Source organism: Melanerpes formicivorus, unplaced genomic scaffold (assembly GCF_026170545.1).
Source record: "Melanerpes formicivorus ecotype bairdi unplaced genomic scaffold, bMelFor1.0.p_v2 SCAF_5, whole genome shotgun sequence".
NCBI lineage: Eukaryota > Metazoa > Chordata > Aves > Piciformes > Picidae > Melanerpes > Melanerpes formicivorus.
In genome coordinates this window covers 23,163,075-23,631,767 of record NW_027142357.1, presented here as the reverse complement: position 1 = coordinate 23,631,767, position 468,693 = coordinate 23,163,075, and the positions used below count along the sequence as shown (strand labels likewise).

Here is a 468,693-nt window from a genome sequence, read left to right as displayed (position 1 = left end):
GACTGGATGAAGATGCAGAATGGTGAAACATATTTATGAACTTGATTCCCTTAAGCAGATCCCACTTCTTTAATTTGCCAAGTGCAAATTGAAGCCCCCTCATACAAGTAGCAGCACCACAAGCAGTGCAGTGTGGTAACTGACAGCTGATGTTTCATTGCCTGAAGACTTTGAAACCCAGCTGTTATTTATAAGGAGTTTGCAGACCATTGTGTTCCTGAATTTCATTTACCAATGTACCACTCACAGCATATGAGGCCTGGAATTCTCTCTCTCTGTTACTAGAGCACAAAATTAAAGCTGAAATGCAGCAGCTCCTCTGCCCTCTCTCAGCATACAGATATGGGTGGCTGTTTTCTAATAGTGCCATTTTTTAAAGAAGTGACTGCTACTTATTTCTCCTTATGTTTGTACCATTCATTGAATTTAATCTAGCCTGTATAAGAAATACCCAGCTCATACCTAAGTTTTGATTCCATATGGACTTGCTCTGTGATTTCAGGATATAAAAAGTCCTAATTCTGTTGAGCTAAAAAAATGTGTTTGGAACTTCTGGAACATACTCAGCTTCATCTCACTCCTGAAGAAAGGGTGTCCTTTGATTCATGTTCTATGTTGAGACTTAGAAAATTAAAGATTAAATATTTTTGCTGTGTTCCAGGCAAGCTGTGTAACATGGAGAAAATAATTTATACTGCTCTGTTCCTAAAAGCAGAGAGTTTCTAAAAATGTGGGAAAACAGTGTTTCATATCTGACAAAGCCATCATCAGGAGGTGCTCAAATACACTGGTGACAGGCAACACAGGAAAACGGATTTGTAACTCAGGATTCCTGTTCATAGCACTAAGTAACCTGAACATAGTAGAATAAAACACTTTAAAGACAGTTGCTCGGTCTATGGAAATAGAAGAATTAGTTGTACTGTTGCAGCCTGGACCATAATGATGCAGCTGTTAGTGAATAATTTTCAGTTCCAGAAGCACTTAGAACAAAACCTCTATGTACAAGTGGGATCAGATAAATGATCAATCTCCAGTGGTATTTTGGATGCTCTGATGCCTTTTTTTTAGCACAAGGTTCTATGGAGTTTTAATAATTTAAGTTTGGCATGTTAGATCAACTTTCTGCTGCAGTCAAGGAGCTGTTCTAGATGGCATGTTGGGTATGATCATTCAGGCCTGATTTGAAATTACAGAGTATTCGTTCCTGTAGCATTTGGGAGGACAATCTAATCTAATTTTGCCAGAAATTCTAGACCATCAGTGAAAGTTTCAGCCTCTAAAAAACAAACGAGAAGCAAAACAATACCAGCTGCTCCTAACAGAACTTGTAGGTGCTGATTCTGATTCAAAAGCAGTCCTCTGCACATCAATGTCTACTAGATGCTGAACCCATTGGTTTTTTCTTAAATCCCTTTCTGTTTAGGATATTTTAATAGAGATAACTGGCATATTGCTATCATATACATCTTATGTATTTTATACATCTTATGTGTGTGTGTCTCTCCATAAGGTGCACCTGTGGGTATTTGAGAGTCACGGCTACTACCATACCTACAAAAACACGCCCTGGCCAGCTGAGAGTGGAATAGTTTGCACTGCTAGAAACACAGATCTGTGAGCACAATATTCTGTCACCATAATGGAGAATGTTGAGGTTATTGAAATTACAGTTGTGCTTTTAAGTTACAATACAGTGTTGCTCAATGCAAGAGATGATTGCCAAAGGAGTTCTTAGAGAAAGAACACAGTAGAGATTACAATGATCCCAAGGCCATTTGAGTTTGCTTTACTTGGCAATCTTACAATATTTGAAGAAATTACGTGGTAGTTTCCACTACTACTGCAGTATATTGCACTTAATTTTTTTCAAAGCTATTCTACAGCTTTTGCTGAGAAACTAGAATTTATGCTAATGAGGAATACTTGTTTATTCAGGCTTGTTTCCTCCTCTAGCTTCATCCTACATGTGGTTTTTTTTTCAACTAAACGCAATTTAAAGTTCACACAGCTCTTTTCTGAGAATCATTATCAAGGAAATGTGACAAAACAAACCACTTCCAAGATCTTAGTGACACTAAAATATTAGAATAAAATGAAATGGAGTGCAAAGAAGCACAAGGGATATACACATGAGAACTCAACAGAAAATAAGCTTGAAAAAAATTTATTTAAGGCTATCATTTAATATCCTTAAAGCTTAGCCTTTTTATAACAAAGGTTTTAAGAGGGATATTCACTTCTCAGGCATTGTAACTGCTAGCTCCTTACAAATAACACATATAATTGATGATTGAATCCTTTGTGTGTGGAAGTCACCTTTTTAGAAAAATAATGTTATCATTAACTATAAATGGAGTTACTTCATTTTGAGTAAATGGAAATTATGAAGATATGGAACTTTCATAGTCTTAAAGCTGTTAAGATAACCATCGCTTAAACAGTAAATTCTCCATATATGAACCTTTGGCAACACTAAACTATAAGTATAATTATGTTCTGGCATGCAAGGTGACATAGGTATGTTACACCTAATGTAAATAACAGAATTCTAATTTCAGAATCTCTTAATAACTGGCAGTTGATGCAGTGAAGATCTTCATTTATCCCATATTTATTCTGTATTTTTACTGGTTTTCTCCCAAAAGGTCTCTGGAAAAAAAAAAAGCAGCAGCAATTAGGATATATTATAAATCTCCCATGAGTTATGAAATGTGCATGGAACATATTTCTTCTGTTTAAGAGTTAGCAGATGTTAGTTCCACAGATCCTTCCTAATAACAGACTGAAATCAACTATTCCTAAAGCAAAAGCTTTTTAATAGTTTATAATAGGTTATTTTCCTGAATTGTTTGCTTCATAGCTGAACTACAAACACACTTAAACTGAAGTACAAAAATAGTAAAATGTTAATAAAAAGTGTGTTTTAATTAGAGGCTCTAATTTTTTGAGACATTATTGGTTGTTTCAGATTTCCAAGATCAAAGGGTGCTTCTGTAGTCCAAAGACGAAAAGTAAGTATTTTTTTATAGAATGGATCTACAGCTTTTTAGGAAATTAGGCCACTCACATGTGCCTTGACCTGACTTTTTACTATTTTTAAAATGCTTTGTTAACTTTAACAAAGAATTCTTAAATCTTAATCTGTTGACGTGGCTCACATAGAAAATGTTGTCCTTGCTGACTACATTTGCCTATGTACAGGCAAAGCAGACTTCTTAGATGGTTACCTATCAGGAGCTCAGACTACAGTACCCTACTCCCTAATGACAAGCCACAATTTAAGGCAGTGTTTTATGTCAATAATCAGCTTGGTGTAATTTTACCAATAAATATTTCTGGTTTTATAATACCTGTGCAAAGAGGAGTTTTATTTTTCAGTAATTTAATACAACCTTGCTTCTGGTAGCATTCAGTGGTAAAACTCCCCTCAAGTTAAATAGGAAGCTATTACATAGGTTCACCACTGGTGCAAAACCACAAATTATATTTGGAATGAGTTTATTATCTTATCCTTGTCCAGCACTGTCTGTGAGAAAGTTTGTAACAGTTACAGATCTGTCAATAGTTAAGAGAAAGATTAGCAGCATTTTCACTCTGTGTGGCAAATACCTTTAAAACCCCAGTATGTTAAGAATAACAGAATCAAAATCCAGGCACCTTTGGGTAACTTTTGTGTTAATCAGCCACTTTAGGAACTCTTTGGCAGCCATATCATCAAGAACTTTGTTGATATCACTCGTGAAGGTTCCATCTGCATGTCTTCGTCCCATTTCTTCGGCCACAAGAGCTTTTTCTGGGAAACTTCAAAGGGAAGAAATTATCAAACAACTTGCAGATCAAAATAAACAAACTATTTAAAAGGGCTCTATTACCGGCTTCTAATACGCTATGCATTTCCTGCCATTTTAAGGAGTTAATGGGTTGAGCCTGATGTTGTGGCTCGATGTAGCATGATGTATAGCAGAACATCTTTTGAGGCATTATTTTCACTATAGAATAAAGCATGGAAATGTCTTTTTATGATGAGGACTGTTTCTTCCGCTGAGTCTGACTTCCTCACCAGCATTTTTGAAAAACACATAAATGTAAAAACATATCTCAATATCTATGTCTGCAATGTCTATGCCAGGTAGACTAGGCACAGTAAACTAAATTTAAGAAATACCGCTCCTAAAACATTACAGTCAAATGTTCATTTTTTTTTCCCTGTTTTAATTGGTCTGAAGTCCTACTAATATACTTAAAAATTACACCACATAACTTTACATTTTAACAGCAACTTTTGGGTTTTTTTATTATTTTCAGGGGTTAAAATAACTCAGTTGCAAGACTTGTATAAAATCTAGGTACTTGTTTGCTGTACAACAACTTCTTGTATTTGAAATCAGATCCTGATTTATGGTCTACCTTTTTTTTGACTGCTGGGAAACTGTTAGGCCAAGAGCCCAGTTTAGAAAACTTTCCTCTCTTGTTTCATTTTCTCAAACATGGGAAAATTTGACTGGATTCCTTTAAGGTGGGCTGATGCTGAAGCATGCTGTGCTCTGGGACCAGTGACAGGCAGGCTGGTTCTTTTCATAAAATAGTTTCAGGGAAGGCTGTACACAAATTTTACTACACATAAGACTAAATATTGGAAGTAGAAGGCTGGTCTGCTGGTCTAGTTAATTTATTTAACACTGGGGTTTTTTTCAGGGAATTGTCATGATTTACAAAATTTACTTTAACCTGTTTAGTCTTCCTTGACTACAACACACAAGCTTATCTTACAGATTTGTATTTTATTATTTATTATTTTTATATACTGCAAGAGCCTTACATAGTACTTTACAGCTGGTAGAATATATAATCAGGATGAACTGAAATCCCTGCCCCAAAGAGCTTACAGTCTAAAGACACAAAAAAAGTACAGAACAGTGTAAAGGTGGGTGGTATGTGCATGGTGTGGCTCCTAACAATGCAGAGCTGGAAATAGATGAGATAGAGGGTACCTGCAGGAGACTGAAGGTAGTAACATTCAAAATGTGAGACTATCATGAACAGAGAGGTAGAGTCATGGGTGAGTACATGAAATGAATAGGCCTGAGAAATATGCAATGAGTATGTGGAGAATACGATATTAATGAAAGAAATCAGAGACAGGTCAGAACTGTGGTGTGCCGCATCCATGAACCATTGCAAAAGAAGTAGAGGTGTCTTAAAAGGGAAAATAAGTCATAGTTGTAGGAATTCATAGCTCTTTTGACTGCAGCAACTTGGGGAGTCTTTGTGGAGGATGGGAAGATGAAAAGAAGGCATTAGTTGCTGCTGGGAATGATCACCAGTGTGTGGAGTACAGCTGATGACATTGGTTAAAAATGAATGTTGAAAATACTGCAGACTGAAAGATGGACTGTGAAAGGGAAAAATCAGAGAAATTAAGATGATGCTGACTCAAATCATCTCAATGAGAGTTAAGGAAATTGTAAGAAATCTTATGTGAAGGGAGAAAGGTGGTAGTTAGAGGATGGTTTAGTTTAGTTTCAGATATGTTGACCTTAAATATAACTTGACCTTTTAGAGTGTAACAGCATACCTAACCGGTTTGTTTTAATCTGTATTTGAACTTAATGTAAAGCAGTAATCTCACACCCACAGAATATCTTCTGTTACAAAAGAAAAATGTGAAGTACAGAAAAAATTATCAGAAACACATCAAGGTTTCATCAAACTTGATTTTTAACCCCAAAAGCAAGGCAAAATTTAATAGTAGGAATGGATGAATTCTTACTCTCTTCTTCCTCGTCCATTCACTAACCAAGCAATGAACTCTTTGGCAGCTTGGCCTTCCAAATAAGAAGTGATATCACTGGTATAGGTGCCTTCAGCATGTCTCTCAAATTCAGCATGACGCTTGGAGATCTCATTGCTGAAACAAGAATAATACTGTAGGAGCAGACTGCATATGAATGCAATTTCCCCCCCCCCCAGCCTTTATTGATTTCTTTTTCTCACTGACCAGATTAGCATTTCTTACTAAGGTGGTTGGGGTTTTTTTGGTTTTGTTTTGTTTTGTTTTGTTTTTCTCAAATTAGGTGGGTTTTTTTCATGACACAATTTGTTTCTGAAGGCATTGTCTGTGCTATGCAATACAATTTTGCACAGATATGCCTAAACGAGTTCTGAACAAATCAGGTACTGAAAGCAATTATAGCTGCATTGGAATGGTCTTCTGCTAGATTAATTAGCTATAGTCAGCAACCTGTATGGTATTATAGAGACATTTTTTTTTGTTAGCTCTCATGTTAACCTAAACATTTCCATTAAACCCACTCCTCCTACCTTCACCTTCATTATTTCTTACCCAGATTGTTCAGACTTTTCTCTCTATATGCTTCATTGTGCATCTTCTCTGATACAGCATGAAATTATGTCACACTGGCCTTTAGCAAGGCAAGTGGCCCCAAGAAGTAGACATATTATGGAATAATTGCCACAAATAAATCCCCTGGCATTTCTATTTCAGAATTGGCAAATTTCCACCCAGTTTTCAGGGCCTCTAGCTCCTTCTATTATTTTTTATTTTCTTGGGATTTCACCATTCCTCCTAATTTAGTACCATCTGCACTTTTCATCAGCATGCTAACTGGAGTTGTTTGGAACATTTTTAATGGAATTTTAATTTTGTTGAGATATGCTATTTCATTGAAGCTGAAACATTATTACAGATTTGTTACTGATATTGACAGTGTTTTGAATGGAAGGATCTTTTGTGATCTGGATTATCCTCTTAGGAATTTGTGACAAAATGAAGAATTAATATAGGTTCATTCTTGGTTTGTTTTGTTTTTCAAAAACACTTACTGAGTTTTTATTTATTTCAGATTTCCAGTCCCTATAACCCTCCCCCCAGAAACATTATCAGGAAACAAAATTCAGGCCTCTAGCAGGTCTTGTGTTCTCCTTTCTTGTAATGAGCAGTTTACGTGACATGGGACTGAGCATTGTTTATCGTGCTTTATCCGGTCTCTGCAAATGGGTGCCTGGCCATGTTGCTTTTGTTAGTCTTCTCACTAGTTTGCTTTTTCTCAATATAATGTGGTTCTTTTTTGATTCAGCCTTTATCTATACCAAGTTTTTCTTTTTACCTTATGCTCTACACCCTTTTACTACTTGAAATGTCTTTTTCTGAAATGTTGTCATCCTGTTGCATTCCTTGAAGCCACTGCATATAGTTATAGAACACAGTTGTTGCAATTAGAATACCTTGAGATCTGGTCCGAGTATTTGTCATTTTCTTTGTCCTCCTGTCCTTGCTGGCTGTAGCAGAATTCCACAATCATTAAAACATTATTACCCGTACATGCAGAGTTATGCACTAGTTAGTAAGATTTTATTTGCTATTGTTTAAATATTATGATAAATTACTATGGCATATAGATGAATATAAAAAATTATTTCAGGCTTATGAATTTAAATAAATACAATATCTATGAATGGTTACACTATAAAAGCTTCTACAGGGATTTAAAAGCATTATCATAGACTTTTTGATTCTGTGGATGGATCTTCTCTAGAACACAGGGCATAGTCTTACACACTTTTACATTATTCTTGCTCTCATCTTGGTAATATGTGTTTAATAAAAGCATTTTTTCAAAAAATGTCCCAACTCATCTCTGAAGAGCATGTTTGTGATACTGGTAGAGTATTCAGTGGTCAAATGAAGGTCCCTTCCAGCAAAAGCATTTTATGATTTTATTTACATTTCTTATTCCTTTTAAACTTCATTCATTCATTGAAACATCTGTCCCAAAGAGGCTGAGGTAGACGTTTTAGACAGCATACCAGGTTACATGCTGACACTACACTTGATTTATCCAAATCCTTTTGACTGATTTGCCTATATTCCCCATTTCTAATAATATTTTAATGTTATATATAAATTTCCCTTGAGTATCTTACTTATTTGAGAATTATGCATGGTCTGTGATGGGAAGATGAAATCAAGAAACTGAATTCAGCTAGATTTTTGGCTGTCTCTGTATACAGGGATCTCTACTGACCAAACATCAATGTGATCAAAATGCTTACCCATTTCTTTTAGTGCTCATTAGCCATTGCACAAAGTCTTGAGCTCGTCTGGTGTCCAAGTACTTGCTGTAGTCACTGGTGAATGTGCCTTGTGAGTGACGCTTCACTTCATTCAGCTGTTTAGATTCATCTAATGGTTCAGACTGGGAAGCTTTGAATGATCTGTGAAAAGTTTGAAACTTTTTAATTGACAATGGTTATAGTATATTCTGCAGGTGCATTGACTTTTCTTTATAAAATACTGTTTTATTCACAAAGTGAAAGCAAGTGGCATATTGATCACTACCTGGCTAGTAAAATGAATCACCAAAGCTGACTGGATGCTCTATGCTATAGGCACTTCTTGGGTAAGTGATGCAGCTATTGCAATACTAAAAACTTCTGTGCTGTACTTTGCAATATTAAAATATTTTGTCATTCCCAATGATTAAGTAATGTGTAATAGTATATATTTAAAAAAAAAAAAAAGGTATATATTTAAAACAAATTAAAAATAAAAGAAAGTTCAGGCCAAGTATTTCTAGAAGTTTGATCCAGAGAACCTACCTTGATTTCTCCTCTGTATCCTGGAGAGGATTTTGCCAGCTGCCTTGAACTATCATTAAAAGGAGCCCAGCAACAAAATAAACGCTTTTCATTTTCATTGCCTGTCAAAAGAGAAATAAGGCAACAAAGAAGAATGCAATCATCTTTACACACTGAATAAATTATATAAAAAAAGAAACATTCTTAATGCTGATCCAGACTGTAAGATATTGAGACCCTATAGGGATGGGGTTTGTATCCCCCATGTCTGAAAACTGTAATGCCTTGGGTAGGTGTTCAAAAGGCATCGCCTCTGCTCCAGTCTTTAAGTTCTAGGCTTTGTTCTACTTAATTTTGTAATACAAGGATAAAGGTCTGTATCTCCTTTGCTCTGGGTTCTACTGATGGCAACCTTCAGATGTGTTTCTATAATACTGTTTTACTGCGTAACTAGAATATTGGGATGACACATTTTTTTTCCAGCTCAGATTAAAAACAAAGCAAACTTTTGTCAAGAATGCTGTCACTTTAGCAGCTTCCCATTCTTTCCTTCAGGCCTTCCACCCCCCTTTTTTTTTTTCTTTTTTCCTTTTATAAATATATGTGTGTGTGTGTGTGTGTGTGTGTGTGTATAAATATATACACACATATTTTAAATAACAGATATTGCAGCACCAGGCCTTGGGACTTAATAATAACTTATTAATAGGTGTGACTCCTTAGGAAAAAAAACACCCCCACACTGGCTTATGTTCAATGATGTGGTATGTCAAGTTTTGCCTGTTGTACTATTGTCATAATACTTAATTTCACCGTAAAGCTTTTCATTATAGGGCTATTTGGGTTATACAAGATATGGGGTATATACTTGATATTAATGGTAATAAACCATACCAGAATGTATTGCCTCCCAGGTGTAATTCTTACTGTTGCAGGTAATTCTGTTGGCTTCAATCATGTAACAGAAATGGCCACGTTATTATATGTGTCTTCACCATGTGCACTTTAATAGCATGACCAGTCTTACTGAATTTAATGTGGTATTATTCATTGTGAACTAGGATATTGCAGTCTGCACAAATGCTTTTATGCTGATTCCCTTATTTGCGTTAGTGATCGGTTTATTCATGCAAGTAATACCGTCCCAACTGTAAGTGAATAGTCACCAGCGGGAATAAGACATTCTCAAATCCCCTAATTATGTGTGCTACAATTTTCATTATTTAATGTGGCATTATTAGTCTGTTTACACTTGAAGACCTATAGGACACACCCTACTGAAATGCTAGTCATTTTAGGCTCATAAAACTGAGCAAAAGGGACATGAGCTGCAAATGCCTTATGGACTCAAAAGTGCTTTTCATAAACAGGAAATGAGAGGAAATCTACTTATAAAATCAACTAGTATACAGTGTTTATTTTTTATAATTTTGGATCCCTTAAGTTTATGGAATGACTGTGTAGAAAAGGAAATTAATTTAAAATTTGGTTAGGGACTTTTGACCTTGATGAGGAAATTGAATATACCATTCATTCAATAGCTAAATTCTCATTCATTGCATGAGTAATAGTAAATGCTCATTCAGACTTTAAAATAAGTATGGATCATAATATTAATCTGCTGGAAAGCAACAGATGTTGCAATGAGTTCACATCAGCAAAATGTCACTGGAAATAATTTCAGCATGTACTTGGACAGACACTTGTGTATTTGAAAGAGTCCTTCTGCCATTCATGACACTTTCCTATGGAAGTTTATGTTACAGTCTGAAAAACAAAGGGAGATAGGAAAGATAAGTGCATTTAAGTAAAGTGGTAGCTTGCAAAGTAAGACCCAGCCAAAAAAACCCCTTCTCCCTAAATGTAATCTGCATTGGGTTCCTCTGGCTCCACTGGAAGAGTTATTTATGGAAATCCAATGATTTATGATATAGGGTAATCTGAATGAAAACATGTCTATCATTTGTTGTAATGCCTTGTCAATATACTATGGCCTGCAGGAATCCGTAGGAAAGTTTTGAAGGAATGATGTGTAGAGAAGGTGCAAATTAATCTGCCATGAAACAGACTCTGAACAGTGCAAATGAGTGAGCTATATGAATATCTCTGAAAAAAATAAGCTCCAGCATAAAAAACATTACTGCTGTAGGACTTCAATGCTGCCCCAGTAATCTGTCCAGCTTCATAGCAGATTTTTAATGACATCTGTTTCTTCTATCTGTTATAAAATAGCTTATAATTTGAGATGCAAAGCTTGGCTGTTGGCAGGCATTTTACCTATAGTTAGGAAGAATGTATTGCTTCTGGAATTTGTGAGGCTTCATTTTCAAAAGAATCTTAATGAATAATACAAATATTTTACTAGCATATCCGAGTATTGGTATCAAAATATTTAAGGCACTAAAAATGGTAATCAAAACCATGACAATAAATTGACAAATATAAAACTTTTTAATGTATTGTGCTATTAAGCAATGGAGTCAGTTTCCCTCTTTCTATGAGAAGCCACTGCTAGTGTAGCTCATTTTACCGTCAGTGTGTATGGAGACTCTTTTCTGCCTTCTGTAATCTCCTGCTATGTGAGATTTCATATTTACACTGGCACATGTCCTGCTACAGTACCAACAAATACTGTAGTGGCCATGTAGTCAGTCCTATTATAAGCTGACCTATAGTGCTGAATTCTCTCTTCACTGTTTCATTTGGAGCTGTAATTTGGTGGTGCAACACTGACATCCAATGTTTATCCCAAAGAATGCAAAACTTCACATTTCACAGACTTCCAACAATGGAACAAAATCACTGCCTCTTCTTTGGGAGATGGGTGTACTGTGACTGCAAAAATGGTTTGGTTGTAAAGTAGTGACTCCCATGCTAGCTGATACGGTTGAAAATAAAGTCTGGCAATTGCACGATATATAAACAAATCTGCCCTGCTTAATGGTATGCTAGCAGTTTGATATATTTAACCTGAAGAGCTAAAGTAAAATAATTTACAGCTGTCTGTAGCTTTTTAAACCATGATATATATTAGACATAAAAGTAAGTCACTGAGGTGGAATGAAAGAAATAGTCTAGCCATTATTCCAGTCTTCTTATGGCAATATCAGACACCAAAAGCTATTTGTATATAGAAGATTTATAAAAAAATATTAGTTGAAGCTCACTGTAGTCAGTAAACAGACTTGCAGTCATTTCAATGTACATTGGATGTAACTCTTCTGTGTTAGTTCCACAGGGCTTTCAGATGTGTTCACAGCTGTTTAAAGTTAAATGCGTATTTGGTGTCCTAAACTTTTCAGAATCAAAATCTGAAACTACTAAAAAGATGTATAAATGCAGTTAAAAAATTTACAATTTTCAAGCAAGAAAGTACTATTTAATGAAACAAGCATTTTTAACAGTATTAAATGTCTGCTAAATGTGTTCTTTAAAAAATTCAGAATCTCTTTTATTTATTCAATATTTAGTGGTTGCTGCTGATCATCCAAACCATCACCAGCTGTTTTTGACAAGTTAAAGAAGATATTGTTACTTTATTCCCAAAGAAGATATTGTTACTTTATTCTTGGGAACACAAACATGTTTTGTACAGAAAAATAGATGATCAACAAGATAATACAAAATTTTTGTTCCTACTCAGACAGATTTAAATGATTTAATTTCTTTCTAATTGGAGAGGATAAACTTGGTTTCAATGCCCAGAAAGTATGCAAAAAATACATCTCTCAAATCTTGATGAGAAACTTATTTGAGTATTATTTCCTCAATCAACATGATTTTGCTAATTTTTCCCCAATATATTTTACTGCAGATGCTTTTTGTACTCAGTGCAATTTAAACTAGCTTAATTTCTTTGAGTTTTCAAAAAAAAGAATATTTCAAAAGTCAGCTTTAGATCTATTTCCATTTTAAAAAGACAAATGATTGGTGAAGTTCCAGTAGTAAAAAACCAAATCTTTTCATATGAAGATATAAGAATTAATAAGCTAGATTTCTGTTCATGTGAAAGTGTTTGCAAGTAGCAATTACTTCTAATTATACATAAGTTACTTTTTCAGGTAGATGTACTTTACATCTAATTTGCCTACCATGCTATAATGTCTTGTGGAATGTTCTGTAAAATATAATGGTTCTAGTGTAAGGAAATCCATAGTAGGATGAAAGACTAAATTAAATTGTATACAATAATCACACTAACTATTGAAAGGCTTTAATGTTTTTTTTTGTGCTATAAATTTTTCTTTTGAGATCTTACAGTAATATGAAAGCAATAGTTGCTTGAGACAAACTAATCGAAAACAAAGGTGATGGAGTGGCAATCTGTCTTAGTTTTAAATCTGTCTCTACAGAAACCCATCTGATTTTTTTTTATTATCCTAATGTAACCCTTGTTGATTCATATTTAGGCAGTATTCATGTTCATTAAATATCTCTAGAAAAGATACTAAAGGAGATGAAAATATAGAAAGCAATAGTTATGTATTTCATGTTTGAGTTCTTACTACAATGCATGTCTTTCATGTTCTCATGGTTAATTTTCCTTCTTTCAATTGCTTCTATATCCCAAACAGGTGATTTCCCTCTTCCAGATAATTTTCTGTTGAACAATGTTTAAATGCTGTCATTAACACCAAAAAATCAGTGACTATAACCACAGAAGAAAACACCAATTTGCAATAAGGTCATGCACCTCTATTGCAAACTTTTAACAACACAATTCAGATACCGCACTCAGCTTTCTCAAACAAATTGTACTAGTAGTTGGTATAAATCTTACCTTTTAATACTTTGAAATGATATACAGCTGTTGCAGAGGAGCTGCTGCTCTCTCTTCTGGAACTATGGCAAGCCTTGAGGATCCTGAGATCTGCCTAGCTGCCTCTTCTGCACAGACTTATATATGTACTGTTCAGCTCTAGTAAGCATTATGAGAGTGCATCACTGCTAACAGTTTCCTTATTCAACTTAAAAAAAAGAAGTCATTGTATTTGCTATTCATTTCACTTGATAATTTTACAAGCAATTTCACACATTCATTCTGCTTACTTTGTGACATCAATGCTAACATGGATTTGCAAAAGGAGTGAGGTAGCAATGTCCAAAGAAGTAAATATCAAACAGAAGGGCATTAGGATGACAAACAGTGGGCAAAAGGTGCCTGGGATTAAGGCAGCAATTTCTCTCAATTCTGATTTGCTACATTTAACATTTAGAATCCCAGTCCTGTTGACATCAGTAGCATAAACTTCACCTATCAATTTTAAATCAAGGTTTATAAATTTAATACACTGTTAACAGTAACTAACACACCTCCTCCAAAGCCCTTAAATGATTCTTCAAGAAATCTGCCAATATAATGAACATGAAGAGACTTGAAGTACTGCAGTGATGGACACACATTATGCAAAGCCTATCACAGGTCAGAGTTAACAAAAAGATTTTGTTACCCTTAAATGTAAAATGCCAGCTTTGTAAATTCTACTGTACAAAAATCATGCTCACTTGAGAACTGTGAGTTTTCCACTGTGTCCTGGAGGTTTATGCAGGATAAACCTTTTGCTCATGTCTCCATTCCCTATAAGGAGAAAAAAAAAATCCAAGGAAGAAAACCAGATTTGAGCTTTGTAGCTGAGTATGTTTATGCAGCTGTTATCAAAGCCTTATATTACTCAGTAATAGGGGCAATTTCATAGCTGTGGTGCAGCAGCATTACCAGAGAAGACTATGTTCACCCATCTAGTGACCACAAAGAGGAGAGATTAATACAAAGCTCATCAATGGTCGTAGCATCTGAAAAATCCTGCTAGTCCTGTCTGTGAAGTAACAAGTGAGATACTCCCTTCAAAAAGTTATTGGAGAAATTTTTCTTTACAGACTTTTTCATGATATCTGTGTCAGCCCTTTGTAAAATGCAAAAGGGTACCAAAAATGAAGTATGAAATGGAAGATGCCAGGCAGTCCAGGAGACATGTTAAATGTGTAGGATTCCACCTTGAGTTTCAGTTCTGCCTAGTGGAGGGAAAGGTCTGAGCATCTCACTGGACATTAAAGACAGCCTGTCATCCAGTCTGGAGTGGCCCATGGTCTAATTTGTGGCACAAACCATACATATTACAGCAAACCCTCTTATTTTCCCTAACACTGCTCCATGAAACCAGGAAAGAATCTCCTTCAGTGAAGTAATTTTCTCCAGGCTGACCACAGCCAGACTGGCACAAACCCATATGATACAATTGAGGTAAACTTCATAACTAGTGCTAGTGGCAAACAAAATTTAACAGATCCTTCCTAGAGGTCTATCCTAAATGTTTTGTTGTGGTACCATAATATAAGTCTAGTGAAATGTTAAGTCTCACTACACAGTCCAGATATTAAATTTAAAATATTTTTTCTCTGTTCTTGGATCCATCTCCTGTGACTCATGGTCCATATTTTGCCATTTGCAATGCAAGTGTCTACTAATGCTGCTGAAAACTTAAAGAGCACAGCTTCTGTTCCTCTCATTGCCTTCTGTTTATACCTTCAGCAATTTCTGAGAGCCTTATTTTGCCTTTTTGTTACTCTCCTTTTTAATGGCTACTCCTTTTCCTCTTTTCCACACGTTCTCATCCCTATTTCCTCTTTCTTCCTGCTCCTGATTGTGTTTTTCATGTCCATTCAAAGTCAGAGATTCCCAGTCATTGATTGGCATAGGATATATAAACATGCATATGTATTTAACAACTTTGGATTTTCAGATTTTTGTTTGTTTGAAATGACCAGAATTACTGTCTTCTTGCATCAGCCTTCCCTAGGTAAATAACTGTGTATTGTCTAAGACCGTGCCAAAGTAAGCCTGGACTCAACCTTGCACCTCAAATACACCTATTTTAACGAGATGCTCATTGCAGTGAGATATTTGTCGTCTTTTCCTAGAATTATTTTTAATCTATGTTCTATTAAACTTTATTAACGTTAAATCACAGTTTAAATGTAAGTCCAGCACTAATAGAAGGCCCTGTCTCTCCATGAGGATGGTCTCTCTGCAAAGGGAGAAGGCAGGCTGCCGCCCAGCCCTGCAGTACCCCAGCAGAACAGCAGATGGTGATCAAAGGGCCGTATACACCTTTTTTACACCAGGATGACACCTGCACGCTTGAAACTGGTTACTACGGACCATTCTCTCACTGCATGTTGAATTAGACACAGCTTTCTAAAGGGGCAATACAGTAGGTAAGAAAATCTCATTTCCTCCAGGAAATGGGCAGTTCTTTTCTTCTTGTTTAGCACTGTTTATTTTCTTGTGTCAGAATAAAGTTCCTTGTTTACAGTAGGATGATTTCCCTCAAAAAATATAAATGTATGAGACAGAGCAGCTCAGTTCACCTGGTTGGGCAGGTTGCTACACAGGATATATCATCTAGCAGGTCATTTAGCATGTAGAAGGTGACTGATTGTTTTTCAAGTGAAATACAGACAGCGAGAAGTACAGGAAAGAAAAGAACTTCCATCAAAACCCAACCTTCGTTTGCCATAACTGAATCTACACTAACACGTATTTCAAAAGCACAGCAAACAAGATGTACCACACAAAAGTTGAAAATACACCATGCACGAGTACAGGTTAGGGGGTGACCTGCTAGAGAGTAGCTCTGCAGAGAAGGACCTTGGAGTCCTGGTTGATAATAAATTATCCATGGGACAGCTATGTGCCCTTGTGGCCAACAAGGCCAATAGTATACTCAGATGCATTAGCAAGAGTGTGTCCAGCAGGTTGAGGGAGGTTCACCTCCCCTTCTACTCAGCCCTAGTTAGACCACATCTTGAATATTGTATACTTCTGTGCTCTCCAGTTCAAGAGGGACAGGAAACTGGTGGGGAGAGTTCAACGGAGAGCTATGAGGAAGATTAAGGGACTGGAGCATCTCTCTTACCAGGAAAGACTGAAAGATCTGGGGCTGGAGGAGACCTTATCAATGTCTACAAATACCTGAAGGGTGGCTGTCAGAAGGATGAATCCAGTCTCTTTTCAGTGATACCCAAGTGACAGGACAAGAGGCAATCGCAGGAAATTCCATCTCCACGTGAGAAAAAAACTTCTTTACTGTAAGGTTGACGGAGCACTGGAACAGTCTGCCCAGAGAGTATGTGGAGTCTCCTTCTCTGGAGATCTTCAAAACCCACCTGGACATGTTCCTGTGTGACCTGACCTAAGTGGGCCTGTTTGCAGTGGGGTTGTACTCAGTGACCTCTGGAGGCTCCTTCCCTAGCATTCTGTGATTTTAATGAGTGTATGAAATATGCATACACAGATTTTTTTTTTCTTCTCACAATGTAAATTACAGTTGTTACCTTTTGGCCAAAGGATAACCTCACCTTATTAGCTCACAAGGTGGTACTTCAGGTGAGTCAGACTAAAAGACAGAACCTGAAAGTGATCTGCCCTCAGGAAAGTTTCTTCCTCACTTGGAGTCATTAAAAAAAAAAAAAATCTGTATCTTGAGTTCACTTATTTAGAGTGTATCAAAGTTTCTTGCACCATCGTCTCATCACCAGGTAATGGCTTCTATTAAGGTTAGTGTACTGTACTCACTGAAAAAAAAACAACCCAAAACATCCTGTGGGGAAAGTTACAGAAGAGGTAAAATGAGAAGCAGTGTTATTAACAGCTGCACACTGAACCTGGTGCATTAGCAGTGGCAATTCCAGTTGGCATGGCTTTTCAGAAATACAGTACCAATGTAGCTGTTATACCTGGCTAGCATACTCTGAATATCATAATTTTCTAAGCTGCGTCTCTCAACTCTTTAACTGCTGGTACGATAAAAAAAAATGTAATAGTCAAGATTTGAACATTTTAATGAATTAGGAAGTTGCTGACTATTGAAAAGTAAAAAAAAGCCCCAGCAAATGCTTTCAAAATGCTTTCAAAAAAGTGAAACCTTAACATTTTTTCTGTATATTTCTTCATTACACTACATATATTTATTATATTACTATCCACTACATATCTAAAGAACATGGGAGGGAGGAGGATGTGCCTTGGCATATCTCCCTAACCTTGTAAACTGTGAGTTCAGAGGCTGTCTGTGCAGCCCCTTTTATTTTCCTATCCTTGCTATATGATATTCAGCCAAAACAGCCCTGCACTCCCCTTCTGAGAATTGCTGCGATGCATATACTGTGAAAGATAGCCTTCAGTAATATAAGAACATATGTGTAAACACGTGCATATATTAAAACATATGCATCATGTTACATACGTATCTCTATAGATATACATTACACATACAAATGTGTGGCTGCATTTTGGAGAGCAAGGCTGTCTTTGTTTTTTGAAACAGAGGATTAGTTTAGGGTCTTACAGCCTTTCCACACTCTGCAGCTCCATGCTCACTGCCATGGATGCTTATGGCATCTCCTTGGGAAAGAGAGCTATTGTAACTGTGCTGTAGCCCACACTGTCTACTCACATAAATTGGAATCGCTCCATTTGAAGTCAATAGAGCTGCATCAATTTGCGCAAGCATAAGAGCTGGCCAAGTATGTACTAGTTACTTTACATTTTGAGAAGACAATGTTCATAATTGAAAGTAATACCAAATGCTCTTAGTAAATACTATGAATTATTCAGATTAAATATAGAGCCTTCAAATGACTCTATAAAATGTTCTAAACAGCTGTGGCTTGTAATTGGAACTGACTGGCAAACTGGAAAGTATTGCACAAAGTCTGAATTTGACTTGATATCTAAGTAAAATGAGTATAGCACTAACCATGCTCTGGAGCCTGGCTGGGGTTACACATGGTTTTCTACTAATGCTGTTTTTTTCTTTAGGCCTTTTCTTCTTTGCAGCTGCAATAATCCTAAGTACAGCAAAGCATTTTGCTCCACGTTTGAGGTACGAGGATTGTATATTCATTGATCTGTACAATTCACACAGCATCAATGAGGTAGGTAATGAAAACAGATGTTTGGAAATTAATGGTTTGTAGTGGAACCAGTGGTTTTCTACTATTTCTATACACGTCAGTTCCTAGAATAAAGAAGTTTTTGCTTTGCACCTCAAGCTTTATTTAAAAATAACTAAACAGGCTTCACAGTGAAAACTGACTTGTAAACAACTGTATCTGTGGCTAATTATCAAGGGCCTGTCTACTTAAGTATTCAAAATGACTGTGTCCCACCTTCAGAGGCCTTTATATCTTCTTTATATGACAGTCCCCCTCCTTTTTAGATATTCAGAAGCCATGTCATAGTCCCAGGCTGCCCACTGTAGGTGGCCCTGATTAAACAGGGCCCTTTTAATCCTAACCATTCTGTGATGGTATGTTTGAAGTGCCCTGAACCATCTCTAATGAATGACTGCAATGTTACCTGTTAGTAGCACAGGCCTGCAAACTGATGTTGTGTATGTTTTGAAGAGGGTTTTTTTGACACTCACAGCATCCTAGGACATTTTCCCCCAGGTCAACAAAATATATGTCTGCCTAATTATAGAGCTTTCAGGTTAGACATTATTCCATCAACTCAGTGTAAATGTCACAGTCTGCTGAAGACATATTCCCATTCTTTGGCAAGAACACTGTGTAAGGCAAATAAATTAACAACATGAAAAACAATGAAGCAAAACTGACAGCAGCATGATGCACTTTTTTTTTTTTTTTCTTTCTTTCATGTTTTATCTCCATAACTGCTTCCTACAAGCCAAGGTAAATGGCGGACAGTTTGGAAGATGTGTATTCTGACTGCCTTAGGAAACAAACAGCCATAAGGGCAGATTAATAATGAAACAGCTATTTCATCTCTTGGGAAAGAGGTACCTTCTGTTATTTTATTTAACACATTTTCCTGAAATGTCCCTTATGTCAAATACTTCCAGGAGCTTCTGACTATAGAGTTCTGGGAAGGGTTTGAACAACACTTTGCATCACCTTATTACTTATAGTACCCACAAGAGGTCAATTTATCTAAGCAAATGTCCAGAGCTTATAGAATTTTCAAAAGTATATAAAAAGAACGAAGGTGCAGAAACTTAAAGAGAGCTTAATATATTGATATTTAGGTGAGATTGACACCATGTTTATTGAAAATTGCACTAGGTTCTGAATTGACATATTCAGGTATATAAAGCCTTTAACCATTCTTGGTTAAGAGCTTGCTTTTTCTCTTTGACCACAATTTTGCAATGGTTTCTGTGATGTTGTATCAATGTAAGAAATCAAGAATTAAATCTCAGTAATTTCAACTGAATTGTATTCCATATTTGTAAAATAACCACATTACTGAGACTACTGTTATGTGCAGCAAATGCACATAGGACCATACAATCAACATCTAATTAGCCCCATTTCATGTTATATTTGCTTAATGTTAAATTTCTTAGTGCTATAATTTTTTTCCTTTAACCATTATAGCAGTAGAATTTTAATTACATTACCAACTGAAAGCTCATTAACATCACGTAATTGGCAGCATTTCCAAAAAAACCTGAACTAATTGAGTATTTTCTAAAGAGTTCCCATCAAAGTATAATTTAACCATTACAAACAGCTTGGCAACTACATTTACATAAAGATATGTCTGAGGAATGTTCTCATGTGTGGAAAATCAGATTTGATATTGCTATTAACAAAACGAAGGAAGCTGTTACATAGCAAATCACTTCCACATTTTAATGATTTTGGCTAAACCCCATATTTTTGTCAAGAGGGTCAAAATGAAACCCCTTGCTTTTCCACAAAGCAGCAGCATCCAATCTCTGACTGAGAGTTAGGAAGCAGCCTGCTTTGTGGAAAGGGTACTCCATTCTCTTTTTCAGGTTACTTTGTTCCCTCACTGGCTAATAGCAGAGATGACATACAGTGTTAGCCTACTGCATAAGAACTATGGTCTAATTCAGATTTTTTTTACCAGGTAACCAAAGAATTACTCCATCTACAATGGATCTCTTGCCAACTGCCTTGTTCATATTCTCCTTAATTTAATTACTAATCAAAAGAAGTATTCCAGTCATTGTTAGCCTCTGGCATTCTTTAAAGATTCCCTGAAATAGTTTCACTGGAAACAAAGCAAAGAAAGCATGCACAATCCTTTGATCCTTGCCCTCTAGTCTGGGATGAATGATGTTAAGATTAATTTGAATGCTCAGGTGATGACTGGGGATTAAAAGCAGACTAATATGGCCAACATATTCCAAATACAGGAGGAAAACCCATTGAGATAAAATATCTACCACAAACATTTTGCTTTCATGTTAAATTTGAATGCTGCGAGTTTTGCAGAATCAAGGTTTCAAGTAAGAGTTGAATATAATTTGAACGCAACATTCAATATTCTTGATAATTATCCAAATTTCAGCTTTAAATATTGTGTGTTCCTATCCCTGCTTGGATTCTTTCCAAGAAATTGGAAATAATGGTTCTTGTTAGGATGCTAATTAGGTATGGCACTGCTTTCTTTGTTCTTTCCCATTTTACAGTTGTAGTTAACAAAGACAAGCATATTCATCTAGCAGTGTGCCTTTGCAAAGGACCACCTATTTTTGCACTGCAGAAGGAAAGTTTAATAAAGAGGGCAATAAATGAACATGGCATTTTACATTCTGATTTTATTTTTCCTATCAAATAGGTGTTAAATATGCCAAAATATGTATTAACATAACGTTTGCTAATTTGCAGTGAGAAAAGTGGATGTAAACATCAAGTTTAAAACTTCAAATTTCCTGTTATCAGTTCACCTGACAACTGTACAACCTGGGCACTGTTACGATTGTGCTCTTCAGAGATGCATCAGTGTGCTGTGAATAGCCTACTTATTCTGACAAAGAAAAACATTGTTTGAGGAAGTGGGTCATATGTGTGTAGAGATGTTTGCTGGAAAGGCCTGGAATTCCATGGTTCTGGTCAGTATACCACTGAAAAATAAATAAAAAAGCCATAAACCCCCTATGTTGAGTTTGCAATTATGCAACAGTTAAACAATACAATAACTTTATTTTATTATCATACAGAAGAAAGCGTATGCCCCAGGAAAACAGAGCGACTTGGTAATCTTTTTTCCTTTCCATTACTTTCAAGTATATCTGTATTCTTGCTGAAAAAGAAGTTTCTAAATGTCCTGTAACCTAGGAGTCAGCATTACTACCTCACTACTGACTAGTTAGTTGCATCGAATCAGGCAAAAGAGCTTTGAGATGGCCTAGCTGCATGGCCTTGGCAGTAGGGGTTACAATCTTGCTTAGGAATACTAAGATCTAAGCAACAAGCTTTTGGCTAAATGTTATGGAATTCTGTTTGAAACATCCTGAGTTACAGCAGACCCATTATACCAGCTCTTAGGAATAATTGACATTCCCCTGTATCTGAACCAAATTGACTACAACTGCATACAGCATTCCAGATACTTGAGAGAGAACCCAGGTTTGTTAAGTATCGATGAAGGAGGCAAAAAATACATAATATGAGAAAGGGCCTACAAACCCCAAGAACAGGGAGATCCCCACGTGATCCCTTTCTTTGGAGTTCATGGCTCTAGAAAAATGGACTCGGGCGGAAGGCCAGTATGCTTGATAGCAGGCAAATGCTTTGGTCATTAGCCCCAAGAAAAAAGGTGCAGAAACAGAGTTTAGCATGGTAGTCAGAACTACTTTTCCCTTGTTCATTCCTCATTTAAAACCTCTAACCTTTGTATTTCTATTTTTCCTGCAGCTGCTACCCTAAGCAAGTTTTGCAGAGAACTGTGGGGTTTTTTTCCCAATTCTGGATAAAGTGGTTGGATATCATCTACATGTTTTGCTTGTTTCATTTGGTGCCTGTGGCAGGCATGTCCAGTTCAAGATAGAATCCATCAGAACCAGTGATGGTTTTGGCCCCAGAAACCAGCTCCTTCATATTCCTTTCTTTTACTACCTATCAGCAAGTTTCATAAGGAGGCTGGATTCTCATTCTTCTCCTTGGCTCATTTTAAAAGCCTTGGAGTTATTCTTGACAATAGAGAAATCCTGCTAACATCCAAAGGGCAAGAAGAAGGAAAGAAAGGAGCAGGCAAATCCTTTCAGGAAGAAATTGTTTATGAAGAGTAACAAATGCACTAGCAATTGGAATATTTTGAAGCATTCGCAGATAATAAAGCTATAAGGTATAAGCCAGTGTTCACATTAAAAACTAGTTGGTTATTTACCATTGCCTGGAAATCCACCTGTGCATTAACCAGAGCTTTTGCAATTTGTGCTGAGTTCTGAAAATGTACATTATCTGAAAAAGGTAAAAAGAGATCGAGATGTGTAAATACCACAAAGCATAAAGTTATACTGCATTAAGTTGTGTCCACTAATTATCAAGTGATACAGTTGACATTACTAAGAATGAGTAAGCATCTTATATCATATGGAAATCTACCAAAGATCTAAGTACTGACTCTAATCAAAGGCATAGAAAGATGCTTAATGTTTTTCAAACAAAGTGATTCTGGGTCTGTATTTGTACTGCCATTTGCAAACCTCACCATCTGCTGTTCCATGGATGAGAAGATACTCCACGTTTTGGAAATTCTTTGCTCTTGCCATCACAGTTGAATTCTGTTAAGAGCAAAAATGAACAGTTCAGCAGCTTCAATTTAAACCACTCAGCCACAGAGTTGAAAGACATTATTTAGTAGAACAACAATTAAACAGTTGGACTGGCATAATGATGACTGCAGTGACTTCTTATCAGTCTGCGATTATAATAGAAGCTATATATATTTAGTGCCTTTTCTAGGGGCCAGTTCTCAAAAAGCACAGCATTAGCCATGTGTTATTTTCTGAACACTACAACTTGTGGCTACCCAGACAGCTCTACCAATGCAGTTTGGTACTGAGCATTTCTGTTCTTTGAGTTGGGATAGACAATAGGTACCAAGATCATGATCCAAAATCTTTAATGGGAGTCTTCCTACTAATTCCTTTGGGTGTTAATTCAGGCCTCTCTGTATCAAGATCTGGTATGTGTGCTGCTAGAGGAAGTTTTCAACTTCCTATCAATCTGCAGAAAAGGCAGACAGCCTGTTCTGGGTAGGGAAAGCTGTTCCTGACTGTTTAGTAAGCTGGTGATGTTAATACCAGAGAGCTAAATTTCTGTGAAGCAGTTTGCATATCACAGCTAACAGTACACACCAAAACCTTATCAACATTTTAACCTCTCTCACATGAGTCCTTTGCTAGGCTAATAGTTTACACTGCAGAACTGTCTGACTTGTCCAAATGAGAAAATAAAAATCCTTCAATTTAGCATATTTAGGATTAATAAATACAAAACCTCTAGTAACTCTGGAGAGATCAATTTCACAGCAGCAGTGTAGCTACAGGACTGTCAGGTCCTGCCAGGAGTTGGTGGGCTATTTTCTTTCTTTACATTTTGACTTGTCCATGAAGTGTGATTCAGGCTTAAGGCAGTGCAACACAAAAAGAGAATTCTCACCTTGTAGTGTTCAAGATTATCAGACTCTACAGGAAGACCCATAAATCGTTCTGTGTAGATAGATGCTGTGATATTAAAGAAGAAAAAAGTAATAAAGAAAGGATATACAGATATTTATGTGCCTCCAATGACATCTAGCAAATTAAATATTAACTGTATCTGTTCTGTTTGGTTTCCTCATAATACACCAAATTTAAACATGTTTTTAAAAAATAAACTGAGAAGGTTAATTAATAAATGTTCTCCCAACTGCCCTTGCAGAAATAGTGGCTTGATATTCATCTATGGAACCAACACAAGGTAGTGTGAATAAAGTCAATTAACTGATACTGCTTTATGCTCTTGGAATGAACTCCGTAAGTCAGTCAAATGAGCCAATAGAAGTGCACGGTGGAAAGATGACACAGACTGGTTTTGACACCTGAAGAATCTGAGCAGAATTTCAGCCTGGGATGTATATGTGCATATACAGTAAATATGGATAAATATGTTGTCCTGTTCCTATTGAATGTATATAGGCAGTAATTAGGCAGAGCAGGAAATTATACAGGATTGCACAGAAAAAGTGGTGCAATTGCTGTTCAGTTTTCTGTTCAATTCCTTTTTCTAACTACAGCAAAGACTGTTAACAGATTTGACAAAACAAATGTGAATAACTGAACAGTATCTATCACCAAGAAATCAGTATGAACAGCTATCTTTGAGCTGCTTGGGTATTTGTAATTTAACCAAGAGCTGTTATGAAAATTTGTGGGAAACTGACGCAGCAGCTGTCACTACCAGAAAATTATGTTCTTTATGACCTTGCCTTGAAAGAGTAACTGACACATATTGAGCAGTCAGGCTGCAGTATTACAAGAATTTTATTTATATAACAGAGTCAGGGCTTTCTGACAAAGAAAAGCTGGCATTTTTCCCTCCCATAAGAGAGGTGATGACTATTGTAATCAGTACCTTGTTGTCCAGTTTGATATACTGCACTACAATAATTTTATTAAAAAGTGGAACTCTTCCCAGGAAATTAAAATTACTCAATACACTCACGTTCCCATGGTTTATTTTACATCCTTTGTATATCTTCCCATTGCGTGATAAAGATGTGTACTCTCCCAGATCAGCCAAGTAAGGCTCCTGAAGGTAATTTGTAATAAACTAAGTACCACAAAATTCTAAGTAGCCTGTCTTTTATCAAAATCCTTTATCATTCAATGAAAACAGAAAATGTGCAATATCTGTTGTCAACACAGTGTCAAAGAACCATATTGGGCTCAAGTTTTCAATAAAATAGACTTTCTGAATGGCTGGCATTTCTACAGTATTCTGAGCCAAATTCTCCACTCTCTCAGTATAGCTACAACAAGTCCACAGAGGTCAGCAGAATTTCATTATAATGACTACATGGAAGATTCAGCTTGTCAGTTACTGATGAAGAAAACAGGAGACAAATTGCAAATTTTAATATAACAGATCTAATGCTTTTAACTATACATTGTCCTTGAATGCAATTTCCCTTGCCATCTTAATAACTCTTCTGCTGTTACTAACGCTGAGACAAAATGGAGGTGAGTGGGAGGATTTCAGAGGAAAGATTATAGTTCAGACTTTCCCTGTGTATCTAAAAGAAGGTGGAACAGAATTTAGAAGCTCTAGGGGCCAGTATATCCTCTGACATGTTGATACTTCTTAGAGACTCAAACACATAGCATCCTGTAGTTTGTCCCTTACACAGTTCACCCTCATGTTAACATGATCTGTTTGCCAAAACTTATGACTCAGGACTTCCTTCTGTTTCCTTCCTTCCTTAGTGGAGGTACATTTGTCACTTTGGATTTTTACAACGTATTTTTAGCAAGAATCTTTAACTTCTTCCTGAAAATTCAGATGAAGTAAAGAGTGCAACGGCGTGGGCCTGAAAAACTGAAAAACTTCCCTCAATTTCTAATTCGTGGAAAATAGTTATAATTCTTCTTTTATTAAAGGAATTTTTCAAAAATAGTGCTTTATGCTTGTATTCTGCAAATAATTTTGCAATCGTGAGTGATAACGTCTTAAAAAAATCTTGATGACAGTGAAAACATGAAGACTATGCTTCCTGTGTCATACAAATGTTTTCCCCTTTGTTTGCAAAACACCATAAATATAAGAAATGTCTGTACTAGCAGTCAGGGAAGGAATCTTTCCCATTTAACCAAAAAATTTTCTCGTAACCAAGACTTCTTAGCAAACAACCATATGCTAAGTAAATGTGTTCAAAGTGCTACATTTTGCTCACTGAAAACATGCATGCCATGATTCTTTTTTTACACTAAGGTTCCTTTACACTGTGCCAAAAGCTTAACAGGTCTGCAAGTAAGTGTAAGTATGCACCTCCTTTATTCACACAGTAAGGCCCTTGGTTTATAGTGCTAGAGCTGTTTCCTCTGAACAGTTTGGAGCTTAAGCCAATAAATATAAATAAAAAGTAGGTCTCCTAACACAACAACACAGGAGGTGTGGTTGAGAAATGTCTAAAGGGAAAAAATATTTTAATTAAAAAAATTGTGTCAGAGTGTCTCTCCTCCAGTGCTTTTGGGAAGTAACCTTACAATCATCAGAGATACTGATTCTTGACAGAGATCATCTGCAGTACCTGAAGTGCACTGTGATTCCACAACTGGCAGAAAAATAATTTCATCTGGCTCACCTGGTACACGATTTTTAGGGAGATCACTTGAGTATAGCAGTTTATCAAGGGGGCTTTACCCACTTACTGATGTGCATATGGAATTACCTGGTGTACCTTCTTCTATGTGACAAAGTCTGTTCCAAACTGCCAATTTCAGGCAGATATTTTTAGGAAGGAAAACTTTAAACTCATGGTCTTGAGAGTTTTCTGTCTAGGTAATTACAATGTCTTTAAGTTTCATATTGCCAGTCTCCTCCAATGATTTTATTTAGAAAGTTACTAAATGCTCTATCTTGCATTTCAAGTTAGTATTTATGACAAGTTTTCATACCATAATATTCCCAGCTAGAAACAGGAGCCACAGCCATTCCACATTTAAATAATCCACTGCCAGATCCAAGTGCCAAAGAAGTTACATACCCACCATAGGACTGAGGAGAAATCACAGACAGTTTAAAGTTATCGGTGAAGTATCATTTTGTTTTCTGAAACAACTTAATATACATTAATTGCAAAATAAATATTTGAATTTGCATGCAAGAAGGACAAAGCAACAAAGTCTTTCTAATTAGGTAAAAAAGGGGAAAAAAAGTATTTCTTTAAAATGAACCAGATGTGAATTCTTGTGAGAGAGGTTACATTATTTTATTGAATCACCTCCTCTTTGCTACATCTTTAATGTTTATCACTTCTGCTCTTATTAGCACCTAGAATGCTAGAAAAACTTCATTTAGTAGGGACCTTCAAGGTAATCTAGTGCAACCTCTAGCTCAAAGCGGGGCTGTCCTCAGATTTAAATGAGGTTGATCAGAGTCACATCCACATTCTACAGCCTCTCTACTCAATTTTATTCACCGCTGATCACTGTTGGAAATTTTTTTTTCCTAAAACCTAACCAAAATTTCCCTTGTGGCAATTTGTGATTGTTGCCTCTCATGCTTTTAGTGTGCACCTCCATGAAGAGTTACGAGTTTTTCCCTCCCTTAACAAACTACCTAGTTTTTGCTAATTGGGTGTAGTAGACTTGGCTGCTTCAGAAATTGAGATTGGAGCAATTCCTCCTTACTGCCTGCCACTGTTCCTGTTGTTTTCTGGGTTGATTCCTCAAACTGAGATCCAGCAAGCAAGAATAAATTCACAGCTGGAATTTAGGAAAAGTAGTAAGTAAGCCTGGGTATCAGAACAGATCTGTACAACTGTGAGGGTTAGCTACTGAGACAGGAAAATACTGTAAACAAAAAGCATTTGGTTTGGCTGTCCATATATGAGGAACTGGGGTTGGAAAATATTTGTATAAAGTCCTTGGGAAATAAGGGGTTACTATTTGCTATAGAATGGAGGAAGCAGTAAAAATATGAGGTGGTCATGAAGAATTCTGAAGATTATCAACTGCATATGAAAGACTAAGGGAAATAATGAAAACTATTAATTTTTTTTTTGGTACAAATGTACAGTGTAACAGACAGAGAGATAGAGTTCACAACCTGAATTGCATTACTGGTTATTTAAGAGCTTTAACAGAAGAATTTGCTAAGTTGCAGGCCATAAATATGGAAACACATTTCAACTCCTTTCAAAGGTTAGGGACCAGGAAATGGTGTAATAGAAAAAAATGGGAAAAAAGACTGACAGTAATAGTGCTGTTATTTGAATATTATATCGGTTGCTGGGACACAGTGCTTTAGATGTGTGAAATCTCTTAATTGATTCTGGAAACACTGGTGAAATAAAATATTATATGATTAAGTAAAATTAAAATATTTTTATGTGGCCTTACTTAATGTCATGTTAGAGTAAGTCACTTCTAACTGTCTGTGTCACTTAATTTCACCATATGGTACCCCATTTCATCCTGGTGTTACAGCAGTGTCTGACCAAAATAATTTAAGTATTAGTTGATAGAAGCTTCACAGAAAGTTTTTAGCTGTGCAGCTCATGTGCTAAGATCAAGCAACTTTTATAGCTGCAGCTGAGTTGAATCTTACAAGACTCATTGTCTTGTGCAGTTCTGGGCATCCTCTTACAATGAAAGGGAGGCAATGAAAATAAACAAACATAAAAAAATAAAACAAACAATGACAGATCAGAAGAATTCTCCTGGCAAAGACAGGCACTTAGTAAAATAAAAGGTCTTTCTGAATGATAATCAAAGAAAAATGAACATGTAAAAAGACAAAAATAGTGGGAAACATTAATGGGTGTCTAACATATCACTTTACTTGCTAAGCTTTTCTAATTAGTGCTGCCTGTTACTGCTGGATAGATGATACTGGCTTTTCTAATTAGTGCTGCCTGTTACTGCTGGATAGATGATACTGATTAACTTAGGGAATGAGTAAGGCTGGCTAACGTAAGCCTGGCCTCCAACCCTCTTTAGTATTCCTTACAGTACTGTCTCTAATCCATGAGAAACTTGGGTGTTACTTAACAGCTCATTTTCCTGCATAGTATAATTCTGTTTTGCTGAAACTGGGTAGGATGCAGGGCTCCACTACTATCTATGCATTTCTGATCCAGACTTTCATGTCCATTGAATCAGATGGTCTAAACATCTTAAAAAATCTCTGTCAGGGGCCTGTGTAGCATTTGTGCTGCGAGTAAAGTTGGCTTATGTTCTCCCATACATAACATTACCCATAGGTCTGCATCTCATTTTCATGACGGTCCTACTTTGAAGGTGACAGAACAAGAAGAAAAAAAACACCACCTACTCCAATAATTTATGTTTCTCCTATTAGAATGCAGTGTTATTCTAAAATTTGTATTTGAAGTATGCTACTATCTTTCTTAGTGCCTAAGCGTAGTGAACCTTCAATGCATCTGGCTATAAAAAAAATTCCAGGAGTGTTACAAAGAAAAGCATATGAAGAAATGAAAGATGAAAAACAACCTGGCTAATTACTTGGAATGACTTCTATACTGTCCAATTTTTCCACTTCTTGGTGATGCTGTCAACATTGTACACCCGTCAGACCCACATTCATCCCTACTGACCATTTTGAAGCCAAGTATAGGGATTCAGAATGATGCAAGGGTCATATTTTCTGATGAGAGATATTCAAAGGACTTTTCTCATTATTTTAGTCTCAGATCAGAAAGGACAATACTTGAATTTTGACACCATGTCAGTAAGTCCCTAAGTTAAAAGTAAAGCCAATTACAACATCTCAGTTTTGCATGACTTCACGTCCAAACAATGCATGAGACATAAATTTTCAATATTCCCTCTACAACTGCCAAAGATCAAGCCCTTTTTGGTGCTGCAATTTTTAGCAATACCATCAAACACTGATACAAGAAACTTCATACAGGTTTAAGATAGAATAAGGAATAATAAAAAAACAACAAAAAAAAAAATACACTGCAGGATTATTTAAAGATAGATATAAAAACTCCATCCACTTACCCAGCCCCATATTGCTATTCGTTTCTCATCAATAAAGCCCATTTCTATAAATTTCCTGTGGAAAAGAAAATTAGACAAATGAATTCACTATTACAAAAGATTGCTAATACTGTCACAAATTAGCAAAAAGTAATTTTTCCCTTCGTGTTTTTTTCACAGATAATACCAACTTGAGCAAATTGACAATCAGCATAGCATGTCTGATTTCTGCAAAGCATCAATTATTCAATTAATAGATATTTCAGAGGAAGAGTTTTTCTTGAAAGAATAAAACTGAAATAAATTCTTTCTTCATAATATTTTTGGATGTGGCCCAACTGGCTTCTTGGCAAAAAATGTTCTTTTTTTCTTATACAGGGAACCCATGTGGATATTTAGACCACAGTAGACATCATACATTACTCATGTTGCACATACATATAGGTACAGACATGCACATATACACATACAAAGAAAAAAGCTCAAAAAGTATGTGCCTACTAATAACCACATTTCATTTCCCATAACTACCTTCTTGCAGTCTATTATTGTTTTAGTCATTTTAGTACCATTAACATTTAGACCTGCAAGATGCTCAACATACTTTTCTTACAATCAGCTGATTGTCTGATGTCTCAAGAGGCACAGTATCAACCTCTGAGACTGGGGATTCCCTGGGGCAATCAGATTAATTTTTTATGTGCCTGAAAAGTGAAGAGCACATACTACCACTATGTGGTCAAAGAGAATCATAAATACTAGATTCTCCTACAAAAATCCTGCTTCAGCCTGAAGGCTCTATTTCCAGAGGTGTATTTGCAAATGGAGAGAAAAGAGGATACGACAAAAGATTGCAAAGGTTCAAGAGTGACACAAACAAACTGGGTTCAGATACATCCCAAGACACACATTACCCTTATTTTATTCAGCAAACACAACACCCAAAATGTGGGATACTGTCTAGGTGGGACAAAATTAGAAAAGCCAAAATATGATTCAGCTTTGTTATATTGCTGTCTTAATCCCTGAGGTTCCTCCTACAGTAAAGCCCCTCCAAGAACTTCCCACTGTGTATCTGATATCATGTGTTAGATCAGGAAGATGGAATGCACTACATTTAACTGAATAAAAATTTAGTCTAGGTGATGACAGAAATCTGGGGAGTGTGAAGTCTGAGGTCATTTCTTCACAGCCTCTCTGTAGATTTTGCAAGTGCAGAATCAGTTTAGGTTCCCTCTGTCTCTGAATTTTATGTCTGAGTGACGATTCAGAGTAATAAAACATTCTCTCTCATGATATTTCAGACTATGCTGTTTCTGCTAAAAGTTTCAAGAAAGAAAATCATATAACAGATTAACCTGACATAACATACAGCTGTTCTGTAACACTGAAAGGGATAATAGTGTGTTTATATGATTAAGAAGGAAATGAACTTTCAGGAAGCAGAAAGAGGAAGAATCATACACTCTCCTCACACACATTATATATACATGCAGTGTTCTCAGGTAAGTAGAGAAAGTTACTCCCAGTTTCTAGCTAAGCTTCTCATAGTCAGGTCTGTTAAGGGGCAAAGAGGGCATTTACAGCTGCACAAAGATATCCATGCTCTGATGGGCCAAGTTCCAGATCAAAGACTGAGCTAAATTCCTTATCCTTACCTTGCACTTATCTCTGTGGGTTCAAACTAGCACTTCTTGAGAGGCTACTCCATTTGTAATCTTAACAGGCAGCCTTTCCTTAAAAAATCTCAGCTTTCACTCCCTCCCCAAAACCTCTTCTTAGGGAATAATTTTCCCTTGGAGCACTTGAAGTGTTCTGATGCAAAGAAGCAGCTATTGGGGATCTATCAGAGGACCTCAGACACTTTCTGTTGCTCATAACTATCCTAAAATAGCATGGAAAAAGTTTATGACTAAACAACCTCTAGAAGGCTTGTATCAGGATTTGGTTTTGCTGTGAACTTCAGATTTGACCTTTAGCTAACTACCATGGTAAATCCCTATGGATCTTTGGCTAATGACTGCAGTCACTGAGGTAGGTCTCCCCTACAGGTGACAATATATTTGTTTACCACTCATCACTGACACTTGTATTTTCTTAGGCCTAAGATTGAAGCCTCACCAACATCAAGCATGTCAGCAATATTTTCTTTCTAGCAATCTTCCTGTCTTATTTCCTGGAGAACTCATCTCTCCAGAAGAAAGGCTGAGAAGTATATGTAGTATGTTTTTCACATTATTTCTTGTAGCTACGTAAATACAACAGTTCTAAAAGGACCTATACTACTTACTTTACTGCTGAGATTTGGTCATCAACTTCATAGACTCCCAGTCTTCTATATACTGCATGCAAAATCTTGTCACCTCGGTAAGCTGTTCCTCTGCCGTCCACCAGAGCAACAATAATTCCCTCTTTGCTTGCAAGATATGTTATCCAGCTAATGCTAAATGTTTCTTTTACATTCTGACTGCACGGTCCTCCATACCTGAGGATGAAAATTCAAACATTTTTAATTCATATTTGTAAATTTATAAATTATTATTGGATACTGGACTACAGCTATAGGCAATTCTTAAAGTTTCTCCACAAGTACTTTGCTATATGCCCATGGTTCAGAGAATTCAGTAGACAAAGAATTTTTCATATATTTGTGAGGTTTTGCTATCTAAAACACATTTTAATCCTTTAGGTCTTCTGCCTAAGGCAAATCATTAGTTTTAGCTCAGACTAAGGGGTGCAGCAACAGGTGCTTGCTCTAAGGGGAATCCTTGGTAGAGTGATGTCTCAAAGACTCAGTTCTTTCCTCCATTCAAACTCCTTAGGTGTAGCAGCCCTTTTTAGTGCTTTCCTGCATTTGATCTCCACATACAGTCAACAATGTCAGAGAAAACAGGAGAAAAAAGTTCAGCTCCTTACACTTTCTGACCATCTCCAGACCTTCTTTGTTTCAGCAGGGAGTATCGTGCTGTTGGAGCTTTGGGCAGAACACACCTCACATAGCTGAGCCATACAGGGAGACACTCCTCATGAGAATGGCCTAATGCAAATTGCACATCTGACCTCAGGGACATGACTGACTTAATCTTCTACTCTAAACATCATTCTAACACACTTAGCATTCTTCAAACATTTGGGTCCTCAATGGTTAATGAAAAAAAAACCCTTGAGGTTTATTACATGTACTCAGCAGTCCTTTCTGCCTCTTGGGTTTTTTGCACCACTGCAATGTTTTTGCCTTTCCTGCCCGCAATAAATTAAGATCATATCAAATGCTTATTAGAGGGAACATTTGATAAAAGAAGCCAGTCCTCATGGTTTAGGAGCATTCAGGATTTTTTCTTTAAAAAAAAGAAGCAGACTTTTGTATTTTTTATATCAGCAAAGCCAAAATAAATAATTTCAGAATGCCTCATGATAAACAGAAGCAATGCAGACCTAACAAGGAATAGCCCACACGTTTTTATCTTTTTTGTTTCTCCAAGGAACCGGTTCTTACCATGATAATATTAACATGAAAAAACTCATTGATTTCCATTGAGTTGAATTTGTATTCCAGAAATATATTAAAAAAAAAAACACAAAAGAACAAAGAAAACAGAACTAAGTAGTTTTGCCTTTGCTTCTACTTCATAAAATGTTGCAAACTTTCTTAGGCTTTGTTAAATTTTAAGAAACATATTTTCTGACAAAACAACAACATTCAAAGAAAGGATGGGTTATTACATACACTTGAATAAGCAGTGGGTACTTCTTGGATCTATCAAATTGTGGAGGTAGAAGCATTTTGTACCACAAAGCTGGAAAAGACATGTTAAAATTATATCATTAATGGATAAAATGATTCCTCCAATCAGAAACTAGAGTTTGGTGTAATAGTAGATTAAAATGAATCAGCACAAACTACCCAGTGCACAAACTGTGAATCACAGAACTGATGAAAGTAACTGGTTATATTGAGCTGTTGAAGAACAACCTTGCAGAAATAAAGTGCCTACTTTTATTAAAATCATAAGTGAAAACAGTAGTGTATGCAAGACAATACATGTAATGTGTGAACATTGGTTTACAATTCACATTTTATTACCACCATCTTAGAGGCTAAGAAGTTTGTTCTACTGAGAGACAATACTTACTACAACAAAACGAAGGCATAAAGGAGTAAAAGGAATAAAAAGTATAATAAAGATGTGTAATTCTTACTTATACCATCCACTTCAAGTTTATTAATTTCTTCTGTTGGCAGCTTGATCTCTTGCAAAGCAGACTGTAATTCCCAATTGTCTTCCAATACTCTGAGCTCTAAGTAAAAGAAATGCCTGAATTATTAACTAAGTAATCGTTCATTCCTACTCATTAATTGAGATGTTTTTATTTTATGGTATTAGGACAGAAAGGGAATCTGTGAATTTTACAAGCAGAATAATGAACTCAGATGCTTCTAATTGGGCTTGATCATATAGTTAAATGAAAGCAAGACACTGCTCTTACAGTGCACAGATATTTGTTGGATTTACATAGGATGAACATTGTGCAGTGCAAATAATTTGACATGTTGTCTCTGATTGTTAGAGTCCTGGATATTACGAAGAACAACTTTTCCCTGTAGAGCCCTCATCCCTGTCCCACAATATGAGAGACCTGGAAATGCAAAATTCATCCCATCATGTAAAACACAGTCCTGTATCTTTCCTCTTGCTTACCATGGTGACACTAGTCTAAGCTCTGAAACCCTTGGGTAATGTGGTCAAGCACATAGATGTTCAGGAATATCTTGTTTCTGGGTGAATACAAGAAATTCTGTTTCTTAAAGGGTTGTAGCAGATCCTTGCATAACCACTGCATGGTATATTTCTACACAAAGATACTAGACTTGACATATAATTGCCCTTAGTAATATACTAGCATACACTTAGTGAACCTATTTTGCTGTTTTTTAAAATCTAAAAAGTATTTACAATTTTTGTTTTGTTTGCTTTAGACTTGATTTGCAGTTACATAATATAAAAATTACTATTTAAAAGTTAGTTAACTTCTGGAATAGACCACAGAACTATACATTATGAATCCACTGGGTATTGTTTATTTGTCTCTCATGAGTAGTGGGTGGTGAAGAATACATAATGGAATCTGTGACTTTTAGCTCCACTTTGAAAGTGAAAGAACCTTTTAAAACTGCAGGAGACTTTTCCTTCTTAGCTTACTTCCTCACCCCTTCCCACCTCTCCCCCTTCCCCCCTCCTTCCCTTCTCCCTCCCCCCCCCCCCCCCAAATGGCAAACACTTCCTGTTTCTGGAAATGCTCTAAAAAAAAGAGTTACTTCTCTCAGCATGTCTTAAACTAGATAGTGTTCAGCATATGCCAGAAATGTAACATGGGAATTGGTTCTTTCAAAGTATTCTTGACAAGTTTTGCAGATTCAGGTAGGCTTTTATGGCTGAAAGATCATTCTAGCTTCCAAACTGGTATATGTTAGTTTAACTGCATGCCTTCTACTAAAATTCATGGGTGACAAACTTTCAAAATGCTGCCAGCTGCAATGAAAATGGACCTACTAAAAATAGTTTTATTTTTTTACTGAGAGTTTTAAGTGGGAGAAGAACTTTTAGGGAAAAACAAGGGACAGAGTGAGAAAACTCAGTGCAGAACAATTAATATTTTCATGGTTAGCAAATTCCCACCTGGCCTGGTTGCAAACAGTCCTCACTAACAGGCTGTTTAAAGAAAGAGGGTTCTGTTTCCATTTTGTATCAATAATTACACATTGTCTGAAGCAGTTATTTGAACTGATCATTTGACAGAGCTTCTGCTTTTTCCTGACATTTTTACTGATGTCTGAAGAGCAAGTCATTGATCCAATTTCTAATTAGTACTGCACAATAACTCAAACTGCAAATCTAAATAGTACACTGTTGCCTTTTGTATAGCGTAAGTTTGCTTCATGAAAAAAGGAAAGTCTTGTGAAAAGGCATAGTTTGGAAACCACAATAATTTCTACAAAGTTTGACTCACTATTTGTTAAAGATTTGCTGATAGTCATTTCTCATATAGTCTGTAAACAGGAAAAACATCAATGCTGGACTGAGGAGTGGAAATAAAGGCATCGGTGTGTTCATTGATATTTGGATTCTACTAAGTAACACATCCAGAAAGACACTATACATTTTACTAACAAAAAAGATGAAAGGCTTCTTGATCACAATCTAAAATATTGTATTAGAAGATAGGCATAGTGAAGGTCAATGAGAAAAACAATTACTTATAAACAGACAGGATATTTGCAGTACCTCTGTCACCGTGGTTCTCAAAAAGAGTAGAAATAGGAATCCCAGGACCTGTCATAGGAATGGTAAGAACACATTTTATAGTTTGAAGGAATGGTGATGAAGTGTGTACTGCATTAACATTTGTAACTAACAGGTGTTAAAAAGCTCAAAGTTGATACACAAATATGCATCATCTCTACTGTATAACCCACTAGTCACTGCCATATCAAACACATAAGCTATTGTGTATGCATAGAATTCTACACATAGAGATATTTCTTAGCATATGTAATAGGAGTAACTTTAAATCTACTAACAAACTCTTCCTTCCTAGAGATGAAGTGACATCTAGTTTACTACCTGAGATATGATTACATAAGGTGAATGCAGAACTAACAATGTGAAGCATTCTTCTGAAAACATGTCACATCATATTTGTGAAGGTGAGTGACTTTCATATAGTGACGACCTTACTGACTACATTGTGCAAGAATGATTGAAAGGTGTTATTATTTGCTACGTTTGTTACTGCACAGTGGAAGTTCTAGGGAACTCGTCAGCTGATCAGTCAGTGCAGAACCAGAAGAGTAAACTTTGTATTAATACACAAAACCTCAAATCACTGAAATCATCTAACTTGATGAATTGTTTTTTGTTCAGTGTTTTACAATGTTCTCAGGTAGAAAATATCCATCATTTTGTGACTGACAGGTTTTAAGAATTTCAGGCGAGAAAGAAGTTACAGCAGTTTCTCATTGCTAACTTCCATCTCATGAACTGGAAATCAATGTGTGTTTCTACATGCTCCTCTTGGCAAGAAAAAGGATGACTCTGATAAACTGGTTTGTTCTACAGAGGACTTTCAGAAATTTGGTTTTAATTCTGAAAATCCCTAGACTTTTGTTGAAAATTAAAAAAAAAAAAAAAGAGTGAAAATGTTTGTATTTTCTGAAACTTCTTCCCAAGGATTTTGCTCATGGAAAAAAATTAGGATGATCAGTATTATTTAAATCTCTGATAAATGTAAAGAACAAGTGATCGTATATTTTCTCCTGCGCTATACATACCGTAACAGATCAAGGCATAATACTTAGAATGTTCACTGAACCTTGCTGTATAATACTGGCATCTCTCTTTCCTTAAATTGCAAGTAATGCATTGTTTTCTCATAGGTTTATCTCCAATACTGATTCTAGGAAAAACAATGAAACAAAACAATATTTATTTTGCTACACCTAATTTCATGTGTCTGCCTCACATTCTAGAACAGAAGCACTGTAGTTTCAGAACAGTTCAATTTAAAAATAAATTATTTTCCTTTTTAAATTCCCACCCCATCCCCCAAGATTACATTTAAGATTTAGAAGCTATTTCCCCTCAATTCTAAAATATAATTTGAGGTCAAGATTTAGTTAATGTACCTTGTGAAATTACAGCTTAAACATCTTCAAACTATTATATTAACAAATCCTAAGCTATCTTCTAACACCCTAGTATCATTAAGATAATGTTCATAACACTTACTTGTAAATATTTCTTCTTCCTGGATAGCCTTCAAATTCATTGCTTGAATAGAAACTGTAAATTCATTTATATGTTAATAAATAATCCATAATGTGATGACCTATGAACCAGCATCAAGATGAAAAGCCGCCTTGGAAGTTAACTTAGACTTTTTGAGATTTCTGCATGTGATGGAAGAGTAAGTTAAGTTTATATATCTTTCATCTTAATAAATCCCTGGTCAAACTTTGATTAGATGACACAGAAACTATATAAATAGGAGTTCTGTCTTCTCATGAGCTAATCACTCCAATTATGAAAACTATATAAATAGGAGTTCTAGCTTCTCATGAGCTAATGACTCCAATTATGAAAACTATATCTATGTATATAGTAAGCTGAATGAAAGACCATGAAAAGAGAAGTAACTGCAAATTGTATGAGGGTTAACCACATAATTAAGTATTTCTAAATAATTCTCTAGAAGATGGATGATAGAAAATAGAAAAATTAGGGCAATTTGCAAACCATCTCCCATATGTATAACCAAGTTTGCAAACCTATGCAGTGCCTTTGCATAGAAATTTTTTGTGGATGTATTCAGATACCTAGTTATAACTTGATGAGTTAACAAATAGTATTTGAATCACAGTATCACAGTACATTAGAGGTTGGAAGGGACCTTAAGAACCCCCCTGCCAAAGCAGGATCACCTAGGGTAGATTGATTAAGTGTTGCTTTTACTGACAATACTCACAACATGTTCTTTTCTTCATGATACTTACATTGCATCATTTGTTACTCTAAAAATGTAAATTGCCTCCCATTCTCCACTTGTAATTTGGATTGCATTCTCCTGTTAAGCATGACATTGTAAGTTAATGAATATTGCAGTATTACTTCAGGAACTTACAGTAGATCAATGCAGAACACTTTGCTTGACTTACCACGGAGCCATTGATGTAATGAATATGCTTATAACCATTTTTGTCACTAAAAATTTTGTAGTATGAGCTGCCATCTGATGTAAAATATGGTGTAGAAACAAAGAACTGAAACAATGGAAGAAAAATGGTAGATGAGTTAAACTGTCCAGGCTGTTCAGTAGATTATAGTACACATACTGAAAGTAGCAAGACTGTTTAATCAGTTCAGATGAGACAAAGTACTTTGCACAAGTGTTTATCTGTAATATTCAGTATTCTGGTCAGTACACATTTCAATTTTTAATCTGTTATGTCAGATTTCTTAAAATGGTTACATAGACACCCCACAAGATATGCAGCACTTGGCACTAAAACCGTGCTCTGAATGGACAGAATATTTCCAATTATAATATTGCAATATGAAACTACCTTTTGGCATGACTTCAGCCATTTCAGTACAGTGTCTAATCATTTAGTCTAATATTTGGAAAAGTAATCAGAAGAAGAGTTTTTAAACTCAGAAAACAGATATCCAGATATTAGGCTTGGAACAGGATTGTAAGTCTCAATGCTACAGTGCAACAGGTTCAAGCAGTAGTGTTGTATAACTCAGAATGGTACTTCATGTTTCAAAATGCTGATGCAAAGAGGCAGAAAGCTGCAGTTTTTCGTTAAATCCAGAGTACAAAAGGAAAACCTACTCCTCCTGCCCATCCTGTTTGACTCTCTTCTATGTGCTGTTGATTCTGAAAAACAAAATCAAACATATACTCCTTAAGAAGAAGAAATTTATGGAAATTCAAAATCTTCTGACAAAAAATCTGTAGCTGCTTGTAAAAGAGAATTTTAGCATACTTGTTATGAAGGATCAGGGACTTGAAGGTTTCCTGAGGTAAATAATGGAGAAATTGACTGCTCGTGGCTTGGATAGGCACATGCTATGTTGGATAAGAAAAGCCTGCTGAGTGGCTGGGCCCAGTGAGTTGTGGTGAATGGAGTTAAATCCAGTTGGTGGCCAGCTACAAGAGATGTTGCCCAGGGTTCAGTACTGGAGCCAATTCTCTTTAATATCTTCATTAATGATCTGGATGAGGGAATTGAGTGCACCCTCAGTAAATTAGCAGGTGACATGAAAATGGGTAGGAGTGTTGATCTGGTTGATGATAGAAAGGCTTGTCAAAGAGATCAGGACAGGCCGGGTTGATGGGCCAAAGTCAATTTTATGAGGTTTAACAAGACCAAGTGTTGAGTGCTACACTTGGTCACAACAACCCCATGCAACACTACAGGCTTGGGGCAGAATGGCTGTAATGCTGCCCAGCAGAAAAGGATCTTGGGGTGCTCTTTGACAGCGGTATTAACATGAGCTAGCAATGTGCTCAGGTGGCCATAAAGGCAAACGGCATCCTAATCTCTATAGAGCATAGTGTGGCCAGCAGGAGTAGGGAAGCGATTGTGACCCTGTACTCGGGCACTTGTGGGGTTGCACCTTAAGTCCTGTGTTCAGTTTTGGGCCCTGTGATATGAGAAAGACATTGAGGTGCTGGAGCATGTCCAGAGAAGGGCAATGAAACTGGTGAAGGGTCTAGAGAACAAGCCTTATGAGGAGAGGCTGAGGGAACTGGCATTGTTTAGTGTGAAGAGGAGACTGAGGGGAGACCTCATTGCTCTCTTCTACAACTACGTCAAGGGAGGTTGTAGTGAAGTGGGGGATAGGTCCCTTCTTCCTAATATCAGGTGATAAGAGTGAGAAAAAATGGCCTGAAACTTTGCCAGGGGAGGTTTAGATTGGTTATCAGGAAAAAATTATTTACAGCAAGAGTGGTCAGGCATTGGAATAGGTTACCCAGGAAGGTGGTAGAGTCAAAGACCCTGGAGATGTTCAAGAAATGTGTGGGCATGGCACTTTGGAACACTATTTCATGGCCCTGGTGGACTTAGATCTTAGAGGTCTCCCAACCAAAACAATTCTATTATTCTGTTAATTAGAATATTATTTTTTAACAGCTGTCATCAGAGCTAAATAAAATCAAAAGTGATTCTTTTAACATGCAACATTTTTACCGAAAGCAAGAGTTAACAACTACTTAATTGCATGAAATTTTCAGTAAAAAAATATCAGGTAAAATGATTTTAGGAATAATAATATTAGAAGTCTGTGTTAGAGTCTTTGCTGTTTCATTTGACGTATTTGTGGTGAATGGTGCCACATCCAGCTGGCAGCCAGTCACTAGTGGTGTCCCCCAGGGATCAGTGCTGGGCCCCATCCTGTTCAATATCTTTACTGATGATCTGGATGAGGGGATCGAGTCAGTCATCAGTAAATTTGCAGAGGACACCAAGTTGTTAGAGGGTAGAAGGGCTCTCCAGAGGGACCTTAACAGGCTGGACAGATGGGCAGAGTCCAACATGATGGCATTCAACAAGTCCAAGTGCCGGATGCTGCACTTTGGCCACAACAACCCCATGCAGCACTACAGGCTGGGGTCGGAGTGGCTGGAGGGCAGCCAGGCAGAAAGGGACCTGGGGGTACTGGTTGACAGCTGTCTGAACATGAGCCAGCAGTGTGCCCAGGTGGCCAAGAAGGCCAATGGCATCGTGGCCTGCATCAGAAATAGTGTGGCCAGCAGGAGCAGGGAAGTCCTTGTGCCCCTGTACTCAGCACTGGTTAGGCCACACATTGAGTCCTGTGCCCAGTTCTGGGCCCCTCAGTTTAGGAAAGATGTTGACTTGCTGGAACATGTCCATAGAAGGGCAACAAAGCTTGTGAGTGGATTCACTGGAGGTGTTTTAAGAAGAGACTGGATGAGGCACTTGGTGCCAAGGTTTAGTTGATTAGATGGTGTTAGGTGATGTATTGGACTTGATGATCTTGAAGGTCTTTTCCAACCTGGTTAATTCTATTCTATTCCACTGAAGACACATTGGTGTCTACAGTTGTGGTGGTTTTAGGCTATGCTTTTAAAATTTAGCTGCAAATTTTGAGCAGAAAAGTAGAAAAATATAAATAAATCACTATTAGGTATAAAAAGAAAAACAAAAGATTATTCTAAACAAATTCATTAGATAAATGTCTGGGAGAAGAGGAACTATACCTTAACAATTCTCCCCCATTCCCATTCCTTTTCTCTTCTGATCTTGACTGTTTTGCTTTGCTCAGGAGAGAGATAATGTGCTTCTGGCTGGCCTTGGGTAAGTCTAACCCACTGCTTTTTCTCTCCAATCTCTCTCTTGGGACGGGGTGGGGGGTGGGGCAGTGGAACAGCTTCTGCTGGTCTTTTGACTGGGGGGGGTTTCGTGTTGTTTGCTAATTGTAAATATCTGTATAATATTGTAAATAGTGTATATTTTGTACATATCCCTTGCATTCCATTCTAGAGTGTAGTTTTTGCTTGTAAATACAGCTTCATTTGCTTTTAACTGCGTTGGTCTGGCTAAAAGTTAATGCTGGGGGGATAACTTCAACCCACCACACTGGTCTATTCACATGAGCAAGTGGTGAACATTTCAACACTTTAGGAACATTTTGTAGACTGTGTTTTGTTATTATTCTCAAGTACATAAAGACTAGCATATTTATTGTACCTTAGATCCCGATTTAATCTGAAATCAACAAGAGAACTATTTTTGCCAATGGAAATGTAGAGATATACTTTCTAACTGCAAATACAGCTAATGCAGCACTCCCATCTGTTCACACTCCTTCAATTGGCCATTTGTGCAAACTTTAATGTGATAAAAGCATTGTATCACTGTATAAATATAGAATTATAGAAACGTCAGTAGTGACTCCATAAATAAGGTTTCATGAAGAAATGCAATTAAACAAGGATCATGAACACAGTCCTGCAAGATGTTAATTGTTCTGGTATGGTTCCAGCAAAGCAATTAAGCACATACTTAAATTTAAACACACAAAAAGGCCTATCAAAAATAATAAAACTGCTTACATGCTTAAAGTTAAGCTTATGTTGAAGTACTTTGGTGGACTGTAGTAGACCCCTGATTTTTTTTTCTTTACATTGGCATATTTAGATGTTGGAATATTTGTTATTAAAATGTTAGTTACCCGAAGGGAAGAGAGTCATTGTTAATGTTCTTAAAATTGGAACAATTACTTAGGAAACATAAAATACATATATATTTAGTGCAACATTTGTTAAATAATTGAAGGTATTTGTGGAAAATCACTGATAATGCTTTTGAAAGAACAGGACTTTTACTTCCTTTTAAATTTGCCACACAGAGAACCAAAATTATTTTCGGCTTGGAAAGGCTTTGTCAATAAACTCTAAAGTTAAAATTTATGAGTTATACAGAACACTTTTGTAAGTATTCTTGCCTTTTATTTTCTATTGGTTCAATGTTTCAGCCTAATGCCAGGTTTTATAGGAGTTTTGTACCATAAGTTCTAAAAAGAAGACATGCAGACAGCATGATGCTAAAAGGCAATGAACAGGATTTCCGTACTAGTTACTGAAATGATTGAAATTCAAGCTTATCCTTTTCTTCAAGATCTAGATGAGTGTATCAGTGTCTACGGTCTTCAGTTTTTACAAGGAGTACAGTTTTCAGAAAGGCTTTTATATATGAGCTCTACAACTTTTACACCTAAGCTATCCTGCTCAACAGAACATGGTTCTTTCCGTCTTAATGCTAGAATGATATATTTAAACAAAATGTAGAGCCACTGTTGCAATTAACCTGAGGTTTTCTTTTCAATTCTGAAAGAGGGATTGTTTCTGAAAACTTGCCTGCTTTCTACAAGTGTATGATTTGATCAGACAGAAGAGATAAGATAAGATAAGACAGTCTCAGGCTGCGCCAAGGGAGGTTTAGGCTGGAGGTTAGGAGAGAGTGATTGCCCATTGGAATGGGCTGCCCGAGGAGGTGGTGGAGTCACCATCGCTGGAGGTGTTCAGGAGGAGACTTGATGGGGTGCTTGGTTGCATGGGTTAGTTGGTTGGGTGGTGTTCGATGATAGGTTGGACGTGATGATCTTGAAGGTCTCTTCCAATCTGGTCTGGTCTGGTCTATTCTATTCTATCTTATCTATTCTATTCTATTCTATTCTGTCACAATTTCTCCCTCCTGAAAGATGGACTTTTAAAAATCTATATATTCTTTCAATTATATTAACATTAATCATAAAACACATGATTTAGACGAACTTAGTATGAAATTTCAATGTAGTATAGTAAGATTTTCTTTAAGAATATTCTGTGATATGGTTCCACTTTTGAAGATGGGGAAGCAAGAAGGAACTAAGCACAAGTACTAAAAGCTGCCCAGTAGCATTCTTATTTTTGTTGCTTTGAACATTATTTAAGCCCCATTACAAAATATTTTGCTGATTTTATATCTTGTTGGTGAAATTCAAATTTTTTTACCTCTCCACCAGGAATTAAAATATTGAAAAAAGGTATCACTAGTGGGTAAAAGCTGAATGTGATCAAACACTGTAAAACACAATTATGGCAGGCACACAATTATTTTCTGAAAGATATCAGGGCAAGATTGAATATACTTCTGCAAGCAAGTCTGAGCAACCTGTGCAGTGGGTGTTACTGTAGCTATATAGATGGGATTAACACATACTAATTCCAGGACTGTTAAGTTTTTATTTCCAACTTTCTTACCTCTGGACAGTCCCAACTATTTGAATTTTCTTTGAAGTCACAAATAGCTAAGACCGAAAAATTCTGGATTCTCTTTAGCCATTGCACACAGATTCGACTATCTGTTACCCAAGTAAGCCAAGTAAAATAGTGATCGCTAAAAAGAAAAAGAAAAACAGTGGTTATTAAAGAATAGCTATACAGAAGCATTGCTACAGATTCTATCTCCTATATTGTTCTGTGGAAACAACAGCAAAGCTTCCGCTGTCATAGGGATTTTTGTTTTGTCCTTTGTAATAATGTACATATGGACAGAAAGAATCAAAATACAACATTTTTAGTTTCTGATCCACCTAGTAGATGAATATGGCACTCCGCTGTTAAAAACAAAAATTAATTAAGAGGGTCAAGCATTTGAGACAAATGGACACAACTTTTTTAATAAAGAGAAGATACTTGAGGTCACACTACCTGGATGCTATGGCTGAAGGAACTGGCACCTCCTTGGGTCCAAACACTTCAGAATTAGTGGTGTCTACAATGAACACTTTAACAGTTGGATTTTTAGCCCCAGCCTTCAAAACAAACAAACAAAGTAATTCAAATCAGTTTCTGAACAATTCAGATTAAGGGAAATGATGTTTTTGTTTTTCAGGAAAGGATGTTTATCTATCTATCTATCTATCTATCTATCTATCTATCTATCTATCTATCTATCTATCTATCTATAATAATAAATATATAGATACATAGGTATAAAATATGTATTCAGTTGAATATAATAGGGAAAATGTGATTTCACCAGATCTTAGAGTGACACTACACCTGTAGTACATTACTTAACTTTCCATCATTTCATATATAAAGAAATCTTTTAAACAGTCAGATTTAGTGCCTTTCTATGCAGAAAATGTGCTTGATGTGAGCCAGCATTCTATTTGTAGTGTGGATCTTTGCAGCACACTTACTTTGGCATAAAATTCGAGGAGTATATTCACATGATTACAAGTGCTCTTTGACATCCCAGCTGTGAAATAAAATGTTTTAGCTTAAACTGATTTCATGCTTGCTTATTCATTGCATACATTATTAGTTTTTTAATTCTCTTCCATGTGTGGTCTAAACCATACAGCTTCACTTTAGAAGCATAACCCAGCCAACAGGTGAGTAGCTTCTTAAGATACATTAACATGATCACCTGCAATCATATGAACATGACAGGAATCAGTAGAGCTCTCTAATATGTGCTGAAAAAATGCCAACCCAAAACCTTCTTGTCTTAGATCTGGCACTTGAAAGCAGTTAAATCCAAAGCCCGTTGAGATCAAAAAGCACTATGAAGTGTGCAAATAAACTGAAGCTGTCATAGCCTTTATATTTCAAAATAAGAAATGTCTCATAATTCATTTACTGTAATAAAAAATAACAACTGCATATATAACACATCACAATAAGCAAACTGAATTGAAAAAACAAGGCTTGATCATGCAGGCACTTTTGCACACGCTTTGGACTTACATGAGCAACTCCATTTACTACACTGATACCAAAGTATCTACAATTTGGAAGGTACTTACACCTTCCCAGGACTTGGCCTAAGTTTGTTTTCTTTCATTAATTTAGGCCACAGTTAATTTATATACTGTAATACAACCACTTTTTAAAACACAGATAATTTTACCATTGCCATAGTTAATTTCTCAACAGAAAGGAAGTCAAAATAATGTGAAAACATACCTTTGGGTATGGGATAATTATTTTTCTAGGATATTGGTCCTCACCGAAATATGAATATTCAATAACTGGTATATTAGAATCATTAAATTGTACGTATGCTAAATATTTTCCACTTGGAGACCACCACAGTGCGTATTTTGTTGCAAGCATTTCCTCTGAGAAAAAAAACAACCCACGTTTAGAATAGTCTAGGACTATAATTTATCTATCTTCTAACCTATTTTAGCATTCTACTCTTAGGAACTTAGACATGTAGAGTTATATTAAACAACACATGCTGCAATACATCTCAGTTTTGAAAGCCTTAAGACCTCTCAAAACTGGCACACAGATCCCATTTAAGTCACTTGAGTTTTTGCTGTGTGCATGTGTTGTTTGGGGGTTTTTTTTAAACCAAATTGCAAAATTTTCACCAAAATTAAAATGTTTATTGAAGCTTGTGGTGGGTTGAAATTACCCCCCATAACTAATTTGAGAGAATTCCCCCCAAAATAAAATTTGCCCAACCAGCTCAGATGGAAGCAAATGAAGCTCTATTTACAAGCAGACTAAAATCAAGAAACATGAAATGCAATGAATATGCACAAAAATATACAACATTTACATGTATTGACAATTTATAAACAACACAAGAACCCTGCTCTCCCTGCCCTGGACAAGGGAAAGATTAAAAAGAAGAGAGAAGCATAGAGTAGCTGGTTAGTACTTTGCCACAACAAGAACACAGGCAAGGTCAGCAAGCCAGCAGTAGCAAACAGCTAGTATCTGCTAGAGCGAAGAGCTGGCAAAGAGTTAGTTTATACAACTAACTTCATGTTAGGTATCAGACAAATGGGATTATTTAGGCCTTATCACTATTTTCCCTTTACATCCAATGGTTATTTATTTACATCTACTTTCTACAGAACATCTGTGAAAAATTTCCTAGGCATCACCCTAAAACTACCACTAAGCTTAATTCCTAATCACTACCTATGCAGAAAGAGGAAGCCCAATTTGTAAAGTTCTGATAGAGTTTCAGTAACAAAAGACTCCTGATTTTGGTTACATATTATGAACACAAAATTACACAATCCATAGGGCTCTAAAAATAATGCATCATCACAGATATTTTAGAATGGATTGTGAGAAACAGGTCATCTAAGCGAAGTACTTAACAGGTTAGTTGCTGCCCTTCAAGATTTACTTACCTTCATAGACCCAATCAGGAATCCCATTAAAAATTTCATTCTGTTTTCCATCAGAAGTTATTTTAATTGGTGCCTCTCTCGGACTTTGTTTCAAATAGATGTTATTCTGATATACATACACCTAAATACAAGAAAATATTTCTTGTGAATATATGCATTAATAATAGTGGTTAGACTGTGCTGCAGTCAATGCTCTTATGCTATACCCACAAGAATATATAAGGAATACAAAATGGGAAATAAATGCTAGGCTAGAAGCCATTGCAAATTCGGCATAAGTAGGTACCTCCGTAAAAATATTATACATTGCAGACCAAATTCCATGTTCAACTATGTTGAACAACTCTTTGGTTTTAATAAACTCAGAGGATTCTGTGTCTATCTTTGGTGTGGAAAATCATGAAAAAGATTTTGTTGAAACTCATTGCTGAGTTTTTTAAGAGATTCTCAGACAATGTGTTTTGTAACTTTTCCTTCTGGTTCCAGCAAAAGTAGAAGATTAAAAACAAAACAAAACAAAACCACCAAACAACAAAAAAACATGACTACAAATAAAGTAACTGTATTTTTCTAAACCTGTCTAAAAGCCTAGGTGATATGAAATGAGGTAAAGAAACAGTTTTACTCTGTCTGGGCTGGTTTGTTGCTTTTTAATAAATTAGTTACCAAAAGACAGTACTTGATAAAAGGTTCTTGGAGGCTTTGGGTGTCTCTAAGTTTCAATCAAATGAATGGAAATGTATGTAAGAAACCAGAACCAGAAATGTCACTTTCTTTGAAAACTGTGCCTTTTAATGCTCTAAGCACTTGTCAGCAATCAGTTTAACATTTTAAGTACTTTGTGTTTTAAGTGAAAAAGAACTGAAATTCTCAGATGCAAGAATTACTGTATTAAAACATCACAGATAATTAGTACCAGAAAGACAGGAAACTATCTTCATTATCAAGAATTCTGAAGAGAGAACATAAAGAACATAACAAAATTTAATTGAGAGAACTCTAACATTCTCCTAGAACACAGAAAGATTTTCATACTAACTTGTTCATTAATACTTAGCATATTTCTTTGGTATTTTCTGAAATTAGTATGATGTTAAAAAATTTTATCTTGTACAAACAGTTTGTCAGTACTGGATAAGTAGTTACCCCCCCCCCCCCCCCCCCCCCCCCCCTATTATTAGGCCAATGCTTTGGAACCAAGAATAAAAAAAGTTTATAAAATTGTTACTACATCTATTAGGTCTGTTACAGTTACTAAGAAATATGTACTTGGCTATCAAGTAGTTATTAAAAAAGAAGAAATGTCCTATAGTAAACCTTTGAGAAAAGATTTTACATATTGCTTCTCTAAATCGCTACATTAAACTCATGTGTTATGAGGTTTTTAATGGAAAACACATTTTTTTCAGGCCTTGAAACTACAGTTAATCCTATAGACAATTATGTTGTTCAGCTCTTAATGAGATACTGGCTAGTAAACTAAACTATGTAATGTAGCTGAGAACATGGATTCTTCTGTTAAGACACAGATTAGTTAAATTTTAAGAATAAAAACTGCTTCCTTTGTCATTCTTTCTCACAAACAAGTTTAGTACACAGAAGCCTGTTAAAAATATGGCCTAAGAAAATAATAATCAGAGGCAAATACATATTTTCTAGCAACACATTTCAAAATAAATCTAGCACTTCATTGTCTTTACTGACCAATTTGTGTCCAACGGGTGACCAGGATATGTACTGTACTGTATGTGGAAGCTGATTTTCTGTTACAAAACCACTAAAAAAAGGAAAGAGGTTGAAATGGCTTTTTATGCAAAGTGCAAGTGAATTGTTATAATGTACATTCATATAAAATTAATGAAGAGCTGTACTTTCTAGCAGCTTATGGGTTTTTGAGCAATGCAAAATTAAGGCAGGTAGTGAGACATGCATTACTGTGACAGTGTGCACCACTGCTGGTAAAGGCTTGAAACTCAACTTTTTGAAAGCATATCCATCAGTCTAAGAAGACAACCTTATCTCTTTCTAATTATTGCACAAGCACCTACAGTTACTTGCCCTATCTGCAGTCTGCATTACAGGCTCAGCAAGTTAATGGGAAATGTGAACTGAGGATACATATCAAGCTGAAGCAAGCTTAACAGCAGCAGTGATAACTTTTCTTAAGGATCACAATCCACTTGCAGTACTTCTCTATTCACATTAGCTTGCAGCAATTCTTTCCTATCACTTTGAGACAACAATTTCCCAAGAATGGTGTAGCTCACTGCAGCCCCTATTGCTCAGAACTAAGAAGCATTTTGTCATGCTGCTACTTATGGCATAAAAAGGTGACTGGGGAGGCAGATCCATCAAATTTTGGTAGAAAAAGAAGTGGTACAGGGAAGATCCTGGGAAAGAGACCATTTGCCATGAGAGAAGCTGTAAACTTCTGAGGAATCCAGGATGGACTGTTACAAGATCACTGGAATACTAAAGGACATGTGAGAGTTTTAAGAAAACTAAAGACTTGATCTACCATAAAAAGGATGAATTAGACAAAAGTAGGGCATAGAGACATCAGGTGTGAGACTGAAGTGGACCCAGGTAACCAAGATAAAGTGGAAGAAAATTATGCAAAGAAAAAAAAATGAATAGAATCTGGCTCACTGGAGATGTCCCAGAGGACTGGAAGCTGGCCAACGTGGTGCCCATCCACAAGAAGGGCCGGTTAGATGAGCCAGGGAATTACAGGCCTGTCAGCCTGACCTCAGTGCCAGGCAAGATCATGGAACAGGTCATCCTGAGTGCATTAACACAGCACTTAGAGGATGGCCAAGGGATCAGGCTCAGCCAACATGGATTTAGGAAGGGCAGGTCCTGCCTGATCAACCTGATCTCCTTCTATGATCAGGTGACCCGCCTGGTGGATGTGGGGAGGCCTGTGGATGTAGTTTACCTGGACCTCAGCAAGGCCTTTGACACCGTCCCCCATAGCAAACTCCTGGCCAAGCTGTCAGCCCATGGCTTGGACAGCAGCACTCTGAGCTGGGTTAGGAACTGGCTGGATGGTCGAACCCAGAGAGTGGTGGTGAATGGTGTCACATCCAGCTGGTGGCCAGTCAGTAGTGGAGTCCCCCAGGGATCAGTGCTGGGCCCCATCCTCTTTAACATCTTTATTGATGATCTGGATGAGGGCATTGAGTCTATCATCAGTAAATTTGCTGATGACACCAAGCTGGGGACAGGAGTTGATCTGCTAGAGGGTGGAGAGGCTTTGCAGAGAGACCTCGACAGGCTGGACAGATGAGCAGAATCCAACGGCATGAGATTTAACACATCCAAGTGCCGGGTTCTGCACATTGGCCACAACAACCCCATGCAGTGCTACAGGCTGGGGTCAGAGTGGCTGGAGAGCAGCCAGGCAGAGAGGGACCTGGGGGTGCTGGTTGATGGTAGGCTTAACATGAGCCTGCAGTGTGCCCAGGCAGCCAAGAGGGCCAATGGCATCCTGGCCTGCATTAAGAACAGTGTGGCCAGCAGGAGCAGGGAGGTCATTCTGCCCCTGTACACAGCACTGGTTAGGCCACACCTCGAGTACTGTGTCCAGTTCTGGGCCCCTCAGTTTAGGAAGGATGTTGACTTGCTGGAACGAGTCCAGAGAAGGGCAACGAAGTTAGTGAGGGGCTTGGAACACAAGCCCTATGAGGAGAGACTGAGGGAGCTGGGGCTGCTTAGCCTGGAGAGGAGGAGACTCAGGGGTGACCTTATTGCTCTCTACAACTACCTGAAGGGGGGTTGTAAACAGGCAGAGGTTGGTCTCTTCTCCCAGGCAGCCAGCACCAGAACAAGAGGACACAGTCTCAGGCTGCGCCAGGGGAAGTTCAGGCTGGAGGTCAGGAGGAAGTTTTACAGAGAGAGAGAGATTGCCCATTGGAATGGACTGCCCAGGGAGGTGGTGGAGTCGCCGTCACTGGAGGTGTTCAGGAGGAGACTTGACAGGGTGCCTGGTTACATGGGTTAGTTGATTGGGTGGTGTTGGGTGATAGGTTGAACGTGATGATCTTGAAGGTCTCTTCCAACCTGGTTTATTCTATTCTATTCTATTCTTGAGCAGTGAAAGTTTTAGGGCATGAAATACAAATCAGTCCAGACACCTGAATGAGTAGATTAAAGGACTGTATGATTTTCTTACAGACTAATTTTTTTTTTCAAGCAAATAAGTAACCTGATAGATTCAAGCAAAAGCAAAGCAGAGTGGTAGCCACATCACTAAAGAGTTTTTCAGTGGAAATGCTTGTTAGCACATGACTACAGAGTATTCACCATAGCTGTCATGCCTTACCCATATATGAGGTCATAAATATGGTATGATGCTGTATAAGAGTATCTCCATAGCTGCAAAATTTAAGCAAAGAAATAATATTAACTTGGAAAAAAGATTATTGAATTAAAAGTAATCAGATGCCTTTTCACAAACTACCTCTTTCTCAAGGAAGTACAAAGAAATTTATCTATGGAAAACGCAACCAATAAAATACTAAATGAAAACAGACATTTCATTAAACAATATATTAAAATAATTACCTTTGAATAATTGCTTTCCAGAGCTATGAAATACTTGTCTGATGATAACACATAATTTGAAGCATTAACTTGTTTCTGAAAAATTAAGAAGTAGATTATAGTAAAAACCCTTCTAAATAAGGATTTGATGAGTTGAGCTTTAATCCACTCACTTTTAAACTGGCACTTTCAGTATTCAGTATTCCTAAGGTTGGAAGAGACCTCAAAGATCATCGAGTCCAACCTGTCACCACAGACCACATGACTAGAGTAGGGAGCACACTACTGCCAACTGCAGGCTTGAACTCACGACCTTCCCATTAAGGGTCTGATGCACTACCACTTGAAACACAACTGCACATTACTGCCTCTTTATCAACCAAAAAGGTACATACCATTGTGCTGTTAGTCATGATGGTAGTTGGGTAGTTCATTTCAACATTGTAAAGAACAATATCATCTTCTGCAGACTGATGAAGATATTCATTATCTTTATAAATGAGATAAAAGGGCTGTTACCTTGCACAGAAAATACTACAAAACAGATCTATTTATCAAAGTATTCACACTCTTGTCAATGAATAGATTTTGAGCAAATATATTTTGGCAGGTATATAAAAATGTTTTTATTCAAATGTTTCCAAAGTATAGACTTATCAACAAACTGTCTTCAGTGTTCTTGAGTTCTCAAGGTTACACACTGCACACAGAATCAGCCAGTTAACTTTATAATTAAATGACAGCTTTTATTGTCAGTTAATGTCTGATCAAGAACACCAGAGAGTCATTAGAAAGTCAGTATCACAATGTAAATGTTTAAAACAGTCAAGATCTCTTCTCATAATTTCACCAGACCATTTTAATTTGTGCACTCCTCAGATAACAGCAGTATCACATAACTGACATGCAGAAATTATACTACCCTTACATAGGTCCTACAAAATAAGATGGAATCCTACAAAATGAATAATGAATTTAACCCTACCTGTGCTCAAGACCTGAGCTGTAGTTTGGTACAGAATGAAGATGAGAATTTTAATTTCACATCATTACTTTCACTGCTATAAACAGAGACAAGGAGTTTAACAGTTCTAAAGCAGCCTGAAACATTGTATAAGGTGTCAATTTCTAGGAAATTAGATCAGGGCATGGATCTTTTGAGTACACTTCTATCATTTGTGTAACAGCATTTGTAGTGTAGTTAGGAGCTCTTAGGAAGACATACTGAATTTTAACTCATTGCTTCAGAAGAGAAGTAGGCATATGGAATGCTGTAGGTATGAATATGGAATCTGTGGCATGACTTTTGCATGAGCTTTGTGGCTATTAGGTGGAAAGATAAGTCCAAGTGAGAAACATATAAAGAGGGAAGCAGAATATTACATTTAGGTGACATGCCTACACACCCAAGACATTCAGAAAGAATGTTAAGAAATTTTTAAATCATACAAGTGATGGCAATATAGTCCAAACTGCTAATTGCAAAACTTGAAATGCTGGTAGTGATGCCCTGGGAGGCTTCAGTTCTAAAATTGTGGGTTAAAACTAACTTAGCACGACTCTGTGCAAATAGGCACTATGTTTCTCATCTCTAGTCAGAAACAGTAACTGCTTGAGGCAGTACATAGATAGGAGTGGTAGTAGTGTGTGTACTAGGATGTAATCCAATCTAATTTAAGCCTTTTGGGGCTGCTGCAACTCCATGATACCAAGACTAGTATTTCAGCCACATACAGACACATCTATCAGCAGCAATTAACTTCATGTATTTATCTTCTACCTTAAGGAACATGCTTAGAAACTCAACCTTATTTTCTATGCAATGCATTGGAACTTAGGAATTCCAGTAGTGTCAGCATTTCCTTAAGTGTGATAAGAACCGCTGGGCTCACTGCAGAGCTAGGCACTACATAAACCAAAGAATGGGGCCTGTAAGTCAGGATACCTCAATTATCACAAATGGTAAATGAAAAAATGCTGTGACAAACACAAAAAAGGGAGATTGCTTAAGAAATGACTGACACCGACATATTTCTTTCACTTGCTGCAATGAATATGACAGTAAAAGAAAGAAAACATTGAAAGCCGCTGTAAAATTACAGTTTATATTTGACTGAAACATGTCTGTTGAAATATCAAATACCTGGAATTTCCAGAATGACTGACAGAATAGTAAATTTCAGCCATAAGTTTTGACTAGCAGATTGTTTAATTTCATAGCTAGCATTCATTCACAGGAAAGCTGAAAGGAAAATACATTTCTGAATCTGTGTAAACCAGTCTGGAAATATATATTATAAAGGCTTATGTACATTTGAGAACAGGTTTTACCTACCTGACACCCAATATGGAAAAAATGTTTTGTATTGGAAGTTTCCATTCAAATAATCCTCCAATGTAAGAGCTCTGGGACCATCATTTGTGTTGATAACTAAAAATAAGACAGAACTTTTCACTTAATGCAATACTGCAAAGTGAAAAAAAAAATACTGGGGAAGGAAAAAAAGAAGTAATTACTAGTCCACTATTCTATTTTTTTCTATACTTAGCACCAGGGAACAGCAAGGGTAGCATAATCCTGGAGGTATGCAGAGAATAGGCACATCAGAAAAGAAAGTCCTCTATTACTGTTCTGATAAAGTCCTTTAGCCTCTGAAGGACTTACCTTTAAGAATACAAATTTAGAAGCTAGAAAAACTATTTCATGCAGTCTTTTATTCACTTAGACATATTTATTTGTAGACCCTGTGGGCCCAAGAAAAGCCTCTTCCACACAAAAGACAAATCAAAGTTTTTTAAAAGCATGAATTTCATGAACTTGTGTGGTATGTAGAGATAGCTATTTCAATAAGGACCTATGTTCAATGGAGAGTCAAACAATAGGATGTGCATACAAACCCTACTGCCAAATTTCATAAATGCCTCATTAACCACTGTCAGACTGATAAAAGGCTTGCAAAATAACCACCATCCATCTATATGTCTTAGATGAAGTTATGCAGGTAAAAATAATGCTCAGAAGTGATGAATGAGTGAACCCAAATGTCAACTTTTTATTTAATGCTACAAAATAAAATTACCAATGATTCTGGAAAAAAGACAGGTACTCTGATATTTGATTTCTAAGCAGAGCAGATAGCTGCTAACACGGGAACATTCCTGATAAAGACCAGTTTTAAAGTTAAGCACTATAATAATGGCAGCTTTTAGGGCTACACTTTCTGTATTCTACACTTTTCTTCTTTAAGGGGACTTTTGCCTTCAGAAGCAGTGGAGATGTCACACTACAGCCTAGTACATCTCTGTCACTTCTCCTGCTCTTTCAGAGCTCTCAGATGACAACCAGATAATCAAGATGACTCGTTGCCCTCAGGTTTCATATCATGCTCCATCACTTCCTCATTACAGCTGCCCTTTGTTAAGATCACACTGACTTCCTGGGAAATGTTTCTTCATATTCTCTCCTATGGTACTTTGTAATGATAATACATGTTTTCTTCTGCTAAGTGACTATTACTTACTGTAGAATGCACATGTCAGGTTGACTTGACACTAGCCTTGTCTGCACTAATGCAGAAGAAAGCTGTCATGAGAAATAAAATCGGATGCCAATCCATAGGCAAAAACCTATTAGTGTAAACTCTGAACTAGCAGTATGTCCAGAAAATATCCCAAGAAGTTCAATAAAAAGTTAATTCCTCTTGCTAATATGATGACTGTGTTAGAGATCTTTGATACGTTAACCGTAAGGACAGAAGATGGCAAACTTTAAAATATGCACAGAAAATAATTCCAAAGAAGAATATACTCCAATTTGTATTGAGTGATGATTTCAGTTTAAACTGTCTAAGTGAATATGTCTATTAGGAAAATAAATTCCCTGTAAGATCTGTTTCCATGGTTGTGTATATAGGAAGCTTAAAGTTGTAGTCCTGTTGGATATGTTAATCTGGTAAAATTTCCTGCTTCTTTCCCCATTTTTAGAGGATTTTTTACTAAAAAGACAATATCACAAATGTCTTATCTCTGGTCTAATTTTCACAGCTCTAATTTAAACTTTTACTCTGTTACCCATCTCACCCTTACATACTTAATATTCTGTGATAATTTATTATGACTGCTAATGATTTTCAAAATGTGTCCACTCCTATCTGAATTTCTACCAGTGGGCTGCAAATAATTGGAACACAACTATTTCTTACTTGATTACTTATAATTTGGTATGCTTGTTTCTAGGCAACAGAAGATATGCTTCAATGCTTGATTTAAAATCAGTATCTTCAACTGTTTCCTATGACTGTTGCCCATTCTTTCTTCTGAAACTAAAGACCGGTTTAGTAATAGCATTCAAAATCTCCACTCACAGAACAGACCTTAACATGAAAAGATCTCCACTCACAGAACAGACCTTAACATGAAAAGATCTCCACTCACAGAACAGACCTTAACATGAAAAGTACTTTACATGTCTGAGGCATCACACAGACTTTGATGTGGACAGCTATTGGGAGGGCTGGCATTTTTTCATTGCATTTAAATTGCCTGTGAAATAAAAAAGAATTAAAAAAGATACCCAGGGGGAAAAAAGGAAGCAGATAGCAGAGCCAGCCAAAGAAATAAAGCTTATCAATTGTCAGCTATGCTCCTTTCCCTTCACCACCCCATTGTCAGAGTTTTAATTCTTTGTGGTCCATTTGCATTCACTGACAGGGTACAGTTTTGTATTTCTCTGTGCACAAGAGTTGGTTAATTTGCTTCATGGCATAACTCACTTTATTCCATAATCATAATTCTCACTCAGGCATATGAGTGTATTCAACATACATGTATAAAGGTGGTGATAAAAGCCTGTGAGCACTATTAATGACCACTAGCTTTATGCAGATATCTGCTTTTTTAATATTCAGTTGTAGTTGTATATATGTAGTTGTGTATATGTAGTTGTATATATGTATTCATATGTTTTATATATATATATATATGTTATTTTATTTAGCACCCACAACAACACAGCATATAGATAACTTGCCAAAAGAAAAATAGTGGGTATTATATTCTGCTTCTGCACCAGAATGTCCATTCTCATCTCTGTGGGTTGATGCTGAACAGCTAAAGCAAAAGTTATTTCAATGTGTGCAGGAAAAGAGTCTTCCAATTAAGGAAACCACAGCTCAGTTCAGTGTCAGAAAGTAATTAACAACACTCCTGATCCTGCTCCAGAGCTTCTGGTCATGCTCAGCTCCACATCAACTGAATGTGATTTGCCACCCCTACATTCAGTCATTTTTTGGAAGGTGTGCCACTGTTTTTTCAGTTAAGGTTACTTCAAAAACACCCTTTGGAATGAGAAGAGAAGAAAAGGAAGTCTGAACAAGTAATTTTCCAAAGACCAAGACCAGGGCCTTGGTCTCAGGCCTAGGTCAAGGGAAATATCAACAGGCAGAATTCTGGGCAATCACTAAATATAGCTGGAGAAAAGGTTAATTTGGAGCCTAAGTAATACATTCAGTTAATTGTAGCTCAGCCTGTGGTTCCGCCATTGCTTTTGAACTGCAGCCAGGTATTTCATTCTTGCTGCAGAAGGACAGTACTACAGACACCAGTGTACACATGAAAAGAACCTTTCTGAACTGTTTAGAATTGGGTTATCGTAATTGGATTATCATAGTCAGGTAAATCACAGAGCACATTCCTAACTCCAAGAAATGTCGAAAAAAAAAGAGAAGTCACTAATTTCTTAGTCATAGATACCATTCACTGTATTGAGATTGCCCTCTTTGCTCCACTGAGCCCCACAGCAACTATTTAATAATGGCAACTGAGTATTTCCCCTTTACTATTCTCTCCAAACAGAAAATGATTTTCCTATATAACTTTTGAGAATTTTATTTTTATACTCTTCCATGTGTAAACCAAAACCAGCTGTCACATTTTGAGAAACCTGAAGAACATGAAATCACTAGAAACTTAGCAGACAAAAGAGGAACTAGTAATTCAGAATTACAGCTGACATTTTTCTTTGCTGACTTCTCAAGCAGAAATTTTGTTGGTCTGTATTGATACATTTCTCATATGCAATTAGTTGTCTCTAGATTGCCATATCCTTTCACTTAAGCAGTAGTAAAGGTGGAATGTACAAGGAACATTCCATCTCTATATCTATTTCCTGTCTGACTTGCAACATTTGCAACCACAAAATTAATTTATATTTCTTCTACATACAACTGATCAGTAGACTATTAAGAATGCAAAATATTTAGGTATTCAAACATAACTGCTGCATTTGTCATTCCACCTAAGAATAAGAAGCCATAATCAGTTCCAGATAATTGTGTGTTCAAGGTAAGTGTGTGTTCAACAAAACTGTGTTCCACAAATGCCTAAAATACTCCTTCAAAAGCATCCTGTAAAGTAAGATAAATTCTTTATTGTCCTACTGGATTTAAAAGTGATGTCTGATATGACTGATAATGGAGTGACAATTCCAAGAAACTATAGAGATGAGTTCTTTGTGATGGTTCAGATACTGAAGAGGCTCAGAGTAAGACCAGTAAGCATGTATGATTTAAGTTCATAAGGGAAAATTCCATTCACTTCCACCTACAGTATTTTCCATAATCTTGCATCTTGTGCAGGCTGCCAAATTGATCCATGGTCTCCAGCCTCTTTGTTTTCTCACTCCTCTTTTTTATTTGAATCTCATAAAAATACTATGCCTTGTCTTACATGCAGAATCGGTATGAGTAAGTCTAACTTAAAACTAAACATTTATCTAGTAATGAAAGCTCAGATCTGACCATGCTAAAGCTAGTCAAATGATCTGGCACCCCTTTGTTGACAGTAAAAGCCAAAACTATTATTCTGAGGTAGTATCTCTTCCCAGCATTGCCTCCCACCTTGATATAATCTACGCATATGCTGCAAAACAGAATCAACACTAACTGCTTCAGAAACCTCCAACCCTTCTCTCAATGCAACAACCCACAACAACCATATTCCATAGAAATATCAAGTAGGAAAGAGATTTCACCTTTTCTAAACCCTGCATATTAACTCTAGGGCTTAACTGTCACAAGACTTAAGCACATAGCCAATTTTATAACATTTTGTTCTAAATACAAAACCTATTTTCTCGGTCACCCTGCTAACTGATGAACAAAGAATGATAACAGAAAAATAAATCCCTTTAAGTAAACACTGTTATTGGAATGTAGGGGGTTTATTACTGTTTTAATAAATGTAATTATTACAGAGGCATTCATTTGATATAGTGAAAGGACCTTGGGAATACTTATACTGCCCTTACTACACCTCAAATAGAAAAAAAATTACCAACAAGTCAGTGCCATTCAGGCTCTAAATTTCAAACTACACTCACTTGAAACTACCAGACTTAGCAGACCACACTGTGTTTATTTACCTACCGCTGACACAATACTGAAGCAAACTGTGCATCCCTGTTTCATATAATACTGATGTCACTTTGCATATGCAGTCTTAAATATAGTCACAAACAGTAACTCAATAACTATAACAAAATGTTTAACTTGCAATTGCATAGAGAACTTTTGTAATTATAATACAACCATTTAAAACCAAATACAAATTTACCAAGCTAAAGGAACTTGCTAACAGCTTGTGAGAATCTTGTAAACCCTAAACCAAAAAATAGTAGGAGATCTGTGAATTACTTTTGCAGTTCTGTCTAAGAACACTATATATCATGCACAATAAAGTTAATTCACGTGCTTTTCACATCAAGGAGTTCCTTGTTTCAACATCTGCTGATATTTCAATGCTACCTTCAGGATATTTCAACTGTTGGTACATTTCTGTAAAGTGATAAAGGCATAACAATTCTGCCAGAACAAACCTAAAGATGACATGACAAACTTTTGTGAACTTTAGAAGCCATAGCAGATAAAGCTGTTGTGTTGTACACCACATTAGATTACAAGTGCCTTACCTCTTGATGGAAGCAGTATAATACAGATAAGTAATAAGGAAAGCAAAAGGCACAGAACCACACCAACTATGATTTTTAGCCGAGTCTGCAGGACAGAAAAAAACCAAACAATAATTACATCCTAATACTGCCTGAAACACACTTCTCTGGCTCTTAAATACCTAAATCCTCCCACTTTCTCTAACTGTTGTAATCTGTCCAAACAAGCAAAAACTTCCCTGAAGTACATTTGAAAAGACTTCCCTTTCCTTTCTCTTTAAAATACTTTCACATCCCAGGCTGGCTGTGTGCAATAGCTGACAGTTCAAAACAACAGATATGAACGTTAACAAAAGCTGAATTCAGCAGTATACAGACCTTCATTTTCCTGCTGTATTCTAAAAGAATGTGAATTCTCTCTTCTGGGTGTTGGTCAGTAGATCTAGGAGAGGAGTTTGAAAAAAGCAGTGTCTGTTTTCACAGTTTGAGGCCAAACCTCTGGCAGACTTTTTTTCCTTTTTTTTTTCTCCCTACATACTTTTGAAAACACTGCCAAATTTCAAAGGGCTTTCATAAAATTAGAAACATGCTTTCGGAGAAGTTCTTGGACCAGAAATGGACAGTGGATTGCTATAGGGGTGGTGATTATATACTTCCCATCAATGTCAGCTGTAACCAACATCTGCTTACACTAACTTACGGGTTTTATGACTCAACAGTTACTTGAGATGTACTGTTTTTCTCTGAAAAGTATCTACTGTGTATTTTGGCAGTCCTCACATCATCAGGACATAGTCTGACCTTATTTCTACTCTTTTCAGAGAAATTAAAAGAAAATCCAATACCCTTATTGTTTATATACATTTCATGTACGTTTACTTGCTGAAAGAATGATGGCTTAAGAATGCAAAGCAAGAAGGAGAAATAGGCATTGTTTAATGTCTTTCAGATGTGAGAATTCATTTTTTTTTTTCTTTTCTTTCCCAGAGAATAATGAACGCCTATAGGCTTTGTAAGATTGCTTACAGAAGTACGTATCTACAGGCCCAGTGCAAATCCTGAAATGGTGCTTAAACCACCAACTGCACGTTATTTTATTTAGCTCACTAAAATGAGGTCAAACGCAAAACAGAGAACATTTCTCTGGAGACCACAGTGTCAAGTTACACAAGAGATCTTTTAGCAGAGAGAAGAACGCTCGTGAAGGGAAGCAAAAGCATGCCGTGCTCATTGCACTCACTTCACCCAACATTCTCACTAGTGGTCTTCCTCAAAGCCGCTCCGGGGTCGGAAAAGAAGACGCGGGCCCAGCACCCAGGGCCCCGCGCCCTGCCCGCAGGCGCTACCCCGGCAGCCCGAGACGGGTGGAAATAACGGCCGGAGGGGAACAGGCATGCTGCCCCCTACCGGCCGCGCTCCCTCTAGCAGTCCAGCCCATGCTGAGAGCAGCAGAACGAAGGTGGCCTTTCCTGGGCTGGTAGGGGCCTTTAGCCTGCTCCTGCGCACAGCTGCCTCTCCGTTCACCACTGCTCTTTGCTCTTTCCCAAGACCTCCTCACGCTTTCAGGTGTGCTGGCTTCGTTTTGTGAGCTCGGGTGCTCTTTAATGAATCTCCATGCACCCTGCAACACATAACTACATATTAGTGATGTCCAATGCCTCAGAAGGATGATCTCAGAAATTAAATTCTTCCAGTGCTCATACCACATTCTTTCAGATGATTGACTCGAGCATGAGACTGGGACAGACATTGTGGATGTGTTATTAAGATAAAAAATAAATAAAATTTTAAAAAGGCAGTCGTGCATCCTTTATAGTCATCCAGACAGTACGCTGGAACAAAACACCAGCCAAAGACCTGTACAGAGTGCATAGAGGCTCTCTGTGATGTACAGAAAGGCACTATGGATGGCTGCAGCTGAACTGAGCTACAAAACAAAGCCCGTCATCCACTTAGCACCTGTGACTTCCCAGCCATTTCACCCAGTGCTGAAGCCAGAGGAGATGGCGGTGCCTAGTGCTAGGCTTTCCTCTGCTTGCTCTCTATAGCCTGCTTAGGGCAGCCAGGTTCACCTGCAGCCCCAGGCACAGCTCAGCTCCTTTCTTGCTGCTGCCTCAGTCCTTGTGGTAAATGTCAGCTGCGAAAGAAGGCCACAAAATGACAGAATGTTCACTAGGTGTGACATGAAACTTAGAAACCAGTGACTAGGTGCATGTTTAAGCATTGGTGATTTTGCATGCAGAGTCTGCTGATTTGCCCCATATTTCTTCTTGCACTCTAGTGCCTCTGTGTGGAAGTCAGGCACAGGGAATATTGTTTTCCAGAGGAGGTTAACAGGGACTGAGTACCCCAGAGGGCTGGAGCACCTCTTCTATGAGGACAGACTGAAAGAGTTGGGGCTGTTCAGTCTGGAGAAGGCTCTGAGGTGACCTAATTGTGGCCTTCCAGTATCTGAAGGGGGCCTACAAGAAGGCTGGGGAGAGACTTCTCAGGATCTCAGGTAGTGATAGGACTAGCGGTATGGAATGAAGCTGGAGGTGGGGAGATTCAGGCTGGGCATGAGGAGGAAGTTCTTCATGAGAGTGGTGAAGTCCTGGAATGGGTTGTCCAGGGAGGTGGTTGAGGCCCCATCCCTGGAGGTGTTCAAGACCAGGCTGGATGAGGCTCTGGCCAGCCTGATCTAGTGTGGGGTGTCCCTGCCCATGGCAGGGGGGTTGGAACTAGATGATCCTTGTGGTCCCTTCCAACCCTGGCTGATACTATGATAACTATTAATTTTACTGAAATTCAGTAGTGGCTGGACCAACTCCTCTTTTGAAAATGTAAAAAGGCATACATGAGAGAGGTTTCCTGTCACACCAAACTGTACAGCAGAACTTGGGCTAATGTTTTACAGAAGAGGAAAACCCCAAAATGTGTTATCACTGAAGGTAGTCAAGTTACCACACTAGCCTAACAGTACAGGCTGGGATGTGAGCCTTGGTGAGGCAGCAGTTGATGTAGCCCATGTTAGGCAACCTTCCTTATATTAGTTTTGGTGGAAGGATTTTTGAAAAGAGATTCAAAGTAATTGTCTGGAAAAAAAACAATTATATGAAGCATACATTATATTCCCATAAACTCAGTTTCCCTTTCTCCCAGTTCCTGTCACAACAGTAAAATACTAGTCATATAGGACAAAGTTTCAGAATAAGGTCCATTATGTTGACATAAGCCATGCAGGAAAAAAAGGCTGAGAAAGCTAAAAAGCATTGTTCCACATATACTGTCTATGAAGGGCAGAACTGAGCTCAAAACCAACAGTGTTTCATAACAAGATGAAACCACAGCTACTCAAACTTTCCAAAACAGAAAAGGATTGTGACAAATGATGTTTCCCCCCATGTAACTCATGCTTCTTATTCACATTTCCAATCTCTACTTATTTCCTAGCATTCTGTGGTTAATGCCACATGTATTTTCAAACACACAGTTCAAATAAATTCTTTTCCTACCAATGTTGGTTATTCCTGACAACCAGAATATCACGAATTTTCAAATGCAGGTTTGGATCAGGCTAGTTGTAATTTCCAAATATGAAGCTTCCTCTAATGAATGCATATTTAGAGAATGCCTCAAGGAAATGACTCAAACTCACATGATCTAAAAGACTTTGCCGAGACTGTGTACACAATTTTCTAACTTGAAAGTTTTATTATTAAGGCATGTGCTATAGTAAGACTGACAAAGGCTGCAGCATTAGAAGCAAAACAAAATTGAACTGGCAGAGAAATGACCTTTACAAGCTTTGTAAATCTATTGCTGCTAACAGCTTAGCTCCCTTTTCTCGACTGTGTAAACTAGTACCAGTAAAGAAGCAACAGCAATTCTTCCAACAGCTAAAGCTCTTCCTGACTTCTGCAGATTCAGAAGACAGTAATTTAAGATAGAAATAAAAGTGTAAAGAAACTAAAAAAGGTGAATCATTTGGAGAAATGGACAAATTATGGAATAGAAAACATAATCAGTTTGTACAGCAACTATTCAATCAATTACGGAACTACTCTAAGGTTATTGAAGTATTTCCTAGATGAGGAAATGAAGACTTAGAGAAGTAGGTTGTGCATGGTATCAGACCAAAACTAGATGGAATAATGAAAATGCAACTGAAGTTGAATTGGTTCTTAAGTAACCACACATAGCTAGACAAATCCCCAGTTTTATTTCAGTTCTATTTCTTTCCACATTTGTGAACAAGTAAGAGCTGTAAGTAGAAAATACAATCATGATTGTCACACTCCCTGGAGGACTTTGTGTCCATAAAGGCAATATATGCAGAAGTAACTAGTAGATAAAATATGGCAATTTGGCCTGGTTTTTTTACAACTTCACACTTCCTGGATGAACAATATAGGCACATTTTACAACTCCATTCAGAGACAATAATGCAAACTAGAAATTCCTTATCCTCCATGCCAGCAGGATTGATTTGAGGTTCGTTGACACATTATGCAGAAGTGAGATTGTGCAAACACTCTTGCACTTTGATGACGTGACTGAGTAATACTACAAACTGGCAGCACACAGGTGAAACACAAGAAACCCAGGCACGTTTGTGATGTCCTGTTGAAATCAACTGTATAAGAACAAAAAAATCCAGTTGCATATGTTCTTGCTGCTTCAATAAAGGGAAGTATCAAGAAGCTCAGATTTCAGAAAAACTACTCAGCATGGAAAATTATATAACTGAGGACCCAGCAGTAATCTTGGCAATAATACCTTCTTATCATGATTTTACACTTTTTCAAAGTACTGATTAAATTACTTAGAGTAACAGAATCATAGAATCAATAAGGTTGGAAAATTTGTCCTGCACATAATGCTAAATCAGTAGATTCTAGGATCCAAAACTTTCAGTATTAAGCAAAATACTATACCATAAGAAGAATAACTTAAGAGTTTATAAGAATAATAAATGAAGGGAAGGGTCTAATTTTTTTAACTAGTTAAGTATCTAATGATGAATTAAAAAAAAGGTGAAGATTGAACATTTGTTCTGCTGTTCACAATGCACTGTATAAAGATATATGCAAATATAAAAGAAACACACTACAAACTATTTATACTCCCTGTTTCCCAGTGGCCTTTCCTGTTTTATTTGTATCATTCAAAAATACCTGTGGAATTACTGTATATTTAAACATTTCTGCATGTATCACCTGTTATCCTTCAAGAAGCAGTTTGGGTTTTTTTCAACTAAAAATAAATCACAATTTCTGTAGTATAAGCATATTCTAATCTACAAAAATGCTATAATGAAAAGTCATTAAGTCTCTATTTATCTCATAATCCTGAAATTTGTTTAGAAGTAATTAGCTAATCCCAAAATGGCCTGTATCAGGTTGGCAATATCTGAAATTTTCTGTTCTTCTCAGTCAGAAGTCAGGTTTTTTTTCCTCCCCCTGAAGGAAGGCTAAAAATATGAAAAAACCTACAAGAAAATCTCAGATACAGTCCTGATGCAAACCTGAAAAAAAAGAAAAACTGACTAAATAAAATATGCACAATATTTATATTCCTCATTAAAATGTAGAGCAATTAGAGGTCTAGCCATTGTAAGATTCTATTTTGCTGGGATGTAGTTTTTAGTGATGTTGTAACTTAGAAATTTTACCTGGGGCTACTGAAGTGTTTACATGTCTGTGTAAGCATACCACTTCATCCTGAATTTGCAAAGCTGACTGTTGTAACAACAAACAGACCTTCTTTCCACCCTCTAATATCTTACCTGCAAATTCAGGACCGGGGAAAAATCTGACAATTAGATCAATATGGAGATGCATTATGCTATTTTTACAGTCAGAATACCACTATGCTTTAAATTACTGGAGTAAAACCGTGGTATTATTATTGTCAAAATACTTAAAGTGAAAGTGAATAAACAGTATCACAGTTGGCAAAGGTTAATCATTACAGTAGTTTATTGGAAAAATGTACCTTATCATATAGCTAGTTTAAAAAATCCTGTTTTACACACAGAAAGTCACTTGCCATTAAAACAATCAATTTCAAGTCAGGTTAAAGGCTTGATTTTTTTGAAATGTGTTTTAATGGAAACTTTATTTTGGTCTTGAAAACATAGACCAGCTATGTTACATCTTACAGCTAAAGATGGCAAAAGCTCAGTCATGAAAGCATTGACAAAGTGACAATTCAGAATACTCAGCTAATAGATCCTCTTTACATGGTTCCCCTTTTGAGACATGTTTGTCTTCAAAAGGGCTAAAGCAGGAAGAAAACCAGAAAATAATCACTATGGCATATTTCAAGGTGTTTGTCTTATGTTCTGTGCCTGACAACAAGTCATCTTACATGCTTTTGACAGTGTTGTCACCCTAAGATGGACTGTAGTGAGTAGAGATGGGAATTTGTTCCATTGATTCATGACTGTACGACTTCTTTGTCCTGGATTACTACTGCAAATCTGAGTGTAGACAGTAGCAGTGTGACTTTGTCTTCCTGTTTCCTTGGGGGTTTTTCCTCTCCAAGACAATTTCCTCAGGCCCAGGAGCTTTCACGGTGTTTATGATGCAGCACTCTCTATGAGGCACAGGAGTTTCTAATCAGCAATCAGGGAGGAGTTGCAAAGGGCTCTTTTTTTTTTTTTTCATTCCAATTTCTTAATCTTCATCACTTGAAGAACAATGAGCTGCATAATCAAACCTAGGGAACTTAACAGGCAGATCTTTCCATTTTTTAAAAATATCTTCTGTTGGCTTTTTGTCTTCAAACACAACCACAAAATTGCTAATCTTTAGACAAGGTAGGTCAAGACCTCGGTGAACCATGATATTTCCCCAAGCCTGCAAGTACAAGAAAATTCAGTTTCAGACAATAGATAAGATCATTAGACAAAAATAAATACAAACAATAACAACATAAAAGTATAAAATAAGCTCTTCCTCACTTGTCCACAGTCTTTACATATAATCTCCCCATTTGTCTGGTAATCAGCATGGTTATCTTGCAGTGTCTTATTTTCTCTTGTATGATAAAGACTTCTGAAAAACATGCAGAGAGTGTGCATCAGAGTAAATTTGCCATTCAATGCTACATGCCGACTTAAACACACAGTAACTAAAATTGCTGACGTTAGGCAAGAAACCTAAAAACTTATAAACTCTCACTATTGTGCACATTCAGGAGTTGGAGAAAAGGAAAGGCCATATTTTGTACTCCTAAGTAATGGCAAAATACAATTGTTCTCCATGACTCATTTCGTAGCATTTCAGGAGCTATGAAAGCTCACACACTCATCTTGAAGTAGGAGTAGCAGGCTCTCTGTTGTAATGGGATAGATATAACTTTTTTTTTCAGGTGCCATGGAGCTGTCAGAGGAGTGATTCATGAAAGTTAGAGGTTTTCTTTTTATTCCCTGTAGTCCAACCATATCCCTTAACAGAATCATTTGATTCTGACTACCCAGAGCTGCAGAGTACCTGCACATAGTTTCATAGTTTCATTCAGGGTTGGAAGGGACCACAAGGATCATCTAGTTCAAACCCCCCTGCCATGGGCAGGGACACCCCACACTAGATCAGGCTGCCCAGAGCCTCATCCAGCCTGCTCTTAAACACCCCCAGGGACGGGGCCTCGACCACCTCCCTGGACAACCCATTCCAGGGTTTCACCACTCTCATGGTGAAGAACCTCCTCCTCACATCCAGCCTGAATCTCCCCACCTCCAGCTTCATTCTTACATCACATGGTTTAGGGAGTACTTGATCTTGAAGTTTACTATCAGCCTGGGCAGATGGGCTACAAGAGTTATTACCTTGTAGTTTGAATTTACTAAAAATATTTACTGTGAAATTGTCTTGTCAACTTAAAGCTGCTTAATGTTTAGGGCCACAGCTCAATTTTAATTTTTTCAACATGTTTGTCATATTTCAACCAATTTCTCATAACTCTTCAAAATGTCTTAACCAGTAATTTGTCTGAAAGAAATAACAACTTTGGAGGGCAGTATTTTGGTAGGATGGTGTCTGTTATATAATTATCAAAGCATGATCTGTAAGGTACAATACCTGTCACAAATTTACTGTAGTAAGCAAACACAATTTAAGTTGAATTAAAACATTTTCTTGGAATCTTAATTTCCATTGTAAGTGGGAAGAGAAAGTAATCTCATGCCATCACCACACTGCAAAGTTAAACATAGTTTAACATAAATGTTTACCAAACTAGATGGCATCACTTGCAATGGAGATAAGAAGGAACAAGAACACTGGGAGACTGAAAAGTGTGTGTTTCCAGAATCCTCTAAATATACAGTTATCAATGTACTGCTCATGGCTAATATGTTGTTTGAGTCACTGGTCATGGTCAAACACTTATCCTGTGTCTGTTACTGGTATAAGCATGTGGGTAATTGCTATTCATCTTTGGTCATAGTTCCCATGTGGAAAATATGTATCATATCATATCATATCATATCATAGCATATCCATATCATACTATACTATACTACATTGTGTTGTATTACATCACATATGAAATTATATGATATAATATTATGTGACATAATTACTGTATCTTTTCCCAAGCTTTCAAACTCTGGTCTCCTTGAAATCAGGGGTAAGAACCAACATTTCCTTCAGATTCATTAACTGTAAACACCTTAGAGCCTACAACTTGACAATACTGGAATATTTTTTTTTTCCCACCCTTGCAGGACCTGGAGGGCTACAGGCCCTCTAGAGCCCTGCTGAAAGGAAAATCTGTTTCTGCCTGAAAGAGATAAAGTAGTTCAGAAACACTTACTGGAAATCTTTTTTCACACTGACATGATGCATGTTTTCAATAACTTGAATATCTTCTCCAGAACATATCAGTTTGTGGCAATTTTTGCATAGGAATTTTATTAATGAAGAATTTTTCTTGTGTGTCTTGTGTTGATCTCTCTTTGCCTTCATGCGTCTTTCCAGTACACTTTGCAACTGGAATTCCTGAATCTAGAAAAAGATCAGTATCATTCTGGTGGAATGATAATAATTTTTCTTCTTCAGTTATTTTACCAAGATCACTGACAACATGACTTCTAGTCAGTTTTCTTGACTCTGGGGTGTGTGTTTCCCCCCCTTACAAAAAGAAAAGCAGACTTTTCTAAAGGCCAAAAAAACACAGATTATAGAACAAATAATGGCAAAAGGATTCAAGGCTATATGTAGTAACTAATATTACTTCAAGTTTTCCTTCCCTAAGTATATTTAAAATAAAAAAAAAAATTCTTACAATAGAGATCAGTCTTCTTTAAAGGGAAAGTGCAGAGTTGCAGTAAATACCTTATTTAAATACTCTTCCTGTGGCATCTTCTGGAGACGTTGAATGGCCTTATACATCATTTTCTCACGGAAAACATTAACATCCTCACGTTCAGCGGCTCCTGAGCCAACTGAAGCCACAAGTGCATAGGTGCTCTCAGCAGCTCGAGCTCGACCACGAGCCTACAGTTTACAAGGAATACAACATAAACAGGACAATGCTGCCTACAACAGTGCACATTTTTTCCTAGTTTTGTAATGGAAGACATGCACTGCTTCTTACACAGTGTCTCCACAGAGCATTTTTTCTCACTTAACTCAGAGAAATAAAGAATCAGTGAATAACATATACTGTTTCTGCATAATCATTAGATACCTGTGAAACTCAGGAGATTTGTGGCTAGCAGAACATTTTGCAAAACAGAAACTGTATTTTGTCACCAAAAATAAGCATGCATTTAAGTACTTATATAAATATTTGTGTTCACAGATTGAGAACAGGAGCAAACTGGTATTCTGATATGCAATTACCCTTTTTAACTCTTTGTGGTACCAATATATTGATCACTCTGCTGATCATATTCTTACACTTTTTTTTCTATTAAAAGAGCTTAATGTTTGTGTAGAGCTTTAATTGGATGCTATATCATTACACATGGAGGCAAATTTTATATTGCATGCCAACTGAGGATGGCAATTAGAAATGAACCTTCACAGTATCACACAGTATCACAGTATCACAAATGTTGGAAGAGACCTCAAAGATCATCAAGTCCAACCTGTCACCACAGACCTCATGACTAGACCATGGCACCAAGTGCCACATCCAATTCCCTCTTGAACCCCTCCAGGGATCGTGACTCCACCACCTCCCTGGGACCTGTTGCAACCTTGTTGCAAGAGTGTTTTTTAGCATGCAAGGGTATCAAAATTATCTCCAAATCCCAGGTATGTGATTCATCATTTGTGTATTCCAAACAGAAAACACCTTAAAAGTAAGAGATAGTATGTAGTAAACATACCTGCATCATAGCAATTTCATTGGTGACAAGGCCATAACGAATAACAATGTTACACTCTTTGATATCTAGGCCTTCCTCAGCTACAGTGGTAGCGATAAGTAAATTTACATTTCCACTTCGGAATTTATCAATAACATCCCTTTGTGCATTCTATAAAGAAACAAACAAAAAAAAATAAATGAAACCCACAACAAAACAGTATGTTAATTTTCAGTACTAGTTTCTGCAGTCAGTGGCTTCCAACTGAGAGGATTAAGGAATTATAGTCCAATCATTTCAGAGCACAGTGACAAACATCAAGTGGATTCAAACAACTACATTTAATCATCTTTCAAGATCACAAATGAGGACTTTCTATTTAATGTTATTGGTGCTCTGCACCTTTTTTAGAAGCCATTAGGGTTTGCAGACCACTTCATAGGTACTGGGAGTTTTGATAATATAGTTCTATAATTTTCAAATTATTTAAATAGTTATTCAGAGGTTCTGGATTTCTACCATTTCAATAATATCACAGCTGAAGTATAGACTTCAGCACACTCAAGTCAAGTTCCAAAGTGCTTGAAGTTCCCTACAGTAAATAGGGACCATAATCTTGGTGATCTAGGGAACACCAAAAAGTACATCAATTATATACTTAAAAAACAAATATCCAAACCAAGGACTTCTGAACTAGCTGAGTATTTCAAACAAGTCTGAGCAGAAGGACAGAGACTTCCTATCTATTATATTCACTTTCAAAGTGTTGTAGCCACTGTTTTGTTTGAGCAATGTTCATGTATTAAATACCAGATTTTCACAGAAAACCAGCAACACTTTGAGAGAACAATTCTTGATTTTTTTTCTGACACTGAGAGCAGCTGAAAGAAATGGACTTTGTCCAGCACTAAGCCACACCATTTTTGCTTAAATGCTGAAGTGGCAGTTTTATGGGGAATAAAACACAGACTAGAAGAGAGGTTTTAGGATACTTAAGTACTTTGTTTTGAAAATGTTTAATTTGGATGTGTAACAGATGTTGTATATGAAGGCAACACAGTGATATGAGATGGATTGTTGAGTGATTAATCGTGATATTTTCATTGCAAATGTTGGCAAATTCTTTAAGATTCTGCATCAGTAGAAGTATAGATATAAAGCTGGGTAAGCAATGGTATCAGAAAAGGACAGGCAAAATCAGCATTGTTATTTTTCAATTCAGCAACTAAAATGCAATCTGAATTATTATTGTTGAAGTGTAAACATTTAACAATTGTGTTTTCGCATTTTGTTCACTTTTTCTTCCTGTACCTCACTACAACTTGTGTCACTTTCAAATATATACTTCCCTAGGACATGGCTGCCTGTTACTCGTATTGCCATAGAATCTGAAATGAAAAAAAAAAATGAAAAAAAAAGCAAAATTTTTCTGATATTGTTATTCACCTGTCCTGAAGCTTGATGAAGTTAAGTTGCTGGCAGGTATGAAACCAGAACTCAGGGCTCTAAACTTCAGTCTATTGTTCTATCACTAAAACAATCTGTTTTCTCAAATCCTGAAAAAGATTTGTAGTGCATAGTTTGTACCTGAGTCATATGTTTAGTTTCACTGTTATGTCCAGCACCGATGAGGTAATGGGCCTTAATTCCCACTTCTTCAAATTTTGGGTTATCCTTAATCCACTGGAACAGAGCAAAGGCACTTAGCCGAGTCTTTGTGAAAATAATTCCTCTAGGTTCTTCAGTCTTTGTGAACTCCTCCATTAAAGTGTTTCGCAGCTTTATTAGCTTCTCATTTTCATATTCTGGATTTCTAGCCAACTCTTTCAGCTGTTTCCTTTTCGCTTTAAAAATAACATGTAAATTAAGAAAAAGTAACCATGTAAAATAATAGTTCTAGAAAAAAATAGCAAAGAGCAGATTTCTATATAAATCTCCCAGCATGACTAATTCACATCCAGTTTGATGAGCTGTTATGTATCAATTATTTTTGAAGTGAGCTTACATTCATTAAACACACACAAATCAATAAAAAAAACCCCATCATTAGGTTTTTAACGTACACTCTGCCCTATATCTTGTGTTGAGAACAAGTAAAAGAAAAAAACTCTGCCTACATTCCAAAGCAGTACAGAGCTAAGTGCACTGTATTAAAGAGCTTAAATCATAGCTTACAGTATTTCCAAACAGTTTTATAATGGAAAAAGTCTTATAAGGAGAACAGTTAATAGCACAGCACTCTGAGAAAATAAAAATTGAGTACCAGCTGAAAAAGAGCTACTTTATTTTTCTAGAAGTGTTATTAACATTTCCTGAATTTCTTAACAATGGTGTTCTAGATCTGTAGTTCATAGGGTACATAAAGTTGGGATACATGCTGCAGTAAAATCTGTATTTTTGCACTGCCCAGGAACCATAGGCAATGGGAGCAAACTTCTCTACCACTTCTTCATTGTAAAGGCAGTAGCGGGGAAAAAAAAGGCAAAAAAGATTAGCATGTCAAGAACTAAATGAATCCCTGTTCCAAGGTGAATGATCTATTAAAAATGGTCTTTGCCACTTAATCCTCTGTTTAATTCCCTCACTAGCTGCTTTACCTGAAACTTACTCATGGTCATGACTCCCATCTCTTGGTATATAGACAAAAAAACTTTGGTAGAAAGGGTTGGTTAAAAACTTGTAATTTAGTTTCTTTTGCATTCCATTTTCTTGACTTTTTTACCTTCAGGAATGTCTACTGGAATACATATTCTATGTATGCGTCAGAGTTTCCCGATGGACTCTTCACTGGAGAAAAGCAGTGCTTTTACTTACTATAAGCCAAAAGAAAGTGCCTTTTGGCCAAAGCTGCAGAACTACTGCATGTTGGGACATTCAGCTAGTGTCATAATAAATGATATGGCAATCTCTAGGATAATGGGCCCATGCAAATGATATTATGCATAATCTGTGGAATTAAAATATTAAGTATCATAGTATTTCAAACTTACCATGAAATAAACCTATTAGAAATTCATCTGTTTCATCCTGTTTTGTTACTGCTGGTTTGTCATCATCATCATCATCATCACTCCTTACCATCTTTTTACTTTTCTCCTCCTTATAAAAGTCACGTAGGTGATTGTATGCATCTATCATTCGGATGGTGTCATTGATCTGGAGAGCATCATTGTATTTCTTCAGGTGTTCTGCACAGACACGTTCCTTGCGGTTTTTTTCTTTTGCAGCTAGAAGTGAACAAAAAATACAAACTCATGCCCGTGAACAGAATGACCCAAATTGAAAGTGGAGATACTTTTGCTATGCAGTTACCTCTTCTCTCTTCTCTAATCACCCACTGTTCATATGGCTGAGTTCCAAACTCACATTTCGGATGGAGCTGGCAATAGTTTTGAATGTCTGTCATGATCTCAGTAATTCTCTCTCTAAATGGATCCTAGAAATAAATCGATTACCAAAGTAAGCAAGAATCTTTCAGCAATAAATGTGAATATACCACACTGAGAAATTGTTTTAAATGTTAAACTATAAATTAAAAATCAAGCAAGGTTGCTAAGTGTGTTTAGAGTTGTGGAAATAAGTAGTTCAGAATAGAGCAAAACCAACACTGTGAAATAATGTATTTTTTTAGTGAATATAAAGTAATTTTCAATACAAATATTTCCATTATCTCCCAAAAGGGTTTTCTTGACCAGATACTTCAAAATTAGAACTCACTTAAGTAAATATTTAGTTCTATTTACTTTACTAATACTTTTCAATACAGAGCAAAGTAGCAGATAAACACATAGGTATTGAGGAAAGTAGCAGATCAGTATGTATGTATTCAGATTAGCACTATGGATGATAATAAATCTATAGATAAAGGGCATTAGTTAAAAGGTTTTGAAACCATACACACACTTTTAAAAGGCAATATAGCTTTAATACTAATTTGCTTGACACAGTGTACCTTTCTTTTGCCATCTGCAATCACAGTTTTTTTATATGGCTCTTTCACCTGATTCTTCAACTGGGAGGCATGCTCTTCAACAGTCATGATTCTATGGGCATCAAGATTGGCACAGATCTGGGAGAAAACATGTTTAATTTCTTTTAACATTTATTGAATTATTCCATGTGAAAACTGAAGCTTCTCATTTAGCTATTTGGTTCCATATAACTTTATTTTTTCCCTATAAAAATTTGATACAGACACTATCAGCATAAGAAAGAGAAAAACATTTCAGATGAGCTGAACAAGTTACTTTTTAGGCCATACATGATCCTTCCACACAGAAAAACCTTGCAGATCAGTATTTTGAAAAGATGAATATATCATCAATACTTTGGAAGAGTAGATTTTTGAACAGAAAAGAATACATCAAAGCAATGGTGAAACTGAAAAGAAAAACAAAGGACATTTAAGGGAGTAATTACAAAAGATAATTTGAAATTGTATTTCTTGGAACAGGCAGAGAGAGACAAAATTTCTATGCTATCTGCACAACAGAATTGAACTTCTTTGCTTTTGATCTCTTCCAAGAAGAAAATATGTACATTTCTGTCTAGGTTAATTAATCTAAAGTCATAAGGGGAATCCGTGCATTTTTTTTTTAGGAACAGGGAAAACAGGAAAGGAAGTCTGGCAGTAACCTTTTTAATGTCTTGCACTAGGTACCCATTGAGCTTGTAAATTCAGATTGTGTTGTTAGACACAAAATCTCATATCTTATCGTAAGATTTAAGAGCTTATGAAAATGAATTGTCTCCTTTTTCAATTCCCAGAAGGTTTTTGCCTCAAAATACTTTGCAATTCTCTCTGTTTTAATATAGCATAAAAGACTCTTGTAGGTCTTGTCTGTTCAGTATTACATTCCCTTCTTGTGCATTTTGCTAGTCAGGAGTTTTCACTGGAGTAGTGGGCTAAATTCTTATTTTGTATTACTAATGTAAATCCATTAAATTTCAAGTGAAATAGTTTCTTTAAGTAAAGAATGTAACCAATTATCTCCAGTCAGGTGTTTATACAACCACACAATACTCCGTTCTCAATGAGTAACCCTAACTGCTGTAAAGAAAAAAAATTGCATGCTACCTGTATCTCACAAGAGGTTTCTGCGTGTTTAAGTATTCAAATTTTTTTTAATCCACTTTCTTGGATCCACACAAAAATCCAGCTTTTAGTCACTCTAGAAATATAGCATTTAGGAAGGCACAGTAAATTGCAATTCAGAAATAGAAAATAATGTTATTAAGAGAATAGAATAGAATAAGAATAGAATTTCTTCCCTCTGATCTTGAGACTTTTTCAAGTGAGGCAATCTTTTTAGCTCCCTTTTCAATAAACCCTACTTCCTTGTGAAGTAACCTTTATCTGTACATGGATTTTCACTACTTTGTAGTGGGTTAAGCTGCTACATGGCTGTGAGCTGAACTTTGATGTACACATGAAAAGAATAACACAGATTATGTATCTGGAGCCTAACACTGACTTCAGAAATTTTACATGAACAACACAATATCCCTTTGGCAGTTTGCAAATGTGAGGGCTACTTACTCTCAGAATATGTTCTTCAGCTTTTAAGGAAGATGTCGCACCTCCTACACCTGGTGAGGCTGTAAGTCCCAGAATCTGAGGCTGTGGGATCAGTGGTTTGTTTTCTTTTGCTAGCTTCTTGTTCTTAATCTTTTGTTTTAAGTAACGTCGCATTATGTTGTTGTAGACACCTTCCTTTTGAGTGTGATGACATTCATCAATAATGATAAGTGAAAAATCTTGAACAAAAAAAAAAAACCAAAACAAAGAAACCTATAAAATAATTGTTTTTCTTGCAAATGTAAAAATTGTGTGACTAAATCTTCTCCTTACAGGTAAGGACACTTGAAGAGAACCTGTCAGTTTGTAAAGTATTTGCAAATTTTAATGCTGGAGGAAGTCGTGGATGGAAGCTGTATATATTTAATGGGCTTTGGATGTGTCAAGTAGTTTTATATTGAATGTAACAAATAAAAGCTTATTTGTTTTTGCAAAAGCAATCTGATGGTAAAAAAAAATCGTATAGATGTCTCTCCACATTTAATAACCAGTTGTAAGAATATATCATAGTTTAACTCAAGCCTGTCTTTTGTATCCGTAACAGTATCTGATGAAATACATAATTTTTGTTTATGATTAAAATACATAATACAGCAGAAACCTTTCAGACATTCTGGAAAGGCCTATCTTGATCAAAACATTCCATTTTACAGCAATACAAAGACTTCCTCCTTTTTCCTGTCTGATTAAAAGATTTATATTACTTTGTGGATGTATCATTAGAGAGAATAAACAGTGGGAGTGCTACGAAACATCTCTTTTGTAGTAGAGGAAACTGATGGCGATTCACACGCAGTACTATGTTCTTTCTGGTCAGATCGTATTTCCATGCATCAAGTGAAGTATATGACATAGAAAACTAAGATTAATTTTATTTTGGTATAAATTTCTCAAAAACAAAGAAAACATCTCTTTAAGCTATCTGCATAGGCAGCCAGTGGCATATCTTTCAAGGCTCTGATTTGAAGGGTTCATGAACATTTGTGTTTCTCTTAACAGCAAAGCTGGTTTATGGAGCTCCCACTCTCCTGTAGCAGGCCAGTAACTCTCTAATTTAATACTATTGCCTACAATGCAACAAAAGTTTGTGGAAATGACTGTAAAGCAGTCATTTTGGCACAGTGAAAAGGAAACAGAACATCTCTGATAAGGTTAAATCTCTGCTTAGGTTAATCAAAAGGTATTCTGGAGGAGGGGAGGCAAAACTGAGATACTCAAGTGGCTCTGCAGGAAGTTTGGCAGTACTCTGGTAAGCACTAGGCAATGATAGTTTTCTTGCCCACTTCAGAGACCAGCATGTTAGCAGAACTGGAAGAGTTTAAAGAACACAACCTTTATAACAGTTTGGCTTTTATCTTGTGTTTCAGTGTATTTCTCAAACTACTCACTGCATGTGAGCTTGTATAACTTTTTCTCATCCTGCTCAAGGCTTCTATGTGGGATAACTCAATGTCCTACCAAGCATGGAAAGTGGAACCAACAGGGCTGCATTTGCACAAATCTGAGCTTGAGCTACATAAAATAGGAGGCATAACAAATATTTAGTACAAAGGAACTATAAGAGTCTAATTTGGCTTGAAAAAAATTGCATTGTCATTAACTGTGATCCAGTCTTTGCTCATAGCCTGTATTTATAAAACCAGTAAACTGAAAAAGCACTAACTACTGAATCTGGCACATTTTTACTTTGCAATTTTCCAAAACAGAGACATACTTCTACACCTTCTGTAAAAATTTCAGAAATAAAAACTTGCCTGATAAGTGGACACCTTCTTCATCTTCTTTAGCTGCATTTATCAGTGAATTCTCTAGGATCTGTGCTGTACTGATGATGACATCATGTCTTCTGACAACTTCAGGAAATGAGATTTTCAGCTGAGTATCACCACTTAAACCAGTAACGTGATACCAGCGCTTCAAGAATGGATTAAACTCCGTTTGTAAATGCTGTTCTACCAACGAGACCTGAATAAAAGTTTCCAAATAATTTAAGCCAGAGCATACATAGACTCAAAAAGACATGCCTTTTTGCTGGAAGTGTTGCTGGATGAACATACACTTTGTATGAATGTAGTTCTTTTTAAAAAATAAACATCCTCTTATTCACTGCAGGATAGGATTAAAAAAACTACTCCATCACACACAGAAACCAAAACCAAGCACTGAAAATCCCCAAATAAAGCCCTTCTCTTCACCTGTTTCTACAAAAGCTTTTTGTCCCAAGAACTTTATCTTATCTGTGCCATAGAAAGACTGAACAAACCATGCATGCTCTGGCTCTTTAACTAAACTTTTGATTTGCTATCAATGTTATTCTTATAGAAGCATATGGATATTTCTATTTTAATAAAATTCTTAAATGTATTTCTATATTTTAATATTACAGCAGAGGGTAACTTTATATTTGCTAAACTTAACTGTCAAAATTACAGAAATTATCAGAAAATCTGACAGAATATCCCTCAATTGCTGTGAGACTCATTAGGCTGTCTTCATTGCCAAACACAGAATGTTAAAGATAATTGTGTGTTTTAAAATATTGTTTGAGTTCTATTTATTCTAACGTGAAATCATACTTTTTCCAGTAATGTAGTCATAAGAGCACATCTAAATTTGCACTTGCACTGCAGTAAAATGAAATCATTCATGCTTGCACCATGGTGATGATGTAGTGGAGAAGACAGTTTAGAGCTGCATGACTTTAAACACAGCTACATCTGGAAAAGCTGAGAAATGTGTTTGTATTCATTTTACTAGCTCTATATTAACAGTATGAGGTCTGAAAACTACTGCTTTTTAAAGAATGGCCCAACATACCTTGTTAACAAGTACTATAACTTTTCCAGGCTCTAATGCTCTTTTCTTCTTATCCAAGTGATCTTTGGTAATGTAAACAGCCACTCTGGTTTTACCACTGCCTGTAGGAAGACATATTATAATATTCTCTCCATTCAGGGCTGGCTTTGCAACTTCCATCTGGTAATCTCTCAGGATCAAATCTGGCTCCGGTGAAGCTCTGTTCTCCCCTTCATCTTCATCTAAGTGTATAAATAAATATAAATATCAAACAGGAGGCATACAACATTTGTCAGAATATTGAACAAATACCAGACAGAAAATATATTAATTCACTGTCAGAAGTATCTTCCAAATAAATAGAAACAGGACATATTAGCATAGGCATTGCTGTTCTGTGGACCTGTGCAGCTCTGGGTAAGAACTGCTTACATCCAGTCACCAGCCAGGGTAGGTGAAATAAGCCACAGTATGTCTTCACCCATCTCTGTTGACATGACTATTGTTATGTATGAATTCAAGAAATACAGTTCAGTAGCACTGCAATGAACAAAGCTTGTGATCAGAGCTGCAGTTCTTACAATCTGGCCAATCTTATGCGACTTTCTCGTTCATCAGTTCTGAGAAGTGTTTGGTTGCAAGGGAGCTACCTTTTTAAATGCTTCCCAGAGGATGAAAAAAAGGATGGAGCCATAGAATGAAAGAGAGATAGGGACCACTTAAATGGTGAACAGAGTTTATAAATTATAAAAAAATCAAACAGATAAGAAAATTCAATTGCCCATACAAGACAGAACTAACTGCAGAATGTATCACACCTATCCGTGGCAGACAGTGCTGCTTCCAGACTGACTCATACATAATGCAGTCAAGCTGTTCACTAAAAAGCTATGTACACTTGCCACCTGAAGGCCAAAACCTTCCATCTATCATACAAAATGCAATGACAGAGAGTTCCAATTGATGGCTCACAGGTGAAACAAGCAACATTCAAAAGCTAAAATGTGGAAAAAAGCTGTTGCATTATTTCAGGTATTAAGAAAGATGAATCAAACCTCTTGAGTTTACATGTATATTTAGGAAATCAGAAATTATGTATATTAATATCAGAAGTACATATTTCAATGCAGTTTGGAGCTTTATCCCTGCCCCCCAGATACATTTAAATCACCTTCCTAGCATTAACTATCCTCAGCGAAGAAAAGGCACAAACCCATTCTACCAGACCAAAAAAGAGGGGAGAAGCCTTATTGTATTTCCTAATGATATCATTAAATGAAGAATCATGAGGATTTTATTATCACTGATACATTGCGCACAAAATAAATGTATTTTTCTAGTATCCCTGATTCCATTAAATAAAATTAAACTAACAAAAAGCAATGAAGCTTGATGAAATACTGCTGATGGAAACACCATAATGTCATTCTTAAGTGTTTTTTGCTTGTTTTGCCTTTTAGTGTGATTGCAGTACTACCTGGAACACAGGGAAATTCACACCAGAGAGTAGTTGCTGTTACTTATCTGACTTTTGCTACTCTTTTGAGGATGCACATTGTTTGCTTTCTGGTTGGCTAAGTTCAACAGTTCGATCATATTGAAACTTGCACTTTATCACCCATCTGTTTGGTTAAATTTCAGTTCCTTAACATCCTCAATTAACTGTCCAGGCCTAAAAAATATTTAACTTAGCTCTCTTCTACCTTCCCCAGCCCCTGTTTAGATAAAGGCTAATACAGGGATATGATTCAACTGAAGAATTTTCATCATTCAGAGTGTAACTTTAGGGAAGTTGTTTGCCTTCGTACAAGGTTCACCTGAATTGCAGCTCTTGCCAAAATGAAACATGATTATTATTCCTCTATTGCTCTAATTCCACAATTTTTCTTAAGTATAAAATGATTCCTACATAGAAAACTGACTGAATCCACATGACTTTTGACATTAAAATCCAATCATGTCAGTATTGAAACATCTGTTAATACAGCATGTACTGCAAAATTTCAAATTGAAAATCCATAAATATCACCAAGTCCATCTGCACCTCCTGATCTTTTTGTTCCTATGGTTGCTTTCACTGAGTTTACTTTAAAAACTGTAAATGTTTTCTAAAATGTTTTAGATAGTTGTTTGAAAAGCCCACGTGTAAACAGAACACATTGCATATAAACATTGGGTAAAAAATAAATGCATCTATTCTGTACTCTTTATGTAACTATAATAATTTACTTTTTATCTGCTGGACATAGTGAATGCCCAATTTACTTAAAGGGAGATTTTTCAGGAATCTTAAAAGCTCAAGCTACACATACGTATGTGCTGTTATATAGCATTAGCCTATATCAGCCTGACCAGAGTGTGTCTGTCCCCAGAAGAAAGAAGTCTCTGTGCACAGACACTTCATGTGACATAGTGTGGAAAAAATACAATTTGATGGATGAGTCACATCCTTTGATGCAGAAGTGCAAAATACATTCTTTAGAATTAGCAACACATCGACTAAAATCCTAGCTATATGGTAGCAATTTAGGTTTGAGATGTTCTGAATTTTCTGTGTACTTACAAAACACATTGATTTTAATATTTAAAGAGCTGGAAAATAAGGTACCCAAATTCTTTCTAACCCTTGTAGAAGACAACAGTCCCAGCACAAATTTTATAAAGACTAGATCCCAAGATAACTGGTTTAATTGGTTCCTCTTGAATTCTGAGTAGGCAAACACAGGCTGTTCACCATGGTGGACAGCTGCAAATTCATTCTGCCCGAGGTCTGAGACTAAAGAAAAGAAGAATGGGATGTCTTTTACAACAGCAGTGTTTAATGGGCTCAGTGTATACACACAGCAAACTCATAGATATCTGCAAAGTATTATGTAAAGACAGTTCAATATTTAGTTTAAAACTGTACTTAGAACTCACACGTCTGCTTGAAGTTGAGATTTGCTGAAGTCTTGAGGTAGTAGCCTCCACTGACTAGGTTACTTTTACAAACAGGGCTAAATTACTCAGGTCCAAAGTGGACCTTCATTACTGTTCTTCAGGTACCCTGGAAATGGTTCTTCTCACCCTTAGTATCATAGTATCAGTCAGGGTTGGAAGGGACCACAAGGATCATCTAGTTCCAACCCCCCTGCCATGGGCAGGGACACCCCACACTAGATCAGGTCAGCCAGAGCCTCATCCAGCCTGGTCTTGAACACCTCCAGGGATGGGGCCTCAATCACTTCCCTGGACAACCCATTCCAGGACTTCACCACTCTTCATCGTGAAGAACTTCCTCCTCATGCCCAGCCTGAATCTCCCCACCTCCAGCTTCATTCCATACCGCTAGTCCTGTCACTACCTGAGATCCTGAGAAGTCCCTCCCCAGCCTTCTTGTAGGCCCCCTTCAGATACTGGAAGGCCACAATTAGGTCACCTCAGAGCCTTCTCTCCTCCAGACTGAACAGCCCCAACTCTTTCAGTCTGTCCTCATAGGAGAGGTGCTCCAGCCCTCTGATCATCCTCATGGCCCTTCTCTGGACACGTTCCAGCATGTCCATATCCCTTAGATGCCTCTAAAGCTTGTGCTAGTCTCTCTCACCCTAAGCAAGGGCCAGTCATAATCTAGACCTAATTTGAGATCAAAGAAGCAAATTTATGTGCCACCAATATGAGTATCTGTACAGATGACTGCACAGGATGACTTCTAGAAGTCCCCTCCAGCCTATGCAAGTCTATCATTCAGCATCACTGATCATTTTGTGTGATGACAATGTCTAGAGACCTATTCAGATAAACTCTGTAAATCAACTCTTTTTGGGCTGGGTCCTAAGTCTAGGCATCTAGTCTAAAAACAGCATCTGTTTTCCAATAAAGTAAGAGGAAGTCTGGCATCTAAATACTGTGAACTAGAGTTCACAGGGACAGCCTTCCACTAATTTCTGTTCTAGCCCATTCACAGAGTGCTTGCTCTCCCAAGTTTATTTTGCAATTACTAAATAAGAGAAGAAACACACACCTGAATCACTGGTATTGTAGGACTGTCCCAGGTTTTCATTCAAGCTACTGACACTTCCATCTCCTGTGGAGACACCTGATTCTAAAAAAAATATAAAAAAATGTATTACTGTATATTTGCTATACAAATCTAAATAACAAAAGCGTGTCATTTGCTGCCTTCCCAAGCTGTTAAAATAGGCAGGGATGGCTCAGGTATAATTTGCTTTATTAAACTTTTTCTTAGATAAAGAAAAAAATGTGAACAATATAATTACTTTTCTTATGGAAGAAAATACTGAGTGGAAGATGAAAATCTAAATGTGGAGTCATGATTTACTGTTGCCAGGCATCTATGTTCTGTTTGCTTGAAAGCAAGGATCTAGACACAGACACAACGGTCTGCATGATCCCCTCTAGTCCTCTTTAACTGCATCTTTTCAGAAGGGTGAAAAGTTAAAGAAAAGAAAAAAAAGAAAGAAAACCATGTTGATTACTGGATATACAGCACTGCTGGCAAACTGAAGGCATTCTCATTTACTCCCTGTAAACCATCTGAGTTGTATCTGTAGTGGAATCAAATCAAAACCAGATTTTTTTTTGTTTGTTTGTTTTCAAAGATTTTTTCATGTAACATGAAAAGAGTAAACTTTAGTTTCTGGTAAATAAAAGTAGAGAGGAATTATTAAATCTTCCAAACAGTTTGCCAGTAAAAGCAGAGACCGACAAACCTGTTACATCCAACAGAAGACTTGGACAGTCCCATAGAAATCTGGCAAGTTCACTGCAGGTATTCTAATGTTAAGCTCTCCCTCTGCTGGGCAATCAATGTATTACACTTACTGTTTTCGGTCACCAGTGTTCTTCCTATAGCTAGATTTCCCACAACGCAGACTCATCAACATCAAAAGAGACACACAGTTCTTCTGGAAAAATCTGCTGCAGCCTCACCCAGCACTGTCACCTCACCTGCAGCAACTAGGCTCATAGTGTGCAGAAGAAATTGGACAGAATAATAGCACTGACCTATGTTTGCTTAATTATGTCATGAACATGTGTCCTATCATTTTTTATAGGTTTTTTTTTCAGTGAATACTGCATTGATGTTTATATGCTTATTATTCTCAAAATATACTTCATAAAGAAAAAGATATCCTGTGAGTGAGAGTTTAGAACCAATTAGAAGTTATAGTGTCTTAGACTGGTGCTCTTGAAATATACCCTACAAAATCCTGGTAAATGAAACGGGAATTAAACCTAGTTTGTGTTCAGTAAAGATCTGAAACTTTGCCCTTCCTTGATGCAAGTTTCACTCTCCTTGAAACCTAAATGAATAACAGAAATAAAAATGATGTTTCACAGGACAAGTATAATAGACATAACTGAAATCATAATCACAAAACATTCAGGTTGGAAAAGACCTTCAGGACCACCGAGTCCAACTGACAACCCTATTTTACAAGGTTCACCCCTAAACCATATCCCCAAGCACCACATCCAAATGACCTTTAAACACATCCAGGGTTGGTGACTCCACCACTTCCCTGGGCAGCACATTCCAATGCCTGACCACTCTTCCCGTGAAAAATTTTTTCCTAATGTCCAGTCTAAACCTAGCCAGTCACAGATTGATGCCATTGCCTCTTGTTCTATCACTAATTACCTGTGAGGAGAGATCAGCACCAGCATCTCCACAACATATTTTCAGGCACTTGTAGATGATGATGAGGTCTCCCCTCAGCCTTCTCTTTTTCAAACTAAACGGCCTCTGCTCCTTCAGCTGCTCTTCATAAGATTTACTCTCCAGGCCCTTCACCAGTTTCATTGCCCTCCTCTGCACTTGTTCCAGTAGTACCTTGACATCCCTCTTGCATTGAAGTACCCAAAACTAAACACAACACTCTAGGTGTAGCCCCACCAGAGCTGAGTACAAGCTATACATCAGCTACCACCAGGAGTCAGGTATTTGTTTAATTCTTTCATTTTTTCTAACATAACCATGAAAAATGATGCAAACCTCTGTTCTTGCTGTCCTACAGTTTTCATAATTTATTCCACACAGACCTCAGAATCTGATCCATACATGAATCACCACCATCTGTAGGAAGTGTGGGCAAGGACATTTAAGACTTTAAGCACCTAAGTCAAAAACCTAGCATTCTAAAAATCAATGCAATCAACAGAAAGGCACTTAAAAAACTATATTCACAGAAGGAGCCTGACATATTACATTTCCCTACTATGATGTAATACCATGCCTTTAATATCATCTGAAAAGACAATGTTGCCCTGAAAAAAATAAAATTTCACTAGTTATAAACCATGACAAAAAAGCCTGTGACAGACTATTAAGTAGCATTAGTGGGAATTCCAGATATGAAAATGAACATTGCTATTGCTTGTTTTCACTTTCTAGGAATCCATGAAGATAGGAAAGCGAGAACAAAATTAAAATTCTGTGCAACCATTCCATGCCACCTCCCATCTAAAAAGAACCACATGAAAGATGTATATGCAGCAGAAAATACACAGTCACAAAGTGTTTTGTACATCATTATCAGAATTACAATGTGCAGTGTGCGTTACGAAATAAAACACCAGTGATTAAGTGAAATGCAAAATACTCATCTTTCAAATGAATCAGAGAATGGTAGGGGCTGGAAGAGACCTCTTAAGAACCCCCTTTCTAAAGCTAGTTCAAGTTGCCCAGGACCCCCATCTAGGCAGGTTTTGATATTGTGCTGCATTACATCCATCCTGGGGGAGAGGGCTGCAAGAGCTCTGCTTCCCCCAGGGGACAAAAGAAACCTGATCCAGGTGGATGGTTTCTCCGTCCCAGGAGGAGGGGTCCCCCAGGTCTAAGTTGGTCTGTTCCACTCCCCCTTCCTGTCCAGCAAGACTATAAAGGGGAGGGCATGGTGGCCATCTGCCTCTTTGCTCCTGCCTCACCTGTTTGAAAGGACCAACAGCCGCTGCTAGCCTCCTGGTTCTGCCACATGGTTGGGGCTGGTCTTCTCTGTGCTGTGCTTCTATGACAGAAGAGCTGTGTGCTGCTGGACCTTTTACTAACAAAGAATAACTGGTTTGTGATGTGAAGACTGAGGGCAGCTTTGGCTGCAGTGACCATGAGATGGTCAAATTCAGGACATATGGAAGAAGCAGGGCAATAAGCAGGATTAGAATCCTGCACTTCAGAAGAGCTAACTTTGGCCTCTTCAAATACCTGCTTGGAGGAATCTTACATGTTAGGGCTCTACAAGGCGGGGGCGGGGGGGGGGGCTAAGAGAACTGGCTAATATTCAAGCACCACTTCCTCTAAGCTAAAGATCAGTGCATCCCTATGAGTAACAAATCAGCCAAAGGAGGCAGGCGACCTGCATGAATGAGGACTGTCTGGAAACACACAAATGGGTACAGCAGTCCAGGGTCATGCACTTGTACCTCAATAATCTTGTGCAGCACTACAGGCTTGGGAAGGTGTGGCTGAAAAGTTGTCTGTCAGAAAGAGACCTGGAGGTGGAGTTTGGTCTATTTTCCCAGGCACCAACCAACAGAACAAGAGGACACAGTCCCAAGCTGCCCCAGGGAAGGTTTAGGCTAGATGTTAGGAAGAAATTCTTCCCAGCAAGAGAGATTGGCCATTGGAACGTGCTGCCCAGGGAGGTGGTGGAGTCACCATCACTGGAGGTGTTTAAGAAGAGACTGGATGAGGCCCTTGGTGCCATGGTTTAGCTGATTAGATCGTGCTGGGTGATACGTTGGACTTGATGATCTCAAAGGTCTTTTCCAACCTAGTTAATTCTATTCTATTCTATTCTATTCTATTCTATTCTATTCTATTCTATTCTATTCTATTCTATTCTATTCTATTCTATTCTATTCTATTCTATTCTATATTCCATTCCATTCCATTCCAATCATCTGAAAGGCAGAGGACCACCAGTGGCCACCATGTAAAGCCACCATAAGCAAATCTGACCCAGATTTGCTCTTACCCACTTCAGGCTAACTCTGTTTGCTTGCAGTGGCATTGTGTCCTGTTAAAATTGCATTGATCAGAGCAGGAATAAGCTACCCTCTTATCAGCAGAAATTCCAGGAGGTTGTCCCATGGGAGCCTGCCTTTTCCTCATCCTTTGTTACTATATACCCCTCTGTGTCCTCTAAGGAGTGGAAGTTGTCCTTGCCCCTCCTCTTGCCATTAATGTATTTGTAAAAGGACTTTTTGTTGTCCTCCACAGCAGTGGAAAGTCTAAGCTCTAAATGGGCTTGTGCCTCTCTAATTTTTTTCGTACATGACCTAGCAACATCCTTAAACATTTCGGGTTACGTCACCTTCCTTCCAAAGATGATACACGCTCTTTTTTCCCCTTAATTTGCTCAGAGGTTCATTGCCCATCCAGGCCAGCCGTCTGCCCCATCCTGTCTTCTGGCACATGGGCACAGCCTGTTCCTGCACCTTCAAGACTTCTTTCTTGAAGTAGGCCCAGCCCTCCTGGACCCCTTTGCTTTTAAGGGCTGTTTCCCAAGGTATCTTCTGAGTTAGTTCCTTGAGTAACCTGAAGTCTGTCCTCTGGAAGTCCAGAGAGGAGGTTTTGTTGATGCCCCTCTTAGCTTGACTGCATATTGAAAACTCAATTATTTCATGGTCACTGGAGCCCAGACAGCCTCCAACCACCACACCTCCCACCAGCCCTTCTCTGCTTGTAGAAGGTGGTCAAGCAAAGCCTTACCCCTGGTAGGCTCACACAGCAGCTGTGATAAGAAGCTATCCTCCATATGCTCTAAGAACCTTCCAGACTGCCTCCTCTCTGCTGTGTTGAATTCCCAGCAGATATCTGGCAGGTTAAAGTCACCCATAAGAACAAGGTCTGGCGATCTTGAGACAGCCTCTAGCTGCCTATAGAATAATTAATCAACTTCTTCATCCTGGTTGGGTGGTCTATAACAGACTCCAACCAGGATGTCAGTCTTGTTTGCCTGCCCTCTAATTCTCACCCACAGGCACTCAACTTGATCATCCTCTTGGCTTGAGCACACCGGTCCCAGTGCCAGTCCTGAGCAGCTCTCTTGCAAAATGAGGTGTGTTCTAACCATTTGCAGGTGTACAGTCCACACCAGACCAAGGTAAATTTAAATCAGTCTGCCAGAATTCATGTAGTATGCACACCCTTACCACCATTTCACTGAACTGATCTGCTCAAGTGCACAAATTGCTAATACCCACTTGTCTATTAATTTCAATACAGTTCAGAGCTACAGACACCATAGTTTTCAGGCTAGAATTACCTTGTATCAGGCTAGTTAATAGCTAATAGATGAAGTTATCTGTAACCCTCAACCTGACAAGAGGCAGTTAAGAGGTCAGGCTAACAGCAATTAATTCTGCCTTCAGTAAGACTACAATTAAGAGTCTTAGCCATGCCCTGCAATGATCCTAAGAGTGAGGAAAACTCAGTCTGATCCATTCTGAATCATCACTAAGTATCTGGCATCTCTCCTTTATACTGGCAAATTATGTTCCAATCCAAGGAAACCAAGTTGGTATTTTTGCTGTAGTTAATAATTCACTACTTGCTACAAAACATTGCGATATGCTGTTAATATCATGCTGAATGAGAAATAGGCTGGTACTGCTGCACACTGAAAGGCTGCAGTTTTCAGAGCCAATTTTTAAAAAAATTATTCATGTTTGATAAAAAAAAAAGAGCAGCCTTTGCTGTCTTACTCCTCTGGCTGAGTTAAAAAAAAAAAGGGAAAAAAAAAAGAGCAGCCTTAGCTGTCTTACTCCTTTGGCTGAGTAAGCCCACTATAATAATTTCAGGCAGGATTTAATTTGGTTTTAACTATTCTTGTTCTAGAGCAACTTTTGGAACTGAAGAAGTTTGTAGATATGACCCTTAAAATTGCTACTTCCAAAATTTCACTGGGAGAAATAGAATTTGGTGCTTTCAAAACAAAACAAACAACAAATAAACAAACAAACCAACTGACTACAAAAACCAACCTTTACTTTTTCTGTTCATGCCCTTCACCTACACAGTACCATATGATCCTGAATTTTGAGCAAGATTTAATCTAATGCACCAGGCATGTTCTCTTGGTTACTTGATGCTGCTACATTTTAATGGTTGCCAGTACAAAATACCAGTTAGTGGACATACCTGAAGCGACAGAGTTCTTTCCAACAGATGTTTCCAATGTATTGTTTTCACTGTTGAAACTATCATTCACATTTTCTTGCTGTTTCAAATCCTCCAATTCTTCATTTGTACTGTTCCTCATCCCATTTTGACTGTTCTCTGTTCCTAGAAAAAATTCCAAGGCACTATCAACCATTTAATTTCTTTTTAGTGTTGAGCACAGAAAAAATTATGCTTTGCATATTAATCTGTACAGTTTCTTTTAGGGCCTGAGTTGCCCAAGTTTACTGAAAAACCTATAGAGCATTGCATCAAAAAACTTAATTAAAATTTAAGTTCTACCCTATATGATCTGTACTATACTGAAAATTCAGAAATGCAAAGTTTGGAAAGAGTGAAAAATAAAAATAGTAAAAGGATTTAATAGCTCATATATTTGCTATGTATCTATTACTTTGTTTACCTTACTGATAGCAAAGTAACAAAGACAAAAATTTAAGCCTAACAAAGCTGCAACACAAAGTGAGTATCAGGACCATCCTAGCATCTGACTTGCACATAGAACTAGCTTGGTTGGTCTCATCCCACAGATTGGAACATTCAGTCACCTTTGACCATCATGGTCCAACATGACAGCTGCTTATCTGTGTCTGGCAGACTGGCTGATCCTTGTCCTCAACTGGAAGAAACACCTCCACAACCCTCATAACCTAATCTTAATGCATTGTCCCATATGCAGCAACCAGAAGTCCATAGACATAATCCTGATGAGCTCCTCAAGTCTGGTAAATGAGAAATCTGTAAAAATGCTTTAATCTCAAAAAATTTCATAAAATATATGTAGAGCCCAGTAAAAATTAGGGACAGAGTATTTGGGGGGCTGCTTACTTTTTCTTATTTTAGGATCCAGGGGAGCACTGGGATAATTTTACAATAACAATCATTTTACAGGAATAAAAATGAGTAGCCAAATCTTTCTCCTTTATCTTCATTTTGGTAATCTCTTTACTAGTTTATTAATTATAAAATATTTTACACAAAGTATTGAGCCTTATGAATATCTTGTTCCCAAGGAGATATACTGCAGTGTGATGGAAAATGCCACATATATTTGAAAACCACTCTATAAAGGAAACACTAATCCCTCTGGTGAAGCAGGGATCCTGAAAAAGTTTTTATTCTTTGGTCAAATGAAGCTTCAGAATGTTTTTTATGAATTATGAAAACATCACACTGAAAACCAATAGGTTATAAAAGGTAAGGATTGATTTTAATTGCAAGTATATACTGCATAGAAACACAGAATGGTTTGGGTTAGAAGGGACCTTAAAGATCATCTATCTCCAACCCCACTGCCACAGGCAGAGACACCTTCCATTAAACAGGGTTGCTCAAGGCCTCATACAACCTTGCCTTGAACAGCTGCTATTGCTGAATAAAGACTTCTAGTGTTTAAAAATCTGTTGAGTAAGCTGTTATATAACTTGATTTTGAAATTTCTGAAACAAGTGAATCTGAGAACCCTGCATTGCTTCACAGACCGTGGGATTGAGTGCACCCTGAGCAGGTTTGCAGATGACACTAAACTGAGTATGCCAGATGGATGGGATGTCATCCAGAAGGACCTGGACAAGCTGGAGAAGTGGACCCTGGTGAACCTCATGAGGTTCAACAAGGCCAAGTGCAAGGTCCTACATCTGGGTCAGGACAATCTTCATTATCAATACAAGATGGGGAAGGATATAACAGAGGGTAGCCCTGTAGAAGGGGACCTGGGACCACTGGTGGACAAGAAGCTGGACACAAGACAAAAATGTGCACTTGCAACCTAGAACACCAGTCACATCCTGCATGGCCAGCAGACAGGAAGATGAAACCACTCTGGTCATACGGTGTCCAGCTCTGGGGCTCTCAAGACAAGAAAGACATGGACCTGATGGAGGCAGTTCAGAGGAGGGCCACAAAAATGATCAGAGGGCTGGAGCACCTCTACTATGAAGACAGGCTGAGAGAGTTGGGGATTGTCAGCCTGGAGAAAAAGAGGGCTACAGGAAGACTTTATAGCAGCCTTCTAGTACCTAAAGGGGGCCTACAAGAAAGCTGGGGAGAGATGATTTACAAAGCCATGAGAAATAGGATAAGGGGCAATGGTTGTAAACTAGAGAAGGGTAGACTCAGATTGGCCATTAGGAAGAAGTTTGTTACTGTCAGGGTGGTCAAGCAATAGAACAAGTTGCCCAGGGAGTTTGTGGAGGCCCCATTCCTTAAGATATGCAGGGTCAAGCTTGATGGGGCTCTGAGCAACCTCATCTGGTTGGGGATGTCCCTGCTTACTGCAGGGGGGTTGGTCTAGATGACCTTTAAAGGTTCCTTCCAACGTGATGCATTCCATGATTCTAAGCAGCAGTAAGGAAAAAAGAGATACTCATTAGTACTACTGAAATAAATTACTACCTTTTGTATTTCCACTTAATTCATCTGCAAGGCTTCCATGTTGGGTTTCACGCAGAGCAAGCAAAAAATGGGAGAACCAGTCCTTCTTCTGCACTATTCTGCTCAACAGCTCCCTTGCACCATCTCTGTTCCCACGATTGTCAGTAACAGTATGGATCTGGTGAAAATAAGAAAAAACAACAATCTTCAGACTTTGGAAATGGTTCAGGGAAGTTGGTAAGACTAGTGTATGTATAAAACCATTTCCCTGTCATCACTAAAATAAACTTGAGGATCTAAGGTGGGCCTGGCACTTATCAGAAGAAACATACTGCAATTTTGTCTGTCCTAATGTTTATCCCATTTGGTTTTAGGCAGGATATATAAAATTCCTGAGACCTGAAATTTAATTGGAGACAGGTAATACTGGGCAATTGTTATAACAACACTACACTATAATAATAATGATTATTATTATAATGGAATAGTAACTAGTGCTCACGGTTTAGGGAATAGCTTACCTTGATTAAGGAGCAGTGATATTCATGCAGTTTATCAGAATTCAGACTTAATCTGCACATGACCTCATACATAAAATGCACCATTTTCCTTAAACTCTGCCTTCATCATCTCAATTCCCATTTCAAGAGACAATAGCTAAGCATCTAGAGAAGCTATGGAAAAGTGTTCCAAGGTGGTCATGAGCAGAGCTTGATATGTGATCACATGAGGAAAAAAGTGCCCATGCCAAAAGCAAAGCACCCTGAGACAGGTGTTCAGTCCTTAAGGGCAGTGTTCTTGAGACTCAAGAATCCTCCATCTTGATATGCAAGAAAATGGGCAGGCATTAAGAGAGAGCACTTCAGACTGGGACTGCATACTGGAAGGGAGTACATGGTAAGCAGAAAGAGGTAACAAAAAAATTAAAGCCTAGGTGCTGTAGTTCAAACTGGCATGTCATTGTTGACTGTGAAGCACAATGATGCACTTAATGGTAATACCAGCAGCAAAAAGGCAATCCAAGGGAAGACATGGGCCTATTACTAAAGAATGGAGCCAGTAACGTCCTAAGAGGCCCCTGCTTATTTCTACTGTGTTACCATGGTCTGCTCCTCATCCATGAGGGTGTAGTCAGCCTGTACTGCTACCTAACAGTCATCAGATGAAATCATTTATACAGCTGTCAGTTAACTGAGAAACTACCTAAAAAGCTCAGAGTGCAAATATGATGTAGTTATTTTGCCAGTTTTCCCCATATTGCTATGGCAAGTATTATTTTAGATTCTTCTAACAGTGCTTCTGGGTGTCCAATATTTGGGGTTCCAAATAACTTTCATGCTAGTGAAGTAATTCTTAGCCAAACAGAATAAACACTGATGAATTATTTCAAAAGTTAACTCTTGCTCTTTCTTGTCAAACTGGTATTTCTGCTCAGTCACTGTCTAGTATGTCACTGCTTAGTGAACCTATGGCAAAAGCAGAAGGTTTTGATTTATTTTAACTCAAGATTACAGACCATTACTACTTCCTGGTATGGCTCTGGGGGCAGAAGACACATAATGATCTTCTACAAGACCCTAAGGTCAGTGTCAAAATTATAATTCACAGTAAAGCCATCCATATTCCTTCCACTTAGAGAGTTTAATCTTCTGTTGACGTTTTTCTTTCAATGTTTCTTAGCTGGCATCCTACCTGCTGGCCCATTGCCAACAGTCTTCACTGGTTTACTTGGAGCACCATCTCTCTTTTCTGACAAGTTTGGTTACTCTTCCTTTCATTTTTGCACTTACAAAGCCATTTCTAGTTGTGGATTCCAATGTGACCCACAGCTTCTGGTGGGGGCCAGTCTGTGGCACTGCCTGGTGCCTGGCCTGACAGGCAGGCCACTTACCCGATCCAGGTCCTCTTCCTGGAAGATGCCCATCTCCATGCACTTCTCTGCCAATTCTACGGTCCGTATTTTATCCACCAGCGTGCTGTGGAGTAGTTGCACCAACTGCACGCAGAGGTCGTGGTCGGCCTCCTCGGCCGGCGAGGGCAGCTGGCTGAGGCTGGGATTTATGTAGCAGGCGGCCAGGCTGCACCCGCCTTTCTCAAGCGCCTGCAGGAACTCGAGGAACCAGCCACAGCCGCGGGGCCCCCGCTCCACGGCCCGCAGCAGTTCCTCTGCCCCCTCCACATCGCCCCGCTGCAAGGCGGCCACCCGCACCTTCTCCTTTTCTTCGGCGCTTAGCGAGAAAAGCTGGTCGAGCACCGGCTGCACCCGGATGCACTGCTTCAGCCGCGGCCTAAAGCAGGAGATCATGTAGAGGAAGCGCTCGTCTCGGGACGACTCTACCATCGCTGCTGGCCTCCGGGACTTCTCTGCTGTCGCTGGGGCACGTCCGGCCGCGCGGCGTCTCCGGCAGTGGGGGAGTCCGGATCGGCGTCAGTGAGGAGAGTGTTCCGCTCCACGCCACCTCGGGTCGTCTCCAGGTCCGACCTGTCTCGCTTTCTTCCCGTCCCGGCGCCGCTTTCGGTTTCGTTTGCGAATTCGGTGCGTTGACACTGGAGGCCGGCCAGGGCGCGGCGTCACCGAGGGCTGCGGCGCCTGGAGGGAAAGGCGCGGCTCAGTGTTTCATAGTTTCATAGTTTCATTCAGGGTTGGAAGGGACCACAAGGACCATCTAGTTCCAACCCCCCTGCCATGGGCAGGGACACCCCACACTAGATCAGGCTGGCCAGAGCCTCATCCAGCCTGCTCTTAAACACCCCCAGGGACGGGGCCTCGACCACCTCCCTGGACAACCCATTCCAGGGTTTCACCACTCTCATGGTGAAGAACTTCCTCCTCACATCTAGCCTGAATCTCCCCACCTCCAGCTTCATTCCATTCCCCCTAGTCCTATCACTACCTGAGATCCTGAGAAGTCCCTCCCCAACTTTCCTGTAGGCCCCTTTCAGATACTGGAAGGCCACAATTAGGTCACCTCGGAGCCTTCTCTTCTGCAGACTGAACAGCCCCAACTCCTTCAGTCTGTCCTCATAGCAGAGGTGCTCCAGCCCTCTGATGAATGATTAAAAGGAAACCTTGAACAGGGGCTGTAAACACGGACTTCACTTTACAGCTCATGAGTTTCTAGGACCAGTCACTGGTGTGTCAGTGTCTTCCACGCACGGAAGCTTTCCAGGCAGGCACCGACCGACATCAGGCATTCCAGTAGTGGTACCCCTGTGAATTGAATGGTGCAGAAGCTTTTGAAAGATAAGCCTTACTGCAGAATACAGACCCACAAAAGGCCATCAGGGAAGTAAAGCTGACTTGTATACTGTAATTGTGCACTTTACATATGTCTTTAAGAGTGTTGTATGTTTTTCCTGCTCCCCCTCCCCCCCCCCCCCCCCCCCTTTTTGTTTGAGGAACCACCGCTTGCATACAGAGCAGGAGGCTGTGGTGCATGTGATAAACTTAATAGACAAGTTTGTTGGACAGTCTGAGACTGTTGTAACAGCCTCTCTAAGGTATGGTTTCACCCACACAGTAGATGTCATTGAGCTTCAGAATCAGAGAATCAGAGAATGGTTTGGGTTAGAAGGGACCCTAGTGATCACCTAGGTCCAACTCTCCTGCCATGGACAGGGGCCACCTCCCACTAGAACAGGTTGCTCATGGCCTTGTCCAAGCTAGCCTTGAACACCTTTGGGGAGGGGGCATCCACAGCCTCTCCGGACAACCTGTTCCATTGTCTCACCACCCTACTGTGCCAGGGGGAGTTTAGGCTCGAGGTGAGGAGAAAGTTCTTCACCAAGAGAGTCATTAGTCATTGGAATGGGCTGCCCAGGGAGGTGGTGGAGTCACCATCCCTCGAGGTATTCAAGAGAAGATTGGACGTGGCACTTGGTGCCATGGTCTAGTCATGAGGTCTGTGGTTACAGATTGGACTCAATGATCCTCAAGGTTTCTTCCAACCTTGGCAATACTGTGATACTGTAATAGTGTGATACTGTATAGAATTTCTAATACCCAGTGTACAGAAGCAGGCTTGGTTTCCATTGCAGGATTTTAGGGAGCCTCGGTGTGAGTCTGCGGTAAGGTGGAATATTCTTGACACAATAGCATGTTTGTTTACCTGGACCTCAGCAAGGCCTTTGACACCGTCCCCCATAGCAAACTCCTGGCCAAGCTGTCAGCCCATGGCTTGGACAGCAGCACTCTGAGCTGGGTTAGGAACTGGCTGGATGGTCGAACCCAGAGAGTGGTGGTGAATGGTGTCACATCCAGCTGGCGGCCAGTCAGTAGTGGAGTCCCCCAGGGATCAGTGCTGGGCCCCATCCTCTTTAACATCTTTATTGATGATCTGGATGAGGGCATTGAGTCTATCATCAGTAAATTTGCTGATGACACCAAGCTGGGGACAGGAGTTGATCTGCTAGAGGGTGGAGAGGCTTTGCAGAGAGACCTCGACAGGCTGGACAGATGGGCAGAATCCAACGGCATGAGATTTAACGCATCCAAGTGCCGGGTTCTGCACATTGGCCACAACAACCCCATGCAGTGCTACAGGCTGGGGTCAGAGTGGCTGGAGAGCAGCCAGGCAGAGAGGGACCTGGGGGTGCTGGTTGATGGTAGGATGAACATGAGCCTGCAGTGTGCCCAGGCAGCCAAGAGGGCCAATGGCATCCTGGCCTGCATTAAGACCAGTGTGGCCAGCAGGAGCAGGGAGGTCATTCTGCCCCTGTACACAGCACTGGTTAGGCCACACCTCGAGTACTGTGTCCAGTTCTGGGCCCCTCAGTTTAGGAAGGATGTTGACTTGCTGGAACGAGTCCAGAGAAGGGCAACGAAGTTAGTGAGGGGCTTGGAACACAAGCCCTATGAGGAGAGACTGAGGGAGCTGGGGCTGCTTAGCCTGGAGAGGAGGAGACTCGGGGTGACCTTATTGCTCTCTACAACTACCTGAAGGGGGGTTGTAAACAGGCAGAGGTTGGTCTCTTTTCCCAGGCAGCCAGCACCAGAACAAGAGGACACAGTCTCAGGCTGCGCCAGGGGAAGTTCAGGCTGGAGGTCAGGAGGAAGTTTTACACAGAGAGAGTGATTGCCCATTGGAATGGGCTGCCTGGGGAGGTGGTGGAGTCGCCGTCACTGGAGGTGTTCAGGAGGAGACTTGACAGGGTGCTTGGTTTCATGGGTTAGTTGATTAGGTGGTGTTGGGTGATAGGTTGGACGTGATGATCTTGAAGGTCTCTTCCAACCTGGTTTATTCTATTCTATTGTAGCAAGGTGATAGCGTAAATAGAAAGCATCAGAATTACTGTGTTACTGTGTTTAGCTTTGGTCCTGGACCCTTTGAGAGTGAAAATTTGTAGAGGGTTGATTCGAGTTCCAATACAGTGCTTCCAGGATTGCAGAACTTGGCATTTATTTGAAGGAACTGGATTTACTCAGCCTAGAGAAAAGAAGGCTCATGTCTTTGAAAATTATTAGGGGCCTGGAGCACCTCTGCTACGAAGACAGGATGAGGGAGCTGGGGTTGTGCAGCCTGGAGAAGAGAAGGCTCTGGGAAGACCTAATAGCAGCCTTCCAGTACCTGAAGGGGGCCTACAAGAAGGATGGAGAGACTGTTTACAAAGGCATGTAGTGATAGGACAAGGGGCAATGTCTTCAAATTATAGAAGAGTAGATTTAGATTGGATGTCAGGAACAAGTTCTTTACCGTGAGCATAGTTGAACAATGAAACAGGTTGCCTGGGGAGGGGCTTGGGGCCCCATCCCTGGAGATATTCAAAGTGAGCTTGACACAGGTCTAGGCAACCTGATCTAGCTGAGGATGCCCCTGCTCACTGCAGAGGTTATTGGACTAGAGGACCTTTGGAGATCCCTTCCAACCCACATTATTCTGTGATTATATGATTCTGTAAAATACAGCCGGACTCTTCGAGCTCCTAAATGATGCATCCCTCTTCACAAGGGGGCACAGGAGAAGGGCCAGTTGGCACATGTTTCTTCTTTTGTCAATATATAAGAAAAGATAATTTCCACTGTAAAACCAGCTATACACTGGAATATATTGCCCAGAGAAATTGTGAGCATTTCCTCAACAGAAATTCAAGACTTGCCTTGGCAGGATTTGGCTTTTAAAAGGAAACCAAATATCCCCAGAGGGTATTTCCCAGACCAAAATTCCTGTAATTCGATTCATGCCCTCAGCTGCCTGTGGTATTGAGATGTGCTACAGCATTCTGAGCTTCCTTCAGTTACAGGATTTTGTAGAACTTAGTTTTATTTTCGTTTCATTGTTGTCCTTTCTACTTTCAGGTTTCAGTCTTACTTTGTCATTACTTTATGCAAGTTTCCTTTGAAAGATTTCTGAAGGAAGTCTCGCTCCTTTTTCCCTCTCATTGCTTTTTAATTCTATCTTCAGCACTTTACCTGGATGGCACATCAGTCTTTCTTGTAAAGCCTCAGGACATTGAAATTAGTCACAGGATTCATAAGCAAAGACTGTGACAGGGGTGGGGGATGACATTAAGAACCTCCCTCACTGGGAAGCAGGGCAGAAATGCTGTGCCATGGCAGCTGCCAGTCCTGCTGCTTCCCATTCGCAGCAAGGCTAAACTCCACAGCTGGGGTGACAGCTGAGTAGCAAAGGCTGGAGCACACTTGAAAATAATGTAGATGCTTCAACATCTCCAGGAGTCACATTTAGGATCTCTATGTTCCAGAAGGAAGCTGCCTGCTGCTGGAGAGGCCTGAGGCAGTGCAGTAGTCATGGTCCCAATAGCTGCTCTGAGTTAGCAGGTTCAGCTGGCGGGTGGGCTTGGGGCCAGCCATTTGTGGTTGTGCTAACACTGGCAACTTGGGACAAAACCCTTGCATTTTCCTCTTCCAGTTTTCCCAAAGACTTGCTGATCTGACTAGTTCAGTCTAGTGTTTATTTTTGCAAGGCCATGGGCTTTGTATTCTGTCACTTTTTCTTGTTGGTCGCTGTAACCTCAATGCTGCTCTCAGGTGATTGTGTGGTATGACATGCCTTGCATTACTGTACCTGTAAAACTTGAACTGCGTGATGGCCTTTCAGTTTTCTTAGTCATTTAAGTGCTTGAATAAAACATCTAGTGAATCTGCTATGCACCCAGCTGACCACTAGCAGTATATGAATTGGAAATCAGAGCTTCCATTACACTTCACAGTTACTCAAAAGAATAATTATATGGTTGTCATTCCTGAAGGTGTGGTTAACATAACGCATGCAGCTGTAACAAAATAATCAAAATATATATGTAAAAATAATGGAATTGGTTTCAGTTGGAAAACACCTTTAAGATCAGTGAGTCTAACTGTTGACCTAACACCTCCAGGGGTGATGACTCCACTACCTCCCTCGGCAGCCTATTTGAATGCTTGGCTACTCTTTCTATAAATAAATTTTTCCTAATATCCAATCTAAGCCTCCCCTAGTAGTTGTCTTAGCATTAACATATAATTCATTTTACGTCTTAATAGTGAAAGCATAATTATGTATTTCATATTCCCTTCTCTTCTATTCTACTGCAGATTATTACTGTGAATATCCCTGCTTGTTAGTGGTATAATACTTCATTGTTATGGGAGGTTATTGCTGGATTACCGCAGTGGAATGTGGAGGTTCTCAGTAGAATGTAGGCAGCAAACTGCACTGTGTTCAGCTGACTAAATGATTTTTGGACATGCTGTAACTGGTACTATGAAATAAGATTGAGGAATCAGTTTTGTTGCTAACAATCTGAAAGCAGAAACAGCCTTGACCATATCTTCATGCAATTTTGTGGAAGCTTTTCATCTAGTACGTAAGTTATTTCTGATATTTGAACTTGTGGGTCCCTCCATCTGTCAGGATGTAAGCAGGCCATTCCTTTGGAATCTCACTGATTGGTTAGTGTCATTGTACTTGTCACATTTCCAAAATCTCCAATCTCTTACCTGTTACATCCTCTTCAAGTCCTTTCAGGGCACCATGACACTCCACATTCTGAACTGCTGGAGGAAAAGAGGTTCACCAACTTGTCAAAGTTCATGTTTGGAGGAACTGCTGTGAATGGGAGCTACTGTGCAGTTCTTAACCTTCTTGCTTGATTAAGACTGTGCTTTGAACAAATACTTTATAAGTGCATGATGCATAGGAAGAAGTATTTTTTGCATTTTACTATATTTAGAAGCATGCCTTTTTTGGTTTTGTCTGTGCATGTCTAATTCCAGACAAATTTCTGTCTTAAGCTCAAGAGCTTAATAAAAAGGAAATGCCTATGTCCATACATAATAAGCTGTGTCTTATAAATGGGTAGGGTAGCTTGCTTACACAAGTAAAACATCAGATACCCTGAATGCTGTATGCATTTTTGTCATTAGTAGTGGCATACTCTGAAAAGCTCTGCTGGTTTGGAGAAACAAGAGAAGTGGATTCCATGAAAAACCCAAGATGTTCTAGTTAAAACTTTATTTTGCTTGACCATGTTGCAATACAGTGGCTTTTTTTTTTGTTGTTGTTGTTGTGAGGTAAGTTCAGGTGATGCTACTTCAATACAGTTAGAATGGTCTTCAACTGATTGTATTTTTTTAATCCCACCTAAAGCTTTCCTCCAAGGAGATCTGGGAATGTAGTGGGGTTTTGTTTGTTTGTTTGTTTTAACTGTTTGGGTTTTGGTTTTGTTTGGTGTTGGTTGGTTTGTTTATTTTAACAGCTCATCTTACCTCAAAAGCTTCCAATGGCTGTTCAGCTCTCAAAAAGAAAATTATTCAAGCAGTGAAAGTGTCTGACTATGAAGATAGATATTTAAACAGCACTTTTGCTAAAAGTGTTTAGTGCAAATTTGGACCTCAATGGAAAGCAATTGTGAGCTGCTTTATCCAGATTAATTCCTCAGTTGGTGAAGTTAGAGGGACTAGACATGGATATAACTTCCAGTTCTACTTCAGGGATAGATGTTAATATGGCACAAGGAGATAACTGTATGCACAGGATTGTCTAAAAATGACAAATTTTGTATTTCTGTTCTGTGTGCTTCCAGCCAGTGATCACACTGTCCTGTGTAACCCTGTTCTTTTACATTTCTGCCCTTGGTGTTAAATGTAATTAAAATTTTATTTTGCTCAGTGGTTTTGATATAGAAATATATCATTCTGGGAACCCTGTTAATGGTGTTTGCATTAGAGTAACTAAATTCGAGTCAGTCACAAACGTTCACATCATATTGGTTATGACTGAAATAAGTGCTTTACGTTTATTTATGCATATTTAGTTTTCATGGTGATATAAAATATTGACTGTCTGTGCAGTATACAAGTACTTTTATTTCTATAGCAAACAATTTTCCAGGAGATCTTTTCTGAAAGCAAAGTAATAACTTATATTAACTAGATTATACAAAACCTGTTACACAAACAGGACTTGCTACAGCTCACTGTAGTTAAGTATTTATCTAGACTAAGTTTTCAAAACATTCTTTGTATTTCCAACTTTACAATATCAGAAAGTATCAGTATAGAGAATGTAAATAATGCATAGAAGGGGCAAATGCCTCCTGAGAGAGGCTTTAATTTGAACCATCTAATTTCCATTCCAAAGAGAATAGCCATATTCTACATTCATTAATAATCAAAGAACTTCCCATTGGGCATTTAAAAAAACCCCAAATATCTAGAATATCTAGATGCAGAAAAATGTTTCTTCATTAATAATGCAGTTCTATCTACTATTTGTACATAGAGGTGCAGTGAGAAAAAGTAAGCTTGCCATTGTGATGCCTTCATGCAATTACAAACTCTGGGACATGCTCCTTTAGCATCATGGATAAAACTCAGTGTTGCCTTTGTTTTTCATATGTGTTGTACTCTGTGGATCTTGGTTTGTTGTTCCCCCCCCATGCTATTTGCTGTTTAACTTCTACTACATTCTTTTTCAAGTCTAGAAAAAAAACAATGTATAGAGTAGATACAGTATATAAATAACATTGGGACTGCTGTATGGTCTAAGTACATATCCATAATAAAAAGGAAATTTACATTCAGAGTATTAAAGGACCTTCTGTAAGTAAGTAGTGACTTAAAAGTTAATTCCATGTCTGGAAAATATACCAATGGATGCATACCATGTCTGTCTCCAGCCTGAATCAATTTTACAGTTTACCAGTATTTTCATGCAAATTCTGGTGTTTATTCTGAAAGTGAGACTAGGGCAATGGGGTTCAGTAACAAGCTTCTCAGGAGACATCAGTACTTCGGAATAATCTCTCAAGGAAAGTAGCAGATTCCCTGACACTGAACAGTTTTAAGACTCACCTTGTTGGGGTGCTGGGCCATGTCACTTAAACTATACTATCACCTAAAAAGATTTGGCAAGATGATCCTTGGGGTCCCTTTCCAACCTGGCATTCTGAGATTCTGTGAAGTGTTTGAAGTTGACAGTGTACCAACGGATTACAAACTGCTATGCATTATTTCTTGGTACAGCTAGCTTGGAATATATCACTTTTGGTGCATTTGAGGAGTCTGTGCAAAAGTTTTTGTGGAGAAAAATTATAGGTTTTCTTTAATAAAATAAATAGCTGCATTATCTCAGTGACTCTGAAAATGCTGATATGTTATTGAAGCCACAAAAATTCTGTGTGTAAATACAGGAAGGGCCTGTAGGTGAATGGAGAGGAGGTGCCTACTTGACCTAGATTCCCAATCTGATGAAAAATATGCTAATCAGTTTTGCAGTTTATCAGTATTTTCATTAAAACTTTGATGTTGGTTTGCATTGCTGGCTCCATTAGAATGATTTTCTTTCTGATTTAAGCCAATGTATGAAAAGACCAACCTTAAATACTAGTGTTTACACTGTCAAAATATTTAACAGGAGAGTATAGAAATATCAAAGCTTCTTATCTGCAGGTGTGTAACATACAACTTACAATCGAGGAATTGTGCCTTTTGTGGTGCTGCTATTGCTGTCTCCTGCAATTCTGTTTGTGCCCAGCGTAGGTCAGCTGCTCTCAGATAGGAGGACATACTTCATCTGTGGACAAATCTCAAGTTGCTTCACCTAAGCAGGCAGCCAGAGGCCACGTAATGCTTTTCTACTTTTTGCGTATTACTCATATTGGTGAGTCATGCAGAAGCTCTTGTGAATGACCTGTGCTCACAAGAGAGATGATTGCTAGGACACAACCTGCATCAGGAAAAGATCCATCCATGGGCAGCAGCTGTGATGCAACCAGAGAATCTGTTTACTGAATGAACAGAGTGGGAGCATGTCTAAGGAGTTTATAATCTTCATAACTTTGCAAAGTCTTCCCTAATTGCCCCCATTTGAGATTTTTCTTCCTGATAAATATAAAGAAGTGAAGGAAGAAAGTATTTCTGACTGAGGAAAGGGAGTAAGGGATAGAGGTTTTCCTCCACTATGGACTAATTGAAATTGCTGTCTTTTTCCCCCAACAGTCCTTCCCCAGTCCACTTGTTTGGCTCAGTCTGCATTAATGTGAAATACCAAGTGATGAAATTGGGTAAATGCATTTTGTAAAGCAAGGCTCATGCATTATGCTGGTTTTGCTAATTTTATTTTTAAATCAAATCAGACTGTTTTAAGGGGAGCATAACCACAAATACTTTTTTAGAAAATGTGCCAGCTTGTTTATTGTAACGGACATTAATATTAGTTACTAGACTGAGATTGAGCAGAAGTTGGTAATGCATGCTATTAAAAAATATTAATAAAAGAAAAGCAGAAGCAATTTCACTTTGTTATTTAGCACTTCTGTTTCCATGGAGTATAGGCAGTCAGACATTCTGACTGACCCAATGATGCTGTCATCCAGGGTGTGATCCTGCAAGGTACTGAACAGTGCAGGCCTCCTCTTAGTGGTAGATAAAGAACAGTCAGCACATTGTAGCATTTGGACCTTTCAACAGTAGCACGAGGCAGAAGAAAATTTGGTCTTGTGTGGGAAGGGTTGGCTTCTTTATTCACTTATGAAGCTATTCAGTTAATCAATTTTTGTATCTTTATATGCAAAGGTAAAGCAGAGTCTTGCTCAGTAGCTCAACACTCACTAATTTTAAATGAGAGATTTAGCCACCTTGGGTTTATCTACTAGCTGTGTGTGACTAAATGTGTTAGATAGTATTCTGACTGCAACGTGCAATGTATGTATCTATTAATGTGAGGGTCAAGCACTATTTATTGCATTACACTGGTTTATAACAGAGAGATTAATTTGGTTTTAGTTAAAATTGAATTGTTCCCCCAGTAAGTGGGTTACATCCTTTTCTGAAAGCAGTTCTCTTCTTAGAGGTATTTCACATTAAAGCTTTAAGATTAAAAAATCATGTGAACATTTTAAAATATTTAAAAACAGTAATAAAAAGGTCAGTTCCTTCTAAAATAAACACAACATTTGAGGCAGAATAATATTTTAATAAAATTAAATCTAAGTATTCACAAAGCATTATGCATATACAGTACATACTGTATTTAAAGCCTACAGACCTTAAATCATTTTATTCTAATGTAGTCAGCTTTGGACACAAGCTAATCTTACTCATTTTGTAATAAGAAAGTTTACAATTTTTCCTGAAAGTGATTTTACATATATACATATATATATATATCTATATCTATACTCCTACATGTAAGTGTAGGTATATACACACACTTGTGCCTATGTGTATATAAATATATACACACGTATGTACATATATAAAATACACACGTTCACACATACAGGAATGTGTGTGTGGCGTGCGTCCGCATATACATATATCCTATCTAGGATCATTGCAGAGGGGTCAGTCAGTACAAACAGGTAACTGCAAACAACCGCCCTAATAATTAGAAAACACAAATGTGTCAAGTAGTTTTTAATTGAACAGATTGATACTAATTTGCATTGAACAAAAGGAACATGGTCTTCTGTATTACATAAAAATTAGATTTATTTACTGGGTTTGATTATGCTTGTGTGACGAATGAAGAGTAGCTGTCTGTTCATGAGAGCTAATTTCTACGTAGATTCTTTTTTATTTTATTGTTATTCAAAGTCTTCTAAGCAAATTATTCAATTAATTCAGTTTTATTGATGCAACCTGGGGTGGTATTTCCCAGCATGAGGCAGAGTTTCCCCGTCTGTTAAAATACATCCCTACTTCTAACTGGTTTGTAAGGAGGCTGGTTCCTCTGCCCTAATTGTTCCAAAGCCAGAAGAATTGCTTATCTTATTTTTTCTCTAGATTCAGAATAATTGTCATTAATTGTAAAAAGCTCACAAAGAGAAAAATAAATCCTTTTTCAAAAGTGAGCTAGAAGAACGTTTTGCTTGAATTTTAGCTTGGTCAGGCAAGAGAGATTTCTGTGTGAATTACTGTTATTGGTCTATTATTTGGTTTGAAGACATATTCACAATAAAATACTATTTCCATGATAGCAGTAAATGGTAATCTCCATGCAATGTAAACTGTTATTTCAGAACATGCCTGTTGTTTAAAAAAAAATAAATAAAATAAATAAGGTGCCTTGAGAATGCTGGCAGTTTTACATTTGGAACATAGAATTAGTGTGTGTGTCTGTCTATATATATATATATATATATACATTTACATCGGAAATGCTCAGCTTTACCTTACAAGCTTCAGATTTAGGAAAATATACAGTACTTTTGCATATAATGGTATATTCCTTGTAGCCCCTGAGTCAAGTATAGAGGATTTAAAAAAAAAACAAAAAAAGAAAAAGAAAAGCAGCCATCGAAAGCACTTACATTTTTATGTGAAGTAACAGTATAAAAGTATTATTTCCCTGGAAGACCAGGATCAGAAACATGCCTATGAAGACTCAAGATTTCTACAGTGCTTAGTGAAGATTCTGGCAAGGAAGGGTGCCTAACTGGCTGGAGATAAGTTTTACAGTGTTGTGGGGGACATGCTACAGGCTGGTCATGTTCTTGAGCTAAAAAAGAAGCCAGGTTGTCTTCTGAGGCTGTGTTAAGATGCACTCCACTTGAGAGGGATTCTTTGGATTTAAGTTTCGATTTTTCAAGGTCTAGAAATTCAGGACACTGAAAAGTAGAAGAAATATGATAGTAATTAAATTGGTGTCTTCCAGGCTCTTGTTCTGCTCAAAATTAGTGCATTGAAATGGTTGCTGGAAAGCTATGTTTGAAAATAAAGCAGTGTGCTGAAATATTTTTGCACAGTACATTATTTGATTTAATGCAATCAAATGCAATTCTGTTGATTAATTGTAGAAGCCTGGATATCTTGTCCCCTCCTCAGACTTGCTTATATGACATCAAGATATGCATAGAAACAGCCCTTTCTGAAGGACTGAGTATGGTTGAGACCTGATCTAAGAGTATGGATTTCAACATTCTTGAATTTGTGCTTTTGTTTCAGAACGTAACTCTGGAATTGCATCATTCTGAACACCATGACCATTTGGATTCCAGACTCAGCTCTCAGTTCTTTTAAACTTGGAATTTATATGATGTATGCAGTGTGCCTGATGATATTTGCAGAGGGTGTCCAACATAAGGAAAAGCTTTTTCACTGTTAGGGTGACAGAACACTGGAATGGGCTACCCAGGGATGTTGTGGAGTCTTTTTTTTTCTGGAGACATTCAAAACCCTCATGGATGCGTTCATGTGTGACCTACTTGAGGTGATCCTGCTCTAGTAGATCCTGCTGTGGCAGAGGGGTTGGACTGGATGATCTTTTGAGGTCCTTTCCAACCCCTAACACTTTGTGATTCTGTGACATTTTGTGCAGGTATGTGCACAAAAACTACTGCAAACTACTACTACTGAACATTTGCTGCCCTGATAATCTTTATGATGCCTTCTGGATGTGGTGAATGTACTGTGACTACATGTGTTCCAGCATATGCATAAGGAATATGGCACAGCCAAGCATGCTTAATTTACTAATTTTATGCTACATAGAATCAGAGAAACATAGAAGTGTCATCCAAGATCATCAAGTGCAACTGTTTGGAAATTATATGCCCAAGCTATTAAACTTCAAAAATCCCAAACAAATTTGGAAAATCATCCAATTTTACCTGACACAACTGAAGTGGTAAATGCATAGGGAAACACAGGTATGTCTGTGTGTTCATAGCTCCAGCAGTAGCAAGGAACTGGACATAAGAATGGTTTTAGTCCCTTGCACTTCCCTATGTGTATAACCATTGTGCTGCATCAGCTGGACTTGTTTGGCCTATGTATTTATGAAAACATAGTCACGGTGCCTGTCAGGATCTAAGGCATATGTATCAGTGCAGGCAGGCATTATGCTTGGAAAATGTTTGTGGTTATAACTGTGTCTAGTATTTGTGATTTCTGCTAACTTCTGTGAAGAGCATGATAATAAAGTAAATCAGTCTGATTATAAAATTATTATTTGTATCCATCCATGTATCTGCATGGATGATGTGGCCTCTGAAACTATGGTATCTAAATCTGCTGTGGAGGTGCTACATCAAAATAATAAAACTATATCCCTTAAACTAATGAATAAGAACTTAGACTTGTATACCTTTCTTCCATCAGAAGCTAAAAAGATTAGCAAATCTCTTTTGATCTTACTGGACACGTACATACCTGAGATGAAGGACTGAAACTTTTGTCTGTTTTTATTGATGCTGCAGGTTGGAGCTTTTTTATCACCTGGATTGCTGGCTGTTGATACTCTGCACCTGCAGTCACCATGCTATAGGCAGGTGGAATGAGTGTTGACTGCCTTTGCAGAAGCTGAAGGATGGTTTGGATGTCAGCAGTCATTTGGGATTCAAGCCTAGAGAGTAACACAAAATCAGTGAACTCATGGTCAGAAATGGGTATTTTTTAGCAGATTCATTGTAGATGCAATCAAGAGGGACCTGCATCTTATTAAAAAAAATATTGCTTGGTATGTCATGCCCATGTCTTAAACAGGAAAGAACAGAAGAGGGAGTACTGAGCCCTTCCAAAGCTTGCTGACTTTCCTTTGCAGGAGATATCTGCATGCCTGCCCTTGGTGTTTTTGCTGCATTAAGAATGATTCCACTACTATTCCTTCTGTTGCAAACAAAAAGTAACATGGGGGACCAGGCCTTTGGTTCAAATTAACTGGAATAAATGTTCTTTCTTCATTGTAACTACATTGATTTGTACTGGCTGAGGATGTGACAGTTTCTGATGCATCCCACAATTAATTCTGGCATTCCCAATACTAATACAATGCACTGAAATAAGCAGAAAACCACATTTGTGTTTTTCCACAGTTAGAAAATGAATCGAATTTTTGATATCATTAAAAAAAACCTACACAAAAGCCCAAGTCTCCTTACTGTAAAAATGTATTCAGAATTACTCAGGCCTCATAGTATGAACATTGCTGATGTTCAGATTTAGTAGTTTTCTCTCTTTTTCCTCCCCTTTTCATAAATTTATATGTTGTTCGTTCTTAAAATTTCATAGCACTGAAATGATTTTCAAATGGTCTTGCTAAGATCTACAAAAAACCAGGAATAGGTAATGCCTACTGTGCCTCCCCAGCTGCTGGAAGGCTACAGAACATGCCACGACAGACCGTAATATAGATATACAGCCTTCTGTATTGCTACTCATCTTCTGACACACTAAACAAATCTTTGTCAGCAGCCTTTAATGTTGTGAGTGTTATGACTTGGGCTCCCTACAGCAGAATTGATTCTGTGCTAGCAGATTTTTGCTTTCACCAGGTGCTACATCAATATTATTTTCTATCATGATGGAGTTGCCCATTGCCTCTATCTTTTTTTTATAAAAACGTCTATGAAATGAATCCAAAAGGTCTGTCCAAAGGATATTTAGAATGAGGCTTCTTCCTTTATTGGGAGAAACTGGTTTTGTGGCATCAGTTCTCACAAAGAAAGGCCAAAACTTGGACATAAGAATCAGTTGTGTCCTACTTGTCTTCTTGTTTGGCAACCTTGGTTTCTTTGCTGCTTGTTCATCTCACACAAGCATGATGCAGGGGTCGATGGCAGTAGAAGCATGCTGCCAGCTAGATAGCTTCCATCTACTAAAAGTGGGCCTTAACATCACAGTGAATAAAAGGGAGGACTTGCATCAAAGATTGCCATTAGCACTGAATTAACTCTAAAGTTGCTCCATTCTTACTTTGTTAGCACTTGATTGGATTTTCCCAATGCTTCAAAGAATGCCTCTAGTATTCTTTATTCAATATCATTGCATATACAACTTCTCCCTCCTTTCTCCAAGTTTTAAAACAAGTTCATGTCATGCCACCCAAGGATGAATGAACAGAACCTTAGATGCTTAGCACACAGCCCCTGTGAAATTCTAATTTCTTAAAGACAAGAAACAGAGATAGCTCTAGGATGTATTCCTTGTACAGTGGCTTTCCAGCTTTCTATGACCATTTAATAATAGGAATGTTATGGCAAGCCTCTAAGCTGGCAGAGAAAGATTCAGGAAGAAGTAACCATAATTTTTAGTACAGCAGGCCAGATCTGATATAAAGAGGAAAGGTTATTGCCTGTTACATTCATAGAAGACCCGGTAGGGTCCAAAGTATCCTGAAAGCATGAAAAGCTCCTCTCCAACCTTGGTCCTAGGACACCCTGAAATTATATCTTTTAACACAAATCACAAATCACTATTACATTTATAACAACATTACAAGAGTTACAGAATAAAGTGACTGATAAAATTAATGACAATTTAAATCTTAGTTTATTAGCAACAATTAAATTTTCTCACTCAGGAAAATGCTGAGAACTTGATTTGATAAAACTATGGGTAAAGTTGAGATACAAGCAGTTTCAAGAGCTTAAAATTTCAGAAAAAAAAGAGTAACTGGAAGGCTACTGTTGACAGAAAACATGCAGCTGCTTAATTATATGACATTTACAATTCCTTAGATTACTTGAATTTACTGCAATTAGAAATTACAGCAATTTAAGCTTACCTGTTAAAAATATCTTCTTAACGTACTACATAGTATTTAGAAATTAAAATCACTATGTTTTGATTGGTTTATGGTAGAATAAGAAAGCAATATGCAGTAAACCTGGCTTTAAGGTGATTACTAAAATATACAGCACAGAATGCCAACGAAGAGCTACTAAAGTATAATTAAGGCTGAGTGTGTGTCGTAGTATTTGCCATGAAAAATATTGAAAGTAATGGAACTGCAGAGTGAAAATATAAAAAAGCCACAGACCTGAGCATAGGGCAATTTAAAATTAAGTGAAACTACATGGTAAATTATAGTGTAGGATGGATCAAAATTCTGTAACCATATTTTAAGATGCTCTAGGCTATGCTGCTGAGCTGCCAGCAAAGAATGGTGTGTCAGAGAGCAAAGGAGAGAAGGATGAAAAGTAAAGGTAATAATAGATTCTGACAAAGAGAGCATATTTTCTGTTGCAGCAGGTAATAATACAGAGACAGTTGCAAATAAGTTAGTGCATCAAAAAGGGAATTTGTCTGCAATACTATTTTAAAGGAAAGTCAGCTGGTTTTCTTTGGGTCTCCATAAAGGAAAAATTACTTCAGATATTGAAGTGTATGTATCTAGAAACAGAATTCTTAGTGAGTCAAGATTTAAATGTAGCAGTACAGCTTCTTGGTTAAAAAATCTGGTCTCCTAAACAGTCAGTTGAGGAGATGGGCTTTTCTGCAAGGCAATTCAGAATAGCTAATGTGGATACCTAGAGGTTAGTAATGCAAATATTCTTAAAGTCATTAAAAATTTTGTACCAGCATTCCCAGAATAGATTTTTCTCAGTATCTGTAAAGCTAAACTTAAGTGATATTTGTGTTCCTCAGAATACATACATACAAGAAAGTGATATTCCAATCAGGCTTATTTTTGTAGTTTCAAGGTTCTGAAGATCTGAATGTTTTTGGAAATTTCCTGGGCAAATTCATTCCTACTGTAGTATTATTAATAGCAGTTGTATTATGTATTTTTTTAAGCATATATTTTTTCCAGTCATATCTCTGTTTTTACCTGTTGAGTTGCTCTTGAAGTATATCTAATCGATTCTCTACTTCCCCATATATAAAGTCGCTTTCAGTTTCACAGATCCCCCATGAAACATGAGGTAATGCTGACTGAACTGGGGAGTCCTGGTACTCTTGGATGTTCTCCTGTTCCCAGTTTCTTTTATCAGTGATATCTGGTGAAAAACAAAACATATGAAAGTAAAGCTTTATATGCATACTATTGTAGGGAGGCTGATCTCCTGTAGGCATCCTATTTACTCATGTTTCTCAAAAGCTTGAAAGTCAAATTGGTATATTAGTACACTGCCTGAACAACTCTTTTTTTGTTCTTTAATACCAATTAAGGAGAGATAAAAGTGGTCACATCCATGCTAACATTTTGAAGCTGTAGACTAACAAGCAGCTTTGTCTTATTAGCATCACGAGATTTGTGCCACTGAAGATTTTTCTTTAGTTTTATTCCTATTATTTTACCAATGAACCCCCAATTTTCTCAAGGTGTTTTTTAATCAATTGGTTATTTACTGAAATTAGAAATATATATGCCCTAACCTAAATGCACTAAATTAGGTATATATATGCATGTGTGTATTTTTTATATATACTTGGAATGACTTTGCCTATTTCAGAGATGTCTCTAAAAATCCTTCTGTATTGAAATGTATTCCCTGTTTAGATTTTTGGTGGATTTGCTTTTCATTTACAGCACTGAGCATGCATTACGATGCATTGGAATGCCCCTGTAGAGAAAGCTGCCAGACCTCAGCAAGCTGCCTTTCTTACCAGTAATTTTGACACTGCTTGTCTTAATGAGGTTAGTGAAGTGTAGTATGTCTTCCCTGAGACAGAGGCCATTTAATGCAGCTCATGTTGCTTGAAAAAGGATACTGGTTATTATTTTCAAAAAGGAAATTGATTTTCAGTGATGTAGCTTTTGGCATCACTAGTCTCTCACCCAACTTTACATCATTGTGTAAATCATATCTCAAAAACTCTTACAGCACTGTGGGGTGAAAGGTACCATTTTCTTTAGTAATTTGTGACTCCTTAGAGTGAAATACTCAGCATTGCTGGGTCAGTTTGAGATAATTTTCATATTAAATGAAGCTTTGTGGTAAATAATTTTACTTTTTTTCCTGTTTGAACTGCACATAAAACTTTTCATTGAGTACATAAATTTATTTCAAGGTAAGAAAATCTCAGTAACATTATTGGGATCTTACTGCAGAGTTTCAGCTACACTGCTGAATGGAGTTACCCTTCCACTCTTTATATATTGTATATAAAATATATACATATTTAAAACTAGTCTTCATATGAGTAAGCTATGTTTATTTATTTCCAGACCTTTGTAAAAAAGCTGACTCCAACTCTCTCTGTGTACCTGCTGTGTCCAAAGTCCATCACTCTTGTCCTTCCCAATTCTTGTGATCAAACACTTACCACCTAAAAGCAATTCAGACACTCCCTTTTGCTTGGATTTCTTGTTTTAGCTAGGTCTACTTCCTCTGTGAATTTGCTTTGTTTACACCTCTGTGAATGTATTAATTAGTTTACATACTAGTCTCTAGGTTGTTTCTTCTGTTCACCAGATTAGTGAACGTTTTCAAATCATTTATCATAGCATATGCCATTTGCACATATATGTATGAGATGCAGAATGAAGATCTTGCTGGGAGCTTTGTGGAGCCTACAGGTGACATCAAACAGTGCTTTTTCTGTGTCTACCCACCCCCTCCTTCCCACCCCAAACCTTTGTTACTTTGAGTACATCTGTTACACAAACAGCCAAAAAATTCCTCAGTACCGCTCAGATCCTCCTCTACTGTGACAAAAAGGGTGTGAAAACTTTAGCACCAGCTCAATACAACTCCTATTAGGATTATATTTGTAATTAACTACAAGAAGTTACAGAATGTATTAAAAGTTTTTACTGCAAAAGTTCTACAGACTTCTGCTTCAACCTATAGCTGGACAAAATCCCTGACTGCTTATAAGGTGCTAGCCTTGGTTGTATGAGCAGTTGGATATGGAAACCACATTCCTGAGTATTCCCTGAATGGTTTGCTCAGAGCTTCTCCTAACACTTCTTTTGGCACTGCATGCTGATAACTCAGTAGAGGTTACATTAGTTTCACACTTGTGAACGTTTTCTAAGCAACCATAGCAGCCAGAGCTCTGTTTCAAAGAAAAGAGTAAAAAACCACAGCGTGGGTGATATGTAAGAGGTTTGTCCAAACACTATTAACTAACCCTTTTCAAACACATCTTTGATCAGTGTTGCTCTTAAGTAAAGAAATTAAAGAAAAAAAAAAAATCCTGCTCAGATTTTGTATTTCAATTACATTTAACCAGGAAGGGGAGCTCTCACTACATGACTCAAAGTGTAGGAAGAGACTTTCCTCTCTCTCTCCCTTTTTTTTTTTTAATCAGAGAAAGGTGCTTACTACATTATCTGATCTTTGGTTAGCAAGTGGTAGAAGGTTTCCTGGAGTTGTAGAGAACGTTTGAATTTCTTGTGGCATGACCTATAACTGATTTTATGCACTGGGCAGAAAGAAGAGGAAAGAGATTTCATCCTGGCTACACAGAAACCTGTTCAGCTTCTCAGCCATTTAAGCCAACAGTAGGAAAGAGGCAAATGGTGTTACAGAAGCATATAATTTGGTTTTATCAGGCATGCATGGCACAATCTACAGTGTCCAATGAATTTGGAAAGCTCTCAGCAAAGTGAAGGGAGCAGACTATGACAAATTCAGGAGAAAAAAATTTAAATTATGGATGTGGGTGTGATGGATGTTGCAAATCCAGTGGACTTTTAAGCAGTGAATTTCAGGAGTAAAACCAGAAAGTACAGGCTATACATTTCACTGCTTTATAATGCCTTGTCAAAAACAAGTTGTTGGGTATTTTGCACAAAAAGTTTATTCTGTAAATCTCACACTTTTCAATGCCATGGATTATACCAGGGAAAGCACAACTTTTTTGGGGGGGACCCAGAATATGTATTGTAGACTATTACAATATACATTTAATTTATGACAAAGCCAATTAATTTGCACTCAAATTATAAAACTAAGAAATACACTATAAGCAAGTTAATACATTATAAACTATGGTATTGTAGTATTCTAAGCATCTTTTAAAGTATTTCCAGATACATGAGTAACCCTGGAAAAGTCCAACAGTAGTTACAACTTTATAACCAACTATGATCTTAACAGGGCTTGGAAAATCCTGGCTGAGAACTGACTCATTAAATGTATAACTAGGTTTACTTGAACAATTCAAGACTCAGTCTTAGAGCCTAAATAACAACTGAGTGAAAGTAGAAAATGGCATTTTCACACAATATATACATTTCCAGCTACAGAAAAATTATCAGGTCTTCTTGAAAGGTGTTTTAATGTCAAAAGCTGCATGTTAGGATTATAAGAGAGAACCTTACGCAGTTTCTACCCGTATTATGGAATACATTATTAATAGTCTTTCCATTCATTGACAGTAATGACTAAAGCTTAAAACAAAACTTAATTAAATATGTATCAGTCACAGTGGTAATGAATTGCAATAGCTTTTTACAAGCACATTTGTATTCAAGATTTATAACATACCATACCATATGAGGACTATAAACATACATACATAGAAGCAGAGTGTATTTAAAAATTTCACTTGGTTTCTAGCTACTTTTATGGTAAGTTGTAATAAATCTCCAGTTAATAGTAGGAGTAAGAACTTAGTTAAAAACATATATCAATCAAATCTGATTTTATTTTATTGACCTTGGAAGTTTGTGTGAAAGTTGCAAGAAAGATAAGGAGCTTTTACACATGTTACCAGAAATGCAAAATTACAAAGTGGAAAAAAGAATGTGGTCTTAATCACAATATGTAACCTTTAGATGTGCTAAATTTAGCTCAAATAAAATCTGCAATAGGTTGCCTTGGAAAATGTTGCTATAGCTGCAAGGACATATTTCTGGCTATTGGTAGGCAAAAGGTAAGCTTTCAAATTGCAGTATGCATGCAACAAGTTTATATGGTGCAGATTTATATAGCCTTAACCTGAGAAGAAGAGATTTCACTGTGTTCATAACTTTGAGATGCAAAAACTACATTGCTTGGCCCACTTAATCATTAGGTACATTTCAAATTACATCCCCAAATGCTAAACTCCATTGAATAATAGTTAGATGGTTAAATTGTCTTAATAGAAACAAACTGCTGGGGAAAACAGCATTAAACAGTAAATACATAATTCTTCCCTTCGGACTGAAACAATTACCAATGAACTTTCAGCAATATTTAAATTGCATATTAATCTGGGTCTTGTCATTAATTTTATTTTCCATCACTGAGAAAATTGATATTTTAGTATATTAGATTTAATTTTAATTATGTAATCTAACTGTATGGAAAAGTAACTGAGATTTTCTAATAATTTCTCATAATTTGTCATATACAAAAGTTCAAATCTTTGTTCTTGTGTTTTGCTTATGGAAGTTAGGATTTGATATCTGTGATGCAATGGCACTCTTCTCCCAACGCATACAGCAGAATAGGATAGCATTCTTTCAAGCTGTTATAATTTCTTTTTTTCCACTTTATTTTTGCTGTGCATTGTTAATACAGGGAATGAAAGTAGTTCCCCGAAAGCATTTTGTTTTTCCTTTGGCCTGTGCAACCATCAATAGATTTGCCTTCCTCTCATCATCATGGATTTTTCACTGTCACCCAGCCCTGGCATATCAAATACCCTTTGAGAGATTCTTTACTGCCTTGAGTGCAGCTTTCATTCATGGGCACTCACTTAAGTCCAATACCAGTTGTTAAAGAGTTTATTTGTTTGTTTGTTTATATTACTTTCCTAAGGCAATTTAGTTACAAGATGATTTACTAACAAATCCTGGTATAGACTTTTGGTGACTCTGTAACCCAGTCCCACAACCCAGGTATTAAACTACATCAATCCTCTTGAGAGATATTAATTCTAGATATAAAATGTTTTTTATTTTTGTTTTTTTTTTTCTAGTTAAACTTTCAGGAGACACAGAAGTAAACATTATGTAAACAATCAGCAGAACCATTCAGAAAAGGATTTGTTATAATCACATTAAAAAAGATGTCTGCTCAAACTTTACAAACCAGCAACAGCTACATTACCTTTACAAGAACTGCTTCTTTTGTCAATAAGAATGTCTTCTTTGGCATGACCCATTTCTTCAAAGTCTACCTCTGTAGTTTTCTCTGTTACAGATGGGTAATCAGTTATCCCAGAGAACAGGGGCTTGTGCTCATCTTCAATGGAGGAAACAAAAGATGATGACCCACTTTTTTTCTCCTCAAAGTGTTTCTTCGTAGATTGATAGTATATGGTGGTGTCCCCTGAAGGTTCAGGATCACTGTGATCATTCTCTTTGAAATAATCTGATAAATAGAAATAATTGTGTACAATAACATGCAGTTCATGAAACTGAGTCCTAATTTATTCTGGTCTGAGAATGGGGAGAGAAACCCTATTGGTACAAAAAAGAAACGAGTTCCATATCTGTCTTGGTGAGATCATCTCAAAACAACTTTACAAAGTAGCCCAAATTCCTTAGCCTTTAGAATTAATTCTAATTCTCTGAATATACACATTTTGAATAAGAAAACATGCTGTGATATTTATGGTAGCAGGGTACCAGTCAAGTTGAGATACCTTTAAAAACACATTGTGAAAATTAAACAGAATGATCATTTATGAACACAGAAAACTTTGTATCTCTTTTCATCATAAACTTGAAGCTATTTTCCAATTCAATAATTGGTTATACCTATTTTTAATTGAAATGTCAAGATAATTCCAGTTCTGCTATTTATTTAAAACACATTTTATCAGAGTAGTCTCAACAACATATAAATACTGTAACTAGTTTGTGTTAACTTCCTGGGGAGACAGCATGATTTCCCATCTGCTTCATGCTAATTACTAATCAACATAGCTCTGGAATGTCTGTAGTCTTTACAGCATACCCTAATGGTTAATACAACATTTAGTATATTGCCTAAGGTTCTCCGTTCTTTTCTGTTCAATATAAGGAAGTGAAACTGTGGCCTCATCTAATTCTTTTTATCTGCACATAAAAAGAATGCAACATCCAAACAGAGCACTCTGCAGGAGTGTGACCAGTGAGGACAGGTAATGGTGAGTGAAATAAAACCAATACCAAGGAAGTCCATCTGTAACTGTACCTTCTTGAGTCTTCAAAGGCAATTATCACAACCTTAGACAGAAGTGACTTTCTTCTGCTTCTGTTAAGCAGTATTAGTAGCTGTGAGTCTGGTAAAACTGGTAATGCAAAGACATCAGCACAAATGCAAAGCTCTTGGAGGATGCTCAGACTGGAGAGTCAAGTACCACGTTCTCATCAATCCCATCTCCAAAACAGTACAAAAGCAAAAGAAAGCTTTGCAAGAAAACGGTAATGTATGTCTCCCATGGCTCTTCTCTCAGGAATGTATGGTGAAATATATACAGTCATGCTACAGTAAATTGTCTTAATTGCTTCCTGCTTGACTGGAATGTGAAAATGTGAAAAATAGCTGCTAATGAAAGCTTGTCATTGCCAGTTTTAGGGCAATTTTTTATGTTCATGGGATTTTGTGCACTAACGGTAGCTGTAATGAACACCCTGTGGAATACAAATCAATCAGCAGACTAATTTTAAGAGGAGGTCATTGAGACTCTAATGAAAAAAAATCATATAGCAGCTGAAGTATAGCAGAGAATCTTATCTGTTGTATTGATAGAATACTAAAATGTCTAGAAACAAGAAGCCAGATTCTGCTAACAATTACACTGCTGTAAAACCAGAGTAATTCAATTGATACCCTTGTATTTATTCTCCATATGTATCAGAACAATAGAACATACTCTTTTCCAAATGCTGTCTGGGTATAATGAACTCACTGGCATTAGAAGAAAAACAGAGATCTGTTGAATGTAGGGGTTTTGCCTATTGAAATCAAGGAAGATTTATTGATCAGCTGATATATTTCAAAATATGCATTTTTAAATTTACTTCCATTTCTTTATGTGCATCTGGGTGTATTTAGAGAGTAAGAAGTTGTTTTCCTTTACAAAGACTCTTATTTAATGCTAAAGAGTCTTCTGCCTGGAGAATAATCCTGTGATATTCTGTGGATAGAGTAGGAGTTAAAATGGAAACTGTGTTTTTCATGTGTCTCTTTAGGACCTAATCATGGTGTAAGTTCTGTACCTCAGCCCAAGATCATAGCAGTGCCTCTGTAGGTCAGTGGAAATACGTGACAAATAATATAGAATCATAGAATGGCTTGAGTTGGAAGGGACCTTAAATACCATCTAGTTCCCATCATCTTTCCATGGGGAGGGATACCTCTTACCAGACCAGGTTGCTCAAAGCCTCATACAGCCTCTTAAACACTACATGGAGGAGGCTTCTCCACAACTTCTCTGAGCAGTCCATTTCAGTGTTTCACCACTCTCAGAGTAAAGAACTTCCTAATGTCTAATCTAAATCTACCCCTTGTCCTATCACAACATGTCCTTACAAAAAACTCCCTCTCCAGCCTTCCTGTAATATCTAGATCGTGTTTTATTCAGAGTGTGAATTTCTCCAATTTTGTCTTCTTTTTATAATGTCATTGATTTGTGGATTTTTTTCAGAAGATAAGAGTTTTCTATCTGTGTATATGTATGTATGGAGAAGTTCACTTTCTATTACACAGACTCCAGGCTTCAAAAGGTTTATCTTCTTTCTCTTTTGTTTTCCAAATAAATGTAATCATTAAAAACCAACCCCAACCCCAACCGCCATCCTAGTGCTTCTTCCTTCCTTTTCCATTAAGACAAATTTGATTTCTGATTCTGATTGCTAGAAACCCTTTTTTTTCCCTGAAGACTATTATTTTGTAACGTCCTGATTTACTAAAGATGTACACTTTTATTTTACAATCTTATTTTAGCTTCTTATGCATTTTGTATTGCCCTGGAAGAGGCATTAACAAGCCATCTAAAGCTGTTTGGCCACTCCATTTCTTCTCCCTCCCCACTGCAGGGTCCAGGTTTGAGGTTGAGAAGCCAATAGATAGGCGCTGTTAAGGCTGCCTGGAGGGGGTGGAAGCTGGACCTGCTTCCTCACGTTTCAGAGAGGCAACTGCACATGTCAGAGGCTATATGAGAAGGCGTGTGCAGTTTTGCCTCCCAGACAACATTTTGAACTGATTGGTGGGATTTGAATAGCTAATGTGCCATTGGGCCATTCAGTTTTCAAAAAGGGAATTTATAGGGGATGATTTCAGAGCCCACATCTCTCTCTCTTATTTCTCTTCTCTCTCTCATCTTTTCTCTCCTCTCTCTCTCCCCCTGTTCGTTAATGGGATTTGAGGTGGTGACAGGCACCCACTTTGTCCTCCTGTCTTCAGGGCAATTAGCTTCTTTTGTCCTGGCATCATAGTATTTGAGTCAAAGATCACCACTACAGCACGATCTCCTTCTCTCTCACTTCCACCACTATATTGTGGTCCATTTCACCACCAGAGGAAGCATTGTTGTTTGTTTTGCACTTATAAGAAGTTTCCAGTTTGTTCCTCTGTATTCCAAGTTCTGATTTTTCTAGACTGTTATTCTACTGTTTATTAGCATCCTATTAAGTGTAATTAACCTATCATTGACCGGGTAAATGAACCTGGATCAAATTGGCTTGGAAAAATATTTTTTTATATTTAATATATTGTATTCAGATTTTATCATATTTCTGGCTTATCAATTTGATCAAAACTCTATCATGTATGTCTGCCAAATTTACAGGCAATGTCCTTTGACATTTGCTGTCTGAAAATTCCAGAAGCCTCACAGTAGTTATCAGATGGTTTGTGTCCTGTTCTTTACACTTTCACTGGCAAAGAAAAAGAAAAAACAGGGTTGTCATGCAGGCAATGAAATATATCTATGACACAGATTCACAAAAATACTGGCATAAAGTCCATCTTGTGGGGTGGTTACCAGAGACCAGCAAGTTTCTTTTGTATGCTGTGGTCACCCAGTAATATTGGAATTTTGCATTGTTCAGACAGTGCCAGTATGCATGATCTAAACATATTTTCTCTCAATGTACTAGTCTGTGGCAAACAATAATGGAGAAAGTGTCAGTAATATATTACATGTGGAGCACTATTGTTTAATATTAATGTAATTTCATTGACCAGAATTCGTCATACTTAATCAAGATAGCTGTGTAGCCAAATGTTTCAGAAGGTGGTGAATTTTTGCTCCCTTTTTCAGTCATTCAATAAAATGTCATAGAATTGTTTTGGTTTGAAAAGACCTTTAAGATCATCAAGTCCAACTATTATCCAGCTCTACCAAGTCTGGTGCTAAACCATGTTCCTTAGCACCACATCCCTGCATCTTCTAAACAACTTCAGGGATAGGGATTCAACCACCTCCCTGGGGAGCCTCTTCCAGTGTTCTAATATCCAAGCTAAACCTCCCATTGGAAGTTCAAGGTGGCAGTTCTGTTGACCCCACTCTTTACTTCTCCAAGTTTGCCTAGACAAATCCAGTTCTGCTCAGGAAGTGAATGACTTTCTCACCCCCACAGAAAGCAATTTATATCCCAAACCACAAACTAGGTAATCCTCATCATTAACATGATCTGCATAACTATGAATCTGTTCAGCAGAAATGACATCTTCCCTTTCCTTTGAAAAAAAAAAAACCTACCATATTATTTTAAGCTACACCAATATGTCCCTTGGTAAGGAGATATGAACACTGGAGTGTGGAAAGAGGGATGATTGATTGCTCAAAAGGTCTGCAGATCTTCAGATTCCCAGCAAGTATTTTGGTTCAACTGCTTTTAGCTCTTTCTTAGGTGGTATTCACAAATACTCCTGTGGTAGTCAGTCTGTCTTTCCTGCATATGAGCGAAACATTTGCTGGTCACCTTGACAATTTGTTGTCAGATTTTTGATTTTAAAATGTCAGTTACCTTGTCAGACAGCAGAAAAATGCTTTGTGTGCCCACCTTTGCACCATGGGCAGAAAATACTTGGAATGAAAAGTCAGTGACTGAGCATTTCAGATAGTAGGTTAAATACAGTATCACAAACAGAATTGAAAAGGTGCACAATCTCAAAGACATAAAAAAAAATCAAAACCTGTAGATGCATAATTTGAACACTGAACTTCAAACCATGTCTGTTTTCCACCATATAGATGGGGAGCAGGATAAAATCAGCCAGGGAAGTGGTAATCCTAATTCCTGAAATCACTGTTTTTAATTTAGTGATGTAAGAACATCATAACCGATACATAATATTTTTATGCTATATATATAAAAATAATGGTACTGTGGAGCATGTCCAGTATATAATAAGAGTTGATTCCAGAGAAGTCTACTCAAGCTGAGGAGCAGCTGAGGGAACTGGGGGTGTTCAGCCTAGAGAAAATGAGAATGAGGGGAAACCTTCTGGCACTCTACATCTCTCTGAAAGAAGAATCCTGTGGTGCGTTGAAATTATTCCCAAAATAAAATTGCCAGACCTGCTCAGTTGGAGAGCAAATGAAGCTATATCGTGACATATGGATTTCACAGTGTAATGAACCTTGAAGTAATCAGATATTAGTTAATACTTTAAATTAGCAACAATGCAATATTTTTAGGATAAGATAAAGATCTGATACATTACCACAATTTTTCCTTTTATGAACAGCATATATAGATATGCCCTACTGCAGAATAATGCCCAGCAGAACCTAGGTGAACTAAAGAAAAAGTGGAAATAGATTCTTTCCATCACAGATTTTTGTTGTCTTAAAAATAATCTTTTGAAACAGATACAGCTTTATCAAAGCTTTGCCATGTTCAGAACATGGCAGAGACAAGTGTTCTTAAAGGTCTGCATGCATTTCTTGAGATATTTCTTAAGCTGGTAGAAAGAATTTATCTAAAGTTCTAAGAGGCACATGGATTTGTGTTGTAAGTCCTTGTTCAGCAGCTTGGTACAGTAGCTGCTGTAGGCCTGTCAGACCTCAAAATCTGAAATATTGACAAAGACTTAAATCCTAAGACCTGGGGTGTGGCAATTCTTATATTCTTCAGCACACATTTGTTTCCCACTTTCACATTTGTAATCACTACGTTTCCCTTCAAATTAACCACTTATGTTTAGGACCGCCTATTTACAAATCACATGGTTGAATATGTGTGATCTTTGGCTAGCACTAAGAGAAAAAATGTATGTTCAGAAACTAATGCAGAAAGATTTCTGTTCCTAGGAAAAGTAGGTTACTGGTGGCATTTTAGGAAAGTTAAAACATTTTCTCCTCTCAGCAGTAAAAAGGTTTAAAGTTCTTATTTTTCTGTGACTGTTTTTAATCACAGAAGATTCCTTTACTTCTGATTTAATTCATAATTTGGCAGCTCCTGCATCTTCACAGGGAAACCTATAGATAAAAACTACTGAAATTCCATTGTTATACCAATTCCTGTTAATCTTTCAGGATTTGCATTGGATTTTAAGATCCAGTAAGTTTGATAGTGAAGGTGAAAGAAATTAATTGAACTGGAGGGAGCTGTTTGAATTACTGTTCTGTCTCAGTAAGAGTTTAGTAAGTTAACATGCCATTTGCTATGTTTCCTCTCTGAGCTATGAAAGCTTGGATGATTCTGGAAACAGGGAAGAAAAGAAACAGGGAAGAAACCTTCCCCCACAGTCCTGAACTAAAGTCTGGGCAACTTTTCCATAAGGAACTATGTCTCTATTTTTAAATAGACAAAAAAATCAGCTAGTTTTGAATAACTTAACTTGAGACATATTTAAACCCCCAAGAATTTAAAAGTTAGAGTGAATATGAAAACCTTCATTTATTCCTTTGTGCCATGAGTACAATCAGATAAGTTAGGGAGGGAGTAGCAGTCTTTTCTCTGATTTTACTTTGCTCTCTTTGGCTTTGTATCAACTTTAATGATTATCACATAATAATGGAAGGACAATTAATGATTTAGACTTCAAGAAAAAATACTGTACTTAAAAATTCAGAAATGGAGAATTAAAAACATGCATCTCAGAAGGGATTCAGAGCAAAGGCCAAAGGAGTTTTCTTATCAAGTTTGCATTTCTCTTTTACAAGGAATTCAGCTTTTACTGTAGTGCAACTATTAACTTTTATTTTCAGAGGTGGGCTAAGTGTAACTGCATACATTTTCATCAGATATTTGACTTCTGAAAACAGCTTGCCTGGGAGCAGCTCCTGGAAACAAGACTCTTCTCTGGAAGCTGTGATAACAGCAGTAACAATAATAGAAGCAGAGGGAAAACTGCAATGATGGGCTCTCTGATGACCATATACTTTCTGTTAGGGGTTTCATGGCAAAGGTAAGATTTCAAGGATATAATATCCTGTTTCAAGGCATAAGCTGCCTGGCAAGGTATTAATTGTTTCCTGGTTGTTTAACCACCTGACACTCTGGCTGAATATTAGAAACTGTTTTCTAATTAAACCCAAACTAACTTCATCAACATAATACTAACAATTCAATATAGTTAGGCAAGAACTTAAATTTTGATCCAGATCCTTACCCTACTTTCTTTCTGGGAACCCAGCACAATACTTGTCTGAGTCTATTCATAAAGTAAGCATTCAGATAAATAAGTTCATAGAATCATAGAGTCAGTAAGGCTGGAAAAGACCTCAGAGATCACCAAGTCTAACCTATCACCCAACACCTCATGACTAACTAAACCATGGCACCAAGTGCCACATCCAATCCCCTCTTGAATGCTACCAGGGACTCCACCACCTCCCTGGGCAGCACATTCCAATGGCCAATTACTCTTTCTGTGAAGAACTTTCACCTCAACTCAAGCCTAAACTGTGTCCTCTTGTTCCATTGCTGGTTGCCTGGGAGAAGAGACCAACCCCCACCTAGCTACAACTACAGCAATAAGGTTTGCCCTGAGCCTCCTCTTCTCCAGGCTAAACAATCCCAGCTCTCTCAGCCTCTCCTCCTAGGGCTTGTGCTCGAGACCTCTCACTGGCCTCATTGCCCTTCTCTGGACACGTCCAAGTGTCTCAGCACCAACAGAACAAGAGGACACAGTCTCAAGCTGCACCAGGGGAGGTTTAGGCTGGATGTCAGGAAGAAGTTCTTCACAGAAAGAGTGACTGGCCATTGGAATATGCTGCCCAGGGAGGTGGTGGAGTCACCATCACTGGAGGTGTTTAAGAAGAGACTGAATGAGGCACTTGGTGCCATGGTTTAGTTGATTAGATAGTGTTGGGTGATAGGTTGGACTTGATGATCTCTAAGGTCTTTTTACAACCTGCTTAATTCTCTTCTATTCTATTGTAATATCCTTAAATTGAGGGGCCCAGAACTGGACACAGTATTCAAGGTCTGGCCTAACCAGTGCTGAGTATAGGGGCAGAATGAAAGCTGGGGAAAGGGGACAAGATTGCGAGAGAGCAGGGGCAAGGAGGTGTTCCACCATTATCTTGGTACTGCTTCACCTCATAATTTTAGATGGGAGAATCAGTTCACAAGAGATTTCCTTCTTTTCTATATTGCCAGCAATGGCCTCTGGATACCTTATGTAATAAAGCTATGTTAATATGGTTTGGCTTCTTAGCCTGTATAGTACCTACAAGCACTGCACACTTAAGGTAGCTACAGTAATCAAGATTCAATTAGAAGTTTATTACAGCTCTAGCTATTCTGATTACTTTGAGAATAGATCAGTAGATACTTTTGGAAAAGTTTAGCCATGAAGCATAGCTCTCCAAATTAAAATTAAGTACTGTGTAAGTTAATGTAATTAATAACATGATAAAAATAAAACACTGCAAAATGCATTTCATATCCCAATTGATTGTTACAGTCTGTGTCAACATGAGGCAAGTGTCTGCAGTAACTGTGTAACAAGATATTATGAGGACTTTCTTTTGAGGCCTTTTAAAAATACATCCATGGAAATAAAAATTCTTTCTTATGAGTTTCCTGGGCCATCTGGCAAAAATTAAAGTTGTGCTAGCTGTGGGAATCTCTGGTTACTAATTTAACAATATAACTTTGTTGGAGCTTTTATTATCCTCTCAACTGTAGTCTGTGGGATAATGTTATTGGTTTTGGATCACAGTTAAAAATGCAGAATAAAGATTTGTTTCAGTGAGGTCATCATTAAGTTCCCAGTTAGCATGTTTACACTGGTTTATTTAGTCAGTATTTTAATTACCCTGCATGTGATAGAAATATTTTATGTGCCCTGCCAAAAGAACAAAGTGTGTCTATAATTGGCTCTGTAAAAAGTGTAGATCTACATAAAAAACAGATTAATCCAGAAATAACTTAATATATGATTGCTTCTAGAGCATCAAGAAAATTCTGTGAGTGCCCAGCATAGGTCCAGAATTTTTATAGCCTTCAGCTAATGGCTATGTGAGTTAAAGTTAACTACAAAGAACACCTTTTAATGAGAGTAGTTGGACACTGAAACAACGCCAAAATGATTAAGATTTTAGAAGAAAACATAAAAATGATGATAAGAAAGGTAGTAATGCTTGAACTTCAGAAAAGACTTTCCAATGCCTCAAATTTTCTGTCTGTTAGTGAACTTACTTATTCTCTGCCTACAACATTTGCGGTTTTCACCTATGTGTTTGGCTTTCATATTGATGTAACCCACTCCAGTTATGTTCCATTCAGCATGGGATAATCAATCTGCACTCAGATCTAGCAGAGCAAAAGTAACTTGTCGCTATGTATTTCCCTGGAAATTAGCTAACTCCCACAGAACTACTAGAGGAAAATGAGAAATGAGCAAGAAAGGATTGTATTCTGCACTGTTGAATGAGACAATTGAATACAGATGGAGCAGCTCATCATCCCTCAGTTTTCAGCAGGAGACTAACTTGCCAACCCAGCTGAGAGTTTTGTTTGGAACTGCCAGGCTTATTTTAAGCAGTCATGGAGAAAGTTTCTTGGCTAGCTGTTAAGCACCTACAGCAACTGACTAAGGCTGCACCTGTGCAAGGAATATAATCCACTATTCTGAAAGGTCTGTAATGAATTTCTTTTGGGTGAAAGTGAGAATAAGCTACTAGGTAGTGAATTTATTAATTTTTGCAAGGGACCTCTTGTGATACTGCAGTTCTTTCTGGAAATCAAAGAAGAAGCTGGTCCCTCAGGTAACCTTGTACTCTTGAAAATAACATTATGACAAAGTCCAATGTACTAGCTAAGATGAATTTTTCTTGACACAGGCAAGAAATGGTGGATATATGTATAGGTGGAGTGAGAAAGCCTTTCATGGAATTAGAAAAGTAGGGGTATAAACTGCAGATGCATAACAGGAAGCTGTGTTGATTTTGTTTAACCCCTGTTAAAACTTGCACAGGAAAAGTTACCATGGCAACAAGATCCAAATCAAGCTAGCATGAACTAAAGCCTGAGATAACATAATCTCATTTTTAGCACTAAAAGAGAGGAGAAAATCACTGATGATCACACTAAAGATGGAAGTGATATAATTTCAAGCTGCATAATATGCTAGTGGGTCAATAGCTGAAAGTAAAGAATGCCAGCAAAAAGATAATTTCATAAGTAACCCTCCTCCCTCCCCCTCAATAATTACGAATATGTAAAAAATATAAAAGTGAGAATGTTGAGTGACTCTGTCTAATTCAAACTTCAGTTTTGAAATAAAAATACAATTGTTAAAAGCTGTTGTCAACATGTATTTTTTATCTGCAAGAATACTGTGACCAGAAATACATTTGCTGCTTGCATGTTCAGGAATTTTGTCTTTTCAACTTCAGTTCTTCTGAGATGCTCTGCAGGATCATCCCCAAATATTTTTTTGTTTTAGAGACTAACTGTGCTGGATTGAAATACGATGCCAGGCCCTCTTATATGTAAAGTGTAAAATCAGTAAAATATTATTTCACAAGCCACCAGTAACTTGTAGTACTCTACTGCATCATACAGGATGTAGGATGGGCCAGAAAGAGCAGATATTGAAGGTCTGCTACTGTAAGGTGATTGCTGTGACTATGGCAACACACAGAGAATCTGAGCAGGGACCAAACAGCAGCAGCAAGTCAGTGGCACACAAGTAGCCTCAGTTCTTATTAAAGGACTCGATGACTGCATCTTCTCAGATGGTCTTCCAATGTACTGCACATTCATTTAACTCAGACATTACCAGATAGTGTGCCAGAGGAAGTTTAGGCTCGAGGTGAAGAGAAAGTTCTTCATGGAGAGAGTCATTCGTCATTGGAATGGGCTGCCCAGGGAAGTTGTGGAGTCACTGTCCCTGGAGGTGTTCAAGAGGGGACTGGACGTGGCACTTGGTGCCATGGTCTAGTCATAAGGTCTGTGGTGACAGCTTGGACTCAATGATCTTTGAGGTCTCTTCCAACCTTGGTGATACTGTGATACTGTGACTACTATATAGTCATTACCAGGACTAAGAAGCTTGTAACCAGCCTTTTATCTGCTTCCCCAATGGTGCAAGTAGGTTTTTTTGTTGTTGTTTGTATGTTTGTTTGTTTGGTTGGGTTTTTTTCCAAAGACAAAAGTGTGGGAATTATATTCCTTCAAAAGTAATGTACAATAGATGTTTCTAAGAAGATGTTCAGTGTAGTTTACTGGACAAGAACCATAAAAGCCTATGGGTCACCTGAGGAGCCTATTTGTAATTCTGCAGCAGGCACAACATGAAAGATCACTTCCATCTTGTCTAAGTGGCAGCATATGTTTTCTCATAAGAAATGCGAAGGTTGTTCGGGGCCTTTGTCAACAGATACTTTGTGAGAGCAGATTGAATATTTCATGGGGACATTTTCCTGACAGATTTGTTGTCAGTCTTGGCTTTCTGCCCTAAAGACTCTTTGATCAAACAGCAATGTCATTGTTATGAGTAGCCACACTCTGGGTTAAAGATTGCCTTCATCAAACATTATACCTGCTCTGTATGTTGAAAGCGTGCCTATTTATTATTGGCTACCCTGCAACTTTATAAATTGGTATTATGCCTCATTTATGATTGGTGTTTAACTGTGGAGTGTGAAAGACAGGCATACTAGAAACAGTAATTTGTCAGACAAACCATTGCACATGTTATTCAAGGAACAGTGATTTCCCTACATAAAAATGGAAACGTTGTGAATGTCGGCTTAGCTCTCCTCATGACTGTTGCAGTCTGACCACAGCTACTATGTACAGTTCCTGATATTTGTCAGTACTAAGTACTGGTGATATAGTTTAATATTTCATTGAATTTTCCTTCATTAGGATTACTCCCAATAGACTCTAAGGTGAACGTAAGCACTGAAAATGTTACCTGAACTCTTGCCAGGACAACCATTTACACATTACCATATGAATCAAAATCTGACTATGGTGAATATACTGTTTCCTAACAACAAAATAGTTCAATTCCAGGGAGAAACACTATCTAGTATCAAGTTCAACAATGCCCTTTGCTGAGGAAATAAAATCAGTGCTGCTGATAAATAATCCAAGCAGTTTGAAATGTTGTGTGAGAAAATAGACAATGTTTCAGAGGTAACCTACATACACACATACATATGTATATATATCTATTTCAAAAGCAAAAGCAATAAATTAGCTTAGTGCTTGAACACCTCTGCACTGACAGCTGTGATGTCATGCAAGGATGAAACTTATATCCTCTAGCCGTATATAACCATATAAGGAACAACATGCAGAGTATTTCTTCTGCCCAGCTGTATTCTCAAGAGCTGCTACAGTAATAGCCAACATGGCACCCCAATGTACCCAGAATTATCAAGTGAAATACAAATGAATAATGAAGCACTACTGTCTAACATAAGAAATGAAGTTAATTACCTTTCTCTATTTCACTTTGAAAGGACAATTTCCGTCTTCGTAGGTTGCAGTTATCTCCATCCATATCATTAGTAGTTTGTGATCTTATTATGAGGTCAGACTTGATTAATGAAATATGAAACATAATGACAGATTAGTCCCATCTAAAGAGAGCAGGGTTTCAATATGTGATTGACTGTTAATCATGTTCAAGCTTTAAGAAACGCAATATTACAGAAATCTATCTGTATCATCCTTTCCATCCCCAGCTAATAGCATTGCCCAATGCTAACATTACAAAGTTCATGCAGATTGAGTGAAAACAATGTCACCACCTGATGGTGAAACAAAGGTATTCTGACAATAAGTTTACATGGACACGTGTCCCTTTTTTATCAGCTTCCTGAAATTGCACAGATGTTGCTTAAGTAATCTTAGAGGAATTAAGGAAAAAACTCCACCAAAATCCAAATAATGGAGAAAGGATGCTACTGCAAGAAGTAACATGGTAAGTGAGTGTAATTAGATGCATACTTAATTACCAGGTAATTATTATAAAGGTTGCATTTTACTACAATAAATATAATGCTGACAAACACCAGACACTTGACCCCTCATTATTTTATCTTTCCCTTCTTCTCTATCAGATCTGGTTCATTCAGGTACTTATTTCCATAACAGAACACAATATTTTCTTTTTCTATCCATCCTATAGAACATGGATGTTGTTTTTTTTCCTTCCCCTCCCCCCCTCAATAAATACAAGATATATTTACCTCTTCTTGCTATTTCTTTAAAACTGAGAAATTTACAAATAGACGAATGTAAGACCAATGTTGTTCTTTGTGCATACATCCATGGCATTGGCTTCAGCCTGCTTCCTTTCACTGTGCTAGTGATGTTTCCCTTACTCAAGTAAGCAGATTTGCATGTGGGAGAAGGGAAGAGTGAAAGAAGTGGGAAGTGTTTATATATTCCTCTATTCCCTTCATTGTAAACCTAGTGAGTAAGGTCTTTCGGTAGTGGCCCACTGGTAGAATTAACTGTAAGAAGAAAAAGGCACTTTTACATAAATAGGAGGGCAGGAGCACAAGTTGAGGCAGAAAAGCCTATTATTCAGGCAACAAATCTGGATCTGATTGAAGTCTTGAAGATCAAAATGTGCCCAGCATTTCTTTTGAGGGATGATTTTCTGGATGGCAATAGACAATGGGAATTAAGTGGAATTTGTAGAGAAAATGGTGATTTGCAAGCTCAGATATATGGATGAGCTTTTCTTCCCTTCTCTTCCCTGCTTCTGGACATCTAGTGATTTTTCTAGGTGACTGGTACAGCAGTAAGAAAGAACAACTGAAAAATTTCTAAGGAACATGAGCAATGAGGGATTTCTTTGCGTGTTCCACATTACAACACAGAAGATGGAATTTTGTTTCAATTTTATCTGATCTAAGGAAAAATTAATCATATAACACTGATGACATGTAATAGCTGAAAATAGTTACTCAGAATAAAATTGTTAATGTGAACGTGGACTTTCAGTTTTAAATTAATCACTAAATTCATTGTTTTGTATTTCACATATAATTATTAATGATGACCTTTTCAATAAACTCACAAAGGAGACTACTTTTAAAACAAAGAATAGAATGAATTAGTCTTTTATTTTCAGAATAATCTTTTATTTTAAAAAATGCTCAACATAACTTCTTGTCAGAAGTTATATTTGTTTTAAAATTTCAGCTGAAGATTCACATGTAGTTAGCAAAGATGGCCCTATCATTCACAGCCCAGAACTTCAGTGTTCTTTGTCTCCTTGTTTCTCAAAAGGCCTTAGAGGCCAATTTATGTTAATCCCTTCTCACTGAACCTCTGTTTTTCCTTAAAAGTATAGTCACAAACCACAGGCCAACAGTCTCTTAGAAATAATGAAATGTAAACTAGTAATTGTGGGCAGCGCAGACCATGTTTAGTAGCCAGTTGCTGATACAATGCTGCAACTTTCTAGGGAAAGCTTTAGCATCATAAGCATGAGATTGGCAATAGCCTTTCCACTCTCCCTATCTTGCCAAACCTGCCCTTTCTTTTGCAGTTCAGACTGACCACAGCACTCTGAAATAAGGAACCACAGATAAATTTTCTACTTTCCCAAAGATACAATCTGTGCAAAACACAATGCTTTGGCTGGTCACTGTGGGACAAGAGAGATTAAGAGATCCCTGCAAATCTGAAGACTTGAGTGAAATTTGAAAAGTCCCTTGCATGGTTTTAGTCTCCTAGAAGGCAGGGTGCACTCCAAGATAAGAGAATTAACACTTCGTGTTTTATTACTAATCACAGAATTAATCCAGATAATCTGTTTTATCTTTATTTTACAGCTGTACAATTATATTTAGTATCAAAAATTCCCCTTGTGGTGACCCAAGCTATTGTCCTCTGAAAACCCCATATTTTCCATTGCTTTAACACAATATCCAAAATCTCCCTGGATGAACCTTTAATGCCATTTAAATATAGAATGAAATGCTGTTAAACTAACATCATCTGAGTAATTTCATTGACTTCTGCTGTGTTTAACTGCTTCAATAGGAGCAATCAGATGAGCATATTTTTCTAAAATAGGATTTAGCCTCAGGCTTTTAGCTTTTAATTTTGCTAGCCTTGTTGGTTTTTTTCAGTTGCTGTTTTTGCATTTGTTACTGTAGGACAGATTTGGCTCAATATTAAGAAAAAAAAAATAAATCACTTATTATATGTACCTTTGCAGTTTCATCTCTGAGATTAAAAGTCAGTTCTAGATTGGTGAGAAAGAGATCAGAAAATTCAGGGTACATATCCAAAACTTCCAGTAGATCTTCTCGCTGGATTTTATGTAAGTCACAGTAAGTTAAAGCTCTCACATCTGCATTTGACTTTCCTGGTTTTGCATAAAGATGTACCATCTCTCCAAAAATATCATTTTTGCCTGCAGAAAGAAAATTAATTGCAGGTGATTATTTTAAACGTGAATAAGCTATTAAACTGAATGATACATTTCTGCAAGATAATGTTGTAGAATACTTGATTTTATATGAAGTGATACAATCAGAACACCACTGCACATATGTTGTAAATCAAAAGTAAAATTCTTAAAGTCAGTGAAATTACATAGCCATATAACTGTACCAAGCTAAAGAAAAACCTAATGTCATCACAGTTTTTCTTCAGTTCCATGAAAACCTGCTAGAGCAGGTTCCTTTGGTTTTTCTTGTAAAAGTATTATTTCTTGATTTAAAACATGTTGTCAAGATGAAAAAGATGCAATCTGTGTTGTTCAGGGCCTGTTTGGCCTGGTATAATATTTTAATGAGAATTACATGTAGTAGAAAATTACTTTGAAAAATCTGTTTCAGAGGGTATGCAAAAGTTTCAAGATGCAGAAGTAATTCTGAAGACACTCTTCAAACTCAGCTCTATTAGCTTTAACAAACACTATTACAAGTCTTTCCATCAATGTTGACACATTTGTGGTACCGGTTTGCTAAAGCACCATCTCTACTTAATTGCTCATTTTCCCCAAATCTGCACCCAACCTTCGTCAGTGCAGAGCAGGCAGAGTCACAGACCAGTGAAAATATGTTCTAAAGCTTGTAGGCTTACCTGCAGAATGGGGCTTAGGGCAGAACTACAAAAACACTTCTGGAAAAGGACACTGGTCATACAACTGAGAAACAGTAGACTGGTGAAAAAGAATACAGGGGTGATTTTGCCTCTCTGTTGAGCATTGGTGACTTCTATATTAGGTTACTGCAATTAATCCTCTCCTATGAGAGGATTAAGCCTCTGTGATTCTGTGAATTAGTTCTGGTTTCTCCATTTTCTAAAAAAGGAAGCTGAAAATTGGGTGAGCAAGCAGATAAAAGATGCAAAACATAGTTTAAGGGCCCATTCACAGCTAGGACCTTGAAGAGCACAGTCTGTTAAACCTATCAACAGCAAGATTAAGAGGTAACCAGATTACATTGCATATATCTTTTCAGACAGGAAATAATACTTGGTGCTAACTAGCTCTAGATTATGATAAGGAACACGTAGCAATAGCCAATGGAAAGAAATTGAGGCAAGATAATTTTATACTGGAAACAAAGCACACATTTTAAACGATAAAATTGATTAAGTGTGAAAATAAACTGCCAAGAAAAGTGATCACTTTTTCATTATGATATGTCTTCAGGTCAAAACTCATTGATTTTCTTTCATCAAACACAGTTCATTAGACACAACAGATCACTAAAGGTATGGAATGTAACAGGAGTCAGTGATATAAAAGAGGTCAGCCAATATAATCTACTAGTTCTTCTGTCCTTAATGTTTATGAATGCAGAGGTCTCTATTCCAGGCATATAATACCTTCCCTGCAATATGACTATTGACATGATAATGGTATTTTCAGATCTTGTCTGCAGGGCTGAAAGAGGTGTTAGATTCTTTGAGGTCCACAGCCATCATATCTTTTAAGGATTTGGCACAGAATTACTGTTAGGTCAGTACTGATCAGAGCATCTGACAGTGCTGACAAGTTGAAGAAAACTGGGGGACAAACCCAACATTTCTCAGAACTTTGATTTCTGCAAGGAAATTGCAACACTTGTTAAAGGTGGCAACTTCATCCATACTACCTCTGTTGAACTGAAGTCTCTTTGACCACAGACACAAAGAGTAGAATTTTTATTTACATTTCTGTGTGGGTTTTTCAGAAAGAGGAATTATCTAAAAATATTTAGTTAGTGTTAATAACCTGTTGGGTTTCTGTGTGATTTCATTGCAGACTAATTTTCATTTCTTCGAGATATCACAGACTCATTGGCTGGAGCCAGCTGCCTACGGGGCAGGTTCCTGCCTCATAGGAATGCAACAGATGTTTCATAGTTTCATAGTTTCATTCAGGGTTGGAAGGGACCACACGGATCTTGTTCCAACCCCCCTGCCATGGGCAGGGACACCCCACACTAGACCAGGCTGGCCAGAGCCTCATCCAGCCTGGTCTTAATCACCTCCAGGGACGGGGCCTCGACCACCTCCCTGGACAACCCATTCCAGTGCTTCACCACTCTCATGGTGAAGAACCTCCTCCTCACATCTAGCCTGAATCTCCCCACCTCCAGCTTCATTCCATTCCCCCTAGTCCTGTTACTACCTGAGATCCTGAGAAGTCCTTCCCCAGCCTTCCTGTAGGCCCCCTTCAGATACTGGAAGGCCACAATTAGGTCACCTCGAAGCCTTCTCTTCTCCAGACTGAACAGCCCCAACTCCTTCAGTCTGTCCTCATAGGAGAGGTGCTCCAGCCCTCTGATCATCCTCGTGGCCCTTCTCTGGACACATTCCAGCACCTCCATACCCCTCTTGTAATAGGGGCTCCAGAACTGGACACAGTACTCCAGGTGGGGTCTCACCAGGGCTGAGTAGAGGGGGAGGATCACCTCCCTCGACCTGCTAGCCACACTTCTCCTGATGCAGCCCAGGATCTGATTGGCTTTGCGGGCTGCAAGTGCACACTGAGAGCTCATGTTGAGCTTTTTGTCCACCAGCACCCCCAAGTCTCTATCCTCAGGGCTACTTTCCAGCCAGTCACTGCCCAGCCTGTATTTGTGCCTGGGATTGCCTTGACCCAGATGCAGGACCCTGCACTTGCTCTTATTGAACTTCATGAGGTTGGCTTGTGCCCACCTCTCCAGCCTATCAAGGTCCCTCTGGATGGCCTCCCTTCCCTCCAGCGTGTCTGCTGCACCACACAGCTTGGTGTCATCAGCAAACTTGCTGAGGGTGCACTCAATGCCACTGTCCATGTCACCCACAAAGATGTTGAACAAGACAGGTCCCAGGACTGATCCCTGAGGGACTCCGCTTGTCACTGGCCTCCACTGGGACATGGAGCCATTGACAGCCACTCTTTGGGTGCGGCCATCAAGCCAGTTCCTTACCCATCTAGTGGTCCACCCATCAAACCCATGTGTCACCAGTTTGGAGACCAGGATGTGGTGCGGGACAGTGTCGAAGGCTTTGCTCAGGTCCAGGTAAATGACATCAGTTGCTCACCCCTCATCTATTAATTTTGTCACCTGCTCATAGAAGGCCACCAGGTTGGTCAGGCAGGATTTGCCCTTGGCAAAGCCATGCTGACTGTTCCCAATCACCTCTTCACTATTCTTTTGAGCGAGTAGTGACTCCAAGAGGATCTGCTCCATGATCTTTCCAGGCACAGAGGTGAGACTGACTGGCCTGTAGTTCCCTGGTTCCTCCTTCTTACCCTTTTTGAAGATGGGGGCAATGTTTCCCCTTTTCCAGTCTGTGGGGACTTCCCCAGATTGCCATGACTTTTGAAATATATGTATGTGGGCATACAGAACAGTTTCTTTCAGCTGTGGCTGTGCACAACTGTCTCTCTGCTTGGACCACCATTCGCTGGGAGCGGAGGGCTCCATACTATGGCTGCTGTTGTGAGAAGCTGTAGGCTGCCAGCAACATAGTGGCATTGCCCTGCAGATACCTGAGTTTCTGCTGCAGTAAGATAGCACAAGGATCTGATGTGTGTAAGATGCAAAATTTGACCAGCCTGCATCTTTGGTCCAGGAAGAAATTAGTGACTTCTTAAGCTTGTAAGTTTTGAGATTAACTGCTTGATTAACCACAGGTGAAGACACAGCAAAACCTCACAGTTAGACTTGCATGCTCCCTACTTTGCTTGTGCCTAAATCTGATTGAGCTGATGAGGTGCAACAGCATGAGATGACAAATTATCCTGATAATACCATCTAAACCTAGGAAAATACTGCTGTAGGCACAGTTTTGTACTTGTGCTCACATATCCACCCTGCAAAGTGCCAGCAGAATTATCAATCACAAGTCGATCGATAGCAACATACTACTACCAGACCACATTTTGCTTCAGCTACTTTTCTGGCTGTTAGGTTTTACAAAGGATGGTAAAGAGAAAGTAGAACTTACAAATGATGTTACATCTACTTTAGATTTCCATACAACAAAATTCTTAATAATCTACTCAGTTATTATTTGCATTCTTATTACCTGATATCACATCAGAGAAATAAATCAGTATACTTGTTTAAGAATGTTTTTAATTATTTTAGTTTTTAAATTGCTGTAGCTAATGAAGTCTTGTTTGTTACATATAGGAGCCATAACCAGCTGCAGGTGAGCTCCTGGTTGGATTGAACGTTGCTCTGAGCTATCTTCATTGGGAAAGAAAACAGGCAACTCCCCATGTGCAACAAACAAGAACATCTTAATAAGAAATGTAGGGAAAATAGTAGTGTTACGCTTAGGTATCAGTCTAGATCAGACTGATCTGTTATTGTCTTCCTTTTCTATATACTCAGTGAGCAGAAGCAGACATTTCTGAAAACCTTTAGAAGACATACTGAATGCCTAAAGCAAAGACTTTTTTTTCTCTCTCTCTCTCTTTTTTTTTTTTTTTTTTCCCCCTTTCTTCTGGTTAGGATGTAGTGAGTCCATGTGCCTCAATACCTTCGAACACTGTTCAAGAAAAAAAGGTAACTTTGACTTTGTTTTTTTTCAGCATGACCAAAACTGGAGTAATTACATATCTGCTTGCAGTTTACCACTTACCTGGGGATAAATCTCACTCCTGCCCTTTTAGATATCCAAGCACACGGGCTATTTGGTACACACAAATTGTTGTAGTCATGTAGACTTTGCTCCTTAAACAAATCATGTCTCTGCCTGATTTTAAACAACAGTGAATGAAACATTTACAAATGTCCTTCCCCTGAATGGGTGATTTCTTTTCAATCCCCTGACTCTTTTAACTGCCTTGTAATCAACTTACCAAGAATAGCTACAACAATGTCACTCTTAAGGATTTCAATGGAGCCTCTTGATACAAAGTAAAGAGCAGTGAGAACATCTCCACAATGCACTAAAGTATCTCCAGGCGGTGCATGTGTTGTCTTAAATCTCATAGCCAAAGCTCGAAGACAGCCTTTGCTGGCCCCACGGAAAGCTTTGCAATTCTGAAGTAAATTTTGGTTGAGGTGCAGGCAAATGTCAGCTTGTAGACATTCTGGAAACCCCTTCAGGACCTGGAAAGTCAAACATAAGGATTTCATGTGAATGCTATGAAAATTACTTTAATTTTTTAATGTTTTCTTCCTGGACAGAAAGAAAGATGTGACATACCAATAGAGGTAGCCCTTAGAACTCTCAGAGTGTTAAAATTTAACAAAAGCATAGTGTGATTTATGTTGCAAAGTGTATACAATGTGAATGGCAATGTTCCTACTAATGTCTGTAATGCTTACAAAATTTGCTATTAAGATTTCTTTCATTTCAAGACATAGTATCAAGGTATATGAGCAAATATACTGCAGTAAAAGAACAAATAAGCCAAAGGGAGATTTTTGATTGAATTTCACTTGTTTGGACTGATATGTCTTTTCAAATGAGAGGTTTTTGCTGAAACAATGACATTTGTGAAGTGAGTGCTATCTAAACAAGATCAGGTATTTTTCAGACTGAGATTTTTATGTTAAATGTATTCTGCTTGTAAATCTTGAACCAAGATTTTTATTAAAAAGAGCAACATGTATTACTGAAACAATTATGTTATGCAGATTTACAGAGGCAGATCATTACTTCAGTAAACCGTAGGACTAGTTGCTATGATTCTTGCTCATCTCTTACTTGGAACAATGTGAAATTTTCTGAAGTAAAAGCCATGGGATTCCTCTTGTGTACCATGGTAACGTTAGGGTTTTTAGAAGAAAAATTGAGCTACTTACAACATAATCATTTGGTATAAGCTTTTCTAAATTGTCTAGGATCATATAATATCATATTATTATTATCATACCAATAAACACTTCTGCTACTGACTGCCCACCTTGTGATTCTGCCTGCTGTATCAAGGAATGGGCCTGAGATTATTATGCACCACTCCTTACGTTAAATTCTGTTACCTGCTGTCACTGATGTTTATGGATCATAAGCTTTCCCTGGGATGGACTACCTCTGTTGCATATTTCTAAGAACAAAACATGAACTGATGCTACCAGACTTATGAATATATGAGCAAAATATTTCCTTTTGTTGTTAGAGCATTCTGTTAATACATTCCTGTTTATCATCTGCACTGTTTTTCTATAAACATGTAAATATTGCTGCACAGAAAAAAATACACAAAATACACTCACTTGTTGCCATATTAATTCTTACTTCAGCCCAATAAAAGTCTGTGCACTCACTCTTGTTACATAAAGATATTCACAACTCCTATCCCTTGCTAATGGAGCAGATGAAGACATTTCTGATATATGCCTTCTGTCCACACAAGCCAAGCTATGATTTGCAAATGAAACATTGGTACCTTTAACTGAGTTGAAATGTTTCTATGATTGCTAATTGAAATCAATGCTGTAAAATAATAAACAGAATGTTTTAAAACACACAAATTTTAGGAGGTATAGGGCATTGCCAAATGAAATTTATAAATCATCAGGAAAAAAAAAAACAACAAAAGAAAGCCAGCATTCAACAACAGTAAGCAAAAGAAACTTCAATAAATGAAAAACTTTTGTGGTGCCATTCTGTTTTCAGTATTTATTACACCACTAGAAATAGCTTAGTATGCAATAACTTTTTTTTTGTTTTTAAATTTAATTATATTGAAATAAAAATATTGTGGGTTGTAGCAACTTATTTACTGAAAAATACTGAGGAATTGATAATTTCATCCAGATATACAGGAGAGAAAAATTGCAGGTGCTTATTTTGAAGTTATTCTCTAGTCATGTGAGTAAAAATGATCTGTTTTAAATTCAGTCTTTTGTTATACGTCTATAGGAATATAATTTAGAAGAGCTCCATTTTTATAGGTTTCAAAACTGGAAATATATTTTTAGTTCAGAGGTACTTACAGGAAAAGGTATTTACATCATTAGAAAGTCAGGAGCACGATATTAAGGTTAAATTATATTAATTTTTCACATCAGCTTCTGTTTATCTCATTTATTAAGGGATTTTACTTTACCATTAAACAAAAAGCATGCAGACCATGTGTGTTGTTTTGTATTTCTGAAGATACTTTGTTTCTTTAAAGAAACAATTACTTTGATAATTATTTTATACTTCACATGAAGTATTAGTTAATAGTTATTTTTATGCCAATAACATTTGAAATATACTAGCCTGTGTTCAAATATCTGTAATTAAAAAGTCCCTGCCCCATGGAGCTTACACTCTAGAACAATTGTTGTACATCAGAGATGAAGGACGTTTACTTTTTAGTACCACATTCATCAAATGTCTATACAGGTGCCCAAATATGATTTCCAGTGGAGACTTGGAACAGTAATACAAGTTTAGAAATGCAAGAAAGAAGGTGGTTTGAAGATTAATTTGTTAATGCATTGCTATATGCTACATTATTAAAGAGAGCTTACCGTATTGTGCACATTATATATAATGAGGTGTTTAATCCAAGTCCAGTAGCTGACACTTACAGTATTTGATGTGTCCAAACTAAGATTTATTTTGTGTAGTACAAAAAGCATTTTGCCAACTGAAGACTCCATGTGCATTCCTAATATTTCAATTTTAATTTCTTTGGGAAAATATTCCTTATTAGGGAATTTTTTTTTTTAGCTTGTGTTTTTAAGGAAGTATCTGCTTCTCACAGGTAGCTTTGACTACCTGTGTAGAGCAGGAACAATTATATTGAAAATTTTGTTCTTATAATGTGGCAATTAACACATTATTTGTGACAACTCTAAATATTATTGAATCATCCATGCAGTCTTCAAAGTCATGAGATTACCTTAAAAACAGTAAAACCAGCTGGAATAATCTTGACATTATATGAAAGCAGGACTAGGTAAGGCAAAAATAAAGTGTTGAAAATTGTAAAGGCTAGACTTACTCGTTCAATAACATTATTCTCAATGAAAAATACACAATTAATAAATAATTTGAATACAGATTTGGGTTTCAGTTGCTGTTCCTATTGTTACATTAAATATCTCCTTAACAGTGACTCCACCAGGCCCTGGTGAGAAAAAGAAATCTTGCATTCTCATGGTTAGAATCATATTTAGAAACAACATTCATGCATAATTCAAGAGATACAGATCTTCTTATAAAGGTATGTACAATGATATAAAATCAGTCTCAACCATCCCCCTTACCGGGAAAGAAAAAAAAAAGGAAATAAAAGTTATGAAGCTGTGTCCATAAGCTCCAGTTGTTGCTCATTGATAGTTATGAAGTCCAAGTTCAGTTGTCTCTTCCTGTCTCAAATAAAATTTATTCTACATCAAATAATGTTGTTTTACCTAGTTGGCATGCTTAGAAAGGAGAAAAGTGTCATTCAGAGAGAAGTAAGATCTTTTATATTGAATAAGTGATAGAAGTTTAGAGAAGATGGTAGGGACTTGATTAATATTGCATTGAAGAATGTGGTCTTTTATAAATGGTGAGGGAGTCAATTAACTTCTCTTTTTCAAGATGATAACATGGTATCACTTGTACATGTATCAGACATCTTTGTGACAACAGAATTCGAGACATCTATGTGCCCTAACCTCAGACAACTAAAAATGTTTTGGGAAATGAAAACTATTGTGTTTGTGTAAGTGACAAGATCCATAAAAATTTTTAGATTTCCTGTTGTCAGTCCTGGAAAATGTATTGACATCTGTCCCACAGAAAGTATTTAGGAAGCATCCTAGACAAAGCAAATTAGAATATTAACTGCAATGATTGTCATGAAACACAGGAATATCCCATTCTATAGAATCACAGAATGGTTGGGGTTGGAAGGGACCATTGGGAATCTTCTTGTCTAACATCTCTGTTCAAGCAGGGCTGCTTAGTGCTGGTAGCCCAGAACAAGGTCCAGGTGGCTTTTGACTGTCTCCAAGGATGGAGATTCCACAATGTCTCTAGGAAACTTGTGCCAGTGCTCAGTCATCCTCACAATAAAAAAGTGCTTCTTGGTGTTTGGACAGAACCTCTTATTTAGTTTGTGCCCACTGCCTCTATTTGGACTTGATGATCTCGAAGGTCTTTTCCAACCTGGTCTGTTCTATTCTATGCTATGCTATTTATTCTATTCTATTCTATTCTATTCTATTCTATTCTATTCTATTCTATTCTATTCTATTCTATTCTATTCTATTCTATTCTATTCCTTACTGAGCACCACTGAAAAGAGCCTAGTTCTATCTTTACATGTTCCCTTTAGATATTTTTTCACATTGACGAGATCCCTCATGAACCTTCGCTTCTCCAGGATGAACAGTAACAGCTCTCTCAGCCTTTTCTAGTAGAAGAGATGCTCCAGTCCGTGCAATCCAGAAGATATTCCTCTAATTCTGCATATAATCTGTCATTAATTTCCTCTGTTGAACCAAATATTAAATACCAGGCAGCAGTTGAAAAGAACACAAAAGGACTCTTGTGTGTGGTGGTCTGTTTGAGGTGTGCTGAAACTCATTTTGCCTAAAGCTTTCTTGTCCTAGAATCTGTCATGCTTTTATTTACGAGTGGCTAATATCCAGCACATAAAACACAGAGAAAGGTAGACTCTCAAGTTAATCTGACAGTTTAAGATGGCATAAAGTGAAAGAGGAATCCTAGTGCTTCCCCACATTATCTATTTATTCCTCCCCTTTCTTGATCTCTGTTCATGAAATGTTTGAGAAACATCCACATGAAAACTAACACAGCAAAACCCCCTAGCATCTGAAAGAATAAAGAGGCAAGAATATAGGTTTTGTTGTAGACTACATATACTTGATCTGTTTGGATCTCATCTATAAATAAAGATCTCAGGATATGTTGACATTGGCATCACTAAATGCTGAATGAAGGTATTGAATAATTTTAATAATAAATTTTGAATTTACTACAGGAAATAAATCTTGTGCCTTGGAGGGTTCACTCTAGAGGGGATTTATCTTGAAGATTAACATTTTTCCATCTTAGTTTGTTCTGGAAGAATAAGAGAAATTAATTCATAGTACTTCATATATTTGGTGAAGTAAGATATGTGTTTATTCTTTATCTTTCTGCCACCTGATTTTAGCACTAATCTGAAACACTTTTTTAGCTGCACAAATTGCACTGTGTAGATTTTGAAATAGGATGCCTGTTCCCCAGCAGCTGGTCCCACTGATGGAAACAGTAGTGCAGAATTTAGTTCTGTCACAAACAACTGACTCTCAGATTTTAACAACATCTTCATCTAGGCTAAACATTTCTGTGTTTTAACCTAGTTTTGTTTCTAGAAAGAATTTGGAATTTACTATTTCTGTGATAATTTGTTACAGAAATTAACCATTTCTATAAGCAGGAGTCTTCCAAGGGCTTTCCTCATTTAGAATAGAATGAATGAATTCACGTGTCGATAATTCTGCTCCTGCATCTCTTGGCCTTCATAGAGAATAAGGACTATTTCTGATGATTCCTTCTCTTCATAGAGGAAAGTGTTGCATCATCAGATTTTTATGATGTGAATGAAGTCCTTAAAAGTATTGAGAGAGAATTAGTGTGATTCTAATTCACCTTTCAATGAAATTTGAAGTCTGACAGCCTTATCAAGAATTAGGATCTTTTGCTTTCAGTCATTGCCATGACTTAGATTTCTGTGACATTTTAATGTTGAAATTACTGGAGCGCCAGTGGATAATTCCTCATCTATAAAGTTAATACAGGCTTTGTGTACATCTGCAAGGTGACCTCTGACATAAGACACATTCCTGGGTGAGGTGGACAGAAAATTCATTTTCTTAGACTGCTGCCTCTCTCATCAACACAACAGTTAGATCCACATCTTTTAAAAAAATATGATGATAATTGGAAAATTGTTAATTGCCTTTGTTTTTCACATATTAGAACACAAAAATACAATGCAATGAGAAACTGTGTTGTAAATAGATTGACATTCTTGAAAGTTTCTTAATGAAGTCATTTCTGTAACTTAATTGAATGTAGGCATGCATGTCTTTTAAGTGTTCTTGTTACAGAAAGTGAAAAAACCAGCTTCACAGTTAATCATACCTAGAATATTTTTATGATTTCCATTACGACATACAGAAAAGTAGCAGTACCACTTTCCTCCATGTTTATATATTCTCTCTGTTTAACCAATCATTGCTAACTTTTGTTCCAAACACTTCTAGTCTGGATTACCTTTTTGATGGTGTAAAGACCTTGTTATTTTTGAAAGTTCTATTTACTTTTCTAATCGTCTAGTTCAAAGATTACTAGGAATAGTTATCCGGGAAGAACAGTTTTGATCCTAAGAAGTGATTATAGTGGGAGGAAAGGTAAGAATAATATATGCAGTGATGTCATCCAGTGATCAGTTGCCAATTTCTCGTAAAAGAAGCCTTACCAAAGGAATGCTGAACCTGAACTTTACTTGATTATAGCAGTATTGCTGGTTCTGAACCTTCACGTATATGTGTGCCCTGCTGTACTTGCGTGATCACTGTGGCCAAGACAAATTGGATGTGTACAGGAGAAGGCTCCATAAATTTATGCATAAAAATTCTGACTTGTTTTCTCCTTTCATTCTACTGGGTAAAACCCTAAATAAAAAAGCATCTGTCTCACATCCAAAATTTTAATTAATGTGTTCATTTGTCTAAACACTGTCCATTACTTGTAAAATAAACAATAAAGATACTCAGATGCACAAAAGATTCATGGAAAGAAGGAGGGAGAGGACTGTAAAAAAAATACATGCAAAACTTAAAGAAGGATCTCAAACACTAAATATTTCAACTTTTCAGGGTAAGCATCACAGGCATGCTATTATCAGTGCTGGACTGATAACACTGTAACACAGGGGAAAAGAAAACAAAGAGGATTTAGGAAAACCAGAACAGGATAGTTTAAAAAACAAAAAATATCATTTTTGAGTCTTTTGGGATAGTGACATCTTTTATGAAACAATTTTTTTTAGTTTTTTTTGGTAATTTAACTTTGTCAGTGTTACCAAAGTCTGTAGACTCAAGATTTTTATCCAGATTAAAATAAATCGCAAATCCTGTTTATCCAGTCCATGCATAATTATGTGGAACTGTTTTTATCAAAATACATTATGCAATGAAAGATAATCAAAGAGATGTAGAAATGCAGGAAAGAGGAACAAATGAACAAATGAACAAATAAACAACGTTCTCAGCATATTTCATCTGTTGACCTTTAAAGCTAATCTTAAATTTAGCTATTACAAATGAGCATAAAGTATTATCTTCTGGTTTTCAATACAAACTGTAGGATTTTATTTAGGAAATCAAGTTTACTTAGTGTAGTATTATTCCTGAGGTTAAAGTTGGTGCCTTTTATTTTTTTTTCCCATTTTTCCTGAATTCTGAAGTATATTACTGACTACAACAAAAAGCATTATTTGAAACATATTATTTATATATATATATGAGTGTGTGTATACGTTGCATGTACATATATATATATATATATAATGTACACTATTCATGCATTTCCTACTTGACAGGAGAAAGAGGACTGAGGTTTTGGATTTTATTCAGTTTTCAGTCGTGAAACGAAAAGGAAAGACATTGGATCAAATCCTGCCTTCAGATATTTGCAAAAAACTCCCAGTAAATATTGACAGGAGTCAAAACACATTTGTCTGAGGACAGTATTAACCATTTAGTGTATAAATGCAACTGTTTCATGCAAACTTAACACCACATGCAAGTCCGTCTCATATGCAAATGGCTTATAGTCAAGAAAACTTCACTGGAGCTTGTGCTAACATGCAGGTATGGTTTGAACTAGGAGCATTCACGCAAAGGAAAATGCAGAATGATCAGCATGACAACGCCGTAGGTGACATTCCTACAGAGCAACTATCTAAGGCAAACCAATATACATATGACTTTTTTTTGGGTTTTTTTTTGGCAGAGAAGCATGATTTAAGTTGTGGGGTAAAACAGTGGTTAACAAATGTGATTAGATTAGTATTTCTTAATGCCTAATTTTCACTGACCATTTTGCCCCACATCTGATTCTGCTTGAATTATTTCCTTTTGCTATCTACCCCTTCGTCATGCAAAAAGTTACTATTAAAATTAGAAAGCATTGAACAAGCTCTAAACCCGACAGATAACATGGATATTCTCCACACTTTATACTGCAATTAAATTTGATATAAATACCTCCTGCTCTTACCAGTGGGTGGTGTTATTCCATGTATTTAGGTATGAAGCAGACAGGAAAGAGATAAATCTTTCATAAGTACAACATAAATCACACAATTTTTATATTATCCTTGCACTAAGTGTAATATATTCAAACTCATTTTAGAAAATTAAGCGACTGCCATAAAACTTGAGGGATAGAACTGTGAACAGAATAAGAAATAAAATGCAATAAAACAAGGTACTAAACTTGATTTTTTTTTCACATTTTATTTAAAACAAACCCTCCATACTGCCTCACAATCATGTTGCAGAATATGGTACATTTAAACCATTTAGTTAATATTTCACATTAATGACAAATCCACGACTAATTCCAGTACACCAGTTCCTGCATTATGCAAAGTGAAACCTGGCAACATCCACTTTTAGTTTCTATTTCATGTGAAACAGATGTTCTTAGTACATCCATTACCGGTAATGAATTAGTTAAGGCATGCATGATTTAGTCATATCTTCAGAAATAACTCAATGAGCTTTAGAAATAATTCAATGAGTGACTTAAGGCAATGCCAACCTGCAGCTTAAGGGTCTGATCCTGCAAAATGCAGAGAACCTCACAATCTCATTGCCATCAGAGGGAATTAGGGCCATTCAGTGCCCTATGGTGAAGCTACTGAGGTTGCCTTCCACTGTAGTAATCCCCAGCAGAGCTTTACGCAAGTAGCCTTATCCTGCATTGTAATTAATATCCCTCTGGAGAGGACATTCATGGAAGGGGGAGGTGAAGCCCAATATATGTAATTTGTTGTCTTACTTTTAAAATCTGCTTTACTTAATGGTAACCATAAAGCAAAGCTGTCAGTGATTCAGCTTTATAAAAGCTTTTAATCAATACCATTATGCCTGCTTATTGCATAAAAGTGTAGAACTGTGACAGTCATTCACAAATGTATGTATAAATACCACATGGAAGCTGTTTGAATTTATGTCTAAATTTTGGAGTCTTGTTTCTAGTTAAATTGTTACCAAAATGTATAGACTTTCTTGTTCTTGCCAGCTTTATGGAGAACTCTCCAAAGTCTCTAATCTATGACTCCTAATGGCTCTGGAAAACATCCCTCTAGAGAAACAGCTTCACATATCCTTAAGAGGCACAATACTCTCCGTGTCTTCTTAATGTCTTCAGCCTATGTCAACCTTTCTAGAAAAAGTGTTGCTCTCTCCACAGAATAAGCCCAAAGTATAGATGCTTACTTTTGCTCATTAGCAGATTGTTGTTATTTGATCATTAGCCTCATAATATAATTTTATTTACGGAGCATTCACAGTTTTTTTTATCAAGAACAGAAAATACGAGTGTTGCATCTTGCCACTTCCTAGAAATTATATTCTGTGAAGTGCTAAGCAGTTAATAGTACTGTGTTGACTTTCACAATTATGTGGTTATGAATGCAAGGATTCAGACTATCATATGGTCAGAATATTTCACCCATCTGCTCTTCTCTTTCACCCACCCCTAACAGACCTATTCTAGATTACACAACAGGGTTTTGAAAAAGAATGATCTCCACAGGTTTTACAGAAGAATATCTGTAGATACCAACAAAAGTACTCTTTAATACTGGAAGCAGAAAACCAGGCCAAAGAACAAAGTTTGTTCTGGAATGGCTATATCTGAAATAAGAAACTTAAGAGTTTTTTTCTTCTTATGGTAAGATCATAAGAGTCAACTGCAGTTCTCAAGGTTTCCTAGGCACAGTAAGAGTTCAGAGTTCTGATATGGCTTGTAATAATCGAGGCAGTTAAATGTTTGAATGCCAAACTTACAATGGTTTGATTTTCAGTAGTTGCAACATACCCACCTTCTCAGGCTTGCACTTTTACAGCTCATAAATAATTAAGACTTACAACCTCTACCTAAATTTTTATGCATTCATCTCAGCACCCATGCTTGTAAAACAGAACAACATACCATGTTCATGTCAATGCCATTGGTATATGTCCATGCATGCTGGAAGTACTCTTCAAGTCGCTGCCGCAGAGGGTTGGGGATTTGATGAAAGCGTATAAACTCTTTTACTCGCAGCATCTGCATGTGATACCTTGCAGTTCCCGAGTAGAGTCTTTGGATTATTGCAGAAACGTTTCCAAAAATGCTAGCATACATTAATGCTGGATTAAATGGAAACAAAGCTTATGTAAGTCATATAATTGTGTTTTGGGGTATTTTTTTTTCAGATGATGCAACAATAACATGCTTTATAATATACTATATTATATACTATAATATACTATAACAGCTCAGATGAGACTACTGACATTTTTAAAGATGTGGAATTTATTTATTTGCAGCTTTTTATAGATTTGATTGTATCAGTATATCTCAGTTAGTAGATGCAGCATAGATATTAAATCATTAACAAGTTGATAATATTGATCTTTTTAGAATTGTAGTTCTGAATTTAATTGTGCAAGTTAGGTTCATCTAATTTTATGGACTGTGGTAGAAATAAGAACTGGGAAATAGGGTAAAGTACAAGTAAAGAACAAAGGGCTGAGTTAAGGTTTGCTTACATTTATTAGTTCAGAGTATCAATCATCAAATAAAATGTAATTAACCAAAAATGGTGGACTACAGTTTCCTAAAGCCACTCAAAACTCAACTTCCTACCTGCAAATGATTTGCTTACAGACACTGATACAACACAAGACTTTTGCCAGTTTGAATAACAGATTTTGAGTAGTGAAGAACTTGACTACTTCCTGACATGTATGAGTCACAATGTATTTTAGCATATAACATTGTTTTCCCTGGGAATTTGCCCTTCCTGCTGCATGCTTATAATCTTATTACCTTAGACTGTTAAATCCTTTGCTCAAACACTGAAAAAAAGTAAATAAATCAATAAGATAAAACTACTTACAACCAATCAACATGACACAGATGGAAAAGATTTTCTCCGAGTTGGTGTTTGGAGACACATTTCCAAATCCTACACTTGTCAGACTGCTGAAGGTAAAATAAAGTGCTGTAACATATTTGTCCTTGATGGATGGCCCAGAACTTGCGTCGCTCTTATTGTAATGCTTTCCTAATTGTTCTCCTAAAGAATCCAACCAGCCAATCTTGTGAGCCAGGTAAGGTCTTTCTACATTTCCAATGGCATACCAAATGCAAGCAAGCCAGTGTGCAATTAGTGCAAAGATGCACATAAGGAGCATCAGAACTGCAGCACCATATTCTGAATATCTGTCCAATTTCCGCGCTACTCTCACCAAACGCAGCAGTCTAGCTGTCTTCAGAAGACCTATTAATGTTGTTGTCTGTAAAAATAATATAGACATTTATTTTCTCTGTTAGCAAATAAACTCTCATGAATAGTCAGCATGAATAAAGCAGTGCAAATTCCATTGTTTCAGGGGATCAACAAAACCAGTAGATGAAGTAATTTCAATGTAATTTTTTTTTTTTTTAAAAAACTATCAATTTTATTGCCTGTTAGGAACAAGTTCTTTGTCATAAGGGTAGTGGAACACTGGGACAGGTTGCCCAGGGAGATGGTTGGGGCCCCATCCCTAGACATATTCAAGACGATGCTTGACTGGTCTCTGGGCAACCTGATCTAGTTGAGGATGCTCCTGCTTACTTCCGAGGGGGTTGAACTAGAAGAGAAGAGAAGAGAAGAGAAGAGAAGAGAAGAGAAGAGAAGAGAAGAGAAGAGAAGAGAAGAGAAGAGAAGAGAAGAGAAGAGAAGAGAAGAGAAGAGAAGAGAAGAGAAGAGAAGAGAAGAGAAGAGAAGAGAAGAGAAGAGAAGAGAAGAGAAGAGAAGAGAAGAGAAGAGAAGAGAAGAGAAGAGAAGAGAAGAGAAGAGAAGAGAAGAGAAGAGAAGAGAAGAGAAGAGAAGAGAAGAGAAGAGAAGAGAAGAGAAGAGAAGAGAAGAGAAGAGAAGAGAAGAGAAGAGAAGAGAAGAGAAGAGAAGAGAAGAGAAGAGAAGATCAGGTTGGAAGAGACCTTCAAGATCATCGCGTCCAACCTATCATCCAACCCACCTAAGCAACTAAACCATGCAACCAAGCACCCTAACAAGTCTCCTCCTAAACACCTCCAATGATGGTGACTCGACCACTTTCCCGGGCAGCCCATTCCAATGGGCAATCACTCTCTCTGTGTAGTAGATGATCTTTGGAGGTCACATCCAACCCAGACCATTCTATGATTCTATGATTCTAAAAAAGGTGAAGACAACCATAAGAAATGCACATTGAAGTTGTCATTATCTGCTGAATACTCTCATTCTGAATATTGTTCTTGATCTGGACTCTCCACATTAGTGGACTGAAATGATCCATTAGATTCATGATGCTTTGGTATGGAACCTGTATGGAACTACTTATAATTACATGACTACCCTTTTAGGTAACAAAAATTTATGATGTCTGAACACTGCTGTGTGAATATATTTGATCCTAATTTACAGAGTCCTTGCAATGCTGTAGCACACATTTTCTAGAAGAGAGGAATAAGGCAGAAGTACCCCCAAAAGTACCTTATTTTGCAAACATTCTTCCTGTTTGCAATTGTCAGAACACTTTTAATGTATACCTGCACTATGAATCATTGCAGTGTCTTTGAGGCTCTGATCTTTTTAAATGAGTCCAAAGTTTATTGATGTAAATTTACAATTGTCAATCAATAAATAGTTTTCATACTTCTTAATTCCTTTTAAAAGAGATTGACAACATTGTAAATAGTAACTAGTCAATCTAAAGAACTCAGCTACCATTTCCCCTTCATCAAGCCTGAATATATATTAAAGTATTCAGTAAATGTCAAGACTGAATAATTTTTTATTATAAATTGTCCTCCTTTTTAAAAACATGCATATATATTACATAACACCTAACTGTAAAAGCTACTCTAATGGTAGTATCACACTAAAGCACGACAAATACCAGGCTAGTTTTCATGTTTTATCAGATCAGTGCTTCTGAGTAAAATCCTAAAGACCTTGGAACAAAAAAAGGGCTTTCTTGACTGCATTTATCAGTGGACAGCTCAATATGTTCATGTTTTCTGAGTAAATGAGCAAAAGGGTAATGTAGGGGAACACTGGGTGGCACCCCTTTGTTAAATAATGCTACAGAGAAGAATTTCAGGGTGACTTTCTCATTGTAAACAAAGAAGGCTGTTTCAGACCTCAGCAGTCTGAAAGTCCATATTCTTCAAAAAGGCTTGAGCTTAAGCTTTAGGTACATGTTTTGGTAAGGTAGATCAGGTTTAAATATTTTTAATCCCTCAAGAAAAAGCAAGATTTGTTCTTAGCGGCTGCTGGAACCATTCTATTACGAATCTATTTATATCTCTACAGCATGCAAGAGAGAATGTATTTTTACAGTGCCCCTTAAATAAATCAGATGATAGGTTGTGAATCCAAAACATCAACAGTATTTCACATCATTCTTAGGAAAAGACTTGCTAATATTACTCATTATTAGCACCAATTTCATATTTAGATCCAGCATGAGTATGCTGGAGGTGTATAATACAAGCAGAATCACTTCAGGGTGAAATTGGCATGAGTGAGACTAGAGACTCTTCAAAGCATCAAGAAACTCACCCTGTTTCCACAGCAGAGAGGCTGACACTAAAATACGGCTGGCAGTAGAGAAGGAAAGCATGATGCATGGCTTTTGATGTGCCTTCACATGCTGTCCACTTCTCAGTGTAGATCTAGCCTTCCCACAGGAACAATCCACCTCCTATGTGTCAACTGGCCAGGGACAGAAGTACCTGGTGTCGGAACTATGTCTTGTGCAATGTGATTTCCTTGGTGTGACAGAATACTTCACTCAGCATGACACCCATAGAGACAGAGGCCCTAATCTGCCAGTTAGCCCCTCTTAACCCTTCTGGTGCCAACAATTAAACAATTACTATCTGCAAATAGCAATCTTACAGATTCCACTTTTTACTCTAAATTCCCTGCTGCTCTGTTTCCATTATGCCTAGTTTTATGAGATGAACTGCAAGCTCAAGAGATGCTGGATACTCACATAAGGACTTTATTGATTTCTTTTATTTTTTTTTAAATTTTTTTTTTTTTAGCAGCAACATTTAGTGTGGGACAGAAGTGCATATGAATCCCACAGGTGCCAAAAATATGAATCCAGATTGGTGGAAGATGGGTGCAGGATCATTTTACACTACTTGATTTCTACACTGCACTATTAATACATTCCAATCTGTCAATCCAACATTTTGTAAACTGTTATGGGCAACATAATTTTTATATTTTTGCCTTGCTTATGACTAAGGCTTCTTAAAATGCCTTTTTCTTTTTTTATGGATTTTGTACAGTAGGGAGGCCTGGATTAAAAGTACCTTGGGTTTTTTTCTCATTTTGCTTTAGTAGTAACACACACACCAAAGAAATATCATGTCTACAGTGGTTTTTGCACAGCTACATGGTTCTCTCCAGGAGCTAAGTAAACACAGAGAAGACATCCTTACTAGTTTTGGAGTAAATATTTAGCTCTGTCAATGAGAACCTTGAAAAAAAAATTGAAGTTTGTCAGTTACCTTCTTTCAGGGGGCTGGGGGTAGAAATGACATTCTAAAACCAGGAGTTAATAGATACTATATTTTCTAAGTATTGGTCATTGAATTTATTTTACAAAATATATTACAAAGAACAGTGAGGTTATACCCTCTATTTTTCAAGTTCGGATGTTGAAATAATCTTAGCAAAAGGGTATTCTGATGAACAGCAATTGATTATGGAATGATTTGAAAGAGGAAGGCATCAGTCTATCTGATTACAGAGGTAATAATTCAGAAATTATTGTATCAGACTGGAAGAGGAAGCTGTTTAATTATCTGCATACATTGTATTCTGCCTGTGCAAAAAGCCACTTACAACTCATGACTTTCTCACTGATGGATGAATCCTTACATTTCCTCTAGGTTTTCATGTGTGGTGGTTTTTTTTTGTTTGTTTTGTTTTTGTTTTTTTCTTTTTTCTTCATAACATCCATGATCATCATTGTATAAAACTATCATGTCTCCTCCTATTTATCTTTTTTCTTTCTTTTTTTTTTTAAAACCAAATAACCCACTGAAGTAGCTCAGACTGTCTTCCAATGTGCATTAATATGCACTTGCTTACACAATATGCCATTTGCTTGAGTCCTTTACAGTTTCCTGGTATTGTAAAGTCATCAGCTTCTCAATAGTCTCCTGTAACCTACAATTTATGTTAAATCTATCATCAAACTTATACCTTTTTTTCAACCTGTAAATAAATCTATTAAATATGAGTACTACAGCATGAGGCATAGTTAAAATTGTTTTGTCACTCAGAAAAATCTCTAATATGTGCTAATTTGGCCTGTCAGTGTATGCCCCATCACCTTAATAGTCTTATCTGAGCACTGAGTCATTGTTGAAGATCTTTATGCTGTATGCATCATGATAGGGAAAATGTTAGTACAAACAGCAATTAAACAAAAATATTTCAGCTAACCAAAACTTATTGTTTATATCATGGTACTGTTCATTGATAAAAGACTGCCAAAATGGTCTCTGAATAACTGCCTGCTCAAACAGTGCTGCAATGTGTCTTTTCATCTTGAAACACAATCAAGTGATGAAAAACTTGATACTAAATACTTCTCTGACATTAGCCAGGCACCTAAATAATATCCAGAGACTGGACATGGATGCAGTAGCATCCTGGTCTGTACTCAGTCCACAGAGGTCCTAACACAAAGGCAGACTGCCTGTGCAAGCAGGTATGCAGTCTTCAGTATAAAAGACTTGGAATTGGAATAATCTTTCGAAGTTAATGATGAGCACTGGAAACTATGTTACTTTCTCTTGAGATGTTTTCTGAGCTTCGACTCAGATAAGAATAAAGTACTATCAGGACTACAAGGTTTAATCTCTAATTCCACAAATATGTGATTCTTCAGTTTTCTTTAATGGATGCACTACTTAATGGAGTGAAGACAGCAAAACTAAGAGAACAAGGATACTTTGATGTGTTTATTTTATTTTCCAAAATATAATTTTTTCCTGTGGGCAGGCTTTTAAATGATGTTCTTTAAAATAGCTCTGAGTACAAACAGCTAAAGCAAAAGACTTCCCGCCTATCTGTATATTTCAGCTGAGTGTTCATAGATTCATGGGATGGTTTATGTTGCAAGGGACCTTCAAGATCATCTAATTCCAATCCCTGTGCTATGGGAAGGGACACCTTCTACTAGACCAGGTTGGTCAAGGAAGGCCTCATCCAACTTGGCCTTGAACACCTCCACAGAGGGGACATCCATGACCTTCCTGAGCAGTGTGTTCCAGCATCTCACCACCCTTACTGTAAAGAATTTCTTCCTAATATCTAATCTAAATCTGCCCTCCTCAAGCTTCAAACCATTCCCTCTCATCCTATCACTACAAGACCTTGTAAAAGTTCCTTCCTTGTAGACCCCTTTGAGGTACTGGAAGGCCATTGTAATGTTTCCTCAGGGCCTCAATTTAATGAAACTATAAACATAAAAGGTTTCTTGCTGACACTTACAGTCACTTGTTTGTAAGTTTTATTTCAGTAGGTCCTAGGTGAAAGGGAAGAAACTTCAGTTATTTAGATATTCTTTTGATTTTTCCCTGCAGTGTACCTATCTTTGAAGTGAAAAGCTGATAAATAAATTAAAAAACATATTATTTTAAATGCATATGTCTAAAAATTACTAGTAATTTTAAGCAGGATTCCACTTGTACATGTACATCATCTATGTGTGTACTTCAAGGGGCTGCACCACCACAGCTGTTATTTGTTTAAAATCCAAGCCAGACTCCTCAGGGAGCAGAATGATTAAAAATAAACTATTGCAAGAATAGAAAGTAAAAAGTTCACCTAGTCATTATTTTTATCTTTCTAAGTATCAGGGATGCCACTGAACCAGACATAATAATTTTGTGTTGAGTCTGCTTAAAGAGAAAAAAATAATTTAGAAATTGTGTTAATTCCCTATTTTAGAAATTGGAAAACTAATTTCTCTTACTCTGTTTCTTTCTTGTGGTTGACAAAGTATGGTTCAAATTCAGATAGTGCTATATGTGGTATTTGGATTATTATCTCCTGCCCTTTCTAGACTTGGTTTGATATCCATGTGTTTTGAAGCTGGGTGAGCACACATGGAGCTCTATTTGGAGCTTGTATTATTTAATAAATAGACTGCTCGGTAGAATTGTTTGTAGAGGATCTTATTTAAAGAATCTCTGGATAATAAAAAAGAGCTGCTTACATTAAAAAAAAGATAACCCTTATGACTGAAAAAAGTCTATCAAATGAAAAATACTCAATTTGAATAGTTTTGTTTGCTTCTTCTTGCAAAAAGGGATAATTGGGGAAATATTATAGTTAGCAATGCATGCAGCAAAACTGCAGTATGTAGCAGCTTAGAAAATGTGATTGACATGCTACATACCATGAATGAGAGAGAGCAGTCACAATGGCAGGGTGAATTGGTCATAACCTCTATAGTTTCATTGCTGCTAAGGTAAATAAACTCCAGATAGTGAAACTGTTCTATTACTAGGTTATGAGAGAAAAAAGAATTAATTTACTTATGTCCTCAATACTGTAAATGTCATTACACGGGCTAATAATACATGGGATCTGTATTAGGGTACTCACCTGCCAGAAGGCACTTGTTTGCTACTAATCTGTAACATTATCTTATGTTAAAGTTATCCCTTTAACATCACTTTAGCACCTGGCACTTTACTCTTAGGGACATCTGTAACAGGAAAGTGTGGAAGGATGATGATCAGGGTCTTATCCAAAGAGCACTCCTTCAAGTAAATTTGGAATAGGTCCCTGTTGCTGTTCTTGATGTTCCACAGTTATAATCACCGAACATAATTTTTGGCAGTAATGAGTACTCAGGGATCAGAAAGGGATGTAGACCACACCTGAAGGGGAATGTCAAAATGTTTGTGTTTCATGTGTCTGTGCTACCAAAACCACAGAAAAAAACCTGCAGAAAGACTGAGATTTACCACAGACAATGAATATATAAGGTGAGCAGCATTTCTTTTCAATCTTAGAGCTTTTTAGTCACCTGAATAGAAAGGTTTTCTTCTTAATGATTCCCTTAATTTTTTTATTTTTTTTTTTACTGCATGGTAAACAACACTACTACTAAACAGCCTATTCTCATACAAGCAAAAAAAATAAATAAATTAGGATACACAGAAAATCTTAGTAAAGTCAAAACTTAAGATGTAAGAATTCTTGTTCATTCAAACTTACCTCTTCAGAGCCAGAGCCAAAAATCAGCAGGTCAAAAGGTATTGCAGCAACCATGTCAATTAGGAACCAGCCTTTGAAGTAGTGAATTGCTATTTTTGCTGGGTCACTTACCACTTCTTCATTCTGGTTTACATATGTTGTTCTGAAGTTTATTAGAATGTCAATAATAAACATAATATCCACAATTAAGTCTACAACATTCAGTGGGCTGCAAGAATATCCACATTCTCTTCTCTTCCGTTCCTCACTATCATTCAGAAGGAAGGCAGCAGAGTAAGGTGTAAATATGGCAGTGTATATTACCAGCAACAAAATGAGCCAGTCCCAGACAGCTTTGAAAGGACTATAGTGCAATATAGTAAACTTGTTGATGCGAGGTGTCTGGAGTTTATATTCTGGTAGAACATCAGCCCCTAAGGACAGAACCTAAAACAAAAAATACATCATGTCAATAATTTGCAAATCTGTTATTATTTGCTTTAATTCACCACAAACATTTCTATAGGTAGTACAGCTAAAGATGTGACAGAGTGCCACAGCAGTATTGCCTTTTCTTCACTTCTGTTTTTGTCAGTGCCTAAAACTTGTTGTCATTCCTTTAAAAGTATGGATTTGTTATCTGTTAGTGTTACCTAACTTTGATTTCAATTTTATTTGGAAGTGATTATACTTGTGAGCACTGCTTGATTTGCTGGCTTTTGAAGCTGCAATGTTTGCTTTGCTGCAAAGAATAAGCACTGTGTGGGCACCAGATAAATTTCCTTTGGCTGCTTCTCCAGTCTGACCAAACGCTGACATGAAGCAACAAAACTTCCAAGGATAAGAACATAAACTATGTTTTTGTTCCTATTCAATACTTGGCATAGTTATAGAGATTGTTAGCAATGATGTTAATTATTGCCTTCTGTGCTTCAAGTGCCCTCCAGATCCTATGGGACTCTGGTCACCACTTCATTTTGCACAGACTAATGAACAAACATCAGAAGTTGACAACCTTCGGTTACTACCCAAGCGGGCAAGTGACATATTCATGAAATCTTATACCTATTTTCCACCAGTTACTTCTACTAATTCCTTATTCTCTTGCTAATTAAAAACAGTGCTGCTTAGAAAATCAGATCTTTCAAGAGTAATTAAAATGAATAATTATATTGAAATGAAGTGATGACTGGAAGGAGAAATACTTAGTCAGCAACATTTTCTGCTTTTATTTGCTTTTTGATTAGCAGTAAGTAGTTTGGGATTTGAGATTTCAGCTTGTTAAAGACTGAGGAATTTCATGCCCTTCAAACATAATCTTATAGAATTATAAGGGTCAACACACTCCTTTCTGTTTAACTTTTCAACAGCAAGTGTTGTATAAACCTAAAATCCTACCCTTAGTACTCTAAGTGGCACTTCTTATTCAGTGAAGTTCTACTCTGAAAGCATTGTGAGAACACCAAGGTTAATAACCACTCTTCTCCTTTGAACTGTGAAGAAAGAAATTATTAAGCCACCCAAAAGATTATATGGTACCTTCAAGTAGCCATTAAGCACCATGCTGAGGTGATGGTAGAGGCTGAACCATCTATTTTTTATATTGTAACTAGGACTTGCACTTAACTAATGGTGTCAGCTATTATTTTATGCATTAAACACACCAACTGACAGCAAGCTGAAGCATAGGCATTGCTTAGACTCTTAAGCAGTCTTAGTACTTTCAGACCCCCACCTAGTGTGTTGATGAGAATGATTTCCTAGTGTCTGAGAGTAGTGTGAGCATAAGTGGTAAGTGAGCTGCTATTTATAAAATGTGTATCAGTGTTCTCCTGCTGGATATTCAGCCAATGGAGGAAACAGGTTAGACAACAAGGACAATAAAGCTTAATTCTCATGTTTCTTGCAGTTGTTCAAAAACTCCAGCCAGTGTGCTTCACTTCAGAGCAACACATGGCATAAATTTGACTTAGTCCTCTGAAATAAGGCTCCTACTCTCATTTTAGTTAGACATATTCCTAGGTTACTTTTATACTGAGATAGGTGAATAATTAACCCTGTGCATTAGTTATACTGAAGCTACCAAACTATAGCTAGCAAACACATCTGTTGCTTCCATTTTCTTCTGTATTCATAGCATTAGCATGAGATCCTTACAGACTGGACTTCCTAAAGAGATCCCTGAATCTAAAAAGACCTAAAAATAAATATTGTACAAGAACTGATGAGCAAATGGAAATTAAATCAACATTTGCTCCCTTATGGTGGGCATTACCTAATTCCCCTGAATACTGTAAAAGTCCTCTAAATTTCAGTCATCTTGGTGGTTGTCTTCCTTGATGGCGGCATGAACAACTAGTAAGACTACAATAGTATTAAAAACTGAAGTGTTTCAATTCCGTGTATCCTCCAAACGCTGCATTATATACTGCTTTATTTCAGCATTAAAAGGCATTTTTATGTGTAAAAAATATTTTTACATGATTTTTCAAGGACAGTCATTAAGGAACATCTTAACCAAGAAATATTAATGGTGGGGAATGTACATTTTTTTTCTTTATTTCTTTTGTCTGTATTAAATTAACTACAATTATGTAGTATGCCAATTTGTATATAATGCTGATACTTAATTTTCTCTATTAGACAGTGTCGTAGGGTTGGGGGAAAGGCCAGGCCCCTCCCCCCCACTGTGAGTAGAGGGAAAGAAAATTGAAAAGGGAAAAAAAAAAAACCTCACAGCTGAATTAGCAAAGCAGTGGGTGCTGTATATTTACAAAGCAATATAGGATATGCAGGGGAATGTACAGAATTTACAATATTTACAATATATACAAAAATATACAATAAAGTAGCACAGAAATGAGAGTTCCCCGCTCTGCTGAGGGGGTTCCCCACCTCTGCTCCCCCTTCTCTCCCCCTTTCCCCAGAGAGGGTTAGAAAGAGAGAAAAGAGAAAAAGATTAGAAGCAGTTATGTGTTAATTGGAAGGCAATTAATACAGGCCTTGCAGCTTATCAGTTTCAAGGTCAAGCCTTGGCCGAAAGCCCAGAAACAGTGAGCTACTGCCACTGAAGGAGGGGGAAGACAGACTGACCAGAAAAGTGCAGGAATGCCCAGGATACTTTGCTGCACTCCCAGTTCAGAAGGTGCTTCCTCCCGATCTACCAATGAAATTAGTTTAGATCCGTCTTTTCGTTTACAAATATCCGACCACCATATTCCCTTTCTTAAGGGGACAGCCTCAAACGGTCACAGACAGTTTGAAGTATATCCTTAAGGTCCTATAAACTAGTGTTTTCATGCTCTCGCTACCTATCGTTTTTTAAGTTAAGCTTTAACAAAAAGATGCGAATATATGAATTGCATTCTAAAACGTTAAACTGAGTTAGATATATAAGGATCAGCCTGAACAGCAGAAGAACTTTCACTTAAGGTTTCTATTTCTGTGTATCATAAACTTGTATTTTAATATTACTAGAATAAAAAATTATCTCTTTCTATATCTTTCTACCTTGCTCTCCATATTTTCTATTTAAGGCTGCCTTAAAATATATTTCATTATACTCATGAATGTTGTGTTTAGATAAGTGGTAATAATATTTTGCATTGCCATCTAAAATGTATGATGAGATAGAGCACAAATCTAAGATTTGATTCCTTGCTGAAGCCCACAAAATATCTGTGCCCATCTGTTACAGGTTGCAATGTTCCATCATAGAGAATGTCCTCCGGAAGTGCCAGGGAGTACAAGGAGTCGAATGGTCCCCAGAGGGTGAACACAGGATAGTATGATTATTGTTATTCCATCCCATCCTGTTCCATCCATCTCTATATAACCAGACTTGGCATCCAATTCTTTCTCTTCTCTCCCTCCTCTCTCCAGGCGTGCAACAGCTGCTATCTCTTTTGGTTTGTGGGGGAGTTTGCAGCCTTGGGTGGAAAGCTATTGCCTAGCTGCGGAGCTGTATGTGTGGGCATCCAGGCCTGGTCAAGGCCTGGTATGTCCAACCTGGGGGGGAAAATTGAGGCCTGGTAGGCCTGTCCTCAGTGGGGAGCAGTTTGGCCTGATCCTGGGCCTGCTGAGGCTGAGCTGGGGGTTAGTTTGGAAGGTTTTGGGCTAGCAATGAGGGCTAGTTAGGCTCAGCTGGGAAGCTAGGCCCAAACGCATTGTGCATATTCCTTTTTCTCTGAATACCTATTGTATTTCTGTACATCTTTGTAAATAACATTCATATTTAACCTCCAATTCTTTGCAAGTGTTTTTATTTTACTCCTTTGGACGTAAAATACCTTTCTGCCCTTTTGCCCTGAGCAGCACGTGGCTCAAACTAGGACACCATCTGTGACCTGACTCATCTGCAGACAGTGCTTGGGTTGATGCCTTGAAATAGCAGCTGTACCAGTCACTGAATTCTCACTAGTGTTTACACTACATAAATGGAATGATATCTAAGAATACTGACACCTCCAGAAATGTAATAGAACATCGAAGAATGTAATATTACTGTACTGCAATACAATGGAAAGAGGCAGGCCTTATTATCAAGTGGTTTGAACTTCCATGTGAAGAGAATTACAGAACTATGTTTGGTCTTAAAGATTTACAAAGGTTTCTCAAGAAATACCACCCAATTAGTCTTCATTTGGTAGGGTAGCATCCTTCCTTGGTCACCATGAAAATTTTCAAATCCAGCTTGGATTTGAAGGCACTGAGGCCAAGTATTTTTATAGATAATTTTCCATCCAATATTTTCCATGAAAAACTTAAGAGATGGCTTTTGCATCTTAAATCTCAGAAGCCTCTTCCTGCCAGTCGCTATGTAATTATTTTCATTTTAGTGGGGAATGCATCATCAAAGCAACACTTAGAAGTGCTTTGCTGAACTTTAAGTCTTAAATTAGTGATACACAAATTATCAAAGAAGGAGATATCAACAACTTTCTATTTTTAGAAAATATCAGTGCCAGACTGTATATGAAAAGTTGTGTAACCCTTTTCTTTAAAATTCATTTTAGCAGATGGAAAATGCTATCCTTCAAAATGCCAAAGAATTTGTGAGTTATCCTTTCTCTACTAGCCACACTAAGATTTTAACAAGCATTTATATATCATATAACAAAACATCAAGGGTCACATTTGTAATAATGGCTTAAAATATTGCTATGATTTTTGGTCACCTGAAAAGTATTTTCTGTCATTTGTTCAAGGCATGATAACAAAACTGTACATTTTATGCTTCTTGATGTCACCTTGTCTTCCTCATAAGATTTATGAAAAATATTATCTTCCATTATTAACCATTTAGACTGGTCTTTTAGCTGCAAAACATGTTGATGCAGCTAAATTAGAGCATAAAAATTGTTAAGAATATCTGAAGTGCATGGAGTGGAAGCAAAGCAACTACATCCATAGTTTGGCTCTATGATTACAACACTTAGTGACATAACTGTCAGGAGAAAGGAGAAAGGGAGAAAAGATCCTTATGCATACATTCATATTTAACATTCAGTTTAATGGTAAGTACTTTTTCCAGAATCAGCAAAAGAAGTAAGTTTTATTTCCTAGAAAATGCACATTTTGTTATTAGACCGTTTAAAAAGGTTTAAACTGCAGTTGAAAATGCTGTGGTAGCTTAGGAAAAGCTTAATTTAGAAATGCCCTTCTTCCCTCTGGCTCTCCAGTGTTTATGCCTAATGAGCATATGCCAATCTGGTTCATTTAAAGAAGATGCTCTGTTCAGGTTCCTGAAGGGAGATTGTAGCCAGGTGCGGGTTGTTCTCAAGCTGCACCAGGGGAGGTTTATGCTGGATGTTAGGAAGAAGTTCTTCACAGAAAGAGTGACTGGCCATTGGAATGGACTGCCCAGGCAGGTGGTGGAGCCACCATCACTGGAGGTGTTTAAGAAGAGACTGGATGAGGCACTTGGTGCCATGGTTTAGTTGATTAGATGGTGTTGGGTGATGGGTTGGACTTGATGATCTCGAAAGTCTTTTCCAACCTGGTTAACTCTATTCTATTCTATTCTAGTCTAGTCTAGTCTAGTCTAGTCTAGTCTATTCACACCATGTGTAGGAAAGTCTAATGCATTATCCAACCTTCTCTCAGATTTGGTCAGTAACATTCCAATCAAAAAGGCATTTGGCAAGGGGAGACAGAACAGACTGTATACACATGTGACACATGATATGATCATACAAATCATATTTCACTAGCCAAACCAAACTATAATATCATAATCCAGATTTCTAGAGGTAATAATTCAATTCACACTGGTCAGGCAGAGAAAAAGAGTGAAGTTGTGACTGTGGACACAAATGTGTATCTCCTCAGTTGGTAGTTGGATGGTAGGACCTTTATGATGATTCTTCATTTGCTACTTTGGTACTCTAACAAGGTGGGGGATCAGCAAAACTTACGCTTCTACATTCTCATATGGCCAGTGTAAAGGTCTAATGCAGGCTAATAGTAGACTATTGTGGCCTAAAGGAAGACAGCAATGAGTGCTGCCATTGCAGATGTGCCAGAGCTTCAACAGCAACTGGGGTCAAAGGCAGCCAAGTGGTACACCAAAAATGATGTCACTAATGCATTCTTCTCTATTCCTGTAGCACCAGAGTGCAGACCACATTTTGCTTGCAGTTGGAGGATTGTCTAGTACACCTGGAATTAACTGCCTCAAATGTGTAAATACAGCCCCACCATTTGCCAAGGACTGATCCGGACTGCACTGGAACAGAGTGGAGCTCCAGAACACCTGTAGTATATTGATGACAGTATCGTATGGAATGATACAGCAGAAGTCTTTAAGAAAGGTAAGAAAAAGAATTGAATCCTTCTGAAGGCCAGTTTTGCCAACAAAGTAAGGTCAAGAGACCTGCACAGGACATCAAGATTCTAGGTATAGAATGGCAAGATGGGCTTTGCCAGATTCCAATGGATGTGATTAGCAGGACAGCATCTATATCTCTGCTCACTAATAAAAAGAAAACCTAGGCTTCCTTGGGCATTGTGTCTTTCTGTAGGATGCAAATCCCAGATTTCGAGCCCTCTGTACCAAGTGACCCAAAAGAAGAATGATTTTCCTAATGTGGTCCTGAGCGTTGACAAGCCTTTGAACAAATCAAACAGGAGATTGTGCAGGCAGTAGCCCTTGGGCTATTCTAGGCAAGACAAGATGCTGAAAATATGCTCTGCACTGCAGCCAGGAAGAATGGTCTCACCTAGAGCTTCTGGCAGACAGCACCCTTTGGAGACCCATGGCCAATCCCTAGGATTTTGGAGGTGGGGATACAAAGGATCTGAGACCAACCATACACCAAATGAAAAAGAGGTACCAGCAGCACGTGAAGGAGTTTAAGCTTCCTTGGAAGTGGCTAGTAGTGAAGCACAGCTTCTTCTGGCACCCTGACTGCTAGTGATGGGCTGGGTGTTCAAAGGGAAGGTTTCTTCGACACACTATGCAACTGACACCACGTGAGTATGTGGGTTTTCACTGATAACATAATGAGCTTTAATAGGGAGTCCTAGCCACCCAGGAATCTTGGAAATGATGACAAACTGGACAGAGAGCAAAAGTTTCAGGATATTGCTAGAGGAGGAGGAGGTAACAGATGTTGAGAAGGTCCCACCATATAACATACTACCAGATAATGAGAAGCAATATGCTTTGTTCACTGATGGGTCCTGTCACATTGTGGGAAAACACTGAAGGCGGAACGCTACTGTGTGGAGCCCTACATGATGAGATGCCAAAGCTGCTGAAGGAAAAGGTGAATCAAGTTAGTTTGGAGAGATGAAGCTCATCCTAGTGACTTTTGATATTGCTGAGAAGGAAAGGTGGCTGGTATTCTATCTCTGCACCAACTCATGGATGGTGACTAATGTGCTGTGGGGGTGGTTACAGCAATGGAAGCAAAACTGGCAGTGCAGAGGTAAACCCATCTGGGCTGCTGAATTGTGGCAAGATTTTATTACTTGGGTAGAGAACCTGGTGGTAAAAGTGCAACACATGGATGCCCACGTACCCGAAGTTGAGTCAATGAAGGACATAAAAACCCCCAGTGTGTCGGTCAGGCTGCCAAGATTGGAGTGGTTTAGTTGGATTTGGACTGGCAGCCTAAGGATTAATTGTTTATAATAGTTCAGTGGGCTCCTGAGACCTGTGGCCATGAACGAAGAGATGCAACATACAAATGGGCTCAAGACAGAGGTGTGGACTTGACCATAGGTAATACTGCAGAATATCCATGAATATAAAACACAGGGGCCAATGAAACAAGCCCAGTGGTATGGAGGATGATTGGTGAAATATAAATATAGAAAGGCTTGTCAAACTGACTACTTCACACTGGGGTTTTGCACATTGCATTCTTTCCCGTCCCACCAGGGGATGGGGAATGGGAGGGCTTTGTTTGAGTGGCTGCTTAAGGCTCAGCTGCAGGATGGATCTAAACCGTGACATTTTGTTTCAAAAGAGACTAGGTTTATTCATTATTAATAGAATTAATTTTGAAAGCAGAACATTTTTGAAGAAGATGGATGGCCAGATTAGAAAAAAATGTTTCTCATTTATTATTAGTGGTATTCTGAATAGGCTTTGGGAGTTGACCACACCCTCATATGTTGGCTTCCAGGATATTAAATTAAAAGTAGTGACTGCAGTTTTCATATAGAAGAAAGATTCTGGCTTAATGTAAAATTGGCAATTCTTTGAATAAAAAACTCATGCTTGAAAATATACCTAAAGTAATGTTTAGATAATTGCACCACATACTACAATGGAAGATTGATTCAACTGTTAAAGAAAAACAAACTTATCTAAGAAAAATCTAATACAAGGGAACCGTGACATGAGGAAGATGAAACTTCTTGAGTTTTTTCTGTACTATGAATATCAACTAAATATTCATGCAATTTAGGTACCTTATTTCAGATAAATTTTAATCTCATAATATATTTTTACACTCTAGACAGTCTGGAATAGCCACTTCTATGAAATACTTTCTAGATATTTTTGTTGTGCTGTGCTTCAACTATACCATCCTTAAAGCTCAATAAATGCTTTGCAACTATATTAGTTACTACTAACTACTACTGATTAGCTCACCATTTAATAAATTTAATATCTGGAATTCAATTATCCTTTCATTTTTGATTAATACACCTGGTTCCTGATTTTTCCCTTGCTGTGATTTTATTGATATTTCAGTATAATTTAAGGACAGTTCTATATTTTGTTCTGGAAAATATTATCTTTGAACTAATCAGAGTATGTACTTCTTTACTGATCCTGTTACCAGTTACAGGCTGGAAGCATTATCCAAGTTCTAACATGTGACAGATAATAGGTGAGAAGAATGACATTCTCATTGGCTTTATTCAGAATTCATCAAGCAACATCCTGTGCATGTTTGGCTTAATGGCCTTGTTTTTTCTTACTATTTCTAATCCTTTAAAAAACAATCCCAAGTTCTAACAAACCCTAACCAGAAAATATTTTCCTCAGCTGCCAATACATCAAACCCAACCTATCCATATAGTTCTTTTCTACTCTCTAACCAAGCCAAAAATACAATAGCCTTGCTGCTATTTCTTCTGTGTATGTTTAAGGCCACCTGGTTTCTAATTATAAGATAGATGCTTTATAATTATCACCAGTTAAATCATTACCTTACTAGCTAAAAATTGCAGGAACTTTCTGCTAGCACATTTAGTTTATTCTTTAATTTCTCTCATTAGCATTGTGGGGAACTCAACTATTTCCTTGAAAATTCAATCTTTCAAATTATCCACCAGTTCTTCACTTTATGTATTAGCTATTATTATGATGAAAGAAAAGCTCATTACTTGCAAGAAATGAATATTAAAGTGTTGGCTGAATATACCTGCATATTTTTTGTCTGATGAAAATGACTCTTAATAGGAGTGAATATGCAATTTCAGGTATATGCCAAATATTGCCTGCTCAGGTTGTGGCATTTTGTAGCTAGTTTTTACATTGGTACTACAGTGCATACTTGTGAGGTATCTGGCACTAGAATGGAGTTCAGAAGCCAGACCATTTGAGGGTAACAGTACTGAGACAGGAAGGAAAGGAGTCCTGGGTCTGAGTCCTTGGTGCCCAGGGTTATTTCTGGGGAATTTTTAACAGATGGTCATTTACGCAAGATAAGTAACAGGCAAAATACTCTGGCACTATGACCCAGGACTACCTCTTTTGAAGCTATTACTCTGAATGTTAGCTACACCGGCAACATGCCTTGTAAAATGCCAGCTCTTTCTAGATCCGCAGCTTTCTGCCCTCTTCCCTCTCTCTTTCTGCACACCAGCTGCTGTTGCTGTTTATCACTGGGTGATTTTCTCCAGGAAAATATATGCTTCTGCTAACCTAAACATAGAAACTGTTTCCTGAGTTAACATGGTAACCACCTGACTCTGATCTAACTTTGAAATTATGTTGTTTTGAGTAGGAGGTTGGGCTACATGGCCTCTAGAAGTCTCTTCCACACTACATTTTTGTCTGGTTTTAAGGTTATGTGAAACAGAGAATGTGTCTCCTTTCATGCCTGTCTTAAGGCAGCTCTAACTGCATGTGTGAAAGGTACTATTTCAGGCCATCCTTGACAAGTGAATCAGAGGACTGGGTTAATTATCTGGATCTCAGTGGGGCTTGCCAGGAGCTGATCAGAGGTTTGACTTCTTGTACTTCATGGTGGGCCAGTTCTGGGTGGGTGTCAAAAGTGTTGGTTTCAACTGAGTAATCTGCCATGTTTAGTAACTTTCAAGATTAATCTATCATCAAGTGGGAGTTTTGGGGATTAGAGCTCTAGTCTACAGAAACGGGGCTTAGTTATGTGCTGCCTACACTGTGGTTTTGATCAGTTATACTTGCTTTGTAGAACATTAGTTCTTACACTCTCAATATATTAATGAAATTCATTATTTTCTGGAAAAAAATACAATGCAGTCTAAAAGCCCATGTCTGCCTATTTCCTTCCACTTATTAGGATTAAAAGAAGAATGTTGCTTTGGAAAATGATCTAGTATTAAAAACAAAACAAAACAAAATAATCATATACTCCATTCCATGTCAGCATCACAGAACAGATTGCTGAGTATTTGGTTCAAGATAGCAATAACAAAGATATAAAAAAAAAACATTGATTACACAGAAGTGTAGTTCTTGGAATAGACAGGATACTTTTCTCTAAGACATTGCAATCAAGTAATTTCTTTTTTTTTTCAGAAGAGTAGATCTTAGATTAATTAAAGATGCATTCAGGTTACATACTTCAAAGCAGCTGGGCTTTCTGACTGCTCCATTTTTACCATATGTTGTGAAATCTCAAAACACCATAGCAGTTCCAATGCCTTAGCCTGTTCAGCTATGACAAAGAGAGGCAGCTCTGCTGAAAGTAAGGAATATTTTACCTTTCACATTATTTGATTACTTAATGCAATAGAAAGCGATTCCAATGAAAATGCAGTTTACTTGTGAAACTGATCAAAACAGTGGGCTTTATTTACTGCCTCCTCGCACTTTGTATAGCAACTTGATGTGGTGCAAAGAGCCTGTTCTCCAGTTTTGGTGATGCCTTTGCACAGGTATAAATGACTACCCTCAGACTGGTATTTTTATTGGTTTTGCCGTTACTCTACTTTTCACATACCGTGTGTCACAATGTCTGAATGACAATGAAATCAGACACATTTATATTATTTCTGTAATTGCATCTATAGTAATTGCAGAGCCTAATTATATTTTACATTCTTATTGCATAAGAATGCTAAGCATGATTGTAAACAAAGGAAATTATTCCTGTATAAGCTATGCCAACTGATTGTTGAGAGAGAATAGGACAGCAAATAATAGAAAAACAAAGATTCTCACTTCAGCAGAAACAAATAATCTGAACTTTCTGTGCTGTAACAGTGGAATCTTGGATCTGCTTACGTTCAACTTCATTATACTATATGGATGCCTTGCTGTGTGATTGGAATACATATCAAAATCGTTTCTCCTTAATTCAGAATTTTCTGGTTTATGTCAGCTTGGTTTCCAAGATGAACAGCCTTGAAATGCTGTCTGTGTGAGAGTTATTTCATGATGTTGTAAACAGCGAAGTGTGTCAGATGAATCAGACTGCTGAAAATGTATAGATCAATAATTTGGTTTATTTTTAGGTCTTATATTGTCCCCCTGTGTCCTAGATGCTGATAGTCTTGTTTTAGCCTGAAAATCTGAAGGTCAATTTGAAGTCATGATCATATAATAGTTCTTTTTATACCAACAGCTCAGACTAGTCTTGGGGGATATTGTTACTTATTTCTTAATCTTTTGGGGCTGACAGAATAGAGTCTGGCTAGATTACAGAAACACACAGTAAAACTACAAGGTCTATCACTTCATACATGACCCTCCCTTCACTGAGAGCTCCACTTGTAGAAAAGCTGTGGGTGTTCAGCATGTCTGCAAATCAGATGGTAATCTTCCAATCAATCATATAGCCCATCAAGTTATATATTTATAAATTGATTAGCCATACAACCTGTCTAAGTATATGTATTTCCTACAGGTGGATGATGAAACTGTTGTAAAGTATTGCTTACAAGAATTTTAGCTTCCTGTAAACCAGTAATTAAGACAATCATAAACAATAAATACATACCAGGTCTTTTGACCACATGTTGTATCTCAGTAAACTGATAAATTTGAAGGGAGCAATAATTTCTGAACATTAATAATCAGGTGCCAGAAAACAGTTTTTCTTAGGCAACACAATAAAGAAACCAGTAATTCATAAGTTTATTAACTGGACCAGCTATTGTTTGTTGTCAGTGTTAATCTATGGGTATTCAGGAATTATGTATTTTATTTGAAATTAAGCATAGGTACTGACTATTCTAATTTTCACGCTGCTCTGAGTTTGTTCACAACAGAATTCACAGCTATGGAGCCATACGTCAGTTGGAACTGGATGTGTAAGAAGATTTAAAAGAAATCAATATTTAAACAAAAGGTAAGATCACTTTTTTCTCTACACACTGTAATTTTAAGGTCAGAAGCCTGCTCTACAAATTCATAAAAAATGTTAACGTAGATGTCAAATTTTTGCCCAATTGCTTTCTTTAATAAAAGTCTATTTTTTCCGCCTCTGGGAAGACTTGTCTCTTTTTAACAATCAGTGCCAGGACACCAGCTGAACCTGTCAGTGCAAAAGAGCACAGAAATTGGACTGTCCGCCTGAACAGCCTGACAAAAAACCAACCAACCAACCAAAAAAAGTAAGCTGAGACTATTCTAGAAAAGAGTTTAGCTTAGCACCTTTCAATATAATGTGGAACATTAAACACAACCTTTTAGTAAAGTGGAATGGAGATGTCAATTTAATTTTAGTAGCAAATATCTATATTGGAATATGACATTGCAAATTTCTCAAAAAAGGGTATCTGGCAGCTCCTGCTGGGCTACTCCTCAGTGCCCAGAAGTCAATGTTATGCAGAAACAGGTATCCAGAAAATGTTTGCCATGCTACATTACACAAATGCAGTTTTGACCGGCAAAGAGCCAGGAGAAAGACCAACGTATTGTGGTATCTCCTTTTCCAGGAACATCACATGGGTAGCACTTCACTGCAAGCTATATCTTAAGGCAATTGTAATCTCTGCATAATGGCCTGAACACTCCTGTTAAGTAGTAAAACAATAGTAGAAGGGTCTTTGCACTAGAATTTATAACCCAAGTATTATTGAAGAGATTAATTTATTTGTAATACTTATAAGATGGTGAAGACATTTTGTAAAATTTTTGTTTCTGTATTTATTAGATTCTGTAGTGACATTTTATTTTCTCCACCTGCATTTCAAAGTCCATATTTTTCACTCAAAGTATCCACCACTGTTCCTTCTGAAATTATTTTCTGAACTTTATTGTCCCACCCACTCCTAATGTATTTCACTGAAATCTTACTGTTCAAGCATGTCACTGCTCTGTAAGTGCTTTCTGAAAGTGTATGCCTGCCTCTAAACACAATGACTCTGACCCTTTTATTTTAATTATTATTATTCCTCTACTTCATGGAGTTTACTATGTGCTGCCCCCTCCTTTTTCACTCTCTTCACTACCTTAACTACTTGTTGATCTTGTGGATATGATAGAAGTCATGCAGCTGTTATCTGTGGAAATAAATGTATTGATGCATGAAAAAGAATTCAGAGGGCATTGATCCAACTGTGAGGCTCACTGATACCACCATGCAGGGCATACAAGAGTTCATGTCTATATATTTTGAGTTGTACAGTGAGAGAAGCCATAGTGGTGGAAATGACAGGTTACAGCACATGGACCAAATCTTTCAGCAAAGCTGAGGGAAGGAATAGAAGAGATACACACAACAAGGAGTACAAAGAGAGGGCTGGTTGGATATTTGAATAGCACAATATGTGACTGGAATTTACCTGTCTCTTTACTACATTTCTCAGGCTCTGCCTAATGACATTTGGAATTTCTGCCCTAACATCTTTTATTAGATTATTTCAGAATATCACTACTATGATTAAGGATGACCTTTTAATTTACCATGGTGATTTTATACTCATTTGCTCTTTTACTGCTATTGTTCCATAGGTTAAGTAGGTCATATTGCCCTGCGTATATTTTTTATTGTTTCACAGATTTACATACCAGAGCAAACCCTACTTGTCTCAAACAATGTTTCTGCCATATTCTGTTCTCAACACTGTGCTCAAACCTTCCAAGACCACATTTGCCTAATCTGCAGATACAAAATGTATCTATAGGCTTATGAAAAGTTATATAAAGATATTTCCAGGCAGACATGCAGTGGAACCTTTGGAATGCTGACTCATAAAAAGTGTGGGAGTCACTAGGGATTAGAAACATAAACAGGACTAAAACTAGCCGCTTTTGACCTCTGCAAGTCTTTTTTTCATACTTCATGAATACCTAGCTAACTAGATCTCTGACTATCAAATTCAATAGACTTAAATTTATTTGTACCACTTTGGAATTTCTCCCTGTACCTAATCCTAGAGTTTAAGTTGCAGTAACAACTAAAAACATTGATATCTGAATCAATTAAAAGAAAAAGCAATATCTGTGTTGAATTCTTTCCAGTTATGATCAATGGTATATTATCAAAGTTTGTTACACACATTGTACTACGCACATAGGTTGAGACAGATCTAGAAAATACATAAACCAGTGGTAAATTAAACTAGAAGTCTTTTGTGAAGTGTGAAGATTTTATAGAGCATTTACAATTTAATTTTGAAGAATAAATACAGATGCTAAATATACTTTTGTTTTAATCTTTAAAATGCCATTACTACATAGAAACTTGGCATGAATTAGCTAGTCAGAATTTTGAAAAAAGCCCAACAAAACAAAAAAAACCCAACCCCAACAACAATCAAACTTGACGTACGCTCACATAATTTACAGAACTTGACCTTTCTAATGAGACTTGATTTTGCCATAGCATATGCTAAAAGATTTCAATGTACAATTATTATGAAGAATTCCAAACGTATCAAAATGAATCCAGAAGAGATTGCATCTTTGACAACTGACCAGGAAAGAAAGTACAATGATTGCAGATTCAGTTAGCTATCAAAGACAAAATTTACGAAAGATAAAAATCCAATTTCTTTTTAGACACTAACTGATCTAAAGATAGAACTGCTAGAACTTTTATTTCTATTTCTCTAGGAAAGTATACTATGCTTTCCTTTTTACAGCCACCAAATGGAGCAGGAGCATGGACAATATCTGGGGTAGTAGAATGGTAGAGAAGCTGCAGTCTGGTTGATGTAAGGCAGGACACCACTAAGTCAAAAGCTACTCTTGGCAAGATCTTCCTTGTGGAATTTCTATCTGCATACTAATACAAAGCACTTCTAACCTCTATCAGTCCTGTTGTTCAACAGGCATTTAAGGGTCCACCCTTTGCTTATGAAGACTATGAAGGTTCTTTGGGATGCTGTCATGTCTTCATAATTTTTTTTCACTATGTTGTACATTAGTAGCCTGTCCTTGTCAGTCTCTATATGGCAATGCTTAACAAATGTAATAAGGATACTGAATGTATCTGAATACTTTTGTTGCCTTCAGGGAGCACTGCGTTAGTCTTAGAGAGAGGATATAGGATATCTTGAATTGGTTTTGGTTTTGTTTCAACTATATGCTTTGCTCCCTGTTATGACAGAATGTATCATACACCCAGTCCAAAGGTATCTGCCTTTCATTTTGACAGCCCTTTTGATATACACATGGAAAATATAACCACAGGAGAGAGCATTAAGGAAAGAGTTGGAACAGAAGTTGCAAGATATAACTACGATACTTATAGGAGTGACACAATCATGTACCATTTGTTATCATGTTGTGCCTTGCACAAATCATTCATTCATAAAACTGAGGAAAAGTAAAGAGAATGAAATTAACATTTATGACTAACAGGAATCACAGAAATTAAGTGGACTTACTTGGTGTACTTGGTGCATGCTACAGCTTTTTTTCCCATTGAAAAATAAAGAGCTGAAAAGTTTGTAATGTAAACTACCTTTTGCAGCTGAATTGGAGTTAAAATAATGGCTCAAGCCCTTCAAACTCTCTTAGAGATAGTTCATGAAAAGAATAACAATCTATTCAAAACACTGATAACTTTCTCCATGAAACTGAGAAGGAACTAAGATAATGGGTATTATCTTACCTGGGTAACTTTCTCTGTAACATTGTGCGTTCGGTCTTTCACCTTAGGTGCAATAATTGCTTTCTCTGAGGAAGGAGGAGATGAAGATTTTTTTTCACTTTTGATATCTGAAAAGTTCAGTGTGAGTTGAGGAATTTTGTTGATTGTACTGTATTTGTTGAGATTTGAATCTGATGTGGATCCCAACAGACTTGACTTGATATGATTAAAAGGCCCTGAAAAATCAGAACACATATTTAGTATCTGACAAATGCAGAGAAATAAATTATCATGAATGTTCACACGGGGTATGTTAAAAGAGTATTTAGAACTATTTTTCACTATACTACTTGTTAATAGTAAAAATAATATAAATTCTGATAATAATTATTGCTAGTAAGAATCAATTGTAGTATTGGATGTAATTATGAAATTTCCTTTACATATAGCCCCTCATATTTTTTATAAAAGTCAATAGATTGCAAAGCATATAATGCATTCATCTGTACTTGTTTTCATGTGCCAGTATGTAGCACTGTAATTCTGGATGAATAGAAAAACTTCACTGTCATTTGTTTAAAAGACCTGAAATAGAATATAGGATTATATGAGTGTGTGGGATGAGCAAATACTCTGGTACCTTATTCATACTATTCGTCATGTTTACAGGACAGTTGAAAAACATCTTCTGGTAAACTGGAAAATTGGGTAGATCCTGCTCTATCCCTGTTGACTCATCAAGTAACTCCATACTTCATAGAAATATTAACTAACATTTCCCTCAATCCTTTTAATTTTGGAGTTTCACGAACTCACAAAATGAATTTCTTCAATTGCTATTGCCAACAAAATATTGAAAATAGGGATACTCATATGTAGAATATTAAAATAATTTTTAATATATTCTTTAACATCTTATACTACTTTAGGGTATCATGAGAAATAAAAATATATGTGGTTTGTATGCTTCATGAGGTTCATATTCATTATAATTATACTTTTCCATATTGGACAGAGTCCTTTGTGGAACAAGAAAGTTATATAACTGAACAATATACTTGTACTGTCATCATAAATTTGATTCACAAGTCAAAAATATTCATAGTAAGGAAATTTTCTGAGAAAAAATACCTATGAAGTTGTTTAGACAGCAAGAACTAGATCCAGTTATGAATTTAACAAAAAAATCCAGGTCTTGCAGTCAGTGACAATGTATCTACAGTTTGGGATTGAAAAGTATTTCTTGGATCCACATGAAAACCTTACTGCATCCTAATTCTGGACAATAATGTGATTCTTTTTTGTCTTCCTGGGAGGGAAACAGTGCTATGATTCAGCAGCAACCAATGAAATAGGATGAAGCCTATGGAGTAAAATGCAGAGTCAACAGCAGAACACTTGCATTGTATTTGCAATGTGTGAATAAGTGAAATTCAAATCAGTCATCTGCCTGGAGATAGCTGTTGCGAAATGCTTCAGGCAGTGCTGAATTCCATTAATTTTTTTAAGTGAGAGCTGGTCTTTCCTCACACCTCGCTTAAAATGTTTGCTGAAGAACCAAACTTTTAATTTGCTTTCTTAGCTTAAAAGGATTTATATACTAGCCTTCTACCTCCTACATTCATGTTAATTATATGTTAATTTGGGACAGAGATAGAAACCATCTACTACTCTATTTCAAACTGTGCCACTGTGTGGAAAGGAATTCAATATGACAAGGGAGGGCGCAATGCTCTAAACTAACAGTTGAAGTGCTTCTCTGGGACAAATCAGTCTGGTGGTTCTGCTCTGAAGACTTCCTGTATTTTGTCCAAAGATGATTTGATGAAAAATAAACAAAAATTTATGGGTGAGTGTTGTAACCATTAAACTGCAAAAACTTTCTTCTATTAACAAAGCACTGGTTTTCCCCTACAAGGAATGCTAAAAAGTATGGTGCTGAGGACACTACCAAGGAAAATTGTGCTTGAACACCTTGAATCTATCTTTCCCATCATCTACATGAGTCTATTAAAAATGGTGTTCATAATAAACATCGCTTACAATTTCTTCACAAGTTAGTGAAGTGGATAATTTGTCTAGTGTGTGCTATATATGAATGGTCAGACTGAAGTTTTTCAGCTCTACTTCCCTACATAGTTGCAGCAACTAATATTTATTTATTTATTTTTAATATTGAGCAGGCCTAGACAGGACTATCAAGTTGGGTCTATTTGTCAGATGAACAAGTTCTTGACATCTAAAGAACTCAAAGATGAGAGGGAACGAAGGGAGGTATGAAAAATCCATGATCAGAAAGTAGGTAAGACTTCTATTATTTTTTAAAGTACCTTTATAGATGCTTAAATTGCATTGGGATTTTAATATTTTATCACTTCTATTCCAAAGGGAACTAATTACTCTGTCCTTGGCTACCCAAGATATGTCCCACCATGTGATATTAGATGTGAGATTAAAACCCTGCTTTCTTTTTTATCTACCTTTTTTTTTTTTCTTTAGAAAGTGTGAAATGTATGTACCTTATTGATAATGGTAATTAACTAAAAGACATTTATAGCTTAAGTACAGCCCAAGCTGATGGCAATTAAATTGACCCTTTACATCTATCAGACCTTTGCTATACTCTCATAGCAGGAAGCAGAGAAGGAGGACTATAACAAATCACAATCACAATTGGCATTAATTGGCACCCTGATTGCAGGTTCAGCAGAGAGGCCAAGATTTGAATAAGCAGGGAGAATGACATGCTTCTGCCTACCCTACAAAGGAGGTTCTTTAAAGCTAAGTTTGAGCTCCTCATTTTTATGGTAGGATTCCATTGTCCCTGCTTACATAATGAATGGAGAAATTATCTGACTCTCCAGAGCTGTCGATCCATCATCTTTTGTCAGCAGCAAATACATTTATAATGGTTGTTTTATAGAGATGGCATTCTTTTGCCCCCCAAGATTCTGCCAACATACACATGAAGCAAATGCAATGATTTCACAGTCCACAAAATGCTTTACAGAATCTAGGTCATGCATTGCATGCATTTTAGAGAGAAGGCTTTACCAGGTACACACACTTTTTGCATCATGCATGAAGTCACAAACTGGTGACAAATACTGCAATTAAATGGAACAGTTTAGTAATTGTTTTCTCAAAATGGAGGAAGTCACTTAAGAATTACATTCAGATTGTTTCTAAAAGATGTGTCTCAGTGCTGATGAATACAAACAATTTTGTAACGGCACTAAATATTATTTAAACATAAAATTAGCAATGAAGTTCATGCATGCACATTTTAGTACTACATGAAGCTTGAGACCATACCCCCTGCCATCCAGGAACGTGAAACTAGTTTTAAGGAGACAAAATAGGAATAAGTGAAGATACTTCCACAAGGCTCCTGACTACCAATTATTTTATTTTTGAGATAGTTAACTGAAAAATAAGCACATTATAACATTAGTGGGCCCACCCGATTATACGCCTTTTCCCAGGTTAAATTCCTGGTAGCTTCAACAGAAGTTTTGCCCAAGGACAACAGCACTGAGTTAAATAACTATCTCCCTCCCTTCCATTTTTGAATTAAGAGATAATTAAATCAAATGACTGTTTAACTATGCCTTCACTTTTTCCAGGGATTGGTAGGTAGACATTAGTGAAGGGAATAACTATGTGTTTAACAAATATAATTTAAGTTATGCACCTGGTCCTAGAGAGATCAGCATGAAAATGTTGCATTTGAACATTTCATACGGCAGGCAAAGTAACATGCCAAAAAGTGTGGCTGTTTGAAACACTGGAAGGTACAGTCTAGATGTATACTTTACCTTTGACATTGCGACCATTATCTGGTTTTCAGCATAATAAAGTGAAGAGAAAGAGAGAAGAAAAGACAACTAAAATCTACATCAGAAAAAGCAGAAAATATTGCTTCAAAATATGCATGTATTTTGAATTGAAATATTTTTGCTCCTCTTAGATTCTGTTATCTAGACTTTTAAGTCAAGATGAAGCCACTTTGACAATTGAGAGAGAATCTGTAAAACTGTTCAGAGAAGATTAGTGGGTAGTAGGACCAGCTTTAGCTAACTTTCCTTAAAAGTAACAAGGCACTGAGTTGGAGGTCAAAAGTGGTGTCTGTGATGTGGCAATTAGTCGCATGTAGCTAATTAAGGCTGAGGCACCCACAGAGGGGCAGCAGGCTGGCCTGCTGGCTGCATGGAGCGTGGGGCTGTGCAGGTGGCCCTGCACAAGCCTCCAGGTCCCCTGCCTGCCCAAGGCTCATAGGAAAAAAAGTTTTTACTATGACAGTAAGCTAAGTGGCCCTGTTCTGAGTGAATATTGGAGAAATGCTGAGGAGAAAGACACGCCTTTAACATTTCTTAGGCTCTTAAGTGTCATTATGTAAGGTAACACTGGCAAAGCTCTCTGTCTCCTCACAGTCACACCCCACCCTGAATTCTCTCAAGAGATCAGTTCTCTTTTATATTGTTCTCTGTTGTTGTTGCTATTATTATTATCAGTAGTATTTACTATTATTTTTAAAGAAGCTGCACAGCTGGATAGGTAGATGCTACTCTATCAAAGTGTGTACAACATGACTCAGACTGCCCTTCTTTTGCATCGTGTCTCCTGCTGGCTGAAGCACAAAATCTGTGTGGTGCACAGAGTTCCTGTTCTGCTTTTGCTGTAAAATAGGCAAATTTAGAATGCAATTCAGTGGAGTACTCAAATTCACTTAGAACCTTAGATTATAATTTTCTTCTGTATTACTTTTCAGCATACAATTTGAAAGTGATAGACAACTATGCTACATAAGTTAATTCAATTGTGTAATCTTCCAAGAAAATGGATTTGACCATGGATGAATTACTGAAGTTAGTATTGAGCTAAGTAATGCTAACTATGTCAGAATTCTGTTATGCCTATTGTTATTTTAACTGCAAGAGAAAGAAAAAAATCTGAATACTGAACTGCACTTTCAGACAGAGCAATATTTTTCAGAAATTTCAGGAAAATTTGAAATTATTAGGATGAATAAACAAAATAAAAATGCAATAGGAAATATATTATACTTTACACTTCCTTGGGACAGTATGCCCAAAGGGACAATAGTTTGCTTTTACTTATTGTAGTTTATTTTTACTTAGGATTTAGCATTCTCTAGTATAGCATCTACTGAATTTGCTCAGAATCTGTGAGTCAAAGGAAGCGATTTAGGCTGGTTCCTAACTTTGCATGGATAGTTCTATAGCAACAAAAGGGTTTTGTGGCTCATGCATAAGGCAAGCAGGGCTTTCTGCCTAAATTTAAATATCTTTTCAGCATAAAATGCCAAATTCTAATATGCTTGGAAGCAGATGGCATTAAGGATGGTTACTAATTCCAACTCAGTTCTGAGTGCCATCTTCTGTTCTGCTGTGTTGTTTCAGAATGTGCAGGTATGACCAATATTTAGGGCCAGATTCTATACTATTTTGTGGCTTATACAGGATGAAATCAGAGTGGCAGTGTTTTATCTATTTGCACTATAAATGATTGCATCATGTGAGAGGCCAAAGAAATTCAAATGGATTATTGACATCTCATAGTAAAAATTATTTTCCTTAGTATTAAGCATTTAAAAAATACTAAGTGAAAGAGATTAAATTTCTGTTGTTCTCTCAGCAACTATTTAATTATGTGGTGATTTCTGCATGAGCTTTGTACCACATGACCAAAGATACTTAATATTCAAACTGATTGATTTCTTTTTTTTTTAAATTGCATAACTTACATGAAGAGTGACCAGTTGGGAAGTGAGAAATAATTTCTGAAAACAGAAATTGTCAAACCAGGTATCTTTAAAGGTGTTTTATTTGAAAGGCTACTTTCAGTGTGGGGGGAAGTTGAGCCCAAGGTGAAGCTTACGCAATGGTCCAAAAAGACAGGCCAAGGTTGAACTTTGGTGACTTTTGCCACCAGATCTTGATTTTGAAATATTGGCTTGAATGCCAACACAAAATATAGCAAAATTATATTGTTTAGAATGGATTTAACTGAGTTTTCAGGTTCATTTGAACTGAAAAGATTGGACACCAAAAGAAACAGAAAAGAGAAAGGAAATATTTATCCATTATAATGTATATAGTAAGAGTAACTGGAAGGAGTAATTAGCTCTGATGTTCTAAGATTTAATTTGGGTGGCAGAGGAGTATTCAGACTGACACACTGGGAGATGTACAGAAGGAAAGAACTCTTGATGTGGATCTTCCAAAATGTATGAGAACTTAAAGGCATTTTACACTTGCACTCAGTGAATAGAAGAAAAAGAGACAAAACCATATAATCAATGAAAATGAAATACATTTTTTTTTGCTAATTTATGAATCTGTACAGAGTCTTTCATGATGTGTATTTTTTAAATCTTAAAAAATTCTCCATGCATTCCTTGTCATCTGCCTTGAATAAAAAATATGCAAGTCAAGTCATTAGACCACCAGCATCTGCAAAGTTATTGCATATGTGGCACTTTTCTGAAAAAGACAGTTTCAGTGGTGGCTCTCCCTTCACAAGACTTTCAAATCTCTATTTACTAAACTGTTTTCCCAGTTTCTCAGACTCCCTGTCACCAACAAGAAATCGTGAACTGCACTCCATGACTTCATGTAATTAGGAGAGACAGAAGAAAAAGAAGACAGAGAAAACATCTTTGCAAATTTGTTGTAAGAATATACCACACAAAGAGAAAAATCACACTTACATGAACTTTACACTAAGCATTTCACCATTTCATCAAGCATTACACAAAACATTTCAGTGGAGTTGCTGAAGACATTTTTACAGTGTGAGAAAAAAAGGCATGTCTTAGTATTGATCAGTGAATATAAAATGTTTATACTAAAGATTTAAAATAAACCCCCACCTTATCAGTCTCTGAAGTAGGGCTTCAGACAGAGAAAATCTAATATTTGTATGTATGAGATAGCACTGTGCATGCTATTGCAACTTGATCTCATGATTCATTCACAAAATTAGGTGGGAGTGTTGACCTGCCTGAGGGTAGGGAGGCTATACAGAGGGACCTGAGTTCAACTGTATGAGCTTCCACAAGGCCAGATTCTGGGTCCTGCACCCGGGCCACAACAACCCCATGCAATGCTACAAGCTTGGGAGAGAATGGTTAGAGAGCTGTGTGGCAGAAAAGGACCTGGGAGTACTGATTGGCAGGAGGATGAACATGAGCTAGAAGTGTGCCCAGGTGGCCAAGAAGGCCAATGGCATTATGGCCTGTATCAGAAGCAGTGTGGCCAGCAGGACCTGGGAGGTGATTGTCCCTCTGTACTCAGTGTTGGTGAGGCCGCACCTCGAGTACAGTGTTTGGTTTTGGGCACCACAGTACAGGAAGGACATCGAGGCACTGGAGTGGGTACAGAGAAGGGCTACTAAGTTGGTGATTTAATAGAATTAGAAGTTTAAATGGAAATACTAATCACAACTACGTGGTACAGTGCAAAGTGTATAAAATATACAAAATCCATAGGCCACAGTTCTCCAAAAACCTCAGGCTGAAGATTCTGAACACATTCCTCCAAACCAGAGTGAAAACTCAGGCCTCAAATGCCTTCCACCATGCCTCACTACCCCCTCGCATACCGAACCTGAGTGACGCAGCTCAAAATGTAGTTTGCTAGCTCTGGGCCCCAGCCAGGCCACCCCAGGCCCAGGTCCCACGCATCCAAAGATAAAGGGAGCCAGCCATGAAGGCAGAGAGTGAGGAAGGAAGGTGAGGACAGCTTGTGCTGCTCCCAGATAAATGGGAGACACAGGCATCCTGGGAATAAAATAACATAATTTCCTGTGTCCACCCACTGGGCTGGACTGTTCAGGTCTTTGTACCCCCGGGCATTCTGGAGGAATCATCTCTATGGTTAGGGCATAGGCCTCAAAACACAATAGGCTGTTTAGTCTACAAAAAAGGAGGCTGAGGCGAGACCTTAATGCTCTCTGCAACTACTTGAAAGGTAGGCACTGGCCTCTTCTCACAAGTAACTAATGATAGAACAAGAGGGAAGGGCCTCAAGCTGCACCAGGGGAGGTTTAGACCGGACATTAGGAAAAAAAAATTTCAAGGAAAGGGTTGTCAGGCACTGGAATGCGCTGTCCAGGAAGGTGGCTGAGTCGCCATTCCTGGATGTGTTTAAGAGCCATATAGATCTGGTGCATGGGGACATGGCGCAATGACAGATTTGGTGGAATGGTGAATTGTCAGGACTCGATCTTAGACATCCCTTCAGGCCTGGATGATTCTGTGATTGCCCTCCAAATACTGATAATACCTTTAAAAAATGTTGGGCTTGATTTTGCTATACCCCAATACAGGAGGCAGATGATGCTCAAAAAGCAATCCCATAATTTCAGTGGTCTGCTTAGACATGAAAAGCAGTATTTAGTATAAATATTTGGGGCCCTTAGTATTTTTAGTGTACCTTTGAACAGATACATCTGATTATAATTTTGCTTTAAAAGGGATGATACTTGCTATGAAAAATTGCAATAATCGTCAAAGAGTCCTGGTTGACTTTGTACCATACCTTCACTTGCATGACGGTCCCTAAAAGTGTTCTTGGGATGGACGTTAAAACCTTCTATGTCATGTACTGAAGAGGCTCTTCGTATGCTACAAATGCTTTCCTTTGATCTGGAGTGGGTTAGTGGATTGCTTGTCTGTATCATGTCAGGGTAAAGTCTGTCCCATTGCTGTTTAGGTGATGAATGGTCAAGAGGTCCTGATATATTAACCAAAGGTGAACATTTACTGGGTTGAATCAGTGCTTTTGTATCATCCACTTCTGAAGGACTACAGCTTTCTTTTGTAGGTGATTTAAAGTGCTTCATCGCCACTGAGTCATCACTGTGCTTTGATGAGTCAACTATCACTGCATCAGGGTCTTCCTGTGGTAAGGACTGCTTTCGGTATGTTAGAAGTCTCAATCCAGGTAACCGGAACCCAAAAAGTCTGCCTGCAGAAAAGAAGAAAATATTACCTATTGGTTTCTTGTTGTGAAAACCTGCTTTTTTCACACCCAGTCAGACTGCATAATAATAGCTACCAAAAAAAAATAATGACCCACTCCTAATAAATTACAATCCTTAGCAGTGAAATGCATAAATATGGTAATATTATATAGTTGTAACTCTGTTACAGTCATAGTGTTACAGGATTTCATACTTCAGTAAGATCTAGGTTACTGAGCTCAGAGTAGTCATAGCAGCATTGATTCTACAGCCTGTTTTAAAAGAGATAAGGTTAGCTATTCCAATTGTCCCTTTCTAAGTTAAAAATCTATGCATTTATACAAAACTGCTAGAAAACACATCAAACTACTTTGCTTGGCAGCTGTTACCATGAAACAGATATTTGGGGATTCTATTATTAGTGGAACTCCATGTGCTTAAAAGTGTACTGCTGATTTACTGATTTATTTGCTACAAATTAAACAGGAAGACATCAGTGTTAATCCTTCAGGAAGGAAAAATAAGGTTTGCCTAGAAAATTTTCAACATATCTTGAACAGAAAGTAGTAGAATGTAAAGAAATCACTATTGTGTGTGAAAAGGAAAATAATTATTAACTCAAAATAATCCCATTGGACAAATAACAGACATAAAATTTAGATCGGTAAACTATCTCTTTTCATCTTCCTTGCTCTAGGAGATACTAACTTGGGCTTCTGCTTGGCTTTGCTGACCTTGGCTGTGTTCTTTGTTGCGGCTGAGTATCTTAACAAACAACTCTGCTCTTTCTCTTGTCCCATGTCCAGGGGGGTAGAGAGCAGGGAAGGGGAAGCTGTTGCTGGCTCCCCTGGTTTGTCCAGGGGGGTTCTTGTGCTATTTATCAAGTGTAAACACCTGTAAATATATGCAAATATTGTATATTTTGTTTATATTCATTACATTTCATTGTAGATTGCAGCTGTGCTTGTAAATACAGCTTCATTTGCTTCCAGCTGAGCTATTCTGGCAATTTAATACTGAGGGGAATTTTCAACCCATCACATTACAATTAATTGGTGCCCAACATGGTGCCCATCAGTTTTGCCACAATTATTTCCTATACTTAAATTTTACCATTAAGTGAAACACTTATTTTGAATAAGTTAAAAATTAAAAGTAATGGAACATTCAGGAAGAAAAGCTGTGACACAGCTCTCAAACCTCAGCTGCACACATACAATGAAATTGTCTTTTGTATGTTTGCAAATGGGGGGGACTTGGTGTGTCTTGGCATATGGCATGACAGGGTAGGCTATTTGGAGTGTGTGGGAAACTGTGTAATAGTAAGAAATGTTAGTAGTTGAGAGGAAGTGCAAAGGATGGTGCAAATCAAGAAAATATAGAGGAAGAACTGCAAAATGTACAGACTGTCTGTTTAAAAAAAAATAATCAAACCCAGATAGGAAATATTTGTGGATATTGTGTAATAGAACTCACAGATGGAGGCACAGAGACTTTGATGTACAGAAAACATGGTAAACATCATAGAAAAAAATACTACCCCCCTTCTACAGAAACAACAAAACCAAACAAAAAACCCACCAACAAACAAAAAAAAACCCAACCCACAAAGTAGTGATTGAAATGACCAGATGCCATTGCATAAACAATCTGACTTATCTAATAGATCCTTGTCACTCATCACTTTCCTACATGAATGTTTTCCACAGTGAATCAATAGCGAATGATTTCTCAGTGAAGATCATGAAATGACTTGTTATCCCCCTGTCCTGGGATAACAAATTATTTTTGGATAAGCTTTCATTCCGCCCCCCTCCCTCCAGTCAGTTGGCAGCTAGCTAATGTTCATTAATATCTAGCACTCAATTTTATCATCTCATACTGAAATGTTTTCAAATATCTTTCATTGATGCCTACAGCCAGCAGTAAGTGTAGAGTAATTGATGGCATAGCTTAATCATTTAAAGTTTCAAAATGTGTCCTATATATTCAGTATTGAATTTACTTTGAATTTGAAATCAATGTAAGTGAAACTACCCTGCGTTTTGTAAGGGAAACGCTGTAAGAGCTGAAGTTACTACAGGTCCATCCAGCGCACATTAGTTCCTGTGTTATTATCCAGAAGTGGATACATGGAGGAGTTTCAGATCTGCTCCATTGTGCTACTTCTCCCAGTAAGTTTACTCACTTTCTTGCTATCTGCAGTTCATAAATTCTCTGAGCCAGAGATTTTGTACAAACCATGAAGCTAAAATTTGGTGTAGCTTTCTTTCATGAATTTGCCTCAGTGCCTTTGAAAACACAGTTGTACTTTGGTAGTACCCTATAGGAAACAATTACATAATTTTAGCATACCTTTGTGAAAAAGTACTTCCCCTTGCTTGCTGTAAAACTGTTGCCTTGGGGAGGGTGCTTGATTTTATGATAGGAAAAAGTGTTAGTAGGTGCTCCCTTTTAATAATCTCAGTAATGTTTGTAGCTTTTCATATATCTGTTACATTCTCTTTGTATACCTCTTTTCCATCCTGAAGAATACTAGAGTAGCCATAGTGTGTCTGATCATCCTCACTCTTCTCCATTCCTTTTCATTTCTAATGTGATAATTTTTGACAGTGGCCTGAGCTACTTCCAGAGTCAGGGATCAATGAAGTGACAAAGAAGTTTTGTTTTGATCTTACTTCCTTTCCTTCTAATTCCTAATATTCAATTGCAGCATGTGCTAGCTTAAGATACTTTCATGACAGCTGAGAGATTTCTTTCTTGACTGGTAGCAGATAATTTAGTCTTTATTATTATGCCTGTTAAAATGTTCATTTGCTGTTTTATCACTTGGCCACTCAGTATCATAGGATATGGCTGTAATTCTAATATAAATTTCAGAATAATTCTGTGACATCTGAAAATATTCTCAACTTATCATTTGTACTTTTTTTTTTTTTTTTTCAATCCATGCAATTTAAAATGTATCAAATAATAAAGAAATACTGAGACTCTAATGATAACATTTCAGTGTTTAGAAATCTGGCTAGTTATTTCCACTGTTGTTTTCCTACTTTAAAATGTAAATCCATGCAAAATTATAAAAAAAAAAAATTCCTTCTTTTCTTGCCAATTTCTGAAAAAGGTTGTTGAAGTCCAAATATTTAGCACTGAATCTATTAATCCAATGCATATACATACACAACAGTACAGTAGACAGAAATCTCTCTTACATAAAAGCAGAGTCATGCATGTTTTAAAGAGCTGCTAGAGGTGCCACTTTTCAATCTGCACAGTGATGTTCAGCACAGTGCACCTTGGGAACATGCTTACTTAAGTACAATTGAACAAAGTGATTACAGTTGAAATTAGTGAAGTACATTAAAAAAATACATTATTTTAAAATGCACAGAGAATTGGGTTGTAAAGCAGTTTATAAAACAATTTTGAAAGTTTATTGCATCAATAGTGAAACATACTCTAACTTCTTTTCTTCAACTGCATTCAGCTTCTTGAAAATACCATTCACAATGTTTTCTGGCATTAGACACGGTTAGAGGCTTTTTGCTCACACTTTTTTTTCACAGTATCACAGTATCACAGTATCGCCAAGGTTGGAAGAGACCTCAAGGGTCATCAAGTCCAACCTGTCACCACAGACCTCATGACTAGACCATGGCAGCAAGTGCCATGTCCAACCCCCTCTTGAACACCTCCAGGGATATGGACTCCACCACCTCCCCTGGCAGCCCATTCCAATGACTAATGACTCTCTCCGTGAAGAACTTTCTCCTCACCTTGAGCCTAAACTTCCCCTGGAGCAGCTGGAGACTGTGTCCCCTTGTTCCGGTGCTGGTTGCCTGGGAGAAGAGACCAACCCTTTCCTGGCTACAACCACCTTTCAGGTAGTTGTAGAGGGCAATGAGGTCACCCCTGAGCCTCCTCTTCTCCAGGCTAAACAATCCCAGCTCCCTCAGCCTCTCCTCATAGGGCTTGTGCTCAAGGCCTCTCACCAGCCTTGTTGCCCTTCTCTGGACACGTTCAAGTGTCTCAATGTCCTTCTTAAACTGAGGGGCCCAGAACTGGACACAGTACTCAAGGTGTGGCCAAACCAATGCAGAGTACAGGGGCACAATGACCTCCCTGCTCCTGCTGGCCACACTATTCCTAATGCAGGCCAGGATGCCATTGGCCTTCTTAGCCTTCTTTAGTCATATTCATGATAGTGCAGGTGGTCTTTTCTGGTTCACCAAGTTATTATGACTATGTTGTACGCATTTCTGATTTAGCTGTCTAACTGCAGTTCAGCTGGAAAGAATACTCAGTGAGAATTTTGTTTCTGGATAAGACTCTTGAAATTAAAAACGTAAATGAGTAGCTTTTTGTTATTCTATAAACTGTAATAAATGGTCTCAAAAATCTCTGTTTGCTGCCTTTTAATAGGAATATATTTTAGAATAGAAGTATTGTTATTCTTTTTCTGGTGTATTGATAATTAGATATATGCTGTATCGGACATTCAGCTGTCTCCTGCAGTATTGCTACTAAAACTATCAGGAGGCCCATTCAGAATTTGCCTAGTTTACATTGCACTTCCTTGCTCAGCTAAGTAATACAATTTGTCATGAAGAAAAATTCATGGCCCCAGGCCAGCTGTCCCAGTTTAGGCGAGTAGGGTCAGTGGAAGTTTTTCTGGCATACTGTTTATAGGATAAAATCTTTTGTTTGGAAGCGGACAATGTCTACGTTGCATATGTAAGATGGCAGAGTATATTTATCTTGACTTACAATACTAAAACATTTTTGAGATGCGACTAGCTATTTACTATAAATATCTAGACAACACTATGTTAAAATCCTTATGTTTTATCAAAGTTGAAGACTAGATTGCTAAATTGTTCTTAATGCTGACTCAGAGATTTGGATAATTGTGGCTTGCTAAGAATAGCTGACAAAAGCAGTTGAGTCGGAGTCACAATTCCAGGCTTACATTCCACCTCCTCTTTTCAAACCTTGCCTCACTCACTGAATAAGTAATCTGCACATGAGTTCATCTGTTGGTCATGTTTATTCTCTGTGCCATATCAGCTAACCTGTAAGGCTTCTAAGTATTAGAACTCAGTCCAAAAATACATGACAGGTAAGAAAGAACGTCTCTAAATTCTTAGCAGTTATCTCCAGCATCCCAAATTCAAATGGTTTCTCTTGTGATTTGAAAGCCTTTTAAAATTCTGTCTCATATTTTGAGAGATCAAAGGAGAACATATTTAGAATTCATGGAAATAAATTCTTTTTCATAAAACTACTATCAAAACAAGTGGAGGGGTAAAAACCTGTCTTGATAAGAATACTTAATAGTCTTTCTTTTCAATAGGTATTGAAATTGAATGTTAACATTATTGGAAAACTGCAATTCTTTTGTGGCTTGGGAAACAAAAAAAAGAAAGTATGAAAACTGATAAAAAAAAAGAGAGTTACCATTATGTTTGCAAATTTCCTGCCCTGTCAATGCAAACTTCATTTTGAAAATTAAGTATTCCAGCAAAACCATATCTGATCAAAGATTTTGTAGTAACCCAATATGCCTGCCTGGCAGGTAATTCCCCTACCTGTTCTGTGCAAGCATTCTGTAACAAAGGCAGCAAATTATATTTGGCCTGAATATTTCCTTGCTGCAGTGAAGGTACCCCTCAAACTTCTAGGAATTAAAATTGTGTACTTATATATCAGACACAGTGGTAAAGTTAAGAAACACCTAATACTGAGAGATGGTTACTTTCACTATAGTTTATTTAGTAGTTTTAGGATTGCTGCAAGGTTCTGTGAGCTATCCTAGGGTCTGATTAGCCCATTTCAATGCACATGGAATTCCTGGTTTTCTATCCCGAGCTTTGCAGCTCGGGTAGCTCTTATGAGAAGGTGGCTGGGAGGACATGATGAATCCTCCAAGATTAGCCCAGCCATTTTTTTTTTGTGGCATCTCTAGTAGAATTGTGAGTTTCATGCTGATGCAGGAAAGCAGTTATCTGAAGACACTTTCACATAAATCAGCTAAAGGGAAAAGTAGTAGCTGGTCTCAACTCCCTAGCTGGGAGTGACATTTAGTATATCAGACTCTCAGCTTTCCCTAGATTTAGACTTTCCAAAATTAAATCAAAGGAGTTCCAATGCACAAAAAAGTTTTCACAAGATAAATTAAGTGATGTGTAGAAATTTTCAGGACAGTTTTCTGGTATGATGTACTGTCTGTCCTTTACTGAGAGCTAAACCAAGCTCAGATGCCTATGTTCCAGTACAACCTGTTGACTGTGGTAGAGTGTTGAAGAAAATCTTGGATAGTTTTGTCATAGTGGATGACTTGTCTGGCTATAATATGAAACATATATTCATTTTTCATTATATAAGACTGAAGAATACAGCACAATTATCCACAAAGATCAATCTATTCTAAACAGAGAGAGGTTTCCTTGACAAGGTAAGGTAGGTCGATTATGGGAGTCTTTCCTCTAGAGCATGGGTTTTTTTTTGTTTTTAACAGTACTTTTCTGAAACTTCTTCAAACAATGAGTAAAATTAGTTTCACAAATGGAGCTGAAAGACTGAAAATTGAATGCCTACTGTCAAGGAATTTTCAGGATCTAGGTCATCAGAAATACAGACACAGGCAATTATTGAACTGCTTCTCAAAGGCTTAGAAATACCATCCAAGAGCTCACAAAACAGACTGAAGGAATCACAAAACATTGGCAGCCTAATATAGAAGCAAATACTTGAATGTGCTCTATGCAAACACTCAGGCATGTGATACTGCCTTATTTTTGGTCTGGGCTCAGCAGACTTTAGGACAGAGAATTACAGCAAGAGCCATTTATGTTTTTTTCCAGTTCTTTTCCCCTAAATGTAGAGATGCATACATAAGTGGATAATTTTCTTGCTCTGCTAATTAAATATTATTAATTTCTTTTCAGGCAGGAAAAGGAAGTCATGTCTAATTATTAACTACAGAAGTTTAAATTTATTATTCTTAGATACTGCACACACAATTTTTTATCCTCTGGTATGGTCTAATTTAATTTTGGTATTTCAGTTCCTCTTTTAGATTTGTCTAAAATTTAAGATTGCACTTGAGTTCTATGAGTATTAGTAACAGCAATCTTTATGTTGGTTTGTGAGAAAGTAATTTTTTATTCTGTGCTGGGGATGGCACAGTTTTGTCTTCAGGCTACACTTCTCCTAAAAGGTAATATTTAGAATGGCTAAGAGAATAATACTGTTCCAGATTTTTCTGTCTACACATAGGTTTCCATAGGTTTCTGAGGTAGTCTGTCAAAATATGAAAGGAAGGAAATGAAGGGAATGTGTAGGGCTGACCTGTCTGAGCAGTATTCTCAGGGTGTGTCTATGGATAGATCCTTGGATATGAATATGAATCTGTACTTTTACTTGTCTGGTTTTCTTCCCATCTTTGATTGAGATGTCATTTTATTAGGTCTTATTCATCATGTTGAGATTATAGGAGTTACGATGTGTTTATGAAAAAACCTTAAGAAAAAAGAAGTTTTGGTTCTCTCAGGAAAATATGTTACTTCTTGCATCTTGCTTTTTTATTTCTTAGACACAATTAAAAGTGCAAAAGAAGAAAGAAGCAAATAACTGCAACAAGACAAAATAGCAACTGTCATAACAAATATTATATGCAAAGAATTCATCAACTAGCACACTATTTTGTTATCTTGCTGAGAATATGGTGGTTTTTTTTTGGTAGCTGGAAAAAAAATTCTTCCATCTATTAAATCAAGTTCACAAGAAATTCTCAACCCTTCATCACCTTGGTTGCCAGACTTCACAGAATAAAAGATACCATTTTTTTTTTCTGAGACAGGAAGTCTGAAGAAGTTCTCTTTATGTTTTAACACTGAATTTATATACCCCTACCAATTAAAGCAGTGTGTTTTGTCTCGTATACTGATTGAATTTTTTTTATGTTCCACATACAAGGACTTTCAGTGATAATAAAATGAAAAGCATCAGTACATTTGGATTTTATATGTCATATAATTATACCAAATTCAATAGTTTAGGTGTTTCATCTATAAGTTTGCAGAAATAATTATTCAGAGAGTGGAAATGAGAACCCTATTTTGACTTGCGCTCTTCTACAATTATATAAAATGTAATGAGACCCTGAAATAATAGAACTGGAACAAAACAATAAAAGGACTTTAGTAGACAGAATTTTAGAAGATAGATTTACCTGAAGAAGAGCCACTCGAAAGGTTGTTACCATCTGAAATACAATTAAACTAGATTTACAATAAGCTTTAGCTTTAGAAAAACAGATTCAAAGAAATGAAAAGACTATTGAGAAAGGAAGGTAGAATATCCAATTTCTTCACACTTTAGAATAAATTCAAGTAGCTTGAATTCATATAAAATATATGTAATTTGCAGAAAAAATGTTCTAAAAGTGAATTGTCTTTTTATTCATAAAATTTAAGAACTATTCCATTAAGAAGTGCTTTGATAATTGCAAAGTTTGTTGCATAGATCAATATATGTTTCCAATTACTAAGTATTAAAGTTGTCTAATGTTTCAGACAGAAAACAAAAGTATCCAGGTTAATGTGCTATTTCTTATGTACTGGAACCTCTTCTAGTTTCTTTGTGAACTCTTTGCTATGAAATGCCAGTTTTGTTTGTAAAAAACTCACTGAAAAGTTGATATATTCATAATCTTAGGAAGAATAAGCTTTATTCCCTGACATTTTTTAAGAGTATGACCTTAAAGAAGTTTCATATTCCTCATAGGACTCACTTATTTCATATCTTTATGGAAAGAACTCCTCAGACTATGTGTCTTTGTCGATTGCTTTCAGGTCTTTGAAATGCCAAACTTGCGTGCAATGCTATGTTTATTGATATAGGAGTGTATCAAGGGAGTGATCTGGACAGGCTGGGTCAGTGGGCTGTGATAAATTGTATGATGTTTAACAAGACAAAGTGCTGGGTCCTGCACTTGAGTCATAACAACTCCATGCAACACTGCAGGCTTGAGGGAGAGTGACTGGAAAGTTGGCCAGTAGAAAAGGACCTTAGGGTGCTGGTTGACAGTCATCTGAACATGAGCCAGCAGTGTTCCCAGGTCACCAAGGTGGCCAACAGCATCCTGGCCTGTATTAAGAATAGTGTGGCAAGCTTGAGTAGGAAAATTGTTGTCCCTTTGTACTCAGCACTGGTGAGGCCACATCTCAGATACTGTGTTCAGTTTTGATCATCTCAATATGAGAAGGACATTGAGTTGCTGGAGTGTGTGTAGAGAAGGGCAATTGTCATAGGGTTGGGGGAAAGGCCAGGCCCTTTCCCCCCCTTGTGAGTAGAGGGAAAGAAAGTTGAAAGGGAAAAAAAACCTCACAGCTGGATTAGCAAAGGAGTGTGGGCTATATATTTACAAAGCAGCTTAGGAAATGCAGGTTTATGTACAGAATTTACAGTATTTACAATATATACAGAAATATACAACAAAGTCACACAGAAATGAAGGTTCCCTCCTCTGCTGAGGGGGGTTCCCCACCCCTGCTCCCCCTTCTCTCCCCCTTTCCCCAGAGAGGGTTAGAAAGAGAGAAAAAGAGAAAATTAACTAAGAGCAGTTATGTGTTAGAATGTTAGAGAGTGTCTTATCTGCTCCAAGGTCAAGCCTGGCCAAAAGCCCAGAAAACTGCGAGCTGCAAAGGGGAGAAAGCAAAGTGCAGGAATGCCCAGGATTCTCTGCTGCACTCCCAGTTCAAAAGGTGCTTTCCCCCAGTCTACCAATGAAATTAGTTTAGATCCGTCTTTCATTTACAAACATCCGACCACAGTATTCCCTTTCTTAAGGGGACAGCCTCAAACGGTCACAGCAATGAAGCTAGTGAAAGATCTGCAGAACAAGCCTTACTAGGAGCCACTGAGGGAACTGTGGTTGTTTAGTCTCAGTGCTCTGTACAACCACCTGAAAGGAGCTGTAGTGAGGTGGGTGTCAAACTCTTTGCCCTAGTTGCAAGTGATAGGACATACAAGACTAATAGGATATATTTATCCTAATACCTGTTCTTTTAGTGTCATAGGTTGAGTTTTAGTCTGCTGCTATTCATACCATTCTTCCTCATGCCAGTTTAAAAAATGAAAGTGCTGGCTGGAGCAAAGTATTACAGGGCTTGAAGTTCAGTATGGAACATGGGAGGCTTTCCGTTCTGGTTGCTGGTTAATGTTCCAGATTATGGGATATTCTGCTGAGATGGCAGCAAGACGGGGAGGGATGGGGGAGTAGCTCTGGCTTGGGCTTTTAGCTTGCTTGCTTCTGACTGCTGCTTTCTGCTTTTGTCTCAACCCGGAGTTTCTGTGTTTTGTTTTTCCCTCATTTCTCTGTTGGTGGAAAAGGCAGGTTAACCCATTTGTTTTAGTTTAAACCATTACAGTTAAACAGCTAGGTATTTGTGGAGCACTGTAAGCAAAAGTACCACAGGTTCTTCTGTCTTTCAGTAGTGATTGCTGTTTGGGTATATTTCTTTGACAAGAGTGCAACACTTTCTCAGTTCACCTGACATTTGCTGCAATTTACCTTGGAGAAAAATACACATATTGTCACGAGGGTTGTCAGAACTATGCTGCTGGTTGGCTAGGTAGGAATCTTTGTCCTGGACACAATTTTTCTTGACTAACCCTCACTTATAATGAATTTGCTCACAATGGTGCAGCTAAAAAGAAGATTTTTGACAAATCGTTCATGTTTTGGGCAAAGTCAAGGGGTTACTATTGCTTATACAAGCCCTGTTCTATGTGCATCAAATGGTATTACAAGTACTTCAAGGCAACATTATTGTCCAGATATGTTCAGGAAAAGAAATACACTCGCCTTTCACTAAACTGCTAAGCTCACTTATATAACAAAGTGCTTTGTGCAGAGATATTTTGAGTTAACTCTCTGACTTAAGGGAAAGGTCTGATTTGGATTTCAGCTGCGCTTATTTTATTTGTAATTTTAGTGGATGAGGTGAACTCTACTCCTGAGATGTGACTCCATTGCTAAGATTAGGGGATAGAGAGAAAATTGGTGTAAGGACCTTGAAAGCATCTCCTCTCTTGAAAGGTTTCCTGATTATGGCTTTAGCTACTTTAAGAATATTGTTAATCTGTTCATTTTATTTGAACCTTATCCAAACCAGTATGCATTTATTGGATGTATGACAAACCCTTTCACATTTCTTTTAGAGGAAGAAACTCAAAAAATTATGCCAGAGTGTCTTTAGTAAGTTTATAGATTTTGTAGTGGTAAAATGATAAAACAATCCTTACATACCCCTCTTCAGAAGAATCAATGATATGCTTAATCAAATAACTTTCTGGACTTTCTCTCATGGGGTAATAAACACCATGGGAACCAATATTAGCTCATAGGTTAGTACTTCTGGCGAGTCAAAATGTTTTAAAAGTAAATGAATAAAACTTGTGATAAAGTTATGTCATTTGAGTTTAGCTATTTTAGCCTATGCATTAGTAGGAGTTTTGCTTTAGACAGGACTGGAGTAAATGTTAGAAAAAGTGCCTACAAGTCAGTAAAAAGGTAGCATGCTCTAGGTGAAGTAGAAAATACAGACAACTCAGAATTAAAGTTCTGAGAGGTATTTCTCATCCCATGCATGTGTGTACATTGCAATCCCTAAAATGGTTGACTTAAAGTGGAAAGAATATTGCTACGTTATTGATATCGAAGTTAGAATCTTTCTGTCAGTGTGAAATGGCTGCTAATCTCTGTGTTCAACCTATGTTATGATAGATTTAGATATTTTTGAGTTACTAGCTTTACAGATGCAAAGTAAATTTCTGCAAAAATTTGCCATCAAGTTAGTTCAGTAAATGAAAATGCCAGATTGGAATGTTTGACAGATTTGAGATTAAAATTGGACTGTTACTTACATGGTTCTGTTTCATCAACAGATGACTTACTTATATACACAAGTAATAGAAGTCTAACATTTTATAAGAAAGTGTTTAATAAAGTCTGTACAACACACTGTACAGGAATTCTTATCTTTTGATTATCAATTTCCATCAATGATAATTTAGTAGTGTTCACAGAGTATTTTTTCTAATTTTGTATAATATTATGACTTCTTAAATTAGTTCATTGTATAAAATCTGCAGAAAGCTGTTTTTAAAAAAATATAAACTTGTTAGAAAAGGCTTGAAGTAATAATGAGTAGCATTATCACACTTGGAAGTGAGACAAATTTAGAAAAAGTGATTGGATGATGAATGGAAATCTATATCAGAAATCAGTTTCTATAACTCTCATTTTAACTGCGCATTGTACTAATACATCCTCATGGGAGAAGAGGATGTTAGTCGTGAAATAAGTGCTTCCAGAAGAAATGTTCTCATCTCTCTGAATACAAATATGGAACAGACAAAATACTAAATATATTTGAGTAGAAGTTCAAACAAAAGAATATGACAAGTATTTTAGTTTTGTTGGTGGGTTTTTTTTTTTTTCACCAAAAGTAAAGAATTATATATGAACAAAGACTTCCTTTGTTTTACTAGTGAAATGGCATACATTGAAAAATAGAATTGTGGAAACCCACAGAAGTATTTCAATGGAAAAGAGCGAAAAAGTAGTTGGCTGTGATTTAGTAGTTCTTTACAGATTTGATGCATGCTAAGATTTTCCAAAAATTAGCTATTTGATTCTACAAATACCAGTCAGACTGCCATAGATGATAAATTCTTGCAAGGAAGAATAAAGGGAACAAAAGGATCAGCTGAGAGGACTTCTTACAGTATTGTGAAACTAATACTTTCACTTTTCACATTACTGCCTTTTTTTTTTTGTTTGTTTGTTATTTTTTTTTCTGCATATGAAATGTGATCTCTTGAGCACCAGACTAGAAAAAATTCTCATTATACTCAAATGTGGTTATCAAACTCCTGGCAACATATCACAATTTTTAAAAAAGAATGTAATAATGAGTTAAGCCAAATGCTTTATCAGAACCTAGCTGTGTCAGCCACCATAATGGCACATAAGACAGGATCCCAATACCAAAGAGCTTACAAAAACTGCTTTAAAATGTGCGTCAGTATTCAGCTAGTAAATTTTTAATTATCTGCCCATTGAGAACTCTCAGATCAATCTAGCAAATGTTGCCTTCCATAGATCTTTCATTTGTTCAGAGAGCCCTCAGCCCTTCAAGAGATTGTCATTCCTCTTTTCTGTTAGAACTTTAGAAAACAGAGTACATTGTGTGTACTGCAAGAGATACTAGTTTTCTTTGTGTTAGATTTCAGTCACAAGGAGCACTGGGGTAAGCAATCTTGTTCAAAACACTTGGCTTCAGCTAGTAGGATAGATGTTTTTAGAAAAAGGAAAGATTTTTCAAAAGTACACTTGATAGATTGGATGTCAGCTTGTAATGAATCAATTAGAGGAAGAATTATAGAATGGAAGAGCTATTTTCTAGGGTCTAATGAATCTTTTTGTTTTCTATTCATTTTTAGTTCTTTGCAGTACTGCAGCCTGAGTCTGCTTTTTATTTGCTCCTAGGTTGAAAAGACATTCTAATTATAAGAAAATTCAATCCTAGGAGCTCTGGAAAGAAATCTTCCATGATCTGTGTACTTTTGGGTAACAGATGCTAACACAATTTGAAATCTTTTGTCTTTTGTCATTAGATGTTGCTTATCTTGGTTGTTTGTCAGAGATATATTGTATTTGTTATATGTCTGGTTCCCTTTCTATTTTTATTCTCTAAATTGGTTGCTGGGTTTGAAGTGATTTCTCTTTTCCTTTTCTTTTCTTTTCTTTTCTTTTCTTTTCTTTTCTTTTCTTTTCTTTTCTTTTCTTTTCTTTTCTTTTCTTTTCTTTTCTTTTCTTTTCTTTTCTTTTCTTTTCTTTTCTTTTCTTTGCTTTTCTTTGCTTTTCTTTGCTTTTCTTTTCTTTTCTTTGCTTTTCTTTTCTTTTCTTTGCTTTTCTTTGCTTTTCTTTGCTTTTCTTTGCTTTTCTTTGCTTTTCTTTGCTTTTCTTTGCTTTTCTTTGCTTTTCCTTTTCTTTTCTTTTCTTTTCTTTTCTTTTCTTTTCTTTTCTTTTCTTTTCTTTTCTTTTCTTTTCTTTTCTTTTCTTTTCTTTTCTTTTCTTTTCTTTTCTTTTCTTTTCTTTTCTTTTCTTTTCTTTTCTTTTCTTTTCTTTTCTTTTCTTTTCTTTTTTCTTTTCTTTTCTTTTCCTTTTTTCTTTTCTTTCTTTCCTTTTTTTTTTTTTTTTCTCAATGAACCAGTGCCTGTTACTGTCCGTTTCATGTGTGATTCTGCATTACTTGTTGATATATGTTCTAAATAGAGCAAGATGGAAAAACCTAACTCATCTTCCTAGAGAATCCATTGTTTACCTTTCTTACCATGGGAACATGACTATAAAAAAAAATATTTTGCTAGTAAACAATCCACCTTTCTTGTGACTTCTTTTGTTGCTTATCAATCTCTGTCTTTTCTACATATTAAAGGTTTTGTTTGTTTTAATTTAAGTCCACCATTGGACTGCACACAATCTTTTGCAGTTATTTATGGAAGTATTGCACAGGTTGGCCTCTTTCTTTAGAATTCTCTCTGCCAAGAAGAATTTTTGGCTATGTAACATATATTTTGTACCACTGCTCTTCCAATTCTGCCCACATAACAGTCTGCTCTGAAATCACAAGCAACTAGGTAATACTGAGAGCAGTCATGTGCCTGCTCTACTTTCTGCCAGTTTCTAACATCTGGCTGTGCCCACTAGCAGGAAAATGGTTCAAATCACCTTTCTCTGCCTCCTTTTGCACCTTGATCTTTCTCTATTACCTACTGAACTTGGAGGCCCACCTATTCATTTTTGAAGAACTCTCAGCAAGGAAATCTCTTGTGCATGTCGGGAGTCAATGCTGTAAAACAAGAGAAGGATGTTTTGACTGATTTTTTTCAGATGTCCTCTTCAGCGGCCTTGCTATGACAACACTTTGCAAATGACAACACTTGAAAATGTACAGTGATGTATTGCAGACAGAAGAACAAAAAAGATCTTTTCAGGACATGGAGAGCCCAATTTACCCCCTCCAACTGGTACTTTGCTTTCTGTTTTCTCAGTAAAGCCACATTAAGCATGGACCAACTGTGCAATTTTATGTTCTAAGCTTGTTTTTAAATCTATCAAGTGTTTAAAATTCATAAAATCATGGCATTCTGTAATAGAAACAGAGTATGAGTAGGGCTCACTTGATGTAACTTTAATAATTATTTTTCTGATGTAATCTTATTATTTTTCTGATACCTGTTAATGGGAACTTTATTGTAACATTACTAGAAAAAGAGAAGTGTTTTCTTGATATCTGAAGAAAATTGACAAATACTGCTGACAACTCTGCAAAACAGAATAAGAAAAGGAAATACAAAAGCACAAGATTGTTTCAAAAACTTGTGATTTTTGGTGAGCAATAATAACTGAGAATTGCTAGTTTACAACAATGGGAATTTTCCTTTCCACAGTCTTGCATCTACTGCTAATACAAGGTTACACAGGCAAAAAGTGGAAAGACTGGCTCATCTGGAACAATTCAGCATGAACGCTTTCTCCATGCTTAACAAAAAGAGCATTTTTTAGTCTCCTGATTAGTTACAGAAATAAATTTCCATCTTTTAAGAATGTGAATGATTTGGCAACATTATGAGGGGATTCTTTTAATGTATTTTTTTGATAGCCACAGAAACTTGAGTGAGATCCTATGCATTTTGTTCAGGACATACAGTGCAGAAAGTCTAGATAATGGATAATGGCAAAGATTGTTTTCATCAGAAGAAACCTGGTAGTGCTGTTGTATGCATGGCTACAGGCCTGCTCCTTACAATCTTCTCAACATAACTATCAGAAAGAATAATACAGCATGTCATCACTTCAGGTCATGCACAGTGTTAACATTGGGAAAGTTCTCCCCTCATTTCTAGCAGTGAACATTGTACTGGTCTTTGTGTCTTATCTAGAGAAAGCCAATGTGCTGATTTAACAATCAGAAAAGTGAGGTTCCAGGTCCCTTTATCATCCTAACTTAAAAGATAATTCCACTGTGAAAAGGTATTTTCCAAAAGTTGCTGAGCCAGCCAGAGAAGATTGTTAATGCTCACTGTTAGAGCATGCTCTGCTTTACTAAGAGCTTGTACAAATGGAGACATGTTCTGTGAAATCTTATCATAAGAACAGATTATGTGAGTGCAGATGCAAAGCAGAAGGATCATGTACTGTTGCTAATATAGAGTGAAGGTCAGCGAAAGAGCACTTGTTTTGCAGATAGTTGAACAGGAAGCTATACAGTCTATCTGTATAAGAAATGGTGTAGGATTTTCTAATTTTGAAAATACATTCCAGAGTGGAATGAAAACAAAAGCATCTCTATATATCCAAACCCCCCCGCATCCATCAAGACAATTTGAATACTTCAATTTGACAAAATCAAGATTGTTAATTATATTTTATATTAAAAAAAAAAATCTAGTCTAATTTAATCAAACCTGCCACCAACTATTTTTTTATTTAGAATGGAAAATATAGATACTCAGTTTTGAACAGGCTAAGGTGAAATATTTGGCTGCACCATAATATTGTTTTTACAGATGTATGTTAGTAATCAATTTTTGTCAAGGGCACTATCTAAATCAATTTATATTCCCTAGAAAGACTAAGAAGATCCATATTGTTAGTAGTACCCAACAAATGATAGGTTACTATGCTAGTATTATAAGAGGTTTATTACACTTAACTTGTGGTTTGGATAGTATCTTAAATTAGCCAGGCAATAGGGATTACACTGTTTCTTTGGTATCATTCAAGCCCAGGTTACTCTCCCGGATAAGAGTAGAGGTAAGCAGAGTAACTTACGATTTACAAGTTTGGATGGTAAAATTGGTTTGCACTTCTCAGGAGATGCCACATTCTCTTCATCTGTTACATACTCAAAATTAATAATAAACATCATTGCTACTCCCTCTTGATTTTTCACTGGGATTATGTGGGTGTTGCAAATAAAGGTAGATCCTGCAGACGGAGAAAAGAAAAGAAAGGAACACATAACTCAATGGAAACCATTATTTTTTTCACTCCACTAATTCCAGTTCACCAACAGATAAAGAATATTTCTTTGATTGAACTTCAGACACACTATTCCCTAATTTAAAGAGGAACATTTTCACAGAAAGAAATAAATATTTTGATAATTTCTAAGATTATTATCCCTTCCTTCTTTATTTTTTTTTTTTTTTTAATTTGCTAGAAGTACCTATGCAGACAGACTTATAATATGAAGACATTTGGTACCAAAAGTAGCAACGTGAACAGTGCTCAAAACAACACTAGTGAAGGCAGCAGAACCCTGTTCCTCCAAATGTCAAGCATTCTTCAGACTTTTGCTTCTATTACAACAGGGTGAATCATGCATTAAATATTTATGGGTGTAAATATATCACTATTCTTATTTTAGATCTCACTCTTTTGAGGGCTGTGTAATGGTGTCTAGATCTGTGTTTAAAAATATGTTTGTTATCTGATCCTATGGGGTTTTACATTCTATCTTGAAAACCTAAAATGTGGTAGTGATTTTCAATAATCTACAGAGATATTTCACTTAAATGTTACATACAATTTGAAGTAAGAATCTAAAAGCACTTTAGTTTTCAGATGTATGGAGCACACCCAGCTTATACCGAAAAGAAGGTGTATTTTCTCAGCACCTCTGGTACTTAGGTGTTACTGTTCAAATACTTAATCAGAGATTTAAATATTTTTATGTGTTAATTCCTCTTAGGAAGTTTCACTTTAAAAAGTCATTAATTTTGACTTAAGTCCTTCTATTTACCTGACAGAACATAGTGATTCCAAAATTACTGTTATTGCTGTAAGCAATACAATAATATGCTAATAGCTTGATGCAAACACAATTGTGAGATGGTTTCTTTCTATGATAGCTAGGGACTGATTTAATGTACATCATCTGCAATTTATGCATTCAGATGCAGTAATTACTGAGACTTGACAGGTTGTGCAATTTGACAAAAACAGAACCTGATCTTACACAAAAATAACTCTTTGTTTTGTTTGGTTGTTTGGTTTTCATTTTGTTTTGCTGTTGAGCAGAGAGATAGTAAAAATTTATGTCATTATAACCAAGATCCAGCTCCTCATATTTAATGTAGTACTTGCTATAATGTGGTAAATATGGCAGTTTAATCTGTGTATAAAATTGACGTGCTGGCCTTTCAAGTTTTGCAGCTGTGGCTTCAATCCATTTAATAAAAGAGTTAAACTGTGGCACTTGCCACAGTTGCCATGGTTACAGACTCAATGACTTTAGTAAACAGAAAATAAGCAATTTAAGACTGTTCCATTAGGACTAAAAATAGAAGTGCTGCAAGCCAAGAATTGCAACATAAAGTGGTTAAACAGAGGGTCTGAAGAGAATTTAGAAATAAATGTTGTGTCTCTACCTAACTAATAAAAATACATACTGAGTTTAAACAGTCAAACAATATTTATGGATTCACTTTGAAGGAAATACTATTTCATGATATAGACTATGTTTTGAGATGCAGATTAATAAGTTAAGCAGATATTCCCCAATCAGATACCTTTGACACAAAGAACTGGAGGTGGGACTAGGCTGAGGTTTGCATGACTTTAAAGAATATTGAACTCCAGTGGAACAAATGTTATCAGGTTTTGCAAACAAAAAGGATGAGGAGTCTCAGACTTCTTTAAAAACTCTCCTACTTTTGAAGGCCAGGGGTGTTTCATTTTGAAAATACTTCCCACAGTGCTAAGTAATGACACCATCTCCCGTTTATGTAGAACATTCCGCCCTCAAGCATTTACAAACCTCATTTGTACTGGAGCTAGGGATTTGTATCTCTGGGGAGATGCAAAAGCTGGTTAAAAGCCCACAGCTTAAGAATGCAGCAAAAAAGAGCACAGGGTTAAAAATTTAAGCTATATGAGGAAATATTTCAAGAACGAAAATGGGAAAGATTCATGCCTGGTATAATTCAGCTGATTTCCTTTGAAGACCAATTGCACCAGCATGCTAATGTATCCAGCGTAGTTCACTAGCCTTAATTTTTTTTCAAGTCACCTGGCTTTTTAATAAGCATAGAATTATTAGGTGCAAAATGGCTAGAACTGGAAATCCGTAACTTAAGCAAAACACAATACCTGTCTCAGTCACTATCAATGTCATCAGATATAGAGTAGTTATTATATTGAAATACAAAATACAGAATAGAAAGGAAGACCTAGTGTGACTGAAAAGTAAGAGTTGGGTACATAGAAAGAAAATCAGCAAATCCATGAGCTATGCATTGAGTTGTTGGAGTTGATGGCAAGAAAGAACTATTAAGAGTTACCTTGTCTATAAACAATCTTCTTCAATATTTGCACTCTAGCATTCCAGTGCTCTTCACTGCACTCAGCATATATTCTTTGTTTTGTCTCTGTACTGAGTGTTTTGAGAGTAAGAAATGCTTCTGACAAGCAATAAAAATTGTAAGAGGGTTTCTGGAATTTGCACTTGTTGTCTACTGGCACAGGGCAAGTGGATGATACAATTAGAATAATTATTAAAATTATATCTCTATAATTAATAGATTCATCAATATATGTGGATTTTCTGAAGAATACTATTAAGGAGTAATCATGAAATACACCTGTTGTGCTCACTTGTTATCATTGTTGGAGGTGAAAAGGGGGAAAAGATGGGTATTTTCTTGTCAGCTTCAATTCCAGTCTTGTGGCAATGCCAGCGACGAGCAGCGTGAGCAATCTGGCAGTGCAGGCCTAGAGCCTGACATGGTGGTAGGCCATAAATGCAGAATCAGCTAGCAGTGTAGCAAAACAGTGCTGTGCCTGCAGCATGTAACTAAAACAAGACACTGGTAGCTATAAACATGGACAGTTATCTTGGGACAACAGGACATGCACCTGCATCAACAACCTCGTTGTGTCATTAGTAGTTGGACCAATAATCTGTAATAGTGCAATGTGTGGTCACTCATAGGGAACCAATGGAGCTATGCCAACTAGGCTCTCCGAGCTTATATAAGTTGTAGCAGTTGCCTTGCTACGCACTTCTGCCTTTCCTGTCTCCTGTTTCTTCTACACTTTACAGTGCTATACTTGCACTACAGGCCTGCTCCATAGGCCTGCACCTCAGGCCTGCACCATCGGTCCACAACACTGGAACAATAAAGGAACAATACTTGATCACATTGGTCAGCCGTATTGATTCCCAATCTCCGTCGTCCTACACAGTCTTATAAAGGCTTACTTTCTTTCATCTTTGGTATTTTAAAGACTAGTATTTTATCTAGTTAAATTAGTGGCTATATATCCATATGTCCAGAATAGATTCTGTTCCCCTATATGCTGCTGCATGGATGAGCTGTATGATTCTATAGTTATGTATTCAACGACATGGCTTTATCAGACCAGACAAACTGGTGTGAAATAAATAACTGCCAAAATGTAAGCAAAAGTGACAATAAATATTTAAGAAACAAAGATTTAGGATACATTAGGATTATATATGAATACATTGCACCATTTTAGCAATTCTGGTGCAGCAAAGCCTATTTAGGTATCTGGCTGCATAGTGTTTAAATTTGACTTGCTTCATGAGAGCAGTACAAAGCAGGCACACCAAAGCAATTAAACTGTTTCATTAATCCTATTTACCTTCCCAATGATTCTGTATAGAAGATTTTAGGACAGGCTGCATCTTCTCCTACAACTGTAGTCATTTATTTGAATTGTAATAATTCCATTTATGAGCAATTGGGAGAGGACAATAGAATTAATACAACAGTGAAGACATTCCAAATTACAAGAGCCTCCATTCTCATATGAAAAACTCTGACAAGCAAACTTTACAAAATGACACAACCCAAGCAACTGCTTTGATTCTGCCTTCCTGGGAACAAAATCTTCACAGATCATTACATGCACAGAGCTAAAAGGATCTCTGAAAAATGAGACACTGTGGCATTTAGGTAATTGTCCTAATTCTGTAAAAGCCCTGAAAAGACAGTGTGATTATCCAGGATGTTACCGCCACCCTGATGCCCTGAATCAGTCTGACGGTTTCTATCTGCATTCCACTATTGAAAGACTCAGATTTCTACCTTAACACAAATTCGAGGACTTCCTTCAGTGGGGCTGAGACTGGCTTCTGTTTATTTTGATGAACCAAACTTTGGTCCATGCACTAAAGCATTTATGAATGACTTCTCAGGTATTTTTTGTTACTAGAGCTGCTGTGGACAACTGACTAAGGCTACAGAAAGATGTTGAGTGTGTCCACTGTGTGCATATGCAAATTTCTTGACAAGTTGACCACATTCAGGAGTTTTATAGGATTTTTTTTTTTAAATTGCTGCAACCTACAAATGATCCAGTATAGGTATCTGTACAATCCATAGCCACTGCTGCTTATTTAAAATTGAATGTGAGAATGAATAAATCTAAACATAACTAAGAGCCAACAACAGTTTTCCTACTAGAACAAGACCAAAGTTAAAAATTAGAGGAAAAGACAACAGATGTGTTTCCAGAGCTAGGCAGTCCTGTCCTCTGTTTGCAGACAGATCTGAATGAGACCATTTTATTATAATAGAAAGACAGGCAAAAGAATCTGGGTATTCTGTACACTTTTATTAAATAATCAGCATGTTTATATTTTGGAAATAACTACACTCCACTTCCCTCAATATGATTCACATCTTAATTCTGTCAGCATTTTACTGAAAAGGAGCACAGAAAAGTGTGCATAGTTCCCATTTTGTTAGCAATGAAGTGAAATTTATATGTTTTTCACAGGTTCATTTTTGAGTAGCTGCTCTGACATTATTAGTCTGATCACAGTTATATTAAGTGGAAATCTAACATTCCTTTGTTAAGAAAGAGTTGGCTTCCATAAATAAAAAACCATAAAAAACAGCATGTAATAAAACACAATCAATGGCATTTTGTTATCTTGTATTCGTGTTTACAGCCTTGTTTGTCTGCTGGCTCGTGGGATTTGCCCAATGTTAATAAGAACTCTTTGAGGAAAGAAAAGAGAGTTAATCTGAGGAAGAATTAATTTGGAACATCAGAAGATGTTCTCTTGACTTTGCTCATCCTTCATGAAGTCTCTGTCTTTGGGATGAGAAGTCAAGGCATGGTTTTTTACTAACTCTTTACCTCCCTGAATAGTAGAGTTGATTCGGTTGGGAAAGGGCTCTAGCTCATCAAGAAAGAGCTTAGGAGTCATGCCTTGTGAATTTAGTTCACTGCTAAACCACTGTAATCCAAGGAGGGGGTAAAGCCTGCTGCTGAATCATAGAATCAGAATTGTTCTGGTTGGAAAAGACCTCTAAGATCATTGAGTCCAACCATCACCCTAACACCACTCTGGCCATTAAACCACGTCCCGAAGTTCTATGTCCCTATGTTTCTTAAACACCTCCAGGGATGGTGACTCCACCGCCTCTCTGGGTAACCTATTCCAATGCCTGAACACTCTTTCAGTAAAGAAATTTTTCCTAATATCCGAACTAAACCTCCTCTGGTACAATTTCAGGGCATTTCCTCTCATTCTATCACCTGATAGTAGAGAGAAGAGACCTACCCACTCCTCGCTGCAACATCCTTTCAGGTAGTAGTAGAGAGCAATGAGGTCTTTCCTCAGCCTCCTCTTCTGTGGACTAAATAATCCCAGTTCTCTCAGCAGCTCCTGATAGAACCCTTCATAGAACCCTTCACCAGATTTGTTGCCTTTCTCTGGACATGCTCTATCAACTCAGTGCCCTTTTTATAATGAAGTGGTCAAAACACAAATTCAATATTCTTTTCCTCCCTAACAGACAACTCCCCCCCCACCGCCCCCACCCCAGTCTCTCTCTCCTACTTTCAGACCAGGGCAGACCTTGGAAAGGCAGTTACTCTATTCCAGGTCCAGGGAAGTACTTGTCCACACAGGAAGTAGAGGGAATTTAATGAAATTAAATGCATACTCTGGTATTGAGAAAGGAAAGACTATCCTCCTTTGTGTGGACATTCAGGAAGGCTGAAACTCTTTTTTGTCAACCATTCCCAGTACGGCCAATACAATTAGTAACAAGTCCTTTGGAGCATATGAAATGCTGAAAACTCAAGTCCTGTTCTCTGGTCCAGACTGCTGGTTTTCATCTATTGTGTTGCCAAATGCTGGCAAATGAAGCACTCAGGCATGGTCTTTATATGGATCGGTGTGGTAAGGTCACAGGGGCAGTGTGGTAGATTTATTAGACAGAAGGCAAGTTAGGAAAGAGAATACAAAAACTTGTGAAATAAGGTTGCCCCCTGCACACTGCTGATAAAACTTTTATATTCTTAAAATGCCCTAAGGATAAGCAGAATACCCTTACTTGAAGCAGCTTCATGTGTGATTCTCTGGAATTGTGACTGTATTCCATGTTGTTCCACGTCTACTTTCAGCCAAAACTTTTGTTTTGTTTTGTTTAGTTTTGTTTTGTTTTATTTTGTTTTGTTGGTATGTTGTCAAGATTCTGGTAATAAACGGGTTAAAGCATTGTAACCAAGCTGGGAATGGTGCAGAAGAATGACACCTGAAAATTACTGGTTGTAATTAACAAATTAAACCAGTAAAGCAAATAATCTTATATCTTTGCAGGGTTACAAACAAAGGAAAGGAAATTGGAAGGAAAACAGTACTCAGTGAATATTTGCTCACAGAAAAAAAGTCCTTTTCTTTTATGCTTGAAATTCAGAAGACCATTTACCTCCAGTTTGATGTCCACTCTAAGTAAACAGGATACTTATCTGAGCTTTTGTTGGCATATAAGGACAATTTCACTGGGGATATGTATTGAATATTCAAGTGAAAGCCCGTTTGTCAAATATTGAGGGATGATGTGTACAGTGGTGTGGGGACTCACCATGACCAATCAAGGACTAAAAATCTATTCCTTTGTGTTTCTATTCAAGCACAAGCCAGGAATACTGCAGCATGCCACAAGAAATCAGTGAACTTAATGGAAAAGTTTGCCCTTCCCCCCCATTTTTTTCCCTCAAATCATACTAAGAACTCTATTCATGTAATGTTATGTTGAAAATAGTCATGTGAAGATCCTGCAGAATTTCACATGATGTTGTATTAGAGGACTCCAAATGACTTTACACGCATTTGTTGATTAAAACTGTGTCAATTAACACTAAGTATTTACTAACAGATTTTCACAATTTAGTCTGTCTGTTCATGCAATAAAAATTCCTCAAAGAGTAATTGAACCTGCCCTGTGAAAATTGTCCTCCTCAGCAATTTAGAATCAGATCACTGGAAACAGGTACCACATAGCTACTTGCTGAATTCTGTAACAAGAAACATCAGATAAATACTTCTGTCTGGGTTTACCTTCAGTTCTTTTCATTTTTGCACATTATGTCATTTATTTACATCTTTGGAGACATCGGAGCTGTAAAGACCCTACTCAAATTTTGTCAAAACTTTGACTTCAAAAGAAAGTATTACCCTTGGATGTTCCTTTTGTCCCCACCCTCCATTTGCTATACAGTAGCACACAACTATAGAAGTAAACAGAAGTAAACTTGATCCTAAGACTAAAGGTGGTAATTTTTGTAGCCATAAAGTGCATCTATTCCAGGAATCCTAGGCTGTATTAAAAATGTTGCCTGCTGCTGCCCTTCAAAGTGTGCAGATATTATTTTACTTTTTTTTTTTTTTTTTTCCCCCCTAATGGTGGTGGGAAAGAGGCTGCATCAAAAATGAGTGAATAAGGGTAACATAAAGAAACTCTTGATCCCTTTTGCACAACTGAATTTATAGATAACAGCTCCAAACTACTAAAACATGTCTAGTGTAATTCCATACAGAGCTTTGGCTAATATGTTGTACAATTCTCTTTGTTTTGCCTGTATCTTCTGAGATGTGTCTTTATGTCAGCATTTTTCAGTTCTATCTGACTACAAAAATTCCTTATTATTTATCATGTTGTGTGTCACGAATGGGGAATTCACGAGCTTCCCATTAAGCATGCTGCAGATATATCTGTATGACTACCTCTTTTAAAAGATTCATTCTGAAGAACAACTAAAAATAGATTGCAGGTTGAAATGTGTTATATCCCTTTTCAATTGAATTGCTATTTTTAGGAGTAATGGGTAGAGACAAGAAGAGCGTATTTGACCAATATTTATTAGGGACCTTACAGTGACTAAATGGGACCTGTTCCCTTTGACAATGCACTCCACCCTTCATATCAAATAGATGCTCATTAGGTCACTGGGATGATTGCTGACATTAAGATTTGATTTATAGGACTGATGCAGGTTTTGTAAAGTATTAACTTATAGTGTTTAGAGGTGGTGGAAAAATTCTTAAACTAGCAAAATAAAATAAAAAATCACTGTCTGGAGGCTGTGGACAGGTTCGTTATTGGACTGACCTATATAAGTATCTAATTTTCTCTCCTTTTAGTCCCACTTATAATTCAATAGATATTGAATTATATCTGTATGCTACTGCATTGACACAATTATTGCTAAACTCCTAATTATAGTATCTACACCTACAGTGATAGTGCTATGGTGATTAAACTGGTTAACCTGGTTAATTCTATTCTATTCTATTCTATTCTATTCTATTCTATTCTATTCTATTCTATTCTATTCTATTCTATTCTATTCTATTCTATTCTATTCTATTCTATTCTATTCCATTCCATTCCATTCCATTCCATTCCATTCCATTCCAATGCTGAAACCTTTTCATATAGAAAGACAATTTCTCGGTGCTTTGTTGCTTAAGCATGTATAAACATGTACAAAACATATAGAACAATGAAATGAAAAATAAGCAATCAGCGATGCTATGTGTCTACAAGTAGAGACCAAGAAAAGAGCATAGACTGAAAAATTATCAAAACTGTACATTGCAGGGTAAAGTCTCATTTAGTTTCCAGGCTGCATGCAGAATGTTTTTTGGGAAAGCACAGCTGGTGCAGAAATTGCAAACTCAGTGGTTGGTGTGTGGTTTTGTTTTTGGTTTTTTTTAATTTCTGTCTTGATTCACCCTAAAAATACACTTGAGTTTTGTCAGAGTGGGGGTTTCTCTTGGGCACAGACTGAAGTCAGGAGCTGCAGATCCTACAGTTAGCCTTGAACACTCTCTTCAACTGACATTTCTGAGAGGTACATTCTGGTATGTACATAGCAGAGTAATAGCTGAGTCTGAAATGATTTTCCCGGGCAGATGTAATTGCCAGCAGTTTACAATGGTGGTATGTTGAAACGTAAGTGTTGGAATCATTTAGGTCCTAAGCTTAGTTTAAAATCTCAATTACACATTGTCTTCATCTTACAGAAGTATGTATCAACTAGTGCTGCTTCTGAAAAGCCACGTCTGACTTGTTAATAAAAATACTTCTGCCCCTGCATGTACAATTAAATATCTTGTGCCTGGTTTCTTGCACCTGTGTAAAGCCTCCAAGTGCACCACACGCAGAGCATATTACCAGATGCTGAGAAGTCAGACATTGCAGATAAGGGCAGATTGCACAAAGGGCTACATCTCTAGGGGAAAAAAAAAATTAAAAATTAATTGTGAAGTCTGTAAACACTTTGGAAGCTGACTGTTGAATAACTGAGGAGGATTTTTCATTCTTTTCTGTTACAGAGGTCACACATGAGTGAAGCAAGCTCAGTGGTCTTCATCTCATTTTCTGAGTACAAATGGTTGATTTTATGGAAACTTCCAATATAGTTGCAATGAATGCAAGATATATGACATTTGACTAATTTCACAACTGAACTTTTTAGCAGGGGAACACTGCAAGCAACAGTGATATTTTAGAAGGACTGAAATGTTTCACATAGATATTTAAAAAAAAATATGGATTATTTTAAAAGGAAAATATTGAAAGGTGATTTTTTTTTCCCCCTACATTACACAAGTAATTCCTGTCAGACAAAATTAATATATTTAAATGATAATTTAACTAAAGAGATATATATATATACTTTTCAGAGTTAACAGGGAAGAGACAATCCATTGTTTGTTCAGCCGCATGATATATTTGAGCTGAGCACATATTAAAATAAGAGCTTTTTGTTAGGTACTAAAATGTGGATATACTTGAACAGAGTTTTATTTTGTTTTAACAAAAGAGAACCCATAATATATTTCTGTAAAATACAGAGAATCCCAATATATGACAGTAGACAATAAAAATTAGCAACATCCAATGTCGTTGGACATAGATCAGTATCACTTTAGAAGGGTCAGTGATGAAATATCTTTTCTGAAAGAGGGTAGAAGAAAAAAATGTAATAACTTAATCTGTGTAATAATAATGAAGGGCTATAAAAAATAGTCTGTTGGCATTTGCACATTAGTTTAAGTAATTTTCATTAAGTTTTCAGTCTGTGTCAAGACAGAGAATTTTTGATTCTGAAAGGTCATAGCAGTGGAGATTATATTAATTCAGTGGAATTACATGTGATTAGACTAGTTTTGAAAACAACTGGATTTCATTGTGAAATGCTTTGACTATTTTCATTCACATTTTAGTAAGCTTGTTTAAAGCCTAGCATTAAACAAACACCAGATGTGTAGCTCAAGGTGAAATGCAGTGGTAGGATACATTTTCTTTCACACTTTTTTAACAGAAAATTAAAGAACTAGACAGCTCTAGCATCCATTTACAAACATTAAATGAGCATTTTAAAGTCAAATAAGGCTTAAAATAAATATTTACAAGAAACTACTAGATGAAAAATAATTGGTCTAGTTTCTCATTTTTTAGATATTTGGCTGAGAGTCAGCATGTATGCAATTTTATGTGCAAAATCTGGAGATGCATTTTTTCTATATTCCCCCCCTTCTTTCTTTCCTTCTTTCTTTGTCGTTTCCCCCATAGCTATTATTTTCTATGCCCTCATTAGAACTATACACATCTGGCCGTTCAACTGAGAAATGTCTTATTATATTCATGAGAAAAGAGATCTCTGGTTTGTTGAATATAGTCCATCTTGCAGAAAAAGTGCAGATTCAGACATTTTTGTGGAAGTAACCTCATTTATTCCCCCAGATTAAACTACGTAAACTATTTTAAGAAGTAATTGAATAACCTTACAAAGCAGAATGGAAGGGGAAAAAAAAAAGAAGCCAGAACTCTATTTCAGTAATTTGCTTCATTTGTCCAAGAGTCTAGAGTATACTATGAAGTAAGAGTGATCCAGATTCTGTTCTCATTTACACTGCACCATTTCAGGGAGATTTGTGATATAGTTCTTAATAGATATCCGAAAGAAGGTGGCATTAAATGGCCATACAGTATGTAGGATGATACAGAAAAATAGACCAACTACAGGTCCCCTGAGGCAAAAGAGAAATGCTGTCATTGCTGCAGACTTTCACAAGTGTAATGTGGATACAGCTCTACTGGCCAAGTGAAAGGAGTACCATTTTCTAAATATAGATGGCTTTCTCATGGAAATCATACCCCTGGAAAATCATACCCGTAGAAACATACCCTTCCTGATGCTTCAGAAGATAATTGATCATGAGTAGTTAGAAACACAAAAAACTCAAACTTACAGAAAAAAAAGTAAAAATCGTCATATGCTGCATCAGATGTAAAGTTATATTGTATGAATTGCAGTACTTAACTGTAAGCAGCAAATTGTATCTGAAGGGAGAGATCAGAGAGACACAAACCAAGGAATTCTTGTCATATGAAATAGCCATTATGAGGTCTTGGCAACAAAAGTGATGATCTGTAAACCCTCATCAGTGCAAAAGCCAATCCAGAAAGCTGATGGGAGTAGGTAAACTACTGGGAATGTGAAGCAAACAGATATAATCTCCCAGGACAAAGAAAGTAGCTAGAAAATATGTGGTATTCTGGGGTTCTTGATATCACAAAGTCATGGGATTTTGAATGCATGTTAATAATTGTGGTGGGAGGGCTATGTACTGGAGGTTGGCCAAACAATAGTTAAATATTAAATTTTTATTTAAAAAGTAAAAATGTTTTTTTAACAGAAAATCTTCATGTCATATGATGTAATTTTAATTTAAGATCTCTTTAGAATTGATAAATATTAATACCTTATGGGACTAAAAGCTCATGACTGCCCTAGGGGTGGCTTTCATGACCTGATTGCAATTGGTGCAGACAAACAAAGAATAATTTCAAGCAATAAAATGGTAATACTTGTAAATGGGTCATTTTCTATGGTTGAGAAAAATTGAGTAGAAATAATTGGGAGGAGAAATCAGAAAAAATATACGAATGAAAAATTGTTATTCCTAGTGAAAACATTAGGTAATAAATGAGTAATGATTCAAAGATGCTGCAAATCTTAGCTGCAAGTCCATCTTCATTGAGTGCAAATTTTTTAAAAAAAGGAAGGAAAAAGTAACAAATAGAAATGAACAGATATCTGTGGAAACCAAGAGGCATGTAACTAAATTAAGCAAAAAATTATTCCAATAACAGTGAAAGTCCACAAAAGTCCCAGTAACAACAGTTGTGGTACAATCATTACTAAGTCTGTGATAATAATAATGCAAATGCCAGATGGATCCTTTAAGAAGTATTTCTAAAGTGTGGTAATTCTTTGCTAGAATCAAAACATCAGCAGACATGAAAAAAAAAAATGTAATCAAATGTCTAGGTCTACATCTCAGCAATCTACAACTCTGATGTAACCTCTTAACAAATCTTGCTGGGCAAGGTTCCAGAAGGTTGGAACAACGCTGATATTGTGCCAGCATTCATAAAATGGATATAGTAGTTGAAATGACTGTATGGCAGCAAGCCTGACATCAGTTCTAAGCAAATAATAAAACCTGTGATGTTAGATTAATTTAATAAAGAATACTTGACAGGAATACAATTAATGTCACTCAGTATGGCAATGCAGGCATTATTAGTGGGTAAGACATTTGATTTGATTATTATAATTTTAGTATAAAAAAATAGCCAAGTAACTATTACAGGAATATGATTCTATACCGATTGCTATACAATATTCTAATAAAGTTATAGCACTATACATATAAAAAATCTCACTACAGAGTTTTAAAATTGACTGAGAGCATCTGCTTCATTAGCAGAGAATCAGAATTCAGTGTCAGTTCCTAGAGAAAGTCCACAGAAATAGCCACAAAAGCATTAATTTACTTTGAAAAGATGTGGAGAAAATATAAAATTGCTCCTATAATCACTTCTGAATACTTCAAAAACTACTCATGAAGTGGCTATTGACATCATAATGGGTCAAAGAATTTGGCTTGTTCTGTGAGTGGGACATTAAATGCAAATAAACTCATTCTGAAATGGTACATGGTTATAGAACCAGCACATGTAGGCTGAAAGTAAAAAAATGGTAGCTATACTCTGGAATGCACTGTCTCAAAAAAGAAATAATAGGGCAATATGTAACAGTGGTGAGTGTAGCATGCATAAAGTAGAGTAAGTAGTGAACCTTTCCCTATGAGTGCAACACTGGGGAGACTAAAACTGGATTACTGCATACACTTTTTGGCATCTGAATTCTTAAAGGTCATTGGAAAAGGGAGAGGGCATGAAAAAGGTGAGAGGAATAGCATTCTTTAGAAAATTCCTTTGGTGTGAATCTTAAACATGTCAATCTTTGTTGTTTAGTGAAAACCGGCTTGAGAAGTGACTTGCATTGCAATCAGTGAAAGAGTGCTGAATACTAAGGAGCTGTTGAGTCTAGCAGAAAGAACCTAAATGTCTGAAAGCTGAAAGCAGATCATTCAAACTATATCCTCTAGAATGAACCATCAGGGGAACTAGTAGTTCTCCCTCTATTTTTTTAGATCTGGAATGGAAGAACATACAGGTCCCTTTAACCAACAAAACCCATATACATCTTCATAAAATGTTAGCGTTTCTTCTGAGTATCTCATTTCAGTTGAAAGATTAATTCAATGCTTCCAGGCCAAACTTTCCTCTGAATGCACAATGCTCCATAAACTTTTCCCCTGTATTTGAGAATAAAGCGTCATGTGTTCTTCTTAGTCAATTGATAAACTTTCAAAAGCCCTCCATGATTCACCAAGATTTCCATATTCTGGCTTTAGTAATAAGTGAGATCACAGGTGACTCAGGTGGCCAACAAGGCCAACAACATCCTGGCCTCTATCAGGAATAGTGTGACCAGCGGGACCAGGAAGTGATTGTGACTCTATCTGGCATTGGTGAGGCCGCACCTTAAAAACTGTGTTAGGCTTTGGGGCCCCCACTACAAAAAGGACATTGAGTTGCTGGAGCATGTCCAGGGAAAGGCAACAAAGATGGTGAAGGGTTTAGAGAACAAGTCTTATGAGGAGCAGCTGAGGCAATTGGAATTTTTCAATCTGCAGAAGAGGAGCCTGAGGAGAGACTTCCTTGCCTGCTACAACTACCTGAAAGGATGTTGCAGTGAGGTGGGGGTCAGTCTCTTCTCTCTAGTGATAGGATGAGAGGAAATGGCCTGAAATTGTACCAGAGGAGGTTTAGTTTGGATATTAGGGAAAATTTCTTTACTGAAAGAGTGTTCAGGCATTGGAATAGGTTATACAGTGCGGCGGTGGAGTCACTCTCCCTGGAGGTGTTCAAGAAACTATGGACACAGCACTTCAGGACGTGGTTTATTGGGTGGTGTTAGGTTGATGGTTGGACTCAATGATCTTAGAGGTCTTTTCCAACCGGAACAATTCTGACCCTATGATTCAGCAGCAGGCTTTACTCCCTCCTGGGGTTATAGTGGTCTAGCAGTGAGCTAAATTCACAAGGCATGACTCCTAACCTATTTCTCTCTCCTGCTGATGGACATGCTGTGGGATGCACATGCCTATTTTTTATTCAGATGCACCAGCAAGGCTATCTCAGTATTCTCCAGGGTAATGTGTTGGGCCTCTGTTCTTATTACCTCCTCATGAGGGAAGGGCAGTGGTTTCTAGCTCTGACCCTCCTAGTAATGGTTGCTGGGGGATGCATTTGGCTGTCTGGGTTGCATTTGCTGCTCAAATAGCTGTTTTACAGTCTCCTTTAGGGAAAAGGCATAGGCTAGATGGTGACACAGGGTCAAAGCACTTTCAGTGTAAAATCATTATCATAACTACATCTCCCTGAAAATAATATATCTTTATTTGTCAGAATGAAGTCCCTCTTGTGAAATGTGAAAACATTACCTCATAATAATTCTTTTTTCTTTTTTTTTTTTTTTTTTTTTTTTTTTTGTTTAGCTGTCCAGAGCTGCACCTGATTAACTCAGGGCATAACTGTTACCGGACATGACAGTGGAATTAATTCTTTATTTTTGAAAATAAATCCAGCTTAGCATCCCCTTAACCTTCACAGAAAGCTCATGTTCTTAGGTTGGAATCATGCCCTTAGTATCCATACTTGATGGCTTCCCATGATGTCCTGACTACCCATATGTATGTCCATCTGTTAGGCTGGCATGGTGCCCTCCCACAAGTTGCTGGAGTCTTGCCCTAGGACATGGGTGAGGACTGAATGATTACTTAATACTTCATGTGACTTCCTGCCTATGCGGATGTGTATGTGTGTGTCCTGTAACCCTGCTGCTTGTAATGGACAGGATGGAAGACATTTGCCCAATTTGATTTAGGCAAAACAGGCTAAATGCATTCCAGAACATCCTTAGGTAGGGTTTTTTTGCTAGAAAAATGGTAAGCAATTCCATGGAGTGTGTTGGATTTTCTATGTTGAGTATCTAAATCTAAACAGATTAACAGCAAAACTTTGTTTTTTGTTAAGAGGTGCAAATTCTACCACAAAAAGGCTGATGCTGAATAATATTAATGAGACAGACTGTTGACAGACTCCAGAATAAAGTTTTCGTGTGCTGAACACTAAATGGAGGAGGACTGGAAAAGTATCATTCCTAGAGGACTGGATATTTGAAAGTCTTCACAAAGTGTTCCAGTTTGTATTGCACTGTTTTATTTTGCAAGTTTTATTTTTCAAGTTAAATGCAAATGTTGACCAAACAGCTAAATAAAATTTTGCTTGTTAACTGATTCTGGGTAGCATCTAGTTCACACCACACATCCAGGCTCAATCTACTTCAAGAAAATGGATGAATCCAAAGTCTCTCACTGCAGATCCTACAGCTTATGGCTATGGTTTATGTGCTCTTCTGGAAGGCTCTGGCATTTTCACTCCACCCATGAGCCCTTTTGTAGAACTAATGAATGAGGTGCTGAGCTTAAGGCCTTTTATTTCCATCTTGACATTCAATTTCACATAATAGTTCATCAGCCTTTCTTGGACATCTGTTTCAAATGCATTAGTGTAACCTATTTGAGACATAACCTGCTTTGGGCATAGTACAAAATGGAATTCATAATGCAAAGTGATGCAATGTTCACAGCCATAGCCCAGTCTGTGAAACTGCATGTTCCATGTGCTGGCTCTTAAAGAAACTTTCATAATTTATTTATGGGAAATGAACTCTTATAATTTTGCTCTGTTTGTATGGACTGAAATGCAATGAAATCCTGGATAATAATCAAGAATAAAAAGGGATGATGCTAAGTCATCATGTATCTAGTCTTGAAAATATCCTAGAGCAAGAACCTTGTCAAATAGAAGTCAAAGCATATTTATCTCATAATAGTCTATTTGATGCATTCAGTCCTTGTTGATTTTGCGGTTTAATGACTCTAGACATTGATTATCTTTCAACTTGCTAAATTGATGACCCTTAGCAATTGAATAACATACATCTTACTAGTATTATCCAAGCATCTTGTTTTAGATTTCTTGCTTCTATGGAACTTTTTAAAAGGTATGGATGTGTCATTTATCTGTAGTGAGCTGAGTCATGTAATTTGATGATAGGCAATTCTAAATGCTTAGGTGTCTTAGCTTTACAGTCCCTTTAAATTGAAAATACACAAACACATACATGTCTATAAACCTTTATGTTTATAAGTGAAACATTTTAATCAGTAGTCAAAATTGTCTGGTGCCTTTTATTGTAAAACTGTATTATTTACAGCTGAATTTTGCATTGACTGTTTTCTTCTAATGCTATAAGAATTTTGCATAGAATCAGTAAGTAACCATGAAAATTAGAAAACTGGGCACTTTTATCAAGGAGTTAGAAATTAAACTTGAAATTAAGTATTCAGTTTTCTTCTTTAATAGGTCCTTCTTTTACAGATACATTTCAGGGAAACTAGTCCTAATAGGCCATAGATAAGTACCCTATATGGTTTCTGGAGTAATTCATTCATAATATGCAAGACTGAAGACTTGAAAAGAAACAGAGGAATAGTAAAATAATAATGACAAATATGAATGCAGAAAATAACATTCAAGACTTCACACTGTAGCTTTATTGTAACATTAAACTTTGGCAGATGGGAAAATGAATGATCAGACCTAGCATTCCACTTTTATTTTCATAAATGCCTGAGGTGATATTATTTTTGTGAAAAACTTACTGAGCTTTACAGATTTTATCTCGTGATGGAATTACTTTTACTACAATAAATTAGAATATGTAAATTGCATTCTACTCATGTCTTGTCTAACAATACCAGAAGTTTTAAATTGGTCTATTTATTTAAAGGCAATGATTTCTTATATATACAATATACATTTTTCTGTGAAGTACAACCACTATATTGTACTGTAAGCTCATCCTTTTCTAATTGCAGTAGATAAATCTGTGGTAATCTCCTTTGCAAGTATGGCATAGAACATGTTATAAATACCACAAGAAGGGCAAAATTTACTGTGCAATAAAGGTCAAAATGATAAAACCCTAAAGAGTATAATGAAGCCCATTGGCTGTGATTCAACTAGACACTTAAGTAGATGACAATTTTTTTTAGCTTGTGAGAAATCCTATTGACTGAAGTGCCCTGCTGAATGTCATTGGTACTGTGTAGTTTGCAAATTATTTTCTTATTTTTATATTGTTTAGATATTACATTAAAAAACTTATGCTTTGTGCAGATATCTGAAATGACAGTGGAAGAACTGAAATATTTACTAAGATACTTGTTCTCCTCCCACTCTGTTCTGCCCTGGTGAGGTCACACCTGGATTATTGTGTCCAGATGTGAGCTCCCAAGATCAATAGAGACAGGGAACTACTGGAAAAAGTTCAAGAGAGCATGAAGATGATTAGGGGCCTGGAGCATCTATCATGCAAGGAAAGGTTGTGAGATATGTGGGTTTGTAGCCTGGAAAAGAGAAGACTGAGAGGAAATTTAATCATTGCATATAAATATCTAAAGGATGGAGGAGGTCATGGACTCTTTTCAGTGGTGGCCAGTGATAGGACAAGGGGCAACAGCTGCAAACTAGAACACAGGAGGTTCCACTTGAGAAACTTCTTTACTGTGAGGGTGATGGAGCAGTTGAACTGGCTGCCCAGAGAGATTATGGAATCTTCTTCTCTGGAGACTTCTAAAACCCACCCGGACATGTTGCTGTGAAATCTGATATAGGTGCACTTGCATTAGCAAGGTGTTTCTAGATGATCTCCAGAAGACTCTTTCAATCCCTACCATTCTCTGATTCCTTGATTCTCTATGTAAGAGGAATTAACTAAGAATAGAATAGAATAGAATAGAATAGAATAGAATAGAATAGAATAGAATAGAATAGAATAGAATAGAATAGAATAGAATAGAATAGACTAAACCAGGTTGGAAGAGACCTTCAAGATCTTCGTGTCCAACCCATCATCCAACACCACCTAATCAACTAACCCATGTAACCAAGCACCCTGTCAAGTCTCCTCCTGAACACCTCCAGTGACGGCTCCTCCTGAACACCTCCCCGGGCAGTCCATTCCAATGGGCAATCACTCTCTCTGTGTAAAACTTCCTCCTGACCTCCAGCCTGAACTTCCCCTGGCGCAGCCTGAGACTGTGTCCTCTTGTTCTGGTGCTGGCTGCCTGGGAGAAGAGACCAACCTCTGCCTGTTTACAACCCCCCTTCAGGTAGTTGTAGAGAGCAATAAGGTCACCCTTGAGTCTCCTCCTCTCCAGGCTAAGCAGCCCCAGCTCCCTCAGTCTCTCCTCATAGGGCTTGTGTTCCAAGCCCCTCACTAACTTTGTTGCCCTTCTCTGGACTTGTTCCAGCAAGTCAACATCCTTCCTAAACTGAGGGGCCCAGAACTGGACACAGTACTCGAGGTGTGGCCTAACCAGTGCAGTGTACAGGGGCAGAATGACCTCCCTGATCCTGCTGGCCACACTGTTCTTGATGCAGGCCAGGATGCCACTGGCCCTCCTGGCCGCCTGGGCACACTGCAGGCTCATGTTCATCCTACCATCAACCAGCACCCCCAGGTCCCTCTCTGCCTGGCTGCTCTCCAGCCACTCTGACCCCAGCCTGTAGCACTGCATGGGGTTGTTGTGGCCAATGTGCAGAACGCGGCACTTGGATGTGTTAAATCTCATGCCGTTGGACTCTGCCCATCTGTCCAGCCTGTCGAGGTCTCTCTGCAAAGCCTCTCTACCCTCTAGCAGATCAACTCCTGTCCCCAGCTTGGTGTCGTCAGCAAATTTACTGATGATCGACTCAATGCCCTCATCCAGATCATCAATAAAGACTTGGAGAAAATATTTATGAAAAGAATCCATCCAAACAAACATGTAATTTAAAGTAAAACTCCTGGCTTGACTTTTTTCTACTTCCAAAAATACTTATTAGCTGTTCTCTCTTTGCATTCATTCTTACTTACATCAGACATTGACTTTGAAACAGGCAGAGAAAGGTAGCTGAAGCCCTCCACAATTTTGTTGCAAAACTACAGTCCTGAGGCATACTCTCTGAGTCATCATTATGGCTATATGCACTCCAACATCTGTGTGTCAGGTTGATCAGTAGAGTACCTGGATTTTGGCATACAGTTCTATATGCTGTACAGCTCTCATGACTTTGTTTATCTTTACAGGACATTCCATATATCCATAGAAATCTGGACATAAGGAAACTGTAGTGCTCCCTTAACTCAGAACCAAATCCGGCTTTGTGCCCTTGGGCAAAGAGATATCAAACCAAGCTTGCTCCTGTCTGTGTGGCAGAAAAATTTAATTCAGTTCAATGTCTTTTGAAATTAGTTTAATTCTCCAAAAGATGAACCTGTTTTTCTTTTCACTAGCACAGATCTTGAATGAGTTGCTCTTGATCTGTGCCGATGTCAGAGGATTTCATACCCATGTTGTGCATTTTCAAAATTAATTTCAAATTTGCTTTGTATCTCACATATGAGATTCCAAGTTGAGCTCAAGATTGATGGAAAATATGTTGCCAGAATACTTTCCTGTGAGAGTTTTGACTTATGTAGAATTTTCATAGTTATCTGGGGAGAAATTTTGACTTTTACTTGGAAAAAGAACCCATTGAAAGTAACAAATAGATTTTTTTTTTTTTTCTGAAAACTTAAATAATTCTATCTACGTTGATTTGATGTAAATCTAAATATTTGTCTTAATTTTTTCTTAATGAGAAAATACCAAATTGGAATTTCTTGATTAACAAAAATTTTAGTTAATTTTCTTCTCTCCAAAAGGGTTTAAATTAGATTTTTTCTTGTTTACTTTGGAGTTGCATTGTGCTTTTGGGCCTCCTTCAACTTTAGTAAGCATGCATACCTAAGATTAGCTGCAAAATATTAATTTTAATAGATTGTACCTGCACTGTACCATTGTAAATTATGTGTTGAAATTCACATCCCCTAATTAGGGAAACAGTTTGTTTTGGAGATGAAAATTCTCTCGGTGTAAAACTCTCAGACTGTTCCCTTTTCTTAGGCAACTCTGAGGTCAGAAAGACTCAGGTCAGCTGCAGTATGACTCCAGTATGAGTAGATATACCCTTTGAAGAAACAATTATTTTCACTTCAGAAAATGCACTTTGTCCATTGAAGTTTGAAGCTGTGCAGTTCCTGTAGCATGTGTGGCCTGGCTAGTCTCATGCTACTACTGCAATGGACTTCAGAAACTTCCTCTTAACCCTGTGCTACCATTTAACACTCTTAACATCCTTTCATTCATAACACCCTCAAGAAAAACAGAGCATCTAAACTGTAACTGGCAAGGGAACTGAAGAGGTAGATGGAATCAGACATGAGATAAAAAGAATAGGAACACTAGATGTCCTGCAAAGCAGCAGTTTTAAAACTCAAAGGGAAGTATTGAGATATCTGTAAAAGTCAGTGGGAAAGAAAAGAAATTCCTCTCTCTTCTCTGTCAAATCCTATTTCCTAAAACATGGTAAGCATTAATCACTACTAAAGTGTGTCTTAAAAATAAAAAGTAAGTTCAGAGCCAACTAGGAATGTATTTTGCTAATCCATCCATAAGTCACTTTAGCATGCTAGCATGTCCTACTCTCAATTTCTATGCCTTGTTGGAATTTGTTATTGGAAATGAATATTACTTTAATGAATAATTTTATAGCCTTTTTTTTTTGGCCTTGTTTAAACTCCCATTAGAGAAGTATTTGAGGGGTGACACAATAGACCATATCAATGCCTTCATGGTTATTCCTCCCCGAAGAATCTGAAATGAGTACTACTTAACTATGAGGCTTCCCTTAAGATGTTAGAATGCGGGTAGTAAAATCTTTACTTTGTCACTTGGTGTATTCCCTTGTAATTAAATTGCATTTTTAAATAATAATTTTCATGTCTAATGGCAAGTGTTTAATCATAACTACATTAGGCAATGTTATATATTGTTCTGTTCTGATGGTTTATAACAGGGTCATTATTGCCTGATTTTCGTTTTCAGTTTCTCTACACATGACCCAAGAACTATTAGATCGGGGGAGATTCTTCTCTCAGACATAACAGTAGAAATCATCTCTGCATAGATATCCAGCATGAGATGTTTGTGTTTTAAAAAGCTGGAAAAGGATGAATTTCATGTGCACAGAAGGCAAATTGAAGGCCAAATTTTAACATTCAAACGATGATGACTGTGGATGGACACGTAGACTGTATTGCACGTGTCTAATTTAGTCTCCCCTGAATGACTTCTTTTGTCACCTCAGAGTGATCACACTAGGTAAAGATTCACTTCAGAAGAACATGAAGGTCATTTTACCATCTGGTTTATTTTTCTTAGTAAAGGCCACATTTAACAATGTCTTGCATAAGCCTCTTAGGTTTTTGAGGTGAAATCCAAGTCTTACTCAAGTAATTGAAATGAAGCCTGTTTATTTTTCTGTGAAGGATGTATATAAGAGTTGTAAAACTTGACAATTATATTAAAAATAGAAAAATGCAGGGGAAAGTGTAAAAATAGAAAAATGCAGGGGAAAGTGTCTGTAACTAAATCCTAGCAAAATGTTCAGGAAAGTACCCTTACTGGACTACACATTCCTGTTCCAGGAAGTGCAGTGTGCTAGATGTTGAGCAATTAGTGGTTTACAAAGATAGAGACAAACTTCTACTTGACCCCTGGCAGAGAGAGAGGATGCTTTTCTTGTCCTTAATGCTAGCAAAATGTCAATTTTCCTTCTGCCCACTAACCTTTGTGGTAGTGATTGGAAGCATAGAGGTTTTGCTTTGTTTAGAAGACTTCAAGCTGCAGTTGATTGTTTGGGTGTTCAGTAATTCAACTTTTATTTGATAAAATTAAATTTACCTGTGCTACCCCCAGATGGAAGGTTTTAATTTTAACAAGTTCTGTCATTAGGTGACATTAATGATAGAATATAAAACTCAGTTCATGTTACTCTCTAAGTTTTGTTACCATATAAAATGTGTCTCATTTTATTTGTTACCACCATAAGTGATAACTCAAGCACCAATCAATACCAAGCTTTGAAAAAGACCAAAATCCTGCTCATATCAGTGATATTCCAGATGCAGACTACAGATGAATTGAGCATATAACATCTTCCTAAAACAGGAGGTCTTGAGTAGCAGAACTACACAAGCCCTTGAGTAGCGTAAGCCCACAGATACTGCAATAAAGCTTTCTTCTTTTGACAGACTAAGAGAACTGGGGCTATTTAGACTTGAGAAGGCTGAGATGGGATCTTTTCAATATCTATAAATATCTGAGGGGTGGTTGTTAAGATGAAGGTACCAGTCTCTTTTTGGTGGTGCCAAGTGATAGGACAAGGAATAATGGGCACAAGGTAGAACACATTAGGTTCAACCTCAACATGAGGAGACAGTTCTTTAAGGTTAGTGTGATAGAGCACTGGAACAGGCTGGCAGGAGAAGTTGTGGAGTCTCCTTCTCTGGGGAACTTTTCAAAACCCATCTGGATGTGTTTCTGTGCAGCTTGCCCTAAGTGATCTTGCTTTGGCAGGAGGGTTGGACTTGATGATCTCTGGAAATCCCTTCCAGTCCCTCACATTCTGTGATTCTGTGATTCTTTTCACTTGTCTACTTGACTTGACGGTAGTGTGTATTTATGTCTTGTAAAGATAGTAGTATATAGCATTTGAAGTCAAAGCACATCTGAAGACCATACTTCCCATAGTGTATGCTAAAGGTATTTTTTGTCTATCTGAACTACACTGTTAGAACACACTGGCAGCTGAAAGGACAACTTAAAATATTGAAGTTGGTAGAAGGAGATTGCATAAGACAAAGATGTGTTAGAAACTTATAGACTAGCAAATCAGGAGTTGTATTGTTTGCACAGTCTCAACATGTGTGGTCTGAAGTATCATAGGTGCATGTATTACTGCAAATGTTGAAAATCTATAGAAAATTTAAATAAAAGGAATATTTATAAATAACATACATAACAGATATTTTTTCCTAATATTTTCTAAATTACTATCAGTGAGATTTATATACACCATAGTCTATTTTAGTACACTATAGATTATTTTATAATTAAGTACTCATAAACTGGAATATATAAACTTTGTAAAGGATGGTGTGTATACAGCATTCTGTGGCATCTCTGACATGAATTTATTAGTGAAATTGCATATTCAATTAATAATGCATTTTTTGATAAAACCTTTATATACATCCAGATCTGATCTAGGAACACTATAATTCTGCTATACAGTGAAGGCTATTGCTGTTCAGAAATGCTGAGAACAGTATGTAACACTTGAGGCTAATTTTTTGCAAGTCTTTGACCTTCAGACCTGTTCCTGCAGAAATATCACATGGGATATGCCTTGATGCAATATTCGAGAAAGTGGAGAAGTTAATGTAGGAATACCATACTTTGCTAAATGGCTTTTTACACTCTATGTCAATAATCCTACCCCTGGAGCAAAATTCATGAGTTACTTTTTTTTCTGTTTTGTTGTTGACTATATTTCCCACCCACATGATGAGTCTGTATTGCTGGTTTTCAGTTAAAAATAGAGAGCTTCAGTCCAGTATATGGGCTCTGTTCCAGTTTGCAGCTAGAATGCTTTGGACTTGTATCATCTGATGACTATTTCTTTTCACATGGCAGAGGCAGGTTTCTTTCTAGTTTCTTAGAAGATTGTGGGTGTGAAACTAAAATGTACCCTTGAAATGGCTTAGACAGGTAGCTAATTTTGTGAGACATGGTGTGCTACCTAATGTAGAAAAGAGCAAATTTACATTTTTATAGTAAACATTCAATTATGTATAATTCCTTCTAATTCTCAGCTCTTCATACTTTTGTGCATGCATTAAAACAGAACACTGCATATATGTGGTTGTCTCACAACAAAATACAAAATGTGAATAACTGTCTATGTTACTTTTCTGAATCACACAGGACTGTTTTATAGTGTCCAGCACTATTCAATGTATCATTACTTATTATTTTTCTTTTGGAACTCTTATCTGCCAGAAATAGTCAGCTTTACTCATGCCCTCAGGAAACACAAGGAGGCACTTCTATGCAGTCAAGATACATTGTAATTTTCCTTATATATGGACAGAATATCACCTAAGGGACAGCATAACATCTGTGCTTTCTGCCAAAGGGAGAACACTGGTCATGCCATTGAAAAGCAGCAATGGTGGCACAGGCAATTTACCTTGTCCTCCAATCTTTTCCCTGCTGCTAAACAAAGAAATTAAATTTTTATCATGCAAATCAGTTGCACTAATAAATGTTCTCATCTGTTACATGAGATGGAGCTAGAAATAATTGCCTTGATAGTTCTCCACCTGTCAGATTAAGTTCTAAACCTTAACTGGAGGGAGAATTTTAGATTAAAAGTATGTACTAGTCTTTCTCTCAGAAAAGCTGGAATCATGTTAGGAAACAAAACAGTCTTGCAATAAATACCAGTACTCAGTCTCTCAAAATCTTATATATGTGAGTACAAAGTACAAGGTACTAGGGAAAGCTATAAAATTACATCTCTACAACCTGCATAGATAATTTTGAAAGTTAAAAAGTATCACCTCAGTGAAAAGACCTCACAGTATGGTGTCTAAAACTTAGTAATTATTAGAAATGGTATTTTCAATGAATGGTGTAGATAGCTAAGGAGAGTTTGCCTGAACATCTTAATTACAATCAAATAATGACAGTTCAGTGACTGGTAGTTAACTGGTGAAATCATCTGACTGCTTGTGTATCTTTCTGTTGTCTTAAATATATTGTGGATTAATTTTTTACTGATTTGTTATAAAGCTTGACCCTCTTCTAATGCGTTGGTCTTGAACAGTTAATATTCTGGCCCCAAGAATTTCTGCTATGATGCAATATCATATTTAGCAGCTTTCACATATTACCAGCAGATGGTTCAAGCTGAAAATACATAAGCCTATGTGACTGTACCTTGCCATCCTTTAGTTCTGTTTAACCCTTCAGCAGGTCTTTGCCTTTTCCATTTAACAGTCTTGATTGGAAATAGGATGAAATAAAAGCTGTGAAAGCATGAACATTTTCTCCCATTTACACTAATGGTTGGGGGGTTTTATACTGTTTTGATAGATAAGAATAATCTGCTTGACTGGCCAGTGGATGTGGAAGTCTGTTTTGTTTCCAGCTGCTTACAGCTTCTCTCTGTTTAACAGCAGACAGACATGGGAAAGCATGGTTTGGTAAAAGTCACAACACAACATTTATGAGACAGTGCTTCCAGCCACTGCCACCAACCACAATTTTATTAATTTTTGGGATTCTGTCCCACTTTACCCTTATATTTTCTCTTTCTGTTTTATACTGTAACAAGAAAATCTACTGTTCTTGTTGTTGAGAAACTAGCAAATTTTTTTTTTATGCTGAGTTATTTTATTTAGAAATATAGAAATAGAAGTGCTCCACATTCTTTTTACCAAAATACTTACGTTGGATGGTTTGACTTTTTTTTTCATGTTTCAGGTAACTAAAATCTCAGAAACAGTCAGCTTTGCCAAATGCCTAGCACTTCTGCCTCTCAGGAAGCTTGCAGCTGACCATATTTCCTCCAAAAGATTCTGGTGTGGAAGGAGAGGTACCTGCCAGTCCTGTGGTGCTTCAGTGATTGCGGGGCTCCACAACAGCTCTTCTGTTGCAATGTGAAGCATGGTGCAGGTTCACCATAACTTAGGGTAGGCCTGTCTGTCTGTAACTACAGTATAAACAAGAACAGGCAATTCGGCCTCTCTCCTTGAATTCTAGGGATTTAAGTTATATCAGAAATTGGCTTGAAAACAATTCCAATATGTATTTGGTATTACCACGGCCTTCCTAGGCAGATACTTCTCTTGATTGCAACCTACTCCTGTAATTTGGGATGAGACCCTGATATGCAGCAGCTTGTCCTACTGCATTAACAATGCCTTGGCTTCCATAGGTCAAGAAAGAAACTACATTGCTTTCTACCTCTCACATCACTTAGTTCAGGCGAAGCCTGAATGCTCTGATTGAATTCTCTGATTAAGGCCTGAATTTAAATAGCTCCTAGTGTAGTAGGAATAGAGGCAAAAGTGTGGTTTAGGTGGTAAAAGATCCATTTTGTCTACAATTTTGGAGGAAGTAATAACTACAAGGAATAACTACTTGCCAAATAGTAATTATTATTAAAAATAATTTTATTATTAAAATAATAATATATTATTAAAATATAAAAATAATTTTCAGTTAAGCCCCTAAGGTGCTGATAATGGATGAAGTGTAGCCAGACAGCAAACTCACATTTTTAATACCGCTATGATTATCTGCTTGCATAGGTAGCTGCTGCTTTAAAAAAAATACTTTGTACTTTTAATGAAATGTATTTGACTCAGGTTACATATTCATTAACTGTAAAAGCCTTCACAGAAAGAGAACAACATTAAAGAGTTTAAAAAATCCACTCTAGTAGTTTTAGTAAATTAAGTGGAATTTATAATCCTTTTAGGTTGACTATAATAACTGCTCAGAAACCAGTGGTGCTGAGTGACTGAAAGAAATCTCATTTCATATCAACCTGTCTTTATCCACTTTCATACCAACCCTGATATCTAAATACAGCTTCAAAGACATATTGGTGGAGGAATTAAATGATAGAAATGGCAATTAGGTATCTGATTCTCAATTATTTTGCTACAGAATTTGAAGAAAATTAGACACAAACTACTATGTGTTTAAAGCTATTCCTGCCTACCCATATACTGCTCTAGTGAAAACACATATTCAATCAGGCTAACAAATTAAATGTCCCATTTTCAGTAGACTTCCTTTAATATATATACTAGTGTTTCATAGACTATTGTAATAAGGTTTTATTAACCAAAAGATTACTGAATTCAACGTACAGACTATTGGTTATAACATCTTTAAATAAAACTAAAGTATTTTCAACAGCAAGCACTTAGAGATGCTTGTCAGGAGATTTACATGAAGCAGCACAATACTGAAGAAATTAGTACTGTAGCTTGCAACATGAAAATTAATGTGAATGAGTTCATTATTTTATTTAAAAGCTGTACAACACCAGGGTTGTACAGAGCATAGATTTTCTTGTCAAATGAGTGCCAGTGAAAAACATGAACTTGACTAAAATACGTTAAGTTTTATTTCAAAATAAACACAGTGGATATTGTGGAAGAAATCAGAGTCCCTGAAACTCATTGAAATTGAGCAGATTTTTTGTTGTTGTTTGTTTTGTATTAACACAAGTACAGTAATTTCCACTGAGGAATGGAAATTAATTATTTTCCTTTCAAAACCTTAAAATACCTCAAGCTGCATAGTAGGGAGAATGATGTTTCTTTAGCTTTTTTTCTGTTTAACCTTTGCTCTAATGCTGGAGCAGCTCCATCAATGAGATGGTACTGAAAAACAGCAGCCTGCATCTTATCACCGTGATTTATTTCAGTGCTCAGAACTACTCTATACAGCAAAATGAGAAATCCCATGGCTACAACAGCTACACCAGCTAAAGCTGACAAGGTGCTAGGTCAGTGGAAATACTGGTAGAGAAAAACTGATGATTAAGGTCTCAAGCTACTGCTGAAAATGTTGCTGCAGGGCTGAGAGAAGAGACGTGTGTTTATAAGACAGAGACATGTACAGAGAATGTAATGATTGTATTTTTTTTTTTTTTTTAACCAAGAATTTTAACCCACAACTATAACAGTTCTATCTCATGTTATTGCCACCACACCTTAGCCTAGATTTGCATTTTTCCCATCCAGTGTCATCTTTGCTTTGTTGAAACTATTTTTGTATTTTGGTTTTGCTCTGTGAAATTCCAGGGCCACTCTTGGATGTCCTGTTTGTCTCCTTTCCTACATTTAAAAGTGGAGGGAATATTCTAGATACAGATGAAACCAGTATCCAGGGGCAGCCATTACAAATGACAACTATTCAGGAGTAGGTAGGCTGGTGACAATGAGAGGAGCAGATAAACTTAGGTTGCCTGTATGCACAAGTGATTTGTATATGCTGACAAAGTTAGGAACAGCCAGTAATGATTTGCAAATGCATGAGCCTGTATGTGAAATAAAGGCATCCTGGTTTTAAATAATTTATGAATTCATATAGAAGCCACACAGATTTTTTTTCATTTCAGTGCAAGTTTGAGAGATTTTAAAGACAGCAGCAAATATTTGAAAGTTTGATAAATCCTGCATTTTCTTCCAAATGTGTGAAAAATTGGAAGTAGGTTGAATTGCTTAGTACAAAGATGTAAGAAAAATACTTCAGAGAAACATGTCAAAAGGCTGTAACCATTCTTCTCAAATAAAGTTCAGATTCATGAAGCCATTTAGGTAATTAGTCATATAAGACTCACTGTAATTATTTAGTGTACATCTCTAGAAAACCCTGGCCCGGTAAGTTTCAGGAGGGACATTTCTCATCCAGATCACTTCTAGATCATATAAAGCTGTTTTTCTCTGATGACAACTGGGTACTGAGAGGCCAGGACAAGAATTTTTCTGCTCAGAAGGAAGAAGAGCATACACAAAGTAAAGAGAATGCACCATAAAAACCCATAAAAATGCAAGGAAAGATTTTTTGAACAGATTGCTGAAATTTTGAGGAGGGCTATTTGTCACAGCAAGCAAGTTTTCCAGCTTCTTTAAAATTTTATTTTCCTTTTTTTCCCCAGAATAAAGCTACATTACAAACTTTCACTGGAATGAAATTTCTGTCTCCAGTAGTTCTAGCATTGTGAAAAAGGTTGTATACATTTTCCATGGACTTGCAGCATGACAGTGTTTGACTGTTTCCTTTGGGCTAGAAAAGTAATTACAGAGTCCTTTGGGTTGCTGCTTCTCAGAACATAAATTATTCTTGCAGTGAAGAAATGTGTATCACATGCTCTTTCTGGTTGTTGGTAGAAGAGAATTCTTTATGTCATATTTATACAATATTTGACAGGAAAGGAATTGTGTTTGCTGAAATGTGTAAATTCTGCACATTTGTGAGGTTTCTGTAAATGATGGTTAAAAAAAGTATTACATACTATAATTACAATCATACGTGAGTACCTCCTTAGAAATTGCCAGTGATTAACACAGTTTCTCATCTTCAGAAGTATCTTCATTACTAAAAGATTTTCCATGAATAATTTTCCGTCTACTTTAAAATCTTAACAATTTCAAAGAGCAGTCACTATCCATATGATTAGCAGTTTGAGGCAGTGTAGCTAAAGGCTAAATTTTGCAGAAGCATTACATCAGCATATGTCAATGTTTCTGCAAACACAAGCAGTTCTGGCCTGTCTTGGACTCTTTTTCCACTCCATGCAAGCCTTTCCTTTGCGAAAGTGCAGATTACTGTGTGACTGTGTGAAACCACACTGAATGAATTCTCTTCCCTATTCCATATCACTAGAAAGACATAATCCCATTTGTATAAGGTTCAAGGGTCAACATGGGGTCAAGAATAAGCACTTGAAGAAGACTGAGGACAAGACTCATTCTTTCAGTATCAAAGACAAGCTACTTATGGTTACAGATTAATTTTCAGAAAGTTAGTCCCAATTACCTTATGAAATATATCATGCAGGGCAAATTATTTTGCTAGCATCGGGCATTTCTTTGGAACTATCAAGCAAGAGAATGCTCCTGCTTAAATTTAACCTCAGCTGTGTGTATATCAGTTGTAGCTACAATAGTATTACCTTTGTTTTGTCCAAGGCATTACTGGTTATTCTGTAAATCATATAAACAAGGGTAAGAAAGCTTCAGCTAAAAACCTGAACTCAGCTGCTCTCTAACGAAGTCATGTTCCACTGATAGGCGAAAAGCAGACAGCAGAATTTACTGTGACAACTTCTTAATAAACCAAACCACATTGGAAGAGACCTTCAAGATCATTGCGTCCAACCCATCAACCAATCCAACCCACCTAAACAACTAACCCATGGCACCAAGCACCCCATCAAGTCTCCTCCTGAAAACCTCCAATGATGGCGAGTCCACCACCTCCCCAGGCAGCCCATTCCAATGGGCAATCACTCTTTCTGTATAGAACTTCTTCCTAACATCCAACCTAAACCTCCCCTGGCACAACCTGAGACTGTGTCCTCTTGTTCTGGTACTGGCTGCCTGGGAGAAGAGACCATCATCCGCCTGTCTACAACCTCCCTTCAGGTAGTTGTAAAGTGTGATAAGGTCACCCCTGAGTCTCCTCTTCTCCAGGCTGAGCAATCCCAGCTCCCTCAGTCTTTCCTCATAGGGCTTGTGTTCCAAACCCCTCACCAACTTCACTGACCTTCTCTGGACTTGTTCCAGCAAGTCAACATCCTTCCTAAACCTAGCCTTTAAGGATTTAAACCTGCCAGAGACAAACAAGCTATGCAGTGAAGTCCTGTAGAGTTTATGCAGACCTCATCATAAAACCATGATTCCTACTGTATTACATCACATTTTTGAAAGAGAATACTTACTACACACTTAACAGCAGCTCATACTGTGACACTTTCCCAAGATGATTGTCTGTGATAGTTACAGATTGATTGAAATGCATTACAGAATATGCATTATATATTAAGATATTATAAATTATGAGAAACTACTGTCAGGCAAGCAATTATGATAGCTCATTTTGCAATGCTAATTGCAAAATGTCTGGAAAATATCTTATCTACATTTATGAAGCTTCCTGCATTGATCAATGAAGTAGATATGACAGCATAAAGAGGAATGCTGTGATAACTAAAACTTCAGTTAAGCAGGTACCTAAATGGCACTGAAGAACTAATCACAAATATTTGCTGAGCAATACTAACCTATGGAATGAGTGGTGTTTGAAAGTGGAATTTTTGACCTTTAAGCAGCTTTTAGATCCATAAAGCAGTTTTGCTCTGGTTCTCCAGAGTGAATATCTTCCGACAAACTGGTGATACTCAAATGTCAAGGCTAACTAGGAAACAGGCTGTTTAAAAGACAAATGAGCTCCTAAAATGCATAGGTACATATGAATGACTCTTTACAAGATACCGTTGACATCTGAAATGCATTCTATGCATCCAAGTTCAAGCAAATTAAACTGAAATCAGTAAAGGTTCAGAAAAGGGTAGCCAAGAGAATGAGAGGCTGATCTTGCTGAGAGAAAATTGATCTGTACCCTTACAACATGAAAGTTAAGGGAACAGATGAGTCCCGTTATGGAAATATATGAGAACGAGATAAGAAAAATTTGAGCCGAAGTCAACACTATCAGTAGAATAAACAGTTAATGGCTTAGGTACATGGCTCAGCTAGAAATCATATAGAGACACATAGTCTTATAGACACATAGCCTTATATAGACACATAGCCTTATACAGACACATAGCCTTTGGAAAAGTTGATCCAAACCTCCTAACTGCAACTTAGTAAGTTTAAGGATTTGGTGCATTCTTGGCAATAAAAGTAGACAGGACTTGATGGTGCTGAAGTTCTTTCAACTTTAATGTTCCTGTTGCAACTGAATTACTTTCTAAAATCTGCTTTTCAGGCAGCTTTCCCATCCCTTCCAATACTTTTTATAAACCCAAGACATTATTTTTATCCTTTGCTATGGTATTAATAGCAAGTAAATGGTTCTTTCTGTCTACCTCCTCATCAGTGTGTTGGTGATGACTAAATGTGCCTGCACTGCATTATGCAATACCAGTGATGTTCAGACTGGAGTATTCCTTTCTGCTGCAATAATATGAATTAAAAAAAAAGAAAAGAAAATGATTGAAAAAATTGAGAAGATCATTATTTCATGTCTACTGTCTTTGGGAGCCCTGCAAAAAAATCTACCGGTATTTAGAAGCCACAAGTTACACAGGCTTAGAAGGGCAGCTTCTCTAAGTTCACAGCTTCTCTTTTTACAAATACTGGCATAAGAGCAGCTACATCTATTGCACCATTCAGAATGGAATAAATAGTACTGAGCTACTCCTAAGACAGACTAGTTATAGATCAATTTCTCTGATGCACAGCAAGGAATTGTACTTTTACTTCTTGAAGCTCAGAGTAATGTCTCAATCTGTAGAACTCTTAAGATACCGTGATATGAAGGTTCTGATTTGTGGGATCTAAAATGGATATGCTTAGGAACTCTGGAATACAAAGAATTACGTTAGAAGTTTAAAATTTGTTTTCTCTTCAGAATAATATATTTGAAAATACTAGTCAGTTCTTTTTTTTTTTTTTTGTACTTTGCAAATTATGTCTCAGTCAGATAATCTTACCTATGGAATATGTAGATATTTTTTAAAAATCTATAAGCAAGTGGGCGATACACTACTTGAGAACTGCCACAGTCTCAATTATTAACAAATCTGCCACAAACAGTAATGCTGAATTTAAAAAAAAAAAAAAAAGTTTCCTTTGCATTTTATGTTAAGAATATTTTATGCTAAGAATATTTGCTAGCAGCAGTTGCTACTGGGCAAGTAATAGAGTCATTAACCGTTAGCTATCTCTTTTATTGGAAATCTGTCAAGAACTGTAACAGTACCCATGTGTCATTAGAGTCACAGTGTCATATACTTAATTATCTGTAGCGCTAAGTGAAGCTAGTAAGGTCATTCCCTGCCAAAACAGGTTCGTGCTCCTCTCTATGTATAATCTTTATGCTAGTTTGAATGAATCTGATTTCTGCTTTTACTTAAACATTTAAATGCAATTATTCCCCAGAAAACACACATTTTGCCCTCTACTGTTAGGCTACTAAATATAGATTCATTGATTTGATGAAAATTTCACAGGCTTAGAAAAAACAAATGAGTATCATGATTGAAAATCTTTTCTGTCACTTGAGACAGGCTGTATTTTTATCTCTGGGAGAAAAGCCAGAAGGTAGTTCAAAGCCTGACCTTTACTCCTCCGTAATCAGACATATATATATAGTGTTCTATCAAACAGACCTTCATGAAAGAACTCCAGGTCCTTGGTCTCCTGATTCTGCTCAATGAAGTAAAAGGTTTCAGTTATGGAAAAGCATAGAATGCTTATAAGTAAATGTGGTAAATGTCATTCTAAAAGGAGTCCACTTCCCATCTCATACTTCATACATTTCCTGGATTTATAATGAAGGCATCTTCACATAAGAGCATGTTTTGCTTGTCCTCTCAAAGCAGTACATGCCTGCTAGGGTTTATGTTTTTTTGGGCATATTATTTCTACAGTATGTGAAACATTTGCAGCTAGTATCTGGTTATATTGCTGCTGCTACTCCTTTGCTGCTCCTCTTTAAAAAAAGAAATACCTTCTTACTGGAAGGATCTCAGAAAATAAAAATATACTAGTCTTATTCAGCTATGTAGCATTGCTCTAATTGAGAAAGGCAAGGATCATTAATCATCAAAGGCCTCAAACGTTCACTTTCTTAGATTTAGTACATCATAAACAGCAATATGTTCTTGCCTCTAGGGCTGAATTCACCTATGTGCTATGTTTGCTTGCTGTAAACATGTCATATCCCTATAACTGCTTAAAATTTAGAAGAAATAGAAAAAAAACCCTTTGTTGAGTAGAATGCAAAATTTCAAAAATACTCCTCGTCTATTAGTAGTTTCATCAGATGGTTATCATTTTGTGATAAACTTTTAACAATAAGCCAATACAGAATATACTTGGGTTTAAAAGTGTTGCAGACTCTCTGAGTACAATCACCTGTCTCATATCATTGCTCTTTCATCTAAGACTGTTGTAGAATGTAGCATTTTGACTGGAATTAGTGACAGAGAGTAAGTACAAGATAATCCGGACCAGAAATGGTTCTGGATCTGGGGTTGTGGTGGGTGGAAGGGTAAGGCCAAGAAGCCTCCTCCCTTCCCCCTTGTAAGGTGAAGGGAAAGAAAATTGAAGGGAAAGGAAAAAAAAACTCACAAGCTGAATTAGCAAGGCAGTGGAGCTATATTTACAAAGCAATGTAGGGTATGCAGGGGAATATTTACAAATTTACAATATCTACAATATATACAAAGATATACAACAGAGTAACGCAGAAATGAGAGTGACCCCCCTCAAGGCAGAGGGGGTTCCCCACCTCCGCTCTCCTCTCTCTCCCCCCCTTTCCCCAGAATGGGATAGAAAGAGAAAGAAAAGAGAGGAATAAAAGTTAGAAGCAGTTTGTGTTAATTAGAAAGGAGTTAATACAGGCCTTTATCTGGTTTTCAAGGCCGAGGCCTTGGCAGAAAGCCCAGCACAAAACAGAGCTGCTGCACGAAGAAGAGGCGGAAGCAAGACTAAAGATAAAGTGCTGGAAAAACCCAGTATACCCTCCTGCTGTCCCAGTTCAGAAGGTGCTTCCTCCCACTCTTCCAATGAAATTAGTTTAGATTATTCCTTCCGTTTACCAACTTTCGTCCACCATATTCCCTTTCTTAAGGGGGCAACGTCAACCGGCCACAGGGGTTTAGTAGTTTGGACAAAATACATTATACGACTGAATGATTTAATTAATTATAAATTAGAAATTAATACTCATCATCTTTTAAAGGTTTGAAAATCAATTCCAAATCAATAAAAACATACTTACACAGATCAGATGCTTACATATGTCTACATGTGAAAAAGATAAGGAGTGGGAAATAGAGACTTGTTTATTGAAAAGATGTACCCTATCTTCTAAAATGCTGGCTCTTGTCAAAAGATGATACATGTAAAAAAGATGGGCAGACACTGCATTTTCCTGACTCCATACACAAAGGAATTTTGCATTTCCATCTTGGTTTGTGCGTTCTTTGGCAGCTTCAGATTAATAATTTTCAGTGATTCTCAAATGGTTGGAGATAGCTTCATTACAAAGTTCCAAACATACATTAAGGAGACTCATATAACAGTTATGGCCAGATTCAGGTGCAATTTGAAATGAAGATATTTACAGGTATGTAAACATTTTCATGAACTAATGAAATACAGATTTATCTTCTGAGAAATTTCTGACTGATCGTCTTGAAAATTCAAGGGTAGATTAACATTAATATACATGACAGCACTATATAAACAATGGGACTAACATAGAAGAAGATTTTGGGACAAGATATTTTGGGATGGACCTTTTGGACCATCTCCTCCAAGAAACTGTGATATCTTAATCAGAAATATCTGTTTCCTGAAGATCTATGCCAGCAATAGAGATAAGTCTCACTGCTCTTATCACTTTGTGATAACTTGAATGCAAACCCAATCTATCCTGCTCAACTGCATAATCCTCTGTTCTTCAAACTGTGGAATTGACATTGCCTAGGAAAAGGTTTTCTAAATTGTCTTTTAGATAAATTAACTTCAAAGGGCTTGTATAGCAATAAATTATGTTTCTAATTATCACATCCCATGAGTACTATGCAAATAGGGAATCCATTCAACTACAGTTACATCAAGTATACTGCTAGAGTTCAGCTAAATCTGGCTTTGTGTTTAAAGTTAGGTGTAGGCAACTGAATTGTATGTAAATGTGATGGCTTTGGATGCTAACAGAGAACTTCTACCTTTGTTTCTGTTATACTTTAGTGGTAAGAATAATCCATTATATCTAACCTGTCTGAAGCTGGAAATGATTACAAAAAATGTCAGAATAGATTACTTATTACACAGAAATTCAACATAAAAATATTCTATAATAGTGAAGTATATTTGAAGAAGGCTCTCTATTAACTACTACAGGCACTAGCTCTTTATACTTATAGACTAAGTATTCCACATTCAAAGATGATGAAAGAAGTTTCTATTTTCTCCAAGAAAAGTAAAAATTAAAGCAACAGGATAAAACAATAAATGTTTTATATGTATGAAGGAGTATATACACTAACGTAGATAACTGGTTATAATTTCTTATTTTGAATGAAAATTCCTAGGTGGCAGGGTGACTAACAAAATCAGAAACATTAAGTCTGAACTTGCTCCATGGTGCTGTGCTGGGGTCAGTTCTACAGGTTGGGGTCAGAGTGGCTAGAGAGCAGCCAGGCAGAAAGGGACCTGGGGGTACTGGTTGACAGTAGAATGAACATGAGCCAGCAGTGTGTCCAGGTGGACAAGAAGGCAAATGGCATCCTGGCCTGCTTTAGGAATAGTGTGGCCAGCAGGAGCAAGGAAGTCATTGTGCCCCTGTACTCAGCATTGGTTAGGCCACACCTTGAGTCCTGTGTCCAGTTCTGGGCCCCTCAGTTTAGGAAAGCTGTTGAGTTGCTGGAACATGTCCAGAGAAGGGCAATAAAGCTTGGGAGGGGTTTGGAAAACAAGCCCTATGAGGAGAGGCTAAGGGAGCTGGGGCTGCTTAGCCTGGAGAAGAGGAGGCTCAGGGGAGACCTTATTGCCAGCTACAACTACCTGAAGGGAGGTTGTGGCCAAGTGGGGGTTGGTCTCTTCTCCCAGGCAGCCTGTGACAGAACAAGAAGACACAGCCTCAAGCTGCACCAGGGGAGGTTTATGTTGGATGTTAGGAAGAAATTCTTCACAGAAAGAGTGATTTACCATTGGAATGGGCTGCCCAGGGAGTCACCATCACTGCAGGTGTTAAAAAAGAGACTGCATGAGGCACTTAGTACCATGATTAAATTGATTAGATGGTGTTGGGTGATAGGTTGGACTTGATAATCTTGAAAGTCTTTTCCAACCTGGCTAATTCTATTCTATTCTTTATTAGAATAAAACCTTTATTAGAATAAACCAAACCAGGTTGGAAGAGACCTTCAAGATCATCGTGTCCAACCCATCAACCAATCCAACCCACCCAAACAGCTAACCCATGGCACCAAGCACCCCATCAAGTCTCCTTCTGAACACCTTCAATGACGGCGACTCCACCACCTCCCCGGGCAACCCATTCCATAGCGCAATCACTCTTTCTGTACAGAACTTCTTCCTAACATCCAACCTAAACCTCCCCTGGTGCAGCCTGAGACTGTGTCCTCTTGTTCTGGTACTGGGTGCCTGGGAGAAGAGACCATCATCCGCCTGTCTACAACCTCCCTTCAGGTAGTTGTAGAGAGTGATAAGGTCACCCCTGAGTCTCCTCTTCTCCAGGCTGAGCAAACCCAGCTCCCTCAGCCTCTCCTCATAGGGCTTGTGTTCCAAACCCCTCACCAACTTTGTTGCTCTTCTCTGGACTAGTTCCAGCAAGTCAACATCCTTCCTAAACTGAGGGGCCCAGAACTGGACACAGTACTCGAGGTGTGGCCTAACCAGTGCAGTGTACAGGGGCAGAATGACCTCCCTGCTCCTGCTGGCCACACTGTTCTTGATGCAGGCCAGGATGCCATTGGCCCTCTTGGCCGCCTGGGCACACTGCAGGCTCATGTTCAGCCTACCATCAACCAGTACCCCCAGGTCCCTCTCTGCCTGGCTGCTCTCCAGCCACTCTGACCCCAGCCTGTAGCACTGCATGGGGTTGTTGTGGCCAATGTGCAGAACCCGGCACTTGGATGTGTTAAATCTCATGCCGTTGGATTCTGCCCATCTGTCCAGCCTGTCGAGGTCCCTCTGCAGAGCCTCTCTACCCTCTAGCAGATCAACTCTTGCCCCCAGCTTGGTGTCGTCAGCAAATTTACTGATGATGGACTCAATGCCCTCATCCAGATCATCAATAAAGATGTTAAAGAGCACAGGGCCCAGCACTGATCCTTGGGGCACACCACTAGTGACTGGCCGCCAGCTGGATGTGGCACCATTCACCACCACTCTCTGGGCTCGGCCATCCAGCCAGTTCCTAACCCATCGCAGTGTGCTCCCGTCCAAGCCATAGGCTGACAGCTTGGCCAGCAGTTTGCTATGGGGGACGGTGTCAAAGGCCTTGCTGAAGTCCAGGTAGACTACATCAACAGGCCTCCCCACATCCACCAGGTGGGTCACCTGATCATAGAAGGATCTAAGGTTGGTCAGGCAGGACCTGCCCTTCCTAAATCCATGCTGGCTAGGCCTGATCCCTTGGCCATCCTGTAAGTGCTGTGTGATTGCACTCAGGATGACCTGTTCCATGATCTTGCCTGGCACTGAGGTCAGGCTGACAGGCCTGTAATTCCCTGGCTCATCCAACCGGCCCTTCTTATGGATGGGCACCACGTTGGCCAGCTTCCAGTCCTCTGGGACCTCGCCAGTGAGCCAGGACTGCTGGAAAATTATGGAGAGTGGCTTGGCCAGCTCATCTGCCAGCTCTCTCAGCACCCTAGGATGAATCCCATCTGGTCCCATGGACTTGTGGGGATCCAAGCTGCTAAGGAGAGTTCCAACCACCTCCTCATGGAACATAGGGAAACTGTGCAGCTCCCTGGCTCCTTCTGCCAGCTCTGCAGGCCAGCTGTCAGGAAGACGTTCTGCCCTTCTAGTATAAGTTGAGGCAAAGAAGGTGTTAAGTATCTCTGCCTTTTCCTCATCCTTTGTTACAATGTTCCCCTCTGTATCCACCAAGGAGTGGAGGTTGTCCTTTCCCTTCCTCTTACTATTAATGTATTTATAGAAGGACTTTTTGTTGTCCTTCACAGTAGAGGCCAGTTTAAGCTCCAAGTGTGCTTTTGCCTCCCTAATTCTCTTCCTACAAGACCTAGCAACATCCTTAAACATTCTGTGGGTTGCCTCCCCTCTCTTCCAAAGGTGGTACACCCTCTTTTTTTCCCTCAGTCCCATTAAAAGTTCATGAACCATCCAGGCTGGCCGTCTGCCCCGGCGGCTCATCTTCCGGCACATTGGCACAGCCTGTCCCTGAGCCTTCAACAATTCTTCATTGAAGTAGGTCCAGCTCTCCTGGACCCCTTTGTTTTTAAGGGCTTTATCCCAAGGAACCCTCTGAATTAGTTCCTTGAGTAACCCGAAGTCTGCCCTCCGGAAGTCCAGAGTGGAGGTCTTCTTGCTGCCCCTCTTGGCTTGACCAAAAACCGAGAATTCAATTATCTCGTGGTCACTGGACCCCAAACACCCTCCAACCACCACATCATCCACCAGTCCTTCCCTGTTGGTGAAGAGGAGGTCAAGCATAGCCTTGCCCCTGGTAGGCTCTCGCAGCACCTGGGATAAGAAGCTGTCCTCCTTGCATTCTAAGAACCTTCTAGACTGTCTCCTCTCTGCTGTGTTGAGAACCCAGCAGATGTCAGGCAGGTTGAAGTTGCCCATGAGAACAAGGTCCGGAGATCTTGAGACAGCCCTAAGCTGCCTATAGATTGCTTCGTCAACATCTTCCTCCTGGTTGGGTGGTCTATAACAGACTCCAACCAGGGTGTCTGCCCTGCTGGTCTTCCCTCTAATTCTTATCCACAAGCATTCAACCCGATCGTCCCTAATCTCCATCTCAATGGCATCTAGTGCCTTCCTGATGTAAAGGGCCACCCCTCCACCCCTTCTTCCTCGCCTGTCTCTCCTGAAGAGCTTGTAACCGTCAATTGCAGCGCTCCAGTCATGTGAGTTGTCCCACCACGTCTCTGTGATGGCAACTACATCATAATTTTCCTGCTGCACATTGCAGTAGATGCATGTGCTGCACAGTATATTTTCTACATGGAATTCTCCTCTAAGGTTCCTACTTTGAGTTTAAGAAATGTCAATATTCTGGAGTGCTTTCTCATCCTAGGAGCTCGTCCTAGTGCTTCAAAAGCAGTAATAGATACTGAAAAAAACCCTGTCTACTTTGGCATATAAAATATTTAAATGGACCAAATGGTCAGAGATTATAAAACATACTATGTCATTTACATATGCACATGTATACACTGTTAAAATACAGGTAATATAAAATATAAGCTAATGTATGGTGAACGTATTTACCTTATTGTAAGTAGTAGAATTGACTACTGATTACTGAGGGCAACAGGTGAAGAATTATTTCAATAGTAACCTTGTGAAATGAGCCATGGAAGAGCTTAGCTGCTATGGAAAATTAAACTGAGGCCTGAGATCTCTCTGAGTAAGAAGATGTGCAAAGTTTGGACTGACTACATGCTGGCAGACAACAAAATACTCACCATAGAGTGGGTATTTGTTGTTACAGCTGCATTGTCATGAACCCCATGAAACTATTTTTTTTTTTACAAAGCTGATAGAAAATCATCATTAGATTAAGTCTCCTGAAAATATTTCATGTGTGTGCTTGTCCTGGTTCTAGAGACACCTGCATGATGTTAATCCTATTGAAATAAAAAAGAGAATTGCTACATATAGTAAAAGGATAATATGTTTCAGGCATGAAATTAGATGACAAATACAGTTTTGTTTGTCTCCTTTGTGCTTCTCAGTTAATTTATAGAAAGATGGGACACTAATGGAACATTGAAATAAGAAATATCTGATGCAGAGGAAAAATTATTATAGTGGTAGTAAAAATAAATTTTTATTTTACTATTTTCTTTTTTATAGTTCTTCACTCTTTCGTCCATAAATCATCCATCATACATTGTCAAACATTAGATTCAAGAGCAGTGATTCTTGTCAAATATATTTCATCATGCAGCCCAGTATCAATTATCTCCAAACATTTGATTGTCTACAGTAATCAGCATGTATTTTTCATTGTTCTCATGGCAGGTACACAACACATGCACTCTTATTCAAGGTAAGTTGTATAAGCATACAAGGTATATGAAAATATAGTGCACTACCTTAAGAAGACACAACAGCTACAAAAGTCATCCCACTTGATACAGAAAGAGGGAAGGATGGGTACTATGGAGAAATTAGTTTATCATTGTATGTTGGGAGTTTCCATCTCTTTCCAGTCCAAAACCTTTCCATCTGTAAATGGTAGGAAGTAAAAGGGCTGTGGGATGCTTGGAGAGAATTAAGACCTAGGTACTGTATTGTCTGGATGGTTTCCAAGTCCCCTGCTAAGAGCAGTCCATAAAGATTTGCAAAGGAAAAGATAAATACAGTTTGAAACTTTTTTTTCCTTTTTTTTTCTCCCCCCTCACAGCAGGGCTTATCTTATTCCTTAGCAGCTTCTTCATTATGCTGCTGTGGAGATAAATATCCTCTATGCGCACAGCACTAGCACTTCTCTGGTTCCCTTGGGATTTGCATTTCTTTTTCTTCACAGGAGGAGTGGATTGTCTGTTTGTATCCAAGTAGGGAATTCAAGGAAGCTGCCAAGTCAGCTATTAGCAGACAAATGAATGACAGTGTATATAAAGTAGAGTTCATGTTTCTGGATGATGGAAATTTCATTAGAGTCTATTTCCACTATCAATTATTAAATAAATTCACTGGAGTCTTTTCCTTTCTTGCCTTACTGAAGACAAATATACTCCGAGGAAGTGTGTGCTAACCCTTGTTATGCATGAGCAGATTTGGAAATAAGAGGTATTATATCCTTTCATGCTCTGGGGATTTCCTGGAGTGCCTCGCTAAAATTCTGTGTCAGATGCTTGTTTGTGCTTTTCAGGAATGAAGTGATGTTAAAGGAGTACAAAACTGTATAAAACATCTAAAGAAGAGTTGCAAAATGGGTAGTGGGGGTAGCAAATTCTTAAACCCTCAGGCTGACATCTGAGAGTATCAAACTGGGGATTTAAAAATAGAGCAGTTTCTTATACTGGGTGTTCCAACAATTTTACTACCTAATTTAAAGGAGACTTTAAAACTAAAATAAAACATTCAAGTGCTTTCTGAGTAATCTTTACACCCTATGTCCTTTTCTTTCTGTCTTCCTTTAGACTTCAGAACTGAGTCTAAGAGGATAAGTAAAGTTCTGGATAAAAAAAATTCCTTAACTAAAATATACTTACCTAGAAATTTTTGGTTGGAATAGGTCATTCCTGTGAAAGAGACCTCATGTTATTCCATGTTATATTCTCATTGAGGCTAAGTCATTCTCTTTCTTTTTTTTTTCCTTCTTTCCCCCCTTCCCCCTTCCCTTCAATATGGTTTACATATTGTGCTGAGCTATAACCCTTCATACAGTATGCTAACATAGTTATGTAGCTAATATAATGGTAAAAAAAAAAAACCAGCTGTGAAAGAAAGGGCATACCCAGACTGAACCCATTGTCTGCTGTGATGGAAAGAATCTAGGGGAGTTATGTGAAGGCTATGATTTGCTCTTGACTCATGCTGTTCTTTACAACATCACAAAGGTAAACAGTTAGAAAGTTTTCTCACAAATAGTCTACAAAACAGCTCTGATGTCCTTTAACATAAGAAGAGAACTTTCAAACAGTACTCAGAGAAGAGTATTCTCCTGGGAGGCATCAGTGTAGGTCTTGTGAAGGCTGTAGAGCTATTCAGTTTTAGACTAGTTTCATTTGTAATTACTGACTAATAGAGATCAGCAGGATTAAAATCATCTAGGCTGATGCACCAGGCTGGATGGCTGCAGACTCTTCTCCACAGAATGTAATTCAAAGCAATACATTTTAAACCTTTAGCAAGCTGGCACATCATACAGAGTTTTAAATACGAATAAAGAAGAACTTCATTATTAGAGCAAATCCATGCAAGTATTCTACACATTTACTGCTGTCAGAATTATTGTATTACACAGGGTAAAGGATTATTCATTAATGTTTCTTTTAAAACCTAACAAATCTATAGAGCGTACATGGTCTATGCATAAAAAATCTCTAGGAACACTGAAATATTTCACAATTACTAGAAAACAGGGTAGGTTCTTATACTTTCTGTGCTCTTATGTGTTAAGTTAATACTACCTACAAATACCCAATCATTTACTGATTTAGACTTCTTCAGACTGAAACAAAAGCCCTTGAAGCTCAGACATACACTTGAAGAAAAGCAAGCTGAGTGCTGTCTGTGCTATCTGTGGCTAACAAACTAATATTGAGACAAATCAGCCAGAGCTACCATCTGCCAAGTATGGTCATCAGCTCACTAGAACTGCCTGTCTCTAAAGAGTAGCTTTTTCAATGCAGCTTGCACTAGCTCATGTTCGAGTTTATAGTCCTAAAAAATCTCCCAAAGTCCCCTGCCACTAGTGATACTGCCTACTTTGCGGTTCTGGGTCAATAAGATGCCAAATTGCTACATGGAAGCCAGAGAAAATCGATGTAGCCCCAAAAGATAGAAATGCTGTAGCCAAAGGTCACTAGTACTATTGAGACTGTTGCTATTTGGGAATGGAGTTTTAAGAGGTAACCAAGAGACTCAGACATAGATGGAAAATGTTCAGTTTGCTCTTCTTTCTTTGACACCATATATATACTTATGACAATAAATACCTTTCATTCGTGATCCTTCTTTTCTTAAAACAATTGGCAGAGACTAATAGAAATTGGTGGTACTGGTTACACTGACTAGAGCTAGGCATAGCTTGATTCGGGATGAGGAACTGAACACAGTTCTGCTCATACATTCATTCTTGCCCTGCAAGACTCCACTACAACAGGTAGTAAGAAGTCACACAGTATCACACAGTATAACTTAGGTTGGAAAGGACCTTGAGGATCATCGAGTCCAACCTATCATCACAGACCCCATGACTAGACCATGGCACCAAGTCCTATGACTACAGAACCTTTTGAGCCCTCTGTGCAGCTGTGGGTATTTTCAGCTGGAAGCAACTTGAATGGGACTTCGATTTTAAGAGTGCTGTCTATTGTAACATTAACCAAATATTTGAACTGTCTGGACTGATATATAGGCACTACAATACCTATGTGTGCTGGGTGTGGCTGGGACAGAGTTAATTTTTTCATAGTAGCTTGTATGGAGCTATGTTTTGTGTTTTTGCTGGAAGCAGTGTTGATAATACAGGAATGTTTTCTTTATTGCTGAGCAGTGCTCACACAGAGTTATGGCTTTTTCTGCTTCTCACACCACCCTGCCAGCAAGCTGGCAAGGGAAGCAGCTGGGACATCTGACCCCAAATCACCTAAGAGATATTCCATACCATATGACATCATGCTCACCAATAAAACTTAGGGGAAGGTTGGCCAGGGGACTGCTGCTCAGGGATTTGCTGGGCATTGGTTGATTGGTGAGCAATTGTCTTCATCTGAATCACCTGTCTTTTTTGGGGTATATTTCTCAATTTTTGTTATTTTGGTTTTCATTACAGTTTTAAATGTTGTTAAAATGTTAAATTATTATTACCTTATCTCAGCCCATGAATGTTATCGCTTTTATGCTTCCAATTTATTTCTCCTATCCTGCTTGCAGGAGGAGTTAGCAAGCAGCTGCGTGCTGCTTAGATGAGGACTGGGCTTGAACCACAGCACTAAGTCTTTTTTAAGCCCTTCAGTGTAATCTACAGGTAGTTTTCAATTTTAATGTGAAACAAGCTGGGAGCATATTGAGTTTTTCTGGTGTATGGACAATATAATGAATTGTTGCAGCTGAACCTCAAGTTGTGATTAATGAACATGGCAGAAATCTGTATTGTTATATCTTCAGCTGCAAAACTCAAATCCCTGTTTGCTAGGTGGGTAAGGAGTCTGTCTTTGAAGAAACCTGCACTGGTTCTTTCCTGTGGTTTTACTGAAGGAAAGTGAGGAGAGTAGTGTTCTACAGCCATAGTAGGAGAAAGATACTAGCACTGCCAAATGAGCACTCAAATGAAGGAGTAAGAACAATTGCTTAAAAAAATTTACTTAACCCTAAGCTAATATTTACTCTTTTTATGCTCTTTGTGGAACTTAGATCACCAGATTTTGTTAAATAGTAATAACCTTTGTTATCTGCAGCCCCTTGGTTAACTTTAGCAGTTTATGAAGAAGCTCTGAACAATGAATTTTTCTTAATGGGCCATATTACCTATGGAGAAAATAAAGTAATACAGATCAAAAGGGGACAGTCTCGGGCTGCACCAAGAGAGGTTTAGGCTGGATGTTAGGAAGGAGTTCTATACAGAGAGAGTGATTGCCCATTGGAATGGGCTGCCTCGGGCGGTGGTGGAGTCACCATCACTGGAGGTGTTCGGGAGGAGACTTGCTGGGGTGCTTGGTGCTATGGCTTAGTTGTTTAGGTGGGTTGGATTGGTTGATGGGTTGGACGTGATGATCTTGAAGGTCTCTTCCAACCTGGTCTGGTCTATTCTATTCTATTCTATTCTATTCTATTCTATTCTATTCTATTCTATTCTATTCTATTCTACACATAGATAGTTGAAAAATTATCACAGAATCACAGAAACATTCAGGCTGCAAAATACCCTCAGCAATTTCACCCATCTCCCCTGACTGATAATGCTCTTTCCAATGCAAATCTTTAAGCATTTCAGGTGGTTAAAATTAAGTTATCCACTTAGATTATCTGAGAATATTTTAAGTTTTAGATAAGTTTTGGTTTCCTTTCCCTTTAGGATTTGGAGCTGTTACCTAGCTAAAAGAGGAAGAGAAGAAGGCAGACCCTTAACTTGGGATGGACTTGGTGATCCTCAGGGTCTTTTCCAACCTGAATGTTTCTGTGATTCTGTGATATAGTGTTAAATAGTTGTAGGCTGTACATAGCCCATACACAGTGTATCTGCCACAAGTTGCAAGTTTGTTCTTTGTGATTCCGTGAAAAGAAAATGTGATGGAGATGATTTTTGTTTGGATTCATAGAAAGGAAAGAGAAAACCTATGCAAACAGGTGGAAGTAAGAAAAACAAGGAAATGAGCAGCCAAAACCAACGCCCCCCCCAAAAAAAATCCAACCAAAAACCACCAAACAAAAAGCCAAGCACCTCTATATAGCGTGGAACCTACTGGCCTGACATACTACAATGCTGTTTGACAGCTGCAATGATTGCCAGACACCCAAAAATGACTGGCAAACACTGGTCCATCTGCTGTATGTGACCAGGGAATATTGCTGAGCAGGTCCTTGGGAATATGCATTTGCAATTTACTTGTTCTTAAAAGGCTAATGAAGATGAGTTTCATCTCAGGTTCTTAGGGTCATTACAGTCTCAAGCTGTGCCAGGGGAGGTTTAGGCTGGATGTCAGGAAGAAGTTCTTCATAGAGTGACTGGCCATTGGAATGTGCTGCCCAGGGAGGTGGTGGAGTCACCATCACTGGATGTGTTTAGGAAGAGACTTGATGCGGTGCTTGGTGCCATGGTTTAGTAGTTGTGACGTCTTGGGTGACAGGTTGGACTTGATGATCTTTGAGGTCTTTTCCAACCTTATTGATTCTATGAAATTCTATGAAACTGTTTATTGCATTTTTTTGATGCAATTTGCTTCAGTTTATAAAGAAGATATGAAGAAATGTTCTGCTCCCTGATGTAAAATTCTGTATATACCAAGTGAAAACCAAGAAAGCTGCCATTTAGCTAGTAGGCAAAGCTGATGATTACTATAACCAAATATACTGAGTTCCTACTTTAATTTTTTCTTTCCCAAGCACTTACAGATGAGAAGAGGGTGAATGACTTATTTTCTCTCCTTAAAATGAGATTTTTTTCAAAAGAACCATAAAGTGAGACAACATAATTTTTGTCTCATTTTAAACTGTGTCAGATGAAAAGCCTGGCAAAGTTATGTTTTGACAGTGAAGATTGCTGATTATTTGGGAATGATGTACTGTTTCTAAATGATTTCTTAAGCTGGAATTTAACTCTCATTTTATTGTACAATCCTTTATCCTCATGTCTCAGACTGCAAATCACAGCTTTAGTTTCTAATATCTGAAAGGCAGTTTTGACTAGCAAGAGTAACTCCTTTGCTCTTTAGGAAGCTAGGAAAGATCAGATACTGCATTTCCAATGTTAAGGAGCAAATTAGTTGCAAAACTTGGAAATTCTTGAAGACAATTAAACAACCAATTGCAGAATAAAAATTTGTAGCAAATGCAAAGAACACTATGATACATATTTGTCAGAGCACCTACTTGAAGGAAATTAACCAGCAAAAAAATTGTTAACTGTTAAAGAAGATCAGAATAGATTATAGATTAGAGGATATAATGTTAAATAGATTCTCAGGGAAGTGAAAAATCAAAACCAAATGCAAGAAATTTTCTGTTCTGCAGTTAAACCTATGAAACAATTTCCCTATAATTATGCAAATATATATGGGAAGAAAAGATTGGAGAAACTGAAAAAAAAACCCTGAGAATTCTTCTGCTTCTGAAGGCGAGTGGATGCAAAACCCCAAATGTCCAGCCATCCCCATTATTTTCATATGTCATTTGAGATTTGGAATTCCTGATTCTTCATGTATTTTAATAATCACTGGCTTGTTATTTGTGTATGCCTGCTTAATAAGGAGTATGATTTGAGAAGAAAAAATGAGCATTCATATTCAAGGCATATGATCTTTACTGAGGGACTTTGTGTAATTTATGACTTAAAATTTATAGAGGAGCTAACTCTAGGAAGCACATGAAATTCTGAATATACCAGTGAAGAATTTTAATGAGATAAGTACTTACTACTTTGTGGGATTTAATGAGCCTCTTAAGTTTCTAAAATTGAACACTGAAAAAAATGGAAGAATCCCAAACTGCCAGTTCCTTTAGAAAACGTGTTCCCAACTGGCAAGTTCTTGGCCTTGAGTTTGTAAATACAAGCCTGAGAGGGTTCTTTCTTCAACACTTCCCACATATGCCCATAAAGGGTTATTATTTTATGTAGTTCTCTTGGTAAACCACTGCTTGAATAGTGAATCCTGTGAAAAAGACACTGATTACCTACAAAAACTACTTTCTACCCAAAAGGAAGGTGGAATTTTTTAGACTTCAGATCCGTGTGAAGTTTTGCTGAGGTAAGTAAGATCAGTATATTCATACCAAAGTTTAGCAAACATTGCTTGAATTGTACTGTCTGCTAAGTTTATCTTTCACATTTGTATACTTCTAAGAATATCAAGTGTGTTACAAGTAACATGACCAGGTTATACAAGGAAAAAATTGAAACTTGGTAATGAAATCAGAAGATTACTGTAAACCAAGGAGGTACATTTCAGGATTGTGTAATGTAACCAACAGCAGGTCCAGACATTTTTTTCATACACTGCCTAACAGTATTTTTTCAGTCATGTACATCTTATTAAAGTTTCCCCATGAAATGTAACATATGGATATTTTCCTGTTTAATGTCTGGCTTTTCTATTTTTACTGCAATCTTTTTCTGTACAAAATGACTAAAGGTCAGTTTTCAAAATTTATCTCATAATTTAATGAAATAAATTAATCTGATAAGTCAGTCAGTGCTGATAAGATTGAATTTTACAGGTACTTTGTATTATAGGTTTGTTCTGTTGATGGGGTTGTGGGGTTTTTGTTTGGATTTTTTGTTGTTTTTTTTTGGTGTGTGCGCTTTTTTTTTTTTTTTCTCTTTGTTTTGTGTTTAATTACTATTTTTAAGAAAACACTTTGATGCCAGTCTATTCATATGAGGAAATCAGCTTTAGCTTCTGATTAGTTTAAACTACATTTTATTTTGATGGGGATTGTCAATTTCCTGTTTTGTGTGACAAATACATTAAAATATTTAGATAGGAATCACTGTATCATATATAGAATCACAGAATTGTTTCAGTGGGTGTCGTAGGGTGCTCCAAAACCCCCTTCCCTATTGCCTCTGTCTGTAGAGACTTGAATGGTGGAAGACAAAGGCTGGAAATTCCTTTCTTTTCCTCCTGCAGGCTTGAACAGGGAAAGGTAAGAAGGCAATTTTCCTCCCACCGGGAGCTGCAGTCCCACACATGTATTCACTTGTGGGAAAGCCCACATTGTTAACTGGAATTGTGATTGGTTGGGTTCTTCGTGCCCAGTATATATTGGCACTGGATGCATTGTCTAGTGAAGATCTTAAATAGAGTGACCAGAAAGGGGACTGGGACTTGGACTAGTTTTGGGATTCACTAGATTTGTGGTGAAATTGGAGAGATTTTTGTGCAGCACCTGGACCTAGCTTCTCCCCAGACCTGTGTACCCTGGGCTCTTGCTCCCTCGCCCATGCTGGAGTGGTCCTGCCTCTGCTGTAAACTGCAGCAAACTGTAAACTGCTGTAAACTGTTCTCTAAAGCATGCCAACAATATGGCTACTCTTGAGATGCTAGGGTAGCACTGCTCCACAAGATTTGCCTCGTGGGAGCCGTGTCTGGAGACACTTTAATTTTGGTGGGTTCCATTTTCTTTGGATTTATGCTGCATGATCCACAAATTGGATAAAAAACTTGCAGTTCCAGAGACTGCTGCCAAGAAGAGACCCAGGGACCATGTCTTAATTCCTACTTCACCCTCGTGAGTAAAATCTGGCACTCTTGGCTTTTCCCTAGGGTCCTGGCTTGCCTCTGATTTCTAACTGTGGTAAACCTATTTTGTGGCATAGCCTTTTCCATTTCCTGAATTCTCTCAAATGAACCAAAATTGCCCATAAGCATCCTTGTGGAATTCCTGACTGAATAGAACCTGTAAATAAAATTTAACTAGCTTGTACATAGTTTTGGGGCGGAGCTTTTGGGAAAAGTAAAGATAACTATATAATTCCTGCCTCATTAAGTTATTCCAAATCAAAACAATTGTAAAAACCCTCTATGATCATAGAGCCCAACTGTCAACCTAAGACCACTGTGGTCATTAAATCATGTTCCAAAATGCCATGTCCATGTGTTTCTTGAACTCCTCCAGTGACAGTGACTCCACCACCTCTCTGGGCAACATATGCCAATGCCTGACCACTCTTTCAGTAAAGAAATTTTTACTAATATCCAATCTAAACCTCCCCTGACACAATACGAGACAAATTCTTTACGTGTACTTCAGTTAAAACACTGGTTTTCCATGTATGTTGAGAACAATGAAGCTATTCTTCTTATCAGTTGAAAATACATACTAAATTAAAAATCACTTATCAGAGACAGTCACATTTTACTGACAAGTTATACCTTGATTCTTTGATGTCTGGTTCACTGGCTCAAACAAGAGTGAGTTATGCTGCTACCGAAAAGTTCCAGAGAAGTATTAATGTTAAAAACAGTAAGCATCTTGGGCAAATAAAAATTGTTTTTCAACCCAGAATGAAGTATTTGGGTTTTGGAAATATTTAAAATGGCTGTCTATGGGTATGATTTAAAAATTACCCCCCCCCAAAGTATCTGTTTCCAAATGGCAAAGGAAAAATCTGCCTTTTTGGAACAGTTGTCTTTTAAGATTTTTTTAGTGTTTTGATTTCTCTGAGTGAAATTCAGATTCACAGATATGTTTCAGAGAGCCCTAAATGTCACACTAGTAGAAGAAATAGATGGGTGATAAGATTCCACATAATTTTTACTTTGTATCTATATTAATTGCACTTTTTTTTTTTTTTTTCCCCCAACTGTGATCTGTTTGCCGTCCTCTAATTTTTCCATTCGAATAACGGAGTCCTCTCATCAGAGATAGGTGGCCAAGCCCATCTGCAATCTGTGAAGATACCCTTTGAGATGTTAAGAAAACTCAGGCGGGAAAAGATGCTTCCAAAGAGGTCTAGTTCTACCTCTTTGCTCTCCAGTGACACTTAATGTTCAGAACAGCATATTTATATCTAACTAAGCTACAGTGGAACAGGAATAACAGATCAGAAGTTTTTCAAAAATGCCATGAGGAATGGTTTAAAGTTAATTAAAGGATTCATCTGGAAATTATGAAGACATGTGGATAAAATGCCCTTTCAAACTCTAGGAACCAAGTATTTGCCCTCAAAGCTGAAAAAGAAACTTTCAGGTATGGAGGAAAATATGTGCAGAAGAGGGCAACGAAGCTGGTGAAGGGCCTGGAGAATAAATCTTATGAAGAGTGACTGAAGGAACTGGGGATGTTTAATTTGGAAAAGAAAAGGCTGAGGGGAGGCCACATTGATGTCTACAACTACCTGAAAGGATGTTGCAGAGAGGCTGGTGCTGGTCTCTTCTCCCAGGCAATTAGTGATAGAACAAGAGGGATTGAACTCGAGCTATGACTGGCTAGGTTTAGACCGGACATTAGGAAAAGAAAATTAATGGAAAGAGTGGTCAGGCATTGGAATGTGCTGCCCAGGGAGGTGGTTGATTCACCAACCCTGGATGTGTTTTAAGGTCGTTTGGATATTGTACTTGGGGGTATGGCTTAGGGGTGAACCTTGTATTGATTGGAATTGGTGATCCTGAGGGTCTTTTCCAAACGGAATGTTTCTACGATTTCTGTTTCTCCCCTTCCTAAAATGAACATTTTATGCAAACTTCTGTAAGTTGTTCCCTCACGGCTGAATTCAAAATATTTTATTTTTATGTGAAAAAAAAATCTGCCTTCATGAAGTAGCATTTCAGGTTGAAAAGGATCACATCAGGGATATTTATTAAACTGCAGTCTCAATATCTCAGAATACAATAGAAAGTGTAGGGTAGAATTTTGGTGGAAAAAATAAAAATAACTGTTTTATAGCTTACATGCTATTTTCTGCCTTGGGGAAAATGAGACAAAGGTTTCTATAACCACATTAATATAAAAGAAATATCAGCTCAATGATGAGGATAGAGTTACAAATCAAACACAATAATCATCAAATTGTCATCACTTCAGGACACATCATACCCTCCATCTGCATCCTTTGTAATTGAATAGAGCTGCCCACATACTCTGAGGGCAGAATATAGCTGTGAAGTACTGAAGTACTTGCATATTTATTCTCTGGAGGTTTATAGGCAATTCAGGAATTGATTTTTCCTTACTGAAAACAATGGTTATGTTAGATTTTTTTGGTTTTTTTTTCAACTGTTCCTCTGCTGGTTTGGCTCAGTCCTTTGGATCTAACACCACACAGGACACCATTACCTACTTGACTATTCAGGAAAGTACCAACTTGCTCTCTGTTTTTCACCAACATTTTTCACTGCATATGGAATACACTAACTAGGCTATGTGCCATTACTTGAGACTGACATTCTTGTGTTCCTGCACAATATGATTTTGAGAGTCTGGGCAAAAATTTTTTGAATAAAAATAACGGACATTAAAACTAAGTAGGTGAATATGAGCTCTGACTGTGTATTAATTTCACCTGGAGGTAGTGGCATTATATGGGAATGATTCCTGCTGCTAGGTTGAAAGTTGAAACAAACACTTTTGGTTCCTTTTCCCTTCTTTCACCATATATAAGTCAGCTAGATCTACTCAATTCATCTGTATTTCAGATGGCCTAAAACATTAGCTTTGTTTGGTATCCAGGCTCTACCTTAAAACTCTGTGGATAGAGAAGCCAGAAAATCCATTTTTTATAACGTCAGGATTAATCTCCATCTGAGGTTCTATCAGCATTGTATAATACAAATATTGGTATGAATACTATATATAATTATTTGAAATTTTAGATTCTAGTTTTATTTCAAATCAATTAATATTTTAAAAGTATCTATATTATGGTATATGGTGGAACCAGTACCCTGAATGCTATCAGTGGAGAATGACAGGGTAATGATACAGTATTTCACTTACAGCTGTTCTTGAATTTCGTCTTGATCTAAAGGGGAGGAAATCTTTCTTCCACCAACATTCAACATTTAAAAGACTTTTAGCTCATTAATTCTTTCCGCTAATATAATTTCCAAGCCAATAATAATGCTGTAATGATATAAGCAGTTGCTTATCTAAGTTTTTAAATTTTGATCATATTCTTTTCAAGGTTGAATGGAAAAAATCCAAAGCATTTAAAGGAAAAAGTGTTCACAGCACTAATTAGGGCTGTGTTTTCTCTGTGGCAGGTTCTCTCTGTTTAAGATTTCTTGTGGTATCAATTAAGACTTTTGTTTGCACAGTGGCACTTCAGTACAGGAAATAGGTTAGCAAGAGGAGAATTGAGATTAGGCAGGATGACACTCACAATAAGATTTTATTATGAATTACATCTTTACCGTTAATGGATGTACGCTCATAAGATAACAAAGATGCTTTAGTTTAAAGAAATAAGAAAGGTGCAGTCTTCATTGACTCTAAAAGCTATATAGATGTAGATAAGCTTTAATTTGTCAGATTTTTGCAGCTCATAGTTTAGCTGCAAAACTAACAATGTAAGCATTCCAGGCACGGATACTTAGGTTATGTTAATCAGAGTGGTAAAGTGGCTTTAGTTCTGAGTGCTCTGTCCTGGCACTGTATAGATTCATATTCTATTTCTGCTTCACAGAAATTCAGTTTCTCTGCTGGAAAGCTTTGTGTTTTGAGATGTAGACAGAGCAGGAGTTAAAAAAATTATTTGCCTTATGAAGCAGACAAATCCATTGCAAGAAACACAGAATACAGAACACAGAATTAACCACTTTGGAAAAATAAAGCTGTGAACAACTAGAGATCCTGAGATGATAGACACTAAGCAAAGCAGAATCACTTCAGTTCTGAATGTAACTGGAAGCAAATCAGATCCTTCTAGTGTGAATTTCATCAGAAGGAAGAAGAGGATGCACTAGTTAGGGAATAGAATAGAATAGAATAGAATAGAATAGAATAGAATAGAATAGAATAGAATAGAATAGATTAGGTTGGAAAAGACCTTTGAGATCATCAAGTCCAACCTATCACCCAACACCATCTAATCAACTAAACCATGGCACTAAGTGCCTCATCCACTCTCTGAGTTGAAGTGATTGGCCATTGGAATGGGCTGCCCCAGGAGATGTCCCAGTCACTGTTCCTGGAGGTGTTCAAAAAGGGATCGGATGTGGCACTTGAAGCCATCCCTTAGTAGTCATGAGGTCTCGGGTGACAGGTTGGAATTGATGATCTTTGAGGTCTTTTCCAACCTTATTGATTCTATGATTCTATGATTCTTTTTAAACACCTCCACTTATGGTGACTCCACCACCTCCCTGGCTAACCCATTCCAATGGCCAAACACTCTTTTTGTGAAGAATTTCTTCCTAACATCCAGCCTAAACCTCCCCGGGCACACCTTGAGACTGTGTCCTCTTGTTCTGTCACAGGCTGCCTGGGAGAAGAGACCAACCCCCACCTGGCCACAACTGCGCTTCAGGTAGTGGTAGAGAGCAATAAGGTCTCCCCTGAGCCTCCTCTTCTACAGGCTAAGCAACTCCAGCTCCCTCAGTGTCTCCTCATGGGGCTTGTGCTCCAGACCCCTCCCCAGCTTTGTTGCCCTTCTATGGACATGTTCCAGCAACTCAACATCTTTCCTAAACTGAGGGGCCCAGAGAACTGAACACAGTATTCAAGGTGTGGCCTAACCAGTGCTGAGTACAGGGGTAGAGGGGCACAATGACTTCCCTGCTCCTGCTGGCCACACTATTCCTGATAAAGGCCAGGATGCCATTGGCCTTCTTGTCCGCCTGGACACACTGCTGGCTCATGTTCATCCTACTGTCAACCAGTACCCCCAGGTCCCTTTCTGCCTGGCTGCTCTCCAGCCACTCTGACCCCAGCCTGTAGCACTGCATGGGGTTGTTGTGGCCAATGTATAGAACCTGGCACTTAGATGTGTTAAATCTCATGCTCTTGGACTCCGCCCATCTGTCCAGCCTGTCAAGGTCCCTCTGCAGAGCTCTCCTACCCTCTAAGAGATCAACACCTGCCCCCAGCTTGCTGTCATCTGCAAATTTACTGATGGTGGACTCCATCCCCTGGTCCAGATCATCAATAAAGATATTGAATAGGATTGGGCCCAGCACTGATCCCTGGGGGACACCACTAGTGACTGGCTGCCAGCTGGATGTGGCACCATTCACCACCACTCTCTGGGCTTGGCCCTCCAGCCAGTTCCTATCCCAGCACTGAGTGCTACTGTCCAAGCCACGGGCTGACAGCTTAGCCAGCAGTTTGCTGCGGGGGATGGTGTCAAAGACCTTGCTGAAGTCCAGGTAGACTACATCCACAGCCTTCCCCACATCCACCAGGCAGTCACCTGACCATAGAAGGAGATCAGTTTGGTCAGGCAGGACCTGCCCTTCTTAAACCCATGCTGGCTGGGCCTCATCCATTGGCCATCCTGTAAGTGCTGCGTGATTGCCCCCAAGATCATCTGCTCCATAATCTTGCCTGGCACTGAGGTCAGACTGACAGGCCTGTAATTCCCTGGCTCCTCCTTCCTGCCCTTCTTGTGGATGGGCATCACACTGGCCAGTTTCCAGTCATCTGGGACCTCTCCAGTGAGCCAGGACTGTTGAAAAATGTTGGAGAGTGGCATGGCACAGCTCATCTGCCAGCTCTCTCAGTATCCTAGGATCGATCCCATCCGGTCCCATGGACTTGCGGGGATCCAAGTGGCTGAGCAGGTCTCTAACTGCTTCCTCCTGGATTATAGGGGAATTATACTGCTCCCTGGCTCCACCTGCCAGCTCAGGATGCCAGATGTCTGGAAGACAACCCATCCTGCTATTAAAAATTGTTTGCCTTTAAATGCACACTATAAGCAAAAATGTAAGGTTGTTGTGAAAAGAAGTTTGAGAAGGGATAGGAGCTTGCTGCTTTTATGTGTTCTTCTCAGAAAATGATTTCTCTTTCCTGCCTTTTAAACCTGTGTCATTTTTCTCCTATAAGAGTCTTAAATTAAAAAATGATGATTCAGACTTTTTTGATTGGTTGATTCTTCAGTTGGTCTTACCCAAAAATTTTGGTTAGAATTAATTTCACATGCTTTAGATGAGACATAATGTCTGTGTGACGACTATTGTTGTTGATTACATTATGAGGAGGATATTTTTTTTCTTTGATTTATGCAAACAGTTTTTCCTTTCTCTTCACAAAAATTGATATCTTAAGTTCCTCATATAACCTCTCTGTTGTAGCACGTTTATTGTAACAATATGAACGAACTAAACTGGAAAAAATATTGAGTGTCAAGTGTATTATTGAACTTATCTTCTCTTGTAATTTTCAGATTAAAGCTGTAGAAAGAGTTTCTAATAAACTGAACTTCTTACTAGGAACATTGTGCATAGTGTGTTACCTTCATCTACAATTGGTACCTAACTGCTTGCTATATAAAAGAGCATTAAGACATTTCTCTCACAGAAACATTAGTAGCAATCAAGATATGCTTTATGTTTGGATTACTGTTACATATCAAATTATGAAATCAGCTTTACTCTTTGATTACTAAAAGGGTAAAATGTATTTGCATTGTATTTTCTCAGTCCCAGAAAGTGACAAATTAATGATGGTGTGGAAGACTCTAGCAGAACTTACCCTTTTCTTTAGCAATATAAATAAGATAAAAATCACTCACATTATTTACATTGGAGAGGGAACAGGTTGCCCTTTTTTCTCACTTTCTACTGCAAATTGACTCAGTGCTCTAAAATTAATGTAGTTCTTTCTGATTATTTTTCATGGTTTGAGTAATTTGGCATTTCACTTTGCTGGAAAAAAGCAATCTTGAAAAACAAAGAACCTGACACAGTAATGACAGTGAACCAATGAAGGAGGAAACTGCTGTGTTTGCTCTTTTCTTAACTTGCTAATCTATATTTTCTAAACTGAGAAAAGGTTACAAATTGTAAAATGACTGTGCTTTTACCTACGCACTGCTGTTGTGTATATAAGGATTGCAGCATTGTGGGAGTATGATCACAATTCTGATGCCTGAATTCATAATTTATCTTGAAAGAGCTTAAAATATTTTCCTGAGGTCTGTGTTAATAGAATTCTACACATAAAATTAAAAAGTAGTGTTGTAACAGTACGCAGTATCTGAAACTGACTTGAGTGACTGGCAAAGGGGGTTAAAATATGATTTTCATTCTGACTGAGAATCCTGTTTTGCATCATTGGCAAAATATAATCAAAAAACTAATTCACAGAAATCAAATACAGGTACCTATAACCTATCACTTGCTTCTGAATTTGGCAGCCAAGTTGACTGTCGAAACAAATGTAGAGCTTGAGGGAAAAGTAAACTGCATGTGTAATTTGAGGACAATAGATGATCCAGAATGGGGAAGTCAGTGCAACAATTTTTTTTAGATCTTAAACTTTTGATATGTTAGCACATATCACACAGGGTAACACCAGGAAGCTAGAGCAAGTCCTGAATTCCTTACAGAAGCAGCTTCGTTAATTTAATTCCCCATATCCATGGTTATCAATAAAAAAGTACAACAGATGAAATAACAGTAGTTGATTTCTCCTTCTAGCAATTCTGCAATACAAAAAATGTTTATGTAACCTATGAAACATCATGTGTTAAATTTAAAATAGATTGGTATTGTTTATAATAACATTTATACCCAGGAAGCTAAATTTTTAACAGTTAGAAAAATTTCCTAATCCTTTATATCTCTTTGTAAACTTAGAGTTACATAGGAGCTTACCTATGGTCCAGGAAAGAAAATGTCAGTGAAAAAATCAGAATAAACATTCACAAGATTATCTGAAGCAAGCCTTACAGAAGACCTGAAACAGACATTACAGATTCATGGAGGTGTAAAGAGAAACTACAGAATCAGCATGAGGAGGTCATGTGGTCTGTATGACCACTATTGTCAAAATACTGGAATTAGGAATTGTGACTCTGGTGCCTCTCAGAAGAGGCTGGTGTGTTTTCCTGCAAGGGAAATGTGCCATAAACACATGATCACACTCATTAATTTTCAAATGGAAATATGTGTTCTTGCAGGGGTGTGATGTATTTTAAATCAGTGAAACATTGTAGAGGCTTCCAACCAGATCATATATTGGCTAAGTAATTTCACTTACATCACTGCTAAAATGATCACTAGTGGTCAAAGGAAAAAAAGAAAAAGGTAAGTTCTTCATGCTTTCTAGAACAGCCTTAACATCCCTTGTTATCAGATTAGAAAGGATTACACAGTAGTCTGCACTCAAACTCATTTCAATAACCTCCAACTGAAATATTCTGCTTTTTGGAATACCCTCAGGTTTTGACAGCTCATTATATCCCACAACTGAAATAGAACATATGTTAATCCACTCTATGCTCTGTCAGCCTCTCCAGGTTTGATATATACAATTTCTTATGTCATCTCCTATGTGTAAAATGGGGAGATGTGGACATATGTATATTTATTTTTTCTAATTTTTGCCAGAGAGAAGTTTAGTTTTTCTGCTTTGTTAAAATGATTAAATTGGACTTTTCCAGGAGGACTTTCTAGCTCTGTAAAGTCACATAAAAAAATCACAGAAGCACTCTTAACTTTTAAGGCTGCTGTAAATGTCCAAAACCTTTATCAAATACATGCACCCATCTAAAACATTCTGTTAAGTGTTTCATTGACAGTGACTTCATTTAGAGCTGTTATGATCACATGGAAATAATTGCTAACAACATGATGCTTCACCATTGAAAACTCCAGCAGACAGCTCTAGGGAAAATAATTTGCTTTACTTTGCTAAAGTAGTTTTATAAAATATCTGATCTCTCTACCAAGCAGACAATCATTGCAGAGGTGTTAACCAGTAGGAAAATGTGTGCCTAGATACACATTTTAAAGAGGTAGGAGAGTAGAGTGGTAACGGATGAAAAAAATAATTAAGTCAGAAATGGTACTTTAAGTTTTCTGTTCCTTTCTCTTCTTTCTTTTTCTCCTCACTTCTAAAAAAATAATTGAAAGTAGAAATTAAGCATTTTTATGCTGTGAATGCTGAATATGTACAGAAAATTCACTTTGGGAAAAGGAATTTTAAAACATACCTTGTTACACAAGTCCCAGAGGGATACCTATGGAATAGCCATTGAAAATGGAGCAAATTGCTATCAAGAATCCTTTAGAAAGCATTGGTTAAAGTAAAACCCAAACCACATCAAAACCCCAATATCTAATTACCCAGTACAGGTATATTTTAAATGACAATTTTTATTTTTCTGTTTAAGATTACACATAGTGCAAATTTCTTTTCTTATCTGGTTTGGTGGCAGTATGCATTCTCAAACTAACTGCTTCTCTCAGACACATGTTTTGTGGTGTCGTTTTTTTTAACGTTTACAGAAGATGCCATTGCATTCTGTAATTTTAAGGCAGGGTTAAAGTGGTCATCCTCTTTTTTATTATTCCAAATAACTACTATTCTGGGTCAATACATTAATTTCAGCATTCCTATGATAATTAACCCCCTTTTGCTTAATTGTAATATGTTCTAGTGGAAGGATACATTACTTTGGATGCTACAGACCTTTAAACTACCACTACTTTGCCATAATTTTCCATGTACACCCTCATCTGTCTTTTTCTGATTCATTCCCTAATAAGCAGGCCATAATTTATCAATGAATTCCAGCTCAGCACACTTTTAGCACCAGATTAAGTTATCAGAATTCAAAAGTATTTGTCTCTCAGAAAGAATGAGCCTTTTTGAAAAGCTGAACCTGAATTATGTGTCCAAGTATGAAGACTTCAAACTGACTCCAAAGTTCTAGTCGTGAATGGTTCCTTGCATAGTTTCTTTGCCTCTATATTTTGTCATGAGATATGCTGAAACACAGGATGACGCATGACCACAGAAATCAAGGTTCATTGAATCCTAGATAGTCAAGGTATATGGGATCATCTCTTTGGTATTATTAAACACATGTAGAATATGAATAAGACCTGTCCTGTTGCTGAACTTTCAGCAATCTCATATAGTGTTATATCCTCTTTTCTTATTCTCACAATACATTCAGTTTAATTTAAGATTATTGCAGTAGCCATCTAAGCTACTTAGGACAATTTAAGAACCATATGTCTACTGAGCAGAGGTTTCCATGCTAGAGATGTACTTACGGTTTTCATGACTACCCATCCTTATTTTTCATGTGTCATTTACTGGGGTAAATGTAGCCCCTGATTTGATCTTCACCAAGGGAAAGAGAGCTAAAAATAACTCTTCATGCTTTCAGTCCTAGCCTCCTAGTTCAAACCAGCACTCAAAGTACTGAATAAGATTTATTTAAAAATAGACAGAATTCCAGTATTTGGTCATCAGGCTCATTGTTTCTGAGCTCTAAGTTTTCCAGCAGTTAGCCTTAATTTTACTAAGGATTAAACATTTCCCAGTCATAAATATGCTCAGTCAAAGCATTTTTCTTATCCAGAAACTGCCCATCTTTTACAGCTGTTTGAGGCTTGGGGGAGCTCACAAACAGAATTGAACATGATCTATTACGAAACATGATGTTAAAAACAAAATGTTAAAAATAGTACATTTTTATCTATCAGGAAATGATTACTACAACATATAAAAATCAGGATATTAGCAGAATACCAGTTAAGAATCACCTTAGAATTACTGCATATAAGCCACAATCTTTTGTTGCTTAAAAGGATACAGACTTTACAAAACACCAAAGTGGCTGCCCAGAAAATATTTTAAGATCTGTAGTACAGAAATGGTGATACTTCTGATGGCATTTGACTTTTTTTTTTTTTTTAAGACATATTCACAGCAGTCATTTTTTTCAAATACTTATGAAAAAAGGATTCACTTACTTTTCATTTGCTGTTGTGAAACCTTTTGTCACCTTACAAATGTGTGATGGTAAAATGTTCAGAAAATTATTTTTAAAAGCCAGCTTTCTTAGCTTTATATTATACTAAACCTCTCTGTCTCCCTTTCCTCAACATAAAGGAGCTAATGCTAAAAATCAGATAGTACATTCAACTTTAGCTGATTTAGTTAATACTTACCTTTGCATTTGTGAGGGTAATTATGCTCTTGATTCCAACTTGTTTGTTTGTGGTGGGTTGAAATTTTCCCCCCAACATTAGCTTTGCCTAAAACTACCACATTGTTCTAACTCTAGTCTTAACATCGTAACCATATCCCTGGGGCAAAAATCAATTTAATGTTGGGGCATGCATTTATTAGATCCTAGTATCACTGAAAGCTGAGTTAGGGTATCCTGCTCTGCTGCTCCTCTAAGAACTAGAGAAATGTAAACAAGGTTCAGCATGGAAGTGAAAAAACACACTACCAGACTTGGAAATATGTTACAATTTCTGCCATAAGAGCATCCTGTCTTTGCAGAGGAATTTCACTCCCTATTTAAAAATGCTATTGTAAAATATACATCTCATAAATATCTATGGAGGATTTGAGAGAACAACATAAAAACTGGAGAAGCTACATGTTTTTTAAAGTATCAGTGTCTTTTCTTTGACCTGGGAGTGTAGCTTTCCCACTAGCATAGATAATCATAATATTTTATCTCAGTCAAAAATTTCCATCGCACAGTTGAATTTGACCTTGTATTCATTATGTGACATTACGCAGCCAAACAGTCACGAAATGCATGTAGACAGCCGCACTGAGTTTTGTTAGACGACTTTCAGAAGTTTTTTATGAAAGCTGTTTTATTTGTATGATGCTTTACTCAGTGTTGTCAAGTTGCCTAGCACAGAGAGTGATGATTAGGGGAAAGGTCCTGTGCATACTGCCCAGCAGTATGGAATTAACAAGACATCTGATATTCTGAACTGAAATTCTCCTTCTCATTCATGAACTTATAAACATATTTCAAAGGTGACATTTCTTTCCATAGCCTCTCATATGCTTTGTGATATATTGTACTTCTTTTTTAAATGGAGAAGTAGGTACACAAATCCATCATTCAGGGGTTTATGAAGTAATTTGAGGTTTTTTTTGGTTGTTTTTTGGTTTGTTTTTTTTTTTAATATCAAAGGTGTTCCCAACTTGGGAAAATTATTTCCCACCTGGTTCTAATAATAGCATGTTTGAGTGGGTTGTGCTTTCATACCTACTGTGTTGGAGTGCTTTGCCAACAGTTACATCAGGGTAACCTACCTTAAGTTCTTAAAATGGCTGGTTCTTGTATAAGTGCACCAGAAAAATATGTGAATTGGAATAAAATTACAGACAGTGAATTGTCCCCCATTGGCCTGAAAGGCCTGAAGGACTTTGCCCCTTGGATTCAGTTGGACATTTTCTGAAGTGATTGTTTAAAAAAGTAGACTCTTAGCCTTGCCACACTGAAGTTTTTGAAGTTGCTCAGTAGGGAGCACAGAAAATTTTCAGAAGAAAGGTACAGATGTAGAATGACTTCACTTTCAAATTGAAGATGCAGCTGGCTGGTAAGCATTTTCAGGCCAGGTTGTATGATTGAAAGACAATGAGGGTCTTATTAGCCATTCCTGGTTTTGTGGCTGTAATTGTGGGTACTGAGAAGTTAAAATCAAAAACAAAACAACAACAACAACAAAAAGTATGAAATAAGAGAATGCTCTTGTGCCTCCAGCTCTGGAAGATGTCAGCTCAGTCCAGATGCAGTGTCAATTTCTATTTAAAAAGGTCAGGCAGGATTTAACTGTGGCAGAATTAAGAAATAAAATAATTAGATTAGGGAACTTAAAAAATTAAACACAAATTCTGGATCTTTTGATAGTTGGTGTCTATTTGTGTATCTCTGTGAGAGAGAAAAGAAACCTTTCCACGTTCTCTATTTAAGCTAAAAAATCTGTTTTCTGGTGGTTGTAGCTGAAGTATTTAAACATAAAAAGGAAAACTGTTGCTCTCAATTTTTTCCCCTAACATTTGAAAGTCTGTTTCTTTTATGACTGTGTCAAAGACTTTATGGGGAAAAAAATAAACTCTTGCACATTTAAGCAGGTTTCCACTTTTATGGGTGATATATATTCAAACAAATATGTTCTCTTTCAGGATGGTAGATTTTCTTGTCAAAATGCTTAAAGATCTGTTGCTCTTTTTAAGCTCACTGAGAAAACTGCTTAAGAGACTTTAAAGTCTGTGATTATAGAATCACAGAATTGTTTCAGTTGGAAAAGACATTTTATATCATCTATTCCAACCATTGTCTAATGCTACCGAGTCTGGTGCTAAACCCTGTCCCCTGGCACCACATCCTCGCATCTTTTAAACACTTCCAGGGATGACGATTCAATCACTCCTGTGGGGAGCCTATTCCATTGTTTAATAATTCTTTCAGAAAAGAAGTTTGTTCTAATACCCAAGCTAAACTTTCTCCAGTGCAACTTGAGGATATTTCCTCTCATCCTGTCACTTGTTACTAGGGTAACTGCAGAGAGCAAGAAGATGTCCCCTCAGCCTCCTTTTCTCCAGATTAAATCTTAGTTCCTTCACCCACTCCTCATAAAACCTGTACTCCAGGACCTTCTGCAGCGCCTTCAAACACATCAGCACTCCCTCCCAGCTTAGTGTCATCTGTAAACTTCCTAAGGGTGCACTCAATTTCCTTATTCCGATTATTGCTAAAGATATTGAAGTGATCTGGCCCCAGTACTGAACCATGGGGAATACCACTTGTGACCAGTTGCTGACTGGATTTAACTCCATTCACCACCATTCTTTGGACCTGGCCATCCATCTAGTCTTTTACCCCATGAAATGTATACCTATCCAAGACATAAGCAGCTAATTTTTCCAGAAGGATGCTGTGGGAGACAGTGTCAAATACTTTATTAAAGTCCTGGTAAACAGTATCCACGCAGCCCTTCCCTCATCCACTAAGGAGGTCACCTTGTCATAGAAGGAAATCAAGCAGGACTCAAGCAGGACTTGCCCTTCATGAACCAATGCTGACTAGGCCTGATTGCCCTGCACGTGCAATCATCTATTAGTAGATATATTTTTCATAGGGTACGTGAATCTGATAATTTTAAGCCTAAGACTTACTGCTATCTTCATTAAACAAAAACACTGTGAGAAAAGTCTTAGAAAAATCTCATCAGGATAAATGCATCTCTGATCATCATACATGCACATTCACGGTCTGAATGAAATGAATTTTGAAACTACACTTAGTGTATTTGTGCGATAATAATCCAGGGCCGCAACATTAACATAGAACTTGCTTTTAAGTGTCATAAATGGATTTGTAACAGAATTTTGGACTTCTCTTTAGTCAGCAGAATCCTCTTAATTTTATATATATATATATATATATATATATATATATATATATATATATATATATATGTCATAAATACACTGAAGCATCTATAAAAAGAATAACATTTCTGTGTAGTGCAATGATCATTTTTTCAGTCTCAAAATTCCTCTCTTTGTAAAGAACAAAGTGTGCAAAGTTACTAGTTGATTTTTTTTCCAAAAAATCTTGTACTGAGACAACATGGAAGATAGTTGGGAAATAAAGGAAACCCAAATACATCCATACAAAACTAACACAAAAGGCCGATTGCCCAACATCCACACTTCAGGTGACGGCTCTTTCTTTTTCTTTACTTGTTCCTAATTTCTATTTTAAAATGTGCTGAACTGGGTACCTGACATTTTGAGGAGTGTGTATGGTGCACCAGGGAAACCTAGACTGTATGACTGAAAAATATTCATTCAGAATGTGCTTGGTGAGGATTTTCTCACTTTGCTAAGGATGTTCATTGGTATTTCAGGTCTCAGAATAAGTTATTTGTTCAGTTATAATAATCCTTGACCTGTAGACAGAGAAATTAATAAGCCTCTCCCATATCTTACAGAGAGAAAATCAAAGATAGGCTCTAGGAAGACTGAAAACCATAGTGTACAAACTAGTTCCTTCTCACTGCCTGCCATGTCTATTTCCTGGAGCATAGTACTAATATAAAATGAAAAGTAGACTTGAGAAGAAGAATTTGAGAAGCCATACTTAAATGCTGGTCATGCTGAAGCCTGTGAGAGTTTGGCAGTGTAATAGGAAACGTAGCCATGGACCAGGTCCTCATTGCCCTGGACACTTCTTTAGAAATGGATTTTGTTCTTAATATTGCAAAAGCCAGTTGTTAAATATTTTTACAAAAACCCTTATAAAGGTATGTGGTCATTCCTTTAGTCTTATTTAGAAGTTTTATTCATCAATGACCAAGTAATTATTGCAAAAGCCTAGGACAGAGGAACTTCAAATACATGTAGACTCAGATAGGCACATTTTAGGGCTGCCCTGTGACACTAAATATTCAGTATCCTACATTACTGGCATACTATGAGGAATATACCTTATTCTTTTAATCATTTAACTAAATTTTCATGCTTTCCTCTTTTTTTCTCTTCTGACACCCCAACTTCTTCCCCCCTCCTCCCCCCGTAATGAGCAGGAATTTATCTTACTTTGAGATTCAGTGCAATTTTTATTGAATTTGACTTGTTTGTTTGTGGGAGGTGCTAACTTCTGATTTGTTCATCCGCTGACATGACAATGATTTACTGCAAACCACAAAAATCCAAGAGATTTTCTCTAAAATTGTTTAAGACATATTGCTGACAATTGAACTTTATGAAATTAAATTTACTTATGTTACTTACCCTTATAAGCGGTGCTAAGATCCTGCTAGGATTCATGTTGGTAAGTACTACTGCTGGAAAGCAAATCACTCTCGCTCTGTTAGTCTCTAATAGCCATATTTTTCAAGGTTTCACAACCAATCAATTAGCTCTGGATTTGCAGAAAGTTCATTGCTCAGTGTGCTGTGTTTTATCAAATTCCAGCTATTTATGCATTACTACTAGGAGAAAAACTATTTTTAAAAACTTGCCCTATTTGTCTGTATGCCCATATATTAGACCAGCAGATACTAGTAAATATTTTTGTTTGTCCCTATTTCCCATGTTAGTCATAAAAGGACAGTCTACGAGTATTTAAGAGTTTGTCTTGTCCAGCTCCCTACTGAGGTCAGGATCAGTTGTGTAAAAATAATTCCTGACAATTGCTTGTACAACCTGTTTGTGAGATTCTCTAGTGTAGAGGGATTTACAGTGTCCCAAGGAGTTTCTTTCCTAGGGTAATCTATCACACACCATATTGTTAGATTTTCACTGGGTTTTTGTTTTGTTTTGTTTTGTTTTGTTTTTAAGTCTAAACTAGTTCTTCTTTAACACTTTTGAAACCTTTTATATCTTCTACTATTGCATCTTATACTATTCCCAGTCTACATAAAGAAGGCTTGATTACATTTCTCTTCATAACAACCTTTTAAATATTTGAAGATTGAGATAAGTTGATTGTGAGCCTGTGAGAAGAATCAGGCTTCCTTCTCTTTCTCAAGGAATATGTCAGTTTGTTATAATTTAATGGTTTCATTTCAATGTTTTCTTACTGCTTTCATTTTTCACCTCATGGAAGCTTCACTACTGATTTTTGCTTAAGGTCCTGTAGTGTAACGTGAACATAGTGAATGCTGAAAGAGCTTAAGAAAACACTAGGCTTACTCACCTTTAGGCATATGTTCCTGGGCCTATCTTGCTCCACTGAAAGATTTTCTCCTTGGCTCATAGTTCCACTGTGACAAGCATGCTTTGCTGCACGCAGATATCAGAAACCATAAGTACAGCTGATATCATCAGAGATGCTGAAATGTGAAGACTGACTTTTAAACCAATCCCATTTGTATCAAGTGTGTTTTCTTAGCATTCTAATTTTAACACATCGTGAATGCTCCAGCTGGAAGCAATGTCTGACAGTTGATTTGAGGAAATTTATTTTATTTTTAAACTCAGAACAGAATAATTGTAGTCCTGCTCAGCCTAAGTTCTCAAAAAGATTTAAGGATAACATTTATGGAGGGTTTTAAGACTGAAATAGTTCTGAATCTTGAGATTGCATTGTGGTGTTTCCTAGGAATGCTATGTTTCCTATGACAGTTACGAACATTAGCTGCAGTGTCCACCTCTGTTATATGATCTACTTTGTAATCCAGTCATTCAAATGTTTTGCTGTGAAAAGCCAGCCTCTGGTACATCTATGTGTGGGTCTGTGGTTCTGAGTACAGACAATGGTCAGCTGTAAGAAATCTTTGGACCAAAATAAGATTCTAAAGTTTGTCGTACAATCTCTCAAGGTACCAAACACTGGTCTGAGATTACTGAAACAAAGAATTATTTACATACTGTTTGCCCAGGAAACAGTAAAAAAGAACTACTTATAAAGGAACAGTTGTTCTGTCCTCAGTACCAACACAAAATGTGAATTTACTGCCATTTAGGACAGTTGGTATAAAGAAAAATGAATCCCCAAATTAAATGACTTAACTATCGATATCAGTCTTTGAAAGAATATGCAAAATACACCCCTAGTACAGTACGATATTGATATTATCTGAAACTTAAGAGTTTTTAATGGGTACACTGGGTCACCAGAATAATGTTGACAAAAAACAATTTATGTGGCATGCCTGACAGGGTCAGTGTATACAGAGAAATTAGACTAGAATGAACCACTGTTTCTAATTTTTCACTTTAAGGCAATCACATCCTTTGAAGTAGACCTCAAGTAGTAGTCTCTGGACCACTTCATAAATGTCTTCAAACTCAACAACACATTTTACTATAACTACTGACAATTTGTTTCTATTCATTGTGTCTCTTCAAGAAAATGTATCTTCATCTATGGTCACTCATTCTTTAGGCCACTGTGTTTGTTGTTGACTTGTAATGATGAAAATAGAAAATTTACATTGCCTTAATCAGTTAAGTTATACTGGTGTAAACAGTGCAAACAAATGGAGAATCAGTTTTGGTTTGACATTTTCTTTCAACTACTAGAATTTCTGCATCATATGTCTGGGATGGTTTCTGAGCTTGTGAACATTCCAGTCAGTTTTGTAGCTTGGACCACTACGATCTTGGCATCTGAACAAGTATCCTCTTAGCATGTCACAGCCTTGGCTGTAACCTCTGTCACTCCAGTAACAAAAAATGTGATTCTCTCTTTCAGACTCTCCCTCTTTCCCTTTCCCTCTTTCCACTGAGCTTTTCATGCAATATTGTTTGGTTTCTGTACAAAATCTGGGGCACATTTATGGAGGGACTAGACTGAGAGAGCTCTTAAAAAGAAAAAAAACTCATAGAGCTAGATGGAAACAAATTGTTAATATTGGTATATATTGTAAGAAAAAACATATGGTACAAGAAAGTATATTGTGCTGTTCCAGCAGAGTATCTGTGAATAAAAACATATTTACCATGAACAGTAAAATAAAACAGAACCTTAGTACTGTGTGTAGTTAAATTTTCACAAAAGTCAAGATGAAATCTTATTTACAGCTCAGTGAGGAAGTGCTGAAAGGCAGAAGGTGCTGTGCAGAGCACATTGATGCAAGCCTATCTACCTCTGGCCTGTCTTGAAAGCTTCATGAAGATCAGCACAGTTCTCTTTCCAGCTGTCACATGAAAGCTCCATTAAAAGCTACCAGCAATTCTATATATTAGTGTATAGTCTGTTCAATCTAACTTTAGAGATAATTGGGGGAAATACCTTTCAGGTAAAGATACACCACAATTTTTGAAGTTCATGATCAAACCTACATGAACACTCTACTCCTTGTAGTAAAACTATCATTAGGGAAGATCCTTCCACACAGGGACAGAATCCTGCTCCACACATTCCGCTGAGCTAGTCAGTCTTGTTTTCTTCCAGTTACATCTGACCTGTATTGTCACTACCTTCCTCTGCAGTTGTGTCCTGCAGGGACTTAGATAAGAATTGTCTTCTTTCTTGTGCAATTTCAGAGCACATTCCAAGGTATGGTAACTCTGGACAGAGGTTCTTTATTTTTGCTGTCCCATCTAGAATACCCCTAAGCTCTCATCCTTGCACTTTCCCAGCTATACACCGCTAACAATAGCTGTAAAATATGCAATGATAGGCTAGGGGAGGGAGAGGTCATTCCTTTCATGAAAGGAAAAGAATCACATTCTGAAGTACCAGAGATGGTATTAGGTCCAAATTATACGAAAAATACAAATTTCAACAAAATCATTTGAAGTTTTGCATAAAGATCCTGGTTAAGGTTACTGCTCACAGAATGTAAAGGAATGTATGAACCTGTAAGGTTTTGCTGCTGTAACCAGATGAATCAAATTTTCTTACAACAGACAAATGATGTGGTAATGGACTTCAGTTACAAAATTAGGATATCAGTACTCACAGGTATTAAAGACAGGCCAGAGATTAAACACCTGGAGGTAATAACAGAGGTAAAAGATGAATTATTTCACATGAATAAAAATTAAAAAAAAGTAGAGGTATGAGGAAAACATGTAGAAAAATTAGAGTAAAATAACCTGCCAAGGAGTGTTTCTTAGGCAACAATACTGAGGTTCTCAAAAACAGATTAAAGAAAACACCTAAAAGAAAACAGTTCTGAAGAGTTCTTAATTCATATCCCGAAACTGAGTTCTATACCATTCTTATCCATCCTCTTAATTTAGTCTCTATTCTACATTTCTAAAGATTGCCCCTAATTGCACCATTACCTGTTTCATAACACATATTGTATGTTTGGATATAAACATAATTTCTTTAAATCTCTACTAGCAAATGGAATTGGAATGACTACTGGAAGAAGTTTAACCGGGATATAGGAATCAAAAGAAAAAAAATTTCCATGTTCTAGTAAAGTTCAACATAAAGTGTTTGAAAATAGTAATTGTTTTTCTCTACCACAGCATTTGTATAACTTCTAAAATTTCAAATATATGAGAGATTTAACTCCTACTCTCAGTGACACCCTGCAAAGTAGATACTTCTACTTTGACAACTGGACCCACAAGTCAGATAACACTATTGTAGTTTAGGACTTGGTTGCTGAGTGGAACACTTGCTATAGTGACAGATTACAATTATGGTTCTCAAGAGGTCTTCACTCATCATGTATGGATGATGCTTAGCATTCTTAACATTCCTGTCATATGGCTGGAGTTAGGCAAAACATAGAGAATCAAAGATGCTTCATAAAAGCTCCTCAAAGCTCCCACTGGCTTGTGAATTTTGGTACAGGTGGAAGTATTCAATGACAGAGAAACACATGTGCTTTACAGATGCAAAGAATTGTTGAGGTAGGAAGGGACCTCATGAGGTCATTAGCCCAAGCCCTCTGTTCAAACAGGGTCAGCTAAAGCAGTTTGCCAAGAACAGTGCCTGGGCACATTTTGAATATCCCCAGGAATGATAACTCTCTGGGTAATCTGTTCAGCTATCCTCACAAAAGAAAAACAAAACAAAACCACACCACAAATTTCTTCCATTTCAATGGGATATGAAATGCATTTAGATTTGTGCCCATTGCCTCTTGTCACTGGGCATCATTGTGAAGACTCTGGGTAATGGTCCTGTATCACCTCCAATTAGGTCTTTATACACATCTGTAACATACATCCAAGTCTTCTCTCTTCAAGGCTAAGCAGTCAACTTTTTCAGTCTATCCTTGTGTTCCAGATGTTCCAGTCCTTTAATTATTTTTGTAACTCCTGGTTGGACTCATCCCAGTAATCCCCTATCTTCCTTGGTTTGGGGAGCCCAGAACTGAACACAGCAGCTTAGATGTGTCTTACCAGTGATGAGCAGAGAAGGATCACTTCCCATGACCTGTTAGCAACATTCTTCCTAATGCAACTAAATTCTTTTTGCAGCAAGAATGCATTGCTAGCTCATGTTCAGATTGTTCTCCACCAAGACCTCAAGGTCCTTCTCTGCAGAGCTTCTTTCAAGCTGATAAGTTCCCAGCACATACTGGCATATGTGGTTATTCCTCCCCAGGTGCTTCAAGACACACTTACTATTGTGATTACAAGCACAGGAACAGATCCCATATTCCTGATGGAACTAGACAGAGATTCTGACCAGAACATTTCTAACATTTTCAGAATGTTGATCAACACAAAATGTCTTTCAATACAACCTTCCTACAGATCAAAGGGAATATTCTCTAAGCACTGTGGCATTTTTGTTGACTTTGGCACATGTTCAGACTATTAAAAAATTAGATAAAAGGGAAGGAGAATTATTATAGCCCCAGATACAGGCTAAACATAAACACAAGAGCTTTTGAGATGACTACAATATCTCCAACTTGTGAGACAGTCCTTGCTGGGGAGCTGGGGAGCAGAACAACAACAAAAAAAAGCAGATTCCATGTGCTGGTCTGCAAAACAGTTTTTAGAAAAACATGAGTGTTTTGAAATGCCCAACACAGCTTTTTTTGACTGGGACTGCTGAGGATTTTGACAGCTGCCAAACGAGTACATCTGTCAAATGAGTACAGCTGCCAGAAAAAGAGGGAAGGGCCAGGGTCCTAACCAGAACTTTGTACCACCTACACATCTCAGAACTGTTTGATCTCTTTGGCATTGCATGAAACAAAGTGCATATACAGAGATTAAGGGTTTAGCAGTGGGACTGACATCAATGCAGCTACATGGATTCATTCTGCTGTGAAAGAAAAAAAAATACACATAGAGGCAGAGTAATTATTGACTTAGCTTTTATATTTGAGAACAGGAAGAACATACTGCACTAGCTTCATTCTGTGATGCCCTATTTGTTAGCTGGTGATAGACGCTTCACACTCCGAAAAAGACAGTGTTCAAATGCAAAATGATTTCTTATTGCTATGTCCTTTCTCACTGCTCTTCAACCTGAGAAATAATGTGCTCAGCTCAGTTTCTCAGATCTTACAGCGAGCCTAGGATTTGCTCATTTTGTATTTTTTTAATTAACATTTCAAATCCATAAGGTACTAATAACACACTGACTCTTCAGGATATGATTCCATGTGGGAAATATAACAGGATGCTATTGAGCGTTTAACAAAAGTAGAAGTTTGTTGCCCAAGTTCATTTTTGCTGACTTAGCAGCTTTGCTCTATCCTTCACATAAGAACTTCCCCTTCTGTTTTACAAGTAGACTGACAAAGGAAATACAGGGAATAAGCACTGTGGACCCAGTTACAGCCTGACTGAGTTTCATTCAAGTCATGGAGCGCAGCTCCATCCTTGAGTTTAATTTTTTTTCGTGATCTTAGTAGCACTGAAGCAGGTACTGTAGGAATAGTCAGGCAAGTATCTTCTACACATGCCATGGTGAGAGTGATTCTATAGATAGGTTACGGAATCTGAACCTGCAGGTGGTTTAACATCCAGGCAGACTGAGGAAGAACACTGCAGTGATCACAGAAAGGTGAAGCAATTAGAGCTACTTCGTCTTTCTTACTCTGGTGCAAGCTGCTAACTGAATAGCACATAATACTACGAATAAAACTGGGCTGAAGAAAATAGCCTGAGAAAAAAGAATGGAAGGGCTAAAACCTCCAAGAAACTATAAATATGGGAGAATAAATTTAAACTGTAGATATGGGAGACCAGTGGAAACATTCAGCCAGTCTTGTCATTCTCTAGCAGACAGAGCATACCAGATAAGGTGAAGGTAGTCTCATTTGCAATAGAGTACAATGATTTTCATGTTTTCCAGTTAGCCTACCCAGGGAAGAGGACTGTGAACTTATATCCTTATAAAAGCATAGTCTGTAAAAATGAGAATGCACAAGAGATGTATACCTCATTATCCAATTTTCTGAGCATACAAAATGAAAATGATTTTGTGCAAACACTTTGAAGAAAAAATCTAACCAAGTCTTTAGTAAGATTTGGATTTGGTTATGGGATGAGTAAGAAACTGGCAGATTACTGGGAGATTCTGACTGCAAGGCAGCAATTTTGAATTTCAAGTTTGAAATAAGATGGTAACACTTATTATTAGGGTAAGCATATACGCAAGAGTGAATTTATCAGATGCGTGCACCCTTTTAGTCTTTCACCAAGGTAAATAAATATGGGCAGAGAACTACACTAAAACAGTGATCCTGCTCTTAATTATAGAAGTGTCTCAGTGATAGATAGTGCATGAAGCTGTTACAAGTACTATTCTGAATAAAAGAGATGGGTACTGGAGAAAAAGATGCCAGATCCTTTGGGTATTGATGCAAAAAAAAAAAAAAAATTAAATACAGATGTTGTGGAAAATATTATTTTCTGCTTTTTCAAACCAGAAATTTTGAAGGCTAAAGGGTATTGTATATTTGAAGTACTACCCTTCCCCTCACAGTCTTTTCTAACAGCAATGCTGAAAGATGTACAGTTTATTAAACAAGCATTTTGCACAGAGCCATGATGTTGCCAGTATAAAAAGAATGCTGTATTCCTCTTACATCTTCTTTTTTCAAAGAAACAAATCAAGTTTCCAACTTCCAGCTCTCCAACTTTACACTGATATTACCTCAAAACAACAACAAAAAAAATCTGTAATGACAGTAGGCTTAGATCATAAACCTGTATTAAGTACAGTATCATTAAAATATTTCTGCTTTACAGTCCTCCATAAATGCTCATCTTTCTTGATACAAAATACATCATTACATAAATGATGGGTAAGGTAGCAGCTTAGCCAGGAAAAAAAAAACTTAATAATCTCCTTGATGTGAAACAGCAGCTTGAAAATAGGAGTTCTGTATTGTAAAATTATGTAGGATAGAGCTTTTTTACCCCAAAAAGCATTCTAGCCATGCTAAGAATAATGTTTAGAAGGTGCATTATGATCAATAAAGTTTTCTACTGTACTTGCTTTGCAAAAATAATATTTTATAGCATTATAAATTTATGTGTGTTATTGCTCTGTTTTGTTTATAAAAAGCTCTTTAGGTCAAGCTGAGAGTAGTCAGGGTTTTAGAGTGGGAAAATAATTTGATCTTTCTTTGATAAGGTAGAGGATCTTGTGGTTACATTCCTGAAATCAGTGATGGAATCTTCCTTTACTGAGTAGGCTCCTTGTATGTGATTGGATCAATTACTTGAAATCAAGCCTTTCACCATGTCCTGAACAGTGTCCAGCATGAAGCCAGGCTTCTTAAAGAACTCCTCTCATTTTATCACCTGATGAGCTAGATTTTCAGAGCAGTTCAAAAGCCAGAGTCAGATTTTTACAAAGCAACTTAACAACTAGTTATAATGAAATACAGTGACGGTCCTTTTGAAAACCCATGTCTTTAAAATGACTGTGTTCATATTCACTTGTTTTATCTCATTTCTTCACCTCTAAGATGGAGATAATATTGAATGGATCTGCATAATAGAATGAAAGATGTGACTATGAAGTGACTTGGCTTTGATTAAATACTTAAGTGAGCAGGCTGGATGAGGCTCTGTCCAGCCTGATCTAGTGTGGGGTGTCCCTGCCCATGGCAGGGGGGTTGGAACTAGATGATCCTTGTGGTCCCTTCCAACCCTGAATGAAACTATGAAACTATGTTCTGGTGGTAAAATACCATTAAAAAGCTACATAGGGAATAAATAAAAACAAGATGGAAAGCAGAACTTTTTATTTGTATTTTTTCCAAATATCTCCTTATTCCCACTTTCTCTTTACAGAAAATTTTCAGTGTAAACTGCCTTTACTGTTTATCTTTTTGGGAAGGCTGCAGCAAAAAGGGTTTTTTACTATTTTTGCCCCCATATCCTCACATGTTTGTACAATACCAAGACCAGGAATGAATCTTCCATTGTTTACTCTTCACTGCATTGTATACTGCAACATTGCTATTTTAGTCTTCACAAGCATTACATTTTCAGGAATATAAATTAGATGTGTATCTTTCTTGCCCTAATTGCATATGCTTGGGATCTCTTTGTGAATAAGATCTGTAATCTAAGACTGGTTTTGGAAAGCAAAATGTTAACTGAGATATGAAAACCAACAGGGGTACTGTGGGACTTTCTCCTGTTTCTTTGTAAAATCTTCAAATGTGGTAAGCATGACTATGCTTTCTTTCTGATTTATGCCAGAGAATAAATTCTCTCTAATTTAGAGAATACAAAGGCATAGGGAAGGTTTTCAGCATAAATCTTTCATGGCAATTATAGCTAAGCATACCTCTGAAAGATACAAGCAGAATTGTCCAGAGGACAGACGTTAACCAAATGTTTGCAGGGTTTATTTTTAAATAGGAATCTGCGGATTAGTCACTTAATAACAAAACATTCAATCAGCATACTCCTTTCAATTATTTGATTATTGATAACTAAGCTTGCAGATAAGTCCTACCTGATTTGTTTTCAGTGCCTCCCCCTTCTATACCTGTTGAAAATAAATAATGATGGCTTATGTGGTCTATTGCAAGGTCATTTATATCATTCTCTGAACTGGTGGATATTTTTAGTCATGTTTAAATTACTAAGAACTGTTGGCTACTGCCAAGACAAGTAAGCAGAGAATAGTGTCACTGCAGGGTTTGCTTTGTCTGTTGCTGCTTAGGAAACAGTCACAAGACACACACTGATTGACAGAGCCTCACTGCTACTCTTGACAACTATTAGGAGGGTTGTCATGTATTTTATATTACTTGTATGAAAAAGGCCAAAAGAATGGCAGCTCATTATTGAAAGCACTTTTGCACTAATCTTAACTTTTGGACTTTTCTGAGAAACTCATATGTAAGGCTATGAAATCTTTTCTACAAACATAACAGCTGCAGAATGGTGAGCAGATAGCTCTTCTAGAAACAGTACTACTGATATTAGAAAAGGGAAAGCAATGATGGTAGTAAAAAGAGCATAATCATAGGCCCAGCTTTTTGTTTATCTCAGTTTCCAATTTAAAAATATACCTAGTCCAGAGCAATATAGCTATTGCTGCTCAAGAGTTATGCATGTATAGAATAGTTGCCCTTATTCTGTAGGGTAGACACTCGTGTTCAAAAATAAAACCTAACACTCAGCAGCTTTCTTGGCCATGAGACCTATCCACTCCCACAACTGGCAGCACAAACTTGCCAGAGGCATATGCTGCTCATTTTTGGAGTGATAAAACAGCATATCCCATTCTGCCTTCAGTGTTTCCCCATGGAGTCCAGCTCTGTTTTACAGAGTTCTCACAGAAGAAGTTTCCCTAGTCTACTTGGAAAAATATAACATCAAAGGAGTGGTGTGCAGGTGATGATTTGCTGATGTGAAGGCTGTTAGTACAGTTTATTGTAAAGAGGCAGACTATACCAGCAAACAGAAGATAATGAATGGACCTAGAGCTTAAATTTCAATTTTGCAGATTGGAAGGAAGCTGTAAGAATCATTTATTTTTCTAGTTTGTGAGATGTGGTTCATAAAGCAATCTGTAAACTGACAATTCTTTGTGATGCACAAAATTACTGTATTGGAATGATAAATGGTGAATTAATCCAATCTCTGCAAAGTCATGCCAATTCTACTTTGACAAACCAACAGACCTTAGAGACAATGATCAAGCAATTTGGTCACAAACCTGAGTCATTCACACCCTACAGCATTTCACTAATCTTGACATGCTGGTAAAAGATTTTCTGGTGAGTACCTTAAAGCAGACATGTTCTGATAGGCTTTATTCCACACTGAGAATGTATGGAAGCAGCTGGTTTCCATGTCCCAAAGATACCTAAAATGCCTGATTGCAAGTAAGCAACTTCATATCATCTTGTTACTTCTCATCAGCTAAGCATGACTATATTTTGAAAAGCTAGAGACCCAAAAGCAAATGACTTCTGATCTTAACAGTAAAAATGCATTGCTGTAGAAAAATAGATTGAGAGACATTTGAAAACAGAATACTATACAGTACTGCCCTCTGAGGATCCACCTAATTCTAAATTTTCATAAAGCATCTGAACATCAAACATTTTGATACTCTGTGTATCTAATCAATTTTCACTTGTAGTATACACGCTGACAGGAAAACACAAAGCCATTCCTTCAAGAAAAAAATGTCTTTATTGTTAATTTTCTTAGTGAAATCGGAAGTATCAGGATTTTCTCAGAATACCTCATCTCATGTGATTCTCAATCCAACCTTGAGTACATAGCAGGCTTTAATAGTTGTGTTTTAGGTTACTAAGATACATGACTTACTGAGCAAGTTTGGGATCTAAACCAAGCATTCTTGCATTAGAGAACTATTTAATATGGTTTAGTTTAGGACTTGTCAGCATTAGGCTAATGACTGGACTTCATGATTATAAAGGTCTTTTCCAATCTAGGCAATTCTATGATTCTATGATTCTGTAATACATGCTCTACTTGTAGGCTGTATCTTGTCCTGCTAGGCAATTTCTTTTTAGTTCTTGCCTCCCATCTCCATGATTAGAGAGGTGATGGGAAATAATGGTCTATGAGGCCAGTAAGTTAACATGTGATAAAAGGATTTGGCTGTTGTAAGAAATTACAAGAGACTTTTAGCTTGACAGAAGCTATTACATTGACCATCCTAATGGCTCTATTTTATAACAGGTTTCTCTGCTTTGCATACCTGATTCTACCAATGTACTTCAGAACACTGTGATTTTCATAATTATGTTTTATATGTGTCACAGAATGACCCTTGAAATAGAAGCACTGCAATGATTAGAAGACTACTCTGCAGACAGTTTGCAAAACTTTTCTGTGTTTATGTGTTAAAAATTTCTCTGGCCACTTAGGGTAGTCATTTGTATGCTAGTTGTTTTGAAAGATCTTTTTCATTCCTGCTAAAATTGCTGGAGTCAAATCAAAATTATTTCAGTAGATATGGATCAGTGACTTTTTGTCAGTAAGAATACAGAAATAAAAAGTCTGGTTCAAGCTGGATTAGCAAAATGGCTTTGAATCTTTAGGACAGCAAGTACTTTTGGTCTTGAAGTTGTATTTGAGCTACATGTGAGATGTTTATATTTATTAAGTATTCTCCTATGGATATGAATGTTATTTTGTCAGATGCAGTGCTTTAAGTTTTAGGTACACAGGTACAACATGAAAGGAGAAGACAATGAAACAAATGCTGTAACATTAACTTCCAATGGCTCAGTTGTCTAGAGTTCAGTGAAATGGGAATTTCATTTCATTGTTTGTTCTTAGCCCATTAATGAAATCTTAGGGTGGCACTTTTTCATACACTTTTGTAAATCTCCAGGAAATGACTTAGTGCTCTGAGCTCATACTTGTCTCTTTCAATCAAGACTGAAAGATTAAATGATGAAAAAGAGAAGAAAGCTCAAATCATAAGTACTTTGAGGGCCTTAGTTTATTCCCTGATGCAGCAATAGAAATAAGAATAATGGTACTTGTTGTAGCGCTGTGATAATAACACTTTATGAATTCTTCATAAACAACACTTGATTACCTGACCCTGTGAACACCTGGCTGCACAATGGTTGCCAACAAAACAAATGTATAATCAAAAACCTGTATGCCATGAATTAGAAAGACCTTCAGCTGGTCACCCACCTGCAGACTGGTTGTTTTCATGGAACTGTCTGCCTTTTCAGTTAAATATTTCCTACTCTTAAACTCTAACAGCTGTGACAGGTATGCTCTTACTGTATGCTCTCGTTAATCTTTCTTTTTTTGGTGACAATATGAGCTTTCCATCAAAGTATAACTGAAACCTTGAAATGAGATTGGAGTAGGAAGAGGAACTTAAGGCCACTTTTCAAGGAGGATTTTGTGATCCACAAATACTAAATGTAGCTGATGTTTTGTGCAGGTATTACGGCTTGGATTTATGGACACGTTTCTAGTTGGAAAGTTAATTAAATACTGCAGAATATTTGGACTCTGTTATATGGCAATTATATATTATATGTGCATTTTTTGGTGTGTATAAATCTAATTTCTTTGTATCCTACCCTGTTTCTGACAGTAACAGAATATTGTAGGGCATGTTGCAACATTTTCAGTTCTTGAAAAAAACATGGACAACCATTTTAAATACACATAGATTGTACCACTGGCAATACAATCAAATTGGATAGGACTCCCAAAGAGCTATGCTCTGCAAGCCCTCAAAATCAATTTCTGTATGCATGAATTAGGAGTTGATGCTGACATTAAATTTTACCATTTGGTTCCATTCTAGTATATCAGGCATCATTCCTAAAGAGTAATTGCTTGGGATTTATATGGCCCTTGTTTGCAAGCAATATAATTTGGAGTCTAAACACATAGCCAGTGTACCTTTAAATAGGTTAGAAGAAAGATCCAGAAGAGAACAGCTGTAGCATTACAGTTACAGAAAATAACTCTGCTTTCTCTATTATTTCCATGGTTTGGTTTTGTGTTTTGTTTTTTTTCTTATTGTCCTAATTTTTTCATACTTTGTAATTGACCTCTCCCTACATCAGCAGTGCTTGCAATATAACTTCAGTGCATATAGGATTTATTCTTAGTCTTAATGGCTTTTTGTTGTTTTTTCACCTAATTTTTTTTGCATTTTAATTTTCTGCATTTCTTAATTCTGTAATTTCCTTAGGGAAATGTACACATTTTGCATTCTTTCAAGCTTGTTAATACACCAACACTCAGCAATTACCTGTATTTTTAATCTTAGTATTTTTTACACATCTATATTTTACATTTGGGTAGCAAGGAGAAATCTTGGTTAGATCAGCTTGCCATTCTGAAATCCTACATTTAGGACACATGGATGTTAATCTAAATAACTTGAAATAAATCTGAGGCTTGTAGATGCTAATCTTATGTTGACAGTGTATACTTTTCAAACTGTCATTCATAAACTAACAGACAGAAGCTGATAAAGCAGCCTAGATAATCCAGCAGCAAAGTCAAGTCCCCAGCTAAGTGAAAACTGCCTAACTGAAAATTTTCATTCTCCTTTTTCTGAGCCTATATGGAAGGGGCAAGGGCCAAATCTATAATATCTTGTTTGTTCACACTTTTCTTTGTAATTGAATCCATAAAGACTCTGCTAGAAATAAGTGTCATCTGCTCATTTCTCCTTTGTATGTCAAGAACTGGCAAAACCAGTGCTAGTGATATCACTGCATGACAACTTAGGCCTCCTGTTTGCTTCTCACCATTCAGATGACAATGAAGAGCACCAAGCCTGTGGTGATTGGTCTCTTCATCTCATGCATGTTTGGGAGAACATATTGTAATATACCCTCCTAATGACTGTGTGATACGTATAGAGAAGAGTTTGGGGAAGAACTTTTTTTTCTTAACAGGTCTTTGTGCACCAGTTCTGCTGGCAGAGATTCTGGGACTTTCTTTAGTTAAGTATGATATTCCTTTTTATAGAAACTTTAAAGCATTGTGCCTTCTGTTCTTGAGAACAGGATCTTGATGCTTTTCTTAGGTCAAACCTGTGTTAAATTTTTGCCGGAAGAATTTTAGGTTAGGTCTCTCATTACATAATTGTGTTCTGGCTGAAGGCTGCACCTTTAGGAGGTGAAAAGTACTTTGCAGTGATAACTTTTGTTTACTTGTGGCACTAGTTAAAACTACTCTGAGGAAATCACTCTTTGCTGGGAAACATGATATCTGAACTTCAGTATCTAAAGCTATACTTACAGATATCCTCTGCTCTGGCAAAGTACCCAGAGCAGAAATGTGCTGCTGAAGCAGGTGCATCAATAATTGAAATACTGATGTAAGTAGTGTAAGTGCATCAAAGATGAATTCACTTCAGTAAACTCACAGTGTCTTGGTGATTGTTTAAAAGGTGTAGACTAAGATAATCCACTTATCACTAGCTCTGTCAGTCATGTGTCAATATATATACGGTGATAAGAAACCAAAGAACTTGTTGACCCTGTCTCAATCAGGTAGCCAAAAATATTGTTTTTCACCTATGCTACCACTAGCTGTTATAACTTGTTCAATTTTGCTTTTTATAATTTGATTATATGATTTCAAGTTTCGATACTTTTGGAGTTACATGGAAATCTGAAAACAAACTTATTAGTAACTTACAAATTATGATTGTAAAACATTTGACTCTTATTGTAGGATTTAGCATTGAGAACCTATGTCTCAGAAAGACTTTTTGCAACTTTTCAAAAAGCCAGCAAAAGGCCTTGGAATTAAGGAAGCTGTTGAAAAGCAAAGTGATTTATTAAAAAAACAGTTTGGCCCAGTAAGCTGGAAAGGTCAAGATGACAAAAGTCAAGACTCAGAAAAGCTGCTAAAATGTGAAAAGGCAGATTCAGGAGGAAAACATAAATTCAGTGAAAATATTCTTGGGGAAAATGTAGTTTAGTTAGAGAAGGAAACTATGTAGTTGTCCTTCAGTGCTCTCATTTCAGAAAGCTCCCTGTGAAGGGTCTTTTCCATAGAGTAAGACCTGCAAAGCTGTTGGTTCTGAAAGAAAATGTAGAGGAAGAGTTCAAGCAAGATGCAAAATAAAGCAAAAGAAACTCACTGCAGAACAACTAATAATTGTAGTTAAGATATTTATAGAATGCCATATTCAAGACTTTCTTCTAGGCTAGCATAGCAGAAATTAGGACCTAGTTTCCCATCTGCAAGGTGTGCATTATGGCTAATGGGGAAAGAAGGAACGAGTAGGGTGGGGAATTGAAAATGATCCCTTTTAAACCCCTGAAGGATTTAATGGTCAAAAATTATCTTTGTCAGATGATTCTCAAATGTTTCAGTGAAGATCTTGATTCTTCTGGTATTTTTTTTCCCTTTAATTACATAAATTGGAAATTACTTCTAAAGGAATCAGTGAGATTATACAAACTGAGATATTATATATGGTTATTGAATTTGTTTCCACGGTAGTAGCTTTACAAGCAGAAGATTTGAGATATTTTCCTTAGAATGCTTCTCTTGTTTGTGAACGGATTTTGTGGTTTCAATTTCAATACGCATTGACTAAAGCTAAAATCTTCCTTTTGCATTTCACTCAAAGTACAGCACAAGTAACTTTCTGTTCAGTAAAACAAAGCCATGTATTTCCTGATATTTACAGGAGTCAACAAAGTGAACTCTATTCCATACTTTCAAAGCCATTATCCATAAGTGCTAAGTTTTCCAAAATATACCATGAATTTATGCTTGACCAAGGGTGGAACATCATGAGAATTCTCTTATCAAGAATGGACACTGGCTAGGGGAATTGGAGTGTATCATATGACAGCATTGAGTTCAAAATTACACTATATATCGTAGTTCCTCCAAGGACACTCAAAATATTAATTTTTAAGAATGGAAAATAAGTTGTCAAAAATAAAATAAGAAACTGTGCTTATGACATCAATATTTGTACTTGAAGCCCTCGGTGGCAAACTTTGGCCTCCTGTAATATTATAACTGTCAAAAGATTTTAACATTTCTTATTTTCCTTTTTTTGGGAGTTTCTGGTTGATTTAAAAAAAATTACCATTTCACATTCCTGAACAGGTTGTAGGTTAAAAAATGTGGATAAATAGGGTAGAAAAGGATTCCATTCGTTAAGCATACAAAAGTACAAGAATACATGCTTTCACTAGAACAATATCACTGCCTTATTATCAAGTGAAAAAAATAAATTATATGCAACTATTTAGATTTGAAGTCTGAAGAATTTACTAAGTTAGCTAAGAAAATGTACCATAAAGTCTGAGATAACACCATAGATCAGGAAAATACAGGAGAAACTAGGCTGTACATCCGCCTCGGTTATTTAAACAAAAAGGCTTGTCTTTGCACTTGCAGTAATGCTAACGATCCAGGCAAATATTTGAGTTAAATACATCAAATCTTGCTGAAACAAGCTACAATTTGTGGATTGTACTCTAACTGCACTTGACCTTTCCTAGCCTGGCTGTGTACTCATTTATGTGAGCATCTGCACAGCATTTCATTGTTTCAAGCTGTCTTAACAGGTAGTGACTTTTCTGCCTAGGAAACATGTCCACATTCCTGTTCAGTTTTGTTTTAAGAAATGTTCCTAGTGGGTAAGTAGCATTATACACTTTAAATACAAAATATCATGATTTTATTGTATTAAAATGTTCAGGCAGGCCTTTACAGTGCTAAGTATGAGTTTGAATATGTGCTATAAATTTACACATGCAAATGCAGCAAATTTTGTATTTAGCAGCAGTTGTTTTCAGTGCCTTCTATGTCTCACTAACACAATATTTGGCTCTTTCCAAGATCAAGGTGAACCGTTTGAGGATATAAAAATTGCTGTAGCTTATTCTGTAACATTCTATTTTGTGATACATCCCAACTCTAGACAAACAAGAGCTCTTCCCAGAAATCTAGTTCTTCTGAAGCACAGATCATTAAGACAACTGACATGAACTGGCTCTACCTTATTCTATAAATGAATCAGGATCACACCAATTTAAAGTTATCAGCGTGTGTTCAAATTTTTAATGGCAAAGTGTTTAAAGAGAAAATGTTCTCTCCATTTCAAAATATGCAAAGAACTTCCTTTTTTAAAAACAGTCTGTGTAAGATTATGTTAATGCTTGGAGAAAAGAGAAGGGAACATAAATAAAAGAAGAATACATCTTAATTTTCAAAAAAGGTGTTATTTTGCAATATTTTATATTTTTTTTCCCTTTATCTAAGGAAAGTAGAGATCCTCCTCCCTGTGGGACTAGAATATTGACAGCAGACCTGTCCAATATTGCAGGGACAGACAATCATTCTACATTAAAAAGATTAAGGGATGCACCAGTGTTGTGTACCCAAGAGTATCAGATCACCATTCTTTATTTTTGGCATATCATTTTAAGGGCCAGGGGAAGTTCATAATCATCACTGATCTTTTGTCCTTGTTCTAAGGCAAGCTACAAATTCTTAATACAAACAGAAATATAGAAGCGGTTTTGTGGTTGTTTGTTGTTGTTTTTGTTTCTCTTGGGAATTTCTGTGCATGGCATAATTCAGTCCCATTAACAAGCTGAATGATCCATACGGTTAGACAAGAACAGATTTTTCATCACCAGCTTCCTGAAAGCTGTTTGAACTAATGACTAATCTTTGAGCAAATCTTCCCTCTACCTCATGACAAGCAGATAATCCCACTTGAAACTTATTTCTGGTCCTTTCCCAAAAGTAGCTAAAATTACACAGCCACAGCTGTCTTCTGTTTTTCAGATTTTTTTTTTTTGTTTGGGTGTTTTGTTTTTTTTTTTTTCTTTCAGAATATCATGGGCCTTGATTTAATACTTTAGCTTCCTTTTTACAAATCTGGTTCTCCAACAGAACCCTGTTAAAGTGGATTAAGGATGCTTTATAAATCTGTAATGCGCTGTGCAGTGAAAAAAGTATTTTGGCATATATTACTACAATAATGATGTGTGCTCTGTGGAAATATATAACTTAAGCTAATAACATACATGCTTTTTGCCTTTCAATTAACATATTTATATTTCTCTATGCTAAGTCTTACAAACACTATGTTGTCAGATCTGTTTTCAGTGGAGGAAACATACATACCATAAAAATAACATGCAGGTATGAAGCTGAATTCCTGCTGTATTTGATAAAGAAAACATAGTTGTGAAGTCTGTTTCGTATTTAAAATGGAATTTCACACACTGCTGAAATGTAAAGAAAAATGTAACAGTTTGCATTGCATTTGACAAACCTGATCTCATTTTATGACAAAGGGACCCCCTTAGTGGATGAGGGAAAGGCTGTGGACTTTAGTAAAGTATTTGACACTGTCTCCCACAGCATTCTCCTGGAAAAAATGGCTGCTCATGGCTCAGATGGGTATACACTTCACCATGTAAAAAAAATGGCTGTATGGCCAGGCCAGAGTAATCATGAATGGAGTTAAATCTAATCGGTGGCCAGTCACAAGTGGTGTTACCCAGGGACCAATTCTCTTTGAATATCTTTATCAATGATCTGCACAGGGACATTGAGTGCACCCTCAGCAGCTTTACAGATGACACTAAGCTAGGAGGGAGTGCTGATCGGCTTGAGAGTAGGAGGGATCTACAGAGGGAACTTGACAGCGGTCTACAGTAGGCCAATCATATGAGATTCAACAAGGCTTAGGGAAGAATGGCTGGAAAGCTGCCCAGTAGAGAACGACCTGGGGTGTTGATCTACAGATGGCTGAATATGCATCATCATATTCAGGGCAACAGCATCATGACCTGTATCAGGAACAGTGTGATAAGCAGGACCAGGGAAGTGGTTGTCCCCCTGTACACAGCACTAGTGAGGCCACAACTTGAGTATTGTGTTCCCTTTGGGGGTCCCAAGAAGGGCAACAAAGATGGTGAAAGAAGGTTGTAGTGAGGAAGGTGTTGGTTTCTGCTCCTTAGTAATAAGTGGTAGAATAAGAGGAGATGGCCTTATGTTGCACCAGGGGAGATTTAGCTTGGATATTAGAGAAAACTTCTCTGAAAGGGTTATCAAACACTGGAGTAGGCACTCCTGTGAGAATATTGAATCACCATCCCTGGAGGTGTTTAAAAGACACATAGATGTGGTGCTAAGGGACATGTTTAGAACCATACTTGGACTTTTCCAATGAAAACAATTTTATGATTCTATGAATATTAAAAAGTACTGAACCAGAGAAAGAGCTTTTTTATCTAGCAAAAGTTTTAAACACTCCTCAGATAATCAGTCTCATGATAAGGAAACCCAAAGTACTACTTGCTGGAAAACAACAATTCCTACTTTGCACTGGGTCATCTTTTTATTTGTGAAGGAGTTAAGTTGTTTAACAGAAAGAACAAATATAAGTACTCATACCTAGATCAAACAGAAATCAGAGCAACTGTAATTTGTTGTTTTGGTTTGTTTTTCTTTCCCCTGCCATCCACTCCAACCCCCCAGGAACTCACTATAGAATTTCTATCTAAATAGGCAGGCAATGTAGCAAAAATATTGATATGCTTTGGTATTCAAGAACGTTTGGAACTTTCTAATGAATTTTGTGTTTAGCAAATATTTAATAAGATAAGAACAGCTTTCTTGTTTCCCACGTGTACGCTCTCCCTTATGGGGCCATAGACACTATGTTTATTTATGGAAATACTTAATTAATATTCATTCTTCCTGATACATATTTCTATTTCCAAAATCCAGTATATTCTATCATTTTTTGACTTCACTCTAATCTGCTTTTCTCCTCTTTTGAGCTCTAGGATGTGCTTTTCCCATCACTTTATTCCAGCAGTGCCCATAGCTAGAAGTGTTCTTTGACATCTGTTAGATCCAAAATAACAGCTTTAGGCAAGCTGGAATTCCTATTACTTGATAAATGTAAACCAAGATGAAGCAAACAGCTAATGTGTGTATGGAGTGACATCTGTATCAGCAAGGTCTAGACCTGAGAACTTTGAAAACGTTTTTGAACTGTGACTTTTTTGGTTAGTTTTTGAATGATTGACAGCCATTGAAGCAGGGTCATTGCAAAGGAGAAGATTTCACTTCTCTGTTATATCTCTCCATTCTGTTTTCTTTCTGGGTCTGAAAGAAGGTAAGCTTAGATATTTTTCAAAACAGATGTGATGTTTTGCCCACAACACCTCTGTCCTTAGATGTCACCTATTGTCTGTCTGCCAGCAAAGATTAGAATACAAAATGTTTAGCTCACCTGTATTGTGCAGGGCATGAAATAAAGAAGCTTATCATGGGACAAAAATTACAACTTAATCTCCATCTAAAACCCACTTATTCTGGTATTTATTTAACATGTGCGTGAGAGTGCTCTGAGGATTTTGTTGGTTTATTCTTCTTGTTGATTTTTTAAATTTTATTTTCTCTGGTTGGTGTAACTGACATTTGCAAAAAACTGGGTCTGTTCCTGTATCTGTAAAACTTAACAAGAGTTTTGTCACTCTCACTGAAGTGAGTAGACGCAAGCTAAATTGCAGGAGAAAAAAAAGTGTGACATTCTTCATTACACTTATGCTAGAATATTCATTTTAACCTTATCTCTTATGAATAATGGTGACTTTATTATTTTTTTGTTCCTTATAAGATAGGATTTGGATAGATAAGTAGCAAATGGCCATATTAACCATTGAACTGTCCAGACTTAAATAACAAGATTTTTATTGCAATGTCTAGAGTGGTATTCTAACTTCAATCAGCAACACAAGGCCAGAACTAGTATGATTCCAGTTAATGACAATTTTATTCATTAATCCTTTTTTAAACAAATTTACTACTTGTTAATTTCCTAAAGCAGCTACAATACCTTCTATTTTTCAATAACTTTTACAATATTTTTACAATACCTTCTACTTTTCAATCTTAATATCACAGCTCAAAGAAGCTGGTTAAACATTACTATTTACAAGTATGAACTGAAAAATCAAATAGCTGGATGCCTCAGTCATGATATCTTACCAAAATTATTTACCAAAACCAGTTTGTTTGTAGGAATGTTTCAAGGAAACATAGCCATCAGGAATTTCCATATTTGTCTCAAACCCAGAATATGTTTGCAATGATTCAGCAGATCCTCATTCATCAGTATTTACTACTGGTTATTCATTACTCTGAAAAACTGCAGCCATTAAGACATGTACTTAAAAGCTATAGCATGTGACAGATGAGACCAATCACATCAAGACTAAGTAACAAATAAAACAATGAACGCCCACTAAAATACATAAATAACCAAGAAACATTTGCAGAAAATAAAATACACATAGAAAATGCTTAAAGATTGTCAAATTGTTTGGCTCCCATTCGGAGTTTGATTAAAACCCACATATATTGTCTTAGGGGGGAAAGTATGTATGTATATTGTTTGGACACTCAGGAGTGCATACGTAACTATAAATACAGAGGGAAAACTACCAAATCTTACAAATTTTGATTAATATCCAGCTATGTGGAAACTCAGCTAAGATATCATTTGATCCTAAACTTACACTGGCATCCAAGGGCTGAAGAAGGGTGAAAAAAGGCCTCATTATAGTAGATGAAGCTTTTTTAACTACAGCAGAACATTAGAATTCTCACAACCTCAAGATCATTAAAAATGACACTAATTTTCAAATGAACTATGCTGGAAAAGTTTGGTGATGTGCATAATGTTCTCTTATCTAGTCAGTGCAGAAATTAAAATGTCTTATAGTTAATAATTTATGAGTAATCTATTCAACTTTATTCATTAATAGTTTAGAAAGTCCACTTCAATTTGCAGATGATACTAGACTGGTAGAGGCTGCAGGACACCAGGATTAGAATTTAAAGTTATCCTGGAAAAGTGAGATAAAATGGTCTGATAAAATAGGGTGTTGTTCCAGAGGTCTGTACCTAGAGAGGGATGTGTATACGGGAAAAGAGTGACTACAGAGCAGAGCATTGTAAGCAGGGGCATCACTGTAAAACACATGAGATTTTGCCTACTCTGTGTAAGGTTTTCAGGGTTTTACTTGCAATGCTGTGGGTCTGCTGTGGGAAGGAGTGTCCAGATTCAGATACCTCAAGAAAGATAGGGATCAGCTGAAGATAGTCTGGATGGAACAGGCTAATGATAATTAGGGGTAGAGAAGCATGACTTCTGAAGAAATAGCAAACTGAGTTTGTTAATACAGAGAACTAACAAAACCCAATTGTTTACATACATGAACCATGATGGAACAAAGGAAAGAAATAAACTAGTCTATGTGTCCAAATAGATAAGAACTAACAGAATCTGCAGCTTGGAAGATTTAGTTTAGCTGTTTTAGGAGAAGCTTTTTAAAATGAGGGTAATTATATGGGGAAAAGAGTGCAAAGGGAACTTGTGAAATCAGTTTTTCCCCAGAGTCTGTTGTAATTATTCACAGTTAAAAGTCAAGTGGAGATGATAATGAAATAAAATATAAACATAGAAAACTAACATATATTTGGTATTGAAGTATTGGAGTAATGCAATAGGCCATATAAAAGTAAAGAAGATGATCTGCAGAAAATTCAGTCAGCCACATACCTTGGAAATACAGCCTGAGGCCACTTTAAAAAGGGGGTTGCAGTTTGCTATGTATCCTCTCAGGATTGTTTATACTCTGCAGATATAGAAATGAATCCTAGAATAAAGACTACTGACTTAACAAACTGATAGGGAGTTCAGATGGCATCTGCTGTAATCACTAACATTTGCCTTGAACTCAGGAATATTTCTGGGTTGAGAGGGAGAAGGAAGAGAAACCATTAATGAGTGAGTAATGTGATCTTGGAGGGAAATACTTAGGACACTTGACTACACATAGGTCCAGACAGTCAATAGGCTGAGTAATGTTCATACACGTTTGAGTGTCAGCATGAAGAGATATTTTCTGAGTTACTCCAGTGCTGTTTGACTTCTATATTATAAGAATTTTTTATTATACAAAATATTCTGTATTCATTAATTCATTTTCACCCTTTATACACTGAGAGGATCTTTTGAGTTGGGTAAGTTTAAAGGTCTTGGTAGGTGGAGTGGGGGCAATATATTCAAGGGTTAAGATTCCCTTGAGATAGAAGTTTAAAAGTTCATTTTCTTTAATTTTTTTAATACAGTGGAAAAAAATCATTTTGTAGAAGAAGTTATGTTAGATAAAAAATATGTGTAGGTCATAATGACTCAAAGTAATAGCAACTGCAATACTACCTGAGTAGTATGGAAGGGAAAAGAGACACAATAAAACACTGCATTTGTCTCTCAGACAAACTAGCAACAATTTGTATTCTTCTTTTGATTTCTTAATATGGAGAGGTCTCTTCTCTCTACATTACAGGAATATGGAAGTTGAAGCTTCCTATGATGGATGCCAACTTGGTCTCATAAATATTCAAGAAAGCAGGCCCTTAGGTCCTCTTTCTCAGGTCTTCTTTCTCTTCAGATGTCTTAAAAGAAAACAAACATCTGAAATGAGTGAGTCCATTGAGTGTAAGGAAAAGGGAGACAAACTTCTTACCTGTGGAGGGCCATAGGTCTTAGAGTCCAATTGCCAAGGAACACAGTCCCAAAAGGACTGTGTCCACAATATTGACTGATACATACATACATACATATATATATATGTATATATTTCAGCTATGAATAGCACAAGACCTCTCAAGAATATTTCAGCCAAGAAACTTGTAGTGCCACAACAGATAAACTACTACTCCCTCAGTAAAAGGAAAAGTAAGGGCATACAGACTTGGATTGAGAATGGTTGGTTATCTGTTAAAAATGGAGTGTGTATGGGTATGTGCAGTGTGAACACACAAACAATCAAACCCCCTTTTCTATAGGTAGTAATAAATCAGTTTTGAAGGAACTTTCTCTAGCAATCAAGCCAACATCTTCATCTTGATGAAAAGAAAGTACTAGTATTTGAGCAGGTGAGAAGTAATAATTTGCTTAATGAACTGGCAACTTCAATTATTTATGATATTATGAAGTTTCAAATTAAAAATTTGAGGTATTGATAGATAGACTTTTAGGAGTCTGCCAAATATGCAGACATATGCCTGTAAAAACATAAACTAGGAGGCATCCACTGCCTCAAGCAAAGGTGAACTCATAACATTCTTTATAGTGGTCATTCCGCACATAACTAAAGTTTAGCTTAAAGATCTAGATTAGTGTCCTGTAGAGTATGGGTATGTCTTTTCCCTGCTCGTTGCATTTTGTTTCAACTATGCTATGTTGTTGAGTCCTTTTAGAGGCAAGTCAAACAACCGTGGCCAGTTGTTTACAGTCTAGCCTTTTCTACTCCTGTGCAGGCTAACAGAACTAAAGGGTTATGTGACTGTACATATGTTGCTGAAATTGCAAAGAAAAATTTACTTCTCTCTAATACAGACAAATATTTTTCCCATGTAGTAATGATCCTTCACACTTCTTCTATATATAAACTATATGTTAAAAGCACTGTCCAGCTTTAAATTATGGAATACAGCTCCCTCATCTGTCCAACTCAGTACATTAAAATATGTCAAAGGCCAAATAAATTTATGATCAGTGGTACATCTCTCCTTTTATCCCAAAGATTTCATCTGCTTCAAGACCTATTCCTAATGTACACTGGTAGAATAATTTCTGTAATGCTCATTAAATAATCTGAAATTTTCTGCAAGATATTAATAGTGATAGGATTAAAAGTGATTATCATAAAAATTCCACTGAGGTGAAAGATGCTTTGATGTGTGTGTTTCACAGTCTAAAAAGCCAAGTAACTTGAAAACCATAGTTTTACATTCCCTGTTTTATATACTTAATTCTAAATCCATCTTCTCTGTTTTCTTATTTGCTTCTAAGTGCTACCTTCTCAACTGGTGGAGCTTGGCAGCCTCCCTCTCTGTAGGGAGTTCTAACAGAAATAGCTGCAGCACATACTTATATGTCAATGTCATATAAATTGGTCCTTGTCTCTCAGTATTCATCAACAGTACTAATTTCATTGTTTAGCATATGATTAAAAATGGTTGAATAACCATGCTAGAAAGCCTTCTGTGATGTGGTGTTCTGATGTGAGTATTGCTGACTTAAATCCACACCATCAAAATCATCTCATAGGCCACCAGAAGTTATTTTGCTGTCATCTGTGTTACTACTCTAACATTCATGATTTGCAATTATAAACCAAAATTACCTTATTATGACCCTTTTATTGGAATATAAATACCAAGAATGTCTATCTCCAACAATGAATCTTTCTATTTAGTACATTGTAAAATGTAACGTGGTGGTTATGCTATAGAAGTTTTTTTCTTTCACTGAGATCTGTCAAATTTAATACTATCAATTCAGGTTTTCTCTGTGTTGCATACCCGGCTCCCAAACAAATAGTTCTGTGAAAAGATTTAGCTATAAGCCATTCAGCAAAACCAAACCATCACTGTGCATCATGCTAAAGCATACTGATTGTGAACTTAATTTCCTTACTTGGCATTAACATTTAGAGGGGGAAAAAAGGCTTACGCTGCATACTGTATCATAACAGTATCACAAGTGACTTCCATTCTGAAGACATTTTGATAAAGGAGTTTAAACCTTCTTAAATAATGAAGACTATATCTATGATCTGAACTGCTTGTGTTGCTTATGTATTAAAACTATATGTATTGTGAAGTTGTCCTCATGTCTAGTTGAAGTAGTACATGAGAGATAATGAGATATATTGATATACCAAATAATGACATTTGGATGACCTAGTGTTCCCAAAACTGTTTACTCAGTTATCATCAGCACTGTGATTTTGAGCGCTGACAGTCACTGCTGTCACTGCCACTGTAAACATTCTTGCAATATAACTATGACTTAAATGTTGAGTGTCAGCTTGGCCCTTTGTATTTCACCTGTGGGCAAATCAAAAGCAGAACATCAGATGTTTTTCTTTGCTTACATTACTAAAGAAATAAAGCATCAACAGCCTAATAATAAAACCAATTTTATTTCCCTCTGTCTCACTGATGAAGAAAAGGCCTGGAAAAGGGGTATGATGTTAATAATGGATGCATTTTCGACCTAATCATGAAGCTACACAGCTGCATATTTTCTAGCTTGTGTATTTTCCAGCAATCAGTACATCATGCTATTGGTGTTAAGTTTTCCTTCGCTGCGTAAAAACAAAACTCCCCCTAAGCTAATGGTGGTTGTGTACGCTTTATTGTCTCAGATCTTGTAGATTCAGAGAATCCTGTGTTTTATTTTCACTTTTCCTTACAATGATGTGAAACCTGGGTGGCTGTATCTCTGCAAAGTCTTACTGATGTTGTCCATGAGGTCAATTTTGTGGCAAACATATCTTTTCACCTTGTTTGGTCTGACTCCAGACTAGTCTCAACAAGATAACAGAACTTGTGTCTAAACATGATGTGACAGGCTATTTGGATGCTCCTGACCACAAATGTAGGAAAGTTTTTTGTTTTAAAGCCATTACAAAGGGATGTGTCCAGCATATCTGGAAAATGATAGATGAAATTCAGTAAGTTAGCTTGGGTGTCTTCTTGTGTTGAACAAAGAATTAAATTTCTTTTCCAGTGCTTTGAAGCCATTACTACTTTCAAGAGTGAAGGTACCAAAAGTCTTTTGCACAAGTGGGATATAATATGAGGTTACTTAGAGAACACATTAGTCACATGTAAGCATTTTGCATGTTATCCAGGTGTACCTTAAGTCCTAACAGCAGTCACCACTGTTCAGTAGGTCATGCTAAGGTGAATGAATGTAATTGATTATTTTAGTTATGTTTGACAAAGTACAGTTTCATGACATATAGGTGAAACATTGGTGTGTGCCATTGAATAATAAATTTAAATACAATTTGCTGAACCAGATATTGGGGAAGCTTTTAAAAGCTATCATTGTTCAGCAAGAATAAAATGTATTGGGAATATTCTCAGTAACGTACTACTCTTAGAATCCAGTACTGACGCTTAAAGATATGTTCAAATTTCATCTTTTTGGTCTTTCATTCTGCTCCTTTAAATCCTAGTTACATAGCAAATGTTCACGCTCTAGTTTGCATAAAACAAAGCTCAGTTTCAATGTTTTAGCCAATTGCAACATCTGCCCTACAAGGTTTTTCCTTTTTATATACAGGCTTCCCTGAAGATATAAATACAGTCCTCCTAATAAACACATATAAAATGTCTCCAGAGAGAAGCTTGCATAGAGGGATTAGCATGTGGCGTTACAAGACTCACTAAAAATGTTTGATTTACCTTAACAAGGGGAAAGGAGCTCACCATGCCTTTAATATGAACCTAGCACCAAAAGGACTTGGAGAGTGTAAGTAAGAGCAAAATGTGGCTCCTGATCTCTTCATATTAACACACTTTAAAACAAGAAATGCCTGAGATTCTCCCTAAAATGAGAAAGGCATACTTGTGAGTAATGTTTCCATGAGCCCACAGGAGTAAGTGCAAAGTCACATAATTTTGTCTGACTGTCAGTATATCAAGGGGACATCCTGTCTTTTCAGCTGAGGCGATCTTTTATAATACTTTCACAGAAGTAAAATATGTGAAAGTAAACTGTAAATATTACTAGCTCTTTTGATTTTTAAAAACAAATGTTTCCTTGCTCCCGTAGGCTGCTCTATTTTAACAGGACAAATGTTAAAAAGCTCTTCTGAAGCTCTATTAATCTATTTATGATTATGAGACTCTTTATGACTTTCCAGTGTAGAATAAACACACTGGATAAACACACTTTACTGTTTTATACATGACTTTAAGTGAATCCTAGGCTACAGTCAAACTTCCTGATCCAGCCAAAGCTCCATCAGAGCATCTGTGTCCTGTTTGGTTGGCAGGTTACAGAGCATGAGTGGAAGTGGTCACCTATCCACAGTAAGCCTCACCGTAGGAAACCAAACTGTATTTTGAAAGTCTGAACAGAAGTATTAGAAAAATGAATAAGAATAAACGACATAATGGTCAGTTTGAGGAACAGTGCAATGCAGGGATCATAAGCCCCCAATTTGGTACAGTTTAAAGCACCCAAAGCAGTGACACAAAGTTCAAGGTTTTTTCCTTTATGCTTATGCTTGTTCATGTGCGCTCTATATTTCTGTATTAATTCTGCATATGTTTGAAATATGTCATGTTTTTAGAGAACTTGCTGACATAGAGTCCAAAGTTAGAAATGCATCTCACTGAAAAGCAAGTTTTTATATCTCTCTAGATATACCACTACTTATGTCATGCTCAGAAGGGATGGCTGGTGGTTGTATATTCACAGATCACAAAGCTGATGCTGCACATACAAATCTTGTAATTATTTTTGAAGTGTGGGGTGCATAACCTTAGTGCTCTTTAGAATTGTATTTCCATGGCCCAAATCTGTTCTATACTGAAAAGGGTGACAGAGAAGATAATACTCTCTAATTAATGGGGTTATTAAGATCGTGATCTATTTTCTTTTTTCTATATAGGCATATACGCTATTTACACATGAGATATACTTAGGTATAAAGCCTATCTTTCATACTTTGTTCTAGGTGAAACTGCTCTGTGTCAATGTTTGGCTGTATCACAGACCTGATAAAATAAGAAAACTTTGAGGTTTTCCACTTTGTCACTGAATCTCACTCTAAGTGAAATTTTAGAAGTTTTTCAGTCTACTAAGATTTCTCTGGAGAGAAAATATTGGAAAGCGTGAAAATGAGATTAATTTAATCAGAGTCCTGATGCTTTTATATACTAGTAGTGTGATCATGTAGCTCAGGAGAATAGAGAAAATTGGAGCATTCACTTCTAGTTCATTGGTTTACACCTGGTCAGGATGGTAGTAACACATTTTTCTTATAATCTGGTGATTATTTGATAGTCTTTGTGGGATAAGTTTCACCCAGATATTCAAATGCATTGAAACATTTGAATTTGGTATAATTCTCCATAAGCGCTCTAATTTATTTTTAAAGGCAATAGGTCAATGGCCTTATATTAAATGTACTGATGCATAATAAAATGAAGCATTCATGGTGCCATATATTTCATTTGAGCAGTGAGGTTGTGTATTATATACCTTGATTTTAAGAACAAATTCTTCTCTTCAATGTAAGACATGATTAGAGCTGAGTACTTTCTAGTGATCCAGGGAGACAGGATAGGATATTGTTTGTTACGCAGCTGAGAACATTTTGGTTAGAGCAGCTCAAATTGCTGAAACTGATACTGATGGTAGGGATACTTGATTATCTAAATTTTATCTTACTGTGTGTAAAGAAGAAATAGCAAAGGGCTGAAGGAAATTTGGACAGGTAAGCTTTGTCAAAAACCTAACTGTGGAAGCACTTGCTTTTTAACTTAGTACTGTTTAATCAAATTGGAACTACATTTGAGGATGTATCTAATAAGTAGTACTTCAAAAGTAGGCATCCTTCTGCTATTGCCTTTCATTAGAGGTTAAGCATCTAAATTCTAGCAGACACAAAGAATGTCTAAAAAAAAAAAAATAGGACTGAGCATATGAGAACTTGTGGAACACTATTGGTACAGGGAAAGATTCACTAACACTCAGCTGATAATGCCATTTCTGTTTCAGTGCTTCCTGATAAGTAGAGCCAAGCATCAGAGGTCAGCCCAAAGAAGCATAAAAAAATACCTGTATTGCCCAGAGTATCACTTTTCCTATATGACAAGTTTTGACATGTCAATAGGTCTTTCATGATGGGCTGAAGGAACATTTTAAATATCAGCAAAAATGTGGCCGCTTTATTAATTTATTTTTTTTTAACCTCATGCAATTTTTCTGTCTTGATATGTTGACAAAAAAGAAATGGTTCCAGAAAAGCTACAATTCTTCCCATGTGCTAACGCTAGTAAAACGAACATTCTGTATTCAGAATACATTCTGCATATTTTTCATGAGTTTGTCATGGATAGTAACCATCAATTGAAAGGAGACAATGAATTAAAATATTCATCGTCAGAGACATGAAAAGATTATCCATTCAGAGTGACTTAAGAGTATAATGTGGCATTTCCACTTAGCTGTGAGAATCCAGCTGAGCACATGAAATCTGCCTCAATCATCTTGCTCAGAGCATTATCCTCCAAGTTCATAAAAATGAAGCACATTCTTGTTTTTTAACAGTTCTTTAAATGTCTGAAATACCTAAAGCCAATTCTAACAATAATCTGAATAATGAAAAAAAATATCTTTTATAGAAATTGGGTCTGAGAGGTATTTTTTATTTATTTGTCAAGTTATAACAAATGCTTCTCTTTTTCTGGCTTCTTGCAGGTATTCGCTACCGTGGATCCAGGAATGCTGTATTGATAATGTGTCTCCACTCAGTGAAGACATAAGCAAGGTAGGGACAAAAACCCCTAGGGATTACAAAAAAGAAAAAAAAAAGGCAGCATGCTGTTGTCTATAGTCCTTCCCTTTCCAACTGGTATATAGTTGCCTTTTTTCTTTTAATTTTAATTTTATTCTTTATCACCACATAAAGTACGATTTACCTGACTGGTGCACATGTAAAATATACATATTTAAGCGCATTGCATTGCTAGGTATTTTCTAACAGCTTCCGAGGTAAGGCAAGACGCTCTTACACAGTTTGGCCAATTTTGAGCCCGCAGAGCCGTAGGCATTTATCATCTCCCAGAACTGAAACGCGTCCTCAGCTGTTCACCTTAGCTGGCTATATCAGTACAAATCTTGAAGCACGTTGTCCAAAAGGGGATGAAGCGTGCAAGGAGCCCCCGCGGGCAGGCGGGAGGAGGATGATGGGGCGGCCGCGCGGAGCGTGCCGTGCCGGGAGCTTTCGCAGGGCTGCCGGGTTGCTACGGGAACCGGGGCTTTTGTTTGTACATACTGGGAGCAGCTGCCTTCTTTGCAGGCCCGGCACAGGCTGCAGAGCTCTGACTGCGGGAGGGGATCACTGACCTCACCCAGTGCCGCTGTGGTCTGCACGGCTTCTGCGGCATACACTCACAGTAGCTCTCCTTCTGGCTGTGCGTATTTGTGGACCAGAAGCTTTGGGTTAGGAGCTTATCTGACTGCACGCGTAACCACAACTTATGCTTGAGGGGTGTTCGCTGTTTGGGCATTATTACAGGCACAGTTCACCTTTGGTCTTAACTGCAGAATATAGTGTAAAATTTTCTAATTCTGTAAATTTAATCTCTGAAAACACTGAAAATTCAGCCCTTTTTACCATACTATTCACATCCTTTAAGAGCAGCTGAAGAACAAGTAAGAAGCCGTTCATGAAAGATGAATATTCGGCTAAACCGGTATAGATACATAGAGCTGCTCTGTGTCAGTACAGGTCTCAGAGAGCTGTTCTTGAAGGCTGAGGATGGTCATCACAGAGCTGTCATAACATGTACCTCTATCAGTTACCAGAATACTTTTAAAAGAAAATATGAATACATTAACATAATTAAAAGGAACACACAAATGCCTAGCCAAGTTCTAGCCTAGTTCTTAGCCAAGATTGCCTTTTTCATGTAACAATCTTTGTAAATAAATCAATGTGTTAATCCTAGTTCAGCAGCCGTTAGAGGCCTGACAATGATACACATTTACTGAATAACCAGACTGGCGATTTATGGAATATTTGCATACACAATATTTGCATGCACAATATTTGCATGTAAAATATTTGCACAACTTCAACCAGAGTTTCCCTGGAGACGTAACATCCATGTGACCCTCACATATTTTCAACTTTTCTATGACATATGAAGCACCAGGAAAAAAAAAGGGGGAGATATCAATGGAGAAGTCTGAGGACCTGGCATTAAAAAATATACAGATTATAAATGTTTCTTTAAATAAAAGCCTTTCAAAGCCAGGGTATTTTAGCAGCAAGCAAAAAGCCCAAATAACATTTGTGATGCTTCTCATTTTCAAAAACAAAACTACTACGCCAAGTTAAAATTACATCAAATGTTCCCTTGCATGATTCCACTACAAACACTGAAGTCAGAGAAGAATAGTGTAGCACTCTACTGAGGTGGTACTGTTCCAACTATAAAAATGCTTGACATCTCACAAATATGAAGGTAACAGCACAGTGAAAGACAATAACTTAGCCACAGTTTCACTGTAAAATCTTGACTTTTGTGATTAACGTACTATCTTAGAGAGCCTCTTCACAAACAAATTCATCTGAGTCTTAAACTCTAGCTGACTGAGGCAGATATGTCAAATGTTTCAAATGTATGGAGGATCTTATACTGAACTCTATCTCAAATGGAAGAATTGCAAACATGAAAGTCAAAATTAGATGTACCTGGTTCCTGTCTTCTCTCAGGTGTTTGACGGTGTTTGCTGTCACTTTGAGATTACTGTTTTCCCTGAACCTGGCTGACTGACCAAGCTTTTGTTTGCGTAGAAGATCCTGGGTTTTGATAGTGCAAGATTTTTATATTTACCTTCAAAGAATGAAATTAAAATATTATATATTTCCTAAATTAGAATGATCAAAATAGTTTGATTACATTCATTCAATTCATCAACCTGCTCACACCATATTTTTGATACACCTCCTATTATGCCTTTCCAAAGATGTAGCATAAATGAGTAGTTAACATCAATGTGTCTGAAGACAGTATTGTCACAAATGTTTTGTTTATTTCTGTTGTAAATCCTTTAAGTATAAGGTCTATATAGCAGGGGGTTTGTGATACTAGTAGTGTTTCATCTGTGAGAGAGTTAACTCTAATCAGCTAACTAATCCAGACAGAACATGCATGGAATCAACAGACCTGTAATTTTATTTAAACTAATACCTTTACATATAAACACTTAAAGTGAAATATTAATGATATTTTTAGTAATATCACAGTCTTTTCCATAGCTACAAAAAGAAACAGTAAACAGTCAATCAGGAGAAGGTGGATTTGAGGAGGAAAGTCTGCCTTTTGCTACCCATATGCTATGGTTTATAAATAATTTTCCATAATGAATTATTATTATTATTATTATTATTATTATTATTATTATTATTATTATTATTATTATTATTATTATTATTATTATTATTATTATATTTTCCTTTAATTTTAGAAATCCTCCTTTAAAATTTGCTGACTGTGGTCTTGATATCAAAAAACAGTTAGGAAAAAAAAGAGCATTCCCTTTAAAACCAGGAAAAATGTATTCTATGTTAGAAGTTTTGGCATGGAGAGCAGAGAATTCTCAGGGAGAATCTACTAGCCACATTCTCAAAAGAAAGAAATTATCCCAGGAAATACATTACAGTGAGGTTTCACATTGATAATACCTCATTATATTTTACCAGAGGTATCACTGAACAGTTACCTCTATGATCTGCAATATTCTAAATTATTAAAACCCAACAACAAGTACTATAGTAAATGAACTAAGTTCACATCATCATCCATTATTCTTTGGTTTTAATCACACAGGTGAAACTCATCACCCTGTGAAGGGAAACACAAAGCTTGTTTCAATGGCATACAATTGAAATGGAACTTAATCTGTACATTAGTGGTGGTGTCTTTGGACCATCATCCACCATTAAAGTGGATTTGAAATAACCTGCTAATTCCTGATAATCAGGAATTCTGGGGGGGCTGGTGAGGGGCTGGGGGGAAGGGCAGAGTGGTATGGAGGGCAGATGTTCTCATCCAGTTCTAGTACAAAAAGCTAAATTCTTGCCCTAAATGCTATAGAGTGCGTGCTTTAGAATGAAGAAAAACCCCTTAAATGAAATATGGATTCTGTTTTTCTGCTTTGTTTTTAAACTTAATTCCCTGCATTAATTATTAATTAGCACTTAAAAGCAGAGAAAGCAGTACTAAGTGGATAGAGCTATATATAGATCACAGCTGCCAGTAACCAAATTTGAAGTGGGTGTCTGGTTTCGTATTTTTGTAGCATAAAAATGTTGCACTCAGAGAAATAAACAAAACCAAAAGCAAAAACCCCAAACAGCAGCCAAAAAAAGTATTTTAAAAAAAGTAAAAAATAAAAGTAAAAAATAAAAGTAAAAAATAAAAGTAAAAAAAAAAAAAAGTAAAAAATAAAAGTAGTTCCCATACTTAAATATTAAACCAGGAAACTGGTACTGTGAGTGCCTGCAGAAAATAGCAGGCAATCCCTTTTCACCTTTAAGAGAGAACTGATGGGAAGAAAGTGGAGTCCTCAACCTTCTTATGGGAAAAAGAGAAACAAGGAAAAAAAGAACTTCATGTTGTCCTTTGAGAGAGAAAATAAGCGTCATCATGGGTAAGAATAGCAAAGGGATTCCCTTCCTGCACAGAGAGAAAACAGAAGGAGAAGGGAATTCCCTCTCTCCATTGGGAAAGAACAGAAGGGAAGGGAATTCCCTTTGTTGCATTTATACTTTGAGCTCTAATTAATCTTGAAGGTTTTGCACTTCTGTTAACATCAAAGCAATTCTGTACATGAGGCAAAACCTGCTCTCCTTGGGTTGTGAGAAGTCAGTCTTGAAATTCTGATGGAATTTGAGTTTATACAATTATCCTGTGTCCAGATTCATGATATAACTTTTAAATACAACCTATAAGGGGTCTTGTTTACTTTAGCCTCAGGCTTGGAGAGATTTCTATTTCAGCTTAAGGTTTGTTTTTCTATGATTTAATTGTCACTTCAGTTAAAGGGCAAGCAGCAGAGGTGCCAGTAGAGCAGCAAAAAGCGCCAGGAGCGACATATGGGACTGAAATTCCTTATAAAGTAAGATCACATGAACCCAGTTGCCTGCAGGGGGAAGGTTGCATAAACAAATATTTAACAAGGAAAAACAGAGAGGTCTGTGCAGTAATCATACAAAGATCCAAAAATAGATAATGAAGACATACAAAGCATACAATTTCCCGGGCATGCTGCAGCCCTTGTGCACATGCTTGAAATATCACATTGGGTTATGCCTCTGCTGTGAAGATGTTTTGAGTTTTGCAGTTCTAGTGGAGGACGAAAAGGGGGCAGTGTGTAGTACTGTGACTTTCTGGAAATCCACTTGTTTTTTCAACTGCTAAAGGAGGTTAGTTCTGTCTAATTTTCTGAATGGTTTGATGACTGGAAAAAGTAGCAACCGATCAGATGCTGTTGTGATCACGTCGCAAGGGGAAGGTTACAATGTTCAAAGACTGTTTTATACATATTTCATTGGTTAAAAGGTTGAATTTCTTATCCTGAAGGAACATCGGGACACTGTTATTTCTCTTACCTTTATCTCCTTACTTTATGTGCTAAGGTAATGCTAATTAATGCTTGGATGGAAAAATCAGCTAGTGTATCACCACAGATAGCAAAGAAAACTTGCACTGGCAATTTCTCAAATTTCAGCCCAATTTTGACTTTTAAGCATGTGGACAAAACAATCACTAATTGATTTGGGACTTGATACAGTTAGCTGAGGCACCAGCCAATTTCATGTGTACATAATTTGCTGTATGATCCCCAGAAGATACAGCCGTTCTTTCCACCAGTGGTGAACAGTATCTTAACATTTAGCACAGGCTGAACACAGTTTATATTTCTCAGCTGACTGTAACTAGGTTTTGGTCCTAGGGATCCTTAAAAAAGGGACAGTGGGGCATGGAGACAAGATGTTTACTTGAAAAAAACCAAACTTCTAGTGTACATAGATGTGAGTAGCATATGTATTCTGACCTATTTTAAGTTGTATTGCCTGTGTTTGAAGCAGTGTGGGGAAACCACCTGCTCACGCTGCCTTCCTTCAAAGTGAAGACTTTTGATAAGAATGCCCTCTGATATTCTGTCAAAACACTTTCTTTACTTTTTTCTCTCCCCCCCTTTTTTTTTTTCCTTTTCTTTTCTTTTCTTTTTATTTTCTTTTTTCTGACTCTGCCTGCAGAGCAACCTCCATCTGAAAAGCTGTTCTCAGGGTAAATAAGGAAATACATGAAAAAAATCTGGAAGAGGTACCGATTGATTGTATCTTTTGTGTTACTATGTTTTATGGCAGTGAAGTTGTAGGGAAGAGGATACTTTAAAAAAGTAAAATTGTAACGTTCTCCCTCTGACATATCCCAGAAACAGATTTATTTTTTTTTTAACTTGAAAAATTGCTGTGTTTTTGTGCCTGATTTTAGTCTCAGAGCGTGGCAAGATCACTCCCTTGATTTGTACTTTATCAAACATAAACTTTCCAGAGTTTCATTAAACACTTACAAGTGCTGTAGTAATTCTCTGAATTGAATTTATTTTTATGCATGGAAGTATACTTCATTACAGTAGTTGTAAAAGAAACTAGTGACTCACCAAAAAGATCACATCTTACATATTTTAAATAAAACTCCTCCTACTCTCCTATTTTTTCCGCTTGGCTCAAAAATCAAATGTACTTAAAAGTGAGCTAAACCGAGGAAACTGCTGACACTGTTACTGCAGGTTCGGAGAAGAATAAATGTGAGATGGAAAGAGAATAGAACTTCTGTGACTAAAAATAACATCCGATAATGCTGAATTTGGGAATAAGTAAGTATTCAGAACATCTCTAAATGTGTACCAAATGACCTTTGCTAGGTAGGTTAACCACAAATACGATTGGTCAAGCATTTAAGATTTGCAGTTTAGGGAAGATAATATTGAGACAATGGGAAGACTACCTGCAGTCATGCTAAGAAAGAATAGGTGATTTATAAAGTGGAACAGTAATGTGGGAACAGCAAACTTATAGGTGGATTTGTAAGAGCAGCACAGTTTCAATGTACAATGTACGTATCATTGACAGGAATGCGGTAGTAAGCAGTGAACCTCAGGAATAGCTCTTCTACCACTTCATTTATGAAAAGTAACTTATTCTGAAGCTGTTGGGATCCGAAAGGTAAAATTTCTACACATACATACTGAAAGGCTGTTTGCAAAGAAACAGTATGGCACAACAGCCTGGAACCAATCTTCTAACGCCCACCCTAAGGTGCTATTTACAAGCAATTCACCCACTGCAATATGGTTATTTGAATGCAACAGAGGACATGGGAAGTGTGTTTTTTTGCTAGAGAAAAGTGACATTGCCAGGTTGCATTAAAAGTCTCTTAATAGTATGGTCTAAATAGAAATAAAAGCTTATCCCTTCAGCTTGATCAGATCAGAATGGCCTTCTGAATTGAATGAATATAGCATACTTAAACTCTGTAAAGGATCCAGCATTGGTTTAATAAGTCAGTAGCTGGCAGAGCTCAAACCTTTCATGAATGTTGTGGTATCTCAGTTTACTACATCATATGCCAAATTTTTGGAAAGTTGGACCATGATGCAAGAGTGGTGTTACTCAAGATGAAGGTGTTACATGGGCTGAATTTATCAGTACTAAGTTATGTATCATTTAACAATACACAGATAAGAGGGGAAGCACTGCAGCTACAGTATATGATTATCATTCACCAGCTGCTACTGAGAAAATGCATTTAGTTAACTTACTGTCCCCTAAGTAAAAGCTTTTGGAAATAAAGTGAGATTTTGCATTTCTGAGTTTCATTGTGCTTAGATTGCCACAAATTTGTGGCTTAATTCCCAAGGTCTGTTTCTTGGACTTATTATCATTAATACTGGTAATGAAAGAGAAAATTGTCATGCCTGTTTATGAAAAAATATCTCAGTAGCTTTAGCAAAGACCACTGGTCTCCTGGTTGTTTAATGCCAAACTTTACTACTGATTTTTAAATAATTTATTAAATATCTGTAATCAAGAAGGGAGAGAGAAAGGAAAACAGAGAGAATTAATTAATAAAAGCACAAAAATTTAAGAAGAGGTCTTCACACTCGCTAGAAAGTTGTTCTTACATGGATGCAAAGCTACTGATGGATAAGCAGGGAATATCACTGGCACTTGGGCAAGGGAAAAGACTTTGGGAGAGTAAGCATACTTTTGCCATTTTTTCCCCAGCTGTTTAAGAGGAGTCAGACAACCCAGAGCAATCTTGGATGGCAGGAAGTGTCAAGCAAAGTTTAAGACAGGATGTACTACACTTACTCCTCTTTATACTTCTGGATGCCTTTACAAAGAGTTTGTCCTGAGGCCCCTCCCACAGAAGTTCAAATACACTGAAACCTGTCATACTTTTCTCTCCAATTTTGTATATGTATCTTCACCATAGTATAAAAGGCTGATGAGCCAAATAATGTACAAATGTATCGAAGTCCTAAAATTCTTGGTTCATTCATCCATTTTATGAGCCATCCTCTCAAAAATGTAACAAAGATACAAATGTGCTTTATTTCTAAATTATTTTCAAGCAATTTTTGTGCTTGGCTATACCCAACCACACACTGAAGCAAAAGTTTAGAAACACTTTCCTATAATACGAATGTGTTCCTTAACATAAACATATAAACAGCTCATAAGTATTACTCAGATGCCTCCTAAATGCCCAGGCAGGCACAAAAAATACTTGCAACATTGCCATGTTATGAAACATAAAATTAGGTAGTAATCTAGTTGCTTTTTATATAATTTTTTTATGTGACACAGAAATGGTAATCTTCTGGCTGCCATAGAGTATTTGGTGTCTGCTGTGCTTGATGTTGCATAATGTGAAAGGGGAAATATAAAATATTAGAGATACGTCCAAGGTTAAGGTATGTGAGAATAATATTTCAGTGTCAAGACCTCAAAAAGAGAATGGAAATGAGCTGGTGTATCTAGCAAATGAGGAAAACAGAAAATGTTAAGCAAGGCCTAACATAAATTGGCTAAATAAATGCATTTTCTGTTTTAACTCAGGAAATACTGATTAAGAGCTAGAGGAATAAAATTTGCCTTTAAAAAATAATTATTTAAAGAATACTCTCTTTATTCCCCAACTGAAATATTTTTGATCCCTTCCAAATGGATGAGTGAAGACTGCCAGAGAGAAACAGAAGTTCCAATGTATCAGGAATGGCTCACACCTTTTACTCAGGCTGCTTCAAGTGTGTTCATCATAAATAAATAAATAAATAAATAAAACCAAACAACAAACCAACTTTCAATATCCTAGAGGTACAGGTTTTGACAAAAGGTTTGATACTGAAGTGCATGGCAAGTTTATAGCCAGTACATTACACGGTTAAAGGAATGTCTTTCAGATGTACCTGGGAATGCTTTTAAAAAATTAGGAGCAGTAAGTCTAAATAAAAATGTATCCAAGAGAAAATCACAGTTAGAAAGTATAAATGCCCCGAATCATGAGTTAGTTGATGCCAAGAGGAAAATATCTCTATTGCAATAGGATTTTTAGCCAAAGACTTAAGGAAAAAAATAAATCATTATATTTTCTTTCTAGTAATGATTTTGCTAATGATGGTGGCACTGATGAAGAGTTGTGTGACAGTATCTTTATGAGATGCAAATCTGTGACAGGGAATCCTCCAAACATAGCAGTCATGATAAATCACTAATTCAGTAACATCAAATTTCTAACTTGCCACTTTTCTAGGCATAATGTTTTATTTAAAATTAGTCTGCTTAATTGTCTTGGTTTCCTGGTTTGTTTGGGTTTATTTTTTGGGGGGGGGGGGTGGGTGAAATTTGTGGTTTATTTTTTGTTTTTCCCGATATCTGGCATTTTGACTAAGATGTATAAAAAAACTGAATGTCTTAAGTAACATCTGGATGGGGATGATCTACACTCCGGTCAGTAATGAGAAATAAGATGTGACTAAGCAAGTAACTGCTCTTTTAATCTAGTGTTCACTCTACTGTTCATGGATCAGTGCCTCTACCACATTCCACTGTGTCATTACAATTCACTATAGCTGTCTTTCATTTATCCTATCCCATGCGTCAATAATGGCAACTGATACCAGATCTACCTGGGACTTCAGTTGTGTTTAATTGCTTTGCTGTATTTTGTTTCCTGCTAAACTTGTCAGTGCCTCTAAATGTGAAAGATTCACAGATACCATGTATTTAGAAGGCTTTTATTGTGGTTTGTGCTTGCTAGCCAGTAATCTGTGCATTTCCTGTAAAGAACCCTCACTTGCACCTTCCTCTCTGTTTTGTGGTGGGTTTTTTGTTATTGTTTCAGGTAGACATTATTTAATAGCTGATCTTCCTCAGTCTGTTCTGATTTTGGTACTTAAAATGATGCAGAATTGAACAGAACATAAATTAAGAAAAAAAGTTCTCAAGCCAAAACACAGTAGAAAACTCTGTTCTGCATGCACATTCCCATTAAAATCAAGGAGACAGCACAAGCAGAAGACAGTTCAGAACAGGCTTTGAGCCATAACTACTGATATTGTACAAAAGGATTTACAACTCTTTTAAGCTGCTTGGTATAAGGGCACATGACACTTCAGTGGGGGATATCTGGTTCATTAAACTGAACAATTAGCCTCAAGAAAATCTATACATTGGATTAGTTAAATCATCTTTTGTAGATACAGAAGTGCTCATTAATTAGTAGCAGGAATAATTTGCACTTTACTGCAATATCAATCAGGATTAAATGTGTTATATAATTTATTCATTAGGTAATACAATTATGCTGCAGTTTTTTTTAAAAAAAGTAATTTTTCTGTAATCAAACAACATAAAGAAAGGAAAACACACAACTATGTTTATAGCACAAGAAACTTAGCAATGATACAATTAGGAACCTATACCATTAAGTAAGGTGTAATGTGACTTTCTTGCCACAATTTCCTTGCATTGAAGCTGTCTTGTATATTTAACTAGCTCCATTAACATGCTTCTTTTCTTTCATATTTTTTGATGCTTAAGGATAACTAAAGGAATTCCTTTTCGTTTCCCACCCTGCCTCCAATTCTTCACTACAAAGCAAACCAGAATTCTTTGTACAATCTGGATACAGGGAAAGTATGTCAGCAGTGTACTATACAATAAACTTACAGAAAAATACAACTAATCTACCAATAAGTTAACTGGCAACATCAGTAAAGAAAAGAACCTGAGACATTGTAACAGTTCAGTTACATTTTGATTGGTGACACTTCACCTCACTAATAAACAGAAACAGACATGGCAATTCCAAAACAACACATCATCTTTATTTTTTCTAATCCCAAAGTTAAAAGCAAAGAAGAAATGTGTCAGCCTTAGTTGTGGCAAGCCCTCTCCCAACCCATCTTTCTGACTTTTAAATACCACGCCAGGTTAATTTATAAATTCCACTTAAACTGATGCACACATCTTGAACAATGTTAGTGAAGTGGAGTTACTGCAAAGGTACACTCAAATCAAAGAAACACTGACTGAACTAGGCCTGCACTTGGCTATCTTTAGTTTTGGGGATAGATTGGAGAAGACTATTTTAAAATACATTCTATTACTTATGAAAAAATAATCAGAACTTTGCAAGCTTTGATTGGAACTGTTAGAAAGCTCTTTTGAGCTCTTGCTTAAAAGCTTGAAAGGCATTTGAAGTTTTATTTCTGAGTTTATCCTGTCACAGTGAAAGGCTGTTTGGACATAGTAATTAGACTCCAGTTGTGTGTGTTTCTTCACCTAACAAAGTCTGTTACGAAACACTTTTTTTTTTTTTCCAGAAAAAATGAAAAAAGAAATGTGAAGAGATCTGTTCAAGAGAAGTTATTTCAGTCACAATTGTAGCTAATGAGTAATAAACCAAATTTCTATATGGAAGTAGTTTTGCTGCTAGTCCTCTGATCTTCCTGACTGCCTACTGGCATAACATCCCTGGTACTTTGCATTTATAAGCCTCATATCTAAAGACCTAGTTAAATAATATTGGTCAGGATAAGCAAGAAAACAGACAACTAAGTCAGGATTTTAAGTATGAGAATTTGTGCATGCGTACAAATGTGTGACATCTACAGATCTCTCCTGCACAGCTTTAACTTTATATCAACATTTTATCAGGGACTGATCAGAGTCTCAGAGCTACTAGAAACCTGGTATCCAGCTGTGCAAACTCTTTCTGCTTCCCCTTTTTGGAAATCACTTTCTACATGCATAATACAAAGTTTTTATACAGAATCTAGCCAATTGCCTTGTCCTAAAGTTTCTTGTCAATTGTAACAATTCTTGACAATTGTAACATTATAGATGGCTTTGTAATTTCAATTTTTGCCAATTTTCCTTCAAGAGCAGGAAGACTATCAAGCTTATTGTTCTGATATTACAAAATACATATATAATTGCAAACAGTGATTATATCACTTAAGACAAATATATTTCTAAGGATAAGTGTAATAAGATTTTAAATTAAATTGAAGAAATATATTATTTAAAAGAAGCTAGTGAGTTTGCAGTAAAATCAGAAGCAAACCGGAACTATTTATGCCTTCACATTGATTTGGGGAAATTTTTAGCAAAGACAATGCATGTGACTTTTAAAAGGTTAGTGCCTTTTCCTCAGAGGGCTTCATGTTGCGCAACTATCAGTTGCAACACTGATGAGGTAGGTGTCTTGTGGCCAAAAAAGATTTCCTTTGACACTTTAAAAAAACCCCAAAAGTTTTCAGCTTACCTAACTTGGAGCAGTAGTTTTCGATCTTTTTTTTTTTTTTTTTTCTCTCATTCACTGTATTGAACTTTCCCCCCCTAGTCCAGTGCTCCTGTATTGCTTTGACTAGGAGCAGCTTTTTTTGTCTCTCAGATTTTCAGTCCACTAACTAGAAGGAGGACCGAGTAGTGGTTCATATTATTCTTCACACTCCTTCATAATAAAACCCAAGAGCAAAGCAAGTACTTGATTTTCTGAGTGCTCATCAAATGCTTCCCATCTTTGCATGCAGGAGTCTGCAAAGCAGGTAGGAATGCAAATGAAAGCAGGCTACACTATCTCCTTCTACCTGAGAAAGCTTAGAAAGAGCAGAGAAGGTTTCAAGATAAAAACTCTGCAAGCTCTCTTTTTACCTGTTTAGCAATTGATTATCAGGCCGTTTCTGCTGCTGCTACAATGTCTTGGTAGCTTGTAACCCTTACTCCATTTGTTTTGACTAATTAGCACTTAGCAGCTATTGAGTAGAAGTAGGGTCTTCCTACTAAGGCTGCTTGTATCATGGAGCATTTGGTTGTGGCTTCCAGTTCTGCAGCAGCCTTCAAAAAGGAGCGATGATGAGAATTTCCAATGCTAGCTTTTGTGAGAAACAGCAAATTTAAGGTGTGCTGTTCCTCCACCAGCTGTTCTGGGCTCTGTATGTTCTGAGACCATGGTCAAATAAGCCACTATGACATCTATAGCCTTTGCTAGAATTGCATTCCTCAGATTTATCTCTTATTTTTGTTTGGATGCTGGAATGCAGATTCAAGCAATACCTCTAGATTTAAGGAGCTAGTAGCAGCCGTAAAAATCTGTAGAATTCAAAATAGTCAGCTTTACTGCAAATAGAGCATTAGCCACACACTACAATTGAAGTCTTAGGGTATGACATGAGTTACACCGTCCAGGATATTTAGGTCTTGAAGCAGAGCTGCCACATTTTAAAAGAAATATTAAATAACATATTAGTAAGATAATTTTGATAACATGATTAGTAAATCTTAAAAGTCTACTCCTATTTCTGCAATAGGCTGGATAAAATTTCCTATGTGTTATATTGATGTAAAACAGGATAAATGAGAATCCAGTACACTCTAATTTAGTATCTAATTATATTGTTGCAGAAGTATCACTAATATTTTTGAAAGAAATAAAAGTACTTAATGCAGTATTTTTCATCTTTAAATTGGCTTTAGGTACTATTTAGGCCATTGGTTATTTGTATAACATCCCTATTATTTGTGCTGTAACAGTATGTATTTTACTGCATAATTCAAGGCGCAGTGAACACCTTTATGGTTGAGTTCATAGTAAGTTTCTAACCTGACAGGAAGCTATGAGTTCAAGTCCCACAGCAAGACTTGGACAGAAACCCAGAAGTGATACTGCAATGCAGTATTAGAGGCAGTTCTTTAGGATAAAATGTTAGGCTTGTATTTTCTTCATTAACCTTGAGTAGTGGTTTTGTGGAAGTGGTTCAAACGGATGCTTTTTAAAAAAGAACATATAACAACCCTATTTCCTGGTCAGCTGTCATTTCTCCTCCTACTCGATATTCAAAAATTCTCTTACAAGCTGTTAGTGAGCATGCAGTAGTTGTTCTTTTACGCATCTGATAGGTATGTCACTATTTTGGGAAGTACTTAGAGATGAGCATGAATGTATCAGGTCACATTCTAGTTCTGCACTTCTAACACTCTCTTTGGGCTGTAGACCTTTTAAGAAGAAATGTGCACTAAAGTGGCTGTTAAAAGAGTTCTCATGATCTGGGGCACTGCAGTAAAAGCCCTGCCATGTTTTAAGTGGGCACCACACATAACACTGTGCTGGTAAATAGGCAAGCTTGTAGTACCATACACCAACTCTTCGCATAAAGCTACAAAGGATAAAGATTCTTGAATTTTCCACCTGCTCATTTTACACTAGTGGAAGGCTGGAAAAGCAATTGACATGTATAGAGGTACCTAGTTAGACTTTGCTCTGATCCCTGAAGTATCTTAATAATCTGTACAGACCTTGTTTCTTAATCTGCTGCCTGCTTAACTTCTACCACCTGTTTGTTTGCCTACATATAGCAGGAAATATTTTTATTCAGTGAAATAATGGATAACAGTTTCTAAGGAAATTTATGTTTGGAACTAGAATCTACCTCCCTTTAGTTGTTAGTGAAAAATTGTGTCTGAATATTTGTAATAAGGATATGTGCAAACCCAAGTTATTTTATTTTTTTAAAAAGAATTTACATTTCTTGTAAGCTCTGATGAAAAGCTTCTCCATAGGAATCTGTGCTCGGTGTTTGGCTTCTGTATATAACCTTGAAACAAGAATTGTAGCTGATCATTACTTAAGCATTGGTCTTGATATATTTGGTTTCTGCAGCTCATAGGTAAAAGCTGTGCAAGGACAAATTGATATCTTCAGTATTAATTAAAAAGAGATTTGTCCTAAGCTTCTGCTTCCCTGACAGACTAATTTATACTGCACTTGGGAGCATACAGTTAAGGGGCACTGACACAAACAGTGCTTTAAGCAATAAAACATATATTTTCAGTGGGAAATGTGATCCAGTTTTCTTGAAACTGTTACATGTCTGACATCTTCCCCTTGTTAAGCTATACGGCTCTATGGTTAGGAAAGTTATGGTGTCTCTGGCCAGGATTAAAATGAAACACAACTTAAAAAATTGCAAAAATAAAACACAGACTGGAGGAGGGAGTGTTGCAGAGTAGAGGGAACTAGAAAAGGTAATTTGCAGCACTAACAATGAACTTAGTACCTTCATTTAGATAAACAGAAACAGTCCAGACACTGAGGAATTATAAAACCCAGGAAAGTGTCTCTGGGGAAGCAAAGCAGACATTTAAGATTTACAAATTCTATAAAAACAATTAAATAAATTAGAATTAAACCATAAAACAGTGATGAGAAAATCTTACATTTTTCTTTGGCCACATTTAGCAATGTGTATTAAATGAATACACCATAGATTCTTTTTTTCTCAATTTTTATGTAATACAAAGGATACTATAGGATACTACAGTAATTATATCATAGACCTATTTTAATAAGTATTTTTAATATTACTCATATATTAAAAATGATGTGAACATATTCTATTATGCATATTAAAATGCAGGCAAAAATGCAAATTTTTTTCTCTCATTTAATTCTATATTAGCTATTATAATTACTGAATTTCAGAGAATCTCAGAGGTTAAACACATTAGAGGGTCAAAAGGTTTGGGGCTTTTTTTTTGCGTTTGTTTGTCACTAACAAAAATGCTCCAACTGGTTCAGGGTGAATGTTGTTATAATGCAGATCTAATGGTGAGATCATTTTTAACAATGTGCAGATTTTAAAAGTATTATAAACTTCAACCTTGAGAATTTGTAAGAAAGTTTTGTGGAAAAACGTCTATGCCCATACTTTCCTTGGTTACAGGATGTTTGGCATCAATATTTGGGTTCAGAAACCTTATTAATTATTGATATTAATGAGGATTCTGCAATGGGACAAGTCACATTTTGCCATTAAGAATTAATGAAATTCAAGTAATATTTCAATCATATATATATGTCTGTCTTTACCCTTTGGTTTTTTGATTGCCTTTTGCTTGTCTTTTTCTCTCTAAAAGCTCAAACATTTTTAAGTAAAAACTGATCTTAGGTAATTTTCACCTAAGTTTTCAATATTTTAATCATATTCAATTCTTGCTTTGGCAGTTTAAGCCAAACTTTTTTGTTTGGTAGCTACAGCAACCTTCTCCAGGTGCTGAAATAGTGCTTGCTTTTTTTGCAAGCTTGCAATTTGGCCCCTGTGTTTTCTGGCCTGTTTTCTGTTTTCAGAGACATTTTCACAGAAGGACTTAACTTTTGCTTTCAGAGTTTTCATAGCAGCCCAGTGTGAGGAGGGTCTTAATTTTATATCCAGGTAGCTGACCTCCTGTCAATTTTATTGCATTTCTACTGCATGGCATGTGCCTCTCTTTTCAGAACCTGCCTTAGGTACCCTTATGGAATTATATGCCTCAATTATCTAATAATTGTATTTGAAAGAAGTTGGTAAATCACATAGAGCCAATGAAGCTGCATGATTAACGAACAGCTGAAGGTGAGTTCTCTAAATAGCAATAGTCAACCCTTTATTTTAAAAAGCATCTGGAAACAATTTGTTTATATTGGTGATTTTAAGAACAGCTATTTTGTACTTTAGAGCAATCCAAAGGAAGAGATGCTTTTCACTTTGTATCAAATGGACATCTTTATCTCCTTAATGCATCAGAGGTATAATAGGAAAATATTATTTGTTTCTAAAATGAAGCAGCAAACTACCCCTGAGATGGAGATGGTGAAAGTTAGAAGTTCTTTTGCAGTTTTTCCATGGACTTATTCTCAGGTTGTGTTAACAGGAAAAGTGAAGCGAGACTCCTTCTGCTCCTCTAGGAGTAGTGTTGACCATCTAGTTTCAGAGAACCCAAGGCTTAACGCTGGATTTGAGACTCTTGAAACATCTGAGTTTTCTTGGGCCCAGATTGCTATAAGTTTCTCCTTCCATTTCCACATAGTGGAACTCTTAAATTTCTAAACAGTAAGGTGGGAGCTTAGGAATTAAATTTACTGACAGTTTTGTTAACTCAGATATGGTCCTTAACATCATTCACATCTACATACATAAATCTGTGCTGGGAATCTGGGTCATACTAGCACCTGTGTGCTTTGGACACAGCTGCACAGCCAAGGGCACCACTCAAAAGTAGTTCAGGCTGGTTCACAAAAACCAGCTGTGAAATTTACAGTTGATTCCCAAACCAGCTGTTTGCATGCTCTCCAGCACACCTTGCTTGCTTGCTGGAAGTCCCTGTCCTGTACCAATGATGATGAATGCTATCATGCTTGTAATGAAGAAGCAGGAAAGAGAAGATCAACTCCTGTCTGCTGAATTGAATTTTCAGGCAGTATTTGCTACCCTGCCTTTCATTCATGGCCCTGAAACTCCTTGGACCTTATTTAGAAATTCTTATAACTCGGAGAAAATGATTGTTCACAGTGACCCCTCTGCACAGCTCCCTAGCTTACTGAAGAACTGTTATTGTTACATGATCTTTTCAAGCAGAAAGAGATGCCTGAGCATTCAACAAAAAACTGTACACACCCGGCAATCTACTGCAGCATAGTTAGCAAACAGTAAATAAGAGGCTTGGACCAAATTCCAGTATCTCTGCACTGCATGTGCCATAAATCAGACCTTCAGAAATATCTAATTAGGTAGCATCAAGAAGTCCTGGTCAATGTCTATCCAGTTATTTTAATCACTTTCTTCCACACACACCCCCAACTAATTTCTTTACAAAACACATTTAGTAAAACAAAAGCACGTCAAGAAGTCCTATCATTCAATCTATCTATATACAGCATCTTCTCACCACACTGCTTTTTGCTTTGTGCCTTTACACTGCTACACACACAAATCATTAATCTGACATTTTGCTATCCCAAATATAACTATAAAATATAACTATAAATAACCATGCTTCTCTCAAGGTTCAACAGAAAGAAAAAACAGTTTAGAATACTTCCAAGAGGGAATTTTGACTTTTCAGTCCTCTGCTCTGCCTAGTGTGTACTTGTTTCAGTTAAAGCCTACACTTCTTGTAAGCCTAGATGGAAGACAAAACTAGATCCAGCCTGAATTACAGCATCTGCAACAGCTCCCATGGAATTGATATGCTAATTTGCCCATAAGATCTGTGTTCCCTGTTCACACTATATTCCCACCTGATAGATACATGATGTCCAAGATTTGCTTAGGTGGCTCTTTTGTGACTTTCTGCCTCATTTGTGCTATTTTAAAAGTAGGTTATAAGCCCTGTATGTTTGGAATAATCATTTTAATGAAGATGTTTGCTGGCACAAGCTGAAAAGAACCCTGCAAGTTTAATTTTGAAGATGTTAGGTATTTGAATTTCCAGAACACCTCATATCTAAATTTCTCATGTTATTTTCTGAGTACAGAAAAATCCAGCACTTACAGAAATGACTCATTTGAAACATGGCATGAAAAGTTAGGGTGGAGCTTGAAAGGAAATATTTCTGTTGTTACTATCCCACAGTTCTGGCAAGGACTAAAATATTTCATGCAGGCTCATACAGTCATTTATGCCCATGCTTTCTTAGCATGATTATGTATCTCTTACAATGCTTGTATTTGCTTTCTTTCCTTTAGGAATGAGCTATGATACATAACTTCTCCAGAGGATCCTCTCTCTTGAAGTCTGAACAGGGCTCTGGTTCAAGTACTGCATCAAGCTTTCATTTTGACATTTGCACTTCAATTTAATACAGAACCAAGCCAATTTCATATGGTAATATTGACTATATCCTTGTTTGATAAATAGCATTAGGCATCCAATTTAATTATAATTATATAATTATGAGTAATTACAACCACCATAGTAAATATGTCTGAAGCTATTTACTACATTTCCCACAAACTGTATTAAAGCTAAAAATCAACACTGGTTTTAAAACCAGCAAGTATTCACTGCTGGATATTGCCAGTTGCCTGAAGATATATTTTGTGGAATAGGAGGAATTTGTAGTTTGTCCCTTCTGTGTTTTACCATACTTAGTATATTTATTTTAGAGGTTGCATAGAAAAGGTGCAAATAAACCTAAGTAGCAGCAATGAACAACGTAACATTAACACTATTTCTATATTACAATTTGTAGATATTACTGGATGCAGTACATTATTACTGAGTTTTAAAACTGCAGAAGATACATACTGTGTAATATGGTAAAGAGAAAAGCAACACTGAAGTATTCATTAAATCCCTAAATTTGCAGATCAGGCTAGGGTTCCATAAAACCCAGCTCTCATTTAGACGAAGAATGCAGGTTGTTATTTTCATAGCCTTTAAACAACTAAGCACAAAATCCTCACAGAACAAAGAACCAAGTATTCCAATGCAGTAAACGTTTCTTGAAAATCTGGCCATGCATTGTGATGCTTCACCTGAAGGATAGGTCAACACACCTCATAATTTAAAAAGTATTACAGAGTTAAAATTCTGGGCACTTTTGTATAGAAAGCCTTTGTAAAGAAAGACAGTATGACTCCTGCTAACTAGAAACTACAGATTTGAGTGAACAGCTACTTTCCAGGTATGCTCAGCATACGATCATACCAGCTGCTTTACTTAGGTTGAGTTGAAGGAGAACTTCAGCAGATTAAACAAAGTAATTCCATGTATGCTTGAGAATCCACATGTCCCTTCCTCACACTGCAATCTGTAACAATACCAAGGGTGAAATGAGCTTTATGCATGGAGCTAACTAGGAACTTCTCCAGCAGGTTTTCGCATGCTTTTTTTCTGCTTGCTTAAACACATAAACTTCTCAATGACTCTAAACTTGCAGTCCCAAGGTCTTATAATTTCTCAAAACAGAATTGATTTGATCACCACTGATTGAAGGCTGATACACTTTGCATAATTAAAACAGATTTCAACTTAATTTAATCCTATTAAGTTTTTCCTTTGTACATTTCTGTTGCACAGTAGCACAGTAGAAAAGGAAAAAAATCAAGAACTTCTTTTTTCTTTTTCTTTTCTTTTTCTTCTACACTATATAGAAATGTCCATGGCAGGTAATAACAAACTTTCTTTATAGTTCTTTAATGCTTTTTGGAAAGTTTCTGTTGAAGATAGTATCTGACAGTATGTTAGGTGTGATGTCTAATCTGGGTTATGCATCACAGTCCTGGTTATATTTCTGTAAAACGTAAGACACTATCAGCCTCCAACACAGGTATGCATGAAGTCCTCTATACAGCCTAAAACAGTGAAAAGACAGCTGAATTTAACATTGCAGGCTTTGAAAAAAGCAGTTTGGGGTGATGCTCTGTAGCCGTCAGCCAGTGCTTACCCTATTTGCTGCACTTCAGAAAGGCCAATTAGGTAATGGAATTGCCAATCCTGTATTCAAAAAAGGTTTATATTTAGCATTACCACTTTAAAATAATACCCTTCTTTTCCCAGCCAATAGAGCTAAGCAGTTCCATTGTTGAACTCACTGCCCTGATCTCTAAAATTTCCTATTATATTCACCCCAATTACCTTGGTTTCCCAGGATAAAATGGTGACTTCAAATGATAACAGAAATGCCCAAACTGTATAGATTAGAGTTGTAGTTAGTACGAAATTACTTTGGTTTTAAGATACGTCTAAGTTATTTTGCTCTCATAATTACTTGAAAAATGTACATGATAATATATTGTATATCAAAAAAAGGACTCACTGATCGCTAGAAGGGTAATCTCTTCAATAAAAAGCCCAAAAATCATATAGTTGTAAGGCCTTTATTGAATATCTAAATATCAAATATGTAATTACAGACTATTTTAATAATTTCAAATACAAGTAAAAACACAGAAGGTTTCCAATCATCTGAAACTCTTCTTAGATCCTATACTTATTTTGGTTTGGGAGCCTGGGTTTACATTTCTTTTATTTTGGATAAAGACCATATATAACTGGGAAGTAAATACCATTTCTGAAGTTATGTTAGTGACAAGGGTAGGTTGTTCTGCAGTATCTGTTGTAAAGATGACTATACTCCTCTGCAAAGCACCCTATCAGAAACAAGGCTTAGAAAAGCCATTGTTTTGGCACTTGATCACATTCTGGCTTTACACCAGCCTTGCAGAGCCAAGTATTTTTAACCATCCTCCTTGACAGAAACATGTCAATGTTTGCAATCAGCTATTAATGGGCAATCTGTCAATGACAATTTGGTCCAATCCAAGAATAAGAAATTATTTGCATATTCCCATTCTTTTAAATTAAAAATAAAATATATCTCACAGTGCTATACACACTAAATTAATTCTATGTAGAAATGAAGCACATACAAGTGGCTATCCTGAATATTACAGTATCTCTGTTACCAGCAGAAATGATTGCAGTTATACTGTCAGTGTGTGAATCTCTCATTGGCTACTGTAGAAGCAGAAATGACTTTGCATCTAAGTTGAAATATAAAACACATGTTAAAAAAAAAGAAAAAAAGAGCAGATCAGAAATCCTTACATAACACTACATTGTAATTCATATGGTAGATACGTTCTCTTCTGCCTTATCAAGTTAATTGATTGTAGAGGCAACCAGCATTTGTAATGTAACACCAGGAGCTGCTGTCATACACTCCCGAGATACTTTTATCTGTCACATGGGAAAAGATGAAAAGTTTCTCCTAGTAAGTCAGTAAAGCAGATTTTATTGAACTTTTTAGCATCACATTGGGACGATTAAAAAGCAGATCCATCATGAAACAAACAGAATTGTGTCAAATACGCAAGCAGTAGGGAGAAAAATTATTTTAATAGCAAATTTAAAAACATTGTCAGTGCTGTTTTAGTGGACGTATATTCAATGAAGCTTATCAGCACCTTTAAACAGCAGTCAAACCCATCATTAATAATATTTATTAAATATGCTTTAATTGTCACATTGTGTTTGTTTAACAGTCTTTAATATAAAGAACTGAAAGAAAACACAGAATGGGTTACAGATCTGAGTAAAATGTCAGGCTACCCAACTGGGGTGACTTAAATCAGAGAGATCGTGTCTCAGTTATCTGTTTTAGTATCCTCAGATGGAATCACATTCCTAAATGAGTATTTGAGGGGGAACTGCTTAAAGCCATACTTCTGGCATCAGTACAGTACCACAAAACCTACAGGATTCCCAGTGCTCTGCTGCTGACATGCTATGCTCAATGTGTTAGGGAGCAGCTCCAGTAGCAAGTGTGCCATCAATGCCAGCAGCCAGATGTGCTGATCTCCTGCCAGCAGGTAGTTAGCACAATTTGATAATTGATTGTATTGTTACATGGGGTAGGGGAAGGGCAGTTAGTATTGGCCTAAAGGAAAAGGGAAGTATTAACCCTTGAAGGAAACAGAAGAGAAATGAAGAATAAAGTGCTGTCTTTTGTCATGACCTATACAGGGAAATGTTAGGAACATTTTCTTCTGAGATAAGACAGTGTTTCCATGAAATTACCTCACTACTGAAAGCCACTATTAGAATTTGCCATGATGTGAAAAATATTTCCCTATTAGAAGAACTGTTTTCTGTACATCTTTAGTGATAGGAATGAAGTGCTGGAAAATGTGTGCTAGGGATGCCCTACTTGTTTATTGGTAGCAGTTGCATTTATTTGTCAGTGGCAGTTGCATTTATCTCCCAGTGTAAGATAACTGATTAGCTGCTTCTAAAAGTTACAAGAACTCTATTGAAATTATGTTTATCATTAAGTTGTTTGGACAACTGTAATCCATGACAAAGTAAGTATTACAGTGTCTGATTTCTTCTTAACTCAAACACATTTTTTTTGTATTAAAAAATCTCACAAAGAAAATTGGATCAGATTTAGCTTTGGACCCTTAGTAGAAGAAAGACATTGATAAACTTGGCTGAGGCCAGTGGTGGCTACTAAGATGGATATGTACTTAGAGCACATGTCCTGTGAGGAGAGGTTGAGGACACTGGCTAGGCCAGCAGACTAGAGAAGAGACAGTTTGAGAGAAGCAGAAAAAGCATTTCAATTGCTACGAGGAAACTACCAGGAGGTGAAGGCAGTTTCTTTGCTGACATGCATGGCAGGGGAGTGATGGACAGTGCTTCGCATCAAATTGGAGGTGATCCTGACATGCTATATAAAGAGAAACTAGTTTCAATATAAGGTTAACTGATAACTGAAACAAGTTGCCCTGTGAGGCTGTGTGGTCTAGCACCCAACTGGACTAAGCTCTAAGAAACCTAGTCTGAATCGTGTTGCTCCTGCTTTCACCATGAGGCTGGACTGGACAACTTTCTGAGTCTTCTCCTGACTTAAATTCTTTTTGATTCTATGAAAATATAACAGCTATAAAAGACTATTCTAACAAAAGGACTTACTTGCTATATTGGCATAGCAAAATGTTATATATTAGTTAGAATATGTGCCATGCTAACAGAATGCTTTCCAAAAGCAAACACAGCTGAGTGATTGCTATTTAAAGATTCCCATGTGAAACAAAGCATTACTTGCTATAACAGATTGTGCCAGTTTCTAAAAAACAAGATACAAACAAAGGGTGAAATCCAAGACATGAAAAATTTACAATCTAAACTACATTATGAGTATATCCCTGGTTAATGCCTGAAGTTTAGAGATGAGCTACTTGAATCTGAACAGATGTACCATATCCTGCAGAAATGTCCATTTTCTGACTGGTTAGTTTATGTAACTCTCATGTATTCAGGATCAGGGAGGACAGAGTCTATTATATACACCTAAAAAGCTGAATCAAGTTAGAGTCTGATGAAATTCCAGTCACTTGAGTGTTTGGAGAGTGGATTTTTATTTTTTTGCTTTAGGGAGGAAACAAAACCTCATTAATTATATGATACCTGCAGTACCAGTTAAAGACAAACAATGCTTGGATGAGATACAGTTTTGCTTCTTTTAAAATATGAGTGTGGTTTAAGAATGATGCATAGTCTCTGAGTGACTGATTCCTGGTTCCCCTGAGTAAGTGCTACAACAGAGGCCAATGTGAGACTTGCAAATGATACGTTTTTCTGTTTGTAAACAGTGTGAGTACAGCAGCCACTGAACTTTCTTATCCATGCCTTCTGTATTGTTTTCTTTGTCATTTATTTGGCAGTTCTATTTTTTGTATCAAATTTGGAAACCCTGAGGGCTGAACTTGATACAGTGATTACATGGAAAAAAGATGAACAAGATTTGATTCCACCTTTATGTTCTTTAACCCTGTGGCAAAAGCAGGAAATAGTTCGTCCCTTTCTGCTGTGCAAAACAATCCTATCAGTCTCTAACCCCATTCTAGTGACTAAGGGTCATTACAGTGTGTATCCTCTCTAAAAGAAGATGTCTGTAGTACAGACAGGACAGAGAGAGGTGCACAACTGCATCATCCCAGGGTGTCTCTTTTCTTGGACCTGAACCGTGGTCTGAGATACTAATTTAAGAATAGTGCCTATTCAGTGCAATTCCTATTAAGGATTGTTTCATGATGAATATAATTTCATGTTCTCACTCTGTTACCCTATTCTTGGACCTGATCATGGTTGGGATGCTTTTTTTATGTGGCATTTATTTATATATACACAATGCTCTTGTCTCTACTAAGAAACGTTACAATAGAACCATAGCTTACTGTTTTAGAAAAGAGAGGAGGATAGTGCAAAAATGCAGTAGAAAATGATGGTTTGGAACAATAAGCTTTTAAAGAATAACCTGCCTTTCAAAGTAAGAGACTCACTGCATTAGCCAGCTCATTAGAAGTCACTTTAATTTTCTGTTCAGTTGTATTTCATACAACTAATACTTTATTAGTAAAACTGTTGTGAACTATAGAATACCAGTTTGTATTCTACCATTCTGTGATGGGGTAGGAGGTAATTTTGGCAGTTCCTCAAAGTAGCTGTTAAACCTCTTGAGAGGAAAAAATGCCCTTTTATTATATATATGTAACTATATATATATGACACAAGACAGAACTGACAATCTAGGCCTAAGTTTGCTTTTGCATGTAAAAGTTCAGTTTAGTCATTTCCGTTGGAGTTATTGAACCTCAGTGCAACAACCTTTGTGATGCTTTAGTAAAGCCTGTGGCCTCTAAGGGGCAAAAATCCAGTTTTGATAACTTACTTTCAGAGTAATGATCAAGGTTAAATGTGTAGGATTGTTTCTCCAGCATTTAAAATATCAGTTGATATATTTTCTTAATTTCCGCAGAAAATGGAAATAAAGTGCTTTATTCACAACCTAATGATCCTAAGAGGAAAGGCAAATGAATAAGACCAAAATACTACTTAACAGGTAACAATTCACTCAGTTCCCATGAAGCATGTATAAATACTCTTGCCTATTCAAATTTGAGAGAAATCATGTTTGAAGTACAAGCCACACAGAATGTCTTTATCTGGCCATTAATTATGTTTTGCCTGTGTCAAGTTCTGCAGAGACAACAATGCTAATGGCAATTCTGCTTCAGCAGGATCTGGTTTTTTTTATAAATAAGGTCAAAAGTCAACTAAAAATTATGCAAATAGGCCTTCATGGTCTATTGAAAAGCTCTCTCAGCTGTAATGCTCCTGGTTTGTGTAGTTGTTTTTATAAAATAGAATTGCATACCTGCTAGCTAGGAAGAAGAGCTGTCTACAGAGCATGTACTCATTCCTCTTTTCCGCTTTTAAAAGTAAGAGCAACCAGAGAAGGCAGAAGACACCTACACCTAGTGTCTGATCTACAAACATTTCACATATTAGACACTAACTCTGCTTGTAGTTGCAGCAGCAGTTTTTAATAAATATTTTAAGCATTAGGGAGCAGCTTCCTAGACCCCAGTTCTACTCTGGACAAAACTGATTTGTAAATTTCAGGATAAATTGAAGCAGTATTTTAAACTCACACACAAACAATACTCAAAACTGCTTTATTGCTCTCCAAAACTTCTTTTTGAAACTTTTGGGATAAAAAAATAAAACTGCTTTTGTGCCAACTCATAATCTTGTTGCCATAAACAATCAGTGTAACAGAAGCACTAAGGATGTTCTGAACTGTGGACTGGTACAGCAGGACTGACATTATACGCAGTCTGCCTTTCATATCAGTTCATGAGATGCTCCATTAATCCACAGAGAAGGCTTAGATATTGATTTATAGATACCTGGTTTTGTAATTCAAGGATGTTTACTCTCTCACTTACTATGGTATACTGCCCAAGACTATAGAAATAGTCCTTTCGGGAAAAGCTGCCTTTTCTATTGGATGGACTCTGGTGTTAATCTGATTGCTGATGTATTTTATCACACAAAAGATAATGCTGGATACTTAAGATAGGAAAAAAAAAAAACAACAAAAGAAGAAAATGTAACATCTTTTCTTTCTTTTATTATCATTATTTAAAATGACGTGGACTTTAGATTTTCTTGAATTTTTTCTTTCCCATTTATAAATGAAAGCCATTTTTCAAGCAAGTATATAAAAGTGCAACAGTATTTTACCTTAAATACCATGATAATAGGATTGGACTACTAATTTCATGAAAATATAGACAGGAAGGAGTAAAGCAGGTGGGCATAAATGGGATTTGAAAGCAGAAAATTTGCAGGCTGTTTTCAGGGATACACTTGTGTTGATTTGAATGAAAATCACCAGAGAATGCTCTAAGAAATAAATCTCAGGGCAGACTCCAAAGTCTGAGAACGGCTTTAGAACATATTTGTTAACAATGAAACATTTACAAGATTAACTGATTTTCAAGAAACTAGGGTATAGGGAAAAAACCTAATATATATCAGTCCTTGTTCTGAAGTAATCTGTCTCTCCACCCTGTGGATTAAAATGAAGGAGGGTTTTGTCTGTGCCTTGCATATTTATTTCACAACCTGTTCTCTTTCTAACAGCTAAGATCCAGCTAACACTAGTTAGCAATGGCATAGTATGTCTTGACCATCAGTGTTCTAATACCAAAATATCAGGATTCCTAAGGTTGCAAATACTAAACTTTGCAGTTTAATCTGTGAAAGCCGTGGTGCACAAGCCAAGTCCTGTATCTGTGGGTATTGGTATCTTGCTCTCAGGCCCTTAGGAGTGTTTCTGGGAGCAGAAACGACCAGTTACTATATAGTCCCATGCATTTGCTTTAAAAAGGCCAACATTTCATAAGTTGATACTGTCAAGGATCAGTGTATTTGGGTATTGAAAAATCCTAATTTCTTTGTATTTGAACTCTTACTGTATTTCTCTGAACTCAGCTGATGTTTTAGGCATGAGAATTCATGGAATTCATTTAATGAAACAAAAAACAATAGTAGTTGTCCTTTATACTCTTTGACATTTTTCAGATTGAGATTTTATATCCTTTATGGTGATAATTACTGATGATGTTTCACTGTGATTACAGAGCCAAAGAATTCAGAAAAATAGAAACCAAAAAGCTATATGGTACCAGGAAGTTGGTGAGAGCTTAAAAGGGGGTATCTATGGAAATGGTAGAGGTTGAAAAGCATTTTTTTACTAATTATGGCTGTAATTCTGCTTTCCAAATGAAATGATATTTTAATTTCTAATGAATAATTAAAATATGTATGTTATTAAACAAAAATAGTATACTAAACAGTTAAAGTTCTATGAAATTATAATACCAATACTTCTCAGAGGTGTGAACTTTCAGAGATGTAGACTGTATGAAACCCGCTGTAACTATAGAGCCACAATACCCCACTGTCATTGTCATGCAACTGCTCTGGCTAAGATCTAAGTTCACAGCTACAGTTCTGATTGCTTCTGAGATATGTGGTTTCCAGAGTCAGCAATTTCCACAATAGGTCGGTCTGGCTACTCTGAATCCTATACTGCTTGATTACGATTTTCCATACTTGAGTGGGAAGCTGGAAAGAATATGGCACAAAGACTGAGTCATACACCAAGTCAAATGTGGGGAACACTTTAAAACTGGACTTGGAACTACTAAGATAGACATCTAAGTCACACCACTATTCTTTTTCCATTGCTTAAAATCAGAAAGAACAGCACCAATGTCAACACTGGTACTATTCAAGGTGTGATGTTCCAAAGTTTGCATAATACCAAATTTCCATAACACTACTATTAGAAAAGCAGTTGCTCTTCTGCCATGTCTGATTTGCTCTTTGCATCTGTTTTTTGACATATGGGACAGTCTGGAGGAGAAGAGAAAGAACTAATGTATGGTGCAAATGAGGAGTATGGAATAAATCTCTGATCAGAATGTAACATTAGAAAGAATGCACAGTGAAGACTGAAATAGAACACAATAAAATGATGGGAAACTACAGCAAAAAATGGACTGACATCTGTTCATTTTGTCTCATAACCCAAAACCAGAACAGCTTTCGCTAAAACTAAAATAAAAGCATATTCAGCTGAAAAAAAAAAAAACAAACCACCTTTTCCAGGCAATGCCTAATTAAAACATGAAACTTTTCTCCATAGGATATTATAATTTTAAACAGTTTAGAGTCTATCATATCAGAATCTTCCAGCGCCATTTGATTCCAGAATGTGACACCTCTCCTACCACTATAGGACTCTCTTTTCAAAAGTCTGTGATAATGACTCTGTAGCTCAAGCAAGGGAAATTTGGGTCCCTGGATTAGCATAAATTGACCGTGTAACTTTCTTAGTCCTGTGGACTATGGAAGTCCAGTGGCAAAAGACTTCTTTCCACTAGCCTGCAGGTTTTTCATTTGTACCATGAAAAAATTTGAAACTGTCCAAACTGAGTGATTTTTTTTTTTTTTTAATTTTCTGTTAAAGATGCAGTAGCTATAATAATTGCAATAAATTGTTAAAATCAGAATTTGTTATCATGCATTTTTGACCCTATGCACTGACAACGAGAATATCTTTTGTTTCTTTTTATGTAGCTACTGTCTCTTGTTAGAAGGAACAGATGCATGGGAAAAAAATGATCTTCTGTAAAAGCCCCCTTCTCACTGAAAATAAATTTGTCTTAACCACAGAACAAAACAAAAAGAATGTACTGGAAAGCCAAGGGGATGAAAAATATGGTGGAAATTGGCCCATAAATAAAGCTACTTAGAATATCTAAGAGCTGATTTATCATTAGGTAACCCATTTGAAGCATGAAAAACAAGTGACCCACAGTTATGGGCAGGCACAGAAGCTATACCTGAATGGGGGGTGGGTAAATGATCATTGAGATATTGGCTCACTGCTGACAGTGCTCCCTGTTGCAAAACCAGCAATACTGAATGGGACAAGGGACAGTTGTTTCATAGGCAAGTATTAAAATCTAGCATAGAAACATTATACTAAAGACATAAAAAAAAGGTCATCTATTTCTAATAGTTTGACACCTCCAGTAACATTCTGGATTTGATCCAAGTTTGGATTTTTAAGAATGTTTGGAAAACACTTATATTAAGACAGGTGTTTTGGACAGCTTTTTCACGGGGAGTAATACTTTCTTGATCAAAATGTGGTCAGACAGTACATCTTAAACTAAGACAGCCTACAGCAGCAGGGTATTGGGTAGTGAATTTATTAATCAAGCTTTCTCATCAGCTGTAGTTAAGGCACTGCATCTACAGTCAAGACTGCACTTTCTGACCCTCATGTTAGAGCTAATGTAAGCGGACTTGACACACATGCAAGGGTCTTTCTTTTCAGTTGTATTTTTGATTAGTCGGTTCACAGCATTTACAGAACACAACCATTTTGATAAAATGCCCATGCTAAGTCTAGAAAACAGCCTAAATGAAGTCCTGGTCCTCCTATTTAAGAACACTTAATGCTACTTTATTAAGTATGTTTACACATTTATTTATTTTTATTTTCTGATCCTCAAAAATTAGCTTAGAAGGCCTTAAAAAAATATTACTTTGGAATCTTAGTATATTTTGAAAGTACAAATATATTTAATTCGCAGTCAATTGCAAGAAATTACATTTCTCAAATCAGTGAAGTGACAAGTAATTTGTGAAGTTTCTTAACACTGTAAACAATTGCATAATGTTATTTTTGCTCAAGTCTATACTCTTTGGCAGTACTTCTTACCCCTAAAATACCTGATGTGTAATAGAGTAAGCTTAAATGGTGTCTTACCTCCCTTTAACAGGTATACTCTGGAAGCTTAGATATAGCCCATTGGTGTCCACAAATCACAAAGTATAAAGCAAAAAAAAGTATTCACTGTAATACAGTCCTTTTGGTTATCCTATATCCATTCTCAATCCCAAAATAATCATGCTTTTTATGTCAAAAGCTTTACAGTTTTACCACCTCAAGCAGTATTTTACATCTGTCAAGAATGATTTATGCAATAATGACTTCAACTGCAAAATGGAGTCCTCAAAGGAAGAACTGTCAAACATTTTCACCACAAAATAACTTCATTAAAATAAGAATTGATATTCTGTATAAACAATAATTCCTATAATACAGATTTCCTATAATACAGATTATGTAGCTATATATAACTTGTGAAAATCAGTTGTGAGATAGGGCTACATTGATACCAGTGAATTATTTTTTAATTAAGCAGATGTTAATGCCTAACGAGCAAGACTTTAAAAAAAAATCTGTTGCAAAGCAGCAGTTCTTGTGATTTGTCTGTATTTATCTATTGTTCTTTTTTAAAAAGGGATATTTACACTAAAAAATAAATTTACTGGATCACATGAGTACATCCAGTGGTGTTTATGAAGCTTCTTGTGTGATGAGAACCTGTAAATTTGGACTTTTAGTTAATGTTTCCATTAACCACTTTTCTCAGTAGCAATTACTTCTTTTGACAACTATGTAAAAGGCGACTGTGGAACTACTCTAACAGGACTGAGGACTAGAACTTTGCCTAGTTTGTGTAAATACCTTTCTAAAACGAAAAAGGAGTGAGGAGAAATTAAAACCAAATGTAGGCTACATTAACAATCTTATTCTGACATGAATGCTGCAAGAGGAGCTAGTAAGGCTTCTAGCTGCAAACAATAAAAACTTCTGTGAAGATGGGGCATTGGTGTGGTTGGAAGAGAGGCCCATTGTGTATGTAAGTAAATGCTAGCATCCCATCTCTATGCCATCTAAACAATTACACAGAGCTCTGACAAGTATTCTGCACCCTTCTCACACTGCACAGTGAAAAAGGAAAAATGTCCAGTCTAGGTAACATGTTTATAAAACTGTAATACATGAAATTTGCTTTTTTCTTTGGCTACTGTATCTTTTGTCTGCCACACTTAAGGCAGTGTACATTAAAGCAACTGCCGCTTTTTGGAAACCAACTTGATTCAAAATTTTCCCCATTTTTTCTGTCCCCTTTTCTTTAAGCATGTGAACTAGCCTAAAGATTAGAGCAGTGAGCAAACAGCAGCATTTAGTCTTGCATCCTTGAGGTGTTTAAAACTCAAAATCTTGCACTTCCCTTCATGTATAAAAGTGGACTGTAGACCAGTAGAGAACATCAGAATCCTAATTCCCAGTATGTATGCAATACCATTTTTCTAAGTGCAGAGATTCCCTTTTAAGCTGAACTTTAAAGCTGTGACATTTTATAACTATGTGAAGTGGTATTTAGAATGAAAAGTAAAAAGCATCAGTTACAGAGTGATTTCCTTTCTGACATCTGCATTGCTGGACTTCTGATGACAGACTAGGTTTATAAGCGAGGGGATGTATGATCCTACTGCTACTTGCTTTATTTTGAAATATGAAAATAATTTTAAATGTAATCAGTGGCTTATGTAGAATAAACAATAGTGTGATATGGAATAAGGTTTTATTTGCAATTCACTGGACATTTATTCATGACTGCATTGTATGGTCTTCAGAAACTCCTGTTGGTGGAACCTCAAGGGATTTACACCTTCATGAGCTGTCTCTCTCGTCCGTATGCTTAATATTATGTTAAATATTATACAATGGGTAGCTATGAAATACAATGTCAAATCAAGCCTTCAAGCAATTAAAGTATTGGAGTAACTTTGGTTAGTCACATGGAGAAAGTTGTATTTCTAACAGTGCTGGTATTGACCTCTTAAAATAGTCTCATATTCACTCACAGCACTTAGTGCAAAACAAGCCACTAACCAGGCACTAAGCTCTCAAGATTGTTAGAAAATTCTTTAAATTCATTTTGCTTCAGGTCCTGGAGGAAGTCCTTGTTAGGTATCATCCTTCTATGTATGTTGTTAAATATACAGAATGTGAGATATATACCATATATAGACACACACACACACATACACACACACACAGAGTCTATAAATTGCAAGAATTAATTTGAAAATTTGAAAAAATGTAGACTAAAAGTAACCAAAAAAGTGAAACTGAAAAAAATGAAATATATCTTTTCAGTAATTCAGAATAACAATAGAATATGTTTACTGACTTTTATTATATCCATGATATAGGTAGTTTTGATTTTATGACAAGAGATAAACTTCAGATCTTTTTATCACATTTTGTACCCATTAATTCATAATGCCCTTCAAAATTCAAAACTCTTTACAAAATACATGGTAATTTTTATGGACAGTTTTATTTTGGTTTGTCTCAAAAACATTATGGTGTGTTGCATAATGCCAGAATTCAGCATTTTTGGAAAACATATTTACGGTAATTGACAGATAAGCACTACTTAAGTAGCTTTCCCTCCCTCCTAATATCTTGGGAGACTGAAGCAGTTTTAAATGAGCAGATCTCAAAACAGTGCTCCAGGCTGGTGGCTGTGAAAGTTAGCAATGACATTCTCCTTTTGCAGTATTATTTTTAACACATGCCAAGTTAACACAAACACAGAATAGATGTGTAAAAGACACACTGTATCAGGTCTCCTCGGACATCTATGTACGAGTCACAGATATCTTGACCAAAATCTGCTCCAGACCACTGAATAAGATTAGGAATAAAGGACTCTACTGAGAATATGCTAAGAGGAATATGCTTAAGTATCATTAGTGTGGGTGGAATAGTTGGACTGAGTCCTATCTGAATTATACCAACCTATGCTAAAAATAATAATACTTAAGTCTTTCTGATATAACAACAGAATTATTGAGAACAGGGTTTAACTCTGTGACTTTAAAATGCGAGAGCATCCATTGCATGTGAGTCTAAAATTGATGCAAACAGCACACTGGCACTTCTCCAGAACTAATTTAAGCTCAGCATTTGAATATGAATTTCCTTTTCCTTCTCCCAGGAGTGTACACAGCAAGAGAGAATAAAGTACACCACACTTATCCATTACTTGGATTTGTTAGGAAGATAGGTATTTCTGTAAATAACCCTGGGCAATTAGGAAAAACAACCTAAACCCCGAACACCTATATATAGCTATTATGTATTGTAATTAGTTTCCATGCTTATGGGAAATAAAAGCGTCAGCATAGCAGATTTAGCCAGTCTTTGTGTATTGTGTCTTCATTGACTAACAGGGAAACTGTTTAGCCATTCCAAAAGTTTTACAACATAATTCTAGGACAACTTGTGTGGTTCAGTTGCAGGTACTCCAACATCATAGTATCTCATCTCTGAAAGAGATTTGTCCCTTTCTTCACAAGATAACACTTTCTTCATATTAAGCCAATTTTTGCTACATTTAACTTTGCTGTACTTTTTCCAGTAAAATACTACATTTAAATCAAGGTATGGTTCCCATTGTGCAAGGCAGGCAGAGGTAAGCCACCTGAAACCAACACCATTCTTATGTCCTGTGAGTCAAAACAGTTCATAAAATATGATGTCCCCCTATGCCTGTGCTACCTGTTCATTGTTGGAAGGCTGTTTACTTTAGGAGATTTACCTCTCCTTTAAACCACCCCAGAGAAGAACTTCTGTTCCATGCTTGCAAACAACAGTGCTAGCTTCATTCAGCTGTTAAGAGTCAGAGTACAAGGATACACTCTACACCCACTACTTCCAGGACAGATTCCCTTAATGATACACGTAAGTGTACTGCACTGGACTTCAGAGAAATTACACTACACTACTATACAACAGGTCTGGCCAGTGGATTCCACACATTTCTTTTATCGATCAACTGATAACAAAACACACAAAAAGTCTTGAAAATAAAACCAGACTTTACCATCTTTGTGATAATAGGTGACTTCTACTTTCCTCTCCTCTGACCCCAGCAGTGCCTGAGCAATCTGGGCAATCTGATGTCTTTTGGTCTCTGGCCCATGAAGAAAATCACAGGTGCAAGGTTTTTGCATGACATCTGGCCTGGAGAACCCGGTCATCTCACAGAACCCATCATTGCAGTAGATGATAGCACAGTTCTGCACTCTAGCATTAGCAATGATGAATTTTTTATCTGCAATAAAAGAAAGTGATGCATTTTTTAGTACTCTTTCAACATTTCATAAAATGTCAATTGCACAGATGGATGCTAAACAACCTTCCTTTTCACTGGGATGCCTGAAATGCAGAGATTTTCAGTCATTTAATACAGCAAATTTGATCCATAGCTTCTAAAGAAACTTCAATCAATTTAGAATACATTCAGATAGATATCTTTTAAGGAAATAAACCCAGATTATCCAAGTCTTTCAAAAAAGTCCTTTTGACTTGAGAATTAGTATTTTGTAGCTTCACTAAAGCCCAGGTGATGAACACCATGCTGTCAGGCATGACTCCAGGAAAGTTCTTGAGAAGTTAGTAGTTTCTTTTGGGGTGAAACTGGGGCCTCAGGAGGGGGACTCTACTCAAATGAAGGGCTTCCTGGGATAAGGTCCAGCCAGCTCTGTCTGCTTTGCAGGGGTTTTCATTGAGGTAAATGACAGTAAGTCTACAGTCAGTATTTCAACAAAAGTAGAAAAGAATACAATTTTATTTTTCCTCCCTCTGCGATTGCTTTAAAAGTTACATTTATAGAATAAAATATTCCTTAGTTAAAAAAAAAAAAAAGAGTATGATGATAGATAGTAAAAAAAAAAAAAAGGAGTATGAAGATGCATGAAAGCCAAATATTGTGATGCTGGAAATATTTTGCACAGTCCACTGAAGTTATGTGTCTCAGTCCATCATACTTTCCCAAACCCTCATCTGACAGGTTCAAAAGTTTTCAACTGTGACTTCGTTTCTGTTCACCACTATAACACACTATTCACATTGTAATTATAAATGTGCAGCTTTTACATGTTTACAGTTTATAACGCTAACTTCTGTTTGCTTAATAGCATCAATAGGTCCCTTGCTCTACAAAAGACTTCTTATGTGACACCAAGGTAGGAGTCTTTAAAATTTTAAAGATACTCAGTGAAGTATTTGGAGAGAAAAATACAAATTTCATTCTTGCTTTTTTACTGTCTTTCAATCATATTTAACTTTCAGTATCACTTGCCTGTTTAGTAGGTAGTGCTTTAATCTCTTCAAAATATATACACTGTACTGTATAAAAACTTTACCTGAGCAGCAACATTCACTTGGCATTTCAATAAATTAGGACTACAAACTACTTTTCTCTCAAATAATATAAATATTAAATTGGTACTGTGGGTTTAAGTATAAAGAAGCATATCAACTGGAATTAGTTTTAAGGGTATGCATCAAACTGATACTAAAATTATGCAAAATATTTAAATAAATGTGCATATATCAAAACTACTGTTTCTAAATTAAATTCATTTCAAGCATCAAGTGTTCCTTCTGTTAACAGTAAACCAGAGTTCAGACCAGGAAAACCACTGCAGATTCAGCCTCCTCGACAGGTAGTAAACTGCTGCATTGGAAAAGATCTCATACACGCTCCCTGAGGATGCAGTTGCACTGCTTTAATAGATATTTTAGGCTTCCATAAACAAAGCACGGATACTTGGCAGCTATATTAAAATGCAGCCATGACAACAAGGTAAGAGAGTATTTTCCCTTTAGTAACCTCTCTGCATATTACCTGTTTCCTCTAAATCAAAGTCTGACCGTTTTGCTTTATTTTGAAACGACAATAACAACAACAATAATCATAACACTACCAACAATAATAAACCTAGCCTTTTTTTTTTTTTTTTTAAGACATTGCACAAGCAGTGAGATTGTGCACTCTGCTTTTAAAGCCATCTCACTGGTTCAGAAGAAGGTAAGATATATAACTTCTATAGCTATACAATATGGATACAGTCAAAGATAGAAACTATTCCTTGAAAGAAGGTGGAAGAAAGCGCCAAATAATACAAGTCGGTAATATGTATTCTAGATCAAAACCAATGTTACTCCTACCAGGGACCCACTCCTTACCTCTGCGATTTTCTGTCCAACCTACAAACTTAAAAGTCTGGAGCTGCTGTCCATTTAAGTCACAAGCAGAATCAAACTACTGTAGCAAAATAGATAGAAAGAACGAACTTACTTTGCCCTTCAAATTTTCGTATGATTGTACCCAAAAATGTATTTTGTGGTGCCACATGACCTCTGCGAACAGGCATGTTTGTACAGGTCTTCGGTTTTCTGTGCACAATGACTTCTCCAAGGATCTCCTACACGGCTCCAGCCCAAAGCACCGAGCCAGCTACCCTTTGTGACACATCATCGTCCTCTGGAGCTCGGAAATCTCTTCCCATTAACACCACTTCTAGAGACACGCTTTTCCTATTGGAGTCAGATCCATCCCTCTGTTTCTTTTTCTTTCTTTCTTTCTTTCCTTGCTTTCTTTTCTATTTTTTTCCTCCTGGAGGAGCTCGGACGCTATTGTCTGGGGCGGGAAGGGGTGGGGTGAACAGGAGAAGATGGTGTTGGGGGAAGATTACAAGGGTAATCGATCTCTAGCACCAAACATCGCCAATTTTCCAAAGCAAACGGCTGTGACCCGGCAGCTTCCGACGCTGTAGTGATGGTTTGAGGGCTGGAAGACTAATGTTGCTCCGCTGCCAGAGGGAGTGACGCTCCCCCCCTCCGGGCTTCACCACGGCGCGCAGCAGCTCGGATTACTCAAGCGTGGTTTAGCAAGAGCCAGCCAATAAATCTCTTCAAAACTCAGCGACAAACAGCGGCATCAGGAATGAGCTACACCCCGGCAGCACCGCGACGTGCCACATCCCCCGCTGCTGCGGCTGCAGGGGGGTAGCGGGGACCGAGGGCGCTGCCGGCGGGGGGCGTGGAGGGGGACGACTGCCACCTCCGGCTGCCCCAGCTTCTCCGCCCTCCTGGTACCGCTGGCCCTTTCGCGGCCCCTGAGCGTGGCCCGCCGGGGAGCCCCAGGCGCTGCCGGAGATGGGGGAGGGAGGGAGCTCAGTACACGCCCCGTCTAGGGGGGAGGCGCGAGTGGGGGTCGGTTTTGAGCGGCGGTGCGGGCGAAAGGGGAAGGGACCACCGGAGCCTTCGGCATCTTTCCCCGCCCTAACGGAAAGGCTCGCCCCCTCCTCCCGCCGCATGACCCAGACGAGGATTCCCCTCGTTGCACGCACACCTTCTGCCGAGAAAGGGGAGGCCCCCGGCGCCGGGCGCTGCTCCCCGGGTGCGAGCAGGTGCGAGCTCCCGCTCGGAGGCCGAGAGGGCGGCGCGGAGAGCTCACCGTGGGTGCGGGGTGGGGGGTGAGCGGTGAGCTCCGGGAAAGGCTGGCCTCGTCCGGGCCGGGGTGGAATCGCGCGGGCACCGAGGCCGCCGAGGCCGCGGAAGCTGCGCCCCGGGGCCGGGCTCCGCCCCGCCGCCCAGGGCCGGAATGGGAGCCGCTGGGCCGGGCCGGGGCGGACCGCCAGCTAGGCGCTGACCGTGGTACTGAAGCCTCCCCGCCGGCGCTCACGAAGGCGCCGCTTCCCGCGGCCGGGCCTGGGGTGCGCTTGCCTCTCCCCGCCACGCTCCCCTCGGCTTCTCCTGTCCCATAGGAGCAACTGGGACCGCGACTGTTCTTCTCAGCCTGCAATTACGGCTTCCTGTGCGCGTTCAGCACGGGCACAGCAAGCACCGAGGGACCTCGGCGAGGTGATATGGGGAGGGAACTGGGGCCAGCCATGCGAAACTGGAAAGGCATCTCTAGGGTCGTACAAAGCAGCGGCGGTTTCTTAATAAACTCACAGGGAAAAAAAGAGAGACACCTGCTCACCGTTCTTTGTAATCGCAAGAACAGGATATTGAGCCGGCAAACCACCGCCTCCCACCTGTTCTTCCACAGCACACACAGGTGTTTCCTTATTCCCGTGGGTCAGGTGTGGCCTTTGTTTCACTGTTATCGTGTGTCATCCTCTATATTTACTAGAGGAGGGACAGTCTGTTGAGGATATGGGGTTTGCTGGACTAATTTTATTTAATCTCAGTGGAATCATTCCAGACTTACACAATTGTAAATGATGTCTAAAAATATAATTTATATATACATAACTTGTATTTAGAGGGCTATATAGTAATTGGTGTGTAGTAACTACAAAGCCTCAGCTACATTATATGATATGTAATCAGGTACCTCATCAGGAAGTGAATGTTGCTTATTTACAGAAGCAAATATTTTAATCTCTGTACACAGTGATATGAATCCAAGGAGTAACAGCCATATATTCCTTGTAATCATAACATTTGAGAAAGTGTGACACTTTTATGACCTCGATCAACACTAGTGAACAAAACTCTTACAGTAGTTTAACTCGCTTTTGATGTCATTTGGGCAGTGGGTGAGTTTTTCTCTTTCTGCTCTTTGTCTTGACCAAGAACATACATTGCCCTGAAAATGTATTCAAGTTCCCAAAGACAGCAGTAGAACTAGTGTTCACAAAATGAGAAGAACATACTTATTTTAACACTTTATATAATATCTAACATCTAGTCAAGTTATAATGGCCAGCAGTGACTTCATTCTCATTTTTACATTAAAAAAAAAAAAACACCTGGATGTTTCTGTAACAACAACAGAAAATAATCACAATAAGATTGTGGCCTGTGCTGAACTGGTGTTTGTTTCTAGTATTCAACAGTTGGTAACAAACTAGATCAATTACAATCCAGAACTGATCTCAGCTCTTTAGGTAGTGTCTGGAAAAAAATGAAATAAAAATTCAAACTTCACTGAAGCCTCACCTTTTCATGTCAAGTATGAGAGTCGCACACTGCCTGAAAAGTGAAATACAAGGGCTAGAACTCCATGATTCCAGAAGACCTTTTCTGTTCTGTCATCTAATGATATCTTGAAGTTTGATTTGATTACATGAGCATACAGTAAACGGAGTCAGTTGTTTTATGTTTGGTTATTTCACCTTGGTTGGTGTATCAGGATAGCCACAGTCAAAACAAGATAACTTTGGCTAAAACACAAGCTTGAGATGGGGTGGGGGTGGTGTTCATGTTTTGGTGTGGTTTGTTTTGTTTCTTGGAGAGGATGTATTCACAAGAATGATGGGATATAATAAATACAGGATCAATAGATGGCATCAGAAAATCTTTTTGTCATGGTGATTTATGCCCTTTCAGTGGTGTAGGTGAGTTGTGGCTCCTGCAGTGCTCATTGTGCATAATGCTGTATAATTTTCTGTAGCAAGCCAATAGTGAGAGAAGTGCGAGAGCAAAACACATTAAGACTGGACACACACACAAAAGTAATGTGAAAGATTTTGAATTTGATCGGGGAAATATGCTTTCGAGTGGAAAAGTTTCATCATGAGTGTGCCTGTCTAGTGTGATGAAAGAAAAGGAGAATGCCATGGAGATACGTGCTTTATCTATGAAGTTATGCAGTTGCCAGCTCTGCAAGACCTCGAAGTACCTAGGGAGGCTGTCTCCGGAGCTAAAATCCACCCAGCGCAACTGATCCTTTGTCCTCTGCCCCCTTGTGGCGTTGCCCCTCACGGCGCCACCCTCGCCACAGCCAGCAGTAGCACTCCAGTGAACAACTGCTGCTCTGCAGCAAAAGTATATGTGGCATTTCCTGGCCTCAAGGGTAGCAGCTGATTTTGAAGTAGTGGTTTCAAGGTGTTCGCTGGCTTTTTAACTACTTCATTCTCGAGTTCCTTGAGATAATTTAGAGGAATGTATGTCCTGAGATCTTTTATTGATCTGTTTAAAATCTTGTTATTGCTGGGAAAACATAACTCTGGGGAAATGGTTCTAATCATATTTTCCATCATATTCTTGGTGAAAAAAAAAAATCTATAAAGGAGACAATCAGTTTTAGTCCAGCATATTTATCATACCTGGCTATACGTTTTACTCATTGATGCTCCAGGAGACTTTCTGTGAGAGTTTTCTGGCTTAGATAATCTTTGATCATGTGTTGTTACTTTTCAAAGCCCCGTGTTTGCCATTTCATTATTGTCATGATTTTACAGTTTGCCATTCTATAAACAGAAATGTGCTGGTGCATTCCCATTTCAATAAACACTTTTTTTGTACTGGAGCAATATACTGTTTAGTCTTGATGGTTCTTGTGTTTGTTATTGGTGGGTTTTCTGTTTGTTTGGGGGGGTTGTGTTTGTTTTCTTCTCCTTCCTCCTCCACTGTTCCAGCTAGCAGGGGATATCTGTGTTGCTTTTACCATGTATACCCTGTGTGTCTTGTCATTTATTCATCTACCTATGCTGTAGATGCTTTCAATTTTAAATAAGGCTGAGAGTGTCTCTAGATCTGTCAAATGAAATACTGGAACTTGATTTTTGAGTGGCCTTTGTGATTTCTTGACAGATTTATGTCTCCTTTCATCACTTTTTGTTGTTAGCACTCTTGTTTCCTTGGGTTTGGTGTTTTTTTTTTTTTGTTGTTGTTTTGTTTTTTGTTTTTTTTAAATGTCTTTCAAAACTTTTAAATTTATAGCTCTAGATTTTGTTTCAGTCCTTCACAATAGTAGTGATCATCAATTAGATTATGACTGACTGAACTTTAAGCACAAGCAAAGTATGTAGTTGCTGCCAAATTGCCTCTATTGGAGAAGACAGAAGTCTTGACATCATGAACAGCCAACCAGCCAATCTCTACTGATGCAACCAAAAGAGGCATAAGATGCATGTGGTAGCAGTTGCTGCTGCCAGAGTTGGCTCCTTCTAGCAGTAACTTGTTTTTGCTTGTACTGCACTGATGCCTCAGGACTGTTAAATCTTTCCTAATCCTGCAGCCCCATGGTCTACACAGCTGCCTACACAGCACAACAGGAGTACTTCATCACTGTTGTTACAAAATTCAGCTTGAATTAGGTATAGTTACAGTTATTTTGTGTTCAAATTTGTTGTATATAAAAACCAGGCTCTTTGTTCTGGCAAAACTATTGATGTCAATGAGATTATGCAGGGTTGGTTGTTGTGTTCAGCATTCAGGTTTACTTCTTCACTGTGTCTGCCTATGGGTCTTACTAGTATTCATGACTTTAGGTATCTCAGTGGGAGAAAGGACACCAAGTTTTTAGTATCACAAAAGGACAAACGAAGCAGCCACACCAAAGTGTGCTTTAGAAAGTAAATACAAATTTCTAGGTAATTTTACAGCTAGTTTAATCCCTCAAAAGCACACACACAAAAAAGTTATACTTATTTTAGATTTTATTCAATGTGTAATTTACATGTAATTTTCTCTGAGGGTCTCTAATTTGATGTCAAGTATATGAATTATAAATGTAAAATCTATAATTGCAGAACTTATGTGAGCTAAATTTCCTAGGCTGATAAAGGTAACATCACATGGAAAAACAGACAGTGGGCAACCTAAACTTTTCTGGACACATTATTAGTGGAGTTTTCAATATGCAGGGAAATAAGGAGGAGCAATAACAGAACCCTTACTTTTCACTTCCAGAGGGCAGACTTCAGCTTATTTAAGCAACTGATTTGGAGAGTACCCTGGGTAGCAGCCCTTAAGACCAAAGGGTTCCAGGATGGTTGGACCTACTTCAAACAGGAGCTCTTGAAGGCACAGGAACAGGCTGCATTTTTATGAATATATTAATGCTAAAAAGAGGGGCAAGAAAAATCTCCACTCTTTGGTGGACTTGGAGGGGAATAATGTAACTACAGATGAGGAAAAGGTTGAGGTACTAAATACCTTCTTTGCCTCCATTTTCAACAGTAAGGCAGGAGGACTCCAGGATAACTGGACTGCTGAGCCAGTAGATGGGGTCAGGCAGCAGTATAGTTCCCCTGTAACCCAGGAGGAAGTAGTTAGGGACTTGCTGAGACACTTGGACACTCACAAGTCCATGGGACCAGATGGGATCCATCCTAGGGTGCTGAGAGAGCTGGCAGATGAGCTGGCCAAGCTGCTCTCCATAATTTTCCACCAGTCCTGGCACACTGGAGAGGTCCCAGATGACTGGAAACTGGCCAATGTGATGCCCATCCACAAGAAGGGCTGGATGGAGGAACCTGGAAACTACAGGCCTGTCAGCCTGACCTCAGTGCCAGGCAATTTTATGGAGCAGATCATCCTGGGGACAATCACAGCACACCTGCAGGACAGCCAAGGGATCAGGCCTAGCCAGCATGGATTTAGGAAGGGCAGGTCCTGCCTGACCAACATGATGTCCTTCTATGATCAGGTAAGCCACCTGGTGGATGTGGGGAAGGCTGTGGATGTAGTCTACCTGGACTTCAGCAAGGCCTTTGACACTGACCACCATAGCCAACTCCTGGCCAAACTGTCAGCCCATGGCTTGGACAGCAGTGGTCTGTGCTGGGTTAGGAACTGGCTGGAGGGCCGAGCCCAGAGAGTGGTGGTGAATGGTGCCACATCCAGCTGGCAGCCAGTTATTAGTGGTGTCCCCTGGGGATCATTGTTGGGCCCAGTCCTATTCAATATCTTTATTGATGAACTGGGTGAGGGGATTGAGTAAATTTGCAGATGACAGCAAGCTGGGGGCAGGTGTTGATCTGTTAGAGGGTTGGAGAGCCCTGCAGAGGGACCTGGACAGGCTGGACAGATGGGCAGAGTCCAACAGCATGAGATTCAACACATCTAAGTGCCGGGTTCTACACATTGGCCACATCAACCCCATGCAGTCAGAGTGGCTGGAGAGTGGCCAGGCAGAAAGGGACCTGGGGGTACTGGTCGATAGTAGGCTGAACATGAGCCAGCAGCATGCCCAAGAAGGCCAATGGCATCCTGGCCTGTATCAGGAATAGTGTGGCCAGCAGGTGCAGGAAAGTCATTGTGCCCCTGGACTCAGCACTGGTTAGGCCACACCTTGAGTCCTGTGTCCACTTCTGGGCCCCTCAATTTAAGAAGGATGTTTAGATGCTGGAACGTGTCCAGAGAAGGGCAATGAGGCTGGTGAGAGGTCTGGAGCACAAGCCCTATGAGCAGAGGCTGAGGGAGGTGGGGGTGCTTGGCCTGGAGAAGAGGAGGCTCGGGGTGACCTTATTGCTGTCTACAATTATCTGGAAGGTGGTTGTAGCCAGGTGGGGATTGGTCTCTTCTCCCAGGCAACCAGCAACAGAACAAGAGGACACAGTCTCAGGCTGCATCAGGGGAAGTTTAGGCTTGAGGTGAGAAGAAAGTTCTTCACAGAAAGAATAACTGGCTACTGAAATGTGCTGCCCAGGAAGGTGGTAGAGTCACTGTGCTTGGAGGTGTTCAAAAAAAGATTTGATGTGGCACTTGAAGCCATGGTTTAGTTAGTCATGAGGTATTAGGTATTAGGTAATAGGTTGGACTTGATGATCTCTGAGGTCTTTTCCAACCTTATTCAGTCTATGATTCTATGATTAAAAAGCTTGTAATTCTGCAGTATACATGAATGTTGTAATGTGCTGTGTTAGAATGCCTAGGGATTCAAAACCTCATGACTTAGGATCATTTTGGAAGTAGTATGTACAGGTCCTGAAAGCAGAATTACAAAAAGCGTCAATATATCCATCTACTCAATGCCTTGCCAGCAGATTGTTCCCTTCAGTATTTTTGTGTTTGTATTATTCATTTAGGATTTAAATTATTCAAGCAATGAGGCTTCCACTTCTTCCTCTGAGAGACTCTTTCAATATCTCTGTCTCACCACAGGGTTTCATTCCCTCATATTAAGCCACAGTTTTGAGATGGACTCTTATTTTGGGAGTTTACATTATTGACGTTTACATCTTGTCTTGGTGGCTTCTTGGCCAGTAACGGGTGTCTCAGACTACTCCGTGCTAACCCCCTCTGGCCAGTTAAGAGTGACAGAGGTGATGCCAGTATGGGCCGTGCTTCTTGAAGATTTTCTAGATAGAGTGCTGTCTGTCATTCCAGTAGCACTCATCCCAGAAAGAATGTTGATTATAATCAGGCAAGACATGAAACATACTTCTATTAATTTGTTTTTTCCCTTGTACTATATGTAATTTTAATGGTATACAAAATATACTTGTGAGCAGTTCCGTACCACAGGAACTGTAATTCAAAATAAATGTGTACATTCTCCATTTGCACAATCTGTCTTCCAACAGGGATAATATATTGGAATAACAGTTTGTGTGAGCACTACATTATGTATCTTAAGTTTAGTGTCTTCGGATGTGTATGCCTAACAAATACAGAGTGAGATGGAAAAGCAACTCATTGTTAAAGCATGAAAAAAGTAAATTATTTTCTGTAAGTTATTGATTTAACTTATGTTTCTAATTATAATTTGATATATATTGCTAAAATATACCCAAATTCCCGCTGCCTTCTTCACAGTGCGCTCAAACATTAAATGATAGGACTACCATATGTCAGGTGAAGTTAATTCCTTTTTTTAGCATCTCCTTTGAATAAACTCTGTAGTTAAGGTTTCTTCTAAATCTGCACATTCTGTGTATGTTTTTTATCAGTAATGAATTGGAGCAGGTTTATGGTGCTTCCTTGCTCTCATCCTAATGCCAAGGAAAGGTAGAGCAGTGATGTAAAGCTTCCTGAGGTTGCAAGGTTTCTGGTTTTGATGTAACTCCTAGTTCAGCTGCAGCAGGCTTTCAGGCCTTGTGTCCTGAGAGAAAACCATGAGGTGAGCTAGATCTTCAGGGTGTATAGCGTTCTGTGCAGACACAGTTTCCTTTTGCAGAAAATTTGCTTGTTTCATTTCTAAGCAATAATAAATAAAAATGTGCCATACCAAGTTCTTTCACAAAATTGAATAACTGTTCCATACCAACTTTGTAGACACAATACCTCTCAGATGGTGGGGTTAACTTCAGAGAGGTCACAAAATGAAGAAGGTTATTTCTCTTTCTCAGCCTTTTCCCTCAGATCAGGCCATAGTTGCTGAATTCCTTCTCTGATAGCATTTCTGTGTGCTGCTAGCTTAGCAAGCAGTGGGTAACCAGAGCTGCTCTTTTCCTTTCCTCTGCCTTGCAACAGCAGACAGTGAGGCAATGCTGAACAGCTGCAGGGGCAAAGAGGACAGCAGCTGCTCTGAAGGAGCTTGGTTCATGTTAGAAATTTTTCTTGATGTTTAGCAAGAGGCACCTCCTCTCCTTTGGATAGTATCATATTTGCTGTCTTTCCAATAGTAAGCATATATAAATGTCCTCCCACCGCAGGTTCACTTTAAGATCAATAAAATGCAGTTTTGAAGCATTTAACATGGTTCCCTTTGGTCACCACTATCCTGGCAGTACAAATCATCCTGGCAGTACAAATCATCCTGGCAGATTTTTTAATTCTAATAGATAAATAAAAGCTTTAATTTGCTTCCTTTCCTTGGGTTCATCTCTCATAATTTTGTATAAATTTAATTCCCTTCTACCTGGAACCCTTTAGTCCCATATTTCCTATTGATTTCAGCTTTCTGTCTTCCCTGTTTGACTCTTATCTACTGTTAGTTATTTGTGGTTTTCAGCCTCAGAGACAAAGGGACAGAGAGAACAGGTAGATGGAGGTATAAATGGACCAGAAATTAACTGTCTGCTATGAAGAGAGGCAGAAACACAGGTTCATAATCCAGGGCCAAAGGGTACAAGAAGAGACCAACACTGGCCAGAAATTATGACTTTCAGTAACCTTTAGTATCCAAAATTCAATAATTCAAACACTTCGGGGGGGGGGGGGGGGGGGAGGAGGGAGGAAATTACTTCTGCTGACTCTAAATATGGTTTCAGATGTTTTGTCCAGTTTATAAGTGTTTCATGAGATTGTTGTTCCCACTATTCCTAAGAATAATTGTTTTATATCCCAAAGACCTCGTAGACCTCAGTCAGAGAGCAGTTACCTTCATAAATTTGAAAACAGTATCTAAGAACATAGCATAGCAAATAAACTCCTATTTCACTCAGAAGAAAAACCCACCATATAGTATGAACCTTTAGTGCCAATGGCTCCATACTGGCTTGATAAAGACGACTTTCATTTTTCCTCTATATACCTTAGTAGTGGTAGTACCTTTTCTTCCCCTATGCTAATCAGAAAGCCCTGGCAACCAAAGTATGGGGTTTTGTTTTGGTGGTGGTGGTTTTTATTTTTTTTTGTTTGGGGGTTTTTGTAATTTTTAGTGCTTTATACCTTCTTTGCTCTTTCTGCATTCTGTTATCATACTTTTCGCAGTCACTTTGCAACTTCTACACTGCATTCACTTAGTCATTAACAATTTTATTATTAGCATATTCTAACACTCAGTTCTGTAGGTGAAGCTTTCTCTGCCTGGAATGTGTATTTTATCCCTACAACTGTATTTTTCAACATTTAATTTTTCAGGATCATTCTCTTAGTAATAATATTTCCCTGTAACTGTACAGAGTGCAGAATCATATAGAATAATTATTCCAGACACATCAGTGTTGTTGTTCCCATCACTGTCATCAATAATATGCAAATATCCAATTCTCAATATTCCCACTTTTTTTTCTTAATATTATAACATGTGATCATGGCTCATTATATTACAAAAACTGCTGTTTATCTTATTCATTTGATGAGATACCCATATCCTGAAACATCATTTTCCACCACTAAGGTAGTGTGTGAATTGATCTGCTGTCTCTACAGATAAAATACACATAGATAATTTTTAAACCCAGGCGTCTGTCTAAAGCTAGCATCTCAAAAATTATATTGATGCAGCTGCAAATGAATGTCTCAATTTTTCATCAGTGCTGATGAATGTATTCAGTAACTCTTGTGAAGCCAATATGAACTACAGGTACTTGACAAGTAAGAGTTTTGCTCATAATCTGTGATGACAGAAAAAGATACTCAAATGGCATGTGTTGTTTTGTGAAGGGGTCTTTTGCTGCCTAAAATGGAATTTATTTAAATAATCTCTCCTGGATTTCCTTTCTCTGTCATTAAGACTATTTCACTACTATGCAAGAAGGATACAAATTGTCAGTCTCCCTTCTACTTTTCCCAGAATTTGTCTACCATGCAGTGCAAGTTGTTTGGCAGAATGAGTAATAATTTCAGGTAAAAAGTAGCTTTTCTCCCTGGAAAGAGTAATAAAAGTAGGGCTATATCCAAAATAATTTTCAGAAATAGCAAAATTATAATTTATACATTAATATATTTTACATATTTTCTGCATATTTGTCTTTGTTATTAAAGACAGGCTCATTTTAGATCATAATAGAGATATTCGTTCTGTTGATGATCATGATAGTTTTAACTATTTATAGGTTACTTATTTTCACAGTGTAATGGTCAAACTCTTAATGCATGCTTTTTGAAATAGGAGGATTTTTTTACAGTCTGTGGCATCCAGAGCAGTCAGAAACTATTATTTAGCTTGGTAATAATGCCATTCAAATGTATTTTTGGAAGCCTAGTTTCATAACTCTTGGGGAAAAAAAAGATCAATGCAAACATACAGTAATTAATTTTTATGCGATTTGAACTAGATAAATAAAAATTTATTCATTTTCCTCATGTGCTGGGTCAATAGCTGGAGAGAAAGCACACTTGGGATTTAAAGAACTGCCATGTTCTTTTGTTGTTAGGACAGTAATGAGCAACTCTGATGGCTTCCTACCCAAACCAGCCTGCAGATTTCCAGAACATCCACATTTGGGCAGATCCAGGCACAGATTCAGGTATGAAATGCTAGTGCTGAAAACATAGGTCTTGCTTTTATCTTCAGCCCCAGTTTATCATGAAGAAAATAAAACCATGAAATTATATTCAGTGTTGATAGGAACTATTTCCCAGTGGCATTTTTATTTTTTCTTAGTAAAACATAAATATTTTTTTCCTGGAGAATACTAACATTCTGGGAAACAGACATTTGAAATTAGAGGGCTATTCTTAGGGAGTAATTGCATTCATTTCAAATAATAATTTCATTATGCTTGACACTGAAAGCTCAAGACTGCTGTGATTCTCTTGAAAGTGAACATCAGATTTTAGACCATGTCAAGAGTCGTAGTCTAGGGATATACATCCTTTGATGATAGGTGATGCCAGACAGGCCTTTAGTTTAGGACAAAAACATAGTCCCATTTAATGCTGTATTAGTCCTTTCTCTGCTAATCCCACATAGATATGATAGTTGTCCAGAGAAGCTGAGCAGCCCCCTTCCTTGTAAATTCAACACTGGAACAGTTTGCCCAGGGAGGTGGTTGAGGCCCCTTCCCTGGCGATACTCAAGGTAAGACTCGATGAGGCCCTGGGCAGCCTGGTCTAGTTGAGGATGTCCTTGATGATTGTGGGGAGGTTGGACTAGATGACCTTTGGAGGTCCCTTCTGGCCTGGACCATTCTATGATTCACAAGTCTGAACTGGATCAAGCTCTAAACAATGCGGTTTCACACCTCATCACTGACACTACTTAGAGCAGTAAGTTGCACTAGATACCTCCTTAGGTCACTCACAACTGTATCATCATCTGATCCTATGATAATGTGTTTGATATTTTCAGATATAATGAGGATTGATTTCTGATTATCCAGAATATGCAGATGAGGTATAAATTGTGCTACTTGTGCTTTTAGCCTACAAAATCCATGTACTGCCCTCTTATGGCTCTCTGAAACATGGATCCATTTCTAACAATAATTGAAGTTATCAGTGGTATGAAACAATTCCTGATGCTTGAGATGTTTATATGTGATACATGACTGGCATTTAAAATGGTTGTCATATTCAGGTACACTAGCAGAATACTTGCCTGTGGTATTTGGAGTCTTTTCAGACTAAGCATTAAATATAAACCCACAGTCTTTGTTTGTGCCTTTTCTACTTATTTCTTAACTGTCTGGGCAGAAGTCTCATGTCTCCTGGTTGTCTCAGCTCCTTTGTATGACCACTGCTTTTTACTAATAAGAGTTAGATGTTTTACGGTGTTATTTGTGAATCTTCCATGAAGTATTTTCAGTTCTATAATTCTTTCCTTACACTTGGGAATAAGACTTTTATTTCTTCCATAGCTGCCTTGTGCTAGCATAACACAGGAACTTTGCTGATCCTTCTCACAGGCCAAAGTTCATGGCATCATTGCTTGGATACCAGATTTCCCTCTTTCTATTGGCTCTCTCTGTCCTCAACACTGAAATATTTTCTTTTCCAGTAGCTATGTGAGCAGGGTAATTTGAATAACTGCTATAAAGATAAAGACATAAGGAGCTTGATTTAATTTTGTTTTAATTTCATTATATGAAATATAATTTGATAGTGAGTAGTAGAATCACTGTGCAGATGGCAAGTGTGAGGCAGATCTTATTATCTGGAACAGCTGAGCACTCTCTGCCTTCTAGAGTTTTAATTGGCCTTCCTCATATTAGAGTTAAAAAAATACTATTACGTTATTTGATGAATTCTGACAAAGGACAATAAACTAATTTAGTTTTAGTATATTTTCCATGACTAGCAGTGAAGGTGGTTGCATCACCTGTTGCTCAAAGGAGATGGGCATGTGGTAGCCAAAGTGTGGACCTCATAATAATTTGAATTATAAAATTGGAATAGTCATATTTAAAAGACTAAATAGTTATAAGGGAACAATTTATTCACATCAGTTCTTGTTAGCTAACTTAAGATCCAGATTCTGTCATCCAGAACCTTCTGGGATGTATGTCTCATTTGTGTCGCTTGTACAGGTTAACACGCTGTAATGGGTTAAGCTGCCTGTTTCCTCCCAACACTGAAGTGAGGGAAAGTCAGGGTTGTGATAGAGAGTTAAGAGTTTAATATAAATGAGATAGCATAGTGCACTGTTACCTTAACCTATTTGTAGAAAAAGCACGGCAGAAAGCAGCAGCAAGCAGAAAGCCAGCAAGCTAAACCCCTACATCCCACTCCCTCATGCTGCCGTGGCAGTGGGAAAGAGCTTACACCCAAAACCTCTGAACCCAGAAACTGGAACAGGAAACCTCTCCTGGAGGAGGCTGATTCAGTAAACAAAAAGAAAATTACAAGGCTGGAGTTTCATAAAAGAAGAGGAAGAACATACACTATTTTTTCAGGGAGCTTTAACCTCTCCAGAATTCTTAAGTTCCAATGGATAAATAGCCCTCTTCTCCAGCACTTCTCATGGGTTTGGTAAGTTGGTTGGATTCTAACAAGCACCATTCAATTTTTTTTTTATCCAGCTTGTGTTTGTTTAGCCTTTTGCATACTGTTTTTATTTTTAGATGGGAGGTATTTACATTATTTTCTTGATAACAATCTTCTCATTTTTTTCCTTACATACTATCCTGCATTTTTTAATATGAGTAACTTATACTTCCCTACTAACAAGTCCTAAGCAAACAAAAAGTCCTGTACTTTAGGCAGATTAATGCCTGAACCATAAGCATATGACAATAGCCTTCCCTGCTACTAAAACATTTGAATACAGCAAATCATCAACTTTAAAGCTCACATTATTCTCCCACTTCTAGCATTTTTAAAGGACCTGATTATACACTTTCTTTTTAGAGAGCTCTGTGAATTAAGACTAATTCTACTGAAGTTAATACTGTCATATAATATGGAATTAGGGTCATAAAATGGAACAATTGTTTCCTGATCCTCTGGTGAAATTAAAAGATTACCTGGTTTATACACAGCCAAGTTAACAGAAAGAAAGTGCTTTCTTTTAGCCTACAGCAATAATTAGTACACAAGGTGGGATTTCTGATAGCTATCCCAGTTCCTAAAACCTTTGTATTTTAATAATACAGCACTAACCAGTTTTACCAAAGATATTGGTATCAGTGTTTAGGCACCTGAGTAAAGTAACACAATCATTCTCTGTTCCAAGGGAATTTTATTTCCACCTTTAAAATGAGATGGAGGAAAAAGTGAAATAACTCTTCTGAGGTGGCAGAGAGAGGCTGATGAAAATGCCTAATAATCTCAAAGTCCTGGTTTGATTCATTTGTTCTTGTAGATTAGCTACACAGTCAAGTTACTGCTATTGTTATATTTTCTTTAGCAATAACTTGAAACAAATAAGCAGGTTATTAAGAGCAGATGCAGTTCTCTACCTTAATCAGGACAAGGTGCAACAGAAACAAACTGGAAGACAGAGAGTTTCACCTCAACATGAGGAAAAACGTCTTTAAGAAAGACAGAGCACTGGAACAGGCTGCCCAGAGAGGTAGTGGAGTCTCCTTTTCTAGAGACTTTCATGACTTCTCTGGATGCATTCTTGTGTGACCTACTCTAGGTGATCCTGCTTTGACAGGGGAGTTGGACTCAATGACCTCCGGAGTTCCCTTCCAACCCCTACTATTCTATGATTCTATGATTTTCTGTGTAAATTCTGCCTACTTTTGAACATATAATCACATGGTTATTTAACTCCCTTGTGACCATAATGTCAGTATTATATTTGTATTTGCTTCCAAACTAACTAGATTTTAAAATAAAAAAAAAAAAAAACAACCTTCAAGTTATATAGGAATGAATCCTTGAATGACAGAGTACCTATCATCACAGGAACAAGTAATCTGCAAGAATGTAATTACTCTGGGCTGTGTTCAACAGAAATCATTCATGAAAGCCTGTGGCAGCTACAGAGAAGGTCACATGGATCATGGCTCAGCCAGGCTGTTCATTTGAGCTTGACCAGTTTTGTGTGTTTCCCTCTCACCTTTTGCACACAGTCATATGCTAAGCGTATACACTTGGCCACAGAAAGGATTTGTATCCCCTATCTAAAGACTTTCCCTAAGTCGACAAGACCTAAATGTATCTTAGTGAAAAAATAATTAATCTATCTTGAGGACAGCTTATATTACAGTTTACATTATGTATATATATATATATATATATATATATATATACATACACACGCACACATGCACACACACTCATATATATGTATGTACCTGCCTATATATATATATATATACACATCTCTCTTGTGTATATTGCACACTATAATAATGTACATATATGAATGCATAATACTTGCATATACTATACTGTAGTGTAGCTGGCCAAGTTTACAGATTCACAGACGCATTGAGTTGGAAGGGAATCTCAAAGGTCATCTCATCTAACCCCCTTAGAGTAAGCAGGGACACCTTCAACTAGATCAGGCTGCCCAGGGCCACATCAAGTCTGATCTTTAACATCTGTACCTTCAGCTCTGGTTTTGAATCCTCATCTTTAAATAGAAATACTATTGATGGAGGGAAAAGCTGCTATCAGATTGCTATGCTGTTGCTGTAATCTATTTGCTGTAAAATGGAAAATGACCCAGGGAAATAAATGTGCTATGGAAGTCTGGGTAAGAAAGGACTAATAGAAAATGTTTGGCTAAAGAGAAATGTAGTTTTCATGCACGTGCATTACAGATTCTAAAAGATCAAAAATTTGACTGCTCTTTGGAGCTGCCAGTTGTCTGTGCTGTCCATGCTAATGTGTAGGGAATCCCAAAGACCATGTTGACTAAAATCCTTGCCTGTAGCATCATGTTTGCTGGTTGTTTACATTCTTCAATGGCATGTACCCAGGAATATAAAAAGAAATCAAGTGACAATAATATCACATTTTGGAATGAATGCACAGAATCTTCACATAAAAGTAAGGCTGTTGCCATTTCAGTCTGTAATCAAGCAAAGGCATTAGAAATAAATAAATAATATGAAGAATTTAACTTCTCCCATTCATCTTGCTTTTGAATAGACCCATTAAACAAATGGCAGCAACAGGAAGGGCACTGCTGTGGAGTACTACTGCTTGTAGATCTAGTCAGGTTATCTCTACTACTTGCTTGGATGAGCATAAAATAGAACTTGCGCATATTTTTCATCACCTATTTGTGTACGACCAAGATTTCTTCTCTCTTTTGTAAAAAATCTTGTATGTCAGTTCTGCCTTTGTTCCTTGTTTAACTTATTTTATTTTTTCTTTTTGTTTTCCAGATTATGAATAGGCAAGTAATTTCTTATTTAATTTGATAAGAACATGCAAACTATTTGTAAGATATAGTTACATGTATGTAAAGTGTACAAACATTTGTGCTTATGAAAATGCCACTCTGCGGCACTTTTGTTCTATAAACATTCTTAAAGAAGTGAATCAAATACTAGATTTTAAATTAGAATACAAAGAATTCATGAGAAGTTTCAGCTAAATCACTCTGAAAGTACATTAAATAATAAAGTGGAATACAAATGAGACACTCCTTATAAATGCATATTCCCTAATTATCATCTGAATTTTGTCATAGTGACACAACATTAACCAGGAAAGTTTTATCTGACCTGTAGAGTTAAATACTAGCTAGCATGAGATTAAAAATGCAGTCAAAATAGATAGACTTCAGTTTTGATAATGAAAGAGTATTCACACAAAGGAAGTGCAGAAACACTGGATAAAAGTAGACAAATTGAGAATTCCCTGGTTACATGAAAAAAAATACAGAGAAAAAAAAGAATAAAAATTACCAGAAGAAAACAGAAGAAACATCATGCACGTGGGCAGGTAAACAAACTGATCTTTTCTATTAATATGGCTCAGGTTCTAAGCATTATTCAGTGGTGTCACATACTGCTGAAATGTCCAAGACACTAACAATCAATTGAAAACTGTGACTGATTAGGGATTTAAAGGGATTTTAAGCATTTTTCATGCTTTTCTCTCTTCTATGGCCACCCAAGTTGACAGAAAATCCATTTCTTACTACATTAAACTCCTAACCTTCACAAGATGTTTAAACAATAATTTTATGTAGTTCATCCTTGTCTGGAATAAAATATCATGAATTCACTTCATTCAAAAGAGCTATGCCAGCTTTGCATTATTCTGATACTTGGTCCATGTTAAATAGATCAGGTTTCTAGGATTTTTGCCTTTCAAGATATGCTTGCAAGTGGTATTTTTAATAGGAATGAAGTTAGAAGAGAACTGAGGGGGGAAAAAAAGTATATTTTTGTTTGTGGCTGGAGAATGTTTATTCAGATAACAATAAATAACTGTGACTGCAGTTCTGAACCACTACCTGACCTCAGGTAAGAGGGTGAGATTAAAATCATGTATCTGTGACACACAGGAAAAATTGTGTAACTAGATATTAATTTGCTTAGGGAAGGAGACAAGGGAGTACTTAACATCTGCTTGGATACATGACAGGTAGTAGAGCTGGTTAATTAAACAAATATTTGAGGATAATTTATCTGGGATTGTTAGAAAAAAAGATCTGGATTATTTTTTTGTTTGATGACTGTTATGTACAGCAAATTTATGGAAGAGGGAAAAATAATGAATAATTTACACAGTGATTGATAGGGGATATAATTACTGATTATATTAATGGATATTTTTATTTGACTAGTTCTGACAGATAATGAATAATCTTCCAACAGTCTTGATTATCATTTACATGGAGTAAACATTTTTTAGACATGGAGACAAAAATAAAACCATGTCTTGACACTTTCTTCATAGGGCACTAGTTCAGATATGTAGCTTTTGCAGAATCTTAGGTATGTCATGAGATGTGTGATAATGCAGTGAACAATAAGCCCTAAGAGTGTTCAAAATACATGCAAATGCATATAATATATTCAAAACTCATTAGGAAACACATTAATTCAGCAATAAAGAAATATAGACATGTGATGTACTCATGATGACAAAAAATCTTCCAGAAGAGACAGAAGGATGTTTGTACTCTCTTTGCCTTGGGACTTTTCTAACTCAAATTGTGCTGGTCCTTGGAGCACTGAAGCACCTGAGCTGAGCTTCTGTAGCTATAGTTTTTATGATGCCTTTATATCCAGCTTCCTTTTTTTTTTTTCTTTTTCATTTTATTGTGTTTTAAGAATGAAGGAGGGATAATGGAAAGTCATCTACACCAGACTTTTACTCATGTAATATTTTGTTGGGAAATCTTCATTCCTTAATGGTATAGAAGAGCAGAAACCATCATTGTTCCTAGGCACAGACCTCACCTCTCTTCATATTAATACAGAAGAAGAAATGTGATGAGGTCAAGAAACAGGCTTTTCCCAGTTATTGTAGACTTCCCTCCAGTTCTTGTAGACTTCCCTCTTCCATTTGAATTTTTCTAGCAGCTCATTTCTTATCTACCAGATATTATTATATCTAATTATATATATTATTAATGTAAAAAATATTAACTTCAAAAGGTTCAGAAGAGATTTATCACCTTGAATCATATGAGTAAACATCCATAATTAGAAGCTGTTGTCAAACAAACAGCACCTCCATGCCATGTTCCCACAGCTTCTCTGATAATCACTAATTGCTCCAAAATATGATCAAAACAGGAAAGAGAGCTGATTTCATATACTGACACCAATTAGAAGTGATGGCACACTACATTAGCCTGCCTCTCAGTACCATGTTTCTTCTACTCACTAGTTCCATGTTTATTCTTGTTTTAAATAATGGAAATGCTGAAGCTTCTGCCATTTCAGTAAGGAGACTCAGCTGAGTATGCTTCACTCTCAATTCCTACAGACATGAATTTTCTTCTGATTTTCACACTCCCTTGTACTAGACTAAAAAAAAAAATATATTTTCCTCCTTGTTAACGCCCTTCAATATCTTCAGGCATTTATAGTGTGTCCAATTAGTTGTATAATGGCAAGCTATACAAATGCTGAGGGAGGATCTTCTAAATGAAAAAAAAAAAAAAAAAAAAAAAGAGAAAAAAAGTGAGTTAGGCATTGATTTTCTGTAAAAGCAGAGCACTTAACTGTACTATACTCTCCTCTCTCCTGGGCCAGATCCAGGAAAGGATTTAGGCACCTCAGACAGCAGCTGGGTATACGCAAATTACCTAAAATCATTCAGCCTCTATTTAAGCTTTGAGGAACCAAAATTCAATAAGGAACTCCCTGTTCCATCTTAAATCCCCTAAGCTTGTGCTTCTGTGGGTGCTCAGACCAGATGGTATCTATGTAGCAATCTTATTACTTATTTTCCTTCAAAATATGCCTGGAATCCCAGAAGTAGACATACCACCTTTGCTTGAATCTACTTCAAGACTTCACCTAGGAGGTTTCTTTGCAGCATGCTGAGAGCACCTCTGTAGAAACAGGATGCCTCTTTCCAGAGTGTTCCTTTAAGTTAAAAGAAAAAATGATGATGCTGTTCACTTTTTCTATCAGATTCCAGAGTACACCAGCTCACAAAGTAGTGTCCAAGTTCAGTTTCTTCCTCAGTCAGAAAGCGTTAAACACACAACTTTTTTTCTCAAAGAAAAGTGTTTTCACCATTATCCAGGCCATCATTTGCATGAGGAAAGACCACAGAAATCCTCATACCTTTGGTTACAGCTGTGCCACTGTGGCAAGGAGTGCCAGGGTATCTTGCCAAGGAGACACTGCCATACTATAGCCTGCAGTGTTCCAGATGGAGCATCTACAAATCATCCTGACCTATTATGTCAGAAGCTAAGAGAAGCAATATGTGAACTTGGGTGTTCATTATTAGTTTCAGGTACCCAAAATATAAATTTGATATCTGTGTGGCTAGTCTCTGTCCTTCAGCTAGCCTGGCTCCTGGTCTTTACCTATACTGATTTTATAATTCCTCTGGAAATGTCTCAGATTATAAGAACGTATCTGTAATGGAGGAAATTAGTATGAGAAACACTTTTTTTTCCTTTTAAGTTCTGGATTTATATTTTAGTTTATTTCTGAACATTTCAGTCAGCATTACACATAGAGTATTTATTTTTGAAACTTTGCTCATATTTAGGCATCTTTTCCTGGGGAATTTCTTGCCTTTGTACACCTACCTGTTACTGAGGTTTAAGAGAAATTGAGCAGTATATACCTGTTTATTGTATCTCTCTATTACATTCAGTAATTATATTTGAATCGTTATTTGGTCTTGTCACAAATGTCTATCTTCACAGATTTCTTGCTTGTTTTTTTTTCCCCTGACATTTATATCTGAAACTTTTCCTTGAGATGATTAACCTGTAATTTAAAAATACTATTATAATTGTTTATTAATAAATGTTTTATCTTCTGTGATAAGATTTTGTGCATACTGATAACTCATGTATGACTTCAATCTGTTAGAATACTTTTGCACAAGCCACTTCAGGTCATTTTACATGTAACACATGCTAAGGTATTTTTTTAAGGATTTCTAAAATTTAAATACAAACACAATATTAATTTAAATATATTATATGTACTACCTCACTTCCCTCAATTAATAATGTAATGCTATCAAGAAAATAATTTGATAAATCTGTAGTTTGCAAGCATGTGGTGAATATGCCTTGTAATAGCACCCTTGTAAAGTTAATATGCGTTTTGAAAGGCATATGCATGTCGAATAGTTGATGAAAAAGATTGAATTTATGCACTGGGGCTCTTTTGGGTAAAGCAGAATACTAGCCAACTTACAAAGCTTAATTTTGATTTTAGAATGATGCTTTTATCCCAGTAAACACTGCTATTACTTTGCTAGGGATCATCAAACAAGTATTTTGTACAAAATAAAATGTTTGCTTTGTTTCCAGAAATCTTAGTTTGACTACCCATTTATTGCTACTCAGGATATATGCTCATTTTCATAAGGCAGGAGGCAGGTTTTTTTCCCTTATGTAGATTACCTTCAGAAATGAAGCTTAATGACAGCAAATACCAGAAGATATTATAATATCTATTTCCTTAGGATTACCTTAATGTACTGCATTCTGGGAAGGAGTTTGTGTTCTGCAAATACTTCCAAAGGAGCTGAGGATTATCAGTGCACTTTCAGACTGCAGATAGTGTGTTGTGGATTAAGAAATGTTATGATTGTGAGAATTAGTTGTTGCATACTTTGGTCTTTATGACAAAACCCACTGCGGTGACTTGTTAAATCATTATTGTTCAGTAGATAACACCAAATTGTAATCTCCATTCCAATGCAGCCAGAAGTTATGCCTCTAATAGGGAAAGAATTAGCGTTATGTATCTGCTCTATTTTTTCAGCCTTTTTTCTTTCTCTATTAAGGAGCCTGATTCTCCTCCAGCAAGGATCAATGAAATCTTGCCATTGGCTATGAAGGAAATGAAAATCCATCGTCTCAGAGATCATGACAACCTTCCCCACCCCCCCCCCCCCATCCCATTGCTTTAGTCTACTCTTTCGGTCTTTCATAACACTTCTGGTTATTGTTTTAGTTTGCTACCATTCCCTCATGTTTTAGCTCATTGATTTTGTTTCCTTGGTCATCACTGTAGCTTTACTACTGAAACTGTTTTCCTTTCTACAAAAAAAAAAAAAAAAAAAAAAAAAAAAAAAAAAAAAAAAAAAAAAAGGTATTTGGCTTGTATGAACAGGTTGCTAGTTGGATTTGATGCAACAGCAATCATCAGCCCTCCTTTCAGTAAGGTTAATACCCTGTGAACTGCAGCTTTAGTTTACCACCATTGCCTCTTATGTCCATGGCTTATGAGGTGATCACATTTTATTTGCTGGACTTATGGGTGCTTTATTCTTCTGGTAATTGCCTGACTGCTGTGATTGCTGTTTGCACTATTCACTGACAAAGATCTTTCTGCCTACTTTATCTTTGCTCATTCTTATTAGCAGAGGCTCACTGACATTTTGTTTGGTCAGTGCCCACACATAGACTTCTCAGTAAAAGTTCCCATATTCTAATGATGGGCACTTTGATGTCTTTTGGGTTTTGTGTAGCATTCAGGGGGGAAAAACAATCTAAAGTTAATGGAATGTTTGATGTATATGTTTGATAATGTACCGGGATTTGCTGCATATTTAAAATAGAAAACATTTGTTTCTTTTATAATTCACGACAGTCACATATTTTTGCTACATAACCCAAACTAGGATAATTTTACAAGATACAAAATTAACAAATTTTGCTTGGAATAACCTTTCCTCTCAGCTTTAATTTTGTTTCATAGTATTAACTTTGTTTATCCTTGTACTGCAAAATGCAAAGTAAATACCATTTATACACTGTGCGATTTATGCTGAGCAGCAAGACTTCAGCAATAAGTGGCCACATAGTGAGATGAACGGTTACATAACCACCAACGGTAATTGGATGCTATTAATGAGAATTTGGGATAGCACCATTTTTTAGCCCCAGATGTAGTTAGCTTTTTATAATCTCAATTAATGTCATATACACTCTTTTTACAAGATATAATTATTTTCCTAATCTCCAGTTGTGCTCGGCAGAGTCACTGAAAAAAGGACCTCTCTGCATTACCCTGATTTGTCCAGGTGCCTCAGACTACGTTGCAGTACAGATTTCTAGGTGCTGCCTCTGCACAAGGATAGGTGAAAAGTTGTGTTATGTTGTACGCAGCTCTAATTGTTTGTTTCAGAGTCCTAATTGTCTTACTTTTTTTCTTTCATTCCTCCTATTCCTGTGAATAAGTGCCTGTATCACTAGAAGGAGATGGCTGTTTATATTTCACCATCTCAGAAAGTCTGGCTGGCCAGAAGCCAGAGCAGGGCAGAGCAAGCATCTGTTTATATTTTAGTTTTCCTTGCTGTTGGCTTCCAGAGGAGAATAAAAGGGGAGCTAGGCTTAGGCCTGTACCAGAGCTTTATTTTTAAGGTATTTTCTAGCATGACAGCTCTCATTCTTGTCCATCTTGATTATCTTGGGAACTGGTTTGGGATGTTGGCAGCTTAAAAGGATATGGATCCAGCATCTGCTGTGGACAAACAGACACTTCTTAACAGAACGTGTAGTGAAGTAAAAAACACTAGTTTTCAAAATGTGTAGTTTTTTTACTGAAAACTGTGGCCTTGTCACATGAGTGTCATCTGACCTGATTTCCTGAGTAACTGGTGACTGCAAATGAATCCAGTGGGAGCTGCAGGTGCTCAGTACTTTGGAAGATCAAGTATCAAGTAACAAAGCTGAACTTGCAAAGAATGCTTTTTAAAGGAGTACCTCTTGATCAATATTGTTTAACACCTGAAATTGTTCTGTATGTGATCATATTTAAAGGATTTCAAGAAATTCAAGGTTTTTTCTTTAGTTGTTTTTGTTTTGTTTGCTTGTTTGTTTTACTTTGTTTTTCTTTTTTCTGCCTAGAGCCATTGAGCTTTATCCAGTTGACTGACCTTTTATCTTTAACCAAAGCCTGTGTCTATAGAAATTATATTTTACCAAAAATCATTGCTAGATAAAAGGCCGGGAATTTCAGATAAAATGCTTTGCAATAGGACTTGTGAAAGTGATGAAGATACCTTCTTGTTAATCTGTTGAAGACTTTGAAAGAGTCTTGTTTTACCTAGTTTACTCACACTTTCAAGCGCAAGACTCTTCCTCTGAGAAAGCGTCCTTTCTTTCCCTGTGCTTCAGCACTTTTTGTATCAAAAAGATTGGCAAGTTCAATAACACTTCACCTCCTTGAGCATTTTAAATGAAGTTTGAATTGGAACAAAAAAAAAAAAAAAAATGGCTACAAGGTTTTGTCTTTGCAGATGATTTTACGCAGCCTCCATACCTGGAAGGTGTCAAGACCAGCCTGGATTAAGCCCTAAACAATCTGGTCTGATCATACAGTTGAACCTGCTTTGAGCAACTAAAGACCTCCTGTGGTCCATCCTGACTTGAATTATTCTGTGGCTCAAGATTCTTGCTTTTAAAAGCTCTTGTGCATCTGGAAAGACAGCAGGGTTTGGTGGGAACTACTTCTCTTGCTGTTCTTCACAGTATGTCAGGGAGAACTGGCTTTGGAAGCTCTTGCTTTTCAAGAGGCAAGATTCTTTTGGCTTTGAACTTATTAAAGGCTAGGAGCCAGGCAAGATGCCAGCCAATATGCAAGACCTAAACTATAAAAAAGCTACATAAGACTTTCACTATTATTAATATATACTAAAAATAAACTTTCTGTATATTTCAACTGTCTGTAACATATGTCAGTGATCCATGTTAACATTATATTTATTTTTCATGATCAGAAGATATTAATTTTATTATTTCTGACTATATATATTATTTGTATCTGTTCTTTTGTATCAGAACTACCTGCAATACAGTTCATGGAGGAATGTGAGTTCAGAAAAAAATACAAGAGCACTACATTAGGTTTTTTTTTTTTGAGACTGAACATTTTCTGAACTAAGTCTCTCAGAAGTAAAATGTCTGAATACTTCTCCAAATGAAAAGTTGCCATAAAGAAAAAAAAAAAATCAAGTTGTGAATTTAAAGCTCATAAGCTACTCCATACTAACTCCTTTTGCAGATTCTCTTAGTGTGAAGTAACTTACTCCACTTCGGAAAAGCATCTGTGAGTTCACACCTTAGCTTTGACATGGAGGAGGTTACTTCAAATTCACTGTGCATTGAGTGCCTATGTGAGTAACTAGCATGTTGCAAATTCACAAATTCTGATCAGTGTTTCTGTATAAACCTCCACTGTGTGCATTTTGCAGTATTCAGACATGTTTTGGGAAGAAAACCTACACAATTGGAATCAAAGTAAAGGAATGACTGGAGTCACAACACATTCCAGTGGCTGCTCCTGAGGCATGTAGCAACTGAGATTCAGCGCTGGACCTACTCAAAGTCAACAGTGAACCTGGAACACCTTGTATGAAGAAACAACAAAGTGGGAAATACTACATTGATTTGACATCTAATACAACTACTCTGCTGCCTCTACTTTATGCCTCTGTTAAATGAAACTTTCTTGTATTTTGGATTGCTGCTTCATGTCCTGTCATAGAAGCTGTGGGAAATTCAGACACTCAGATCTTATGCTATGTCAGGCAGAGTGAAACCTGACCAGCATGGCAGCCTCTGCATTACCAAGAGGCACAGAAAGAGACTGGAGTTCCTGACCTACATGGGAGACACCTCTAACTTTTGTCACCCTCCTGTGTAACTTTGGGAGCTCATGAATAGCATAAAAAAAAGTGAAGCTAGTGAGGTGATGGCAGGATTCAGTCATCAATAGGAATCTTTTCTGCACATTCATACCAGCCTAACAGCAGAGGTCACTGAGGGCAGATTTAGGCCTCAGGCTGTCCTATTCTAAATATATACAAAGCACTCTCAAAATATCAAAATTGATTGCACTCGAGACAATATTTAATCAGTTTGCTAAACTGATCAGCAGAATTCAATAGATTTAGCAACAGTTCAGTTTGAAATCTTTCCCAAACCTCCTGTGCTTAATCAGCCCTTTTGATCTAAAAGCTGAGTGGGGATTCTCACTAAAGCTTTTTTTTTCCTTAGAAAATTTCCAGCACTTTCTATCACTTGCTAAACCAAAAATACTGAAGGAACAGTCTTTTTTTGTGTCATCTTGGCACCTGTAATCCAGACTGGAACCATGGTGTGCAGAAAGCACAAAGAATCCAGGGAAAAGCTAGCTATACTTTAAAATCTCTAAAGAAAGTTCTTTTGTGGTGAAGTGATGATTGTCTTCATAAAACAATATCTCAATTCCAGTTTCAAAATGATATGATGTCTTGGCTAGAACAAAATGGGTAAGATATAGATTATCAAAACCTTCATATTCTTGAGAATTTAATGTTTGGAAGACACTTTTGTAATTTATGCTTATGCTCAGAATGTGTGAATAAAAATGTAATGAGTTTACAAGCTCAAAATGCAGTCTGCTTCAAGTCAACAAAGTACTTTAGCAGAACTAAATCCAACTGTAAAACATCAAGAAAGAGGTACCAAAAATGATTAGAATGGCTGAAAAATCAGGAAGACATTAAGAATGAGAAAAAATGAGTTCTCTCTCTATGAATTCAGATCATTAAACATTCGTCTTAAAAAGTTAGAGTTTCTCTTCGAATGAAAACTGGAACTCTCATATAATCATATAGGATTTCAGGATTAAGAGCTTTCAAAAACATGGACATTACCCTTAGTAAAGTTAGAAGAGGTAAAATACTGCATATCCGTAATAGCCAGGTAAATGCATACCTGAGACTTTAGAGGATGGAGACCAACATCAAACTAACTATAGCTATATCTCTTCTGCAGTGAAATAGTGGAGATATTAAATTAGTTATGGGTGGTGGTGAATCTTGAACTGGAAACTGTCTGTTCAAGCTGATATTACCCTGAGATATGGCATTTATTAACTGAGGTATAGCAGACTGTGGGACTCCAGCTGCCACAGCACTGTATTATGTGAGCTTTTTAAGGTGTTACTATGACAGCTCTGTGTACCATGTCCATTATGTAATGTATACATGTTCTGTATGACTCAAATATGTATTTTGCCAATACTGGACATTTTTCCCAACAGTGCACTTTTTAAAGATTTGGCTGGACTAGTGCTTGGCCATCTTCTGCTGAGAAAGGTTGGGTTAGATAATCCGTAATACCAAGTGCCTAACAACTTGGCATTTTATGATATCAAACATTAAGTGAAGTACCTGAAGTGTTTTAGAGGTTTATTTATCAAAACATTCTGGTTTTGATTATAATTTTACTGTTTCCTTTAGCAGAGAGAGATTGCTGCAAAAAAAAATCAGAGGATGGCCAGAGGGGTTCTAGATCTGAGAAGGCCCATTAAGGAATGCATGAAAATGAGAAGGGAAAGGGGATGCTTCAGGAAGTGTTCAGGAGGATAAGTGAGGAAGATACTGTAAATATATAAATGGAGATGAAGTACTGAGAACAGAATACCAATATAGGTTTTAATGTCCAAAGCCCCAAATAGGGGAAATTTGAAAAAATGTTTATTTGATTATGCAACCAACTATGGGAAAAAAATAAAAATCAATAATAATAATGAAAGTCATGGCACAAATCAGAAATGCTGAGCTAACCATAACAGCAGTGTAAATGGCTTGCTATTTAATACTTTGGTAAATGCCACTGTGATTAATTGTGCTTACTTATTAAATTATTTTGTATAGTTGTAATATATTTTTGTGTGAAGACAAGAGACATTCAGTCATCAGATGAGGAGGGTACAAGCTAACAGTAAATGCTACTCAGTATGGCAGGCAGCAGTTTTAAGACATGGGCTACTGAATAGAATAGAATAGAATAGAATAGAATAGAATAGAATAGAATAGAATAGAATAGAATAGAATAGAATAGAATAGAATTAACCAGGTTGGAAAAGACCTCCGAGATCAAGTCCAACCTATTGTCCAGCACTATCTAATCAACTAAACCATGGCACCAAGCACTCCATCCAGTCTCTTCCTAAACACCTCCATTGATGGTGATTCCACCACCTCCCTGGGCAGCCTATTCCAATGACCAATTTCTTTCAGTGAAGAACTTCTTCCTAACATCCAGCCTAAACCTCCCCTGGTGCAGCTTGAGACTGTGTCCTCTTCTTCTGGTGCTGGTTGCCTGGGAAAAGAGACCAACCCCCACCTGGCCACAACCTCCCTTCAGGTAGCTGTAGACCGCAATAAGGTCTCCTCCTCTTCTCCAGGCTAAGCAGCCTCTCCTCATAGGGCTTTGCTCCAAACACCTCACCAGCTTTGTCAACATTTTGTAAGTGTCACAGAGGAAAATTTTGAAGGTGATTAACCAGTGACATTTGCAGGTATTTACAGGTGGGTTACAGTGCAGATGAGAACAAGATGTTTGGTAGAAGAGTTCAGTGAGGAGGATGATCACATGTACAGTAGGAAAGGGAGATCTACACATCATGCAACTTGAGAGGATAGTGGCAGACAGGTTTTCACTGTCACTTCTGAAGACTTACAACCCCCAACCATTGCCACAAACACATCTCAAATGTATCAAAGCAGTAGACACTTCTCAGGTTAGCCCATGTGATTGGTACTCAGTCTGAATACCCATATTAACCAGATTTGTGGCATCTTGCTGATAAGCAGAACTTGCATGGCAGCATAATAGAATCAGTCACAGAATGACAGGAACTGGATGGTACCTCTGGAGATCATCTAGTCCAATCCCCTCACCAGAGCAGGTTTGCCTAGAGCAGATTCACAGGATGGAATCCAGATGGACTTTGAATAATTCCAGAGCCAGAGACTTCACCACCCCCTGGGCAGCCTGTTCCAGTGCATTCTCACTAATAGCTCTTTTTTGTTGTTTGTTTTATGTTACATTGTTTCCTCCCCACCCCCATCAGCTGCGTTTGCAGGAGAGCTACTTTGTTCTTGTGTGAGTGTAGGAAGACACAGGTTCTAGATGATGGGTTAATTTCTGCCCAGATTCAGGTTGTTTGCAATTTCTTCCACTAGCAGGGTCAATATATCATTAAAGCTCTTGTTAGTGGACTATAAAGTGGCTTGGGCTAAAACCAAGAGAAGGACCTGACTCAAAAGAGAAATACACTTAGAGAAAAAAATATTTTTTTCTCTTTCCTTACACCCCCCTACTGGTTTGTAGCCCTTCTTCGTATCTCTTCATTTGAGCTAAATATTTTCCTTCTTAGTGTCTCTTCCCTGGTCTCTCCTTGTTAAGCTACCAGGCCTTCCCATTCCCCACAGCAAGATACCAGCCTGAAGTTCCCTACTGCCACCTTTCCTGACACTGTTCCCTTCCTGTGCCCCTGTGTCACCTGCTCTGGGAGGTGCCTGGCAGTTATCCTCTTGATGTAACCTACATTCCCATGGACTTTCAACCTGTGGGGCAGACTTGGAGGCTGTGAGCACCAGCTATTGATGTTTGAACAGTCTGGGAAGATGCCAAGCAGAGGGAATGTTAAGCACAGTGTAAGATTGCTCGCACAACATGGACACATGGCTGTCCAAAAAAGAGAGTTCCCAACAGATTTTTGTTAATTCACCCTCAGCATTTGAAGAAAAAAAAAAACAACCCCAAAACCAAAAACATTGAAGCAGTCAAAATAATTTAAAATGAAGGGAACTTAATTTTCTGTATTGTTTAGTGCTAAACCAATTGAACTTCAAACGAGAATAGAAAATGCATTAAACTGAAAGATCCCTGTATCTGTGGTGTTAATAGGGACACATTGTACACTTCAAGTCTTTTTTTCCATTCATTTGTCCCTAGATAAGCTAGTATGCTATTACTCTAGTGGTGCTGTCTTCAGGGACTATTTCTGTCCGGCACTTGGAAGAATGCATTATGAGATGTCAGCATGTGTGAGCAGAGATAGTATGGCTTGTCATGTACAGATAGGCCATATTCTGCTATAAAATGATGCCTTTGTCTTTTATCACTGTCACAGTCTTACTTAACAAGCTGTGACTCTGTGGTTCATCACAAAGAAAACTGTCATCCCTAGATACGTGCCTTGAATGTCCTTTCATCTTTTGTGCAGGTAGGATCTGCCATGTGACATCAAACAGAACAGTAACTCCAGATGGACTCTGCTAGTGTCACAGTATATTAGCAAAGGGGTTCACTGGCACAAAGCCAGGCTTTGCACCTTAGATTAGATTACAGGGATGAGGAAAGCGTAAACAAGCTTTTAAATGAAGCAAGACCTAGTAATATGTCATAAATATAATGAGAAAAGGAAATGTTAGTAATCCATCGTGTTTAAGTGATAATTTATTTATCATGGTGTTATTCTGAGCAACAGATAAATCAATTAGAGTTGTTTTCAAAAGCAAATAATTAGGGTTGGTTCAACAGAGTGATGACAGATGAAGTGTTTTGAGGAACTCAAAAATTCTGTAGCTGGATTTCTCCACATAATTATGTTTAGGGTGAAATCTGGAGAATCACTGGCCATCGCTAAAGACTGCGATAATGCTAGCATTTTCTCTGGACTTAGTGCTTCTATTTATAAGGTCACTGAACAAAGAAACAGTGTCTGTTGCTAGGATCAGAGACAGACACCTAAAGAGAAAAGCCTTCAGCATATCCAGAGGGCACATATATGAAATAGTTATACAGGGTGTTTAGTGAATGCTTTGCAGCAGAGCCTGCAGGCCAGAATTTTTCTGGCAGAGGTGTATGGACATATTCTGCTCGCTTCAGCATTTTGTATAGCCATGGGACATATTATACTGCCAGAGTTGTGATTCTGCAGATCAGATTAAACTACTTTGTGGACATTAAAGTATGAATATTTCATGTGAACTTTTACGGGGCTGAATTTAAACTAAAACACTGAAGTACTTCACCATATTCCTCTTCCCTGGGATCTTGCATTTTTAAACTAGTCTTTCCTTGTATAAAGTTATTCTTCCATGGGAATGCTTCTTAATTGTGTAAGTGGAAAAATCTGAAATATTAACCCTCACGAGATGCAGGCTTCCAATCTCAGTGCTGGAAAAGGAAGGAGAAAATGAAAAAGATGTCTGTCAGTTAACAAGTGTCTTCTGAGGTTGTAATATTACAAAGAATAGAAACCGAGCAGTTTGTCCATTGATGGAAAAGTGCAACATTCACAGACAACAGTGCTGCCAGTATTTGAGGGATGCCAAGGAAACCTGTGTGGATGTGTTACCAGTAAAATTGCCTGCCTGGCTGGTGCTTAAAAATAGAAAAGAGGGTGTTGAGTACATAGAAACTGATGTTGAAGAATTTCTGACATCTTTATTTTTAAAAAGTATCATCTCCCTTTGCCTGATCTGAGTGTTCTCTCCCCCACCAATGCTCAAAGGTTTGAAACAAAATATAACTCCCTGCAAATGAGGTTACAGATAGTCTCTACTTGAATAATGTTTCCCTGTTGAGTCTGAATGTATGCTTCCCACTGGTGACTGCTTTTAGCTATACTGAAGATTTGTATCACTACATTCAACTATGGATTGTGGGGATTGAAGATCATTTGGGCTCTCTATCTGGGAGGGAAGGAGGGGAATGGAACCACTGTCTTTGTTTCACTTTAAAGGCTAAGCTCAGGTGACTGTGAGTTGGCAATAAATGCATCTTTCCTGTCCCTGGTATGCTTGCCAGAGGAATACACAGCTCCAAGGGTCCCATTCAACTTGCTTTGTGCATAAACTGAGCCCCACTGTAACTCTGGATGACTCTTTTGCCTCTCCCTGTCCCAAAAACCTGTGTTATGTATGAGCACTAAGAGTTAGGCCCTGAGACTAAGCCCATATTTACCTCTGGGGAAAACACACACGTGCTGAGATTAGCTACCATCAAAAAAAAACACATTGTTTTTTCTCTTGTCACGTGGTAAGATTGATTACAACAGCTCCATTCCCTAAGATCTTTCTACTTAGTAAAGATCCTAGCTTTTGAACTTACCTCTTATTAAAAATAGATTCAGTTTTCAATGTGTATGTAATCTGTCTCCCATGGAGATTAGAATAATGGAAATATACAGTGATGAAATATACAGTCATTGCAGTGACCAAAGGCTGAAAACTCCTGTGCCTTCTTGATGAAAGGCACAAGTAATTCCAATTAAAATTTATGTTTTAATCTCTTACAGTTGGAGCATGTGGAAGTTGCACAGTTTATGATGTGGATGAGTTATGTAGCCAACGCTTTCCGATGTCAAGTCTGCTACCACATAAGGTTGGGTCACTGACGAATTTTGCAACACTGAAGTTAGATACTGATATTCCTTTTACACTGCAGAGAAAGAAGGGAATCCACAAAGGCCAGCATAGTGAGGAGGAACCCATTTGTGGTAGTTCATGCAAAGGAGAGGTAAGACTTTACTCTTTCCCAGAAGCTTAATGGACTTACTGATGCTATCTTACCCACCCCTCCCACCCCCCCACCCTTGTTTTTTCTTTTCTTTTCTTTTCTTTTCTTTTCTTTTCTTTTCTTTTCTTTTCTTTTCTTTTCTTTTCTTTTCTTTTCTTTTCTTTTCTTTTCTTTTCTTTTCTTTTCTTTTCTTTTCTTTTCTTTTCTTTTCTTTTCTTTTCTTTTCTTTTCTTTTCTTTTCTTTTCTTTTCTTTTTCATTCTTTCTTTCCCCTGGAAGAGTACATTCAGCCTTTTACCCAAACATCAGCAAAGCTTTTCAAAACCAGCTGGTGTTATGTCAGCATGGTTCTGTGATAACTGTGCGAAAGCCTAATGACCAAGGCACTTGTCACATGGACTAAGTATTACACTTCCCTTTGCCATCTCAGAGGAGACTGCGTTTCTGTGTGTGCGCAAGTATGCAATGGGCAAAACATTATTGTGGTTGCAACAAATCCTCTGTGTGCATCCACACTCATTCCATCTGATTTATATATTACAGATATTTTGTAGCATTCTGTAGATATCTTTGGAATAAAAAAGTGGTGACAATATATCAGCTGTAATTTTTCTGTCCTCCTTTTCATATGTAGCAGTAAGTCAGTGTCTATAATAGCTTTAGGATATGCTAATTCAGATAGAAGAATGTTGATTTGGAATAATTATGACACTGACGTGATAAAAACCTGTTTTCACAGTATATGATAGTACTTCCTGCAATTGATGATGCTACGTTATCATTTACTGTACTCCTCCCTGCTTTTCAATTTGAATTAAAGATCTGTTTTGTTCTGTCTCTGTGAAATCAAAATGCCCACTGCTTTTCCTCTAGCATATAAACTGATACACCTCTATGTGCCAATTTTCATTTCACCGTGTTATGTAATAGTTCAAATGAGAGCACAAAACAACACAAAAACAGCTGATGGGAAACTTTACTCAACATTAGGCACTTTCAAGCCTGAACAGTGTAATGTGCATGGCTTAATGCATCATATGTCTTTACTAATTTAAGCTTGATTGTGCAAAAAGGGCTGTGTAGGGACACTGGTAGAGAGTTTCTGTTGTGGAGTCATGCTGAAGTTAAAGGTCTGCCTACGTTTGCTGCATAATGGAGCCAGAGTTATTTTTGCTACCCATTTTGTGTTGTTTAAAAAGTAATGCTAAAATCATAGAGATGGAAAACTGTTTTTTATTAACAAAATATTTGTGCAAGTAGAAGCATTGGAGAAGAGTCTTTTTCTCTTGGGTTACATTTTGAACTTAGATACTAACATCAGCTTTTGGAATTTTTGGACTTTCAGAAGTTTGAATGGACAAGTATCAAGAGAGTTGAAGTTGTAATTAAATATTTTTTTCTGTATTGTGCCTTTTTTGGAGCCTATTTATGTCTCTGATAACACTGCTTCATGATACTTTTGCAATTCCAAGGTTACTGAATAGGGAATTGCAGATAATTTTGGCAAACCCAGCTTAAAATGTTATTTAAACAGTCAGGAAAAACCTTTCATGTTGATTCTTGATTATATTAATTTTACATAGCATTTAATAGAATGCCAACAGAATCCCAAACATAAACACAATAAATACAAGCTGAATGGTGCAGCTGATATGCCAGAGGGAGAGGATATTATCCAGAGAGACCTGGACAAGCTGGAGAGGTAGGCCAAGTTGAACATCATGAGGTTCAATAAGGCCAAGGGCAAGGTCCTACACCTAAGTTGGGACAATCCTCAGTATCAGCACAGGATGGGGGAGGGTGTGATAGAGAGCAGCTCTGCAGGAAAGGACTTGGGGATACTGGTGCATGTAAAGCTGGACACAAGCCAACAATGTGCACTTGCAGCCCAGAAGGCAAATTGCATCCTAGGCTGCATCAAAAAAAGTGTGGCCAGCAGATTGAGAGTGGTGATTCTGCCACTCTACTCTGGTGAGACCTCACTTGGAGTATTATGTATTTCATCAGGCCACAGAGCCAGCTGAGACATTTCCCTCATCTGTAACAGGCCTTGTACAGGGGATGTGGAATAGGTGGAATAGGTCTGCAGAGATGTTGTGGTTATAACCGTTGAGTCCCCTGGTTGCAACCAGCTTCTGTAGACAGTTGTCTTGCAGAAATGCATCCCATGGCATACTAGATGCTTTTTGAAGCTTCATGCTGTTTTTCAGCTAAATTCCTCGCTACCTTTTGTGTTCTGGAAAGGTATGAAAGCACACTGGGCACCTCTGTTCTGCACTTGGTATATTTTCTCAGACTGTAACCTCCCTAGGAGGCAGACTGTCTTTTTCTGTGTCTTTATTCATTCTGTAGGGATGTAAAATCCTCACAACTCCGTTGGGGACTGTAGGTACAAGTATGCATGTAAATAAATTCCTGTCATATACAAATGCTGAGCACTAAATAATGATGTTCGTGGGGTACAGCTCCATTTAGTTAAGTGAATATTAATGATTAAATCTCATTTATAATTTATCTGTTTACTGTAATTTTTGGTTTTAATTGTCTATTGTATAAATATCTGTTAAAAATATTTTTAAACAGAAGACAGTTTGGGGTCAGTGCAAGCGTGTTACATGGTCCTTATAAGCAACAGACAAAGGTAAGCAGTAAAATTCTGACTTCCAAAAATAACTTTTTGTTACAGCACAGCAGTGACTGTAATCATTTCAGGTAAAGGGAAAGAGTAACATTTTGGCTTCCAAAAGTAATAATTTTTTTGTACAGCACAACAGTTAAAAACCATTTCAAAGTGGTGATGACCAGTCCTCTTCTGGTTGTTCTAGTCTTTAGCAGGATGTCCATTATCTGAATAATAGATGAGGCTGTTGCTTCCAGACCTGGAGCAGCTGCTGCAAAGTGATCTCTGAGCCATGTTCCCTGTTCACCTAAGTACAAGGAGATGAACCAGCAATGGGGTGAAGCACAGAGCCAGCTTTGGAGAACCAGGTTTATTCGCCAGGCTCCAAGGTCTGTGGCCAGCCCATATTACCCCAGCCTGCGTGGCCAGCTCTGCACCCACTGCAAGACATCCTCCTCTCAACATGCCCAGTTATGGAGAAGTGACTGCCTTATTTGACACTGATTTGGCTATGTATTTATTTCCCAGGAAGTTGTTCCACAGCTTCAGGGAAGGCTTGGAAAAATGTGGGGCTTCTAATACAATATGTGGGAGAGATCAACCTGCTTTGCACACACTGAGAACAAAATAATTTCTGAGACATAATTTTGGAGTGCTTAGTTTTCCATTTTTATTAATCTACTGAGAGGTGTTGGTTTATTTACTGGAACTCTACTTTCTGTAATCATAAGGAATTTATTTTACTGAAGAAAATTACTGTCTTCAATCTTCATATCTGCATATATTAAACAAGACAATAGAAACAATTTTTAGTGTTTTCCATTTCTGAACATGAAACTCCTCATTGTAAAAGCCATACATGATATGACTTTCCTCCTGGTCTTCACATGATTTTCAAATAAGCTTGGCTGCCCTTGGAAATAGAAGGCTGTGCTCAATGCTGTGCTGCTGCTCAGGTGTTAGTCTTTGCAGGGAGAAGAAAATCTGGTCTACAGGGCCAGCTTGTTTTAAGCGGGACATGTAGGACATGGTCCTTGTTAGCTGCAGACCCAGTGCTGAAGTGTTTCTGTATGTGCTTCAAGCAAATGAGCCATTGGGACAAGCAACCTCAAGGGAAAGCATGGACCATAGTTTCTATTTTGTCATTTAAGTAATCAATAAATTGGTCAGTCATCCTGCATAGTTAGATCTCTTGGTATATTGTAGATCTTCTCCTGTGAGCCTCTAAGTAAAAGTTCAGTTCGTGGCATTAATTTCTTAGTGAATTTTCTATGGAACATTTTGAGACAGTAAACTTTTGTTTTCACACTTTTCCTTCCAATTCCTTATGTAAGCTACTGAACATAACAGATTTTTATACAGTTTGTTCCTTGCTTGGTCTGAAATGCTTTAATAGTTCTACAAGTTGCAAAACTGTATTATCTTCCCTTTTGAGGTGTTTGTACATACCTAAAGTTTTCATAAGTGAAAATGAACAGATCTGTTAAAATAACATAGACATTATTTAAATTGTCATTGGAATAATTTTTATTGATAATGAGGGGGGAACCAACATTTTTTAAATCTTTGAAATGCTTCAGTTTCAAAATGATGAAGCCATTTGCTCTCCTTTGGATAGACATAACTTCTATTGTTACTTCTATGGTTGCAATTTTGTTATTCTGCCCTAAGGAAAGGCTAGGGTGGTGCTGGAGAGCAGGTGCTATAAGGGCAGCCTGGGAGCTGCCTTGCAGGTGGTGCAGAAGGATGGAGCCAGAGTCCTAGGGTGTGGTAGGGAGGAAGCCAATCCTCCTTCCCTAGAAAGGCTTCCTGGAGCCATGGTAAGCCTTGCTTAGATCCCAGCAGTCACTGGAGCTGGTTGAAATGATATTGGGAGGTGAGGACAGTCTGTGAGGGGAAAAGTGAGACAGATGCTTGCTGTTTTGTGATTGCTCAATAGCTGCTTTTCTTAAGTGATGAAGTAATTATCAGAGTTCCCACTTTGAGGAACCTGGGTTTTCTTTTTTCTTTTTCTTTTTTTTTTCCTCTTTTCCTTTTCCTTTTTTTTTTTTTTTATTTTTCTTTCTTTTTCTTTCTCTGTGATTTTGGGGTTTGTTTATTTTATTTTATTTGTAATATTTATGCAGCTGTAAATAAGATATACATCATTTAACAACTACTAAAAATGTCAAACTCATATTTTGCTGGGAATATTTTACAGGTCAAAAATGGTGATGAATACCACTGAGTACTGCCTTACAAACCAGCATGAGTCAAGGATTAAGTCAGTGTTTGAGACTATTGCTTTTTCTATCTCACAGCATGATCATTTTGAGGCTCGAACAAAAGAAGACCAGTGTGTATGGCTTGCTACTTTAATCAGCTTAATAACAAATATTCTATGTGAACTGGAGGAAGTTCTTCCAGGTTTTCTGCAGTTTCTGTAGGTGTAGAGAACGCATAAGGAATACTTCAAAGATTGAGTGTGAATTTGATGTTATTTTAACTTCAGATTGTTGTTTTAGCACAGTTCTGTGAGTTCATAGAATAAGAAGGAAATTGGTTCAAGGAAGTAAAAAAAAAAAGGGGGGGAAGTAAGAAAGGGAAAAAATAAATCACAGATGGATGATACTATAAATGGATGAAACTGTAAATAATGAAGAACAGAACTGCCAGCTATTTATGGACTTGGATGGGCTAAAATCAATAGAAGACAATGACACTTCAATACTCACAAATATAGAACAAGGAGGGCTTTTTACAGAGATGTGCACTTGGCAATGCTTGTTTGGGAAATGGTGGGAAAAAAAGTAGTAGAAGTGATAAATATGCTGGGACAGATACAGAAATGGTGTAGGTGGGCAAGGTACAGCTTTTCCTGGTTATTCAGCTTCCCTGCCAAGTAAACATACTTCAAACCCAACACATTCAGACCCAGCTACCTGCTGTAAGCAGTTGAAATTATTTGAACTAGAACTTTTATTTCTGCTTATATCTTCTGATGGAGAATGTCTGCCCTGCAGCGAGAACTTTTATTTACACTTATCTAAATCAGGACAGATCTCAGTCTTGGATTCTAGGTCTCTGGTTTTGGGGGTGGGGGGGAGAAAGCTGAATATGTGGGTTTATGAGTCTGCTATGTGCTTTGGCAAGGAGAGGTGCCCTAAGAGGGCAGGCTATCAGAGATGCATGGCAGAGGCAAGAACAGACTGTCACCTATAACACCTCTCATTTCTGACAGTCTCAATGTCCTGGCCTTCCTTAGAAGCCATGACATGCTAGGAGTAACAAGAGTATTGCTGTGCCTTCTCAGTTTTGCATCTGGCTGTATTACTGCTTAAAAAGCATAAGAAGCTGCTTCTACCTCTCCCCTTTCTCTTGTGTCTAGCAATTTTGGTCAGGCTTTGAAATAGGTTGCCCAGGGAAGTGGTGGAGCCACAGTCCCTAGAGGTGTTTAAAAATGTATAGATGTGGCAATTTGAAACATGTTTTAATGTCCATGGTGGTGTTAGGTTGAGGGTTGGACTCAGTGATCTTAGAGGTCTTTTCCAACCAAAACAATACTATGATTCTATGAACAATTCTATGAATAAGAGCCAATAAATACTGCCATTATCATGGAATTACATTTTAAACTCTATGCAAGTGAGAAAGATCACACAAGATTATGGCTGCTGGAGGGAAGGTCAATATCTGAGAGGATGATAAAAAGGAGAAATGGAAGACCAAAGAATAGTGTATTTAGGAGAAAGAAACCAATGATGAGGGCATATTGTGCCTATAAAAACTTTCTGCTATTGCAGCAGCTGAGGTCAGCAGGAGGGGAGCTGCTTTCCATCTCCAAGCCCAAAACCACACAGCAGGAAGACTCTTTTCCCCTCCTCATCAACATACTACAATAGGACACAAATAGAATGGAATTAACCAGGTTGGAAAAAAACTTTGAGATCATTGTGTCCAACCTACCACCCAACACCATCTTATCAACTAAACCATGGCACCAAGTGCCTCACCCAGTCTCCTCTTAAACATCTTCAGTGATGGAGGCTCCACCACCTCCGTGGACAGCTCATTCCAATGGCAAATCACTCTTTCTGTGAAGAACTTCTTCCTAACATCCAGCCTAAGCCTCCTGTGGCACAGCTTGAGACTGTGTCCTTTTGTTCTGGTGCTGGTTGCCTGGGAGAAGAGACCAAACCTCGCCCGGCTACAACCTCCCTTCAGGTAGTTGTAGACAGCAAAAAGGTCTCCTCTGAGCCTCCTCTTCTCCAGGCTGTGTGCTTAGTCCCTGTGTTTTGCTGGGTCACCTTTTCAGGAGATGACTGAGGGGTGCCTGTGAAGAGTGCTTTGTTGCTGTCCTGATATCCTTGCTTTGTAATCAGCTCCAGCTACTTTGTGACTGGAATGACTTAGGGAAATGAAGTCTGTGAGCTGTGCAGGGCTCTGCTCCTTTGGACTGTACTTCTTGAAGGAAAAAGGCACCTTAGCTCTTCTCTGGAGACCTATCATCCTTATTATTATTGTCACCGGTATTGTGGCTCTCAAACCATCAGACATTAAAGATGTGTTACTGTTAGTATACTAAGATAATTTTTTAAAACTTCAGCTTTGCAATAGAGTCAGAGTATTCATTACCATTGATTGAATAGTACTGCTGAGTCCAGTTTCTTGGGCACTGCTAAGTATCTTCTAAACTGCCTCTGAAATGACTTCCTTAAAAAACTGTGAAACAACTTCTGTCATTACCTTGTGGATTTGAGAGAAATCTGTATAGGAAATGGTAGTTGCAAATTATTGTAAGTATATGCCAGCCTTCTGTTTTACAGGAGATTAGTGAATCTAACTGAATAGATAGGTTGTCTTTATCACAGCAAGCTCAAAGGACTGAACCTTTTAAGAAACCCCTATGTTATATGCTTGAGTATGTGTGGATGGATACTGACATGTATCAAGGGTGTGTTTCAAGTGAGTATCTCTAAAGAGATTAACAGAATTAACAAAGATCAGTTAGATTACAGAAACTTCCTTAAAGGATTAGAGAAGGCATTTGTATTTGGCCTCTGCGTCAGAAATAATATATCAGGATGTAGGACCTGAAGGTCCTCAGGACAAGCTCTTGGGTGAGGGAGGAGGAGAGGAAGTGACAAACTCTCTTGTAACTGACAGCCGAAGCAAACAGTACTGGAGACTTAGAGGAAACAAGTAAATGAGTGACACCAAGACCAGAGGCTGCCTAGTCCAGTAGCTAATGGCTAAAAATGCATTACAGTGTTGGTTAAGTAAGAACAATCTGCTAACAATAAATAGTAGAAAGAAAACTTGTTTCAGATGACTGCAATTTCTGCCAGTCTTCCTTGTCCATTAACAGCACAGATAGTGCACAGACTGATAGGAGCCATCATAAATGTTCTCTCCCACTGGGAGGTTTAATAAACATTGGTAGCTCCTAAAAATGACTATAATGTTTATTGATTTAAGCCCCTGTGATTCTACTAAGAAATAATCTGTGGGTTTCAGAATGTAAATCATATGGATGTCTTTATAGAGTTCTAAAACACAAAGTCATTCCTGTAAATCTAGGCACATTGTTTGTATGTTTCTATTTAAGGTAGAGATTGATGCCTGTACTCAGGATTGTGTTTGTTTTGTGTAGCTCTTTTGTGGAATGAAATTTCTGGTCTATTCTATGTTCATTGTCTTCCAAGACTGTTTATAACCCACTACCTACACTGGGGGAGAAAAGGGGGGAAAAAAAAAAAGGATGTTCAGATTGAAATTTAAGGTTATCTTTATGACATGCTTTTTAACTACTCAAAGTGGTAGCATTAGAGTTGGGTTTTTTTTTTGTTTGGTTGGTTTTGGTTCATTGGTTGAGTTTTTTTATTTTGTTTTGTTTTCTGTTTTGTTTTCAGAATAAGCCTAGAAGTATGATTTCTGTGAAATTTAAACTCTTCTCTGGGGACTAAGATCGCTGTGGACAGGCAAGAGGAACTCACATTCTCTAGACAAAATGGTATTTGGATAGTATACACTGATTAAGACACTGAAGTCACAGTGGAACTAAAAGAAATGGTGACTAGTGGTGAGCTGACTGAAGTACTTCCTACTATAAAACCAGCTGTAAACCCAGCAATCACTCAAAGACTTGTATCATAAAGAACAGCACAAGAAGCCTGAATTATGGTTACATCGGCAACTCTGAGTTTATGAATCTCTCCTTTGGGTCACTGAGTCTCAATACATTCCAGCCTCAATATTCTTTACACATAGTACTTCAATAACTTAACATCTGTGTAGTTATAAATTCACCTGTAGATTATACGTAAATTTAAGGCAAGGTTAATATACAGTAGAAATATTATTACAATTGTTGGATATTTTGTATTTTTTTTCAGTATTCAAAAGGCTGACAGCTGAAAAAGCAGGTAGCTACTGTTCCCTAGCTGCCAAGAAAATTCAGTTCCAGTCTGAACTAATGAGCTACACTACTGTGTCACATGACGTGGCAACACATGTTGGGTAGCTGATGAGAGGAGTGGTGGAGAGCCCAGCCCTTCAACTCTTCACTCATGCCTCAGCAAATCTGTACAAGGTAATCTTAGACCTTTCCTGATATTCATATGACCTGCTTTTATCTTCAGATGCATCCAGGCAGCCCTTGCTATGAGCCATTATAGCTTGGCAGGTCTGTCTGAGGGCAGACTGTGTGGGTTAAGAGCCCCAATTAGTCACCCAAAGTTGCATTCTGTTTGTTACTCTACAAAAATTAAATCAATGGGAGGTATATGTAACCTCAAAATAAGAGTAACATCAGTTTTTAGAATTCTTAAGGAAAGGAAAATAGAAAATACAACAGATTGCACATCCTCCCTTAAATTGCCAGAATGGGACAAATCACACCAAGGCTACATCTGTCTGTGTGGCAGTTCTTATCCAAAGACTGGTGAGGTCTACATCTACAAGAATTTATAACCTACTCTCAATTACTTCTCTGCTTTTCTGTCTTACCAGTGTCATGTAGTGGCCAACAGCAGTGTTGTTTACCTCTGCTGTACTATGTATACCTCTGCTGAATCACAAGCCTCCTACAAAGTTGTGATAATGTATTAGACTTCTGTAGTGGGGTTTTTGTTTTAGTTTTTTGTTTCTTACTTTTCCTCATGAATGTTTGAATGATTCACAGAGTCCCTATGTGTTTGTGGCCCTGTGTTATGGCCCTGAAACAGGGATTTGTCTCTCTCTCCCAACCTCACAGAAAAGTGCAAATTGCAATTTGACTGTGAAGGGGTGTGTAGGAGGATGTTAAGGGTAACAAGGCAATGGGTATTTCTCCTCTTCTCATAAATATAACAGCTAAGCATTCTGGCTGGGTGAGAGTGATGGCAGAGTGGATTAAAAGTCTATTTGAAGTAGAAATGGTTTGAATTTTACTACCTCTAGACCCCATCTAGATCTGGTTCACCCCTTCTCAGTTGTGTGACACACAGATGTTGGCTAAGCTGTGCTATAGCTCTCTCCTCAGGGCACCATTTCAAATGAAGAATTCTGGCCCTGTTCTTAGTAACAGACAATCCAGTGCCTACCATTACACCAAGACTAGTTAGTGCTTACCAACTGAAATTGGTTTGACTTCCTGAGTTGATAAAACCCTTTATACATCATTTTTGAAAATGTTTAACCAATACAATGAAGTTGCTGCATCTTAAAAATGCAATGCATGCAAAGTTTGCATAGAATGTCCTGACAATGTAGATAGCAGAAACACAGTTGAATCTTAATCACCAGTAATTAATTGAAGTGTGTGTCTGATTACAGAACAACTGAATAATTGCACCTCTTAGCCTTACCAAGAATTTGCCATCTGGGGTAGGAATAGTGATGTGCTGGCAAGACCAGATGGCCTTCACATGCAGAAAGAACCTGTTTTTCATCAATAGCATGACTGCACTACTAATTAGAGAAGAATGAACAAGGCATAAGTCAAGGAAGAATTTTCAAATCTAGATTAGGTTTAAGAGATCCATTTAGATGATTTCAGGACCAGGGTTTGAAATCATATCTGTTAATGCTGAAAACCTGAGTACTTGTTAATGACATGGGAGTCTGAAAAGGACATAGGCCCTTAAAACAAGAGACAAATGGACTTTAGGTGCCTTATTACAAATTGTTATGGTCAAATCTTTGACTCTTCCTGTACTCCTCACACTGCAACCTACTCAAATTCGTGATACACATGTTCCTACATACCTACCCATCCTCTACAATGTCTGCCTAAATTCCATAGCACAAAAATCTAGAAATAGTACCTGAAAAGGTAGTGAGTGCCTATCTGCAGTACAAAACCTTATATTTCAAAAGCACAATAACTTGGATGTCCACAACTCCATTTCTTTCAGATATGTAGAGGAGGAGAGGAAAAAACACCCTATCCAAACTTCAAAAGTACCTAGTGAGTGGTTCCAGTCACTCTCAGAGAGATAACTGGAAGTAACCTCCCCCTCCCCCCCCCAAAGAAACTTGTCTCTACTGTCAAAAAGTGAGGGTTGATATGCCTTAAGAATCTTCTATTTTTCTTGTAATTGCTACAAATTCTTTATTTCACCATCTAGCCACTATTTGATTCTAGAACACAATAGTTTATGTGACTCCTTCAGAAATTAATTCTATGTCTTAGTTAATGATAAATAATATAAATAGTCCTCTAAATTTGATCATATTTGGAATTTTGTTCTAAATTTTCTGCAATGTTAACTAACAGTAAGTTAAGTATTTATCATAAGAAATCTAAGCCTCAGTGCCTTATTCTGTTTTTATTTAATCCAAACGATGCTGCTATTTAGTGCAAATGTACTTTTTCTAAAAAGAATTGCAATGGTCAAACCTCATAAGCTCCAAAACATATTTGCTGAGTTTCACCCTTACTCTCCTGACCCTGGAATAGTAAGCAGACAAAAGAACAACCAAGGACAAAATACCAGAGAAGAAGGGTGATTTCAGCCAAGAAATGAGAATAAAAATGCTGGCAAAACCTAACAGTTTTATTTTTATTCCCTTTTTATTACATAGACACTAGTAGAATACAGATCCTATCCAGATCTACTGGCAAATGGGTTGACTTGTAGAGTTAATATAGTACAGATGACTTGTATGGATCCTATAAAAGGAATCTCTTGATTTATTTAAAATTGTCAGTCTTATTTATACACTTTGACACTGAGATCTGGTAATGTGATGTATCTTGGGATATGAATAATCCTGATTAATACTCCTAGAAAATTTTTTGCCTTTTAGATTGATGTGTCAGAGAGAATACAGAGATGGAGGAATTACAATAAAATAAAAATTTTAAATACATTTCTCTTTCACTCAGTAATGGAACAACTTTGAAACTGGAGATGCTTTTAACCCATTGCCAAAGCTATTAGTGATGTTATTTATCAGCTGTATTTACTCAGCTGCTGTAAAACTACAGTCTATACAGCCAGTTAACACTGGGATGTGAACTGATCTTTCCGTGTCTATCTTGATTTTGAGCATATATCAAGAATGTACAGGACAGTAAGCTCAGAGGATTTCTGTCTTTAAAGTGAGTGGCACTAATTTAACGGAGTGGAAAGGGTTCTTGAAACAGAAATTGATTAAAATCTTTGTTAGAGACTAATTTTTAAAAGTTTTTTTCCCCCTGATATTTCAATTGAGATTTAAGAGTTGTTAAGGGAAAAAACCCCCACATATTTAAATTGGAAAGCAATAAAGCTGATAGGTTTTATTCTACACTTTTGGAGATAAAGAAAAAGTATTATTGAGTGTGTGTGCATTTAACATCATATGAGCACATGCACTCAGGTAACTTTTATTTAAAGAGCATCCATAAGAATGCAAAGCTGATCTCTGGAAACATCCTGTGCCTTTTTGATCTGACCTTTAGTTCTATGGATTTCCTGCATCATTGAGGCCATGGGCAGGACTGTACCTGTGAAGGTACCTGCTCTATGTTTTGGGGCTTTTTCCCCCTCCCACACTGTTCACTCTGTGCCATTATTCTTTATGAATTTAAACACTACACTGATGATTGGGTTATTTAGTAATACTAACTCCAAATTCCAGCCTCTTTCTTCTGGCTGGTATTTCATCTATATGCTGTCTTTGTCCAGTCTCACTCCTGGCCCAGATGTGTGTTTCAATGTTTTTTCCATCTTTGCTGGCTTCTGAGTTAAATTCCCCTAGGGAACCTCTTGCAGCCCCAGGGACTCTGGTCCTTTCTCTGGTACCATGTTTTTGCTTCAGTAACTCACAGTTCTTCCTTTGCATGTTAGTGTCTTATCAGATATATCTCTTCTCATGCCTCCTGCTCTTTACATTCTTGGTCTTTTTCTCCCTTTTTCACAGGGCTAGCCACAGTCTGTGTGCTGTATATCAATCCATATTTTCCTGTTAATGGATTGTAATCTCATTTCCCTGTAACCTCATCATCTTTCCCTTTTCTCCTGTCTTTTCTGTACTTGAATATAGCAGTGGCTCATTGTAATCTATGGAGACACAGGACATATGCTCTTAAATTCCTACATCTGGCCTTAGTGATGGAGGGGACATCTTCCTCAATCAGGTCCTACTGAAACCTAAGAAATCTCTACTGAATAGGACAAGAATTTATGAAGCTTTTTTCCTTTATAAAAATTCAGTTCAAAAATCTTGGAGAAACTAACACGGTTTTGGGACAAGTGCATCAAGTTGAGGGATAGTGAGTTCATTTTGTAAACATGGACAGAAGGGTGTACCTTGCTTTGGGGGGCAGTGAAGTTGTTATGGTATTTCTGCAGAATACCTAGGATGGAAAATTCCACCTTAGGCTGAAAAAATATTTTCAAAGTTATGAGTAACTAAAAAAATTAAACCCAGTATCTTAAAATAGGAACTGTTAAGCAATCTTACTAATAGCTGGTATTACTAGCCCCACCTATATAAAATATAAGCATCGCTGATATAATAGCCTAAATGCACTAAATACCACTAATGTAATCTTGGTAATTGCTACCAGAAAGATGTGGCTGCTCTTTACTTTATTGATGTGCCAAAATTATAAAGTGGCAGTACCTTATGTAAGCTTTATTTAAAAGCATAACTGGAGAGTGATGACCAAACAGTTTTATCCACTAATGTGGTAAATATAGATAGAAGCCTCTTCAATACACCAAGGGAGAAACAAGCCATTAAAAATGCTATTTATTCACTATAATTAAAGAAAAGTTTGAGGGTTTGGGTGGGATTTTGTTTTAGTTTTAATTTTTAAAGGGTGTCCCTAAAGAAGAAATATATGTCTTTTAGGGCCTAGAAGCAGGAACAAACTATTTTACTGATTTATCCACAGTAAATTTCAAACACATTCAGCTTGTCTTATGGGGCAGCACAAATGGAACAAGAATTAAGATTGCCTTTCATTTTCTATTGACTATAAGCATGCATTTGAACAGTATCTAACTTTTAATAATTTGCTGTCTCTTGGTAATTTCCTTTGCTAAGCTTTGTTTAGCACCAATCCTCAGATGACAGTGTTAAAACACTCAGGTATAAGGCCACAAGAGAAGTGTGTTTCCTAGTGCAATTACTGGTTCAGATGAACCTATTGTGTTGTTGAATGGCTTGGCAATAAAATTATCACATTGACAAAGTGCATTTTCATACTATGTGTCAGAGTTCATCTTTATATAAAAGTTAGTTTTTGCTCCTTCCTCTCATTTAGCATGGAAGCCTCTTAGCTGCTATTATACAAACATGAGAAATTAAGTCACTGTTCCATTGAACTTTAATACTTTGTTGTGTTTATTTGTTGCTTTGGGTTTGCAGAGGGTGTTGTTCATAATAGGGCTGCTGTTTCACGGCAGTTGTATTCTTACTTTGCTTTGTAAATGTATGTATTTTCTAAACTTAAAACAATCAGCTACTGAGTAGAGAAAGTTGTTAAGATTTTAACCTGTGAAGTATCATAGATAATTTAAACACTGTGTTCTGTTCCTTGCAATCTAAATAAAAATTTAAAATAAGCATAAAGAGAGAATTTCAGTGATGAGGAATCTTGATATAGAGAAAAAAAAATCGGAAGATACTGGGGAACTCATTGAAAATATTAATATGTTAAACCACACCTTACTTCATCAGTACTTAGCTCCATTCTTATGCCCATTTGCGTTCTCTGCAGTGAAAAATGCGGCTCAGAGATTTGCTAGTTCTTGGAGGCCCAAAGAAAGAAAATTGTATTGATTAGTGGATGCTTAATGTAAGTATGTATAGAGGACAATGAAGCTCCATTTACAGTTGCACCATTTGTTGAAACCAATGATTGGGCTAGAACTGTGCTGACTGCACTTTTGTTCACAGCAGAAACATGCCAATCTCTTTTATAGACATTACCCGTGAGCGTTAGAGTTCTACTCCTTGTATAATGAGCCTATAAAGGGTGTCAATGGCAATGATTTGAAGCACCACTGCCTTTTTTTCATATTTCAGTTATCTGTGTAGCTCCTGTAGATTCTGGTAAGCCTGGTTTACTTCTCTTGTTAGCACACTAATGAAGAATTTACATTTCAGAACAAAATTGGAATAATTCCTTGTGATATAATTAAAGAATTTTTGCATGAAGTCAGCTCCTGTTAATGTCCTAATCAGTTGTCTTCTGGGTCATCTGGTCAAAATGCCATGTGCAGATTTGACAAAAACAGGCTGTTCAGGCAATTAGACTGTTGTGGGATAAGAGGGAAGATCCTTTTGTGGATTAATTCTCAGTTAAAAGCTAGATGGTAGAGAGTAGGAATAAATGGTCTGTCTTTCCCCCCAAAGAACGACCACATATTGAAACTTACAGATTTAAATCTGTGTTCCATGTTCAATGCTTTCATACATTCATTTTATAATATGAAAAAATAGGCAGAAGTATAATGGGCAATCCAATACTTTCTGTAATGAATTGCAGAAAGTTCCCATAATTAGATGATAAGTTGATGGGTGGAGATCAGTTTTGAAAAATGCATAATACCCTTGGAAAATAACATTTATAAATGCATATGAATGATGGACTCAAACTTAACATTACAGACAAGATTTTTGTGTCAGTGCAGATATTTCTCTGTAAACATTAGAGCATTGCTCACAGCAGAAAGAAATAAAAGCCAAAGTGAATGTTAAGAATTACTAGGAAAGGATTGAAAGCAAAGTAGGAAAGCACCATTATGTAGCAGAATAAATCTGTGGTGCTCCCACAGCTTGATAACTACAGCCAATTCTTATCACCTTATCTGTAAAGGCTACAATAGAGCTGGGGAAAAAAAAATACAGGTTTGATAACAGATATGGAATAAAGCTTGTGTAAGGAGAAGCTAAATAAACATTTCAGCTTTGAAAAGAGATGATTGAAAGAAGACAGTGGTGCATAAAACTGTGAATGTCCTAGAGAAGATGAAGGAATGAGGGAGGGAAACACTCAATACTTCTTACAACAGAAACAGAATAAAGATGTCCATCAGCAACTTAACAACTAGATAAAGTACGTGTCATGCAACACAGAATTATATTGAAACACCCTTTGATAGGAGGTTGTGATAGCCAAAAGTGTAAAATATATGCTCTTAAGGAGAAAAGTACCACGTCTGCATCAGACACGCAGATCACTCTTAGGTACAACTGCTGTACCTTTTTTTTTACGTTTCCCTGGCATGACAGACAAGAATCCTTAGGAAGATGTTTCATGGTAGCACTCTGCCAGTGCTTATTTCTCATTTCTAGCTGCCATGTGGAGAAATAGGTATTTGCTTTTCTTGTGTTCCTGTACTATAATGATAAATGTATGATTTTCCCCAAAGACCATCCATTGTGTGACAGGTATTTGAAAATGTACCTAGCCATTGAGCAGGTGCTGGAAAGACTTCAGCAGCTGGAAATTTTGAGGGAAGAGAGAGGAAACATTTGCGCTAAGGAGTCCCTTGTGCTTTTCAAGAAGAGAAATATTTTCAAGCTTTATATTTCTACAGTCTGTGATGTCTGGAACATCTTTCAGCAGGTGTTGAAACAATGCTATTGTAAATGTTAATGGTATGTTGGGCTTTTTGGATCTTCTTTCTCCATACTCCAGTCTGAGTTAAGATTAATGTATGATCTTTTCCCTCAGTTTGCTTGTGCTTTTTACTCATTTGGAGAATGTAATCAATGGCTAATTAGACACAGAATTTAAACTAAGTAATTTGTTTAAATAGCTTTGTAATTCATTGGTGTGAGCATTTCTGTGACTATATGCCAGTCAGGAAACATTTATGGTAAAATGCTCTAGGCTTGTAGGAATGGCTGTTATGAAGGACTTAAACATGTAAGACATACTCTAGCAGGCTTCATGGGGTATGTGTGGAGAATCAGGATATGACAGTACAACGGTCCAGATAGAGCTCCCCTGTTAAGCTTGGTTCAAAGGCAGACAACTACCCTGTGTCTGGGCTATTGCCATATTGCTGCTGACAGATTGTATTATCTCAAGTATAGTCCACAACAGCTGCTTTACATCCATCATGACAGTTAGCAAGGACAGTGGATTTCAGATAACCTTGTGCCTGTATGAATGCCTAGAAGTGAGGCCTGAAAATCCTTGTCATGGAGGGAAGGGACTAGTCAGTGGTAGCCAGTATAAAGCTTTGGACATCCATAAATGTCTGAAATCATGTCCTGATCTCCAACTGATCTATGCCTTGCTCAGTTCCAGGGTGAAGGATCCTATGCATGCAATATTCATCTTCATTTCTGAAAAGGGCCCCTTACACCTTCCCACCCAGAATATAAAGTGGGATTAGGGGCAGCAGTGGATCCTCTTGTGCCTCAAAAGGGCATGAGATTGTGGACAAGCTCAGCACAGCATTAATGCTTATGAGATGAACTCATGATGCCAAAGGGCAGGTCAAGCTTATTAGAATGCTTAACTGAGTCTAAACAGCTCAACTGAAAAGCATAAAAGCATCAAATCTGATGCATCTGAATACATACTGAATGTTATGTACAGCAGCCATGGGGATTCCATCTCTGACGTTTGCAGATGAATGTTCTCTTGGGACAATTCGTAAGAGGTAGACTGAATCTCACAGATCCATGGCTGGATTTTTGTGAGACTTTTCAGATTAAGAAATGCGAATAACCTCAAGCAAAAAAAATTAGAAGATTTTAATTCCTAGGCATAGAGAAAATGAATGCTTTATCAACAAAGCTTAAAATATGGTTAACTTAGTAGAAGAGAAGCCCTTGGGGTATCAATATTAAACTCATTAACCCCCTTAATGAAGATCTGTCTAAACTGTTAAATGTAGCAAATATTCCATTTGGAAACCACTGGCCTCTCTGATGGTTCATACTGAAGGAATGCTTGTATTTATACAGCCCTGTTCATTGCAGGATCTTAATACCCTTTTACAAATTGCACCCATGTGCAAGGAGGCAACTCATTTGCTACAGATAACTGCACAGCATAACAGATACTTTGTGTAGTCCCTACAGACATGCATAGAGATTACATCAGAGAATATTAGATCAGAATTCTACACGTTTGTCTATGATTTGACTGTTTGGATCATGGTGCCCCCAGTTAGCATAGACCACTGCCATTCCATCTACTCAACTTGCAATTCCAGAGGTGAGGACAAAATTCAGAGAGCTTGGCATCTGTGTAAACTGAGGATTGGGTGAGGTTTAGACCCCTAAGTTACAGGGAAAATGATGAGTCCCCAAATCCTTGTGTTTGCCTGTGCCTACTGGTGTCTTTGCCAATAATCATTGGAGAGTGGAAGAGAATTTGTTTCTGCCTTGTTTACCATAGCCCAGATGTCAGAACATTTGCTCAAGAAGCCTGATTTAAATAGCTCTGTCAATTAGAAAGGGAATGTGCGTGTGGAAAAACAGTGAAAGTGCACCAGGGCTGGAGAGAGAGAGAGGGAGTGAGATAAAGTGTACACACACACGGTCTTATGGACTATTGCTTACAGCATTCTAGATTCATAGGCAGGAATGTCTCTCTTCCAAAGTAAACTTATGTTTTTCATCTGATGAATATTTACTGCAGAATATATGTACAATTTTGTGTTTCACAGGGACTGCACATATTGCTTGAATTGGAAGTAAGCACTTACCGATTCAGGATGCAGCCCAGCTGAAAGGCAGAAAAGGGAAATTTAGGAATTTTACCTTGGAACCAAAGCACAATTGAATCTGTAGGATTCATTGCATTGGAAACAATCTTAAGAAAATCAATGTAATTTATGTATTGCAGACTAGAAGTTAAATAATGAAAGAATAATGTGAAGAAAACTAAATTGTGCTCGGTATATTACAAAAGAAATCTGTAGGCTTCAATAAAGGTTAGTACCAGACTTTCTGGCTAGTTCTAATCAGTGCCAGATGCACATATTGTAGCTTTAAAGGATTTTGAATAAACTGGGAAAAGCAAACATGTGCTAACATGATACGAACATGAACTGCTGCTTGGAGTAAGTAAAGGTTTCCTTTAAGACACAGACCTGTCTAATGGCTTTTGTGATGAAAGTCTGCCTTCAGTCTCTCCCTGCCCCTATGAAAGTTATGTAAAGAAGAAATCTGTTTCTGTGAAACCTGGGGTGATTCTGGCCTAAAATGTGAAGTTTGTAACTCCTGTTTTATACGTGGTAGGTAGCATCAATTATATGTATTATTTACCAGTGATTATTATAAATTACTGCAGCTACGATCTGCAGATCCCATTACAAATGAAGTTTTGGAAAGAGAAGACTGTCATGCAATGTGTATTAAATGTATAGCATAGCTGTGCAGTTCACTAATGTACAGATTATGAATTAAAAGTCAATAATGAGATTATAAGCATTCAGTTACAGGGTTCTTTTACTAATTATCTGTAACCTGTCATCCAGAAAGTCTATGATAACTCGTGCGAACATAACAGCGCTGTATCTCTTGCTCTGCACAGACAACTGATCCTCCCTTTTCATTTTAATGTGCTATGACTTATGTGTTCCTGTCTTTTTTCCACTGACTGAAGGGGGGGAAAAAAGTCTCTTGAGATACTTAGACCTGGTTTTACCTTTGGTATGAAAATAGCTCTCTCAGAGATACTGTACCTGAAAATAGACTGAAATAGACTGTCCCTATTGTTTAGTTCAACTCCTCAGCCAAGGTGAAGGGAAACGAGATCTGCATTATGTTTCTGGTTCTTCTACTGACTATTTCTGTCTGACTCTTAGTGCATCCCTATGCATTTAGAAAATGGGCACACTACTAGCTGAAAGGAATTGAGGAATTTTAATTATGGCTTTGAGGAAAAAAAAGATGATGTTCAGTACTTATGCTTGGTACATGTGGAACTGAGGAGCTGAGAAGAAAAAATAGGCAAGGATTGGAGATGGAAGAAAAGATGGCGGTTGCCTTCCCTCTAGGGACATATTTTGGATGTCTCAAGGAGCACCGACGTGTGAAGACAAACAGCTGATAAAAATAATTCATCAAAATAAAATTGCAGATAAAGCAGAAATGCCAGAGAGAGGATGAGAAGGGAAAGTTGAGTGTCAAGAACAATTTTTGTCACTGCATGTTGTGGCCTTAGATGTTAGACATGGGCCAGTTACTAACCTCTTGGTTGGTATTGGAAGAACCCAGCTATTTTCCCAAGCTTTTTCTTAGGAAGCAGAGTGAGTGATGGTGACTGGGTTCAAAAGGTGGGATTCTTTTCTGCAAAGGGTTAGAGTCTGGGTTCTGGGAAGGTTTTTTTACTGTGACCATTGAATTAGTTGGAATTTTGTGTGTAATTTTAGAGGCACATTTGAAAATCTAAAGAAATAAATAGAATAAAAGAGTATTCTTCAACCGGAGAATTTTTTAAAAAAGCCTCTTAACCTCTTTTGGTCTGGAAACAGTGATTACAGGTTAAGATGTCTTGTAGTATTACTCCTGGGTTTAGCTGCATATTTTTAAGTCAGTCCTTCCCATGGCATCTCTGTTATATCTGTCTTGTGCCTATTGTGGCTTGTGGCTGAAATTGCAGGGTGATAGTTAATTTCTTCTTGGCATCCCTATCAGTGGTGCAGCCTTCACTCCATGGTCAGCCCACAAGAAATGTGAAGGAATTTCTAACACTTCAATCCTTTTAAGTAAGAGACACTTAAAAATTAGTCCTGTCCTCTACAACAGATGTGTATGGCTGACCCCAGAGAGTGGTGGTGAATGGTGCCACATCCAGCTGGCAGCCAGTCACTAGTGGTGTCCCCCAGGGATCATTGCTGGGCCCCATGCTCTTTAATATGTGTATTGATGATCTGAATGAGGGGATTGAATCCATCATCAGTAAGTTTGCAGATGACACCAAGCTGGGGGCAGGTGTGGATCTATTAGAGGGTTGGAGAGATCTGCAGAGGGATCTTGACAGGCTGGACAGATGGGTGGAGTCCAAGGGTATGAGATTTAACACATCTAAGTGCCAGGTTCTACACATTGGCCACAACAACCTCATGTGAGCTACAGGCTGGGGTCAGAGTGGCTGGAGAGCAGCCAGGTGGAGAGGGACCTGGGGGTACTGGTTGATGGTAGGCTGAACATGAGCCAGCAGTCTGTCCAAGTGGTCAAGAAGGCCAATGGCATTCTGGCCTGGATCAAGAAAAGTATGGCCAGCAGGAGCAGGGAGTTCCTTCTGCCCCTGTCCTCAGCTCTGTTTAGGCCACACCTTGAGTAATGTGCTCGGTTCTGGGCCCCTCAGTTTGGGAAAGATGTTGAGTTGCTGGATGGTGTCCACAGAAGGGCAACAAAGTTGGTGAGGGGTTTGGAGCACAAGCCCTATGAGGAGAGGCTGAGGGAGCTGGGGTTGTGTGGCCTGGAGAAGAGGAGGCTCAGGGGAGACCTTATTGCTCTCTACAACTACCTTGAGGGAGGTTGTAGACAGGCAGAGGTTGGCCTCTTCTCCCAGGCAGCCTGTGACAGAACAAGAGGACACAGTCTCAAGCTGCACCAGGGGAGGTTTAGGCTTGAGGTTAGGAAGAAGTTCTTCATAGAGGAGTGATTGGCCTTTGGAATGTGCTGCCCAGGGATGTGGTGGAGTCACCATCACTGAAGGTGTTTAGGAAGAGAATGGATGGGGTGCTTGGTTCCATGGTTTAATTGATTAGTGATGGATGATAGGTTGGACTTCATGATCTTGAAGGTCTTTTCCAACCTGGTCTGGTCTATTCTATTCTATTCTATTCTATTCCATTCTATTCTATTCTATTCTATTCTATTTGTTATGCCACTATCAGCTATTTACCAACAGCTATTTGTCCACTTCAAAACATGTCCTTTTAATCCCATTGATCCACTCCTTTGTTTCAGTTTGTCCCCTGTGTCACCTCTGTGATAGGGGTGCATCCACCAATTTCACGTCATGTGGAATTCATGACTGCTTTCCTATACAGGAGATTTTCTGTGCTAGACTCCTGAATATAACATGTAGGTACTCAGATACCAAGACTGTTCACAGCACCAGGACTCAAATAGAACAAAGGAAACCTGTTTTTGATGACAGTTACAAATGCTCATAAAGTTTCTCTTTGATTTATTTTCCCTGCTGCTTCTCAAAGACTTCCAGGTGCTTTTAGTGATATTTTTCCCAACTAAAGACACATTTTATCTGATATAAATTCTACCTTATTAACTTAAGACAGTGTGATTTTTTTGCCATGCTTCAGAACAGTTCCTGCAAACACAAGCAGGCACCATGCTAAGATTCACAAAAGGAGATTTTAATCAGAACACTGAATAAGTGCATTCTTAGTTGTGTGTCTAAGGTACCCTTGCTTAAGCTACCATGACATTGTGAGTCTGCCTCTGGGAGACAGTCATTTGGTTGAATAGTTTTAAGGTTTGCCTGTGAGTACTTGAACACATCAAAACTGTTCCTGTGGCTGAGACAGGGGTCAGTTCGGTGCTGTTCAGGGCTGTCCATGATGCACACATATATGTTTAAGCCTGTAACAGGTGAAGGACTGCAGTAAACCCTGCATAAGCTTCTCCTGAATAAGCTCACTCAGAGAGCTTTTATGGGCTGTTGAGGGCTTTTCTGTGTGTGTTTGGTAAGTTTTTAAAATTTTTGTCTTTTTCTCTTTTTTCAAAGTCTAATGCACATTTTCCCTTGTCTAAGTCTGTCACATTACAAAATTTCAAGGGCAAACAATTGTGTTTTCTTCAGATTTCTCTGTTCAGTTTTGACAAACCAGAACAATGTTTGTCACCTCAGTACTGTATTTTCACTCCTGTAAAGTTTACCCTGTTTTCTAGAGACTCAGTGAACACTAGCATGGCAGCATTTGAGAGAGATGAAAGTAACATAACATCATCTGCCAGTGAAGTAAAATCCACAGCAAAATTACAAATAGGCCTATTATGAAAGTTTACTTAAAAATATATAAGATATTTTTTAAACATAATCCTTTTATTTCTAACATTTTTGTACCTGTAACTTACTGGCATGGCTGATGTCATTTAGGCTCCGATTCAACAAAGCACTTAACCATGCTACTTAGCCCTGTTGACTTTAATGGGAAGTAATTACACGTTCCAACAAAGCATATACAGAAGTGCTTGTCTGAATCAAGGTTTTAGACAACATAATGAGATCCTGATTGGGGGATGGGGGGAGAAGCTGAATTAATGCTGTGCTCAAAATTGAACCCATGCTCTGAAAATATACAGTAGGATCTCATTTGTGTCAGCAGCCTCCCTGTCTTGTGGCACTCATTGATCTCATTGCTATACAAAATCCAAGAAAATAAAATTCTAGTGACTGTATCCATACCATCACACACGAGAGTCCGTGCACAGATTATCACGTACTGTAATGACTGCATAGTGATTTAACTCCAAATGATACTGATTCTTTCTTCCTTTAGTATTTTCCTCCTTTTCAGTAGTCCACCTCTCTTGCATTATTTTTCATTTTCAAGTGAGGACAATATTTCTATCTTGTGCTTGAATGGACTGCTGTTTTGATTATGTTTGTCAGCGATGCTGTTGTGAGCTGGATTAAAATAGCTTTTTGAAGTAACACTAGCACCAGACAGTCACTATTCATTAATATCACCTCCAGAAAAATCTTACAACAGAGCTGTAAGAGTACCTGCTCTATAGTCCTCAAACTGTAGTATGGTACAGACTGTCCACCTAGTGTCACTGTGGCTTCCAGTCACTGCTGTTACATTACACTGAGTCCAATTTCATCTTCTTGAGAAGGTTTTATTACTGAGCATGGAGTAAATTCTGCTCACTTTATATTCCTGCTGACATTAATAGTCCTACTCACATAGCAGGTTTGGCTCCAGGGATGTATGAGTAACAGTATTGCTTTTCTTTAAATTCCTGTGGAAAGATACTGAGCTGTATTGTGGCTGGATTTGTACAGCTGTGGGTTTGTTTTCTTTCCTGTCTTCTTCTACTTTTTTTTTTTTATTGCAACAGTATCTATTGCTGATAACCCTACAAGGAAAAAAAATTCTTTGGTGTGTGTCTGTGCATATGGATGATGCAGCATACTGTGAGATAATATCCAATGTGAATACAATGTGAATAATATCCAATGTGAATTTTTACTAGAAGGACAGAATGTCTTCCAGACAGCTGGCCTGCAGAGCTGGCAGAAGGAGCCAGGGAGCTGCACAGTTTCCCTACGTTCCATGAGGAGGTGGTTGGAACTCTCCTCAGCAGTTTGGATCCCCACAAGTCCATGGGACCAGATGGGATCCATCCTAGGGTGCTGAGAGAGCTGGCAGATGAGCTGGTCAAGCCACTATCCATCATTTTCCAGCAGTCCTGGCTCACTGGAGAGGTCCCAGAGGACTGGAAGCTGGCCAATGTTGTGCCCATCCACAAGAAGGGCCAGTTGGATGAGCCAGGGAATTATAGGCCTGTCAGCCTGACCTCAGTGCCAGGCAAGACCATGGAACAGGTCATCCTGAGTGCAATCACACAGCACTTACAGGATGACCAAGGGATCAGGCCTAGCCAGCATGGATTTAGGAAGGGCAGGTCCTGCCTGACCAACCTGATCTCCTTCTATGATCAGGTGACCCGCCTGGTGTATGTAGTCTACCTAAACCTCAGCAAGGTCTTTGACACTGTCCGCCATAGCAAACTCCTGGCCAAGATGTCAGCCCATGGCTTGGATGGGAGTACACTGCGATGGGTTAGGAACTGGCTGGAGGGCCGAGCCCAGAGAGTGGTGGTGAATGGTGCCACATCCAGCTGGCAGCCAGTCACTAGTGGAGTCCCCCAAGGATCAGTGCTGGGCCCTGTGCTCTTTAACATCTTCATTGATGATCTGGATGAGGGCACTGAGTCCTTCATCAGTAAATTTGCTGACGACCCCAAGCTGGGGGCAGGAGTTGATCTGCTGGAGGGTAGAGAGGCTCTGCAGACGGACCTCGACAGATGGGCAGAATCCAACGGCATGAGATTTAACACATCCAAGTGCCGGGTTCTGCACATTGGCCACAACAACCCCATGCAGAGCTACAGGCTGGGGTCAGAGTGGCTGGAGAGCAGCCAGGCAGAGAGGGACCTGGGGGTACTGGTTGATGGTAGGCTGAACATGAGCCTGCAGTGTGCCCAGGCAGCCAAGAGGGCCGATGGCATCCTGGCCTGCATCACAAACAGTGTGGCCAGCAGGAGCAGGGAGTTCATTCTGCCCCTGTACACTGCACTGGTTAGGCCACACCTCCAGTACTTTGTCCAGTTCTGGGCCCCTCAGTTTAGGAAGGATGTTGGCTTGCTGGAACGAGTCCACAGAAGAGCAACAAAGTTGGTGAGGGGTTTGGAGCACAAGCCCTATGAGGAAAGACTGAGGGAGCTGGGATTGCTCAGCCTGGAGAAGAGGAGACTCAGGGGTGACCTTATCACTCTCTACAACTACCTGAAGGGAGGTTGTAGACAGGCGGATGATGGTCTCTTCTCCCAGGCAGCCAGTACCAGAACAAGAGGACACAGTCTTAGGCTGCACCAGGGGAAGTTTAGGTTGGATGTTAGGAAGAAGTTCTATACAGAGAGAGTGATTGCGCTATGGAATGGGCTGCCCAAGGAGGTGGTGGAGTCGCCGTCATTGGAGGTGTTCAGGAGGAGACTTGATGGGGTGCTTGGTGCCATAGGTTAGTTGTTTGGGTGGGCTGGATTGGTTGATGGGTTGGACGCGATGATCTTGAAGGTCTCTTCCAACCTGGTTTGGTTTATTCTAATAAACGGTTTATTCTAATACTCTTTTCACAGTGGATTTACACAGGCTGTTGGGGTTAATGGGATTATTGGTGTCTTGATTTCTGAGAAATACTGGGAAAATTCAGTGGAAGAATTCAGTCCAATACCAATCCATGTGTTTATTGGCAAGCACCTGAAGATCCAGATAAGCAGGCATTGCACTTATGTGGCTTTGAAATTACAAAATGTTATTGATGGGGTCACTGTTTATCAGTGATATTTTCTGTTAGACCATCCTGTTGAGTTAGTTACAGTCTTCCTATAAGCCCTGCAAAAAAAGTTTTAGGCTGCCTAAAGAGGAAACAAGGTCACATCTCGGCCCTTGCATCCCTGTACTTCAGCACAGAAACAATTTGTGCTGTCCCTCTGGCTAGCACCCAGTGAGAACAGGTGGCTGCTGGCCCTGCCATCCTCTCACAGGGAGCCATGAAGGGGCTGCTCCTGCTTGCACTGCTGCCAGGGCACAGATGATGGGCGGGAGGTGTTTTAAGCTATCACACTTTCCTGCAAGGTGTGTTAGTTCAGATGGAGCTTGGCCCAGTAAAGGGACCTGCTTGTGCAATAAGGCACCCCCAATCCTGCTGGTTGCTCCTAGGGTGTGTCAGAATCTGGCCTTTTCTTCGCCTCTCCTGTCAGTCAGTTGTTCTAACATTCTGCATATCCTTTTGTGGTTTTCTATGATATCTCTTGAAGCCTTCCAGTACTATTCTGTGGGGAGAGTTTTGAACTTGCAGTTCATTTAGAAGAAAGCTTAATGAGAGTCCTGGCAGGTCTGGTAGCTTACAATTTTCTTGAAGTTTGGGCAGAGGGACCCACCAGCAATCCTTTTTCTATTGGTGCAGAAAGGACATCTTCATCTCACTGTGACCTGGATGATTACAGCACTGCATGCATTTTCTCAGAGGAAAAGTCCTTCTGGCTCAGCCTCAACAGGACACAATGTCCTTATCTACTCAGTGCTGGAGTGGAGTTCGACAGATGTTTTTCTTGAGGAAAAAGTATAGGAGAATATGGCTGAAAATGTGACAGACATTGACTTAATTGCTGGAATGGGAATAAACCCCTTCATGTTTTTGTGGTGTGTTTTGGTTGCTTTTGGTGGTTTTGGTTTGTGTTTTTTTTTTTTTTTTTCCCTGGTTTGTTTGGTTGGTTTTGGGGGGTTTTGGTGGGTTTTGTTGCTGTTTGCTTGCTTTGTTGTGGCTTTTTTTGTGTTTTGTTGTGTTGTTTTGGGTTTGTTTGTTTATAAAGGGTAAAACACCTTAGGAGAAAGGAATAACAAATTTCAAAATGAGGGTGTTAACAATTCTCCACTTTTTTTCAGGAAATCTTGGATTTGGTTGCCTTTCTTATACAACCTCTGGGGCTGAGCTGTGGCTTACTCAGGCTGGAATTTGCAGGAAGCTGTGGGCAACTGCCTGAAGACAGGGGAAATCTCAGAAGAGATCAAACTACAAAGAGATGTAAGAGAGAAAATAAATCCCAGTGACATTGAAAGAATGACTCTATCAGTATATTCAGACAATCACATAAGGCCATCTGTGCTGGCCTGTATGTCCTTAGGCAATGCGTGCATGATGGAGAAACACAGGGAATGGGCACAGGGTGTCTGTGCCCTTGTACAGTTATGGTCCATTTGTTTTAGTCTCTCTTCAACCTAAAATTACCGAGGTCCTGTACCACTGCCAACAAGACAGTGAAATAACAGCTATGTATGTTTTTCACTTTGTTCCACTAGAAAATATTTTCTTTAATAGAGGGTCCTGTGTGCAGCTTCTGCATGGTGCCCAAGACAATGCAGACACTGCAGGTTTGCTAAATGGGCAACAGTATGTGTTTCTCTGTTTCTTCCCCAGCAGCTATGGCTGTGTGTACACTAACAGCACCAAGGGCTAGAAATATGTTAGCCAAACATAGTGACTCCTTATTGTATTTTTAAAGCTGTTAAACTCACCATATCCTAGATATGAAATGACACACGGAAATAAGTGAAGTGACATATTAACAAGCATATGTAAAGTATCATACTTTTCCTGATTTCATCAGTCATGTTTACAACATTACTGTTGCTTTTTCATAATTGGTACAAAGCTTGAATGCGAATTTTGATGGGTGTTTGCTGTGCTGTGCTAAAGCTTTGCATTTTCCACCAGACACTACTGTGTCTCTGATGCAATTGGTCAAAACAAGAGGACAGGCAGCTGGTGCCCTTCCCTGAGTGTTCCAGCTGACATTCCTGAAAGTTGAATTAGGGCCTGCTATTTGCTCTGTCTTTTGCTGCACTGAGAGAACAAATTCCATCATTCTCACCATGTATATTGTCTTCACATGTTAGAAAAAGAGACTGTGTTCTTTCTGAGGCAGATTATTAACCAATGATGACAAATTAATGATAGCAAGTAAAATATTGCTTATTAGGATTAACTAAAATGATCAAAGTACAAATGTTTACTCCCATACTTCTAGTCTGCTGTGAATCCCTAGATGGTCATAAGCAAGTATTTCTTTTTATTCAAGACACCATTTTACAAAGGGAAAATGGTATCACACTCCACTGCAAAGTACTCTGCTACCTATTGATAAAAAGTACTATTTCAGGATCAGCTTTTTTCCTTACAATTACAATAGAACCAATTAAGCTTTGTGATTTGATAAGAAAATTAAAAGCAAGCTCTATCTTTGTACTCTGTTATTTTTCCAGTAGTTTAGAACCAACATCCTTTAATACCAAATAGCAGAACCCAGCCCTTACTGCATTGTAGCCCTTACTGACATGCAAAATTCTCACTTAGTTAAATGAATTTTTAAGTGCTGGGCATGACAAGGTCTGATGTTTTTTAAAATGCTCATATAAGAACTGAGCCTGCTCCAGTGCCCATCAGCATGAGCAGGAGAACACATTCTACTAGCAAGGCAAAAATAAACCGCAGTTTAATGAGTTGCAAAAAGGCCTGTTCTCTATGCTCTCTTAAATAGCCTATTTTAGAATGGCTGTTGGCATTGTCACGAGGGTATAGCGCAGGAGACTTATATGGTTAAATTTTATAGTAGTCTAATAATGAAAAAAGCATGTGTAAGGCCTCTTGGCAAACAGCCCATAGTCGTGGCAGTATTCCTACAAGTAAAGCTGCAAGAGGGGAAAGTGAGAGAGAGATAATTAATGGGGACCTGCTTTATTTGCCAGGAGAGATTATTCTTATGCCGGGAGTGAAGGGTATGTGCCTGACAAAAATGTAGAGAAAATAGGGTTGTTTTGTGGCGCCCTAAAATACAGTTTAATGAAAATGAGAAAATAATGTGAGGATAGTCACTTCTATAAGTGACTCTGGCCAGCTGCCCAAATATGAATAGAGATGCACTGGCTCTGGGCTGTGCTTCCAACACAACTTGCAGAAAGCTGATTGTTCTTACACACGTTTGCTCTGTTTTCAGACATGTGCTATTTGAAACCATGTTTTCTCTTTTGCTTGTTGCTCCTTCCTTGCTCTCAGCTGGTGCAGAATTTCTACCCCAGAATGTTATTACTTGAAATGTTTTCTCTTTGCAGAGCAGTAGTTGTTTTCCATTCTGTCTGGGGTGACAGTAGGAATCTGATGAAGCTTGACAGTACCTGGAGTTATCTCTGAATTCCTAATCCTCAGGCGAACCTGTTTGGCAGGACTTCCCTGAGCTGCAGAGATCCAACTCTCAGCTGCCTCTCAAGCAACCAAATAATGCCAAGCCTCATTTTATCTATTCATAGCTTGAAAAATGTTCCATTCCTCTCTCTCTAGTGTTTTAAACTCAGGAACTCCTGGCTGTTTGCGTGACCTCCTCTTCTGTTTTCTTACTCTTTCATTTCTTCCTTCTGGACATTTGCACAAAGGTCGAGGAACAGAGTTTTAGATAAGGTAAATCAATGGCATTTATTTAATCCATTAGAAAATCCAGGCCATACACCCAGGTGAGATTTGTCTGGGCTTTTTTCTTTTTTTCTTTTTTTTTTTTTTTTTTCAGTATAGTACCAAAACTAAAGTGCAATGCAAGTGAATATTGGAATAAGTTAGTAGATAGAGAATCCTCCATCTAAACCACAGTACAACTCAGATAAAGGAGAGTGACTTCTAATCCAGAAATTCAGTTCTGTTCTGTCAGATTTATGCTGGAGTCTGTGAAAGCAGAACAGGATCCCCTGAGTTTCATATATATATGTATCTTCAGTTGGGCTGCATAATTTTGCCTGCTGAAATTTTTCTATTTACTCTATCCTGTACACTGTAGGCAGAGATCTGATGTCAATGCTACTTTGAATGATGGGTCAATACTAAACCTTGTGGAAATCAGTGGAATAATTCCCACTAGCATATACAGTGCAGAAAAAAACAACACTGTTCCAGACTGGCAGTATGTGTATACCCAATGGGCTATTATACGCTTCATGAGTCACTTGGAATCTAGAAGGGATAGTATTAATAGATACTATTCTCATTAGATCTCTGCCCTCTCTTTTCCTCCACACTATGTGTAGTCATTATTCAAGAATTTACTCAGTGAAAGTGGTCTCCCTTATTTTTCTTTAAAGAGCAGTTAGCTTCCAGAAACTGATGGTTTTCTTCTTTCAGACTTAGATCTACCTCTGTCTTTACCAAAGAATATGGCTGTTGCCTGGAATAAAATTCGTTATTAATTAATGCATTACAGGAGATTAAAGATAAAAATAGCAGAAAGCTCTTAGGTTTTCTCTGCTGCACAATTAACTATGCTTTAGTATTAAGGTTTTAAAAAATTTATTACCAAGACTTGGAATTAATTTAATTTATAGCTTCTTTGCATGTATTGTTTTAGACAAAAAATATTCATGTTTTTTTATTTTAGCAATAGAGAAATCCCTCCTAATGCTATTAGGAGTTACTCTTAATTCCTATTAGGAATGTTACTCCTTCAATTGTTACTGATCTGGCTCTGGCCAGCCTGATCTAGTGTGAGGTGTCCCTGCCCATGGCAGTGGGGTTGGAACTAGGTGATCCTTGTGGTCCTTTCCAACCCTGACTGATTCTATGATTCCATGATTCTATTGTTCCAGGAGAAATGGATGTAAAAATATTACAAAATACCATTGATAAATGTAATAAGGGAAATTTTACTTTCCTTTTTCTTTCTGGGGCTTCTACTCAAGACTCTTAATTTTTGTACAACATTCATCAGAAAAAGATTAATAACTTTGGTGCAAATGCAAAAAAAAGGAAATAAAGCTGATCGAAAGTGTAGTTATGGCAAAACCCTCTCATAAAATATTTTTAGTTTGTGTGGTGACCTGTGTTGTGTTTATAAAAAAGTGATCTCTTCAAATGGCAGAACCGCAAGAAGGTAAATCTATTTTAGCTCATACCTCTCCTTGCTGCTTCTCCACATGCAAATTTGGTGGAGGGCAAAATGTTAAATGCAATCTAAAGCAGTCTTAATGTACATAGTTAACTATTTTATACCATAACAAGAAAGATGTTAAGACATCTTCTGTCATCTAACCAATCCTACTACCATCACAGGGTTGTACCCTTGAGATTCAATTTTTATCCTTAAGAAGGTCATCTGGCACTATTTCCCTGGCACTATTTCCCTTAGACTCATTGCAGGCTACTGAGGCAGCAAGCTTCTGCTTAGTGTAGATGTCCAATAATAAATATCTGATTTCACAGAGTATATGCTTACATATGTAGGAATTTTCTAGTTTTTATTTCTTCTGACTGAGATATATACATTCCCATGTCCGTGAATCACTTCAGACAAAGTTTTCCTGTTGTTTTTTTTTCATAAGCATTTATCTGTGAGAGATTTGTGTTTGTTGAGTGAAGGACTCACTAGACAGTGCTCTGGGTCCAGCTTGATCCCCAAAAAGGTATTCCAGGAAACAAGGTCATAAGGCTAATGGAAGACATCCAAGAATCTTGTAACTGTGGGCTGAGAAGCTTTATTTAAGGCAATTTATGTGATAATATATTAGAAATATAACTTGACGCAAAATGGGCCTTATCAGGATATCTAGGACTTTGACTTTAAAAACAGTTACAACAGACTCCAGCTTAACTGTGGAGCCATTCTCACTTTATTCTATTTCTGTACATGTTAACAGAGAAGCAGAAAGGTTGTTTGGTATTGCCACAGTTTCATCTATTTTTTTTTTTTTTCATGGTTTTCTGCTCTGTGCTGTATTGACCTGCTGTTCAAAATTGTCAGCTTAAATTTTGATCTGAGGTAATTATGCCAACCTGCACAAGACCAACATTTCTTTTTTTATCCTCTAGCTGCGTCATTTTGCCTACATGTTCTAGTTGTTCATCTGAGGGTTTACAGTTCACCCTACCTTGTCTTTGTGTTTATGTATACAAAATTATTGAAAAAGAGTGTGTGGTCTGGAGACATGTATATTAGATGCTTCTGCAAAGCCATCCAGTCTCCCTGAATGTCACTCTTCACTATAAAAATGAATTTTAGTAGCTCCCTAATCTAAACCAAAATTTGCTAGTCTGGTCCGTTTGTATCAATGCTAAGGTAATAAAGGGCAGAAAGAACATTTACTTCTGCCTTGTAAAGTCCAAAGGAACTTCAAAGCCTACAAGGCAGTAAGTGACCCTTTTGTTGATTCTATTGTTAAACTTGCTGGGATCTTTTCAGCCTACTTGCTGAATAAACAGATATAGAGATTAAAATACTCCATCCTGAGAGCTATATATATTTTTTTCTTGAAGGTTCTGACTCTTCAGTGCACTCTGGTAATGGCTCTGTAGTTTGTCACAGCAATGAAATATTACTGGACTGAGCACTACACCTCATGCTATCCTCACTAGAGATTCTCTAAGAATTGCCTTCTGCTTGTACATGCATCAATGTAAAAAAATAGGAGCCTATTTCCTATGCTTTGATATTTGATACTGGACACTTTGGAGAGCTGATTTAATAAGGTATGTCAAGCAGTCACATCATAGCATATGAGTCATTTGGATTCCTACTGTATATCAGCTTACTATCTTAAGTAAATGCTAGCCATATGCTTGGCAAACATCATTAATTTTTGGAAATACTTAAATGATAAAGCCAATAATGAATTGTCTCTTTGTGGGTTAGACATTTACTGTTCATTGGTATGTTGTCCCAATTTGGTTCATGTCTTTTGTGAGATGTTTTTGTTCTTGGTCATATGCTATCATTGTCACAGCTACTACTATTATTATTTGAACTGGAGGCCATAGCTGAGATCATCATTGTACTTGGCAGTCTAATCATGACAGTAAATGTCAGCAAGTCTTCAGGTCATTGAAGACAGAAGTTATAGTGGAAAGGATGAGAGGAAATAGTGTGTGTTTTACTGATAGAGCTGAAACTGAGGCAAAGAGGATAAAGTGATGCAGAAAGTCTGTATTTTTCTAGGTCCTCTCACCTAATCAAAAAATGACCAGCAGGAGGGATCAACACATTTAAGCATATTTCATTGACCAGGTGTTTTGGATAGATGATGCAGTTCCTCATTTCCAGCTTTTCTCAAAACAAGAAGAAAACCCTATTTCTTCCCTGGCTGGGATGCCAGATTTTTTCTTTCTGTGGCTCACTGTTCCTTTTGTTTTGGTCAAAACTATGAAATGGATGAGCAAGTTCAAAAGTGGAAAAAAAACAAAAACCCAAACCAACACACCAAGCTGCATCTGCCTCTGTTCTTGGTTTTGAATCGGCTGTTGCAGGAAGAAAGTAAAACCCAGTTGGGCCTGCAAACAGTTTCTACATTCAGTGCTGCAGAGACACTGGGAGATTGTTTGAAATGAGGTCTAATTAAAGGTTGACTGCTTTGCAATAACGACTTTTTAGGTACAATTCTATGACTTGTGATATGTTTTTCCTCTAACGCTTTTCTGTGGCTACTTTTCTATGTGTGTGTGTGTGTTTATACTAAGCATAGTTTTCAAGAAAGCAGTGGAAATAAGTAATTTGTAATCATGAAAGAATAAAGGATGCCACAACCACTAACTCAGAGGGCCTAAGGCAGGCAATGATAAATCTAGCCTTCCAAAGAATTAAGACCTTTTAGCAAGAGAATACACAAGATAAAAGTGGAGAAAAAAAAACAAAAAAAAAAAAAAAATAAAATCTGAAAATGATACTACCAAACTCAGAGGGTGTATGATGAAGAAAATCAGAAAAAGTAACTAAATTAACGAAGCCAAACAAGTGGTGTAAATGCTAGAAAAGGAGAAGAATACTGGGGGCAAGGGAGCCAAAATTATGGTCAAACTGGTGGGTGTCGGGAGAGGGAAAATACATATTCTTAAGTACCAGGTATGAGAAGCTGGACATGAGCAGGCAGTGTGCACTTGAAGCCCAGAAGGCCAACTGCATCCTGGGCTGCATCAAAAGATGTGTGGCCAGCAGATCGAGTGAGGTGGTTCTGACACTTTGCTCTGCTCTGGTGAGACCTCACCTGGAGTACTGTGTACAGGTCAATATAGGAAGGACATGGACCTGATGGAGCAGGTCCAGAGGAGGGTCATGAAAATGATCAGGGGGTAGGAGCACCTCTGCTACAAAAGCAGGCTGAGGGAGCTGGGGTTGTTCAGATGGGAAAAGAGAAGGCTCCAGAGAGACCTAATAGCAGCCTTGCAGTACCTGAAGGGGGCCTACAAGAAGGATGGAGAGAGACTGTTTACAAAGGCCTGCAGTTATAGGACAAGGGGCGATGAATTCAAACTAGAGAAGAGCAGATTTAGATTGGATGTTAGGAACAAATTCTTTATCATGAAGGTAGTTGAACACTGGAACAGGTTGCCTGGGGAGGTGGTCACCTCATTGCCCTCTACAACTACCTGAGGGGTGGTTGTGGCTGGGAGGGGGTTGGTCTCTTCTCCCAGGCAACCAGCACCAGAACAAGGGGACACAGTCTCAAGCTGCACCAGGGGAGGTTTAGACTCGAGGTGAGGAGGAAGTTCTTCACCGAGCGAGTCATTCGTCATTGGAACGGGTTGCCCAGGGAGGTGGTTGAGTCACCATTCCTGGAGGCATTCAAGAGGAGATTGGACGTGGCACTTGGTGCCATGGTCTAGTCATGGGGTCTGTGTTGATAGGTTGGACTCGATGATCCTCGAGGTCCTTTCCAACCTAAGTTATACTGTGATACTGTCAGGGCCCCATCCCTGGATATATTCAAGGTGAGGGTCTACAGGGCTCTGGACAACCTGATCTAGTTGAGGATGCCCCTGCTTACTGCAGAGGGGGTTTGACTAGATGCCCTTTGGAAGTCTCTTCCAACCCAGACCATTCTATGTGAAAGAATGATAAGATTTTAAGGGTGAAAGTGCTTCCAGTCCATGTACTCATTATATGCATTGGCTGAAATGGAGCAATACAAAAAGACGTGTCTATACAGCTATATGTAATAACATTATCTTGACAACCTTTTCTCTGGACAATAAGGCAGAGAATGAATCTTGCCAGTTGGTTCTGATAAAGTATTCTAAAAGGAAGACTATCATTATTAATTCTCTGTTGTGGAAATACTGCTTTCTCCTCTAGTGACTTGAAGCAGGTAGGTATTATCTTTTGTGTACAACTGCAGCTGGGGAATAATGGTAAATAAGGGTAAAACATATGTTGCTAGATATCTTTTTAGTTTGAATGGCTTTAAAAAATGTATTTGCACATTTAGAGTGCAAACCTAGTCTCAAAAGAGTGACATTAGCCTGATATCCTACTACATAAAACACTTGCAAACAAACCCAGAACATTATGAAAGGTTTTCCAAACTGCAGCGCTAAGTTACAACAACAAAAAGAGCAAACTCACAGTAAGAGTTTCTCTTAGTAGTGGGATGAAAACAGGAGGTAGCACAAATTCAACTGCTATTTATATATACTTCAGTATTAGTAGTCTTTATGGGGAAGTCTTCCATGGTAACTATTCTGTCACAATCCTAATCCTGCCTGCAGTCAAATAGGAACAGGAGGGAGTGAGAGAAATGGTCCTTCTCACCTTTTGAGTTCCTCTGAGTCTTCCTCCTGCAGACTTACATTTGTCACAGAGCTTATCTGCCACAGTACAAAACTCTTTTGACTCAGCCACTTAAAAGGAAGCCTTCAAATCAGTTCACAGTCTCAAATCAGTTCACACTCTATACTAGAATCAAACTTTGTAAAACATTCAAACTATTTCTTCCCAACTAAATGAGAAGACAAAGAAAAACTATTTTTATTGGCAAATGCCTTTGGGAGGAACTTAGGGTGTTAGGAGTCATGTCTATATAGATTACATAAAGAAGGGAAGTGATTTTTTTATATTTATTTTTTTTTTTCAAAGGAACAGGAAGAGGAACTTGTGTTCAGATAGAGTCAGCTCTGCATGATCTGTGGGCAAAGTTTCCCAGTTAGAGACTGAAGAATGGATTAACCCTACCAAGGTGCAAAGCTCCCTTCACAGGGGCTATACAGCCCAAATCACATCATCTTTGAATAGATCTCTGCAGGAATAGCTCTTTTTAAAAACAACATAGCCACTTTCACACAGTATCCTCTTTTAGCTCTGAGCACTTCTACAGCCTAGACAGCAGTGAAGGTCTCAAGTGGATCCTGCAACAGCTCTCTAAACTTTGGAAATTATAGCATTTGTTCAATCTTCTTAATATTTGGAAGTAGGATCGTAGAATACTTTTGATTGTAAGAGAACTTCAAGATCTTTAAGTCCTACTATTAACCTGACACTGCTAGCTCATCTCTAAAGCGTGTCCCTAAGCACCACATCTAGACATCTTTTAAATACCTCCAGGGACGGGGACTTGATTACTTCCCTAGGCAGCCTGTTTCAGTGCTTTTAAGCTCATTCTGTGAAGAAAGTTTTCCTAATAGCCAACCAAAACCTCACCTGGTCCAACTTGAGGCTATTTCCTCTTGTCTTAATGCTTGTCTCTTGGGAGAACACACCGACCCTCCACCTTGCTGCAGCCTCCTTTCAGTTAGTTGTAGAGAACAATTACATCTCCCCTGAGCCTCCTTCTCTCTAGGCTAAACAACTCTAGTTCCCACAACTGCTCCTCTTACAGTTACTGCTTTTAGTTTTATGACTGGTTAAAATCAGTAGTTTCTCTACAGAACATTGGAAAAGACTCTTCCAGTTTACCTAATGCAGAGATTTCCAGAGTGGAGTGCCTTGTCCCAAATGAGCTAACTCTGAAAGCACAAGCCTTTAGGCTGCATTAGAAAGAGATAGCTAAGCCAAAGACAGTGTGCTGAAACATAGCTCTTCTACTTTGGAGACTCAGTCTCATGGCACAGTGGTGGTTATCTGCTCCTCTACCCTGGCGTATTCAAAAGGAGTTTCTGCTATCCTTAGACCACAGTTGAAGAATCCTACAATAGCGTACATAGCCATAGGTCCATTTCTTAGTGTGGATATACCCCTCTGCCTAATGACATAAAAAAGGTGATTTAATGAGAATGCTAATTTTAATTTGAAAGAAATCAATATATCTGCTTGAGATTTCTTCCACACATCGTGCACTTATTTTCACTGTTACAAATTCCTTTACCTCTATTGATGTTACTAATTATGGCTTGTTTGTTTGTTGTTGGGGTGTTTTTCTTTGATTTGCTCTAGGAAAATTCATGTGGTTTAGTCCACCTATGTGTTAATCAAGATGATGAAATACATAAATAAGTGGTAGAGAGAGCAGATACCTTAAAAGCAGTTCAGTTTAGAGAACTTCTTGATGTTTTCATTATGGAAAAGATGTATCCTGAAACTTGCAGAATTCAACAAGAGGGTAACTGACATCTTTTTCAGAGTTGTTCTCTCCAGAATTCTCAAAACTTGTTCAAGCGCCTTAAACTCTAAATCTAAGCCTGCTGCTGTATTTAAAAGAGCAATGACCCTGCACGGCCCAGAAAAAGATAACAGCATATATTTACAATTAAAGAAAAAAAAGGGAAAAAAGGGGGGGGGGAGAAAATAAAAAAAAAAAAAAAAAGGAAAAAAAGGATATTTGATGCCATCTAGTGGCAGTTGCGAGAAGGCCACAGCAACTTCTAAAAAGTCCAAGTATCCGGTATTTGTAACGTCGAGTGTCCCTTAAATCCTTCAGCTCATCAATGTCATGGATGTTATATAATTATAGCAGTATTATGTAGGAAACGCCACAGGTTAGTTTCCTATGGTTTCCGACTGAATAGACGTCACTTTTTACCTTCTGGACCACTTTGTTCCAAGCCTGACAAAAACTATACTACCTGTAAGGTCACAAAGAACCATCTAAACTAGGAAACCTGGCATATTTCTAGGTTTAGCGATTACATAAAATGTCAGAAAGCATCAAGCAGTTTGAAGATAGGGAATTACCTCTTTAAACCTAACCATGTTTGCGGAAGAATTAAATCTATTACATTTAAACTCATTAAGTATTAAACATATGATTACTCTCTTCAAGATAAAATATTAATCTAGTAGTGATAAAAGGTGGAATTTCCAATAATACTTATGTGATATACAGAGCCTATTGTAAATTTATGTCATAAATCATGTAGGTTCCTTAGGAAAAAAAGATAACATCCCATTGTATAGCTTAGCAGTAGGTTGTCCTGCAGCCAAATGTGAAGGCACTGTATACAAACCACTAAATACTGCCAACTGACAAACCATGTGTGTGTGTGTTTATGTTCGTGCAGGGGCAGTGTATTAAAGAACAGAGTGAGAATCAGAATAAGGGTTATTGCACTTTATTATGTGCTGTGATAGGGTCTTTAGTATAGAACTGTTTTACTAGAGTACTACAGACCTGTTTCAGAAGAACTTTACTCCTTTATTTGCTATGAAATCAGAGTGCTCAGATACCACACTGTTAAAGTGACTGGTTCTAATTCCAGCCACAACATTCAAAAGTGACTGCAGTCCCTCCAATTCCAATTACTTCTCATTTGACTAGCTAGAAAACAAATATTAAAAACAAACAAACAAACAAAACACCTGCATGAGGCTTTTCCACCTCAGATTTCAGCTGTCATTTTATAGAAACCCAGTGTCTGAATATCTCCTAGAGTGAGGAGGAAGTCTTTATGGGTTTGATGGTCTTGAGTCTAATTTTCTGTTTTCCAGTTCTCTGTGTGAAAGTTTTAGCATAGAAAATCTCAGCAGAATGGTCTGGAGGACCAAGTTTCAGCATAGAAAATCTCAAATGAGATTTCTGCAGACAGTGCGATGTGAACTTTGCTATTGGAAGGGTATGAAGCAGCTGATAATTAAGTCCCCAACTGGACAACTACACGTGTTGGGATGCTTTCCCTCGGATGGGCCAGATATTGTGTGGAAGTCCAGAAAGAAAGGAAAAATAAATACCCTGGCAAGCTGTAAATCCAAAGAATCAAAACTCTGCAGTGTAAGGTACATGACTGGTACCGTTTGAGTGCTTCTGGAGTTTATCATCATTGCTTGCAGAAATGTGCAAAATACTCATCCAAGTTCAGACTTTGTTGTCATTGTGTATTGGGGGCACAGACATAATGAAGCCGCTCCTGGTCAATCTTTTCTTGAGCTCCTCTTCCATGAGATTATTGGTCATAGGATGGGTAAACTCTTTGGTGAGGCTGTTCATTGTCACTCCTCCTTCCTCCAGTGTGATACGTGAGGTATCTGCCTATGGTGGCTCCAAAGCACAGGAGTACCTTTCATGTGCCTAAGCTACAGATGACCTAGTAAGGACATATGTAAAAGTGGAGGAAAACTTGTTGGTGTGGGAGATGTAAATCTGCCTCTTGTGAAAAGAGCAAGCTATCTATTACTCATGTGTCAGTTTACTGGTTTGTCCAGCTTTTAAGTACCTGTGTGTCTTGAGCCATCAGAAAGATCTCTGGCCTGAGAAATTCACAATTTATAGAAGCAAAGTAGATACCAGTGTCTGTTTTTTAATCACAAGTAGAGAACTGAGTTAAGAAGAAATGAGTGACTAGTTCAAAACAGCACAGAAAATTGCTGTCAAAACTGGCATTTGAGAGTACAGATTAAGAGCATCTATGATGTGAAGATATTTCATCCAGTCATAGAGATATTTATCACATATTTATAAACATTTGAGCCATTATGAACTAATGACTCTCAGCAGCAATTCACTGATACTCCTCAACAGTAGCATTTAACACCAGAAAATTTTGTCACTGGTGAAGATTATCACCACTTTATTGTTTTAGTAAATCATATATCTCTGTATGAATTCCTGTGAGTATCCATGAAGCATATACATAACCTAGTAATTAAAAGATTATTTAAATGGGTAGAGAAAAGAAGTTGGAATGTATTATGTAGCTATGTGTTAGCTGTGATGGGAACAAAACAGAGGTCACTATATGCTATAGAGGCCTCCAGTAGTAAGGAGTTAATTTAATGACCAGGATATCCCATCAATCTGATATCCTAAATTGCTGGTGAAAAAACCCAAATCTTGATGTGATAGGGTACCAAGATTTCATTACATGTGTCATGAATGGTCTGTTACTTCTGAATGGCAAAACTAACTGTCATCTCACAGACTCAAAGAACAGTGTATTGTTTACTTTTGGTGCCCCACATATTTTTTTTTGAGAAACCTTTTTTTTTTTTATTTATTTTTTTAATGCATAAATTCCTGTTCTCATTGCACTATGAAGCCAGATGGTTCTGAGGAAAAAAATACTGCTGAAAATAAAAGGCCTTAAAACCAATCCAAACAGCTCTAGAAGTAGCTCACCTAATAGCATCTTACTGTTTATTGTTTTAGCACTTTCAGTGACCATTTGTTTTGGGTTGGTTTTGTTTGTTTTTTTTTTTTCCCTATGGTACCAGAAAGTCCCTGAGGTGCTGTTCTCTATTAATTGAAAGAGAAACTAAACACAGCTCCATTTGGCGTCACTTACCTAAGATATATCAGCCAATTATTAATTTTTTTTTTTTTTCAGATGTATCATACATATCAGGGGAAACAAAACCTTTTTCTCACATACTGAAGGCTGCAGGTCAGCTGCGTGGTGACAAGAAGTGAGAAAAAGAAGCTCAAACACGTGCCAAACCAGCTGCAACAAACTGATACATAAGAGCAAAGGTAAAAGCTGCTGAATAATGTGAAAAGCGACCTGAGAGTAACTTGCTGACTCCTAGGGGGCAGCTAACCTGCCCTGCTTTCCCTGGATCTGAACACAGATCATCAGGAAGGAATTTACTGAATTGCTAGTTTTTGGGTGTAATTTGAGATTAGTTCTATGCCCCAAATTTGGTTGAATTACTAGGACTGGATCAGCCATGGTTCATTTAGATAAGAAGATAATATGTTTTCTTCTTTTTCTAGTATAGATTTTCCCTGCTGATTTCTGAAAAACTAATTCCTTCACCCTTTATCTATCAGGTGTAAAACCTCTCTTAATCTGTTTTAATTCCTGCATCTGAGTACTAACTCACTGAAACAATCGTTTTCTGCCAAATTCCAGATGCATCCTAACCTTCAGGCTTATTTTCTCCTATCCAAGCCTACATTTGTTGCAGATAATTGGAGTGTGCTTAACTGAACATATGTCTGTTAGATCTATCTGAGATGTGAACTCCAGTAAACCATGCTACTTAACCACCCAGAATGTTTCATGAAGCGTTCCCTGTGCCTGTGAGAAAGACTGCCCACAATGCAAAATAATTCTTTTTAAAATAGGAAACTGGAAAACTTTCCAGATTCCACATCTGCCTCTAATTTACACCTCTGAGTACTAGAGTGAATAAGGAAAACACAAGAAAGATTAATGGATTACTGTTTTCTGTGCAAGTACTGTGGGAGATTACACCTCCAGTTGCAGAAATCTGGCAGTGAGTGGTTAGTCACAAGACAAGCAACTGAAGACTGCCTGCTTTTTGAGCCAGAGATTTCTTATGTCCACTGCTGATCCATCAACAAGAGACACTAATTGCACAGAAAAGGATCAGTTGCTCAATACCTCCTTCTAAGCACAAAGAGAAAAGAAAATTCCTGAGCTAAATCTAAAGATTCCCACACTGAAACTTGAATAGAGAGGTGAGAGTTGAGAGCACATGCAATTCTAAGCAAGTCAGGATGATTCTAGGACTAGCACAAATGTTGAACAAAGTGATAATGTCAGGCTTGCTAACAAGATATAGGATGCAGTTAAGCTCAGGTCTTATAGGAAACCAGCCTGACAGGAGTCCTGTAACTAGTTTGACTTACAGGTGTGTTTTCAGGGCAGTCCAAGCTATACTATGAGATGTTGTAATGTGAGCTATTAGAAGATGAAAGATAATCCTTGCAGTACTAGTCACTGGAGCAAACAGTGATTCTCAGACCTTCCTTCCACTGCATGGTTCTCTGTTTGTTTTTGATAACACTCTGAGACACATGTGAATTGTACAGTCCTGGGAGTGGTGGAGGATGGTGCAGAAATCGAGTTGGCTGGATCCCAGGGCAAGGAGTTTCCAGTCTTTCTCTCTTGCAGTTTAGAAAGCCACTTACTGCAAAATGCCAACACAGTGGATTAAACAGGGCTGACAACTGGGTCTGCACAGAGCTGTGAACATGTAGAGGTGCTTTTTTTTTTGTTCATACTCTGAAAGACACAAATGAGCTAAAACAATGATTAATTTAAACTAACCTGCTGAGATTCCTTGCTGAAAATGAGGTAAGAAATGTGCATTCTGTTTTAAGTGTAGCATAAACAGCAGGCCAACAGCTTCATGCATTTGAAAAAAATTATTCTTGCATTCCAAAATGGGGCAGAAATTTTTTGCAGTAAACATATGTGCATGCTAACATTACTTGTCCTTATCAAGGCAAAATGCTTTAAGAAACAAAGTGAAATAACTTTGACATAGAGAAAATGCACAGTACCAACTGGGTGTACTGTTCCATGTGATGTTTAGTCAGCTATTTAAAATCCCATATATAGGACACACAGCTTATTCATCCATTTAAAAATAGTTAAACTGTGTTTGGGAAGCAGGTTGCTGAGACTAACTTGAGCAGTACACACTTGAAGCTAGGATGTCTGCTGCTTTTGGTAGCCTGAAAGATTTTGCAGTTATTTTTCTTCATTACATTTGTGTGGAATAACAATGACATCCAGTGGCTGGCTACTTTAATAATACATATGCATCTGCTGCAAGTGTAATAGGCAATGATAATGTTTCTCTGGGCTCTTTTCTCTGTGGGAGCTGTGAGTTCTTTCTACGAAATTTTTCAGTGCATATTTTGGGGTGGGGGAACATGATGCATAGAGGTTCAGCCTGAAATGTCCCAATGCTTTAATGAGGCTCTGCAGTAAGAAAGCCATTCTGCTTTACTGGTATCTAAATGCCAGTTTAGCTTCAGGGAAGAACAAGGTATTGTAGTTTGTTCATTCTCCACTTTTCTAAAGAGACTTAAACCCAGATTTCTTTCCTAATAACTGAAATCCACAGTGGCCTAGGCAGTAACTGTATCCCATTTCCCTTTCTCTTATTTGAAAGTGTTAATCTAAAGTATGTGTTTTGATTCTTAATACTATCATATTTCACCTGTTTTCAGGTTTTTTTTAAATACTTTTTTTTTTTTTTGCTGTGCCCTTGATGTTCTTTAGGCTGCCCTGAGGCATCTTTAACTTACACACCAACTAAGTGTGGGGTTTTTTTTTTTTAGGATTTTTTTTTTTTTTAATTCTGCTTAATAAGAATAAGTTACCATAGCAACTACCACTCAGACGATACTTATTACTGTGGGATTTAGTTACATTTCCTTTTAATTACGAGAACCTTAAAACAGTAGCGCATCATTTAATTGTTTGCATTTTATTTTGTAGCAGAAAATGGTACACCTTTATATAATTTCTTCTAGTGACTGGTTTCTGCATCAAAATCCTCTTTCTCTTCTTCCTTTTTGATAAAGTCTTCCAAGAAACTCAAAAGGGTAAAGATACGGGATGAAAAATAATTGATCTGAGAAAAAGGCGTATGTGTGTAATAGACAAAAGAAAATTAGATGCCTGAGGAATGAGAACACATTTGAATAATGAACATGAGGTACCTGGGCATTGATGTAACATATTTTCTTTCCACTCCCACTTGCTTCCTTTGAGTTCCCTCAGGTAATTCCATGACTCCAGTAAGGCAGAAGATAAAAGACTCTCTTTTTGTGATAGGCTAGATAGCCTTGTTTTTAAGATTATAGGGATGTAAGCTGAAAGATATTAGTCACCAATATATTATTGTGCTTACTAATTAGACCATGTTAAAAGAACAACAGTCCATGTCACTTAAAGCATTTTCATACAAGTACAGAAGATGAGGTCCACTTCAGACCTTTTTTGCCTACTATTAACTGATTTCTTGACTCCTTGGATTTAGTATTGCTTGGGTACAGGGCCTAAGGGAAAAAACCAACCAGCCAACCAACCAAAAAATCCTGAAATAATCTTATGTCCAGAACCTTCAATTCTTGCTCATCACTGCAGTCAGGAGAACTACTGATATATCTTTTTACTTGAACTGGTCTAGCTGATAACTGAGATGCTGCTATACAGAGATTTTTTTAAAACATTCTTAAACACTTCCTGTAACTGAGATGCTAAAACCAGTTTGCTTATTTTTGTGTAAGTACAATTTAAAGTTAGTTGCACAATAACTAATAGTTTTATAAATTAAGCCCATTAAGCCACCATCCTCATCTGTAATGGTACTTTATTTATTGGAAGATGGCTGTTACATGTCTTTTCATCGCACCTTGAGTGAGCTAATCCTTTTAGTTTTTCCTTTAAACAACATATTTGTATTCATTTATTGTGCATTATCTTCACCGTCTGTGCATTTTCCTTCAAGTGTACTGTCCAAAAGTGGGCAGAAGGTTCTAGTTGCAACATCTCAGTGTTGAACAGATTTTCATGACTGCTCCTGGCAGTCTGGCTAGTCCTTTGCCAAATGATATTTTCTTTCTTGGGTTCTATTCAGTTTGTGACCTGCCGAAGTAATTCCATTTATTTTTCTTCAGTGCAGCATTTTGCATCATTCTTTACTGAATTATTTCATAGATTTAAAATAATTTCTTCAATTTATCAAAATGATTTTTCATTCTAGTCACATTCTCTGATGTACTCACATCCCTTCCAGTTGGTGTTGCCTTAAGTGAGTATTTTCCAAGTGTTGTTTGTAAGGATACCTTGCAGAGGTAGGAGCAGGGTAGCCTGCAATGCTGGTAAGTTTTGCTTGAAGCTTGTTCAGCCAGCTATGGAGCCATGTAACAATAATTTCAATGAGACTGTATTTCCCTGGTTTGTCAGGCTGTATCACAGAACATTCTTCTGTTAGAGCAGACTGACTTAATCAAGTCAGAAACTTGTGTCAGATTAGTTTGAAGCCTTCAGCAGAAAGCAAGCAGCAACAATCCAGGCTCCACTTAGCCATTGTTTCATTTAATATACTGGCTTTTTTGCTTTTAAGCTGGCAACCAGTTGTTTGGTTTTTTTTTGTTCTAGGAGTGAGACCACCATTAAGTACCCTTACTGTAACATGTTTTGGCACAATAATAAAGGAATGTTGTAACTGGGTACCAAATACCAGGAGATATGGAGTTTCATACTCATAGAGAAATTATCTGAATTCCTGTTTTGTTGTTGCTTTGCAGATGCAGTGCTGGATGAAATTTCAGATCAAATGAAATTTTTGGCTAGACTATTTTTTGGTTGGTTGATTATTGTTTGTTTTCCCCTACCATTCTAATATTTTTTCATACTATGCTTAATTATAGATTTGGTAAGTCTTTTTTCACTACAGTGTATCCCACCCCCCACTCAAAAAAACAAAAACCAAAACCAAACCCCCAAACTAAACCAAAACAACCCAAAAGCTCAAATCAGAATCAACAAAACACACAAACAAAACAAAACCCCAAAGCAACCAAACAAAAATATCTGAAAGCCTGAACAATATGTCTTTATATTTTCATGATAAAAGATCTTTACATAGAAGTTCAAAACTTTTGTTAATAGTTTTCTTTTCACAGTCAGAAGAAAATATGGAACATTTCTTCAGTCATTTGGAACCGTGCCACTTAAATATGAAAACCTGGAAAAAGTTACTAAACTTGCAGATATAATGAGAAACAGAAAGGATTTCTGAGTGATTAACATGATTGTTTTCTTTAAGCAGAATAAAAATATTTATAATCTTAAAAAAAAAATAAATAGAAACTGGGGATTGTTTCCACATTCAGTTGCAGAAGTGAAAAATTAAGGAAAAGTGACCTCTGAACAATAAATTCTTGAGGCAATCACCAAGTGCATCCTGTTAGCTTAAGGAAACCCTCAAAGCCATTCAAATGGTGCTTGCAGGAGCATTATTTTAGAATTACATGAGCCAGGATCTCAGTTACCTGTCTTGGTTCATGAGGTTGGAGAGTCAAACCACCTTTCATACTTCTAACAAGACTCTGGGAAGGTGAATATTTGAGACATTCTCTATTCTGGCTTTTGCTGTGCCAGGATTCACTTTGTTTGCTAGACTGGGACATTATATAGCTTTGTGCAGAATGGATAGAAAGAGAAAGGAGCAATGTGGAATCTCTATGTGAGATTCTGTCAGATAATTTGTTTTTATGGGTGGGTATTTTTTTGACTCGCAGCTTTCTTATTTACTGAATCGAACAGTGTTTAGTACAGAAGTTTCAGTGATGATGATGACGTTCATTTACTGTTACAAATCTGGTACCTGGTTCTTGCTCTCTTCCTACTTTCCATTACATGGTTACCATAGCAATTGTTTCTGCTCCCTTCAGCTTTCCCAGCTTTTGAGAACGTTTGTTTTACAGAATGCATTCTACTTCTCTTTCACTCTCTGGAGAGATTTAAACTAAGTTAAAATGTTAATGATTAATTTACCTTCTGATATTTCCTACAAATTATATCACAATAATATCAGTGTGTACAGTACAGCGTAAAAAACTGACTTCAGTGTAGAGACATAGAGCCTCCTATAGATGTCACCGTACTCCATACATTTAATTGTGAACAACTAGGACTTGCTGTAAAGTGTGAACTCAGTTGTATTTAGCTGGCAAACTATTACACAAAAGAAGGCAGTGACACTACAATTCTCTTACTCATTAGGATGGCTAATATGTCTTCAAGAGCAAACAATTTCACTGGAATCAGGATTTCATTCTTGAACAAACTGATCTTCATCATGAATGAGGTGACCAGAACTAGGCATGTAGTAGCAGGCACATTGTCAATTTTAAAACAGCCCCAAAATGATAAATATACATTACAATCTTCAGGCTCATTTTGGATGCCTCAGCTTTGTTTTTATGAATCAAAACTCCTGAGAATTTCAGTAGGCTTTTTTCTTGACTTGAGGAACACAGAATTGAATACTTTATTAATAATATGCATTGTTCCTTTGATCTACAATACAAAATTCTTCCAAAATAGAATATTTCTTAGAGGAGAAAGAAGTATTTTTGGTAAGCAACAACTTTTCATCTTTGAAAAATGAAGTTTAGAGGAATGAACTTTTTTCCCATGTTTTACTTAAGTTCTACAAATAAACTCCAGTTTAAATGGGAAGACTTCATGCTAATATTTTCAGTATGCCTCATAGAATTTTATTCTTCAAATATATTTTTTTTGTTTGTTTCAATATGTTCCTACTTTAAAAAACTTAGAAAGGGTTAAAAAACAACACTTAAACTCCAAGCTTTTCACATCTTTTCTACATTGACATTGGAAATCAGTCAGAGCTACAATTCCAAGGGTTTTGTTTTGCTATTAGGAATAAAAATTCTCCATCTTAGTTCAACCCAAAGAGTTGTTTTATTTGCTCACACTGGCCACCAGCTTTTAAATGCCATCAGTTCCACTGTTAACATCCCTGAAAATCATGCCTCTGAATCATCAGTTTTGGCTGAAACAGTCCTTTTTATGGTTTTGTTATTCTTGTTTTGGTGTTTGGTTGTTGTTATTGTTTTTTAATTATTGTTATTTAAATTTAGATTATTTGTCACCCAAACACTGTGAAATCTTAAACATCTGGAAACAGATAATGAACAGCATAAGCAGAATAAGCCTCTTCAGGCTCTTCATAGAAATGTCACAGATCTATCCAAGAACAACTTTTAAGGAATCACCCAAATCCATTTTCAGAACAAAATAAGCTATACTGTACCGTACTTACTAGGAAGCCAGTCAAAGTAGCCTTCAAACTTTCAATGCCAACATGCCCACTTTCATTTGCAAAACTTATACCTAAGTTGAGCTATGGAAGCGAGTGATGTAATTTCTAAGAAAAAAGAATGCTGAGGCTTAAGAACAAGTTTTCTGTAACTTGTACCATACTAAATCTCTGAGTAGTTCTGGTCAGCTGCAAAGTCACTTGCCTTGCACATGGATGTCTACAACTGTGTGTATTATTTAGATTTGCTCGCAAACATCCTTCTTTGCTTGACCATTTAAATTTGAACCTTACTATTTTGGGGGCTTAGAGAAGGAAAAAGTAGCTTAATGGTATCAGAGTGGGAGTGAGCATTGTTATTAATTATATATCAATATTCATATCAGCATTTCCCTTGTATACAGCAAGTTGGTAATGATTTAGGATTCAAAGCTTTTTTTCCTTATTTTCATTTTTTTAATCTGGCTGCAGTCTTCTATCGTGTCTTAGGTGTAGCTGCTGTACTGATTTTTCATCTCCTTTGTAAAAAGAGAACCATTTTCCTCATGAGACGGTAATGCACTGCAGTTGCATATGCCCGTAACCTTTTCCTGAACCCAAGCCCTCTGCAGCAGGTTGCAGAGGCCCAGAGTGGCCAGGTGACATACAGTGCCATCTGCACTGCTATACTGGTCATCTGGCCAGAGCTCTGACCTTTCTGAACATGATACAGCGAAATCTAACTCCTGAAAGCTGCTTGGAGGCAAAATCTGTTCTTTGCCTCCCGTTGAACTACTCAGTCACTTAATTGTCCACTGCAACTGATAAAGTAACCATTAGATTCAGGTCATGAACTACAGTTTATCATTTGCATGCAATAATACACCCTTGAACCACACTGGTTTCTAAATTACAGCAACACAGATTTATTCAATAAAAGAGATTTAAAGTATGTAGAACTTTACTTAGTCCTGAGCTGCGAAACAACAACTGAAAATAGATTGTTGTGTGCAGGGAGAAGCTTCTGTGATTGATACATTCCGTGGTTAGCACTGTATGCCAGATAAAGACTGATACCACTAAACAGAGCACTAAAAAATGTTTTAGACTGACAGTAAGGCCTGATTTTCCTTGCAGTCTCACTGCTGTCATTCAGGGCAATTCTGTGGCAGACATTATGCTGCACCGGTAAAGGGGTGACGGTGGGAGCAGGCTGAGAACAGGGCTTCATAGAATGGACATGCTCCTGACAAAATGCATTTTCCTGTTTAACTGTGAATGGGAAATGAAGTTATTCCAGGATCAGCTTCTGAACTCTAGTTTTAGAGCCAGGATTGTAAAAACACAAGTTTATCTCACTCTGTGAATTATACAAATCCTTGTCATTTTGAAAAGCCTTTAATCTGAAGATCATAGTTGGCTTCACAAACATTAATTCTTTAAGACTTGAGTGAGGTCAATGTTACTGTCCCCATCATCTAGATAGCCAGTGTGACCTATAGAGAAGTGCAAACCACTCTGGATTCCTTCTTTATGTATTCTCTGTCCCTCTGCTTTTTTTCCTTTTCCTCCACTCTCACCCCACTTGATCCTTCCAGCAACACAGGAGGCACCCATGGTCTTCATCCCTCACAGCTGTGGGGCTAGGAAAGCCAAGGAGGTTGCTTTTTTGTTAATAGGCAGGGTGGGACCTTTCAATGAGTGCAAATGTAGCTACTTAGTCACAGTAGGGAGAATCCTCTCCTTACTGAAGTTGATTTGAGCTTTCAACTCATTTTTTGTGAAAGCAAGGTCTCACCTACTGTCTGCTTCTGGGAAATCTGGGTGAGTAGAGTGTTTCTATACTTCAGATAGGGATTAGAAGATGAAGTGTATAGTTTATTGCTGTAATGAGTATCACACGGTCTCTGAAGAGCCACAACTGTGTTTTTTTGTCCAAAAATTTTGTCTTGTACTTTGTACTACTGGAGTGCCTCATATTTTGCAGACATTCAGAGAAAATAAATTGTATTCTTAGGAACTATTGGCACTTCCATTGCAAATTGTTTCTTGTGTAAGAAGCTTACAATGAGAAATAGAATTTCAGTTAAAGGGGAATATGAAAATATATATATAAAGAATATTTAGAGCAATAGAAAAGCCTTAAGAATGACATAATGAAAAGAAATTGACTAAATAATTTCCTGTTGAAGTGGTAGAAAAGTCAGGAATAGGATATTGCAATAAGAGGAAAAGAGATGTCTAATTCTAATGAATAAAAGAGTTCAAAAACTTCTGAGCCACCAGAAAATCACACCAAACATTTACAGAGGTAGGTCATACCCTACCTTCTGGTATCCAAAGGCAAGTTCCTGTCTCTAATGTGATGAACATTAGAGGCCTTTGGAAGTAAATTTCTTAAATGTAAGGGGTTTTTTTTTGAAAGTGTTCATGAAGTCTTCCTGTTTGTGATACCTTTGGCAAATTCCTCAGTGTGTGTCTCTCTAAATACGTGGTTTCTCAGACAGAATCACAGAATTATTGAGGCTGGAATAGACCTCTGAGATCATCAAGTCCAGCCTATGACCTAACACCAGCACATTGACTAGATCATATCACTAAGTGCCATGTCCAATCTTTCTTTAAACGTCTCCAGGGATGGCAATTCCACCACCTCCCTGGGTAGTACATTCCAGAGTCTAATTACTCTTTCTGTGAAGAGGTGCTTCCTAACATCTAACCTAAACCTCCCCTGGCACAGCTTCAGACCATGCCCTCTTGTCTTGTCATAAAGAGCCTAACCCCCGCCTTACTACAATTTCCCTTCAGGTAGTTGTACAGTGTGGTAAGGTCTCCCCTGAGTCTTCTCTTCTCCAGGCTAAAAAACCACAGCTCCCTCAGCCTCTCCTCATAAGTCTTTCCTTCCAGTCCCTTCACCAGTCTCGTTGCTCTTCTCTGGACCCACTCCAGCACCTTAATATCTTTCTTGGAGTGAGTGACCTAGAACTGCAGGCAGTACTCAAGGTAAGGCCTCACCAGTGTTGAGTTACAGGAGCAGAATTACACCCCTTTTCTTGCTGGCCACACCATTCCTGATACAAGCCAAGATGCCATTGGCCTTCTGTGCCACTTGGGCAGACTGCTGGCTTATGTTCAGCCAGTTGTCAATCAGAACTCCCAGGTCCCTCTCTGCCAGAGAGTGCAAAGTAGACTGAGACTTCAAAGAAATTAATTATATAGGAGTGAAAATTCATATACAATTTGTGGTCCCCAATTATTGATCAGTTATTAACAACCATTCAGATGTCTTCTATTTCAATCTGGAAATTCTATCACTAACCTGCTATTGCCTTTGAAAAATGTATTTCTAAGAGTTATTGTTTTACTGTTACCAAAATCTGAGAAAAGCAGAAGTTTTGGTTTTTTTTTGACACTGTTGGTGTGAGTTAGCTAACCAGGAACTGTCCTGTTGTGATCCCTGTTTGTGAAGTCTACACTTTGTAAAGACAACATTCAACAACAATCCAGCATTTAACTTCACAAACTGGTGCTTTGCAGCATTGGATACTGCTAGAAAGCTGTTATAAAATTAGGGAAATATGAGATTTTTCAGGGCATCTTCAGACAACTTTTTCATTCTCTTCAGATTAACCTTTCTGTAAACTTTTTACAGGTGTATATATGGCCACATCAGATTTCTTTTTATTGTTTTTTTTTTCCTGAGTATTTATTTGGATTCCTGATTGTTATGTTAATCACACTGTTCTGTGCCATCATGGGGAACTTAAAGTTCTTTCATAAGTCTTTCTGAATGGGATGGTTTGTGTGCTGGTAATTTCTTCTATAAATGGCATTGGCCAAGATGGGACAGGTTTTATGGTGAAGCGTCAAGAAACCATGGTAAAAAGTTGCTCCCTGGTAACCCATACTTATTGCCAAATATCTTGTACTTTGCATTGTCCTACACAGAATTTGACTAAATTAAGATAGAAATACACCTGGGAATAATTTCTAGGCACTCTCACATTATTGAAACAGCAGTTGAGAAGATGGGAGTGGTGGAGAAGTAAATGTATTTTAACCAGAGAAACCTTACAAAAGCCAAAGCAGCCAGAAATTTGAATTTTATTTGTCTTAGCATCAAAGCAGTAAGAAAGTTTAAAATCTTTAATTTTGCTATGAAATCAGGTGAATGAATTTATTTCTCTCCATGTGTTTTTCTTTTGGCAGAGCTAGAGGAAAGGCATTTGATTGTATTTCATGTCTGTGTTCTAAAAGGTATTGCCTTATCTCTATGTATTCATCAATATAGCACAAATAATGCAGGAACCTCATCTTCTCCATGTGAGATGTAGTTAGAAAACAAGACAACATGCCAGGAGAAATAGCCAAATCTACATTCCCTGATTCATGTAAGAGTGATTTATTCATAGTCCTACTGCAAATAATTCTTTAAAATACTTAACTACTTAAACTTTTGACCTTGGGCATTTTATTCATTGTATAGAAAGCCATATCAGCCCACAAGATTACTTTTTTGTTCAACAGCCTCTCTGGAAGTTGCTGTATTTGATTCCTCTGTCAGGCATCTCTGGATAAAATCATTACCCTTCATTGTGCAAATTAATCTGTGACTCATACACACTTTCCAATGTGACGGGGCTGTGCCCAGGCCGGGTAAATCATAGAGAGGGTTAAAAAAACAGAATCAAATGCTCACTGTGAGTTAAAGAGAATAGGGGATAAGAGCTTAGGCTTAACCTATAGGGGAACCTCAGGAATAAAGCAAACCAGAGTCCAGTGTGGGGAAGAAAGCAGAAAAAGCAAAAAGGCTAAAAGAGATCAGACCTAATGAGCCTTTCGAGGAAAATGGGAGACTGGAGCCTCAAAACGAAAGAGTGGCCCAGCAAAGCAAGGATAAAATGGATCAGCCACAATGTCACCAAATTGATCCAGAGTTCAAAAACTGTCAAATCACCGTATACAATAAAATAAATTAAAAAAAAAAAAAGTTCAAACAGTGTCAGGCTCCTTAAAGCTTGCTTGCTGACATCAAACATAATAAGAAAAAGACCTGTTTGTAACATAATGTGACTCTTTTCTCAACAGAACCTTTGAAATGTATGTGCTGGTCTGTCATTTTCTGTTATACCATTCTCAGAGCACATACCGATAGGTCTGGCAGAATTTTTATACTGTATGAAAAAGAGAAATAATCATGGAAGAATGAAATATGTTTAGGCTAGAGGGGTTTTATGCTGCTGTGTTAGGAAGCCATGCTACCGTCTAGACTGATGGCTTGAGAAATGGTCTGAAGTGGAGAAGAGGGGGCAATTCTGGAGTGTAAATTAAACCAAACAAATTTTGAGTATAAAACCACAGTAAATAGCTATAGCAAATGCATGTTAAAGGAGCAGAAGGTATAAATTCCTATCAAGAGCATTTCTAATGTACCTATTACTCTAATGTGTAAGTGACAAACAAGACAAAGAAAGTACCCTGTGTGTCAAAGCCCATATATCTCTTCATGATGTAAAGAGGTGGTGCTACCCATATTTAGCAGGTTTTATTTAGCCACCTACGCACCTCTGACTTGGTAGACTTATTTTTGATAAGTGGTGCTTAAAAGTGTTGGTATGAAGCATAAGTAGCTAATGCAAATATGTTACCGACCCCTACCAGAGCTAGCAATTATGTAAATTTTCAAAGCCTTCATCTTTTATAATTAAATGTGGCTGGCTTAGAGTGAAGGACTTCCACTGCTGGTCAGCTCAGTCCTTATTCCAGTATTTCACCAGAAATTATATATTTGAATTCAGAGTAATATTCTATTCTTTAAAGTGGTTTAAAGTATAGCTTAGAATATTTGAAAGACCTTTAATAATTAATTTCCTTGTTTGTCATGCTTGAAAGATGAATAAAGGCATGGAAACATTTAGTGAATAACATATTGTAACTGATTATAATTAAATGTGCTTTCAATTCCTCATATGTGTACAAAATGCTGATTATTTTTCACAAAATCCAAACTGCAAGTTTTCTTAGCTTGGATAGAAGAGAAAAGCACAGGTTTATGTACAGGGGTGAGGATCTGCCTACATGTACATTCTAACAATTTTCCCTGTTAAAAAAGATGATTCCCCTACAAGCTAATTATTGCTGGACAGCTTCAGAGGCTGATATAAAATCCACTGAAGGAAAGAGGGATTACCAAATTTCTGCTTGTTTTGGATCAAGCCCAAAAGCGCTTTTTAGGTATAGGAGTGAAAGCACCCCGTATGTTACCCTAATATTTAATTGCCATAAAAGTGATAGATTTTCCCAAAAAACTTTGTGACTCAGGATAGTGTTATGCTAATCCTGTGTCCTTGTGTATGTGTGGCTTTGCATTTTAGTGATTTGATGCGAGAAATAGAGGTACCAGGGTATCTGCTGTTTTCTTTCCTGGTAGCATTAAAGTAGCTTGAATTAAGTACTGGTGCCAGCCTGGTACAGACACTGTGCATGACTGAACTCCACCGATCATTTACCAAATTGACAACATTATAGAGTTAGGGTACTCAGCCCCCTCTGGATATTCCCAGATTTTGGGCTGGAGGAGCAGCACTTCTGGGTAAGGCTGTGTGCCTGAGCTCAGAGATGCCTCCCCAGGCCTGTCCTTGCTCCGTCCACTCAGCTGCCCACCTGTGAGTTTAGGATGTCTTTTGGAAGGCCAGAGAAATTCTCTGGAATTGGGCACCTGAATGGCAGGAACAGAAGGAAGGAAAAAGCCCTCACTCCTTTGCCATTTTACCAAGTCATTACTGCCTCTGAAAAGGGTGAAACCACTATTCAGGCTTGGCAGTGATTTACACCCATTTTGCAGTAGTTTAAATAACTCCTGCAGGTGCAAGACAGTGAAGAGTCAGGCCACAGGGATGCACTAGACACAAGGGTGTACTTACTGCCTCATATGGCAATGGGATTGTGAAGAGCACTGTAACGACTTTACATTCAATCCCAGCTGCACTTAAATGTGTACATGTACAGCAAGGGCTTTGGAAGAAGCATAGAGGAAAAAAGCCTGGAAAACAAGAAATAATTCCGGCAGCTTCTCTAGGCTAATATGCTGAAACTTGCTAGATATATTGTCACAAAAATAAAGCACTTGAACACCTAAGTGAAATGCAGGGTGGATGTGGCGTAAAGTCGTTCACCTCAGACACTACAGTCAAAGTGAGCTCGGTATGTGCTTGTAGTCACAGCAAAGTGTGCTGGTGTTGGCTCTGCACTGGGTCCCATGAGCATTCTCTCCCTGAGACCTGACAATGGAAATAAACTGGAGGGGGTAAAAATAGAGTAAGACTGGAAACTGATCTTTTCTCCCAGTGATACGAGAGGATGCAGTATACTTCATCCTGGGAGTGATGTATGGGCAGTTATGACCTGAATAATTTCTGTTACGTTCCAAGGCAGCAGGCTTATTTCACTGATTACACGACTGATTTTCTGTATCAAAGGTACCTATTTCTGAACAAGGTAGCTTCTGTGGTTTGTGCTAATCTAACTATTAGTGAGGTAATCTAAGGACTCATTTATTCTGTTGATGCATGTATTGCTCTTGTCTTTTTAATAAAGGGAGGACTTTAGTTACCTGCACTAGCAATCTAATGCCTTGCATGAACAACAAATGTGATTACAAATAAAGCAATGTTGCATAATTAGAGGTGAGCCACAGCTACCTGCTCAAAAAAGAAAAAAAAAATAGGATTAATAACTGATGTAGTGAGAGAGGTGAAGCATGCTTGCAGGGAGTAGAAGTAGCAAATGTTATAGATGGTACTATATACTATGAATGAACATCAAAAGCCTTAGAGTCTGGGTTCAGAAGCTTATCAGAAGTTACCTCAGTCTATTTGATTGAGAATTCATGCTGGTAATTTCCAAAGATTGGATTTCCTTGTGAGATCTTTAGTAGTTTCTCGTATGGGTCAGATTAAAGGACAAGAACAGCAGCTCTGCTGGCACTACAGTATTTCTGCTTGCTAGCCTAGTTAACAACTGGGAAGTATACCTGTATTAGAAACATATAGAAATAAAATACTCAAATTAGGCTGGATTTTTTTTTTTTTTTTCATGCTTTAGAACAGGGCTGTGTAGAATATAATCACTTCAAGTACACAAAGAAAAACCTGAACACACTCTTTTATCTTTTTGCTGGCTCCTAAATGGGTCAAGCAGAGGCTCCTTTTCCTGGAAAGCTCCATTCCTTAGAAAGCTCAGGGCCAAAATTAGGTTTCTAAATTTGTAAAACCAAAATAAGCACCCTGGGTTTTTTGTATGTTGTTTTTTTGTGGCTTTGTGTTTCTTTTTTTGGTATCAAAGCACTTGGAATATTCCCAGTAAATGCCCAGCAGTTTTGAAAACAAGCAGATTAGATGACTGCCTTTTAAATACATAAATCTCAAATTATTCTCAGGTATGTGACATTGATTTTTTTTTTTTTTTTGATTGGTGGTTTTTTTTTTCCCCTGTGCATTTTTACTACAAAAAAAATACACATTTTTGGTGGTTGTCTGTTATTCAGTAGTGGTGAGCTCTGAAAACAGCCTCAAAGGACAGTGATAAGAATTTGACTGATCAGTGACACACTATAAGGAATTCTACAAATTCAGGCTTTTGATGATGTCACTAGAGCAATTTAAGCAAAAAGAATAGTCATAGAATCTGTTGTTTAATGTTGAGTGGGGGAAAAAAATATATGTATTTTTAGGAACACTCAGATTTAGAGAGAGCACTTCCAGGGCAGTGATGTGCTCTGCAGCAATTAGCTGGTATTGGCTATTAAAGGGAAGGTGGCGTGATATTCCTCCATGTCCCCCACCACACCCCGAGGCATAGAACTGGGGCTGCAGTGAAGCCAGCACTCTGCCACTGGCCTCTCTCGCCGGCATGGATGAATCTGATCTCAACACAAGATGGCACCAGGGACCAGCCTCTCAGGGAAGCCTTGCAAACCTTTTGCCTCAGGGCCCGCAGCAAACGCAGGTGTAACAAATCTGAGATTTTGTTTCTTGAAGTTCCAAATAAATAGTTACTGAGAGATATTTTCAGATAAACAGGACTTCCTTATCAGCAGTATTTCCAGCACTGGTCACACATTCAAGCACATGCTGCCAAAAAGGGTTCCTTGTGTCATAACAAGACATTTTCTCTGTTTGTAAAGAAATGCTCTGGGAGGAAATTCTGTGTGTTGCAGCCTCTTTGAGTACCAACATAAGAGTCTTTTAAGCAATGAAATGCCAGTTATTAAGGTATTATTCCTTCATTAACTCTCATGGACTTCCTAGCAAAAGAAATAATTTAGCATTTTTGTAACTAAAACTGAAGTTAGAAGTTCTAATTTCAAATGTAGAGTACACAGGTAAACATCAGGGATGGCTGGAAGTGTATTGTGTTTAACTGCTTACTGTTATGAAATAATTGTAATTCTGACAAATGTAAGAATATACAACAGTGTATAATAAGACCTCCCTACAAAAAAAAAAAAAGGTGTGCAATGGGAAAAAAATGGGTGTGGTTCAACTTTTACCTCTTAAAATTAATATCAGAAATTATATTAAAAATTCATAGTTTCCCTAACTAAATTTTTATGCAAATAACAGCTGTAGTTGCCACACTGACAAGTAAATGTAAATGATGAGAAGGAACACCATGTAAAAATGATCGCTTTGTTAGTACTGGACTTGCAGTCTGGCAGTATTTGGTGATCCCAGTACAACTCATGGGCAGTATAACCTCTCTGAGCCAGGCTGTGCACCCAGCAGTGATTGTGCTATGGGGCTGTGCATTCTACAGCAGTCACACAATTAAGTTGCAATGATTGGCAACACTATTGCTCTATTAGTCTCATACAGTATGTCACCCTAGAAGGTATTTCACAAATGAATCTTCCAGTGATACTTGCCTCAGTGCATTCACTTTGAGACAAGGCAATACAAAGAGTTCCTTTAACTGAAACATTATCTTGTAGCATTCTACTTTTTTTTTCATGCTTCTAAAAGCAATGGGTCAAATCACAGGAGTTACACCCATAAAGACCGTGGAAGTCAGTACATTTGGACAGATCAGACTCAGAAAAGCATTGAGTCCCGTCTCACAGTCAGTGTTTATAATAATCTGCAGACGCGGACCATGCAAGGAGGACTATCACCCTACTAGCAGCTTGTCATGAATTGTCATTTGAAATGATAACATAATTGTGCGCATGTACCATCATGAGGTGGCCTGAAGCCAGAGCCTGAAGCAGCCAGATGAGCTGTTAAAGTGAGGTGATGTCTTCCAAGTCTGAGCAGGTGGAAACAAGACACACATCTCACTCTTCCTATCTCATAAACATGCTACTGCTTCTCTAGGTGCCCTTTAAGGGTCAACACTTGGGATGAAAAAAGGCTTGGCTGTTCTGTCCTGAGTGTCAGACTGCAGGGAGATTACAGGTTGCCGCAATCTGAGCATCCACAAGGCAAATGGATAAGCACAAGGCACTTATGCAGCTCTGCATGTATTCTGAAGATGTCCTGTGGCAGCACCCCATCATGTCATAGTGTGCAGGCATACAGACCACTGTAAGTTCTAACTGTAGTTCTTTATTTCAATACTTTTGATATATTTCTCATTTATGCTCTAAATCTGGGGAGGTTGAGAGAGTAAATTGGGAAAAACATCTAAAATATATGTGAGAACTGATCTTCCCAGTTTTCTGAGAAGGTATGGGGAGCTCTTCTGGACAGGATACTGTTTTCCAGGAAAAATTCAGGACCTATTTCTCAGACCTTTCACTCATCTTCCTACTAGGGTATTACAACTTTGCCATGATACTTCACTGCTTTGGGCATGATCCACTATAGTAGACTGAAATGTGTGTCTTCCTATCACCTTTCATGCTCTCTGTCCTTACTCCCATTACCACTGTATTTGCCTCATTTCCTGGCACTGAAAATGGATTAATCTCGGAATGTTTAATGTGTGTGATTACCAGAAAAGACAAAAGTGCTCTGTGTGCGCCATGGTCTGTGGCCTGAGCACTAGCTGGGCAAATTTTGAGCCACACCCATCCTTGGATGTGTGCTTGGCTTTATTTGTAGGTAATCCTGTCAGGGTCACCAAACTGGTCGTGCATGTGGCATTTTGCTACATTATGAACTTTTCAAACCAAGACTAGTTGCTTCTTTTGAAGAAAAACAAGACTTTGGTGACTCATGATGAGCACACAGAGAAAGGTAGTAGGAAGGCTGAAGATGAGAGAATGAATCACCAGAATACCATGGAAATAAAGAAAGACTTATCACAGAGTGAGAAGAAAAAGAATGTGGAAATTAGCAGCTGAAAGACATGTATAAGAAGAAAGAATAAAGTGTTACAAACAGTGAGAAGCAAAATTTGATCAAGATGGATTACTTGATGAGGGAACTTTAGATAAATATGACATTTGGGAAAACTCAGTAGATATTAAATTAAGAGATTGTATAATAGAAAATCAGGGCAAATGTTCCCGTTGTCAGGATTTCTGTTGAATAATTTCCTAATGGAAATTTTAATTCTTTCCTCAATATATATGTCTTCTAGCATGTAATTTCTACATACACAGTGAAACTATATCTATTCCTGAAATATCTGTAAATTATGCCTTATACATTTGGTAATGTAACAGGACTGAGTTTAATCAGTACTAGGAGTCTGAACTCCAAATTTCTAAAACTGGCATGTAATTTAAAAAAACCCCAACATTCAATAATCTCTGGAAAAGAGAGATGGCATACTTGTTCATTGAACCCAGTTAAATCTTCCTCATTCATTCCTCACCCACCTTGCATGATCTATGCTTTGTATAGTAACAGGACAAATCTAAAATCCACACATACATCAAAGAGAAGAATACATATTTAGAATCACTTAAAGTAGGAAGCCAGCTCTATTTAAAATGCTTCTTGTGTATTCACCAAATGACAGCAAAGCATGGTCCAGAGCACCTCACTTGCCTATTTCCTTAATTTTACAGTCTGGCCTAATTCTCTTTTTTCAAAACAAAGCAATTGAATTTGGTCTCTGGTAAACAGACTCCTGCAATGGTAGAAGACATACCAGTTATTATTTGCCCATTAGACTTGACAGCCTTTACCAACGTTGTCTCATGCTTTTGGGTAGGAAAATGACCCTTGCCATGTCAATAATATTGTGCACTCTAATATTACACCTCAGATCCACCATCAATTAAATATGTACAGGAATGAGTGAAGTGATAGAAATATGCCAAAGTTCACTTGTGGTTTTGTCCTGAGTGGGAATTTAAATCTGTTCATGAGCTTGAAACAGATAACATAGCTCAACCAAGCACAGGGATCTGCAGGTTGGCTGAGTCAGTAGCTAAATAAGGGACGGTGGGTTTATGTCATGTGTGTTTTTAGACAATCAATTGAACTCTGAGGAGTTGATTAATCACTTTGACTTATAAACTGGACCCAAGAGAAAGTTATGTGTGTTAGAGATAAATGCCACTACTCTCCCAAGACAGCATGCAGCAGCCTTGTCTAGCTGAGAAACTGTCCCAAAGGAGGTCAGAGTTCCTTGAAAAACTCATAGGAATATAAAAAAACTACAATGCCTAAGAAACTGTTTTTTTACATGGGGGTGGGGGGAAGAAGAAAAGACTTCTAGGTTCAAGTACTCATACCTAGTAGAAACCTGCAGCCCTGTTACTCTAATAGGTGTCTTTCCATCATTGTGGCCATGAGGAGATATATTTGGCTGTACTAGAACTTATTATTAGCTCATCTATTTTTTTATTTTTTTTTCACCTTCAGCTTTGGTCCTCACATTTTCTGACCACAGTGTTTGATCAGAGATTTATAGATAAATTAATGCTATCAGCAGCCTTTCTGCTACCAGCCTTGCTGTCATCAAGTGGTGGCTGCTTGTCAAGACCTCAGGAGCAGGGACAATAGCATGGTGGGACAGAAACAAAAAAATTAATTTAGTGTTACTCTACTAAGCATCTGAGGGTTTAATGTGATAGTAAGAGTGCAACCAAGTGTGTGCCACTGGTCCTTGATAGAGAAATCTGTCAAACATTTGATGGGTTTGCCCAAAGAGGTTCTTATAAATCATAAACTTCCTCCTTTTTCTTGCCTTTCATTGAGTGTGTGAAAAAGCCCAGGTGGATAGAGAGCTGAACAGATCCATTCAAGACTATGCTATACTAGATCCTACCAGAATATGGATGTTCCTTATATTTGTCAATGCTTTATTCAGATTCAGAAATCAAGTATCTCAAAATTATCTTTAGCCACTCAAAGCAGGTCATCTCCTTCTTTTGGTGTTTACCCAGTTTATCTGATTGCAGTTTGTTACTTTAACTAGCCAGCCCACGTTAATCAACCTGTTTCTCCCACACTAGATATGGCCTTAGACCCTCTAGGTTCATACAGGAAGACCTAAAATATTTTTAATCTTCACTTTACTCAGAAGAAAGATTGAGCTCAACGCCTAACATCTCCTCCTTTCACTGCACCAGAACAATGCCTGAAAAGTTTGAGTTATTTCATGTAACTTAGAAATGTGAATGTGTTACGAGTCAGCTTTGAATATGGCCTCGATTCCAAAAGGTGTTATCATCAAATCAAAATTATTCACACATGTCAAGTTAACATTTTATTTTTATTCCTTACTCAATTTTTGGCAAGCTTACAGGAGCTGTCAGTGTTTCAGTATTTTGAGAAGAATATTTTAATAAAACAGTGATGTGCTGAAAGGGGTTCACAAGAACTCACTAGAGGCCCTTGTTAAAATTCTGCCACCCTTCAAAAAATTATTCCCTTGCCTCTCAAGGAGTTCACCCCCTCTCTGGATACTGCTAAATCATTTCTGCCAGGGATGAGTTTCATCCCTTGGGGCTCATAAAGATACTTCTGAAGAGCAAATTGTTTGCCTTTGAAATAGACCAGATTGCATGAAATAGCAGACACTTTAAAAATAAATTCCTGGGGTAGCAACACTTCCTCGCTCCCCCCGCCCAAGCATCCGATCCGATCTCCACCACCCGTACCTCTCATTGTGTTATACTATCAAGTACTCAATCTATTTCTCGGGAACAAAGTATAAACAGTTCCAGCAAGTGCACTTAATATAACTTTTTTTGCCAAGTGGCATTGCCTCCCTGCTAGGCTTCGGTTATAGGAAAGCATTTATATTTAAAGGTAAAAAACCCAAAAAAAGCCAGGTTCTCCCCATGAGCACACAGGGCTTGAGTTTATTTCAGTTTAAAAGGGGACTCTCGTGTTAAAGTTATTCAAGATATTACTGTAATAAAATAAAAGACATATTACATGCAATGAAAGAAGTGCAGTACTTGAAATAAAAAAGGGAATTCTGGTAGTCTTTCCAAAACATGTTAATTCTTTATTACTTATTTTGATGTGATTAAAGATTCAAATTGTGACACTGTGCACCTAGATGATGACAGTTGATCTGATAGTACCCAGATATGCCAAGGCTACTTTTTAAATGTTGAATCGAGAAAATATCAAGGTTCAAATCTTTCTAAGTGTGATCTTACACACATTTGTACACATTTGATCTTGTACACATTTTATAATCATAAAATTTTTTTCTAAGATGATTTCTCCGTTTTAAAACTGAAGTATAGGCTTGCCCAGGTGATCCAAGTGTAAATTGATACTGTCGCATTTCATTAGTCAAAAGAAAACCTGAAAACTCCAAATGGCCCTTTTTTCTTATTGGCTTATTAATCCTGGAACACAAAGGTGATTATTTAAATGGGAATATTATTAACTTCTTTCACAGCAAAATTTAAATGGTGCATCTGTCACATCATCTAGCTTTGCTTAGACTGCTTCCACCAATTCAATGTCTGTTGAAAACTGAAAAGAGAATATAGACCACCATTAAAAATAAATGGCTTTTAATATTGCAACTAACAACTACAGCAGTTATTCCACTGTTGCATTCCTTTTCTTTTTTTTTTTTTTTTTTTAATACCTAAAAAATTAATTAAAACACTTCTATTTGATTTTTAAAGTGCTGTTATGAAAATACAATTTCTGTTGACCTGAAGAGCTAAAATTCTGTTTAGTGGAACCTTGCTCCTGAGCAAAATTTAGATTCGCCAGCTAATTGTGTTCACTAATTTGCCAATGTTTGTCCTGCTTATGTTGGAAAATAGCACTGATGAGCATTAATGTACTTTGTGTGATCTGTTGTCACCTTAAGAAAAATAAATCAACCAAGTAACTGGTTGGGGGACTGCTAGGGACTAATACTTAAAACCTGTCTCAGGAAAGTGTTGATTGCCTCTGAAACTGTGCTACTGTTAATTTTAATGATTTCTTCTTGGGAGTAATGCTTGACTGTCAACATGTAGCATTACACGGACAGAGCATCAAGAAGTCTAGGCTACACTCCTGCTACTCATCCACAGAAAGTCTTTAGGAAACCTGCTCAACCCCTTCATGTCTTGACATCTCTTTCTTTTAAATAGGATAAGATATTTAACTCTATGAGGTGTTCTCACATGAGTTTTCAAGAAAAGTGTTATAGTAAAGATAGGTGCTAACACCATTTCAATGGCATTGCGGGGTGAAAAGTGGCTACATATCCAGGAAAATGAGCATGCTTCTTAGTCACAGTTGTAGTCACAGTAGCTTTTACTAAGTGGCAAATGGCTAGAGCCTGAAGCTTCTGGCTTGTTCTGAAGATCTGAAATATGTAATTACTCCCTTAGAAGAGTTAGTTGAAGGGAAATGTAAAATGTATATAACACATCAGAATATGCAATTCCTAAGGAATTGAATGTGCTGGTACTGATAAATGTGTAGGTCATGTAATTTGGTGGACCAAAACATTAAAAGATGAACTCTAAGGGTTTTATACAAACTTGTTTTGGTTTTGTTGTTGCTGAGATCATCTCTGCAGCTATAGCTGAAAGCCTGTATCTAGTACGTCATGTATGTCCAAGTCTGCAGCTCTATGCAAAGCAGATTCAGAAGGTTATGGCACTGCCTTGCTGTGTGCAGTTGGGGTGTGACTTGTTTTTTTTTTTCCTACTGCATCATATCAGAGAAAATATCATTAGGCATAAATACTTGTAAACTTACTTTTCAGTTGAACATTTGCCTTTTTTTGTTATGCACTATGATGTCTTGTTGCAATCCAATTTTTCAAGTATTACCTGTGATTTTAAATTAATCAGGAGTTGCAGTGATTTTGCAATGGTAGCAGTACAACTTGAAGTGCGAAAATTCTTAGTACAATATCTAAACTGACACCCAAGATCCTAGAAAAACCCTAAAGTGCCAATTGCATTGAATTTAAGTAGCTGAAAATACTTGCGATAGTGTAATAGCCTGACACCGAGCTAATCACTGAAAACAAGCACAGCATGTCACCCTAGTGAGCAAACCATCCTTTCTGGAAGGAAGTGCAAAAGTAGGAGTCAGGGAGAAGAGAATGTGCAGATACTGCGGACAGTATAAGAATCAACTCAAGGCCTGAGTGAGGATGTCTAAGCATCCATTTAAATGGAATACTTAATTATTCAAGCCAGAAGAAACTGCTGAGAAAAAATTACTGCTTGTGCTGAGGATCTCTATGGACCATTCAGCTTGGTGGCAGTTACAGATAAAGAGATCCCTTTTTTGTTATTTTGACAATACTTCCATTGAATTAGCTTTATCCTGACTTTGCATACTTCCTGGGGCATATTAAAGAGAATTGGGAAGCATTAGATCTGTCTTCTTAGTCAGCAGAGTTTTTAAGGAAATTTAAAAGGTGTCAATAATTTGGATTGCTTTGGAATCTGTTGTGCAAAATCCCAAAGATACAAAAACTAACATTACAAATGTCAACATGAAAAATAAGTAATGAAACTTTCCCATTGAGAATTTCAGAGAGACACTGTCGAGAGTATAGTATTTACTTTGAAAGAACAGTTTGTTGTCAATACTAGCTGATTCAAAGTGTGCATTTATTCAAAATCCTGCTGTGTGAGCATTGAATTCTGCATTTATATATATATATATTCATTTTTGATCTGCATTTAAAATCCTTTGCAGAAATGTTGTGGTGCATTATATTTGGTAAAAAAAAATAGGCTGCTCAGTGCAGAGTGGCAGTGATATATGTTGGTATGTAGCATAAGTGCTATGGAGATATGCATTACAATGTTAGATGAAGATTGCTACACTGATGATGCAGAGCATACATTACCAACTTTTCAGATGATGGAAAGTCAAAGTGTGTTATCAGGACTCTAATTACAAATTTAGAGGCAGGCTCGTTCCAGTGATATTATATATCACATAGCAGCCTATGCACAGTCCTGATCTGAAGACAAACATGAGAGTTGTTACATGTGTTTCATTATTGTTTAGATGATGTGTTCATGAAGCATCAGTTTTTATTAGCAAATTGAAGGAATTAATTTTGGTAATAAAAGAGAGAAACACGAATAGATTTCTCCTATATTTTAACTCTCTATTCTGTATAAGACTGTTTTTAACATCCATTATTCCAGTGTTTTGACACCTTGGTGAGGGATTTATTGACCTCAGTTTGGCTCTGCAGTAGCAGTGGTTTAGATATGAAGTAGCTATAGGAAATTCATATGCAACAATTTGTATTGGTAAATAAAGGAAGTTACTCCAGTAGCCTACGGCAGAGGATAGTAAAATGGTTCCCTCTTGATACAGAGAAAAAACCTGTAAGGAATATGTCAAATCATAATGAATTATTGTTTGTGAAGTATAATGATCTAAGAATGTGTAACAGAATAACTTAGACACAAAAAAATACTTTATAATCAGAACTGGATATAGGAATCTTAGACTGATAATGCTTTAACTGCAGTGCAAGTAGACCATAGGACTTCTCATAGTGCAAAGAGAAAAGATAGATGCCACACTACAGTGAGTCACCGCTATAATACCCGTCTTGCTCTGCTTCATGGGGAATGTCCTTAGGCAAATATGTTTTTTTTTCTCTGTATCTTGAGATGATTTACTCTCTTCTGCTTCTTCTTTATGCCTTGGAACTCTTTTCTTCACAGATTTAAAGCAATTGATTCCTTGTAACTGCACATGCACTTTTAAAGCTACCACTTTTTGTGAAATAGACTTTTAATTCTCAAACAGGAAGAAAGACAAAAAGAAATCTTGTGGTTCTATGGGTTACATTACTATCTATGGCCTAACATTTCTAGTCATACATTATTCGAAGAAGAAATAAAGAACCTGACGTTCCTGTCTCCATGCTTTGGTTATGCCAAGTGAAATGGGGGCCAGGCATGAACTCAGGTACAGGACGCCAGTTGTACTGCACCCTTCTCAGTCCACTTATGGCCTATGCTGATTTAACTTTCCAAGACAACATCTGAACAATGTCTAGGGGACTTCATTGTGTCAGAAATTCTCCCTCATACTGCCTATTTGGAATTTTCATCAGATTTGTTTCCCTGCTTTCTACACCATCCTCCACCCAAACATCTTAGTGACAAGGGAATATGCAGCCTTTCCATTGTCTTTCCATTAGCAGCATCTTAGTCAAGAAGTCATCTTTTAAATACTGATTGTACATACTCTCATAGAGCCGTGATTAAGTGTGCTTGAAGACAGAGATGACTAATAGTCAGCAGGTAAAGAGAAATTGCAAATGTAGCTGCAAGTGACTAGGAGGTTGTTTTGATGGGTGTACTTAGGAGACAGGAACTGGAATCAGCATTATTCATTAGTGACCTTGAGGATAAAATTAATTCTGTACTGATTAAAATTTTTAGACAACAGACCTGAGAGAAAGAGTAAATAAAGAAGATTGTAAAGGGGTCCAATGGGTCTGAATGCTTTGAGGCATTGAGTGGATAAAAAGAGAGATAAACTTTATGTAAAGAAAAGCAAGGCAATGCATCAGAAGAAGGATTTGAAGTTCATCATTGTTGTAAATATCAGAGAAATTTGGTTGATTTTTGACCCATCAGTTCTTTCATGATTTGGTGATAAGATCATTCTTTGTCCTTGACTTCCCTCTAATAATACGTATGGACCAACAGGACAATATGGTGCAATGGAATCTTTAAAATATCTGAATACCCTAGATACCTTTGTTATGCGTGGACTTTCGGTCCCCGATCCATTCCACTTAATTGAAGTATGTGGACTGGATGTCGCATTATGAAAATTAGATAGGATGAATTCAAGCCCCTCAGGCAATCATTAGAAAAGCACAGACAAGATGACTTTCATACTTTAAGTAACACCCTGGCCCTACCAGCCATCTCAGCAGGAGAAGTTGGGGGGGAGGGGGGAAGAGAATCATGGGTCCACAGAGAAAACTGCAAGGAGCTGGAACACCATTCCCATTCTATAATAAGGAATAGAGGCAATAGCACCAATTTATCAAGTGTCCAAATACATTGAATCATCAAAGGTTATACTGAATATGTGTTAAGCAGAATATGGTTTGAAAGAAATTAGTGTCTTGTAATAACTAAGGATAAAAGAGTGTAAAATATCCAACTATATATAATATCTATGAAGTTAAGTTGCATAATGTAATGACATATTATGCTACCATTAACACATTATAACTATGTAATTTGGAAGGCTTTTTTTTTTTTTTTTTTGGTAAAACCACTTAACTACATAAAATTGAAAATAATGATTATTGTAACTACTTCCATTTTTTGTCTGTAGTAGTTCAAAATTCAATATGCCATATACAGTTATTTTATGGAGATGTGTAATTTTATGAAATGGTCTTATAACATGTACAGTAATTATTGACATAAAAATCCTAGATACATAAATCATCATATATAAAATCTGTTATAAGACATTAACTTTACTAGCAGCCAAGGTAAGTCACTCAGAATCTAATTGACTTAACACCCAGAGTTGACCAAGGAATCCAGATAAGATGACAGGAAATTGCAAATCTCAGCTAAGATATAAAAACATTCATATCAAGATAGCCTTGGATCTGAAACTTCTCCGTTATGTTTTCTTTTGTCTTTCTAGCACTTACTTATTTCAAATCTTTGAAAACCAACATGGAAAACAGTAAAACCTTTCAGGTTCCCCCAGATGGCCCTTTTAGTCTAGTTGTAAATGTTTCTTGCAGCTGGGTTCCCATCAGTCCTTTGGAGACTATTCAAGTGCCTAACCCAGCTCATTTTCAGGAAATATTTTTCTGATATTCAGACTAATTTTTTCTCTGTCACTCCTGCTAATATGCTTTAAAAATTTAGGCTGTTATCATTCTCCCCATATGTCTTACTTACGACTGTGTGAAATTATATGTATACACATCTTCCAGCCTCATAACCGTTTCTATTAGTCTTCTCGGAACTCTCTGTAAATTGTTGCTATCAATTAGAGAGGTCTTCTGCTCTGAGTCATAAATCCATATACATTTTGGCTACTTTGGGGAAGCCAACCTTTCCTGGTAATGAATCAAAGTTATTAAAAGGAATATTTATTTAATGTCAGGATTATGTGAGAGGGAAAACTCAGTTGTCAAACCACCAGCAAAAGTGTGAGCTCATGATAAATTAGAGCTGATAAAGTCAGTTCTCACATTTTTAAATTTGCCTGCATTCTGAAGAAACAAGTATTTTAAAAAAATTAAACTTGTGTGGTTAAAAAGTTAGAGACAAAAGAAATACTTTGAAAGAAATTCTGTGTTAATGCCATACTCTGTTTTGACTTTCTAGTATCATTGTATTTAAAAATGTAAATATAAATTTGTGCACCGATATAATTTTTAAACACACTTTGTGCTTTGCCACTTGAAATTTTGACAATTGTGTGCATTCACAAAGAAAAATGTTTTACTTTTTTTTTAACCATCTGATTTTTGAGGCGATAGAACTAGAAAAGCTACATTCGCTCAAACATTTCCTTCACTGCACAGACTGGAGGGTGGTCCATGATTTCAAAGCACTTCTATTACACTCTTTCCACAGAGAGTAGGGATGATGCACTAATGGACACAGAGGATTTTACAGAAAAATACAGAAAAATAGTTTTTTGAGTTATCTCATATGCAAACTAAGCTTTGCAGTCTCACAGGAGGGGTAGATTTTACATGCTCTTTGTAACCTAATATTCCTAAGAAATGTAATGAGTTGTTAGGTGTAGGCAGTTTGTTCATCCTGGGAGTTTGTAAGCACAGATGAGGAGAGATAGAAGAACAGAAGAGTACAAATGCTGTTCCTTCTCTGGAGTTTCTCCTGAAGGTGAATGTTGCCAGAAGCTCTTTTTAGCTGCTGCCTTACAAACCCAGAAACTCACAAGAGTAGACATCTTGCAGGAGGCATGAGGGCTGGACCATCTATTCTATGCTCCATCATTGAAGAGGTGGTGACAAAATTACTATAGGCCTCCTGCAGGTATCCTACATTGGGAATTGCCTAGAAAGATGGAGAATGAAGGGATTTGTGCCGTGAATTGCCTTTGTGCACCGTTTCTTTCCGCTGACTTGTTCTGGTCTGTAAACTGTTCCCAACAGCAGAGCAGATTTGTCTCAGCCTCATCCACTTTGCATAGCTGAGCGATACAAGAGTGTTACAGAGCTCCCCAACAAGCATGAGTGATGGCACAAAGCCAACATAACTAGCACAGCCTAACAAGGTCACTGTTTCCCACTGATCTAAGACGAGTTTGCAGTGTGGTGGAAACATGAAGGACAAGAGTGCCATGCTGCAAAATTTCTTCAGAGTGTTTACAGAGGCCCTGGTGGGCCCAGTGTAGCATTTCCTCCTAGTAGGTGGTTATTTCCTACGCTGAGCCTCCACCAGTAGATTTTTCTTCCGTAAATCTGGTCACTCTATCCAGCATATTTAGACAATCTTTATGCTGTTTTACCAGGCACCATTTAGGTATTTACTGAGGCCAAAGATCAAGAGAACAGTGAAGTATTTATATGAGGTCTTTCACTAGATGCAGTGCAAGTAGTCAGAAAAATTTGGCCCAAGCAGTTTTACTACCATTCTCAACATCCTGTACACCTCAAGCATTTGTTTCATGATGCATGAACTTTACTCCTCAAAATGCATTTTCTCAAGACCGTATATCTAAAAGTCTCTGTAAATTCAGCTGAAAGGAAGGAAAGCAGGTGAGCTTTAAAAACTGTTAAGTACTCTTTTCAACAAAGCAGTAGCAAATATTTTTAAATTTTCTGAGAATGGAAAGCGAAGGTGTTAGCAAAAAAAATTAAAATGTTAACAGAAGCAGAAGTTATTGAATTTAAAATGAATGCCACTCACAATGACTAGCCTAGAAGTGTGGAGGTGACAGTGGCGGAAGTATGCCAATAATACTCATTGATATTTTAATACTAGATTTCATGAATATCAGTCCTGAATATATATGGCTTCTTTTCTTTTCCCTATGCAGTGTACATATGCAAGTTCCATTAATATCAGTGAGAATTAATATCAAGAGGACACTATAGATCCATAAGATTCTTTCTCATCATCTTGAAGATTCAGTTCAAGAAATTATAGGAGATCAACAATACAATGAGAACACGTTTTTTTCCTTGCTGTGGCATACCATATGGGTTTTAATGTCAGAACACAGGTAGGAAACAGAGGCAACAGGGAGTGAAAATCACAGATTGTTTGGCTGGCTTATTTGGACTCAATAGCTTTTTCCAATGACAACGTGGAGCATAATACAAGCAATTATTACTGATTCCTCTTACAACGTTTTTGTTTCTTTCACAGTAAATGTGATATCCTACTGCTAACTGGCAATGTTATCTAGTGTGTCTTCTGCAAACCTGTCTCTTTGGCCAACAAAATATTAACTGGCAGGGTAACTTTAAGAGAAGCCCAAAGGGAGCTAGGTATCATCATGATGTGTTAACTGAACAGCTTGGAGTTGAAAGGTATCCTGCAGTAACTATTCCATTTATACAGAATTTCTGCAAACAGTTAAGTAAATGTTTTATACCAGTATCCTGCTGGCTTTTGACTGTAGATGAAGACGTCGAGTGTGGCGGCTTTGAAATATGGGCTCTAATTTATGCAATTTGCACTATTTTTAGTGTCAGACAGCTGTTACATCTGATTTTTTTTTTTTTTTCTCTCTCTTCAGATAGAGGACATTTGGGATTTATTTTTTTAGAAGTTATTAATATTGTTTTACCATTTTATTTTTTTTTTTTAATATCAAATGTGTGATTACATTTAAAGAAGACAAAGCTTGAAATTCTGGAGAGCTAAAGTATAGTATAACAGCACTGTTTTAGTTAAATTAAATTATAATTATGGGGGGGAAATCTGTTTTTGGAACTTGCTACTTTTTTTTCCAAAGAAAGTGAGAGTTGTTATTGAGACTAAGGTCAATGGAAAAAAAAAAATAAAAAAAAAAAAAGTGAAGAAAATCAATAAATATCTAAATTATTTAAGGACAAAATACAATGGGGTGTCTTACTGTCATGCACCATACCCTACATCGCAGAGCAGACAGGTGGATTGTCTATAGCCAGTGCTGGTTTGGACACTCTCTCCAGCATGCTCATTAGTAGCTCTGCGCCTGGGCTCCCTGTTAGTAGAAAGGCAGGGATCACAGCAGGGAAGTTAGATCTCAGGCTTCTCACATTCCTGTTCTATCTTAGCAAAGCTTTGCAAAGCCTTTTCTGGCAGCTCATTAGTAGGTGCACTGATGCATAAGAGAAAGTCATTAGAAGTGTTTTTCAACATTGGCTTTTGATCAGGTGACTAGTAGCTTCGTAGAGACATTTACTTACATTGTTTTCTATAAGAGATTCAGTTGCTCTATTGAGAATGACATACACATAAAATGTGGAAAACTAGCTTGACCTTTCTATGACAAAAGAAAAAAAGCTCCATTTGTTTCCTGAATCTTGTCTTTATATTGTCAACTATGACGTAATAGAGGCACAGAGTACTCACTCTTTTAGCTTTAATAATCTATGCCAAGTTCAACTACATTGTTTGATTTAAGGTTATGACAAGGACACCAGTGCAAAAGAATACAGTTGGTATACCTTAAGGTTTATGAGTTACTTTTGACAATAAGCATTAACTATTTTCTTTCTCCATGCAGACTGGCATTTTTAGCTTTTAAAGACTACAGCTATCTATATGGCAAAGTAAAACACACTGTAAAATTTTACTGGATCAGGTAGGGTGGACTGCTTACGTGCCCCAAGTAGTCTCTCTGCTGGAAGGGCTCCATGTTGCATGGGAATATTTTTGCTCAACGCTAAGAAAACTATGCATGTTTAGGTGGAAGTAGTTCTAACATAAAATATACCTAATATCTCATTTTCTCAAACCTGCATAAATAGGCTGCAGAAAATGAACTTCTGCACACAAGCTAAAGAAGTCTGGTCTAAAAGTTAGGCTTCAGTAATGAATATGCTTCTTTCATTATTGTGTTTTCCAAGACACATCATATTTTTATATAATATTTCACATGTCAATATGGCAATATTTCTCCAACCCAAAATGCCTGTGCATGACTGTCTAATGCCTTTGGTCCACATAAAAATGTCATGTAAAGCACATGTGATGACGTGCAACCAAAACAAAAGGAGGTAAAGCTGCTTTTGTAAAAGTTTACTGAAACAAAATACATCAGCTTAATCAGGCCTGCTTCTGGCTATGTACGAACATGACATGCCAATTACATAAAGTTCCAGCTCAGCTAAGACTCCTGCTGACTAATTCATTGTTGATTGTTTTCCGCTACATGGCTTTGAGTGCTTGTTAAGGGGGGAAAAAAAAAAAAAAAAAAGAGAGGAGAGGGGTAACAATTGTAGGAATTCTTTGCTTCCATCAAACTGTCTTATGATTGCCAGCAATTAGTTAAGCTCCTTGGCAGTAAAATGACAAGATGGGACTTGACCAAATACAATGTGTGGAGCACATAGGCATCTGCCCCAGCTGAAAGACATTACAATGTTTGTTAACCTTAAGGGTCATTCCTGATTCACTTCTGCAGACAGAAAACAAGATTTATATAACACAGATCAATACAGCCCTAAGACTTTCGCCATTGAGGATGCTAGATTGAGGCACTTCTCTTTATCAGTTTACCATGACACTAATGTATTTTGCCTGTTTTGCCTGGGCAGTGATGAATCTGTTGGCAAGAGAAAACAAATAAGTTCTGTTGTTGAGAGACGTGTTGTCTATGATTTGTCTCAGCAGACATGCCAACTTGCTGGCCAATTCATTTCCTATTTAATTTAAGTGGCATATCTGTCTTCCCCTCTCTGGTATGTCTTTTGTCTGCTGCGCACCCATACTGGCACGGCGAGAGTCGCCTGCAGTGGATCTTTCCAGGTGAGACTGATAGAACCAATGCTGAGGCAAAGTAAAGAATCAGAATCCCTGTGGTGTTGGGGTTTTTTGTGGCTTTTTTTTCTTTTTTTTTTTTTTTAATGTGGGAGTTTTGCAAATGATTTGTTTCTATTTGCAATCTGAGGCAATCACTTTAATAATCTATTTTAGACAGATCATAGTGATTTGTTTTGCATACTCATAACCTCATGCCCTTTGAAAATATGCCCTGTAGTGTGCTGCACTGATGTGTGGTATATGATGCAGCAGAAGTTAACAAATTTTGTGAGACCAATTCTTTTTAAAATGCTATTTGCTTGGAAGATAACATGTTCATTTAGGGACTGGTCTAGCCTTTCCTGGGCAGAAGGAAACTGGGTGCTTAAGGACTGCAAAATGAGGCCTGTTTGTAGTGAGAACAAATTCTATTTACACCCAAAGAGTCCCTTCTTTTGCTTCAGAACGAAAAATGTAATTCTGAAGCAGCTATTTCCTGTGTATCCCAGGTTTGTCATTGCTTCATTAAAGCAATTAGTTATACAGGCAGCTCATAGTTTCTGGAAATAAAACAATATATAAATTACATATAAAGAGAACATCTCTTCTTACAAAACCTACTAGAGGAAATATATGTTGAATGGGAGTTTCCTCAAAGAGGCCCTGCATCTGGAGGGGTGGGAGCTTGTATCAGAGAGAGCCTTCTCAGCTAAATCCCCTTCAACCCTGGAATTTTCTTACTCAGTTTGTTAACCTCTAGGGCAGGGTGCAAAGCTCATGTGCTCATTCAGGGCCAGATCCTGCCACTTTTATTTATTTTGAGTGGTAGCATACTCCAAAAGCAGTTAGATCAACACCAATGGGACCATATGGTTCTACTCAATGCAAGGAACGGTGGCAGAATCAGGGCCTTGGGCTTTTTCCAAAAATGCATTAGATGTAACAGATAGGCATTTTGTTTTGAGAACAATAATCTTCTTATAACTCCTTCCTTGTTATTGTTGTGATAATAGATTTTAGTACTCTGCATTCCACAGGCAACATGACCTTTTTTGGTTCAGGAAATGATTGCTGTGGGCAAGTTATCATAAATTTAAATATAAAATAAATAGAATATTTGAAGAGCTAAAAGAGAGAGAGAGAGGAAAGGTAGTATTCATATGGTACAATCCTGGAAAAAATTATCAGGTTTAATATACACTACCAAGTATAGCCTTATCTACATATCTATCTATCTATCAATGTGTCCACCTACCACTGCATTACTTCAAATTTCTACAGGACCATACCCTAAATTAAGAAAAAGCTTGCTGAAGATAGTAAAGCATTGTAACATAAAACTGTCAAACAGTACCACTGTTTAGCAAGGACAGAATTCAAGCAATGGAATAGTTAACATAAACCACACTTCTCAAATGTGCCAGCTAAATCTCTGTGGCAGAACACATTAATTATAGCAGTCAGTTTACCTTTATCCTTCACAACATTTCTGATTAAAATTTCACACATTACAATGATATGTGTCTTTTCTACAAGCTATGAAATTTACTCAACGTCAATAAGTTCTTGTTCTGTTATTGAATGGGTTGATGTATGTATATAAAAAAAAAAAAAAAAAAGAGAGAGAAATTACTTTTGATCTCTGACAGTGAAATCAAAAACTTAACTTCTGTTTTGGATATAGTCATGCGACCTGTATGTGTTGGAAGTGCAAAAGCAGTCATTAGTAGCACTGGATAAAAAGGAATCATAATAATAAAAATCCCTAACTTTGCTGCCAATAGAGGGTATGTGGTTTCAAATTTTATATTTGCTAAGCTTAATTAAGCCATAGATTATGTTTTGAAAGGTATGTTCAATTAACTGAATCCCTCATGAGGAATTATATACAGGAAGAGATAATCACAACATTTATCTGGTTTACAAATGTATATGCTTAGGTTAAAAATGTTCTGGATTTTTATTCCGTAGAGATATAAAGATTGATAGAAAAATAATGTAAGCCAATAACTGCAAAAACACACACATTAATGTGTATAAAATTTTCCAATTATATTCATTATTAAGCGTATAAAACTATTTTTATTGGTAGATAATTACTGATGAAAATCTCTTATTTAAAATTGTATTTGCATCTACTTCAGGATGTTTACAACAAGCAGATACAGCGAGGCATGTAAGGTATCTAAATCACCTTGCAGAAATGTACCCCTGTGAAAAGAGAAGGTGTAGAGTGTAGACCCAGAGTAAACCTTTATAATTAAAGCATAAGCAATACTTAAATTTTGTTCATGTGTATTCTCCTAACCAGCTGGATAGGCCTAAAAATACATTAAGCCAATCTAAAGGCAAATATGTCCTGTAATATACTAGTAATCTCCTACATCATCATCTACTCATTGAAAATGAGTGTGTAATTCCATGTGTAATAAGGGAAGTGAAAACAGAAAGTTTGACAAGGGAGCAAAATCATGTACTGTCAAAACAAGTGTCTGGACTTTGCCTACACATATATTTTTTTTGTTAATATGCTTGCTTCCAAACTGACATTTATTTGGTAGGGCAGCACCCCTCTTCCCAGACAATGCATTGACTGTTTTGTTTTCACTGAGAATAGTTTTGACTGTGAACACTTTTACTTAGAACATTGTTCATTGACATAAATGGGATCTGATAGTCAAGGCAATCTTTTGGCTTGGCAGCAGGCCACTGACTTGATTGTAGAAAGGATATAACAATGTTACCGAAGTAGTCCAGTAGAGAGAAATTCCTCCTCTGTCAATGGCACTCTCCAAGTCAGGCACATTCCTCCCTTGCTGGCTATCTGGGGAGCGGTGGGAAATGCTGTGTTCTGGCAATGCTCCTCTCTGCAATACACTTCTAATGGATGCAGGACATGGCACTGCTGAAAGGGAAGATGGTATCTTCCATTCAAAGGTTAAAAACGTAGTGACTGGGAAACCATTCCAGAATATGGAAGTTTCAGGCTGCAGGTCCTTATTGAGATGAGAGTGTGTAAGATGATATATGAATATATTTCAATATGAACATCTATATTTCTGCACTATAGACAACGCTGAACAACTGTCCAGTCTAGTGCTGTTCCCAGACTGCTGTATAATACAAAATTAAAGAGCTATAAGACAAAAGAAGTAACATAGAACATAGAAGCTCAAGCTCCTAACATCGTGTAAATGCAGCTTGGGAATGCAAGAGGACTGTGTTTTGTTCAAAAACTGTTGATTATATTTTTCCATTGAGTTTCATGGTCCGCAAAAAGAGGAAATAAAGGCTGAACCTGTGCCAGAAGAGCTGGAGGATGCCCTGGTTTAGTAATTACCAATATAGTGACTCCATTTCAGTCTCATGGGCAGCAAGAGTACTATTCTTGCTGATAAATAAGCAAAAGTAATTCTTTGTCTTGCTGAAACGTGAGTGTTATTGTCTTCTGTTCCTATGTTGTCTGCACTCACTGACTGCTTCCAAGAAGACACACAGGTATTTGAAAGTGCTTTAAGACCTCTTCATTTATAATGAGCTGAGGGAGGCCAATGGAATGCACTCTCTTGTTCAAAGAATTCTTACAAAAAATAATTTAGACAGAGCTCTACACTGAGACCTTCTGGGAATAAGGTATCCTAAGTAAATACCCCAAAGGCCTCCCTTCTAATGAGTTCACAATCTGTATTATCCTCTCTCCATAAACCATTGGTTTTCTAAATGCTTATGAATTTCAGATTAAAAATTTCATCCTGCAAAATAATAAAGAATTTAGCTATAGGAACAGCTCTAGGGTTTATCTGTAGAGATAGCTGTGTCTTTCCATCTAATCAAGTTGTGATCTGAGTAAGCTTCATTTAAATTGTAGCAGGTTAACAAATGCTGTATCAGCCCACAAAAACAAGATATGGGCACTTTTTGGTCTCCTCATAATAGGAAAGGATCTCCTGGCATGTAAATGAAGTCACAGCATCACAATTCTGCCCACTGGATGTTGTCATAATATGTAATAGTGTGCTTCATGAAGAGATCAAAAATTCATACTTGAAGATTATCATTTTATTATATTTTTTCCACAATGTGTCCCTTTACATTCTCAAAACTGACCCTGTGAGTCTGCATAAGTTGCAGAAAGGCTGAACTAATTTGAAAGAGGAATGTACAATTGCATTTCCCAGCAAGTACCACTCTTACCAAATTCCTCAAGAGCATTACATAAACCATTGCAAAAAATAGTTACAAGCATTAACTGCTCTTTTGCACAGCTTGACACCATTCAAGCTTTCAAGACCTGTTTATACTTAGCAACAATCCATACATTTTTAAGATACAAAGCACATTGGTCAGGGGTTTCTAAAATCATATAGATCTCCAAGTGAACTTTTGGAGCTCCAATGTAATGGGCTGTTTTGAGGGCTGCCCTTCTTGCCTCCCTTCAGGGTAGATCCCCTTCCTGAGACCTCCAATCCCACCAGAGTCTCTGCCGTGTACCAAGGAACCAGAGTAGAACTCAGAATTGGACTCTCAATGTTCATGTTTGGAATAGCATTTATATTTGCCTCATCTCAGAATGCACGTGTCTGTTTTTAAAAGAAGAAAAGATGATCATAAAACAGAGGTGTGAAAATTTAGATAGCAGCTAATTAGTTTCAGTAAGACTGTTACAGAGCATAATGGATTTTCAGCTTTCTCTATTCTTTATCCTCTGACTTAAGGCAATTATTTAACAGTGCTGGTGGAACAAGTTATTGTTCATCATTTCACAATATAGACTGCATGCTTAAGCCCACACCAATTAATTGAATTTATATGAAGTTGTTTATTCAGTTTCAATTGGAATAAGCTATAATGTGGCCAGTACTGAAGTAAGTATTGGCTTCTCAGTTTTGTTGTTTTATTTCAAAGAAGGTATAAATTGTTGCATATTTCCCTCAGTTCTCACAAAATAAGAAAAACATGCCTCATGCTCCAAATGGCTTATGATCAACTAACAAGGCCAGACTGATTTGGGTTAATGTGAATGATGCTGAACAGGAATGTGGAAATAATATTCAGTATTATCCACACAGGGTTAAGTTGGAGAGTAGAAGAACAGCCCCTGGAATCTCTGTCCCACTGGAAAATTACCTTTTCTGCAGTTGAGAGGCTCCAGCTGCAGCACTGCCCCTTTTCTTATTTATGCTGATCAGTGGATCTGTGTAAAGGGTTCTCCCACAGGACCTCCTTGTGTCATTTCTATCTTCTGCCTCTCAGCACAGGGCTGTTTTGGCAATAGTATCTAAGCTGTACTTGCAGCCTAAATGTTGTAAGGAAAGTCTTATTTTAATCTGGGACAACCCTGTGCATGAAGGAATTTTGTGCAGATCTAATATACATTTTTTTGGGTGGGTGGTTGGTTTTTTTTTTTTTTTTTGGTATTAGGTGGCAGCACAAATCAGGGAATAGTGAATAATAGGAGTCCAATTTGGAAATTACCATCTCCAAAGATTAAAATTCTCTGACACAGTTGCATGTTCTGCAAACCAGTTTTTAATTTGTCATTTGAATTGGCAGCACTGCAGTAAGTACTGCTGTTCTTGAGCTAGTATAAACTCAAGATCCACCTTACCTAACTACCTCAAAGCTCTCAGTTTTTTATTGGAAAGAGATCTACTGCAATCTGTTGTGCTCATTGGATTTACTGTCAAGGCTACTAAAAGACACAATTGTTTGTTTGTTCTTTTACAAACATTGACTGGGTTGTTAGCTCTGGTTCTTATTAAGGTTTCTCAGCAAGTCCCTTTCTAAAGCTCCGATTCCCCAATGTTTGCCAAATTTGAGCCATCTGAGGTATATTTTGCTATGACAACATCTCAGAAGATTCAAATGTTCCAAGAATATGGTTAGTTAAGGGGGAAAAAAAAAAGGCTGGTGAAATCTGGCAAATTTAATTTCCTAGCAGATCCATCATACTTGAATTTTAGAAAAGCAACTTGAGATTTGTCAAGGAAGCAGCCTTTCCTAGCCCTTTGAAAATGTGGCTGTGCTATAAGCTTTGCAGAGCTGCAGTTGCACCTGAGAAACTTCTTTTCAGATGTGAAAAGTCCTGGAGGGTCCTGACATGTAGTACACACTCTCTGTACATGTCCTGATGCCACCTGTGCAGTCTGCCACAGCCCTGGGCTACCAGAGCAAACCTGGATCCTCCCCAGAAAGGCAGTTCCTAGTATGGGGAGTTGGGCTAGGGGCACAGGAGATGACAGCAATGAACCTGTCAATGCTGTGTTCAGACACCATGACATGCCCTACTGAGTGGCACCCAGGCAGCACAGAGGAAGCTATCTAATTAAAATTCAAAGGTAACAAAGCCAAACCAGAGAAGGAAATAAAGTATGAGACTGGGACAGTGAATCTGGTGAAACTGGGAGCAATTGGACAAGGAAATTATGTTCACTGTTGGTGATTTAGATTTAATCACCTTACTGCCCCTCCCACCCTGCCTTCCAATTTCCAGCATCCCTCATCAGTTATAAAAAAAAGTCCATTTGGTTAATTAAAAATGGTTGTTTATATATATTGAGGCATTTGAGATAGCTTATAATAAAAAAAAACCCAGAATATTTTGAATTTTTAATAATGAGATCCCTTTCAACATGTACAGTGATGGACTGAAATAGTTCTAAAGTTGAAATTAAATGAGAAAGCAGGAGGACTATGATTTGTATTGTAGCTGTCATTGCACTTCTGGCTTCTTTCAGTTATGTGCTTCAGAAATTTTAAATATTATATACAATTTAGTGCAATGCGTGGTGGTGTTTTGGTGGGGATTTTAGCTTTTTTTAACCTTTGAAAGGAGTGAGTTTGTTGTATCAAAACAGGGTTTCCTGCCTTTAAGTAATATGAAAATCAGCCTTTTAATTTTCCACGGGTAGCTCTATGAAATTCACAGGGTGGGCATCTCAAACAGAAAGAAAGCACCGTAAGATGCAACATATTTTAGTCAGTTTAAAATCATACTACAGCATGTCATTTACATTCACCAACTTTAGCCTGATTTAACAGTGCTTGAATAACATGATTTTCACTTCAACTTAATTAAACAGAAGCATAAGCATTTCAGGAATTATTTTGATGCAGTCTGGACACTTGAAGCCTCATTGTAATCTTGCACACAAATGAGCATGCAAAATGTCACTTGAAAGGCAGAGATTTAGGTACCTAAGTTGTAGAGGCAATTATCCATTTGTATACATCAGTGTTGTGTTTAAGAATATAAAACACGTGTGTGTGTCCACAGGAAACACTTTGGGAGAAAAGGACTATTCAAAATAATTTTCAAGCCTTTATTTAAAATAAAGAACAATAAATTTAAAACTCAGGATTATGAAATGTTGATGGCAAAAGATTATTGGTCTCTTTTTATTAGTTAAACAGAGAAATAGGAAACTGGAAATCAGAAGGCAGAGTTGTGTGCATATGTGCATGTTTTTTAGACTTATTTATTCAGTTTGGAACGAAAAGTAAGATGCAGAATTGTAAAGAAGTTTTCACCATGTTATTTTCTCAGCTCCTGATGGCTCTTTTTATTAATTTTACCCCACCATTAAACATCTAGCAAAAGTAAAAATGGAAATATGTCCCATTATAAATCACATCATGAATCTATTTTTGCAAAAGCAGTCCCCCAAGCCACACTTTCAGTTTCACCTGGGGAAGATGAGACGTGATAGGGCCAGGACAGTGACAAACACAGTTATGTTAAAACACTTGAAAATTACATTGGCTTTCCCCACATATTACCATGTAGCACTGCCTCTGTTATCTGGACCAGAAATATTTCATTTCACTAGATCCCAATCTTGTAAGACAGCGCTGTCATTTTAATTTGTCACTCTCTGTGTACTGCATCGCGTGGGCGTCTTGTCTCCCCAGCCAAGTGCCATAGGCTACTGCTCAGAAGAGAAACCTGTCACAATGGATAGCAAAGGTAAACACTGCAAAACAGAAAGTTTATGGCTGAAATCACCACCCAGGGCTCCATCCCTGTGGGCTTAGCAGGTGCTATAATCACCCACAGCCAAATTGGAAAGATCTGTAGTTTCAGCTATGATGGATAGGCACGTCTTTCCCGCTATTCCCTGCCTCCCATGTGGTTCCCTTGCAGCAGTGTCACTCCCAGGAGGCAGCGGGAGGGGACAAGGGATGAAAAGAAAGAATCAGTGGTAGGAAGAGAAGTTGTGACTGAAATGAGATTGGAACTTGAAAACATCTCTGGGAACTCCATAGTAGAGCTGACAGCAAAAGAAAATGTTGGGGGGAGGGGTGGGGCATGTGCAGTGGTAGAAACGGACTAGGGATGACCAAACAGTGCTGAAACACCTCAGTGATCCCAGATCACTGGTTTCAGGAGTTTCAAGTATTTCTCCAAAGAAGACACTAGTTACACAAAGCAAACAGGACCACAGGTCCATCAGGGTTTTTTTGCATCACTCTTAACAGTGTGACAAAGTTTTCTTTCAAATTGTGAAAGAGTCAAAGGGAACAAAGACAGCCAAGCTTCATAGCATGTTTACTTGTTAAGCACAGAGATGGTGTAGCACAGTTCTGCCTTCCTTGTCGTGGGTTTTTGGTTTCCCCTTTGGTCCTCCCCCACTGAAGCAATTAATCAAAATAAATGAGGCAGCAAACATCTGATACTATCTGACTTCAGACTGCAGTGCATTAACTGTCTTTGAGAATTTAATTTACCACGTTGTGCAGAATGCACTGTGGGAAGTACTCCAATAACTTTGCCCCGGAACATGGTTTTGAAGTTTGTGTTATTGGTAAACTACTGACTAGAATAAAGGAATAGCTGATCTGCAGTTTTATTGGTTACAATTTGTGGAATCTATATTTATGCATCACAAGGGTGGTATTATCAATTATCAACTACACCAAGGAAGTCATCCCTCCTGTGAATAGATGTAAATCAAAGAATGAGAGAGAAAGCATCTCAAACCTAAGGATTAATAAGTCTTTTCTTGTAAGAACTGGGAATTTTCTGTGAACCACAAGAGACCAAACATCTTACATTAGGAATGAAAACCATATTCCATTAGATAAAACAAAGTAGTTTAGTAAAGGCAGTAGGTAACACAATTTTGGCAAAGCTAACCTTAGAGGAGTATTTAGGAGTATTCAGTATCAGTTTGGAGATAATTTGGCAAATCTTGCAAAGAGGTTATTCTAAGCATAAAGAAAATGAATAGGTAGGACACAAGTTTGGAAAGGACATGAGGAGATGGGGAAGCAAGCACTGCAGATCCTATTGCATAAATGTGGGAACAGAAGCAAGTGGTTTAGTGATTTCATCAAGGTGACAAATGGAGTCATTGTCAGAATGAAAATTTGTGACTGAGGTGTTATGTGTTGGAATGAACTACACAGCCAGGGGGAATTTGACATGAAATGTCATTTCATTTCAATAGTATTTGGCTAATTAATTAGCACTTAATGCCTTTGAAAATGTCCCCCCAGTGTTTGAAGGATCAGACTATGACTTCCTCTGATTTAGTTTGCTTTGTGATTCTGAGTGCAAGACTTAAAAGAAAGAAACAAATCACCTCCTCCTCTCAAAAAACAAAAAAGAGTGCTGAAAGCCTAGCTCCCTTGTCAACAGGTCTGTGCCCTTCCCCCACATTGTCATGGTTGGAGTCCTGCAGTGCTCCCACCACCTGGCTCCTGGCAGCACCCTGGGCAGGCCTGGCTGGATCAGACATCCCAGCCAGGTCAGGTCTCTTCAGGCTCTGGATAGAAACATCCCTACCAGTGGTGCAGTAACTTCCTTCTCTACTCAAAATAAACCACAAGGTCTGTTTCTCTTACCAAATGCCCATTCGAAAAGCAGAATAAGAGTTATTCTGAGTACGGTGTGGATTTCCATCTGTGTTTGTCTCTTCTACACTTCATGCTCTATTATTATTCTGACAGGGATGCTGTTGTCTTGCAACGAACTATATTGCATAAATATAAACTCTGTGTTAAAAAATTAAACTCTTAATTGTTTGTTTGTACACCTACGAAACACTCTGTAACAGGATTAGGTTGTATCTCTAAAGAGTCATTAACTTGCATTATATTGACATATTTATTATTGAGCATATGTAATGGATAATATTTGTTTACATTTTTAATTACTCACATTTTCAGCCAAGAAATTCTCCAAGGATAATGTCTCATTTACAAGTGTCCTGGTGAAATACAACATAATGTAATCACACATTACCAACAATTCCATGACAAACACGCAATAGTTTAAATACGAATTTCAAGTAAAGACATAATTATGGTAAACTATTAAAAAACAAAACAAAACAACCCACAACCAACTGTGTATAAAAAAAAAAAAAATCTGCAAAACTGAAATGATTGAAACTTTTCTTTGGCTGTTGTGGATTTTGAGCTTGCTCTACAGCACCACATTTTACTCATCAGTCTCTAAGCTGACATCAAAAATATGGAGGCAAGTAAGTGGAAATTTGTGCCTTTGGAATTTCCCCATATATTGAGTCCTATGATTAGCACAGATAACTTTTTTTTTCTTCCTCACCACCCCCCCCCCCCCCAACCTGAATAAAGAACATTAACTTAAATTTAAGTAATTCAAAAACTACCCTTTTATATGGTTTCTGCAACAGAAGAGCGTGCAGTAACCTCTCCCTATCAGAACTGGCCAAGGAATAAGCTACAATAGCCCACAGACTTAGCTCAGCCATGATGCATTTTTGGGAAGTTTCTCAGTAATATTCTTCACAGAGCTTAATGTCAGCAGTAATCAATATCCCATTGTCTATTTTCAATAGTCTGTAAATAGAATTTGGGTAATAATATGTAGACAAAACAATTTTGAGGTATTATATAGAAAATAATTATGTGTGGCTTTCATGGAAATCCACCAATAACGTGACAGAGTTTCATCCTAACAATAATAATAATATACATATTTTGGCAGAATAGAGGAATGGAATTGTGCCAAACATCCTGAAAGTGAGCTGGGCAAGACACTGTCTTCTGTGAATTGTATGAAATCTCACATTCCTTAATTTGCAAGAATATATTTCTTGTACTTGCTATGGATACCTCTCCTTCTTCCTTTCTTACCTGTCTTCTTCATTTCTTGGTAGTTCTTCCTAGATTTATGGGAGATTTGACCACATTGATATTCTGCCTGAGGGGTGTTACCAGACAAAATTAGCATATACAACACAATGTCAGGATAGCAGACAGTATGGCCTGCATCTGAAGTCCACTGCAACATAGCAGGGAGTAAACACTGGTCGGAGGTGAAGTTTGAGCTTTCTTAATCCTTCCCAAGTGGACCATGACTAAGGCAAAAGAAAAAGTAAACAATAACACAGAGGAAATTATTTTCAAACCATGTCTATGAACCTTGTAAAAATCAATTCTCTTTGGATTGCATTTACATTTCACTCTGCTGCTTGTGTTAAAATAGAAATACAAATCTTCCATCTGGAGGGGCAGAAAAAATAGTCACTTGTGTTTTAGGTTGTGATGGTTTAACCCACTGACATCAACAAAAACTCAGCTGAGGTCAGTCAGAGAACTGAAATGAAAGCTCTATTTTTTCTTTCTGCAGCATAACATACCTTGATATTAATCTAGACTATCAAACCAAAATTATTTAGCATTTTGATAATGTAGTTTTGATATTTATATAGAGAAGTGGGCCTGTGCAACTAAAATATCTTTAGAGGAAACCCTCTCTTCTTTAGCTGATTGCAGTTACTGAAAGAAAACAGCCCAGCAGAATAAAACACAAAGCATTCCTATGACCATTTGAATAAAAAGATCTATGCACAAAGTTCAGATCATAGTTGCAGCAGTGAAAGGAGTATCTTCAAAATCATACTCATGTCCTTAAAACAGAGTGTGATTCTCTCACTAACTAATTGTTACAGAGTTTTGCTTGCCCACTTAGAGGTGAATAAACCTTTTAATTGTTTAATTTTCAAAGTCTCCAAGTCCCCAGCCAGCGATAATCATTTGGTGTGTATCATGTCAAATGCAATGCTTCAAAATTAGTTCGATTAAAAATATATAAAGTTAATGAATTGTCAAAAAAAGAGTGTTCTTTAGAAGGCAAAATTTTAAAAAATGTCTATTTTAATCTTTGTAATATAACTGTCTCTGGTATTTCTGTCATTTGGTAGTGCTTCCAGACATATTCATGGTGGTCATCTTTGATCATATAAATTCAAGAGATTCCAAGGCTTTGTCTATTTGCATAGAAAACAAAGAAAGCATTGTCAGAAATCCCCAAATATGCATTTTGAATCAAGTTTCACCTAAATGCTCTACAAAGACTCAAGTGTCTTGATGCTAATTTATTGAAAATGCCTTGGCCTTTAGGAATTTCCCATTGGCACTTAGTAGAGCTGAACTCAAAGTGGCAATGGCAAAAAGCAGCCATCAAAACAGTGTTCATGCTGACATCTAAGCCCTAGTCCTCAAATTATGAGTGCCCTGAAACAAAATACTGTAGAAGGAAAAACAAAACCTAAAATACGCTTTCAGAGCCAAGATTTTGCTTGGAAGGGGTGGAGGGGGAAATAAGTTTGGGTTTTTTTAATGGAAATCTAATGTGCTAAAGACATAATACAAGAAAGGATTTAACAAAAGATATAAAAGGTTCAATATTTAATGCACAAATCTGAAGTCAGTGTTTTACATCTATAATTTCTGCATACCCATAACCATATTTAGATTTCGACATATGGTCTGTAAATAACATATGTAAGCTGGATCGTTGAGTGAGATGATTTTTTTTCCTGCTGAATGTATGTGTTTATTTTATGAGCAGAGACGTGAAAAGTTCATTCATGTCAAAATGTGTTGCTAAGTATAAACATGCTGCTTCACTTTAGGCAGAATCAGGAAAGACCCTGGGTGTGTAATCTGTGAATTGACTCTATGCTGATGTTGCCCAGGTTTTGTATTACTACACTATGGTTCATAACAACAACAACAAAAATTTAACCTTTAAATAGAGGCACCAAAATAATTTAAAACAGATTGGAGGGTTTAAAGGGCTCCAAGAATAAGCAGCTCATATTTCAGTTCCTCCCCTCAAGGGCCTACCTATTTGGTGTTCAGAGTTCATCTCATATTGCAGCTGCTTATGTTCACATTTTAGGCAGTGCATGGATGAAATGTCCAAGGAAGAGAAAAAAACACCAACAACAAAATGTAAAATATACAACATTAAAAATATCTTCCCTAAAACAATGGTTTGGCTGTTATTGGGCAGGGAATAGGACAAATCACCCAGAGGCTTTTAAGTAAGAGCAAGGGAAAGAAAAACGCAAAGAACAGTCAAAAAATGCAGAGATTTTAAAGGGACTTTCAGTTTCAGGGGACATTTTTTATTCAAAGTTCTTTCAGGTTATGGAGCCCATTATTATTTTTTGTTCTTTTATTAAAAATTTCTTTGTAATTCATTTAGACTTCCTTGCCACTGGGCACAGACAGATAGCAACAACAAACAATTATACTCTGTATTTATCACTTTATTCTGTTTTACAGTTTATCTCTGATTATGGAAGCAATACATTTTTTGCACCTTTCTTTGGTTACTATTTGTCAAGAATAGCCTTTATAAGTAATATATTTTCCCAATTTAATAAAAGGCTAGAGCTTCACTAAGTGCGTAGGATGGGACTGAAACAAAACCCCATTGGATTGCTAGGCTAAGGTTACAAGGCCTTTGTTTACACCACACCATCTTATGAGTTAGTAGCCTTCCATCTATTACATTTTCTAACCCTACTATTGAAATGTAACAGTCATATATCTTTTTAATTAATCAACTGATTCCACTCCTTTCATAAGAATATCTTACCATGTAGTCCTGCAATGAAAGTGATTGGTGTTGCAAACAGCCCAGTCAGACCAAATATTGTGTACTAAAGATTCAGCTTGTGAGGACATTTGCTTCCTTACATATAATCGATTCCATTTTTCTTTAGCCTGTACTTATGCATATGTAAAGGTACTATGATGAAGGACCCAACGTCCTTTGATGACTGATGAAAATCTGGCCCCTTTGAAGTCTGTGTGAAATTTGCTTTCAGCTGCAGCAGGGGGAATTTCATCCCATCTGCCTAAGTCTCCCTAAGTAATTCATATGACTTGGGTCCAAAAAGAGGTGACTCTGATTGACAGTGAATCGTAACCTCACTGGATCCAATTGTAAAAAGCTGTGATAGCACATATGGTAGATACCTTCTCACATCGCCCTTTCCTTAAGCCTGCCTATAACCTACTGTATTTCCCTTGTGTACCTCTCCACACACTTGTGTTGTACCTCTCCATACACTTTTTTTCATAGTAGATGAGAATTTGTATTATTTGGGGTAGCAATCCTTCTGACTCAGGGATATCCCATCCAGCCATGGCTGTCATTCTTGAGGTGCTCAGAACCAAGGCCATGAATTTGACAAGGATAATACAGAGAAGCTCTTTTCCTTTGCGGTTCTCCTACTCATTTCTTCAGAAGTCTCTTCCTTCTAACTTGCACTAATAGAGTGGAACATATAAACCAGGTTAACTAATCTACTGTAGTAATATTTTAATTAGTAATTAGATATGGCTTGTTCTCTCAAGAATGAAAATATTTCCATTATGGCTAAATTCTTGAAAAACACTAAAATTTCATGAATTGTGTTCTGAACCATCACTCAAGGGAGTAACAAAAATCGTGTGTTTAACAGAGTAAATCTTTCAACAAAGCAAAAGTATACTTATGCAGCTTGTCAGTAGAAACACAGTACAAATTCCCCTGAACCACAATAAAACCCAGAATCTACCTTAGCTGTTCCAGCTCCTGCTTCAGGGTCAAGTGTCTCCAGACAAAACCAGTTTGATTATATATTCTGCTGAAGCTTGTATGGAGGATGATCCTCTTCTGTGCCTATAAGGAAGACAAATTTTCATATGCTTTTGCTTAAAAACAAACAAACAAAAGTGCTACCAAAACTCCATTTTTCTCTGTTACAGATTGATTTCTAACATGACTGGATGGTCATACGAAATTCTATGTGATGTGCTTCATTATTTCTTTCCCAGGTCATATCTACACTATTTCAGTTAATAACAACTGACTGCAAGTAGGAGTTGTTACCTTACAAAACCAAGCATTTGACTTTAAATTAAGTAGTAATTTGGGAAAAGTATCATATAAGAGTCATGTTATTACACTTTCATGGTATTTCTAGATGTCTGGCTGAAGATTAAAACATTCATAAAAGTAGCTATGTAACTTAACCATCAAAATATCAGTAAACAAGTTTATTCCTGATCTGCAATGCCATTAGAAATTTGGGGGATTAGTGTACATTACATATGGTGTGTATTTATCTTTATTTTCTACATACTTATCTAAAAGGTTAATGAAAATGCAGATGCAATGGTTCCTTTATATGGGTTTACCTTCCATGAGTGCCAGTTTTCAGGCTAATTGATTATGTCAGAAGCTCTATAAATATCAATAGCATATGGAAAGGTTAAGCTGAGGTCTCTACATAACTGGATTCATACTCTTTATTGATAGTACAACTATTATCCAACCATAATGGAAATGCTGTGAGTGTGAAATAGTGTAGAACGTTAGCTAATTTTCACCAGCGACTGACTGGAGGACTCAAATGGAGGGACTGACTTCTGCAAACTACTGATCAAATGTATGGTGTACTATGTGTAAACTAAATTAAAATGTAAAAAATAACCAAGGGTAACATATGATAAAAGGTATGTCATTGTTATTTTGCCAGTTGTAGTTCAGTACTAGTTAGGATGCTCTTCAATTTTCTCTGAAACAAAAAGTAAAAGGTTTTGTTAGAATAACATCTTACAGATATGAGAAGGTAGCTGACAACATGCTACTTAGCTTTTACCAACAGATACAGAGATAGTTTCCTCCTTAAAAGACCATTAGGAGTATTATGAAAAAAAGATTCAATTGTGTTTGGGTTTCTTTTTTGTTTGGTTGGGTTTTTTTATATCATGTTAACAGCGATTTTCAGAATGGCTTTATTTTTCCTCTGTTAGCTTTTCTACTTTTTCTGTAGGATAAGGAGAAGTCAATCCAACCCCTAACTGTCATTTCCATGGTAGTTCTAGATATCAAAGATAAAAGTTATGTCTGCATGAGAGCTGTGTGGTAATTTCACTGTCACTGTTACCTAGTGTATCTGGTGACAGTACAGGAAGGGGAATGGTGGCTTTGCTGATTGCTACAAAGAAACCTGGGTCAATTTATTAAAAATCTCACCACTTGCTGATGTTATGCTCCACATGCTGTGGAACAGTTTGGGAGACATGTTGAGGCTGCTTCATGAACTCATAACCCTGTTTCCACACTGATGACTGGACTGCACTTGCAGTGGTTCACCTGCTGATCTGCATTGTCTTCCTTGTAAAATGACCTGTATGTCCCACACGTTTTGCAGGAACAGTGAGGCCTGTTCTTCACTGCAGTTAATAAGTTAAAAGCTACAGAGTAGTTCCTTGAAAATAAAATCACTGCAAATATGCCTAAGATTTCCAACCAGCTGGCAAATGTAGCAAAAAAATCCTGTACATTTCCAACCAGGAGTCAATATCAAGCTTATTTCAGTAAGCAGTATGGGACGGTGATTTGGCTCACATTGGAAATTAAAAGAAATATTACTATCTCTGCACAGAGAAAATAGTTAACAACCAATTGCAATGCATTTTGCTCTGACAGTGCGTTTAGTTTAGGCCATAGAATGTATCTTTACTTTGACATATAAATTTCCCTTAAATGTAGTATATAACAGGAATTAGAAAATAGTGACTTCTTTGCTTTAGAAAGTTTGCTATGGAGAATTTAGAGGAAAACCAGATGTAATCAATTCAATCTTTAACATCTGTTTCTAACTGCTTGAAGCTTCACATAAAATTCTTGTACCAGTGAAATCAACAGCAAAATTCCTATTGAGTTTATCCTGATTGATCAGGCTATTCCTTTAGGGCCAGACATCTACACCCTCACTCACAGACTCCACATGATCTCAACCAAATCATTGTGCAGGAAGATTTACTTCAACGTGACCTCTGATTCTCAAAAAACCTACTGTGTCATCCAATTGATACAGAGTTTATATCTGTCTTGGAGAGTTTGGTTTCTCCTACAGTTGAGAAGTCATGAGTGACTTTATGCCAGACTTACTTTCATTATTCGCAGCCTTTGAATTTCAGGAGCTAATTACAAATGAGTTAACCCTGCTTAGATTTTTTGCATGAGAAGGATAAACTGCTGCAAGCTGTGACATATGCAGCCTGTTCCCCACCTTGGGCTGGAGGTGATTCACGTTGTCCTACCTATGAACAGCTTTGGTCACATTGTGGAAACAGTGGCTAATGATGCCAGTTCCAGTAGTGGAAATGCAGGAAAATATTGATTAAACATATGTCTACAGGTGCTTCCATATTTTTTCTGCCCAATGTTAAATTGATCCTTTATAACTGAAAAGTGGAGAATTTACAGTGCACATATAGGGAAAAAAAAAAAATAGAAATGCTGTCTTTCCTTTTACTAAGAGGTGAGAAAAAATACCTTTTAGCTTTTGACATGAATATATGATATGCTTGATGACTGTCGTCCAGACCAGCTGAAAAATTGAAAGGTCAAATCCAACTCATTTTAGTCGTGTGAAGAACCCTACAAAGTCAGTTTGACTAATGTTCTTCAGGAAAAGAAATTTAGCTTTGAGCATTATCTGGTGTGAAAGGAAGTGTAAAACCATTCCTTCTTGGAATTGCAGTTAAAGACACTGAAAAAAGACTTACAAATGGCTTTGAATTCTTTCAGTTAACAAAAGTGCTGGAGTTTGACTGAAGTAGCTGAAGAGTACATTAAGACCTAGATTTTCCTAAGGTGCAGCAAAGCCTTATTCCCAGTAGTAACACCATGCACTCTAAAGGCAAATGTCATAGTCCATTGGAAACTGGTGCTTCGTCCACCTTCTACATGGAAGAAATTTGCTGTAAAATACATCTAAGAAACCAAACTACACAAATTATCTCTAAAAATAATGACATTAATAAAATGCTGCTTTATTAAATTCACAGCTCTTTTCCACTGTGTGGAAGAAATGTGAAGGCCATGAGAAAAGTCAGTGCTTTTTCAGATTTTGAACACAACATAAAGAGATTGCTATGACATGAATGCCCAAGTCCTCCTAAACTTGTAATACAATGCTTATGTTATTGTGAGAATGCCCCTGCTTATGAAGTGTGCTTAAACAACCTTGTACTACCCCAATTATATTCACAACATACCTGTATTGCAAAGGGCTGTTTTCTTTCAATTAGTTGAAAAGGAAGAGACAAGCTAATAGACAGTACTAAATGCTAATGGGCCAGATCCTAAAGCCATTACACTGTTTTCATGCTGTCATTCTGCAGGCATTGATTTCACTGTAGTGCTGAGGAAAACCTGAATATGAACATCAGTATGCAGCTCAATATTTTATAGGTTTTCTTGTCTTGGCTTTTAAAAATATTCTGCCTCTGCTATTCTCTAGCCAGAAGAGCAAAAACGAGCTAGTTCCAGCCTTCAGTTCAAAAAAAGGCTGAGTGACAGTACAGAGGCTTGAGGAAATATGAGTTTATATGTGGGCTTTTTTATCATCTCTAATGGTAAAATGAAAATTAGTTCCCAATTAAAAGAGAAAATCACAAGTACAATCTGAGAATAGCAGATAAAGGGTGGCATGAAGGGAAGATTATTAAGCAGCATAGTATAACAGGACCCCAGGTGCAGAAGGGCCTCATTATACTCACATTCTTGTGCTGCAACATACGGTTGTACAGTAAACCAAAAAAAAAAAAAAAGATAAAAAAAATTCCAAAGGACAGTTTTACACAGTGGCTATACTTGAGGTGAGTACATGTTTTTTGAGGACAGACCATAACAATTTGGTTTTCACTTCCAAAATACAGTGGCACATTAATTGCTTGATCAGCCAAATGAAACTAAATGTAATTAAGACTAGTGTGGGGTTAATTTGGTCCATAATTATGTTATATAAAGTAAATGAAAATTGTTTCTTTCCTAAATTGCAATTCATTAAAATTACAGATATTAAAATAAGATACTATAAAATTACATGAAGCATGTACACATTAATAGCCATTAGTAATAGCTTGATATTTCTATCTAAGCAATAGTTTATTAGAATGCCAAAAGGTTATATCTGACAACTCACATGACTGATTTTTTTCCCCTCATCCTTTCTACTCCTCCAAGAAATTCAGTTATACTACACACATAACATATGCAATCTCATATTTAGCATGTTAAGCACATTAGGTTTAGGTTTAGATTTTGCTTTAGCAATATTTACTATTCATTAAAACATTTAAAGTTGATAGCAGTATCTCTGTAATGAACGACATCAACCTCAGAGCTTTGAAAGTGAGCTGGTGCCACCTCTTCCAGAAAAATACAGTGTTCTGTTTTGGGCACAAAAAGTCCTTGGTAATAGGCAAATGCAAACTTAGACCCCCTTGCCTTCTATTTAACTTGTGTGTAAATTTAAAGCTAAGCCCATGCTTAATGGGTTTGCTATGCTTTAGCAGGTTTTTACATGGACTTGAGTATTTTGTAGAATTGGAGCCACAGGCTCTATATGCTGAAATCAATGGCAATAGTCATGGTGTACAGGTTCTGACCTGTACCTCTGGTGAGACAAAATATCCCTAGGTATTTCTACAAAGTCTTGAAAACTTCAGGGTATCACATTTTTACCACTCTTATGAATTGATTTCCCACTGTTGTTTTTTTTTCTGAGACTTTTCTTTTTAGGGACAGAAAACATCCAGCAATATCATCTTAATATTAGATGCAAAGAGTGATGAGTCAGCACCTTAGAAATCATACATGAGTTTTGAGCTGGTGATGAGTGATGGACCTTAGAAGTATATTTGGTACTTTCAGCTCCACTGTACATCAGCTACAGGCACTATACAGATTTTTCATAAACCAAGGATACCCACGAAAATCATCAGAGGAATAGAAAATGCAGAGTGAGTCTTGTTATTAGGGTCCTGCTTCTTCAAATCCAACATGATCAAATTTCAAGTCAGAGACATAAACTCTCTAGCTTCATTATACAGATGGGTATCATAGAATCACAGAATTGTTAGGGTTGGAAGGGATCTCAAGGATCATTTAGTTCCACCCCCCCCCTGCCGTGGGCAGGGACTCCTCACACTAGATCAGGTTGTTTGGAGCCACATGAAGCCTGGCCTTAAAAACTCCCAGGGATGAAGCTTCCACCACCTCACTGGGCAACACAAGGATTAGGATGCAATTCTGTGATTCCTGAGCATTATGAATTTAAGAAGCATTCCATAATTTCAATTTTGAGATCTTGTTATATGGCTGGGAGCAAATGAGATTTTTTTCAAAGGTTCACAGTTGTTTTCTTCATTATATGAAATAGTAAGGCATCCTTTGCTAAAAGAAGAAGCCACTACTATTGCTGTATCTTGATCCATGCTTTTAAAATAGTTTTATAGGTACCGCTCCTAGACTTGCAAACTTAAAGTAAAAATCATCCTATCTCCTATCTTTGTAGTAACTTGGACTCAGGATGTTCAGTTACTTGATCCATGTTAATGGTGGTGACAATAAATATTTGTCTTAATAATTTATTCTAGTAATTGACCATTTCATAAAAGCGGTTAACAAACTGATAAAAGATCATCACCATGCAGTGTTTCTTATACTTGTACAGAACATTAATAATTAATAAGCCGACCAATAGTAACATCAAGCAGAATATCTTAATGATGATATCTGACTTTCAACAAGCTAAGAGATGTTTACTTGAGCAAATCTCCCAGTGTCTTCAATGAAAGTTGTGCTTGATAAAAAAAATACAAAATTTCATCTTACTAATATTTTATATTTTATGCCTGGAAATACAGGGTAATAACAGTTGTTAGCATTCCAGGTAAAGTAGCTCATGCAAATTATTCCTCTATTAGTGAGTCACATTGTATTTAATACCCCCAAATAGTTATGTATATTTACCAGGGAAATGACAATAGGGAAAAAAAAAAAAAACAGATTTAGTTCAGATGTTGAGCTGCTGTGTAAACCAATTATCTATCCTGAGGGAAACAGCTCTGTCTACAACTACTTAGACTCTAGGGCCTATTACAAATCCTGGAGTGGGCTGTTGTTTCAGTTCTCAAGGGAGTCTGCCACGTCACACTGGAAACAGTTGACAATAATTAGAAAGCCTGCTTCTGCCAGTACTGCACATATTTTTAATACCTTTCTAAGTGTTATAGAGATAATATACAAGGTTTGGGTTTTAGAATTCCAGTCAGGCTAAGGTGAACCGTGGAAAGGACAACTACACAATAGCCCCAAACTGGGCTGTGACAGGCTAATTATTGTGGCTTCATTATAAAACCTTTTTTTGCATAGGTCACTTGGGAAATGTAATTAAAAATGCATTATTGGTATATATTTTTATTGAAGCAATTAAATTAAAAAGCAAAAAAAAATTAATTATTTGATGAGCAAATAATAATGTTGGTCAACAGCGTTTATCTAAGAAAGAGAGAACGTGTTAGTTATTCATTAGCAGTAAATGTGTTAACTGGAATCCCGTTTGAAAAATGAGCCATAGAACAGCTTTTAAATACTCAGATTAAAGGATTTATAATGTCAAATTTAACACAGAAATTACAGATAGTATTACATTGCCGTGAGTAATAGCACCTTTAATCTGACTCAGTGAAATGATTTGCCATGCAGGGTATGCTTTTCACAATTAGGCAGCTCTACATCTACCATATTGAACATCTATATCAGCCATACAGAGTGATATCAATACACATGTATGCAGAACTAGGTGGACCTGTACACATGTGTGGGAATAGGTGAATTCTGCATGCACTGCAGAAAAACCTTTTACCAATACCTTCCTCAGCCATGTAGATCTCAGGGAGTGCTCTTTAGCCACTGTTTGGCTCTCCTTTCCTTAAGAGCCACAGGGATGCCCTGGAAGCATGAGGAAAATTATGGGATCACCATGTTTGTAGCATAAATTTTCTGAACAGCAGTGTGTAGATATCCTCTGCCTGGCAGTGTTGTGCTTACACAGACCGGCTGTATCACACGTATGTAGTAAAGCCGGCTCTTTCCAGAAATGCTTGGTTGATAGAGCATATACTTGACAGTTATTCCTCATGAGATATGTCCTGAGTGTATCATGTTAGATGTGCTGCTCAGACTCTTACCAAGATGTATGCAGTAGGATGGATGGTTTTACACTAGGCTCAGTTTGCAGGCTGCGAAGTTATCAAAAGATGCACAGAGGATGTATTGAGACTTGAAAAAGCGTGTTCATTCTTTCTCACACTGAAGCAACTTGGTGTTCCTCATCACTGCTCAGCACAACTGCACATACAGCTCAGGGTATGCGGTATGCATGCACCAGGGAGCTACACAGAGGCACAACATTTTCTATCTTTTATTCTTCTTCTGATAACTTGAACATTTCCCTTGCCCTTTGGTTGTCAATAGTATTGTACTGGCATGGCCAAAGACTTAATGTCCTCTAAGATCTCTCTCCTGAGATGAGGCTGTCTCCTTCTGTGGAATTTCTTAAGGCTGTTTTCTTCCAAGTTTTACTATTCATTTCATCTGTTACTTTATCGTCAAGTCATTTGTAAGACCTATCTGTAACACTTTATACAGAGATTCAATCCTGAATAATTCTCATCACCTGTAAACTTTGCTAACTCACTGCTTAACATTTTTCCAGACTATTTATTAATATATTGAATAGCAGAATCCCAGCAGAAATATTCAGAGGATTCTGCCAGTAATCATACTTCTCTGTGAAAATCAACCACTTACTGTTCCCCTTTGTTTCCTTTCTTTTCACCAGCTGCTAATCCTGAGGTGTACCTTCCCTTTGGTCCATGACTAATCTTCAAGTTTTTGTTTCTCTATGAGTCTTTAGTGAGGGATTTTGTTGAAAGTATGTTGAAAATCCAGTTACACTATGAATTGGCTGTGTTATCCATATGCACATTGATATGATCTAACAACTATGAAATATTTTGGGGCATGACTGCAGTACAAAAGTTAATCCTAACCCAGTTCCCATACAACTATTGATATTTTGTTACAGTCTCTACTCATTTACCTGATACAGAAATAAATTTCCAGGCTTACAGTAACTAGGATAATTTGCACCTTAGTGAAGATCAATTTCACATTAGTCACATTTTGTTTTTATGCCTCTGTGTCTGCTTTAAACCAAAGCACCATTACTCTTTGATTTCACATATGAGTTCTCACAGAGCCTGGGTAAATACCATCTTATCTTGGCAATCTCTTCTTCTGGTTGCTGCCTGCTAAAATATCCTAATATTTTGTAAGTTGTACTGATACCACAATTTGCCTCAATTTCCCAGTTCCTTGCATTTCCAGACTGGCACCAGTGTAAGACTTCTGAGATGTTTTTAGAGAGTGGAAATACAAATTGGGTTGGTTTGAAGGTTTTATGGATTTACCTTTGAGTTCTTTTTTTACATTATCTTGCTCTTTTTTCTCCCTTCTCTCAATTAAACTTTCAGATATGGTACAGTAACCACTTTCCCTTGGCCTGATTAAACTTTGAGAACTTAGGGGTTATTGTGGTTTGGGAATGAATTCAGTGTTTCAGGAGAAGATTGATTACTACTGGTCACAGGGACAGACTTTTCAATAGGCCAAGTTTCTTACTGAAAATTTTCTTCCCTATGACTGTGCGAATATTTTTTTCTTCAGGTATATTTATCCCATCCTAAATATTGTCACATTTTCACAATAGAAAATTTACAGGCAAGTAAACATCTACAAAAAAGGCCATTCTGTGCCTAGTGCTGTAAATATGAATGCATTATGCAGTGACCTTCAAAACAGCAAGTCCTGATCCTCCTCTGAGTGAAGCTGAGGGAGTTTGCTGCTGCTGCTTCTTCTCACAATAGGATCCTGTTACAGCTGAGTGCTGAAGTGGTCTCATCAATAAACAAGAAGTGACTCTTTTGTTACCGCATTTGATTTGAAGACTTTTTCAAGAATACTAAAGTATGTCTAATGGTTATATCCTTTCTAAAAATAATCTCTTGCAGACAATTTTACCCTTCTATCTCTCTCCATGTTGTGTATGCATGTATGTGTGCGTGGAAGTACCACTGTACTGAATACCAAGGTTTCTGCCCTTATTTTTAGAATTTTCATTCCTAACCCTAGAACAGAACTTATGCCCCAATTTGAAAACATGCCTAAACCCAAAAATGAATTAAACACATAAAGTTCTGTTACTGGTCAGACCAAAACCCTAAGGATTGCATTCTGTATTCAATTACACAAGTGTTACTCCCGTCGGAGTCAGGACTGGAGGGCAGAATTCAGTCTGAAATTGTAAACAAGAAAAATCTGAACTGAGCCTATTCTTTCCGTAACATACAATAGTATGTACCAAAGTTTGTTGAATATAAGGTCTTTTATCTGGGAATAAGGACAAGAAGAAAAATATCAGTGAGTGATTTGGTAGAGATTTCACCAGGATAAAATTTGATGTCTAGTTTCTTTGGCACAGAAGGGTTTGTTAAACTATGGAAATCTGTGGGTTTAGACTTTCAGTTGAGCTTATTTTAACTTATTCCACTTCTTTTTTCAGCCACACATTTCTGCAAATGCACCTCCTTTTCCAGTTTGTGGCTTCCTCAGTCTTTTCTGACACCAAATCCACACTTGCTCCTTCCTTGACATGCTCAAGAAGTGGGACAGCAAATGGCAGTGATTTTTCTTGTTTGTAACGCACTTGTTTCAAGGTTTGAAGGTTGTTTTTGCTTTCCTCATGGAAGTTGTTGCCTTTTTTTTTTTTTAAAGCATTTTCCTTTCTCAGGTGACCTCCTCTCTGTGCTCTAACCCAAGCTTCTAATCTCAAGGACTGCTTTTCTTTTCTGTGAAGGTCTTACCACATTTTTGAGGACTGCAGAAATTTGTGCAGAAGGTGCACATAAAATACAAGTTTACCTGGAAGAATTGCATTTTCACAGTGCACCAAGTTGCGAGTCTGCTGTCTGTATGACTCCACAGCTTGGGAGGCTTCAGTGCTTGAGTAGACACATGAGCTCGACAAATCTATGTGACGTATCAACTTCTTGGTTTATAAAGAGGGTCTGAAAATGGAGGTAGAGGAATGTCATGTTTCAAAGTTATATGTGCAGCTAAAGGTACAATTTAAAACAAAGCACAAATCGTACAAAAAACATAGCTTGCAACAAGGCTGACATTCATTTAGTTGCCACAGAGGATGCTATACAGACAGTTGCCATTTTAGTGTATGAGTGGTCTTCCTGTCTCATAGAATGGAGCCATTGTCAGCAGTAGCCAGCCCTTGTGGCCAAAGGGCAGTGTGGGGGTGCAAGCCACCAAAAGGCAGTGCTGTAAAGTATGGGGGCTTGCTGGAGAAGGCTGTGCCAAGCATCTCCACCATGCTGCTACTGAAGAGTCAGTTCAGAAGAAGTTTCTTGTGAGTTATGGCATAACATATTTTCCATCTTTGTCATGAATGTGACTGATATATGATTTTTTTTTAAAAGAATATAATCTGAAGCTTCATTTGAGCAGGGACTTGAACACATAGTTTGACTGTGTTAATAAAAGTTATTACTTTGTATGCATGCAGATTTGGAGCCACAGTACAACTTAATGTTCCTATTTTTAAAAGCCAGCTTTGGTAGAACTGAGATGTCTGACGGTCACCACAGCCTCCCATAATGCAACCTTGTGAGACTTGGCATCATGCTTGGTTTTCTTGGGCTTAGCATCCCTCACAGAAAACATGATCCTCCCTCCCAGTGGAACTGTGGCCTGCTGGCCCAAATACCTCCTCTGGTCTCAGCTGCTATGATAAGTTAGAAATAAATAGGACTTGTGCTAGCCATGCAGTGATCCTAATCTTTGAAATCTTTATGCATCCAGCTTCATCCTGACATTAGATAGGGTCTGGTAACCATGCAAAAAAAGTTAGCTGTTTCTAATATGTGATAAAACTGTAATAAATGTAGAAATTGATGAAATGAGGAGCAAATGATAATGGACATTGTTAGACAATGCACAGGTCCGGAGAAGATGAACTCTTTTTCAAAAGTTCTAAAACTACCCCAAAAGTTTAACTGGAAACAAATGTGAGCAGGTTCTAGTTGTGAGCTTTTCTTCCTGGAAATAACTGGAAAAATAGTACTTCAAATATGGGATGACTATTAAACTGCAAGTCAAGGGTTAATTTTGCTTTTCTTAGGGAAGCAGTAAAAGCTGACTTTTTTGTTTTTCTTTTTTTTTTTTTTTTTTTCCATTCTGCATTATATGTGAAATTATGTGTGGCAGCTGCAACGTATTTCTAATCCTAAATTCAGATAGTTTATTGTCATTATGGGAAAAGAAGGAATTGATCCTTGGTCTTAGAATTCCAGGTGTCCAAGAGATTTGCAAAAGCTGTGAAAAGGAGAATAATGATGCAAAGAATACAACATTTCTGGAAATATAATTTTGAGTTTGGTCATCTGGGAAAAGAAATGGGTGGTTCAGGTCAGCTGCTGAACTGACATTTCAGTCCTTTGGCAAGCAGAGAATTGACCAGACAGGCTTGCCAGAGCCATTGGTTAAGTTATTGCTTTGAAGTGTGGACCATCATATAAGTTACAGGCCTAAGTATAAGCTTAGTTCTTTCCAGTCCACCTAAGATTGCAGGTTTCATTCTTGGTTATTCTATGCTGTATTGATGACCCTGGAGACGAGTTTGTCTTGTTTTAAACTTTTTGCAGTCACTTAGGGAAGTGCAGTGGATCCACAGTGGAAACTGAGCAGGAGGTACAGTCTTCCAGCTGCTGAATGAATCTGGTCAGTACTGGTGTAAGCCTACTTCGATATAATGGGTAGAGTCCAAGGTGCAGAAAAGAGAAAGAAGTAAACATAAAAATGACATTTCTTACTGTATCAACTTAACTGATCTATAATTTCCACAAATGTTTTGCGTTTTCTCTTTTCTTTTCAAACTCCAAATTATGCATATTTCAAGTAAAAATGGAAGGCTGTGATTATCTAGTCTAATCTTCTCCTTTTTCATATAACATAAGCCAACAAACTTCCCCAGATTAATTTCTGACTCCAATCTTACAGCTATGGTTGACTGAATATATCTTTTAGCGAAATGCATGGTCTTAACATTATCTGGTGATGAAAAGTCCATTGCAGTTCTGACTTGCTACACAACACCTAATTATCCACATTGTCAAAAATACAAGCCTTATGCCTACTCTGAATTTTTCTGACTTCCGTCTCTATGTGCTGGATCTTATAATATCTTTATGCTAGACTGAAGTGTGCACTTTTCAAAGTACTCTTCTCCATGTTGCTATCTACAGGTATAAGAAAAATTTACTTTTTTGACCTTCTGAAAAGTTCAAAGTCTTACCTTTGCTGCTTTGGTAGCAATGCCCAGATTCATATTTGAGCAAGCAACTCAAATCAAGTTGGAAGTTTTGTACTATAGACACTTCACTGTGGCATAGACAAGCACCAGTTTGCTAGCTATCCAGCTGTCCTTTCTCACACTAGGGATGTTTGCACAGATACCTTGTGAAAAGGTATGCTTCTGCAATTTTTTTTCATCACTTAGTTTGATAAGATCTTTCTGCCATTAACTCCAGTTAATATTCATTAATTTATGTTGTTTAACTCTTCAAAACAAGAGGAGGTTCACCCTATTACTGCTGGATATAAACAGGACTGTAACTTACACTGTTTTTATGTATGACTTTTCATCATAGTAATGTCAAGCTTTATTAGCACTTACTGAAGTCTCAGATAGGAATTACTGAGATCTTCTGTGATCAGGCTGAGAAGCTTCTATGTAGTTTGGTTTCCTGTTAAATACTTTTTAACAACCTGATATGGAGAGGACTTTGAAGTTTGTGTCTCCCCTGAATACAGCAAAAGTAGTATATCTTTTAAATACAATTGCTTCACTCTTTATCCTTAGTGAGATTTTCTTAATGCCTTGAATTTTAAACTCTTAATGTTGAAGTCCGCAGCATTTATTTAGAAAGCAGGGGTAGCATTTAGAGTTTCTATGCTTTTAATTGTGCATCTTTTTGCTTAGCAAATCAAACTATGGTGTTTCTTTCCTTTGAATACAGCATGAGAATAAGTTAATTAAAAGCAGGATCTGAAAGGTTGTGAAGGAATATTAATGTAGGTATGTATTTGCATGTACAGAATACTTATGTAGTACAAAAATGCTTGGAAGCAATACGTATTACTGGAATGCATATGACTTACCATATGAATCTGTAACATAAGGAGAATGTGCATATGTATGAGCAAGACCAAGCAGGAGAGCAGTCGGTGCAAGCCAAAATACAAGGCAAAACAATATGAGGTTCTTGGCCAGGATGAGTGACCTGGGCCACCCTTTAGCAGTAAAACATTGTCTCTGGGAAGTGCTGGTCTCTTTCATAGAGGAGTAGGGTACATGCTAGTTTGGATTCAAATAGCTGGAGCTCACAAAACTTCATGGTCTTCCAGATAAGAGCTACCATAAATATGCATTATGTCCTTTTCCACTGGGGAGCTAAAAGGATGGTAGCTCCCACATGAGGGTCTCAGGCCAGGCACAGGAACTACAAGTGATAAGAAGGCATCTCTGACTTTCCTCTTCTCTTGAATCTTCCACTGTGAATGCTTGACCTAAGTAACTGAGAAACTTTGAGATAACGCATCAGGAATGCCAATGTTTGACTATTACCTACTTGTCCTGGAATAGGCATTGACAAGTCAGCTAAACCTGTTTGGCCACTGCCCTTTCTCCTCCCTCCCTGTTGCAGGATCCAGGTTTGAGGTTGAGGAGTCAATAGGCAGGTGCTGCTAAGGCTGCCTGGAGGGGGTGGAAGCTGGACCCTGTGCCTCACGTTTCAGAGAGGCAACTGCACATGTCAGAGGCTATATGAGAAGGCATGTGCAGTTTTGCCCACCAGACAATATTTTTTAACTGATTGGCAGGATTTGAATAGCTAATGTGCCATTGCACTGTTCAGTTTTCAAAAAGGGAATTTATAGGGGATGATTTCAGAGCCCACGTCTCTCTCTCTCTTCCCCCCTGTTTGTTAATGGTATTGAAGGCAGTGACAACCACCTAATTTGTGCCCCTGTCTTCAGGGCAATTAGCTTCTTTTGTCCTAGCAGCATAGTGTTTGAGTAATAGATCTTCACCACAGCAGCATGCTCTCCCTCTCTTTCACTTCCTCTAATTCTGGATACTGCCTTTTGAATTATTCTTGCTTTTTGGATTACAAATACAAACTCCGAGCATCGCTTGATTCAGCAAAGGTTTTGGTATTTAACAGCTTAGCAGTTCATGAGTAACTTACATTAATTTACCTGGTTATTTCTAAGGTTTATAGCTTGTTTACCTGTGGTTGTGTTTATAAGAAGTTTCCAGTTTGTTCCTTGGTATTCCAAGTCCTGATTTTCCTAGCCTGTTATTCCATTGTTTATTAGCATCCTATTGTGTGTAATCAACCTACCATCGACTGGGTAAATGAACCTGGGTCAAAGTGGCTCAGAAAAATATTTTTTTAATATTTAATAAGTTATATTCATATTTTATAATATAATAGCCTATCAATTTGATCAACAACTATAGCAAATGGTGCAGCGAGCAGGGTGCCTAATTGTGAAGTTTTTACACAAATTAGGCTATGAATTAACAGTCTCAGACTTGGAATGGGCAAAACAAAATTGTAAAAATGCAGAGAACATTGCCGGTAAATTAGCCGACACTGATAGCATCCTTGCCATAATTTTGGGAGCCTGTATTATCCAGGGGCTACCTGAACTAAGCACTTATGAGGAAAAAATCTGTATTTTTGAGGAGAGGATTTTCCATTTGGAAAAAGAGCTAGAAAGGTTGGAGGTGAATCATGCAGAACTTGATGATTTATTTATGCTGCAAATATGGATGTCTAGTGCTGCTATTAGAGCAATCACAGAGCTGAACACTGGTTCTAAACCCAGCTTGTCCAAGAGCTCAATTGAAAGCTCTTCAAGACTGTGCAGCCCTGACGTGGTCTGGATCGCTGGAGCTCAGTCCCTGGCATTGTCTTTTTACAAGCAGCCTGAACCACAATCCCATGAACAGGACTTTGAAGGGACAGACCCTAAAATGGTGTCTTTTGTGGGGAGCACAACAGTCTGAGCAGTTTATTGCTGAAGGCACATTAGCTTTGTCCTTAGCTCAAGGCACAGCACCACTGAGCCTTGCCACTGTGCATGTCTTTAAAGATAAACAGAACTCCCAGCCGCCAGCTGCTCATTTGGGTCCTGCATCACTGAGACCGGCTGCTCCACTGGCTCTGCCTGCAGCATACCCTGTGCCAAGCCCTCATGTCCCACAGGCAGTGGATTATAATTCAGCTGCACCACTGGCTGCATAAGCAGCCTAACCTGGGAGAATGCTTGACCTAAGTAAACTGAGAAATTTTGAGATAATGCATCAGGAGTGGCAGTGTTTGACTATTATCTACTCCATTCTTATTGCTAGATTTCGCTACACAGTTTCATTCTATTTTTTTAGCAGCAGCCTCAGTTTGCTGCTGACCGGCTTTCCCAGTCCTGGATTTCTCTAGCCAGCTGTGGTGGTTTGGACAGTGATGCTGTAGGACAGAAGTTATACCATAATTATCAGGAGCAGTTCAGCCCAGGTGGACTACCTGAATTCAATTTTTCATTACATATACCTTTCATATGTAGTCACTGAGTCAAATCTGACAGAGGTTGTAAAAAGATGATATCATTACCTGATATATCTCTGTGTGAAAATGATAGGTTTGTGAAGCTGTGGCATTAGGGGTTTCCTGAATATCATTAGCCCTGATCTTTTCCCATAGGTCAGTACAATCCAACATTCTACAAGTACATCAGTAGCCACTACATTCCACAGTTACCCCCACAGTAAGACCAATAACTTCTGCTTGGCTATAGTGTGACATCCTTGAAAGTATCCAGTTTTGATCTGAAGATACTAAGAAATGGTATCACTTGGAGAACAGCTAAGCTTTTTATTTTATACATAATTTCTTTCTCAGGTGAATTTTCCCAACTTCCACTTGCAGTCATATATTCTTGTTCAGTCTGTCTACACTACATTGAAGAGCTCTTCAGTGTCTGGTTTTGTCCCTGTAATCAAATTTGTCACCTCAAATTATTGCATCCAGAACAAAATCCATCAATAGAGGTAGGAAATGATCAACACCTTTGTCACCACTCTCATCAGAGAACAAAAGCAAAAATGAACACACAGATTCAAATAATTAAATCTGTTGAGCATGTGGAGCTCTGCACAGAGATGTGGGCTGATGGCCTGCTCTTGGAAAGTCTGAAGCAACATTATTGTGCTGAAAATTACTAGTACTGAAACAAAATGCTTCAGTTTCAAGAGCAGACAGCTTTGTAACTCTTACATGCACAGAAGAGCCACATATATATATATATGTAATATGTGTGTGTGTATATATATATCGTGCAAAATAATTCAGATGTATCTCATATGGCTGGTATAATTTTAATTGCATGGCAAAACATTGGAGTATTTCTAGACGCAAAAGATAGTTTGGAACATCTGCCCCCTTATGTTCAGTGCATAAATTTGCTCATTTTCAACATGAACTGCTTGTTGAGGAATCTTAACTAAGAATTCCAAGAACTTACTATACACTCTGATGAACCTATAGAGTTAATTCACGTTATTTATTTTTTTTTTAATTCTGCTAAGTCCTGACAAAAATCATTAAAAGTACCATTGCATAATTTTGCAAGGAAAAATGGTTTCAAAACTTTCCTAAGGACAGCATACTCGTTCCTGTAGTTTGCCTTCTTTAAACTAGGTTGGAGACACCAATTCAGAATGCACTGTCCTCTGTGGTGGGTTGAAAATTAGCCCCCGACATTAAATTTACCAGACCAGCTCAGTTGGAAGTAAATGAAATGAATATGTATGGAATGCAATGAATATGTACAAAATATACAGTATTTACAATATTTACAATTAATAAAGAGCACAAGGACCCCCCATCTGGTTAAAGACCAGTGGCGTTAATAGTTTCTCCCTCCCTTACCCTCCTGTACACAAAGAGACAAGAGACAGAGCAGATAAGCTAGAACTTAGCCTCAACAATACAGCCAAGGTCAAGCAGAAGTTGGTTAGTATCTCGCAGCCGAAGGAAGAAAGAAGAGGGAGAAATTGTTTACGTTACTAGCTTAAATCTGTTATCTTTCCAATAGGATTGTTTAGAAGTATCATTATTTTCCTTTTTATACCCAATAGTGATTTATTTATATTTTACCACTTTTCTCTTCAAGATCTGTGAAAATTTTAGAGGCATAGCCTAAAACTACCACATCCTCATAAAAGACTATCAGGTTGGGCAAATATGACTTCCTGTAAGTTCATAAGGAAGAACAGAGAATGTAATTGAGATCTTGCTGTTATAGTTATTCAATATCATCCTGAGGTCACACAGACCTCTGGAATGTCTTTCACACTGTAAATCAGAAAAAGAGGGGGAAAAAACAATGAGAATGGAATTTCTCAGATACTACTTTATAATGAAGCACTGACCATTGCTAGTAAAGACACAGAGCTGGAGACTCCTGCAGCTTTCATAGTCCCTGAGACAGGGCTAGACCCTCAACACTGGTTGCTGGCAGGGCCTCCATGCCAAAGAAAAAATGGAGCAATTTCTGTGCCATTCAAGCACCAAAGAATCATTAAGGTTAGAAAAAACCTTTA

General features: G+C 37.5%; 4 protein-coding genes across 7 annotated transcripts; all 4 read right to left on the bottom strand.

Moving 5' to 3' along the window:
* Window positions 1-2,141: 2,141 nt before the first annotated feature.
* On the bottom strand, window positions 2,142-14,236 carry GCG (glucagon). Of its 2 annotated transcripts, none has more exons than XM_068138757.1 (7): window positions 14,107-14,236; window positions 8,623-8,723; window positions 8,077-8,238; window positions 7,249-7,302; window positions 5,774-5,911; window positions 3,661-3,804; window positions 2,142-2,652 (listed from the first exon to the last, which is right to left on the bottom strand). In XM_068138757.1, exons 2-7 carry the CDS (start codon window positions 8,718-8,720, stop codon window positions 2,628-2,630), a joined length of 621 nt encoding a protein of 206 aa, XP_067994858.1. In that variant the 5' UTR covers window positions 8,721-8,723; window positions 14,107-14,236; the 3' UTR covers window positions 2,142-2,627. The 2 variants fall into 2 exon arrangements, with proteins under 2 accessions (XP_067994858.1, XP_067994857.1); XM_068138756.1 differs by lacking the exon at window positions 14,107-14,236 and adding an exon at window positions 13,382-13,486 and having other exon boundaries at window positions 2,143-2,652.
* A 6,938-nt stretch (window positions 14,237-21,174) lies between these two features.
* On the bottom strand, window positions 21,175-61,049 carry FAP (fibroblast activation protein alpha). Of its 2 annotated transcripts, none has more exons than XM_068138754.1 (26): window positions 60,198-61,049; window positions 59,841-59,925; window positions 54,210-54,305; window positions 52,270-52,364; window positions 51,896-51,970; window positions 51,654-51,706; window positions 49,034-49,106; window positions 47,330-47,450; window positions 46,140-46,294; window positions 44,874-44,977; window positions 44,424-44,559; window positions 39,486-39,530; window positions 38,806-38,910; window positions 38,644-38,714; window positions 37,880-37,933; window positions 37,423-37,547; window positions 36,377-36,424; window positions 34,293-34,391; window positions 33,820-33,889; window positions 32,383-32,577; window positions 30,114-30,168; window positions 27,039-27,138; window positions 24,043-24,107; window positions 23,090-23,162; window positions 22,766-22,839; window positions 21,175-21,500 (listed from the first exon to the last, which is right to left on the bottom strand). In XM_068138754.1, exons 1-26 carry the CDS (start codon window positions 60,201-60,203, stop codon window positions 21,399-21,401), a joined length of 2,280 nt encoding a protein of 759 aa, XP_067994855.1. In that variant the 5' UTR covers window positions 60,204-61,049; the 3' UTR covers window positions 21,175-21,398. The 2 variants fall into 2 exon arrangements, with proteins under 2 accessions (XP_067994855.1, XP_067994856.1); XM_068138755.1 differs by lacking the exon at window positions 60,198-61,049 and adding an exon at window positions 56,318-56,416 and having other exon boundaries at window positions 59,841-59,924.
* Window positions 61,050-65,761: 4,712 nt separating this feature from the next.
* On the bottom strand, window positions 65,762-94,136 carry IFIH1 (interferon induced with helicase C domain 1). Of its 2 annotated transcripts, XM_068138752.1 has the most exons (17): window positions 94,119-94,135; window positions 92,941-93,639; window positions 91,071-91,227; window positions 88,638-88,781; window positions 82,497-82,577; window positions 78,518-78,738; window positions 77,455-77,665; window positions 75,662-75,879; window positions 74,075-74,191; window positions 73,435-73,558; window positions 73,113-73,349; window positions 71,710-71,966; window positions 70,144-70,293; window positions 69,143-69,304; window positions 68,622-68,812; window positions 66,766-66,859; window positions 65,762-66,661 (listed from the first exon to the last, which is right to left on the bottom strand). In XM_068138752.1, exons 2-17 carry the CDS (start codon window positions 93,388-93,390, stop codon window positions 66,479-66,481), a joined length of 2,997 nt encoding a protein of 998 aa, XP_067994853.1. In that variant the 5' UTR covers window positions 93,391-93,639; window positions 94,119-94,135; the 3' UTR covers window positions 65,762-66,478. The 2 variants fall into 2 exon arrangements, with proteins under 2 accessions (XP_067994853.1, XP_067994854.1); XM_068138753.1 differs by lacking the exon at window positions 82,497-82,577 and having other exon boundaries at window positions 94,119-94,136.
* Window positions 94,137-102,971: 8,835 nt separating this feature from the next.
* Window positions 102,972-331,110, bottom strand: KCNH7 (potassium voltage-gated channel subfamily H member 7). Its single transcript, XM_068138751.1, has 18 exons — window positions 330,043-331,110; window positions 327,781-328,011; window positions 197,007-197,162; window positions 188,331-188,363; window positions 179,674-180,102; window positions 174,928-174,948; window positions 174,425-174,448; window positions 171,131-171,345; window positions 154,419-154,844; window positions 147,030-147,429; window positions 146,078-146,277; window positions 135,765-136,017; window positions 130,678-130,883; window positions 127,943-128,042; window positions 115,206-115,469; window positions 110,045-110,213; window positions 106,645-106,837; window positions 102,972-105,101 (listed from the first exon to the last, which is right to left on the bottom strand). Exons 1-18 carry the CDS (start codon window positions 330,116-330,118, stop codon window positions 104,835-104,837), a joined length of 3,663 nt encoding a protein of 1,220 aa, XP_067994852.1. The 5' UTR covers window positions 330,119-331,110; the 3' UTR covers window positions 102,972-104,834.
* Window positions 331,111-468,693: the final 137,583 nt, after the last annotated feature.

Excerpts from the sequence above, each read along its gene's own strand:
- GCG (XM_068138757.1), bottom strand. The coding sequence starts at position 8,720 with ATGAAAATGAAAAGCGTTTATTTTGTTGCTGGGCTCCTTTTAATGATA. Across the intron at positions 8,239-8,622 it reads GATACAGAGGAGAAATCAAG|ATCATTCAAAGCTTCCCAGT; the intron begins GTAGGTTCTCTG and ends AACTTTTCACAG. Across the intron at positions 3,805-5,773 it reads AATGGACGAGGAAGAAGAGA|TTTCCCAGAAAAAGCTCTTG; the intron begins GTAAGAATTCAT and ends TTCCCTTTGAAG.
- IFIH1 (XM_068138752.1), bottom strand. The coding sequence starts at position 93,390 with ATGGTAGAGTCGTCCCGAGACGAGCGCTTCCTCTACATGATCTCCTGC. Across the intron at positions 69,305-70,143 it reads ATGAAATTGCTATGATGCAG|GCTCGTGGTCGAGCTCGAGC; the intron begins GTATGTTTACTA and ends TGTAAACTGTAG. Across the intron at positions 66,860-68,621 it reads AGTGTGAAAAAAGATTTCCA|AAGTCTTTATCATACAAGAG; the intron begins GTAAGTGTTTCT and ends CATGTTTTTCAG.
- FAP (XM_068138754.1), bottom strand. Across the intron at positions 38,715-38,805 it reads ATTACATCAATGGCTCCGTG|GAGAATGCAATCCAAATTAC; the intron begins GTAAGTCAAGCA and ends CATGCTTAACAG. Across the intron at positions 23,163-24,042 it reads ATAATCTTGAACACTACAAG|AATTCAACTGTGATGGCAAG; the intron begins GTGAGAATTCTC and ends TGCTCTTAACAG.
- KCNH7 (XM_068138751.1), bottom strand. The coding sequence starts at position 330,118 with ATGCCTGTTCGCAGAGGTCATGTGGCACCACAAAATACATTTTTGGGT. Across the intron at positions 174,449-174,927 it reads TAATGGTCGCAATGTCAAAG|TTTCACGTTCCTGGATGGCA; the intron begins GTAAAGTATACA and ends CCTTAAAACTAG. Across the intron at positions 115,470-127,942 it reads TCAAAGTGAAATAGAGAAAG|ATTATTTCAAAGAGAATGAT; the intron begins GTAATTAACTTC and ends TCTATTTATCAG.